The 418,672-nt window shown below is 47.0% G+C and overlaps 2 protein-coding genes across 5 annotated transcripts; both read right to left on the minus strand.

Annotated features, from left to right (window-relative positions):
* Positions 1-4,911: 4,911 nt before the first annotated feature.
* KIAA0040 (KIAA0040 ortholog) lies at positions 4,912-29,751 on the minus strand. Of its 3 annotated transcripts, XM_038412868.2 has the most exons (4): positions 29,619-29,742; positions 20,499-20,728; positions 19,371-19,455; positions 4,912-9,308 (listed from the first exon to the last, which is right to left on the minus strand). In XM_038412868.2, exon 4 carries the CDS (start codon positions 9,192-9,194, stop codon positions 8,874-8,876), a length of 321 nt encoding a protein of 106 aa, XP_038268796.1. In that variant the 5' UTR covers positions 9,195-9,308; positions 19,371-19,455; positions 20,499-20,728; positions 29,619-29,742; the 3' UTR covers positions 4,912-8,873. The 3 variants fall into 3 exon arrangements, with proteins under 3 accessions (XP_038268796.1, XP_038268800.1, XP_038268801.1); XM_038412872.2 differs by lacking the exon at positions 20,499-20,728 and having other exon boundaries at positions 29,619-29,687; XM_038412873.2 differs by lacking the exons at positions 19,371-19,455; positions 20,499-20,728 and having other exon boundaries at positions 29,619-29,751.
* Positions 29,752-57,520: 27,769 nt separating this feature from the next.
* On the minus strand, positions 57,521-326,315 carry TNR (tenascin R). 2 transcript variants are annotated; one of them, XM_043520549.1, is made up of 24 exons: positions 326,048-326,269; positions 195,364-195,466; positions 133,014-133,224; positions 125,628-126,195; positions 118,201-118,677; positions 112,144-112,407; positions 109,817-109,932; positions 106,041-106,191; positions 99,670-99,939; positions 96,871-97,056; positions 87,237-87,326; positions 85,751-86,014; positions 84,313-84,579; positions 83,188-83,307; positions 81,389-81,532; positions 79,639-79,758; positions 77,857-78,000; positions 77,060-77,190; positions 75,444-75,576; positions 71,765-71,916; positions 69,470-69,566; positions 68,232-68,393; positions 65,669-65,832; positions 57,521-65,276 (listed from the first exon to the last, which is right to left on the minus strand). In XM_043520549.1, exons 4-24 carry the CDS (start codon positions 126,124-126,126, stop codon positions 65,157-65,159), a joined length of 4,071 nt encoding a protein of 1,356 aa, XP_043376484.1. In that variant the 5' UTR covers positions 126,127-126,195; positions 133,014-133,224; positions 195,364-195,466; positions 326,048-326,269; the 3' UTR covers positions 57,521-65,156. The 2 variants fall into 2 exon arrangements, with proteins under 2 accessions (XP_043376484.1, XP_038268793.1); XM_038412865.2 differs by lacking the exon at positions 133,014-133,224 and having other exon boundaries at positions 326,048-326,315.
* Positions 326,316-418,672: the final 92,357 nt, after the last annotated feature.

Genomic DNA, 418,672 nt, shown 5'->3' on the forward strand with positions numbered 1-418,672 from the left:
TATAGGTCTGTATTGTAGACCTGGCCTGATTGTCCCTCTCTTTCTTTGTATCCTCTTCATCAGCGTGGAAATAATTACAATGGTGACATTTAAATGGTCATCATTAGGCCCCAGAATTAGCACATTGACACGAACAAGGATAGTTCTCACTATTTTTTGACCTGCTTTTTCCAGCAGATTAAGATAGGCAGCACTGCATGGTTTACAACCAGTTCACAAGGTGAAGATTTTCTTCATAGTCTTAAGGGTGAGTCATCATTTGCTTGTGAAGAAAAGCTCAGATCCTGGAGCACACGATGCAGCCAACAGGGGAAAGTACCAGCTCACCAAGACTGGTGTGAGCCAGTCACATTCAATCACCTCCCCAAAGGGTTAATCAGCTGTGCCCCGTTGGAACATGTGCATCCTGTGTATCAGTGTCTCTTTCTAGTTCATAATGCTGAATGAAAATGGTTCTTAAATAGAAAGAATGCCTAGGAATCATAAATCATTCACAGACCAACATGGATCCACCAACTGTGGATCTACCCTTTGTGGAAGGGAAGTGGCAATTGCTGGAGGAAGGCGTGTTTCTCTTCAAAGTGCCCTTGTCCCACTCAGGCTACTTTGTCCAGTGCTAGCCAAAGGCAGGTGCATTGTTTTCCACATGGTGACACATTGTAACTGTGGTGGAAATTCCCCTTCCTCAGTGCTAATACTGAAGATCCCCCTCCTAACCAGCCTTTGGTGGGCTCTCTGGGGGCCAGGTGAATGGTCCTGGCTTGTAGAGATGATCCCTGGAAATAAGAAACCCCACTAGTCTCATTTCTCAGCTGTTGCTTTTAGCTTCTGGGCATTTCCAGATCTGCTGCTTTCTGTGCTACCACTGACAGCTTTCCCCCAGGCCTTTACTAAGCGCTTTCAAAATCACTTTCTGTACATTTCAATCTCACTCTCCTACAACACAAATAAGGTTTTGTTGCCATGGAAACACGTGGTTTGCCTTTCAGGTGTGTATGGAGTGATGAGTGGTAATTACCGTGGCCCATGCTGGGGGAACCCACCAAAGCCACAAGCTTCAACTAATTCCAGAACTGGGGTTCAGTGTGAAAGTCAGGGGGAAGAAAGGGGGTGGGGGGAAAGCTGTATAGACAAATGAAGTGAGCTTTCCCAGCCCCCTGCTCTCAGCGTGTGCGAGGCTGAAGCTTGAAATGAACAGCACATAGGGTGATATAATCCCTTCATATGAGCTTCTAGAGGCAGCTTTTGGGGGTTGGGGTTGGGAGGAGGCTGAGCTGGGTAACCCTAAGAGCTCTTCCGGGCCTTAGTTTCTGGACAGGCAGCACGAGTGAGTCATATGGGCCAATATCTGTCATGCAAGGCAGGGCTGTTATAGCTTCAGGGAGCATTGCCAGTTCCACCCCCCCCTTCCAGCAGCAGGCCCAACACAGATGCAGCCTCAGAAAGGATTACCTGCCCCAAGTTTGTGTGTGTGGGGGGGTGGCTATTCTGAGTGAAATTCCTTCCAACACTTTGGGGGAAGCACTTAGAGAGTCTGCTGGTTAAAGGCAGCTCCTGCCAGGGGTTATTCCTGCAAAAGGGGTCTCCAGGATTCCCACTATCCCCTCCCTCCTGCCTCATAAGGGTCACCTGGAGAGACATTAGCTCCTGCTGTCACTCTGAGCTGCCCCAGTGGAAATGTCACTTCTAAATAGAGCTGCAGGCAGGAATGAGCCACGGCATCAGCTTTGTTGCCCCTGCTGGCTGCTCTCAGAGGTTCTGAGCAGGCAGCCAAGGCTCCTTCTTCCTCCTCCCTGGATCACAGCTCTCCCACCTTCACCCCACTGCTCCTCTCAGCACAGCTAAGACAGGCCATGGAGAGGAGAAATCAGCACACAGAACTGCTGCAGTTCCTCACAATGAGGAAAGTTTAGAGCAGATCTTCTAACCTGCTCTGTCCTCAGAGGGCCAAAGCTGTATAAACTGCATAACACGCTCATTATGGATCTGGGATAATCTACAGATGTGTGCTTTCCAGAATCTAAAGACTCTGACCAGCTCTTCAGCTGCTGTAAATCAGCATAGCTCCATTGGCTTTAATGCTGATTCCCACCAGCTGGGGACTTAGGCCTCTATTCACCACTTCCCCAATTACTAGTCTGATGTTTCTAAGGCTACAGCTGTGTGAACAGGGGCCAGCAGCTAGGGACTTAGCAGGATGCTATTGTGGTTACCTGGAGAGGCTTGGAAGACCACAGCCTATTTCCCCAGCAGCTGAATCAAAGATACTCAAAGAAAGAAGGAGACTGTTTGGTGAGCATATGGATGTGTCAGAGGGTCTCAGGTAAGCGACTCTTTACTATGGTGATGTGACAACCCCATGCTGGCCTGTTTGTGATGAGCTATTCTACTAACTCACCTAGTTCAGGGAACTGTATAGATATGAGTAGGTGCAATTGGGGCTGGGTAAGGGACTGTGTGTGGCAAATGATGCTATAATTTCAGCTACTGTGGGCTCTAGAGCAAAATTCAAAGGTAGTATATACATACTGAGTTGATAAAATGTATTGTAAAGGTGTGCAATGTCATTGTACTAAATTTAGATAATCGGATAGAGAAATTCATGTCTTTTCTCACAGAGCGGGAGGCTTAGCTGCTGCCAGCAGCTCTCTAAGCAAATCTCAGAGGCAAAAGTGGTCCTCTCCAAAAGCTGGACCTTAGGGAGGCCTGTCAATGTAGGAGAATTTGTATGTGACATCGGACAGTTTCTGCTTCTTTCCAAAATAGGGCCCTTCACAAAAAATGAGAACCACATATTTATGTGTAGCTCTGGATGGAAGTTTATTTTTGTCTGATTATTTTGGGTTCCTATCTTTCACCAGGAGTGGCACTCAACATGGGATATGTTTTAATCCCCTGGAAAAGCCATATGATATGGGAATAAGGCACTGCAATACTCACAAATGGCCACAAGATGGAACCCTAGGTCCACTTCATTTTGGGGAATCTGGCTATGAAACATCTGACCCCCATGAAAAGATCTTTCAGTGTTAAATCCTGTCCATGCAGAAATTTTGATGTCACTCTACTGCCCAGCCCAGACAGTGCAGATGTTTTGCTCTGTTACCAGGGAGTTAGTGAAGTCAGTTAATAAAAGGGAGGGACTAGTTGTTTGGCTTAGAGTCAGAGCTGGCATAAGTAAGTGCTATGAAAGCTTCCTGTCCACTCCTCTTGCTGGCTTTGCCTGTACATCTAGGTCCTGGCTTCTCCCAGTCATTCAGTTCCATGCTCCCACCCAGCTCTGCCTATGTCCCTCACTCCTGATGTGAAGCATCCTCTGCCATTCCAGTCCTGAGAGGCCAGATAGCTCTCCCAATACACCCCAAGCCTGGCCCGATCAGTCCTTGGTCTTTGTTAAGGAATAGATTTTTTTCAAAAGAGCTCAGGGCCTTATTTTCAGACATGCTCAGCATCCCTGACCAGGACAGATTTTCAGGAGTGCAGCACCCATTAATGCATGAGAACATGGGAATGGCCATATTGGGTCCATCTCGCCCAGTATGCTGTTTTCCGACTATGGCCTGAGCCAGACAATTCAGAGGGAAGTAACAGAACAGTGCAATTATTGAGGGATCCATCCCCTGTTGTCCAGTTCCAGCTTCTGCAAGTTGGAGGTTTAGGGACACCCAGACCATGGGGTTGCATTCCTGACCTTCTTGGCTGATAGCCATTGAAGGACCTATCTGCCATGAATTTATCTAGTTCTCTTTTGAACCCAGTTATACTCTTTAGCCTTCACAACATCCCATGGAAAAGAGTTCTACAAGTTGATGGTGCATGTGTGAAGAAGTACTTCCTTATGTTTGTTTTAAACCTGCTGCCTATTAATTTACTGGGTGACCCCTGGTTCTTGTGTTACGTGAAGGGGTAAATAACATTTCCCTGTTCACTTTCTCCACGATTCATGATTTTATAGACATCGATCACATCCCCCCCTTAGCTGTCTCTTTTCTACGCTGAACAGCCCCAGTCTTTTTAATCCTTCCTCATATGGAAGCTGTTCCATCTGGTGCCTTTCTCTGCACCTTTGCCAATTCTAATGTATCATTTTTGAGATCGGGCCATGAGAACTATATGCAGTATTCAAGGTATGGGTGTACCATGGATTTATGTAGTAGCATTATGATATTTTCTGTTTTATCATCAATCCCTTTCCTGACAGATCCTAACATTGTTAGCTTTTTTTTGTCTGCTACTGCACATTGAGCAGATGTTTTCAGAAAACTATCAACAATAACTCCAAAATCTCTTTCCTGGGTGATAATAGATAACTTAGACTCTATCATTTTCTATGTGTAGTTGGGATTATGTTTTCCAATGTGCATTACATTGTATTTATCAACATTTGAATTTATCTGCAATTTTGTTGCTCAGTCACCCAGTTTAGTGAGTTCCCTTTGTAACTCTTCTCGGTCGCTTTGTACTTAACTATCTGGAGTAGCTTTGTTTCATCTGCAAATTTTGTCACCTCACTGTTTGCCCTCTTTCCCAGATCATTTATGAATATGTTAAACAGTACTTGTCCCAGTACAGATCCTTGGGGGACCCTGCTATTTATCTCTCTCCATTGTGAAAACTGACCATTTATTCGTCCTCTTTGTTTCCTGTCTTTTAACCTGTTACTGACCCATGAGAGGACCTTCCCTCTTATCCCATGACTGCTTACTTTGCTTAAGAGTCTTTGTGGAGGGACCTTGTCAAAGGGTTTCTGAAAGTTAAAGCACACTATATCCACTGGATCGCCCTTATCCATAGTCTTGTTGACCGCCGCAAAAAAATTCTAATAGATTGGTGAGGCATGATTTCCCTCTACGAAAGCTGTGTTGCCTCTTCTCTAACAAATTGTGTTCATCTGTGTGTCTGATAATTTTGTTCTTTATTGTAGTTTCAACCAATTTTCCTGGTACTGAAGTCAGGCTGACTGGTCTGGAATTGCCAGAATTGCCTCTGGAGCCTTTTTAAAAAAAGCTGATGTCACGTTAATGATCCTCCAGTACAGATCTGGTACAGAGGCTGATTTAAGCAATAGGTTACGTACCACAGTTAGTAGTTCTGCAATTTCATATTTGAGTTCCCTCACAACTCATGGGTGAATCCTATCTGTTCCTGGTGACTTATTACTGTTTAATTTATATTTGTATACTGTTTATATTTGTTCCAAAACCACCACTAATGACCCCTAAATAAGTTGCTTGTAAATAAGGTCAGATTTTGAAAAATGCTTAGCTCACATATGGCCAACACGCTGAGCTCTTTTGGCATCTCCACTTCGGCCCAGCTTTTCAATCTGTGTGTTTGTGATATGTACAATAGAAACAGCTATGAGGGACTGGATGAGCGCCATTAAGCTTTCCTCGCTTGCGACCTAAACCAGCCTGGAACGAAGATCGACTGAACCCCACGAAGGAAAATATTGCGTGCATCCCAATTCATACAGAGCAGAAGCATAACTCTTCTTTCTCCCACTTTTTTTTTTTTTCATGCCAAGAGAGGTTGGCCTGCACTCATTAACAAGGAGATGCACTAAACATTACTAATTGGAAACTGGCCTTTTAAGTATAATGTATCTGTGACTGACTGAAAAGAGGTGCCCTTCAGCATTCCTCTCCACTGAAGTCAACAAAGGTCTCATCCAAGGCCCGTGACATGGTGCAAAAAGATTTTCCCAACGAAAGAAATGGCTGAGATCTGGAGACAAAACCTCTCTCAGGAGTTTGGGGGGAAAAAAAAAAGTTTTTTATTTTAAAAATAATTCTTGAGCATGAACTGTGCAGAAGAGGCCGACGCTGAAATCCAGATGCATGCACATGAAGAACTGCCTGCAAGGCAGAGGCTATTCTCCACAGTGGCAGAGCTAGCTGTAGGAACCTGAGCTGAGGTGGGCCTTATCAGGGTGTACTGAACGTGCATCAGACACTGCCTTGTTGTTGGCTGTGCAGATGAAACCTACTGGTTAGCATGTGTCACACAGACCCATAGAGGACGGGGTATTCTGCAGCTCAAGCTACAGACGCTCTCACTTTCAGTTCTGGAAGTACTGGTTCGATCCCTGGTATTGGCCAAGAGGATAGCGCTCATACAAGCAGCTTCCTAAGCTTTGCTCTTTTGACGGTATGTAGTAGATAGAGATGGGGCCAAGTCATCAGGAGCTGGAGTTCTGGGCTGATGGGCTCAGTCCATTAAAGAGATGGCTCTGGGCTATAAAGTTGGGGTAGGGTTTTGAACTTCCCCAAAGTTTGGGTGTGTTTGGATTTAATGGTTTGGGCCCGTGGTAGGGTGCTGATGTGCAGACATGGCCCTTTCCTTTGACTTTCTGGTCCTGACAGGGTTGAGGGCCTTCACAGGAAACATTTTTCCGGGATGCCTTTCTGGGTCTTTCAACTATGGCAGAGCAAAACAGCTGTAGCCCAAAGATAGCCATGTCACAACTAGCTATATTTTCCTCTCTGCCAGCCAGTAAGTGCTTGTACCTCCAGTTATGTTTTCCTCTGGCTCTAGTGGTGTGTGTGTGTGTGTGAGAGAGAGAGAGAGAGATTATTTCTCTCTCTGTTTCCAAAATGATGTAATTTTATAATCAAATATCCCAGAGCAGAAGTTGGGGCAGTGGGGGAGCCAGAGATGTTCAGGGAGAGTTGGTATCTAGGATCAGGCTTCTCTTAAGGCTGTTTAAGCTAAAATCTGACTCTTATTTGTTGCCTCTCAGCCTTGAAATTGGGGGGGGGTCTCTGTTTTTTTTTTTTTTTTAATGGAGATGAAGTGAATGAAGGAGCTGAATGCCATCTACTTAAGGGCATGGGTGAGGAGTCTGGGGTTGAGGCTCTGAACAACACAGTTGAGTGAGGGCCAAACCCCATGAAGTGATGTCACAAAGTTGGACAAACTGGGCTGCACTTTGAGGGCACAGCAGAAGTGGCTGATTTTGTAAGCCCCAGCCAGCTTGCCCTGCTGCCTGCATACCCTAGCAGAAGGGTATCCTAGAGTCTGAGAGCTCTTCTAGTGGAGGGTGGGTGAGACACCCTGCTGCGGATGAGGTCACCACACAGGAGTCTGCTATGCTGGAGGCTGTACCGTTTGGCATGCTCCACCAGGGCTGGTCCAGATGAGTTTGTGTGCTTCCCTGAACTGTCTGGGCAGTCTGCTCTTGAGGCTAAAAATAAACTAAAGTGGAATGTTCCCAGCAGAGCCTTTAGAGCAAAAATATTTGTCTCTTGCACTGGCTTGTTGGAAAGATAATGGCGTCCACCCACTCTGTTTATTTGCAAACCATGTAAATGCGACTTAAATAAACCTTGATGATGACTCCTCCCCCTTCATGCACTATTGTAGTTAGGCAGGACCCCTGGGAAATAGACTTTGCAGTCAAAGAGGGCGTGGGTGGGGTCAGAAGTGGAGCAGGGGGCATAGATGGCTGTGGCCAGCTGACTGGCTGCAGGAATGGGATGAGCTGCCTTGCTTGAGAAGAAGAGGAAGATCTCAGGGGAAGACACTTCTGTGAAGTGTGTGTGGGGCAGGGTTCTGTCTGGGACAATATCTCTTAGGGTGGGATGGGGAGGGAGGGAAGGTTTGGTGGGTAGGAGGTATGAAGTGTATCTGGATTTCAGGCTCCCTTCTATGTCTTTGTGCTGTATTCCAGAGTCAGCTGCCCTTGCAGTGCTCCCTGGACTAGCGGCACAGCTGGATGGCAGGAGCTACTCCCCGTGTGCCTATATGTGTGTTACCACTGTCTGGGTGTGCTACATGGGCATGCCTGTGTGTCTGTGGGAGTATGGCTCTGGCTGCATGTGTCTAGCATGCCGGGGGGTGCATGGCCTAAGTTATTACATGGAGTCAATGTTCCGAGGCCCGACTAGTATACATGGGCCTTTGAATGAACCCTTTCTAGTAGTCATTAAATAAATAACTCTAATGCTGGAGCCAAGCTTCTGTGCAGAATCAGCTGAAGTCTTCTCTCTCGCTGCAGTATAGAAATGAAGCCACCTTCCCTGCAGCAGAACGAGCTGCCAAAGGACCAGTCTGCACAAAGGCCAGTCTTAGACGGGCTTTGTAGTGCCAGTGCAAAGGTTTCAGTCCCTTACTGTGCCACTTTTGATCTGTTCTTGCCATCCTCTGTTCGGGGCGGGGGGGGGGGGGGCTGCCAGCAGTAGGGGTGGCTGCTTTGCTGCCTTGGGAGAGTGTCTTTTGGCCTGTAAGGCAGGGCTGGGTTAGGAAGCCCCAGGAGAAGCTCCAGCAGTGGGCTGGATACCTGTGTCTTCAGGAGTTGTGAAGCAATAGCTTGCCAGGGTGTAAAGAAAACCCTTTTGTTTGTTTTGATTGTGCTATAACCATGTGCTCATGTCTGCGCAGGAGCAAGAGCCCATGTGTGTGCAGAGGAGTGCCAGGGTGGGTTAGTTTTCAAGCGCATGTATGTATGTTCTTGTGTACATGTATGTTCATGTGCCCATCAGGGTGCACATCCCTGGGCATGCTTGGCTTTGTGCACGTGACATTGGGTGCATTTGCATGGGAGTGCAGGTATGTTGTGCACATGAAGGTGAATATCCATGTGCTCATAGCTGCATGAATGCTTGTATGTGTGAGTGCATGCACGTCCTTGTGCATATGGATGTGTGTGTCCTAGAGCATGCTGCATAGTCCAGTTCTGGGTGTGCATGTAAAGATATGCTGGACTGCGTGCCTTCTAGTGATGTCTCTGTGCTCTCACTAGTTGTCTGGCTTGTCCTGAAAGTCCTGGTTTTAAAGTCATTATCAAAGGAGACGGAGCCATCACAACATCTCCTTGCAGCATGTGGCCAGAAGGGCTCCCTGGGAGGAGGGTCTTGGCTCCGTCCCTCCGACTAAACAGGCAGCGATGGTGTCTTGTCCAGCAGGAGCAGCTTGGGCTGAGCCGAGATCCACAGGTCCTCTTCACCCTTCTTCTTCCTCTTTTTGTTCCTCTCTGCTGGGACCTGCCCATTGCTGCTGCTGCTGCTGTGGATGCTGCCTTTGCTCTGCTGTCTACAGAAGCAGCAGTGACAGCAGATGACGAGGAGGACAAGGAGGACAAGGAAGGGCAGCCCCAACAGCACGGCCAGGCAGACAGTGTTGAAGATGCCCTCCTGGTGCTTGGTGTGAATGAGATTCCAGAGTGAGTCAAAGAAGGAGCTGATCTGCTCCATGGCAGTTGGCTGGCTGGGCACTTGTTCTCCCCACCTGTGGCTGGTACAGTCCCCTTGCTGGGCGTTCCTCCCTGAGGGAAGGCAAATGGAACCCAGCAGCAGCTCCAGTCAGTCCTGTGGAGACAGAGGAAACAGGAAATCAGGAGGCTGCCCTGAAATCCACATTTGACCAACAAAGCTGAACGCTGCCCATGGGGCCTGCCAGCCTGGTGAGCACTCAGCCAGCTGCAGAGATGAGTCTGCAATGGTTTGGGATGCTTGGTCTGTGGGCTGAATCATGCAAACCTTCTGCCCAGCAGTGCTGAAGAGCCTCCAGCAAACCTGCTGCGTCCAGGGTCCCAAAGGATTCCTCACTGGCCTCAGCAATGGTGTAAACCCAACACTAGCTGTCTTCCTAAAACTACTGAGTTCCCTGAAGGGCTTGAGTTGAGTTCTGAGGGGGCTGGCTTACACTGCCTAGGCCATTCTCACTCTTCTGCTGAACAACACGACTTCTGCATAGTAATGCCCATGGATCCCCTCCTCCTATGGACTGAAAGCACCATATTCCCAGACCCCTTCTGGGCCAGGGCAAATGGGACCAGAGTCTGGCATCAAACTCTCACCTCTGGCATGGCAGCATAGGGTCTGAGCCGCAGGTGGATGTACTGCTTTGAATACAATAAGCACTCGAGACACTACGTTTGTATATGGGCATTTCAGGAGTTTGGGGAATGTTTGGGTCTGGGCTTTTGTTATGGGCTCAGCTCTAATAAGAATTAATTAGAACATCTAATAAGTTCAGAGTAGTTCAAATAATATTTTTCACCCCAGTTTTCCTTGTCACACAGCTCTGTGCTTCTGGGTTCCTCTGGAGACCAGAAGCAGTGAAATACATGAGAGAAGCTGGTCTCATGAGGTTTCCTTCTTGGAGAGGATTAAGATAGTTATCCAAATGACACCTTGACAGCAGGATTGTCTGGCTATGTAGACTCCCTCCTCAGGCCCTATGCCACCAGCATTCCCAGCTATTTTTGAGACACCATTAACTTCCTGAAGAAACTACAATCTATCTGTGATCTTCCTGAAAATACCATCCTGGCCACTATGGATGTAGAAGCCCTCTACACCAACATTCCACACAAAGATGGACTACAAGCCGTCAGGAACAGTATCCCCGATTAATGTCACGGCAAACCTGGTGTGACTTTGTCCTCACACATAACTATTTCACATTTAGGGACAATGTATACCTTCAAATCAGCGGCACTGCTATGGGTACCCGCATGGCCCCACGGTATGCCAACATTTTTATGGCCGACTTAGAACAATGCTTCCTCAGCTCTCGTCCCCTAATGCCCCTACTTTACTTGCGCTACATTGATGACATCTTCATCATCTGGACCCATGGAAAAGAAGTCCTTGAGGAATTCCACCATGATTTTAACAATTTCCATCCCACCATCAACCTCAGCCTGGACCAGTCCACACGAGATCTACTTCCTGGACACTACAGTGCTAATAAGCGATGGTCACATAAACACCACCCTAAACCGGAAACCTACTGACCGCTATACCTACCTATATGCCTCCAGCTTTCATCCAGACCACGCCACACAACCCATTATCTACAGCCAAGCTCTACGATACAACCGCATTCGCTCCAACCCCTCAGACAGAGACAAACGCCTACAAGATCTTTAGCAAGCAGTCTTACAACTACAATACCCGCCTGCTGAAGTGAAGAAACAGATTGACAGAGCCAGAAGTCACCTACTACAGGACAGGCCCAACAAAGAAAATAACAGAACGCCACTAGCCATCACCTTCAACCCCAACTAAAACCTCTCCAGCGCATCATCAAGGATCTACAACCTATCCTGAAGGACGACCCATCACTCTCGCAGATCTTGGGAGACAGGCCAGTCCTTGCTTACAGACAGCCCCCCCAACCTGAAGCAAATACTCACCAGCAACCACACAACAGAACCACTAACCCAGGAACCTATCCTTGCAACAAAGTCCGTTGCCAACTTTGTTCACATATCTATTCAGGGGACACCATCATAGGGCCTAATCACATCAGCACACTATCAGAGGCTCATTCACCTGCACATCTACCAATGTGATATGTGCCAGCAATGCCCCTCTGCCATGTACATTGGCCAAACTGGACAGTCTCTACGTAAAAGAATAAATGGACACAAATCAGACGTCAGGAATTACAACATTCAAAAACCAGTTGGAGAACTCTCTTCAATCTCTTTGGTCACTCGATTACAGATCTAAAAGTGGCAATTCTTAACAAAAAAAACTTCAAAAACAGACCAACGAGAGACTGCTGAATTGAAATTAATTTGCAAACTGGATACAATTAGGTTTGAATAAAGACTGGGAATGGATGTGTCCATTACACAAAGTAAAACCATTTCCCCATGTTTATTTCCCTCTCCCCCCCCCACTGTTCCTCAGACTGTTCCTTGTCAACTGCTGGAAATGGCCCACCTCGATTATCACTACAAAAGGTTTCCCCTCCTGCCCCACCCACTCTCCTGCTGGTAATAGCTCACCTTACCTGATCACTCTCATTACAGTGTGTATGGTAACACCCATTTTTTCATGTTCTCTGTGTATATAAATCTCCCCACTGTATTTTCCACTGAATGCAGCTGATGAAGTGAGCTGTAGCTTATGCTCAAATAAACTTGTTAGTCTCTAAGGTGCCACAAGTACTCCTTTTCTTTTTGCGAATACAGACTAACATGGCTGCTACTCTGTAACTTATCCAAATGTGCGAGTGCTTTATCTGGACTGACTCTTGAAACCTTTTGAGGCTTGCTCGTTCCTACCTTGACTACTGGGCTGTACGCCTGTTGGGCTGCTGCCCCCTAAGAAAAGGGATAGCATGTGTCCATGGCTGGAAAAACAAACTGAAATGGTGGAGCAATGGTAAATAATGCAGATGTGGAGGGACCCTTTCAAACTGATTCTTCACTTGCTTTTATAATGATCTCTTGCAAAGGAAATTTAATGCAAGGTACTAGTTCTGTTCTATTCTATTCAGGTTCCTATGCTGCCCTCAATACGGTAGTGTCTGAGCACCTTCCAGTCAGTCATTACATGACAGGACGCCTGTTTGTTGCGTGTGGGTCATTCTTTCTCCTCCTTTCCCCAGCAGAGAACGGTATGTATGGTGCAGTGTTTGTTTTGGTAGGTTTTTTAAGTACATGCAGCTCTGTGCTGAGGCTGGAGAAGGCAGTCAAGGAAGTGCGCCTTGCACTTGGGGTAGAAGTTGGTGAGGTTTTAGTTGGGAGTCTCTAGTCTTCCCACAATGCTGCAACCCTGGTTAGGCATGACAGCCGCTTGTGGTGAGCTTTGAGTACAGCCTACATAGTGCACTTAGCAGTTCACCTCTGGGCTGAGACTGTGATGGTGGCTTCCATAATGAGGACCAGAAAGTGGGCTGACCCCTCCCAGCATACCGATTACCACACAGGGTACATTTGTGCTGCAGTCCAAGGTGTGATTGCAGGTGAGGTAGAAAGGTGGCTAAGAACAGCAGCATAGAAGTGGTAACATAGGCTCGCAATGTAAGTACACACGCAGGGTTCCAGTGGGCTTGCACAGCATCTATACGGCTATTTTTTTAGCCATTCTAGTGTGGGTAAACCTAGCCCAGGTTTGCCTCCCTGAGTTGCAATCACCACTCAGATTGCAGTGTACACACACACCTACAGCATTTAGATAGTAACGTTGCTCAGCCTGTGCAGACCAGCGCTAGATTTCAACTTGTGACTCTGAAGTTAAAGGCTCTGTAGCCCCTTGCTTGTCCCCTGAGCCATCAGCAGCCCTCCTTTTTATTTTTTTTAACCAAGTGTTTCTCACAGTCAAGGTTTCTTGTGGGAGGTGAACCATTATCCACTATACAAGTTTCAACAAAGGTTGACGTAACAATGGCATTCCCCTAGCTGTGCACATAACCAGCAGAGCACTGCATTCTTGGCTGCAGCCCAGACCACTTTCCCCCTTGTCAACGTGCTGCATTGCTCCTGTCTCTCCTGGTCCCACTCTTACCTTTACTCATTACCATCATGTTTTGTATGGGTGATGGCCAAGTTGTCAATGAATCCACAAGGCCTGCTTTCAAGTGATTCCACAGGGATTATCTTCACCCTGACTTGTTCCCGAGGTCCCAGCAATTAAGCTGGACTCATTTTTGGGGGATGAATTTACTATTCACTGAAAAAAATTTTCTGGGGAACGCTTAACAAAGTTGAGTTGCATTAAGTGAATAGCTTTGGCTGAAAAGACACCTGAAATTTTTTCTGGGGGAAATGTTAAAACATTTAGTTTCAACTTTTCATTTAAAAAAAAAAGTGTTTTCAAAATTTTGTTCTGAAAATGTCAATTTGAATAAACATTTTAATAGTTTCATTTGATCCGAACAAAATGTTGTTTTTTCGTTTCAGTGAGAGAAATGAAAAAAATTGAATTTTGGTTCAAAACTAACTGAATTTTTGCGTCTGATTTTTGGTTTGGTGGCCAAACCAGAAAATCACCATCTATTTCAGTGGCTCTCAACCTTTCCAGACTACTGTATCCCTTCCTGGAGTCTGATTTGTCTTGCATACCCTCAAGTTACACCTCATTTAAAAACTACTTGCTGACAAAATTAGACACAAAAATAGAAAAGTGTCACATAAGAATGGACATACTGGGTCAGACCAATGGTCCATCCAGCCCAGTATCCTGTCTACTGACAGTGGCCAATGCCAGGTGCCCCAGAGGGAGTGAACCTAACAGGTAATGATCAAGTGATCTCTCTCCTGCCATCCATCTCCACCCTCTGACAAACAGAGGATAGGGACACCATTCCTCACCATCCTGGCTAAAAGCCATTAATGGACTTAACCTCCATGAATTTATCCAGTTCTCTTTTAAACTCTGTTATAGTCCTAGCCTTCACAACCTCCTCAGGCAAGGAGTTCCACAGGTTGACTGTGTGCTGAGTGAAGAAGAACTTCCTTTTATTTGTTTTAAACCTGCTACCCATTAATTTCACTTGGTGGCCTTAGTTCTTATATTATGGGAACAAGTAAATAACTTTTTCTTATTCACTTTCTTCACATCTCTCATGATTTTATATACCTCTATCGTATCCCCCCCTTAGTCTCCTCTTTTCCAAGCTGAAAAGTCCTAGCCTTTTCAATCTCTTCTCCTATGGGACCCATTCCAAACCCCTAAACATTTTAGTTGCCCTTTTCTGAACCTTTTCTAATGCCAGTATATCTTTTTTTGAGAAGAGGGGACCACATTTGTACATAGTATTTAAGATGTGGCGTACCATGGATTTATATAAGGGCAATAAGATATTCTCCGTCTTATTCTCTATCCCTTTTTTAATGATTCCTAACATCCCGTTTGCTTTTTTTGACTGCTGCTGCCCACTGCGTGGACATCTTCAGAGAACTATCCACAATGACTCCAAGATCTTTCTCCTGATTAGCTGTAGCTAAATTAGCCCCCATCATATTGCATGTATAGTTGGGGTGTTTTTTTTCTATGTACATTACTTTACGCTTATCCACATTAAGTTTCATTTGCCATTTTGTTGCCCAATCACTTAGTTTTGTGAGATCTTTTTGAAGTTCTTCAGTCTACTTTGGTCTTAACTATCTTGAGCAGTTTAGTATCATCTGCAAACTTTGCCACCTCACTGTTTACCCCTTTCTCCAGATCATTATGAATAAGTTAAATAGGATTGGGCCTAGGACTGACCCTTGGGGAACACCACTAGTTACCCCTCTCCATTCTGAAAATTTACCATTTATTCCTTCCCTTTGTTCCCTGTCTTTTAACCAGTTCTCAATCTTTAATCAAGTCACAGCACACTATTACTGAAAAATTGCTTGCTTTCTCATTTTTACCATACAATTATAAAATAAATCAAATGGAATAAAGAGCACTTGCATTTCAGTGTATAGTGTATATAGAGCAGTATAAACAAGTCATTGTATGAAACTTTAGTTTGTACTGACTTCATTATGGCTTTTTATGTAGCTTGTTGTAAAACTAGGCAAATATCTAGATGAGTTAATGTATCCCCTGGAAGACCTCTGTGTACCCTCATGGGGACATAGACCAGTGGCTCTCAATCAGAGGTGCATTTGCTCAGAGTGTGTGTGTGTGGGGAGGGGGGGTAAATATGGTCCCATCCCCCAATATGCCTAGGGAATTGTGGGGCTTATTTTATTTTTTTTATGACCCCTTGTCCTGCTGCTAGTTTAATGCTGTCCTACTTGGTCTAACTTGGCAGGCAGCCAGCTCCATAGAAGGCTGCTCAGATTAGAGCTGACAGACAGTAACTGTGCTGCTGGTGGGCTTGGATGGGGTACAAAGCCTTTAATCACCAGGTCACTGGTTAAGGTCCAGATTGGTGGTGACTGAACATTGCTACTGACTGATGCCTGTTTGGCTGTCTGAAGGAGGGTAGTATCATCTACCCAGCCATGGTGGATGTGTCTGGGTCACAGCCCCTATATGGTGGGCAGGCTCCGCAGAGAGGTCAGGAGATGAGCTGTAGACTCAATTCTCTTCCCAACTCAAGATGATCCCAGCAGGTCATGGCCTGAGGTGCATGTGGCCTGATCTAACGCCCACTGAAATCGGTGGGAGTCTTTCTATGGACCTCCAGTGGGCATTGGAGTATGCCTGGAGGTAGGTAGGTGGGAGAAGCACGCCCTTGTGGCTACATTAACAGAGGATCTCAGTCTCCAGGAGTATCAGAGAGGCACCTTTCACTCAGGGCTCAAGTCACTTAAAGAAGAGTGTCGGAAAACGCGGTGGGGTGAGCACGTCTCTTTGACCCAGTGCAGAGCCTGACAGATGATGCAGCTGCCATGATTCACCTTGCAATTGTTGCAAGAAGTGGGTGGGGTTGTGGAGGGGAAGGAGCAGCGTTTTTATGTTCTAGTGTAAGGTTTCCTTCCCTGGGGGAGAGGGCGAGATGCTGCTGACCTGCAGGTTCCCTCAGAAAAGCGTACCTTTTCCAGGGGCAAGGTCAGAGGGCTGGCTCCGCCTCTTGGGTTCACACTTGGCCTGCCCAGAGACCTAACAAAGCCCTTTGAGGGGCTGCATAAGGTGGTGCCCTTATGGCAGTGTTTCTCAAATGGGGGGTCCTGACTCAAAAGGGGGTCATAAGATTATTGGGGGGAGAGGGGAGGCAAGAGCAGCATCTGGTGGCAAGGCACCCCATTCCAGCAGCAGTGCAGAAGTAAGGGTAGTATGGGATGGGGATGGATTGTCACAGCTTTAAATATATTTTTTTTAAGAGGGTCCCAGCAAAAAAAAGTTTGAGAACCCCTGCTTTATGGGTTTGAACTGTCTAAAAGAGTGGTATTTTGGGAGGCTTTGATTCCCCACAGACGTGATCAGGTTAAGGATGATGCTGGGATTGTGGTCAGATAGCTGCTAGGAGAACTGGCAGGTGACTTAGGGGCTAATAAATCGAACCTTGTGCTTACCTAGTGTTTTCCACTTACGGGTTAGAAAGTGCTTTGAGAGCTTTGGCTGAAGAACTGCTATGTGAGAGCTAAGTATTGTTAGTTATTAAAGGTCTTGGCCTGCATTAACAACTCAAGTCCCACAGCCTCTCTGGGAGGCAGGGTGAGTTATTGGAATACCTGTTTTATAGAGAGGGGAAACAGAGGCAGGGAGGAGCAGGTCCATATCTTTCAATCATGGATGCCTTAAACACACCCACACTTAACTTGGGAGATTTCAGTGGGGATTGTACTTGCAATCCTCCTCTGACAATCAGACCTTGCTCACACACTGTCTGTGGTAGAGACAGAACCCGGTTATCTCGACTCCACTTGTGTTCTACAACTACTAAATTATGGGAGATCTCTGCTGTGGTGTTTGTTTTGGGAATCACCAGGGACCCTAGTTTATTAAAGGACCCATGTTTATATTGCTGTTTTCCTATTGTGGGCGGCATTTATTGCTGTCTGATCCTTTCTGTATCTCTCACAAGCAAAGATACCCAAGGTTTTACCCCCTCGCTCGTGTCTGTGGTGTTGGCTAGTACGTCTGGCCACTGGGCCAGTACATCTCATTAGTGAATGGATGCTGCTACTTGCCCAGGGCTCTGGATTTGCAGTCACATCCTCTGTTTTAATGAACAGCAAAGCCTGGGCTCTCTTTTTTGTTTTTTTTTTTTTTCTAAACAGTAACTCAGCATATATGGTCTCCCTTCTTGATGTGTGATCCAGTCTTTCATTGACCTGCCTGGCCATAGGGAGGATGTGACACCCTTGCGGGAGGTGTTAATCTGTCACAGAGCATCTTTGTCTGCCTAAAATAGGGCTGTCCACTGCAGTTTGGGCCATGTGTGCACCCTGGCCAGTCCTCTGCTACTCTCCACCAAGTCAGACCTACCATTTTGCACTACCGCAGCAGGCATGGTGCATTACGTGGCCTGAAAGAGAATGAAGACGTCTGCTATTAGAAATTTTGCCCCTAGGAAATTAAACACTGTCTGGAATCCAGATCCACGATGCATCCCTGGCCATGTCTCTTGTGCTGAATCACAGAAAACCAAGAGACAAATTCTCAAAGGCTCAGCACCCACTGAGGAAGCTAGATTTTCAAAAGATCTCGGGTCTTATTTAAACACCAAAACAAGGGACAGATTTTGCCAAAGCGCTCAGCACTTAGCTGTAAGTATCCCAGTGGGAGCAGCTGGATTTTTCAAAACACTGCAGCATTACAGCTGCATGAGAAATGGTTTTGATTTTTTTTTAAACAATGAAAACAGATGATGAAACAAACTTTTTATCCTTTTAATCTAAATTTTCTACATATTTTTTTGCGTGGCGGATGGTCGTGTTTTTTAAATCCATTTTCAGCAGCCAAAACAGAAGCATTGCAAAAAGTTTTGGTTTTTGACTACTTGAAAATGTGGAGCCAATTTTTTATTTTTTTTTAAATGTCAATTTTGGCTGAAATCTTCAGGTTCTGGTTGCTGAAAACAGGAAAAAAACCCAGTTTGAGTATTTCCACCCCCCCACCCCCATTTAATCAGAAATGGACAGTTCCGGCAAACATTTCCGCTTTGACAAAACACTATCATTTTAATTAAAAATGACGTGTGTGTGCGTGAAAAAATTCTGCATGGAAAAATTGCAGCCAGCTCCACTCAGAACCCAGTGGACAACCAGGCTGCTCTTTTGACGATCTATCCCCTCAAACAGTAACTCCTAAGGCCCTAAAGAGGAAAGGAAGCATTCACCTGGAGCAGCTGGTTAGAGTCTGCGATGGGCATTAATTCTTCTGGGTAGTGTCACCTGATTCTGGCCTTCTCATGACCCATGTCAACCTAGGCAAGCTACCCCCTTTAACTGCTTAAAACCCAAATGCTCTGTGATGCTTTGACCCTGGCTGAATATCATTGACACTGAATCCTGGCCCTGTCACTGTTCTGGCGCAGAGTTGGCTCTCTGAGGTGGTGCCCTCTGCCTGTGTATTTCACAGGCAGCAGCAGGAGGAAAACCCATGCCGTGGCACAAGACAGCATGGGTGGGAGGGCGTTTGCACTCTCCTGACCCTACTTGTTTGCATTTTGAGTGGTCCCTGAGAGCAGGTGTATTACGTGATGCCAACCCAAACCCGATCTGCATGTGGTGAAGGACATCATAACTTTGCTAAGCACGTTCATGTTTGAACCACCTGGCTTTATTTGCACAAGACTCTGCAATGCCTGGATGTGGCTGGGGTCACAAGCAGAAAGGCCAGAAAACCAGGGGGGAGAAGATTTTGGGGAGAATGATCTGGCAGCCACGAGATCTGGGTTCTGTCCCCACCTCTGCCACTGAGTGCTCTGTGACCTTAGATAAGTCACTTGCTCTGTGCCTCAGTTTCCAACCTGTAACATGGGGATAGTGCTACTTCTCTACCCCACAAGGGGATCATGAAGCTTAATTCATTAATATTTTGAGACGGGCTACACTGAAAACACTCTTTAGGCTCTGTAGAAGTATGAGGCCACCTGACCTGCTGCTACACATAGAAAGCTATTATTGCCTCCAGGAGCAAGTGCATCACTGCTTTGCACAATGTGATTGGCTGACTTAGCGATGTCACTTCTGGAAGCTTTCAGGAGCAGCATTTCCCAAATCAACACGTCACCCCATGTACCTTAGCCAAGCAGACAGAGTGGGGCTGGATCCTTTATGCTGCAGGAAGCGGTGTATAGCGTGTGGACAGCATCACAGCACATCAACTAGGGGTTAAACAAAAAGAAAAGGAGTACTTGTGGCACCTTAGAGACTAACAAATTTCTTTTTGCGAATACAGACTAACATGGCTGCTACTCTGAAACCTGTCATTGTGCTAGGGGTTAAACAGTATGCAACGGATAGAGCAGGATTTGAAAAAAGAAGGCAAACCAGGCTGATGTCCAACTACTCCCCCGGTTTCCAGCCTCAAGGGTTGCCAAGTGGAGTGACTGTTGCTAAGGAGGCTATAGTCAGACAGATTACACCATCCCAGCCACCACCACTCCTCCTCCTCCTCCTCCCTGCATTCCAGCCCTGAGGAGCTTTTACTGTGACACGATGTGGCCGAGGGCAGCCTTTTGGGACAAACTTGTCATGCCTGATGTTTGCGTCTTACTGTGGGACCCTCCCATCGGGAGGGAAGTGTCACGGCCTGGCAATGCAGGGTGGTGGTAAAGTGGAGCTGCCTCAGCCCCAAAGAGCTTGGGGGAGGGTTTCCCTCTAGCACCAAGGCAGAGTGTCACAACTGGAATGGCTGGCAAAGCTAACTGAGAGGAGCTAGACACCTGTATCTGTCTATGTCCCTGCAGGGCATGCAGTGTCCCCACTTGCCTTCCAACGCCTATTGTTTACTGGTAAAAGCTAGATGGATCACAACAGGGCAACCCCAGTTTCTAGGCTCTAAAGAGGGGACTAAATTGGCCAAAACCTGCATACTGCATGCCTCCCCACACATGTGCACACTATGCCCCGCATGTGCCATACATACTGGCACACGTGCGTACACGGCCCACTCCATTACAGCCCACACCTTGACCAAGGAAAGAAGGAGACTATAGAGGAAAACTACGATATACGGGGTTTTGAGGAAGGGAGGGCAAAAATACCCAGCCTGGAATTTCCCTCTGGCAGTTGTAGACGAAGCTGCCTTCTGTCTGTTTGCTCACTTGGAACTGGGCAAAGATCCCACCCTAGATTTCTGTGCTACTGGGGATGGACTGTAGGAGTAGCCCCTAGTGATGGAAAAAACAGATCTGGATTTACGTACCTGTCTGGCATAGACCCAAGGTATATCTGTGGATTCTGGTGCACCCTTTACAGGCCTAACTGTAGGCATGCACCCGAGACTTATTGCTTCAGGGTGAAGGCCTAAATGGCTGGAGCTGGATTTAATTCAGTGGGCCAAAATCTAGAAGAGGAGACTCCCTCAGTACATTGTGAATGTACACAGGGCCGAACACAATGGGGCTGTGATCTCAGTTGGGACCTCTAGGGCTACTGTAATGGAAACAATAGATAACATTAATAAGCTACAATAGGGAATGAACACTTGCAGCAAAATGTTGCTTCAGTCAATTTTGGTGCCTCTCTCCTTGATTATTGTTATTTAAAGAGCCTTTTTTATTTAAATAGGAAAACAAATGAATGATGATACCTAGCTTGTATATAGCACTTTTTGTCAGTGGATCTGAAAGTGCTTCACAAAGGAGTCGTATCAACATCCCCATTTTACAGATAGGCAAACTGAGGCACGGAAAAGTGACATGACTTGTCCAAGGTCACCCAGCACACCAATGGGTGAGATGGGAATAGAACCCATGTCTCCCGAGTCTTAGACCAGTGCCCTATCTATTAGACAACACTGTTTCCCTGGAGTGCCTAGATTCCCAGCCTCCTGCACAGGGGTATCACAGGGGGAAATATGAGAGCCTCTTGTTTAAAATATTAAAATCCCAACACTCATCCCCTTCTCCCACTCCCCGGAGGCTCCTGTAAATAATTTTTAGAACTGATTGTATTTCCCTATTGACTTTATCCTTGTGGAACTGAAAAAAAAAGCAATCAATCTGAAAAACAAACAGAATATCTTTTTTGTCTGGATATTGTGTGTGTGTGTGTGTGTGTGTGTGTGTGTGAGAAGCTATATTGCCATTTATCCATAAAGGGGAAGTCAGACTCCCATAATACTCTACTCCACAAGAAAAGTAATTTTAGACAAAACAGGATGTATATTTTAATTCCTGCATCAAGACTCTTTTTATATTTACTGTCTTGAAAGTTTTAAGGGGGTGTGACAGGATCAGGCCAGATGGTGGAAGGTCCGGTGGCGAGGACAAAGAAGGTGTTGGGAGGAGGCCATGGGGAAGTAGCCCAGGGAGTTGTAGCTGTCACAGGAGACACTATAGACAGCAGCAATCCACAGGGCCCTGGGCTGGAACCCAGAGTAGAGGGCAGGCCTGGGTTCTCCACCATCCCTAAGAGGACCTTCCTGATAATGCTTGTACTTCACAGTCCTCCAGCAGCACACTACTCACTCTCAGCTTTTTGCGTACCTCTTGCTCCTAGCATACACCTCACTAACTGAAGTGAGGTCCTTTATAAAACCAGGTGCTCTGATTAGCCTGCCTGTCCTAATTGATTCTGGTAGCTTCTTAATTGGCTCCAGATGTCCTAATTAGCTTGCTTTAATTGGTTCCAGCAACTTCCTGATTGTTCTGGAACCGCTCATTATCTTACTCGGGGGGGGGGGGGGGGGGTAAAAGGGATCTGCTTAATCTGGGGCTAAAATCTACCTTCTATCACTCTCCTGTGGCCATCCGGCCTGACCCTGTCACAGGGGTTGCAATTTTCTTTTTTTAAATTGTAATTACTTGGTTAGAGAAAAGAGCTGTTTATAATGTTGCCACAGCTGTCTTTCCCCTTTAAAACATAGCTGAATAAATTGAATGTGACTCTTAACGTGTGTGTAAAATGTCTAGGCCAAGTGGACCCTAATTTCTTGCCACAAGCCCTGAGTAAGGGGCAGCGTACAGCTGTGCAGCCCGAGGAGCAGACCACAAGCCACATTGTGGTTCTCCCCCTTACTCGAAGGGAAAGTAACATGATTCAGCCCTGGATCTGGTGAGATGTAAATAACTACCACCCTCCATGCTGGCTCAGTTGTGCTGGTGATGCATTGTGGGAGGTGGAGGCGGAAGCGGAAGTTCTCTCCTCACACAGCTACTAGGAACACAGGTGGTTGGCCCAGGGCAGTAGCAGGGCTTTCCACACCTGTAAGGCCTTGTTGCCCGGGTCCCAATCTATCCCTCAGTTAAGTCTGACACACAACTAACTTTAAATGATTATTTAGGGCCCCTGTTGCCTTTTGCTCTGTAGATGAAGATTGTTTAGTGCAATAACTGGGGGGCTCACTGAAATTTTTTTGGCATCCCTAGCTATGAAATTTCAGTTTAGAGCTGGCAACACTCAGATCACAAACAGCCTTGTCAGTAAGGCTGCTGAAGGGTGTGCCTCACTAGTCTACACCCCCATTCAGCCAGAAAGGGTTTGTTGCACAGATCCCTGCGTATGCACCTTTCACTAGCAGGGAAGTTTGATGTGACTGACTTTCTTCTGATGCTCCAGGCCCACGTCTGGAGGAGCAGGGGGTGCTGCAAGTTGGGACTGAGGAGCTGTCTCTTGTGTGCTCAGGGCTGGAATAGGAGGAGGAGCTACTGACTTAATCATTTGGATAGTCAGTTTTTTTTGGGAGGGTGTCAGAACTGATTAGAGCTGAGGATGGTACAAGCAGGTACTGTGCAAATGCAATCAGAGCCCTGATTTTAGGAGAGCCATTTAGTTCACTTGTAAAGCAGTTTATGGAAGAGAGAAATGAGTGCATTATAATAACCCTTTCTCAGAACTAGGCATGGAATAGGAATGAGAAAAGTTTGTTGTAACTTGAAGAATTTGCTGCAACCAGAGCGTTAGGCATCTACTTGGACATGTTTGTGTTTTTGTCTTATATAAATTGTCAAACTTAGTGGTCTAAAGTTACGCTCCTAAATAAAGGATGTGGCCCCCCGTCCCCCCCAGGTGCTGAGCACTTGCAGCTCCTATTAAAGTTAATGTTAGCGACAGGTGCCCAGAACCTTTGAAAATCAAGTCACTTATTTAGGTACTTCGATGTGGATTTAGGCATCTAATTTTAGAGATCTTCAATTGACAACTTGGACCTACAAAACCCAAATAATTAGCACTGATACTATGCAAAGATTGCAAGGTCAAGCACTAAAACTGTCAGGAAATTTAAAATGATAAAAGTTGTTCCGGCAACATGAGTTGGCCACATCCTGTATATTTTGTAGTAACCATATATTTAAAAAAAGAAGTTTAAGATTTACACTGAACAATGGGAAAAGGACTGGAAAGCATGTCATCTGTGTAATGTGGCCAAGTTAATAGGACTGCAGCAACCTCAAGCACCGGTCCTACAAATTGATCCATTCAGACATGCTCTTATGTCTCATTTCTTTGCAGGCTCATCTGGATTCCTTTGCAGAACTGAGGCTTTAACTTGTGGAATATGGTGACTTTTGAGTGCTTGTTCTCACAATGCTGACACTTTGTATATTTAGTGTCCTAGAGGTGGGTAGCTGTTTTTAAGGGAGGGGAATTGGAAGACAATATAAAAAAAACTTAAAATCTGGAGGGTAATGGCCTGAGCAATTCCCTGCCCTGCACTGGAACAATTCATCAAGGGTCATCATGAATTCTTCTCCATCACTGACAATTTTCAGATCAAGATGGGCTGTTTTTCTAAAAGCTCTGCTCTAGAAATAATTGGGCGGGGGCAGGAGAAGTTCTCTGGCCTGTGGTATGCAGGAGGCTAGTCTAGATATTCACAGTGGTCTCTTCTGGCCTTGGAATCTGTGACTCTCTGAAATATAAGAGCCTGTCTACATTTAAGAAAAATTTTGCCCTGGTGCAACTGCATGGATGTAGTTAACACCACTGCAAACCCACAATGGAGATGTGGGGGGCTGCACTGCCCCAAAGTGGGACTTGCGTACTTTAATTGGGTAATTTATTAAAAAGCTACACTATGTGTCCCACTTAGCGCTAGAATAACCTGCCTGCATTTGGAGTTTGCACCAGTGTAAGGGCTTGTTTACACAGAGACTTAGTACATGGCAAGGCAGGGTGTAAATCTACACAAACTAGCTTGTTGTGCATTGACCGTGTGGGCCCTACTACTGTGTACTAAAAGGTCAAAGCGCACTACAGAACTTTTGGGGCATGGTAGCAGATTTCATGTGGTCAGTTAGTATGTAGTGGGCTAAAGCACTGTAAATTTACACCCTGGCTTGCCACATACTAAGTCTCTATATAGACCAGGCCAGATCAATGCACTTGCACTGACGCACATTTTCTTAACGTAGACAAGGCCTAACTTAGGGGCTGACCTCTATTGCCCTGCACTGCACTGTTGCACTGGTGCAAAGCGTTAGCATTCTGATCTGGTGATGTTCCCGCCCTTCCCCTTTGCAGGGGTCTAAATGACTAAACATGGTACATGGCTCTGCTGACTTCACCAGAAGAGCTTGGATAACACCCACATCTTCTGGGTGTGGTGTTCTGTCCCATCTAACGGCACCAAGACCACTTAAGAGAGAAAATGAGTTGGCTCTACAACCTTGGATAATAGTCAGTTGGCTTTTAGTTTATGCTGTAGAGGCTCATGCACTAAGCTCCAGATGTCCCTGATTCGATCCTGCCCGACAACGACCAGGGTCTGTCAATGTTACACTTGCAAGTTCTTTGATTGGACCAACATGGACTTAACTTGCCACACCTATGTACTGGGGCTATTTTTCAGTGCATACCTGCAGACTTAAGGAACGGTTTCATTACTCATGGTCAGTGCAAGTTTCATATTCAGCCGGTTTCCTTGTAACATTACCTAAGAAAGCCTGGTTAGGATGTTTTTGAAATGGTGAATAGTATATTCCCTTCGCTCTTCCAGAGCTTGCAAAAGGCTCAAGGGATTTTGATCAAACTTACCTCCCCTGCCCCTCTGAAAAAATCAGAAGCCAAGCGTAGATAATTTTCTTCCCAAAGGTGAATGATTTGGCAAGTTATGAATGTTTAAAAACGTGAGATTAAAAGGGAGACTATTTTGAAAATTTAACCATAGAAGCATGCACAGGCCCAGATACTATCTGTGTATGTAGATACTGAAAGTGCAATAAAATTAAAGAACAATGATCAATTTGACCCTTTTTATAATCAAACAACAATAAAATGATACTGCTCCCATCTGACTTGGTATGCTCATAATGTTGTTAATGAACTTTATCCAAAACTACTTCTAAAATGAGATTTAGTAAATGGTCTATCCTTCACAATATGTTATAAAATACCATCCCCTAGTGTATCTAGTATCTACTGTTCGTGGCCGGGAGGCTCCAATCCAGCAGAGATTCACCTGCATGGAGCTTATTGCAGGAGTGGGGCCCTAATAAGCACTGATGATCCTATTTGATACCAGCTGATCTCTGTACAGGGATGATCACTTCCTATAGTCTGTGAGAGCTTTTCTGGAGACTTGAATAGGTTCCGTGTATCTACACAGGCTATATTTAATTGATGGCTCTCGTGAGCTCTGCCTAGATCTCTGTAAAAGCTGTATAATCAACCTGGCACAACTCCTCTGCTTGCATTTTTCTTTCTGACTGATCTGAAACTGAGGCTGGGCTTGCTGTATGCTTTACAAAGCTCGCAAGCCCTTTGGGAAGATTCTCCAGGCAGCCTGGACTGCTTGAAGATTTGAGGTGGCAGCCCTGTGAATCTTGGAGGCTTTGGCTGAATATTGCTTGGAGCTGTGGGGCATCACTCTTTGCTGAAAATTGTCTGTGTGAAACTAACAATAAAAGTTCTAACTAGAGATTGGCTGGAACCAGCAGCCTTGGGATTTGCACTCAACCCCAACATTGAAGCTAGAATGTATGGATCAGCCCCACTCTAGATCTTGTGACTCCCTGTGAACTGAAATCCTCATGCTTAGCAAGCTCTTGTTCTGACCCATGTTCCAGTACCCTGGGGTAAAAGGCAGATTTTCATCAACAAAACTCTAAAGCACAGAAGAGTATTTAGCCACTCAGATTGGCTGAAGGCTTGGCAGCCCTGCTCCTGCTATTCCCAACTCTAGAGTCTCTCTCCAGCCTCCTTTTGGGAGCCTGAGGTGCCCTTCCTCTGCTTGATGAATGCCCGGGCTTAGAGATGGCTGCACCTCTCCGGTGCACCGAGCTACTTCTGGATCAGCCCTAGAGGCCTTGTCAACACAGTGTTCTTCAGCACTGCTGCTAGCCCTAAATGCAAACACCAGTGCAGCCTCGACTCTGGCACGTCCAGCACTATGTCACAAAACTCTGCCCTGAACACCAGTGCTGCAAACTGGGAATGAAATTTTGTAGTTCTGGGGGACCCAGAAATGGAAACCAGACATCCCCATCCTCTTCCCCCTTGGGCAGGGCTTACACACTTTTGCCTTCACAGTGTGACCAGCCCCTATCATTCCAGGAAGCATAGAATCGTAGGACTGGGAGGGACCTTGAGAGGTCATCTAGTCCAGTCCCCGGTACTCATGGCAGGACTAAGTATTTTCTAGACCATCCTTGACAGGTGTTTGTGTAACCTGCTCTTAAAAATCTCCAATGACTGAGATTTCACAACCTCCCTTGGCAATTTATTCCAGTGTTTAACCATACTGACAGGAAGTTTTTTGCTCATGTCCAACCTAAACCTCCCTTGCTGCAATTTAAGACCATTGCTTCTTGTCCTTAACCTCTGAGGATAGGACAACAATTTACCTCCCACCTCCTTGTAAACAACCTTTTATGTACTTGAAAAGTGTTGTCTTCTCTCCCCCACACCCCACAGTCTTCTCTTCTCCAGACTAAACAAACCCAATTTTTTCAGTTGTCCTTCAAAGGTCATGTTTTCTAAACCTTTAAATCACTTTTGTTACTCCTTCTCTGGACTTTCTCCAATTTGTCCACATCTTTCCTGAAATGTGGTGCCCAGAACTGGACACAATACTCCAGCTGAGGCCTAACCAGCACAGAGTAAAGCAGAAGAATTACTCCTTGTGTCTTGCTTACAACAGTGGCTCTCAACCTTTCCAGACTACTATACCCCTTTCAGGAGTCTGACTTGTCTTGCCTACCCAAGTTTCACCTCACTTAAACTACTTGCTTACAAAATCAGACCTAAAAATACAAAAAAGTGTCACAGCACACTCTTACTGAAAAATTGCTTGCTTTCTCCTTTTTACAATATAATTATAAATCAGTTGGAATATAAATATTGTACTTGTATTTCAGTGTATAGAATATAGAACAAAAGTCATTGTATGAAATTTTAGTTTGTACTGACTTTGGTAGTGCTTTTTATGTAGCCTATTGTAAAACTAGACAAATAGCTAGGCGTTATTGTACCTCCTGGAAGACCTCTGTGTACCCCCAGGGGTACACATGCCCTGGTTGAGAACCCCTGGCTTACAATATTGATGCTAATACCTCCCAGAATTTTTTTTTGCAACAGTGTTACACTGTTGACTCATATTTCTCTTGTGATCCACTATAAACCCTAATCCCTTTCCACAGTTCTCCTTCCCAGGCAGTCATTTCCCATTTTGGATGCGTGCAACAGATTTGTTCCTTCCTAGGTGGAGTACTTTGCATTTGTCCTTATTGAAGTTCATCCTGTTTACTTCTGATCATTTCTCCAGTTTGTCCAGATCATTTTGAATTTTAATCCTATCCTCCAACGCACTTGTAACCCTTCCCAGATTGGTATTGTCCGTAAACTTTATAAGTGTACTCTCTATGCCGCTATCTACATAACTGATGAAGATATTGAACAAAACCGGACTTGGAACTGATCCCTGTGAGATCCCTCGCGATATGCCCTTCTAGGTTGAGTGTGAACCACTGATAGCTACTCTCTGTTTTCCAACCAGTTATGCACCCAGCTTATAGTAGCTCCATCTAGGTTGCATTTCCCCTAGTTGGTTTTATGAGAAGGTCATGCAAGACAGTATCAAAAGACTGACTCAAGTCAAGATATAAGATCAAAGAACCTGAGTATGAGTTGAGTCTTGAACCAGGATCCTTGCAGGACAGCAGGCTGGTGTCCTTTATATAGGTTAGGCCATATAGGTTAGACCAGATACGTCCTCTGACTGGCACAACCAATGTAGAAGAACGTTTGTAACAACTGTGGGTCAAAGATTCCCATTACACCAGGCTCAGCTCCCAGCAAAGGCATCTGAGGTCTGGGAGAGATGCCCCTTGCCTTTTAAAACTCAAGAAATTTTATTTAGAAAGAAACTCTACTTCACAGCTCATGTCAGTTTCCATACCTCTCCTATTCCAGTAGCTGGAGCTGAGACGGGCCCAGGCAGATATGGGGGATACAGCGTCACTCCTGTTGGAATTAGGAGAGGACCCTTTGGCCAGTTTACAGAAGGGAGAGGGTAAGTCCCCTGCTGTCTGAACTGCTCATAGTGGAGACAGCCCCTGGGCAATACCAAGTCAGGCACCTCAGAGCTGTTCATTATAAACAAGGGCAATTGTGCTGAAAGATTCAGCATGTGCCACTTTAACAATGAAGCTAACCTACCCCCCACCCTCCCAGTACAGTGCTCAGAAAAGGCAGCTCTCACTTTCTGACTCCACTGCGCATGGTTCTTTTCAAGCTCACAGCTAAATAACAGTGCAGAAGCCAGAGCACCAGCAGCTTCTTATTATTTACTTGGATTCCAGTAGCAGCCAGAGGCTCTAATGAAGCTCCAGGCCCCATCATGCTGGACACGGCACACAATCCCTGGCCCAAAGATTTTATAGTGGAATAGACCAGACCAGCAAAGGGAGAGGGGAAACTGAGGCACAGAGCGGGGAAGTAATGTGCCTAAGGTCACTCGCCAAGGCCAGTAGCAGATCCAGCTCTCCTGCCTCCCAATGGAGTGCCCTATGGGCTGGACCACAGTGCTGACACCTGGCGCCCGCTGCATAAGTTCAATGTTGTTTACAGACCCGAGACGGGGCGCTCAGGCTGCATGCCGGGTTCCGGCGCTGGGGACCTCAGGGAAACCCCTGGGCGCCGCTGCCGTGCCTCAGTTTCCCTTTAGCCAAAGGAGGACAGTACTTTAGCTAGCGCCCGGCCCCGGGAGCGCGCCTTGGATAAAAGGGGTCCCAGAGCAACAGGGCTAAGCAGGCTGCTCGCTCCGCCAGCCCGCCGTCCTTGTGCACGGCGCGCGGTGACCAAGCGCTCCAACGGGGAGCCGCTTCCCGGGAGCGCCCCGCGGCGACGTCCGCACGCCCCGGCACGGCCGCCAGCAGTTTACCTGCAGCTCCCCGGCGCGCTGCCCCTGCCCCAGCCCCAGTCCCAGTCCCGCGCCGCCGCCTGAGAAGTTTCGCAGCAGCCAGAGGAAGTGGTGAGCTGACGGCTCGGGATGTTTGCTGCCAGCGGCCTCCCAGCGCTCCGCCCCGGGGCTCACGCCCTGGCCTCTTTGAGCTGCCCCGCCCCGCTCGCCCTGGCTCCCTCTCCCCGGCGCGGCGGCTTTCCGCGCCTGAGCCGGCCCCGGCCCCGGCCCCGCAGGGCCCAGGCCCCTGGGGGGACACCTCGCCCTCCGGCCACGGTCGCCGCCAGCACACCCACGCCACGGGACACGCTGTGCAGGCGCTGGCCCATGGGCGACCTGTCCGCACATGCTGCGGAAAGAGAGACCTGAGGCCAGCTGCCCAGAGCCGCATAAAAAACCCCACCGCCTCGCACAGACACATGCTATCTCGCAAGGCAACAGGCACAGCCTAGCCACAGGTGCACATGCAGCCGGGAAGACAGAGACCCACACTCGCAGGTATGCAGAGTCTCACGCACCCAAATACACAGCACTACACACAGAGCCATGGGCTAGACACACAGGCATACACAACGCACGCGTGCTACAGGCAGAGAGACACACGACCAGGCCCAGAGCTACATGCTATACACACAGGCATACACAACACACAGACATACTAGCCACAGACACACGGGCTACAAGCAGAGAGACGCACACTGCACGCAGAGCCATGCACTGTACACACAGCATACACAGACATGCTATTCACAGATACATGCTACAGGCAGAGAGAGACACCATCACACACACAGCCAGCCATGCGCTATACACACAGCATACACAACACAGATGTGCTATCCATAGACACATGCTACAGGCAGAGACACACCAGTGTGCGCACATACAGATACCCCCTCACAAAGATACACACACCCTAATGTGGAGAGAGATCTGGTAGCTGCTTCCCTGAGTAAGGTACTGTATTATTAGCAGAACAAGCTGGGTAACAAACACCGTAGGGGGCGAAGGAATCATAGGGAAGAACCATGATAGGGAAGAATGGGACTGACCTGTGTGTGGCCAGCCTTATCAGCTGGCTCAGGGATATTATGCAAGCATTTCAAACCACATGGCAGAGAGACCTATGTGGTTCAAGCCTCCTTTGCCTACTCTCAGAGCATCTGAGCTCAAACTGTCCAGCAATGAGAGTGGCTGTGTGTTAGGAAATTTGGCAGCAGGTACAAATAGCCCCCGCCCGACCCTGGCTCTTGAGAGTGGTGCTAGTTTGAGAGAGAGGAGAAACGCTGGTCAGAAGACCAGGGTGGCTGGAAAGTACCACTGGGGTCATATTTTTCAGTCTGGCCTTTATCAAGTCTGTGTTTTTGCACCTGCAATATTGTGGGTACAAATAAACACAGGTGGAATTTTGTCCCACAGTTTAAGAGCTTTAGGTCCAGCAGGTACTGGTTTGTGGGTGCAGTCAGGGCTGAGGTGTCTGAATGACATGAACTGTGGCTGCAAGTCATTGCTGGTGCAAAATTGCACTGGCAATTATTTACATCCACAGTTTGCAGGGCCTAATGTGGAAGCTGGTGTTTGAGAACCTGGCTTGGGACCTTTAACTTCTGCCTGCCCAAGCAGATGAATGACATACAGAGGCCATTTAATAACAATGACCAAGACTCATAGCCGATAGGCTACAGGGTGAAAACTGAGCACCAGCGGAGGTACAGAAAGACAGTTATAGAGTACGGAGGATAGTGTGTCCCAGGGAGGATAATCACACATCTAGGTGAGAGACAGAGGACTCAGTCTTCATTCACTGAATCTGGTCATCACATGCCTGACCCAATCCATGTAGGCATCTGGCAAGCTAGGAGCACGTTACAATGGGTGCTGCTGTCTCTGGGTGGAGGGAGTGTGGTGCCCTGTGAGGTGGCATGTGGATGTCTCAGTTGCTGACTCAGGGACATGATAATTTGAACCAGCCTTGAGTGAGAGGAAAGAAACTGTTGCTGCAAAAGAAGCTGGAGAAACCAGTGGTTTGCCCCTGTGGGTCACCTGGAATAAAAGTTTTATTACAGCTGGTTTTCAGAGGATGTGAATTGCTTGTGACCGAATGGTGTGATGCTAGCTCAGAGCCCATAAATGTATATTATTCTAGGGTGCAGTCATGCCACTCTTAAAATAGGTGCCAGATACTTGTGGAATAAGCGGAATGAATCATGCTGATGTCTATACTGATGAGGAAGCTATACAGTTATCAGCGAACTCTCTAAATGAAGTTTAATAGCAGCTATTGGGTTGTGGGTAGTAACCAGAACTTCAGGAGTGGCACATTGGAACGGACGTATGGTGCATCTTGGTGCACTGCCTCTGACAGTGGCCGATTCTAGAGGTTCCCTCCTCCCATGTAATGCACCCAGTTTTTTCAATCCTGCGCTATTGTGAGTGTTTCTTCCAGCCCAATGATGTGCCTCTGGCTCGGCTTCCGTTCCAGAAGGATTGACAGCTGCTGTGACTTTTTTGCCCCAGTGAATCCCAGTGCAGATTGACTGACGTTTTTAGATTTATAACCAGCAAAAAGCCTCTATCCTGGGCCCTAAGTGTCTTTAACATAAAAAAAATCAGCCACTTCCCTGAGCCAGCAATTGACCACCCGCCAAAATATGAAATGGACAATACCCCAGGAAAGTCACACCCTGATCATCCCTCCCTCCATAAGAGAGGGGCCTAGCAGCTTGCCCTGACATTCAGATTTGGCCTATTTGAGAGCCAGGGAGGGAGGAGGAAGGTGAATTCCAAAGGTGAGGTGCCCCTTATGGAGAGCAGTGGCTCTGTCTCTTTATACTAAGAGCCCCTGCTGGGAGACACTGTCTTGATTTATAGCTTTTGAAACTTCCCAAGCTATTTGTCTCAATGATCTCCTGTAGTGTTAAATCCTCCCAACTGCTTGCATGTACAAATCGTATTTCACAGCAGCATTGCAAAGGCTTTAAGCCCCATGGCTATCAGGCCTGAGCAGCGCTACAGCATGGTGTGGTAATGGAGATCTTGTGACTTGATAGAAGTCAAGTAACCTCTGGCACAGTCTGAGTGCATTCATGCCCCAGCCACTTGAATCCATGAAAGACTGAATGTCTCTTTAAAAGAGATGCTATAGTTCAACTGCAAGTGATAGGGCTGGATGCAGAAATCACTGGGTGAAATTCTATGGCCTATGTTATGCAGGAGGTCAGACTAAATGATCGTTTTTGTTCTGTTTGTACAGCACCTAGCAGAATGGGGTCCTGTTCCAGGACTGGGTGTCTTAGGTGCTACTGCAATACCAAATAATTATAATGGTTCTTTCTGGACTGGGAATGTATGAGCCTACCCCTCCAGTTGTCAGTCTGCTGAGAATTCAGCTGGGGTTTGGAGGCAGCTGAAATTGTGTGAGAATTGTCTGTCTTCTGTAAGAATTGTGCTCTTTGAGGCCCTTGCCATGTTATATCAGTGATGCCTTTGCTGGTGATGGACACATGGAGAATGATTGACTCTGGCCAGGTTGATCATATGGCTAACTTTTTCTGAGAATACCTTGAAAGAGACATTGATCTGGGAATGAGGAGATCTGGGTTCAATTCCCAGTGCCAAGACCGCCTATATGGCTTTGGGCAGGTCTCTTGGTGCTTCAGTTGCCCATCTGCAAAATGGGGATAATCTTTCTCCCATCCTTTGGCTGCCTTGTCTATTTAGACTGGCTCTCACCATGTATCTGTTCAGCGCGTAGCACCGTGGGGCTCCAATCTTGGCTGGGGCTTCCCGGTGTTACAGTAATGTAAATAATTTCTTTCTTGCTGGTTCAGAAAAGCACCTGTGCCCATTGCCTGTCCGCACCTCCTGCATTGCTGGATCACTCCTTGCAGTTGCACACCACACGCAGTGCTGGTTACAGAGACACCCTGCGCTGCTCTGTACCAGAGCTGCAGTTACAGGAGTGACCGTCAGAGTCAGGGTGGGAACCCAGTGCACATGTGCCTTGTGAACATCCCAGGGCAGCATTAGGAGCACAGTCAAGGAGAAAATAGATGAAAACCAGAGGAGGAGGGCAGAGGAGCAGACAATAAGGTGGGAGCATGGGAATGAGGACAAAGGAAAGAAAAGGATAATAAAGTATCGGGGTACCTGTGTTATTCTGTATTCATAAAAACAACAAGGAGTCTGGTGGCACCTTAAAGACTAACAGATTTATTTGGGAATAAGCGTTCGTGGGTAAAACACCACTTCTTCAGATGCATGAAGTGAAAATTTTCACTCCAGGCATCTGAAGAAGTGGTGTTTTAACCACAAAAGCTTATGCCAAGGATAATAAAAACAAGCATAAAAGAAAACACTGGGGACTCGGGGGTGAAGGGAGGGTCTGTGCTGGTACTGCTTTTAGGAATATGGCCCATGCCACGTTGCAAACACCCAGTGGTCCATCTAGGGTTGTCTCCCAATGGTGGTCAGTGCAGGATGCTTTAGTGGGAGGAGTAACCTGGCTGTAAGACACCTAAGTGTGCAATTTATACCATTGTGGTGGGGTCAGGAATTATCTTCCTCACCCCTCAGCTGGGGACTCATTTATGCCCTGAAGCATATGGACTGTTAGCCTCGGTCATTGCTATCCTAGCTATGTCACAAGCAGATGCTGTTTTTATTCATACTAGTCTCTTTTTTGAATCCTGCTGACCTGTTATCAGTTGCTAAGAACTGGTGATGTGCTCGGTGCTGCACCAGACACAGCTAAAGAGAGTCCCTAGATTAGAGCCCAATCTCATTGTCTCAATAATATCCTGTGGCAGGGAGTTCACGTGCTCCACAAATAAATTCTTCTTCTTACCCACTTCAAATTTGCTGCCTGTTGTTTCCATTCTGTTTCCTGTTGGTTTGGTGTTATGGAAGGGCTAGGAAGAAGCCTCCAGCTGGGCATACCACTGAGCTCATCTATCAGGAACCTCTGCCCTGTCTCTTCTAGCTTGGCTTCTTTCCAAGTGATGCTAATTAGTCTGTCTCTTTAATCTCCAAGTATGGAATCCCCTCTGCCTTCTCCACTTGCTCCTCTTGAGAGCTCTTTAAAATGAATAACTTTTGAAGCCACAGTTTAATTTCTTACAGGGCATCAGCGGTGAGAGGGAAAAAAATGTTCTGATTATCTTTCCCGGCATCTGAGCTAATGGGGGCCTGGCAGCTAATGGGGAAGGCTGGGCAGTCTCTAGGTCTCTCCCTTATTAGTTAGTGTGGCCCAGTTTTTAATGACTAAAATACGATCACCTTAAAATCAGTAGCTTTAGAGATTCTTGAGCAGGTAAGTGGCTGTATGTGAAGCAAGGGGGAAGCTGGCAAGGGGATGTTTAGTGGCCTGTGAAAAATGGAGGCTTGTTCACCACCAGTGAAAGCAGCCGGAATATAGCTAGGGCCAGGTATTTTCAAGAGAGCTCAGCTCCCATTTAGATACCTCAGGGAATCCCCCCTGATTCTCAACAGCAGGTGAATTTTCCTTTGTTCTCAGTGGGAATAGCTGGGTATGTCTCATGTCTGTAGATTTGGGCCACTTCATTTAGGTGCTTAGCAAAAAAGCTAAACTCTTTTCAAAATCTGTCCAATAGGGTTTGATGCTGCTTTACTTGATTTCAGCTCCCATTGATTTCAGCCCATAAAGGTGCCTGCCGGTTTCCCTGCCTCTCGTTTATTATGGTGGGGTAACATCCGGCTCACAGTTCTCCCTTTCATAACTGTTTACGCTGCTCCACTGATGGCAGGCGTTAAGCAGGGCAGTTCCGCAGTTCAGGCTCTTCACAGAGATTCAGACATGTGCTCTGTTCTCTGTGTAAACTGTGTGTGTTTCAGGGTCTCAGGTTCTTGGCTCACTTCTCTCCGAGGGAGGAGAAACTGGCCTGCGAAGCTCCCATTGTATGCAGTGCCTCTCTTGGATCCCTGTTCAGCACAGCATTTAAGCATGAGTGTAAGTCCCTCCCTATTCAATAAGGCACTTAAGTCTGTTGTCTTCAGTTGGACATTAGCACTTAAGTCCTTTGCTGAACTGAGCCTTCAACTTGTAACGTTACCAAACTCCACAATGGATTTTATGTCCTTGAATCATAGGTCCTCATTAGAATTCATGTACTTGGTAAATATTAAGGCTTTATAAATTGGAGATGGGCCCTAACCATAGCATCTGCTCTAACCCACATGTCTGAGACTTTAGGACAAGACCAGTTCTGGATCCAGTCTAGCAGCAGTGCAGCGATCTGAAACACATCCCAGAATTGTGGGGCTTTGATCTCGGGCCTGAGAACAAATGTCTCATCTATTTTTGTTTGTCCTCTGGGACGAAAATAATTGGGTCTGCAAATTGCAGTGCAGTCTCGGCCAGGGAATGCTGAGAAATAAGCACGCATAGGTCCTAGGAATAAGCAAAAAGCGCCTGATGTTGCTGTGTAGCACCCCCTTCTGGATAGGCCTGGCACAGCATGGAATGATTCTGGAGGAAGCTGCACACAGTTCTGCTTGGCCAGATGTATGGGCCTATCCAGTGGAATATCTGGGGTGGAGGTAGAATGAAGGCGAAAGTAAAGGGATAGCAGAGTAACCTTGCGATTTAAACACAAGACTGGGAGTCTGGAGACCTTGCTCTCCTTCCTGCCTCTGCCCACTGACTCACTGTGTGACCTTGGGCAAGTCCCTTAAACTCTCTGTGCCTCAGTTTCCCCATGTGTAAAATGCTGATTGATTGCCGAGCACCCAGAACACCAGATGAACTCAGTGGGAGCTGTGGGTGCTCAGCCCTTCTGAAAATCAGGCCCAAAGCATCTCAACTTGGGCACCCGAAAACAAATGGCTATTTTTGGAAGGTTGCTCCTGACTGTGCCTTATGGTGTTAATGTCAACCCTTAAATTGGCAAGGGAGGAGGGGAATGAAACCCAGGGTTTTCCTCTTTTGAAGCATGAGCTGGTGGTTAGGGAGGCGCACAACTCTGTGTGGCCCCTTTGTGCCCCCTGAGGCATTGTCTGGTGTCCGCTTCTGAGATCATGTCGCTGAATTCCCCTTGGGTGGGTGTGCACCCTGTCTGCTCTTCAGCCATTGCAGGGAATTAGTCCTAGGTCAACTAGGGTCCTTTCTGGATAGGAAAGTCGTTCTGGTCTACTTAGTGGTCTGTAGGAGCTCCTAGGAGAGGAAAGCCATTCAGCACCTCACCCCACTGTGGCAGGTGAGGGGCCATGCTCAGTACAGAATGCAAAGCAGCAGGCGCTAACGAATAGTTTCTGGCAGTCAGGAGATGAAGGGAGTGGGAGGAGGGGTTATGAGCAGGATAGGTGCTAGCCTGGGGCCTGGCTTCGATTCCGTGATCCACCCCAGCTTTTCAGTGTGACCAGGCAAGTCTGTTCCTCATCTGCACAATGGGGATAACAGCTCTGCCCTGCCTTGCAGGGGTGTTGTGAGGTACATATGCTAAAGATTGTGAGGCGCTCAGACACTACAGTAATGGGGGCCATGTAAGTACCTTAACCAGACAGGGTGCGGAAGGGGGTGAAGCCTCATAACCCATAGCCATCATCACTTCCTTATGGCCTATCAGACCGAGGGTCAGAACCCCACTCCCTTTCTAGAACCAAGTTCTTCTGCAAAGTGTTCTCTCCATTTTCCTTGGGCTGAGTGGAAACCATTGAGCAGAGGGGCTCTCTGGGAGCCTAGTGCTGGTGATATATACTGGGTGCACCCCTGGGTTCAGAGTGCTGCTGGAGTGTTCTCACTATTGTGCAAGCCTAGTTCAGGGCGAGGGAATAGGAGTTATCCTGTGCAGACTGGGGGCAGGCGGTAAGGTGCTGTGCGAAGACAGAGGGGCCAAACGAGTGAGCCAATCCCTGGAGCATCACCAAGTCACTCCTTTATAACCCTGGAGGAAGAGTAAGCATGTATGTGCGGGAGGCTTCCCCCAGAGCAAGAGTTAGGCCCTTGTACCTCACACGAGCATTCTGACCTCTACATAACTGTTGTCTGGCTCTTGGGAAGAGAGAGAATCTCTCTCTCCCTGTCCCAAACAGTATGAGGGATGGGGACAGGCAGGTCTGAAGGTTTTAACCTTGTTATACAGCATAATCCGCTGCAATTCTCCCCTCTGATCTGCCCCTCCCAGCAAGAATGTGTTAATCTTCGCTTAGATATAACATTTTAGGGTTTTCTGTGGCACCCATCAGTGTAATATCTAAATGTTTCCCAGATAAATCTTCGTAGTGGATTTCAAGATGTTTTTTTTGCTCTTCTGTCTTCCCTCTGCCCAAGTTCACTCAAGAGGCTGACACGTCTTGGTTTTGGTCTGCGTTTGGCATGGTTTGGGATTTTGGAACAAAATGTTTGCAGTGGCTCTAATTGTGAGGAATAGGAAGTTAGTTAATAGTAGAGATGAGCCCTGGATCTGCTCACAGAACCACAGATCTGAAAATCCTCAGACTTTGGGTTCTGTTTCATACATAAGTAAGATCCCATCTCTATAATGGGTCAATGCAAAATCCCAGATCCAGCCCCTCTTTCCCATCCATTGGGAATATTGAGATGTAGGCCCAAACTTTGTGGGTATTTTCAGACTCTTCTCCAGGACTCCTTGCATCTCTCACTACAGTAATGTTTTTACCACCTAGTATCTTATACAAGGTCTGAATCTCCTCTCTTCCCCCAGTTTTACATGGGAGGGAGCGGCTCGTGTTTTACACCAATATGAGAGCATAAATAGGCTCACAATGTCCATGGGCCAAAGCCACTGCTGGGATACATAGATTCAGCTCCATTTAATCCAGGGGAGTTTCCTTCATTTCTACCATCTGAGAATTTTGTCCCTTATCCTTCCAGCACATAAAACAGCATTAAAAACATATGGGTAAATATAATACACTTTTTATTTTAACATCTGGGTAGAAGCCAGAGTGGAGGAAATGTGGTCCAACCTCAGGTTAAACTCCAGGCAGGAACATACCTTGTTTGCCTGGCCTGCAGCTCTGTTGGCTGTCTGGATAGTTGTGAGTTCTCTTTGCACATACTGGCTGGGATTAAAGTAAGCAATGGAAAATTTGGCTCCCGGAGCTGCATGCCTCTCGTTTTTCCAGGGCGCCTCCTTCTTCTCTGCCCCTCACCTCGAGGGCTTCATGTTAAACTCTAAAAATAAAACTCACCCAGCTGTAGGCCAGCTAAAAATAGACCTGTCAGTTGTTTGTTTGTTTATTTATTGCATCAGCAAAGGCCTTTCCTGCCGCTGCTCTGGAGCAAAGCTCCAAAGTTGGGAGCTGGGTGGGATGTATGACCCCTCGGAGAGCAGTTCAGCCTCTGAAAGAATAAACAGAGAGCTCTATCTTGGCTGAGATCCATGCAGCCCAGGACTGACAGGCTCCAAGTCAGCCGTTCTACCTCCTGTCTTCTCTTGGGTTTTTTTTTGTTTCCTGTCCTGAACAACCAGGCCAGCTTCTCTGACTGTCTCTCTTGAGCTCTCAGCTGAGCTCTAGCTTATGTGCGAGCTGTAGAGGCATTTTGGCTAGCTGAGATGCTTGACAGTGGCAAAATGTAGAGGCCAAATCCTGCAACCGTCCAGAGTATTGGGGTTGGCGGGGAGGAAGGCAACTTGTCCCCAGGCAGCTCTGTAGCTGTAAATCCACACCTCTGTATGGAACAGTAGCTGTTCTCCTGTCTCCCGGCCCTTCTGTGCCTGCCAGGGCAATGCAGGATTTATTCCTATGGTAATAGCAAGTGTTACATACTGGGCCTGATTCTCATTTCTGCTCAGGCCCTTTTGCATCGTTCTGGCAGTATACAGGGACCTTAATATGCATTTCCAGTCACTTTAAGGCTTCTATACACTGCTCTTGGGCTCTGTCTATGTTAATAACAATACTTTGCACTGACCGGGCCTGCTTCTCTCTTGGTGCTGCCACCAACGCACAGCAGGTGTGTACGCTGCCGTGTCAGAGTGGCGCTGGTGGTGGGAGTGACGATGTGAGGTGAAGAGCAAAGGATGCTAGCCCACTGGGGAGATCATCTTTAGAGCTGGTGGGAAAACACCCAGATTTCACGTTTTTCAAGGGAAGCCACAGACACGTTTTTCAGGAAAATGTTTGAGACAAAGTCTCTGTTTTTCGAAGGGCTCCAGTTGCCATTCAGCCAAAGCTCTGAGAGCACATTGCCAGTACTAGGCCTCAACAGCCTTGTGGGGTGAGTGATCTCCCCATGTTAGAGGAGCCGCATGACTTCCCCATAGACGTACAGTAAGGCACTGGCAGAGCGGGGGCTAGAATGAGGTGATTAGCACTCTAGCCTGGTTTTTGGGGAATCCAGGTTCAACTTTGCTCCAACTTCCTGCCTGACCTGGGGCAAGTTGCTTAGGGTCAGATTCCTAAAGGGATTTAGGCACCCATTGATTTCAATGTGGGGTAGTTGTCTAAATGCTTTTGAAAATTCTGCTAGGCACCTAAATACCTTTTTAAAATCTGGCCTTTACTCTCTCTGTGCCTCTGTTCCCCATCTGCCCAATGGGATAATATCACTGACCTGTCTCCCAGGGGTGTCTTGAGGCTAAATACCTCAAAGACTGTGAGGTGCTCAGATACTAAGGAGATGGGGGCCATACCTACGTCGGATGATACACGCTCCATTAAAATGCAGTAGCGAATTCTTAGATAGCATGGTCTGTTTAAGGGCCAGAGCCTGAGGGTCCAAAGAAAGCAGAGTTCTTCTTTAGTGCTGTCAGAGAAATTTGATGCTTTAGGGACCTAGGGAAACAGAGGCTTGTAATCTCCAGGGTTGGGTGTGGACAGAACAGTCCTTAGGAATGTCTCCAAGTCTCTGCTGAGGGTGCTGCAGCACTTGGAAAGATGGCAGTGGTGGTGGTTGGTTGTTTTCTGACCAGACCCATTTATTTTGTTTGTTTTTTTTTTGGCTACAAACAGGAATTCCTTCCTGAGGAAATCCTAAGAGCAAAGCCCTCTGTGGGAGCAGAGGGAGGGGGTGAGGGGCAGGCTGAAGAAGCCAAGAGAGGTGGGGCAAAGAGGGGTGGCAACTTGAGGGGGTGAGCAAGCCCAGGCAGGATGATTTCATGTATTTAATTTAGGAATTCCCTAACGATCAGCCTCATTAATGCTGAAGGATGAAACCAGCTCTGTTATTGGCTGGGGCACCCACTTCCCAGTGAAGCCCGAGTGGGGAGGGGGGCAGCATGTTCTGATGCTTCATTTATTTGAATGAGCATTTGTATCAGGAGCAGTGAAGGTGTTAGAAGGCAATCTCTCCCTCTCTCTCCCCCCACACGCCATGATAAGAGGGGGATGGAAGTATAACTGATGGGACAGATAATATGAGTACTTTATGTAAGGGGACTGTTGCCCCCTTACTAAGATTCAGTGGTGGTGTTTTGGTTGGCTAGTTCCCAGTACTAAAAGGAGAAGGGTCTATGGGAAATCAGGATCCTGAGACTGATAGTCCCTAGGAACAATGGGGAGAGGCCAATGCTCTAGGTCAGCCTGAATGACAGGGCAGGCAGGCTAATCAGGGAGTCAGGAGGCCAGGGAGGTCCCGTCCTCTGTGTGAGCTGGATTTGCCTGGATCAGACAGAGTGGGGCCGAGCTAAGAAGAAAGCAGGGGACCAAGCTAAGCTGGGGGGCAGAGCTGTGCCAGATCCAGAGGGACCAGAAAAGCAGCCCAGAGAGAGCAGACTTGCCCTGTGAGCAAAGCTGCAGCAACCAGAGCTGGGGGCCAGAAAAGCAGCCCACAAAGCAGGTCAGTGCTGGGAGCAGAGTCACAGAAGCAGCCTTCAGAGCAAACCTGTCCTAGGAGCAGAGCTGTAGCAACCAGAGGCAGAGGGGCCAAAGAAGCAGCCCAGGGAGCTGTAGGCAGAGCAGCAACAGCAGTGCTGAGACAGAGTGGTGGAGCTGGGTGTGGTGAGCAGCTGGGGAGAGCAAGGGGGACCCTGGGCCCCAGGCCCAGCACAGGGAGACGCCTCAGCCAAGAGGCTCTGCAGGCCAGGCTTGGATCGTAACCCTGACAGGGTGGGGGTGACACTGGGAAGAAGTGTCCTACCACTTAGAGCCTGAGAGCATGTGGCCACCACCAGAGCAAGTGTCCAACACACAGCGTCCCTGCAGCACAGCCTGGCCTGAGAAGAAGGCCTGGGACTTGCAAGGAACAGACTGTGAACTGCCCTGACATTCCAGAGATGCTGTTTGTGATGTTCCCTGCCACAGAGCAGGTTGATGTGTTTTTCCTTTAACCTTTCCCATTTTTCCTTATTCTTTTTCAAATTAATTGTTGATTAAATAACTTGCATTTGCTTTAAATTGTATGTAACGGTCAGTGGGTCAGAGAAGTGCTCAGTGCAGAGAGAGTACCCCGGAGTGGGGACACCCTAGCCCCTGCCCTAGGTGACCACAGCAGGGTTGGGGGTCAAGCCCCCGAGGAATCCTGGGCCCAGCCTTGTTGGGGTTGTGAGGACTCTGCCAGACAGGAGAGTGGAAGGGGAACCCTCAAGGGCAGGGAGGGCACTGGGTAAAGGAAGTGGGAGCGAGGACTCAGATCCTTTCACTAGCCCGCTTCACTGGGGTAGTGCAGAAGCCAGGAAAGTTCCCCACAAGAGCGGGACTGTTCCCCCGCTTACATTTGCATGTATACAGCCCCTGCTCTCTGGGGCTCTCCGTGTGTTTTGCAGACATTACTTGCCATGCCTGTGAACTTAAAATGAAGCTGCAGACTGCTTGGCCCATTGTTTCACATTCACACTGGTGGTGACACTGTAACCAGCCTCCAAATAAGGAGAAATAAATGGCTTGATCTAACCTTGGCGCCTCTGCTGCAGCCCATCTCTAAGGCACTCCCATTGCAGCCCAGCTGCACAGCAAGAGAGGCAGCACATCTGCAATAGGTCTGTAAAGGTTGGACACAGCCTCCGGCCAGGGACGAAAAGGAAGGTGATGAGGATGGCATCTCCCCAGAAGCAGGCTCAGACTGCAGCACCCACTCTAGTGGGGCTGAACCTTAGACCTCTGCGCAGCTGGACAATGAGATGTGGCTCTCTGCAGAGATGCTCACCCGCATTGTTCCCTGCCAGTGTAAGACATGTCTGCATAGCTGCTAGAGGGAAGTGTTGGTATTGTAAGCCAGAACATGGCTAGGAGGGGAGGCTGATCTGGCCGCTGGCCTGTGCTCTGAAATGGTTTGAGAGCTTGTGGTAGGGGACTTGTTCCTAAAGGCCATTTTATCAGATCTGGCATACTCCATCCCTGGTTATTAGCAGCTCTGCAATCCCCCAACTTCAGTCTATGCACTTTGCTCCAGCTCCCCAGGGGTTAATGCACTCTTCCCCTGCATTAGGTTTTGTTTATTTCCTTTTGCTGCTCTGAACACCTGGTTTCTGCATTAGAGTCTCACTGAAGGCTCTCAACATTGCTTTTCGGTATAAACAGGAGTTACTCTTTGTCCAGGATCCACAACTCTTCTGGCTGGGCTCCCACCCTTTTTTGCTCAGCCTTTAACTCTCTCTGACACTGTTTTTTATTAATTCTTGGGGGTGAGCATGGAGCGTTTGGGGAGAGGAGACATGAACTGTTGCGAATGCATCTGAGCCCCTGCTTTTGTCCTGTTCTGCATTGCACAGATAGTTTGTGTTGCACTTTTGGAGTAGGAGTTGGAGGGAGAATGCTGAATAGTATTTTTAAAGGAGGTTGTTTGTGAAATTGAGGTGTTTGTAGTTTTGCTAATAAAATATCAGACTTCCTCACGTACTGTCGCTCTGCTAATGCACCTCAATCCTGATCTGCTGCACCCCCTGCTACCCCAGCTCTGGATCCTATCCTTCTACCCCTTGACAAATGCAGCAGACTCCTGGTGTGAGGCTGCAGCCTGCCCCTCCCCTGCCCCGCCCCACCCCTCCCCGTCCCGTCCCGTCCCGGTGCCATCCAGAGCAGTTGCTGCTAACGAGGGCAATATTAGGTAGTGACTTGGTGAGCAGAGTCTGGAGGTAGGTCTCCTAGTAGGAACCAGGCTGAGATCTCCAAGCTTCTCATGTACTAGTGACCATTTAACCTTTGGTCTTCACAGGTGAAATGCGCTGCTTAGCTTCCCTCCTCTCCAGCTCATTTGTTAACGGGTCCGCCCCCCCCCCCCGAAATTATCCTGGGGAGGATGCAGCTGTGGTTCTGAGGCTCAGGCAGGGTGTGTTGCACTAAAGTCACTTCTGCAAATCATTACAGCTGTCAGTGGAACCCACCCACAGTGGGAAGGAAAGTGAAATGCAAATTGAGTCTGTTGAAAGAAAGAAACACAGAACTCAGGGGAGGGGAAGCGAAGCGAAAGGGTCTTTTGTGGTGAATCTGTCAGCTTGTTGGAGGAGAACTGCTTGGTATACTTTATTTGGACTTTAAAAAGCTGTTGACCAAGGTCCCGCTCAGGAGGCTGTTAAGGAAACTAGGAAGTTGGGGGGTGAGAGGTGGAGTTGGATCATGGATGAGCAACCGAGCAGGAGACAGTAAACAGGCTGACAGGTGTTCAGTTCCCAGTGTGGCTGATGGGTGACAGTGGGTGCTCCCACGATTCTATCCTAGGCCTGGTATTCGGCACAAAACTAGCCAATAGGTAGTTGGGCAGCAGGTGTGCTGAGACTATCATGCTGTCCAATATTGCCTCGTTGTGTCCTAGTGCTCCTGTCTGTCTGTCTCCTCTTGTTGGCTCTTTTACTTCGCTTGTAAGCTCTTTGGGGTAGGGACTGTCTTTTTGTTCTGTGTTTGTTCTGGTCCATGTCTGGGGCTTCTGGGTGTTGTTGCAATACAGATAATAATGAATAATAAAGAGCTAGGTAAATGGGTGTGTGGTGGGGCTTCCAGACTCCTCACTAAGACAAAAGGGGTGATGGAGCCAAGGCGGCCCCGCCCCTCAGCAGCTGTTGAGCCTGCTTCGAATGGGGCTCTGGCAATCAAGCTGGTGGCGGGGATGTCTACAGGAGGGAAGCCAGTTAGTAACTTCTGGGATCAGAGGACTCCAGGGATGGCCCTGGACTGTGGGTAAGGCCCAGCTGGGAAGCCAGGGTCCTTACCCCTTTTTCTCTCCCCTTCTTCCTAACAAGGGGGAAATCCCTGAATGCTGCAAAGGGAGCTGGGAAGCCATGATGGACTGTCTGAATCACTGAGGCAGAGCAACCCTCTGCAAGGAGGGAAGCCGAGGGCTGTGACCATGCCCAAACTGAAGAGAGCACTTGAGGGGCGGGGTGGGCAGGTAGGAAATGGCCTAGGGGAGGATGGTCGGGGCATCAGCTAGAGGGGATGAAAACAATCCCATCCTCCCCCCTTGAACCCTGGGCCAGGACTCAGTGGACAAGGTGGGGTTGGGTTGCCTTATTCTTCCCTCAGCCCTTAGTCCAACTGGGGGAGGGGAAGGGAAGGGAGAGGGGAGAATAACAGATGGTGAGTTGGCCTCCAGGCTCCCAGATTGCCTGACAAGGCCCCCAAAACTTTGGAGACTGTTGAGCTGCGGCCTGCTCAGAAAGCCTCTGGCCCCTAAGTGAACTCTGCTACAGGGAGATGTGACAGGGTAACAAGCCTTGTGGCTGCGGGGGAAGCAGTACACGTGGTATATCTTGATAAGGCTTCTGTTACTGTCTTGCAAGACCTCCTCATAAACAAACTAGGGAAATACAACCTAGAAGGAGCTACTATAAGGTGGATGCAAAACTGTTGGAAAACTGTTCCTAGAGAGTAGTTATCAGTGATTCAGTGTCATGCTGGACGGGCATAATGAGTGGGGTCCCTCAGGGATAAGTTCTGGGTCTGGTTCTGTTCAAAATCTTTATCAGTGATTTAGATAATGGCATAGAGAGTACACTTATAAAGTTTGCGGATGATACCAAGCTGGGAGTGGTTGCAAGTGCTTTGGAGGATAGGATTAAAATTCAAAATGATATGGAGAAATGGTCTGAAGTAAATAGGATGAAATTCAAATAGGAGAAGTGCAAAGTACTCCATTTAGGAAGGAACAATCTGTTGCACACATACATGCCTAGGAAGGAGTAGTACGGAGAGGAGAGTCTGGGGACATAGTGGATCACAAGTGAAATATGAGTGAACAGTGTAACACTTGCCAAAAAAAAAAAAAGCAAACATTCTGGGATGTATCAGCAGGAATGTTGTAAGTAAGACACGAGAAGTAATTCATCTGCTCTACTCCGCTCTGATTAGGCATCAGCTGGAGTATTGTGTCCAGTTATGGGCGCCACATTTCAGGAAAGATGTGGACAAATTGGAGAAAGTCCAGAGAAGAGCAACAAAAATTATCAAAGGTCTAGAAAATAACCTATGAGGGAAGATTGAAAAAGTTGGGTTTGTTTAGTCTGGAAAAGAGAAGACTGAGAGGGGACATAACTGTTTACACGTACATAAAAGGTTGTTTACAAAGAGGTGGGAGGTAAATTGTTGTCTTAACCTCTGAGGAAAGGACCAGAAGCAAGGGGCTTAAATTGCAGCAAGGGAGGTTTAGGTTGGACATTAGGAAATACTTCCTCTCAGGATGGTTAAGCACTGGAATAAATTGCCAAGGGAGGTTGTGGAATCTCCGTCATTGGAGATTTTTAAGAGCAGGTTAAACAAACACCTGTCAGGGATGGTCTAGAAAATATGTAGTCCTGCCATGAGTGCAGGGGACTGGAGTAGGTGACCTCTCAAGGTCCCTTCAAGTCCTATGATTCTAGGATGGCCTAAGGAATTGAATTCTGGTTGGTAGGAATAACTGCTGCAGTCGATTGCTAAGTATGATGAAGAGTAGACACTAAGGAGAAAGACCTGAGTGTCATTGTGGGTGGGTTAATGAAAGCCTCTGCTTGGTGATAGCAAAAAATCAATCACAATGTGAAGGTGTGTAAAGAATGGGATAGAAAATGATACTGAGTTTATTAGAATGCCATGCTATGTATCAATGGTATGGACTCACCTGGAACATTGTGTTCAGTTCTGGTCACTCAACCTCAAAAATAAATAGCAAAAGAGTCCCAGAGACAGGTGCTGAAAATGATGAGAGGCATGAAAATACATGCAAACTGGATACAATTAACTTAGGCTTGAATAGAGACTGGGAGTAGATGGGTCATTACACAAAGTAAAACTATATCCCCATGTTTATTCCCCCGCCCATCCCCCACTGTTCCTCAGACGTTCTTGTCAACTGCTGGAAATGGCCCACCTTGATTATCACTACAAAAGGTTTCCCCCCCCCCCCCGCTCTCCTGCTGGTAATAGCTCACCTTATCTGATCGCTCTCGTTACAGTGTGTATGGTAACACCCAGTGTTTCATGTTCTCTATGTATATAAATCTCGCCATTGTATTTTCCAGTGAATGCATCCGATGAAGTGAGCTGTAGCTCACGAAAGCTTATGCTCAAATAAATTTGTTAGTCTCTAAGGTGCCACAAGTACTCCTTTTCTTTTAATAACTCCTCGCTTAACGTTGTAGTTATGTTCCTGAAAAATGCGACTTTAAGCAAAGCGATGTTAAGCGAATCCAATTTCCCCATAAGAATTAATGTAAATGGGGGAGAGAGGGGGTTAGGTTCCAGGGAAATCTTTTTCACCAGACAAAAGACTGTGTGTGTGTGTGTGTGTGTGTGTGTACACAGTATAAGCTTTAAACAAACAATTTAATACTCTACACAGCAATGATGATTTTGGAGCTTGGTTGAGGTGGTGAAGTCAGAGGGTGGGATATTTTCCAGGGAATGCCTTACTACTAAATGATGAACTAGCACTCAGCTGAGCCCTCAAGGGTTAACACGTTGTTAATGTAGCCTCACACTCTACAAGGCAGCACAAATGGAGGGGGGGCGACAGCATGGCAGACAGAGACACACACTGTGTGTGTGAGAGCGATAGAGAGATGTGCATTGCCCCTTTAAGTACACTGACCCGACTTTAAGTACATTGCCTTTTTAAGTAGATCAGCAAGTTGAGACAGCAGCTGCTGCCAGCAAGCTCCCTCCGTCCTGAGCCCTGTCGTGTCCGTCCCCCCCGCTCTGTGGAGATGGGGTAAGCGAGGGGCAGGAGCAGGGGGGAGGGGGGACACCCTGATATTAGCCCCCCTCTTCTCCCCCCCTGCACAGCAAGAAGGAGGCTCCTGGGAACAGCTCCAAGGCAGAGGGCAGGAGCACCACATGGCAGCGGAGGGAGGGACAGCTGAACTGTTGGCAATTGATAGCCTGCTGGGTGGCTGCAACAGAGGGAACTTAGGGGAGCGGGGAGCTGATAAGGAGGCTGAAGGTCCACACTGTTTCCAAGCCTCCACCAGCTAGCTGCAACAGGCTGCTCTTCCTGCCAGCAATGGACAAAGCAGGTGGCTGCCAAACAACGTTATAAGAGAGCATTTCACAACTTTAAATGAGCATATTCCCTAATTGATCAGCAACGTAACAACCTTAACCGGGATTACTTTAAGTGAGGAGTTACTGTAGCTCTATCCGGAGAGAAATTGACGAGACTAGCACTTCTGGGTTTAGTGAGGGGAAGACCAAAATGATACATGCTGGAGTTATATAAGGTAAAGAATGGCACAGAGAAGGGAAATCAGGTACTCCCTTCAACCCATTCTCATAATATAAGCAACGGGCTACTTTGATGAAACTTGAAAGCAAAATGAAAATCCTGAGTCACACAATGCATAATTATGCTAAAGAGCTCACTGCCCTGGGACCCAAAAACTTGGTAAATTCAAAATAGGATGAGATTTTTATATGGGTAATGAAACCATTTATGGTTCTAGAAGAATAAAAATGAAATAAATAGATGTGTTATAAACTCTCATGCTTCAAGGCATAAACCAGCCACTAACTGAAGGGTCCGGAGAAGAAATGTTCTGCTGGAAGATTTTTCCAGAATTGTCCACTGCAGGGTTTCTTGCACCTTCCTGTGAAGCAGTCGGTACTGGGCACTATTGGAGACAGGATATTGGATGAGATGGCCTGTGTGTGATCCAGTTTGGCATTGCTGGATTACTGGCAGGAATTGTCTAGCTGTGTTGGTGTTCAGGCTCATACCATGGCATTTCCATACCTGGCCCCAGTCCTTGGGTGTAGATGGTTAGGGGGACATGTGCCCCTGCTACTACTATTTCAGGATGATGTACACAAATTTCACCAGAGGGTAAAGTACATGGTTATGAAAGCTCCACCACGCCTAACCCACCAGCAGGCGCTGTATGAAATTCTGGAGAAGCACTGATTGAAAACAGTGTGCTGTCCCCTTTTCCAACTCAGCCTCTTCCAGCAGGAGGGATAGCAAATGCGGGAGGAGTGCTAGCTGGTAGGTAGCTAGTCCTGGTCTATCACTGCAGGGAAGCGTCTGATGTCAATAGTGCCAGCCTTTTCGAGCAGGAATTCTTGTAAAGTGCTAGCGTGGTGGCTGGGAGGATGCTGTACTGTTTGTGTGAAAGGGTTAAATGTCAACAGGGACAGTCTGGCCCTTCACTTTTTAACTTCTCTAAATACCAAGTTCTCTCTTCATTTATGGGAGAGGCCCAGAGCACAAGGCAATATACCCAGATCACATCTCCACCCAGTTCTCCAGCAGATGAGCGGGGGTGGGTGGGTGGGGAGGGGAAAGTCCTGAGCAGAACAGGAGAGCCCTGGGTTGACCTGGCAGAAAGGGAGTTTGGTTCTGGTGTCATCTTCCATCTGGAAGCTCTCGGCCATGAAAGGTGGGGCTGCCACTGCCTTGTACAGCTGATTTCACTACCCGCAATGTCACGAGTCTGTGGTTAGTGCAAGAATGAAAACAAGTGGTTTGAAAAGGCATTTCTTTTGGTCAGTTTTGAATTTTCCATCTTTTCCTTTCATCGAATGTCCCTGTGCTCTTGGATTAGGAGACACGGAGAACAGAAGGTAGCTTCCTTTTCTGGCCCATTTATTATTTTATAGAGTTTCGTGACATCCTCTCTTATTCATTTCTTTGCCAAGGTAAACAGTCCCCATCTTCCATTTCGGTTCACATGGGAGATTTTCCATGTCCTTGATCATCCTTCTTCGCTGACCCCCCCCTTTAGTTCAGCAGTATCCTTTTAGAGATGGGCTGGCCAGAAGGGCACATAGTATCCAGATGAGGCCACACCATTGCTTTTATATAAAAGACTTTATAATATGCTTTGTATTATTCACCAGGCATTCCTCATGCCTCTTAACATCTTGTGTGCTTTTTTGACCACAGCTGCACATTGAACACAGGTCTTCATTGAGCTGTCTACAGGGACACCCAATCCCCTTTTCTAAGCTGATACAGTAATTTAGAACCCTGTCAGGTGTATGAATAGTTTAATTTTCCCCCCTCTAATCTGCTTTCTGAATCTTTACCGTCCTACCTGACATAGTTTAAGGTGTGAACAAGGCTCTGCCATCCCTGTCTATCACGCTGTTTGCCGGAATGGCTACCTTATTGTGTTTCTAGAACTCAGGTTTTTTACAAGGTTGTTGATCACTCACTGAACCCGCAACCTGGAGTGCTTTTCAGCTGGTCCCTTCCCTTCAACCTGTCTAGCTTCGGTGGCCCTTTCGGGAATTAAAACTCCCCGTTGTATAGCTCCCAGGTCCCTTGGTGCACACACGCCTTCCCACCACCTCAAAGCGCAGTCTCCAGGGAAGGGCCAATCTGAACTACTTTGCATTTATCGACGCTGAAATTCATCGGCCATCATGTTTCCCATTCATCTAACTAGTTGATGTCTCTTTTGTTCCTCACAGTTCTCTCTGGCCCTGATCAACCTAAATTGTCGTCTGCAAATTTTGCTTCCTCTCAACTCCCCCACCCACAGCAGATCAGGAATAAATACATTAAACACCATGGGACCAAGTATGGAACTTTGAGGCACCCTCCGTTAATCTTTTTCCATGATGAAAATCAACCATTCATTCCTACTCTTTGTTTCCTGTTTCTTAGCCAGGTTTGGGTCCATGAGAATGTTTAGCCTCTCGCGCAGGAGGTTGTGAGCTTCTTTTGTAGCCTCTTGTGCAGAACCAAAGGCCTTTTGGAAGTCTTAAATTAATTATGCCAACCAGCTCTGCTTTACCCACTGCTTTACTGACATGTTCAGAGCAGGTTGTACAGTGACTGTGTGCCACAGGTTAGATCCCGCTGTTGGTGAACTCAGTGGCCATGCTGATGTTGACTCTAACAACAGCAGGTGCCATGTGGAGTAGGAATAACTTTGTAGGCTTCAGCATGGCATGAGTTATGGTGCAGGAGGGTATTTCTGAGGAAATACTCCTCCTGTTTCTGTATATGCCACAGAGGAGACAGGTGACATCATCTTGTGGTGTTCCATCTTAATTTAGCTCCTCTGCACTCCATACCAATCCTATTACGGCCCACTTCCTTCCCTTATATGGGATTGTCAAGGATCCCACTTCTTGTTCGGTCACGAGGTCTGGGAATGCATTATAGGCATGGGAAAACCATCCGGGAGAGAAAACAAAAGCCACTTAGACCCTTAGGTGAAGAAGCTCAATGTTCTGGTGGCAGTTCCCAGGGAGGTAACTAGTGCATAACACTTTAAAGACCCTGCCCTGAAATCCACTTCTCCAGCTGCTCATGTCTTGCAGCTCCGACCCCCATCATCTCCTGAGAGCAACCACTGCCTCTGGGAATGTGGACACTGCATAGCTGAGCAGCAGACCTCTTCTCCCCTGTGGGAGGGAAGGGGGTGCTGTGCACTGGTGGGAGGAGGAGGGTCCTCTGGGAGAAGCTAAGTTCTTTCTCTTCTTTGCAGCTGATGCTGCTTGCCGTTTCTGCATGGCTGGGCTCTTTTCAAGGGGAACCGGAAAGCCAAAATAAATTATCAACACCCTTCCCCTCTATAGACAGTTGTTTTCAGGACTGTCCACTTCTTCCTCCCTTCTCTTTGCTAGGAAGACTAAAAGAGTGAGTTCACCTGACGAGTGGTTAACCTGAGCTGCAGGCCTCTTTTGTCAAGGACATGTTTAGTAATAAATGGACTAAAACAGCTCAGGCTATGCCTCATGTGTCATCACTGTTCAGGCACCCTTTGGAGATGTGGTTTTGAGACAAACTAAACTAAACACTTTGTAGCTGGGCAGGAAGTGAAGGGTGAGGCCCTGTACACCAAAAATGCAGGAGCTTCAGCATCCGTACGTTTCAATCACATGCTACTTGCAGGCTCAGGGCACTTTGTCTTCAACTGCAAATGACTTTTTACTGGCCCAGCAGGCTTTGAAGGGAAAGGAGATTGGCTTTGATTGAGATGTGGTGAGGTCTTGCCTAGAAGGACAGCCTGACTGCTGATTGCGCAGCAGGTGCTGTGTGTAGGCACTGGGAAGGGGAGTGTGTTTATCGGTTATTTTGTCTACCCAAGTGTGGGGCTAGATCTCTTAGGCATTAGGCAGAGAGTAGAGACTTTCACCTTCAGTCACTGTTCCCACCTAGGCCGTGGGACATCTGCGTGGCCAATGTGAAATTACTGTTTATCAGAACTGAGTGAGATTCGTTTTTTCCATGGGACATGTTCTGAAATGTTCAACGTTTTTCATTTCAAAGTGGGGCAAAAACTTGAAATTTTTCACAGAATGGAAATTCTGAAATGTTTCCATGGGGAAGTATCAGAACATTTCATTTCAACATCTCTGATAGAAACCAAACATTTTGACATTCCCCAAACTGAAATGTTTCTGGTTTATTCAACTGACCCAACACACAGAATTTTGTGTCAGTTCAATACTAAACTGCATTTTCCCACTGCAACACATTGCCTTATGGGAGTTGTCATTCAGGAGTCTGATGCCCCTCCCCCACATTTTCTCCTATGCTCCCTGGCCAGACTACATCTTCCATAATGCACCAAGCAGCTGAGTCACCTGGATATCCACATTGCATCGTGGAAGATGTAGTCTTCCAGGGAGATCAGCTTAGGAGAGAATGGGGGCTTGAATTACAACTCCCATCCAGCAGTTAGCTGATAGAGAAATGCATTTTAATATTTTGTTGAATTGATTCAAAACAAAACATTTAGGATCAGTTTAAAAAAATACCCCCAAAATATTCCCATGTGGATCAAACTGACCTGAAATGAAATACTTAATTTCAATTTGCTCTGACAGAAAATCAAGTTTTCAGCAAAATTAAAATTTTGATTTTGCAGAAATGGCATTTTCTGCCAGGAAATCATTCCAATGGAAAATTTCTGTCCAGTTTTTCTATTCATATGTCACCCAGGCATGGCACTTTACATGTAAGAAAATAACACAAGGTGCTGCCCCTTTAAATCAGCAATCAAATTAAATCTAGCAACATGAGAAGGGAAGATGAATGAAAGCTGGGGCTGGGGGGAAGGACAAGGACGCTACCTGTAGAAGGGTGTTATAGTTTATATAAAGAAAAGGAGTACTTGTGGCACCTTAGAGACTAACAAATTTATTAGAGCATAAGCTTTCGTGAGCTACAGCTCACTTCATCGGATGCATCCGATGAAGTGAGCTGTAGCTCACGAAAGCTTATGCTCTAATAAATTTGTTAGTCTCTAAGGTGCCACAAGTACTCCTTTTCTTTTTGCGAATACAGACTAACACGGCTGCTACTCTGAAACCTATAGTTTGTATAGTGTGCAGTGTACGTTGAGATGCTATGCTTGGTTACTTTCATACTGTACCTGGTGAGTTCATCCCTGCTTAATCTGTAATTTATGTTTTAAGTTATTTATTTAGTAGTTCTGAAGGGGCAAAGGTGGGGCAGAGCTGTATTGGGTTGCGCTGGCTGGAAATGAGTGATTACCTTTTTATTATTTGTATTGGGGCCCCAATCATGGACCTGGACCCCATTTGTAGCAACCTGCATGGGACTTGGAGGGCGGAGCATAGGCTGCAGGGGGAAGAATTTGGAGGTGACACTGGGAAGTCAGTCTGTGTGCATGTGGCTGGAATGCCAGCTCCAGCCGGAGCACCTGTGTTAACAGTTCACTTAATAAAGAGCCAGCTAAGTTGTAATGAAACATGGAGTCCTCGTGGTTATTCAGCACTTGCTACATGAAACACCATTGTGTTAGGCGCTGTAAAAACAAAGGTCTCTTCCCCAAAGAGCTACCATTCTAAGAATAAGACAAGAGACAATGGCTGGATGCAAACAGACAGACGGGAAAGACAAGGAAACAATGAGACAATATTGTGATTGAGTTGATATTGTCATTGTTGGTCTCAGTCCAGTTCCATCATCTCCTTATACAGGTCAAACCTGGGGTGTACTGTGCGGAGAAGCTTGCACGGGTTCTGCCTGGGCTGGACCTGTCCAGGGGCCGTCAGTCCAGCCCGTGGCTGCATATGAGTAACGGGTTTACTGGAGGTGGGCAGGAGCATGAGGAGGAGGAAAAGAGAAGGGGTGCAGCAGCATGGGGTATGAGGCAGTGGCATGGGGAGAGGGTGAAAGGGCAGTGCAACCGTAGGTGGGGGAAGAGTGACAATGTGGAACAGCAGGAGTGGGCAGGGAGGGTGAAGGGGGCGGACTGCCAGCCTGGGAGGGTGGTGGAGGGGAGCATGGGAAGAAAGGTAAGCTGTGCAGTGGGGACTGAGGGTGCAAGCACCTATGCATTGCTTGCTGTCGGGGACCAGCTAGGAGGCAGGAAAGTCCCAACCTCAGTGACAGACTTTAACTGAGTCTCCAGAGGTGGCTGATTTAACTGTCAGTGTTAAAGTCAAGGGGAGCAAAGCTAAAAGCAGAGGGAGAGGACCCATGCCTTGGTTGAAGGCTGCAGCTCCCCCAGGGCTTCCCTGCTGGCTCCCTTCTGGCTGGACGCATGGACTCTCCCGGAAGGGGAATCTGAGGTAGGAAGCTGTAGAGGAGAGGGGAGAACAGATGGTGAGACACCCACCCAGAAAGCTCAGTGGAGAAAGATCTCAGGGACAAGAGAATGACTCTTTGAGCTCCTTCCTCCCTCCTGGCTGTGGCGTATTGAAAACTGTGTTTAAAATGATAAACTATCACTTAAATTCTCAGGAGTTCCTGCTCCTGCTTGCAGGCTATGGCACTCTGTAGGATATATTTAGTCTGGGTCTTTCAGCAGTCAGTCTGCAAAGAGCCAGCCTCTGGCAAGCTGGGGTGAATTGTGTGTCTGCCTTAGGGAGCAGCCTGTTTTGTGTCTCTGTGCTTTTAGTTCTTGTGTGTTTAAGATCCTGGATTTTAAGAAATAAAATAGTGTTACATTGCAGCCTTCCCAAAAGGAGTATTTTATGTTTTAATCTAACGTCTCTGTTTGCTTGCCATGAAGATATCACACATGATATGGGGTGGTGGTGGTGGTGGTGAGACAGGGCCGGATGGAAAGAAGAATGGAGGGAGGAAGGCAAGAGCAGAGCTATAGATGGGGCTTAATTACAGGGAAAACTGAAAAACAAAGGGGAGAAGAGGCAGTCAGAAAGGAAGGGAACAACATGGAGAGACACGGAAAGGAAGAAGAGAGAACTTGGGAGAGACAGCAAGGGAAGCTTGATGCTACAGTATTTCACTCCCTTTGCTGTCCGGTCTCTGTACAAGGTGGCATGGCTGCATAGGATGAAGGCTATTGTGAGAGTTGGCTTCAGAAAAGAGACTCCCCTAGAAGCCCAGTATCCTTTGTGTAAGGAGACAGGAGATCATGCTCTGGGGTTGAATGGTGGGGCTGGTTATAAGGAGCTGACACAAGGAGTGCTGGGAAGACACTGCTTTAATCACTGTCAAGGACAGTAGCACTGTCTGCTCTTTTGGGACCTCCAGGTCTGGTGGCCCTGGGGCACATCTTTCGATATTGTAATAGAATGTGACTTCATCTGTCAAGCTTCAGTGAAATACAGCTCTTTGGGGTAGGGCTAGTGTTCCTGGTGTGTCTGTACAGTGCCTAGCACAACACTGCACCAGAGGTGCTGGGGAACATTAGGAGCAGTTTCACTTTTTTGCACAGTATTTTATGAGCTCTCCTGAAGTCTCCCAAAGTGCAGGGAATCTTGGGGGGTACTCCAGACAACTCCAGGGGAGGCCCCAGACCTTCAGCCCTTGTTGCTGTTTTTGCATTGGTGTGGATTCTCCTTCCCAGCTGAGGCTAAATACTGGTGCTGCAAGGAAGAGGCAAGAGGAGCACCAGGTATGTACCCAGTGAGCCCAGCCACGGTGGTGGGAAAAGAGCCTCGATCCAGGCCCAGAAGGTTGTTTGGGAACTAGGCTTCCAGAAAGCTGCCAGGCCAGGATTTGTGGTGTTGAGATGGGGAGGCAGGAACCCCAGAGCCCCATGACAGCAGCAGCTGGGGGACTGGTAGACGCCTGTGAATGACTTTTCTTTTCTTGTCCCCAGTCTCATCGGCACAGTGTATTGTGTCGCCATCAGACAACACACTGCCACGTTGCCCCAGGCTTGGGAGCCACCAGCGATAGGAAGTGCCCCATCCTCGGATGATCAGTTTGGGGAAGGATTGTGTATGCATTCCTTGCCACGGAGGGCTGTGTGGGGCTGTGCATACCTGCCCATACGTTGCCTAACATTCCTAGATCATTTACAAAGCAGTATCAAGCCGCTGTGGCTGTTTAGCAGGCCAGGTACTGTCCTCCTCTTGCAGAAATCTCTTCATGGCAACCATGGGATTTCACCTGTGGTGCTGATTTTTTTAAACAAACAAACAGCCTTGCGGGGAGTCTTTTTCCTTAGCAAGTTGGTTCAGAAGAGCTGCCCTGTTCCTTCCCTGCCCTGGAGAATGGTAACAGCTGTCTGATTTTTAGCTAGCACTCAGCTGCGTTCAAGTTGGTGCACTCTGACACACACCGCAATGGAGCTTTGTATGTGTGCACTCTCTCTTGGATTCCTTGATATTTCCCCTCCCCTCGCCCCATGCCAACTTTGCATTTGGTTGGCAGCTGCTCAGACCTGGGTGCCCCCCCTTGTGAGGCACAGCATGGGCAGTGGTGCAGATTGGGATGGGGGCCTGTGCTAGCTGAGGATGCCATTGGTTTGGGAGTTGGCCTCAGAGGGCCAGATGTGGTGATTTATGCTGCACAGTCTGCAGGAACAAAGTCTGGCGCTGAGCAGTGCCAAGGGCTTCACACGTGGCCGGGGGCTAGGGGAGAATTGGGCACACTTTGAAACAAAACACATCTGTGTAAACAAGGTGGGGTGGGGGAGGGAGTTAAAGGCACAGAATGAGATGGTAAGAGGGAGGCAAATGAAGGAAGAAAGAAAGAGTAAGTTAGACACAGGATGCCAGAGAGTGGGGACAAAAAAGCAGAGAGAAGAAAAAGCAGGGAGAGAAAGGGGAAGCTGCATCCAGTGCCAGCTGAGCAGACCAGGCGTGAGTGCAATTCTTTCTAGAGAACACTGGAGGGAGTTTAGGAATCAGGAGAAGACTGGACATTCAGTTGGTGGAGCTGTTTGATTTTGTTAAATACAGGATCCATTTGGCTCCTACTCACTGCCTGCTTGATCCAGCTGCCATTTATCTGGGGCAGAGAGGGAGTGACTTAGGGCTGGTCTGCACAGAAGTTGTACTGACTATACTAAAAACTGTATTTCAATCGATTGAGCTAAATCACTGCAAGTCCCTTGCGTGGATGCTTCTTAAATGGGTTTGGGCGGCTAAGGTCAATTTGGTAACAAGCCCGTCTAATTAGATTGGAGCTGCGTGTGCGTGTGCGCAGAGACAGGGCCTCAAAAAGAGTGTCTCCTGGGAAACAGAAGGAGTAAGTGTCAGAAAGAGAGGTGAATCAAGGAGAGTGAGAGAAGGGACAACAGAAAATCTCTTTGCCAGACCCAGAGGATAGGGTAAAGGGGGAGAGATCAGGAGCCTCGGTTAGGGCTGAATGGAAAGGAGTTGTCAGTCTCTGTCCTCGCAGTTCTCCCCATTCACTGACCAGACACACACATTGCTCCTTTGGAATCTTTTATTAACATAATAGAAAATGCATTTAAAAAAAGGAACTATACATAGGCTAAGAGCAGTCAGGACTAAAAATACTAGTTAAGAATGGCCAACAAGCGTTGGGAGGACGGTTACGTTTTCTTTCTCCGCTTCAGTTGTGTAGATTTAGTTCAGTTCATGTGGGGGAGCTTTCTGCCTCCTTTCTTCCTTTTTTAAACAATAAATACAATTCCAGAGTAATGTATGTACAAAGGGGGTGGGGGCCAGGGTTTTTTGTTTTTTTGTTTTTTTTGCCATCCCCCTGAAAAAGTGCTGGCGGCTGAAGTCTGGAGGGTTCAGAGTTTCACTCTCCACCTGGGGAGACAGGAGGGTCTGTTCCTGTGGATTCTCACTGAAAAAAGCTAGCTCCCTGCACTTTCCCTGCCTCCTCCCCTTTCTTTGAAACAGGAGTGCCATAGCCATATTCCATAGCACGGTGTAGCAGATTATGTGGAGTTAAAAAGTACCAAAATTCCATCAAGCGCCTTATCTAGTTCCTAGACAGGACAAGAAGTAAGCGCTGTCAGGCAGGCCCATAATAAACTGGGGGAAATGTTTATTACAGTACTGACCCATGGCATCTGCCTTATTTGTAGGAACATAGTGATCATGCTGGGCAGCTGGGGGAATTTCCAGGGGTGCTGCATTCAGCTGGGAAAGGAGAGCATCCTGGTGTGTGGAATGTGATCCTCTCTCTCTTGCAGAGAATGGATGCCTCTGAGCAAATTTCTGAGGGGGATCTGAACAGATGAGCACTTTGTTGGCAGTGTCCAGAGTCGGTTACTCATCTGACATATTGCACTACACTTAGGCCGGTGAGCTTGTTTGCTTGTATTAATATGTGTATATATGTATATCTTCATGTACAGTGTAAATACACGCCTAGGAAAATGTATTAAGCAGTGAGGCCAATAGACCTGCCCCCATCCTCCTGCTGCTGTCCCATGCACCTTTAGTGTGCTTGAAAATTGTCAGGAGGGAGGGGGTGAAAAGACTGAACCAAACCTTGACTTTACCTGACCTATAGGAAGGAAGGATGAGGCAAGAGGGGAAGGACGAGAGCGCCCGCTGGGATTTAATAAATTGCACTTCTCCTATCTCCCCACAGGGGCCACTCATACTCTGTGCTTTGCTCACCTGAGCCAGTTGCGTTTCTCTAGCCTCAGGGTCTGTACAACTGGTTTGTTGGCCTTGTTATTTTCTGGCTGGTATTTGTCACTGCTAATTGTTCCATTACAGGGTGAGAGGAAGTGAACCAGAGATGCCAGAGGAAATGACAAAAACATTCCTTCCTTGTGTGTCTCCACGGATAGCTCGAGAAGGTGGCCTCTCCCTTCGGTGAGCTCAGTTGCAGTTTCTGCTCCTTGATATTTTAATTCCCAGTCGTCTGGACCTGATGCACACCTTAGCAATGAGCGTTTCAGTCCTGGTAGTGCTGTTGTGAAGACGTGACATCTGAGCCATCCATAGGGAACCAAGGACTGATAGACGTCACTCATTTGGCTATGTGCATTGAGGGGTATCTTGACCTCAGACCTGTACAGTATGTTCCACAGGCTGCCCTGTAGTGTGGCATTTACCCACACAGGGCTGTGGACACTTCCAAAGGAAAAGGCCTCTTTAGACATGGACTTCCCTGATTGGTGAAGGTCGGATTTATCACAGAAATACCTGATGATACAAAGCCAGTACAAACCAGACCTGCTAGGCCATGCCCTCAGCTGTTGTTACACTGCCTAGTTCCAGGGAAGTTGGAGATGTGCCAGTTTCCAGTAGGTGAGGATCTGGCTCCTTTTGTGACCTTCAGCAAGTCACTTCAGCCTCTTCATCCCCCACCCACCCCTTGTCTCCTGGGACTCAGTTCTCTCTGCTCTGAATTGGGGACAAATAATGCTTGAGGGGGAAGGCAAGGATTAGTTCATTTATGTTTGCAATGTGATTTGAGACCCTCAGGGTATTGCTGTTATAAACTGGCGCAAAGGTTTCTTGAAACTTCTTGGGTAGCAATTAACTCTGACAAACCATCAGAGCTCATCCTATGAATATTTTCTTGCCTGCGGGAGAGGACTGGGCCTCGTTTTATCACCAGATTCCTCACATTTATGTGCTTTTAGCAAAGCCAGGAAAGGCAGCTCTTCCTTCACTAGCTTCTGACTTTTTCAGGCACTTCTTAAACCACTGCAGAATGAATAACAGAGTGAGGTGGGTGAACTGGCTGAGATGAAATAGGAATGGAGCTGAGCTTCCCTTAAAGAAGCTGTTTCCCAAACCCAAACAGAACCTTTGTAAGAAAAAGTCCCCTCACAGCCCCACGTGTTTAATATTCAGGCCTCTCTGCAATTGCAGATGGGACCAGAAGCAGAAATGCTGAAATACCCCCAAGGCAAATTCTTGAACCACTGTGGCCCCGATCATGGTTGTGGCCTTTAGGCATGGCGCACATAGGAATAATATCATTTCTGGCCTGGTTAGGAGCAGGATGCCCCAAGACAGCCTGTTCTCAAGAGATTCCCAGCTTGATTTTTGCTGGCTTGTGGTTTGGGGAAACATCTGGCCTTCAAAGCCCTCTTAGCCAAATCTAACCCAGTCCTTATGGAGGTTCATCCGCTACCAGAAAAGATACAGCTGCTAAGCTCTATTTCCACTTCTTCAGCACTAAAGCAGCCAGAGCAAAGGAAAACAAGTCTATCCCCTCAGAAAGCCTCTCCGCTCTCTCCTCATATTCTTGCTAGCACTACTGAACAGGGCTCATTATCTAATAACTGCCAAGTACTTTGTTGTAAGTACAGGCATCTCTTCCACGATTAGAGAGTTCAATGAGAGTTTAGCCTTCTTTTCAAGGGCAGGAGGGACTCTAGTGCCCTGGCTTAAAGGAATGTTATATACAAAGAACATTCCTTCCCTATCTTACTTATAGCACCTCGGAAAAGAATATTAAAATCCTGCCACGCAAGGGACTTCTACTCCAATTTGAGTCAATATCCATAGGGCATGCTCAGCCCTTTCCAGGGCAAACCCCAAATTCCCTTCTCACTACTGATGCTGAGAGTTTTCCTTTTTGCGCATCACTCAGTCTGGACCATTACTTCAAATTAATTTCAAATCAAATCCTGAGTCTGCTCTTGCAAGCCCTGTGCGTGGAACACCTCCTCTTGACTTCATGGAGGCCTCTGACTCTCTGTGAGTTAAAGGCTTGAGCCAGAGCTCACTGAAATCAGTGAGTCTTTTTGTTGACTTCAGTGGGGGGGAACCAGGCCTAGAGAGAGGTCCATCCTAGAACTCAGTGATCTCCTCAGGACGAGAGCTGGATAAATAGGGAGACAATAAGCCATGACCATCTCAACAACTTCTGTGTAGAATTTACCTTCAGTTGAGTTTGCTCCCTCTTGTATTAGTTTCTTATGAATGCTTGTAGGAGCCAAGTTTGTCTCGTGCATTTTCAAGCCAAGATTAGTTCAGTTACGAAGCAGAACTAATTGGGTGAGAAAACCAAATTTGTTTTGGCCAGAGAAGGAGTTTATATAAAGGGTCATCCAGTGAGGGAGCAAGAAAAGAGGCCATGTTTAATCGGGTGACCAATCCCATAGCACCAGTGCCAAACACAATTTGCACATAACCACTAGCTGAACCTTTAATTGCAGCCTGTTCATGGACAACTCTTCATGGAGGAAAATGGCCAGATTTTGCCAGATATTCATTGTTGATTGGTTGCCTCGGTGTTCCCAGGATACCCCCAAGGCACCAGAAACGTAACATTATAGGCACCTCTCCTTTGAGGGGTCTAATAGTCTCAGAGACTGAGGGTGATGGGGGTTGGGGACAGCAGCAGTGGTCCTCAGGGAAGGTGGTCTCTTATTAGCATGGAGGCCAGCACTGGGAATCTACGCAGGTAGACAACATGTAGAGTGGCTGAGATGGTGAAGAAGAGGAAGGAAGAAGCAAAGATTCCTCAGCAACTTACTCCAAGTGGGAGCTCTTGCTGAGCCTCTTGGCTACAAGGGAAGTGGGAGGATGGAGAGAAGGGAATTTCCACCAAGCGCCAGAGGAATAAAACCAGGTTCAACTCAGAGTAGGCAAGAGGTAGTTTGAAAAACTTTAGCTTGTGCCATGTATGGATAAAATGAGGCACAATCCCTACTCAGGGGGCTCAGTGCTCAGCCTGCCCTGGCTACCCCTTACTGCCCATTCCTTTTCATGTCGGTGTTGATTGCCAAAACTTCGTGCCATGATGCAGCATTGGTAACCTCATGTTAAGTCTTTGGTGTGACTTGTCATGGGATACGTTAGGATCGGAAGATAGACTGCAAATTGCCCTTCATCCTGCAGTGTGTTCTGCTGGTCAGATAATGGAGTCCTATCGTTCGGACCCTCCCATCCCAGCTAGGAGGCAGCTACGGAGGGGTGTGTGGTGGGGAAACGTATTGAGAGAATAATGATCCTTTCCTGGAGAAATAATACCTATAGTAACACTGGGCTTAAAGAAAGATCAATCTGAGTTTCTGTGAAGGGATGGGGATAAGTTCGGCTGTGGTTGTGATTTAGAATAGTGGGTTTTATTGGTTGTTTTTTGTACCAATCCAAAGAAACAGCTTTCTTTCCCTCTGCTGGATCACTAGTGCTGAGCAGCAGCATTTCCAGTGAGGTTTCTTGCTTCCACCTGAATGGACAATGGAGACAATGAAAGCCCAATCAAAGGCAAGTGACTTGTCCAACTTGAAGTCACCCAGAGAACCATTGCCTCAGGTGGGAATTGAAGTCAGGGCACTCTCAGTTGCTGCACTTAGTTCTAACTGTTAAACTACCCTGCTTTGTCATTTCATAGGGTTACCTCTTGTTTGTGGCTGCCAATGGGTGGCAAATTTCTTACAAATAATTGCTAGGGATTTCCCTAAACGTCTGTCAGCCCTAACTGCTGCTTCTCTTTGGCTTTTGGAATTCCAAAATGATACGCTAAGGACAGAAGAGATTTTTCTACTTTTCATGAGAGTCTCATCCCATCCTACTCCCCCTGCCCAGGTCTAGCTCTTCATTGAGGCCTTCTTGTTCCTTCTTGATCTCCCTATACCTCCTCCGGTTCATGGTGATTTACTGAGGGCCTTGTACAAAGCCCACTAAAATCCACAGGAGACTCTGCTGGCTTCAGTGGGCTGTGTATCCATCGCTACATCCAACACGTGTGCAGAACTACCCATAGCTGAGCACCACCCTCTCACCCATTCATGTGCTCAACGGGCAGGAAACCCCCTGGGTTCAGGACTGAAAGCAAGGCTTAGTGCCCTTACAATGGTGGGCCATACCAGTGCCACATCACTGGAAGAGGCAACTGAGTGTTTGAAGGATGGGGAAGATGCAGCACCATTCCATCAGACTAGACTAGCAACAGACAGGGTCTTTCTCCTTGACCTTACAGCCAGGGTGTTGAGGGTTGTACCTAATCCTGAACTCAGGGTTATTTAAGTTATGATGTCCCAATGCATGGCATGGGGGAGGGGGAGACTGATTAGTCCTGATTGTCTCCTGTCACTCCACTGGACATGGGTTGGATGGGAGTTAGTCACACTCCTTGAATCTGTTAAAGAGACTCTGTCCTGAATTCTCTGTTCCATTCAGGCCCCTTTACATGCTCTCTGAAAGTGGCTGTAAACTGCAATTTAGTGCAAAGCGGCCTTGGTGTAAACGAGACTCAGGCCCAATACCAAATAGCGATAGTCCCCGTAACTTTTCCTCTACAGTACGGTGAACTCACACAAAACTGCCTTGTGCTAGTGCATGGGACACAGCAGGGGAAAGCGCCTGGTCTGTTCTCATTGGCCAAACTGATTAAAGTGCAAAACATAAGCAGCATCAACGTTAAGGAGTAAATTCAGTGTTTGAAAATCACTTTTAATAATTAAAGGTGTTGTTAGTAACAACAGGCAGGGATGGGATAGAGCTTTAAAATATCAGGTTTTAACCAGGGCGGTGTCCCTTTATAAGGAGGGAAAACATAATGTTTGGAACACGTATGGGGCCTTTCGTCCAAGGATCTGAAAGTGCTTTACAAATGTCAATGAATTAAGCCTTGCGACAACACTGTGAGGGAGGGAAGAGTTCAGTTCCCCAGTGGAGAGCTGGTGGAAACAGCTCACAGAGATGGTGTGACTCACCTAGATCACAGAGGAGGCTGGTGGGAAGAGAATCTACATTGAGGTCTTTTACATCAACCACCCAAACCATCCTTCCTCCATAACCCCAGGGAACACAAACAGGATAACTAGATGTCACAGCACATGGCTGAAATTTACAGTCTCTGCAAGCTTCAGGATGAACTGCGGCCACTTGCCAGTTCTTCTGCTCGCTGCTCTTCCTCCAATACTCTTTGGTTTAGGACCAATAACAACTACGAGACACAACATTACTGTACGTAAAAATAATAGTGAAAGGGAAGCCTAAATGAACTTACTACAGAATGATATTAAAGATTCCTAGAAGCTGTTTTGTCTGATTCCTCCTCTCCTCTCCTCTCCCCTGAGCTAGGCCTTAGAAGAATAACAGCAAAAACCCACCAAAGAGTTTATGATGAAGTCAACATGCAGAGTAGATAGGACACCATTGTACCCCAGAAAACACTAGAGCAGCTCCCATCTACAGGCAGATGCTGTGCACCATCCATTCTGTTACTACCCACGCACCTACCATAAATAGGGGGCGACCTTGGGCATGTTAGAAGCATGGTGATGGTGGGTGGGGTTCATAAGTAGGCAGTGATCGCTCTAAAGGAAAGGAGAGATGGATACAATGCAGACAGGCATCTCACGCTCCTTGTGAGATCTATGACTTGCAGTAACCCAGTATACAATGGCAAGCATGAAATTCACTTCTCTCTACTGTGTATGTGTATGTGCATGTAGTGTGCTCCTGGGGATAAGGGACACTGTGTGTTCTTGGTCAAAGGGAGAGGGACAGCTGCATCATCTTGGCTAACAGAGGGATTGGGCATTATGTTGGGGAGGGGAGCAGGCTCTCCCTGGCTGGCATGACATGGAGGAGGAGGAGTGTCTGTCCCTGGAATGAAGGGGCATCAGACTTGTTGCCTCTGACTATGATCAAATGACAGGGCACTATGTGTGGTCCCTCTTGCCCAGATGCGGCTGATGCTACGTGCCGCCTCAGCTGCAGGCCCTAGTCCAACAGCTCAGCCAAAAAGGAAGCCTGCCCCCACAGCGTGGCCGGGCCAGCCTCCATCGCCGTCCCTGGCTGACAGCGTGAAGGAGGCCCTGCTGCAGCGGAGATGGTGATGAGGGAGCACCTTCAACAAAAACAAGTCCTATGGGATTCACCTGGGATTTATAAGTCTTTTAAAAAAAATACTAAAAATCCATCTCTCTCTCTCTTTCCACATTGTGGGCAGGGGGAGCGGGCACTTGGCATTTCACAGAGAAGGTGTTGAGGTCCTTCCCTTTCCAAAGCCTACGAGCCGCTCAGTCAGCCCTTCCAGAACTCCTATGGATCAGGTTGCTAGCTCAGAGTGGAAGTATTTCTTTTCCCTTTTCATATTATAAAATACAAACGAATGACAGAAAAGGTCGGGTGGCTGGGGTGGGGAGGGGCAGGATTCCTGCTGGCTCACAGCTGTAGGGACCGTCGTTTCCTTCCCGAGACGTTACGGTGGTTGTAGGGTCGAATCTTCATTTCCACAAAGGGTATGGAGAACTCGTGGCCTTTCCAGTGGAACCAGTTAATCCCCTGTGGGCAGGAAGGTGAGCAAGGCACAGGGCAAAAACAACAAAACAGGTGGAGTGGGGAAAAAAGAAGGAAACACATTTGAACTTGGAAGTTAAGTGGGAAGAAAGAAAAGAGTCTGTTTAATGAAGCAGCTTCTGTTATTACTCTGTGGGCAAGAAATGTGTAGGTTTCTCTCTTTGGCTTGTTATCCCCCTGCTGCTTTCACAAATGTGCTAACTCGTTAGTTTTCCTGCATCTCCCACTCATAAGGTGAGAGGCGTTGCTTTAAAGTTTCCCTCTTGAAACCAGATGGAATCTGCCCAGTGTAATGAAAGGGAAGGGCCAGGAAAAGGCACCTCAGGGCTCCTGGTTATGAGAAGTGCCGTCTCTGTGCTGTGTGGTTCCGCGCTTACCTGACTGTGCCGGGACTCGCCGTACTTGCCATTGAGGTTGGTCCGGTGGCAGTTCTTATACCACCAGGCACCTTTGTATGACATGGCACAGTTTGTAACAGCAACGTCATTGTCTCTATCTTTGGTGGAGAACGGACGTCCCTGGTGATAGGTGAGTGAATCTCCTGTAGAAAGAGAGTCGCTGTGAGGACACGCTCAGGGGTGCGCGTGCGGTGTGTAAGCACGACGCCATGTCAGGCCTGGCTAGTCTCTCTACAACAAGTAAATTATAATAATGCAATAACATTGTTCATTCTGCTAATCTATAGCTCCCTGTCTCAAAGAGTTGAAGACTGGCAGAATGCTACAGGAATAAGATTAGTTTGAGTTTCTAATCCCTGACCTCATGGATTCTAGATCTTTCTGCTGACACTCTCTGGGGTAGAGATGGACCTGAACATCCCTCTGGGCTTTGGAGATGGTGGAAACCTGCAACCAGGTCCAGTTCTTAATTTCATGGCTTTAGAAGAGGCTAAAGCAAATTCCTGGATCCAAACAGCCCGGAACTGGAAATCTAGATGTAGATGTGAGGCGAGGGTCCATCACTGCTTTGATGAAAGGTTTCTGTTTCCTCCCATTGGCCAAAGAGATCGTTTTCTCCCACTAAACATTGGTCCCTTCAAACTGTGGTCTGACTGGCTCAAAAATAAAGGATAATGAATATGGTAATTAGAGATAAGCCTGAGTTTGCAAAATTTGGGGCTTTTCAAATCCGGGGAGGTGGTTTGGCTTGTTGTAGGCAGGTGTTGGCTGCAGAGTTTGGATCTTGATGTGAACTTTCCTACAGTTGGGAGATTTAATGATCTAAGGTCTTTGGGTTGGGCCCATCTTCTGCTTCACTTCTGTCATGCTTCTATGTTTCCAAAATAACCCTAAATACATGATGGGTAATAAGAAGTGAATAAACTCTTTGTGATGCCCCAAGAGAATACCAAAGAGACCAAAAAATATTAATTATTGCATAGTCCTGAAAAAAGAACACAGAGCTGTGCGTGCGCGTACACACGCACATGTGGGAAAACCCAAGGGAAATGTACTGTCTGGGAAACCTTTACTCCTCTTTTTAGGGACAAAAAGGGGGTTCTCCTCTGTGCCATTATTAATAAGGGTTTGAAGCACAAAGGGACTTGTTGAATTATAATTCAGCCGGTTGGGGATAGGAGAGGAGTGTCAGACTCCTAGATATGATGCAAACATAGGCCAGGATCCTCAAAGGTTTTGAAGTGCCTAACTCCCCTTCATTTCAATGGGAATTAGGTGCCTCAATACCTTTGAGGGTCTGGGCCATAGGAACTGCTATGCTGTGTCAAACTAATGGTTCATCTAGTCCACTGTCTTTCCTCTCTCAGTACTAGATGTCTTACAGGCACGGACAGTTCTGCATCTTACATATGGTGGAGGGTTTCTTGCTAGCCCCAGGAAGAAAGTGGTTGCCTTGTACCTGGAGTCTGGGCATGTATGGTCATTAGACATTTTTAACCAAGCTAGTATAGCTGTATCCTGACTCTCCCCTCCATCTTGAACCTGGGGCTGCAGGGTTCCCACTCATCTAGCACTACCCTGCTCGCACCCAGTAATTTGCTACTCACTGACTGAGTGGAGAAAGCATGAAACCTGAAGTGACATCAGGGAGCCCTGATTGGACGAACACCAGAAGCTCTGATTGGTCAAAGCATGCTCTATAAATCCAAAGAGAGGCACAGAAAATGGTTTGCACAAGTAGGCCCTAGGTAGCTGCTGCTCGGACACCTTGCCCAGTGCTTCAGCTGCTGATCTGCTTGCTTTCTGGTGACCTGAGTCGTGCCTGACCCTGTCTGGATTGGTGTGTCTGGCTCCTGCCTGATTCCCGGTAACCCAAACATGATTTTCTGCTAACCACTAGACGCGACTGCCTAAGTCTGTCCCTGACAAGCTGCGGCTAATCTTGTTATTCATTGAAATGTCTAGTCTTCTTTGTGGAAGTGAGTTCTCCCCCACAAGGTATCTCAATGTTAGAATATCGCCATGCCAACATTGTGATGGGTGAAGCTTAGCAATTCTGTCTCATCCAAGAACAGTGGCTGGGCTAATGTTCTAGCAAAAGCAGCAAATGTTTGGCACATATATCATGGTACTACATGGATGACTTCAGCTTTTCAGTTGATATGGAAGCATGACATTAATGGGCTGATCCACTATTATTGTGGTACGAGGCGCCAGCTCTCATTATTGATCCGATTAGATGAACCGCAATGGGTGTTGTATAGTACTGCTCATCCCCCATGGAAAATTCCATATGCTGATTAAACATGTGCCTCCTGGTGATTACCTTACTGATTTATCTGATTACTCACAAGGAAGCAGAGACAACTAAGGGCATCTATTTGGATGGGCCAGAGTGGTAGCAGCATCCAGGAAGGGAATTAATCCTTTGGGTGCTGGGATTTCCTTACACTGCTCAAGCTTATGCACTGCAGGTATTTCAGACCCACCAGTCCAGAAAGCTTCCTACTGCACTTAGGTGCTTGTTAGTGATCGTATGTACCGGAAGTGCCGTTGTAGTCTCCTATCCGGAGCTTGTACAAACTCCTGGCGTCACCAAGGGAGAACTTGTCGTAATAGGCGTAAGTCGTCTCTTGGCCATCTCGCATGTCTATTCGTAGCTCGTAGCGTCCCTGTGATGTGATCTTGTGTATGTTATCCAGCCCTGCAGAGAAAAGCAGAGGGTTCAGGTGAGATCTGGTACCTGATGGCAACTCTGGGAGGAAAATGGAAGGTGATGCAGGGCTCAGTGAAAATGCATGGCAAACAAAAGAAAAGCCACACTGCCTCAGTTCATGTCTCTGTCCTTAGTGACTGAATGTCGACTTTACACTTATGCACGGAACAAGATACAGTCATGTACTTATTAGAGATGGGATCCAGCCAATGAAATCAGGTCTGGTCCCAGATTTCTAGCATCACTAAGTCTGGAGTTTTGGGGTTTAAGTCATAGTAGGAATCGTTTGCAAAATCCGAATCTGGCTTCTGATGCCAAACACCTTAAATTTGTAAGGTGTTTGCAGCTTAGGCCCACCTCCAGTGTGTACATGCACTAGTCCTGTCCCTGTGTGACAGCATTCCAGTCTGAAGCAATGCTAAATCATCAATATCCGTTTTTTAAATTTCCTCAGGTGAATATTCTCACTCATTACGGTCAGGGATGAGCAATGCCAGTTACAGCCATCCATTGAGGGTATTAGTTGTATATGCTCCACTCTCACAGAGCTTTGCCAATGCCTCACCCACTCATTCCTCAATTTCCACCATTCTAGGCCTGGGCCTCTTCTGAGAAGAAATTACCAATCATGTTAAATTGCAGAGTGTATTTATAATGCAGACAAAAACCTTCCAGGGAATTGGACAGAATGGCCATGCTCCTTTCCTTTTGTGACATAAGGAGATTTAAAACCAGGTCTCGATGAGTGAAAGGCCAGTGAAAAAGCTTACTGTGCCACCTAACAAATCAGGAACTGCTGCACCTTTGTGGTCTCCTTTTATGTCACATTTCCTCCACATGACACATCGCTAATTATATGAGCGCAGACAGAAGAAACGAGGAAACACCATGGTGAAGAAAAGCAGATTAATAGAGGGGAGATGGACAGATGATGATGATGCGCAGACACAGAGAGATGGAAATTAAGCTTGCAGAGATAAGTGTCCGATTGAAAGTTGCAAAGCGTCCACTGATCACAGCCTGGCTGACAGCGTCAGTGACAGACAAAGAGGTGAGGGCATTACCCAGCCAAAACTCATCCTCTAGGTTTCCAAAGCCAACGCGGTAATCCATCCACTTTCGAAAGAAATCCGTCAGCCCATTCTGCCGTCTCTGGAACACCTACAAAGGGAGAAGGAATGAAAGCCACATGAAAGAATTTTTGCTCTATGCTGAAACAATGATAGATCATAACTGAATGGGCTTTGTTATATGTGAAATTAAAAGAGAGTGCTTTGCCTTTCTATACCACCCTTCAAGTGAGGAGCTCAGAGCTTGAGAGGTTAATGTATTAATGCTCACTAGAGTCCTGGAAGTTAGACATGTATGGCAACAGTCAATTTACAGATGGATAAACTGAAGTTAAGTGATGTCCACAACAAATCAGCTGCAGAGCTGGGAACAGAATCAAAAAATCCTGATGTCAAGTCCCCTGCTCTAACCAATGGACAACACTGCCCACTTTTCAGCATGTGATTTTGTTTTTAACTAATTATTTCTGTAAGCCCTTCAGCATGAAATCAGATGTGAGGCTTTGAAGTAGAATGAAAAAGCAGGTAAAAGCTTTGGCGAATGAATCCCCACATGATTCATTCATGCGGTCCTTTTCTGACTGCACATATACTAGCATTTGTATGTAATAATGTGAGAGAGAGAGAGAGAGTGACAACACAGTCCAATTGGAACAGCAAAGTGTTCTCTAGTTCTGGTGCCAGTCCACCCGAATCAGGCTGTGTTTATGTGATTCAGCTAAGTAGCATTTGCCTCTAAAAGCACTGTACAAAGTCACTCTAGCTGATGGCTGACACCACCATATGGTGAGCCCCGTGAGTGCAAATCATTTACTTTGAAAGCTAGTATCCATTTAATTTTATGTGTAGGACAATAGATCAGTTTCAGCTTCAGGCTATGCTTTACTTCAAAAAAGAGCTGCAAACATTTCAAATCCATCAAAGGGAATTTCTCCAAGTGCAGCTGCTATTAACAGCTCATTCCTTAAGACATGGCAAATGAAGTAGACTTTATTAAGCCTCTTTTGGTGCATTGTTTTGCTGTCTTTCATAGCTGTGTTGGCCAGAGCTGTGCTTTACTTTACTTTACTTATGGGCATACAGTGTTTCTCTGTTGTGGCTTATAGCCACACATCCAAGGGTTGTGGTCTCATCTGAACTACAAAACTAAGCAGTATCAGGCTTGGTTTGTTCTTGGATGGGAGATTTGAAGGATAATCCCCACTGCTTCAGGCAGTAGTGCTGGTTATTCAGGAAACATCACTGTTTCCATTGTACCAGTGCCCTAGCATAGAGTTGGAGTCACCATGCTGCTGGAGATGCTATTGGAGGAGTAATGACATGAACGTCCTATGGCATATTTTGGACTCATTGGGTTTTTTAGCCTTATCCTTGCACAGGGGATGGCGCAGGGCGGCAGTGCCCGGCAGTAGGACACATTGTGTCTCAGAGACAAGCCGGGCACTGAGAAGGAATGTGCCTGCTGCTGTGCCTTGCATTGCTGACCTGTGCCACTGCTCATACATGTGGGAACTTGGACACAGCTTCTCCCTGCCTTCTTTGGGGTGGCTTGTGTCCCGGTAGCTGTTAGCAAGGAGCTGTCCCTGCAACCAGAAGAGCTTGGGGATTTTGATTATAGCCAGAGTGAAAGGAGTGGGAAGGGTTCTTGCACCTTTGCCCCTTTCTGCACAACCACTCAGAGGCCAGCTGCAATCTAACCCTGAGATAGAGTAGTGATGATAAACCTGGTGTCCCACCCAAATTACATTCTGCCTAGCTGGTTCATTCCTTCACTTTGATTAGGATAACTTTTCCTTCCTCCCTGTAACTGTTGCCATGTGCTGCCAAACAGCTGCTGCATTCCTCCCCAGAGGTGGCTGCTTGGCCTCTGTGAATGATGTGGCCCGTATGGTGTCTAAAGCATTGTGGGGGATCTTCTGGAATAGAAGGATGGGACTGGGAAATGGAAAACCATTAGTAGAGTTGTGCAAATAACTGATGTTCCCGTTTACTGTCCAAACTGGAAAAAAAGGGGAAAAAATGGTGGTGGTTTCTTTTACCCTTTCAAATTTTTTTTTAATGAAACTGAAAAAATTCAAATGAAAATCATTTTGAATTTTAAAAAAAATCTAAACCTTTTGAATTTGGGGTGAATTCCCCACCCCACAAAACATTTTGCCAAATCCAACAAAAATTCACATGTTTCAGTCAACCCGAAACTGCAGTTTTCAATGGGGGAAAAAGTTTTTTGTCCTAAAACTGAGCCCCAGCTCTAATTGTTCTGATGATGAGTTCTACATGGAGGCTTACAATCCATCCTCCCCCATCCGTGGTCATGTCGCAGTACACCTGCAGTCGCTGGCTGAGGTCCCCATTGATGGAGATGGTGTAGAGTCCACTCATGGTGTCGCCATTCATCAAATGCTGGGCACAGTCCTGAGGATTAGCAAACACGCGGCCTCCTGTGAAATTAGAGAGGCAAAGCTTCAAAGAGGGCACAGCACCTCCCGACACATATCACATGACATATACTGTATGATACAACATCATACAAGGCTTACTGCAATCCAGGAAGGACATGAATTGACTTCCGAGGTCATGAATCAGCCTGATAAATCATGGCAACTCCATCAAGTGCATGAGCTATCTCTTGGCTTACTTCACGTCATAATTAACTCAGTGGTGGTGATCCCTTTAACACAGCCAGCCTCTCCCCTTATAAATTAAAAACTTTTTTTATGTTTAACACTATTATAAATGCTGGAGGTGAAGCAGAGTTTCGGATGGAAGCTGACAGCTCACAAACCCCCTTTAATAACCTCGTGACCCCCTCAAGGGTCATGACCCCCAGTTTGAGAACCCCTGGATTAACTCATCATATGCCACAAGGTATAATGGCATGACACTCAATAATTCTACTGGGTACAATGAATGAATGTGTGACATCTTGTGATAGTTTTCCATGGATCTTGTTAAATTAATTGTCCCCAATATACACAGATAGTTTGGGAAATACCAATGTTCTTTCTCATCAATACTGGTTCTACAAATATGTAACCAGACTGATTTAAATGGAGTTACTACATCCATGTAAGTGTCAGGACAATCCAGTTCATGCAGTGCTCATCTTTGTTAGAAAATTTAGCAGGGTGTACCCATGACCCAGCAGACATGGTGTTGAACACAACCAGTCCACGTCTGAACACAACTGGTCCATGTCTATGCAGACTGCAAAGTCATGGTCAGCGTTCTGGTAGGTAGCATGATTCTTCATGGACATGTTCTAGCTTGATGCAGTTTTCAAATGAAGACATGCTCACAGCGAGGGGCCTGAGGTAATGGTTTACCAGTCCTATATGATCTCAACAGGTCTGCAGTATCAGAAACCCGCATCTGAGTCTTAGCTCACAAAAGTTGCACACTAGCTTAGCACTAGTGTAAGAGTTGTACTGATTTATACTTTTGTACATGAGAGTGGGAATTTACTCTGTCCAGTGGAGTTATTCATGATCTAGAGTAACTGTGAGAAGAACAAGGCCCAGTGGCCACAGCTGTGATCATCCTCAGTGAAAAATATTAAATATAGTGGACCAGATTTCATACTCAAGTCCAGATTCTGTTTTCATTCATGCCAAGGGTAAATAAGGAGCAACTTCCCTGAAGTCACTGGACTTGCACTGGTTTACACTAGTGAATGTGTGAAGAGAATCTGGACCATGGCACAAATGGGCACAAACTTGTAGGGAAATCTTATGTTCAGTTTCAACGATGGCTTAAATGGCAATGTCAGTTACCCAGGAAATGGGTGTAATTCACTGGGTGTGCAATGCCTGTGTAAGTTCAACATTGAAGGGGGTGTGATTAAAAAGTGAGAAGAAACTTACAAACGCTGGTTTTGTTGTTGGCTTTTCTATTCAGTTCCCCCTACCCATTCTTGGGGCGTGAATAGTCAAGTGATTTCATTTTGGTCAAAAGGCAAAGAGCCCCTATTTTACAGTCTCTGTGCTTTTTAACACAGCTAGTGAGAGACTTGTCATGTATAGTACTAAACACACAATGAAACCTGCATCAAAGACACACACGTTGGAGTTCTCGGTGCTTTGGGAAGACCACATTTCTTAATTTATATTCAGATCTTTAAAATCAAAGCTGACTTTGAAAGAAATTTCAAAGTACAAATTATAAATAGTGTATCGATTTTTTCCCCTTTGTACCATTTGTATACAATTCCCCCAGAACCTTATGCAAATATGAAAGACAAACGGAACACACAGCTATTAATATGCCAGGAAGAATGAAAGAGCCCTGTTACGGGTGAACACAAAGAAGCAAAACATCTTAAATGTGTTTTTTTTAAACAAACCATCAAAAACAACCTATTGTTCTCCTGGAAAGTGCCCAGATATGTTGCTAGAGTAAACGTACGTGGCCCTTAAACAAGGGAATGGTGGAAGCAACCACAGTCTACCATTGTTTCATTGTTCATCCCCAGATGCTTCTGTTTCATAGATATATTAGAAAAGAAACAGGTTTATTGTGCTTGTTACTCACTTCTATTTTCATTTAAACCTACTTCTAACATGTCTCTCGGGGAAGAAGCCATGCACAGTAAGTTCTCTGACTCTGTATAGGGTCAGATCCTCAGCTGCTGTAAATCGCATCATAATCTCCCTTGTCAGTGGAGCCTCGCTGATTTACACCAGCTGGGGATCTGGTCCTGTCTGTTTTCATCCTGAACTCAAGTTCATCCCCAACAAGTATATCTACTTTTCCATCCCCTATCGCATATGCTGTAATCCTTTGTGCCCAATGGAGTCGAGACAAGAATAGCGTAAGAGGCCCTGATCTATAGATATATCAGAAAAGAAGGGTTTTTGTTGTTGCTAGCTTCTGTTATCACATAAAAGCAGGTTACAAGGCCTGTCCATGTGCCTTGCCTGGTGTGTATGTCTGCAGTGGATTCAAAGGGAGCCCTTTTAATCTAGCTATATGAATACCGAGGAAGTGATTTCAGCACTGTAGAGTGGACAGCATCTTCAGGCTTTTTCTCATCTCTTTTGAAGAGCTGAGGTACAAATGGAATTGGATTCAGCTCTGCACAATGTGCATAGTGTCTATTGATTGCCGCTTTCTGAATAAAATGCTCCCACACTGGACACTATATTTGGCCCACATTTTTAACATGAGTGTTTTCAACATGCAGTGTTTCAGGGCAGACTGCTTCTTGTAAGCACTCTGACAATAGGGCCATGGGGACTGTGAGTCTCAATCAGCTTAACGCAACATCCATTCCATGAGGGTAGAATATTTAATAAATAGGACTGCTTTAAAGAACAGGAAAGCAGGGCAGTCTGGCAGTCAGAACATCATAGGGACTGGTTCTGGCCTTACGCTGGTTGTATATCGCAGTAATTCTATTGACCTTGGTGGAGTTGTTCCTGATATAGATCAGGATGAGATCAGGATCATGTCCATGGAGTTTAGAGATGGAAAAGACCCATTAAGTCATTTAGTCCACCCCCTGGTCACTAAAAGAGTATCCCCTGCACTGAATGTTCTAATTCTTTGGAGCAGGAGCAAGAACAAGGTAAAAGGATCTGTTTGAAATAGGTGATCTCTGTATTAGACATGGGGCCTAAATTCAAAGCCTGGATCCAAATACCCTTGGATTAGGGCAGAATCCAGATCTGGTTCCTATCTCTGCTTTACGCCCTTTGTAGGAAGAAGGGAAGGTAATGCCTGTGATAATGGAAGCTAAGATACAACTTAAATCTTGACTTTGTGTATTGGGTGGAGTTAGGGGAGGAGTTGTCTTCCTTAATACTTAGTAATTCCTTAGTACTCGGAGGTAATAGACAATCCTCCTTAGTACTTAGTACTTCCTTAGTACTGGGAGGTAATAGACAATCTCCTTGAGACACTCAGGGGAGACTGTGGCTGGTGCAGCATGGCACAACTGGTCAAACAAGGTGGGGAATAACCTCCTGACCTGTGATGAAGCTGGTGGAGGTGAATCCACTCCTCATTGCATCCTGGGCTGCCTGCAAGCGTACGATGTATTCCGTGGTCTCCAAAAGCCCCTCTAGGCGGATCCAGGTGTCCTCAGCGTCAACTATCAGCTCCTAGACACAGGTCACAAAAGTAGGTAGAAGCCAAGAGCAACAGACTAGACAAGCTACCGGGAACCCAGACAGCATGTAAAGAGGGAGCAGAAGTCAGGAACTTCTATAGCGCATGCTGACTGACTGAGGATCTTAAAGCTGTTTACATCCAGTAAGCTTTCAGCACCCCGGTAGTATTGCCACCCCCATTTCCCCAAGGAGTAAACAGAGGGAAAGTGACTTACCTTAAGACACAGTATGTTGAGGCAAAACTGAGATTAGACTCCACATCACCTGACTCCTAGGCTTGGCTTTAGCTGCTCAGCCATGTTTCCTCTTTGAACTTCAACCCAGGAGAGATTTAGGGTGACTAGACAGAGTAAGCCCTCCAGAAGAGGAGTGATGTGTAGATGCGATTCATGGTCCCTATGTATATGGATTACTGATTCCCATAGGCCCTGGGAACATGTTGTGTAACCTCATTAGAAGGCAACTGAGGTGCTTCATGGAAAAATGAGTAGTTCAAAAAGCCTCTTTAATCTCTAATCATTTAGCATGAAGTTCAGCCCTCTGCAGAGATCTATGTACCACTTACCCTACTGGGGCCGTGGTGGTAGGGTTAAGTGGTATACAGGTGATTTCCTGTTCCTCTGCAGAGGGGTGTATTTCACTCTTCCCTGTAGACTCGATAACCACAACCGATGGTCAGTTTACTGTACCTGCTAGGAGCTGAATTCAGGAAATCGTCTTTCCTTTGAAACAGGGCATCCCTGATGCCCAAAGCAACATAAAGAGTGGAGCTGGCCAGCTCTGTTAACCAATTCCTAGTCTGTGTTCTCCGTTGTTTTAATCTAGCTGGTGTTCAGCCAGATCATGCGGCTCTTATTGAATCTCTTACTGAAATGGAAACATCCTGCGTCCCTTGTGAACTAGTAATACTGTCAAAGAAAACTATTAGGCATGTTTGCAGTGGCCTATTTCTGATAAAGCAATGTTCATTGGCAGGTTTCTTCCACATAGTCAGATATTGACAAACTTATTAAATGATCAAACACACTGTGCTGTAGGGTGAATTAGTTGCCTGCATCTCTCTTTCTACTCTCCCTAAAGATAAGTGCCATATTAGCCTCCTTCCATTGCTCAGGTACCTTTCTCCAGGTTCCAAGGACTAATTTTCAGAGGATCTGAAATATTCTCCACTACTTCTTCCAAACATTCCAGGTGAATCTTGGCCATTTGGACCTGCAGATGTGGGCACTGATTTTTGTCTCCATCTCCTGGCTTATCCTGTGGATTGTGGCCTATCTAAGCATTGTCTAATAGTGTCTATGAGGAAACTTGTGTCTGTCATCCAGGTCAGCCTGAGCCTCAGATTTATGCAAAACCCTCAGAAACATTGTCCTTCCTCTGGTGACTTGGATTGCCTCATTTATTAGTCCCTCCCTCCTGCCCCCAATCTCTGATTCTTGTTTTAGTGCAATCCCCTTTATCAGTGAAAACTCACCTTCCGGCTTCCATCAGTTGATCTATAGGTCATGATGTAGTTCTCGATCTCTGCCATTGGAGGTTGCCATGAAAGTAGGGCGCTCCGGCGGGTGACCTCCGTGGCAGTCAAGTTAGTCGGGGGATCCAGAACTGCAAAGGTCAATAGGAACCCAGGGAATTGGGAGTCTGAAACACTAGCATTGCTATTACAGCTGATTGAAACAGCATGCTGGATCCATGAATCATGTTAACTGGTGTGCAGGCTGAACCACAGAAGTCTGGAATTTCTTACGATCCTGTGCTTAGCCCATCCTTCCCCTTGCTCTCCAGGCCAGTTTGCCCACCCCAGCTCGGAGCTCCACTTACAGGGCACTAGGAACCAGATAAATATTCTCCACATGGACTTTTGTCATGCAATTGCTCTGAACTGCATGAAGCACAATATCTGTCAAGTAGCTATTTAATAGTGAAACAGATTCCATTGTTCTCCTGGATACAGTCTTACAGCAATGGACAAGAAAAGGATCTGATAAGGGTCTCCTCTTGAAGCCATTGGGGAAATCTTATCTAGGGGGATCTGCAGAAAGGAACTGCTGGGTGTTTGAAAAGCATCTTTCTGAACCTGACATCTCACATGTATCAGTACAGTCTGGCTCTTACACCATGCCTATCATCATGGTATCTGGATGCCTTTGTGGTACCTGAGCACATAAAACAGACTGGTTAACAACTTATTTGCCTTCTGTTCCCCAGCTGGACAAAATAAAAGCCACTAAGGACGCTTAGTTGGAGAAGGAAAGAAGTTACCATACGTACGAGTCGTAAAGTTGGTGCTGATGGTGCTGCTTGTAAGAGGCCCATTGGTGGCATACATGGTGACCATGTAGCTGGTACTGGGCATCAGGTTGATCAGCTGGTACTCTTGGTTGGCCCCGTCCACTAGAGTGGTCTCCCCTGCAACTGAAATCAGATGGAGCTGGCTTGGACTGAATACGGGGCCCTTCTGTTGTTAAAATATGACTAGGAAAGAACCATTTGAAAAAAAAAAGCCTTTCATGGCAGGTTGCCTGGGCACAATAAGGTGGCATTTTATCATGTCATGTCACCAGCTGGTCTCCACTCTTTGGGTGAAAGATGTTCCTTCAGATCGCAGAAGAATGAGGATGGTCAATGCCCACACTCCTTACAAAAACCATGCCAACACCTGGCCCGTACATAGCACTTCCCATCCCAGGTTCTCCAAGCAACTTACAAAGAACACAAGAATTATGATTGCCATTTTACAGCTGGGGAAACAGGCTTAGAGAGGAAGGGTGAGTGAGTTGTGCAAGGTCACAAAGTAAATCACAGGATTAAAACCCAGCTTCTTCCCCAGTGGATCATGCTGCCTACTTTCTTGCTACTAACTTGTAAACTTCCTGCCCTGCAATCCGTGAGCAGAGCAATTTTGTTTGGTGTTAGAAGCAGGCTTGGGCAGGAGTGGGTTTAAAGCAACAGATGTAAGGAAATGTCAATTTCAGCCACCACACTGAAATCAACAAAAAAATATCCACCTTCAGTTGGTGGAAGTGCAGACCTCTTCCCCCACCTTGCACCTGCAGGAACTGGGTGGCACCAGCTTTGCGGCAGTGCAGGGTGCTCTGCAGGGCCAGCGAAACCCGATTTCCTGTCTGGGGATGGAGCCATTCAGCAGGGGGATGGCCTCCCCATGGCCAGCAGCTTGTCCTCCTCCTTGCTGTCTTGGCCAGGGTCTCTGCTGTGCCGGGCCATGATCACAGCCTCCCTGGCACCTTGCGCTCCAGTGTCTTGGACCCCTCAGCTGTGCAGGGAGCCCCCTGTAGCCCTGCTGTCAATTCTGGGAACCCTCTACAGCCCCCCTTTATTTCACTCAACTGTGAAAATAAAAATATTTTAAAATTGGGGGAAAAAATAATCAATATTGATCGTTGAAATTGTAATAAATAAATAAATTAAATTAAATAAAAATAGAATTCAGCCAGGCCTGTGCATAGGGGACTCTCTGTTTGCCCACTGGCTGCATCTTCTCCATTTTCCCCCTCTTCATACTGGGGCTAACTAGAGGGCCCCTCATGTTCATGTCTAGTTTTGGTGAGCTGGGCTAGCTGTGAGGGTGTCTGGAGCTCAGATTTCAGGGTCAGCCTTATCCTCAGAATGCTGGGGCTGGGAGCATCGCAGAGGGGGGATGGTCCCTGTTGATACAGTGTTGGGGCACCTCTCTCTGGGTTGGCAGGACACTCAGGCAGGAGTAGGCTGTGTAATGTGTGTGTGGAAAAATTCAAGCAGGAATAGATATCGGGTTGAAATCAGGACATGGCTGGCCCCTCTGCCATCCTGTCCCAGCTTTTCTGGTCTTTGCGTGGCTTTGCCAACCAACTCAGAGAGCAAAATCCACCTTCTAATTTCCCGTAATGATAAAATCCCTTTAAATCAGCTGTTTTTGGGGTAGATGGTCAGGTTAATTAATTAATTTCTGATGCAGCTAATAGCGTTTAGCTAGTGGAGCTAACTCCACGTGCAAATCTTGCTGCTTACAGGCTGGAGGCAAACCAGATCGGCTTCCAGGCTTCACAGACATACCCGTGTAGTGTGTTAGCACAATGACGTAGTTCTCGACTTCAGAAAGAGGTGGGTTCCACTGCAGCAGGGCTTCTGTTGGGGTGACATTGGTGGCAGTGAGACCCAGAGGGTGGTCCATGGCTGAGAAGGAACCAGAAATTCATCAGGTGAAGGGTGTGAAGAGGAACTGGGCTCTCGAGGGGGGGGGGGTGAATTCCAGATTAAATCCCAGGAAAACCTTCCTAACAGTAAGAACAGTAGGACAATGGAACAGACTGCCTTGGGAAATCATCAAAGCTCCTTCACTGGAGGTGTGCAAAAGAAGACTGGGTAGCCATCTGTCTGGGATGGTTTACCCAACAAATCCTGCATCTTGGCAGGGGTTAGACTAGATGACCCTCACAGCCCCTTCTAACCCTCTGGTTCTATGATTCTACCTCCACTGCATATGGGTTCAATAGCTTTTATTCTTGCTAGGCAGATATTTTTTAATCCGCAGGGGCTCCTGCTGCTGCTAACTCTGTGGGGTAGAAAACCCGTGGGAATAGGTGAAATTTCTGCAGTCGCTTCCTCCAGGTCAGGTCCTGTTTAAGGGTCCTAGACACAACTTGACCCTTCCTCTCTCCATGGTATAATAAAAGAGCTAATTTAGATTCAATTGAGAGTCTGTTACATGCTGCAGAGCTGAAATCACTAATACCTAGGTCTAAGTATTAGACCTACTTTGGGACAGTGAGACTGCCCAGTATGCACCAGTAGTGAGGCTCCCCCACTAACAGCTGAAATCACTGAGAGCTGTGTTAAGTAGGGGGAGCCCGGAAGACATCTTGGCAAGCGGCCAACCGGACAGCTGGTGGAGAAGTGTGGCCAGCAGGGCGGCTGGCGGAGAGGTGTGGCAAGCGGCCAGCAAAGAAGCTGGAAGAGAGGGCCAGAGCAGAGATGTGGCAATTGGCTGTTGGGGCGACGAGCGAGTGCCTGATCAGTGTAGCATGTAAGGTGCTTCCTTACCCCCCTCTGCCTTCCACAGAGGATGGGAGGTGAACTCTGCGGATGAACCTTTGAACTCTGGGGTTGCGCTGGCCAAGGACAGCAACTGTGAGTGGGGTACAGAGAAGGGACTGGCACGTTAAAGGGACTTTTGGGTTGCTAGATTTAAGACCCTGAGGGGAAAAGGACACTGCCCAATTTACCTGGGGGTGGGTTTTTTGCTCATGGTTTGGGTTTATGAACCCTAGTTACAGTGTTTTCCCAAATTAATGCTGAGTTAATTCCCTCCTTTTATTAAAAGTTTTTGCTACACTCAGACTCTGTGCTTGTGAGAGGGGAAGTATTGCCTCTCAGAGGCACCCACGGGGTGGTGTGTAATTGTCCCAGGTCACTGGGTGGGGGTTCGAGCCAGTTTTGTGTTGTATTATTGAAAAGGAACCCCTAGATACTGAACCTGGCCCTTGTTGCTGCTGGCTCCACCTGGCAGAAGGGTTACACATGCTATTTAGAGCATTGTGAAGTTATTTCAAAGTATGGAAATAGCGCTGGATTCCTTCACAGTGCCCCTTTCCCCAAATCAGTAATGTGCACCACAAGTCACCAGGAACAGAGACTGTAGTTTTGAGTCCAAAGCCCTTTTAAGCTATGGTCATCCCAACAATGAGGTCACCCTAAGAGTCAGCAGCAACCTTGCTCCCACTCCTCTTGCCTCTCCGCACATCACGCCCTGCCAGAGGGCATGCACCACACAACCCCCGATCTCTTCAATGGAAATCTCCCCCACCTGTATATACAGTGCTGGAGACCCGCTCACTCTCCTCCCGGCCCCGCACGCTGCTCAGGCTGATCTCGTACTTGGTCGCTGGCTGCAGACGACTGAGGGTGTATTCGGCAATGTCGTTGGCGACGGCCGTGCTGTCCACTCTTCCTGCAAAGCACGGCCAGAGCAAAGAGCTTCATGGTCACTCATCAGATCGTCCTGCTCTGAGCAGGAGCCTAAAGAACCTCAGGCTGCAGTGCAAGGAACAGAGACCTGGGCACAGTTCTAGGGTACAGGCAGGTTAGAGGGTATTGAAAGTACTTACTTGGAGGAGATGCATGGACAGTAATGTGAGTGGCCCTTTGCCACCTGCCTTGCAAGCCCCAGTGTAGAGCACATGCCAGGATAGTGGGGATATGCCCATTGTGCTGAACACTGGGTATTTGGGGCTGCTGTGGGTTGGAACTCTAACTTATGCCAGGGCTATTTCATCCCCTGGAGCAGCACTAGATCTGGAAGGCTCGCAGCCACCTTTCCCTTGGGCAGGCGCTCAGTGCCTTGCATCTCACAAGGTTCACCAGAGTGGATCTGGATCCCCAGTGGGGCCAAATTCACTCTTTGTTCTTGCTGGCTTTGGCACCAGCTGCTGGTGGCGGGGTACCTGCTGGCAGGGAGGATGTAGCAGTGCACAGTGATGGCACTGTTTCCTCCTTTGACTGTGGGCACTGCACCGCCCCCTAATCTGGGTATCTCCATCTCTGTCTTAGCTCCTAGCAAGACCCCAGAGTTGCTCTGGAGCCATTCTAGTAGGGCAAGATCCCTTAGGGTATGTCTGCACTGCAGCTGGGAGCATGCACAGATAGATGCCGCACTAGCTGTGCTCGGGTTAGCTTGCTCAACAGAGTACTCATCACGGAGGTCTGGGCGGACTTGTCCTTGGGAGGCCGGCCTGAGCCATCACCTGCACCACTGCGGCCATGCTGCTACATTTAGTGCACTAGCTCTGCCAGAGCTAGCACGCATCTGCATACCTGCGTCTGGAAATGTGCTTCTAGCAGCTGGGTAGACACACCCTTGGAGAAAGACTCAGGCCCTGTGCCTGAGAGGTGCTGGACCCCCACCCCTTCCATGGGACCTGTTCCCAGAAGGTGTGGAAGTTAGAGTTCTGTGTGTATTACCAGCCACATCATGGTGCGTCCCAGGGGGCTTTAACTTATTATGTCAAGGCTGAACCGACCCACATCAGCTGGACAGGGAATTTGGTGACTGTGGAGGTGGCCGGTGCCCGCTCAGCCAGCCAGAACAGAGACCTGGACCCTGAACTTTCAGATCAGTGGATGGGAAATATCTGGTCCAATAAATGGACCCTCTGCTCCTGGAGTGGGAGCATTGGTTTGAGAGCTTTCACTGTAAGAGACTTGTTCCCATTCATCCTCTCTCCTGGGGGGGAGGCAGACAGCGCCAGGGCTGTCCTTAGGTGAACTGGTTCCACAGGACCCCGCCCCACCCCTCCACTTCACCCCCAGCTCTTTCCCTCTTGGTTTCCTATGTCACCCCTCCATCTGCCTTCCCCATAGCCTCTCCACTTCTTTCCCCTCTCCACTTCTTTCTTTCTGGCTTTATAGGGTTGGGAGCTACTCAGCGGGTGCCTGCCCCCTCTCCCATTCCTACCATGCACTCTGCAGTGCTGGCTTCTCCCTGCTGCATACCTCCACCTGTAGTCATGGCCTATGAGGTGGCTGGCTGTTATGCAATGCCAGAAGCGATCTAGGAAAGCCCACAGCCCACTTCGGGATAGCCTTTAGAGCTGGCAGCTGGGTTACCTTGTGCAGATCGGTAGGACACTCTGTAGTGGTCAAAAGCTGCGATAGGAGGGGCCCAGAAGATCATCACTGAGTCCTTGGTTATGTTGCCCACAGTAAGGTTCTTCGGGGGGTCGATCCCTAGAGGAGACAGGCAGAGGCGAGATAAAGCCTGCGAAGCAGTCACGGAACACTAATCGCTGGCTGAACCAGTGGTTGATCCAGTTGAACATTTCTGCACAGAGAATTTCAAAGCGCAGTCACCCCAGCTGTCAGAAAGGGGGACTGCATCTATCGGACTTCTCACCTGTAAAAAAAGCCAGGTTATGAGGACAGTATGGGTGTATGCAAAGGAGTGACAGCAAGACAACCCACTGGGGAAGCTATTTAAGTAGCCAAACTCAACAAGGAATGCTGTTCTACAATAGAATGCTATTCTAGGGTTCAAAAGCCTCCAAGGCTCTGAACTTGAGCTGGGGAAACAAGAGGCCTGATGCAAAGCTCAGGGAAAGAGTCCCACAGACTGACTGACTCCAAAGGAAGGTCTGAATGCTCAGCCCCTCTCTGGAGCTCTGCCGTATGTCTGGAAATGGGTTAGCTCCCACACCCCACAACTCCCATCTCCTTAGGCCCATTGTGCATTTGTTTGTGGCTGCTTTATCCTAAACTGGAAGGATGGGGTTGGCTATAAAGTGATTTCAGACCACAAGCTAAACACACACATTTTTTTGGCCATGGTGGAGATTCCAGGATTAAGGGAGGCTAAATGTTTAATCCCCTTATATTGTTTTGGGTTCTGTTTCCACGGCAAGGACAACAACAATATGAAACTGGGTATGTAGCGTGCTGCAGTGGGAGCCCAAGGCAGAGTATCTGGTTCTGGAGCATGCAGAACAGGAGGTCTGAGACAAACAGTCTAGCTGTGGGGCATGTGGAACTGGAGCCTGAGATGAATAATCCCTTTAAAATAATGAGCCGTAGGGGCAGCAACTTTCTTTTGTAAAGGTAAATTATTCTTTTAGTTCCAACTCTGGAGGATGGTTTCGAGCCAGGACCTCCGTTACCTCCCGTGTGTATCTTGGATCTCTTCTGCAGCTGGAGATTAGGCATGAGCATTATATCCCATCAAACAGCTGCTGACTTTACCTGTTGTGATGGAGCCCACTATGGGCTCGGAGCTGACCAAACCATGCACAGCCACCAGTGACACGATGTACTCCGTAGATGGTTGCAAGCCAGACAAGGTGGCGTGTCTCTTGGTGGCATCTAGCATGACCTGCTTGGTCTCCTCCTTATCTCTGGGATTGTAGTTCAAGATAAACCTGTCTGCTGGAGGGGAGGGGTCACTCCAGGTGATGTTCAGGCTGGAGGAAGTCACATGAGAAAAATGCAGCTGTGTGATTGGTCGGAACCCTGGAAACCAAAGAGAGGTGTTGCAGATCTGTCCCGGAATGGTTACACACCAAGGCAGGAGCGTTGCATGTGACAAGACATCCATCATACAGAATTAATCAGATAAAAGTCTCATTCAAGAAGTGTCCCAGGCAGAAGTATGGCTACATACTGAACCACTTCTCGCTGGGTTATGTCACTATGTGGCATGACGCTACTGTAAAATACGAGGATTCACTGCCCAGCAGTGTCAGATGGAGAGAGGCCAGCTCTGGTCTCTCCATTAACTTGAACCAGAGTTGAGAACAAGAGGAAAACTGAGGAAAAAAGGGTGCTCGACCCACAAAATAAGCTCCACTCAGAGATGACTGGTACCTGCTGGGTTGGGCACAATTTAAAGGTTCACCCCCCCAACAGCTTGAGTCATGCACCCCCTAAGCATGCAACCCCCCCTTACCCTCAGTGGCCCCTCCCTGCAGCTCCCAGCTGTTTGCTGCTGCCTCTCCCCACAGCTGCAGCTTGAGGCTCACCAGCTCCAGGAGCTGCTGCACAGGGAGGGGGCCTAGCCAGCAAGCTGTGGCAGAAATCTGGGGTAGGGGGACACATGACCGTGCGTACCGCCCCCCCCCATGCATTGCCTCTGGCTCTACCTACAATAGTCGCCAGGCACTCTCATTGGATTTGGCAAATATTCAAAATCTGATCGTATGTTCTGTCTTGGTTCCTTGAGCATGGGCTCTGCAAGCTCCTAGGGGCTGGCCCCATTGACTGAGTCAAAAATGGAAGTGGTGGTATCTCAGCAAGGCCACCCCCCATCGCACCATGCTGTTAGAATGAGACATCCCTCTCAGTAGATTGTGTGAATCTGTGATCCCCTGCCCTTTCTTACAGGCTTTCCCGAGCAATGACACAGTGAACGATGCTGCTATTTCAGTGATCATCACCGGGTATCTGAGTTCACCACACTGAAATGTATCGGCAGTTTACACCTTTTGGATGAGCTGTTCCAGACTCGGGCAGACATCTCTGCATCAGTTATGCTCAGCTCACATTTGCAGCCATAATGGCTAGAGACTTTTTTTTTTTCAAACAAAATGTTGAGATTCGGGAGCATAAGAAGTCAGGTCAGGAGATGTGCCAGCAAGTTGCACCAATCTGAGCCCTGGCAGAGTTTGCCCTGGCCCTTCCCTACCTGTGAATGCATCCACTGTGGACTCCAGGCTCTGCTGACGGCCTCTCTCGGCAATGACTGAGATGGTATATTCTGTACCGGGATCCAGGTCTGAGAGTGTTAGCTCAGACTTGTCCTTGGGTGCAGTCACCTCGGAGGCCATCCCAGAAGCTGGAGTGAAGGTGATGCGGTAATGGTCGATGGGGCCCTTTGCCTGGGTCCAGGCCAGGGAGATAGATGTTTCCGTGGAGGCTGTCACCACGAGGTTCCGAGGGCTGTCAAGCTCTGTGGGAGGAGACGATTATGAGGTAAATCAGTGGCTCTCAACCTTTCCAGATGACTGTACCCCTTTCAGGAGTCTGATTTGTCTCTCATACCCCCAGTGTCACCCCACTTAAAAACGACTTGCTGACAAAATCAGACATGAAAATACAAAAGTGTCACAGCACCCTATTACTGAAAAATTGCTGACTTTCTCATTTTTACCATGTCATTTTAAAATAAACCTATTGGAATATAAATATTGTACTTACATTTCAGTGTATAGTATGTCGAGCAGTATAAACATCTCATTGTCTGTATGACATTTTAGTTTGTACTGACTTCGCTGTGGCTTTTTATGTAACTTTTTGTAAAACTAGACAAATATTTAGATGAGTTGATGTATGCCCGGGAATACCTTTGAGTACCCCCGCAGGGGGTATGTGTACCCCTGGTTGAGAACCACTGAGGTACATTATAATGCAAACCACAACTGCGAAGCTGCCAGCTCTCTAATGTAGCCACTCTAAGCCGACAGGAGAGAGCTCTCCCATCAGCTTAACTACTCCAGCCCCTGTGAGTGGCAGTAGCTGTGTTGGCAGGAGAAGTGTAGGCGCGGGAACTAGGGGTATGGGGGGTGCTGCAGCACCCCCAGGTTTTATGTGGGATCCCAGCCCCACCCCTGAGGATGTGCTCCTGGCCCTGCATGTGGGGTCCTGGCTGCCACCCTATGCCCAGGGCTCCGCTCCTGGCCCCAAATGCAGGGTCCCGGCTGCTGGGCCTGAGCCCTCTCCCAGCCTCGGCCCTCTTACCCCTGTCCGGGTCCCCTTCTCCCATAGCCTTGCTCCTGGTCTCAGCTCAGGGGTGGGGGTGGGGTCGTCGACAGGGGTAAAGGGGCTGGCTTTCGGCACCCCTGCTACTAAAAGTGTTCCAGCACCACTGAGGAGAAGCCCTCCCACTGACATAGCATAGTCTACATTGGCACCTACGTCGCTCAGGGGGGCTGGTTTATTCACACCCTTGAGAGACATAAGTTATGGCGACATAAGCTGTAGTGTAGACACAGCCTGTGGCAGGATCCTATAGCAGAGGCTGCACTGGCTCTCCCTGGCTCTGCACAGGCTAAGGCTGGGCGTGGTTTAAAGGAAGCAGTGCTGTGCTTTAAGAATGATGCCAGTGAGTAACATGCTGTGTGTTTTATTTTGCCTGTTTATAGGTCTGTGATCTGATAGCACATGGAACTCACCAGTCCTCGCGTTCATGGTGGCTGGGACGCTCTGCTTGCTGTCCATGACGGCCGATATCCCAATTCCATATTCGGTTCCTGGCACCAGATCTGCCAGTAGATACAAAGAAAGACAGGTTATGCTTCTGTGTGTGTGCATGAGTGTGTGTGTATTACCAACCACAAGATTGTATTTCCTTTGCTTTGCCTCACCCCTTGACATTCTCTCTTCACTATCAACCTTGTCACAGCAACTCCACGTTCTCCTGTTGGTGTCTAAGTGCTTATAAAGGGCACAGTATTTATGGTATCTAGGAGCTAATGTTGCTGCTTAAAATTTTCCAATAAAACTATTTGTAGTGCTGAATTATTTTCTGGGGTATCAGGTGCCTCCTTCCGAGATGTCTCTAAAGTGAAGCAACTTAGGGAAATCTTAGGAGAAATTGAACAGGACCTCAGAAAACAGCTTCCTATTGTGAGAGTTCATGTGCACAGGTGTCCGAGGAAGCCATTGACTGTGCATAACTATTTCTGATGGCCTTTCAAAGGCCAGGAAGTGGAATCATGCTATGTATTCTTGATCACCATCTACTGGTGCCTTATCTATTAGCTATTTATATATGTACCTATAGAGATCACTCCTGTAGCACCTATCACCACAAAATTTTATTTTGCTTTGCTACTGTTAGAGATGTCCCAATTTCTCCAAGACTGCTCGGTTGCCCTATGACAAGGATATGCCTCTAGCTTAGAACATAGCATGCTGTTCAGTGCAAAATCTGGAGTTGTGTCTATCTGTAATATTGGGGGAGTAACACTTTTATACCTTACAAGAGTGTTGTCAGCATGATTTTAGGGCTTGCAGCTAGCTGGGATGTAAATCTACCCAGCCCTAGCCTGTCACGCACTAAGGGTCTGATGCACTCATTCTAATCTACTCCTTTTTCAAAACGGGGTACATCAAAACATGCTAAGGTACTGTTAGTGCGTGGCAGCAGGGTCCACATGACCAGTGAGTACAGGGTAGATTCATGCCCCAGCTTGCCATGAACTAAATGTTTGTGTAGACTAGCACTGAGTTAATATTTTAGACCCTGCTTTGAAAATGGAGAGCACTACAGAAGCGCTAAGTAATATTCTTAGAGGTCAATAAATGCCCATGTAAATTGTATCTTGTTTTGAGCTGAAGTGGTTGGCTCTTTTGGGAGCACTGCATACATTGTTGGCTGGGGAAATTGGATTATTCTAACAAAGACAAGGCAATGTTTTAAAAGTAACTATTGAGACCTGCTGTAGTTGCCTGTAAAAAGACAGAAATTCAGAGCGAGAGACTCAGCCAGAGAGAGATGGAAATGATAAGCTAGCTTTATTTGTTACCAAAATTATTTGACATCTAACATTGTCAACTGTGTTTTTCTTATTTTTGAGGTGTAGATGAAATGGTCGATAATTAATGAAGGAACAGTCTTTTGCTCTGAGAGCTGAAACAAACAGGTCCTAGACTGTGGTCAGCACAACCTGTGATTTCTGACTCAGGAGATGGAAATCTAGCTAATTTCCTGGGCACCAATTGCAGATCACTGTTTTATCTAGTTGGAATATCTCATGGGTTTGTCTGTCACTTCCTTTTGGTTTCTGTTGGGTTTATTTCTCTGCTGCCTGGCCATTATTGATCTTTCCCATCAAGTTAGATAAAAGCTGTAAAAAAACAGCAGCCAAGCAAAACTCATTTCCACAGAAGCAGCATTGCCAAAATGTGACCCAGCAGCGTGTGGGAGCCCCTAGGGGACAATCTCTGACCCCTCCCTGTCCTTCTGTGGACTAAGAGGCAGGGAACATAGGTTGTATTCTCTGCCACTGAACTGCTAGGTGGCCTTCAAGTCAAATCATCTCTTTGGGACTCTGTTTTCCCTGCCACCCTTTACCTGTCTTGTCTAGTTAGGTTGTACGCTCTGTCTCTCTCACGACGCATTTGTGCAGCACCGAACACAGTGGAGCCCTGATCTCAGCTGGGGATTGTAAATGCTACTCTAATCCAAGTAATAACGATAATTTAGGCATCAAAGTAAGAGTCATAATTGGGGCTGATAGGTGCTGAGCCCTGTTGAAAATCTGGCCCCAATTGTGGGTGCTGAGCACTTGGAAATACATCTCAAAGCTGCTTGGAAAATTTGGCCCGTAGTGCTTGCAGGGATCTGTTCCATTGCTACGTCTCCATGTGGTCCCACCTTGATCAAGAAAGAGAGCATGGTCCGGTCACCATTAAGGCCTAGGGCAGCAGGGAGGTCAGGGCAGGTGGTGTGGCCTTCTCTCAGGCTCTCAGTAAGTACTCAGAGTCCTCATGGTAACACATGTAATTGGATTACAAAGTACTTAATTCTTTTCTCTGGCCAGTGGCACAAGGACAGTGAAGCTGAGTTGCTAATCCTTCACCAGCTCCAATTAGGCACTGCGTAATTAGTGAGGGGTGAACAGGGCATGTGGCCACTCCAGAGATCCCATTCTGTGCACATTCCCTCTCGGCAAAATTATACACAGGAGAACCCAACCCTTACCTACCCTTTTAACAGCTGCCAAAACGTTCCTTCACTCCCCACCCCAATCCCACATCCCCCACATTGATTAGAGCACCAATTCCTGTGTGAGCTATACATAATGGCAGTCTCCTGATTTTCCACCCAGCCTTTGGAGTGCTGAGCCCATGACTCCTACCCACCCTCTTTGCCCCTATCTGTGTGTACAGAAAAAGGAGACACCCCCCCCCAGGGCTATGTAAATGCCAGGGCCAGTGCTGCAAAAGGATCAGAGGTTTGGATAAGTAACACGCCTGAATTCAGATACTGCCCGCACCATACTCTCCAAACCACTTGGGTCTGCAAAACTGGCCTGGCAATCTGTCCATCTTGTGAGATTTCCAGTACTTCCTGCTACTTCATCCTGGAAATACTAGGAGATGGCCTTTTCCTGTCCAGGTATGATCCAGGAAGTGCGGATGCACATGAAAGATTTTTTTAAAAAAGTGAAATAATAAACGGAAACTTCTGCCACTCCCAGGGTTCTGAATTTCAAGGGTTGCTATGAGTTCTGAAGAGGCATCGGAGAGCCAGCACCCCATAAACCATGCTGAAACTTTAAGGTTGCAGGGTCCCCACTACCAGGCTATATCTGTGCAAGAAGACAAGCAGTGGAGGCAGCCAGTTTCATTCTAAGAGAGACAGACAAAACAAACACTAAAAATATATCCCCCATTAGGGCTGAACGTCCTCGCCAATGGAATTAAAGGAAACACATTTCACTCTTCTGTGTAGCACAGAGATGCAGCACAGACCAGCTACTGAATCTGTGCAGCACCTGAGTGCTGCTTTCCCAAACAGAGATGAGTAATATCTTCTCACCCGGCTCCTTCCTTTTGTATTCAGGATACGGAATCCTCCAAGGCCCGTTTGTCATTGTGTACGAGAATGGGTTATGGACAGCAGTTCCACACCAATCTCCTCACTAGAGCTGGCCAAAAGACAGGGAGGAAGTTGGCCAAATATTAAGAATAACCGTCAAGGTTATTTTTGTTTTGCCAGTTTTCAAAAGAAACTGTGTTTTCAGTTACTGGACTTTTTTTGCAAAATGTTCAGGTTTGAAATTTTTCATTTGCTCTTCCACCTCCCCGTTTCCATTTTTTGCCACTGCAAAGGGGAAGGAAAAGAGACTGAGGCAAGGAAGGGAGAGGCTAAAGGATCAGCGGAGAAGGACCAAATAAAAAAAGACAATGGGTATTTTTCGATTTCATGGGGGAAAAGACCCTGGAAAATTAAAATTAAAAAATTCTCCACAACAACTTCTGATTTTGAAAAAAGACTAGTGTCTCACTAAAATGTTTAATTCCAGTACCTACTCTGCTCATTTGCCAGGGTCACAAAAGTGGTCTTCAGTCCTTTCTACTCCACAGTTCTGTCTGGGCCAGATCTTTGGCTGATGTAAAGAGAGTCCAATGGAGTTACACCAGTTTACACCAGCTGAGGATCTTTCCCAAAGCATCTATTAATTTTCATTGCTGCCAGCACTGGCAGCTAATAAAGCTATAGGAGAGGGAGCCGGAGTATGTTCTGAATCATTTATCATCAACAGAATGGTTAACTTAAGTTCCATTTGCAGAACCTCGATTACTATGAGGTAGTGCTAGAAAGGAAGGACACAGCTTGACTTTCAGATCCCAGGCTTGGGTACAGGGATAGCACCTAAGAAGCCCTACTTTCACCTTCAAATGGAGCAAAGCTGGCAGGCACCCTCATGAGACAATTACATGGGGCCCATTGTGGGAAAGACCTGGTTTTCCGCGGGTGTTATAGAAGATGGGCATGAGCTAGTTCACTAAACCGGCCACTTGGTGGCAATGCTATTCCACACACCAGGCTCTCCCCTAGCCCAAGAAAAGCAGCTGGACTGTGAAATCATTGGGCACCTTGGCACATATGGCACTCGTATATCAGTATCCAGATGTGGGGATGGGCAGTAGCTAAGACTTAGGTCAAAAGCAAAGGTCATTAGATTAGGAGATATCCTGGGTCATTGGGCTGGCTTTAAGTGTGGGCTGACCCAGAGGCTGCATTTCAGGGGGCACCATGATGCTGGCTGGAATTCAGCTGCAGGAAGAAGCCATCTGGCCAGAAGACCCCATGTGCTGTGATCCCCTCTCAAAATCATGTGCTGCAAGAAGAGGCCAAATGGCCAGCAGACAGGTCCCGTACTCTACCCAGGGGGAAGGAAATGGAAACCAACAGGCTGCAGGAAAAGAGAGACAGGAGGGGAACTTGGGAAGGGAAAGAGATGGAGGGTTAGGGGGAGAGCCTGAAATATTCTTTAGCCAGGTGTCAGGCCATCTAGGGCTGATTGCATTGGGGAATTTGGTTCCCTTTGTGTGAATATACCATTCTTTATTCACTGCAGCATCCAGCAATGTACTGGATAAACTCAAACACAGCTCTTTCCAGAGAGTAATGAAGATAACTCTGTTTTCCAGGTAACCAGTGGAAACATTACAGCCCCATCCAAATAGCTGCATCATGGCTGCTCCTCCAGAGGCCATCCTACTGCCCTCTGCTCATGGTGTGCTGAATCCTGGCTAGATCTGCAGCTGTAGTGGGTGTTGGTATCCCAGGGGCTGGGCAGGGTGATGGGGTAGCTGAAGGCAAATGTTGTTACTAGCAGTTCAAAACCTGATCCAGTTCTCTCCCTCTGCATCCCCCACAAAACAAGGAAGAGTTGCACATTGACAGGGCCAGCAGCATGGTTCTCTCCTGCTCCGTCTGAGTGCCTGGAGGCATGAATGCAAGGCCACCTACACAGAGCTCTTTGCTGCAGCAGAACTTCTTCCCTTCACGCTCTCCGCCATCTGCTCCTCTCTGACTCAATCCCTCGGGGGGGGGGGGTGAGAGAAGCAGGGTTAGCCTTGGCCGTTATTTGGCTGGGAGCTCTCTAGGGTAACCTGTGATGCTGAGGAAGTGGGGTTAGATATTCAGCAGAAGCCACATATCCCCTGGAGTCAGCAGGGGTGCAGTGCTCAGTCATGGTGTTAAGAGTCCTGTGCTGGTGCATGTGCTACCATTTGGGTGGTGTGTGACCCCCATGGCCTACCCAGCTGTGATCATTACAGATGTTACGGCGCTCATTGCAAAAGTAGGGACATTAGTTCGGGAGACCTGCTCAGCTTACAGTTTGGCTAATAAACTATGAGGTCAGCAGAAGGTAAAGTGGATACTGCTAGGTTTCAGAGTAGCAGCCATGTTAGTCTGTATTCGCAAAAAGAAAAGGAGTACTTGTGGCACCTTAGAGACTAACAAATTTATTAGAGCATAAGCTTTCGTGAGCTGTAGCTCACGAAAGCTTATGCTCTAATAAATTTGTTAGTCTCTAAGGTGCCACAAGTACTCCTTTTCTTTTTGTAGATACTGCTAGTCATCTTCCCTTCCTTTCCTTCCCCCAGCGGGGGGGAGGGGGAGAGGGGCAGTGTGGCTGTGCTGTTAAAGAGCTGCCAGACTTCAGTGATTGGCAAAGTGATTCCTCTCTGTCAACTGAAGTGATTTCTGTTATAACAGAGCAGTGTTTTACTGTGCTATAATTACACTGTATTTGTTTTCCTTATACGGTACCCTGGGGCTTTTCATGAGAGTTGGAATATGATGATGATGGAAGAAAGACTTTATATAAAAATGAGTCACTTACAGCGAGTCAGCTTCCAACTCTCTGGAGTTGAGACATGTAAAGGAAGAGTAACTAAAGAGCAAGGGGAAAGAATCATTACAGAAAGTGCTAAAGGACAGTGCTCCCTAGGGACACAAGGTGGGTGGGATAATATCTTTGATTGGACCAGCTGCTATTGGTGAGAGAGACAAGCTTCCGAGCTTGCACAGAGCTCTGTTTCCCAGACCCAAAGAAACACTCTGTGTAAGCTCGGAGGCTTGTCTCTTTCAACAATAGAAGTTGGTCCAATCAAAGACATAACCTTACCCTCCTTCTCTCTTGACTATCCTGGGACTGACATAGCTACAATACTGGAGCTATCTAGGAACACATTCTTAACATGATCCAGAGTGAAATCTCTTAACACTGTATAGGAGGTTGGTAATGGTATAGATACCGTAGCAATATGATGTTAATTCTGGCCTCTGCAATGTGTAAAGAAGATCATCAGTATGGGGGACATGCTAACCAGGGCCTTTCAAAGATCTGGATGTCTTCTTTGGAGAGGCAAGAGACCTGACCCAAGACCCCAGATCTGAACCCCTTTGGGTTTGAAGGGAGATTTGAATACAGATCCAGTTGTTTCAGCTCTGGGCCATCTCAACTAGAGACACTAGGTCGGGATTCATGGGAAAGAGTGGATTAACAGGTGACCTTGTGGAAGGAAACACGTTTCTGAGGGGAACAGAAAGACCAGTTGTTATGAAACTTCCGGTGCTGATATTAATGGCAAGAACAAAGGGTGCCAGCTAAACCTGGGGAAATGTCATACCCTGCAGAATTCCAGATGGAATTTCTTTACATGGAGAAACTAAAGGGAGACTCTAAGGTACTCAGACCCTTTACTCTCTATATAACCCTTTCAGTTGACTCTATCGGTCACCAACATTGTCCTCAGTATGGCTCTGATCCAAACCCCAGAAAGGCTCCCAATGATTCCAATGGGCTATGAATCAGGCCCCAACTCCATGTAGAATTTGGGGCCTAAATGACTTTGATAGCATCCCTTTAGTATAAGGAGTAGACTCACCATGGCAACAACACGGAAAGCACTTGTAAAGAATTTACAAAGGAATCAGACAAATGAAATAGCCCTAGGGTGAGATCCTGGTTCCACCCAAGTCAATGGGAGTTTTGCAATCTCTTCAGCTGCTGAGGTAATGGACTTTTTGTGCTTGCCTCTCTTCACTGTCCATAATTCCTGTCTCGAAATCACAGACAGAAAATAGATTCTTCATCCAGACTCATCCTCTAGTGTCAGCTTGTGTCTCATGATTTTTACCATTATAAATATTTGCATTGTGGGAACACCTAGGTGCTCCAGCTGAGATCAGAGGCTCATTATGCTAGGTGCTGCACAGACACATTGACAAGCCATTTCCTGCCTCAAAGCGCTAGCAATCCAAACCAACAAGACAGACTGAAGGGTGTGGGGAGGAAGTGTTGTTATTCCCTACAATAGACTGAGCTAAGATTTTTGTCTAGTCTAGTTTTCAGTTTCTGGGGCTCTCCGGAGAGAACATTTGACACCACCAGCCTGTTCTCTTTAAGCCTGTCACAGTTCTTCAGCATGTCTCATCTCCACAAATGCATGCCCAGGAAACCCCTTTATTGTGTTTGCTTTAGTTGGCTTTACTTGGCAACTGCTGTCAGTGAACTATTTCAGTAACAGATTCTGCTCTAAATTACATAAAGGTAAATCCAGAGTGACTCCATGGGGTGGATGATATTCATGTCAAGGAAGTAACATCAGATTTACACCAATGTAATTGACAACAGAATTTGGCCCATTTGCAGTACTTACCTTTCACTGCTGGTCTTCAAAAGTAGTAAAGTCTCTGAGGAAAGCTGGCAGGTAAGTTAAGCCAGACCCTGGTTTCATGAGTCTGTGATGTCTCCCTCTAATCAAATTCTGCTTCTCAAGGCAGTTCCCCTCATGAAATGCAGCAAAAATGACATCTAATATTGTAGTTTTCACACACTCCATTGTCACACTCACTGTTCTAATTGCTTTCTGGCCCTGCAGTCTTTTTTGTGATTAATTCTGCTGGGTTTGCAACTTTCCAACCGAGCAGAGTATGACCTGGGCTTTCCCAAAAAATCACTCGGTTTGCCAGAACCAGATGCCACAGACACATGGGGGTTCCAGCTAGACAAGTGCCAGACAACTGGGGTATTTGCTAGATCACGGGTGGGCAAACTACAGTGCATGGTCTCGATCCGGCCCCTCAGGGCTTTGGATCTGGCCCATGGGATTGCCACCCTCATGGTGCCGCGGGCCCTGCGCCGCTCCCAGAAGCGGCCGGCGCCATGTCCCTGCAGCCCCTGGGGGGACAGAGGGCTCCGTGTGCTGTTCTTGCCTGTGGGTACCTCCCCCGAAGCTCCCGTTGGCCACAGTTCCCCGTTCCCGGCCAATGGGAGCTTCGGGGGAGGTACCCACGGGCAAGGGCAATGCACAGAGCCCTCTGCCCCTCTCCCTCAGGGCCTCAGGGATGTGGTGCTGGCCACTTCTGGGAGCAGCAGGGGGCCGGGGCCAGGGCAGGCAAGTAGGGAGCCTGCCCTGGCCCCGGTGCACGCTGCTGTCACCACGGAACTGGTAAGTGGCGCCACGCCAGAGCCCAAACTCCTCCTGCAAACTGCACCTCAAATACCTGCCCTGAGCCCCCTGCCTGCACCCCAACCCCCTGCTGCACTCCACACCCCTCCTGCACCCAAGCCCCCTGCTGCACCCCGTATCTCTCCTGCACCCTAACCCCCTGCCCTGAGCCCCCTGCTGCACCATGCATCCTTCCCTGTACCCCAGCCCCCTTTTCTGAGCCCCCTCATGCACCCTACACTCCTCCTCTGCCCCAACCCCTTGCCCTGAGCCCCTTCCTGCACACCGCACCCCCTTCCATACCCCGTACTCCCTCCCGCACCCCAACTCCCTGCCCCAGCCCTACATTCATGGCCCTGCATGCAATTTCCTCGCCCAGATGTGGCCCTTGGGCCAAAAAGTTTGCCCACTCCTGCGCTAGATAGATGTCAGAGATGCAGGAGGGTACCACGGATAGTGCATGGTTTTGTGTGCAGAGCAAGCCTTGGCAGAGGTTTGGCTTCACTGCTATTTTTAGCCACGCTTGCTAGATCAAAGCTAGTTCGGGTATGTCTACAGGTGCTGTAACACACTTCCTGACTGCTGTGTAGATATACCCTAAGTCTCACCAGTGTCAGTCAGGAAACTCCACTGAAGTCAGTGATGGGCGAATCAGGCCCAAGTTGTCCCAAGAGGATCTCAGTACATAGGGAGTGGGATGGAAGAGGCTGTATGTTGCATGGGCTTGGTCTCCCTCCCTGGTCTCCTGAATGGGGCCCAGTGTATGGAGAAGAAGAGGCTGCCCAACATCCACGTAGATCCTGGCATGTCCACAGAGGGATTTACCTGTGAGAGTGGCCCGGGTTGTCAGGCCAGCGTTCCGCGGCACCAGCACCTCGTGGTACTGCTCGCCTGCTAGTGTGCTGTACACCACCCTATAGTTCTGCACCTCCGCCTCACTGTTGTCCCACTCCAGTGCCAGGCTGGCCAACGTTCGCAAGCCCACCCGGAGGTTCTTGGGTGCATCGATCTCTATACAAGATAAGAAAACAAATGCAGTTTAATCTACCAGAATTGCCCTTATCTGCAGTTGAGGAAATGCTTTCATGTGTTGGCAAGGAATCCAAGCTGTGTTATTGTGAGACCATGGTATTCTACCACCCCAGACACTAACCACGATCTAACCTGCATGGAGTTGCACTTGCTGTGCTGTCTGTGGTAGCTCAGCCCCTTACATTAATTAATAGATTTTAAGGTCAGAAGGCTCTATTGTGATCATCTAGTCTGGCCTCCTGCATAGCACAGGCCAGTGAATGGAGATGGACAGTAGAGCATCTCTTTTGTAAAAAGACGCCCAATTTTGATTGAAAGATTTCAGGTGATGGCGAATGCACCAAGTCTCTTAATAAATTGTTCCAATGATGAATTACCCTTGCTGGTTTTTTTTTAAAAAAAAAAAGCATGTTGAAATTGAATCCACCCAATACCTCAATGGAGATAAGGAATTATTATTATTATTCCCATTTTACAGATGGGAAAACCGAGGCACAGTAAGACCAGAAGTCTATGGCAGAGCCAAGATTTGAATCCAGGACTTCTCCTGAGTGCTTTAGCCGCAAGATCTCATGCCTTATCACAGACTCGTATGCAGTAAATCCCGTCTTGATAGCATGCCTTGTTTTTTAGCACTGCTACATATTACTGTACATATTGTACCAAATTCTGCCCTTATTTACACTCATGCAACCCTACTCTGATCAACAGGATTACACAGGTATAGCTGAGGGCAGGATTTGGCCATTTTATATCCGGAGTATAACTCCTTTTTGGTTCACAGATAAAATTATACTCAGTAGATCCCATCTAACTATATATTTTTCTTCATTTGTTTTTGGAGGGATTTTTTGATCATAACAACTCATAGAGATAATACAAGGAAAGCCAAATTCAGCAAATTGATAGCACTGTATATCTCATTCTAAATATATACAGTAGAGACACTGCAGTTACTGTTATAGAAGCACTGGCGTCCACTGATAATATATATGACAGGTAATTTATAAACCATAAAATAGCACTGAAATATGCTCTCTAGCTTCTCCTTTATGGCACGGTAAATTAAACCTGTTAGCCATCCACAGGCTTAGCATTAATTAAAGTTTTACTGACTGGTTAGAGTATTCATATAAAGTATCAAAATAAGATAACCACATTTTTAACTGTGTCACTTACAGTTGCTTGATGGCAGATTGTCTCAGGTGGCACCCCCCATCTCCTCTCTCTCAATTTGAATAACCATAGATGGGGCAATTTTTTTCAAAAAATGGGTACCTAAAGTTAGGCTCCTAACTCCTTCTTTAGGCATCCAAAGAAGTGTCCTGATTTTCTAAAGTACTGAGCTTCTAGTAGCTTAGTGCTTTTGAAAAATCAGGCAACTTATTTAGGTTCTTAAATATGGATTTAGGAGTCTAATTTCCATTTTTGCAAATCTTGGTTATGGGCTCAGACTAATCTGAAGATCTGAATGTTCTTTGAACTTCCGGGGCTGGCTACTATCGCTATAATAATTGAAACCCATGCCTTTGTGATGTGTGTACATACTATGGGGATGGGGTTGTACTAAAACATAGGTCTGAACTTTGGGAAAATGCAGCTCTGGATCCAGGCGCACAATGTACAGTCATGGAAATTAATTCCTGTACCTTGTTGCATCTTGCAGCAAATCAATATCTCTGGTTTACAAAGCATTATCTTAATGCAACGCTTACTGGGCAAAAATCAGCATAGCTCCACTGACTTCCATAGAACTACACTGATTAATATCAGTTGAGAATCTAAACCATTGTATTACACTGCAGACTTAGGATTTTTTTCTTCTGCCAAATACATATTGCAAATAGGACAGGCAAACAGATTCTGTAGATAGAAAGAGAGACAAGTATATACTGTAAAATTCTGATAGATGGGTATATACTGTAGAGGGAAACATATAGAGATACCATACAGATCTGTCAGAGTAGAAAAATCCTTCACCCAAGAAGTATTTACCCTGATGCTATGCAGAATCAGAGATTATGCATTAAGTCAGAAAGTCACAATACAGTCGGCTTATATCTAAGGTTGTCATAAAACAGGGTCTCCTGGAGCTCAGTGATGTTGGTTCAGCGGTGTGCATACAGGCAGCAGATGGCAGTGGAGAAGTGAGACGTTGTCTGGTCACTGCTCTAGTGAGAGGAGAAGACACTGGGTGTGACCCTGAAGGAAAGAAGCTCTACTCCGGTTACGAGTAGAGGAAGTGCGTTTAGTGTGGCAGCGTCTGTCTGGCAGTCCATTGTATTAAAGCCTGTTGCCTACTCAGTCTGTCAGTCCATGAACTGGCCAGCTAGCTGAGTGTGTCTGAGTCTGTCAGTCAGTGTGTTGGCCTGTTGGGGGGGACAGTCAGGCAGAAGGCCCTGATAAGTCTGTCAGAAAGGGAATCCATCTATTTGTGAGGACAACTGGGTCTCAGCTGTTCGTCACTGATTCAAGTCAATCTGTTAGTCAGTCATCCAGTGAGTTGACCTGTTTGTTGTGTGAGTCTCTCGATGGCTGGCCATGTAGTGGACTAGACTCTAGCCAGATGGCTTTTAAATGCAACCTATGTACCTGTTGTGAAGGTGGTGACAGCAGGGTCGCTCTCGTTGGTCCCTCGGACCCCGGAGATGGAGACTTCATACTGTGAGCCGGGCCTCAGGGCCTGCATTGAGTACTGGCTCAGGGGAGGCTGCAGTCGGAACATGGTCTTCCCCCCTTCCCCATTCATGAGGCCATACTTCAGGAGGATGTAGTCTACTTTAGCTCGGGGTGGGGTCCACTCCACGAAGGCCACCGTGTCCGAGACATCTCGCACCAGGATTTGGGTTGGCCCATCAATTACTGGACACCAAAGAAGCATGTTAGTTGTGGGAGTTAAACACAGACAGAAAATATGTAAATTGCATGGCATCCGGCCCTGGGGAAAGAGAGGGCTCAGTCTTGCTACATCTGATATTTGAAGTGGCCCATCACCACTTTAACTTAGTATCCAGGCAATAGCAGGAGGAAAAGAACTAATGTGAGTTGTGACCCAAGATCCCAGCTCAGGGTCCATGGATTAGAGATAGGCTATGCCATGCTGGTTAGATGAGTTGTTTGTGGCTGCCAAGCAATAGGATGTAGGGGAAGGGGTCTGTTAAAGGGTGGATGGATCTGAATAGATTCTTGGGTTTGGTTCAGGTTTAGGGTGTTCATGGGAACCTTCTTCCATTTGCCAAGATTCATATGGAGTGGGACTACACCAAGAAGATTAAGCCATTCATCACAGATTCCAAGGCCAGAAGGGACCATTGTGATCATCTAGTCTGGCCTCCTGTATAGCATAGGCCAGAGAACTTCCCTGAATCAATTCTTGTCTGAACTAAAGCAAATCTTTTAGAAAAACATCCTAACTTGATTTAAAAATTTCCACAGATGGAGAGCCCACCACAACTCCCAGTAAGTTGTTCCAAATCTTAATTGCCCTCACTGTTAAAAAATTGTGCCTCATTTCTAGTCTGAATTTGTCTAGCTTCAACATCTAGCCATTCTATCTTGTTGTACCTTTTTCTGCTAGACTGAAGAGTTCTGTTCCCCATGTCAGTTATTATACACCAGGGATCTCAAACTCAAATCACCACAAGGGTCACATGAGGACTAGTACATTGGCCCAAGGGCCGCATCACTGACAACCCCCCCCTCCGCTGCCACCGGCCCTGCCCCCACTCCACCCCTTCCATGAGTCCCCACCCCATTCCAGCCCCTTCCCCAAAGCCCCACCCCAACTCCACCCCATCCCAGCCTCTCTTCCAGACCCTTCCCCAAATCCCCACCTCTTCTCCGCCTCCTCCCCTGAGTGCACTACTACCCACTCCTCCCCCCCTCTCTTCTGGAGCATGCTAAGCACCGCCAAACAGCTGTTTGGCAGCGGGAAGCACCTGGAGGTAGGCAGAGGAATGGGGACGCAGTGCGCTGGCTGGGGGGAAGGGGGAGGGTGAGGGGAGCTTGGCGGCCGCAGGAAATAACTCAGGGCAGGGAGCTTGGCGGGCCACAGCAAATAACTACGTGGGCTGCCTGCGGGCTGCATATTTGAGACCCCTGTTATAGACTGTAATCAAGTCACCCCTTAACCTTCTCTTTGTTAAACTAAACAGATTCAATGCCTGTGGAGTCTTTCACTATAAGGCATGTTTTCTAGACCTCTAATCATCCTCATGGCTCTTCTCTGAACCTTCTTCAATTTATCAGCATCCTTCTTGAATTGTAAACTCAAGAACTGGACAGTGTTCCAGCAGTGGTCACACCAGTGCCAAATACAGAGAAAATATCATCTCCCTAACTCCTATCAATATTCCCCGTTTCTACATCCAAGGATCATATTAGCCCCTTTGGCCAACAGCATTGCATGGGAAGCTCATGTTCTGCTGATTATCCACCATCACCACCAAGTTCTTTTCAGAGTTGCTGCTTTCCAGGATAGAGTCCCCCATTCTGTAAGTAAAGCCTGCATTATTTATTCTTAGACGTATGACCTTACATTTGGTCATATTAAAATGTATATTGTTTGAGATCCAAATCGCTCTGTATCAATGACCTCTTCTCTTCATTATTTACTACTTCCCCTATCTTTGTGTCATCTGTAACCTTTACCAGTGATGACTTTATGTTTTCTTCCAGGTCTTTGATAAAAATGTTAAATAGCCTAGGGCCAAGAACTGATCCCTGCAGGACCCTTCTAGAAACATCCAGGCTTAATGATAATTCCCCATTTACAATTACATTTTGACATGTCAGCCAATTTTTAATAAACTGTGGATTTCCAGTGTGCTGAAAATATGAGAAGAGTTGAGAAAACAACTAGCACTTTCAAGAAACTTTTCAAAACTTGACATTAGTTACAATATCCCAGAAGTTCTACCCATCCTTTACAAAAGAGAGAGGAATTGTAGCCAGATCTCTAGATCTTGGAATAATTGCGCTCGGACTCACAAGAAAGAAGCAATACCCCTTGGGATTTCCATTGCTCCCTGTTTGATCTGGAAATCCCACAAAGTTGTGTTGACATTTCTACTTCCTCTCTTAGAAGAAATCCAGAAGTGCAGGGACCACAAGGAAATAAAAAATAAGCTAAAGAAAAAAGTTACATGGTGAAAAGTTTGGGTTCAAATTCTGGGTTGATGCTGTTTGATTCTAACTGCTTCGCCTGTCTGTAGGTATTGTAGTGACACACAATCTGTCAAGCATCGGTGTATTAGTCATGTGCTGTAGCAGCATTAACATGCAGCGCCTGCTGCACAGCCAGTTCTGAGACTTATTTTCTACCTGGGGACCTGAGATCTATAATCCAGGTTCATATTGTCTGGGGGGCTTGCTTGCTTGTTTTACTAGTGACAGCCTAAATTCTATTCTGTAACCAGTACTAAATGCCCTGGTCTTGTAAACCAGGGTTTAGGTAGTGCAAAGCAAAAATGTTATTTTTTTAAAGTGCATTTTGTATGTTGGACAGGTTTCATTGCCTAATAAACATATACTGAATATCTATATCTCCAGAGGGGCTGAGGTGTTGGGGTGGTCTAAGAGATTTCTAAACACACAGTTATTCTGAAATAGCTCTTCCTGATTAACTCCAGATGTGGATGCTCTTATTCCAGAATAGAGAACCTTATTCCAGATTAGTTTAGTGGATTAAGATTGTAGGTGTTGTATTACTGGAGCATGAATACAATGCCTACAAGTCCTGCATGGTTTGCTGCTCAGGTGGCTAGACTAATTGCTAAAAAAAATCACGAGTTTTCAGCTGCGGAAACTGTTGTTGCTACTGCAGAAAATGCTGAGCTTGCATTTTTGGCTTGGATTTTCAAAGCTGCCTAAGGGATTAGGTTCCCCAACTTCAATGAAATTCAGTGGGATCTGGGCACCTATTTCCCTTATGCACCTTTGAAAATACCAGCCTCCGTGTGAACATTTAACATGGGAGTGTTAATGGAATGTAACCCGAACAGCAGTCTGTCCCGAATCTGGTGAATTCCTTGTGACCAGAGCTGGGCAAAACTTCAGTGAAGAAAGTTTAAACTCATCGGCAAAGGTGTAGGGGTTCCAGCCCCACCAACTGGGGTCTCTCAAGGGTTGGTGTGCCTGGACTGCACAATGGCTTTGGGTGAAAATCCTGTTTCTGCTCAAAACAAGAAAAGTTTTGGCTGTTTCAGCTGATCTTCACACTGAGATTTTGGGTTCATTACAACTTAAAATCAAACGGATCTGGTTCTACCCTCCCATAACCAAAACAGAACAGAAAGGCTTGCATTAGAGATGGTGAACCAAATCTCCAGATTAAAAAATCTCTGGAGCTTTAGGAACAGTCATATCCAGATCCAGATCCAGACTCTGTGCCTGACTCCTCTCTGTATAATGGGCCAAGCCAAACCAATCCCCCAGATTTAAACCCCCACATGCTGGGAAAGCTGGGATCCAGCAGCTTGAACTCATCTCTTTGCAGTTGGAGCCTATCAAGAACCACACATTGTTGAGTTAGAGGCGAGGATCGTGGGGTGAAATTCTATGACTTGTGTTTTGCAGGAGGTCAGGCTAGATGATTGCAATGATCCCTTCTGGCCAGAAAATTTATGAATCTTTAATCTACTTTGCACAATCCCTTATGAACTGAAAGCACTGTGAGTTTGAGGCTGCTCTATGTGCAATAGCTGCACTAGTTAGGGGAATGGAAACATTTAGTCATGACCAGTAGGTGTCTCTGTTAAGCCACATTATGCAAGCACCTGCTAAACAAAGCAATAGGAAAGGATTTGTTTGTTTGTTTGCGGAGATCAGGTAGACTAACATCTGCAGCAAGATGATAGATTCTCCTCTAATGTTAGAAAGACCCTCCTGTGCTGACTGTAGAGACCTCTCCATTATATTGTGCTTTTTAGGATAATTTTCCTAGGAGCCCTTCAGTCTCCAGCTCCATTAAAGCCCTAATTAGCAACCTCATGAGAACACATCTCTATGTAACCTTCACAGAGCTGTTTAAATATGTGTTCCTGTTTGTAAATGGTGTGGCTGGAGGGAGCTATCTGACTGTCTTGCAAGGATTCGGAATGAGAACTTAGATATGTGCTTTGCCCAGTGTTACCTTTGACTCAACAATGAAAGGGTTAATTAGTTCCTGGTGTACACACCTGGAGACTCTAATCTGACTGTCTGCGGGGAAAAGTGATGGGCTTGTGGCTATCATAAAAAATTGGTTCTGAAGAGACCTGAGTCCATCAGTGTGAAGCTGGGAATGATGATTATCTGTTCTGTTCATTTCCTCTGGGGCACGCACCTGGCATTGGCCACTGTTGGAAGACAAGATAGTGGGCTAGATGGACCTTTGGTCTGACCCAGTATGGCTGTTCTTACGTTCTTGAGAGCCCTCAGCACCTCCCAGGATTTGGACCTTAACCTGTTATCTGGGTGTGCTGGGGGACTACATTGGTACAAGCGCTTTTGTGGAACTGGGAACACTCAGTCTCCAACTTCAGAAATGTGCCTAATGTGAGATCATTAGAGGTGGGAAATTTACTTGGATAGAAAAATAATTGATCTGAGCCTTCACTTAGAACCCAAACTGGTCCTTGTTTGAGCTCAGTTATTGTTTCTCCATGCTTTCCCTGCACGAGCATCAGGTCAGGAGTGGTGGGAATTGTATCTATCTCGGGGCAGATAGCTACCCCAGTCTGTAAATTTGTTCCTAGATGAGTCCTGGAGCTTTGAGCCCAGGAACTACAATTCCCAGGATGTACTGGGGAGTGTGGGGGAGAGAGGAGAAGGAATGGAAGCACGTGAGCTATATGCAACGATGAGAGGAATTAATTTTCCCTTTGCTATTATCAAGCTCACTGAATCTTCCTCAGAGGGGTTTAGGTACAAAAGAAGTATCAAAATACTGTGAGAAGGGCTGTTCTTGTGGTGCTTCTGCACCCAGTTTGCAGCCCAGCTGGAATTAGATCGTTCAGATAAGCCCCCAGATTTCAGGGCGTTTGTTTAACCCAAATCACCATTCAGTTTAGAAGTGCATCTGTCTCTAGTCTGTCTTTGAGACTGAAATTGTGCAGCTCAGTCAGGTGTTATGAGCATAACTGGGCCTGTGCCACAGAATTTGCATATGTGTCTGACTTTCCCCCAAGCTCAAAGTGAGAGGATTTGGTTCTGATGTTCCAGTCCAGAGCTGTCTCTAATTATTTCTTTCCTTGCAGAAATGATGTAGACCAAAGTAATCCCTGGTGTAAGTCAATGGTGTTACTCAAAGGATGAATTTGCCCTCTGAGTTTATCAAGCAGAGAGTAAATACAGTGTTGCAAGTTACCCTCGATAAAGAACCCTCAGAACCCTCACCTGACCCTCCAAGCAAACCCAAACCTTCGTCTTTTCAGGGGTTAAAAATATTTCAGTTTTAAGCCAATGGAGCTACACTGATTTACACCAGCTGGGGATTTGGCCCATTGTTTGAATGTATTGTTGGTGAAAGGTGCATGAACAAAACCCTGGAGACTGGATTCTTCTTGTAACCCAGGGAACTAGTACAACGTTGGCAGCAGAAATGTAAACTACCCCACATCCATCCATCAATGTGCCCTGCCATGGTGGGACCATCTCTAACTGTGAGAGGGGAGTTCAGTCTCCAGGGCTATTCATTCCTTGGGTCCTCTGCTGAAACTGCCAATTAATGCCAACTGTGGTGGTGTTTTCTGTGATATGAACGCACATCTGCTGGGATCTGTATTGAGACCAGCACCTCATTTCACTTAGCCCAAATGATCCCCACCATTTGGTGATACCAGCCTTCAGCCTCTGCTGAACTGAATTATATCTGACCTGCTGACCTGGAGGTGAAAGGACAGCTATACAACACTGGGACCATGCCCTGTTCTGGGTCTGGAAAGACAGAGCATGCCTGGGGGCTAAAGGATGGAGTCACTCACAGGTGGAGATGCTGTCGGAGGTAGGGGGGCTCCTGGCTTGCTCCTTGAGGGCTACCACATTGACGATGTATTCTTCCCCAGGCTTCAGTCCTGTCTGGTTGAAGGTGGTGACACTGCTAGGAAGCTGTGCGATGACGCCACCTTCATTGTTCTAGGGAGATTAAAAAAGAAATCTGCACAAAAAGTTGGGGAGGGGGGAGTCTGGAACTGGTAACGTATTAAAAGGATGCAGCAGTAGTTGAAGATAATGAGATGCCAGGTCAACTTGGCCCCAAATATAGAGCATCACTGGGGATAATATACCCACCTGGGGAAAACCTACATACTCTCTGCATGTCTATTTCATAAGTGACCCTTATTCACCGTGGTGAGATCTTACTCATTCAATTATTCCCATTGTTTACAATGGGCCTGCAGGTCTGGTGAAGTGCTCATAAATGTGCATAAGGGCTGTACAGTCTGTCCAAAAGATATTACATGCCTCAGGATGCATCGACTCTTTTGCCAAGGATCCCAAAACCCCCTCACAGCCAGCAGTGGCTCACAGAGTCAGATGCATCTCATGCCGTTCACCCCTCATTTGTTGCTTCCAGATGGCTGGTAGGCAGACAACATTTTTCTCAATCCCTGTTTTTAACTAGTGTGTGTGTTCAAGCTGGTAGAGCGACTCCACATGAGAACAGTCAGTGAAAAAGGTCCGGGATTCATTCCTCTCTCTTTGTGGCACTTCTCGGCTGCCAGGAGTATCTTGTGGTTTATATATAGCTATGAAACTGCAAGGCCTTTGTTTTTGGCACACAATACTTTTGAAGTATCTCTATTAAGTCTTTAAACTCCATGAATTTCCTCTGGAAAACGTAAGTCTTTAAGCAGCTGCAAATGTCACCTTTCCTGCCAGTGTTAGCCAAATGAAACTTTTCTTGTCATTGTCTTCACTAATAACATATTAAGCAAATCTTTGCACATAGTTTTCCATTCACATTCTTCCCTTTTCTCATTAAACTAGAAATCTTCCACTTTGCCCCTAAATTGCCGTTTTAGCTTTTCTAATACTCTTTTCTCTTTTTTAACCTCTTTGTGGCTTTGTCATTTTCTCTGAGTTCTATTGCTTTGCAGAGCTGTTCCCTCTATTGCTGCAAATCTCATTGTGTTTTTTTCCTTTCACACAGAGCCACCATGTATTTGCCATCTGAAATCACTTTTATTTTATATTATGGAGCAACAGCAACAAGAAAGACCAGAATTAAAGTCCCCTTAGATCCCCAGTGCTCTTGTATCTCTGTAGCAGTCTGCAGAGATTGTGAGAACAAACGAGTTGCTGTCTCACACAGAGGTCTTAGAAATATGACGGTACAGTGCACAGAAAGAAATGGTATCCTACTTTCATAGCCCACATAAACCACAGCTTTAACGTCAATGTGATATTATTGCTGTAGCATATATTTACTTTTCACTCTTGATACTGTTTGTTTATTTAATGTTTGCATTTCTTTCCCGAAACAATGAAAATAGCTGGTCAGTTTCATTTTAGTTATAGTCAGTGTCTAGTCACTTTTCACTTTCAGGGTTTTAGAATGGCAGTGCAATGCTGTGATGTTTTGGAGGGAAATATTGTATCTGGAATGTTTTAAAATACTTTGGAAATGTTTCTGTTGGTCTTAGGATTTTAAGAATTTAGTTTTACAAATTTTAAAGTTGGGATACATTTGACCTGAAAAGTTCACTTGAAATTTACAGGTAATGTTTTTAGGCTGAGATTTTCAAAGCTACTGGAGGGACTTGCCTGCCTTTATTAATCACACACCGCAGCGTGATTAAAAGCTATATTTTTATTTCTCCTATCATGTAGTGCACCACTGTTTATAAAATTCAGGTGCCTCGCAAACTTTTTCTACTGTACGTGTCCTGTTCCATTCCAAGGTGTTACTTAATTGTTCCTGTACCTACTTGGGAAAATTAAACTGTATTTGTGTAATGGGGATTAAGGTCTAACAGGAAAATGGTGGCCAGTGGTTTGTCTTTCTTGTGCAGGCCGAAATAAAAATGTCACAAATTGCATTGCATCGTGACATGATTATGCTTGTGGCTCCACCTCACAATGTCAAGTTAAGGCAGGACTACTTGTGACATTGAGTCTGGATGCATTGTGACCCTGCACTGTCATGCCTGAGACAAACAAGGGACTATTTCCTGGGGACATGGGACAGAGCCATGAACATTAGGACTATGCAGTGACTCTAGGGCAGGATGGTGATCTTCACAAAGAAATCAGGTGAGACAGCCAAGTGCACTTCTGAGACTCCGCTTCCCCATCTTGAAATGGATATCAAGCATTTGTGCATTTGTGTCAATCCTTATGTTGTGAGGATTGATTCACTAGTGTTTGTAAAATGTTTTAAAGATGTGCTAGTTTAGTTCACTTATGGCTCTGGTAGTGCTTCCTTTAGAATTTCTTATTTTTTAGTGGCTTATCCTAATTTTGAATGAAAATTACCTCTGGGCTTATAAATGCAATACATGAACTGCAATTCATAAGAGAATTTTGCTTTTGTGTATGTGTGTGTATACACATACACAATTCCAAAAATATCCCTCCAGCCCTTTTGGAAACCAAAGTTAGAAACCAAAGTTGTTTTTGTCAATTTCTGCTCATCTGGATTTTGTTTTTGTACTGATTCTGATGGTATGTTTTCATACCTTCAGGGGCCCGTTCTACAGTTCTTTATTTCACAGAACCCTTGTTTACTTTAGTGGGAGTTTTTCCTGAGTCAAGGCAATATAATCGGGCTCTTCATCCACATTTCTTTTATTGTAAGATGTGTAGGATACGTTTGTAGAGAGGTGCCAGATACAAGCTGAGCTGCAGTTCTATACAAGTGGTAAAATAACTGAGAATAAATATTAAATATAGCATCAGTGACAACTTTATTGTTGTTTTGTCTATGCAGATAAAATGTTTGAAATTTAGGGCAACAGTTTCAGCCTTCAACCTTCATTTTTGCAAGCACAAATTGTACCTGTTCTATAATTGTGGTTACAATTTTGCAGCGGAATTATTTGTAATTGTGATTTAGGCTGCTTGGAGTCTGAGAGCTACTAAGTGCTCAATACTTCTGAAAATCAGGCCACATATTTGGGTGGCTAAAAATGGATTTAGGTGCCTAGCTTTAGACACCCAAGCAGGTTCTATAATGGGTTTTTAGAGATGGTGATCAAATGCCTCATCTTCATACTGATAGGTTAGAACAGATGAATCAATTGCTGAATTGTTCAGAAAAGTCTGATCAAAGTCAGGGCAAGAAGGGGGGAGAGAAAGAAAATAGAATGGAGAAGGGACAGAGAGAAAGGTTTGTGAAAGGAGATGGAGGGAGAGAGTAAGGGAAGAGAGCAAGCGGACAGATAGAGGAAGAGAGGGAAGGAGAGCTAGAGGACCCATTTGTTTATATGGTAAATGTAGGATCTTTTTCATGGAATTCCCTCTATAGGAATGCATGTCCTGATACTAGAATCCATGGAAAATAGTGTTCAGTGCAGAGCTGAGATTAATTGATCCAGATTGTGACCTGGTGTTTTAGTGCTTTGTTTTGGCATGGGTGGGCAGGGGGCAGAGTAGGGGTATAATTCAGATGGTGTTTACCCAGCCCTGCATCATGCCCTGTTCTGTATATGTGACTGCTCCTTTAAACAGGGACCTATTATTGTGACTTTGCCACAGAGCTGACTTTGGGTGGCCAGCAGTGGCAGGGAAGAGGCATGGCGGTCCCTGTTGTTGTTACCTTGGGGATGAAGCTGATCTCCCAGCCATCAAAAGAGAAAGAGAAGGGCTCCCACTGCACCTCCACGGTGGTCTCTGTGATCGTCTTGAACTGCAGCCCTTGTGGAGTGGAGAGATCTGGAATGCAGCAATGCGGATCACATTAGCTAGGCTGTGGCTCTGTTCCTGCTTTAATGACACAGCTCCCCACAGCGCGAGGCACAGGACACCCTACATCCCTGACAGCTCTGTTCTCCGTTGACTATGCCCATCTAGGTTAGTCAGGTTGGGTAAACCTGACTGCTAGTGTCAAGGGGGGTGTCATGAAGTAGGTACTGACGGTTGGCAGTTTTCTGTTGGAATGAGTTTCCAGTGGAAAATGCCCTTTTTTCCCCTTCAAAAATCAAACTCTTTTGTGGGAGAAAAGCACTGCTGAAAGTGAAAAAGGGGCAGTTTTAATGCTTTTAATGAGCCATCGTCACACCCAGATAAATTTCTAATAGCACCATGGATATTATCAAGGCCACATGTCTAATATGGCTGTGACAGAGAGGAAGAATGGTCCAGTGGATAGGGTGCTTGCCTGGATTTTGGGAGACCTAGGTTCAGTGTTTTGCTCTGACAGATTCCCCCTGTGACCTTGGCCAAGTCACTTAGTCTCTCTCTGCCTCAGTTCCCCATCTGTACAATGGGAAAATGGAGATAATGCTATCTGTCCTTTCCTAATTCACAGGGCTGCTGTGAGGAGAAACACACTGAAGATTGAGAGGTGCTCAGATACTATATTATTAAGGCCATAGAAGTACCTCAAATAGCTAAAGCTGTGTAAGGAAGGGCCTTATGTAGGAGGTTGAGAGGAGGCAGTGCTTCAGGGGATAAGTTTGGATAAGCTTTTGAGAATTAAGAACATAAGAATGGCCACGGTGGTTCAGACCAATATCTAGCCCAGTATCCTGTCTTCTGACAGTGGCTGATGCCAAATGCTTCAGAGGGAATGAACAGAACAGGGCAATTATTGAGTGACCCATTCCGTCGTCCAGTTCCAGCTTCTGGCAGGTGGAGGTTTAGGGACATCCAGAGCATGGGGTTGCATCCCTGACCATCCTGGCTAATAGTCTTTGATGGACCCGTCCTCCATGAATTGTAGGAGTGTACTCAGAATGAATCTGAACTCCTGACATTCGCTTCTCATTATTCAATCCTAGAGATGGACTGAACCAAAATCATGGACCAGCCGTTGGGGATGTAGATGTGATTTTTTGACGCTCAGGTCCGTCTCTATTATAAAACTGATTTCTTGGAAAATAAATAAGAAAAAGCATCCATGTATCAGGTGCAGCCTTGTATGAGAGAGAGCCTTGTACCCTGTGTGTTTGTGAGGTTAAGGGGAAAACTACATCTAGGGCAATCTTAGACCAGAATTTTAGTCCCTTTTGATGGCATTATATGCTTGATCCAAACCCCACTGAAATCAATGGAAAGACACCCATTGACTTTGATGGGTTTTGGTTCTGTATTAGCAAAGGCATCACTGGCATTCATTCCACAAGAACATTATGTCAATATCAGGCAGCTTTAATTCAGGAAGAGTTCTGTATGGAATTAGCTTTATTTCAGAGATGTTCTGGTGCCACCAAAGCATTATTTTACAAGCAGCAGAGCTGGTTGGAAAATGTCCCTTCCCCCCAAGGAAAATTTTAACTTTTCAGAAAAAAATTGAAAGCTGAACATTTTTAGCTGTAAACTTTCAGTTTTAAAATGGAAAATTTGATTTTGAAATACTATGGTGGTGCCAAAGGGGAATTGTATTTCAAACATGTTGTGTCTCCATTCTCCTCTATGGGCCAAGTTTCTCAGTTGGACTACATCTCCCATGATGCACCACAATCCTCCCATCTTACTGAGCCACCACCCGTGTGCATCCTGGAAGTTGCCAGCCGTGGAACAGCATGAGAGATGCAATGTGGCTAGGGAATCCAGTCCTAGAGGAGAATGGGGGGCATAGGTGTTGTGACAGTATTTCCTAATAGAAATATTTTTGTTTCGCTTTTTGGTTTTCAGGTGTTCAAGTCTTTGACAAAATTGTAAATTTTCTGTGGAAAGTGGATACTTTTTCATGAAAAAAATTAGTTTTGTCAAAAACCCACTTTTCTGTTAAAAACAGTTTTGATGGAAAAATTTCAACCAGTCTTAAACACACACTTTTAAATGATGGCAACCATGTACCAGAAACTGTATTAGACTGGGAAAGCTGTCTATCAGGGTCCACGGGTATATATGAGACTGCTCTTCTTTCTATTACTTCTGGCCAATGGGGATAAAATTGTATGGTGGAAAAGCAATACTTACGGGTAGTCACCTTGATAGTAACGGGGACGCTAAGGATGTCACTGATGACAGCGTAGATGGTGATGTTATATGTTTGGCTCGGCTCCAGCTCCTTGATGGTGACAGCACTCCATTCCCCAGGCACCCGTTGCTGGAGCTGAAGGCCCCCAGGCACCACTGGCTGGTAGGAGATCACATATTCTGTCACTGCCATTGGCCCATCCCATTCCAGGTCAATGGACCTGTCACTGATCCCAGTCACTCGCAGATCCTCGGGTGGGGCAACTAAAGGGAGAGGTGATAGACAGGGAGTGTCAGAGAGTGCATGGCTTATCCATCCTTCATCTCGCTACTTCAGGCATGATGTTCTTCTTGGGCTAGGGACTAGGATCACATTTAGAATTGGTATGAGGTGTGACATGGTCTCTCCTGAACCTTTTCATCCATTCCTTGTAGGAGGCTAGTCAATATTTATCTGTGGTGGGGACAGGGTATTAGGCTGGGAACCTGGAGGCCCCATTCTAATTCCAGTTCTACTTCACCTCTTTGTGCCTCTTTCCTTCCATTCCTTTGTGTCATGACCTCTGGGTCTGCAGGGTTCCTGGAGGTCATCATGCTCCAATCCTCCACCCAGTGGTTTACTGGCATCAGTGCGAACTGGGACTTCTTGAAGCCCAGCTCAGATAGAAGGTGTGATGTTTCACTCCATATTCTTTATGAAAATATGCTTATGATATGAATATGACATAACTGAGATGTACTTTATGCAGGATAGTTCTTGTAAGATATCACTGGAAAGATTATAATTTACTGAATGCAATTATCCAATTTGTATACCTGTATCATTTCTGTATCTGAGTTAGGAATATTGACTATATATCTATATTTCAACTATGCTGCTCTGAGCGATGTCCACTGCTAACACTTCAGGTACAACAATGGAAAAGCCAGACAGGGCTGATGGCCTATCAGCGAGGACAATGGACTGTGAAAAGACATGGCCTTCCTGTGGAGCCTCCATACTGCCACTGACTCATGTGATATTACTGTCAAGAAGGAGTTAAAATTCAGCCAGCAGAAAAGACAGAAACTGCTGAGAAGCAAGGACATAGTTTCTGTCAATACCCCTGATAACTTAGCTCAGCTTATATGGTCAATGCCCGCCCAGTAATTCAGCTCTTAGGTCAGTGCTAATCCTATTAATGCAATTTCCAGTATATGTATTTTCAGATAAACGCTTTTTAACTATATCGTCACTAGGGAGTATTCCTAACTCACTGCCCCATAATGCTGCCCAGCCTCAATCACCCACTGGTTAAATTTTCAAACAAGCACCCTTGTGGTTTCTCCCATGCTGCCCCTCATGCTTGGAGAAGCTCCTGAAAACATCCACAAAGGTACCTCATTATCTTCATTCAAATCCCTCCTTAAAACTCCTTCAACCTGAGGCCCACAAAAAACTTGACAAGAGTTAGGCTACTGGTGTTCTTAGTCCACTGCCGATCATTTTGACCAATATTGTCTTATTGTTTCCTTCTCTGTATCCACCTGTTATCTCTTATTTTATACTTATTGGGAACTCTTTAGTGCAGGCACATTCGTCTTATTCTGTGTTTGCACAGCACCGAGCTATCGTGATACATGGAATTAAAGTTGAGGCAATCAGCTGATGGTGTCATCCTGTTTCTGCTAAGTCTTAAAACCCATCTTGGCAGGGTGAGGACTGATGTCTGAGTGCCACATCAGGGTGTGTAATGCTAGTGATGGGACGAGCAGTCAAACCATGATGGCCCTGGACTCTGAAATTCAGATCTGGATGTGACTATTCCCCCGAGTTTGGGGGTGTTTGGACTCCAGGCTTTGTTTTGACCTATTGCAGAGGTGCAGCCAGCCATAGATCCTGCTCCAAAGCTGAATGTCCTCAAAGTTTGGAGGTACTCATATGCAGGGATTTGCTTTGGGGTCATCTCTCATTATTATCATTAGTAGTGTTGCAGTAGCACCTGGAGCCCTCCTCATGGAGCTGGACCCACTGTGATAGGCCCTGTACAAACACAGACAGTCCCTACCAGGATGAAGGAATTCCTGACCTTGTGCTGGGTTTGCCTTCGAGACAGCTCATTTGCTTGTCATTCAACCACTTTTAATGTAGTAGAATCATAGAATATCAGGGTTGGAAGTGTTGCTTTTCATAGAATCATAGAAATGAAAGTCTGGAAGGAACCTCAAGAGGTTACCAAGTCCAGCCCCCTTTGCTGAGGTAGGACCAAGTCTACCTAGACCATCCCTGACAGGTATTTGTGCCACCTCTTCTTAAAAACCTCCAGTGATGGCAATTCCACAACCTTCTTTGGTAACTTATTCCAGAGTTTAACAACCCATATAGTTAGAACATTTTCCCTAATATCTAATCTGAATATCCCTTGCTGCAGATTAAGTCAATTATTTCTTCTCCAACCTTCAGTGGATGTGGAGAACAACTGCTCACAGCCCTCTTTACAGCAGCCCATAACATATTTGAAGACTGTTATCAGGTCCTGTCTCAGTCTTCTTTTCTCAAGATTAAACATGGCCAGTTTTTTTAATCTTTCCTCACAGGTCAGGTTTTCTGAACTTTTTATTATTTTTGTTGCTCTCCTCTGGACGCTCTCCAGTTTGTCCATATCCTTTCTAAAGTGGGCACCCAGAACTGGATGCAGTACTCCAGCTGAGGCCTCACCAGTGCTGAGTAGAGCCAGACAATTACCTCCGTGTCTTATGAACAACTTCCCTGTTATGGATATTAGCCTTTTTTGCAGTTGTGTCACATTGTTGGGTCATATTCAGTTTGTGATCCACTATAACCTCCAGATCCTTTTCAACAGTACTCCCACCTACCCAGTTATTCCCCATTTTATAGCTGTGTATTTGATTTTTCCTTCCTAAGTGAAGGACTTTGCACTTGTCTTTACTGAATTTCATCTTGTTAAATTCAGACCAATTCGCCAATAGGTCAAGGTCATTTTGAATTCTAATCTTGTCTTCCAAAGTGCTTGCAACCTTTCCTGGCTTGGTGTCATTTGCATATTTCATAAGCATGCTCTCCATTCCATTATTCAAGTCATTAATGAAAATATTGAATACTGCCAGACCCAGAACGGACCCTTGTGGCACTCCATTAGATATGTCCAGTGATGAGCTGCCAAAAGCTGAAGAACTGGTTCCTTCAGTCGCTCTGGGTCTTTGGTGGCACTGAAGGACCCGCCACCGAAGTGCCGCTGAAGACCCGGAGCGACTGAAGGACCCGCTGCTGAAGCGCCGCCGAAGACCCGGAGCGCTGTCGGGTGAGTAAAAATTGCCTAAAGTTAACCATGTGCTTAAGTGTTTTCTTGTTACAGCATTCAAAAGCTTTCTAGTTGCCTCACAGCACACTGTCTGGTTCCTTGTATTCTTTAACAACGGGTTCTAAACCAGCTTCAAAATTTAACAACCGGTTCGCGCAACTGGTGCGAACCGGCTCCAACTCACCACTGGATATGTCCTCCCAGTTTGACAACTAACCATTGATAACTACTGTTTGAATATGGTCTTTCAATCAGTTGCACACCCACCTTATAGTAATTTTATCTAGACCGCATTTCCCTAGTTTGTTTATGAGAATGTTAACTGGAACTGTGCCAAACTCCAGATATATCATGACTACTGCTTCCCCCGTACACTATGCCAGTATCCCTGTCAAAGAAGGAATTTAGATTGGTTTGGCATGATTTGCTTTTGTGAAATTCATGCTGGCTACTGCTTGTAATCCTGTTATCCTCTAGGTGCTTAGAAAAATTGTTTAATAATTTGTTCCAGTATCTTTCCAGATATTAAGGTTAGGCTGAGTGGGTTATAATTCCTGGGGTCCTCTTTGTTCCCCTTTCTAAAGACAGGCACTATGTTTGCCCTTCTCCAGTCCGCTGGGAGTTCTCAAAGATAATCACTAATGATTCAGAGATTGCTTTAGCTAGATCCTTAAGCACCCTAGAATGAATTTTATCTGGCTCTGACGATTTGAACACATTTAACTTTAAATATTCTTGAACCTGATCTTTCCCTATTTTGGCTTGCAGTCCTTCCTTCTTGTTGCTAATATTAATTGTGTTGGACATCTAGCAAAACAGGCATTAAACACCTGAGCTTTTTTGATGTCCTCAGTTATTAGCTCTCCTTCCCCACTAATTATTTTTTGCTTTCAATTGCAGTTAATGAAATAAAAAATAGAGAGGCCACATGTGACTGAGAGGGAAACCTGCCGCCTTTGGAGCTGCATAAAGCTTCTAAAAATAGTCCTAAACTGCATCCAAAACACCCCTTGTTGGGATTTCCACTGGAGGCAGCAGAAGAGGGTCTCTGGGAGGTTAACCACTATTTAAATAACGGCTTTCTCAGCCCTCTTTCACCTCCCCCAGTCCCGCCCAACCCAGTCACGTTATGCAGCATTTTTCCTGTTGATTTGAAAAGCAGCAGTGCAGCTGTTCAGGGGCTAAGTGAAAGGGGGAATTGGGCAGAGAATGGCAGGTATAGGGAATGCAGGTCCAGGAAGCAGGCAGTGCAGAAGCAAGAACAAGGTGGAGGGGAGTGGGGCAGACAGCAGAGCAACAGCGAGGATTGTGGGATGGACAGAGGGAATCTGGAGAAGTTGTTGGTTGCTGGCCAGCACCTGTGTAGCAGCTGCAGCTGTGGTGCCTATATGAGCTGTGCATGGCCAACACGCAATGCTGCTCCTTTTTCAGAGTCCTGGGGAGGAGTGAATAGGTTGAGTCTCTAGGGAGAGGTGCTGAGGAGACAGTGAGTGGCGAGGTTCGCCTATGTAGAAATGCTGCAGCCCTTTCCTTGCTGCTCTGTGACTGATGCACCATTTTAGCTGGGACGAAAGGGTTAAATTGTATCTTGGCAGAGGGGTGCCCAAGCTGCAGGCCCAGTGGGCACTCATTGGGGTGAGCACGTCCTTGTCGTCTGGGACTACGCAGCTGTGGTGCCTAACTGTATGATTTGGGGAGATGGCAGCCGTGGAAGAGAGATCGGCAGTGAGGTGAATGCATATAAACGTGCGAGCGTCACGTGCCCCCAGCCAACATTCACACGCTGCTTTCCTGCTGGGAGATGGGAAACTTATGGATGACAAATATGGCATCTCTTTGGTTGGGATGGAGTCTGCTTCCCTTCCCACCCACTCCCCTCATCCCCTGCAGTGCCAGGCCTGCTATCTGGGTGCTTGGCGTGAAATGCCGAACATAGCTTTTATCCTCGTTCTCAAGTAGACTGGTTAGGAGAAACAAGTGGAGAAGCACTTTAGATAATGACCCAGATGCTCCTGCACAAAAGGCCGAGGGTAGGTGGTTTCCAGACAGATGGTAATAGCCCCAAGAAGGAGCAGCACTTTACCTTGGCCTTATTGGGTGGACTACAGTTGTCATAGCAACAGCCGTTGGTTACACAGTGATCTTCCCCTGTGATGCTGGCAGAAGGTCCCCATGTGAACTATTGCAACAGCTGTCATGGTCCTTCCACTGGTGTCAGCAGGGGTCCTGGGCAGGAAGGCAGTGCAGAATGCTGGGGCCCAGGTCCCTTGCACAGTGCACAGCACGGAGACCCTGGCTGAGTTAGGGAACTGCGACAAGAGCATGATGGTATTTTCTGTTTCCCTCCACCAAATGAATTACTCCGCAGAAATCATCTCCGGAATGTCTGACAGCTTTGTCTGCGTGAAATGGCCCCACGCCTGGGCATGTGTGGGCCTGAGTCTCAGTTACTGTGTTCCTGTTCTCAGGGCAAGGACTGAGGGAGGTGGGCAAGGGGAGCTTAAAGCTCTGCCTGTATGCCAGGCTTGGGAAAGGCCCTGATGTAAGTCAGAGCAACCTCAGGGGTGCTCTAACTTGTGCTTTGCATCCCATGGCTCCCCATGGGCCCCAGGGACCAGAGAACAGCAGTAGTGTTTTGCCTTCCTGCCAAGCCAACCCATCCTGACATGCCCCTGATCCACCCACTTCACAAGCGGGCTGAGAGCAGGGCCTACTCTTGCACCAGCTCTGTGCCTGGTAGGGAGGCCACTCCTACCTGCTGAACAGTCTTGTCCCTTGTAACCTTCCTCACAAGCGCACATCCCCTTCTGGCAGAACCCATGTCCGCTGCAGGCATTCAGGCATCTCAGCTGACCACAGTCTTCCCCCACGTAGCCCTCCTGACAGATGCAGGTGCCATTGGTGCATCTCCCCTTTCCCAAGCAGTCGTCAGGGCACCTCAGCTCGCTGCAGTCTTCCCCTGCATAACCTTCTTCGCAGACGCACTCCCCATCCACGCAGAGGCCTCGAGAGCTACAGTCCATCGGGCAGCGGAGCTCTGAGCAATCGTCCCCACTGTAGTCGTTGTCGCAGATGCACTGGCCTTCTACGCAGATTCCCCGGCTGGAACAGCCCATGGGGCAGTGGGGCTCTGAGCAGTTTTTTCCAGCCCACCCTTCATTGCAGATGCAGCCACAGGACTCCAGGCTAAAGTTACCGTGCCCACTGCAGTGGGGAATGTAATCTAGCTGCCCTGGAATGATCAAAATCAACAAGTCAGCTATCAGTAGGGGCTCTGTGGTGGGGACAGAGGGATCCCCACAATGACTGCAGCCACAGTATGATAATATCCTTCCGATAGTGCTGTAGTTTCACATGGGCATTTGCTGGGGGACATTAATGCTCATAGGAGTAGAAGCCTGATTACACTGTGCATTATTTTCCTGCATAACTCTGCCACTTGCAGAGAAAACGCGTGGGGGAAGGCACACAGGGTCATGTGCCCCCCCAATTTCTGCCAGGGTTTAGATGCCCTGCCATGAACCCCGTGGCATTCCACCTGAACTTTTGTCATGCCTCCCGCCCACTATCAACAGTTATGCGTTGTCTCTATCTGCCAGGACACTTTGGTCTTGACCTGCAGTGCTCCTCTGCTATTCCAGCCGTGGGCTAGTGCTAGTCATGCTGAATTGCCCCCTGTTGAATCGCCCCATGCGGAATTGCCAAGCTGTGAAATGGTTTTTAATGACATGCTTAAAAGGTCCATTTGGAACTAGGACAAGATGCACTTAGGATTATTATATATTCTTTGCAAAATTCCGCTCTCAGTCCAGGTTTGCATTCAAAGGGTTTTGATTTGGCACAAGTTATGCAGGCCTGGACAAGCATTGCTACTGTGGATGACATTGTGAGATACAGAAAAGCTATTTCTAGTGGTTTTTAAGGCCTCTCTGTACCATGTGCAGCTACTAAACCTGCAGGGCTGCAAAACGTTGGACTTTAAGGCCCTAGTCTGCACTGGTGCATGGGTCTGTCAGCACTAAACTTGGTGCAAGATTGGGCCCTAAGTTTGTGGCATTTTTATGTTCAGCAAACCAGTTATTGGCTGAGAACTGAATCTCTAGTCCATCCTGGGCCTTGGGTAAAGGGGAAGAGAGGAAGGATATCCCTGTCAGGCTGATTTAAAACAAAAGGGTATTTGTTTGAAATTCTCAGGGGGCTGGAGAGCATTAGAAGTAGCCTCCAGGGGAGATGGAATAGTGAGCAGAAGGCAGGTGTAGTGATCAAAGGTGAGTGCTAAATGCAACTGTTACACAGCTCTTCAACATGCAGTTACTATGTATCTCTGCAGCATATCACATGATTACTATCTCCTACTGGCCACTGGGATTGGGAAAACCTGACCGTAGAAACATTTTATTGGGCTTCAAAATCCGAATCATTTGTGTTCAAATGTTTTGCACTCTCTCTCTCTGCCTGTGTGCGTGTGTATGCGCGCACGCGCCCTTATTGGAAGATTCAGCTTTCTTCCATCTCACTTCACCCTTCTTAAATTGCATGGTTGTTCCCTGAATGTTCAACATCCTCAAACTGGATGGGTTCTGTGGAAAACATAGTATGTGTTCATGTCATTAAAGACTGTATCATAATGCCTATGCACCAGGGGGCTGAATTTAGGTTGCATGGGCAATCTTAATTCTGGCATTGTCTAATTTTTGCATGCCTGATTTTGCAATTGTAAAGACCTTCTGATGTATTTTTTTAGATGTAATTTCTTAATTCGTTAATCATAAAACCAAACTGAAAAAAAACCTCCAGTAATTCTATAATATGGAACCATATCTACCTCCAGTGTGGGTCATCAGCAGAGTTCTGACCTTTGGATCCACAGCACAGACCTCTACCACATGAGCTAATGGAGTGCCTGATGATGGTAGTAGGCTATTATCTTCTGTGTGAGCCAGCCACCAGAGGGGGATAAGACTCTTAGCTAGGGGGTCTCGACAGCTGTTTGCTGTCAGCAGAAGAATGTAGACTCAGGACACCTGGGTTTGATTCAGATTCTGGAGGGGTTGTCCTAGGTTACAGACCATTCTGACCTTCTGTTCCTACCCAACTCCCCCTCCTCAACTTGGCTCCTATCCCCAGCCCCTCTGCTCCTATGTAACCTCCCAAAGTATCTGCCCCTATATAACTCCAGCTCCTCCCTCTACCCCTCTTCTCTTGTCCAACACCCCCACACCATCAGTTCCTTTCCCCTCTGCTCCTTTTCACCTTCCATCCCCTGGCTCCTGCCCTCTCCCCGCTGTACCTAAATACCTCATATCCTCTTCCCCTCCCTCTGCTCCTGTCTGTTCTGCCCCTGGTTCCTGTCCCTCTCCTTCCCACTCCCTGGCTCCTGCAACACCCTCTATCCTGCTGTCTGTCCACCCCATTGGGCTGCTGGGTGGGGGGAATATGTGCCTATATAAGACAAAGCCCCGAATATTGAGACTTTCCCTATAAAATCAGAACATCTGGTCACCCAAGTGCCAGCAATAGGGAGCCAGGAGAGACAGTCTCCCTGCTCTCAGCTTCTGTGCCTGGCACCACAGCTGAGCCCCTGGGTGGAGGTACAATTGCAGGAAAAGACCTGTGCAGCCCCTGCAGGCCCAGGACACTCAGCTGTTCTGCAGGGATGGCCCATATGCAGTCTGGTTGGCATGTAGGAGCTGTGCAGGGATGGAGCATGCTCAGTGCAGACAGAATTTTTGGAGAGTTTAGCTGCCAGACAAGCTTCTGTTTAGTACATGCAAAATGAGATTTTTTGGAGGCTTATTGTTTGGCTAAATCTGGGCAAATTTTCACAGGGACAGCAAAAGGCACATTCCTGACACCAGGGCAGTCCTGTTACCAAATTTCATGTGCATGGAGGCACTACAGTTTCTCCGTGAGATGGTGCTAAGAATTATTTTACCACGGGCAAAATAATGTATTTTCCCCTAAACTCATTCTTGGAAATGGTTGAACCATTTGACTGAAACTTTTCCAAAATATTCGGCCTGATACAGACACCTGGTGTGGAAAATGTCAACCTGAATGGTTGAAGTTTGGCAAAATTATAAGCAAGTGAAAACAGGGTCTTATAATGGAAAACGTTAGGTAATCTTAATTATAGGTGGTGCTATCACCTCCACCTATCATATATATTGCTGACCAACAAACATAAAAGTGTTAGGTTATAAAGTGTTATAGGATCATTTAGGCTATGCACACATTGGGGTGGTGTTTGGGTGTTTAGACTCTTGTTAAGTTGTCAGTAGATGAGAGAGGATGCTTGAACAGTTGCCAGAAAGTGGAGGATCATTTATGGCACTGGTGGGGTGTAGGGGAATGACTGATTCTTATCTGATTTACACAGGTGTTAATCAGAGTAACTCGACTGAATTTAAAGAAGTTACTCCACATCTCCCTGGTGTAGCTGAGATTGGCCTGGAGATTCCATAGAGTGATAAATATTTTGTAACTTCATTTGCATACATTGTAAATAACCCAAATAGATCTACAACTATTTTTACAACTAACTCCTTTCATGTTTTATCTCTTGAATTTTATTACTTGATTTTAACAGTGATTATTCAGCACATCAGTTTAATGGTGGAATAGTTTACATTTTATTTTTACCTAATGCAGTTATTAATATGAATGTTTGGATAAAGGGTTTGGTGCCAGACCTTCAGCTGGTATAATTTGGAATCGCTTGCTTTGAACTGGGGCAGATTTACACCAGCTACTGATCTGACCCATACACATTTCTGTGTGTGTTGCTTTGTTCTCTCTGTATGACGATGATGTGTGCATATAATCCCCCCTCACACACATAGATCATGAGCCTAATTCTCCTATTATCTATTAATATAACTTTGTTGGCTTCAGTGTCATTACTCCTGATTTACATTGCTGTGTGACTAAGAGCAGGGTTAGGCCCAGTGTAATTATATATTATGCCAATTACAAAATAACAAGTTAAAAAGGGAGAAGACATGGGGGAGCAAAGTTTGGGGTTTTTTGATTGTAGCCAATTCCTGTCTTCCCCCTACACTGGACAGTAGTTTTCTGCACCTGGGATAGGGCTTTGGATACCTTCCGTACGTTGACATTTTCTCCCTTTGAGGAGTTCTCATACGCCCCATTAGAGCGTTCATTTTCTACACTTCACCATTTAGAGACCTGGATGCATGCTGTTAAGGAGTCAAGCAGAAACTCTTTGAGAAAACATCCCGTTTTTTATGAAGCTCCCTCCGATGTAAAAAATGATCTTGGCTCTGGTTCCTCACTCGGTTGAAATTCATTGTATCAATTCCCCCCCCCCTTCGTAACCCATTTCCTTACAGCAACCCGCTATTTCCTTGGTTTTGAAGAACTGCCTTGTAGAGATGATGAACTGAACTGTGTCTTTTGAAACAGTAACCGTAATGAAAGGGTTATAGAAAGCTTCACAAAGCTTGCGCATTATTATTCAGATGGAATACTTTGATGATAGGTTTGTGCCTTCATTATAAAAGGGTTTGTTTGTCTTTCATGGCAGCTAAAGTTATCTCCTGATTTTTTTTTAACTGTGAATTTCATATCCACTCAGTCCTTCTAGGGAGAGGATAGAGAACTCATTTATTGCTGACTCCTGCGGTGCTGTATTGTGTGAAGGGACTATTTAGGAAATCAGTAGATTTTCTCTTCTACCGATCCCATGAAAAGTTACAGAACTGGCCTAATGATTGCTAAGGAGCAGGGGGTATAAAAGATGGACTTGCTGCCTCGTCACCTTGCTAGCATCATGCAGTTGTTTTTTAACCTGGCTTTAGCTGTGGTTATGAATACGTTACTGGTGAAAGGACTTGAGCTGCAATGATATCATAAAATGGTTGCTCTTGGCGGGAATCTCTGTGGATTAATCTTGCTGTTCAGTTCAGTTCCTGTTTACCTGTAGCTCTTTAGAATGCTCACAACTTGCTGGTGATACATGGGAAAAGGCCCTGGTAGTTCAGTGTAGAGAGTTAAGGCCAGATTGTGACTTGGATTGCATGCCCATATCGGGGATTAAGCATCCCACTTCCCCCCACTTCCCAACCTTGGGTCTGGGATGCATTGTTCTAGGAAGGGAGCAAGCTGGCACGGGTAGGCATGGAGTGGTGAGGAAGGAGCAGGGCCTTGACCCTATCTTCCCAATTGCTGAGCAGAGCCAGGGCAGGGGGTGTTGTACCTCAATGTAGGTATAGGTTAGTAGCAAAAAGCCACTCCCTCGCCATGAACAAGGAGGAAGCAGGGAAGGAATTGTGACTCGGGGTGTGTTTTGGGGTCACAATGCCTTCTGGGGCTACTTCAGGGCTGCTGAAACTTAGACACCACTCCAGTGCCTAAAAGTCAAATCTAGGCCTTAATTTTTCCTCTTATGCTAACAGAAGCTAATTTCTCTAGGCTAGGCACAGTTTATTGAAGGAGCCTGAGGACACTTGGGATGGAGTGAGTAAAGGGACTGGACTCCCATCTCTTCCCAGAAGAGGAAAGTCTTTCTAGGCCAGCAGGGAGAGGTACGTTGGTAGAAGGTTGTAGGTCTTGGTCAGGGTACTGGGCCATTTGTGGAGCAGTCGGGGAAAGACCAAGATGCAAAGAGCAATGAAGTTCAGCTCTCTTCTCACCTGAGCAGACAGTGTTTCCTCTGGGTCACTGCTGAATATACTGAAGAGCTTAGAGAAAGCTCAACACTTAATAACCACAGAGTGAGGGCCAGATTCAGTGATGATGTACGTGGCTGGGTAAGTCACATGTAGGATCTAAACTGGTCAGCAAATGGGCTCAAGTGACAAAGTAGTGTCTGGTAACTTGCACCAATCCAGCAGTCAGCATGAGTGTCCACAATAGGTGTGAGCGTATCCTACACCAGTTCAATTTCTTGTGGGGAACAAAATCAGCTCTTGGTAAGTGGGCCCAGTTCCATTCTGTTACATGCGAGTAAATCAGCAGGCATTCCACTGAAGCCAATAGCAGTTGCATCCCCTTACACCCTACAGCAGTGGTGGGCAACCTATGGCCCACAGGCTGCACACAGCCTGTCAGGGTAATCCGCTGGCAGGCCGCCAGACAGTTTGTTTACATTTGCATGGCTGCCCACAGCTCCCACTGGCCGCTGTTTGCTGTTCCTGGCCCATGGGAGCTGTGGGAAGTGGCGGCCAGCACGTCCCTGTGGCCTGCTGCTTCCTGCAGCTCCCATTGGCTGGGAACGGCGAACGGTGGCCATTGGGAGCTACAGGTGGACGTGCAAATGTAAACAAACTGTCTGGTGGCCTGCCAGCGGATTATCCTGATGTGCCATGTGTGGCCTGCAGGCCACAGGTTGCCCTCCACTGCCCTAGGGTTATCTGCTCTTCCTCCACCTTTTGCCTCTGCCAGGCAGGTTACACTCAGTTTGCATTATCTGCTAAGTTCCAAATTGATGCACTTTGCCACTTGCACCTATCTTCTGACCAATTTATACACAATATGTAACTTACATCCAGCACCATTTATATCTGAATTTGACCCCGAGACTTCCATGGGAATTGTACCCATTTTACCAAGCTGCACTTGGGCCAGCGACTGAATTTCACTGTCGGTCTAGAAGAAGATATTTCCCCCATGTATAACATTGACAAATCCATGTTGCAGGTTGGGATGCTCATGAATCAATGAACCTGGAGACTGAATCTCTTTTTTAGGGGATGAAAAAAATCTGTCACCGCACACACTTAGGAGTTTTACCAAGGGAGGGATCTTTAAATTCCATTGAGGGCTCCATAGGAACCATGGCAATTGAGGAGGCCTGGGAGATACCCCAAATCAGCATATTTCCTGAATGCCCTGACCCTGCCTCTCCCCAGTCAGTCCCACCCTCTTCCTTGGCTATGCAGGCTGGCTTTGGGATTCCCAGAAGTATGGAGACTTGTGCTTTTGTAGCCAATTCCTGATGGACTTTCTACCTCCCAGAACCTGTAGCCTAGGTTCTAGCTAGTGAATCTGGCCCTCTTTGTTTAGGTTGATGAGTAATATTGACAGAGCTGAGTATATGCACTGTCGTGGCACCATTAGCAAATGCAAAATTTCCTCCATTAATACTCAAAATTTCACCCACTCTAACTTCCTCTCTTGAGACTTTAGTCCCCAGCAAGATCTAACAGCATCAGTTACTACCTGTAGCTGCATTTTCTTGGCAGCAATTGGAGTTGCATTGGTCCCGTAGCATGGACACCTCCCTCTCCAGCATCTCAATTCTGCTTTGAAGCTCCTGCATGACCTGGACAGAGGTGAAGCACTTGCAAGCCTGCTTGGGGAAGTTTATCCTGTGGGTGAAGGTGACCTGGCTCTCGCTGTCTGAGGTCTGCTCCGTATATTCCGTCATCCTGTCGTCTTCTGAACTCACCTCCTGGTCAGATGATGCCTCGAGCGCTGACGAGCAGAAGCTGTCCAGGGGGAGGTTAATGTTGTATACATGGTTGAAAACCATGGATTGCTCCCTGATAGACGGGCTGTAGTTGGCAAAGTTGCCTTCCTTGTCCACTACTTGCCTCCTCATCCGCTCTGTTGTCACCTCTAGCCGGCACTCAAAGGGCTTGAGGACTGATCCCAGCAGGAGCAAGTTGAGACCGATAAGCATGTTCCTCAGGACTAAGTTTTCACTGTCAGCCCCCATTTTCTTGAGCAGACAAAGCAATTTCTAAGCCAGCCTTGGCCAACAGAGCTGTCTGAGAACCTGGAGACCCTGAACGAGAAGAACATGAATGGTATTAGCCTTTAAACGGGACTTCTGTGCTCAGACCACAGGAGGAGTCTTTTGCAGTGCGGCGTAAGGGGCTAGATTCTGCATAGATGTAACCCAGTGACATCCCATTGGCCTCAGTGTGATTGCAAATCAACCTGGGATCTCACCCATTGCTGGCAAGGAAATAGCTGTGTTTTTAAGGAAAGGTTAAATGTGAGTCATCAGCTGTCGAGATGGTGCAGTCTGATAATGCGCTAGCCTTTTGTAGCTGGAGGCTACACAACTGAAGGACCAAATTCTGGCTGCTTGGGGTGTAAACCAGAGCAGAATTTGTCCTGTCATGCATTTGGCTGGCTCAACAAGAGTCCAGTCCTCACATTCGTCTGTCTCATCACCAAGGGCCTGATCTAATGCCCATTGAGGTCAATGGGAGTCTTTCAGTGAGCACTGAAAGTGGGGCTCTGGCCCCAACAGCTGGATCTTGCAAGGTGCTTAGCACTTCTGAGGTGGCGCTCAGGACCTTGAAGGGCTGGGCCAACGTCTGGTGCAGTTTGCCAATACTGGAAGTCTTTGCTCATGCGAAAGTCCATAGACTGGAATAGAAGGGCGATGGCCATTACTGGCTGAGGCGTACTGGGAGGCCGGTTGGTAACCAGCTGGCAGAGTGATGCTGTCTGGTTTATACTCGGTCTCATTTAGCCAGGCGATCAGTACCTCACTTTAGTGAGCTGTCATACACCTCCAGGGTGGAATCTGGGCCCACTGAAGTCAGTGCCATTAAATTCGATGGGGACAGGATTTCACTCAAAATCTTTACACAGGGACATGAAAATTTTGCATCTTACTTGGTTGATTTTTTTTTGTACTGAAATGGTTCATTTCACATCATCTACTCACGAATATATTTGGGACATAAATTCCCAGATGGGAACCTATTCCGGATGCACTAACAAATACAATACGGGAGGGGAAAAAGGCTTAAAAGCATGGTTGGTGATTACACATGTTCTCATATCAGTATGGTATCTCAAATGGCATTTCATGCCTCAGAAACTGAGCACTAGATTTGCAGGTTTAATTCAGTGGCTGTAGTAACACTGTTAAATTAGACTGTACAGTATTAAGTTTGTTTAGGTTTATGTTCTGGTCAGACCAATATCTCCTGTTGAAGTCATTTCATCCCCTACCTGTGCCCTGGATTACGGGGTAAAGTGTCTTTATTTGGAACAAGACAACTTTTTGTTTTCTTATTGATTTGTGGTCTCCAGGTGGTAATCCCAACTCTAAGGGCCACACTTATCCCTGGTATAAAATCACTGACTTCAGTGGACTTGCCCAGGGATGAATTTGCCTCTAGAACTCTTGCTGGAACTATTGTGTGTTGACCAATGGTTAACTCCATCTTTTCTGCTTTAAAGAATTGCTGCTTTACATAGCAGAGAGGATGAAACCAGCAGACTGGCAGGACTGCAACTGTGAGCCCAAGGACTCTAATTGCTCCTCGTGCAGCAGAAAGGACAATTTGATTGCACATTGGTTACCAGCTGCCAATCTGTTTGCCTTGCATTTTGTTTTCATTGGATCATTAGTTTATGTCGTATAATTAGAGTGCAGTTGTTTGGAGGAAGGAGAGTTTAGCAGTAACAGCAGGGGCTGAGAGACAGAATTGCTGCAGTTTATATTCAGTTCTGTCACCATCTCACTGTGTGTTTACATGGGGGGCAATTCACTTCGACCTCCTTGTGCCTCAGTTTACCCACCTGTAAAAGAGGGATGATAATAAAGGCTAGCTCGAAATAATTTATCTTATTTTTGTGCCCCTCTCCCTCTTTTGTTCTGGGCAGCTGTAATCATAGTGTTTTTCATTACAGCTGGATGGGAAACTTTATCCCCGTCCCATGATAATTTGAGATATTGAAAAAATTTCCTGTCTCAAATTGGGACCAAAAGCAGAAATATTGAACAGTTTTTACGAACCAAATCCAAACCAAAATTTCAGTTCACATCAATCACAACATTTCATTTCAGTAATTTCTAAATGCTTCATTTTGATTTGGACTATTTTTATTTTTATTTTTATTTTTTTACTATAATTAACTTGCACTTCAAAATGAAAAGTCATTTTGAACTGGAAAACTGGAATTTTTCATTTAGAAAATGTTGCAACAAAAAATTTTGACAATTTAAAAAGTTTTTTCCCAGAAATATTTTTTAGTTGTAAAACTTTGAAACAGATCCTGTCCTGTGACAAGTTTGGGTTTCGATCAATTGGCATTTGCAATTGAAAAAAGTTTTATCGAAAAATTCCTGACCGGCTCTAGTTATTCATCTAACCTCCCTGGGGGCTTGTAAGGCTTGAATTAATTAACACAGGTAAAATGCTCATGGTTCTTTATTAAAGGGTTCAACAGAAATGCAAAGTATTATTGAATTTTAGCATCGTTTCCAGTAGTAATTACTACGAATATAGACTGAAGTCAGTGGAAATATGGGTGATCAACTGGAACTCAGAACTTTTCAGGATTGTGGCCTAATAATTTTTAATATAAAAGATGATGTTTTCAAATATTGCAAAGTGACTTATGTGTCTTGCTCTCATTGAACGTCAATGGGACCTAGATGCCGAAATCCCGCAGGCCCTTTTGAAAATATTATCCAACGTCTCCCCAGTCTGCTCCTTCCTGCTTCCCCTCCACCATAAGGGAATAACAAGCACTAGCACATAATTGAGATACAGTAATAAATACTCTGTAAAGCATCATAAAATATACAGTATAAAACAAACGATTAAAAATGTCAGTGCAACATCACACACAAGAAAAAGGAAGGAAACAAAAGAAGATAGATTTCATGGCAAGTGTGGATATATATCCAAGGGCAGGAAATGGCCCGTTGAGTTGACAACCCTAATTAATTACTTATGTCAACCAGGGTCTGAATGAGCTCTACCCTGACATTGACTGATGAACTGGGGGGGAAAGCCTTCATAGGGCAAAAGACTTTGCATAGACCCACCTACTCTGCCTTGGTGACTGGCAGAGTGATCAACATGATCAATTTTGGCTGTTTTGGGTTGAAATTCACTTTTGTCTTGACTGCAGGGTTAATGGGTTGTTGTTAGCTTACAGTACGACTAAAGGGCAACAGAACTGTACTTACCATGCCCTAATTGAGGGGGTCACCCTCGCTGTAGCCTACTTGCTAAGCAGGAGATAGTGATGTCAATCCAGCTACAAGTCGGGGGGGGGAGAGGGGGAGAGGTGTTCCTCCTTGGTGGTGTGGGCTCTGTTTAAAGCGGCATGGATACCATCTCCTCCTCTCCTCCTGTGTTTAAAGCTAAAGCCGATCAGACTCAATTTAGAGGCCTTGTTCACTAGAGCTGAAATCACTGATGAGTAGCACTAGGGGGCTGAACCGTAGACCTTGTTGGGAACAGTGTAGCAGAGAAAGACAACATGGGGGATGCAGCAGGCACATCAGCGCACGGTGACAGCGGTAAGCGGCAGCAAGGGGGAGCAGCAGCAGCGAAGGCCCTGCTTGGCCCCCATTCAGGGGTGGGAGGTGAATGCACCCCTGAGTTCTGGGACCTTGCTCACTTCGGTGCCAGAGGAGGGAAAGGGGAGTGGCATGTTAAAGGGACACCTGTCTACTGGACTTTCAAACCACAAGGTGGGAAACCGAGCCAAAGGACTGCTGGCCAAGAGATGGTGGGGTGGGTGTTTCCTTATGGTTTACGTACTTTTGAATCATTGTTGCGGTGGTTTCCCAAATTAATGCTGAATTCCCTCTCCCTTGGAATAAAAGTTTTCTTTTGTTTGCGAGTGAGGAAGTATTGCCTCTGAGAAGCACCCCCCAGGTGGTGTTTAGTTTGCCAGATTTCTGGGTGAGAGCTCAAGCCAGTTCTGTTTTGTGATGTTAAAAGGAACCCCTAGGTATTGAACCTGGCCGTGCTGCTGCCGACACCACCGGGCAGACGGGTTACACTTAAATTAACCATAACTTTGTGCTTAATCTTTGAAGGTGGGTTGGACATTTATATTGATCTCAAGAATATCCAAAGGTGTTACAGTTAATGCTGACAAAAAGAGTATTGGGAAAGAGATTAAACTTCATCTTGTCAGTGTTTAAACCAATCTCTATCAGGGATTAGGAGGAGATCTTCATGGGGGGGCAGATCATTCCCACATCTGCCTACAGCAGAATTTCTAGCACCTTCTTCTGGAGCATCTGCTGCTGGCCACTTTTAGAGACAGGATACTGGCAACTCCTATGCTCTTTATGCAGCATCTTCCATCTGGGGGTCTCAAAGTGCTTGGCACACATCAGTGATCCATTCTCCTGTGCAGTCGATAGCATCTCCATTTTAAATGGGGAAACAGGCATAGAGAAGTAAATGGCAAACATTGCCAGCGTGTGAGACTAAAGCTGGGCTCCTCATCTCATGTCCTCCAAGGTACTTAGGTGTCTAACTCCCATGGACAGCTAAACACCTTTGAGAATCTGAGCCTTAAATTTAGGTGTCAACTATGGATGTAGGAGCTGAACTTTAGGCACCAGGGTTGAAAATGTTGGCCTCAGTGTCTTGCCTCAAGGCCAGACAGCTAGTCTGTGGCAGAGCTAGGAATAGAACCAAGTTCCCCGACTCCCGAGCCCCTGCTTTCTCCATCATATGCAGCATTCACATCAAGGACTTTGCTCATCTTTTTTAAACTACAGATCTGAAGCTTGGGGGTGTGTTGGATCCAGGTTCTTGGTTTGCCCTGTTAAAGATGAGGGCCACTAGCTGAATTGGAATCTGCATCTCGGAGTCGATATCTAACAGCCCCCAAAGTTCCAGGGCTGTTGGATTTGGTGTATGGGTTTGTGCCCATCTCTAGTGTCAACAAAATCCTTTGTAGTGTTTTGAGGACCAAATGCATCTGAACCTCCTCGGGGCTCTCTCTTATCGCTGATTCCAACAAGTGGTTGAACTGCTTTGTTTAGCTGAATGCCATGAGTTCTGGTGATCACTTGGCTCTGAAGCTCCAAGTGAACTTAGTTGGTGCCATCCCAGGCAGACCAGGACAAACAAAAGATCTCATGTGAGCCTAAATGCAGCTCTTTGCACTTCTATTCCTCAATTCCTTTCAAGCAATCTTGTGACTGCTGAACCTCCTCCTGAGAACCCTGCTACAGTCCTGGAACCTTTGTCTGTTGGTGCTGTGAACTATTATTGGATTATATTGGATAGTGTTTGTAGCATGGGCCACTTTCAAGGTGGAAACTGTTTTGTTTCCATGTGGAAAATAGTAGGCCTGATCGTCTTCGTGTGTCTATTGGTTTTACACCCATGTAACTACAATTGGACCTGATTCTCCATTGGCTTGGACTCGTTTGCACCACAGGGAGCTTTTTCCACTTGCATTGCACACAGGTTGTGCTGGTGTAAGTGATGAGGCAAGGTACAGGGCAATGGGGAGGCAGGCCCATTGACATGTGTTTGTGTTGCTCCTGACTTACAGAGCTGTGAGAGCGCAAACAGGTCTTTGTGTTCTAACAATCAAAACTCAGTAGGGCGATATAGTGTAATGGCATGTTGAAAAAGAGACGGCTGAGCTACTGCACCAGCCCTCTTGAATTAAACCAGAATTTAGCCAAGGAGGCAGAGTTCCCACCCAAATCCAGATGAGGCTTAATCTACAATTTGGGATGGGGATTGAAGACTGAATCCAGGTGCAGGTTCAGGTCCAACCCCAGTGGTACATATCACTGAACCCTAAATTGTGCTCCCCCCTCTTACCTGCTGATTCCAACCTGGCTACTGGGCCAGAAACCAGCAGATGGGTGGTGGTTGAGGGGCAAACATGCATCTGGGAGGATGGAGGAGGCCAGTTAGTGATGAGGCTGGTCTGGTAGCAGGGCAGGTGCATGTGGATGGATGAGGGAGAGAGGGTGACAGCCGGCTTATGGCACTCTGTCAGGGGTTGCAAGAGGTTAGGGAGGCTGGGAGTGAGCTTGGATCTGGTTTTGCAAGGGAATGAAGAGTTGCGAGGAAAGGTTGGGTTTTTTTCTGGGGAGCTGGGATCTGAAGATAGGAATGCTGGTCCTCACTGTAATTCTCTCATCTGACCTGCTCGAAGCTTTGCAATGCCGAGGAACTGAAAACGAGCAGACTCATGCAAACAGTGCTCCCCACACTTTGCCTAGCCAATCGATCAGAGAGTTGCCCAGCTGTGCATGATGTTGCCAACACCAGTCGTTCAGAAATCATGAGCCAGGCCTCAAAAATCATGAGATAATTTAAAAAAAAAAAGGGTTGGGTTCATTTAATTTGTCTTCTGCTTTTTGGGTGCATGCAGGTCACATTTCCAAGCTTTCTTCACAACCACAACAGCTAGAAACTCAATTGCTTATTAATGAAATCCAAGAGTCTCACATAATCCCCTAACTTTAAAAAAAAGCACCAATATTAGGAGGTTCAGGAGAAAATCATGAGAATTGGCAACACTGTACACTGTGCGTACCAGCAAGGGATGGAGCCAATAGCAGCCTTGTGACCCAATTGACAGGCCGCTGTTCTAAGGATTGTACCGGAGTGTTGTGCCCATGGAGACGCTGTGGGAAAGGAAGCAGAGTACAAATTCATCTGGAACTCATTTGCCAATCCGGACTGAGGACTGTTATCGAAGTCTGAGCTCTACCAGTAACTACCAGTGCAATAATCATGTGAAATTGTCCTATATTATTTATAACTATTTTTGTGCCTTGCACCTTGTCTTTGTTTCCCATGGGAATGGCAGCACATATCCGCCTCTCCCTTCTGACCCCCCCGTAAATACCTGTTTACTGCTTTGTCTCTCTCACATTGCTGTGACGTGCCTGAAAACATAACCGTTCAGCCACCTCTTCAGCATTTACAGGGTTGTTATCGTATATTATCCAAATATGTCTGTTGTGCTTTCCCTTCCCTTGCTTGGTGCATGCTGCCTGTGGCTACCGAGAATGCACATGGGCACACGTTAGTATAGTTTCTCTCTTTCTTAATGTTCCCTGGAAAAGCAAGAAAAATATATTTAATTCAGACCTGACGTCAGTAGATCCAGCCTCCATGGATGTCTCAGGCCAAATTCCCTAGTGCAAGTGACACATCAGGTGTACATTGGCCAGAAAATGGGAGTCAGTGATGTAAACGGCAAAGAGGCAGTGTGAACTAGTGGATAGGACACTGATCTGGGTGTCAAAGAGCCTGTTTCCTTTTTCCCAGTGCTGCTACTCACCTGCTAGCAAGTACTTCCTCTCTTTTTAGCTCAGTTTCCCTTCCCATCCTTTGCCTATTTACAGTGCAAGCTCCTCACGCGTTTGTTAGATTGTAAACCCCCACTATGTGTTTGTTCATTGCCTAGCACAATGGGGCCCTGATCTCAGCTGTGGGCCTCTAGGCGTTATGGTAATACAAGTCATAGGATCAAAGTAGTGTATCTTGCACCCATTTAGTATTCAATGGGTGTGGGAAATGACCACAACTCGCACAGCAATGGCCAAATTCTACCCTCACTTACACTCCATGTGACATTGTGGAAATCTACAGAGAGGAAATGAAGGTCAAATTTTACTACAAGGAGATGGGTGGGAGAGGTAGCAGTTGTGAGTGGGCACAACTCTCATTGACTTGACATTGTGCTTGCTAATACCTGGGTGAATTTGGTTTCCCCTGTATCTGAACTTCATTATTTGGACCTAGCTCTAGCACATGGATCCCAACTGCAAGTTCTTATCTTAACACCCTCAGACTTCACTGAAGTTTAGATCTAGGTCCAAATGTCTTGGCTCAGCTTCATATCTAGTGATGAGCAGCATGCATTTCCACCCCTGTTCATGTGGAACCAGGATATCTCAGCCTACAGTAACACTTTCCCTGCATTTTACAGTGCCTTCTCCTCACTGGTGGTCTTTGCTGTGACCTTGATTCCTCTTGTTGGTAGCTGGTCCCTTACTACTGGCCACCGTTGTCACAAAGAGCTCAGGTGCTGCTGAACCTGAGATGTGTGCTACCAACTCTGTGACTGAAGAGCCTCCGCCTTGACCTGACCCTGGGAAATGCCCATCTCAGCGCGTTGCAGTTCTCTAACCTCCTTTCCTGGAGTTCTTGGTGACACCTCAAAAGAAAATCAGAGCTCTTGCTTTCAGCCTCCCCAGGAGTGAAACTCTCTAGCTTTCCTCTTTTGCTTGATCTCAACTTTGTTTGCCAGCATTACTTGGAGGTGGGAAGGCACTTTCTAAAATTAGTGTATTCGCTAGGTAGTCTCCTATATCTTTGGGGTCTCTAGTGACTCCACAGTGGCCTCACTGATCCCTGGAGAGAAGCTTCTCCTTGGCAATGGCTGGCAGTGGTGGGACGAGCCCAGGGACTAATTAGTGCTCGTTGCCTTTGATGGACTTGTGTTTGTTAGAAGCTAACTACTTGCTCTTTGGCCCTCTCTGCCTTTTGTGTGGGAGTGGAAGATGCAGGGTCGTAATTGTGACTCTGAGCCAGTTGTACAAAGCCTGGCTGGAACATCGAATAAAACCTCATTGAAGGATTATAGACATGGCTTAGATGTGTGAATATAAAATTGCCCCTGCTCTTCTCTCTGGAGCAGAATTCAGTCTGGTTCAATAGGAACACAAGAGTTGGTCAAAGAGCAAACAGAAATCCACCAGCTGAGGAAATGAGAGAGGGAGAGAGAGGCAGATGAAAGACTGAGATATGAAACAGTGAGACTAACAGAACAAGAATATAGTGGCTAGATGGATAGACACAGTGGAGAGATAACTGATGCAGGACAGAGATTACTAACTAATGACCATAAGCAGGTCAGATAGTTAATGCCTGTATCAACCAGAGAAAGTGATAGAGTAATCTGACAGACTGATACAGTCGAAATCTGTGCAACCTCATTGATCCAATCCTCATCAATATAATTATCACAGGAGATGTCAGCAGGCATGGGACAGTGACCTGTAGTAATTTATAAGCAGCAGATAATAGGATCTCCCATAATTCCAATGGAATACAGTGTTAATGAGGTGGACTGAGGGCGCGGCAGAGTCAGCAGGATTGCCAGAGCCAGCATGGTTCATATCACTCTTGCTGAGTTCTTGCTGCCTAATGAGATGTGCTTGGCACTGGGCTGTGATCTTGGCCCATCCCCTCCCGCTTCCTGAAAGCGGCGTCGTCCTTCTTTCCCCCACACTGCGGGTATTTCAAAGGGGAACAGAAAGGCACTTGTACCTCACCAACTTCGTTATGCCAGCAGACAGACAAGAACTTTCACACACTCTCGACCCTAGAGATGAGCCATGTTTCTGTTGTGACCCACCTTCACTACTGGCTGTTCTAGACACTTGGGACCCAGATCCTGGGCTGCAGCATGTCTGCTTTGCACCATGTCGCCGACTGAGTTTGGCCTCAACATTGGTGTAACCAGCCATGAGAGGATCGCCCAGCGTAACAGCCATCCTCCATACCCCCCTCTGTTGCTGGCATATTGGGTGTGACCAAAGCGAAGGTGGGAGTGGCCAGGCTATGTGTGCATGGTGCTGATCCCTGACTTGGGCCTTTGTTAGCAGCTGATGTAAGTTATAGCAGCTGTTTGATTGCTCCAGTACCCCAGGAGCCCATGGGCATCCGGCTGGCCCCAAGATCAGAAAACGTACTCCTTTGCACTGCATGAGCTGGGACTGCAGCCAAGGAAAAGGCTAGTGGTGGTTTTTAGCTTTCCAAGTAAAAATGCTGAAGGAAGCGCCACCTTCTGCTATGTATTTATTTATTTATTTCTATAAATGGAATCATTTTGGAATCCTACTGAAAGGCGAACTGTCAGGTTGGAGGGAGGTTACCAGTGGAGTTCCTCAGGGATCGGTTTTGGGACCAATCTTATTTAATCTTTTTATTACTGACCTTGGCACAAAAAGTGGGAGTGTGCTAATAAAGTTTGCAGATGATACAAAGCTGGGAGGTATTGCCAATTCGGAGAAGGATCGGGATATTATACAGGAGGATCTGGATTACCTTGTAAACTGGAGTAATAGTAATAGGATGAAATTTAATAGTGAGAAGTGTAAGGTTATGCATTTAGGGATTAATAACAAGAATTTTAGCTATAAGTTGGGGACGCATCAATTAGAAGTAACGAAAGAGGAGAAGGACCTTGGAGTATTGGTTGATCATAGGATGACTATGAGCTGCCAATGTGATATGGCTGTGAAAAAAGCTAATGCGGTTTTGGGATGCATCAGGAGAGGCATTTCCAGTAGGGATAAGGAGGTTTTAGTACCGTTATACAAGGCACTGGTGAGACCTCACCTAGAATACTGTGTGCAGTTCTGGTCTCCCATGTTTAAAAAGGATGAATTCAAACTGGAGCAGGTACAGAGAAGGGCTACTAGGATGATCTGAGGAATGGAAAACTTGTCTTATGAAAGGAGACTTAAAGAGCTTGGCTTGTTTAGCCTAACTAAAAGAAGGTTGAGGGGAGATATGATTGCTCTCTATAAATATATCAGAGGGATAAATACAGGAGAGGGAGAGGAATTATTTAACCTCAGCACCAATGTGGACACAAGAACAAATGGGTATAAACTCGCCACCAGGAAGTTTAGACTTGAAATCAGACGAAGGTTTTTAACCATCAGAGGAGTGAAGTTTTGGAATAGCCTTCCAAGGGAAGCAGTGGGGGCAAAAGATCTATCTGGCTTTAAGATTCTACTCGATAAGTTTATGGAGGAGATGGTATGATGGGATAATGGGATTTTGGTAAATAATTGATCTTTAAATATTCAGGGTAAATAGGCCAAATCCCCTGAGATGGGATATTAGATGGATGGGATCTGAGTTACTATAGAAAATACTTTCCTGGGTATCTGGCTGGTGAATCTTGCCCATATGCTCAGGGTTTAGCTGATTGCCATATTTGGGTTCGGGAAGGAATTTTCCTCCAGGGCAGATTGGAGAGGCCCAGGAGGTTTTTCGCCTTCCTCTGTAGCATGGGGCATGGTTGACTTGAGGGAGGCTTCTCTGCTCCTTGAAGTCTTTGAACCATGATTTAAGGACTTCAATAGCTCAGACATGGGTGAGGTTTTTCATAGGAGTGGGTGGGTGAGATTCTGTGGCCTGCGCTGTGCAGGAGGTCGGACTAGATGATCAGAATGGTCCCTTCTGACCTTAGTATCTATGAATCTATGAATCTATTTTAAAAATGGGTTTTTCCATTTGCTCGTCTGCCCTCTCAGGCTGAGCAGGCCGATAATTGCAGCGGCTGGGGGTGGAATACAATTGTGGTGGTCCCATTTTATCAGCAGAGAGATTTCCATAAGAAGCCAGATCTCTCCTCTCCTCTCCTCCCTCAGCAAGGAATGGTTTTCACGGGGCCTGTCATACATCAGAAAAAGCCCAGAGGGCAGGAAATTGCCTGCAGGGAAAGGTTCAGCAGTTGAGTATATTTTGATTGAAAATGATATGTAAGGGGATGTGCTCAATGGTTTTAGGGAGCCTCCGCTTCCTGATCTAGCCCCCACTCCTGGAAATATCTTGCCAGTCCTGTCAGTAATTCTGTTTAATTCTGGGCAGCTAATGTGTTTGAAGTACTATTACGTGAAGAATCCGAAACGTAACAGCTGAGTTTGTGGAAAGTAAGGCTTGGTCTGCACTACTAACCTGGCCGACCCTGAAGCCAGGGCTATGTCGATGAAACGGCTTCTCCTATCGACGTACCTACCGCCTCTCAGAGAGGTGGAGCACCTACACTGATGGGAGACACTCTCCCGTTGGCATAGGAAGCGTCTTCACTAAGCACTACAGGTGCAGCGCTGTAAGTGTAGACAGGTCCTGAGTGATCATATCCTGAGGGTACGACCCTGTTTCCATCACATTAGCCTTAGGATGGTGTCACATATACTGCCCTCCTAAAACCAGGAGCCCAAAGCCCTTAGCTCAGAGCCTTGGAACCCAAGTCCCTCAAATGCAAAGTTCGGACCTGGCTTCAGATCCCGATCCAAAGCTTTCTCACGTGGGCCATTCTCTGCGGAGACCCAAAATGGGGGCAGCTACAAAGTGTTCACTTTGGGGGTTTAGTCACAAAACTCCATGACCTCCCATCAAAAAAAAATCACAAAAATTTGATTTAAAAAAAATTCAGTTGAAAATGTAGAAAATGAAAATATCAGGTTGCTGGGGAACACAAAGCACTAAAAATGCTTTGGAATTCACCAATATCCCCCCACCCCCGTTTCTCCACCAGTTCTAATAGGCTCTGTTCATATCAAGGATTCCCCCAGTTTCAGCTGTGATGCAGCAGCATCAATGCAAACCCTTAGTACAGGCATGCAAAGCCTCTGTGGGTCTGTCTACACTGCATTTTAAAACCCACGGCTGGTCTATGCCTGCTGACTTGGGCTCTCAGGGCTCGGGCTAAGGGGCTGTTCAATTGCAGTGTAGGTATTTGGGTTCAGGCTGCAGCCCGAGCTCTGGGACCCTCCCCCCTCGCAGGGTCCTGGAGCGCAGGCTCCAGCCCCACAAGCCCGAGTCAGCTGGCACATGCCAACTGTGGGCATTTAAATGCAGCGTAGACATATCCTATAAGCCACAATTTGCCCCAGAGCAGTTTGCCTTAGCTTCAAGCAGCTGTAGAGGGTGCACTGTGCAATTAGTAGCTTTGTCTGCCTCTGTGTAGAGGTTTGTACTGGTGCAACGACACTGGTGGCTGGCTGCTGACAGCTATAATTGGGACAAATCTCCAGTATAGATAAGGTCTAATTAACTCTTATGAGTAGAACTGAGTGAATAACTGATGTTTTTGGTTTGCTGGGAAGCTCTGTCTCCTGTGCTGCTACCCTCAAACTGTGTAGCTGGCAGAAGAAGGTACCTTACACCCCTGTAACTCCCTTGTGTTGCTGCACAAACTGGGCCACAATTGAGCACTGTCTTTGGGCTCCGCCTCCCCCCCCAAAAAAGAGCAGTTCCCTGCTGTCTGCCTTTAACAAGAGCCATGTTGACTGTGAAAAAGTTAAGTGGCTGCAAGGAAAGGTTCCACAGTAGCACAAAAAAATATTAGACCAAAAACCAGTTCACAGAAGTAGCCGTTCTTCTGGATGGATCAGAAAACTCCAGGCTCTGGACTTCATATCCACACACAAGACTCTTCTCCCTCTCTCCTCTCAATTTGTCCCAATTCCCCAATCCTTTGGAGGAGGAAAAACAATATTTATCTACAACTCTCTGAACCAAAGCAAATCAAAGGAGAAAGGATCAAAGGCGGGAGAAGAAAAAGGAAATCACTTTACGAGACCTTTCTGTGAGAGTGAAAAGAGAGATGAGTTTAAATGAAAAAAGCTACCTCAAGGAATCCCACTCCAGAACAGCCGCTGAGAGGGGAAGTGACAAGTCAGGTCGTCAATGAGTGTGTTACCACAGCTGGGGCACTGGAGTTAAAGTTCACATCCAGAGAAACAAGAATCAGCAAGACAAGGTAAGAGAGCCAGTAATGTCTTTTGTTGGACCAACTTCTGTTGGTGAGAGAGGCAAGCTTCTGAGCTTACATGGAGCTCTTCTTCAAGTCTGGGAAAGGTACGCAGTGTCCCAGAGAATCAGCAGGGAAGTCCAGCCATGCATAGCATGGAGTCGGTGATTAACTCATTGCTGGCAATGGCAACACTGGAAAATGGGGCCTTGCTAATATCCGACAAGGTGAATGAATCCAGGAGGTGGACTGATGATCCCAGCAAGCAGTTTGGCTATTGCACAGGGCACCCATTCTCTAGAAATTCCTGTGTAATGGGCTGGTACTGCCTAGGGTACCGCTGCCCTGGGTTGGGTGGAATTACATCCACTCAGCTTCATAGATTTTAAGGTCAGAAGGGACCATTAGGAACATCTAGTCTGATCTCCTGCATAACACAGGTCATAGACCCTCACCTAATAAACTCTGCCCCAAACCCATAACTTCGGGTTGAGCCATGCTGAATCTTTTGGAAAGATATCCCTTATTGAATCAAAGACTTCAAGAGACGGGGAATCCCCCATGTCCTCCCACTGTCAAAAATCTGTGCCTGAATTTGTTTAGCTGCCAGCCATTGGCTCAGCTGTGTCCTAGGCTGTGGTACTGCTACAACTAAAGGAGAGGCTCCTTTACTTGGTAAGAGTCTGTGTGTGTGTTCTCTCCCTGCTGTCGTTGTGGAGCACATAGTAACTGTGCTGTGAAACATGGTAAACTCTGAATTGACTATGGATCTGTCATAGAGACCAAATGAACCCACATAGCTCCAAAAATGGTCCAGACTTCTGTGTCTTTGACTTTCAACTTTAGAATAGGAATTATTCAGAGATTCACAGATTTTTAGCCCCGAAGGTTAAGGCTCCCCTGCATTGCATTCCTCCCACTGATTCCTGCATCAAGCACAAGTAACTTGAAGTGGAACTGGGGCATATCCTTTAGAAAGGCATCCAGTGATGAACGAAGGGTTGGGGGCTGCTGGGAACTAATGAGCATCTAGAAGGAGTCTCTGACATTGTGAGCAGAACTGTGGCTGTCAGCTCCTCCCAGCTAGTCATTAAAAGATCTCTTTCTCTTAACTTTCAGGATCTGGCTCTAATCCCCAGTTAAAGCTCAGCACCAAGTTTGTTAGGGTAGAAAACCTGAAGGCCCATGTTACATCTCAGAATTATTGTCACTTCTGTGGCCAGGTGCATCCAGTGTCTGGCCACTGCATGATCGACAAGAACAATTCCAGCATCAAGAACAGGGATGGAGAAATCTGGCTCATTTGCACACTACATTCCTCAGCAGCAGCAGCAGAAGGAAAGCAAGAGGATGCTGCTGAATTTGCAGTAATTGGCATTAGCTGTTTTAGGTAATCCATCCCTATTAATCCCTAGTTTCTTTACAGAAAATGTCTTCGGCTATGACTGAGATTTGGCTGGTGCCTCCCAACCTCTGCCAAACATGTGGATACATTACCACAGTCTATCAGGGTACAACTTCTTTTTCATTCCGTGTCTCCCTTTCATCCTGGCTTGGACTAACTTTTTTTTCCTGATGGTTAGGCAGCTTCATACTTATTCCATCCCATTCTGAGCAATTTGCTTTTTCCTTAGGGGCTTTCCTTATCATGATAGGTTTAGGTCTGCATTGGCCACTGCAGATTAATTCTGAGGTTGGCTTTAAGACCTTGCATCCTTCAGTTCGAATTAGATAAAAGATCTGGAAGCCAAGACTCAGGGCTTGTGTACAAAGGAAGTTAAACCAAATTAACTGATGTACTTTCACCTCACACTGTTAGTTAAAGGGCACTAAACTCTTAGTTTTCTTGAGTGAATTCAGCTAAAGTGAACTAAATTAATTCAGATGAATGTAGGGCATGCATTTAAAGCTCTGTGTGTAGATACTATTGTTCTGGAACAAGAGTGTTAATTCAGAATAAGACACTTGTGCTGGAGTAAGAGAATCCATAGATGTAGTTAATCAGAAATATATAATCCGGAAGAGCTATTCCAGAATAACTCCCCGTATAAACAAGTCCTAAATCTACTTTAATTCTGAATGAGTGTGTCCACACAGGGGTTTAATGCATGTTAACTTCACACCTTTCATTAATTGGGCTTAACTTCCTGTGTGGACAAACCCTCAGAATAAATCTGCAGTGGCAGATACAGACACTGCAGTTTCTAATTCAGAGTGAAATCAGCATTTCCCCAAGCACACTTTGGAAATTCCCCTTTCCGAAATGTGCACATGAATTTCTCAGTGCATTTCTCCTGCTTGCAGAGTGAGTCACACTTTGGATTGAATGCTGCAGGCTTCACTGACAGGTCATTAGTGAATAGTTGAATAAATAGTTCATGCAGGAGTCCAAAGCTGCCAGAACAATGTAGTGCAGTTGACCTTGTGGCACACCCCTCCTCATATTCTGGGTTGGGTGTCATCAAAATTTTGTGGCTGGTATTCACAACTGAACTTCTCTGGGGCCACTTAGTCTTAATATGCCTGCCTGACGTTGATTCAGACGGGAGACTCTGGCTTGTCTCTTCCACATCTCCTGGTTTTGGAGAAAACCTTGCAGCCACTTTGGGAGATGCTAATGGTGGGTTCCTGTGCCAGGTTCTCTGGGCATGGCCCACACCTGCAGTGCATTCTACAAGTAGCTGTGAAGTGGCCTGGACAGTTGTGCATTGAAGGACACTCGTTCCCTGGATGGCCTGAGTCTTGACCTGTTCCTTCCTGTCTCTTAGGACATGTGCTGGGAAGCTGGAGGAGAACGAAGCTGGATGTGAGGGAAAGAGAAGCTGCCACGATCACAGTAGTTTGCACCCAGCTTGCTGCACTCTACACTCCTTCCCCCAAAAGGGGAGTGGGACAGAATAACAGGAAGGTGCTTTATACCTGCTGGGCAGTGCTTCATGGAGAACCCATGTCCTACCCTCCCTCCCCAGCAGCCAGCTGCAGGAGAGGACAGCATGCTATTACTCCTTTTCAGAGAATCATGGGATACTTGGCTGAACTATCTCAAGCTCCTGTATCTGTAACACTGCGCTGAAAATCTTAAAAGAAGGTGGACCAGATCCAGCAGCAAAGTCAAAGTTATGTTGATTTCTAAACCTACTATTCCAGGGGTCCACTATAGACATTGTAATTCTTTCTCTGATTTCATTGTCTCTGAATTGTTCCCTTCAAGAATAGAGCAGCTAAACCTCCCATGGTTGTTTTGGTTTAGTGTTCATGCCGATTGCAGTGGCTTGGTAGCTCTGTGTTTTTAGAAGCAAAATGAAGTGGATCCTTCTCCACACTTCTTTAATGTACTGCCAGCTCTTCAGGCCTTGTGGCACCGGAGTAGGACGGAACAGACCTTGGCTTTATTGACAATTTAAAGGGAGGCTGGCATACACAGCACTGTCATTAGCTAATTCCCATGGAACGCTTATGGTTGGCATCAGGAGGTGGGAGAATCTGTTCTCAAATTCTAGTCACTGCTTTGACTTGTTTGTTTGTTTTTTATGTGTGCTGAGGGTGGAGCTGGAGGAGGGGCACAGAGAGTGGGAGTCAGATGAAAGGATGGCGTGATGGAAAAGGGAGAGATAAATGCCTTTTTCTTACTTTATTGGGTGACACTGCAAGTCAGATTTGTCTGCTGTTTTGTAGCATCTTCTTAGGAGTTTTAAACCTGTCCAAAAGGACTTTGCTTTGTTTTGACACATACAGACAGGGATTCTTGCTCTGATACCCATCTGAAGTTAAGATGGCAAACTTCTCCTGGTTTTTATCTCTGATACTAAAGCAATGTATTATTCTGAAGAAGATACGTACAAGGATTTGGACAGCCTGACTCAGCTCAGTTTAAGCTTCTCAGCTAGAGACAGGAAAATTTACTTAGTCCTGTGTAGAACCCACTTGAAAATCATGGCTTCTAGAGTTAGAACAGGATGGGAAACATTTGAGGTTCAATTTCCAAGTGCCTCTGGCAAAGTGCTAGCTTCACAGATTTATAATTTTATTCCCCAGATATCCTAGAAGCCAGGCAAAAATTATTCTCAGTAAGAATCTGTATTCCTTGCAAAGCACAAGCTTTCATTTGGTTTGAAAAACAGAGCTGATTATTACATTTCCCTAGAAAAACTATTGTTTACATGAAAAATGGGCACAAATCAAACTCTCCAGCTGATTAGATGTATTTGGGTTAGCTCTTTAATGTCGTGAGTGCATAAAAGAGAGGAAGCCTGTGTTAACAGATGACATAAAGAACTACACAGAGGAAGCTATTTGCTGTGCACGACAAGTTTTATTGGCCCTACAAAACCCAGGAACTATGCTCCGTGTTCTTGAGCACCATTGACTTGCAGTTCAGCTGTTATTTATGTAGACCATTCTCATTACAGTCCCAGAAGATAGGGAATTGAGGTAGCAGTCAAGAGACATGGGTTCTATTGCTCCCTCTGCTGGTGACCTGCTGAGTGACCTTGGGCAAGTCACGTCACAGCTCTGTGCCTCAGTTTCCCCTCCTGTAAAATTAGGATAATGATCACTACGGTGCTTTGTAAAGCATTTTGAGCTCTATGGGTGTAAAAATCAAAGGGCTGTTATTATATAATCTAGTGTCATTGGGTAAGGATTTGCTAGCCACTTCAGTTTTTGTTGGGCAAGTCCCACATCTGAAGCAACCAACCTCCTTCCAAGCAAGGCATGTAAGAGATTAAAAGTAGCCTGAAACGTGGGGAGAATCTCACCCAACAGCAGCTGTGTGACAATGTGCCAGCATTTACATTGCAAAACAGTGACATTTCATGATGTGATGGCTTAACATATGAGACATATGCCTCCTGCATGTCATGAACACTGTGGTTGGCTGCGTTTATAGGGTGGCTATATCTGTACTTCAGAAGGGGGCATTTTATCAATGTTAGCTTTAGTGATTTATATCTTACTCACTGAAATTATTTTACTTTATTTTGCAACTACTTATTTGTACTTTAAAAGGTATTTTGAGGTGGGTACATTTATAATTCACTGCACAGGTCCACACTGAGGTGTATACCTGTTTGTATTGTGTTGGTATGGCATTGCTGTGTAATTGGTTGTTGTACACATGCAATGCTGTTACATCTAGGTAGCAAAGCATGTATATGGCCTAGCATAGTTACATATGAAGTATAGCAGGAACATAAAATCATGAGTGGTATAGAGAAAGTAAATAAGGAAGTGTTACTTACACCTTCTCATAATACAAGAACAAAGGGCCACCAAATGAAATTAATAGGTAGCAGGTTTAAAACAAACACAAGAAAGTATTTTTTCACGCAACGCATTGTCAACCTCTGGAACTCCTTGCCAGAGGATGTTGTGAAGGCCAATACTATAACGGGGTTCAAAAGGGAGCTAGATAGATTCATGGAAGATAGGTCCATCAGGAGGGGCAGGAATGGTGTCCCTAGCCTCTGTTTGCGAGAAGCTGGGATTGGATGACAGGACATGGATCACTTGATGATAACTTGTCTGTTCATTCCCTTTGGGGCACCTGCCATTGGCCACTGTCAGAGGACAGGATAGTGGGCTTGATGGATCTTTGGTCTGACCCAGTATGGCCATTCTTATGTTCTTACTATTATTTAAGTTCCAGTAGCACCAAAGGTCCCAGTCGACATCACGACCCCCTTGTGGTTAATGCTGTACAGAGCAATAGTGAGAAACAGTACCAGTTAGGAAAGCTGTAGCAGAGTTAGGTCTCAAACCCAGATCTCTTGGGTCCTAAGCCAACAGTTTAACCACAAAACCATGCTTCCACCTTAGGTTTATGTGACAGAATTATTATATATTGGTTGCAGCTAGGTGCATGAATGACTGGAACAGTGCAGGCATGAAGAACAAAATGAGTGGCTTTTAGCTCAAGGCTGTTGTTATATCTCTTAGTTTATTGTGCGATATGTTGCAAACAGAGTATTAGTTAGTGCCCAGGGGTCATTGAACTGATCTTGGGGCTGTCTCATTTGAGCTGATTTGTTCCACATCTCCTTTTTTTTTTTTTTTTTTGGTATATTCTTTAGCCACGTCTCAACTCTAGGGTTTTCTTTTGGCAGCCATAGCTTGTTGATGGATTTCCTTGCAGCTCCTGCTAATGCTTTGAGGATGGGTCTTGCTTGTTCCGAGGGCTTTTGGAAGCCCCAGAACATATTAGACTGGGTTTTAGATCCAAATATAGGTCAGAAGTTTTCTGTAAGCCAGAACCATCATGAAAATGAACTCAAACTGGAGCTTGGAAGTTGTTCACCAGCACACACATCTTTCCACACTGCTTGCCTACCCATAGATCATTATTTTTAATGTGGAACAACCTATATAAATACCAGAATGACAAAATAAATATTTAACTTACTGTTGTTTATGCTGTTCAACGTAGATCACCTAAGGTTTAAACGGAAAAAATGTGGGAAACCTGAAAGCAAGAATATGGAAATACCCATTTCCCTCTTTCTTTTCCCCCACCCGTTGGACTTTCTTATCACTCCATAGAAAAAGTACACTGGGGTTAGATCCTCCACTGCTGGAACATCAGTGTACCTCTAGTAAAGTCGATTTACATCTGTAGATCTGAAAATGCTTTACAAAGTACAGCAGTTATGACTATCCCCATTTCACAGATGGGGAAACTGAGGTACACAAGGGAAGTGACTTGCCGTGGCCACCCAGCAGATCCTCTGTTTCCTGACTACCACTCCATCACCCTATTTCATAAACCGGAGCATTATGACAGTGCCCGGGTTTGTACAGATGTACATAGCTTGTTAATTAAGCCCCAGAGGAAAGTTTACTTTCCTAAAGCCAAGAGATGGTTCACCAGCGCACTAGACACAGGCACTAATCCAGCTAGTAGGCAGCCTGCCAGGTAGGTCTAAGTTGCACTTACTGAGAGGATGTGACTCGCCATGGGCCCCTAGCCCAAGGATGAAGCCATATGAGAAGAGTTACTACAGGTCGAGCTGGGGTTTCCCATCTCAGTGTTTCAGTTGCTTACGAAAGGCCTATGTGAGGCTGAGATGCCAAGTAGATCTGTGGATGTCGTGCAGGAGAGGGCCTGGTTGTTGATATGTTTACAGGGTTTATGGTTCCCTGGGCAACATGGGATGGTTTTGATTCTAAATGTGGTCAAGCCCTCCTTGGGGTATCACTGGGATAAGGATGACCTTGTGCTCCTGGGACATGCTAGCAGGGAGGGGGTGATCATGGCTTCAGGAGTTGGGTGATTGTCCCTCTGTTTTAAATGGTATTTTCCCTGTGTATTCGCCCAGCGCTGGCTTCCCGTTATTCCCTGCCCCTCTGAGTGGTGTCTCACTCTGTGGCATCAAACATCTGGACGATGGATTCCATTGGTCATGACCTGTGCATTCTGCAGGGTGAGCGGTGGGCCTGGAAAAGTTTTGTAGTTGGATATTTAGATGCTTTAAGCAAACCTGGTGGATCCCATCACCTCCCACTTAGACCATGATTCTCCCCAATGTTCCTGGCACTCTCTAGTCCTCACTCCTTCCTCAGGAATACCTCATCACCCCACCATATCACTGTACAGCTCTCCCCAGTGGATTGCCAGCACCCCCTCAGCCCTCACTCCTTTTCAGCCATTGCAGCACCTAGACTTTCATGCCCTAACAAGCTCCAAAGACCCTGCCATCAGCTAAGAGCTCTGCTTCTCTAAACGCACCTGTCATAAATATAAAGGGAAGAGTAACCACCTTTCTGTATACAGAACTATAAAATCCCTCCTGGCCAGAGGCAAAACCCTTTCACCTGTAAAGGGTTAAGAAGCTAAGATAACCTCGCTGGCACCTGACCCAAAATGACCAATGAGGAGACAAGATACTTTCAAAGCGGGGTGGGGGGGGCAACAAAGGGTTCTCTCTGTCTGTGTGATGCTTTTTCCTGGAACAGATCAGGAATGCTCTTCAGAACTTTTGTTAAATTAGTAAGTAATCTAGCTAGAAATGCGTTAGATTTCCTTTTGTTAAATGGCTGGTAAAATAGGTTGTGCTGAATGGAATGTATATTCCTGGTTTTGTGTCTTTTTGTAACTTAAGGTTTTGCCTAGAGGGATTCTCTATGTTTTGAATCTGATTACCCTGTAAGGTATTTACCATTCTGATTTTACAGAGGTGATTTTTACTTTTTCTTTAATTAAAATTCTTCTTTTAAGATCCTGATTGCTTCTTCATTGTTCTTAAGATCCAAGGGGTTGGGTCTGTGTTCACCTATGCAAATTGGTGAGGATTTTTATCAAGCCTTCCCCAGGAAAGGGGGTGTAGGGCTTGGGGGGATATTTTGGGGGGAAGATGTCTCCAAGTGGGCTCTTTCCCTGTTCTTTGTTTAACACGCTTGGTGGTGGCAGCATACGGTTCAAGGATAAGGCAAAGTTTGTACCTTGAGGAAGTTTTTAACCTAAGCTGGTAAGAATAATCTTAGGGGGTCTTTCATGCAGGTCCCCACATCTGTACCCTAGAGTTCAGCGTGGGGAAGGAACCTTGACAGCGTGCACGCGTTCACTGAGAGAGTCCCAGTGCCTGAGGCAGAATGTGTCTGATCCTATTCTTTCTCGTGGAATTATGGGCTTTGGGAAGGAAGGAGAGCACATTCCCTACTACTCAGAGCTAAGGGAGGATTGAGTGGGAAGGAGTAAAATATGCAGCCCTGTAAAAGCAGCTTGTGAAAGAAAGTGAAAAATGAGGCCCCTTTCTCAAGCGGCTGTCCCTTTGCCATACCAAATGGTCCTTGTGCCAGATGCATGTGGATTTACAGGGGCAATTCTCATCCTTGGCTTTGAAGGTGGATTCCCTTGGTTTCCTGTTGTATTTTCCTGATTCATCGTTGAGCCAGTGCATTTAATCTCTCTGAAGTGGAAGCCCTGGAGAAAGCATGTGAGGTGTGTGGGACACTAAATTTAAACCTGCCTTGCTTCTTTACATCTTTCTGCCCTTTTTTTTTTAAGCTGCTTTGCAGACTCAACTTGGTTTGTGAAACACCAGGGACCAAGAGGCATAAAATAGGCCAATAAATCAGAGCAAGGCTAGTCTATCAGTTTTACTTACTAAGGGCTGGCAATGGATTTACACCACAGAAGTGACTGTTAGCTACACAGGCCATGGGTTATTCATGTGAGAGGAGTGATCAGATTGGTCTGAGGGACAAGGGCCAGGCTGGAGGTGGGCTCAATAACAGGGAAGTTATTTCTGGTAAAAATGGAGGTGCATTGGTAGAATTGTGTGAAAACAGAAGACTGGAATAGCAAAGACTGCAGCAGGTTAGGACAGAAGGACACTGGGAGAACTATGTGTGGAGATGCGCAGGTGAAATAGCGGGGAGGTGGCGCAGGTCATGAGTGAGATATATTGGCAGAGTTTTGTGTTAGCTCCTGCCAACAACCTGCCTCATTATAACCACTGCTGCTAGAATGAGCCTGAAAATTACCAACCAAGACATGAAAAGAAAACAAAAGTCTCAATGGAGATGTGCAAAAATACTTGGGTGGGAAGGAGACAGGTACCAGAACCAGGTGCCAAAAGTTATGAGTTGTCTTTCTAGTCAGGAAACTGAGATGTTAAGTGCTAAACTTAAAACGGGGTGTGTGTGTGTGTGTGTGTGTGAGAGAGAGAATATATATGAGCAGTCGCTTTTTCAGACAGTCTGTGTAAAGTATGCGCATATTTCTGTGAGTAAAAAATGGACTTTCTTTTGAAAAGCTGTAATAGGTGTGCAATGGCTTGTGAAGACAGCCACATATTCACCCATTATATATTTCTGTGAACATTCCTGCCAGCAATCCATAAATCTATTGAGCACTTATTTTATAGCATCATTTTTTTAAAAATTAAATTATATGCATTGTGATAAATGAAGGCGGGGGGGAACCTCCCTTTTATGGACCTAGCCAGCCAGTTAGCTGTAAAATCCCTCTTAGTAGCTGTTCTCTAATTGCTCTACCTGTAAAGGGTTAAAAGAAGTGAGTGGGCAACTGGCCAAAAGAGCCAATGGGAAGGCTAGAACTTTTTAAAATTGAAACAAGTCTCCCCCTTTGTCTGTTGTTCTCTGGAGAGAGAAGACAGAGCAGCAATGCTGTAAAAAGCTTGGGCCAGGTATGAAAAATCCTCAAACCATATCTAGAAACTACTTATTTGAAACTCCAGATAGGTAAGTAGATCAAGAAATGTCTAGGAAGATGCGATTAGGTTTAATTCTGTTTATTTCTTTATGGCTTCTGGACTCCTCTGTGCTAACCCCAAATGCTTTTGTTTTGCTTGTAATCTTTAAGTTGGACCTCAAGATGGTTATTCTTGATGCTTAATTATTGCAAGTGGGTTTTTTAAATCTAGCAATAGCCTGAGTTTTCAAATGTATTTTCTTCCTTTTGTTTTAAATAAAATTTACCTTCTTTAAGAACAGGATTGGATTTTGTGTCCTAAGAGGTTTGTGCACGTTGTTTAATTAGCTGGTGACAAGAGCTGATTTCCTTTGTTTTCTTTCTCAGCTCTTCCCCAGAGAGTGGGTGAAGGGGCTTGAGGGTACCCCACAGGAAGGAATTCCCAAGTGTGTATTCCTGGGCTCTCAAAGGGGTTTTTGCTCTTGGGTGGTGGCAGCATCTACCAATCCAAGGTCAGAGAAAAGCTGTAACCTTGGAAGTTTAATACAAGCCTGGAGTGGCCAGTATTAATTTTTAGAGTCCTTGTGGGCCCCCACCTTCTTCACTTGAAGTGCCAGAATGGGGAATCAGCCTTGACATGCACTAATAAAAGTAATTTAGCAGCCTAAGGTATATACTTCCATTGTTTTTTGCAGTATTGTTTTAGCTGTGTTGGTCCCAGGATATTAGAAAGACAAGTTGGGTGAAGTCGTATTTTTTATTGAATGAGATTCTGTTGGTGAAAGAGAGTGTAGCTTGAAAGCTTGTCTCTTTCACCAACAGGAGTTGGTCCAATTAAAGATACGACCTCACCCACCTTGTTTTTCTAAGGTATACACTGGAAGGCTGTTATACAGATACCAACTACAGCGCTCTGTATTCAGTGTCTCTAAATCACTCCTAAATAAAAGAGCTCCCTTTGGCTGAGTGTAGGAATTTTTGCTATCACATCCAGAGGGATGTTTTGAATCACACATAAATTGTATGGTTTCAGAGTAGCAGCTGTGTTAGTCTGTATTCGCAAAAAGAAAAGGAGTACTTGTGGCACCTTAGAGACTAACAAATTTATTTGAGCATAAGCTTTCATGAGCTACAGCTCACTTATTATATATGAGTCTAAAGTGAGTATAGAGCTGGCGAAACCAGACAGATTGAAAGCCCTGCAGATGGGAATCCCCTTTTTATCCAGAGAGAAGCTATAGTATGAGCTGTATGACTGTAATCCTTCCACCACCCACATTGTCCTGTCACTGCACATCCAAAGTGACCCAGAAGGAACATCTCAGGCAATTAGAGGAGAATTCAGTGTCTCTAACCCTGTCAGGCCTAGGTCTGTCTGCACCAGTCAAAAACCTTTGCTCACTTTAAATTAAGGCTGCTACTAAGTATATGTACCATTGAAACTCCCTAAGCAATTAAAGGTAAGGAAATTAACATGTATGGGAAGAAAGGGAAACGTTTAAATATGCTCCCACTTCATACAAGCTGTTAATTAAATGTGTGAAATATACATATTTCAAAACCAACCTCTGCCCCATACATCTGTCACCTACCCACATCAGAACAAATACGACTTCAGACATTTTTGAAAAAGCTGGGCCAGATCCTCTGCTGGTGTAAATTGGTGTAACTCCATGGACTTCAGTGCAATTTACCCTAGCTGGAGATACGACTCAGCTGAGTAGATATAAAAATGTAGTATGTCCTATAGACAGAAGTCCATTCGACAAGGTCACAGTGGGAAAATCTGTTCTCTCATAAGCTGTCACTAGCCCAGCAGAGGGCCATTACTATAATTGTTTAATATTTCTATTACCGTCAGCACCTAGAAACCCCAGGCAGGATTGGGTCTCATTATGCTAGGTGCTGTGTATACATATATACAGGTAAATACAGTCCATGCGCAGAAGACCCTACAGGCTAGTTGCTTATGCGCACACTACAATGTATACAGTGTATACAAATATACAGCAGTCATTAATGACTTTGCTTATTACAAGCCCTTTTCTTTTTAAACTACAGTCTGTGTGAGAGTTTTTATGGAACTTTAATGCTATGGGAAATTTACAGGAGTAATAGCAAGCACTTTTGTGCTAGAGAGATTGAAAACAAGATTGGACACAAGTAAACGTGTCAAGTCAGGGTAATTTTTTCATAACCCATAACACAAAAAGAGCCTTAAGACTTTGATGAAAAAATCATCTTTGCATACAGAGAAACTTAGCAATTTTCAGCCAAATCCACTTTGCTAGCTATAGTTGTAGGTGGAGCTAAAAATAGGGCTTATAATGGGAGCTGAACTATGGAGTATCTCATGGGACCTGATGCTCACTTGCCCTGCATCTTGTGTTGGCATTTATAACTGTCCAAGGGAAGTGGGTGTAAAAGGCGACCATTCTGATTTGTGAGAGGATCAAGGTAATGGCAGATTGGGCCCATTGTCTCTTCATAATGGTGCTTAACTGTGGGCCAGATCCTCAGAGCTGCTGAGTTCCAACAACTCCCATTGACTTCAAATGGGCCACTATCTCTGAGGATCAATACCTGGAAAAGGTGTTTTTTGTGACTCAGCGACCTATCTTATACCAAGGGGACTGGACTGAGATCAGCAAGGCATTTCTCACAGGCTACCAAACAGCCTTTAGATGGTTCATGATTTTCATATCTGCTGACTACGAGCATATTTAAGGATGAACTACTTCGCTGCTTTTAACAGCATGCTCTAACTATATATGGAGGCAGAAATCTATAATTTCCTGAACTGACTGTAAATTCTCCAGGCTTAAAAATTCATGTATGTCATTGTGATTGCAGCTGTACATTACATCTGTCTTTCCTTATATATACTTTTTTTATTGAATTTTCACAGCATACATCAATAGCCTCTATAAACTCCCATAGGAAAGAAGCTAGTGGCTTAATACAAAGGTTCTGGGTTATATAATTTCATTTGCACCTTAACAGGTAAAGCACTACTCGTGCATGTTTGACTTCAAATCTTCTTACAGTGGTATTCAAAATGGTTTGTCGGATTGCTATCTAAAGCGTGTTCCTGTGTGAGGCCCAAAGAAGTGCTGCTGTATTCTTATGTGTAAATTTGCCTCCTGTGGGTTATTGCCTTTTGATCTTTGCAATGCTGCTGCTTGTAATCCAAATCCATCCTGGCATTTTAGCAGCTCTACAATGAATAACTTGTGGTTTTCCTGCCTTCCTATATGTACATCTACAAACTGAATAAATATAAATGAACTAACTTCCCATTTAATTAAAGGCTACATTTTCCCATGCAGATTGAAAGCTGCCTGCTTGATTTTCTGTTGGAAAATTGCACATAGAGGATTAAATTTATTCACTGTGTTTCTGATTTTCAGATGTGGACACGTTATTTAGTGCATGCAGTAATGCACTGGACACTCAGCACTTAGTCCCTGACATATCAGTTTTATTATTATTATTTATTTGTATTGCAGTAGTGCCTGGTAGCCCTGGTTATAAACCAGGAGCCCGCTGTGCTTAGTGCTGTACAAAAACAGAACCAAAAGATGGCCCCTGCCCCAAGTAGCTCACAGTCTAATCTAGACATTTAAATTCTGATCTGAGCACTTGAACACAGAATTTGGTGCTGTTCATTAGGCACCAAGGTCTGAAAACCAGGCTGCCCTCACCATCTAGGGCCTGATCCAGGAACGGGCTGAGCAAGTACAACTCCTGCTGTGTGGGATGTGGGTGCTCCACCCTTTGCAAGATTAGCTTCATTTCATAAGAGTTCAGCATCCAGGTAAGTTCATAAATAAGAGGCCAGAGTGGAGGCTGAGCTCTCTGAGCACAAGTGTCCCAAGGGGAGGTGCTGGCTGCTTTTCAAATCTGGCTCTTATTTAGGTGCCTAGTGGGAAGTGAGTTCTTCTGAAAACCGAGTCCCAGTTGTGGGCGTGTCAGAGAGCAGCTGGCCCTCTGAAGGGCCTAGGGGCTAAGCCCCTACCTCTGACAGGCTCCACAAGGGGGAACGAGGCAGCTCAGGTTCACCTGGGAGTAATTAACTCACTGAGTAACTGGGAGGCAGCTAATTAGGCATGGAAGTACCTGGGCATGATAAAAAGTTAAGGAGCTTAGTTTAGAGGAGGAACTCGTTAGGAGAAAGGGTGTAGAGAGGGAGGTAGGTGGATGGATGGACGCTTCCAGCAGACTGGTGAGAAGCTGCCAGACAAACTGTCCCTCTAAAGAAGGAGAAGCAGGGCAGGAGGCTGGAGAAGACTACAGAGATAGTCAGTAGCTCAGGGAATAGCACGGGGCTGAGAAGGACTGGTTCTGGCTGTTCCAAACAAAGGCCCTAAGCTGGAACCCACTGGAGTGGGTTGGCCTGTTCCCTACTCTTGCCAGGAGTTTTCAGAGAAGAAGCTTCTAAACCCAGGTGACCTACTAGAGCCACAGTCAGTCACATGGGGGGTGCTTGGGAGGCAATGGTGCCCCTTCTACAGGGTGCAGAGCCAGACCTACATACTCAGTATCTGTAAAAAGTGAAGCAACCTTTTGTATTTTTACACCCACCCCTGTGCCCTGATAAATACATGCCCATTCTTTGCATTAGAGGTGACTCTGAAGGCTGAGCACAGAAAGGCTTGCTTTCAAGGCTAAGGCCTAGGAGAAGGCGAGAGGCTAGGATTGCGGCTAGCCAACACAGCCTCCCAAACATATTGAACTAAGCGTTATACCATGTTTCAGGGCATATGTCTATTTCCACAGTGGTTGGGAAGGAATTCTTCAGACTTGCCCTACACTCCTAACTGTCTGTCAGCATTGCAAAAGGGTTTCATTTTCCTCCGTGTTGTGTGTTGCAGAATCACGAAGTACTTACTCTGGCACATCCATAAACTAAATCACTTTTGTGACAAAGAAAAGGTGAGACAGAGATTGAAATATCAGCTTAACCAGCTCCACGAGAGCTCTCCTACCTAGCTCTGACTCGTAATTTATTCATAGAGCTGTGTGAAATGGTCAGTGCAAAATTAAAAGCACTTGCCTGTGCATTCACAGAGCCTCCATGAACACATTGGCCATGATGAACGATTTTGGGTGCCCATCTTGAGGCAGTTTAAAAGGGCCTCTTTTTCAGAAAGTGCTCAGCACCTACCCTCTGGAAAAAAGGCCCCTTTAAGGCATTTCAAGTTGGAGCCCCAAAAACTGAGTCGCTTTTGGAAAATATAGGTAGTAATATTTCATTTTGGCATCCAAAAAAAAATAACTGGATTCTCCAGTCAGCCCACCTAGGCATTCTCCGAGAGTGGGCCTGTTTTGCCTCCATGATTCTCTGGCTGGTTTTATGCTGACCACAGACTTGATATAGTTTGGAACCACCCCTAGGGTGCTCTACGCTCTGCCAGCTGGCTGCTGTCCCCAAGGGATTGTCTATCAGCTGGGAATTGCTTACACAGCTGGAGGCTGCTGGAGAGGTAATATTGGAGCCAGTTTTGCTGGTCCTACACCTGATGGAAACCCCACCAATGTCCAGAGAGGAAGATATGGACAGCTCCTGCTCTTTGCGCCATTTCTCTGAAGGAAAAGGGTTCTTTTCCTATGGATCTTAGAGGAGAGGCTGGGTGGAAGCAGGAGCTAGATTGGGGGGCATTCCCCTCCTCTCTGTGGGCCTCCTGATATCTGCAACAGGGGATGAGCTCCAGAGATTGTTACCCCCTCTCAGGCCTTTAGAGGAAAAAAATTCTCCTTTGTCCTACATTGATAATCCTTCCTGGTTACATTTTGAGGTCTGTTCCTGATATGCGAAGGGTTGGAAAGGAAGGATGTACTTGTATTTACGACAGGAGAGCTGAATACATTTCCCAGCTCTGCCACAGATTCTCTGTGTGACCTGGGCCAAGTCACTTGTTTTCTTGTTGCCTCAGTCTCTAATATGGCACTGTCTGTTTAGGCTCTGATCCTGCAACTGCTTACAAAAAAGCTTTGTTTCATGTACTGGGAGGAGTCCGACTGCCCATCTTATACTAGGTTTTCTAGGGCAGATGTTCAATAGCCATGTTCAAATTTGGAACTAATGCAATTAGACTTTGGATGCCACATCAGCCAGGGGAGTTGGAAAAGCAAAATTATACTTCTTATCTTTCTGGGTTTTTCTCTGCAGAGAGGGGCTTGTAGGGGAAAAATACTTCCTGGACTCTAGTGAGCAGCTCAGATTTAGGGTGTCATAATCAGGAACCCTGTGTCCAATCCATTTCAAACTTTGCAGAAAAATCCCATCTTGGCCTCATGTCCCACCTACCTGTTGTGAGGCCTATATGGCATTTTTGGGTGGATTTTAGGAGGCTCAGGTAAAATTGGGCTCATGATGGAAATTCCATCTGTAACAAAGGAGCAATTGCCTTTGCTCCATGATACTTTTATTGAATTGTCGGCGTTGCTCCTTTAACAGTCTGTGTGCCATATACAAGTCATGAGAATCAGTAATGCTTTGAGTATGCTGCAGGGGCTGGCCAGGAGGCAATGCCTGCTTATCAGCTACCACTGCTCTTGTGGACAAGATGCAGTTGTGCATTCTTGGAGTTTATTTTTTTCAGTTCTCCTGTGGCTTGTGTTTGCTGCCGAATGTTCTACTCTCTGCATCCTGTGGCCAATATCCAATCATAATCGGCTCATGCATGCCTCTCTCGCTTAATGCATAGTGGGCAAAAACGTTCACTAGTGATTAAGCCTGCGAGTCTGTCACAGAGGTCTTGGAGGTCACAGAGATGATCACTATGGACTAGCTCCACAAAAGGACTTGGGTTATGGCTCTGAGCACACCTCTTGGATTGGGCCCCAGCAGGTGAGATAGGTGGGGGAATGCCTAGGTTGAGGATCCCATAGGGCTTAAGCATGAGACAGGTGGCTGGGTGCCTAGACCCAGGTGGATGTGTGCATACTCATTGGCAGAAATGTAGATGTCTAGCAGACTTTAACAGTGGAAATTTGAGTGCCTAGGGATGCTGGGCAGCAGCCTAAGTAGTAGTTTTGAGGCTCTTAGTGTTGCCTGAATGTTGGATGTAGATGCCTGTGTTACTCCTGTCCAAAATTTTGTCAGCACAAAATTTCAAGCAAAACTGTGTGTGTGTGCTTCCAAGCAATAAAATAACCACTCCATCTGAAATGTCACTGAAAAATCAACTTTCAGCTGCACCACTGGCCAGAAGAAAATAGTGATAATTTTTATAAGAAATCCCATGAAAACCGTTATACTACTTTACTCAGGACTACTAATGAATTAAATACACAGGCGGGCTACAACATTGGTTGCAACAGCATATAACCTCTTATCATAAGCACTTTGAGCCAATGGGAATAAGATCAACAGGTTAGCTCCTGCGAATTCATGATGCAATAGGAACCTGTTGAAGTGAGTTTTTCAAAAGTGCTTAGCTCCCCTAGAGAGACAAGATGAGTGAGGTAATATTTATGGTCCAATAAAAGATATTACATCACCTACCTTGTCTCTCTAATATTCTGGGACATCAATACTTCAGTGACAGGAGCTCCCTTAATTATCAGATTAAAACTTTGCAATCCACATATCTGAAGACAGAAGTGTTGGCTACTGGCCAGTGCTGGAACTAGGATCGCAGTCTTGATGGACATATTGCACGATCTGGTATGGCAAATCCTCTATTCCTGTGTTTAACCAAGTATAGCTTAGTCAACAATACTCTGAAGTCATAAAGAAAGAATTAATAATAATTCTGTTAAATCACATGGCATAAACACTCTCTGTAAATCCCCTTTAATTATATGGTAGCACTTGATTATTTAATTACATGGCAAGTAAAATGTAAGTATAAAAATAAATACGGTTTTATTTTTGTCCTCACCAGAGGGCATGGTTTTCATGGTAATTAATTTGAAGGTAATATGACTTAGTCAAATATAGACACATGTAATTACCATGTAGCTACTATGCAAGTGATGGTAAAACCTGAAGGGGCTTTGCAAAATGGTCTGACCTTTGAGGACAGATCTAGAGGTCTTGTGTAATATCTGGAGCTCGCTGTCTATGGCACTTATATGGCACCCATTAGCATAGCATCTGAGCACCTTGCAATCTTTTATATATTTGCCCTCATAACACTCCTGTGAGGTACGGCAGTGCTATTATCACCACGATACAGATGGGAAACTGAGGTACACAGAGGCTAAGTGACTTGCCCAAGATTGCCCAGGAAGTCTGTGGCTGAGAAGGGCACTGAGTTCCAGGCTGATGTCATAACCCTTGATCAGCCTTCTTACCCTCACCCTTTTCACTTTCAGCTTCACAACAAGAGACTCAAAAAGGTTCTAAATACTGTAACCCATGGAGGTCTGATGTTACAATAAAACAATTGTATGTTTAATTCCAGTGATAGGTGCCAGCCTATTTGAGCTCTATGGTAGTTGGCAGGGTGCCCAAAAGGGGCCTGCTGCCAAGAACAACAATGGCCTCCCAATCCGGGTCTCTCTTTCCAATAAAGAAAGAGGAATAGCCGTGATATTCTGCCCCGTGGCAGAGAACCTTGTTAACTGCTGCTTAGTTCGCTAAAACAAATGAGCTTTTAATTGTCTTCTTCCTCAGACTTGTCTGATTTGGCTGTCCTAATGGCTTTCAGCAGTAAAGCCCAAACTGACTGCCCCATGACATTGTACTAGCAGCTAAACCCCAGCATCGGGGAGATCGTTCACAGGATCTCCTTTCTGAGGATCAACACTTGAGGGCTTTGAGCTGGGGAGAGGAATCCAGAAAGGAGCTCTCTCAAAACCTCTTGGGTTAGCACCACATGTAGTGTCCAGCGCAAGAGGATGAGATCTCTGGTCTCAAGAGGGTGGAGTGCTCAGTGGATCTGCTTGTCTCACCCCTGAAATGTCCTGTTTCTGAGCGTGACCTACCAGCTCCTGATAGGGGTTCTGATGTCAGCAGTCAGTAGGGAACCACTGTCTGATGTGGCTGTGTGTGTGCTATGGCCATTCCGTCAACCTCACCTCACAAAGCACAGCTTCTCCTCTGATTACAGCACAGCACAGTTCTCTGTCCCTGAGTATCACCTCATTTCCTGAAGCACCACCTAACGGAGCCTCCACTCAACCCTCCCACAACCTCTCGTCCATCAGTGTCCTCAACATCGCTGCATCTCTTAATCTCTGCCCCATTCTCTCCTCCACAGAGTCAAAGAGAAGATTCACCCCCTGCAGCACCCCTCACCGCCACCCCGTCACTTATCCCACCAACTCTCAACCTTGACTCACTCACAACATCTGCCTCCGCTGCTGCTCCCTGGCCATTGAATGCCTCAAGTGGGCTTCCTCTGGTACAGAGTCACTCTTGTCCTTCAGTTCTGCCTTCTACTCCATCCAGTGCTTCTCTGCTGTCATCGACTCCATGCCCACAGACTCATCTGGCTAGTCATCACCCTTCCCTCCTCAAACGCTTCCACCAGCCCCTTCTGTGCCCATCAACCTCTCCTGGCAGGAACTTGTTGACTTTTTTAAAGGGAAGCGCAACAAGAGTTGATGCATTAATCCTGTGCCATAAGGCTTGATGAAAACTAAACACAAGGACTTGAGTCCATGGCCAGTGTCATTCTATTACTGTGTGTATATACACCAAATACGGATTGGTACCTGCCTGTGGCATTGTGCGACTCCATTGCCATTGAGAGCTTTAACATGGCATTCTGCCTTCCTTCCCCCGCTGCCACTCCTTGCATGCTAAAACAATAACACAATAATCTCCTTTTCATAGCAATCATTTGTGATTTTGTTGTTCAATGTAGTGCCGGTGAAGGATGCTGGACAGATAGCCCTGCAGAGCAAAGCCCTCCATCAACACGTCAGGAAGAGAATGGTCAGCAGGAATCCAAGCTGCTCCACACACTGCCTTGTCAATGTTGTTCCACCGGAACCAAGAGGTGAGAGGAGTATTCACTCCCTGTGCCCATTCGAACCTTGGTCTGTGCTGAGATTCCTGGTTCCCACCTGTCCTCTGGGAACTGGGTTGAGACAATCAAAACCCAGTTCATGTAGGCTACCCCGTGTCCACCAGGAGATAATGACTTTTGGTCACTATCAACCTGGACTGGGCACTGCGTTTTTTTCCATATCATTCTCATTCAACTGAGGTGAAAGCTTCGAGCAAGGCCTCGTGCCCACGCATTTGATACATAGTTGTCATGTTCAGAGTCTTGGAGGTAATGCAGACCTCCTTGGGGCCTCTCCACTTAACTTAGTATGCTTCCTGTCAGCTGCAAATTACATAGCTTGGGATGCTGCCTTCCAGACGCCATCAAAACACTGTCATCTATTATCCATATGCACAGCGCATGCTGTGTCAACTCAGATATATTGCATGTATTGGATTTTTTTCTAATTGCAATGATGTATAAAATGCATTGAACATACTGGAAACAGGACTAGTTTCTATGTTGAACATAAAGGAGATGAAAAGATCAGGCACATTTAGGACAGTCTTTAAATGAGGTATTGTACACAATGTGACCTCCATCCTCCCCACCACCATCTCCCCAAAATCCTTTCCATGCAGAATCACATGAAAACACAAACCTAATAAACCATGCCAGCAGTTCTGAAGCAGCAGAAAATGTGAAGTTTGAGAAATTAAGCTAAATCCGTAGAGTTCTTGATCCTCTAAGTTGTAGAGAGGACAAGGATGTATGAGTGGGGCTTGATAAAATGAGGCACAGTGGGATAGAAGGCCAATGGAAAGTCAGCTGGTTTGGAGGGAGCCCATACCACCTAGAGCAGTTGTCTCCCATCTCCATTATACCAGCTATGCAGTCCCCCTGGAAGACCTTCAGAGCCCCATCAGTGTGATCCTCTTGTGGCAAGGCTTCCACCATGTTATGAGGAGAGAAGATAAAGCCCCTTGGAGTTCCACTCCCTGCTTTTGTGTGTACTGTCCAGAACTGTCCAGTATTTAAGCCTGTTTCAGCCCCATTGCGCCTCTCTGTGTAGGTGATGATCAGACCCCATTTAACTGCACAAGCACTATGATACTGAATCAATGTAACACTAAATAGAGGCACTGCACGCCAGTTATAAAAAGGGTTCCATTCCTATTACTGCGCAACAGGATAAGAAACTGGGGTAACTGTCCAGAAAGGACCAAGCATTGAAATGTTTTTTTAGCATCAGAGGGTAGATGTGTTAGTCTGTATCCAAATAAATCTGTTAGTCTTTAAGGTGCCACTGGACTCCTTGTTGTTCTTTTAGCCACATCCTGAAGTCTTTACCCAGGCAAAACTCTAATGGAAGTCAAGGGAGCTGATTTTCCCTTGCTGTTCACCTTGTGTAGTCATTTATACCTAGGTAGTGGGTTTAAAACACTGACTGGTGTAAATGGAAAATTCTAACTAGATGCATTTTGCATTCAGTTAGAAAATTCTAACTAGGTGCATTTACACAGCTGTGGATTTCTACAGCAGAGGAGAATCCTGTCCAATATGATTATAACATCAGGCCTGATATGTGTTCCTTAAGTTGTATAGGCCCCATGTGGGAAAATTCTTATTTTTCTCAAAACACACATTAAGGTTGATTTGTGTGCACATAAACTTTTAGTATGTAACTGCAGGGATCAGGCAGTTTGAACTCTGCAGAACTTGTGTTAGCTTTGTTTATTAATCTTTCCATTGTAATTTTTACTATGCTTCCACTGACGTTTGTAACAAGAGATTGTGTACACCACTGGATCAAGTGCGTACTGCCCTTGCAAAGTTCTAATCCTACGGGGCTGGGTGTTTCTAAGAAGTGAATAGATTTTTCAGCATTGAATCATCTTTCTCATTTCCAAATATTATGGAGACACCGGTTGGGGCTCTGTTGTTAAGGCTGGGGTGATTAAAAGGTGTCTATTTGGTGGAGGAGCAAAATACACTAGACCGTATTGGAATTTAATGTTGCATAAATGTAGTGATCTTGGCACAATATAAGTGATGCCCTTGGGATGACCTTTTATAGCCCTTTTATTTAGTGTAGGATCATTCTCAGTCTGTTTCTGTGGTATCTAGGGGGAAAATGTAAGATCCCTCCACCAGGCAAGTACTGGCTACCCCCACACAGGTATCTTCTTGTGGTGTTTCCTTCTGTCTGGGATGGAGGTAGAGTATACTTCACCATCCCCCTGCAGAAATGCTGGTGAGTGTTTCCTGTCTCCCGAACCGTTAGATCTGAGGACATCTGCTGCAGGAAGAAGCATGCTTGCAGAAGCCAAGAGCCTGATCTAAAGCCCACTGAAGCCAGTAGATGACAGTGGGCTTTGGATCAGACCCCAAGCGCCACTTCATGGTTCGTCCTCTTTCATAACAGCATGACTCCCTCAAGAGTACTTCTACCATGCGCTCTGAGCCACGATAGCTGTGCTACTCTGTGCATGTGTGTGTGTTGGGGAGTTACTGCTGATCTGATCAGCGGTAACCCCCAGGTGTATATCTGGGGTGAAATCCTGGCCCCATTTAAGTCACTGGAAAAACTCCCATTGATTTCAAAGGAATCAGGATGTTACTCCATATCTGCATTATCTTGGATATATTATGGTGTGCAGAGTGACACACTCCCCATGGTGCTTGAAGTGTCCGATGCCACAGAGGGGCTTTTGCACTGTCGGAGAAAGAGGGGGAATGCACTGGAAATGCTGTGCCTGGAGGGTGGTGGAATTAGGGCTTTGCCAACCAGCTCTATACAGTGGCCTTAATACCATTTAAAGCCTGGTTGCTAGCCAAATGCTACCCAGCCTATCCCAGATAAGTTTCCTAACTTGTATATCCTGGGACTGGCATTAAACTATAATCCTTTCAAGGTTGTGCTCATATTACAATTTCCTTTACCTTCCCCCCTCCACATCAACGAGAGCATGGATTTATTCCTGCTGTTTTTCTACATCTAAACAGGGAAATTATATCCATTATTTTGGCCCTGCCAGGAGTCAAGACGTGCAGCAGCAGCAGCAGCAAATGTGAAAAATAATAAGGATGAAGGGAAACTTAGCCAAACTTTGTGGGTTGTTGGAACAAAAAATATTTGCTTTGAGTGTTGGACAAAAGTTATTCTGCCTGCACGAAGGCATCCTTCCCTCACTGTTCAGATGGACTCAAACCATCAGATTAGGATGTAGATTATGAATGCCCCCCAAGTTTGAGGTTGTTCATAGCCAGGGGATTCGTGCAGGCTCATCACTATGTATCTGTAGTGACAAAAGTTCTGGCAGTGGGGTCTGGACAAGAAGGAGAGTGACTAGTATTGAAGGAGGCTTCTGTGAGTGCAAGAAATTGTAACCAGTGACAATGGGAAAGGGACTTCAGGAGACACGCATTGACACTTATTTGGGACTTCAGGAGACACGCATTGACACTTATTTGGGACTTCAGGTCTAAATGACACCTGGATCCATTCAAATATCAAGCTTCCTCTTGGAGAAAAATGCCTCCCTTCATCTCCGGAGTTATCCATCCTTCTTTCACCTGAGGCAGCAAATCTCCTTAACAAGTAGCCAGCTGGCCTCAGTTAGTTGTGTTCTGCGCTGCTGCCTGTTTGTCTCTGGTTCACTGACCTAAGCTGCCTCTGATCATGGATCCTAAAGATCCTGCTTAAATCTTGCCCGTGCTTTTAGGGGAGGTTGGCCTGGATGCACCAGTGGCTCTTATTCCAAACATTTCCCATGGTACGTCTCCTAGCTCAGACACACCCAGGGATGCTGCACATGTAATGTCCACAAAGATTCCATAAATGGGTTCTTTCATCTTCTATTGAAACAACAGAGAAAGAGAGAGCGAGTGACGGGGAGAGTGAAAATGAACTGTATTCCTGCTGCAGAGACTTCATTTGATAAATAATGTATATAGAGTCTGCAGTAATAAGTGCTTTTTTCCGATTCAGCCGACTCGGGTGTGTTTTGACACATACTGTTTGTGTTCCTAGCAGACAGTGAATGACTGGAGCCTGCTCCTGCGCGATGAAGGGAAGACGCAGGCTGTTAACATGCTGTCTTGTGGCAGATAGGTTAATCTGGCGTTCTACCTGAGCCAGTGAGACTGGCGCAGGAGTCCTGTTGACTGGAAGGAAAAAAGGGGGCGTGGGGCATGTGTAGTGCTAGGCATTTAGGAAAGACCATGGGGTTAATACATAGCACCAAGACAGCCTGACTGAATGGAGAAGGGGGGAAGTGCAGCCTTGGGCTGTGTCTGACTGTGGCAACATCACTCGAATGATCCCGGGGTTCAGGGCAGGCACACGTGGAGTACTGATCGTGCAGATCATAGGAAGCTAGGATGGTCTCATCTCTAAGAAAGCTTAGAGAAGCCCGAAGAAGCTTTTGCGGTGTCTCCCCTCTGTAATGTAGTTCAGTCCATTCCATGGTGGCATGGCTCAGCTCAGGATTTATGAACACCTTGGGTGGTAACCCTCAGTATCACAGGCTGTGTAAGCCAGTAGATGGAGGGAAACAATTCAGATCTCAGACTCCTAACAAGCCAAAGAAAAGTGATAAGAGCATGGGATGGGGACCTGGACTCTATTCCCGGTTCTGCCGCTGGCCTGTTTGGTGACTTTGGGCAAGTCACTTCCCTTTTCTGTGCCTCAGTTTCCCTTGCTGTACAATGGGGGTAATGATACAGACCTCCTTTGTAAAAAGCTTTGAGATCTACCATGATGCAAGACCTAGGTGGTGGTATCTTTATTTCTCATTCACTACAGTGCCGACCTGCTGCCCATTTTGTAACCAGAGAGAACAGTATACCTCTTTTCTCTCTTTCACACTCTCCTTCTGGCTGCGATCCTCCATTCAAATCTGACACATTCATTCTTAAAAACGTGAAATTTGGTCATCTCTGTAAAGGGCATGTGAAATTCTCTCTGCCTTGGTTGCCTCCTGCAGACCACAAATTTCTGACTGTGGCAAAGAAATTGGTGCCATACTTGTTACGGGAAAATGGGCTATTTGGGAAAGCAACCTAAAAGAACTCCTGTTTTGTTTGTATAAATGGCTCAGCATACAGTTTCTTCTCCCAGAGCTCATGCTGATATTATAGTGTGAACCTAGGAACATTCATGATTGGCAGCTTTTCTGCCTCCACAATTTACTGTTCCTTTGACTGTAAACAGCATGGTGAAGCAAAATTAAAAAGCCACCTTTATACTTGTTGTTTCACGGTGCAAAGGAGCTATAGAGCAGGCCAGGATCTGTCCCCAAATCTCCAAGGAACTAGGAGTAGAGTTCTGCCTTCCAAGCAAACCATTTCTTACAGATTTGCAGCTGAAAAACTGTTCGGTCTCTCTTAGGTGTAAGAATCAGATGATCGAGATCCTGTCCATTCCGTATATCGAAGAGAGTCCAAAAAACTATTCAATTGCAAATACATGAAAAATTCTAGTTTGGAATTTGAACTAAAACGACCTTAATTGAGGTACGCTAAAGGGCATGTACTGAAATAATTTTTTATTGCAGGCGTAGAGCTTTTGGAGCTATTGGGTAAAAAAAAAAATGATATTTGTGCCTGATAGACTTTGGTCACCCTATAACCCAGAGCGACTGGGAAACTGCATTAATCCATCCACATTTTATGTCGCTATGTAACAATTAGAAACAAGCATGGTGCTTTATTGCCAAGAGAGGATCAGATCCTCAGCTGCTGTAAAGCACCAAAGTCAGTGGGGCTACACTGATTTACACCAGCTGTCGATCTGAAGCAGAACTTACTATCCACTTGTGTTGAACCGTAAGTATGTCACTAAGTAGCACAGCTAAATATGCATCATGATTTCATTGAGCCCAGAACTAAGAAAGATTGAAGGCATTTGGAAGCCAGTATACTGGTTTGCCATGTATTTCCTAGGGAAAGTTTTTATCTGCTTGCTCAAGAACTCTGGACAGCATCACAGGGCTGGACAGTAAACAGTTTATAAGTGAGCAATTGGAAACAGTTCCTGTATTTTCTTTTATGCTAAAGAAATACACTGTGTTATGAGCCATTGGATAGATAAATAATGATAAATAATAAACTCTGGCCTCGAAAGTGCGGTTTGCTGAACTGAGAAATTATATAACTGTGTGTGCAATTGCTCATTGCTGGAAAATGGGAAATAGCAAAACATTGTCATTGTTGGAGTTCAGTAATGTAAAAGCGAGGGATGAATGGCTCAGGAACACTGCCACTGAAATCCATGACAAAATGCCACTTGACTTTAGTGGTAGCACGGTACAGTCCTAAGAGATTAGGGTAAATTCTGGTATTTTCTGAGTTGGTAACATATGAGCTACAGCAGAAATCTTCAGAAATTGACCAACACTGCCCATACGCCCTGACTATTACAGTAGTGATCAGCGTTTGGTCATGCAGCGTAACACGATGGCTGCCTTTCACTGAAAGTCAGGGAGGTGACTAACTGCCACTAATGCCTTTGAAAATCTCCCCCCGGAGGATTTGGAACACTTGGTGATATATTGGTTTAAACTGCACTCATTGTACAATTCTGGTGACCAGGGGCCAGATCCTGGGGGTGGAATCCATAGGGGGCTCCCCGTGGGGATGCTAGCAGATCAAACTGTGTAGGCTGACCAGATTTTCATGGGATTCCTTTCATGGGAAGAGAGGGTGAGGCTGCAGGGCACAGACAGGGCATTATGGATGGGCAGCAGGGAGCTCCACATGGACAGATGAGAGAATTGGCCGCCTACTTCACCACTCCCTCCTCAGCTCAGCAACATCCTGCTGCCCTATTGCACAACGCTCAAGATTTTCAAAAGTGCCTAGTGCCTTTGGGTGCTTCAGTCTGCGGTTGCCCAACCTGAGATCCTTTAAAGGGGCCTGATTTTTTAGAATGTTCTGAGTACCTGCCTGCTGAAAGTCAATGCCCTTCACGTGTCTAAAGCTGAGCATCTGAAATCAGTAGATCCTTTGGAACATTTCGGCCTGTGGATGCAACTATGTGATAACATGTGCCAGGCCTGGTGGAGGGTGTTTCTTGAGGCGTTCATGCTGTGCTCAGCCAGCCTGTCATCAGTTTCATCAGCTTCTTTATAGATCTTGTCTGATCTTGCCACGGTCTATAAAGACTGGGACAAAAATCTTGCTCTGAAACAGACAGGGCACCAAGGCAGACTCTGAGTACAGGGACATTCATAGTTTTCAGGGATATATGGTTGTCTTTGTTCTGATCCTGGGTGGTAAGAGAAGAGCTGGCATGCAACAAATGCTGGTTGTTTCTTCCTGTAAATGAAAGACTTATGTATGTTTCAAAGTAGCAGTGATCCATTTGGCACTGTGGAGGCGAAAAAAATACCACCAATTATTTCATTAAAAAATTACACTTCCAGTCTCATTGATATCAGTAGGAGGAGTAGGCAAGTCCTGTAGAGTGGGAGGCACTGCAAATTGCCCATACTTGTGGTTTTGCACAGGTAGTTCTAGTTCAGAACAATTCTTTATTTCTCTGCAATTGAAATCCCCGGGCATCACAGATCCTTTTCTGAGGCAGTGGAGCCCAGTGGGACTGGACATCAGTAGCCAAGCATTCAGTTACCAGCTGTACTGCTGGGTGACCTTGGACAAGTCACGTCACTGCTCTCTGCATCAGTTTCTCAATCTGGAAAATGGGGATAGCCTAATACTATCCACCTTTGTAAAGTGTACTTGATATACAGGTGAAACTATAATAACAATAATACTTATAGGATGAAATTCACCTCTGTGCAGAGTCTATTTTGTAGGCTTCAGTGAGCGTTACATGGCCAATAGTCCTTATTCAGGTCCTCTGCATGGAGGTAAATGTCACCCCTAGAATCCTTTTCATCCATCTATCTCAAAGCACCCTAACACAGAATACCTGAGCTATAAAGATGGGAAGCCACCTGGCAGACCTATGGGAGGGAGGCAGCCTGTTGAGCAGGAACAGGGAGACAAAGGAAGGTGGGGTTCTGTATCTGAGCTACTAAAATGGTTAGTTTTGAGATCTGTGCTGAAGTTTCGGTGAGTCCTTCTCATATCTCCACTGGCCCGCACACCTCTAATCAGTTGTCTAGCTGGAATCTGAGAGAGAAGACTGAAACCACAGTGCCTTTGATATCACATCCTCTTTTATGTATAAAGCAGGGAACCTGGGAGAGAACGCTCTTTTAATGCATGATCTGCTGGAAGATCAATAGCAGCTTAACATGCATTTTTGTCTAATATGCGTTGTGCAGAGTTTTGTAATAAAAATGCTGCTTTTCATGCAGTACATTGGGATGACAGGCTCCGTCTCTGGGTTGTCTGCTTTCATCACAGCCGCCTCCCACAGAGCTGTCAGAGCAATAACCACGGTGCAGGGAAGGAGGCACATTGTTTTAGTCACTGCAAACATCCTCCCATGGCTGCAAAGTACCAGGCATTATTGGGTTGATATAAGGGCAGGGATGAGGGCACAAGCTGGCCTGTTTGTTTGAAATGAAGCGGGCTGGGCTAGATCTAGGTAGCTCCTTTGAAGTCTATGAAGCCCTGACCCCAGCTGAGGAGTCATTGTATCTCCTGTATGTTGTTTGGGGATTTAACAGGAGTTAACACAGGAAGATTAAAATAATAACTTAACATGTGTCTTAAAAATAATTTTAAAAGATCAGCAATCAAAGCGAGAGCTGCCCTTGTTATCTTCTGGTGACTCAGGCTGGCATCTGTCTCTCAGACTGCATAGGGAATCTCAGCTTTTGTAAGGAAGTTCTAGTATTTTTTTTTAAATTCTGGGCTGGGGGCATTAGATTAATTTACCTAGAGGAAACATTCTCTGGTAGTTACAGCAGGAGACTGGGATTCCTGGGCTCTCTTTCTGTCTCTGACCCCAATTTGCTGTGTTGGTAAATACCTGAGGCCAAAAAGCGTCCTCTGATCTTCAGTGGTGTTTGAGTGTCCTATATGAGTCACAGATTCTGAGGCCAAAAGGGATCGTTGTGACCAACTAGTCTGACCTCCTGTGCTACACAGACCAGAGAACCACCCCAAAATAATTCCTAGAGCAGATCTTTTAGAGAAACAGCCAATCTTGGTCGGTGATGCAGAATACACCATGATCCTTGGTAAGTTGTTCCAGTGGTTAATTACTCTTACTGTTAAAATGTATGCCCTATTTCCAGTCTGAATTTGCCTAGCTTCAACTTCCAGACACTGGAGAGTGTTAGACTTTTCTCTGCTAGATTGAAGAGCCCATTATCAAATATTTCTGTTCCCCATGTAGGTTCTTATTGACTGTCCTTATCGCTTTGTTAAACTGAATAGTTTGAGCTCCTCACGTCTCTCACTATAAGGCAGGTTTTTTAATCCTTTGATCACTCTTGTGACTCTTCTCTGAACCCTCTACAATTTGTCAACATCTTCTTGAACTGTGGACACAAGAATGGGACCCAGTAATTCAGCAGCCATCACACCAGTGCCAAATACAGAGATAATGTAACCTCTCTACGTCTACACAATATTCCCCTGTTCATACATCTAAGGATCATGTTACCCCTTTTGGCCACAATGTTGCACTTGGAGCTCATGCTCAGCTGATTATCCACTCCATGGATCCCAAATCTTTTTCAGCATTACTAGTTCTCAGGATAGAATCCCCCAGGCTTGTTAGTATGGCCTACTTGCTTTGTGCCTAGATATATAAATTTATATTTAGCTGTATTAAACACATATTGTTTGCTTGTGCCCAGCTTACCAAACAATCCAGATATTGCTGTATCAATGACCTGTCCTTTTCATTATTTGCTACTCCAAGATTTAGCACCAAATTGTGTCATCTGCAAATTTTCACTTGTGATTTTATGCTGACTTCTAGGTCATTGATAAAAATGTTAAATTATGTAGGGCTAAGAACCCCACAGGAAACACTCCCACTCAATGATGATTCCCCATTTACAATTACATTTTGAGAACTCTGAGTTAGCCATCTTTTAATATGTGCCATCTTACTTTTATATTGTTCTAGTTTTTTAATCAAAATGTCATGCAGTACCAAGCCAAAGTATATTACATCAACACTATTATCTTTATCAACCAAACTTGTAATCACATAAAAATATCAAGTTTGTTTGACAGGATCTATTTTCCTTAAAGCCATGTTGATTGGCATTAATTATATTACCCTGGTTTAATTCTTTATTAATTGAGTCTCATATCAGTCGCTTCATTATCTTGCCTGCAATTGATGTCAGACTGACAGAAATATAATTACCTGGATCATCCCATTTACCTTCTTTAAGCATTGGCACAAGGTTAGCATTCTGGAACTTTCTCAATGTTCCACATCTTATTGAAAAATCAACATGAATGGTTCAGCCAGCTCTTTTAAACCCCTTGGATGCAAGTTATCTGTGCCTGCTGATTTAAAAATGTCTACCTTTAGTAGCTGCTGTCCTCGTGAGACACTAGTGGCACCTAGGTCCTGATTTTCAGAGGCACAGATCAACGCAGCTCCCATTGACTTCAAATGGAGTTGTGGGAGCTGAGCATCTCTGGAAATAGACACTAGATGTCTCAAGTTGGATACCCAAACATGGAGGTGTACAAAATAAGGGGACGTTTGAAAGTGTTGGTGTTTACCGTATTAGCTCCTCAGTACCCTGGCCACAAAAGGCTGGCTCCAGTGACCCTCCCTGGGGCATTTATGAATAGGCTTGACAGAATTTGATTTTTTAAATAATTGTGACAGATAAAATCAATGTTTATTTTTAAGCAGTTTTTTATTGATTTAAATGTTCACAGTTGCATGAAATTATGGGATGAGGCCAGAAAATTATTTAATGACAGTAGACATTGAGATTCAAAAAGCTAAAGCTCCATAAGCTTAAAACACACGCTGTCAAGTTCACATATCAAAGTAAATAGCCATAAACTGGCAAATGATATTGTTTTTTAACCAGTCGTTCACTGGTGCATTTGAAACAAGCCTAATTCAAAAGTGTAGCCCACTATGGTGATGCAGCTCTTCAGTGTAGTCACTACTACGTTAATGGGAATGGTTTCCCATCGCTGTAGGCAATCCACCTCCCTGAGAGGCAGTAGCTAGGTTGATGGAAGAATTCTTCCATCCACCTAGCGCTGTCTACATCAAAAAGCCACACCCATAGAGATGTACTTATGCTGATGTTGGTTCCTACTGGAAACCAGCCTTAAATTGTTGGATTTTGACTCTAAGTTCTCAAGCAACATTTTTCTCACTTTTGCCTATCTGTAAACTTTGATGATTATTGATGGAAATACGTTTTCATTGGTTTGTGTGTGTACAGTGAAATCGAGGTTTGCCAACATTTATCCATTAAAAATCGAATCTTTCCAAGCCGAGTTATGAGGCTTAATTCATTAACTTTTGTAAAGCACTCTGAGGTCCTCTGATGGAAGGCTCTGTGTAAGTACAAAGTATTATCATTATTCTAATGTATAACTAGACTTCTTAGCAGGAGGTCTAGTCTCCTAGATACACTCATGTCATTCACTGTTAGAGAGATACTGAAAGAATGACAGGCATTTCTAATAATAGTTTTGAACTTCATCTTTTAAATATACTTCTATTTTAAATACTCTGTATAAGTAGCGCTCAAAGGTATTAGAATTAATCATGGAGTGCACCAGCACTCATAAGTATCAGACCAGCTCCTCAGCTGCAGTAAATCAGTGTAGCTCTGTTGATGTTAATACTAATTTACACCAGCTGGGGATCTGGCCAATTTTCTGCTGCTGTGAGCAGAACATAAGAGCAACAGCACTGTGCTGGGAATGAGGTGCAGCGGCTGAGTGGTTAAGGAGCTTGACTATAATGATGAAGGTTGAGGGTCAAGTCTCACATAATCTTGACCTGGAAGGCTTCCTACCGTTCACCAAGCTGCAAAATGGGCACCTGATCCATCAGGTTAAAGATGGTTGGACCTGATGCTGGCCACATCACTTCCTTGTGTGCTGTTTTTTGTGAAATGAGCCATTGGCTCTGGGGACCTTTGACTGTTCTGGGAAGGTCTGGGCAACACTGGGTTAGAAGGTTCCACGGTGGATGGGGAATGATAGCTAAAACTGGGTAGAGAAGGAGAATTGGTCCAGAAAAAGTTCTTAAAAAATAGATGGGAGTGTGAGGAAAATAAACACATTGTGGGGGCTGGGACAGATTTTAAAAAGGAGCACTGCCCATTTCATTGATGGGGGAGAGTCAGGTTCCATCAGTTGCTCAGTGCTACGTTGCAAAGGAAGGAGCAGAGATGGGAGTTTGTTACGTTGGAAAAATCAGGTCAAGCAGAGGAGGCCCTGAGACTTTTTTTCTGGGGTGTATCATTGCTAAATGGTAATCATCTGGAAACCTGCAAGGACAATGGAACTGACCACTTGGCAACCCCCCAGCAGGAGAACTTTAGGGGGGTGAGGGCTGCTGGATACACAAATCAGATCTGCAAACAGAAGGTAATATTGGAAGGGAGGCGAGTGAGTGACCAGGCTATGAAATACTGCAAGGTATCTATCCTATCACCATGTCAAGTTAGTCGTTAATGTACAGTGAACTCAGACCTGCTGCAATTGCAACTCCAGTAAAACTCCCTTTGAAGTGGAGAACTTCAGCAGGGCTGGGCCTGGTGTCTTTAACTTGCTGCCATTAGGCAGATGCCACTATCATAGGAGCAGGGGCAGGGGGAGTAAGGCATTTGGCTGTAGTTGCAGTGGTACCCTCTATCTCCTGACCAACAAGCCTGGCATACAGTAGCACATACGGCTTTTAGGATTGATGCGCTTACCTGTGACCCTAGTTACCACTGCAGATTAAATAGAATCCAGACTTTGCAATGAGCCAGTTGTTCCCCTTCACCCAAACCACTCGGGAGAAGGGAGAGAGTGCCAAGTAATCAAAGGGCGGGCGGGTTAATCTCCTATTAAGCAGCTTCACCAATTTCTTTTGTTCCCAGGTCTATATGAAGCAGACAGCGAGGATGATTTAGATCAGTGGTTCCCAAACTGGGGTTCGCGAATTGTTACAGGGGGTTCTCAGGAAAAAAATTCCCAAGTGGCAGACCTAGCTGTCCCTAGGGACCCTGGGCAGCCAGGGGCTCTGGGCTGTTAGCCCCATGACTTCCAAGAGCTAAGCAGATCAAAGCAAGCATATCTATCACGCTGAGGAGATTTAAACTTCAAGACTCATTATAAGAAATGGAAAGGGAAGTGAATATTTTTTGCTGTTTTTAAAATTAAATAGGCAGCTAGTATTGTTTTTTAAATCATTATGAAGAACAGGTTTAGGCTTTGTTGCAACGTGCGTCGTTTGCCTGGACTGCTCAAGACGTGAATGCTTGTGTAGGAGGAACTCTTCGAGTTGGCTTCTTAAGTACCTTCATGCTGTTTCACATCTGATACTCCTTGATGAAACATAGGAGCCTTGTCTTATAACAGGCTTATTCAAAGTGATACAAGCTACGAAAGTGAGATCTTGGAAGAGTGTTGCCGTTTTCATAATGTAATAAAAATACTGTAATGATAATAATTAATAATAAATAGTGTGTAATAAGCATGTCATAAAAACAAATTTTACATTTCCAGGATCACTGCTTTTATAATTTATACTCAGGTAAAGGAGAAAATCCCTGGAAATATTCATTTTTAGGAGGGGGTTCGCGAGACTTGACATTTTAGTGAAAGGGGTTCACAGGTTGTTAAAGTTTGGGAACCACTGATTTAGATAATGGCATAGAGAGTACACTTATAAAGTTTGCTGATGATACCAAGCTGGGAGGGGTTGCGAGTGCTTTGGAGGATAGGATTAAAATTCAAAATGATCTGGACAAACTGGAGAAATGGTCTGAAGTAAATAGGATGAAATTCAATAAGGACAAATGCAAAATACTCCACTTAGGAAGGAACAATCAGTTGCACACATACAAAATGGGAAATGACTGCCTAGGAAGGAGAAATGCAGAAAGGGATCTGGGGGTCATAGGTGGACCACAAGCTAAATATGCATCAACGGTGTATTGCTATTGCAAAAAAAGTGAACATCCTTCTGGGATGTATTAACAGGAGTGTTGTAAGCAAGATGCGAGAAGTAATTCTTCTGCTCTACTCTGTGCTGATTAGGCCTCAGCTGGAGTATTGTGTCCAGTTCTGGGCACCACATTTCAGGAAGGATGTGGACAAATTGGAGAGAATCCAAAGAAGAGCAACAAAAATGATTAAAGGTCTAGAAAACATGACCTATGATGGAAGATTGAAAAAATAAGGTTTGTTTGGCTGGAAAAGAGAAGACTGAGAGGAGACATGATAACAGTTTTCAAGTATGTGAAAGGGTATTAGAAGGAGGAGGAAAGAAAAATTGTTTTTCTTAACCTCTGAGGAAAGGTCAAGAAGCAATGGGCTTAATTTGCAGTAAGGGAGGTTTAGGTTGGACATTAGGGAAAACTTCCTGTCAGGGTAGTTAAGCACTGGAATAAATTGCCTAGGGAGGTTGTGGAATCTCCATCACTGGAGATTTTTTAAGAGCAGGTTAAACAAACACCAGTTAAGGATGGTCTAGATAATACGTAGTCCTGCCATGAGTGCAAGGGAATGGACTAGATGACCAATTCTATGATTCTGTGATTCATTGTTGACATGCACCATGTTGGGATATTGGACACCCTATACAACTGACCCATAGAAGCCTGATATAAGGGGCTCTCTTTGGTATTTGGAGTGTTTTTTTTTTTATTAATTATTATTATTATTTATTTTTTCCTATCCTAAGTCACATAAGATTTTTTTAAAAAAATATTGTTTTGCAATCCTTCCATGCTGTTGGCTGTAAATATGACATTATACCACGGGCCATCCTAGTGGTGTCAAAGCGGGCCTGGCCAGGATGATGACTTGTGAGGGTGCAAGAATGGGACACCTTTCTTAGAAAATCTGTTTGATTGCCCGTACATAGCTTAACATTGCTGGATGATTTTCCAGCAGTGGCCTAAGCAAGGAAGGTACATGTGTATATGTGGGTTTTTTTAGTATGGGTAAAGAGCAGGTGGTTATATGGGCAGGATTTTCAAAATCTCCTAAATCATTTAGAACTGTAAATCCTGTTGATTTTGTATCCTAAATTGATGTGCATTTATAATGTATGCTGGGATACTGAGCAATGCAAACGAAATGTCAAGTATCTTTGTGAAACTTTGAATGCAGGTAGATGTTCTTGATGTGCAAAAGCCAGGGACCCAATTGATTTTAAAAGACATGGTTCACTCTGTTTTTAAGAATCAGCTAGTAAACTAGAGGTCTCTGAAGCCACTGAAGTGTATAGTGCTAAGCTGGAAGACACTGAAAGATGCATTATCCACTGAGTTTGAGGACTTCAGAGTATCCCATGAGACTTTTTAGATATAGCACAAAACACAGATCGGCTTTGTTATTTGTCTGGTTTTTTTTTTAAAAATATCTTCCAGAACCGAAACTTGGTTAAAAAATAGAGTAGGAAGCCAAATGAGATTTGGAACAGTGCTGCAGGGTGGCTTTAGTGCAATCCCCTAGCTATGGCACCTCACAGTGAGTTTGTAAGCTACGCAGGGGCTAACCTGGTAGGTGGTTGGATAGGGAGTCAGTAGATAGTGCTCTCCCCTGCACCAGATGCATACACTTTAAAAATAAAAGCTAACAATGAAGGGATTTAATACATTTCCTGAGAATGTATTAGAGTTTATTCTAACATTTAAAAGCAAATGAAAAATGGTGAAAACCAAAACGTCAGCAGTATGGAGGAGGGACACTCACAATGTAGCAGTCAGGTGGGTTTGGCTGCCAGGATCTGGCTCCCTGCCAATGTTGCTTCCCTACTGCACAGATGAAGTAGACAGGGCTGCCCTGAAGCGTCCAGATCAGCAGGGGAGCAGAAGGCTGCACCCTGTGAGTACTGACCTCCTGCCAGACAGATCCTTTTCCTGACCCCAGTCCTTTAGCACTGCTCTGTCCACTTCCTGCGGGCATACTGAAGGGCTGAGAACAGGAGGGGCTCTGGCCAGCAGGGGAAGCTAGCAGACCTGGCTGCCCAGGCCAGCTCCCTACTGGTTTTGCTTCCCAGGGCACAGAGTCCCATCCGCTTCCCCTGCTTGACAGAGCCCCCTTCTGATCCCGGTCCTTCAGCGTGGGTTTGTTCACTTCCTTTGCAAAAAATTCCTGGGTCCCCAAAAAAGCCAAATTTGGGTGAAATTCAGTAAAAACCAGAATACTGAGTTTTTAAAAACCTGGGATTTTTAGTTTACTGAACTGACCCAGAATATTTCGAGTCAGGTCAATATTAGATTGCATTGCTCTATAGTGGCACATTGCTTCATGGGAGCTGCAATTCAGGTGTGTAAGGCCCCAGTTTTCTCCTGTGGGTCAGGCTCCCTGGCCAGTATACATCTCCTTTGATGCATTTGCAGCCATATGATTCCCATGGTGCACCATGCTCCTGAGGGGCGGGGAGAGAGCTGTGTTGCATCATGGGAAATGTAATCCAGGTAGGGAGTGTAGCCCATAGGGTAGAATGGGGAGGTACTAGGCACTCCAAACTAACAACTCCCATGAGGCAATGCACCACTTTATTGAAATGCAGTTTAATGTTGAACTGACTCTATTGAAACATTTTAGGTCAGTTCAACAAACCAAAATATTTCAACTCCCATTGAGATCAGGGAGCCTTCAGTCACACCCTTAAGGCATTATGTAGCTGGATCAGCAGTATTAAACACCTACAGCTGTCTACATCTGGCACACAGGTGTTTAATTATGGGTTTGTTAGCTGGCAAGATGATTTTTGTGGAGGAGGAGATGGGAAATCACCTACAGTTCTTACCCACATCCCTTGGCACTTATATAATTTACCACACCAGCATGGCAATAAATCAAAGCTTAAATACTCATAAAAATTCTGCAGTCACAAAAGTCACACACTTTCTGAGGGGGCGGAGAAGGAAAAAAACCCCAAGATCTTGATAGTAGGGGATTTTTATAATAGAGTGTGAGGAGAGACAAAAGCATGTAAGAGGGTGGAAGAAACAAAGGCAATTAATTTGATTACAAACAATTGATCTACAAATATTTGAAAGGTATCAACACTGAGGCAGAATTTGCCTCTTCATGACATTGCTATAGCTGCAAAATAACTTAACTGACTTCAGGATTCAGAGTGGTAGCCATGTTAGTCTGGATCAGCAAAAACAACGAGGTGTCCTTGTGGCACCTTAGAGACTAACAAATTTATTTGGGCATAAGCTTCCGTGCACTAAAACTCAGAAGTGGGTTTTAGCCCATGAAAACTTATGCCCAAATAAATTTGTTAGTCTCTAAGGTGCCACAAGGACTCCTCGTTGTTTTAATGACTTCAGTGGATTTACTGGGGATTTTATATTGGTCTCACTGAGAGAAGAACTTTGTGCTAAGGAGGAATTGTTCTAGAGAAGGCCCAGGGGAAATAACTTTCATCCGTTTATGCCCAGTTAAGGAAAACGTGGGCTGAAGAGTATTCCAGACTGTTAGGCTACATTGTGGGCTAGTCTCCCGAGGACAAGAATGAAAACCCAGTCTCTTTGGCTATTTAAAACTATATTGGAGAAAACACGGTAAAGCACAAGCCTATGTGGGCTTGGGAACAACTAGGTTGACTGAATAGGTCGTTTCTACCTCTAACTTCTATGACTCTGTGGCCTAGAGGGAGAGAGAAATTTGCTGAGCTAGACCAGTCTCAGGAGTAGAGCTGGGTGCAGTCTGTGGACAAAAATAATGCAGATTTGTTGGCTGAAACATTTCATGAATTTGTGTTGAATTTGTCAAATTATTTTGGTTGGGAAATGGCCAAAAACAAATTCAGAAAAAAATTCTAAAAGTTTAGTTCTGACAGTTTTTTGAAATGAAACATTTTGATTTTTTCAATTCACAACTTTTTGTTTGAGTTTTACTTCAATGGGTTGGGTTTTTTTTTAAAGGGGTGGGGGGAATCAATAACTCTGAAACCCATAATGCAGCATTTTATTTTGGAGAAAAAATATTTTCTTTGACCCAAAATGATTTTTTTTTTCAATTTTTTCAGTTTGCTGAAAAAATTGAAAACATTTCATTTCAGGTTGACCCAATATGAATCCCGCCCCCCGCCCCCAACCGCTTGCAATTTTTTGGTTGGGCCAGTGAACTGTAAAAAACCCAGTTATTCATCCAGATCTACTCAGGAGCCTGTGATATGAGCGAGTGAGCTTGCTGTCCAGGCATCTGCAGTAGGTGCTAATGGTAGCTGTCTAGGAGCAGGCCCATCTGGCCCTAGATCTGCCAGTCCAGGAGCAGAGCTAACAACCCTGCTATCCCATAACAGGCTTCTGTCAGATCCATGCTGCTGTCACGCTCTGCCTCCAACTCTCAGCTGCTGTTGGATTCCCTCCTGCTCTCTGGCTCCAGTCCTTCACGCTCTGCAGCTGGGAACTCGGGCGAGGAGACTTTGGTCTGGAATTCCCTGGACACAGGTGGCACCAGCAGCTGCAAGTCCTTTTTGTTCTTGTTGGTAAACAGCCCAGATTTTATTTAAATATTCAGCAAGAAAGGACTTTGCCTGAATGTTGATCCAGGATGGGAGATGGTCCCTCATCTGACTCCAGGCTGCTAGCCTCAGAGCTCCCCCTTCACAGACACCAGCAGGAGACTCTGAGACGATGCTTAACTTGGCATTTTAATTTCAAATCCATGTGGGGCTGGGGATTTTATTTTACAAACAGGGCAAACTTTGCTGAGAACCAGATGCTGCCAGTGACCTAAGCCTTCCAGGGGAGAATAGTTGACCCCAAGCCTACTGTTCTCCAGAGTGAAGCAGGGCTGTCAAGAATGCAGCAAATCACATCAAAGCTGAGTGCTACAGGAGCACAAAAGAGAATTTACAGCCAAACAGGTTGTATTATGTGTCATATTACCTTGAAATGCAGAGCTTCTTCAGGTTTAATGCTGCTGCCTTGATTTACTCATCTGATTGCCATGTTAATGGTAAGTAGAGTGGCTCTGGGAAATTTTACTTCCCTGAGCAGCCTGCCCATGTCTCTTCTCCTTAGCAGGCAGATGTATCTACGCCCACTATACCTAGCAGATATATATACACACACTCACCTAACAGTGAGCTCAGCTAGTGTGAATCTCCAATTAGTGAAGACATGCCTGGGAATGACAACATTTGGATCTGGATTTCAATCTGCTCCGATTCTGGGGTGTTCACATCTCAGGGGCTTGGGCCCCTTTTGGGTTCTGGGCTTTTGGCCCATGACAGAGTTGGGAGCCAACTGTGAAATTATATCTGGGCCCTATAAGGTCCTAGTGGATGCTCCCCTGAGCCTAATTCTTGGTTAAATACACACCTTATATTGAAATCTGCTGCATTCCAAAAGCCAGCCGTCTGCTCTTCAGAAGACTCTTTAAGTCCGGAATAGTAGCCATCTTCTGCCAGTATCCAAAGAGATCATCCAGATCTGAACTGTCCCAGAGCATTCAGTCCATTATATAATATTACCTCTCTCTTATATGGTGCTTTTCATTAGTATATCTTAAATTTTTTTACAAAGGAGGCCTGTATCATCCCCATTTACAGATGGGGAAACTGAGGCACAGAGCAAGATGAAGTGACTTGCTCAAGGTCACCCAGCAGGCAAACGGCAGAGAAGACAATAGAAGCTAGTGCAATGCTCTACCCACTAGGAAACACAGAAAGGTAACATTGGCTAATTTCAGATCCAGATTTGTCTCCAGCCAAGTTCAGAGGTGTTTGGTGCTGGGGTTTTGTCTTGGGCCTAACTCTGATGCAGAGAAGGTATGGTGGACTCCACCATGGCAGGAGAATATTTCCCATCCCTTCCTCCCATTCAAACTCTGCCTTCAGTGGAGTTGTTCTGGGAAAAGAATAACTCCACTACTGGAGGCTTCTGCTGTATCAGTCCAGAGAAGGGTCAGCGAGCTTCGGAGGTAATAGCAGGTACATCCTCAATTCAATCTCCGCGGAGTCCTGGAGATATGAAGACAGGAGAGAGGCCAATCTGGGGCTGAGGAATAGACATTTCAATACTGGGCCAAAAGCAAGCCCTAGTGTTTGCTCTTCCATAGACCTGTGCACAGCCCCGCCTCCCCTCTCCTCCCCTCCCCCCAGCTCTGCAGTCACTGTTCAGTGAGTCCGTCTGATCACTTCTGTTCAACATGGCACTGCCGGGCGCGGAATGGCCAATGCCAAGAACTTCACTGCGGCCAACGCAAGCCCATCCATTTCATTAGCGGAGAACTGTAAAGCAGCATCCCTTGGGGGGAATGGTGCCTCAAGGAACAGAAATCAAGTGACAGTCAGCACCCCCCCCCCCCCCGAGGATGGTGCATTAAGCTGATTGAGTTTAAACCTGCTGCTTGTCTAGTACCAGCTGATTTCTAAGCATGGGCCAACTTCCCCTACATAATGAAACAATTCAAGGAACCTTCGCAATCCTCCTGGGGGCTGTGGAAAGCTGCCTTTTGCTTATCTGCCTTATCAATATCAGTGTGACAGACAGAGCTCATCTTTCAGCTGACGAGACTCCTTTTCATTCCTTAACACAACCCTCCCCTTCCTCTGTGATAGCTGGCGTTTTGTATTCCTCAGGCCCCTCCAGCCAGCTGAATGCCTTCCTTCACATGACAGGGAGGAGGCTGGCCCTGCCAGAAATTGCTCCTGAACTATTTATCAGGCTTCCGCAGGCAGGAGGAATGAATGAATGACTGAGCGGCTGCTTGGCCTTAATCTTGCTAAGTGGCTCCAAACGAGGGTTGTCAAACCAGACAGCGGAACAGCTTCGGCTAAGTGTGTGTTCTCGTTCCCTGCATGCACAGGGACGAGCATGTGGTTTCTGGTTGCAAATGAGGCCAGCCAGAATGCTTCAGGATTTTCCACGCCACACTGCTGCGGCAGTGGGAGCCCTCAAGTATTTTTAGAACGGGCTTTCCTGGCAAGATCCAGGTTCCTTGTCCACCCCAAGAAAACTGACCTGAAGGCAGAGATTTCAGCCTCTTGAACACCGCGTTGTAATTTACGTCACCTTCTTCTTTGTTCCGCCATTTAATAGCATCGCGTCATCCGTGGCAGCAGTAAGCTAGAGGACGGGCCATTTTCTTTAACCCTTTGGGATGTACACATACATGCGCTGCTAATGACCCCCTCTGGGTTTCTGCAGCGACTGAATCCAGGACCTATGGATCTGAACTCATGAGCCCCTACAACTGCAGCTGAAGGACCAAGGCTTGGATCCACAATGGGACTTAGGTGCTGCAATGCTGAGCGTCATGGTGCTGAACATTTAGAGGCCTGAAAAATCACAGGAACACTGCAATCCATGAAGCCTGACTTAGGTGCCTTGGCTCCCTATACAACAAATGGGGAGAGATAGGTTTCTCCCTGCCTATGGGCTGGCTTTTGTGGTTTGCATTCTAACTGATACTGATGAGAGGGACATGTGCTGAGTCCTCCACTCTAGGTGCCTAAGTCTGGACTGCGGGAGGCACCGAGCTCTGCTTAGAGATCCATGAACAGGAACTCGCTCTATGCAGTCAGGGGGCTTCGCTGCCTAAGCCATTTTTGGTGGGAATGAATTAGGTGCCTGCCTTGCTCCACACAAACGAGGCAGAGGAGGAAGAGCCCACCTTATAGCTTGGCTCATATTACTTAGAGCACTCACCAAGGATGTGGGACACCCAGGCTCAATTCCACCCTCTCTCCCAAAGGGAGAGAAACAATGTGAACAAGGGTGCTTTCCCACGTTCCTGACCTGTGGGTTATTCTGATGTAGGGCATCCTCAACCTCACCTGTTGAATGGATACATAATGAAGGACATGGTACATGTTGCAATGCTGAGTTACTCCAGCGGGGGGGGGGAGGTTGGGGTTGGTGCATGCATGCACACACACACGTGTGTGTGTGTGTGTGTGTGTGTGTGTGTGTGTGTGTGTGTGTAAAATTTGGCTCTTGTAGGGGCTAGAGGTGGAACACGGCTGCTGTTTGACAGTACATGACAACAGATTAGGAGGTACAGTGACCTCGGGGCACTTGACATTGGCAGACTGCAATTACCCCAACTGGAATTTGGCCAGGACATCAAGATTTGAGCCCTGTCTCTTGCCAAAAATAACCATGGTGTCATTGAGGTCACCTCTAGCAGCGCCATGACACTATGTCAGGGTACTGGGTCAATATTGTCTCAGAAAGAAGAGTGCAACCTACCCTTGTAGCTGGGTTTGCCTTGTAAATAGGTCCCTCCCTGGTGCACGTATGAAATGTGACGCAGGTACAGCCTGAGGGGCGATGGCTGCAGGCCGAGCTACCGGAAGACTTGGCTCAGGTCTTGGCTGCTACATCATTTTGTCCATTCTTTTTCAACAGGAGAATGAGCAATTTAACTTGACTTAATGATGCCCTGCGGTGCTGATAGTGATGGCAAATCGTAAAGGGAATATTGTGATATGGAAAGGATGTTTCTGCATGGTCTACTGGGCAGAATGAAGACCCAGGCCCCTCTCAATATGTTGTACATGCTGTATTCCATTATTACTATATTCTGTTGAAAGAACATGGCTATGTTCACTCTAGTAATAGGCAGAATTCTGTCTGGCTGACTGAGCTGCTGGAGTGTTTTATACTGAGCTAAGTTTCGAACCAGCATCTCATGTACTCTCACTGAGTGAATATAGAGCTGTGTGTGTAAAAACAGCTCCTTTTCTAGGTCAGCTGGGTGATGCCTGGGTCTGAGGCAAGGCTCCTCATGAATTAACCATCTGGCCTGGATGCAAGGGTGTACAAATGCTCCAGTGTTTAAATCAGAAGACCAGGAGCAAGAACTCCAGTGCTTGAGGCTTGGTGGGTATCTATCTAATTGCACAGCAGAAGTGATGCATTATATTTCTGCATACTGCTCCTTCAAATAGGAGGAGGAGTCCTGCTTGTCTGCTGTGATGTGCTCCATTCTGGAAAGCACTTTTGGATTCTGTGACCAGGTCAGACTCACTGTTATTTGCCTCATGCAGACACTACATTCGTTCTTTCTTGGTGTGCTGCTTTCCTTCATGTACAATCAATAACCTTCTATCTGAAAGCCCAAGCCTGCTATTTGTGTGTAGAAAATCATGACACTGGACATGGATGACGGTCAATGACGTTACAGCATTCAGAACTGGATGGGTAAGTGGTCTCAGATCAGTGGAAATTCTTTATATTAGGCATAGGGGAGCGAGTTGATTGTGTTGCACATTGCCTCATAACAGCAAAGAATGTGGTTATCATGCAACACCGAGAAAAGCAGAGCAAGCAGCTCAGCGGTAATGAGCACAGTGATTTGAAGGCTTTAAATAGGAGAGATTGTGAGCAGATGCTTTGTGTGTGTCTTTTTGGTTGGCTGGAGAACTTGATATAAAGTCATTTTGGGGTTTTCCCCCCAGTCCTGACAGTCTGAGGTACTGCAGTTTTACATGGGTCAAAGAGGTCTAACTCAGGCTGTGCACATGGGAAAATGGGTGCAGGCTGCATGAAAACAGCAATGCTTTTTTCCTGCCCCACTGATTAATGCCCTGGAGTGAGAAGCGTGCAGCAGCTGTACAGACCATAAGCATAGGCAACATGGGGAGACTGGGCAGCCAGAAAGGGTCCTGGCCCAAGGAAAGAGCCCTTTACCACCTCTTCCCCTACCTTATAATCCCTCTGGACGGTGGTGTGCTTGTCTGCCTTAAGGTGACCCCCCTTTTCAAAGGTGGGATGCATACAGGAGCCCTGCCCGCTGCTCCTCCTCTTCACCGAGATTCCCCGCCAGGCGAGATGCTCGCCAGTGATAAGAGCCACCCAGGGAGCCTGGGATGCTGTGGGGCAGACTCTCCACCTGCCCAGACTCTCAGTCTGCAGAACAGAAGAGTGAGGGGGGATTTGATAGCTGCCTTCAACTACCTGAAGCGGGGTTCCAAAGAGGATGGAGCTCGGCTGTTCTCAGTGGTGGCAGATGACAGAACAAGAAGCAATGGTCTCAAGTTGCAGTGGGGGAGGTCTAGGTTGGATATTAGGAAACACTATGTCACTAGGAGGGTGGTGAAGTACTGGAATGGGTTACCTAGGGAGGTGGTAGAATCTCCATCCTTAGGTGTTTTTAAGGTCTGGCTTGACAAAAGCCCTGGCTGGGATGATTTAGTTGGGGTTGGATTAGGTGACCTCCTGAGGTCTCTTCCAACACTGATATTCTAGGGGGGGCCCAGAGCAGTTCCGGCCCATGTCCCTGCCCAGGACAGGTGGAGGGTTCAGGGCTCCTGGGCGGTGCTTACCACTGCCTCACTTCAGCTTCTGACTTGAGGCGGGGCCTCGTGATAACTTAGCGCTAAGGCTCCTCTCACCGGGAAGAGGCTAAAAGCACCCTGAGCCTTGGAGATGTGCTGCAGGGAATCCAGGACAGCATTTGTCCCAGAGTCATTCGGACTGGGACCAGGACTTGAAATGTACATTTTGGGACTGTCTGGCCCAATTAGGGACAGATGGTAACCCTTGTCTGCTCCCAGCTACTGGAAGTGAGCTGGTGGATACCCTCGTTCCAGCAGCTGATGAAACAGATGTGGAGCAAGGCAGGAAGTGATGATGGATGGATGTAATGTGGCTCACAAGGAGTTAGTAATGGCAGGCAACTGTGGACTAGGTGGAAGCACATACAGAGAGCTATAACCCTTACATGGATGGCAAAGCACTGGTACTGAGGGGAGGCAGTTTGGATTAGTGGCTAGCACAGCAGACTAAGAGGCCTGGATCTGGCTTGCTGAGTGACTGTAGTTAAGCCACTTTGTTTCTCTGTGCCTCAGTTTCCCCATATGTAAAATAGGGACCGTAATAGTGAGCTCCTTTGTAAAGCGCTTTAACTCCTACTGCTGAAATGGGCTATCAAAGAGCCCAGTATTATATTTATTATTATAATTGAAACCCAGAGTTTGTCAAGCATCAGAGTCACCTGGCAACCTCACAATCCCATGTCCTGCTGATTAACTTATGCACCCCCTCTCCGCCCCCCAAGCAACTGGTCATTGTTTAGTTTCACTCTCAGCTTGACACCTCCCGCTGTGAGCATCCATGGGCTTGTTTCACTTCATTCTGGCCCATTCCTCACAACGGGCCAGTAGTGAGCAATTGCCTGGGCCCTGCTCTTGCTGCCTGTTGCTGTGGTGGTTTAACAGGAAAGCCGCCATCCACAGGCTCTGGCGCTTGGCCCCGAGCTGCCCCGGCTGAAACGCTTTTAAAGAAGATACTTATGGGCACAAGGTGTTCATCGTTGTAGCTGCTTTTTTCTCCTGCTGGGCTGGTCCGCTCACTTGGCATGGTCGTGCTCCCTGTCACAAGGTATTTGCTGGGAAAGGCCCTCTTTCTAGGCCTCATCCAAGACCCACTGCAGTCAACGGAAGCCCCTCCTATGATTTCAGGGGGCACGGGCTCAGGCTTCAGGGTTCTTTTTTTTCCCCGCAATCAGAAGATGCCTGGCTCCTTTTTCAGGCTTCTGTGTACATCCCAGTTGCAAGCTAATGTGGCCATCACAAACTCTGGTCAAGTTTAGCGCCAGCTTCATGGTTAGTCCTAATATTTATAATGGAGCAATTGGAAGACCTCCAGATCCAAACATCCCTGCCAGGATCAATATTATCACCTTGTTAATTTAAACCATGCCTCTTTTTAAGATCTGCCCTGCCTTCCATTTTGATTATTCTGTAGTGCCCACAAATGTGGCTATTAATTTTTAGGGCCTAATCCTGCACCATTGAATCTGATGGGTATTTTTTTATTGCCTTCAGTGGGAGCAGGACCATGCCCTTAAGCATGCTAGTCACTACAGTATCTGTGTTTAAATTGCTTCTGAGCTTGGGCAGGGTTTTTTTCTCCCATGTTTTTGGGAGAGTTGTTGCAAAACATTTTTTCTTTTTACATCAAAGTTTTAGGCAGCAACTGGCCAGCAAATGAACTTCCAGTTGCTTTTTCCTTTGGTATGCTGGGTTATTTTGACTTCACTTTTTTTTTGTTTCAACACTGACTAATCAAGCCCCTTCTGTGACTGCAAATGAACATTCGATTATAAAGTATGTTTGGAGGAAAGTGCAATATCCTGTATTCTTCTCTTTCCAGTTTTTCTCCATTTCATTGATTTTTGTTGGCACTTATCTTCTATTCTTTATTTCACAGTTACCTGAGCATTAAAGGACATTACTTCTTCTCCTCAGGCATGTGTAGACAGCACCTTAAACCTCTGCACATTAAAATATTGGCTGCTCAAATGAGTGTTCACATCATACGCTACCATCTACCCCAGACTGCAGCTGGTTGCTGCTAGTTACTTCCCCCTCTCTGAATCAGTTATACAACTATAAGACCTGATCATGCAATCCTTACTCAGACAAGTAGTCCTTAGTCATGGAAGTAATCCCATTGACTAAGAGTTGCAGAATTGCGCTGTAGGGCCTGATCCAACATCGCCTGTAGTCATTGAGAGGCTTTCCAGTGACATCAGTGCCAAATGAAGCTGATTTGTAGGGGGTTTGCTGGTGGGTATTTGTCAAGGCCATAAGAACTACTATTGCCAAAATGACCTGCAGGAAGCTCGCTCTTCTGCCTGAGGAACAGTGGAGTAGGGAAAGGTGTGCTTAAGGGCAGCAAGTAATAAAGCGGTGTCAGAACTACTCCCCCTACCTGTCCCATTACTGGGGTTCAGATGTTTAAAGAGGCCCAGCACCTCCAGCTCCAGCTGGTTTTAGAGGAAGCAGCAGGTGCTCAGCACCTCTGAAAACCAGACTGCTTATTTAGGAGCCTAAATATGAAGCCAGCAGCTTAACTTGAAAGGCCCCCACATGAGCCGATGTTGGCCAGTGTGTCTAGCAGCAATGGACAGTCATGTGGGCTTGTAGGAGAGCTGTGCTGGAGGCAGTTTCAGTTCCTCTGCTGTCTTGCAGAGGCAGGAAAAATAATCCTTGGAGGAGAACCTGCAAACTATACACACAAGGAAGGGGAGAGCTCACAGCACATTAGGCACGCTTGAGAAGGGAAAGAGGAGGCTTGCTCTGCCTCAGGCACTTGATGCTGATGCAGTTGGCCTAAAATAGTCATGCACGGAGCCCTTTTATCTTAGTAAAACTCATGTGGCATGAGTGAGCACTTAGAGAATAAATAAACCCTTCCACACAAGCTATGGAATAATAATACACACACTTTACAGGCTGGATTAGTGACTGTGCTAAGCCAAGGGCCAGGAGAGAATAGCAAGACTTTCCTTCCTATGTTGGAACCTACAAATACCTTCTTCAGGGCTAATATTTATTCCCTAAATGTAATATTGATGCTGGATGTTCTAGGGTGTCGTTTCAAACCATAGTACCTAGGAACAAAGCAGTTCATTTCTATATCTTGGGTGTATTTGATGTTCAAATGAAACCAGTGCTCAGATACTATGATCATAGAATCATAGAATCATAGAATATCAGGGTTGGAAGGGACCCCAGAAGGTCATCTAGTCCAACCCCCTGCTCAAAGCAGGACCAAGTCCCAGTTAAATCATCCCAGCTAGGGCTTTGTCAAGCCTGACCTTAAAAACCTCTAAGGAAGGAGATTCTACCACCTCCCTAGGTAACGCATTCCAGTGTTTCACCACCCTCTTAGTGAAAAAGTTTTTCCTAATATCCAATCTAAACCTCCCCCATTGCAACTTGAGACCATTACTCCTCGTTCTGTCATCTGCTACCATTGAGAACAGTCTAGAGCCATCCTCTTTGAAACCCCCTTTCAGGTAGTTGAAAGCAGCTATCAAATCCCCCCTCATTCTTCTCTTCTGCAGACTAAACAATCCCAGCTCCCTCAGCCTCTCCTCATAAGTCATGTGCTCTAGACCCCTAATCATTTTCGTTGCCCTTCGTTGTACTCTTTCCAATTTATCCACATCCTTCCTGTAGTGTGGGGCCCAAAACTGGACACAGTACTCCAGATGAGGCCTCACCAGTGTCGAATAGAGGGGAACGATCACGTCCCTCGATCTGCTCGCTATGCCCCTACTTATACAACCCAAAATGCCATTGGCCTTCTTGGCAACAAGGGCACACTGCTGACTCATATCCAGCTTCTCGTCCACTGTCACCCCTAGGTCCTTTTCCGCAGAACTGCTGCCGAGCCATTCGGTCCCTAGTCTGTAGCGGTGCATTGGATTCTTCCATCCTAAGTGCAGGACCCTGCATTTATCCTTATTGAACCTCATTAGATTTCTTTTGGCCCAATCCTCCAATCTGATGGCGTAGTCAGGACCTGTACAGAGAACAGCAGAGCCCTTTTGGGGGTTATTTTTTGCCCACTTGAGAATCATTCTGACGACATCAGGACTTTGGTACCCTAAGTTTATGCTGTAACCCACATCTCCATTTGAAGGTTGTCATTCTTCTGCTGCCCCTCCTAATTTCCCTTCTTGTATCAACCCACAATTACCTTATTTTTCTTTGCTTGGTCTGGAAGGAGGAAACAGATAGTCTTTTCCCAGATCCCCATCAGAGATACTACTACCTTTGAAAAACGTGGCCCATCGATGTTGCTTCATCTGCGACTTCCCAAAGCCTTAGGTATACCTACCCAGAGGAGGCTTCCCAATGCACGATCCTTGTGGCAATCCCCATGCTGTGGATTGGGTGTACCTGGACTTCTACAAATGCTACTGTGAAGGTTAATTTTGGTATGATATTTCCAACTGAGATAGAGTAACATATTCTTCCTCCAAAGAGGTGAACTACTAAAGCCATTATCTGAATCATTACCATCACTGTAATACTTGTATTCCCATTAATTCCTTGACATTTACACACATTTCTATCCTGTTTAGTCACTGATCAACTTTTGGAATGTTAAATTGCGACCCTGTCACCAAACATCATCACAACTTCCATGAGAAGGATCTGTGTCCCATCATCACTGACTAGTTACAGCCATCCTCCTCTTCACTGCAGTCATCCACAATCTCCTGCCATCCTTTCCCATCATGTTTTGCATTTCCACTGCCCATCTTCATTATCATCACTGTTATCACCACAACCCTCATATTCATCCTTCCCACTCCAAGTCCTTAGCAAAGCCCTCTAAGCGCCTTATCCCTGCTGGGCTCCAGGCTCCGAAGGGCAGCATACCCTTAGTGCATAAAGCACTACAACAGCCACCTGGGTCATTTAGTGCGTCCCTGTCAGCAGTCACGTCTGTTACAGACTTCCTCTGCTGGTACAGCTCTGAACAGCACTACAATGATCTGGACTTCTGTTGTGTTTCCAGTTATACAGTCCCCCACTCCCCTCCCGCCCCATCTTTATCTTCATTAGCTTCATGGTCGCCTCCACCACCACTTATCATGAAGCATGAGCAACATAATCCTCACTTGCATCACTGTCCTCATTTCTTCCATAACAACAATAATCTTTTCTACTACTGCAGTCATTACCTCATTATACTTCCATTCCCTTTTCACATCATCTCCATTAGAACCCCATTACCTTGAACAACAACTCCATTCCAATCTATTATCTTCCTTATCTTCTTTATTATCATTATCTGCACCGCCTTCTTTATAACTTTCACTTCCTCAATTACCATTCCATTATCTTTATTACTACCCCTGTTACAGTCATAATTATGCCCTTTACAGTTTTGATATCTGCATCTCCACCCATCCAATTCCATATCTCTGTCACCTCTGTTATCAGCATGGCATTACAACTCAGTTATCTTCATTGTCCCCATTAGATAATTCACTTATCTTCACCATCATCACCTTTATTATAGTCATAATTATCTCCATCCTGATTTTCATACTTTTTCCATTATTTTTCCATTACAGATTTATTGTCTTTCATTATCACGTCCTTCATCAGTCAACCTCTCTTCCACTACAGTGTCACAGGCCACATTAGCAGCTGATGGCACGAGACACGGAAGTCAATGGAGATCTGCCGATTTACACTAGCTGAAGATCTGTCCCGGTATCTTCATCACCATTATCTCTGTGATAGAGATCATCCCCTCCACTTCACTGACACCAGCTTCACCAACACCCCTCTATTACAATTCCAACATCTCTGCCTCTATTACAGTCATAATTATCTCCATTACACTTCCATTATCCCCAGATTTATCTCCAGTACAGATTTTATTATCATCATGACCTGCTCCTCCAGTCATCAGCATCGCTATTGCTGTTCCATCCAGTCCCTTCAGCCGCTCCTCTAGCACAGTGAGAAGCACAGCATCTCCTCTGCTAAAATACTATTATCTTAATTGTCATTTCTACTGCAGCCAGCACCTCCATTACAGCCCCATTCTTTTCATTATTGCCTTGATTACAGTTAGAAGTGCTTCCATTACAGTGCTACTCTTTTGATTCATTTGCCTATTACAGTCTGCAGGAGCCCACCCATACATCATAATGCTATTGTCTCCAACAACGGCTCAATTAGAGTTTAATCACGCACCCCTTGCAGCCACTCATTGCTGACAGTGCTGCCATAAACATCTGCATTACCGCCACCACAATTCCATGTACCCCTGGGAAGCATCTTTCCTACCTGGGGCATGCTATTGAACAGAACACCCTGCGCTACGGCTGGTAACAGGCCTGCTTTCCACAGCGCGCAGCATAGATCCACGGTGTAAATGGAAGACGTTGAAAGGCACAGTGCTGACATGATGTGTGGAGAGGAAAACTTGTGCAGCAAATTCTGGGCAGTTCTCTTCATTGTATCAGCCCTCAAGGGATGGCAGCTGAGGCAGAAGGCATGGCCTGCGCTACTTGCATTGACTGGTGAACCACCTCTAGCTCACGCCCCATTGGCTCCCTGGGCAGACAAGTAGAGCTGAAGTCTGTGCAGGCCCCCTTTGACGCCACAGAGAAAAAGCATGATCCAAAGCCTACTGCAGTCAATGGGAGTCTCACATTGAGTACAGTAGGCTTTGGATCAGGCCTCAAAAGACACAGCCCTGTGGCATGCTGCCTGTAGCTCTCCCACCAAGACTGTGCACAGAGAGCAAGCCCTAGAGAGCAGCTTCTCCCTGGTTCCACCCATTCCCAGTGGCGCCCCAAACACATTTTGTCTGCGTTGAGGGGCTGTAGGCAGAGAGGGCGGAGATCCCACACTGCCTTATCTGCCCTTCCCCAATGCTAATCTTCCCCCTGTTTTCATGGACAATGTCTCCCTTCCATGCTATGCACCTGGTCTTTGTTTGGGAATTTCAGTTCAAATAAGTTTAGGTGCTTAGAACCGAGCTGCTGCTCTCCTTAGAATCATAGAAATGTTGGGCTGGAAGGGACTTCGAGATCATCTACTCCACACCTGCCCTGAGCCAGCACCAAGTATACTTAGACCGTCCTTGACAGAGGTTTCGACTCACCTGTTCTTAAAAATCTCCAATGGCAGAGATGTCACAACCTCCCTTGGGAACCTGTTCCAGTGCTTAACATTCCTTAATATTAGAGTTTTTCTTTGCTGCAAACCAAGTCAGTTGCTTCTTGTCAAACTCATGGTGGACAAGGAGAACAATTGATCACCTCCCTTTTTATAACACTTTAGATAGTTGAAGACTTATTAAATTCCCCCTTCACGACATGTTAATTAAATGTTTGAGGATTTCAAATCAAGTTTGATTCTGCTTTTGTGTGAAAGTCAGGCTTAGTCATAGTCTCATCCAATGTGATTCACTGAATACCTGGTTCCTTTCCAGCCCAACCAATTGCTAATAAAGACTTGCCTATATCTTATGTTTCCTCATCCTGTTAGCCGGACTGTTTCAGTGTTAGCTGTACAGAACTAGTTTATGGGTGAAAGATATCATTTGGCCACATGCACACAAAATGTACGACTATACTCCCTGTAACAAGGTCTTGTAAAGAAGAAACATGTCAGAATGGGGATAAGTAAGATGAGAAAAGTTGAGACCTATTGGTGGACAAAACTAGGACATAGGAGGACTGGGTTTGATTCCCAACTGTACCATGCCCATGGGACTGATTACCAGCTGGACCAGGATTCATTTCACAGCATGCTGGACTGATTGTTAGCCAAAGCTATAGGAGACCAACACTGAGTACAGACAATGTGCAAACAATTCATTGACAGGATGGTCGGGAATTTCAAAGGAGCCTAAAGTGGCTAAATGCCCCGCCATAATCTCTAGCCTGGCATAGGAATGGCAGACACTATGGCAGTAAACTGGATTAAATCCACACATTTTGTAAATGCTGAGTATTTCAACATCCTGCATTGACATCATTACATCCACAGTGTCCTGCTTCCATTGTGAAGCTATGCTCTCTATGTCCAGTGTCATCAATATAGCAGGGCATTTTTGCTAAAAAGCACGTCACAGTTCTCACTCCCAAAACCAGGCATGTGAATTTGCTATGACCAGCATTACTATCCTGCTTATAGATAATTGCCATTCACCTCAGCCGGTTCTCACTCAGCTTTGCTATGCTGACATTTGAACCTCCCTCGTGAACAGCCACACTCCACTGAGCTGATGCTAGATACTGGTTCAGCTGTGTCATTTTGGTGGGAAACTTTGTACCTGCCCTGTTTTCAGAGTGGGCATCTTACAGAACCGAAACTGTCCTTGGTGACATACTGGAAGAAAATCAGCCCTTTGCTAGGGCTGTCTTATTTCATTGGTGACACATGAACTTGCAAAGTTCCATCACAGGAAAATGGACCATTTCACTGCTTTTAACATGAGAGTTGCTAATGCATATGCACAGAATATTCCTATCTGCTTAACCCCTGACTCCGCTGTGACAGACAGTAGTGACTCAGGCATGCTTGCCTGTGCAAATACATTTGTGCATGAAGTCAATCCCAGCAGGTCAATTCCTTCCCACCAACAGACGAAACTCAGATGATTGCCTCTGTCTGTCTGGGAAGCTGGGCCCTAGGAGCTACAAATACGTGAGCCGGATTTGGGAAAAAAGAGAATAACGCAATCCAGTGCAGCAATGTGTGTAAGGAAGATAAACAGATCCACACTGTAATTTCAGTGGCCAGAACTCCAGTGGGGTTCTTTAGGAGCGTTCGTAAACCCAGATTTGTTTAAAGCAAACAAAAAGAAAGCGCAGTTAAATCTAGCTATCTCCTTTCATGGTATTATTTCTTCGTCATAGAGTAGCACCTAAGGGCCCCAACTGAAATCAGAGTCCTGCTACGGCAAATGCTGTACACACAGAGACACAGTCCCTGCACCAAAGATCTGACAAGCTAACCACATTTCACAGATGGGGAACTGAAGCACAAGACATTTAAGTGGCTTGCCCAAGAGCGTCACACTGTGGAAGAGCTGAGAATCAAACCCAGTCCTCCTATGTCCTAGTCTAGTGTCATCAACAAACATGGAGAAAGGCTTGCCTACTGTACATGTGATCAGAGAGGAAACTCTGGCCTCCTCTTCACCTTCCACATGTGAGAGTGAAGGTGTGGGGGCTCTTGCTTTTGATGGCATGGGCCAATAGTGGTGCTAAGAGGGGGCCTTCAGGTGTATGTGTGGCACCTTTTCACATGGGGCTGGAGTGTGAACCTGCCCTCCACTCACCCAGTAGTAGTGCCTGTCCCACAGGGCTGAGCCTGGCTCCCTGCTCTGGGCGTTGTAACATGGCACATGGCTATGTGTGGTGCTGTGACCCCATGCACCATGTCGCAATGCCTCTCATTCAAATTTGGCCTGGCCGCCCCTCAGGCATGACGAGCCAAATGGGAATGGTGCTGCAACCCCATGTGTCAGGTTGCAATGCCCGGGGTGGGGAACTGGGGCCTGCCCCATGGGACAGGAGATGCTGCTGCCGGGTGAGCCGAGGGCAGCCACCACGAATGACTCATTGCTCCCCTGATTGCAAAACCTGGCTCTGCCACTGGTCTGGGTTCTGGTGATTTCTTACCACTTATTTATTATTTGTATAACAGCAACACCTAGAAGTGCCAACCAGACTGAGGGCCCATTATGCTAGGGGCTGTACTTATAGATAATAAAACAAAGTCCCTGCTCCAAAGACCTTACAATCTTAGTTTACAACAAGATGCAACAGGTAGATGAAACCAACAAGTAAGGGAAGGAACGGAGTAGGAGCAATACATGGGTTTTTGCACAGACTAGCTGTGTGTACAGTATGCAGGCACAGCTTGTTTTTTTTTAATGGCGCTAGACAAGCAGATCAGTAATAGTAAGCACATTTGCCATTTGCTTAGCCATCATCAGCTTGGCAGCATTTTCCCCAACAGAATGAAGTTGTGTGATGTCATTGTAGCATCAGAACATGGAGTATGCCCATATAGAACAGAGATTATGTAACAAAATACCTATGACCTCTATGGCTGCTTTATGATGCTGATGTTGTGTTTGCTATATCGATTCCTTCAAATTAGAAACTCTTCTGGCTAATTTGTACCTGGGCTTATTAGTTTGACAGCTGCCCAAAAACCTTAACAGATTTATTACTGTAGCTGGTGCAAGTTTGGCCGTGATTATGACCTTTTTCATTCGCTGTTCATTAAAGCTGTTTTTCTGAAAGACGCTAATACATTTTCATGAAAAATGTCAAAATAATTGGCTCACAAATGTAAAAAAGGATTATTTTTACAGATTTTTCAAGGAATGTTTTTTACCCAGACTGTCCAACGAGAAGCCTTTAGACCACGTGTCCTTCCAAAAACCCAGAGGGCCAGATACTCAGGTGGTGTGCCTTGGAATGATAGTCACTGGAGCTGTAGCAATTTACACCAAACTGAGGAGCTGTTCCATTGACTTCAATGGAGTGGTGGCGTTTTACACCAGTTGGGTACCGGGCCCAGACATTTTATTCTTTCATAAACATGAGGAAAGATTCTTTGGAAAGCAGACAGAAGGGGGGAAATGCTGAGAAGAATAAAATATCAGCGTAGATAACTCATTCTTAGAAGAGTTTTGCACCATCTGGTTCTTTATGCTCTGTATGAAGGAAAAACGAGAACATCTGGAAATCTTTGGAAAGAAAAGGAAACATGAGTTTTCCTTCGACATCAGAAAGAGTTATAGCAGATGCTAAAGGGACGTAGAGATGTTTTATTATGGGCTTTGAAACATGAAGTTTTTGGTTAGGTTAGTAAATAATTCAAAAAATTATTTGTGCTGACCCATCTGAACTCAGGTATTGTGGGAATAAAGAACAAACCCCTGACATCACTGAGCACAGTAATACACTTTTATTACCAGCCACATAATCACTAGCTTCCTGAAATACATTATTAAAAACAAGGTTAGTACTAGCTGCTACAGACCCCATCAGTCCAGAGCCCCAGCTTGTGAGGCATCCAATAAATAAAGTACCATTTGGGGCCATTTCATTACAGGCATGAAGCTGAGTTCTGCTCGGACTATCTGCAGAACACCCACTGCAAAGCACCAAGGGACAATGAACCCCACCCGGAAGATGGAGATTTGGGCGGGAGGGGAAAGCACAAAGTAAGAAGGTGCAGTACCTGCTGGAGTAGGTGGTATGATTTTTCCTTCCTCAGCACCCTCTCCTGGATCCAGTTCTCAAATGGAAGCAGCCTGTTTATCAAGGTAAGATGCTGTAACCACCTGTAGAGAGAAAGGTATGAGGGTGTCACCTTTTCATCTCACGGCAGAGGCTTGCACTTGTGCAGATGTCCAGCTTTCAGTGACATGCACATTTCAAGCCTGTTCCCCACTGGTAGCAGGCGAATGGCACATCTTGGCTTGTCTCCCTCCCTGCCTGTCCTGTTAACGCTTTAAGCTCCCATCCACCTGGGGGAGGTCAGTGCATTGTCCTCTGCAGTGATGTACCATCACATGGCATTTCATCGTCAAGGAGGAGGCTGTAAAAGCCTTCAGTTTGGAGGGTAGTAGTCAGGTACCCAGCTATTACAGGACTCCAGTGGGGATAACAGTATCAAAATAGTGTTTTGATTTTTCATTGTGTTAGTCAACAGCCCTTGGTCTCAAAATAAGACTAGTGCAGTGGCTCTCAACATTTCCAGACAACTGTATCCCTTTCAGGAGTCTGATTTGTCTTGCATACCCCTAAGTTTCACCTCACTTAAAAACTACTTGCTTACAAAATCAGACATAAAAATACAAAAGTGTCACAGGATATTATTACTGAAAAAATTGCTTACTTTCTCATTTTTATCATACAATTATAAAATAAATCAATTGGAATATAAATACTGTACTTAAATTTCAGTGTATAGCATATAGAGCAGTATAAACAAGTCAGTATAAACAAGTCTGTATGAAATTTTAGTTTGTGCTGACTTCACTAGTGCTTTTTATATAGCCTGTTGTAAAACGAGGCAAATATCTATATGAGTCAATGTACCCCCCTGGAAAACTGCTGTGTATCCCTCATGGTTACATGTATCCCTGGTTGAGAACCACTGCCCTAGGGAAGGGCTGGAAGGCCAGAAGGAATGGAATCTTCTCTCCCAACTTTCTGCTTTGCTGCATCATTGTCACTCAGCAAAGACAGAACCATCTCTTGTCCACAGAATATTCATGCTGCATCCCAGATAGTCTATGCTGCAGTACATTGCCCCCAGCAAAGATGAAATAATTCTGATTATTCTGATCGGGTTCCTTTGGAGTCATGGAAATTAGAAATGGAAACACCCTGTTCCATTCTAATACTGTAATATAATTACTTTGCAATTGGCCATCTACAGCTTTCAGAAACTTTAAGCTGTACAACACCCCTATAACGTATGTAAATACCGTTATCCTTATGTGGCAGGTGGGGAAAACTGAGGCACAGAGTGAGCCGATGACTTCCCCAAGTTCACACAGTGATTCAGTGATAGAACCCAGATTTCCCGAGTCTTGCTTCCACCTTTAAAGAGATGCAAAGGGGTAGATTCTGGCCATAAATGGCCAATGGTGAATTCCCCTGGTGGAAGTGTGTGCCCCACTGATGTAAAGAAGGCACAACCATCTCCTGGGTCAGCTGCTTCGCTGACCCCCAGCGTAATGGGTGTATCTAGGGAAGAAGACGACGTCGTAGGTGCGTGGCAGAGGTCCACTCTGCTAAACTGGTTCCCTAGTGGTGTAGGGTCCCTCTGTGACCTTATACTGGTGGTGTAGGTTACAGCAAGCCATAACTTCCTTCCCTGTGCTGAGCAGAGCTCGGGTCAGGGGAGAACTGGGTCTAGAAGTGTGCTGTCACTGGTGTGAGATCCAGAAGAGAGGCCCTCTCCCTGCTCTGTGGTGTGGTGCCTCTGCATACTCTCACGGAGTGGGTGAATGTTTGGCGCCAGATTCGGTTAGCTCAAGAACTGTCCTGGTGAGATCACAGCTCACAGGGTGGGAGGAGGAGGGAAATCTCAACCAAGCAGCTTAAAATTTCACCACATTGCAACCTGAATCAGTAAAGAGGTGACTTCTGAGTTTGGATCTGACCCAAAACTGAACTGAAAAGCAGAGGGAATTGGTTTGAATCTGGAGATCTGAATTGATCTTCCCCACCAATGGGAAAGGACTTGGACCTAGACTCTGATGATAAGCCATCCCTAATATGACGCTCTGAAAGGCATGAGTTTAGACACCATCTCACAGTGGAATCCAATTTGGTGCCCACTATCATCCACAAGTAGCTGCAACATTACTACTTTCCAAGATCTAGATTATGATATTCCTTGTGTGGGCGTAGGGGGGAAGAACTTTTGGGGGGTATGCCCCATAGATGCTCCCCAAAAAGGAGGATGAGGAGGGGTTGCCTCTAGGGGAGCTTGGCCAGCACCTGTACTCCCTAGAGTGCCCCTGAGTTGGTGCGGTTCCCCAGCACCCCCTGCTCAGAGCTGTGCTTTATTGACTCAGTTTTGCTGCATATATCTGCCTCTTAATGAATATTGGGCCTAGATTGTCACCCCCCTGGTTGAGCACTGCCACTGACTTCAGTGAGACTACTCATGTGAGCAGCCACTTCCTAAGTGAGTAGCGGGATCACAGCCTTGCCCTTGGATTATTTTCCCCTGTATTTCCAGTATTAAGCTTCTATTTTACAGATGGAATCTTGCTGCATTATTTCCTCTTTATATTTCTAGCCCCATTCTATTATTTCTCTATCCTCACCCATTTTTGCAACACCTCCCAATACAGCATCAGCTGTGCAGCACTTCAGACAGGCCCTGTTCACCGCCTTCCTGCCCTCTTATTAATGGCAATGTTAAATAAAACGGTGCCTGCCAGCCATCCCTGCGGTGGCACCCCGTGGGCCAGCCCCCACCGCCCGCTGCTTTGCTGTTCATCATTACCCTGCATCTGTGGTGGTCCAGCCAGTTTACAGTCCATGGGAGAGAGCTCATCTGCAGGCCCTAGGAATGAATTATTCAAGGAAGCTTGTGCGAGGCTTTACTGAGTTCTAAATACATTACACATCAGTCACATTTCCTTCATGCGCTCATTTGGCAATCCATTAAAAAGTTAATTAATTTTAATGTCTGGCTTTCTGTACTGATGCCTGGAATGTGCTTTAAAAATAAAACACATCCAAATCTGTCTGAAACAATCACACAGGGGGACTGATGGGAACTGGCTGTCTCACAGAGGTGGTCTCCTTCCCTTGTATTATTCTCTATGTGGTTTCAGATAGAGGTCTTGTTCCTCTGGAACTGTTCTAGTGAGCTGCTAAAATAGTTTTGGGCTCTGCTTCAGAGGTGGCTGCATTTCAGAACTGTGATGTATACAGTGTTATAGGTGGGTCTGAGCTGTAAAATTTGGATCTATATTTTGAAACCATGCAAAGGGACTGATCCAAAAGGTAAAATATTCAAAAGTGCCTAAGTCCCATTTTCAAAAGTGAGTTAGGAGCCTAAGTGTCTCAATGCAAGGCAATGGGACTTTGACTTCAAGGAGCCTCTTTAGAAATTTAGGTTCTTAACCACAGTTGCCAACTTTCACGTGGTAAATAAGCACCTCAACTTTCACAATAAGCCAAAAATCAAACTAATCCCATTTCAAAACAAGCCAATCCCTAAGAACCCCAACACTCTATGTGACTAGATTCCCCCTGGCGTGCAGTCTGGGACTGTGGTGGGCCTGCTGTGCACCCCTGACTCTCTCCCCCGATTGCCACTGGTTGCCCCCCGCTTGCCTGGAGCCAATAAAAAAAAAGAAGCAACAATCTACAACAAGCTACAAGCCGAACAAGCTACAAGCCATAAACTAGCCAACAAGCAACTCACAAGCTAATTAAGCTAAAAACAAGCCCAATTTCTGTGGGTTTTTTTGTGGGTTAGGCATATCTGGTCCTAACTCACTTCAGGCATATCTGAAAATTTTACCCAAAGTGCTGTGGGAAGCCTCCCAGAGTTTGAGATTTTTCCAGCCCGACTTCGCTCACTGATGAAGGCTGGGACATTCTGATCCAGATCTGGAATCTGAAACCACCATCTGTACTCTTAGAGTTATAGATTCTTTGAGGCCAGAAGAGACCATTCTGGTCATCTAGTTTGTCCTCTTTCTATACCACGGACTGTAAACCACCACCCAGCACATTGGTTATCCATTAATTCCTGTGTTGATCCTCTGGTGGAAAGATTTCCAGTGAAGGACAAGTTTTCTAGAGTGATCTCCAAATGTGTCCATGCAATCACTCTGTGCACGCAAAAATTCTCACGCTAGCCCACAGTTCAGGACAGCACTTAAAGTTAAGCACATGGTTAAGTTTTGCTGACTTCAATGCAACTTATGCTAGTGCTTGAAGTTAAGCATGTGCTTAAGTGCTGGCCTGAGTAGGGCTGCTTTCCTGATGTGGGGCTATCATGTGCCGAAATATCACTTGAGTTGCTTTGGAGTCTTTCAAGTGCCTGTCTTCTGCTTTGGGCACGTTTACCACATTTAAACTAATATTTAATTCTAAACACCATATAATAAACTCTTCCCCCAGCAGTGGAGTATTTATAGTTACCTACCACTCTAATCACAGTCATCACATTGGTCCCATTTCCTTACCCGTCATTCAGCCCTCTGTCCCCAGATGCCTAGTGGGGTACTGCAGTACAGCCAAAAAAGCTAAGCAATCCAGGCCCTGCTGGACCAGGGAGGGAAGCAGATTCCAGGGGAGGACTCTTCTGGAGCACTTGTCAGAGCAAGTTCCAGTTCAGTCTGCTGCGGGTTCCATCTCACATGTCCCTGCTAGGCAGCATTGCACATGAAGGGAGCTGGTGTCCCAGACAAGCAGCTCCCATGTGTACGCACACATTTAATCTTGGAGTCCATAAATTTGCGGTCTCAAATTCTGGCCGTGATCCTGAGAAGTGCTGAATGCCTCCTGGTTGGTATGGAGCACCCGCAGTTCCCCCTGGAGTTCAAGGGTATCGAGGTACTGAGCATGTCCCCGTAGCTCATGCTGAGGCCCTTTGAAAATCTGTCGGTGTAAAGTACCTTGGGATCCTTTGGCATGGAAAGGTCTGGAGTCATATAATCATACTGCTTATTATAACAATCTCGGTCATACCTTGTGCTCTTCCCATCTGCTTGTTGTACCTGTGGTTGGATACTTAGCAAGCTCTTTGGGGACAGGGACCATCTTTTCATTGTGGCCTCTATGAATCACCATAATACAAATAAATAATAGAGAATCAATATAAATGATCATGCTGTAAAAAGGGAAGATTTGGATACATGCCCATCCTTCTCTGCAGATGGCAGGGATCTAATCTGGATGTTTGGCAGCCTTTGAATAGATCTGGTCGGTGTCCCCTATGAGTGGGCAATTTCCATTCTACAGAGATGATTGCAGACTGCAAATAATTCATTACCTTCTGTCTGGGAGTTTAAATGGGCTCCATGAGCTCAGTAGAACAGCTCCATAATCTGCCTGCGCTAACTTGTTGAAACTTGCTGGTCCGCCAGGTACATTCTGCTGCCTTTTCTGCAGCAGAACACCACTGCTTGCTGCCTAGATCACTGCTCGGGGGACATTGTTAAAGCAGGACATCATTCTAGCCTTCTGTTTCTCTGTTGCCCAGTGGGGATAGCCCCTCGGCAAAAATCCTGCCAGCCCCATCATGAGCTCCTGACAACAGGGGTTTCAGTAGAATGCAATGGAAACTTTGTTTTACACCCTCAGATTTGGACACATCCTCCAGCATTAAAAGGCCTCTGGTGCGTAATGGTTAAGCAAGAACAAAATGTGAAATGCTACATTGAAAAGGGCACACCTTGAAGAGCTGTTAAATGTAGCTTAATTACATTAGTTACACACCAATCGAGGGGTAATTTAGCATCTTGAGACATATGCTTTGCTCACTAAAATGAGACATAACCCAAAATGAACACAGACTGTGCACATGCCGCAGTTTCCCTAGGACTGCGGAGGTTGCAGGCTCTGGATCTGACTGACAATGAGAGATGCATTGTCTGTAGTGCTCTAAATATGCATAACTTCTTGTGTCCTGTCCAGGTGGAGAGTGATAAGTGATACCTTTAAAAATCTGGGGTTAAACTCTTTGGAGCAGGGACTGTCTCTTGCTGTGTTTGCAGGGCACCTAGCACAATGGGCTCTGAGGTTGGTTGGGGTTTCTAGAGGCTGTTGCAATGCAATTCATAATCATTATGAGTTGCCCTATTGAAATGAGTAGGATTACTGATGGGAGTGAAATAAAAGGGGCATGTCTGCAGGATCGGGGCTCTGGCATGCATCATTTCAGTAAAGTAAAATCAAGCATCTGGTAAGAAAACAGGAATTTTTCAATCATTTTAAAAGACGGCAACAACCCATCCCAATATCTGGGTCCACAGGATTGCCTCTTCGCCTCCTAGATAGGAACTAAGGCTTAGATCCTCAAAGGTATTTAGGCACCTAATTCCCATTGATTCCAATGGGATTTAGGCACCTTCGAGGCTCTGGCCCTAAAGCCCTTTCCAAAATTTGGGCAGTGGATGATTTTTCCTTTCCATTCTGGACAGAAGGCTTCACACCACATTTTTGTTGAATTGCTTTTTTGCTGCTGTTCCATATCTGTTTGTCTGTCTAGTCTTTTACACTGTACGCTTTCTGGGGCAGGGACAGTCTTCTTCTCTGTTTGCAAAGCGCCTAGCACAGGGGGGCCCCAATCCTTACTGGGGGCCATTAGGCACTACCAGAATACACATCACCAATGCTACCATGGAGAAGAAATTTTATTTGTCCTTGGGGAAGGATCCTTCCCCAGAGGCACCAAGGAAGCATTAGCAATTGGACAGAAATTGTTGGGGGAAAGATTTTTTTGCTGGGTGGCAGTTTCTGTGTATGAAAGAAGCAACAAATGCATCATGCGATCCCCATGACTGTTTGCTGCAGCTGATGAGTGGATTTCATATTTCATTCTTGAATGAGAATTTAGTCCCTTTTGGCATTTGACACCATAGTGCGTAAGCCCATCTCCCCCTTTTGGAATGGCCCCATCTTGATGGGCCTGAACCACAGAATTTGGATTCAGATTTGGATTTCTGACATCTCCATATTCTGGGAGGTTTGGATCTGGTGTCAGTCCCTTATAGAAATAGAGGTCAATTCAAAATTCAGATCTGGATCTGGAGATTAGAGGATGATTCAGATGAAGATGTTGGGTTCAGCCATGTCTCTAATTTGCAATGGTAACTGGTTGCATCCGATGAAGTGAGCTGTAGCTCACGAAAGCTTATGCTCTAATAAATTTGTTAGTCTCTAAGGTGCCACAAGTACTCCTTTTCTGGTTGCACATAGTAAAGGCTAAATTTATGGAGGAAATCATTGTTACCCTCCATATTGTACATTTATTTATTTAAGCAAATAATTAGCTCTGACTGACAGATGGTGTCCACCTTCACAGCCTATTTGCATGGAGCACATGTGAACGTTAATGATTTACCTGAATCTCCTTCCAGCTGGTGAACCCACATGCAACTTAATCCAACCTCCCAGCTGCCAAACCTGCCCACAATTCCCCAACGAACAACCCAACCTGATCCTGGACACCAAACCTATTTGCAACTGTCCACCTGAAAATGAACTCTGGATATCCCACCTGCCTCACCACTTCCCCTCCCCAATCACTGCAAAAATTTGGCATTTGCAGCAATAACTGTTGCTTCAAATTTATAACTAGGGCAGATGCAGGTATCTTATGACCAAGGGGAACTCCAAACAACTTTGTCCCAAGGTCAGCCTACAGTGCAATCAGGAGGTGTGACTATAGCATGTGTAGACATACGTGAGCTAGCTTTGATCTACAAAGTTAGCCTGAGTAACATGTAGCCATGGCTGTATGGAAGTCTGCACACCCAGAACACTGGGTACATACCCAAGCTGCCACCGCCTGTGCTGCCATGGCTTCATGGCTATTGTTACTTGAGCTAGCTTTGCTTTTGCTAGATATGGGTGTGGATATAGATAGTGGTATGACTACATGTGCTGCAAACACACCTCCCAGTGGCGGAGACTGGTTTAAGGGACAGTTCCTCAGCTGATGTTCCTTGGCTTGAAATCAATGGAGCAATGCCAGTTTACACCTGAGAATCTGGCCCCATGTGACTGTAGAATTGCCACCCTCAGAACCCACGCATGCCTCATCAACTCACCTACGTGCTGTAGCATGTTAAGGCTACTGAGAAGAGGGAGAACAGAGGCGACTGGGGTGAACAACAGTGCCCCCCTTTTAAATTACACTGGGCGGTTAGTCCTGCTCCTTGTGACTGAACCCAGATGGTATGAAAAAATTACCGCAGCCTCCAAGCCTATCAATCTGGTGTCTTTCAGCGGTACTAACTTCACCATAAATAGTAATAAATAAATACAACGCCTCTGCATTAAATTCTGAGAAGCCCATTGAAAACTGTGTACACAGTGAAAATAAATACATGATTAAATAACGTCTCTAACAGTATTTCTATAAAAATCCCCCTCTCGAAATAATATGGTGTGAAAGGGGCGTTCAAGTGCTGGTTAACCTCCATTCAGAAAGATAATTTTTATCACATCATTACAGTCAACTGATTAAAACTGAATTAATTCCTACAGAGCACCAATTCCAAACACTGCCTCGTCTTGTAAATTTAGCACCAAAAAAAAAATCCTGATTAATATTAAAGCACACACACAACCCTACATCGCTATAAAATCCAGTGCATGAGACCACATTACCAAGAACTCAAATGGATACAAACAATGAAACAGCTCTGGTTAGAGATCAGTAGATCTCAAAGCCCTTTACAAAGGAGGTCAGTTTCATCCCCCCCCCCAATTTTACAGATGAGAAAACTGAGGTACAGGAAGCGACTTGTCCAAGGTCACCTAGCAGCAACATCAGGAATAGACCCTCACATCTCGTAAATTCCACTAGGCCACGCTGGTTAGGGAAAGGGGATTTGGATAAATGAAAACCAACCTGAACCGTCACACCACTCAAACGAAATGCCTCAGTCAGCATTTATTTTCCCTATATTTACTTCCAACCTAAAGAACGGGTCCAGGATGTTCACCGAGATTGCTTGTGAGCATTGCAAGGCAGAAGGGGCTCTGGGACACTGTGTTAGAGCCATCATCCTTGTGGATGTCAAACTGTCACAGGATGAGGAAGTTTGGGAAAGTCAGGCACAGCATCTTCCAGGAGCCATCTCTTCGGTATGGCTTCTGTTCCTGATGCGTTGACATTCACAGTTCGCTTTGGGTGACTATTCAAGCTTAAAAGTCACTTGTGCTGGGTATTTTCATGTGCAAAGTGCAAGCACTTGAATGCTCTCAGCATGCCCACCCAACGCAGTCAGGAATAAAGTGGTATCAAAACTGTATTTGAATTGAAATGCTGATTCTCTGAGCTCTAGCTACGAAAAGGAGTGTCACATCGTCTTCTCTCCCCTTCCCTTAAGTCTTCTTTTCTCTTCCTCCTCCTCATCCCATATTGATGACCTCACCTCCTTAGCGGTCAGGAGATCCAAAGGAAGTATGCTTCACCACGCGTTCCAGCAGGCTGGCTACCTCCGTTGCCATATTTGCTTATTCTTCCAGCTCTTTGCTCCCTAGCTCACAACCTATCTGCTGCTCCTATTCAGTTAAAGGTCCAGTCATAATGCAGGATATCAAAATCAGCTTTGTGGCAACAGACCATAATGTTGTGAACGCATGGTTCTCAGTCAGAATTTATGACTTCGCTGCAGGATCGAGCAGGAAGAACAGCCGGCTGCCAGAGAGAAAGTCCTGTTTTGGAACACAACGGAGGCCCACAAAAATGATGGGAAAATAGGCTTCTTTGTGCATAGTCTTTCCCCCACCCTAAATGAAACACTGTAAAAAAGAGGCCTGCCCACCATGGCATTTAGCATGTACATTGGGACTCCTGAAGTATTTGGTGGTAAAGGTTAGATGAGCCATTAGTTTGATGAACTATAAAATATTGAATCTGTTTCACCTGGCTGCACACAGAACATCTAAAACCATTTCGGAATCATGACTAGCAATTTATCCTCACCTTCCCCCTCCTCAGAGCAGTTGACATCCCTCAAGGTTCTGTCCTTAGTTCCTTTTTGTCTCTGTGTGTACTCGCAGCTTACTCATCTACCTACCACCTCCCTGTGGATGATTGCCAGACCTGCCTTTCTCCCCCAACCTGTGTCATTGTACATCTCCAGCTTTTTCTCAGGCCTGGTTTGTACTACAGTATAACATCAATGTAAGGCAGCTCACGTTGACCTAACTCTATACTACATTGTTCCTCCCACCGATTTATCTTGCCTGCTACAGTGACCTCATAACTCCACCTCCGTGTAGTGCTTAGGTCGATGTAGTTAGGTCAGTGCAGTGTCAGTGTAGACACCACGTTTCTTACATTGGTGCCCTGGGATGACACCTAGAGCCCTGCTGCCCCAAGGATGACACCTGGAGCCCTGCTGCCCCAAGGCTCGCTTAAGTCGGTGCAAGTGCTCCTGGTGTGGATTCGCACCACCAACAAAAGCAGCATAACGTGGACACAACAGAAGATTTAATTACTGCGGTGGCTGTAGGTCAACTTAATTTTGTAGCATAGACAAGCCCTTAGACATTTCCTGCAGATGTCCCACCACCATCACAAACTCAGTCTTTCTCAAACAGAGCTTCTGCTCTTGCTCCTAACCCTCCCCTTTCTGCTCCTTTCTCTGCCACCAATGCTATCTCTACCACGCTACCAGGCTTTCAACTCCAGTGTCATTTAAATACCGGTCACTATCTTTCTACTCCATGCCCGGGCCCTCACTGAGTCCTGGCCATTCTTCCTCTGTGATATTAGCGAAATCTGCCCTTCCCATTTCTAAAGCTTGCAGTGTTAGTTGTGAAAAGATAGAGCTGCTAGAGGCACACAACCTGTGTAAACAGGAAATACAGGCAGTCCTGAGTTTCTGTAAAGTCCACATTGTGTCAGAACAGGCTAGAATAAAAACCCAAAAGATCACACAGAATCCATGGAAAAGGGAGGAGGAAGAAAGAAAAACAGACAAGCATGGGACGTTCCACTTCATATGTTTTATGGAAATATGCTAATGAGTGTAAATATGATGTAACTGGAATATGCTTCACGCAAAAGGTCTCTTGTAAGGTATCATTACAAAGCTTATAATCTACTGAGTGTGTTCATCCTATTTGTATGCATGTATCATTCCTGTATCTAAAACTAGAAATATGAAGTATAACTCTGAAGTCCTATTGTAATTATGCAAAGCGTGGGCTATTAATGGTGGTTTAGAATCCTGATGGCTCCCATTGACTAGGACAATTGGTTGTAAATGGCTCTGTTTACTTGCAAGCCTTCCTGTATTCCTGTGAGTCAGGCTGGGAAGAATGGAGGCTGGGGTCTCACAGAACATGTGACCGTGTCACCTAGTACTGGAATCCATCTTAAATCTGGTGCTTTTCCATTTAGAAGGAGGGGTGGGGACCCAGAGAGACAAAAGATTCCTGCCTTGTGCCAGAGCTATAAAAGTGGGTGAAACAGAACAAAGGGGACTGCCAGTCATGAGGAATCCCCTAGTTGCCACCTGAGCTGGAACTAACAAGGACTGTACTAGGTGAAAAGATAGGGCCAGTCTAGGAAGGAGTCTATCTGTGAAAGAAGCTTATTGGAACATCTCTGAGGGTGAGATTTACCTGTATTCAGTTTTTTAATGTATTAGCCTTAGACTTGTGTGTTTTGTTTTATTTTGCTTGGTAACTTACTTTGTTATTACTTGAAACCATTTAAATCCTACTTTTTATACTTAATAAAATCACTTTTGTTTATTAATTAATCCAGAGTAAGTGATTAATGCCTGGGGGAGCAAACAGCTGTGCATAGCTCTATATCAGTGTTATAGAGGGTGGAGAATTTATGAGTTTACCCCAGAGGTGGGCCACATTTGGCCCGTGGGACTGTCCTGCCCAGCCTTTGAGCTCCCGGCCAGGGAGGCTAGCCCCCAGCCCCTCCCCTGATGTCGTCCTCCCTCCCCCCCCTGCAGCCATGCTGCCGCGTGGGCAGCACTCTGGGCGGTGGGGCTGCAAGCTCCTGCTGGGCAGTGTGACGGCCAGACATGCTGCTCTGAGCGGCATGGTAAGGGGGCCAGGGCCGGGGGGTTGGATAAGGGGCAGGGGGTTCCTGGGGACAGTAAGGGGACACGGAGCAGGGGGTGGTTGGATGGGTCAGAGGTTCGGGAGGGGCAGTCAGGGGACGGGGAACAGGAGGGGTTGGAAAAGCGTGGGAGTCCTGTCAGGGGGTGGGGATGTGGATAGGGGTCAGGGGACGGGGAACAGGGGGGGTTGGATAGGCGTGGGGTCCTGGGGGGCCTGTCAGGGTGTGGGGATGTGGATAGGGGTCGGGCAGTCAGGGGGTGGGGTCCGGGGGGGCAGTGAGAGGTGGGAGGCCCAGGAGGGGGTGGTTAGGGCACAAGGAGCAGTGGGGTTGGATGGATCAGGAGTTCTGAGGGGGGGAAGTCAGGGGGTGGGAAGTGGGAGGGGTTGGATGGGGGTGGGTGCCAGGCTGTTTGGGGAGGCCCACCCCTGGTTTACCCTGTACAAGCTTTACACAGAGTAAAACGGATTTATTTGGGGTTTGAATCCCATTGAGAGCTGGGTGTCTGGGTGCTGGAGATAGGTAACCTGCTGAGAGGTTTTCAGTTAAAGTCTGCAGCTTTGGGGGCGTGGTTCAGACCCGGGTCTGTGTTGCAGCAGGCTAGTGTGTCTGGCTCAACAAGGCAGGGTTCTGGAGTCCCAAGCCACCAGGGAAAACGGGCTCAGGGGTAATTTCAACACATCAGGTGACAGTCCCAAGAGGGTCTCTTTGACCGAACCCATCTGTCATAAATATAAAGGGAAAGGTAACAATCTTTATGTATGCAGTAATATCAAATTCCTCCTGGCCAGAGGTACAGAATCCCCTTACCTGTAAGGGGTTAATCAGTTCAATTAACCTAGTTGGCACCTGACCAGAAGGACCAATGGGGAAAGAAGATGCTTTCAAATCGGGGCGGGCAAAGGCTTTGTTTTTGTGCTGTGTGTGTGTTCTCTCCGAGACAAAGGGAGAGACCAAGAAAGTAATCCAGTCCTACTGAAATGATACATCTAATATTACAGAAATAGTAAGTAATAGCAAGGAATGTGTTAGATTATCTTTTGTTTTAGCTTGTGAATTTTCCCTGTGCTAAGAGGGAGGTTTATCCCTGTTTTTTGTAACTTTGAAGTTTTGCCTAGGGGGGAATCCTCTGTGTTTTAAGTATTATTACCCTGTAAAATTACCTTTCATCCTGATTTTACAGAGGTGGTGCTTTTACTTTTTTTTCTTTATAATAAAGTTCTGTTTTTTAAGAATCTGATTGGATTTTAGTGTCCTAAAAACCCAAGGGTCTAGTGTGTGCTCACCTTGTTTACCTATCTGGTTGGTAGACTATTCTCAAGCCTCCCCAGGAAAGGGGGTGAAGGGGTTTGGGGGAATATTTTGGGGAAACAGGAACTCCAACTGGCCCTTTTCCTGAATCTTTGTCTAACTCACTTGGTGGTGGCAGCAGTACTCATCCAAGGACAAGGAAGGATTTGTGCCTTGGGGAAGTGTTTAACCTAAGCTAGTAGAAATAAGTTTAGGGGGCCTTTCATGCAGGCCCCCACATCTGTACCCTAGAGTTCAGAGTGGGGAGGGAACCCTGACACCATCACAAAGCAATTCTCCAGCCCAGCCAGGAAAGCTGCACAGAGCTAGCAGCAAAACAAGCAGAGAAGAGCCGAAAAACACAGAGAGCCCAGAGCTGCAACAGGGAGTGATAAGAGAATATGAAATAATGAAGCTAAGCCGAGCCCCACAATAACACCTGTTTGGTTCTCTAAAAAGCACCTGAAGGATGGTCACTCTGGGTAAGCAGCTTCCAGAGATTTTGTCTGGCTTCTGGCTGAGGTCAGCAATCAGAGGAGAAACAAGTTAATACCCTACTCTATCCAATGGAACCTGTAGCAGAGGACATTTTCCTTTCCAGAAGCCTCACAGCCACTCAGATTAAACAGTTGAATACAGTTAAAGAAGAACTGGACAAGTATTTCATGCCATGCTGCAACAGGATTTTTGAGAGAGCATGCCTCCACCCACAAAAACAGGAGAAAGAGGAGTCAGTGACTGATTCATAATGGCCCAGTACAGCCTAGTCCAGATATGGGGACACGAGTGAAGAATTTATCAGAGAGGGACAGCCAGCTATTTGATAGACTCCAAAATAACCGTAACCTCACTCTAGAGATAGCCAAGAACATAGTCCTCCAAAATCATTTGGTAAAGGAGCAACAGACTTTCCTCAAGAATAAGGAAAGGGAGAGTCCAGTGTAGAAGCCATAGGTCTGGGGAGGAAAATAACTCAAGATACCTAGAAACAATACTCCCCCGCAAGACCAGTGCAAAGACAAAGGGATCCAGAAAGAGCACTGCAAAGAAAAAGAAATACAACAGGAGAGTGAAAGCACGCCTATGGTGTGACTCATCACCAGACAGCAAGTGGCTTTGTCCAGCAAGAGACATCACATGCACAACATGTCTAAAAAGAGAATATTAGGCAGCAGCTTACTGGTCTAAATGCCATAGTTGAAGAAGACCTAAGTAATACTGAGGTTGCATACCTTGGAGACAGAAGCAAAACACAACGAACCACCTAAGATCATCACAATCATCTAGGGGAGGTCTGAAGTAGACTTTAAAATAGACACAGGTGCTGCTGTAACAGCGATTCCAGAATCACCTTATAGGAGGGTGAATGCACCAAAACCTCAAGAGCCAAAACAGATATTAAAAGGCCCAGGACAGTCCCCATTAGAGGAGAAAGGAAAATTTCTGACCTCCAACCCCTGACTCACCTGAGCAGGCCACATGCCTGTCTGGGTTGTGGGGTGGGGGGGTGCAACCAAAAATTATAACTCAAAGGTGAGGGGCTCAGCTCAAAAAGTTTGAAAACAACTCAGGGTGCAGGGAGAGGGGTAGTTAAGGTCCATATGTGGGCAGGGGTGTAGCTCACGGTGCAGGGAGAGAGGTAGCTAAGGGCTGTGTGCAGGCACAGGAGTACCTCTGGGTGCAGGCAGGGGTGTAGCTAGGAGCTGTGGGCCGGGAGGGGGGAGCTAGGGGCTGCGTGCCAGGAGGGGGGAGCTCAGGGTGCCGGGAGGGGGTAGCTAGGGGCTGTTTGCCAGGAGGGCTCCCCTGTGGTAGCTGATCCTCCAGGGCTCTGCCAGGCACAGAACCGGGTCCCCCTGCCCAGGCAGTTCTTACCAGTTGCGTTAGCAAAGGGGACTGGGAGCTTGGGAGCAGCTTCAAACACCCCCCACCCCAGCAGGAAATGAGGGAACTCGGTGGCTGCCTGCTCCATGGCCCCAGCCAGAGCAACAGTTGTCCTGCACCACACACACACACACCCCAGCTTCCCACCTCCGACCTGGATGGGGGCGGGGAGAGAAAGAGGTGTGGGGGGTGGAGCAGCCTGGGGATTGCCCTGCTCTTGCACGGCAATTTGGGGCACGGTGATGCCCCCCATGTGCCCCTCCAGCTCTGCACATGGGCTCAGAGCTTCTGCCCCGCCGAGGGGGGGCGGCAGGGATCAGGGCTTCAGCCCCACGGCTCCTGGCAGGTGCTGGGTCTCAGGCTCTGGGTTTCACCTGCGGGGCCCTGCGGCTCCCCTGAAACGGCTCACGGACCCCCAGGGGCCGCGGACCCCTTGTGGAGAACTGATGTTATAGAACACCCAGACACTTGGTTTTATGGCTTGTTTGAAAGATGGTACCTCCGGCAGCACCGCACTACCTAGCACCAGGCTGGCCCCAGGACTCTGAACCCTCCGTACTCAGTTATTGCCCGCTGGGCTCTTCTGGGAGGTCCCTGCTCGCGTGCGATAGGCGACGGGATCACAGCACACGTGGCAGCTGCAGACATCATTCTGACATCTTATTAGAAATTGTTAGTCCCAGAGATTTAATTTCCTTTCAGCCCTTCTGATAACTGTCAACAAAAATGTACAAGTGTAATAATCCTGCAGTATCTTATTAGCCTCCTCTGCAAGTTGCTGGCTGTCACTAACAACCATTCGAAAAATAACGCTACATCTTAGATCCTCCAACAAATCCCCAGCACTCTTTCCACTTGTTTCTAATTACCAGGGTTTCTGTATTAATTAAAGCAGAAGAAGAGCCAGAGTTCACAGCTTTTTGGAAGGAGTTTTGATCTTTAAACCCTCATCCAAAAGCGAAGGGGGGAAAGCAGGAGCTGTGAAGATTAGTTCAAGCTAGTCTCTGCAAACGGACTCAGCACAGATATCAGGATTTCACAAGCAGGACGAGTTGAAACGTGCTCTTCGATGGACTATTGGAATCATGGTACTTCCTCCGGGGGAGGGCAGGGAAATGCATCTTCTTGAAGACTTGAGTTTCAATTATGCCAGCTCCCCGCTACAGCAGCGCATGGGAGAAGACAGGCTGTTTGGCCAGCCAAAGCCTGGAGACATGACAGGCCTGATTCATCATTGTGCTATGGCCCCTTTGTGCCAGCTGAGCCAGCCCCCAAAGTCTGCAGGGTAGGCGTAAGACCTGTCCCCTGAGAATACACCCTAGTCAGGGGGCCCCTGTGCCAGGCACAGAGCCAGCTCCAGCAGATCTGAGCTGCCTCCACAGCAGCCCTGGGTCAGAGGAAGAAGAGGACAGATTCGGCATAGAAAGGGGCATCGTTGGGGTGGGCCTATGACCCTGCAAAGCCCCATCAGGGTCGTTACAGCAGAGGGCAGCCCCTACAGACTGAACAGGGAAGGTGCCAACTGCCCTCGCTTGTTTCCTGCACCAGTACAGGGGTGTGCCTGGGGGAGGGAGCATGTTGCAGTGGGTCTCTGGCTGAACCTTATGGCTGAATTAGCCCTGCCTATATGCTGGTACATTAGAGGTGGCAGAAAGCGCAGGGAGTCTCCCCCTCACCTCCAGCAGAGTGCCCATGCAGCAAACAGGCATAACGTGTCTTGCAGGGCTCAAGGGAGGGAAACAGCTAATACCGCCTGCACGTGCCTGGCCTCAGAGGTGGTGTTGCTGAGCAGGAGCTAGGCAGGACAGGATGTCGGTGCTGCTGTAGACACATCCACTCTGTAACATGCTGCCCTCCCCCATGCCAGGGCAGATCCAGATCCTTTTCCTCGGGCAGTCACCGGACCTCAGTGCGAAGTGGGTGTAAAACGGTACCCCTGGGCCAAGTGGAGCTTTCTGCACTCAGTTTGCTCAGGTGTCAATGATCCCGAGAGGCAGGGTAGTGGTGAATCAGGCTCATAATGCCTAACCAGCGGCTCCTCTCATGTGCCAGCACGCTCGGCCTTGCAAGGGACAGCACTGAGCCCAGAGCCAGAAAGTGCCACCCCCGTGGCACAGTGCCAGCCAGTGCTGCCAGCAGTGCAGCCTGGCACTGGGAGGCAGCTTATCCCAGCCCCTTTCAGGGGCGCGCTGTGGGTGAACGGCTCCTGTGGAGCCCTGGCTGTCACCAAATCCGACCCTCTAGTGAGCTGAGTGCTGATGAGCCTGGCCCGTTGCCACATTTCCTGAGTGCTGAGACCAAAGATGGGCCAATTAGTTTCCTGATTGTTCTTCAGATACCGGAAGGGGGACGTGGCCTTTTCACAGATTTGCAAAGGCTGCTGCATGTGCTCGTATTGCTTCAGTTTGTATCTTTATGCTGGGGGTGGCAGGGAGAGGCGGTTCTGTGAACAAAGACTGGCCCTTGCAGGCTCAGCAAAGCAGTCCATAGCTTCCGGATTTCAGCAGCGCAGCCACGGCTAGCATTTGTGCACGCCCAGTGCTCCTGCCGGCTCTTATAGCGTCACTGGAAAAGAGCTGTTAGTTCCCGGTTTAACTGAAAATGGCATGAGAACCAGACAAAGGGGTTGGGGCCCATTCCATTGGCTGCTGAAATGTGAAACTGCATGTGCATGTGGCAGCGGTGGGGGGGGGCACTTTTGTTGTTCTCTCACCTGCCTCTCAGCATGTACTGCTCGGGGGCATTGATTGGGATGTGTCCTGCCCTCTGCCAGAGCTTCCTGACTGGACACCCCTCGGGATGGGGGAGCTGCTGTGGGTCGGAGAAATTAAACGTCTCCCCATAACTCTGAACAAACGCAACCACCTCATACGTTCCTCCTGCCCCACGTCTGATGCCAGGCAGGGCCTCCTCGCCCTCCCTTCCTACTCTGGCTGGCAAGCCGGTGCGAGGCCTACTTCCCCTGCCCTCCAGTGGCTATCCTGACTACAGGCAGCTCCTTGGGAAGCTGAGCACTTCTCTCTGTAGGAGCTCGGAGAGGCTGCGAAGCCTTCATCCCATCTCTGGTGATCACACGCCTCAGCCCCACCTGCTGCCGGGGCTCGCTGAGTTCAGCCTTTTGACATTTAAAGACCCCAAAGCACACTACCCACATGCTTGGAAATACCAGCGCACGCCTCCCTCCCTTTCTGTTGGAGATGATCCTAAACTGGAACACCGGAGCCAAATGTCTACAATCTGAGCCCTTTTGGATCCACACCTGAACTTCCCTGCTTGGGCATCTCTATCACAGGCTTGAACCGGAACGCAGCAGCTGAACACCACTGAGTTTTGAATACATTTGAGTTAGGAGTCAGGTCCAGATGCCATGGCTTGGACCCATCGTTGCTTCCTGTGTAACAACTCGAACATATTCATGAGCTTGGGTTGACACCTCAGACATAGCCAATGATCCTAGAGCTTAGCAGGTGCCTTTTGGGCTACTGAACAGCCGGAGTTAGACACTATAATGGAAACAAACTGAAATTCAATAGATACATGCACAGTATTGAGCCAGTGACTCCAGAGAATAGCATTCTCTTCTAGAGAGAAAGGTTACAAAGCAGGCTGACTGAGAAAGCAAGCTAGGGTTGAGATATGATGGCAAATCCTAATCCTGTTTATTCTCTTCTCATTGCCCAAAAGCAGGTCGTAGTTTGTCCTGGGAAAATCTACTAACTCTCCTTGCACAGGGGACAAGGCAATTCTGACGAGGTCGCACTGAACTGTTTGGAGCTGACAAGCTCGAGTTGCTCCCCCTTTAGCAGCCTCCTTTTAACTGCCAATTTAAAAAAATACTCAAAGAAAAATGCATATAATTTAACAGCCAGAGTCTGCTTAGGTGAGCAGCAAGGAAATATCTGAAGGATTGCTGAGTCTAATCTAATCTATTTAGATAGTATATGTATCCAGCATGTATCACTGTGATACTGTATCTGGGAAGACAGTATAAAAAAGCCACAGTCATAAAGGATCATACTATATGCCAGTCATTGATGCTTCGCTTCTCTACCACTGAACTCTGTGCTGGAGGGCCCAACGGTGTAAGCATGTGTCAGACACTGCACGGCTTTCTGCTCCATCTGGCAGTGTCTGCATTCACAAACATGTGGTGAATCCAGACCCAATTGACAAGGCCATAGAGGGTTCCCTGGCAGTGGAACGTGTGCAGCGCAGCTGTGGAAGGGCAGAATTTGGGGGGGCGCTGCGCAGGGAGTGTGCACCCCTATAAGGTCTGGAGTGTCATTGCGGGGGGCTCTCTGGCTGGCTGTGCTCAGGGGCAGGTGGGCTAGATTACAGGAGAGAGAGAATGCACTGCTGCATATGCTCTAGTCCTCTACTCAGTGGGAGAGGGGTGCATAACAAGAGTGTCAGTCACCACCATGCAGGTTTCTGCAGCTGGAAGAAGCAGTCCACTGCCCCTGTATCCAGCTATTTGAGCTGCGTATTGGCTCAGGGATTCATGAGGAGTCCAATGAAAGAAAGACCACTGTATGTGACCAGATTCCAATTTTGTTTTTTAAAGAAGTCTTGTCCTTATTTATCCATCAGTAGCACAGTGTAAAACGTCTGAGCATCTCTCATGACCCACTGGAGCCTTCTCGGATTTCTCTTCCTGCATAATACATAAAACTGCACAACATTAAAGAACTTGTAGCAATGTCTGTTTGGGAGAAGAAGCAGACTCATCTTTTACAAGGATTCCCAACAGAACCAACCCTGGATGTAGTGAAGAACTTTCATCACGCCTTCAGTAGTTGTACATTTCCCCAGTAGTATGTATGAAGCCAGCATTTTCTATATGACACCATAGGCAACTGTGGATCTCTAATACATGTTCCTGGAATTTGGGTTATTTTTAAGTTCAATAAATCAATAAAGTTCCCTTTTAATTGCTCATTTTGTGTTAATACACGATTCTCCCTTTTTGTTCCGGTAGAATGGAAAAGTTCTCAAATACGTTTCTCACACATTTTGGTGGTTCCAGTTTTCTTAGCCATTACCTCGATAATTGCATTATAAGCATGAGTAACAAAGAGAGTTGCAGTTAGCATGAAGTATTCTGTTCCACTAGTGAAGGGGAGACATTTCCCTCTCTCTGATGGACACAATGTCCTATTTGGGGGCATTGATACAAATTTAGGATCAGTAGAGAAAAGCTGGGTCGTGAGTTGCTGGAGGGATTTAAAACAATTTGATTCACAAAAGTGGTTTGCAATGTTAATGCCGCCTTTGCCTTCTGTCCCCTGAAATCTGAATGAGTGGGGAAAAGGGCTTGTCTCACATGGGAAGTTAGAGCGACCACTCTGGCGTTGTTAGTGCCTATGCACATGTGGGGTGTTCTGGCAACTTTGAAATCTGAGGTCTGATTCTGCTCACACATATACCTGTCGCTTATAACAACTCCGTTATTATTATTGACATCACAGTCGTGCTCATCTATCACAGATTCGGAGATTTTAAGTCCCGGAGGGACTGCCAGGATCATCATTTAGATTGCAAACTCTTTGTGGCAGGTGCTGTTTTTTATCGTGTGTTCACAAAGAGCCTATCGCAACAAAGCTGATCTTGACTGATGCCTCCAGGCCTACTCCAATATAAATTATGCTAATACTCCTGCTCCAAAAAGGGTGCCACCCAACGACAATGCTGCAGAGGCTCTGGGGGCCTTGTCATGCAGCCAGCTCATCTGATTGTGCCCCGCTGGGGATACAGGGCACAACTGGTTGCATTACCTGGGTCCCCAGCCTATTAATTATTGGGTGAGGTTTTATGGTCTGTGTTATGCAGGAAGTCAGATTGGATGAGCGTAGTGGTCCTTTCTGGCCTTAAAACCTATGAGTCAAGGGAAGGGTTCTATTTCTGGCTCACCTCCCATTTCTGCCTGGGGTAGGAGAAGCAGCCCCTCCCTGTGCCCTCAGCCAGTGCCCAGCAGGCAGCCAGCACATGTTGCCCGAAATGAAAATCTGGTTGTTCGCAGGTCTACTAGAGCAACTGTAAATTCACACTCAGCGCTGTGTGCCCGTCGGGAAAATTCATTACGGCAATGCTTCATTAAAGGAAAACTGCAGTGTCACATGAAAGAGATTCTAATCACTACATCAAATTACAAAGGGCAGTAAATCACCTAGTTTTTTTTAGTGTCTTAAATATAATAAAAAAGAATAATTAACAATCAAAGGGGGAACAGCCATCTTGACACTTTAATGACAGACTCTATTTTGAGACACCGAAAATGCAACTCAGCATTTCAGTGCCTGAGAACAGCAGGAGGCTGTAAACGCTGTTGCCAGTGAAGTTCTTTGTGGGTGTTGCTGGCTTTTGACTCCACTGAAACTTTTGAAAATACATGGCTCAAAGCAGCCTCATTCTGATGGGGACTGGGCATCCAGATCTCCTGGGCAGCTTTGAAAATCTTAGCCTCAAAGTCTATGAGCCAGATCTGGCCCCTGGTCTGTTTTCTTTGTGAAGCTCCAGTAGTGTAAAGCAAGCAGAGAACTGGCTTAACAGGCCGGTTGCAGATTTCCTAACGTAGGAAATCTCCCAGAGTGTCCAGAACTGGCTCCATGCCACCCTTTCTGAGGAGCCCCAGGGCATGCTCCAGTGTCCCCAGGTAGCTGGAACAGCTCCTTGGATCCATGGGCAGAACTAGAGCTGTCTCAAGGCTGCTCTAAGTCATGCCAGGCACTGAACTGTCCACTGGCCTCCCCTGGTCCTCTACCAAGCACAGCTTGGCTGCACCAGAGTACTCAGCCCTGAATCTAGGAAACTATTTTGGTTGAATGGATAAAAGCTTTATTAAACATTTGCTAACAAAAAGTTCTGGCCATTTCTGCCTGTCCCTGTGCAGCACACTGTGCCCACTCAGACCTCATAGCAAGTGGGGAATCTGCACTCAAAAGCCCAAACACCTGCTGCTTGAATACAAGGAGGCTCCAGTTAGTTGCTCGACAGTTCTGCTTCCTTCCAGTAGAGGACAATGATATACACATGCATGCAGAGACATACACAAAGCAAGCAGTCCATTACCATATGAAACTTGCGAAAGAAAGAAATCACTTGGCAGGGGTTACTTATCTACAAATGAAGAGGTCAGCGTACAGAGGTTCCATTAAAACTCAACACGTTCTGGTCCAGAGCCCTTCAATAACTATGATCTCATCCTGGACTTAGAATAGCACATCCCGTGATTCCACAGTCATTGCAGAGTGGCACGGGTTGAGTTTCTGACCGGCATCCACTGCACATTGTATAGGAGATCTCTTTAGGAAGATGGCAGTGGCAGGGCAAGACTAGAAGATTAAGATGAGAGATGAAAATAAATGAGCAAAGGGATAGAAAAGGAAGAGAAGACAAGAAATAGAGGGTACCGAGTCATCCCATGGGCCTCAGCCTGAATACTTTGTGCACCTCAAACTTGTACTGACATCACTGTAACTGGTGGAAGGATACAGGAGTGGGATTTAACAGGCTAACAGAACCCAAGTTGATTGACTTATCTGTATCCAAAGCTGGTGTTTTTTTTTCTGGCTGACTGAATTGGGAATGACAAGTACCCCCTAAATCCCATGCACACACGCTTGCCGTGCTGTGAAGCCATATCGACTCCATTGCCACCTGTGATGATGGTTACAGCAGCACCGACTGAACTCAAGGCTGCCTGGTGCTGGGGCCCAAGTGCTCAAAGAGACAGGACCTGACTGGAGGAACTGACAGTCTAAACGTGAACAATGGGGCTAAAGAGCAACACATGCTGTGGGCCGGATTTTAGGCCTAGCCCGCTAATTGCTGTTTAAAAGCCTAATGAGGAATCTTGCCCATGCTATTTAACCCAGGCAAGGCCAAATGGGTGGAGGAGGGTAATAAAGCTTAGCACAGGTCTCTTCCTTTCTGTTGGCAAAGCACTGAAGGAATGAATGGTGTTTTCTGGTTCTAGGGCATTGCATAAGTTGAGCTATTACAGGCGACCTCCAAAGAGAAACTCTGACTGGAAGCTCTTTGGGGAAGGCCTCATCCTTCTGTTTGCTCTGAATAGCACCTAGCACAGTGAGGTCCTGGTTCTGCTACTGCAATGTGGTAGAAGAAGGAAAAGAAGAAAACTGGGCTTGTGCCCTTTTTTGGTGCTTTGGGAGAAGGACTGATAGGGTTTTGTTGGGGCTGATTTTTTTCCCTTGCTTGTTTTTAGGAGATACATTCAGGTCCTGTGGACCCTGGAAGATTCCATGGCAATGGGAGACATGGCAAGACGGTGGCATCGCAAATGCCTGACCCCAAGCAATGGAAAGAAGGAGGGATTTGTGAGGCTGCTTGAGATCCGTTGGGCTTGTTCTCCCTTGATCCAGACATAGAGGAAATCATCTGCCTTCTGTGGCAGTGTGCTCTCAGCCTCCAGAGCCTGTGGAGAGCTCCCCACAAGTCTGTATAGCGTGAGGTGCATGTAGTGGCTGACCAGGATAGGGTTACTTTTCCTTCCCTGCCCTATACCTTTAAAGGGGGCTGTGGGGAGCAGCTCCTAGATTGGGAAGCTTGGTAGTGCAGTCCCAGTGCAATTGTGCTGCTGGGGATTGGGGGCAGGGGGCAACTGGGAACACAGAGTCATAGATTCTTGGCACTCAGGGGACTTGAGAGCTCATTCTGTTGAATGGCAATCCCCCATACCCTGGAATGGTTCAGGAGGAAACTCCATGCAGACAACGTTACAGATTTTCCCCTAGCACCCTCCCCTGGATTTTCCCAAGGGAGGCAGCGATCAGACCCTTCTGGTTTGTTAACACCTATTTTACACCACTGCCTTATGGACACTTGGAAGAAAACGGTCCTGATTAAAAATGTGACACCCTGCCCCTTCCAATATGGTGCAATAGCTCACAATGCACATGTCCAAGGGCCTCCCAAAAAGAAAAATCACAGCTGAGCTGATTCCTACTATGTCTAAGATAAGAAAACAGGTCAGAAAAATTGTCTGTAAAGAAGAAGAAACAGAAGAACCCTTCCAGGCGTTCCTTATCCAGCATATGGAAGCAAAACCCAAGCCCAATTTAAAACAAAATCAGTTGCAGGTCACTGTTAAGATGGAGATATTTATCAGTCTGCTTGTCTGGCCAGTGGCAATCATGCTGACGCTGTATAAATGACTTTATGATGTGATATTCCAGAACACCATCCAGAGGATAAATGCAATAGTTCACCCAGGTACTATGTGGCAGCCGAATCAAAATGTCCTCATCTGCAGAAGAGACTCAAATCGTAGCATAGCTCGAAGACTTCAAGAAGGGTAAAATAACAGCAGTTTGGTGATCTGGGAGGTAGTGGGTAACTTGTTCATGGTACAGCACACCTTCAGTAGTGCTGAACAAACAAAAAATAGCCAAATTTCCCTGGCCAAAGAGCTTACCATCTCAATAAGACAGAGACAAGGGGAAGGGACTATAACATATTAGCAAAGCGATCTTGGTGCTGCAGAACGGCCACCGCTCATGATTTTATCACAGCTCATAATAACTGACGTTTGTCTTAAAGCTCCAGCTCCTTGAATCATTGATTATGTGAGACTCTCAGCTTTCATTTAAAAAAAAAATAAGGACATATCTAGTGATTGTAATGGTGTGGAAAAGCTTGAAAATGTGACCCCTACAAGCTTAAAAAAACCCAGAAGGTGAATAAAAAGAACCCAACACTGATTGTTTTTAAAAATCATATTATGATTTTTAGGGCCTTACTCATGATATTTGAACACTTGGGGTTGGCAATACTAAGAACTGGATACTCTGGGTAATCTTGTATTAACAACACAATGAAATGAAGGGAAAAAACAGGATGTGGTGATGTCATTCAAGACTATTATAATGGAGACTGAATTAAGGCTGCCAGGGCAACCTTACTTCTGGCATTTCCTAACTTTGCAGTGTTTGACTTTGCAACTTTAATACTGTTCTTTTCACATAGTTTTTGTGTGTGTAATAGCTCTATAGGTTATCCGTAAGTCCACAACCTCCCCATAATCATTTGGTGAGTTGCCTGGAGGCTTCATGATAGACTGGAGACATTTGAATTTGGCCTCGCAAAGTAGCTTAGGAAGGGAGATCCATGAGTAGGGGAAGTGGCTTGGAAGAAAATATGGAGGAGCTGCTTGTGGGAGGAGTGAATCAGTGAAGGTGACATACCTAGATTGTGTTTTCCTACTGGGATTTACATCCTGTTTGGAGACCGAGGTTGTGGGTGGTGTTCTGGTGACGTCTGGGACAGATGTCTACAGGGCAGCACTGGGTGTCAGATGGACAGAGAGAGCTGCTATGCTGGTGCTCTGCCTGTGGAAAGCAGTATAACGTGGTACCACTCTAGCATTTTACACCCATTTTGCACTGATGTGACAGTCTGACCAAAGGGCAGAGTGACAGTGCATCAGAGCCCCAGATTCTCAGGTATCGATCCAAATGGAGTCTACAGAGAAATCCTTATTATACGACTGGGAGCCTGCTTCCCTGGGGTGTGTGGATATATCGGGGATCCAGTCTCCACACCCTCACCTTTCCTCTGCACCAAACTCACTTAGAAAGACAGAAATGCATGGACTCATTCCCCCAGCAGAAATCTGGGTGACACATGGGGAGAAGGAAAAGGATGGGGCATGCTAATTATATAGAGGAAGGCCAGAAGATGGCCATATAGGAGCAGCCTGCATGACCCACAACTGGGGCAGAATTGTACCTCTTAAGCACAATATTTGAGAAACGCTGTAAAAAGGACCATTGTATCTCCCTATCAGTGAGTGTGGGACTGAGAAATGAGCAATGCATAAGGGAGGGAACAGCCTGGGAGCTGCTCTGCACAGCTAGATCTACAACCGTTCTCAAAGGCCTGTTACAGGGAGAGGCCTGGGGCTGGTCTGGAGGTTGGTGCTCTCTCCTGACAGGCAAGACAGGAAATGGTTCTGTTGCTTCCATCCTTCAGTCTGCTCCCTGAGTCACATATACCTGAGGTAAAGGGAGATTCTGTGACAGCAGCCTCTTTGGCTGATAGAGAGGGGGAGATGGGGGCATCCTCATAGCTTCACAGAGGATGCAGGAAATCTTCACTCTGTTCCACCTCCCGAGAGCTGAAGACAGCAATGAGCCTGCTGAGTGACTTAGGAGGGAACATCTCTAAACCACTAGGAAACGTAAACGCATCCATTATTAGTAGCAGCACACAGAGGACTCGTGCTAGGCCCTGTATACACATAGTAACAGTTGGTCCCTGCCGTGAAGAGATTACAAACTAATGAAACGATTCAGACAATGGATAGGAGGGGAAACTGAGGCACAGGGCAGAGAAGTGACTTGACCAAGGTCACACAGCAGGTCAGTGGCAGAGCCTGGAATAGGAGCGAGGTCTCCTTAGTCCCAGGCCAGTTCCCTTCCACTGTACCACACTGTCTCTCCACTCAAATCTCCTTCAAATCTTTACCTTCACCCCCAAAGTGGGGGTCTTGCACCTCAACATTCCAGACCTTTACCTCAGCCCCAGAGCGTGTGTTTGTGTGGGGGTGGGGGTCACACACCTCAACAGCTCCAGACCTTTACCTCAGCCCTGGAGTGGGGTCTCACACCCCAAAGCCTCCATACCTTTACTGAGTGCCCCTGGCCTGAGGACACATCTCTATACTTACATCTAAACTTCCCTTTTGTTCCTGCCCTCTGTCTGGGTGCCCAATCCAACACATTCAAACTCACTTTTCCTGCCATCGCCCAGATTTTAGTTCTCGCCTCCCCCCCCAACTTGTCCTTTTATGCAGAACACTAGGGCCATGTGTCCCACCACCCGCAAAGCGTTTGTTCCCAGACACTGGGGTGCACCACTGTTAGAACAGCTCACTGATAGCAAAGCATCCCGGGGAGCAGGGGTGCACTGACCAGCCTACTCCGAGTTTAGCTCCACAATGCTACATGCCAGAGATGGAGCCTCTGATATCAACCGACCCCACGCTCCCAAAAAAAGCTGTCTCCGACCATTCCTATCATCTAAACATGGCCTCACAGTCTTAGCACAAACAGGCCACTCCCTGGTATGATGACAGCAGGCACAAGTTCCTTCAATGCCAGAAGCAGGGTGGTATGTTCCTGTTGCTGGAGTCACTGGGAAATGCACATGTTCCCTCTCCTCGAAGGGCAGGAAGAACAGAGCATTCCTCTCTGAATGGCCTCCTCAGCCAGGAGTCCTCGCCGTATGGGAAAAGGCACATTTTGGGGGCTGTCAGCAGAGCAGTGCTAAGGAACGTGGGCCCACACAGTACTTGTTACACTCTCACAGCTGCTTTACAGACCCAACTCTGCCCCTGGGCCCTCCAAGTGGAGGGACATACCAGAGCAATGATTGATCATAAAGGGCTAACCCAAGGGAGACATTATCCACCACTTAGATCACGTGGCAAGAATCCCGTCGCTAATTACATTAGAGGGCACACGTCCGCCTCAGTATTCCCCCAGCAGCCGCGGAAGGGTTTATCGCTTCCATTATTTATACCCAATGCGGCGCAAAACTTGTAAGCAGATCCGTCTAGGCGTCTGCTCCTGCCGCAGGTGGGGAAAAGTTGCTCTCAGGAGACGGCAGCCTTTGACCTCGGCAGCGTCTTTAGCAATAGTCATAAACAAGAGCATCTGGTTGGCTGTCATTGAGCAACAGCAGCCCACGCTGGGCCTGGGAGGGGTGCAGGGACTCTTGTTCTGCGAAAGGCCATGAAATTAATAGGCAGGCCTCTTTGCAGGCTGCGTGCAGAGTGGAGTGACTGGGGGGTGGGGGGGAGGAATCCTGGCATTTGTTTACGGTATCTTTCCACTGTGGGAAATGAGCACCCACACAATGTTTGCTTTTCTGAGGAATATAGCTTTGGGTGTGGGCTGCAAAATTCATGTCAGAATGGAGGGTGGTGAAGCTGAAAAGCCATGTAAAATAATTCTCAGCTGGGCTGGGGAATAGAAATGAGCAGGATTTTTTCCGTTTCTTGTGAAAAATGCCAGGCAGAGTGAAAAGCTGCCCCTAACCCTGGGAGAGACGCATTGCTCTACCTAGCAACCTGCCACCAGATCAGGAACGGAGATTTGGGACAAAGGGGATCAAGCGCCAGACACAGCATGTTGGCCCGTAGGGGACATCTGCAGATAACTGAGAGGAGGGGTTGTTTAGAGCTTGGCACACCAATCAGGTCTCACAGAATTGAATGGACAGGGTCAGGGACTGAAATGGTAGGTGCAGAACACATCACAGCAGCAAACCTGGATGGCATGACTGGAGAACGTGCAGTCTTAGCTCAGACATTCAAGCGCCTCTTCTTGAGCACACAGAACTAGAGCGGGGTGGAGAACGGTGATGCCATTTCATGGAAAACTCTGGAATTGCAAAATGTGGGGTTGTTCCTATCTGGGACTGTCATAAATATAAAGGGAAGGGTAACCACCTTTCTGTATACAGTGCTATAAAATCCCTCCTGGCCAGAGGCAACATCCTGTTATCTGTAAAGCGTTAAGAAGCTCAAGTAATCTGGCTGGCACCTGACCAAAATGACCAATAAGGGGACAAGATACTTTCAAATCTGGGGATGGGAGGGAAAGGTTTCGTCTGTTTGTCTGTCTGTGTGATGCCTTTGCGGGGACAGATCAAGAAAGCAAGCAATCCAACTCCTATCGAGTTAGGAAGTAATCTAGCTAGAAAATGCGTTAGATTTTCTTTTGGTTTTGGTTTATGAAATTCGCTGTGCTGGAGGGAATGTGTATCCCTATGTTTGTGTCTTTTTGTAACTTAAGGTTTTGCCTAAAGGGATTCTCTGTGTTTTGAATCTGACTGCCTGTGAGATTATCTTCCATGCTAATCTTCCAGAGTGTTTCTTTTATTTTTTTTGTTCTTCTAATAAAGTTCTGTTTTTTAAGAATCTGATTGAGGTTTTTAGTGTCCTAAAAACCCAAGGCTGGTCTGTGCTCATCTTTTATTCTCAAACCTCCCAAGGAAAGGGAGTGCAAGGCTTGGGGGGATATTTTGGGGGAAGATGTTTCCAAGTGGTCTCTTCCCTGATTCTTTATTAAATCGCTTGGTGGTGGCAGCATACTGAATCCCAGATCCGGGGAATTTTGTGTCTTGGGAAAGTTTTAACCTAAACTGATAGAAATAAGCTTGGGGGGGGGTCTTTCATGCAGGTCCCCACATCTGTACCCCAGAGTGGGGAAGGAACCCTGACCAGGACAAAAGCCCCACATTTCAAAATTCTCCAAATGACACAAAATCTGAAAACGTTTGTTACGAAAACAAGAAATGTTTTATTTTGATAATTTCTAAATAAAATTCCGCCTGGTGGGCAGAAGGGGAGCTGGGAGCCTGGAAGCCCCAGGAGATTGGAGCCAGCATCTCGGCTCCCCATCAGCCTGCCATGGGAGTTGCTAAAGAGTCGGGAACCTGGAATGCCGGGGTGCTGAGGATCCAGGCAGGACTCTGTTGGACCTCTACTGAACCAGCTCCATAAAAGGGTATGATTTCGACTAATCTGAATCTTCCCTCGGAAAACTGTTCCATTGGGGACATTCTGACCAGCTCTACCCAGAACTGCAGTGTGACCTCAGAGTATTAGTGGCTAGAGCAGCATTGCCTAGTGCCTGTAAGACTAAGAATATATTACATAGCTGTCCTTTGGTCATTGCCCACTGGGAGTGAAACAAACTGAAACAGCTCCAGGTCTGCAAGGCTTAGCACAGGCATCAGTGTTCGCTCTTACATATTGCTCCTTTGACTGGATACAGAGCTTGTGCAAGAACTGGGCGTGGACTGTAAAGTGCTCTCTGAACTGCCCTACAACTGCTCAGCATGGCAGTTGGTTCTTTGAGGATGCCCCTCATTGCTAGCTCTAGGAGAGATGCCAATTGATAATCTTCAATCCACGGGAATCCCTTAGCTCAAGCCAATCGAGATGCTTTGCGATGATTTTACCCCTAATTCTTTGCAACCAGGCTTGCAAAAGAGCATTGTTGTGGTGCTGTAACAACAGTACAGAGGTGCCCCCTCCATGGCCACCCCAACATACAGGTTCAGTTGTCCAAGGACTGAGTACACTGATAATGCTCTCACATCTACCCAGCTCCTTTCAGCTCACCGGCTCAAAGGTTTTAATTAATTCAGCCTCCCTACACCCACTCAAGGTGGGCAACTATTAATGAGTATTATTCCCATTTCACAGATGGGAAAACCGAGGCACAAAGCAGTGCCATGACTTGCCCAAGGTCACACAGTGAGTCAGTGGCAGACCTGGGAATACAAGCTCTAATGCCATGTCTGCCAATTTGCCAAGCAGGCAACACCACTGTGTTTTTTGACTGGGTTTATCGCTCTGATCTCAGACACACTGCTCTGCCTCCCACTTTCCTTCTCACCGCCTGCCCCACACAATGGTCCCCAGCACTGCTTCTAGGTCCCCCCTCCCGCCTCTCTTTCTCTGGGCATGTTTCATGGGGCCTGGCCTGGAGTGTTCGGAATCCTTGAGTCTGCTCGTTGAGCCGCAGGCTGAGACACTAATTGCCACACTGGTTCTGATTGAAATTCCTCTCAATGACAAGCCTGGGGAAGGTAACCAAATCCCAGCAGGGCTTCTGTGTGTTTTCAGTTCTGCTCCAGGAATCTCATCATTAAAGCCACGTCACCAGAGCCATTAGGGACTGGATTCCGCTAGCTGAAAATTGTTAACTAACAGTGCTAAAGCCTGACGCTTTTCTACTGTTCAATGTCTCTCTTTACAGTCCTCATCTCTCTGCCGGGCTTACTCGCTTTCCTAGAATCCCCCTGCCTCCCTGGTTATGTTCTCCACCTGTCTTGCTGTTTATTTATTCACCTTGTTTTTTCTCTATACACACTGTCACTTTCATATTCCTTGCCTATCTAGCCCTCCAGCTATGTCAGCCCCTTTGTTTTTTTCTATCTCTGCTGCCTGCTATTTCCTGCCTACCTCTCCTCTTTATAGCTCTACCTCTATATTCTTAACCTTTGCTGAACTACCAGGTATCAGGTGTTAGTCAGGTATCAATCGCATTTATTCCCTCCATCGCTCTGGGTATCTTGCTTATATTATCCAGTGTGTTCAGATGACCCACCTTTCCTCATCTCTGTGTCCAGCCAGATCAGACATACAGTCCACCAGAGGGGAAGTCATTGTTTTTGAAGAGATCTACCCAGTCCACAGTGAAGCCAGCACTGAAGGTAGAGCAGAATTGCCTTTCTGAGCCCTGCCAGTGCCCCGCAGAAGAATGGAAGGCAAATGTTTAGCACCAGACTGCACAGTACTCCTTTGGAGAGAGATCACCATCTCAGGAGTAACTGGGCATGGGAGCTGCTTGCTCGTAACTCACACTGTTGCTAGGACAACAATTCAGGGAGAGCAGAGCTGAATGTCTCTACCTCCCCTTACTGCCCTTCCCCATGTGCAATTGCTAATGGCTCTGCAGAGCGCTCGAGAGCTGTGGAGAAGAGATGGGGAGGCTCCCTCTTCAGGAGCCTCCAGCATGCAAGAGCTAAGGAGTGTTCCCTCCCACCATCCTTGAACTATGGTGAGAGTTGGGCACATCCCTGCCTGTGGGAGGGGGAACTATGCATGGGTTCGGAAGAGGGGCCTGGCTCTGGTAGATGCAACCCTCCTATGTCCAGTATTGCCGAGTCACTCATTTTTCTTATTGCCCCTGCTCCTGGAGTCAGGTGATTACCAGAGAATCTCACCTTTCCTTTTTAAAAAGGTACACTTCTAGCCCTGGAGGAGAAAAGCTTGAAAATGTGGCCCAAATTATGGCATTTAAAGATCTTGTGATATCTCAGCCAATTGCATGATTTATTTTTAGGCCCTACTCTCTTGGGGGAGCAATGCCATATTCCCATGGGAGTTTTCCCTGGCAGAACAAACGAGTGCTGCTCACACACCAGTACTGTGCCCTGAAGGAGGAAACTCAGCTGGGGTCAGCACAGCCCTGACCCTCAGAAGTTCACTTGGAAGTTGGAAGTTCACTTTGGGCTGAGTGGAGTGGCGTTTGTGGGGATTCCAAAGTTTTGCCCCAATAGCAGTGTTTTGTTTGAAAAGCCCAGATGTCTGGAGCCCCAAAATCAATGTGAAGTGGAGGGAGGGGAACAACACCAAAAAGTGCTCTCATGAAGCCCTTCAGGGCGAAACCCCAGAGAGTTTCACAGTTCAGAAAACCTGGGTGCCTGTCGGGAATGCCTTCTCTGTAATATGGGTGCATACAATAACCATTCATGGCCATATAGGGACAATGACACAATGACAGACTATCACACATGGGGCTGATGACTTCTTCATACCACCCTCCACCTGCCAGGTAACATCTGCTGGAGGAGCCTTAGATGGTGCAAACTCCACAGGGATCTCTCCTGAAGAGTCCCACACACTGTCCCACCTGAGGGGCAGCGGTTGCCCCCTCGTTCCCATGGGAGCAAATCCAGTTTCCCATATGGATCCATAGGAAGCTGAACCATCCATGTTAAAGGCCCCAGGCCTCTATTGCAGCTCTGGGCCCCTTTGAAGCATCTCTAGTATTCCACAGTCTGGGAGGAGTTTTGCCAATATTTGACAGAGTGTTATTGCTATTCCCCAGCATAGGTCAGTGGCTCTCAAAGATCAGGCCGGGGGTCAGATCGTAAGCTGGAGCTACGTTTATGGACAGCTCTGTTTCTAACCTCCCAAACCCGCATCTTTCCATGGGCCACAGTTAATGATCAGCATGGTATGGCGACCAGAGGAAATAAATGCAATTCAATGCAATGGATGTGGCTGCTTAGATATGCCCCCGGACATTATTTATCTGTGGGCTGCAGTTCCTCTGCCTGATGGTCAGCTTTACATTCACTGGTACCAAATTTTCTCTTGTTGCCTCCATCCCGCCCTGCTGCGAGTTTTCCTGCTCACTCTGCAGTTTGGCTTCTGCATTCCTGACACTCTCTTTAACTTTGGTGCCAGCTGGAAATTTCCCCACTGTTGCCTTTACATGAAAGAGGCTCCTGCCAGAGAGATCTGAAGCAGCCTCCTGGTGGGGACAGAGCTTGGCTTGGATTTTCTAGCTCAGCTGGTCAGTAATGTTTCTGGAAACCCGATGAGAATCCTGGACTGGGCTATAAATAGCAGACAGCGTCTCCACTTGAAGAGTTCACCACAACTTCATGGAAGTGCTTTGCAGACTAGCTGCGGGCTAGAGACCTCCATCTGGCTTAGGCTGCGTATCACCTTTCCCCATCACTATGTTACAGCTTGGCCTGATCTTCACCACCCTCGCACACACCGTGTTCTGTAGCTCAGCTTGGCTGCATTGTCGCCATCCAGCCACCCGGATCTGGACTTTTGGGGAGGTCACCACCTGCCTTGGACAGCCACGGTGAAGGGTACTGCCATTTCACCAGCACGGAAATAGTCCCAGCCAGGCGGCGTGGCTTGCCAAATTCCCCATCTGTACTTGACAGCCAGTAATTGGTTTTAGCCTGCTTCAGCATTACCATTTCCACCGCTTGGGCTGGTGCTCTGCCAGCCTCACAGGTTGTGGGCAGTGATGCAGTGAGTTAGCTCCCAGGGTCGGACTCTGTTGTGGCTTGTGAAATCTTCCCACATATTGCAGGAGATTTAATGCTCTCCCGTTGCACAATGATAACACCTGCTCCCTGGATCTGAGCAGACAGACGGGGGAGAGTGCTAAGGGTTAAGTACAGATATTGCATTGCTGTAGGGGGCACTCTGAGTCCATTGCCAAATTTGCCTGGAATCTGGGCTGCTTCTAACTAACGATCCAGGTGACATCTCAGGGAATTGGATGGTGCGAAGAATGAGATCCTGCTGAGAGCCACAGGTCACAGGAGTTTGGTGGCTGAGCTCTGGGTGGCACCAGTGAATTGGGGGGAAATTTAGCTTGCACAACGGGGTCTAAGCCTGTGACTGAGAAGCAGCTTAGTCCAGTGCCTAGAATGCTAAAATGCGAATCAGGAGGTGGGTGCTCTATTCTCAACTCTGCCCCTGACCTGCTGTGTAATGCAAGTCACCTCACGGCTCTGTGCCTCACTTTCCCCTCCTACCTGTGACTTGTCTATTTAAATTGTAATCTCTTTGGGGTAGGGACTCTCTCTCACTGGGTGCATGTCCAGGGCCTAACACAACTGGGCCATGATCTTAGCTGGGGCCTCAGGGTGCTACTGTACTGCTAATAATAAAGTGTGTGATCAGCCAGTGAGAATTTGTCTAATGAAGTAATGATTCCAATCTGGCTGAGTGTGTTTTCTCTGGATAGCCTGCTGGGCAGGAGGAGGACACTTAGGGTACATCTAACAGCAATTAAACATCCGGGTCAGCTGACTTGGGCTTATGAGAGATGTACCCTTCATGAGCTTGGCTTGTTTAGCCTAACTGAATGAAGGGTGAGCGGAGATATGATTGTCTCTACAAATACATCAGCAGGATAAACACCAGGGAGGGAGAGGAGTTATTTAAGGACCAATGTTGGCACAAGAACAAAACAGATATAAACTGGCCATCAAAAGTTTAGGCTTGAAATTAGACGATGGTTTCTAATCATCAGAAAAGTGACGTTCTGGAACCCCCTTCCAAGTGGAGAGGGAGGCAGAGGAGAAAAACCCAACTGGCTTCAAGGATGAGCTTGGTAAGTGTTTGGAGGGGATGGTATGATGAGACTGCCTACAATGGCATCTGGCCCATCTGCAACTGCCAGTAGCAAGCATCTCCGATGGCCAGAAATGGGACACTGGATGGAGAGGGCTCTGAGTTACTACAGCACATTCTTTCCCAGGTGTCTGGCTGGTGGATCTTGCCCACATGCTCAGAGTCTAACTTATCACCAGATTTGGGGTTGGGAAGGAATTTTCCCCCAGGTCAGATCAGCAGAGACCCTGGGGTATTTTTTGCCTTCCTCCGCAGTATGGGGCAGGGGTCACTTGCTGGTTTGAACTAAAGTAAATGGTGGGTTCTCTGTAACTTGAAGTCTTTAAACCATACTTTGAGGAGTTTAGTAATACAGCCAGAGGTTGGGGTCTATTACAGGTGGTGTTCTGTGGCCTGTGACGTGCAGGTGGTCAGATTAGATGACCACAATGTTCCCTTTTGGCCTTAAAGTCTATGAGACAGTGTAGGAGCTAGAGTTCTCTGGCATTTCACAACTTCTTTTCTCAACCACATGCCACTTAGAAAACTTACCACTGAGCTCCATAAGAACTGAACTATGGTGCCTAGTGACTCCTAGTGGTGATCACTCCAAAGCCAGCATTGGTCTCACTCTTGAGGCGGGGGGCTATCTACAGCTATCATATCACAAAGCATCTGCTAAGGAACCCCTCAGCAACAGAGAAGCAGGGGTTCTGAAGATCAGCACAGAGACGCTTTGCGAGGGCTGGCTCTGAGAGGCCAGGTTTGAAATAACAGGGGGAATGGCCGACCTATGGTGGGTGTGGGCAGCCAATGTAGATTTGATCTGGTTTATGCAACATGAGTCCGTTGCCAGAACTGCCTTTGGTCTGTGGCAGCACCAGAGCAATCCGGTGCCAGACCTCTCAGGGGACTTACTAACAAAATAAGTAAATGAACAGGAAGAGGCGACAGGCTGTGTCTGTCACACATGAACACACCACACAAAAATTAAAGCAGCACCTGTCCCAGGCCTTTGTCTATGTCCATGTCCCAGGAGTGATCCTGCCTGCTTGTTAGGTCCTTTCCAGTCTTTCAGACACCTGAACAGAGTCATCAGGCTCAGGAAAGAGGGATTATTCCAACTGCAGCCCTTGCATATTGCTGTATATTTAGCTGAAGATGGTTAAAAGGAAATGAAAGGATCCTTCCTCTGGATTCACATTGGATCTGGACACAGGTGAGCAGGCAAAGATGAAAGATCGAGATACAGCAGATATACCTTGTAATACATGCAAGGCTCCCAATGTCAAAGTTAAGCAAAACAGGTGAGCAGAGGGATCAGGGGTATTAGAGAGGCAGGTAAAGACAGGAACCTAATGGAGACTGCAGATGGAGAGAGATATAAAGCTATTCAGCTTTACCACCTTTTGTAACTCGCTAAATAGCAAAGATGGGAGGAGCCATTAGAAGAAGGGATCCATCGTACAGCAATGCCCACAGAACCTGTGCTATACAGACAGAGCTCTTTAAACTATTCTGTGAAATATGGATATGCTTGTTCTGGAGAGGGGAAGGAAAATCCTGCAATCAAAGCTGTCTATTTAAAGGAAAACGCCCGTGATTCCTCCAGCGCCCCACCTAAATAAACACGGAGACCCATGTTTTCAGAGAAAGACTGACTATGAGATAGCCAGGACCCTGATTTTCATAAGGGCTGAGCTCCCACTGCTCCAGGAGCTCAGCACCTTTGACAATCAGACCTAGTGTATAGCATATCATGGCACCACAAAATCAGCAGCCACATTTGTACAAGTTGGCCAAAATGTTTAGTTAGCTGAGGGTAGGGAGATTTCCCTGGGGTTTTCCTTTCAATGCACAGCTTGTGATCCTGCATATCTGCAATTTGTGAACTTTGAACAACAAGGCTAACATGTAGGATTTGTGAACATTTTTTAATTACAAGATAGAAGGTAACGTAATCACTTCATGGATAGAAAGAAGCAATCCACAGCTCGGTGTACTGAGCATTGGATTGCTGCTGATCATCCCATTCTATCCAAGGTGGAGTGCACCTGTCCTGTTTCTGAATGCCCTACTTACACCCAGGTGGAGCTCATCTGCCTTGCTCCCAGAAGCCCCAAGTACATCTAGGTGGAATTCACCAACTTTGCTGTTTAGCGTTCCATTGATTTCAGCAGAATGCCGACGGCTGAAGGCAGCACAGGAAGGAAACTGGACAAGGATCAGCAAAGGGGGTTAAAATGCATTACCAAGTAATTGGTGAGTTTGTGCCTGTTACTATATTTAGCCTCCCTTGGCTTGAGCGCAGAGCTCAAAAGGAAGTTCCCTGCTTTGTTTGCATGAATTTCTTCACAATAACAAATAAAAAGAAAGAGTAGGCAATCTGGGTTGGGGACGTTCAATCCCTTCCCGGGAAATAAAACCAACAGCTGTGGCTCGTGCTCCATAACCTAGAGAGTGATCGGGGATGTCTTGTGTGGGTGGGTGGGTCCCTTGATTGGTACATAGCACTCCAGCCCATTGCTGTCCCTCACAATAGAGAACAAATGGCTCCTTCCTGGTGGCATAAACCGTCCCCAGCTGACATCAACGAGCGGTGGGATATTTCATACTGGTGGCTGAGTGCCTGCGTTGACACCAGTGCTGAATTTCTTTTACTGGACTCGCAATTTTCCCCAAAAATTACCCTCCATAAAGCTGCACAACCGAAGCTTGGGAAGGACTGCCCTTGTGTAGGTTTGGACTTAATTTCTGTACCATGGCTCCCTTCCTGGCACTGGATGACCTGTGCTCTTCCCTACTAATGTCTCTGTTGCTTCATCTGTTTCCCTGACGCTGATTCTGTTCACCCCAGAAACAGTTTGTTTCAGTGTCTGGAAAGGACTAGATGGCACAAGGAACTGGGGTCAAAGAAGATAGCATTTGTCTCTACCTGGCTCATGGCCCTGAGAAAGATGGGGTTCCACTGGAGGTGAATTGCAAGTTTTGCCTAGGAACAGCAGAGGGTGCTGCAGGCCAGGAGTGGGTAAATCAGAGATGCGTGCATGTGTCAGTTTGGCACAGCACTCCCCCTGCTCCCCCTGGCCTGCAGACACAGTATCCAACATACAGTCTGCACAATTTGAAGAAGTCCAAACCCAACCTGAGTGGCTCAATTAACAAAGATAAAGATCAGCTCAGACTTACTCCTCAGGCTCAGCTGCTCCTAAGGTTCCTCCCTCAGGACTGCTCAGCCCACACTCTCAATCCTCTCTCCCCCACTGAGCCACTCCCACCTCTTTTATTCCAAGTCGGGTTATGAGTCACCTGCCTCAATGAGTCAGCAGAAGCTGTTTAACCCTTAGCCAGATGGTTCAACACCTGCTAGCAGGATGTGATCTGTCAGGCAAACACAGTCAACTTGTTACAGTCACTTATTTTCAGGAGGATTAATTGTCACCTGAAATTAAAAATATAAAACCTCCCAATATCCCAATGGCATATGTTTCTCCTCAGGTAGTAAAGGGCTCAGGAGAGCATTGCTAAAAGTTGCCATAGTAACAGAATCAGGCCCTTGGCAGAAGGCAGGAGGATTTTAATGTTTGGAATCCTGAGAGGTTGCATAGGGTGATTGGATAATTCACCCAAATTACAGTAGCAGCTAGGGTAAGGATTATTAAAGGGTCTTTGGCATCCAGACTGTGTGTGAGCAAGTCCTATTAACTATAATAGAAGCAACATGTGTCCTTTCAGGCCTGTAAGATTCTATTAATGTCTAAGCAGCAACAGCATTGGCAGCACTGTATCCTCCCTTAAGATCCTTGGCCTGATCTGTGCTGAGCTGCTGATTATCTAGGATGTAATGTGGAGTTTCTTCACCTACCTCCCATGCTCTGAAGCAGGATTTTCACAGCCTTTTGTCTGACACTGGCCTAGAGCGAACAGCTCTCCAACTGGGGGGGGGGGGGGTGCTGCTGTCTGGAAAGAGGTATCAGTACAGATTCTGCTGACTTGGGGGAGAAATGCCATGTCTGCAGGAAAAGTTCCTATATCCTTTAGGTGGATTAACAGGCGAGGAGCCATGTGGCAGCTTCTCACACCTGCATTTGGCAATCCCTGATTACTCATCTCTCAGCCTAAAGCCACCTGGATATAGAGATGGAAATGGCTGGCCATCACCAGGGAAGCAGTCGCATATCAGAGAGGAGCCCTGGGGAAAAACAAGGCTGTGACACAGTTGAGTCCCCCATCCCAGTTGAGGAAACTGCCTAATAACACCCACTTATCAGCTTTGCCCTGCCGTGAATGCATGCCAGTGAAAGGCCTGTCTAATATGTGCCCAGTGTGTACTTCACATATGAGCACAGTGGGTTTGACACTCCTCCCATGCCCGTGTCAATCAGGAATAACTTCACTGATGTTACTCAGGTGTGAGAAGAGCATCAAGCCCTGTGTTCCTTTGCGTATGATATATGACACATTTCGCCTGCTGCAGAAGTTCCCACTAGCACGGGCTAGTGGCTTTCATCCAGGCCTGGGAGCTGGAAACTCTTTAGCTCTAATGCCATCTCTTGACATGAACTCCCTCTGTGGCGATGGGCAAGGCATTCAGCCTCACTGCCTCAGTTTTCCCATCTGTAAAATGGGGCTGATAAAGCTCACCTAGGCATTGGGAGGTTTGATCTGTTAATCTTTGTTGTGTGCTACATAAGTATTGTTCCCATGTGTTGCGTCTGCTAATGTTGGAGTGTGGGTGCCAGTGATTCACATGGGAGGGGAAGTCCTTCTTTGTCATTACGTACAATCTGCCTTCTTGGAGATTAGTTCCACTGGGCTCCCTCGCTCTGGAGATGATGGCTCTGCTAGCCTTCTGGAGCCTGTTATAGGGGTTCGCAAAAAGAAAAGGAGTACTTGTGGCACCTTAGAGACTAACAAATTTATTAGAGCATAAGCTTTCGTGAGCTACAGCTCACTTACTGTCCTTGGTCCTGAGGATGTCAGCCAGGGGGATGACCCCGGACCCTATGGCTTCAGGACACAGGGGATGGGAACTGAAGAACAAACTCTGTATTCACCCGAATATGGCATCCTGTACCAGCAAGACTCAATCTACACCCCACTGCAAGGCTTGCTACTGGTTTGACTGCCCATGGGCAAGGTGGAGTGTTCACACAGAAAGCGAAGGATGCACAAACAGATTCCCTGCAGGGGGGAAAGAGCTCTTCCATAGCCTTGGCTGCTTTAGCAGAGCTGTTTTCCTGCCCCTTTGGAACTGGTGCCCAGCTGAGCACCTTATAGAATAAGATGGACACACTATGGCTAGAAAGGAGAAATGCAGTCTCTTAAAGTGAATGCCTTCTCCTGTCTTTGGATTCCATCCCTGTGTCCCTATCTGTCAGGAGAGTGATAGGAGTGAGAAGGTTCAGCTAAGAGATTGTTCCTGCCCGTACATGTGCCATATCTCCAAGATCAGAAGAACGCACAGTACTTGATTGATTAGATCCGAGTTATGGAACGGGTTTCACTGGGAGATAATGGAATAGCTCCCAAGACACTAGCTGTAGCCAAAAAGTGACAACACAATTTAAACTAATGGCTAGAAATGTGCAGTAATTTAACCAAGATGAGACAATCAAAGTGTGTGTGTGTGTGTGTGTGTGTGTGTCCACATGCACTCCCTCCCCATACTATGTGCTGTTTATATATACACACAAACAACACAGTACAGTTGGCTGGGTCAGGATCATGCAATCTAGAAGAGTTTTGCACTGTTACCTTCCTAGCTGGTCAATAGACAGGGAGGGAAGGAGGAAGGTGTGATAAAAGGTCAGACACAGGAATGCTGGGATCTTGATTTCATGGCCTCTGTCATATGACAGGGGTTAGGATTACAAAATGGCTACAGTCCCCTTTCACTAACTCTTTCACTCAGATCCAGGGGCAAAAGAAGCCCTGGATCTGAGACAGTGAAGTGTGTTCCTCGGGGCAAAAGAGCCCATTGTAGCAGGAAAGAGAAAAGACTCTGTTGCAGCAAATCCATAGATGAGTCTTTATTTCAGCTCCTTGGCACAGACAGACTGTACATTCTCCTTGAGTGTGACATGAAGCCCAAGCTTCTTCATCCGGCAAATTGACACTAGTTCCTGAATCAATCACCACCTGGACAGGGATGATGCAAACACGGATTCCAGCCAATGGGGGGTTTGGAACATGCTGTGCTCCGAGACGCAACTGACCCACTCTCGTCTGTGTCTGGCAGCCTCAGTGAAGGATCCCTTTTATATTGATTTCAGAGGCCTCTCTCTGCTCCGCTAGAAGGGACTCTATGAGGCACTTGGATATTAGAGCGATGAGTGCAATAAAAATACACAACCCATTAGCCACAGGCTGTCTCAGACCCAAGCATGCCACTTCTGTAGGCACAAGTAGGTGCTCCTTGAATACTGCAGTCATCGTATTATCAGGAAGATATTGACAAACCAGAGGGAGCTGGCAAGAAGCAAAAATGATGGAGGGCTAGAGGGCGTGTTAACAGTCTACAACTGTTTGACCGGCTGGTACACCAAGGAACAGTGCGTAGGAGAAGAGAATGCTAGAAAAAGCAGGTTGAATCTGAGGAAAACCTCCCTGATATGGTGAAATATATTCAGCCATGTCATCTCCATGGGGAAGTGACGGAAGCCCAGTTGCTTGGGACATTTAAAAGACTAGAGAGCAAACTGTAGGGCAGAATCCTGCACTGGCAGAAGATGGAGTGGGTGACTTCCTAGGTCCTTTCCCTCTATCTTCTGTGATTCTACAAGAGGGAGTTCTGAGCTCACATGGGCATCTCTACAGCATCTAATAACATTGCAAAGGGAAAGGAAGGATCCTTCCTAGATCCCTTCTGTTGGCTGAGAGAGTCCCGTGAGCTCTTGGCAGAGAGTAACTGAGGCTAGACGTATCTTTTAGCATGTCCCTCCTCAGAATGTAACTAAAGATATCTACAGATTCCGGACTGGGATTCTCAAAGAAGCCTAACTCCAATGGGAGTTGGGCATCTAATTCCCTTAGGAAGTTTTGAAAAAAACTGTGTTAGACTACTGGGTGTAGGCTTTATTATTCCGATGAAAACTGATGCTTCTACTTAATAGAGAAAAATTTTATTTAGGTATATGGCAGTAGTAGGACCCCCTTATGCTAGGCACTGTACAAACAACAAAAAGACAGCCTCTGCCCCAAGGAGCTTACAATCTAACCATTACCCCTTGGGTTTATGAGGTGACTGTCACACCCAGCACTGCTGCTGTGAAACCTCTCTCCAACTGGAGTACCCACTGTTTGCTCATCCCAGGGACCCACCGTGAAGCTCTTCTCTCACTGTGTATCATCATAGCTCCTGCTGCTGTCATGCAAGGTTCTTCCAATAAACGGAAAGCAAAGCAAGGCAACCTCCGTTCATGATAGAGAATTGGGGGCAGGGAGCTGCTGCCAGTCAAATGAGTTAACTGGCTGACTGGCCTTCAAGAGCTCTGTCATGAGACACAGAGATGCCCTCCGCCACTAGGAAGAGGAGAGATTGCAGAAATACACTGCTGTGGCTAACCCAGGCCACGACACTGGCCAATGGACTCCTTGCGGGCAGTGCAAGAGCCGAAACCAGAGAGGAACTTTTTAAATTTGAACCCGAGAGATTAAGGAGGGATTAGCTAGCACTCTCCACTCTGTGACTTGACAGCAAGCAGGCTGTGCTCTGGAGCGGTGCATCTCTGCTGATTATCTCTCACTCCTACTGAGAGCAAATATTGGATTCACATCGCTTGTTATCTTTCTCCACAGCAGACAGGGAGAATCAGGGCAGCTGTGAGAGCTGTGTCCTTCCACACTCACCACCCATCGAGGGAGAGGCCCCAGCCCTAGCAAAGACACTAGCTATCTGCAGTGAAAGCCCTTCTCCTTCTCCTCGAGGAGGAGCTGAGGCAGACGAACATTCAAACATCTGGTGCTCAGGTGCAGGTCCCTCATTCCCACTTGCAAACAGGCAGAGTTTTCTGCTTCACTCACAGCTTCTAGGGATTTGAGGCATGGTTGGAGCTGGCCAGCTTTGATGGCTACAATCTGCCTTCACGTTCACCTGGCGCTCTCGGAGAAGTTAGCCAGAACCACTTAGACACGTGTCAGGGACGGAGACTGGTGTAGTCACTGCTTCACCAATGGTGCCTGTACACAGAAATCTGTACTTATATTTGTCATGATTGCATCCGAGCACTTCCATCATTAACCTGGATCCTCCTAGTAACTCCCACCTCCATGAGATCGGGAGGGGTTACTACCATCATTTTATAAATGGGGCATTGGGGGATTAAGCCTGGGATTTTCAAAAGCACTTAGCATTGGCCTGACTCTGCTCCCATCAATGTCAATGGGAGCATCGCCACCGACTTCAATAGGAGCAGAGTTAGGCCAATGCTGAGCACCTATGAACATTTCACCTTCAGTGACTTGCTCAAGGAGGTTGTGGTAGAACAAGGACTTGAAACCAGATCTCTGAAGTCCCCCATCAGTGCCTCGTCCCAGCAAACAGAGGCCTGATGACATTAGATGGACCTGATCCAAAACACCCAGATCGAAACTCAAAATCTTGATGCAAGTGTCAAAGGCTGGAGCCAAATTTCACAGCTGGCCCCTATCTTGGTAGTAGGCTGAACCTAAACATCAGATACAGAGATTCCTACACTGAGGGGTTTGGGATTCAAATCTGGGCTCAGATTCACATTTCACATCTGTCCCCATGCTCTAGAACAGGTCAAAATGAAGCTTCAGATTCCAACACTTAGAACTTTGGGTTTTTCTGAATCCTGCCACCTGGGCGTAGTTCTGACTAGCTGCCTGTGTGTACAGTTACCCCACTGGCCCACAGAAATGCTTTTCTGAATATCTTAATATGGGAGCACAGACACACAGGATATGTACAAATTTTACAGTTGCATTTTATGCCCTTGACTTTCAATGAGAGAGAGAGAGGGATGTCCTTCACCTCCAGCCTCCCTGTCTTAAGTGACCAATTTAAACACATCCACACGGATTCAGGTACAGTTATCTTTGACCTTCTTTACTCACCAAGTGATTTTCACTAGTCCCTTAGGCAGTCCCTTTAAACAGAGTTCACTGCACATGGCTCTGAAGGAATTTCCAGTCTGGTTTGACTGATTGATTGATTATCCTACCTGATAATTCCTTGTTGCTATAGTAAACCCTGTCAATCTTCTTCTGATAAACAGCCAAGTCAATTTCCTCACTCCACTCTCCTTCCCACCAAAACCATCACGACTTTTCAAAGTCAGTTGTAACCCCTCCTAAGGTGCCAACTGGTCTGTTGTCCCACCTGAGGAGTAAGCCAGGTGTTCGGACAGACAGAAAAGAGAAGGGATGATCTGCTTCCCAGCTTGCTTTGCTAGCCCAGGAGGGTTTCACTTTTTTAGGCTACTTTTACACTTGGAGTTGGGGGTGTGTGTGGGGTGATCCCCAGTTCGAGTTGACATACTTGTGCTATTTCACTAAAAACAGTAGTATAACCGCAGGAGCACAGGCACTGGCTTGTGATGGCATGGGCTAGTGGCCCCGAATACATTCCCACAGGGTCTGGGGGAGTTTATTCTCAGCACAGCTAGCCTGTGCCACTGCTACCCTGGGTACCCTGCTATTTTGAGTGCACTAGCCCTCACTGAGCTAGTGTGAGCATGTCTCTATGAGCAGGGAATCGCATGCCCAGCTCCAAGTGTAGACGTAGCCTACAATAGACAATAATGTATTTGCTGGGGTTTGCTGTTTATTTCATAGCTCTGTAGACTAGAGATTCTTTGTACTAAAAATCTGTCAAAATGTGTCATCTCCAGAGTTCCTGCTCCCGGAGCGGGGTTGCATCATGTTACCTGCTGCATTCGTCTCGTTCAGCTGCACTACATAGACTTAATAGTGGAGTCCCCACCGATTAGTATGGGTCAATTTAATTGATGCGCGTCAATTTAATTCATGGTCCATACAAATGTATCACCACCACACAGGGACGGATTACCGGGCTGTGCAAGGAATGCCTCTTGAGTCCTTGCACACTCCATGCCACGAGACGTGACCATAGTGACTAAGCTACATTTTAGAAATGAACAAGTTCTACTAATTCAGCTTATTCTGGTCAATCAATCACATTCTAGCAACTCTACCAAAAACATTATGTTCCCCTGTCTGCTTGGAGAGCCTGATCCTGAGGGCTATAGACATCCTTAGGCAAAGCTGAGACCTTTTTAAAAATGTTAGCCTAGAAGCTCCAACCACAATCAAGGCCACATGGTGCTGTGCAAACCCCTGGCCCGAAAAACTTTGAATCCAAATAAAGGGTGGGCAAAAGGAAGGATCATTATCTCCATTTTACAGATGGTCCACTAGTACACAGAGGTATTTAGGCGCCTAACTCCCATTGATGGCAGTAACTCCTGGGCTTTACACACTGCTTTGTTATTGTAGGTTGGCTTATATGTATTGTGCTGCTGGCATCATTTTTTATTTGGGAAGAAACCTTTGCTAGACAAAAGAACTACACTGACATTTACAATTGGATTAGGAGTCACCATGTCCTGGCAGCATCCCTTTAATCTTCCAGCAAGTGTCTCTCAAAATCCCATATCACTGATGAGCTGAGAGAGGAGGAAAAAAAACTGCAAACTGTCTCTAATCTCTCTCTATATTTCTGAATTAAACACGTGAGGACCCCATTGTGTTCATCCAAATGCATTTCCTCTCACCAGGGTACAGAGATAGCTGGCCCCATTTTCACCTACTGTGGTGGACACACAGGTGGGGCTGAGAGCAGAATTGCACCAGGGCATTGTCAGGAGTCTGGATGTTAAAGCCTTCACTTAGAGCACAGCGTGGCCTAATGGGGAGAGCTAGGAGGGGGAAGGTTTAAATCCACCTTGATCACTCTGTGACCTTGGGCAAAGCCCTGAGAGTTGGATTGTGCCCAACCAATGTGGGGAAGGAACCATGTGCCTCCATGCAAGAGCCAGGCATAAAGTCCTTGGGGGTGGGAGGGCGGACCCTCCTAGCATCCCCAGGGAAACAAACCCTTCTGAAAGCCATGGCCCTGCTGCCTCCTCTCAATCCTAACCTGCGCAAGGGAAAGCAGGTTGGCCCACTCAAAGGGATGGTGCACCCTGAACGCTGTGCGCTCCAGGATGGTCTCCTACTCTTGGATGGTGCTGCTGTGTATCTCCTGATGGAAGATGATGTGTAAATCACACACTCTGGTCCATGGTTTCTCCATGCCTCAATTTCCCCCGCAGTAAAATGCGGATAGCAATACTCATCTCTCCCCCAGTCTGAGGTTGTGAGGCTAATCAGTCAATACGGGTAATGTACTTTGACTAGAAGGTACTGCAGAGCAGGACTGAGTCTTATTTAGAGATGGGCCTGAGCCATAGTATCTAGAACTGTATCTAACTTTCTCTGTCGAAGTTGGGAGTGTTCAGGTCCGGGATTTTCATTGGGGCCCATCCCTGTTTTCATGGCAGGATGCTGGTGGGGACACAGCTACAGTGGGGTATAGACATGGACACACTACCAGCCCCTTCAGCCTACAAAAGAGCAGGGCCAGCATGAAGGGAGGAAGGGAAGGTCCATCCACCTGGAACCCAGCCTGCAGGAAGAAGTCCGAGAGCAGAAGAGAGTCTCAGAGAACGGCAGCTTTCTGGCAAAAAGGAGGGGAGAATGTCTCAGCTGTGTTTGAAATGTGAAAGGGAGGACTGGCTGGCACAGGGGGTTAGTGGCTGGACCTACAGTCTTACACACCCCACATTGCTATTGGAGCCTGGCCTCAGCAAGTCATCTCTATAGTGGTTGCCATCTGAGAGCTCTTTGGTGACCAATGTGAAATGAGTTTGGTGGGTCTCAGGTAAACTCCCAGAGGACAGGCGTCCATATCCCCAAGTCTTCACAGTCAGGACTACCTTGGCTCTTAGCTAAAAGGCGTTGGGCTGTGGAGACCAAACTCCCCTCTGCCCCTGAGAGAAGGGCCCTTCAGATCTAGTATGAAGTGCTGTACAGAGAAGCTGACGCTGCTTCTCTTAATGCCCATCTCCATGAATCTACTGCACTTGTGGCACTTTTCAAGCAGCAATAAATTCATTAAGGAAAAACTGCACAGACAGTTAACTCATTTTTCTCTTTATGGTGATTTGAAAGATCTTCTTCCTGCTTGGCCTTGCACTTGGACTCCTAGCTCTGCAACTGTTTCTTCCACCCCTCACAATGGAAAGACCACCTTACTTAGCTGTTTGGGATGCTGTTGAGCATAGCAACAAAGGGAGATCTGGGCCAGATCTGTAGCTCCATTGACTTCAGCGGGGCTACATCTATTTACAGCAGCAGAGGATATGGCCCACAGGTGAAGGTTAAAGAGTTGGCAGGTAAATGGAGAAGATCCCTATTTTGTTTCAGAGTTGCATTGTATTAGTGTGCATGCGCACGTGGGGACTATGTATTATAACAGTGTGCGGGGGCAGGTATGTATTGGAACAGTGGCTTGGCACTCCAGTTTTGGGCCGTGGAATCAGTTCTGCTCCAGATCCAAAATGCAATCCACACTAATTACAGAATTAGTGCAGACACTTGCTGCAGTTCGTCTCTACAGAGAAACTACATCAACGCTTCACTGATTATCTTCCCTTGGACCTTTTACTGCAGATAGAGGTGCAGAGGGAAAGCAATTTTTTTGCATGTTTTTTTTTAATCTGCATCTCCATTTCACTCCACAAGCCTTGTGTTCTATGAGAGTTATGATACCCTCTTCAGCGTGATGTTAGAAGCATTTCCCAGCTGCAGTTGTTCTGCACTGAGTTTCGGTCCGGAAAGAAAAACTACACTGTACGTGACTGGCTGATGCATTAGATCTTAAGAGACCTAGGTTCAACTCCCGAGTCAATATGAAGGAGCATTTGCACTGCATGGTTATGAACCCAGGCAGTCTCTGCTCAAGGGATGTACACTGGACTGGAATGGAAAGGGGATGTTTCCTTATGGCTCAGAGAGGAAGTATATTGGCAAGCTTTCAGGCATGAAGGGAAGACCACTGGCCAAAGTACACGAAAGCACAGGACTGTAATAGCAGGCCAAGCATGATGTTCATTTGCAGACATTGTGGTAGCCTAGTGTGGGGGCTGAAGGGCAGGTTTGAAGGTCTCTGGTGGCCTTAGAGGAGAGCACAGGACTGCACTAGCCCAGATGCTGCAACGCAGGAGTGTGGTGCATTGGTAGAGACCACTGGGATCATCTAGTCTGCCCCCCTCTATAACACAGGCCATAGGACTTCCCTGAATTGATTCCTGTGTGAATTAGAGCAGATCTTTTAGAAAAACAGCCAATTTGGATTTAAAATCGCCAGTGATGGCAAACCTACCATGACCCTCGGTGAATTGTTCCAGTGGTGAATGCCCCTCCCTGTTAAACATTTGCACTGCATGTCCAGGCTAAGTTTGTTTAGATTTAGCTTCCAGCTATTGGAACTTGTGATACCTTGGTCTGCTAGACTGAAGAGCCCATGATCAAATTTTTGTTCCCTACGGAGCACAAGACTATGACCTGAGGCACAGGATCAGAATAGCCCAGGTGCTGCAGGTCAGGATTGAGGAGTGCCTGCACATCTCCTGAGGGCACCGGGCTGGGAAAGCAGGGGCAGTGCATGCATGGCAGTGACAGAATGGGAATACTATGGGTGCTGGAGATGAGGATGAAGTGGGCTTGGCAGCATTACACAAGGGAAGTTTGCATCCACGCTGCCTGTCTCCACCAAGTGCTATTCACCCCTCACTAAACTCCCTCCCTAATGAATAAATAAGGGATTGTAAAGATACCATCTCAGTGGACCACATTCATTCTTCAGACTTGGCTCCCACATCATTGTTACTCAGCTTACAAGTGGAAGCAAGAGGGGGTTTTCTGTGCCCGCCAGCCCAGCCCCAGTATCTGGAAATCAAGCGATGTTCTCACAGCTTTGCATATCAGCGCTGACGCTATCCTGGAATCAGAGCATAGGATGCAGCTCTCTGCCTTTCCCCAACTGTTACTGGCTCTGCAGTGCACACAGGGGTAACTAACCTGTTCCTGGCAGGGAGCTAAACAGATGTGACTGAGCTGAGGATGAACACCCAGGAAGCAGACGTTAGCCATTAGGCCTGATCCTGCAGCTCATACACAAACCATTCAATGGAACTTTTCAATAGAGCCAAGGCTGCAGGATTGGGACTTATTTTGTATTGCTACCTAAACATCTCCCAATGGCTTCCCTTGAAATTGCAGGACACGTGTTTCAGGATAGCTCTTTCCTTGCCAGGTAACTGTTTACTGCTTAATCAGATCCCTCATACAGGAGAAGCTGGAGGATAATTAGAGGGTAGCTAGCCCTGCAACAACAAAGCCAGCATGGTTTTCACTCTGTCGCCTACACCACAGTGCAAATTACAGGGAAATTGCTTTTGGACTCGGTTTAAGTGTGCTCATTACCAAATATCAAGAGGCCTGTGATTAGAATGCAGTTAGGAGGGGTTTTGAGTGTAATAGCTTTGTAGTTACCGTGTAATTAAGGAGTAATGATGGATGATTAGAACTTGTGCCCTGTAATTTAAAGTGATGGCATCCAAACCCACCTCCGGATTGGAGTAACCATTCATCACTGTGCTAGTGCAAAACCAAAAAAGTTTCCTTCTTCTGGGCCCCACGACTCAGTTACTCCATTCCTGCTTGGGTCAGAAATGGATTGGACAGATGTGACATACCAGAGTACAATCCAGACTGGTGAGTAGCTGGGTCAGCCCTGCCCTGTAACCTGGGGTGCCCTTGACAGTGCCTTGCTGCTGTAGCCTCCAGTCTGGACTGCTCACAAACAGCCTCCAGCATTCAAGTCACTCCCAGCCAGCCAGCCACACTTCGGCTCTCACTAGCCCTAAATGAACAGTCCACAGGGTGACCCCAATACACTCCCAGTCCTAGATTCCCCCAACCCCACCCCTGAAACATATGTCCTGTACTGCCTAGCCCTCTCCTGGACAGTGCAAATACATTGAGTCCGTTATTCATTTGAGGCAATAATATGCACACAACTTGTTACACCAAATGAAGTTACCCAGATACTTCCACTTGAACACACTGAATTAGATAAAACAATAAATCATGTTTAGTAGCTACAAAGAGAGATTTGAAGGGAGCAAGTACTGAGGCATAAGAGTTAGAAATGGTTGCAAGGAAAATAAAGACAAAATGTTTACTAATGGTGAACTTAAACTATCAGATTCAAGCAAGCAAAGTTTCTCACCACATGCTTTCAGAAGTTTTATTACCTCCCCCAAAGTCCAACGGCTGCCTCCTTTGAGTTTTCAGGTGCAGAGAATGTGATGGGCAGGGAAGGAGAGACAGATGGGTATTTTGGGGTGTCTTTCCCTTCTTTCTATAGTCCTGTCCCCCCTTTGAGAAGCATTTCCAGCTGGGAGCACAGCGACAGGCAGGATGGTTGTGGGGAAGGAAGCTCCCAGCTGTTTCTTTGCTAAAATGCAGATTTTCCCCCATCCTCTTCCCTGCCAAAGAATGGCCCCTTAGCAGGTAATGGCCCAGCAGCCTTGTTCACACCTGGGTGAGGCCTCAACTTGCCCTTAGTCTCTGAGGAACTGGTTTGGCCATGCCTCAGATTTCTCTGGAAAATGCATTTTTTAGGGTACGGTTTCAGCTGGTGTTCATAATGTCACACACAATGCTGCTACCTGCTTTTTTGCCATGCTATTGTTGCTCAGCAAATTATGAGTTTTGAAAAGACACTTCACAAGGCATATCTTGTACACACATTAGTATGCAGGCTGTGAACACTGGACTGTATTCTGTTAGTCACCAAAGGGCAACAATAGCTCTAAGCCATCTTTGAGCTCCCAAAACTCCAGGGACAGCCAGCAGTCAGCCCAGCTCCCAGCATCAACTAGCGTTTTGCTCTGCTTTCCATGGCCTCCTATTGGCTCTCGGCAGCAGAGAGTAGCTGTAGAGCAGTGTATTCTATCCACTTCCTCTCCCGACCCCATGTGCTGGGGACTGTGAGCCAGACTGGTATAGAGCCATTATGCCAGCATTACCCCAGCCAAGGAGGGGCTCTGAACCCAGGTATTCTCAGGGAGCCATTTCTACCCCCTTCAAGGCTCCTTTATGCTACCACAGTGGCAGAAAGGCCCCAGAGAACATCTGAGAGCCTGTGTTTTCAGCACCTCCCCGCCCCACCTCCTGGAGCAGTACTTTTACTGCTGTTTATTCCCCACGCACTACTAAACTGCATACAGGGGGAAAGCAGGCCTGGAAAATAAACCCTGTCCACAGTTGCCCCGCTTCTGTGGGAAGAGGCAGGGAAAAAAAGTTGGAACGGGGTGAATACAGGGGAACCTGAGTGTTGAGGAAAGGAAGGTGGGCAGCACTGGTGGACAAATCCAAAGCCGAAGATCACCTGGCACCCAAGGCTGGCCAAACTAGAGGGTTTGGGGAGTCAACTCCTGCAACAACTCCTCCTGTGGACTGAGGCGGCCCTGCACCAAACCGGGCTAGCTGTACAAGTCTGAGTGCACAGGGAAGGTTGGGCATGGGTTAAGGCACTGGTTGGGACTCAGGAGTTATGGCTTCAGTCCCTGGCTCTGTCATCAACCTGTGCCTCAATTCCCCATCTGTAAAATGGAGGATGATGCTCCTTCCTTTCTCTCACCCTTTGCCTTGTCTATTAGACTGTTCAGAGCAGGGCTTCTTCCTCACTGTCTGCGCAATGCCTAACGCACTGGAGCCCTGATCTCAGCTGGGGCCGCTAAGCACCACTCTTCTACAAATCATCATTTGCTGGGGACACCACTTCTTGAGGTGACGGATATGTTTGTTTAGTCTCTATTAGGCCTTTAATTGGCATTCTGCTCACCCGCTCTCTAACTCTGAGCAAAGAGATTGAGCGTGATAGCAGGTTTGCATGGCACATTAGGGGGGAGGTAGTTAATAGATGATTATATCTGTCAGTTTAAATGGATAGGCACAGCCTGATCTCTCTCCCAGAGCTCACCACAGCACTGTTTGGTGTAAATTTAACTTCCCAGTGAGCACACCAATTGCCCTGGGAGGAAGGCGGCTTTAATACCCAAGTCATTTACCCATCTCTATTCATATGCCCTGTCTCTGGGTAGAAAGTAAAGGTGATCTTGCAAGACTTCCTATGCCTCCCCAGCCAAGTCCCTTCTCCAGCGATGATACAAGATGTTGCACACCTGTATTTGGCGATTCAGAGCACAGCTGCCTGGCTCGGCTCTTAACACTTAGGAAAACAATGAAGGATCTTTAAAGCCAAAACTGCATGATCACAAAGCAAACAGCTGCAAGAAGCCCAACTCAGCAACAGGAAATAAGAAGTTAAAACTTAGTTTACATATCCCTAACTGGAAGAGAATGCATCTATTTACTGCTAATAGCCCCACGAGCCCACCCCCGGACTCAGAGAGCTGAAGATTTACCTTTGGAGCTATCCCAATGGGAATTTTTTTGCTAAATAATCTACAGCTGTGCAAAACAACAGTGCATGTCCTCTCCTTCCTTTGCAGAGAAAGAGTCATTCCCCAGTGCCGACACATGAAAGCAGGAGCAGATGCAGGGGTTTGAGCCTAGAGGCCAGGACTAGGAATGTGATTGTCAAGCGGAACTTAACGCTGACACCAGAGGGTATGCAGGGAGGTTGGGACACTGGAACATAACAAATCCTTCCCTCCATAACACAAGCAGCTTTCTGCTGTAAAGCGCAAAGCCAGGGAATGAGCCATGTGCTGGAGGGGCCTGAGCACAGCTCCCCTTATTCAAATACTGCTGCCACATGAAAGGGAAGGACAAGCTTCCAGCCCATCTCTGGGTACTACTGAACCTGGCTTATCCCAGGGACCACCTCTGGGGGGCCTAGAAATCCTCCCAAAAAGAGCAAAGTGGAATGTGCCAAGTTTCAGGTGTTCTCCACATAACTTCCCTGGAGGATGATCTCTGTGAACTCCCATCGCAAGTCACCCCTCCTCCCATTTCAATTTGCGGCAGTACAACACGGTGCTAGACTATCAATAGATGTGGGAGATGTCTATACACCCAGGGATGATGTATAAAGAGGCCCAGGGAGACGCAGTTAATCAACATTTGTTTGCCGTGTCCTGGCGCCTCCTTCCCCTTGAGGGTTGGGAAAGAGCAAGGGGGGCGGGTGTTATTTAAAGGTGAAAAGAAGTCTCTCGCCCCTGCTGTCCATGGTCCCCCAGTGCCAGGGGGGTTGCAGGCGAAGGCAGGACAGATTTCTTAATCTTGTTAAAATATTGGCTGCACATTGCTGCTTGGAATGCAAAAAGAGCGTAATTGGCGGGGCTGCCAGGAGCTGTAAGGTATTAGACTGGGAGGAGCTCTCTGTTACTGCAGTTCCAGCCTTCCCCAGCAGGAAGCATGATAGGGAATGTGGGAGGAAGGCTGGTTGAGAGTGGGGGTGGGGGAAGCTGCCAGTTAATGTACTCCAGGAAGCTTATTAGGAAAGGCTGCCGGGGAGCTCGTCAGAGTGCAGAGTGGAGGGGCGCTGGCTGGAAACATCCGCTCAACCTGCAGCGGCAGTCAAAAAAGCTACCAATGTTAGAAGCCATTAGGAAAGGGATAGATATCAAGACAGAAAATATCATAATGCCTCTGTATAAATCCCTGGCACAGCCACACCTTGAATATTGTGTGCAGATTTGGATGCCCCATCTCAAAAACATGTATTAGAATTGGAAAGGGTACACAGAAGGGCAACCATACTGAGTGGGGGTACGGAACAGCTTCTATATGAGAAAAGATAGCTCACGAAAGCTTATGCTCTAATAAATTTGTTAGTCTCTAAGGTGCCACAAGTACTCCTTTTCTTTTTGCGAATACAGACTAACACGGCTGCTACTCTGAAACCTGTCATTAAAAAGACTGGGACTGTTCAGCTTGGAAAAGAGATGATTGAGGGGTGCAGGGGCGGGAGAAATATGGTATAGGTCTATGTCATAAATGTAAAGGGACGGGTAACCACCTTTCTGTATCCAGTGCTATAAAACCCCTCCTGGCCAGAGGCAACATCCTGTTACCTGTAAAGGGTTAAGAAGCTCAACTAACCTGGCTGGCACCTGACCCAAAGGACCAATAATGGAACAAGATACTTTCAAAATTTTGGGGGGGAGGGAGGAGGGTGAAGGCTTTTGTTTGTGCTCTTTGTTTACGTTTGTTCTCTCTTGGGACTGAGGGAGGCCAGACAGAAATCCATCTTCTCCAACCCATCCGAATCCAAGTCTCCAATATTGCAACCAGTATAGGTAAGCCAGGCAAGGCGGATTAGTTTATCTTTTGTTTTATGTGAATTTTCCCTGTGTTAAGAGAGATTTATTCCTGTTTTCTGTAACTTTAAGGTTTTGCCCAGAGGGGGATCCTCTGTGCTTTGAATCTGAATACCCTGTAAAGTATTTTCCATCCTGATTTTACAGAGGTGATTCTTTTACCTTTTCTTTAAATAAAATTCTTCTTTTAAGAACCTGATTGATTTTTCGTTGTTCTTAAGATCCAAGGGTTTGGATCTGTGTTCACCTGTACAAATTGGTGAGGATTATTATCAAGCCTTGCCCAGGAAAGGGGGTGTAGGGCTTGGGGGGACATTTTGGGGGAAGACAGCTCCAAGTGGTCTCTTTTCCTGTTCTTTGTTTAAAACACTTGGTGGTGGCAGCATACGGTTCAAGGACAAGGCAAAGTTTGTACCTTGTGGAAGTTTTTAACCTAAGCTAGTAAGAATAAGCTTAGGGGGTCTTTCATCTGTAACCTAGAGTTCAGAGTGAGGAAGGAACCCTGACAGTCTATAAAATCATGAATGAGGTGGAGAAAGTGAATAAGGAAGTGTTATTTACCTGTACACATAACACAGAAACCAGGGGTCACTCAATTAAATTAATAGGCAGCAGCTTTAAAACAAACAAAAGGACATACTTCACACAATGCACAGTCCACCTGGGAACTTCTTGCCAAAGGATGTTGTGAAGGCCAAAAATATAACTGGGTTCAAAACAGAATGAGAAGTTGCTGGAGGATTAGTCCATCAAGGATTATTAGCCAAGATGATCAGAAACTCAACTCCAAGCTCCGGGTGTCTCTAATCCTTTGACTGCCAGAAGCTGGGACTGGACAACAGGGGATGGATCACTCGATAACTGCCCTGTTCATTCCATCTGAAGCATTTGACACTTGCCACTGTCAGAAGGCAGGATACTGGGCTAGATGGATATTGGTCTGACCTAGTATGGCCGTTCTTATGTAGAGGTCAAGGGTATCTGCACCTGCCTTTCCCTGCAGGAAGCACTATAGGAACTGGGAGAAGAGCACTGGCTGGTGAGGGGTTCACCTCGTCTGCGACCCCAGCCCCTTTCAGCAGGAGTCACTGTGGGGAATGGGTTAGGATGCAGTGCTGGCTGTGGGACAGCTTGTACCTACTCCCATTGCAGAATCTTCCCTGAAGATGCCATGTAAGGACATTCACCGTAAAGGAGCGATGGGTTGCTCTAGCTCTGGTTCCCCACAGCAGCAGTCATTGAGGCACCGGAACACGGCCAGAGTAACCCATTAAGTTAATTTGTGCATCCACTCTCCTTTGGAGACTGTGGCCTGGCTCCTTGCTTTTATCAAGGTCAAGTCATCATGACTATATATGGGCAGGAGCCAAGAGGAAATGAAAGAAAGCTCATTTTCTCTCTGATTTAATTGTACCGTTTAGAAAGCGTGATGGTATCAGCTCTGGCATGTAAGAGCCCAGCTGGAGCAGATCAGATCGGATTTTTGATTGTGCTGCTTCCCACCCCACATGATCTCAGGCCCCGGCTCTAGCCATGAGGATGGGAGACTCTGCCACTGGGGGAGATTGTTCCGATAACGTGTTCTTCGTCTGGCTCGACTGGCTGATCTTGTCGGGGCTTTGCTGGAACGTGGGTCCAACAGAACTGTGATGTATCAGCGTCTCGCCGGCTCAGAGAAAAGGATACGCTGCGTGTTTTCCGGGTTCGCTGCATGCTGGGGCTACTAGAGTCATGTGGGGAAAGCATGCTCATGGGGACAAGGGAATGGGTCATATTCTGTGGCTTCATTCTTTGCACAGGCACAAAGGGCCATTTCACCATTTCCCCTGGGCAGGATTTGTTCCAAGGAAGAATTTTGCCAGGAAAAGGCAAAGCCACATTACGCAGTAGGATCAATTCTTAGGAATAGGTGCAGAAAATTCAGAGAGACCAAACCAGGAGACATCACCCCCATGCTCCTGTTCTCCCACCCCTCTGGGCTCTCTCCAAACTCAGGGTAAAGAATGGGGATTGGCCTCCTCAACCAGGGTAAACTGGTTCCATTCTGCTGAAGTCCATGGAGCCCTGGTGGCTTACAGCAGCTGAGGGGTCGGCCTGGTGCCATTCACCAGAACATAAGTCAGGTGGAGAACTCCACACTGAACGGCCCACTCCCGAGGCCTTCTGAGGGGATGGGTGTGAGGAACTGACTCTTCACAGGGATGAACATCCCCCTTCCCCCCAATGCAGCTTTGAGTTAAATGCCAGTGAGACACTGTGGGAGAGAAGGACCCCCAAGTGTGATGAATCCCGGGCCTCCCTGCACTTTGGAATGGGAGGGGACCCACTGATTCATCCCCTGCCCTTTAACAAGCTGGGAGTAAAGAAGAAGGGACTTGTGTAGAAGAAGAGGATCCCCTCCCCCCAACTCCAAATTTGGATGTGGGAACCCCAATCTTCTCAGCATCTCTGCTCAGGGGACACAGATTCCTCTTTGGGGACACCAGCCCCACCCTGTCTCTGACTGGTTTTCTGGAGATGGGGGTGCAGGCTCCCACTTTCTCTGAATAGGAGGCACAGAGCTATTCTAGGCATGCAGCCTCCCCCCCCCCCCCCCGCGGAAGCAGTTCTGAGTACAGTCTGGATGGGAGGGGTATTTAGAGCTCTCCCTGTGGCACTGGGAAAACCTGGGCTCCATTTCACACGCATCTCCTCAGAGGCTTCCAGGCTCTCTTCCCTCTGTTACATTTATCTTCACTGTCAGCCCTTCTTTTAATAAATAAAAGATGACCTATATACCTGTCAGGGTTATTTCACACTGAATTTACCTGTGATGCTGAATGCATCTGATGAAGTGAGCTGTAGCTCACGAAAGCTTATGCTCAAATAAATTTGTTAGTCTCTAAGGTGCCATAAGTACTCCTTTTCTTTTAACTCTCTCTGAACACCCTGCCGGCCTAACAGTGCCTGGGCTCCCCTTGGCTGCTGCACTTGCTTGCAATTGGATCTGGACCAACCCCAAGAGGGGCTGTCAGGAGAAGGGGCTCTTGTTTAGGCCACCAGCCCCTATACCCGTTAGCTTCTTAAGACCTGGCGTGTGGGGGAAGGGGGAAGATGGGTGTTCTTGGAAGTGAGCAGGTAATAGCCCATGGCTAGAGAGAGCCGCGTGACAGTGGTCAGCCCCCTCTGAATATTTTCCCTACTATAGCATTGCTGATGCACCCCTGTCCTAACTGGTGTCCCCAGCTATTGCAGTATGACCCCTTCCCAGCCCTGCCTTCTCTCTGGAATGCTCCCCTCCGCCCCAGCTCTGCCAATGCCCCTCTAACCTGACCTGCAGCAAACCCTGCCAGCAGCAGGCTGCAGTTCCAGTCATGGGTGCACACAGCTCTGCCAAAACAGTTCAGTCCTGACCTTCAGCTTTACCCCGCCCCACACCCACTCTTCCAGTCCTAGGTTCCCCACTGCTCTCTCAATGCATCTCCCTCCTCGATGAGACTCCCCTTGCTATTCCAACCCTGCCCCCACACCTCGGTCTGAACCTCCAGCATTCGCCAAATACCGGCCTTCCCCCCACTCCTTCAAGGGGAGCCTGGCCTCTGCACCACAGCCTGCTGCAGTTTTGCGGTGCTCGCAGACTTCTATCAGAGTCCAGAAAACTCCTCTCTGCTCTGACCTCTGCGAGCCAATACAGGTTCATCCAAGGGCGAAAGGCACCCGAGTTAGCTCCAATAGGTCTGTGGTTAGATTGCTGACACAAAGGTGGCCGGTCCAATTACATCACAGTGGGATGTTGCTGTGGCAGCATGGGGAGTCTGGCTGAGCCCACAGTTCAGGGGTTGGACCCAGTGGTGAGCTGGAGCCAGTTCGCACCAGTTCGCTGGAACTGGTTGTTAAATTTAGAAGCCCTTTTAGAACCGGTTGTCCCGCGAGGGCTTCTGAAGTTAACAACCGGCCAAAAGCGGCACCTTAGGTGCTGACTCTATGGCACCCATGGGGAAAATTTGGTGGGTGCAGAACACTCACCGGCAGCTCCCTGCCCTGCCCCGCGCCCGGCCCCAGCTCACCTCCGCTCTGCCTCCACCCGAGTTACGCTCCGTCCCCCCCGGCCCGCTTCCCGTGAATCAGCTGTTCGGCGGGAAGCCGGAGAGGGCTGAGAAGCAAGTGGCGGCTTCGTGCTCAGGCCCAAGGAGGCAGAGCTGAGGGGAGCTGGGGGGGTCATGAGAAGGGCTGCCCATGCCGCAGCAGGTAACCGGGGCGGGGGGGGGCAAGGGAACTGCTCCCTGCCTCAGCTCACCTCCGCTCTGACTCCACCTCCCTGGGCCTGAGCATGAAGCCGCTGCTCGCTTCTCAGCCCGCCCAGGCTTCCTGCGTGAACAGCTGATTTGTGGGAAACGGGGTGGGGGGGCAGAGAAGCAGAGCGGGGCATCGCGTTCGGAGGCGGAGGCGGAGCTGGGGCTGAGCACGGTGCGGGGCAGGGCTGGGAGCTGCTGGTGGGGGTTCTGCACCCACCAAATTCTCCCCGTGGGGGCTGCAGCCCTGGAGCACCCATGGAGTCGGCGCTTAAAGGCACCACTTTTGATGCGATCAGTGGGGGGAGCAGTTGCTCCCCCTGCTCCCCCCCTAGCTTCACTACCCTGCCCCTAGAAGCCAGAGGAACCTGCCAGATGCTTCCTGGGAGCCACTCCTGATAAGCACTGCCGAGACTCCCCACCTCGCCTCCTGGCGGGTCCCTCTGGCTCTTAGAGGCAGGGTGGGGTGGGCACCCACTACGGTGGCCCACGAGACCCTCCTGCCCAGTTCCAGGGGCAGTCAGGGGACAGGGGTGGATGGGGCAGGGATCCCAGGGGGATGGGTGTGTCAAGGAACACGGGGGGCTGGATTGGGCTGGAGTCCCGGGGAGTGGGGGCAGGCCACGACCCCCTTGTGGGGCGAGGAGGGAACCGGTTATTAAGATTTTGGGAGCTCATCACTGGCTGGATCCATAGGGCGGTGTTGGACTCTTCATCTCCCCATTTTCCCTTGGAGGGAGGGAGCTCTTTCATGTCGTGCTATCGAGCTGGCCGAGCCCCTCGCTATGGTCCAGATCACAAAGGCAGGCTCAGCCAGTGCTGCTTGGCCTGCTACTGGGCTACTCTCTTAACACCTACCACTGTACGAGCAAGATCTTAACTGGTGGAAATCAGTAGAACTCCATTGAAGTCATTGGACCTACCCCAACCTTGACACCAGCTGTGGGATCTGTACCTCTCTCTCCAAATGTTTACAAACATTAGCCACTCCTCCCAAGATCTCGGAGGTGGGTGGAGTAACTGAGGCACAGAGATTCAGTCCCTCGCCCCATGTCACCTAGCAGCAAAGCTGGGATTGGAACTTGGACTTGCTGGCTCCCAGCCCTAGGCACTAGACCATGCAGAGAGCCTGATCACTGCATCTACGGTATTTACTGTACGGCTGGTCGTGGACGGCAGAAGAGTGTAATTTCTGGTTCAAAGGCTGTATTTTACCTTTGACCCTGTGTCACCAGCCTATCTAATCCACCGGAGCCGGCTTGTGCTTTCCAGCATCCTGTATTCTCCTGCCCATTATGTGTTCCTTTTTACAAGGGTTTTATAAATCCCAGCGGAGCGCAGCAAACAGTAAACAAATGCCAACACGTGTAACTTCAGCCTGAGCCTGGTTTGTTCCCCCAGCGGGTTTAACCCTGGGTCAGGCATTTGTTTAATGGGAGGGAAGAGAGAACAAGGGTCTGGGGGCCTGGAAAGCACTAACTTTAATTGGTACACAGCAAAGCCATTTGTCTTGCTCACGCTATGAAGCTCTGTGGAAGTGAGGGGCTTCTGCTCTGAAGATGTGCAAGCAGCATGTAGAAGAGGAAGCCGGGACAGCCATGGCACTCTGGGCAGGATCAGTTGCGTTCACCTCCTGCAGTAGCAAGGCCTTTCAGAGCTGGGAAGTAGCACTTTGGAGCAGCAGCTGCCAGAGTCAGTTGACCCTTGGCATGCCAACAGGACAAATACAGCTCAGCAGGGATTGTTTCTGAGGCCTAGTTTCTTGGCAGGGCCTCAGAGCAGACTTAGTCTTTTAGTGCTTAGCGAGGAAGGAGGCCAGGTGGCTAAGGTGCTGGTGGCTAAGGCTGAGGAGAGCTGCGCTCAATTCTTGTCTATGCCACAAATGCCCTGGGATGACCCCAAGAACCTCCGTTTCCTCTTTGTAAAAGAGGAATGATATCACATCCCTCACCTCTTGTCTGTTTAGACTGGCATCTGTTCGGGGCAGAGACGGCCTCTCACAGTGTGTACATACAGCACCGAGCACCGGACAGGGGGCTGAGCTCCTTTGGAGCCTCTAGACACGACCATAACAATTAGCAGCAGCCCCTTCTAAGAACTCTTTCTCGAGTGACCACCACAGGAACAACACCTGTTCACCACTGGGCACCAAGACTCCTAGCTGTGTCCTTCCTAGGCAGCATGATCCTAACATGGCCATAAGTGCCAGTCATGCTGGTGGTGTTTGACACGAACACCAGGCCACAGGGAGACAGAGTGAGCTCCCCCCTCAATTCACTTCACACAAGGTCCTGAATAGCCACCCGTCTCACTGCAGCGGGATCCTTTTTGAGAAGAGATTGCGAACAGCCCCCTGCAACTTCTTCCCTTTGACATCAGGCTGCTGTTAAATGGGCTTGTCCTGCATTAGAAATAAATTTTCCTTACGGAGAAGTCAGGCGACAGTTTCCTCTGCCCCACAGCTCTGCTGCTGGCTTCATCAAGACCCTCTCCATGTTCTCTGGCATGGGTGCACCAGAGAGAGAAGAAAAATGCACATTGGTGTAGTGATCCAGCTGGTGCTAAATGGGAGGCTTGCTAGATGGCATGGGTAATTACAATTCATTAAATATTCTGTAACCCAAATTATTTAATTACTAGGGCTTCCCCACAGCAGCGGAGTTGATTTAATCACGCAGGCTATAAAAATTAGAAACTCTGCAAATGGGATCTTATTGCCTCACACGTTTTAAATAAACTGTTTTGCATGAAGTGAAACGAGCAGGCTGCAGCCCTGGATGGATATGGAGCTGGGCGGCTCATGAGAGGAAGGAATCAACAAAGCCTCTATGAAGGTGTCAGCCGTGGCACTGTAGCATATAAATTACCAGCATGTTGATGTAAAGCATCAGGATGGGGAACAGCAGCTTGTTACTGCTGGTTTCCGCAGTGTTGAGGTGTTGCTGGGTCTCTTCAAGGCAATTTGTGAGTCAATCAAGCCCGACTCACCAATTCAGCATGACCTGAGCTGGATGCAAGGGCAGAACTTAAACAGAGAGAGTCAGCTGGGAATGCGCACCAATGCTGCGGTTTGTACCTGGATGCTGGGCTGTCTCGTGTAGGGACTAGTGGGGGCACAGAGAGCCTTTCATGTCTAGATTCCAGGAGAGAGGCAGGATGGGGTCAAGAGATCCAGACTCAGTGCCTGGCTCTATTACAGACACCCCCTGTGATCCTGGGCTAGTCACTTCACCTCTTCATGTTTCAATTCCTCCTCTGTAAACTGGGGATAAGAGCCCTTTTCTCCCACTCTTGTCTATTTCTCATGTGATGTGTAAGAACAGGGCCCCAATCCTGGTTGGGGCCTGCAGGTCCTAGCATAATGAAAAAGATAAAGAGAAAAATCTAGCCCAAGTACATTGTGGCCCCAAGCCATTTACAGCTTATTGGCTGGCCCACCTGAATGGGGTTGGTTGCCTCAAGCCAGTTTCCAAGTGTCTGCTGCCAAAAACATGCCGTCACCCCTGCTCCCTTGCTGACAGGCTAAACAAAGAGGCTTAGGATGGAATAAAGATGGAGCCTCTCCCTGCAAGAGATGGTCCTTCCACACCAAGCTCGAGGCCCATTGCAGGGCAGTGTGGGGAGGGGAGCTTACACTGCTGCAGCCCTGAAGTTCTCTGGACAGAGGACTTGAGGCTGACCTCGTTCAACATGCACCTGTTGTAGTAAGATGCCAAGAAACATCTGCAGAAGAGAGCGTGATGCTACAGAGAATTGACACTGCTGAATCAGTGGGTCTGTATTGCCTCCTGATCCTACCCTCCACACTGCATACTATTATTTTGGAAATGACATTGCACCCTTCTCTCTGCATCCATCAGTAACCACAGGACACAAGATTCCAGTCAAAGTTGTTGGGGAGGATGGGGTGAGGTGGGGTAGAATGGACAGGGATGGCTTCCTCGATTAAATCCCTCAGCCCACACAGATGGATTGCTACCATTCTGAAGCCCTTGCCCATCTGCATTCTGATTTGACCTATAGAATACTCATGGTAAATGCAAACAGCTCTGAATATCTCGACCCCAAATATGAGCATGATCTGTGTACAAATATCAGAGCCTGTGAACATCTGTGTCAGGAGCTTAGCAGGACTCTAGAAAGGATTAGACATTGATATGGATAATAAGAACATCCTCTGTTATGTTAAAGAGGATAAAAATGCAGAAAGGACAAAAGCCCTCATGCATCTGGGCATGAGTCAAATACTAACTGCCCCAGGTTAGAAAGAAACTCCCCTTATGGGAAGATTATTTATTGCATAATTACCTCAATGGAGGGTTTACACCTCTCTGAATTTTCTACCACCAGAACAGATAAAGCATCTGGGATGGCAATTCCTATGTTCCGATGACTCTTTGTTCAAGAGTCTCCATGTATTTGCATCTACTCACTTCTGCTCTGTTAACTTACCCTTATATACAGCATTTCTGCATGGCTGTAAACAAGGCTCTGGATACACTGTAACACGTACGTTTTGCCTACCCCATTCCAGACCTCACCAATCTCCACAGCTTAAGAGCAATGGAGGCAGCTGTTTCATCGGATGAAAAGAGTTGAACATAAATATAACAGTTTTTCCTTCTAGAGCCCCTGTGTTTGAAGATCTCAAAGCACTTTACAAACATCAATTAATCTGATTCAGTTAATGGATAGACAGAGATCACATCACCCAACTCAGAAATACATCCTTCTCTGGACTGAAATGTCTTGTGTTTTTTACATCACTAGGAATACATCACAACAGTTAAAATCAGGAAGTGAAGAACACCATATTAAAATGCTTTCTGCAATTTCAATTGAAGCAGGCAGAATGTAATTAGAGGACCTAGAATTTCACCAAGACACCACGATTAAACACTCCTATTTTGAGGGGGGAAGCCTTGGGAAGTATCGCCAACACCAAAAGTTCAAAAACCACGAGTCAGACCGACCCTCCCTCCTCCCAAATAATGAGATTGGCCCAAAAATCATGAGTTAAAACAATAACCAATGACTGTTTTTGGAGCGGTCTTCCGATTTTTAAACCTCTCCCTCCTCCTAATGTGTTGCCAGTTTATAGTGAGAAATACTATATTGGACACTGCACTTCTACATCAATTAATTTTGTACCCCAGTCCCACATTAACTTTGCATCTCAGAGCCACATCAGTTCAGTGTGCCCCCCAATCTTAAGTCTCCCAGCCTCACATACATTCTGCCCACCCGGTCACACAACCCTGCTCTCCCCTTTGCCCTCTAGCTCCACATCTTCCCTTGGTCCCATGAGGTGATTTTTCCCACTGCCCCCATGCTAGGCTGGGTGAGGCAGCTCCAAAGGTGGTCTCTTCTCCCCCCTTTCCAGGTCCCATGCTGCAGCATTAGAAAGCAGAAGAACAGAAGGGGAGGAGCTGTGAATGGGACCCATTTTTCACAGGTCAGGTCAGGAAGAGCTCTGCCTGCCTCCTGCAGCATCTGTGATGGGTTGTTCTCCCCAGGTGGCAGGAAAGTGGGGATCTCAGCCAGACAGAGGGAGTTTTCACCTGTGCAGCCCTAAAATCTCTTGAAGGCTGGAGCTTCTGGTGTCAATGTCAGACTGGCTCTGCTAGGGGCCAGTTGAAAGCTGGTAACACTGCAGGTTGGTCTTTAAACAAACAGTCAAGACTCTTGAATAATGACAGGTTTCAGAGTAGCAGCCATGTCAGAATGATGGCATAGTCAGCAGCTCAGCACCCCCTAGCACCAAGCGTGGGAATTACTCCTGGAGACAGACACAGGAATTACTCCTGGAGACAGACGCATCACCTCCTAAAGGACCAACACCACTTCTTGCCACACCGAAGCACTGATTCCTACATAGCTCACAAGAGCTAATAGGATCGCTGCACAAGGTGCTTCCACACTGCAGGCCAGAAACTAACCATAAAAATAGTGTATTGGAAGACTTCCTTGCTGTCGGGTGGGAGGAATACCTTCAAAGCAAAGGATCAGGAACCCATACAAAGAGCTTGGTGCTTTAATCCCTGCTGAATTATCAAGTCTAGCCTCAATCCTGTGGGATCGAGATATGTCAATTTCATCTGTCATGCCACATGACACTATATCAGTCTGTCTCTATCCTATTATCCAGACACCCTTCTGATTTCTCTAACATGTTTCTCTATCCATTTATACTGTTCCTCTGTCTTGCTTCCCCATCCATGCTGTTTATTTGTCTTGCCTACACTATTTATTTACCCATTACTACAACCACCACCTGAGTGAGGCTATCCATCTCTGTCTATCCATCTCTTTATATTTGCATAGATCCCTCTCTCCTATGTACAGCCTACTGTGCTAAGTGCTTGCTCATGTCCTAAGCCTGCCCCAATAAGCAGTAAAAACATCTTGTGCATGAGACACTGCAACGGGATTCAGGAGCTCTGAGTTCAATTCTTGGCTCTGTCACAGAATTCCTGTGGTGACCTTAGTGCCTCCATTCCCCACTTGTAAAGTCAGACTTCCCTGATTCTGGGGGGTTCTGAGTGAGGCTAATCCAATAATATTTTAAGGCACTTAAATATTACAGTGATAAGGGCCACGTAGGTACCTAGGTAAGGTGATAACTCAGCAGTCTGTTCCTATTCAGGGAGAAATTGACTTAAGCATGTGTTTAACTTCACAAACATGCTGAAATGTGCTGAATAGGAATGCACTTTAGCATGTACTCAAGATTTGCTAAATTGGGACCTAGATGAGCAATACATGGTTTTCAAATTCTCCTACCTTTGCTAAAACCAAGTCATTAGTTTTTAAACCTAGCAAGATATCTATTCCTAGTTACATTTGCCATGCTAAATTTGCACTTTTTAACAGCAGCGATTTTTTACATATTCCTATTCAAAATGACTGGGTTAGAATTTTAAGCAGGAAAAACGTCCTTTAAAAATAAAATCAGTACTGAACTAAGCAATGGAAGAAGAAATTTTGCTCAGGCTTTAAAAAAAATTCAGTTTCAGGCAGAAACCCATGGACATTCGAATTCAAGATGCGTGCAATTTAAAACAAGTTCTGAAAGATGATTTTGCAACAGTAACTATAGAAGATGCTGTAAGTGACCACCAGATAGATGGATGTATAGATGGATTTATGGACGGACAGTCAAATGGTACATTATATGTATATATATTTGTAATGTGTTTGATAAAAATATATGAATTCAGTATAGCCCTGGTTTTCTGGAGGTCTTACAAATGTCTGAGTATAGGAACAGGCATTCCATTTAAGATCAGGACCCATTAGTCTGATATCTTATCTCCAATGGTGGGCATTACCAAATGTTTCATAAGAAGGAGACAGAAACGCCACAATAGACTATTATGTAATAAACTGTCCCATAGGAGAAGTTACTTCCTAACCACAGGCAGTTACTGGTTCATTTATGCCCTGAAGCATGAAGGTTTATACCTCTTCTAGTTCCTTTTTTATTCCATTGGCTACAACTCGTAATGGTGTCATTAATCATACAAATTACCAATCCTTTTTTGAATTCTACTCTTGGCTTCACGAAGAATTCTCTTGGTCTCAAAAGATAACCTGGAGAATACTCTGCCACAAGTTAATTGTGACTGGTTTAAGAAATGTTAATATTAAATAAATAAGAAATGTTTCCACGTATCAGTTTTACCTGTATTACCTTTGAATTTTACTATCAGTTTGTTCTTGTATTATGAGATAGGATAAATACAGGCACCTAATTCACTTTCTCTGCACCATTATTTTGCAGACCTTTATTTTGTCCACACTTCTTCATCTTCTTGCCAAACTAACCACTTTGAAGCTTTTCAGTCTCTCCTTATATGGAAATTGCTCCACATCTCAAATCATTTAGTTACCTGTCTCTGGACCCCTTCTATTTCTGCTAAATATTTTTGAACTGCATGCAGTATTCTAGGCAATTCCATTGAGTTACATAATGGCACTCTGATATGTTTAGAATTATTTCTATCCCTTTCTTTATGCAGCTTCATAGCTCTTTATACTCATTAATGAATTTAGTCTCACAACATCCACATGAGCATTATTATGCTTCATTTTTATAAATAAGGAAACTGAGGCGCAAAGAGGTGACTTGCCTGAGGTCACAGATCTAATTAAGGCCCAACTAATCTGAGGCCCTCTTCTTTCCCCCTTCCTGCAAATCTATGGTCACTCCGGATACAGCCATGCTTGCATATGCATGCAATAAGAAACAGCTAACAAATGCAAGTAACACACACCTTTCCATGGCTGGAGGAGTAATTTCTCCTGGATTAGAAACGAGTGGAGGATTTCTTTAATACACAGTGCAGCCACCCCTTTCAAATGTCTCATTTCGAGGAACATCACTCTTTTTGCTTCTAAAATTCTCCAGCCTCTCTCACTTATATTGTTGAGGATTATTTATTCCGGAAACAAAGAAAAAAGAAGCTGGGGCTGGAGACAGAATCAGTTATATGAAAGGAAGGAATTGCACCACACAGTGATTTTCATGCATCTTTGCCCCTTTGGGCCTTGGTAGGCTAAGAATAGGGAAGCCCACCAAGTCTCTCCCATCAGCACCATGGTTGGTGTCTATTTCCCCGAGACTCAGTCACAACTCAGATAACTATGTGTTGATGAGCGTCACTGGGCATATGGACCCTAACTATAATGAACCCTTTATTTCACTGGGAAGAAAACATCGAATACAAGTTCTTATTGACACTGGAGACCTCTTGCTGCAATGACTCACCATCTCCAATAAATCTAGTATTGTTTAGTAGACATAAAGATTGGATTATGTAGCAACATACAGATATCAAAACCAAAACAAAGATGAGCATACCAACCCCAGCAGGACACATGTGACAGCTACAAACTGGGTAACTCACAAGACTAGCAGTAGCTGGGAGATACAGGACACTAACTCTAGGTCACTGGATCAAACCTCTCATGTCCTAGTGATCAATGTTGATTACCAAAGAGGACAAGGATTGAAAGGACACAAAGGCCAAGATGTTCCAAAGTGACTAGTGATTTTGGGTGCTTTGGTTCTCAGGCTCATCAGTTTCTGAACATCGGGTCCATTCAAGGTGTCTCGTGATGGGCATCCAGAAATTACTGGTCGCTTTTGAATTTCTTGGGTAAAAGATGAACATGCCACTACAGGTGGTCCTTCCACATCAGGGATGAGGTATGTTAGCAGGGAGCTTTGTGGAGACCTGAGCAAACCCTGCTATTTCACACCTGAATCACACTCAGAGATGCCCATAGCACCCCCTGTTGTTCCAGTCCTGGGAGTGTCTGTCTAGGCGTGCATCAGCTGAATCAAATTGCTTGGTGGTTTTGTGATGTGGACAAACATCCAAAATAAAGTAGACTCAAGCCACCAGGCTCAGGTCAACTATAACTTCAGTCACCCTTGAGACCAGGTGCCCAGAAATAAAAGGCACAAGCATTAACCCACTCAACTCTACCGTTCCTGACTTCATGTAATCCGTGTCTGGGCTGACTCCAGCCATATGCCACAAGAAGACAGAGCTATACAGGACAGCTGTGTGTAACAGCACTGGCTGGACATGGCCTGTGCAGGCAAGCCAGCTGTTGGCACTTCCATGCGGCAGCACTAGTGTCATTCAGCAAATCACAGAAGATGTTGGAGTTAAATGCTCCTGCAACATAGACGGTAAGCGGGGCTCTCTGGTTAGGAGATGGTTGCAGCCCAATTGTATTAACCCTGCTTCATATCCAATATCAAATCCATATGGGGCATGGATACCATTCATTTGGCCAACAGGATTGGGCATACATGCAGATCCTCAGCTAGTGTAAATTAGTGTAGCTCTATTCAAGGCAATAACTCCTAGTGCACTCACGACTTAAATGTCTATCACTTAACTGCATAATTTGTTTACTGTGTGGATCTGCTCCAACTCCCACTGAAGTCAATGGGTGCTTTCCATTGCCTTTGATGGCAACTGGAGTAGATCTGATGTGAATACATCTCATGTGGCTGAGATCTGGCTTCCCCATGCTGTATGTCTTGCTACTGTGATTAACTGCACACTAGGGAGAAGGCATTAACCTAAATGCATAGATACCAAGGCCCAGATCCACAAAGGTATTTAGGCTTCTAATTTCTGGGCCGAATTCCCTCAAACATCTGGATCTGGATCCAAGCTTTGTGGATCAGTCCTCTCTCTGTAATGGGGCCCTGCCTGGAACTCCGTTTCAAACCTGCCCTCGCCGACTCTGGGAAAGTTAGAATCCAGAGCCTGAAGTGGATACCCCAGGCCCATCTCCAAATGCACGTTTACTGACTGCATGCTTAGCACTGGATGTCTGACAGCTGCGGATCTACAGCATGTGCGCTCTGGAGAAGGAAGGAAGACTTCTCAACATGTTTTATCCATACATCAGTTTCTCTTGAAACATCTGGCAGTACATGCAGCAAATCCTAAGGTGGAAAACGTCCCGCAGATGTATAAAAGCATGGTTGTGACAGAACATGGTGAAAACATGTGGGAGAAAGCAGATAACCATGCAGTCCTCCCAACACCTAACTTTGGGTGGCTGCATATCCAGAGCCTTGTGCTGTGACTGAAAGAATAAGCAGGTTGTAGGGCTAGTCAAACCTCAGAGAAAAACCCCTCTTTTCTTGCAGACTACGCTCTGGAAAGCATGCTCCACCCCACAATAGTTCTCTGTGTTCAGTTCCGCTCTGAGTGGTTATCCCCTAGGGGTGAAATTCACTCCTGTGTGTAAGGTCAGCACAAGATCTATATGCCACTTAATGCTTCAAAATAGGGCTGAATTGGGACTTAAAGCGGTGTATAGATCGTAGCTGGCTCTCTGCATGGGGCGAATTTCACCCTTCATGAACATTGCTGGATAGTCCAAAGAGGCAGCAGAAGGACAAACCTTCCAAACACTAACAAGAGAAAACCATCCGTTTTTTCCTGTTTAAAGCTACTGTATGCGGACTCCTCTTTTCTCGCAATGTAACCAGAATAATGCTCATGGCAAAGGAGACCACTCACAGTAAATGCCTGCAAAACTCCACATGATACTCCTCCCTGCCAGGGACCTAGCCTTTAACTATGCACTACTGTCCTCAGAGAAGCAGCCAGGAACATCTAGGAATGTTGGCAGGACAAAGATATAGTGGCAAGTTTCCCCAAGTACCTGTAAAAATTCCTGGACCCCACAATTCCCCCCATTACTTTTGAGATATCTGCCAGTTCAACTCCATGTGACTGGGCTCATGCAGGTGCCACTGGAAAGAACTCTATGACCAGTGGTATTCATGAGGTCAGGCTCTATGATCATAGAGGTCCCTTCTGTGTCCATGACTCTTCTTGGTAGATTACTGGAATACGTGACCAGCAGAGAGAGGACGAATTTCAAGTGTCTGGTAGAAAGCTCTTTTTCAAATATTTCTTTCCGAGTGATTTTTTTAAAGCGCTGATGAGAGGAGCCAGCTTGGAGATCTGTATCTTATTAATTTACTCTATTCAGATTCTGCAACTTATCCCCAGAACGTGCAGAAGCTGGGCAAGCATCTCCACCATTTTTCTCCATTAACATGCCTCAATTCTGACCTATGGCATCCTCCTCTAAGACTAGTCTCCAGGGTCTAGTCAATCCTTGGGCTCTCTGCCAAGCCAGTGGCAATTGCCAAGGTGGGTTCTTTTTGTGGATCCTTGTCCATTAGGAACTGGATAGAGACCATCAACTCATTTCATATTGGCCACCAAATAGTCTGCCGAGGGTAATAAATTGGAAACACAACTGACCTGGGCTTGGACAGATTTCACCCAATGACTTAGAGACGAAAAACTACTTTGCAAAATTGTGTGTGTATGTGCACCCCCTTTTTCCATAGGGAATTAGGTGAGTTTCTTATATGTTCCATCTGATTTACATACACCATAACGAAGTCCAGGACAAAATGTACAGGAAAACATTTCTTCCTATATGGATACTATACAACATGAGTTGCATAGCTCTTGAGACAAGTCCATCGGGGGAATGTAAACAAAAGGCAGTGGATCCAAACACCATCCTAGCCTCAGATTCTAATAATAATGGAAGATACCATCCTTTTCCTGGTGTATTAGGGACTTCTTTGTTCTGCCAATAAGACGCCTCCCCTTGTAAAGCAATACATGGCAGCATTAGCACTGTGCGTTTCCCTAGCTGACAGATAGCACTGTACCTTGCCTGGTTAGTACAAAAGTAAACACTGCCATGGTTATTTAACATCAGACAGAGATGTATGGGAGTGCACGGGGGAGCTCAGGTGGAAGACAGTTATGGAAATCAGCACTGGAGGATGCTGTTTCTCTCACCTCGTATCATCCCCAGGAAGCAAAGACTGCATGTCTCTGAAAAATGGAACTTTGTGCCAGACTGACAGCCCTGGGCCCAAGTCTTCGATCTACAGAGCAGTTACAGCACAGGCTGGTGCGGTGTCAGCTACCTCCCTCAGGCTGTCCGCGACATGCGTAAAGGGACTACTTTTGGTGGGGGAGCCGGTAGCTCACTCTATGGGCCGCTCAAATACTTGACCTCTACTAGGACTGCAAACACAAGGGATAAACGTGACCCAAACACGGACACCTGTCCACTGAGAACTAAACTGAGACCACCTGGTCATTTCACATGAGATACCAGATGGGAAGAGCTTGAGAGGACTACTCAACTGGTCTGATTTAAACCAAGGTCCAGATCCTACTAGCAACCCCCTGCACCGTTCATGTCTGGACATGATTATTTATCAGCATTGCTTTCACTCTTGTAGCCTGCCTGGCCATTGTCCTAGCTGAGCAGTTTGGGATGGGAAACTTGGTACAAAGACCTATTTTTTTGGTGACAGCGTGCATGGTCCGCGGACCAGTGACCACCCACATATTCCTCTGGTGCAACCCTTCCCCACAGTCAACCCTGGCAAAGGGACATCAGAAAATCAGTGGGGACACTGAAAGCCTCCGAAGCCCATCAGGTAGAGCAATTGTCTGAGCTGGGCCTGACGCACTTGGCAATCAGGAGCCAGGGGAGCCCGAAGAATATGGGGGTGGAAAAAAAAAAGAGACAAAGAGAACAATTAAGAAAAAATGCAGGAGAGATGAGGACATAATTTGGTTCAATGGTCATGACAAGACAGGGTCCCCATTCTCAGCCCCCAGGACATCATTATTACCCAATGGGAATAATACATATCCTGTCCAGGGAGAAACGTTCTGGGGGTGTTCAAATCCAAAGTTTTGCTTCAACTCATCTCTGGAAACAACAGCCCCCATGTTGCACCTGGCTGAATGCTGTTGTGTAGGACAGATGGACGGACGGACGCAGACTAAAAGCTTTAGTTCTGCTCTGTTAGGATCATGCCCAGTGATGAGCTGCCAAAATCTTAACAGGTTCCCTCCTCACCCCATGAGGGGGTCGTGACCCGGGCCCGCCCCTGCCCCCCAGGGCCCCTACCCCATCCAACCCCCCGTGTTCCTTGATGCCCCCCCAGGACCCCTGCCCCATCCACCCCCCTCCTCTGTCCCCTGAGTGCCCCTGGAACTGGGCAGAGGATCTCGTGGGCCACCGTAGTGGGTGCCCACTGTGCCCCGCCGTAAGAGCCAGAGGGACCTGCCGGGGGGCGAGGTGGGGAGTCCTGGCGGTGATTACCTGGGGCAGCTCCCGGGAAGCATCAGGCAGGTCCCTCTGGCTCCTAGGGGTGGGGTAGCAAAACTAGCGGGGGAGCAGCCGCTCCCCCCACTGATCACATCAAAAGTGGCGGCTCAGGTGCTGACTCCGTGGGTGCTCCGGGGCTGGAGCCCCCATGGGGAGAATTTGGTGGGTGCAGAGCCCCCACCGGCAGCTCCCCACCCCGCGCCCGGCCCCAGCTCCCCTCCCCTCTGCCTCCTCAGTTGAACACGCCGCTCTGCTCTGCTTCTGCGCCCCCCGCCCCCGCTTTCTGCAAATCAGCGGTTCGCGCAGGAAGCCGGGGAGGGTCGAGAAGCAGGCAGCGGCTTCCTGCTCAGGCCCACGGAGGTGGAGGGGAGCTGGGGCGGGGAGCGGTTCCCCTGCGCGCCCCCCTGGGTTACCTGCTGCGGCACAGGCGGCCCTCCTCGTGCCCCCCCGCCCCAGCTCCCCTCCGCTCAGCCACCCTGGGCCTGAGCGTGAAGCCACTTCTCAGCCCTCCCAGGCTTCCCGCACGAACAGCTGATTTGCGGGAAGCGGGCGGGGGGGGGGGGGGGAAGCAGAGAAGCAGAGCAGGGCAGAGTGTAACTCAGGTGTGGAAGTGGAGCGGAGGTGAGCTGGGGCTAGGCATGGTGTGGGGTGGGGAGCTGCTGGTGGGTGCTCTGCACCCACTAAATTTTCCCCATGAGTGCTCCAGCCCCAGAGCACCCACAGAGTCGGTGCCTAAGGCACCACTTTTGGCTGGTTGTTAAATTTAGAAGCCCTTTTAGAACTGGTTGTGGGACAACTGGTTCTAAAAGGGCTCTAAATTTAACAACCGGTTCCAGTGAACCAGCTCTAGCTCACCACTGATCATGCCCCCCCGACTCCAGCAAGACCTATTGCCGGCCTTTTAAAGGGACACCATCATCCTGAGATCTGAGTGAACATATTGTCCCTGCTACTGTTACAAATAACCCTCAAAAATTACTATGCAAAATTTTTCAAAATATAGGCGAGTACAGTTAGGAACCTAAATCTAAATATTTAGGTACCTAGATATCAGAAGCCTGGTTTTCAGATGTGCTCAGCACCCACAGCCACTAGATAATGGACCTGATTCTGGCCTCACTCCAGTTCCACAAGATTGACTTTGGTGGAATCACTCCAGATTGTCACTGATGTGAATGAGATCAGAAGAGAACCCAGTGGGATTGTAGGTACACAATAGCTCTTAAAAATCAGGTCTCTCCTGATTAAGAGCCTAAATCTGGATTTTGATGCCTAACTTTAGTTAATTCCAGTTGACTTCAACAGAGCTGGAATTTCACCCTCAGTTCTTTGGATAACATCCAAGACCAAAGTCCTGTTACTGGTGACAGTCATTAAAGGTCCCAGAGAACATTTTGCAGAGGATAGGCCTGTTGAATTGGCTACCCTAGCTAAATTCCCTTTGCAGTTTAAATGGATAGAGTAATCTTCTCTTTCTGTCTTCAACTGATGTGTGGTGTTGCTGAGAGATGTTATAGAAGTAGCTGTATTTCAGTGCTGGGCAAGGTAATTTCTGTATGTTTTATTTGTACATTTCGGTGGGATCCCTTAGAACAAATGATGATAGGCACATAAGATATTAAAAAGAAAAGACCCATAACTAAAGTGCCTGGCATAAACACAGCTACCTCATAAAAGATCAGAGCATTTTTCCCCCTCAAAAAATAACCTAAAAGTGAGCTAACAGAAAGAAAAGAAACAGGCCACTGAGCAGGAGTCCCTGGGTGCCACGTGCACGGGGCAACCTTAGAGAGTACAACAACATCAAAGTGGTCATTAGGTCATTGCATCTTGCAACACAGAATTGATTACAAATCTTCATCAAGGCTTTTTCCACGTACAGCGCCCATGTCCTATTCTGCTTGGCTGAGGATTTGACAGGTCATATGCAGGAAGGGATGGGAGAAATTAACTAGAGAAAGATTCAACACAGGGAGCAAAAAACTTGCAATTTGACAACACAGTGAGTGAAACTGATGCCTGGTATTAATGCCATTGACCTGAGCAAGGATGAATTGAGCCCAGCTTTCCTCTCTCAGGACACACTCCTTCCTTTCCCTAAACTGTGCCTTGCAGCATAGAAAGGAGAGTATACTGCCTGTTTAAGGGGTAGGCTTAGACATGGCTACTTCCAGCACAAGAAGCCCACAGCTGAGATATCAAAGGAACTGCTTGATGAAATGGATCCCAGTGCACCTGACAATTCTCACCCTCCACAGACATATACACCCTAGAGTCACACTTAGATACACCTTTAAAGACTGCAAAAGGCACTCAGCTGTTTAACCCCTCGTGGGGAGAACAGGCCTGTGAGAGAGAAAACAAAAGGAGGGACCAAAAATAGATTAGGGCCGATCAAGTGGGGAAACAAAAGGGAAAAAAATGGAGAGGGGACAGTTTAGGGTCAGAAGTGTAACCAAAGAGTGTCACTGGGTGACAGCAAGTACAGCAGCAGAGAGAGGAAGGTTAGAGTTGCCAACTTTCCAGTTGCACAAAACTGAACACCCTTGCCCCTCTCTCTTCCTCAAGCCTCCACCCCTTCTCAGAGGCACCACCCCTACTCACTCCATCCCCCCTCCCTCTGTCACTCGCTCTCCCCCACCCTTGCTCACTTTCATCGGGCTGGGGCAGGGGGTTGATGTGCGGGAGGGGGTGAGGGCGTCAACTGGGGGTGCAGGCTCTGGGGTGGTGCTGGGAATAAGGGTTTTGGGGTGCAGGAGGGGGCTCTGGACTGGGATCAAGGGGTTTGGAGTGTGGGAGGGGGCTCCAGGCTGAGGCAGGGCGTTGGGTTGTGGGTGGAGCCCAAAATGAGGGGTTCAGAGTGTGGGAGGGGGATCCAGGCTGGGGTAGGGTGTTGGGGTACAAGAGGGGTGAGGGCTCCAGCTGGGAGTGTGGGCTCTGGGGTGGGACCAGGGATGATGGGTTTGGGGTGCAGGAGTGGGTTCTGAGCTGGGGCAGGAGGTTGGGGTGCAGGAGGGGTTTTGGGGTGTGGGCTCCAGGAGGGAGTTTGTGTGTGGGAGGTGGCTTGGTGCAGGGGGTTAGGGTGTAGGCTCTGGGCAGGAGTTTGGATGTGGGAGGGGGCTCAGGGCTGAAGCAGGGGCGCAGGAGGGGTTTCAGGGTGCGGATTCCACACAGCGCTCACATTGGGCAGCTCCCTGCAAGTGGTGACATGTCCCCTGGGCGTTCCAGTTGAAAACTGGACACCTGGCAATCCTAAGAAGGTGCTGGCCTATCTGACCTCCAGTTATGGAAGGGAACTCCCATGGTACCAGAGTGCTCTACAGAAAAGCGGCCTGTATATATGTAGTTAGTAGTTACTGTACCTGCAGATGGCACATAGGGATATGCAGCATTGTTCTTAGGTTAGTGAGGACTGACAGAAGTGGTTGTTGTGCACAGTAGATGGCTTCCTCTGTTCAGCTCATTCTGCCTCACAGTGGCAGCAATAGCCATCCCTTCAGAGGAAGGGGGCGGCCAAAAGAAATCAGGATCAAGGGTTACAGGGGACAGATGAGAGACGCAGGAGTGGGCTGGGGGAGAGTGTTGAACAGGTACCTCAGCACAGGTCCGACACAGGCAGGGGCAGTAAGTGCCCCACCTGAGCACTACAGAGAAGAGACCCCTGGGCGGATTCCCACACACTGCTCGAGGCTGGCATGGGGGCAGGGATATGGGCATGCAGATAATGCTGGAACGATTTAGCTCGTGGGCAAAGTCCAAAAAGATATTTAGGTGCCTGACTCCCACTGATTTGAATGGCAGACACCCAAATACCTTTGAAGATCTGGGCCTAGGTACCTCCCATAGCCCAGTCCCCAATTGGAGAGGAGTCGGCTGGAAGGAGATCAATTATGCCTCCATTATACAATGAAAGCACCATTAATGTCGCTGTTAACTCAGCAGATGGCTGGCATCCCGGCCTCACTCATCTAGTCTCTTATGCTAAAGTGCAGCATGGGATAGCTGTCCCCACTGATTACACCACTGCTGTCCCCCTGCTGCCTTAGCTGTGATGCAGTCACATCCCAGCAAAAAGTATCCTGATCAATACACCACGCTCTTTTCCTTCCTTCCTCCCCACTGCACCTCCTTTTTTTTCCTATCATTTCATTCTCTCTCCTCTTCTCCCTGCCACTTTCATTTCCATGGAAACCCCGTCCTTCATCAATCCCTCCTTCTTGCTCCTATACTTTCTCCTCTTTTCTACACACAATCTGGAGCTGGTTTAGTTAAACTGGTGCAAGGGGCAGGCACAGAGCATTGCACTGGTAGATATTATCATTATTATTATACTTTATATTATATTATTATTATTATTTAATATGAGCCATGCACAATAATTGTGTGCTTGTGGTTAGAGCAGCCTTGTGGTCACTAGTTTGCACCAGTCATTTACATCAACTTTACCCAGGGAACATGTGCAGTATAGATTTTTGCTAACCACACTCATTTTGCTTTCAGCCACACCTCTTTTGGCACATCCCTACCACAGCACCCACTTTATGTACACGCAAGAATCCCCTCAGCAGCGTAGAGTGGGCTCAGATCACTAGGGTGAGATTTAATACAGACTCCCAACAGACACAATTGCCTATATATAGTGGAACAGAGTGGAGATCTGAACCCAGCAGCTCTGATAACAGACTGTTTGTGCAGCACTACAGCATGGAGAGCTGGCCATAACCATGAGCAAAGCATATGCTCATTTGGGGATCCACCTCTGACAAAAAGCTCTGTGCCTCCATGGTCAAGCCCTATCCATCCCTCCCTCCTTTAGAGGTAATATAGGAGGTGGTCACAGCTCAGTACTGAACCTTCTCACCTACCTCCGCTTCTGGCAGCAATAAGAAGGGGAGACTCCAGGCTGGATTCTCCCTCCCATCCCCTACCGGCAGGGGAAAGCAGCAGGCTGGGGTGTTGATTTTGCTCAGAGCCCTGCACATGGCAAGCCCGAGTCCTACCAGCATTGTTCTCCCTCTCTGCGAGCAGCTTGGGAGGCTGTGATTAGACATGTCCCATTTGTTGTAGCACATCGCTGTTGTTCGGAAGGCGCTCCCTAGCCCAGCACACTCTGGTGTGGGAAATTTAACATTGTCGGGAAATTGAGGATCTTGCTGTCCATTAGTGAAGGGACTGAAGGGCCTGGATTTTTCCCTGTCCAGCACTCAGTAAGGGAGCTTCTGGCTGGTGGAGATATAGCAACTGTAGGATGGGAAGCAGCCACCGGGGGTTGGGGGTGCAGAAGAGTAGGGGTTCTGTCACTCTCCCCCCCTGCCATCCACTGCTGTCTGTCAAAGCGAAGCAGGTTCAGATCTTTGGCTGAGGAAAGAAGACAGCCAGGTTCAGAGCTGTTCTCATCTGAAGCTGACTGAACAGGCAACATGCCAAGGGAGGGAAGGCAGGGAATTCCCCTGATGTGGCCTCAGGGCACAGCGGCTTTATCACACCAGAGGATGGAAAGGGGGCTGTGGTGTCAGACACCAGCCAGGGCCCATAGCAGACACATGAGCTTAGAGGAAAGCTCTGATCCCCCTGCGTGGGTGCATCCTGCTTGTTGCTGCAGCTAAGGTGCACACCCAGACTCTTAATCTACAGATGGCAGCTCCACCAGGGGAGGCACAGGGAGCCTGCACCTGGCCAAGGCAAGACTCAGAGGCTTTAAGGCCTGAAGGGGCCACTGTGATCATCTAATCTGACCTCCTGCACATCACAGGCCACAGAACCCCACCTACCCACTCCTGTAATAGACCCCTAACCTCTGGCTGGGTTACTGAACTCCTCAAATCATGGTTTAAAGACTTCAAGTTACAGAGAATCCATCATTTACTCTAGTTCAAACCAGCAAATGACCCCGGCTCCACACTGCAGAGGAAAGCAAAAAATCCCCAGGACCTCTACCAATCTGACCCAGGGGAAAATTTCTTCCTGACCCCAAATATGGTTAGACCCTGAGCATGTGGGCAAGATCTGCCAGGCAGATACCTGGGACAGAATTCTCTGTGGAGCCCTCCCCATCTAGCGTCCCTTCTCCAGAAGTTGCGTATTTTTGCTACTAGCTGTCGCCAATGGGCTATATGCTGCTAAACTGTTCTCTGCTGTGAGGAACATGACAATTGTTTAACAGCTTATTGCAGCATTACACTGGTGACTACACAAATGGCTCAGGGCAGGAGGTGAGGGCTGCTATATTCAACTGAACCAGCAGGGGGATTTAAAGAGGCAATGTGTAGTTAAATTTAGCCAGGACAAGAGAGTTGACATCCCAATTATTGAAAAAAAGTGCCATGGGATTGTTCATTTCCACAAAAGGTCAGGGGTTCCGTTTCAAGCCCTAACCAGGATATGAAACTTCCAGCATTCTCATATTACCTAATATGAAGCAGGCACATTGCGGGGACAATACTGGCTCAGAAGGAAGAATACCACCTGTTGAGGAAGCAGCACGCTTCCTGAAGCGCCCTGGATTCATGATGGATATTTCCCAGATGGTTACTTTCAGAGGTGGAGGTGTAACAACAAACCGATTGGTGTATTGGCAATAAGTCACTAGGGCCAGAAGGGATTCAGCCAAGAGTTCTGAAGAACACTAGGAATAGAGAAGCCAATTTGCTAAAAACAATATGCAGCTGATCATCAACGACTAGCCCAGCAGTCTAGTGCGTGGTTTTCTTAGCCTTCAATAAAGCACAAAGGAGGATTCTGGGGATTACAGCCCAGTGAGTTTAAAATTAGTTGAGAAAATGACTAGAGTAATAAAAACACCTAGCTGAATATGATAGGGACAAACCAGCCCAACTTCTGTAAAGGCAAACTGCATCACTATTTGCGTTCTGGGAGGGAGTCAGCAGAACAGTGCCTACTGGAAACGGGTAGATCTCATTTATCTGAACTTTCCTGAAAACTTCGACAAAATCCCTCTCAAGGGGCTATTGAGAAAACTAAGATGAGAAGTAAAATTCTATCTTGCATCAGAAATTGACTATAAGACAGGAGATAAAAGACATTGCCTCACCTACTTTATCTCTATAAAACAGAAGACAAAGAGCAGGATTAATGATCAGTTCTTAGCATGGAACTAGATTAACAGTGGGGTGCCCCAGTGATCTGCAGTAGGTTAGAATATTATTCAGAGCAGTTGTGTCTAGAGAGAATTGTGAGGAACTTCAGAGGGATTTAATAAAGCTAGAAAATTGGGTGACATGATGCAGATGGAATTCAATGCTGACAAGTGCAAGGTAAGGAACAATTTGAACTAGTCATACACATTGATGGATTCTAAATGAGCTGTAACCACTCTGGGAAAAATATTCCATGCACTAGCAAGCATGATATTTAGCTGCATTAAGAAAAGGGAAACACAGAATAATAGTGAAAAATATTATAATGTTATTCCATATATCAATGGCACAGCATCAATGTGCACAATCTTGGTCATCGCTTCTCAAAAAGAACAGATCAGGAATAGAAAAGTTCCAGAACAGTAATTTTAGTAGAACAATAGAAAGATTCTCATATGAGGAGAGTGCAAAAATAGTAGCATCTTAGAGACGAAATGTCTAGGAGGCAACAGGACAGAAGTATTTACAATAAAGAGTGGTATAAAGGAGATAAATCAATAGCTCCCGTTTGCCATTTCTTATGATCCAGAAACAAGGGAACACCCTGTGAAACTGAAACACCTAAAATACAAAACATTTACACAACACAATTTACCTGTGGAACTCACTGGCACTAGATATTATGGAGGATAAGAGCTTGGGAATAGAAAAACTGGATGAGATATTTATATGAATAATATTCACAGTTGCACTAGCTACGATAATAAAATATATAAAGGACAGTAATCCTTATTTTATCTATCTCCCTATCTGTCTTAGATATGTGTAGAGCACCAATCACCATAGTATCATGCTTTAGGCATCAGCTGATTATCAAACTCCTCTACATTTCAGTGCTTTACATTTCCCCTTGAAGTAGCTGTTACTGGTGCCTGTCAGAGAAAGGATACTGGACTAGATGGGCAATTGGACTGGCCCAGAATGACAACAACTGTTTAATTTGAGATATCTGATAACATTACAGCCAAAAGAGGCAAGGAGTCCAGACCCTAAGCCTCTCAGCAGGCACTGATTTCATCAGTTCGACCCAAGCACAGCTGGGATGGGGAGAGCGCAAGCTTCAAAATCTGTAGGTCTGATCTAAAGCTTGTTGATTTCAATAGATGGTGGATCAGGCCATGAATGCATTTTAAAAAAGGGAACAGTTAATTCATGCCCCACAGGGGCTGTGGCACTCTTACGAATTCTGAGAATTTGCAAGGACCATGGGATGAAGAGCTCTAATCCCTAAACCCACCAGTTACCTGGCTGCACAGTGCAATTGTGTGGATCTTTTCCACAAAGGGTAAAATAAATTAAATAATTACCCTCATTTTAAGTGTTTACATTTTCCAGGGCTTAGAGTCATCTCCCTGGATTCCACTTATATTAGTGAGTAGCTTGCATCAGAGGCTGTCATGTCAGACTGCATTTGGTATATTACTGCTGATATTTCATTTAAAACAATCTCCACTGGATGGGAAAACCAGATTTAAAAGATTCACTGTACAGACAGAGTCTATCGCCAGGAATGGGCTATATACAAATTTAGAGACAGCCACTGAGCCCAGTTTGAAAGAAGAAAGCTAAAATGAGGCTAGACTGTAACAATAACATAGTCCCTAACTAAATGAACTAGGTTTCTCTTGCCTCCAACTTCTGCCTTGAAAACTGGAGAAGTTACTACTTAAAGAGTGTCAATATCAAAACCTACAGCCTGTTCTGGCTTTCCTTCTCAGGGAGTGACAACTGAGACATTAAGCGAAGCTCTCAGACTTTCAGGTCACTTACTGGATGGGACTTTGCTTCCACTTAAAAGTGGTGCTTCCACCCAGACTCCCTTAAGAGCCCTTTGGGAGCATACAGCCTGTGAGTGTGCTTGACAACTGGTTCATGCCTATCAAACTTCACCATCTGCATCAACCTTAAAAATGATCATGGGATGTTGGGGATGCTTGGAGAAAAAACAGACAGCGCAACCTTCCCCCGTGCAGCTCTGTCAAAACACCTGAATCTGGAACTACAGCATTTCCTGCTATGCCAGTGCCGGTTGGCTGCACAGCTCTGCTGATGCATCTCAGTCCTGATCTCCAGCGGCCCTTGCTATTGCATATTAGCCTATACAAAGCTCTATCAAAACCCCTCAGAATTGATCTGCAATTATACTAGTCTCCCAGCTTCTCCTGAGATGAAACACTCAATAGTGCAAAATTGTACTGCGAGCTTCTGAGGTAGGAGGAAATCTTTATGTAGTTATGGGGCACTGTGGCTAATAAACTCATTTCACTTGTGATCTGAGCTACAACTAAACTATATGGGCTTGATTTCCCTCTTACTTCTCACTTGCAATGGTTTTTCATGGAAAATGTTTAAAAAATTTCTTGTGGGAGAGAAAAATTCCCTTTTTTTAAAAACCCTGAAAAATGTTTGGTTTTTGAAAATGGAGAATTTTACCAAAAGACACAAACCTTTTCAATTTTTCATCAAAGCCACCCAAAGTCCTGGAAGGAAATTACATTTTTCCAAAATAAGTTGAGTTTCCTTTGGGAAGCTGTCTCCCTCCCCTGCCTCCCCCCCCCGACAAAAAGGTTGATAAAAAAAAAAAAAAAGAGAGAGAGGTTGGGCAGGTCTACTGAGTAGCACAGTACTGCTGACCACAGAGTGGGGCATGGACACAGAAGGGACTCAGTCAAAAGAGGGCTAATCAGAAGGAGAAAGCATTGTGACAGCAAACTTAGTTCACGCCAAATCCTTCATCCACAATCTTTGAACCAGGTCACAGCACTCAAAGTAGATGGGTGAGGGAAGACAGCTCATTCTCCCCAGGTCTGCTTTACAATACTAACTCAGTAACAGCTGTTCTTGGTCCTATATGCCTCTCTCCCCTTGCCCCATATGACAGGACAGCTACGTTTCTCCAAGAAGCTTGAATACAAGAAGATAAAGCCAAGCCAAAAGCAATACCTAACTGCAAGCTTCCCTTTCCCTCAGTAGTTCTCTTGCTCTCTTTCTCAGACCATAGATGCAAGTTTCAAAGGCCCTTCCCAAAGGCTATTAACTTCAGAATGCTGCCACTTCCCAGAGCACCAGCCATGTGCAAGCTGAGAGAGAGATTTTTTTGCTAGCAGTTTTAAAGATAGAGCGTAACACAGCAGTTCCGCCTGTAGTCACCTACAGATCTAGAAACCGTCCCAAAGAAAGCTTGGATGCAAAGCCCTACAATTACAGGAGGTTTGGCTCTGCATCCAAACTTTGTGTCTCGGGGTCATTTATAACAAGAACAGGAAGGAGAGGAAATTTGCTCAGAGGAACCAGATAGCAGATGGTCCCCATGGTTGGATACACGGTCACTGTTAGGCTCTCTACCATAGCAACATATTGAGATGTCAACAGGTCAGTTCAACTGTGTCCTGATGATCAACGCAGAAAGTGAATGAACATTTTTGTGATTATTTTCAGGTCTCTCATCAAGCATGGCTGAAGAGCCGTTAAAATTTCACACACATTCCATCTTGCACAGACCCTGCCTCCCTGTCTAATGAATGACTTGATCTCCTCTTCACAGACCCACAAACACACTGGGGCTGGTTGAAAATTTGTCAAAACTATGCCCCCCCAATGGAAAATTGGGTTGAAAACAAACCAACCAAAAATTTTCACAGAATGTGTCTGTTTTCCTTTTAAACCCCCCACCCCACAACTGAAGCTTTTCAGCTTCCAACAGCCTTCGGCCAAACAAATTTTGTTTCAAGGTGTCTGGGTTTTCAACAAAAAATTGAAATTTCCTGCTGAAAATTCCAATGGCGAAAAACAAACAAAACAATGCCCCTGATTCTGGGATAAAAGACTCTGATTTGATCAGGTGCTCAGGGACTCAAACCTAGGTTTTCTACATCTCGGGTAAGTGGCTTAACCCTCACGCTATAAAGGGACACACCTCAGGTTTCAGTTGAAAAACAGATATTTTGACAATTCCATTTTTTGCAAAATCACGTGAAAGGTTTTGATTTTATTCCAATGTGGAATGAAACCAAATTTCAAAAGCTCAAAAGTTACCATGAAATGGAAGTTTTGTCCTCCGGGTGGCTCTATTAAAAGTGCTCAGCTTTAATGTGTCAGAGAGAGAAAAGAGCTGGGTCTGGTGTTTCACATCTTGGTGGTCCCCGGATGGGAAATATGGTAAAACTGGCTGTGAAGAAGTCAGGAGAATAAAGTGCGGGGAGAGAAAAAGCCAGAGGGTGGAGAGCCAGGGTTATTATGAGCATTTAGGATGATCTGGGTTATCTTTTCTTGGAACAAAGGGCCCAGCTCTTCTTTGTGTAAATCAGCATAGCTCTATTGACATAAATGGAGCTATACCCGTTTACACCAGCTAAAGATCTGGCCCAGGAAGTTTTAAAGGCAGACAGCCCAGGAGGCCCTAGTTAGGAAAGGCAGCTAATCATCTCTGTTTTATACCCCTCACCTTCCCTCCCCACCCTGCTAGATTGCGGCAAAATCTCCCTAGAGCTGCCCTGAGACATCTCCTCCCGCCATTGAACTGTGGATATGATAGCATACAGGTCATGATTCCAAGGGAGGATTTCGAGACAGGCAATTCCACAGGTGGGGGAGGAGAAGATGCCTTTATCTGTGGGGTACTGAGGACGAGCCCCTGATCTTCATACTCGCATGTCACGGGGGCTGCAGCCCCATCTAGGTGACTGCAGAGTGCTTGGAAGGTATAAAAGGGAAAAGCAGAGAGCATTTGCTCCCATCGCCCAGGGAGGAAATGAAACCTGTCATTCTGACCCAGCAGCTCCTTCCCCAGTGGCCCAGCCGCACGTTCCCAATTGCCAGCTGAGAGAGCTGTAAACACAGTCCCGCGAGCTGCAGCCTGGAAAACCTGCCCTGCTGCGATGGATTTTTTAATTGGATTGTGACAAACATTTAATACCTAATAGAGCTCTCACTGGCACAGTTAATTAAGAATGTGACTAATCCAATTCACTAGTGGGAGCTCAGGAGGAGAAGGGAAGCGTGTGTAAGGGGGGGAGGGATGACTCAAAGGTGGGGGGAGGAATCTGCTAAATTGCTATTGTAGTTAATTTGATTTTGTGTGTGTGCATATTTGAGGGCATATAAATGATGATGAAGGGCTCTCCCTCTCCCCCACCCCTCCGGCTTCTACCCAGGGGCTCCTGAGCTTAGAAGCAGAACAAGGCTCCATCACCTCCAAATCTCTCTGCATCCAGTCGTGCTGGCTTGTTAGCAACATGCAGCATTGTAGAGCCTGTTTGTGAGGAGAACAATTGAGTTTTACAGGAGTCACTGCTGGACGCACCTTAGAGAGAGCCACTGTGTGGATCTGCATCCTCCAGGAAGCTGGGCAGTTAACTCTGGGGATAAGTATCATTAACATTTCAGTCACAGCCACAGGCCGCCACCACGATCAGAGACCCACAGTGCTTGGCGCTGCACAAAACACAGTCATGGACAGCCCCTGCTCCAAGAATTTACAGTGCAAATAAACAAAACAAAGGGGGTGGGAGGGGAAGGGAAACAGAAGTCCAGGGACTTGCCCAATAGATCAGCGCTGAAACCAGGAAGAGAATCCAGATCCCTGAATCACTAGACTATGGTACCTCTGCTAAGGTGCTATTTATGACTGCCTCCATCCATACACATATAAGTATAGAGCTGTCTTCTCACAGAAGTTAGCTGAATTGATCTTTATCTAATCCCTCTCTTTGCCAACACAGCATTAACAGTAGTATTCTGGTAGCACATAAAATGGCATTGTCCACATACATACATATATGTGTGCACACCCATACAGCATCTGCACCAAAGAGCCTACCGTCTAAAAAGATAAAAAGCATATACAAAATGTGGGGGAGAGTAATACACTTAAAACATACACAGTTTTATACACATTTTAAAGGTAGATATAAACTATACCTGATTGTCCATCAAAACTGAACAACACTAGTAAATTTATTACAATACAATAGATAAAAATAGATTTAATTTCTCATTCCCTGTTGCACTGGTCACACAGTAGGGTTTGCTTATTATGATACCTGGGTTAATTATTACGCATTTACTAGCATTTTACCTAGTTTAGTTGTACACGTCCTTGAATGTGTGTCTCTTACTTGTCCCTGTGAGTGCGTAAACGCGCGCGCGTGCACACACACACATATATGCAGGCAATCTATGGATGTGTAAGGTTGTATAGTTAGCCTTAGAATGGAGGTTCTTCCTACATTCTGTCTGCATACAACCCCTTGCAATTTCAGTTAAACCATATATCTTAATTTCCTGTACGAAATTCTCATGCAGTGTTATTGTGTGCTTTAAAACCGCTGCCGAATCTCACCCCAGAGCTGGTTGCATTTCAGCAGTGGGTGAAGTGATGCCTGGCTGCGTGAGTAAAGGCCACTCCTTCCCATTCGTGGTGACAGGCTCTGACAGTCTTATTGCCCATGCTGTGATGTCAGACACAAAACACCAGCATAAAAGTGACCTGCTCAAATTGACACAGGAAGTCATTTGCAAAGCTGGAAATTTAATGCAGTTCTTCCAAGTACTGGTCAAATGCTTTAAGCTTTAAGGTCATCTTTTCTCTTCTCTCCCCCTCCCATTTCCTTGCCCTTCTCCTCTATTTAATTTCTTCCAGTAGCTCTATTTATGCATGCATGTTCGGTTTTACTTTAGAAGCAGCGCAAGCCACTCAGGTGCCTGCTGAGGGGAAGGAATGCCAGAGCTCATCAGCTCCAGCTTGCTTTGAGGCCTGGACATGTCGATTGTGAGGGTGTTTGAAGAGATTTCTGCCATCCCCCTGCTACAGCAAAATGGCTTGAAAAATTCCCAGATTACTTATTTCTTAGGAAGATGACAAAGAGTGAGAGAGACATGGACAGAGGAAAAGAGAGAGAAATTGAGGCTAAGCATATCAAATGAGAAAGGATGGCTGTTTGCAAATAATAAAGCTGATGTTTACTTTAGGCATCTGTGGGGAGCTTTGTTCAGACTCAGTTAACAGAGTATAAAATACACCCACTGGGTAACAATTCTAAGGCTGGGTTGTTACATCAGGGCTCTAGTGACAAGAAGAAACCACTCATGGCTTTATAGCATTGCTGGAAAATCCCCAGGAAATCAGGGCTTTTTAATCAGAGACAGTTGCTGGCCAGGTGCCTGCTCATGGGAGTCCAAACCAGAAACTCCTGCTTCTGGTCGGGCTAGAAACATCAGGAAAGGAGGGAATGGAAATCAAGGAAAACTTGTGCCTCCTGCTGATTTTAATGGTTACAGCGGGGTGGGGGGGCTTGAGAGATCCAGGTTCAATTCCTAGCTCTGCCATTTATGACCATTTCCCTCGAAGAAACTTATCCACTCCCAGCTCTTTTAGGAGCTGAGTGAAGTGACCAGATTTTTGAAGTGCTCCTCACACAGTGGCACATTGTCTCAAGAAGGGGAAAATGGGTGGAGTCCCACCCCCACCACCTTCCCCTCAGTGGGAGCTACTGCGTGTTGAGCACTTAGGAAAACCTGGCTCCTGTTTTGGAACTAGATCTGTAAAGACATTTAGGCACCTACAGCTACAGATAAAGCAGATCAGACTAGATGATCCCTTCTGACCTTAAAGTCTATGAATGTAGGTGCTTCATCTCTCCAGGGTTCAGCTTTCCAGCTGTACAATAGGGATAATAATTCCTCTCTCCCCCACGTTGTCACATCTATTTAGCCTGTAAGCTCTTTAGGGGCAGGGCTACCTCTCTCTAGATGTTGGCAGACTGCCTAACAAATGGGGCTCGGTTACCTGACTGGGCCTTGACTGTCGTAGACACAACAAACAACAATAGGAGCTACCACCTCTACCGATAGTAATGATAAGGACCTAATAAGTATTTAGACCCTTAGGCTCCATCAGGGCCTGAACCACCTGCAGAGGGGCAGGAAAGGGAAAGTTACTAGGGTGGAGAAGAGATTTATTGGAACTTTATTAGACCTCAAAAAAGTTCTGATCTGGATTGGTATTAGAAATACTTGGTGTGTCTATAGCATGTCCCATTCCAGGATCTCAAAGTACTTCAGCAGCATTAAAGTGGCCTTGGGACCTCCCTCTAATGTCAATAAGCTTTATCCTCCTCTTTGTACATATGGGGAAACTGAGGCACAAATAAGGAAAGCGACCTCCAAGCGAACCTGTAGCAGAGCCGAAACTAGACTCCTGACTTCCATTCTTGTAGTTTGATCACATTACCATCCTTCCTCCCAGAGATGCTTTTTGTTAAAGTTTCAGGCTGGTTCTTATTTATCCTGAACCCATCTCCCTCATCCCTAACTCTGGACAATCACAGCTGTTAGGAATTCACTAGCCAGTCCTCCCCTTTACCGGAATTTGCTTCCTAGCTAATTCAGAGTCCCTAGCCTTTGTCATAAACAGGGAACCTAGCCGGACACAGCCTCTCACTTCAAAAGCATCAAAGACTGCTCCAAACACTCCAACTGGAGGAAAATCCAACTCCTCCATGGGCCCAAAAATCACACCAGGCCCGTGTACGATCAACAGCCCCAGCTGGGACAACATCTGTATGCCAGTCACTCCCAGTCCCTGTGAGTTTATAAATAAAACAAGTGAAGTTATTTTGGCCCCCGAGACAGAGATATCTCTTGAAACACAGAGATGGGCTTTCTATGTCTCTCTTCAGCTCCCGAGTTCATTGTTATTCTTTGGCAGAGAACAGGACTTGGATTGAACAAGGATGCCATCTGCAGTGGGGCGGGTGGGGGGAAGGAGAGAGAGAGACTTCATGTTAGGGTGTAATGTAATAAATAGCACTTTTAAATGAAGCCAGGGTGGGGGGACTAAAGAGGGGAGAGAGAGGCAGGCTGACAGTGAGCAGGGCCAGGAGGCAGAGATGGGGAGGTAGGAGGGAGAAGGGGGGGGGAAAAACGAGAGAGCAATTAACAAAGGCAGAAGGAAAAAAGAGCCTACAGCTCAGAGGAAGGAAAGGGAGACGGCTGGAGGGGAGAGAGGAGAGTCGGGGAGCAGAGGTGTGGAAGCACGTGGGAGAAGACTCGGAGGCAGAAGGAAAGAATGCAGAAGGGAGGGAGGGATAGCGAGGGCTGGACAGAAGAGAGGAAACTGAGGATGAGATGGACATGAGAAAGAAAACAAACAGGAGAAAGGAGGATGAGAGAGAGAGAGAGAGAAACAAAGAGGCAAAGAAAGAGAGGAACATGCAGGGTGACAAGGAATGGGAGAAGTAAGCAGAACCGAGACACACAGAGCAGGAACGGCTCTGGAAATGGGAATGGCGTGAGGGTGTGGGCATGGGCCAGGTGGGGCTGGAAGGAGAATGGTGTCTGCTGGCTATGCAGGGCCTCCAGGCTCTAGAGGGATGAGGCAGAATAGAACTGAACTGGCTTCACACAGCAACAGCAGCAGCAGCAGCAGCAACAGGGCTGAGCAGAGAAGCTGGGAGGGAAACACTCCAGAATCAGCACAAGACCCTCCAGCGCAAGCTGTGAAAAATCCACACCCGAGTGCTGCAGCTATGCCGACCCGACCCTGGTGTAGACACACGTTTGTCAGCAGAAGAATGCTTCCATGGATCTAGCTGCCTTCGCGCGGGGAAGTGCTCTTCCTGCAGCGAGGACAAACCCCTGCTGCTGGGGTAGGCCGTGTCTACGCTACAGGTTTATGCCAGCATTGCCAGGCCGCTGTAGTAGAGTCCCTGTAGCATAGGCATGGCCCAAGCTTCCCAAGGTTCCAAATAATCTCCCCACTGCACCTGCTATATTACACCTGCGGAACAGCTGACCCCTTTCGCCAGCACAGAGGCCTTTATTTGGTTCAGGACATACCTCACAGGCCATTTGTCTTCTGGCATCCCGCGGAGAAAGCGTGCTATATTCTAAGGGAGGCGGCAAAAGGTATATGGCTGGTGCCTTGCCATCTTGGGCCAGGATTACAAGCAAAGCAGGGGTGGAGCTGGCCAGTATGTACCTAGGAAAAGTCCAGGGAAGATCAGGCTGCTTCAGGAAACCTCTTGCCCCCCCCAGAGTCAGTTCAGATCCAACACTGTGGTGTGCTACTATGGGGCACCAGGCAGCAGGAGGTGCTGTAAAACAGATCTCGAGTGCTAATGGTCATTAAAGATTGCGCTGCACTTTTCATAATGAGTTTGAAGCCTTAGCCCTGGTTCTGGCCGAACTCCAAACTCCCCTGTGGTTTCACTTGAATACGGCATGCTCCGCTTCATGATCCAAAGCAGAGTGCGGCTAGGTACCGGTTGTATTTCAGCAGGGTGAATTAGCTCCTTATTGAATATGTGTATGGAGCGCCACAGGTATGCCTGGCACTTAATAGAGCAAACAGACATTTAGCCCAATCCTCCCCTCACTTACATCATGGTAAACCAGGAGTAGTGGCACTCTTCAAACTGGCCCCAGCCTGTAACAACCTGCAGTCCCTAATGAGCTGGGCCATACTTGAACTGGTAGGCAGCCAGTCCTGACAGGCTTCCTAGCCCAGCCCTACACCTGCCATTTCTCTTCCCTGGGGCTGAAGGAGCCCCTGGGTACAGCTCTTGCTGGGGTGCAGGAGCTACAAAGCAGCCCTGCCTCGCCTGACGGTTGGTATCATGGTGTGGCCAGTGCAGTTGGTTGACCTCCGGCTGGAGAAGCGGGGCAGTCATATGGCCACGCGTGCCAGTGTCTGCCCTGAAGTGGATACATCTATAGCGAGCAGAGAGAAAAAGAGCAAGTGTGTGCAAGTGTAAGAGAATGAGGAGACCCCAGGAGATCAGTTTCCACCTTCAGTTAATGTAGCGAACGAAGATAACATCCCTAGAGCCAGCTCTCGAGCTCACCGGTGCCGACAGTGAAGCAGTCAGTGCTCCTGGCAGGTGGCTCACGTAGGCAATTGCTCTGCAGCCAAAGCCAGAGCATGCACACAGGCCAACAAGAAAAGGGTGGTGGAGATTGATGCCTGGGCCACAGAAAGTCACAGCACAAGGGGCAGTGATGGGATTTGCAATCGGACCCAGCTTAGAGTTCCCCCATCTCTCTCTCTTCCCAGTCCCATGACCACTGTAGAAGGCCCCATTGCTATCTTCTCACTCCCCCTCCTAGCATAGCCACTGTAGGAGTACCCCTACCTTCATTCTCCCCCTCCTTCATACCTGTTGCCCACTGCCGTGTGTGACAGCTAGAGCAACGCATTGGAACTGTTCTCATTTGCTCTTATTTTTGTGTACAGCCACTCTGCATTTCTAGATGGAGAACACAGGCAGCCATTTTGTATTCCATTCACTACAGACTGTTAGAAGACACACACACACACAAAATGTTCTTTCACTGAGATTTTACATTCACCCCTCTCCTCTATGGGTTGCCTGGTTAACGTAAAATAAAGCTTATTCTGACTGAACATACATATGGGAAAAGCATCACACACCAGAGAGCCCAGAACAGGAGCACCCCTTCCACAGTTTCTCCCTTTGCAAGGGCTTGCGCCAGCCACTTACACTCCTCTCTCTCTTCCTCGAATTATCTCTTGCAACTGGGTCAGATAGCGGATACAGATAAGATCCCTGTTCATTGCTCTTTATGGCTGACTTTTTGACTGTCATTCTGCCCCACATTTGTATCAATAAGAAAGCGCAACACCCCAGAGCTAACAGGCATGCACTGGTACAGCAGGGCCAATACTACTTGTGCAGCGTTTTTAGGCACAGGACATGCAAGTGAATTGCACATTCATCTCCAAGTAGCTGAGCTTTTCTCTGCCTACACCTTGGGTTTGCCTCAGCTGTGATGGATCGAATTTCTCTTGGGATCAGGGACTGCTTTCCCATTTTCTGTTAATCTTCCATGCGGTCTGTCTACCTGCTTCTGCTGATACTATCAGCTGCCCCAATCTCTGTGCTATGCACAACAGAGAGCCTTCATGTTTTAACTGGTTGCTGTGGTTACAGACACATCTGCTGGGTCTCTGGGAGCTGTAAATGAGGATACTTTTGCAGCATTGGGGTATACGTTGTCTCTTCCTTATGGGGAACACTCACTTAAATCACACCTACCAGCGGCTGCTCACATTGCAGACTGATGTGGATGGTTGATGGGATACATCGGGGCATGTTACATGCTCCTGTAATTAAAATAAGTATTTCCCCTTGCCCTTTTTTTCCCCCATTACTCCCAAACAGATGGTCTGACCCCAGATCTCCTGATTCCCAGTTCTGTAACTTCAGCCCAGGTCCATCATTTTTCCTCTCTGCCTCACATAGGAATAGAGATGCACTAACGCAACTTTCCGACTGCAGTGGTTAGAACTGGAGCTGGTTGCTGGTACATTCCGTTTATTTCACCTGGCTAAAGCTCTGTCACTTGAACTGCCATTTCTCATCGCCACTCATTCAGCCGGAAATCACAACACATGTTAATCTTTGTCCCCCCGCGATTAGTCTTCATTATGCAAAACTAACAAAAGGAAATGACACTTCAGCGAGAGATACAGATTTTCACCAGATTTGTCTCCTACTCATTCATGACCCAGATCAGGAATCAAAACCATGACCCAGCCTTTAATGGGCCAGAAATAATAATGTGATGGGTCTGCAGATAAATCAGCAAATATCAATGCAATAATTAATCCATGACCACTTAGCAACTTCACAGCTGTCACTGTGCAACACTCCATCACTACTTGGAACTCCAGGGTGTCAGCAGCACTAGAACACTGCTCTAAAAGGCCTACGTGGCTTGAGCTATATGAGAAACATTTAGACATAAGCACAGGTTTCAGAGTAGGAGCCGTGTTAGTCTGTATTCGCAAAAAGAAAAGGAGTACTTGTGGCACCTTAGAGACTAACAAATTTATTAGAGCATAAGCTTTCGTGAGCTACAGCTCACTTCATCGGATGCATTTGGTGGAAAAAACAGAGGAGAGATTTATATACACACACACAGAGAACATGAAACAATGGGTTTATCATACACACTGTAAGGAGAGTGATCACTTAAGATAAGCCATCACCAACCGCGGGGGGCGGGGGGGAAGGAGGAAAACCTTTCATGGTGACAAGCAGGTAGGCTAATTCCAGCAGTTAACAAGAATATCAGAGGAACAGTGGGGGGTGGGGTGGGGGGGAGAAATAACATGGGGAAATAGTTTTACTTTGTGTAATGACTCATCCATTCCCAGTCTCTATTCAAGCCTAAGTTAATTGTATCCAGTTTGCAAATTAATTCCAATTCAGCAGTCTCTCGTTGGAGTCTGTTTTTGAAGCTTTTTTGTTGAAGTATAGCCACTCTTAGGTCTGTGATCGAGTGACCAGAGAGATTGAAGTGTTCTCCAACTGGTTTTTGAATGTTATAATTCTTGACGTCTGATTTGTGTCCATTCATTCTTTTACGTAGAGACTGTCCAGTTTGGCCAATGTACATGGCAGAGGGGCATTGCTGGCACATGATGGCATATATCACATTGGTAGATGCACAGGTGAACGAGCCTCTGATGGTGTGGCTGATGTGATTAGGCCCTATGATGGTATCCCCTGAATAGATATGTGGACAGAGTTGGCAACGGGCTTTGTTGCAAGGATAGGTTCCTGGGTTAGTGGTTCTGTTGTGTGGTGTGTGGTTGCTGGTGAGTATTTGCTTCAGATTGGGGGGCTGTCTGTAAGCAAGGACTGGTCTGTCTCCCAAGATCTGAGAGAGCGATGGCTCGTCCTTCAGGATAGGTTGTAGATCCTTGATGATGCGTTGGAGGGGTTTTAGTTGGGGGCTGAAGGTGATGGCTAGTGGCGTTCTGTTGTTTTCTTTGTTGGGCCTGTCCTGTAGTAGGTGACTTCTGGGTACTCTTCTGGCTCTGACAATCTGTTTCTTCACTTCAGCAGGTGGGTACTGTAGTTGTAGGAATGCATGATAGAGATCTTGTAGGTGTTTGTCTCTGTCTGAGGGGTTGGAGCAAATGCGGTTATATCGTAGCGCTTGGCTGTAGACAATGGATCGAGTGGTATGATCTGGATGAAAGCTAGAGGCATGTAGGTAGGAATAGCGGTCAGTAGGTTTCCGATATAGGGTGGTGTTTATGTGACCATCGCTTATTAGCACCGTAGTGTCCAGGAAGAATCAAAAAGGCTGACAAAGGAGGTGCTGTCGTCATCATGAATAGGTCAGAGTATGAACAAGAGGCTACTAGGCAGCTCTCCAACACCACTTTCTACAAGCCATTACCCTCTGATCCCACTGAGAGTTACCAAAAGAAACTACAGCATTTGCTCAAGAAACTCCCTGAAAAAGCACAAGAACAAATCCGCACAGACACACCCCTGGAGCCAGGACCTGGGGTATTCTATCTGCTACCCAAGATCCATAAACCTGGAAATCCTGGACGCCCCATCATCTCAGGCATTGGCACCCTGACAGCAGGATTGTCTGGCTATGTAGACTCCCTCCTCAGGCCCTTCGTTACCAGCACTCCCAGCTATCTTCGAGACACCACCGATTTCCTGAGGAAACTACAGTCCATTGGTGATCTTCCTAAAAACACCATCCTAGCCACTATGGATGTAGAAGCCCTCTACACCAACATTCCACACAAAGATGGACTACAAGCCGTCAGGAACAGTATCCCCGATACTGTCACGGCTAACCTGGTGGCAGAACTTTGTGACTTTGTCCTGACCCATAACTATTTCACATTTGGTGACAATTGTATACCTTCAAATCAGCGGCACTGCGATGGGTACCCGCATGGCCCCACAGTATGCCAACATTTTTATGGCTGACTTAGAACAACGCTTCCTCAGCTCTCGTTCCCTAATGCCCCTACTCTACTTGCGCTACATTGATGACATCTTCATCATCTGGACCCATGGAAAAGAAGCTCTTGAGGAATTCCACCATGATTTCAACAATTTCCATCCCACCATCAACCTCAGCCTGGACCAGTCCACACAAGAGATCCACTTCCTGGACACTACGGTGCTAATAAGCGATGGTCACATAAACACCACCCTATATCGGAAACCTACTGACCGCTATTCCTACCTACATGCCTCTAGCTTTCATCCAGATCATACCACTCGATCCATTGTCTACAGCCAAGCGCTACGATATAACCGCATTTGCTCCAACCCCTCAGACAGAGACAAACACCTACAAGATCTCTATCATGCATTCCTACAACTACAGTACCCACCTGCTGAAGTGAAGAAACAGATTGTCAGAGCCAGAAGAGTACCCAGAAGTCACCTACTACAGGACAGGCCCAACAAAGAAAACAACAGAACGCCACTAGCCATCACCTTCAGCCCCCAACTAAAACCCCTCCAACGCATCATCAAGGATCTACAACCTATCCTGAAGGACGAGCCATCGCTCTCTCAGATCTTGGGAGACAGACCAGTCCTTGCTTACAGACAGCCCCCCAATCTGAAGCAAATACTCACCAGCAACCACACACCACACAACAGAACCACTAACCCAGGAACCTATCCTTGCAACAAAGCCCGTTGCCAACTCTGTCCACATATCTATTCAGGGGATACCATCATAGGGCCTAATCACATCAGCCACACCATCAGAGGCTCGTTCACCTGTGCATCTACCAATGTGATATATGCCATCATGTGCCAGCAATGCCCCTCTGCCATGTACATTGGCCAAACTGGACAGTCTCTACGTAAAAGAATGAATGGACACAAATCAGACGTCAAGAATTATAACATTCAAAAACCAGTTGGAGAACACTTCAATCTCTCTGGTCACTCGATCACAGACCTAAGAGTGGCTATACTTCAACAAAAAAGCTTCAAAAACAGACTCCAACGAGAGACTGCTGAATTGGAATTAATTTGCAAACTGGATACAATTAACTTAGGCTTGAATAGAGACTGGGAATGGATGAGTCATTACACAAAGTAAAACTATTTCCCCATGGTATTTCTCCCTCCCACCCCACCCCCCACTGTTCCTCTGATATTCTTGTTAACTGCTGGAATTAGCCTACCTGCTTGTCACCATGAAAGGTTTTCCTCCTTCCCCCCCCTGCTGTTGGTGATGGCTTATCTTAAGTGATCACTCTCCTTACAGTGTGTATGATAAACCCATTGTTTCATGTTCTCTGTGTGTGTGTGTATATAAATCTCTCCTCTGTTTTTTCCACCAAATGCATCCGATGAAGTGAGCTGTAGCTCACGAAAGCTTATGCTCTAATAAATTTGTTAGTCTCTAAGGTGCCACAAGTACTCCTTTTCTATTTAGACATAAGCAGTATAGAGTCTGTGACATGCAACTGAATCCTTCCAATGCTGTCCAGCAGATGGCAGTGGTGCACATACACACAAGCCACTTTATTGTAACACTAACTTTAAACCTTATCTGGAAACACAAGGCAAAAATCCACTTATATATTCTTATTCTGTAATTCCATCTTCCCTTAACATGGGACATTTGTGCTTCTTTTATTACTGGGCTACTTCATTTGTTGACAGCTCCTGTCCAAAAAGAGTTTACAATCCAAGTAGACAAGACACCTAAAAAACTAGGAGCAGCAATTCCACCCTGTTAACAGCAGTGCAGAGAGGGGAATGGCATGCCCAAGTGCTCAAAGCAGAACCCAGGCCTCCTGTGTCCCAGTTCAGTGTCTTAGCCACTAGGCAACACTGCCTTCCTACAGGAGCCTAGCGGCACTTAAAAGCCTGATGGCGCAGGAGAGGCCCAAGCCCTCTGCTTAGGACAAACTGCCAGTGCCATGTAGAGTTCAGGTCTAAGAGCTGGATCCTGCAAGGGGCTGGGTACCCTTAAGTGCCACTGATTTCAGTGGCAGGTGCTGATCAGGCCTCAGGTGAAAAGAGTGGGGAGTCTCAGTAGATATATATCACACAGGCATCCACATGACAACAGCCACTGACCCTCTGACGGCAGCCTCAGCAAATGGGGGAAGGAGAGAATATGTCACAAAGACATAACTGCCCTTTGCGGTCAGTGTCCATTGACTAGGTCTAGTGGCTGGGAGCAGCAGCATGCAGCCATGTGAGCATGAGAGAGACACACAGATTGACCAGTGGGTTACATAGGTGTAAATGAGAAGCAGGGTAGACCCACTGGACTCCCAGCTGCTCCCCCTGCGGCTGTCGGTGCCAGCCCCTCTCACCAGCCACATAGCAAATTAACTAACCAAAACCCAAGGAGCACAAAGGACCTGGCCCTCCTCTGAGCAATCCTGGTGTGAATCAGGAGCAAGTGCACCAAAAGCGGTGGCATCTACTTGGCATCCAACCAGTGTTGTGAGAGGAGAATCAGAGACAGTGTGGAAAGGCTGCAATTAATTACCCCTCTCCCCAGAGCTGCTGGGGGGAAAATCAGGGAGGGGCCCATCACTGCACTGAGTTCACAAAAGCTCCGACACTTGCTGCTTCATCTCTAGGAGAGCTGTTGACAGGGTGGAATTAATTACAGACTCATCCACAAAAGGGGTCGCATTGCTGCTGCTGAAAGACACATGCTGAGACTGAATTGCATGCTGCAGACTAGGCTCCAGAGTCTGTGGAGACCCCCCTGCCCCAGCACACACACCCCATCTCCTAGCCACTGAACAACCCAGGTGTGACTTTTTGAGCAATTCAAATACCAGGAGACAATGGGGAAAGTATTAAGGAGGAAGTAAACAATATGAACTAATTGCTGCTGCATCACAAGCTGTAAATTAAATCAGATGTACTGGAGGAAAACGTGCATTCTCCCTCTCCCCCTCCCCCGCATGGAGCTATCCTGGCAGCTCCCTGTTCTCAGTTACTGCATTGACCCCACATACATTATACAGAATGGATCAGCCTCCACATGTTGCAATTTTGTCATAAGCTCTTCCAAACACACAGTGTGTGGAGGGCCTGGACCTTTACATGCATTCAGTGGGAAATGTTCTATCAAATAACCCCCCCCCCCCATTTAAATTTCATCTACAGCTGGTCTCAAAGCAGAGCCTTGGATCCAGACATCCCTGACTTGGAGCACATCTCACCAGCACCAAGCATTCTGCAGGTTGGTTGTACTGCATTGTCTGTCCCATCGTACAGTCATGCAGCACTGCACACACATAAGAGCAACTTCTCCACATGACAACCCACAGCCCAGTGGAATGTGCACTGAACCAAGAGTTTAAAATCTCACTTCTACTGATTATATTTCTATGTGCTTATCAGGGGCTGACACCTCATGCCCCAGCCCTAGAAGGCAGGTAAGTATTAGCACACTGCTCCAGCCCTCAATTTTACATATGAATTAACAGCAGTTGCACATGGCCACAGAGCTGGGAAGAGAACTTAAATCTCTAGTATAACAAACCCACACTGCCTTTCACGTGGAACAGCCTATATCAATGAGAGTTAGCCTCTAACTGATGCCTTGCATTGCCCACCCAAAGCCAGCCATTCTGGGTTCTCTCTCTGATCTCCACTATTCTATTACTGACTTGCCAATAACTTTTTCTATTGGTGGGATCTGTTCGCTAGCCTGATGTTAAAAGCTCTAACTGTGGAGCAGCATTGGTCTAAAACTCTGCATTGTAAGCGGTCTGGTTTTTGTTTTCCCCTGTTCCAACCATAGACACGCACACATCCCTACACACACTGTTGCACGAAGGGCCGTGTATATTCTGGGGTTGTTTCCGTACTATCCTTGGTAGCCTTAGATATTGATCAGGGTCAGACTCAGACTGAATGGACCTACCCACGGTCTGACTGGACACGAGAAATCCTGTGCTGCCCGAGCTCTTTGCATTGCATTTCCCAATATCCATTCAATCATATTTTTTTTTTTTTTTTTTTTTTTTTTGGAGACAGAGGTTTATTTTAATGGGTGCCATGACCATGAGTTGCCAAGCACAGAGTGCTGCATTTTTAGTGCTGGTGAGGTCTCTAGATTGGGGAGAGCTAGCAAGAACCAAACAGGTTTGAATTTTCTGATATGGAGGAGAATAAGAAACATACAGGTGAAGACTTTCCAGATCAAAACCTCGAAGGAAGATATGGGGGAAGGAATTACATTTCCACTCCTTTACCCACCAAAGACAGATACGCACAATCAGAACATGGAGAGAGAGAGCAATGATTCATATACCTCCCAGCTCTACGTAACTCAGGCTAGTCCACTGAATATCTGACCCACATCAGTAAACCAATGCATAGACTGGCATAATTGGTAGTCTCTGTTCAGGAGAGTTTCAAGACTGGACTAGCAGGGATCATGCGGTTAGGAATCAGGGGCATTAGCTACAGCTTTAATGGGGCCCAGAACTGGAATGGCAGGGAGAAATGCAGGTCAGCATGGAGGGCTTTCAAACAACTGTGTGGAAGGCCCAAGCTGAAAAGCATGGGGTGCTCAGTACCGCAATGAAGTGCATTGGCAGAGCTCTGTGAGCAGCTCCACTGAAACATCCGGGGAAGCTGCAGGCGCAGACTGAGGCGCAGTATCACAACTATGGACGGGGAGGGCATCTACAGCTGGGAGGGCAGGGAGCTTCACACCTCAATTCAAATCAAGTCATCGTTAAAAGAGAATCGGAATTGGGGCAGAATAATCAGCTCCTGAAGCAGGAGCAGGCCTCTCTCTCCTGCAGGGGGAGCTGTCAGCAAGAAGCAGGAATCCCGCCACCCCCACTCTGCCAGGGCACTATGAAATGTAAATAAAAAGAGAAGGATCCAGGATTGTAGCAGGAGAGCCGCCAACATCCCTGACCAAAGGAGGTGGCTACAGGGTCTCGGCTAGGAACATGCACAGACTCCCTAAGGCCTGGGCCTGCCAGCTCCCCCTGGATGAAAGCCTTCAATTGGCTTGATGGGACTTTGGGATACTTGTTACCACGCTGGCCTGGCTCCTCCAGAGGCCCTTAGACAGACATTAATAACCTTCCCTTTCAGCGCCACCATTGTCAGCATGGCCGTTTCTATTAGAGCCCGTCAATATTTATGTATATTGAAACAGTAATATCAATGGTGTCATTGTAATGAGCCACTCGGCCTTTGTACAGAAGAGCAGGGCTCGCTCACTCACTGCCCCCACCCCTTGTCTCTCTCCCTTACCCTCTCCTCTCCCTCCTTTTCTTCTCTCCCCTCTCTCTATCTTCCCCCTTCACCTCCATCTAATCTCCTCTCCATTCTCCCTCTCCCGCGTGTCTCATTCACCTCCTATATTATCCATCTTTCTGTCCTCTGCCCTCTATGACCCTTCACTCCCCTTTTCCCTCTCCCTGCTTTGCTGTATCTCGCTTTCCTTTTCACTTTGGAAAAGCGCCCCCCTCCCTCCGATCTGATACGCTGAGGCCAGTGGTGGTGGGCAAAGAAAAAAAAAAGGAGGCGGATATCACTGCTGAAAGTCAGGCACAGCGTGAGAGATAATGGGTCAGTTTCCCACCCAGCCTTGCTATGCACATCAGCCCTGATCCCCAGTCTCCTGCTTTTCCAGTCCCAGGCTCCACCCAGCTCTGCTAACGCATATGACTGCTACTGCCCCACCCTCCCCAAAGCTCTGCCACTACATCTCAATCCTGATGCGAGCAAGCCCCTCGTGTGCTATCCTCTTTCATTGCTGGTTTGGCTGCACTGCATTCAGTGGAGACACCCCTCATTTGCATGCATGTCAATCAAGCCTCAGCCCTGAAGCACTTACACTGCTCAGCCTGTCCCCATCGGCTCTTTGGGCACAAGATTGTAGCCAAGCAGAGCGGCACATCAGTTCAGACCCGCACACACAGGCACTGCTCTCATACCACCGGCCCCCCACCCACCCTTTAACCTTTGCCCTGTGCACAAGCAAATGCTGCTGTGAGGGTACAGCGGCAGCACCTTCACCCTGGGCTCGCTATCAGCCCTTTCCTCTCCGTTCGTACTTCAGGGGCGCAAGAGAAGGATAGCTTCACTTATTTAATCAAGGAAAGAGCCCTGTCTGGAAGGAGTGAAAGCCAGAGATAAAAGACATGAGAAAACCCTCAACTCTCCAGCTAAAAGCCTAAGTGAAAAGCAACAAACAGATCCTGCTGGCATTTTATTTTAAGTCCATGACAGATTGAGTGGCTAAACCAGCTCCCGTTTTCAGAATCGCTTCCCTCCTAGACCTATGTCCGGGTTCCGACAACTGAAAGATACAAGGACTTAGCGTCTCTTTTTTTAAGATCATCTGCTGCCATCTCCACAAACACCTAGGAGTTGGAGCCCGACTGGGCCGGATTTGGGCATTAATGGGCTTTTTACCAGCAGCTCAGATGGCAGCAGGAACTGGCTTAGAAGAGACCTGTTGAGTCAATTTGGTGTTCCTTCTCCTCCCCCCTTCCCCCCGCTCCAGGCCAACACAGACCTATCTCCCTGGCTCACAACCAACCCCTCCCTCCTTCTAAACGTGGGAGGAAGAGTGATTCTGTGGTGAATGAATTGGACTAGGACCCAGGAGATCTGGATTCAATTCCCAGCTCTGTGACCTTGGGCAAGTTGATCTGTGCCTCAGCTTCCCCTCTGTAAAACGGGGATAAGAATATGTTCCTCCCTGAGCCGGGTGTTGTGAGCCTAAACCCATCAGCAACTGAGAGGCACTCCGAGATGGATACACTGCAGGGGCCCCACCTTGGTCCCTCTGCAGCTCAATTGGTGAGAGGCAAATCCTCTCACGGGTCCCCGCTTGTTCCCACAGTGCAACCGCCACAGCTTGGTTTCACTCAATGGCCTACCAGGAAAGGCTCCAACTGCTGCTGTTCTGTGGAGCACATGTGGGAAATGGGCAGTCCCTCTTCTCAGCTGAAGACAGGATAGCGCTAAGGTGGCAGAGCTGTGCACAGATCCAGCACAACAGGAGGTGCTGCCACTCAAGCCCCAGAGCTGGTGTTTGGACCAGGGTTTGAAGATTAGGGGTGCTGCCAGTCAGGTACTTTGTGGAGCTGGATGACGGCCCAGAGATGCTGGGAGGGGACAATGGGATTTAAAAAGCAGAGTTTGCGACCAGTCGGGATTGAGGTACACTAGACAGACTGAAATGAGGAGACTTCCATCCTCTTGGGGGACTATTCCATGGCTCAGGGAGTCTCTCGTTCTTACAAGAGTTCTCAGCCTCCATGTTCTGATTTCATCCTGTTACCTGTTACCATAGCACGCCCTATGAGCTCTCTGAATAATCCCCTCCCTTGGCGGCATTCCTCCATCCACATACTCCCGGCTGATTATCGTGTCAACCCCACTCTGGGCCCATGAGCTGCAGATTTTCCAAAAAGACCTCAGGGTCAGATTTTCAACTGCTCTGCACCCACCATGCATCTGACATGGAAAGTCTGGCCATTCCTAGCCCTTGGGCCAGGCTGCTCGTCTTTCAGATTTGGCTCTAGATCAGGTCTGAAAATGAATTTTTTTTCCTGTGAAGAGTGACAATTAAAAAGGAATTTATTCTCCCCAAAATTTGGAAGGGTTTTGTAGAAAATCTGAACTGAAAAATGTGTCTTTTTTATGAAAACCTCCAAATCTTTGGCAGGCATGGATTTTTGGATGAGAGTTTCCATTTTGTTGAAGGTCAGTTTCCATCTCAATAAGTGTTCGGACGGACTATTTCCAACTAGCTCTATAAGCGCCATTCTCCCTCCAGCCCCTCCATCATGATTGCGGTCTCCTCCCTTCGTCCCTCAGCCTCCCATTCTGCATGGCACACAGCACCTCCAGCAGCACTTGCTCTCCAGGAAAGAGGCACTGATCTCACAGGCAGACACTATCTCATGGACAGCTGGATGACAGTCAGACAGAAAAGAGGACTTTGCCTTGAAGAGCTATCAGGGAACGGGTGATACGTTCCACCCAGCACAGGGCTGAGAGTATGATTGTATATTGACTTATGCACATAGTGCCTCTGTGCAGAACAATAGCATACGAAAGTGACCTATCTGGGCTGCTCCATTCAGTAACGCTAGAGCTGCTCCCACTCTCATGCCAGTACCAGAAAGCTCTTAGGTTGAAGCTCACTATGTGGAGATTAGCCCAAACCAACATCTTGGCTCCAAAAATCCACAGGCTTCGAGGCAGCTCTGATCTGGATCTTGCAGCTTCATCTCTACAGTGCAGAGAGTGTGGGCCAAATGCATTGCTTTGCAAGACAGAAGGACAATTCATTCATTAGTCATACAACACACATACCCCAACAATTTAGCATCTAATATACCACAAGCACCAGGCAAACATTCAATCTACTCAACTGCATCTAGATACTTAACATCATAAAATTTAGGGGCCTGACTCAGAAGCCGTAACCAGAATGGACCATTGCTAATTAATCCTCACTGTACCACTTGGGGACAGGTCAGCTGTATGAACCCCATTTTAAAGACGGGGCAACAAAGGTGAAGTGTCACAAAGGGAGTCTGTGACAGAACCAGGAATAGAACCCAGGAGCCCTGGTTGCTACTAGGACCGTGCCTGGCTTCCTACTTGGGTCTGATTATCCATTGCCATGCAATTCATATCATGGATTACAAAGCAGGTGTCAACAATACATTGACCTTTCCCTTTGCACTGGTGCAAGTGACCACAAGAACTGTGGAGAATCAGGCCCCTTGTGTTCATATTTCCCCCACAAGCATTTTTTTAAATTGTCTCAGGGAAGCAAAAGAACCCCCAGATCTAGCCTTAGGTGACATATCGGACATCCAGACACAGAAGTACTATGAGAAGAACAGATCTGTTTTGAGATATGCACGGAGAACAACAAGGCTGTGGGGGGAGGGGGAACCCTCTCGAGCTAGCTGGCTTTATTCAGGTTCCTGGAGGATCCTGGGCCAGGATTTCCACAAGTGAGTAGTAATTTGCCTCCATTTCTGGGTGCCCAATTTGACACACCTCAGAGAGGCTTGATTTTCAGAGTGCTGAGAACCCACCCTCTGAAAGTCAGAGCCCTTTGAGGCATCGCCAGCTGAGGGCCCAAACCTGCATCACCCTAAATTGCTAGCCATTTCTGAAAATCTCAGCCTTAATGCCCAGCCCCTTCACCCCCATCTCTAACCACCAGACAACCCCTGCCCCATTTGACGTTTCCAATTCCAAAGTACAAATGAGCCCCTGTGCAGCGGGGTATAGAAAGAGAGGGTTTCTTCTCCCCACTTCTGCCTCTGGATCTCCCTCCTGCTTGGAGCAAATTAACCTCAGTGGTGGTTTCATTTGCGTGTGGGTGGAGGAGAATCTCAGATAATCAAAGGAGACTTTATGTAAGAGTTTGCATAGCTGCGGCAGCTGCTCTTTGAAAGCGCTTCCTCACACCTGGAGGGAACTCTATTTCCTTCGGAGAATATGCCTTTCAAGTAGATTAAAAAACTATTTTCATGAGTTGCGGCTGTTTACATGCAAACCTGTCACTCAGACAGAGACTTGCCAGCTCAGGCACCTACTGAGACTTAAACAGCTCCCTTCTTTTTTGGCTAGTTTCTTTCCCGCACATGGGAAGGGGGGGGGCACGAAGGGTCTTGCTTTAATTTCACCAAAACACAAAACCAAAAATTTGAACGCTGACATTTTTATTTGAAAAGGGACAGTGCGTGAAATGAGACCCCACCAGGTGGGGATGATTTTATGGCCAGCTGCAAAACAGCTGTGTTGGTGCAGGGGTGGCAATTTTTCAAACAGCAAAGCTACACATACGTGCCTAAGCCCTGATCCTGCAACTAGGTCCAAGTGAACGGATCCTCTTGCCCTTGCAGAGCTACATGGACTTTCACTGGCATGCCACACAGGGACAAAGGTCCACGAGCATAGAGCAGGCAACTGCACATGGCAATGATTAGTTATGAAACTAGTGGCGCATGCACCGTGACCTCTCAGCTTTTGTGCACGTTCATAGTAGCTGTGCAAGTCAGGTGTGCAATTGCAAGAACATTTTTGCAAATACACTTTAACTTGGACTCTGAGAATTCATCTCCTAGATTTCCACCCTGCCCTACAGAGGGAAGGGCTGCCCTTTTTTATTGCCAGAGGTCCTAAAATATATTAAACACACACAGCAGTCATTGGGTGCAGGGGATTATGTGTCACAAGTGCCTGGTTTACATGGGGATTTTTCCATCACTCAAATTAATGACCTCACTCATCCTTCCCCCTGGTGCTGGCTGTTAGAGGCTGGCAGCATAACCTGTCACAGAGTAGTCTGCTTGCCTCGGATTTGGGGCATGTGTGATAGTGTTCCTAGCAGACACAGCCCAGGCAATAGTAATGAAAGCTTGCCCTACTGCTCTTTCCAATGTGCCCAGCTAGGAGGGTCAATCAGGAGAGGAAAGGAGAGGAGAGGAGAATTGTGTGTCCCGGCATATTCGGTCCTTGCCTTTTCTCCTGCTCCTGCCAAGGTGGCCTGTGAAGGTCAGTTGTGTTGGTTTGATCGCACGGACGCCTGTCTACTGGGAATTGCATGGACATCACCAAGCTTGTTTCACATGGGCCAGCAGACAGACAGACAGAGCATAAGAACTTTCACTCACAGCTCACCTGGGCTGTATAGGAATGCGCAGCCCATCTCCTTTCCCGGTACCCTGAGCCATCCTGCTCCCCTTTTAACTTATCCTTGCTTAATCAAAACTTCTCAGAGTAGCAGCTGTGTTACTCTGTATTCACAAAAAGAAAAGGAGTACTTGTGGCACCTTAGAGAAGAGTGAGCTGTAGCTCACGAAAGCTTATACTCAAATAAATTTGTTAGTTTCTAAGGTGCCACAAGTACTCCTTTTCAAAACTTCTCGTCACCCAAAGCTCAGCTAGTAGCTGTGATGCCAATAGCCATGCCTGGCCCATCTGTCCAAAAAACCCTTTGCCAAGAAATCTTGGTGTTCTCCACCCCCCTTACAGTGAATGTGCTGGTGCTTTGGGAGCACTGCCACACCAGCTGGATGGATCACATGATGCTGGATCCCAAGTGAGGGCAATGGGGGGGGAGGGGGGAAGTCTGTCCATTGACTTCAATGGGCTTTGAATCAAGCCTGCAGCGTTCAAAGCCTGCCCACGGTGTCAGTAAAAGCCTGAGGCGCTCACAAAGGCTGGCGGATGGGGCAGCGCAGGGCACGTGGGACCCACTCCAACAAGGTGCTGAGCACTGTTAAAAGCTGCATGGGAAGTGCCAGACACAGGAAGCTACTTAGTTTTTCTAGGACCAATAAAAGTTGTGACCAACGCTGCCTGTTCTTGAGTGCCCCCCGACCCCCGGCACCTTACCTACCCATTGGCTCCATGCATACAGCCATCTCCTTTGGACAGTACTCTTGTAACAAGCGCCTCCTAAGAGGACCCTCAGCTCCCATTAAACTCACTAGGAAATTGGAGCACTTGGCACGCTAATGAGGCAGCCTGCACTGCACTAAGCTCGCCCCCTACTGTCCAGGAGGCTGTACTACAGGTGTGATTGTGTGAGGACTGAAGGTCAGGAAGGAAAGGAGTAATTCAAGTGCTACCTATTTTCTTTTAATTCCCTTTACCTTTCAAAGTAAACAATGTGCCAGTCACAAAGTAATTAAATCAGGAATTACACACAGAGTTAGTTAGGTGGTCAGGAGAAAAGAGTCCCCTGAGGCGCTCCAGCAAATTCTTCCTTTCAGTAAATAGTTACTTTGATTAAAATTATTTACTAAAATTAAATAATTCTTTGAGAGCTATCTCGGAGATGTCAAGTCATTTGTCTGGTTTACTTTGGTACCAGTGCTACATAATAAATTTGTGTAATTAGAGATAACTTTTTAAAAAATCCCTTTGTGAAGGACTAGCATTAAAAACTTAAAGTAAAACTCTGCTTTTAAAATATGTGTAATTTATATTATACAAATAAAATGTGTGTATGCTTTATTATTTATATTACTGTAGCAGCTAGAGGCCATACACCATTATTTATATTAGCATAAAAGTCAGAGGTCCCAGCCACAATCAGGTCCCCGTCGTGCTAGGTGCCGTATGTTCGCTGAGACATGGTCCCTGCACTGGAGAGTTTACAGTCTAAAGAGACCAGACAGAAAATGAAGAATTATTCTCCCCATTGTATGGATGGTAAGTTGTGGCACAGAGACATAGCCATTTGTCCAAGGTGTCACAGAGTATCTGTGGCAGAGCAGGGAAGTGAACTGAGTTCTCCTGAGACCCAGTCCACTGCCTCAACTCAAAGATGATGCTCCCTCATGAAACCAGCATAAAATGGCAGCCCAGAGTGACTAGGAGCTTAAGACAATCTCTCCCCCAGCTCCTGGGCTCTGTACCATTGAGAGTCCTCTTGTTTCTAGACAGCATCAAGATTCCCATGGCCCTGTTTCATGCTGCATGGACTTAAGGGTCGTAAACACAGCTAGACCTCCAGCTCCAAAAGTCACAGGCCTCAACTCTGTCGGCTAAAAGAGACTCTCTCTTAGTTATGTTTTCTCCTGCTGAGTCTCAGGCAGGGATCGGCAACCTTTGGCCCGCAGCCCACCAGAGTAAGCCCCCTGGCGGGCCAGGCTGGTTTGTTTACCTGCCGTGTCCACTGGTTCAGCCAATTGCAGCTCCCAATGGCCATGGTTCGCCACTCCAGGACAATGGGGGCTGCAGAAAGTGGTGCGGGCCCATGAAAGCTTATGCCCAAATAAATCTGTTAGCCTTTAAGGTGTCACCAGACTCCTCATTGCTTTTGTGGATACAGACCAACACGGCTACCCCTGATACTTGGTATCACTAACAGACACTTCCGATCATCAGATCCCAATCCCGTCTTCCGTAGGGGAACTTTGTATCTGCTGGAGTTTCTCTCCAGGGGCACATCAGCAGTAAACAGAGGTCTCAACAATACCATGCTATTCAGACTGACCTTGGGTTGACATTACAGGGGCTGAGTGCCTCGGTTGCACACTACTAGCTAAGTAGATTAGCTTTCTGTGTGCATGTGTCACTGTGCAATAGCACATCTCTTTTTTCACTCAATCTCAGTTCAGCTTTTGTTCTAAACTAGTAGCCGGCAGTGGTGGATGGAAACAGAGGAGATTTTGTGGGGAAAGAAGGGCACACAAAACCAGTTGCAATTATAGAAACAATTACAATGCAGAGCGAGACACTGTGTAGCTCCTAATGTTGCAGCGGAGAAAAATTCCTCTGCTGAATTTGCCTACGAGGTGCAGACCATGCAGGGGGATTCTGGAGATCACAGATACGGTTCAGTGATGTGACTATGACAGTCATGCCAACTCTTATGCACCCTAATGGCTCAGAAGCTAGAAGGCAGATAAAGAGCCCCCAAGTTTATCAATTTTTAAAAAGATACCTGATTTTTGAACACTTGTGGCTGGGGACACACTGACTCCTGTGGGACAAGAATAAAGTTCTTCTTTCTACCTGCCAGTATTAGGGCAATTGGGATTTTTCCTCCCCTCCATCCCCATGTTTCACAGGCACAGTGATGGAAAATGGATGCACAAGGCTCTGTCCCCTTGTTACTGACATATCCTACGTGGGTTGGAGTGTACCAACCTGGCTGTAATAAGAGCTAATCTTTGCCCCAAAGACTAACTCAGATACAAACTGGTGGGGGGGAAAGGGGGGGGGTGAAAAATCTCTCAAAGAAAAAAGTTGGCTTCTTCTTGAAACTGGAAATTTTCACCAATAAAATTCTAGTTTCATTTCACAACTACTGTTTTCTGACAAAACTGGAAGAAATTTGTCTTGTTTTTTTTCCCCACCCACTTTTTTTGGTGGCAAACTGGAAGAGGAGGGAGAAAAGGAGTGGGGGGGATGGAATTTTCTTGAAAAGCAAAAACCACTGCTAAAAATGTTTGGATCAAAAAATTGTCTCAACATGTTTTGATACAAGAACTTGTTGAATACAGATGACTTGTTAGTTTTGCACACACTTTTTGCCATTTGCCAATCCACACCTCGCTGGATGTTAAATAAAGTTTGGATACTTCTTGTCCCACCTTGCACTGTTGTTTTTCCACGTCCACCTCCCCCAATATGTCCTGGGTTCTGAGTGTCAGCTGCAGCACTGAAGTATCACCAGGAATACAATAACTCACTGCTAGAAAGGCAACTGTCAGTAGCCTGTAATAGATGCCTAGAATCTGAGACAGATTCTTTTCCTGATTCACCTCCCACGTTGCCCCTTCATATGGAGCTGACACTCATTTTACATACCTGGCTGTGATTCACTGACACGCTGTGGCTCTTTCGTTCCAACTAATCCAGCACAAAAGATGCCACAAAGCAGAAGTGTGGGCTCCTGGGGAATACCAAATGGCATAGGGGCTTCCCCACAGGTGGTGTAAAGGGGTCCCCAACCCCAGTACATCACCAGCCAATCAGTTTGGTTGGTTGACATCCACAGAACTTACACTCACTGACACACGGACTGCATGTGGCCCCTTGTCTCTGTGTCCGCAGACTCGGGCAGACAGCATGGCACAGAGTCACAGTCCAGTTTTCTTCCCAGCCATAAAAGCTGGAAATTCAATTATAAAAGCAAAAGCATAAGTTGTTCAGCAACTGGATAGGCCTCCCAGTGAAGGGAAGGTGTGGGGTACTCCCAAATGCTAGCTCAGACTACTAAAAATGTATGCCTAACAAGACACAGCAAGGCAGATGACATGTCCAGAAGTGGCTATTGATTTTGGATGCTTCTATTTTTGGGTCCCCAACTTGCAATACCTTTGGACCTATTTTCAGAGGTGCTGAGCACCTGCAGCTCCCATGGACTCCAATTGGCATTGTCAGTGCTGAGCACCAATGAAAAAAATCAGGCATATAGTGTCCCCAGTTGGGCACTCAAATGAAGGCTCCCAAACATGGGGGTCATTTGTGCACACTTTGGCTTAAGCACATGCCTGGTCCCCTCATATCGCTCCCGGATGGAGTGAATGCTGAGAAAATACAACCTCAGATCCAATCAAATGCTGCAGGATTTGCAGTAACTCAGTACGCTGAAGATCGAAGTGTTTGTGGTTCAGTCCTAGATTTTGGCTGGCTTTCTTGCACCTTTCTCTGAAGCACGTTGCTCTGGCCACACGGGTGGCATGATGCTGGACCAGCTTGCTGCTTCAGGCATGGTCACTTCTATGCAACCTTCAAAAAAATCAGAGGACAAACTCAAAGCAGCAGAGTAAGAGCCAGAAATTATGCTGCCGGACACTGATTTTTACTGAATTTGTGCAAACACCCATCTCCCCGGTTGTTGCTGCTGCCTCCAGTTGAAAGAAAGGAGCCTAATGAGTTTTAAAATAAATTATATCCAAGGCAGGGCAATCCTGTACTGTCAGGAGATGCACAAAGCAACCTGTAAACATCTCTGAGTCTGACTAGTCAAGCTCCCCGCACCAATGAAATCGATGAAGCAGCTGATATCTGGAAATGAGGGGAAAGAAAGCGACCGAGACGGGCAGAGTTTAGGAAATGGAATCATATAAACTCCTTGAAATGATGAAATCTGGAGTGATGGCACCTGAGTGGGAACAGACCTTGAGTGTAGCCTGTAAAATAAGCTGGCAGATCCTTTACTGATTAGCCTGTCTTTTAAAGGCTACAAATTAGCTGCATGAAAAGGAAGTTAAATTAAGACTTAAATGCACCCAAATCACTTAAGGGATCTTTAAGTAAGGCTGAAAATGAACCTTTCATTGAAGTCTCTTGCTGCATCATTTTCATCTCGACTCTAATCCTCACCACCTGTGTGTCCCCTGATATCCCACCCATTTCTCTCCATCCCTCCAGCCTCTGTGCGCCTCTCCTCCTTGACTTTCAGAAGTTTGGCTCATGCTATCTTGGGGGAGGTCCACCGGTGCTTTGACCGCAACAATGTTCCCAGTGAAAATGCCATTGCTGCTTGATGAGCACAGACAATAAAAAGGAATCAGTTACACGATACATAATTTGAGCAAACCAACCGAGCCCTGGAAAGAGAGACATTCATGGCTGTGTTGGCTGAGCAGCTTGCTGAGGCGACCCTACCCCCCAGCTGTTGCTTTCAGCTAGACCCATATCGATTGGATGATCAATTTTCAAATTCCAGGCGGAAAGGCCGAGTGAAAAATGACAGTCTCACCCAGTCGCAGGCCCTGGCTAATGCAAATGCAATAAGCCTCCCTTCAGAAATTACCTTCCTGGGTTGTTTATCCCTTCCCCGCCTCCTCATTGTTTGTAGCTACAGGGAACTCCAAAGTAGAAAAATCAATAAGAGCTTTAATTACTGGCCCCAAATTCATCAGGGCCTCAGCTGTAATTATTCTGTGCATGCCAGGAGCCTAGAGATCATAAGTGCACCAGCAAACCAAGGCATAGCTGTGGATTCGGAGTTATTAAAGATCAGCTTACAGCACCTGGAAAGCCATGCAAAGCCATTTAGAGGCAATTCAGCTCCAATATTTATGGCGTATTTTCTGTCTCTCTCCTCCCTTGTTATTTACCAGGGACATCTGCATACTCTGTAAACAGGTTCTTTATTTCAATTTGAGAGCTCATCAGGCAGTGGTTAAGGAGGAAGGATGAGCTGGTGGTTGAGGGATGAGCCTGAGAGTTAGAAGATTGAAGTTCTATTCCTCTCCTCCGTCACTGCCTTGCTGTATGACCTTAGGCAAATCACTTACTGCTCCCCTCGGAGTTCTCTGCCCATAAATTGGAAATAACAAACAACAACAATAAGAACAATACCTACCCCCTAGCAGACATGTTGTGAGGCTATGCCCGAACAGTCAGAATTGAAGGCCAGAAGGGGCCACCAGGTCTAGTCTGCCCTCCTGCTCGCATCACAGGCCACCAACATCCACACACTAAACCCAACAACTGAAATGAGGCTTCAGTATTACAGCCCACAGGAGATTAACTATTACGTGTCACAGGCAGAGAATAAGAGGAACCAAAGTACATCAATGCCAGAGACCCCTGAAGTCTCAGGGAACCAGTTACACTTGTTAACATCTGCCCAGTGCTCGGACTACATCTTTACAGCTCTTTCCATTGGAGAAAGAGAGAACGGCTATACTCATCTTCCCATTGACATCATAGCCCTCCATGAGGCACATCACTTAGCGCCGATGACATTTGGGGCCTCACAGAACTGACTTTAGGTGGATGAGAAGCCTGAGGAGAAGACAAAATAGACTCTGCTCCATTCACAGTCATCCAACTGCCCATTTAGACCCAGCCCCTGCATAGCCCCCCGATGGAACTCCACGGACTCATGGGGGGAGCCCAGCCTGAGCCCCTAATTTGCAGCAACACAATGGTCTATGTCAGTCTGCCTTGGTGTCCGATTGCACACTTACCCATGTTTTGACTCTTATCTCAAAGAGTTAATTCAATTATAAGATTTGATGAAAGACAGTGAATTTGGAGGTGAGCAAGAAACCCAGCAGCCAGGGACAATTTACAAGCCATGCAAGAGGAAAAAACCAACTGATTGGGTGTGGTCAAGAGATACAGGCCTAAGCCAGGACATGAGGGTGCCAGGTTGGGCATGGCCCAGATGCTCCAACTTCTAGAGGTTCATTTCCTCTCTAAGGTGCTCAAAATAAAATGGTTGCTACCCTTCTCATAGCACTTCAGACCCAGCAGCCTTCTGTGCGACTGCCAGCAGAGATTCTACTCCAGCCCACCTGCAAGTTCAGCACCTGTGACACACTTCCTGTTTGCCAAACTCCTCCCATGGTAACCGAACACCAGGAGTTGCAGACAGCCGCTCAGAACACAAACCAGGAGAACCAAGCAAAGCTGCCGAGAACCCAGGAGAAGCCAAGTGCAGAATCCATTAGAAGGGTCCGCTATGGAGAGTGCAACACAAAAAGCTTTCAGCTGAGCTCCACTCCTGGTTAGGCAGTGAAATACGTAAGGGCCAGGTTTTCAAATGAGCTCAGCATGTTGGGTGCATGCTGGGTGTTGTGCTCTTTTGAAAATCCCTATATGAGTGCTGTGGCGCTTTGGAAAATCAGGCTCTTGTTTGGGTGCTTGGCTCGAGCTGAGTTGTGCTGAAAATCTGTACCCCATGGTGGATGCTGAGTACTTGAAAATCTGTCCTGAGCTTTTTTGAAAATTTGGGCCCATGGAACTGGTATTCGGATATTAAAATGGTGGGTGACCTTGAAATGTGCGCATGCGCACACCCACACACGGGAGCATGTACACAGCCCCACCTTGAAGATAGCATTTTCAATTTTGATCAAAACATGCAGCGCCTAACACCTTGCTTTTGCCCTGCTAAACAGAGATGGTCCAGAGGAAAATGGACCCAAATTGTAAAATCAGGATCTAGATCTGACTTCAGATTCCAACACACCCCAAAACTGAAGTGTTCAGATGTGAGCCAACTCTAACATGAGATACAAACATCTGGCTCTGGCTGTACAGAAAGGGAGTCTAATGCCCTACTGTGGTTCTTGGTAAGGAAGCCCCATGAGATGGACGAGTTGCCAACATGTGAAGGAATGGGGTGCGTGATTTGAGGCCATGGAGCAAAAATCCTCAAGTATTTCTTCAGCGATTATAGTATATGAAATAACAGCGAGACAATATGGGGAAAGGGTCACTGCTGCTCTCTTACTGGGACAGGTGGGAATATGGATGCTGATACAATGATCCTTCTAGCGATCCACTACATATTCCTGAACAAGCCTTTAAAACCAAGGGAGACTTCTCCCGAATAATCCTCCCTGAGTTTTAGTTGGGACCTGGCCAAGCAGAGACAGAATGGGAGCATTTGGACTGCTCTATGCCACCTTCCATAATAGCTGGGTGCTCTGAAGAAAGCTGCCAGTTCTTTACCTTCATACTGGATCTCGGCATATTAATTCAAGACCTCCCATAACCAGGGAGGCAGCACTCGCCTTGCTTAAGGCAGCCAGCCCTCCATGTTCAAATGCATTGGTATTGACTCAGCAATCAATTTTCAAATTCCAGGCAGCCAGGCCAATGAAGAGTAATTATGTCACCCAGTCGCATGCCCCAACTAATGCAAATTGAGCAACTCTCTCTTTAGACATTATCTCCATATCATTGCTTGTGCCCTTTTGTTTCTAGTCACAGAGATCTCCTCAGGAGAAAAATCACCAGGCAAAACTGTTTTAGGACAACTTGTAGGACACAGCAAAATGATCAAGAAGGGTAGAGCGTCAAGTGGTTAGAGCAAAGGCCTGGGAGTCAGGGCTCTGGGGGTCTATTCCAGGTGTTGCCATGCAGTCATTGTGACAAGTCACCTAGCCTCTTTGGGTCTCAATCTCCCTAGAATGGGTGTAATAAATTACTTATTCCCCTTTGTATGGCATTTTGACAGGCTTGGATTAAAGGTGCTATTTACCTATGCCCTCCATTACCCTAAAGACTGAGCACCTGTGATCTAATGTATTTATTTTGCAAACATCCCCATGAGGCAGGGCAGTGCTATTATCCCCATTGTACTGATGGGGGAACAGAGGCCAGATTTTCAGGGATATTCAGATGCTGATCGGCACACAGATCTCTTCAGGAGTCTGGCCCTAAGTGACTTGCCCAGGGTCACACAGGAATTGTGTGGCAGAGCAAGGACTTAAAACACAAATTTCAAAAGCCCCAGGACAGTTCCCTAATCATTGGACCATCCTTCCTCTCTCTAACTATATATTTGCAAGTATGAATGGGTGCTCTTCCTTCCACAGTTGAGCTCAAAAGATAGGTGTCCATTTTAAGGGCAGTTTTCAGCTCTCATGACCACTACCCAAACCAACCGACCTGAAACTTCACATACCACTTCTCTTCCTGGCCAAGATTTTCCTGCAAAAAGCTTCAGGTAAATCCTGGACAGCTTCTGGCCGGACTAGTTCACAAATGCACCTTTAGTCCTGGTTTCATTCTCTCTCTGTTCTCCACTTCAAACAATTTTCTTACTGTTCTTTGGCTCCTATCTCCAAAACAGCTGTACCTACAATATCAGAAAGTGCATGTCTCTTGAGCTGAGCTGCTTTTGATGGGGGTCTGCTGGAAACAGTAGGAGATCACAACAGATTTTAAATGGTTTTCATGTGAATACGAAAGCACAGATGGACTATTCATGTAAAAAGCATACATACAAAGGGCACGATTTACCTGTGTACTATGTGCCTCATTGGGAATTGTTAAGGTAATTCTCTTCCCATGGCTATGCAGACAGATGGAGTTTGCACAACTGCTGCATGACAAGGAGGAAGGTATTGCCATTCGTGTGATCACTGATGAGGCAAAATTTTGTTATGAGTCAGTACCATTGCCATAGTATCTTGGCCACCGCGGAAGAGACACAAGGGGCCGGGCTCAGTTGGGGCCCCATACCTGCTGGCTGAGAGCAGCAGGAACTGGGCGCTGCTTGGGGGGAACTGGGTGGCCCGAGCCCAAGGCACTGTCGCTCCCCGCCTGCCCCTGCTGCTGCGGAGGCTCAGGCTGCCCGACACCCTGGTGCAGCAGTAGGATCCCTATCAGGCTGGTGGGTTTGTGTAGATGCAGGACATGGCCTGTATTTAGAAGTCAGTCCTTGCAGAGTGCTCTTTGGTCCCAAATATTTAAATTTCATTCAAAAATTCACTGAGTTTTTCAACAAAGAAAACTTTCTCTTTTGTTTCGAATGGTGAAGTTTCATTGTAGGCAAAATAGAGAAATTTAACGAAAAATGTAGAAAGTTTTCTGCAAAAAATTATCAAGTTCCAAAGTCGTGTTGGACAACATTTTGCACAGCTCTACTGAACTGAATAGAGAAGGAATGGAGACTGGAGTCTTGTCCTGGTAATGAGTGTCTTTCCCATTGGCTTCAATGGGCTTTGGATCAGTCCCTAAGAATGATTTGGAGTCCTCCCCTTGAGGCACTCAAAAATAGGACAGAGCAGGGTCTTAATTGAAATGAAATGAAATTTGATGCCATTTACCCACCTCTAGGAGACAGAAAATCCCTCTCTGACCAAGATGACCATAGCAGGATTTTCAATGTCCCACTGTAGCCATGAATGTCAAGCTACCAGCCCTGAAATTAAAGGGACCCTCAAGATAAAAATTGCATAGGACAAAACAAATTCCTTCCCTGTGTAACTAATAACCTGAATGATTAAAAATAGAATTGGAGCTGGTAAAATTAATTTACCCTTTGCCCTTTGATGCTCATTCAGTTTTGATAGCAAAATGAGCTCATTGTTTTCTGAAGCTGGGCCCGGGCATCACTGAAAGCATATGAGCACCTCCTAGGCATTTACTGTTTACATCTCATAATGCCCCCAGGAGGGAAACATTTCCCCATTTTGCAGTTATGGGGAAGCCGAGCACAGACGTTTGTGGTTCACCCAAGGTCGCTGGGGTAGAGGGGCTGGCAATAAATTGTGCAACACTTTTTTGGGCCATTTTCAAGTCCCACCTAGTCCTTGCAACAGTTTAACACTGACCCAAACACAAAATTAAAGAACCCACCCACCCTCTGATGCGTTATGTAATTTATGGACAGCCCTGGTGCCCCATCTCCCACAGCTGCCTGTTACCTGCATAAACATCTGTTCAGATCCACAAATCTGTCCAGATTGTCTAATTAGACAACGATCCTGGTTAAATATCACACCCCCTCCTTCCTTATTCTGTTTTCACTGAATTTTTAAAAATCATTCAAATGTTTCTAGTCATGTCACCTTCCCACCCCCATCCCAGGGGGTAGGTTTTCTAAGTAACATGACAGCCTGCCAGAAGGGAAGGATAGCCTTGTAGCTAGGGCATGGGAGTGGGATGCAGCCGATCCCCGGCTCTCCATTGGTGATGCTGACCAAGTCTCTGGAAAATACCACCACTCCCTTTGTCTGCCTCATCTATTTAGATTGCAAAATCTCAGGGGCCAGCACAGTCCCTCACTAGGAGTTTGTGCAGTTCCTGGCACAATGGATTTCTGGTCTCATCTGTGACCTCTAGCTACTACTGCAATCATCATCATCCCTTTAACTTTGCTATACAATCCCTCAGATCAGCTGTGCTTTAGAATGATTCTCCTCCCATCATCTTTGAGGGCTAGGTATGCCCCTCCTACACCCTTTCCCCAAGCCACCCATACAGTACTGCTGGAAGCCCCTGGCACGGGACCATCCCTTGCTGCCTGTGTTTGTGATTTGTTTGCTCCCTTTTTGCAATTCGAAAGCTCGCTGGCCCATTCCCTGGAATTTTAACCTCACCCACTTGCTAGGATAGTCGTAAGTGATTTTAGATGTATGGATGCAGCATTGATTGATCTGCTCTGTGATTGCACTGCTGCTCGGGTTCCCAGGAGGTGCTCTCCTGATACCTTTCCACATGATGAGTGGAATCTCTCTTTTTGTCTTGAGTAATTCATGTGCTTTCACACTTTGATCATATTCCCCCCCTAAACACGAATCAAGACCTTGCATGTGAGTGGTTTTTCTAAGCTTGCCCTGTGACTCTCCAACTGGAGCAATTATGTACTGCCTTATGCTGGATTTTGGGACTGAGTGGGATCATAGTGAAATTTAGGGCATAAGCTAACCACCACTGCTCAAACTTCTTGTACACAGCTCTGCTAAAGTAACTTTGTCCTGACCTGCAAGGCCCTGGCTGTCCCAGTATTGGGCCTCAGAGCCCTACCAGTGCAACTTGCTACTGTTGCACTCACTCCTCCTCCAATCGTGGCTCACTATCCCAGCCCCAACAGCCTACCTGCAGATGCCACACAGTTCTGAAAAACCCAGAGTACCTCCAGTTTTGCCTGCAAGAACCAAGTTAATTGCCACCAGGGAGTGGAAGGAAGCCTAATACCAATGTGTATTGCAATGAAGAATTAGGAGTGAACTCAGATGGCTAGATCCTCAGCTGTGTAAATCAACATCACTCCACTGAAGTCAGTGGAGTGATGCCGAGTTACACCAGCCAGAGATTTTGCCCTTTGCTTCTAACGGCATAAATAGGGAGGGGCAATTCTTCTCTGGAGTTGGAATTTGCAGGAAAGGTGTCAGATGAGAGAGACCAGATCCAGCTTCTTCCTCTTTGTGACTTGCATTGGCCATTAGCATTTTACACTTCTTTTGTCCTTGTTGCTCAGCCACTTTCCCTCATTTGTTTTTTTAAACAATAATTTGAATTTTTATTAGGTGCTCGGCTCCTGTCTTACTACCCCCATTTGAATTGCTGACACATAAATCAATAGCAACATGCTCTGGCAGAGTGGATTCCCTGGCATTAGAGACAGCCTCCAAGCCGATTCTTTTGAGATGAAAATGAGTTGAATAAACAGAACAGACAATTTTCTTAAATAAAGCCGCAGCAGCCTCCATGGTTATGCTGCATGGAGCGAGTGTTTAGAGGTATTTTTTCCCCTCTCCCTGTGCTCATTAGACACCATTTTTTCTTTAACCATCTCTCCTCCACTGCAGAGCTATTGAAGAGGGGTTGGGGAAGTACAAACAGCTAGCGAACCTGCCTATTATTTAGCAAGGACACTTGAGACTGGCAAAGAGGATACTGAAGATACAGGAGACTATTAAACCCCATTGTGTCTTACACCCTGACCCTAGCCCCTCGCATATTTGCTGTTGCCATACCGGGTACCTTTGGGGTCATTTGGCTCTCATCATGTCTGAAATGGCCTTCCTTGTGGCATTGTTGTAGGGGAGGGAGCCCAGAGCCTCCTCCATCTCTGACATCTTGTACCCAAACACAATAATTCAAGTCCTGAGCCAAAGCCAATAGACTTGATACCCATTGACTTCAATGGATCTCCAGCCCTTCCATCTCCCTTGAGAAATCAGCTTACTTATTCTCTCTCCAGGTGTGTCAACTAGTAACAACTCCACTGTGTGTGTGTGTGTGTGTGTGTGTGTGTGTGTGTGTGTGTGTGTGTGTGTGTGTGTGTGTTTTCTCTACAGGAAACTAGTGCAGAGAGATGTGATCTTGAATAGCCAGCTCACTCCACCAACTTACCAGCAGAGAAAGAGCAACACTAAGGAAACTAACTTGGTTTACCTGCCTTCCAGACAAAGGCACAAGAGAGACTGTTCCCCAGGGACAGCAAGCAGAACCTCAGCTCTCTGATTCACTAAATTAAGGCGACAAAATACAAATGGGGAGGGGGTAAGAAGAAAGGCAGGGAGTGAGGGTCAGCTCCTGTTAATAACTCTGGCTTTTCAGCCTCAGACAATTTTAGTAAGAGATTAACTGATAGGCATTTTAAAAACTGCATATGAACATCTAGATCCAAAATGCAAAGCCCCTGGATAGGAGAACTCCACTCCCTCCCTCCCTGGGCAGTAGCTCCTTGCATCTCCACAACAGAAATTCTGAATTCCCACACACAGAAATTGGGCCAAGTCTTTGTGGCAAAGCTCGGGCTGAGGAACGCTGCTTCTCTGCTAAACACTCATGTGCTCACATCCCACTCCCTGCTTTTTACCTAGCTAGTGTCACCGGCAACTATTAAGAGCACAGGAGACCAGGATAGGTCCTGCCCCCCACCACACACACACACACACACACACACACACACACACACACACACCCCTTGTTAGCCCCTTGAAGGTTGTGGATTGTTTAATAAATGATCTACATTATGGTAGGTGCCTAGAGACCTGAACCAGCATCAGGGCCTCTCCTATGCTAGGTGCTGGACAGACAGAGTGAGAAGTGCACCCTCGGCTAGAAGCTAAACAACATATATAGACAAGGCAGACAAAAGTAGCATCATCCTCATTTTATGGATGGGGAGTGGAAATGCAGAGATGAAGTGACTTGGCCACAGTTACATGGGGAATGTGTGTCGGATGTCCGATGAAGTGAGCTGTAGCTCATGAAAGCTTATGCTCAAACAAATTTGTTGGTCTCTAAGGTGCCACAAGTACTCCTTTTCTTTTTTGCGAATACAGACTACCACGGCTGCTACTCTGAAACCTAAAATCAGTGTGGGATTTGTACTGAAAGCGGTGCCGGGGCTCAAGAAATTAAAACACAAAAAACATTCATAACTGATGCAGCAAGCCCGGAGGTGCCGGAGCTCTGAACTGCCAAGCCCTGGCACAAATGAAGCCCAATCTAAAGTAGTGGTATAACCCTCATTTTCTGGAGAGCTGCTGAAACCTTTGGAATGTGGCTGAAGCCAGACAGGGCCCTTTGGAGATTTGTGCTCAGCACAAATTCCCAGCCTATGAACCAGCTCCTACCATTCTAAAATGACGACAGCTGGTTGGCTTGTTTCAGGCCACCCTAATTCACGAGGGGATGACTCTGGCCTGGGGAACCCAGAGTGCAGCGAAGATGCAGTGAGAAGCGCCACAGTCCAATGGATAAGGTCCCGTTACTCAGGAAACCTGGGTTCTAGTCCCAGCTCTGCCAAAGCCCTGCTGTGTGACCTTGGGCAAGTGTCCCAGTTTCCCCTCCTGCCACTTCATCAGTCTTGCCTACTTAGAGCATGAGCTCTTTGCGACAGGGCTGCTCTGCTTAGCCCAATGGAGCCTCCAGGTGCTATTGTGATATGGCTAGCTAGTAGTCTAGTGTTAGATGGTTTGACAGCCCCAAGGTTGGCAGAAGCAGAAGTCTAGGCAGCTTACACTGCAGGATAAAGTGGCAGACGGTGAAGCCACTGCACAGTATAGGAAAGCTATGGGGACATAACTAAACATGGGCTAACTGGACATTCCCATCAGCAGGACTCGGACTGTGTACACACACATCACAGCGTAAGTGTTCACAGGGCCAACAGCCTGGGAAATGCCACCATCCTTACAGCTAAAGGGGCACAGAAAAGCTCAAGCTCCATCATTAACCAACTGCATGTACATAGGACAGTGACAGCTGTCTGAGGTCTGAAAACACGTCCCCCTCTGTCCACATGCCTGAAGCCAAGTGTAGAGCTGATGCAAACTAGCATAGCTCCATGGAGTCAGTGCTGACCTACCCCACCTGGGGGTCTGGCCCATTAGCTTTCAGCCTCCTGCTTGTCATTTCCTTCATGCACCACTCCCCACCTGCTAGCCTAGTGTAGGCGAACCTGAAAGCCCCGCATTTCTCTGCCTGTTGCTGTCAGCAACCTCAGTTATCTCAATCCCCACCCCATGTTCTCTGGGAATCTCCATGCCTCTCCCAGGCCAGGCCCCACCACACCCAGCCCCCCCGTTTTGCTCCCTACTGGCCTGTCTCTGACTTACCCCTCCTTGTTGCCACTCCATACTTCTCAGCCATTTAGCCCCCTTATGCTGCTCCTAGCCTGCCCCTGGGCATCTCCTACCTGAACTAGGAGCACCACCCCTTATACCCCTGCCTCTAGGAGTCTCCTACCACCCTGTCAGCACCACCCCTTGCACTCCTCTCCCTGCACCAACACCTCCAACCTCAAGCTCTCCAAAGTCATCATTTGGGGGCCTGACTCATGAGACAATTTTTAAGCCAGAGATTTTTCTTTTTAAAAGCAATTTGAGGTTCTTTTCCATTTGCCTTGCGGTTACTGAGCCTTTAGGCTGCACTTGCTTTGCACTTTCAAGCTTTTCTCTGCAACTGCGAGGGCTAGAAACTCACTTAAAAATATAAAGCTGAGATTTTTCACACAAACTCACCACTGCAGGAACCAGGGGCTTTAAGAAATGCACCAAAAGAATTACCAAACTCATGAACAAATCACAAGAGCTGGCACACCGCTTCATCCTCTCAGCAGCTCCACCAAACCATTCCCCTTTCACCGTCTGCAACGTTTGGCTCCTCTTACGCCACTCACTTCTTGCTTCCACCATGTCCTTCCCAGTGGGAAGTCCTCTAGACACAACAAGGTGCTCAAATACTGCAGTCATGAGGGCTGTAGAGGTAGATAAATAAGACAGGGCCAACTGTACAGCAGAGACCAGAGTTTGTGTAAAGCCGATATCAAAGTGCGCTGGCTTTCATTTCTGCTGCCTTCTGTGGGTTGGTAGAATAAAAGTTTTATGATTTTTATAAGCCTTCTATAAAGTCTGAATTTGGCCATAACATTAAAATAGCCCTCCACAAACCACAGCATGCTCCCACATACAGAGCTCTTACATCATCATCTGTTGCAGCAGCATTCAGCGGCATCATGGACCATCAAGCCTAAGCTTCCACCTTATGCCTCACGCTGTATCAGATACATAACCCCGTATAAGGGGAGCATAGTCCATCACGTACTAGCATGCTGAGATATGGCCACCTCTGAGGATTGCGAACAACCAGGCAAATTTAAGCTAACTTTAGCTGTGAATGAAAACAGAGTTTAGAATTCGCAAAAAGAAAAGGAGTACTTGTGGCACCTTAGAGACTAACAAATTTATTAGAGCATAAGCTTTCGTGAGCTACAGCTCACTTCATCGGATGCATTTGGTGGGAAAAAAAAAACAAAAACAAAAAAAAAGAGTTTAGAATTATTTGCTTTTTAAATCCTTTTTTTTTTTTTTGCGCAAGTCTCTAGGGAGAGCAGAGCATTTCTCGGTGACACCTTCATTCCCTATCACACCTGGAGACCCCTCCATCACTCTCCTCCCAGAGTGGTTTGCTTTAATCATGATGTGCACTTGTGTACGTAGAAAGGACATACCCACGTGCTGTGGCCAGGAAATACAGACAGACACACACTGGATGTCTATTGATCTCCCCTGCTGTAGAGATACAAATGAAGCCTTTTGCTTTTTACGGTGACTTTCAGCCACATTAAACTTCATTTCTACATCTATAAACGTAGATGGCTTTGAATGGGAGGTTTGATTGTGGAGTTTACAAGTTCCATCTATCCTGTTTAGAGATGCCGTTCTGGGCAACAGACAGCACTTTTATAGGGCACTTGTACTGCTGTCCCTTTAAGTTTTTCACACTGTACTTTAAATCACACTTCCAGCTCTTTGGTGTCAGCTAGCCACTAGGGGCAGAGTGATATTCTTATGAATGCTCACTCCAAGAGCCCACTTGTCTCTGAGTTTTGAAACCCAGTGGGGGCAGGGGAAAGGAGAAGACCTGATCTAATATCCACACCTCTTTGCTACTTTACCAGCCAGGGTTAAACCTTGATATTTACAAGCTGGCAGGAAGGTCTCCATCACCACTTAAACAGGCAGAGCTGACAAAACTGACTTATTAAAGTGTATGTTTTACTAAAATCCATTTAGGCGAACACAGAATACACAAGTACTGCTGTTCCCTGCACCACAGTGTTTACAATGCCTCACATGGCAGGCTCCAGCCTCGCTCGCTCTCTCTGGATGCATTTGCTGGAGATAAATTCACAGTAATCTATATAAACTCCAGGCTTTGACATCGCAAAGCATCAAAAAATTCAGACAATTACTGGGCCCCACCAGGAGGCTGCTGAGAGAGGTTGTTCCAATGGAAAACATCACTGTAAAGCAAGGGTGATGGTTTTGAAATAAAACCCAGAGACAGAATTAGAAGAGGGGGAAGTGAGAAAGATCAAATTGAGGAGCGTAAAGACCAGCATGACCCTAGGTTGAGAGAGCAACAGCTAGTACAGACCCAGTGGGGGCAAATCTGGTTAAGTTTAGCATCAGGGTAGGGCACTGGTTAGTTGTATTAAAATGCCATTTCCAGATAATTAGCTGGGGCCAAATAGCATCAAAGGCAGCCTAAGCTATAGCATAAAGGAAATGCAGTAGGTGAGCACGCTCAAGCTGTATGTGCCCAAAGAGATATGAAAAGCCAACCAGTTTAGGCTTATTAAAGCCCCAGAGATATGGAAATATCAGCCAGAGATACGAAATATCAGCCTTGTTAGCACCAAGGAGACCCAGAATACCAGCCAGCCAGGCTGGAGATATAGAATACCAACCAAGCCACACTATTCATGCCAGGGAGATATTCAACCCAGACCATTAAATACCAGCTGAGAGACATAAAATACCAGCTGTGAATTAATGCCAAGGAGGACTAAACCAAGCCTCATGAATAAGCAATCATCACTGGTCGTAGGAAGAAGCTGCTAGAAAGCCAATGCAAAGGGATGCAGTGACAATGCTCATGAATGAAGTAGCAGCATGGCTAAGTGCCCAATTCTGCCACGCTTATTGATGTCAAGCAGCAGCTTAGTCTGCCACCTTCATTCAGTGGGAGTAGCTGTGGAGAAGGGCAGTGTTCCACATGTGTTAAAGCTGGCAAAACCGTGCCCTGAAGAACGCAGTTGCAGAGGGAAGCTGTGCTGCCCATTGCTCCCCTCAGGGATTTTAAACATGTGTCAGGGCATCCAATTGTTCAGCCATTGACACCACAAGTGACATTGGGAGCCATCAGTTCCAATGTCAAAGGGAACTCAGCAACCTTTCTGCCTGCCTTTAAAATGATGGATGGGTAGATTAGGCATTGTTCCTGGTACCTTTGGAAGCCTCTCTGGCTGGCAGTCCCAGCAGCATCAGCACAGAAACCTGCACTGTCTGCAAACAGTGTCTGCACCCAGTTGGTTGGCTCACATAAGTTAAATGCTGTTACAAGTTGGCATTTTGCTCAGTTACCTGTTGCATTTTGTGGTAACGTGGCCACATATCCTAAATAGCAGAAAGAAATATCATGGATTCAGACAGTTGGTGTAGGATGTGCCTTGTGTATTTCAAAGGGAAGGTACAGGCGGAGGTTTGAAAACATCTTAGCCCCGAAGTTCACTGTCTCCTGCATTGACAGGGATCAAAGGTTGCTCATAACTTCTAATGAAGCTTTTCGTATTTAGAATTTGGTACCCATGAGCCCCTCTAAAATTGCCTCTCTTCCTCCTGGGGCTCACAAAGGGATGTGGTCTCAGTGTTGTGCCTCAAATTCCAGTCACACAACTCCACTAGAGAGATTTCCTCTCAGCCCACCAGATGAGTTCCCATTTACCTCTCCCAAGAGGTACCTCTGCCCCCCAAATCAGACAGTTGGACATGATCAGCTATGTCCTACAGTGCCACCTACTACTTTGCCTCAGACTCACTGCTCCATCCAGCAATCCTCTGATCATGGGACCCAGATCCTGCACATTTTGCCTTAATCTGCCCCTTGTGATGTCAAGCTAAGTAGGGAAAGGGAAGTCTCAACACATCTGAGTTCTGACTGGGACTCAAGCCAACGCATGGTAAACTCAGGCATACCTCCAGAACTGACAGGAGAAGGCTGGCTTCATGGGGAATAAACTGCTCTCTCTCTTTCCCAGTGCTACATGGATAAACTTAAATAGGATAAAACTCTTTCTGGACAAGTACTGCTCTTCTCCAGTCAGCCAGATTCCAGGGGTAAGGTCCTGGAGCTCGAGACCTTTTGGGCAGTGGCAAAGACCACCACTTTGCTGCTGGACAACACTACTTCTGTTGCACCTTAATGTACAGAAATTGAACTATTAATGGATTATTTATATATACTGACAGTAATGGGATTCCCACCAACAGGGCAACTGCTCGTAGTCAAATTAGTATTTCACGTATTGGAAGTGCCCTTCCACTGAATGAAAAGCCCATAGGCCACAAGCTGCTCAGGTCTATGGTGATGAACTGATAAGATAGAACAGCAGCAGACAGATCTAACCTGCTACAGCTTGGTCCCTCCTTGAGGTAACCAGCTAATCTCACACAGGTTCCCACATGCTGAACAGCCACACTGCAAGTGAAGAGACTTAGCAGGAGGCTTGGTGGCCTGTAGTGAGTTATTTCATGTAGTTTTAATTATATATCAGACCACTCTTGCATGTGTTTTAATGCTATGTCTGCACTGGTCTATGTGACTAACTCCCACCTTTGCAGGGACAACCCTATGGCCTGAACTCCTTAGTTTGTCTTGAAATGAGACAGAGGGGTCATCCCTCAAGCAGGATAGTCAAAGGATTCTTAAATTACAACAAAAGCTGATTGAAACGACCACTCTTGGGGCTGGGTAGAGACAGTCTTTAAGTAGAGGTCAAATTAGATTCACTTCCAGCTAGCTCCACAGCAGAGTTAGGCCCTACATGACCAGTTAAAGCCATTGTGGGGGTGTTGGGATATGAGATAGTGGTGTGTGAGAGTCATGCTGGTCCCACCTTATTCCAGCCTTGTCTACACCGGGATTTTAGCCACTGACATAGCTGCAGCAGTGCAAGACACACCTGAGGTCATAGGCATCTATGCCAGTCACACCGTATCAGTGAATGGCATGTCATACTTGGGGTTTTCCATTACCACAGCGATAAGAGCTCAACCCCCAAACAGGCTAAACCACACAGCACCACTGTAAGTCATGTCACTCCAGGTGTTTCCACCAATGCAGCTACACCTGTAGGCAAAATCCCATTGTGACCAGGCACATGTGTTCTCTCTTGGGGGAGCAGCATGCAATGAAGTTGACATTTAATTTCTCATTACATACACAATTAAAGAAAAAAGGGATTACAAATGAATACCGTGTCATGTCACAAAGTGCCTCAGCTCATGCATGCTGGGTTTCTCTCTCTTCTGCTTGGGCAGTTTCATCAATTAATTGACTTCTTTCACCATCTAATTTATGATTACTTTATGTTTGCTTATATAATATGCTTCAAGCCCTGCTTTATACTCTACACGGTTACACTGCTAATGATCCCTCTCACACAGTGTTTATTGCATTTTGCTACCTAGTCAAGAAAGATTCAGACACAAATGTAACAAGAGGACTGGTGATCAATCGTAGAGCCCCTTCACTTCTAGGTCACCTACCCCAGAGCAGCAGTGAGCGAAGTTCTTACCCTATAGTGGCCTGTGTGCAAGGATCTCGCATCCCGCATGCCAGCTGGTTCTAATTCACACCCTCATTGGCCATTCCAAGCCAACAGGCCAAGGATTGAGTGGCCTATGGAGAGTGGGGATTGAGACGTGTTAGTAGAGGGAACCCTTGCACTCCCCTTGCCTGCCCTGTGGGTGGTCTGGGAACTGAAATGAGGCCTGGTCCATGCATAGATTTTGCACTGATATTAGGATTCAGCTTAGGGGTGTGATAGTTTACTGATCTAGTTAGACTGGCATAAACCCTAGGGTGGACACAGTTATACTAGTATAAGTGTGCATTATACCAGTATAGCTTAGTCCCCTTCCCATTCGGGAACAGCTATACCAGTATAAAAACATTTAGACCCGTATAACAGCATCCACACTACAGAGGCTGCACTGCTTTAACTATAGGAGTACTATGGTATAACTTGTTGGTGGGGCAAGGTCTCAGGTGGATTTTGTTCTCCAGAGTTCATGGTTGTACCTCTCAGAGGTTCTGGACTCCACTGTAAAGTGGTAAAAGCGTTTGGAATCAGGCCTTTACAAGGTCTAGCCTAAAGTCACACAGGAAGTCAGAGCCCAAGAGTCCTTCCTCCTTCTGTGGTGCTTTAGCCACTAGCCCATACACCTTTGCATGGCAAAGAGCCAGCAGACTCCGTAGCTAGCAGGGTCAGGATAGGGCTGAGTTTTCTTCTTTGCCCTGGATCTCAGAACTTTGAGTATTCCACTTCCCAGCCCCATTCTAACCTAGGTCTTCTCCCTTACGCCTCCAGGCTTGCGCCCAGACCCCATCACTACATTGCTAAGATAACCAAAGCAAAGGAAGAGCAGATGGGATCCACCTTTCACCCTCATAGGCCCTATGAGAGTGACACACTCTGCAATCCTGAGTATGCCACTCCTGAGCTCAGTAGAAAGCACTGCAGAATTTGGCCTTTAATTATCTGGACCAGGAAGCACTCTTTCTGTCTCAGAAGCTGAGGTGCTGCCCATAAGGCAAACCCAGGCACTGCAAGCATGAACCGGGACCAGCAATTGAACCCATTTTCCCACATACCAATGCAGGGTGCTGCCCACTAGGTAGCAGGCTGTCCTCATCAGGAAAGAATTTGTTTTGAAAGAAGAACAGGCAACTCCCTGAGAGTGGTGCTGGAGCCTGCTGCCTTGTACACACAACTGGCAGCAGCCAGGCAAGCTTCTCCCCCAGAGGGACTGCCTCTAGGCACTCAGCCCCCAGCATTTGGTGCCTCTGGTGAGATTGACAAGTAGGGTGCCAGCTGCAAGGGTGGTTTGTGCAATAAGGAGACCTAACCACTAGAAACGGCAGTAAGGCACCCAAACTCATTGCCCACAGATCACCAGGCAGTGTCATATGCTGCTGATTTGGACCAAACTATAGCTGGGGACCTGGGGTTCAAAAGCTCTTCACTATGTTTTGTTTCCAGTTTCTTTGATTAAGTCTTTCTTATTTCCCAGCAGTTATGCAGGGGACCAAGATCACAAAGGCCAAGTAAACTGGATTGGCCCAGAAGGTCACTGCAGGATTGGACAGGGCAACATTAGCCTTTCCTACAGCATTAGCTTTGGCTAGTGCATCCACAGTCATGGGCCCACATGCCCAACCCATGGACCTCTCTTGGCCTAGCCAGCTGCTCTTTATGCTCCACATGGTTACAGTAGAAGCTGCTGGGAAATGCTGCTCTCCAGAATGAAGGGAGAGCAGCCCTAAAGCAATTCAGACAGAAGATCTTCCCAAATAACTCTTTACAAGTTGACAGCACAAATGGAGCTCGGGCCACTACATCCACCACTTAATTCCCAGTTCTGCTGATCATCTGCTTCAGAAACTCAAGTCCTGTGCTGAGACCCCAGCCCAAAGGTAGGGTAAGTTTAGGAGCAGGAACACCAAATTTCTTGCAGCAAATTGACATGTTGGTTCAATAGAACTGTGTGTTTAATCCCCAACAACCTAATGAACAAACAGACTGGAGGCCACATTCTGCCAAGGGCTATGGAGCTAGCTGCAGTGTTTATCCATTGCCAGAGTTTATGTTTCCCTGTCGGTTTGTCCTTGCCCAGTCTTTACGTGCATGCATTAAACTGCTGCTTCCCTGACCAGCGATATAACTCATGCATGTTACCCATCCAGTGCTGGAAGAGCCATGAGGACAGAGCAATCAGAAAGGTATCTAAAAAAATCCAAGGGTAAAACAGATATTCCTTTAATAATACAGGCCCTGGCAAGCTAGCCAGTAAATGCAGAGACAGGGAACTGCCTTGTTCCCAGAGAGCAAAGCGCTGTCAAGCCCTGAAAGCTGGCCCACAAACAGAAAGAGCTTCAGAGTTTGTTATTCCTTTCATTTGGAATGTATTTTGTTTTATATTTCCCATGAATTTATCAGTGATTATTTAAAGTTAAAAAAGGGGGTGGAAATCAGTACCAAAAAACCATTTTACAGTTTTCTGGGTAACAATACTGGGGGACAGGAGTACAAAAAAGCAGCATTTAGAGAAATGTAAAAGCAGCTTAATCTTGTGGTTTCTTTAATGAGCTGTATATTGGCAGTATGTACACTAACAAATACACACATGCATCTTCCATTGCATTGCCTTAGTTTAAAAGCCACATATTTACACTTAGACTAACATTAACACAACAGATCTACCTACAGTAATGTACTGGATTTTCTTAATAATCAATACATTTTTGTACTTGAGGGGATCCAAATTTGGGACAGAAAAAAAAGTCAAAACCAAACAATAGCTTTTGTAAAACCCAGGGATTTTTCAGTTAAAATAAAGAATCATTAAAAACTGAAAACAAATGGCCTTAGTTCTTCTCCCGCAGCACATGGTCCCTTAATAGGATTGGGAGACAGCTATTAAACATACAGGAGATCTCTGTCTAAAGCAGTGCAAGAAAAAGGTGCAGCCACCAGAGGGGAAGAAATACACCTTCCTAGTCGTCTACCACACTCGGCCTAATTCTCCCCAGCCCTACTACAGGCTATTTGCATGAGATCTTTAAGCAGGGATGTACTTTTCACAGGGGAGAACAGAAAAAGAAAACCAGACTGAAACCCTGTCCTCTGCAGTACCCAGCACCTGGGACCAAGTCTCCGATTCTCCAGTAAGCATCTTGTACTGGGCCCCATTCCTCTCCCTGTTAAAAGTTGTTCATTTGTGCATGGGAAACGCCCAAATCTCCACTTCAGCCAACCCTCCCCATCCCCTCTCTACAGGAAACCAACAAGAAGCCTGCAAAATGAGAGCTGTGTTACACAGCAAGGAAAATCAAATCAGCTAAACTTCCTGAGTGGCAATTTCAGACACTTCAGACTCACTTCCAGGGACAGCTCTAGGGGTAGTCAAGCCAGACAGATGTCCCCTGGAAGGGCCAGAGTTCAGAGGAGAAGAAAAATGGGACAAATTCACCAAAGGGCTCACTCAGTGCTTCTTGTCCAGATTTGTCAGTTGCATCCATGTCTTTCCTCCTTGGGTCCCATCCACCCCATCCCTCATTCTACTTTCTGCACCCAGGTTCTGGCTTCCTCTCTAAAATCAGTGAGTCTTACAGGATCCCCAAGTGCTTTACAAAATATCAGGCCAGATCCTCAGCTGATGTGAATCAATTTAGCTCCATTGACTTTGCTGGAAAAGTGCTGATTTACACCAGTGTATGATCTGCCCCAAACAACATACCAAAAAAAAAAAAAATCAAACAAAAAACCCCAAACCCTTTGCCTACCCCCATCTGCAGCCAGTTCTTCCGTGGAAGGTGGCAGCTCTGTAAGGAATATCACCCTACAATTAGGGCAAAAAGCAAAGAGCACCCGATCTAGGGGGAAATGCAGGGGAATTTAAGGAAACAAACTTTAGCTCTCCAAGTTGGAACATCGGGGTTCCCAGAAGCATGGGATGTTCAGTGACCCCAATCAGTGGGGACCTCCACAGGGCACTTCCCTGAGCCCAGTGCCCCACACCATACTGGGAGGCTGGGTCCCCAGACTCAGAGGGGAGCACGGCACCCCCACCGGCCCTTGCCAGGAGGGGCTCTGGAGGTGGGAAAGCAGGCGGCGCAGGAGGGAAGGCGGTCAGGTAAGAGCCTTGCCACTGGGGGCTCGCCGTGGCTAGGGACTGAACTACAGCGCACAGAGGAGCCGAGCTTGTCCCGGACGGTGTCCAACGAAGGCCTGGCCCGGCCGCCTTGGCATGCAGGAGGGAGCATTTCCCCAGGGCGGGCGCGGCAGAGACGCCTTGCAGAGAAGCGCACCCAGCCTCGCAACTCCCCCCTCAGGCCCTACCACTTGCCAAATCGGCCCCTCGCTAGCCATCACCGAGCCACTGAGGGCCCGATCCTGAGCGAGCACCCCCAGCAGCCTCCGCCCTGCGCCGCCCCGGGCAGGGACACTCCACTTGGGGCATCCCCTTTCGGCCAGGTTGCGTGGCTGGTCCGCCGGGGGGAACCCGGGGCTCGTCCCCCCGCCGCCCCTGCCGCGCTGTGTCGGGAGCTCCCCGGCTCGCCCACGGGGAGGGCAGCCAGGCCGGCTCCCGGCAGCGCTCTCCGTGGTGCTGAAAGCCGGCGGGGGCCGCCCCGGACTTACCGGCAGCAGCCGCAGCCAGGCTCCGGTGCTCCGCGGTCCCGGCTCCCCCGCGCCCCTCTCCTCCCGGGGGGCGAGCGGGGACAGCAGGTCGGGCGGCCAGCGCCGGCCGGTGCCCTGGGGATCGGCGGCTCCCAGCTCCAGCCGGCTGCCCCGCTCAGCCCGCCGGCGCGCAGCGCAGAGCCCCGGCGCAGGCTGCGGCGGAGGGCGGCCGCGATGGCTCGGCTGTGGCTGGCTCTGGCTTAAATTTCAGCAGCATGGCTTCCCCCCCACTCCCTGCCCGCCCCCCGCCGCCTCTCCCGGCCTGGCCCCGCACGCAGCCCCCTAGCGGGCACGGGGGGAGCCTGCACCGGCCCCGGCCCGGCCCCGGCCCCGGCCCCGGCCGAGCCAGCGCCAGGAGGGGAGCCTGGGACAGGGGCTGGCGCTGGGGGGTGCTCCCCGACACCCCCCTTTGGGAGCCAGCAGTGGGTCCCTCCAGCGCGGGAGGGGAAGAGAAACGCCGAGGTTTGCACAAGGGATGGGGGAACAGCTCCCCGGGCACTCCCGGAATAGGGGGGGGGTTAAATCCCGTGCCCTCCCTGGCTCGCCGGGGAAGAGCCCGCTCAGGACTCCCTGCAGCCGTGGGATGGGGCCTCTAAGGCCGCTGGGAACGAGTCTGTGTCCGGCAGACGGCCACCATCGCTACACAGGGCACACGCCCCTGGGAGCCGGGACCAGCCCCCGGTCCCTCGGCCGCGAAACGCCCGCTCCTGGTTGAGCCGAACAAGATCCGTCTCGTAGCTACAATTAACCATCAGACCCTCCCCTCCTGCTAAATCACCAGCCTGGGACCTGGATTGGATTCCTGGCTCTTCCATGGGGGTAAACTGCTTAAGCTGCCTCGTGGGTCCCCAGCTGTAAAATGGGGACACCGCCTCCTACTTCCCAGGGGTGTGGAGAGGCTAGAATCCAGGATCGTGAGCTGCTCAGACACTGCCCGTGAAGGCCAGCTGGATACAGGTAGGTTCCTTCCTCTCTGTGTGGGCCAGCCCGTAGAGAAGCCCCACCAATGCACAAAGCTAATAGGCGACTAGCAGCCCCAGGTGCCTGAAGGCAACATGAGAGCAAGCGAACCCCCTCCCCAGGTGACCTGGGCCAAAAGTCACGTCTTATTTCCCTTCCCATCCGCCATTTCAAGTTCCTTTTACATTTAGCAATTGCTCTCATAAATCAGTATGGAGTAGAGCTCGGGGAAATTTTTCTTTTAACAAGAAATCTTCCCCAGATTCAGCAACGAACATTGTGAATTTGTGCCAATTAAAAAAAAAATTTAAACCAAGACAAGAGTTGAAATGTTTCATTGACATTTTCAGAATTAAGTGTCTTGATTTTTCCATTCAAAAATGACTTTTCAGTTTGATGTTTCCTTCCATTTTATTTTTCAAAATGCTGAAGTTAATACTCAAATCTAAAAATTGTTTTGGGTCAAATCATATATAATTTTCAGAATTGCCAATGACCCAAATAATTCAGGATTCACCTAGCTGTTCTACAGAGTCCTGCACTAGCACCCACTAAAGCCAATGGAAACACCATTAACATTGATCTGTGCTGGATCAAGACTTGTGCCATTGAAAAGCTGGGAGACTCCATGGCTTCAGGTAATATAAATGATTAACTTTAAATACAGAATTCCCCAAGATATTGCTCCCCAGGGGCCTAATTCAAAGCCTACTGGTGTCAATTTGATTTCAATGAATGAGGCCCTAAAATTTTCTGTTTAAATTATTTGGTTTCCATCTTTCTCCCCCCCACCCCCAAGCTAATAATACACTATAGAATCAATAGCTTGTATTACAGGAAAACTGAAATTCTCAGCATGATAAAGCACATCTAGTCCCAGTGGACATAAGAATTTGGATTTTAAACCCTCACTGATCCCTCAGTCTAGCAGTTCATGTTTGGTACTGATCAAGGAGAGGCTTTTGGCTGTTTAGACCGACCATGGTAATTTTCAGGCTCTACAATGGGAAAGCATTTTAAAAGGGAAACTGATTCCAGAGAAGAAAAAAACCTGATGGTCTGCACCCAGAGGTCATTTGGGGATCCTAAAACAGAGGGCAGCTATTGAGTGGACACTTCCTAACACCAGCTTGATGTTAAGAAGGAGATCGCCACCAGAGTTGCTTGGGGCCCATTGAAAGTAGAGTTTCTATTGACTTGAGTGGGCTTTGGATCTGGCCTTTCCAGGAACAGCAGTGAGGCAGTCTTTGAGCTGGGGAAGGTTTTTGTTTAATGGTTTCAGTGAGAGTGTCCTGATAGGAAAGTTTGGAGATGGATACAGCATTAGATCGAGACCTAGGCTCTGTCACTGACTTCCAGTAGGAGAGCTAGTTGGGAATTTTGTTTTAGTAAGACTGTTCGAAAATTTTGCTGTCTAATCCAAAGCTTTTAGTGGGAAAGGGCCAGTTTTGACAGTTCAGGATGGAAATTCAGATCACCTCACCTGAGATATAGAAACATGGGTTCAAGTCTGCCCGATTCAGAGCAAGGGTTCTGAAAGCTTGGGCGGCGGTGGGGCGGGGGGGGGGGGGAAGAGGGTCATCAGAGGCAGAGCTGCAACATCTTCATCACTGTCTTTAGCTCTGCATCACGAGCCAGAGTCTGTAGAGCTGGGCTTGGAGACTTGCCACTGTGGGTTTTCAAATGCAACATAGATGTACTGGGAGTCTCCCTTGTCCCAAGCAAGGGCTCTACCCACCACACTGGAGTCAGTCGGCTTCTTGAAAAGCTCTAGAATGTCTTGGTTTCAGCCAAATGGGGAAAAGCTTTGAAGTCTCAAAAATTCCCAGGATGGGAAAACTTTTCCCCACCCAGCACTATAACTGTGGGCAGGACACCTGACTTTTCTTTCCTCTCCCACTCTTTGTTTTGTGAGAGTGTTTTGGGGCAGAGACTATGCATATGCACAACATCCAGCCCAATAGGACCCAGCTCTGAGCTGGGGCCCTTACCAGTACTGTAACCAATAATGGCCTGCTTTGCCAGAGGAAAGGCAAGGCTGCCCAACAGCAAGGTGGAGCATCTCAGTTGGTCTGGAAGGAGGCTTTTACTATGGGCCAGTTGGCAGCAATGCCCAGCTTTGAGCTGCATGCTGTGCATCTTCACACCTCATTGCAACAGAAAATTCCCTGCAATGCTCCCCATGTACACGACCCTGAGGGTTTTATGCATGTGGCCCTGTAAATAAACAGCAACAGAACAGCAGCTAGTGACTGTGGCAATTAGGAAAATCATGTTTAAGGCAGAATCAATCAGCTGAATGAGGTAGTTCAGGTCTCGATAGGCAAACACCCCAGCAAGTGAGTAAGAAGCAAGTTACTTCTTCACTAGCGCAAAACTAGCAGGACACAAGAGTCTCTGTGAACACAACTCCTCATTCAGTTTGCTGGGAGGTTTCCAGTCACAGCAGCCAGTTGCTGCCACATCTGCCCAACTGGGCAGAAGAATCAGTGGAAACCAGTTTCCACCCCTAACCACAGAAAACACCAACTTTTAATTCCCCTGGACAGAGTGCAGTCTGGCAGTTAGGACAGGGACTGGGCCTCAGGACACCTGGGTTCTGTTGCCAGCTCTTCCAATGTCCAAGATCTTGAATAAGTCCCTTAGTCTCAGTGAACTGATCTGTAAAATGGGGTTAATCAGGCTAAACTCACCAGACTAGTTACAGAGAGGAAGCATTGATCTTGGGCCTCTAAAGATCAGCATTCTAATGACTGAGTCACTGTTGTGGTTCCTCACCTGAAAGATGGGGGATTAGACATTTTCCTCCCTCACACATTTACAGTGTAAGATCTTTGAGGCAGAGACAGTCTTACCTTGTGCCTAGCACTGCGAGGACCTTGGCAGTACTATTCTAGTAGCACCTAATGCCGTTTTAAAAAGAGCTTGGTTAGGTTTTTAATGGTCTGGAAAATACTTGGGTGTTCCCAATGAGGACTTTGCAGTGTCCACCACAGACAGCTCCTGTATAACACACCCTATGTTTTACCTGGGGCAGAGTGCATACTGGGGCAGGACAGCCTTAGGGTAGACAGCTGGGAGGGGGATTCCCAGCACAGCTTGAAGACACATACTAGCTCTGCTCAAGATAGCAGTTTTGCCACTGAGACAGCAGCAGAGGCTCAGGCTAGCCCCCTGCATACGTCCCCAGAAGGGTCAGTTGGGCTTGTACTGGGCAAGCATGGGCTAGCTACCCATGGCCACACAGCTACTTTTAATGCACTAGCTCGATCAGGGCTGGCACAATGTCTATTCATGCCAGGAAATGCCCTTGCAGCTGCTGTGTAGATGTTCCCTTAGTCACTTCCCACAGACCATCAGCAGAGCTAAGTGTATTGAACAAAGCTGATAATTCTTTTAGCTCAACCATGAGGCTTAGAGTACTAATTACAAGCTCCCTGTAACCTGTGACTTAACAGTGCTTTGGCAAGCACTTCCTTACTCAGAAAATTCACTTGGTTGGCAGCTGCCTAGGACACACACAGTTGTGACAAGTGCGAAGCAGGGAGGTGAGGCCTCTGCTGCCCCCTCTCTAGAGACCTGTGAAGATGGCAATCTGGATACCATGTTCTTCCAGCCCCAGACTAGACAATAAGGGGTTAAACAGGAGCCAGTGGAAGGAGCAGCTTCCCTAGCTGAGCAGAGAGATGTTCTTACATGAGCTCACTCAGACATATTCCAGCACGGAGGGCCTTGGTACAAGGCACGGTACATAAAGCCAGCTTAGCACACACTCTCCCCCCCCCCCCCCAGACAGACAGACAGAGACACAGCCAGCTCTGAAGCTCCCAGCCAAACAGCTGAGGGTCACAAGTGTTCAATCCAATGGATGGGTGCCATTCTGTAGACAGCAGTGGCTGCATAAATACATGCACTGTGGTCAGCGGCCAAGCACATACAGTCAGCCTTGGCACATCTTGTCCCTCACACACAGGCTCCCATCTAGTGAATTAAAAGGAACAGATCCATGTATTCAGTGAATATAGAGGACTTTTCGAGCAGAACAGCCTTATTTTAGGAGTAAGCACCCAGGGCACGCACAAAAACCAGTTAGTCACAGACCCATGTCCATGGAGGATTCTAACCCAGGCTCTAGTGGTTTTCCATTCAAATGTCACAGATGGAAGCTCCAGCAGAAAGCTACTGTACAAACCGGCGCATATCAAGCAGGGAGGCCTCTTGCCAGGGGTGATCATTATTTGTGTACTAGAGAATGAGCCGGAGCTCCCAGACCGAATTAGCAGAAAATTAAACATATGCCTTCATTCACCAAGGTAAAGAAGGATACGTAGATCCATTCTGATTTCTTCTATTTCAATTACTGTCAAGGACATACCGAGTCTATCCCTCAGGAGCACAGAAATCCAGGTCACGCTTGTCACCTGGCTTCCACACTGGGCTAGTCTTAAAACAAGGACTTGTGGGACCCTGCACTTTGAGGCTCTGCCTTGCCTTGCCTTGTTAGCCTGAAGCTCAGTCTGATCCCCACATCTGGTAGTGGGGCTGGAGGAACACAAAACTCACAGCCCTGCTTCTCCCATGACCTGGCAGTCTGGTCCCAGAGATGCTTGCACTACTGTAGAAATCCAGACTGCCTTTAGCTCCATGTGTCTCCTGGACTGGACAGCTATGCCTGCCTCAGATAGACTAGGATTAGGAAGATGGACTGCCTGTCAAAGCAGCTTTTAATGGCTATCACCTAAATGTAACCTTAGCTCCGAACACCACATTGGCATCACCAATGTGAGTTACATGCTCCCTATCCCAGCAATCTATTACACTTTATGTATAGGTTTCAGAGTAGCAGCTGTGTTAGTCTGTATTCGCAAAAAGGAAAAGGAGTACTTGTGGCACCTTAGAGACTAACAAATTTATTTGAGCATAAGCTTTCGTGAGCTACAGCTCACTTCATCGGATGCATTTGGTGGAAAATACAGTGGGGAGATTGTTCTCTGTGTGTGTATATAAATTTCCCCACTGTATTTTCCACCAAATGCATCCGATGAAGTGAGCCGTAGCTCACGAAAGCTTATGCTCAAATAAATTTGTTAGTCTCTAAGGTGCCACAAGTCCTCCTTTTCTTTTCACTTTTTGTATACACAGTAACAACAGCTCCCCCTGCTGGCATGAAGAATTCACACATCTAGAGTTCTCGTACTGAAAACTACAGAAAATTGTCTTTTCTATCTTTGAAGCATGTGCTACTATAGAAGCTGTGTGGTTCTGGGGACTGAATACAGGACTAGGAACCATATTCCAAGTACCAATTCCAGCCCTAACAGGGAATCACTGTTGACCTGGGCACGTTTAATCTTGAGAGAAGACAACTGAGGAGGGACCTGATAAGTCTTCAAATATGTTAAGGGCTGTTATAAATAGGACTGATCAATTGACTGACCAACTGAAGGTAGGACAAGAAGCAATGAGCTTAATCTGCAGCAAGGGAGATGTAGGTTAGACATTAGGAAAAGGTTTAACTATAAAGATAGTTAACTCTAGATTTGGCTTCCAAGGCAGGTTGTGGGATCCCCATCACTGGAGGTTTAAGAATAGGTTAGACAAATTTTATCAAGGATGGCCTAGGTTTACTTGGTCCTGCCAGCACACGGGGCTTGACTAGATGACTTCTTGAGGTCCCTTCCAGCCTTACATCTCTCTGATTCTAAGTCACCACATAGCAGTCTGAGCTGGAGAATAGTGGGGATATCTGGTAGTAGCATAGTGGGGACCAGCACAACCACCTTTCCATTGCAATGCTGTAGTTCCAAGCTGTAGCAAAACGGCTACAAGCCATTTGTCCCAGAAGGAAGTGCCAACCCCCAGATTTAAGCAATCTACGGGAGTTGGGCACTTACTGCCTCTTATGGCCTTCAGGGTGCAATCTCAGCCAGTGAGGGGTTTACCACCACTTGTCCTACATCCTTGGGTGCCTTGCAATGCTTTGCTGCTGTAGTTCCAAGCCTAGGATACTCACAAATTGCCTACAAGCATGCAATTCACATAATGAAGTGTCTGTGTGCTTGATAGCCCTGGTCCAGCAGCTCAGACCCCAACAGTCTGTCTACCGCCCCTCACTGGCTTCCCCCAGCCTTGAGGTCCCCTTGCTGGTTGCAACCAACACCCCCACAGTCCCAATTCTCCCAAAGCCATGTGCTCTGCAACATCCAGCCCTCTTATGGACAGTTCAGAGAAATAAGGTTCCTTTGTTCTTCTAAAGGCACAAAAGCATATTGCAGCTTAAGTTAACTGGGCAAAATATACCCTTCTGCTTAAACACAGCGCCAAGTTAGTTTCTAGTAAAGCAAAAAAACTTATGAACTGTAGAGAGACAAGTTGGCCCAATAAAAGGTATTACCTCACCAACCTGTGTCAAATATTCTGGGACCAACAAGGCTTTAACAACACTTAGGTTAAGCAATGCCAAATGAAAGGATAAAGTTAGAAAAGGCTACAAGCAAATAAAAGTGAACACATAAGAGTCAAACAATCTAGCAAGGTACAGGTTTAAGACTGGTTCTGGACCCTGAATATAGGTCAGAACCTTCAGCCCCACCTTGGTTGAAACACCCATCTTTCTCAGCTTGCCAAAACTCTGTTCCCCTTGTGTCTGTCTAGTGATGGATGCCAAAGGTGGCTTCTGTCCTTCCTGATGTCTTCTGAAGTTCAATGACCGCATGCTGTTTTTTCCTGCTTGTGGGCTTCCCATCCCCCACCCCATATGTAAATGAAACTTCCCTTGTTTTGATTCCACCATACTTAATTTACATAGGAGACCGGTGTCCCTCCCAGACAGGAGAGAAGGCATCTGTTTCTCCCTGTCCACACACTTAGAAGCATAAAACCATTGAGTATCCATGTTTCCTCCTATAGCGTTAATATGTCCATTTCAGTGATACCACGAGTGTCAGTAACTTTCAAGAGAGACAACTTCACTCAACAGGCTTCATATAAAATGTTACTGTATTATAAATCAGTTGATTGTTGCTTATCACTTAAGGTTCAGGGCCCCCCACCTCCATCTTTATTGATCAGTAAAGACTTGCAATGTATTCTTAGAAAAGTAAAACCCAGACCAACCTTCTCTCTCCTGCTGGGGCACAGATGCCAGGCCATCTCCTCCCCCACTTATTAGCTTTGTTGACCCAATGTGAAAAATGAACTTTCATGGTCTCTGCCAGATGACCAGGCTGGTCACAGAAGCAAACAAGTTCCTTTGTCTAGGGTAGAACTGTTTAAGCCAGGCATATCAAGGGGAGTTGGTAAACACACATTAGTAATAATTCTAGCATATAGCCATATCTCTTAATACACACTGTATACTTACATCATGCAAGAATAGTAATAATCAGTGAGTTATGAGTTTTTAAATGATACCCCAAGACATATTTTGTACAAAAGGTTATTACAAACGCAGGCAGGGTGTGAATACAGGAGTGCTTATGGTCACATGCCCTTTGTGCCAAAAAGTGTAAGGATCCCCTTTTGGAGAGGGGCCCGAAGTCTTGTATTCCAGAAAACTCCTATATAGAAGGAGCAGGGTGGGAATAGTGTCTTGCGGGGAGGCTAAATGATCAAATCCTCAGAGAAAGAAGCGTAACAGTCTGAATGGCAGCTTCACGCTTCTTAGAGCATTTCCTGGGGGAGAGTGCAAAGCAGAAATTTCACACATATGCAAAGAAAACAGGGCCTCTTTGGATGGTTTCATGAAAAGGTAAAAGCAACACAATTTCACTAGACCCTGTGCTCAAGTTTTACCCTAAGCATTAAGGGCAGCAAGAACTGGTGGCTGGGGGATACTCTTAAAGGACACAGATCAGGTAAGTCACCTCCTTCCAGAGGGCTTTTCATTTCTTTTCCTAGTTAGTTTAGTGCTGAGCTGATAGTAAATCCTCCAGTAGTGTCAGAACAGGCAGCAAGAATGTAAGCGCTCCTATATCACCCCAACAATGGAGCTTGCTCTGGCTCATGGTTGCAGCACGGTTTGCTCACCACCGGACACGAGTCCCTTGCCACATGAACTGCAAAGCCATATTTCACATTATGATAGGGAACACAACTTCTCCAGGGCATGTTCTACCATGATCCCATTTGCTAGCGAGGACAAGGCCCACAAGTGGGAGGAGAATGTGCTCCACACGGACCACCGAGCCCTTGGCCTGTGGGAAGCGGTAAGAACCCATTACATCATCCTGTCACGTCTGGGCTTCAGTTTCCCTTCTTCTCACTGGTGGCCTCCTGTCTCCCTCCCAGCAGATGGCCCTCAGGCTAGCAGTCTTATTACAGCCCTTCTCTTCTGGAAATCAAGTCCAGTCCCTCCCCCGTCTAGTAAAGGGTTTCTGCCCTCCCTGAGCTAAGCAGCTTTTGTCCTCCCTTGCTTTCGCCCTGTGTTGCTGCCAGGATGTGCTCACAACTTCTATCTACTAGGGCTCACATCACCTTTCCTTGGGGCTCAATCCTTCTGCTGCCCCCTCAGTGTGTGGGGGGGGGGAATCATGCTTAGTCCTGTCCAGACAATAGCTTTACCCTGCGCTGACTGCGGTGATCTGCAACAGGTGGCACTGCAGGGGAGGGAGGGGGGTCCATGCCATCCCCTTATGATGGGACCCTGTACCGTGGACTGTCCACCCTCCAACTCAGCACTGCCCTGATTACCTGCAGGGCCACTCACTGCAGACCCTTCTCTGACTCCCCAGGGTTTTCTGCAGCCCCAACTCCAGGCATCTCTTCTGGCCTTGTGCTTTGCCCACCCCTCAGCTGCATGCTTTTCTCCAGAGCTCCTGCCCCTCCCAGCTGAGCCAAGCTCAGGCTGCCTCTTATAACCCCCCAGCAGGCCTACCTCTTGCTCACATCCTCAGTTATCCATTCTCTGGCCTCTCAGGTCCACAACCTGGGAGCCAGGCAGGCACAGCGGAAGCTGAGTTCAACTCCCTTAAAAGGCCCATCTCACCTTGTGACAAGTCAGCCATTAACAGTCACCAAGGGGTGCCAGTGGTGGTGGCTGATGTCCCCTAGGAACTGGGCTAAGACCATGAACTGATTTCTCTCAGGCCTCCATGGCGAAAGGCTGAGTCAAGGGAAGGATAGCTCAGTGGTTTGGGCATTGGCCTGCTAAACCCAGGGTTGCAAGTTCAATCCTTGAAGGGGCCATTTAGGGATCTGGGGCAAAAATTGGGGATTGGTCCCGCTTTGAGCAGGGGATTAGACTAGATGACCTCCTGAGGTCCCTTCCAACCCCAATATTCTATGACTCTATGCACTCCCTGTCCGTGACTAGAACATAGCAGCCGTGGAGACACAAGGAGGGAAAGTTTTACTCAAGAAAGGTTTGATATATGAACAGGAGATGGCAGAAAGACAGAGTTTATTAGAATCCACCGAGTACATTGGCGTAATGCTGTCAGGCCCTTTCAGTGTCACACACGGGGGGCTGCAGACACACTGGAATGCCAAGAAGAGTCAACAATCACCAGAGTTGCCTCCTATGGAATGGTACGTGCTCAGGGGGTTGGAGATTTGTGGATAATAAGAGGGAGCGTGTTATAAACCAGGAGTGATATTAAGAGGGTTTGACTATAATCGTGAAAGCAATAAACCCAAATCTTTAAATCCATCTAATACCCTACAATCAACTGCCAAATTATCTGTTATCCTGTGACAGCTGAATAAGCAGCAAGCACTGCCAGGTGTGCTGAGAGGGGAGGGGAGTGCCGGGAGGGAGGGCAAATCAGGGATTAGGGAATCAAGGAAGGCAGCCAATGGAACTAGGAAATAAAAGCCCATGTTAGAGGGGCTGAGACAGAACCTTCCCTGCTAGATGGTTCTGCGGATATAAGTGTCATTACCTTATAACCAGAGGTGAAACTCAAAGGGTTCAGAAACTCAAAGCATCTGAAGAACTAGGAAAGGGATCTGGTGGGAATGGGCCATGAGACAAAAATGGATTTACAGGCCTGGGGAGGTCCCAAGTTAGTGAGCCAAAAAGTAGCATCATTATACAGATCATTCCATACAAGAGGGGATCACTGAACAGAGACAGAGACTCTGCCCCAGCTCAGTGAATTCTGCAAGCACAAGTCAGAGGTAGGGCATCCTCGAAAGTGGAAGGCCACCTGTTGCCCTTAACTGAGCTCAATGCCCCACCCTTTTATCCATAGGAGAGCAGCCTTCTTCTCTCTCTCTCTCTCCCCGATGCCTCTGCATGGCTGAACTTGAGATGGCCAGTGGCCAGACCTGACAAGCTGGCCTTGGGGAAAAAACCCACAAGGACAGGTGACCCAAAGTGAAGGACAAAAACAGAAGTTATTAGAGCAGGAAATTCTAAATGAGGTGGGAGTAATTTCTTAAAAGGCTTTTGCAATAAGTAGAGTTTTCATAATTTCTCCCTAAAATGCCCGAAGCTGAGACAATAGCAGGTCGGCAGGGGTTGGGATAATTAGCATAATGTTGTTTTGACCTTTCAAGACAGCCCAGAAATAGAGCAGGAATGCAAAGGCTTTCAACACCACTATAACCTTCAATACTGAGACTGTTATGGGAACGCCAATTGGAACGCAGCATTACCATGCCTCAGGCTTGTCCCCACACACGCTGAACTGAGGGTCAGGTCTTGAAATATTGTAATGGATGTAACATACTGATTCCATCCCAGTTTTACAATGGATCCTGTCCAGGTTTGTACTATGTTTAGATCCAGGGCTCATTTATACCAGCGAGCCACCACTTGAGAACCAGGCTTAAAGTAGGATTGTGACCAATTAGGTTTTGACTGGCCGGTCATCATGGATGGCATCCAGTCACGTCAGATCATTCCCTACCTGGCCCCGACCACTTTGACCACAATTTCACCCTATTTGCATTGTTCAGCTCCACCCGCACTCAACAGGGGGGCTGGCTACAAAGTGGGTTAAAGCTGCAATACCAGCGGGACTGATCCATGTTTTAGTCATTGATCTAAAGCCTCAGACTGACACAGGTTTTAACTCAGCTGCAAGGACAGTTAGATCGCATGTGCTAGGCGGCTTTTAGCAGTGCTCTAGCTGGGGACAGGGAGAACTGTAGGATCTGGGAGTCATTACTTTGTATGGATGTAGAAGGCACCTGCCTAGGGATCCAAGTTTTGCACAGTGTTGAGGCCCAGAACATGCAATCTAACGCGGTGCATTGTTTGCTATTACTAGTCACTCTCACTTGTAGAGTATGACTGCATATTTTAGATACAGGGTTCTTACCATCATCCACTCCCCACTGATATTGGGGAATATTAACTGTCCAGTACTAGGGGAAATCAGAGACCTTGTTGAAAATCCAGGGAAAGTTTCTTTTTATGAAAAATTCATGCGTCATATTAAATACATTATACATGTATTAAATGTGGTTTTGTTATTGTATGGTATTATCTTAAAGGTCAAGTAGTCGGGTGGGGATTGCATCTGATAGGTATAAGATGTGGAGATGCCAAACATGCATATACTATTTCATGAGGTTACATCTCTACAATATCCAACATGAGTGAGTTTCTGCACTCAGGGAAGCATGTGAAATTATGCATAGAATTTTCATCTGTTGCATTTTAAGCCATTAAATGGCATTGCAGATTGAAACACATCATTGCAGGTGGGGAGGTAGGTTTGTATGGGTTTTTTGGCTTGCATTTATTTACAAGTGTTTAAAGCTTGCAGAGATTCAAGACATGTACCACAATCCACACCAGTGAATTCTACCCTCAGGCTGGGCAGTGCAGGACTTGCATTGGCTTTAAAGGGCTATAGCACACAAACAAAGCTTCCCCCTCATCCCCCCCACCTGATAAAACATGTCAGTCTATTAACATTACAGTAAAGACTAGGAGCCCTAATCATGGACCAGGACCACATCGTGCTAGGCCAGGGGTGGACAAACTTTTTGGCCCAAGGGCCACATCAGGGTTGCGAAACTGTATGGAGAGCCCAGTAGGGAAGGCTGTGCCTCCCCAAACAGCCTGGCCCCTACCCTGTATCCAGCCCCTCCCACTTCCTGCCCTCTGACTGCCCCCCCTCAGAACCCCAACCCATCCAACCCCCCTGCTCCTTGCCCCTGACCACCCCCTCCTTGGACCCCCACCCCTAACTGCCACCCAGGATCCCACCCCCTATCCAAACCCCTTGCTCCCTGTCCCCTGACTGCCCCGACCCCTATCCACACCCCCTGACAGGCCCCCTGGGACTCCCACGCCTATCCAACTATCCCCTGCTCCCTAACCGCCCTCGGGACCCTCTTCCTCTTATCCTACCCCCCCATTCCCTGCCCCCTTACCATGCCACTCAGAGCGGCAGGAGTAGCAGCCACACCACCCAGCAGGAGCCAGCCATGCCACCCAGAGCGCGGGCGGCATGGCGAGCTGAGGCTGCAGGGGAGGGGCCGGGGGCTAGCTTCCCTGGCTGGGAGCTCAAGGGCTGGGCAGGACGGTCCCGCAGGCCGGATGTGGCCCTCGGGCCGTAGTTTGCCCACCTCTGTGCTAGGCACTGGCCAGACAGGTGCCCAGCACAGAGGTGTCTGGCCAGTATCTAGGCACTGGCCAGACAAAAAGTTGGTTCCTTTCTAAAAGATTTTAGAGTCCAAGTATCAGGAGACAATACATGGATGAGACAGATGGGAGAGCACAAGGAAACAAAGAGACTATCTTGGTCAACATGGTAGGTAGTGGTCTCAACACACCAGCTGTCTTTGTGCTGAAATAAGAACTACTCCAAAATGCCAAATGAACACAGTTTTGCTCCCACACCAGCTTGGTTTATATTTTTTCTTGTCTCCATTAAACTAGCCCGAAAAACACCTTTAGTAAAAAAGTTACTTATCTGGGTAACGGATTCTTTGAGATGACTTGAAGAACATCTAATATGCAAGAATCTTTAAGTTACGGGATTGTTCACTTCCAATCCTGTATTCATTTAGATTTGTAGACTGAGGGAAGGACCATTATGATCATCTAGTCTGACCCTCTGCATGGCACAGGCCATAGATCCACTCATATTTGACTCAATCCAAGATTTCCTGAATCCTCGTGAAATAGTCTGGAAAGGGCCTGCTTTCCTTGTATACATCTGTCTCTAGGGCAGCCAAGTCCCAGCTCGATGAGCTCTTTGTACTATTTATCTAAGGCACAATTCATGACCAGCATTAAATCTGCCTTGTTTATTTTGTCGTGTTAGTCTAGATTCAGGCAGACACCCACACGCCCACTACAATAATAGGACTATTTGTGAATTATAAAGATAAAAAGCTACATTATTATTAGCATAGGTAGGACTTTTCACAAGGCTAAAGAAGCTCTGCAGAATTGCAAACAAGAATGCAATGTACTCTGAAGCAAACTGGTCCAAAACCCAGTTGCAAAGGGCTCTCATTCCTAGAGTTAACTGGAATTTGCATGGCAGTCTCAAGTAAATCCATACTCAGCAGTTTCTACTCCATACAATTGGGAAATGAATCAATGCAATACGAGTGGCCTCCCTTGTGCTATTTATTTTCATATTACATTAAACCCTGATTTTCAGGGCAGCACAGGATTTTAGTACTGATGATGCAGAAAGACATTGCCCAGAGGGTAAGCTAGAGGTTTGACAGCTGAGCAGCTGATGACCGGCACATATAGCACTCTGGGAAGGTGGTTGGGCACATGGGGCAGATCCTCAGCCAGTGCAAGCTTTCACCACTCCAGTGACATAAATTCATCTTTTGGTATTGGGGAGAGAATACAGCTCCTCTTTCCCTGCCCACTGTAGGCAAGCATGGAAGTGACTTGAAGTGTGTTTGGTTGGGGCGTGGACTCTGTTCCCTCTCCCCAAAACCCACAACAAGCAGCATCCTGCACCATCCACCCCCTCCGTTGTCTGCCACTGATCCAGCTATGATGGATAAGCACGTTAGCAGGAGGTTTCTACTACAGAGATCAGCAGGAAAATTGCTAACAATGTTGACTTTGAAGACTCCCAAGCTTGGGACAGTTTTGCTCTCAGACTCCTCTCTACTAGATCACTCTCTGGTTTTGATTGTCTCTAGGCTTTACTCACAGAGACAGTAGATGCTCTTCGCTTCCTGTCTAGCACGACAGCCCATAAATAAGAAGCACAGTTAGGTAGTTAGGCATCTGTTAATATTTGCACTGGCCACAAAGGCTGGGTGCAAAAGTTATCAGTGTCAATTATCCGCAGGAGGAGACCACCACTTATATAATAGAGACCAGCTGAGATTCTCAAAGCAAGTTGGAAACCCTCGCCAGAAGACCAGCATGATGTCGGGGCCATTATACCCATATGTCCATGGTAAACTAATGCAAGAAGTTCAAATATAGTCTGCTCACACCCACAAAGCAATTCAGTGTCATAATTAGGAGTCAAGTCACACAGTCCTGACTCCAGCCTCCTGCTCTGACCACTAGACCCACTTTCTGATATGCAAGTTATTTATCAGGGATAGGTGACTTTAGTGATGAGAGCAGTACACTTCCTAATGTAATTGATAGTAACCATGTTGCCCACAAAACAGAGCCCTCTAAAGACATGAAGCCAGAACCACAGCAGGTATGAATCAGAGTAGCACCATTGAGTCAAAGGAACACCAGCTGGGAATCTCACTCACTGTGTGCATCTAGCATGATCTGGTTGTAACATATACTGGCAAATATAAAATCACTACAGACTGAGTTTTTCCCAGCTGCCCAAAGGAGCTGGATACCTAGTTCCCATTAATTGAGAAAGAATCCCAAAACCCTCTAGGCAGCTTTGAACTCCCATCTTAGGACATTGTTACAGTTTGTACTTACAAGTTTGCTGAGTTCTTCCTGTTACAGACAGCATCTTCACTGGACCATTTCCTGCTCCCCAGATGTGCTGCTGACTACTCCAATTGCTCTCCAGGTATTCACACTCCTGTGTGGATGCTGCTGTTACTTTTCTTGCATGTTTCTGGAACAGAGCCATTGGCAAAAGTCTCATTCCCCAACAGGAAGCCAAAGTATTATAGCCTTGTCATTTCACTGCAACCTTTCCAGCAATAGCTGTGTTGTCAATCCCAGTAGCCTGCTCGAATTCCAACTGGGTACTAGTTACTGAAGAACAGTAGGTTCACTGCTGGCATCCCTGTCACTTCTAGGCATGATCTAGCAGGCTCGCCTCCTCCAGTACCTTCTCCCAACAGCTGCTCTGGTTCCTATAATGGTCCAGGTCATATTTAGTCCCACCCCTACCAGAACAACAGAGTCCGGTGAAAACAACTAGCCAATCACTCCACTGGGTCTGCCACCCTTCACTCTGGCCTGAGGGGCCCCATATACCCTTTCCTCAGGGTTTCCAGTAGCACATAGCCTTTCCCAGGGGTTTCCTACCACCTTACCAGTGGCTGGTAGGGAAATCCAGGCTCACGCACTGGATTCCAATCCAGGGACCCCAGGACAGGTACTCAAGCTTCACTCCAACACACTCCTTGATATTGTCTCCCTGGTTTTCTTCCTAGCAAGCCATTCCCCAGGCTGTCTTCTCACCCTGCTAGAGCTCTCCTGATCCCTACAGGTTTCTTCACTCCCTGCTACCAAGAGAGCAAGTGCAGCATTACCCCCCCCCCCCCCCCCCGGGCAGCCACCCCTCCACCCAGGCCAAATATCACAGTTACTTCTGTATGTCTCAGGACCACCCACCTCCTGGCTTCCTTCTGGCTCTGGACCCTCTGCTTCTAGCTCCAAACTTCGGGTCTCCCCCTCAGCCTGTAGCCCACAGAAAGAAACTCCCAGATACCTCTCCTCATTAGCATTTGTGCAGTGCCCTAAGCTTCTTCCTGTGTGAAGATCCAGCTTCTCCCCATGCCTAAGACCCCTCCAGGTGCCATCTACTGGCCTAATTGTGCTCAGGCTCCTTTTAACCCACGGTTAACCAGTGTGGGGTTTATAAACCCCCATCGCGTTATGTTTTGCCTCCCTAACATTCTTACTGCATAATCAACTGGCTATTTGCTTTCTGGCCTAAATATTATACTGTTGCTGTGTGCTGGTAGATGGCTGCTGCACTCTACCCCAGAGACAGCTGAATTTCAGTGAGGTTGGGGTACGCCTGGAGCAATTCCTAAACACGTTGTGTAAAGTCAGTAAAGCTCTTTGGGACATGGTGCTAGTCACATGTAAGTTATCATTATTTATACCATAGTGGCACTTAGAGGCCCCAAATGAGATTGGAGCCCCATTATACTGGGTACTGTACGTACTCGTATTAAGCGGTAGCCCCTACCCTAAAGAGCTGACAGTCTAAATAGACAAGAGAGAGAGGCAGCATCATTATCCTCATTTTAAAATAGAAAACTGAGGCACAGAGAGGCTAAGGGATAGATTCACAAAAGGACGTAGGTGCCTAACTGCTTCTTTAGGCACCTAAATCCCAGAATCCTGCCCCACTGGGATTCACAAACCCCCACTCAGCTGCCCCCAAACCCTGAAGGTGCCTAAAAATCACTGGGTGCCTTTAATTTTCACAAAGTCCCCTAGCCCCCTATGTTTCTGTTTCTGAGCCTGCACCTGTGAACTGCAGTCCCACGCTGGGCATTTGGCTAACTAAGGCCCTGAGCACTTCACAAAGCTGGGGAAGAGCAGTGCTCCTCTGCTTAACTTGCCTGCGGGGCCCAATTCAGTCAGCGTGGGCAGATCTCACCAACCAGAGTGGGCCCCTATAGATTGGATGTAGGGCTCCCACTGTCTCTCCTGTTGAAGGAGAGGGCATATGAGGGAGGTGGTCCTCCCGCCCCTGCCACCTTTGTTCTAAACCCATGCGGGCACCTAACACCAAGAGAGGTTTGCCACCAAGAAACCCAAGCAGAGGAAGACGTCTCCCTGCAGCCCAGACTTAGGTGCCTACCTCTGAGGGGGGTGGGACATAGCACATGCCCCTTGCTGGCTTTTGTGAATCCCATTCAGCAGCACCTGTCTCTCCCCAGACAGTACGGGGAGCTTAGGTGCTGTACGCAGGCATCGAGTATCCCCATGATTCTCTAGGCACCTAAAAGTTACGCCTTTGTGAACCTAGCCCTACAGGACTTGCCCAGGGAGCCCGTGGTAGAGGCAGGTCTCCCGCCTCACAAGACCATCCTTATTCCAGGCATCCTCAGCATGGCTCATCCAGGTGAACAATATACTCTGCAAAGTTCCCACTACAGAGAAATGCAGGACTGGACGGGACCTCAAGAAGTCATCGCGTCCAACCCATGGCGCTCAGGCAGGATCACCTAAACCTGGGTAACTCCAGTGCAAGCACGAGCTTGACAAGTCTGCAGCAAGTGACTGCCAGTGGAAACATGCAGACAGCAGTGGAAGGATGAAGAAGAACTCCCCCCCCCCCTTGCCTCCCTGTTCAATGATGCAGGAGACGGTATGGGCTGGATGCAAGGGCATCTGATCAGAAATTTGGATATGCATTTTGTTTGGTTTTCCTTTAAAAAGGAAGTTAAATTTAGCTACTGGAACAGATCATATTCCCCAGGGAGTCCTTGCCCTTTACAGAGTGATGACACAGACCTAATTCCTGCCCAGAGAAATCTACCAGCCGCTGAGGTGAAGTCATGGAGGCAGCCAGCATGGGAGGCTGCTACTTTGGGCAGGAACAGCTGAGGCTACTGTATGGTTCTGAAGGTGGGCAGGGCATCCTCTGACATCCATGTACCTTAGCAGTGTCAGGATGGGCCCACACAGGTCCCCAAGCCTTGATCAAGGCAGGAGGTGTGGAACTGGGGCCCACGGTCAGAATCAGGGCAGAGATTCAAAGGGAAGCAACACGGTGGCAAGTTGAAGGCTGCCAGCCCACCTGCCTGCCAGGATGGGCTGAATATCTCAGGACAGGGGGGAAAACTGGCATCCCTCTGAGGAGGGGGAACACTGGGAGGGCTGAAGGGATGGGAGAAAGGAGGGAGAGCTGAATCGTTTTGCTGGGTCCACTCCTATGGTCCCATATCATTCCAGACTGCGCTGGCCAGCAGCTTGATCTGGCTGCGGAAGCCGCACAGAAGAGGGCGTGATGTCACTCAGCTACACCCGGGCTGCCCCAGCTCCTATGTTTTTCTTCCCAGCTGCTGATCCTCTGCAGCTGATGCATGTGTAATCAGCTGTCGCAGCACAAATGCGTCCAGGAGAGTGAGACAGAGAGAGACAGACTGGAGCAGAAGGGCAGCGCTGGCCCATGGAGAGGCAGAGCAGGGGGTGGCAGAAGTCTGGGTAAAGAAGGTGCACGGGAAGTTACCATAGCATTGCCCAAAGAGTGAAAATAGAGATCCCCCTCTATTGAAAGCTAATGGTCTGCTCATGCCCGAGAGGCAGGGCCCAGCACACCCTGTGGGGGACCCTTCCCTGTCACCACTGAGAGGCCAGTGGAGTGAAGGACAGAGTGGAGCAGCAACAGGTACTTTGAGGGACAAGGTTTTCGCTCTGGGCGGAGTCCCCCTTGCTTGAAATGGCTGGCTCCTGAGCTTGAAAGCTGCAGAGAAACCTGGATAGGATTTTCCTCCCCTCAAGAAATCCCACATTATAAAAACCCAACTGGCCCCTTGTTGGCAGTGCCAGCAGAGGCAGCCAGGGCTCAGTAGCCATTGAGACAGAAATCCCATCCCATCCCATCCCCAGAGATGCTGCACTCTAGGTCAGGATACAGGTACTTGCCTGGGGCACAGGGGGGAAGCGGGCACTGCTGCTGCTGTTACCATGCCTGTTTGGGGGCTAAACTCCAGTCTCCAGCGCTCCAAATCCAGCACCCTTCATCTGTACTAGAGCCACTACAAATAAACCGCTTCACCTGGGTCTCCCCCTGTGCTTGCAGAAATTGTTGAAACAGGACTTCCCTGCATCACAAGAGCATGTGGAAATAAATGCATGAATGATTGTGAGGTGCTCAGATAGGACAGTGATGGTGGCCCTCCATGACTAGATAGATATGAATCAATAGAGGGGGAAGAACTTGCCAGCTTCTCTTATTTCAATGACTAGCAGCAACCTGCACTACATAAGAACATAAGAATGCCCATACTGGGTCAGATCAGAGGTCTATCTAACCCAGTATCCTGTCTTCCAACAGTGGTCAATGCCATGTTGAGACAGCTTTGAAAAAGCCCTTTACCAGCCTGGTTTAGAGTGATCTGCCTCCCTAGGGCTTGAGAGAAAGCTATCAGAACCTGGAGGGAGTTTTTATCTCCAAACACCACCAGAATAATGACCCCGAGTTTGTGTTGCAATGGAGTTTGTTTCCTGTCAATGGAAGGTTTTCTCCATTAGTCTGAGAAGCAGAACTTTTGGGAACATTAAAGCAGGGGCACAGTCAGCCTTAGCAGTGAAGTTAATGCCTGGCACTTTCCCCACACCATCCCAAGGCACTCTACAAACCAATTTGCAAAGACAAAGGATCACTTCACCCACCACTGGAATACTATCCCTTCTGAGATGGAATATAGCAGCTGTGTTGCTACATAGCCATTTAGGAGAGGGAGTGAAGAGGAATTCAACTGACATTGCAGGGTTGATTTACGCAGGCAATTGTCCAGGAGACTCCTCCAGGGGACTGATTCTAACAAGAGCAAGAGGGCTCTTGCAAAATATGCCACATGATCTTTACTGAGCATGAGGATGCAGAGCCTTGGTTTTACATCTTATCCTAAAATTGAGGGGGTTTGATGCAGAGGGAAATTGAGAGAGCGCCACAGAGTGTTTATCTGCTGGCAGGGGACTTGGCAGCTTGTGGTGGCACAAGATGGGGGAAAAGCTAAATCTAGCAGCCATAGCAGGAAGGAGACTTTCCCCAGCATTGTGATTCTAGCAGATGCTCACCAGGGGCATAATGTTGGGCTATAAATCTGCAGCACGGTTACCTCACACTTGGAGAAACCCACAACTAAAGATGGATCCAAAGTGACACTCTGTCCTCACACAACCCCAAACTTTGGAGATGTTTCAATCAAAACTATACAGATGGCAGCAAACATGTCAAACCAGAATCCCGGTTCTGAAGACCCCTGAATTCTAGGAAAGAGCCCGATTTCCCATTTCTTTTTGTTCCATTGCTGCTGTGCGCTCACACCTGATCTTTTAATGAACCACTGTCTTGATCACCTTTGAATCCTATTGTGTCATCCTCTCTTTGATTTCTTCCTATTGTTCCCTTTTCATTTCCCATCAGCTGCTTCTCTTCCTGAAGCCAGGTGCCACTCACACTTTGGGCTTTATCCCTTTTGTCCAGGGGATGGCTGGTCTGAAGGGGCTTATGGGGATAAACCCAATAATGATGTCATAACCACGTAGTATCCTGCTGCCACTGGGGACTCAGACAGAGCTGGAGCACATCGACTGCAGGCAGCAGAGACAGAATATGGGAAACAGGCTTCAGTGGAGCAGAGACCTTCCCTACAGAAGTAGAGCATGTACTGTCTGCATAGGCCCCTTACAGCATCCAGCCCTAGGCATCCATGCAGTTTGCTACCTGCAGCCCCACCAATTATTCTGAGCATCAGCTGCCACTGACTATATTCACAAGGGACAGAACCAAAACTTTGGATCTGGGCACCTCTGGTTTTGGTAAGTTTGGATCCAGATGCACATTTTACGGCTGGTGCCCATAGAATCATAGAATCATAGAATATCAGGGTTGGAAGGGACCCCAGAAGGTCATCTAGTCCAACCCCCTGCTCAAAGCAGGACCAAGTCCCAGTTAAATCATCCTAGCCAGGGCTTTGTCAAGCCTGACCTTAAAAACCTCTAAGGAAGGAGATTCTACCACCTCCCTAGGTAACGCATTCCAGTGTTTCACCACCCTCTTAGTGAAAAAGTTTTTCCTAATATCCAATCTAAACCTCCCCCATTGCAACTTGAGACCATTACTCCTCGTTCTGTCATCTGCTACCATTGAGAACAGTCTAGAGCCATCCTCTTTGAAACCCCCTTTCAGGTAGTTGAAAGCAGCTATCAAATCCCCCCTCATTCTTCTCTTCTGCAGACTAAACAATCCCAGCTCCCTCAGCCTCTCCTCATAAGTCATGTGCTCTAGACCCCTAATCATTTTTGTTGCCCTTCGCTGTACTCTTTCCAATTTATCCACATCCTTCTTGTAGTGTGGGGCCCAAAACTGGACAGTCTAGCAAGAGGAGCCAGACCTGGGTGGCCCAGACAGCTGGGGAGCAATTGACAAAGAAGGCAGCAGGTGGTTGGTTAGCGGCACCAGGACAGGTGTAGAGCAGGGACCTGTGGGGAAGGCTCCAGCTGTAAGAATGGCAGGTGAAGTCAATTGGGAGCAGCTGAGAAAACACCCAAATGTGGCCAAATTATGAGCCTCTGAAAAAAGTCTCAGTTTGCACTTGCTCAGTAGAGACTTGTTAGCATCTTGCAACTAAATTCTCTGAAAATTCTGCCTGCACTGAGCATGCTCCAGCCCCTCACAGCTCCTAGGTGCTGACTGATTGAGCATGCACCATCCCCATAGAGCAACTGAGCATGCTCCAATCCCTGGCTAAAGGTGCTGAGCAGGCCTTTCCCTGCAGTTGCTCCTACTGGCAGGTGCACTGTCTGGGTGAGGAGACTGGGACGGAGAGCCAGAGGGTGGCAGGCAGGGGGCAACTGAGACAAAAAGCCAGACAAAAATCAGACAAAAAGCCAAAGGGGCATAGTGCCAGGCTATGTATGACCATCAGTGGAAATGGACTCAGAGAGCCCACATTCCCTGGCAGAATGGTTATTGACAGGACAGTAGGGGAAACAGCCAACATGGGAGTTCAGCTGGAAGCAGCTCAGCCATGTGGACAAAAAAGTGCATAGGGCTTAATACAGCTCCACTTGTTCAACTTCACCTGCATTCAGTTTCACTCCTTGCAAATGAAACAGGGCGGACCTGCTCTGGGGATGGATCAGGAGGGTGCAGCGAAGGAGGCTGTTGTCCGTTGAGCCCTATCTCATTTGCTACAGAAGTTGGAAGGTGTGTAGAGAAGGAGGCGGGGACTGCAGCAAGAGAATGCTGCCCTGCTGAACTGGATTCTGTTGCCCCTGCCACAGAGTTCCTGTGTGATGCTGGGCAAGCCACTTAAATCCAGCTTTTCACACATGGTCACTAATTGTGTGATCTTCAGTATCTATGTGCCTGACTTGAGACCCTGGCATGTGATTTGCAGAAGTGTTGAGCGCTCACAGGTGCACCCAAAGTCAATGGGAGCTGGGCCTGAGTAGCTAACATGCTATCTATACTGCTGAGTACACTGAAAAATTGGGGCCTAGCATCTCAGACTGGGCACCCAAATTACTGGACAGCTTTGACCTTAATCTTCCTCTTTCTCAGTTCCCCATCTGTAAAATGGAGATAATACCCCCACATCTCCCAGGGATGGCATGAAGATAAATTCATTAAAGTCTGTGAAGCAGGCGGACACTGTAGTGATGAGCACTGTAGAAAAGCCCATGAGAAAACAATTTTCACCACAGCAGGATTGGAATAGTGTGCAGTATATACGGCCTGGGGCCACCCATTGAACAAATGAGGAGAAAACAAAATATGGGCTAGGGGCTCATTCAGCGAGCACTGTGCATCCATTTTCCACCATGGAAAATTCTGATCACATAATTAAAAGACTGTATCATGCTGCATACACATGTGGGGGGCAGACCTAAGGTCATACCAGCAACCTTAATTTTGGTATTTCCTATCACTGGAGTGCTTGATTTTGCAACCTTCATACTGTTTAGGTACTTTTGGGGATGTTATCTATACATATGATACAAAACCCTTAAAGAGACAGTTGCTCTGTGGTGCTGAAAACATTGGCACAAAGGCACCACATCTAAACTCCTAAAATGTCTCTTTTTGTTGTTTGTTTTTTACAGTCCTCCAAGGGTTCCCGTCTGTCTCAGACAATCAGATTTGGAATGCCAACCATTAACGTGTTCTCAGTTAGGAGGAGTACATGGCTGCAGGCTATAGACACAACACAGACTTGAAATGGCATCTGCCTCTGTGTCTGGGAGTATCTCTCTATTCAGCACGTCAACCTCTCTAGGAAGAAATACTGGAGACATCTAGGATTTCCTTATGAAATAATGGATATGCCCTCTTCCTAGATATAGATTCACAGCCATTCCTGCCCCATACTCTGGGCAAAGGCACCTCCGGCGGTCTATGACTCTTTTCTTTGTGCACGAGTTGGGTAACTAGGGCACATGCAGAGCTCCAGCAAATTATTGACAACCACGTTTTGGGGGAATTCAGCTCTATTTAGGACCTGGTTCAGCAATGTACTTATGCACCTGTCTTTCTAAATATGAATGGTCTATTTGAAGTCAGTGGAATTACTCACATGCTTCAAGTCAGGCATATGCTTATGTACTTTGCTGCATACTGACAATGCTGTTAGTAAGCAAAGTTGAGTGCGATTCAGTAAAGATCAGGCTGGGAACTGTGTCCCAAAAACCTCTTGCTGCCAACTAGCAGAGGGCACAAGATGCATCAGAGTTACAGGACGTGGTATTTACAGACTAGTTTACCACGAAGTGTCATGTGTGGTCTCTACTGAAAGCCTGTGTCACAGTGGTCAGCATCATCTTTGCAAAATGTATGTGTAGATTGTATGTAAGGAGATATATGTCTGTATATTGGAAATTATGTTCTCAAAGCCTTTCAGTTAAAGGCAGGTCACCCAAAGGTAAGCTGCCTTCACACAGGTTCCACCAGACAGGAGATGGGCAGCACTTACCTCTCTGGCTGACCATTGTGTATTGTGTCATACAATGGAAGTCGGGTTGCTGACTGAGTCAAATGCTAATGAAGAGATTGCAGGGACTTCAGGAGAAAATTAACAAGAAGAGGTGAACAGCAGGGGGCACCCTACAAACAAACATAAGAACGGCCATACTGGGTCAGACCAATGGTCCATCTAGCCCAGTATCCTGTCTTCTGACAGTGGCCAATGCCAGATGCTTCAGAGGGAATGAACAAAACTGGTAATCATCAAGTGATCCATCCCCTGTCACCCATTCCCAGCTTCTGGCAAACAGAGGCTAGGGACACCATCCCTGTCCACCCTGGCTAATAGCCATTGGTGGACCTATCCTCCATGAACTTATCTAGTTCTTTTTTGAACGCTCTTATAGTCTTGGCCTTCAAAACATCCTCTGGCAAGGAGTTCCACAGACTGACTGTACATTGTGTGAAGAAATACTTCCTTTTGTTTGTTTTAAACCTGCTGCCTATTAATTTCATTTGGTGACCTCTAGTTCTTGTGTTATGAGGAGGAGTAAATAACACTTCCTTATTTATTTTCTCCACACCCATTATGATTTTATAGACCTCCATCATATCCCCCGTTAGTTGTCTCTATTCCACCATACTTTACAGGTGGAGAATAATGGACTGGTCTAATATATCTAGGGTTGCGGAGAGAGGTCCTGGCATTCTGCTTCTAGGGGACAAGATGCCAATGGGCTTGGCCATCCTGGTGGAAAAACCCTGTGAGAAGAGACTTTGGGGGAGCAGGAGCTTGATAGACAAGAGCCGTGGCAGATTAGCCATTGGGCCAACAGGGCCCGTGCCCAGGGGCCCTGGCCAATTGGGAGGCCCCCAGAAAAATGGCCCCCACGCCCTGACCCGCTCTGCTTGCCCAGTGCTCCTGCATGCCAGGGAGTGGGGTTGGGGCATGGGGGCTTGCCTCACTCTACCAGGCACTCCTGCATGCCATGGAGCAGGGTAAACCCCTGTGCCCCAACCCCACTCCCTGGCAGAAGCACTGGGCGGGTGGGGCAGGGCAAGCCCCCACGCTCCCCAGCAGGAGTGCAGGGGAGTAGGGGAGACTGCAGGCAGAAGGGGTGGGGAGGGGCGCCCTATTTGCTCTGCCCCAGGGCCAGTAATGAGCTGCCAAAATCTTAACAACCGGTTCCCTATAAAAAGTTCTGATTTAAGGGATGTGCCCCAGTATGTATTTTTTGTACCAACAGGGTTACCATACGTCCGTATTTTCCCGGGAGGAATTTTTAAAATTTAAAAATTCCTCCCGGACGGCAATTTAACAACCAAAAAGCCTGACCTGTCCGGGAAAATATGGATGTATGTTAACCCTGCCTAAAGTTCTTTTTTAAAAAGATGGGCCTGAACTCGAAATCAGCTCCGTTTCACATGTGTGGATCCCTGCCACTCCCTGGGGGTGTGCTAGGGTGACAAGATGTCCCGATTTTATAGGGACAGTCCCAATTTTGGGGTCTTTTTCTTATATAGGCTCCTATTACCCCCCACCCCATCCTGATTTTTCACACTTGCTGTCTGGTCACCCTAGGGTGTGCACATGTGTGGGTCCCAGCTGCTCCATGCCCGCCTCATTGAAGCAGGTGTGCAGAGTTACTGCCCTGGGAACTTCAGGGCACCAGTGGACGTGGGACTAGCTGCAGACAGGGGCATGGGGCAGGGCTAGCTGGATGCAGGGGGTGTGGGCCTGGCTGCGGGCAGGGCAGGGGGTGCAGGGTTGGCTGCAGGCAGGGCCGGGGGTGCGTCAGGGGCTGGTGCAGGCGGGGCTGGTGCGGGCGGGGCAGGGGGTCTGGCAGGGCCAGACAGCAGCCCACATGGCTCCTGCAGTGCAGCGCCCCCGGCAGCCGGAGGAGGAATTACATCATTTCCTGGCTGGAGCCCATCAAAGCCTCAGCACCCCCTGCAGGGAAGCAGGTTAACAACTGGTTTGTAAAACTGCTTCAAAATTTAACAACCAGTTCGCGTGAACCGGCTCCAGCTCTCCACTGCCCAGGGCCCCATAAACCCCTAATCTGCCTCTGGACAAGAGGGTATCTTCTCAGTTATGTTGAGGTGGTAGGATGGGGGGGATGATTTTACTTTCTATGTAACCTTTTGTTTCTACTATTTCTGATGCTGTTATTGGAATCTCAGTTCCTTGCTCATTAAACTTAGCCTCGCTTTCTCTATAACCATGTCTAAATGAGGCGTGCTACGCGGAGCTGAGCTCTAAGGTGTAACTAGGAACCGGTAGTGTTCTGTTCCTTTGGGACCAGCAGCAATACTGTGCACATCCAGTGGAGATGCTCAGAGGGATGCTCAGAGGACTCAGAGGTTGGACTGTGCCTACCGCTAGTCTGCATGAGGGCTACGGGAGCCCACACAGGATGAGAAGGGGGGTGATTATGTTGCTTGGCAGGCACAGACAAGGCTTCCTCATGCTAAAGGCCTGGAGATAGGGAGGTGCCTCACAATCTTGGGTACCCCTTCCCTTTTTGACCTCCTTTTCCTTCCCTTCCCATTGGAGGCTGTGAGGTTTAAAGTGCCCTCTCATCACCCTTCCAGTGCAGCAGTCTAAAAAGGTAATCATTGTCAGCCCTCGTGAAGAGTCACGTTTTCACAGGTTTGCAAATAGCACATAACATTTGGGGGCTTTTGCCTTGAAGTTTTTTCCCCTGGATCCGTGCAATCAACAACAGCAGCAGCCACCACAAGGCCATCTTGGCAGGTGACAAATGATCAGCTGTTCTGCTGTGAAACTACCCCATAACGGCAGACTCCCTCTCTCCCTGGAGAGAAATCCTGCCATGCTGACTGCAAAGATCTCCACGCAGAGCGGGGAAAGGGTCATCTTCCCCTGCAATCTCAGTCATAAATCAGACCACAATGCATGTCTGAACTACCCCAATTTACTTCAGCTGGGGCTATGGTCTTATCACAGAGCCCTGCACAGAGGTGAGTATTAGGAGGTGTTTGAAGGGATGGGAGGGGAAACGCACAGAGAGGGGAAGAGACTTGCCAAAGGCCACCTGGTAAGTCAGGAGTAGAATTCAAGCCCCCTGGCACCCACTCTAGTATCCTAGCCCGTAGACCAGTGTTTCTCAGTCCTTGCAGGTTGGTGACCCTATTAGCTCTCTCAGGCTAAGAAGGTGGAGTCTGGCCAGTATTCGGCACCTTTCTTTAGGAAACGCAAGAGTCTCCTCATTCGTCATCAAGGGTTCCTAGAGGAAATGCTGAGTCTGCTCAAAAGAGTCCCTTCTCTGGGAGCTCAACCATCCCACCTTTGACTCCGTTCCTGAGAGATCAGCATAGTCCACCCACCCCTCCCTTGGACACATAGCAGGAGAGGAGATCTAGCCAGCTGCACTGTCTCTTGCTCTAACTTCCCTACAGTATCAGCCATGTACCTGAGTGACTAAGGACGAAGCATGCATTTTTATTAAAACAGAAAATTCGGAGGCAGTGAGAGCTAGTGTAGTGTTTCTCAAATGGTGGGGCACAACCCCTTGGGAGGTCAGGAAAGGCAATCAAAATAGGGGCTGTAAGGCACTGAAAATTGTATGACAGTTCTAAAGCAGTGAGAATAAAATTTCCAGAATAGCTTTGGAGCAGCTAAAGCTTCGCTATTATGCGTAGGCCAGGGGAGGGGGGGAAGTAGGCGGATGATTCATAGTTTAAAAAAAAAAAAGTTTTTACAGTAAACATTGTGGGGGTCATGAAAATTTTTCGTTTTGAATATGGGTCACCAACCTGTAAGGACTGAGAAACACCCATCCAGGTGAGCTACGGCGAAGCGCCAGGATTGGGGCAGTCACCTGTGTGTCAGAGATGGGGAGGGACCCTTGGAGGATCGCACGATAGTCCTGGAGGTGGCACATCCAGGCTTGTGCTGAGTGGATGCTGAGATCGTATTTCCAGAGCTTTGCCAATGGGCGAGTCAGCCTGCCAAATAGCCACTTCCCTTGTAATTCATTGTGCCTGTATCCTGCTCCCTTTGGCTACACAGGCTGCGGCCCCTCTGAAGTCAGGCACGTATGGAGTTATACTGTCTGCGTAAGGAGAAAAGGAGGACTTGGGGCACCTTAGAGACGAACAAATTTATTTGAGCATAAGCTTTCATGAGCTACTTTCGTGATGCATCCGATGAAGTGAGCTGTAGCTCACAAAAGCTTATTTGTTCGTCTCTAAGGTGCCACAAGTCCTCCTTTTCTTTTTGCTCATACAGACTAACATGGCTGCTACTCTGAAAACTGTCGGTGTAGTGGCAGATTCTCTTTTTTTCTCTCCTCTCAGCATGCAGTGCTGCTGTGCACCAGTCTGGCTTGCTCTTTACCCTACCTTCCCAGTTTCAAGATGTTCCAGAGAAGCAATGCTGTTGTTAATATTGCATCATCATCAAAACACCAGCACCAAGGCAGGCTTCACGCTTTCTCCTCCATTACAGACAGCGGCCCCATTGATAGCAGCCTCATCTCCAAAATAAACAGGTCTTAGAAGCTGAGGCAAGCAGTCTCCCAGGACTCCGAGTGGCAATGGGACACAGAGCTGTGCTGTACACAAAAGCCGAATGATGCCTGACAGAGCTCAGGAGAGAGGAGCTGGTTTAATAACAATCTCATCAATTACTGAGCTTTCAAATCTCACTCATATGAGCATATACTCTCTCTGTGCTTGATCCAAAACCCACTGAAGGCAGTGGGAGTCTTTCCCCCTCATTTTCCTATGCATACAGAATCCAGGGCCCATTTCTGCAGCTACTGCCCGAAAGGAGAGCACAATGCTGCCAACAGACAGAGAGCAGATGTGCCAGTATCATACAATCATAGAAGATGAGGTCTCTGCCAACCCTAAGGACATCATCTAATCCAATCCCCTGCTCAAACCAGGCCCAACCCCAACTAAATCATCCCATCCAGGGCTTTGTCAAGCCAGGCCTTAAAAACCTCTAAGGATGGAGATTCCACCACCTCCTTAGGAAACCCATTCCAGTGCTTCACCACTCTCCTAGTGAAATAGTGTTTCCTAATATCCAACCTAGACCTTCCCCACTGCAACTTGAGACCATTGCTCCTTGTTCTGTGATCTGCCACCACTGAGAACAGCCTAGCTCCATCCTCTTTGGAACCCCCTTTCAGGTAGTTGAAGGCTGCTATCCAATCCTCCCTCACTCTTCTCTTCTGCAGACTAAATAACCCCAGTTCCCTCAGCCTCTCCTTGTAAGTCATGTGCCCCAGCCCCCTAATCATTTTCATTACTCTCTGCTGGACTCTCTCCAATTTGTCCACATTCTTTTTGTAGTGGGGGGCCCAAAACGGGACATAACTCCGGATGTGGCCTCAGCAGTGCCAAATAGAGGGGAATAATCACTTCTCTCGATCTGCTGGCAATGTTCCTACTAATGCAGCCCAATATGCCATTATCCTTCTTGGCAATGAGGGCACACTGCTGACTAATATCCAGCTTCTTATCCACTGTAATCCCCAGGTCCCTTTCTGCTTAGCCAGTCAGTCCCCAGCCTGTAGCAGTGTATGGGAGTCTTCCATCCTAAGTGCAGGACTTTGCACTTATCCTTGTTGAACCTCATCAGATTTCTTTTGGCCCAATCCTCCAATTTGTTTAGGTTACCCTACCCTTCAGCGTATCCACCTCTCCCCACAGTTTAGTGTCATCCGCAAACTTGCTGAGGATGCAAACCATCCCATCATTCAGATCATTAATGAAGATGTTGAACAAAACCAGCCCCAGGACCAACCCCTGGGGCACTCTGCTTGATATCGGCTGCCAACTAGACATCAAGCCATTGATCACTACCCATTGAGCCCGATGATCTAGCCAGCTTTTTATCCATCTTATAGTCCATTCATCCAATCTATACTTCTTTAACTTGCTGGCAAGAATACTGTGGGAGACTGTATCAAAAGCTTTGCTAAAGTTAAGGTATATCATATTCACTGCTTTCCCCATGTTCACAGAGCCAGTTATCTCATCATAGAAGGCAATCAGGTTGGTCAGGCATGACTTGTCCTTGGTGAATCCATGTTGAATGGTCCTGATCACCTTCCTCTCCTCCAAATGCTTCAAAATGGATTCCTTGAGGACCTGCTCCATGATTTTTCCAGGGACTAAGGTGAGGCTGACTGGTCTGTAGTTCCCCAGGTTCTCCTTCTTCCCTTTTTTAAAGATTCATAGATTCATAGATACTAAGGTCAGAAGGACCATTCTGATCATCTAGTCCGACCTCCTGCACAGCGCAAGCTACAGAATCTCACCCACCCACTCCTATGAAAAACCTCACCCATGTCTGAGCTATTGAAGTCCTTAAATCATGGTTCAAAGACTTCAAGGAGCAGAGAAGCCTCCCTCAAGTCAACCATGCCCCATGCTACAGAGGAAGGCGAAAAACCTCCAGGGCCTCTTCCAATCTGCCCTGGAGGAAAATTCCTTCCCGACCCCAAATATGGCAATCAGCTAAACCCTGAGCATATGGGCAAGATTCACCAGCCAGATACTACAGAAAATTCTTTCCTGGGTAACTCAGATCCCATCCATCTAATATCCCATCTCAGGGGATTTGGCCTATTTACCCTGAATATTTAAAGATCAATTACTTACCAAAATCCCATTATCCCATCATACCATCTCCTCCACAAACTTATCAAGTAGAATCTTAAAACCAGATAGATCTTTTGCCCCCACTGCTTCCCTTGGAAGGCTATTCCAAAACTTCACTCCTCTGATGGTTAAAAACCTTCATCTGATTTCAAGTCTAAACTTCCTGGTGGGCAGTTTATACCCATTTGTTCTTGTGTCCACATTGGTGCTGAGCTGAAATAATTCCTCTCCCTCTCCTGTATTTATCCCTCTGATATATTCATAGAGAGCAATCATATCTCCCCTCAACCTTCTTTTAGTTAGGCTAAACAAGCCAAGCTCCTTGAGTCTCCTTTCATAAGACAAGTTTTCCATTCCTCGGATCATCCTAGTAGCCCTTCTCTGTACCTGCTCCAGTTTGAATTCATCCTTTTTAAACATGGGAGACCAGAATTGCACATAGTATTCTAGGTGAGGTCTCACCAGTGCCTTGTATAATGGTACTAAAACTTCCTTATCCCTACTGGAAATGCCTCTCCTGATGCATCCCAAAACCGCATTAGCTTTTTTCACAGCCATTTCACATTGGCAGCTCATAGTCATCCTATGATCAACCAATACTCCAAGGTCCTTCTCCTCTTCCGTTACTTCTAATTGATGCATCCCCAACTTATAACTAAAATTCTTGTTATTAATCCCTAAATGCATAACCTTACACTTCTCACTATTAAATTTCATCCTATTACTATTACTCCAGTTTACAAGGTCATCCAGATCCTCCTGTATAATATCCCGATCCTTCTCTGAATTGGCAATACCTCCCAGCTTTGTATCATCTGCAAATTTTATTTGTACACTCCCACTTTTTGTGCCAAGGTCAGTAATAAAAAGATTAAATAAGATTGGTCCCAAAACCGATCCCTGAGGAACTCCACTGGTAACCTCCTTCCAACCTGTCAGTTTGCCTTTCAGTAGGACCCGTTGCAGTCTCCCCTTTAACCAATTCCTTATCCTCCTTTTGATGTTCATATTGATCCCCATCTTCTCCAATTTAACTAATAATTCCCCATGTGGCACGGTATCAAATGCCTTACTGAAATCTAGGTAAATTAGATCCACTTCATTTCCTTTATCTAAAAAATCTGTTACCTTTTCAAAAAAGATTAGATTAGATTGATTTGGCAATTGATTTGATCTACCTTTTGTAAAACCATGTTGTATTTTGTCCCATTTACCATTGACTTCAATGTCCTTAACTAATTTCTCCTTCAAAATTTTTTCCAGGACCTTGCATACTTCAGATGTCAAACTAACTGGCCTGTAGTTACCCGGATCACTTTTTTTTCTCCTTTCTTAAAAATAGGAACTATATTAGCAATTCTCCAATCATTCGGTACTACTCTTGAGTTTACAGATTCATTAAAAATTCTTGCTAATGGGCTTGCAATTTCAGGTGCCAATTCCTTTAATATTCTTGGATGAAGATTATCTGGGCCCCCCGATTTAGTCCCATTAAGCTGTTTCAGTTTCGCTTCTACCTCAGATATGGTAATATCTACCTCCATATCCTCATTCCCATTTGTCATGCTACCATTATCCCCAAGATCCTCTTTAGCCTTATTAAAGACTGAGGCAAAGTAGTTGTTTAGATATTGGGCCATGCCTAGATTATCTTTAACCTCCACTCCATCCTCAGTGTTAAGCGGCCCCACTTCTTCTTTCTTAGTTTTCTTCTTATTTATATGGCTATAGAACCTTTTACTATTGGTTTTAATTCCCTTTGCAAGGTCCAACTCTACTCGACTTTTAGCCTGTCTCACTTTATCCCTACATGTTCTGACCTCAATTAGGTAGCTTTCCTTGCTGATCCCTCCCATCTTCCACTCCCTGTATGCTTTCTGCTTCTTCTTAATCACCTCTCTAAGCTGCTTGCTCATCCAGCTTGGTCTACAACTCCTTCCTATGAATTTTTTCCCCTTTCTTGGGATACAGGCGTCCGATAGCTTCTGCAGCTTTGATTTAAAGTAATCCCAGGCCTCCTCTACCTTTAGATCCATAAGTTCTTCAGTCCAATCCACTTCCCTAACTAATTTCCTTAATTTTTGAAAGTCAGCCCTTTTGAAATCAAAAACCCTAGTTGCAGATTTATTTTTATTAATCCTTCCATTTAGTTTGAACTGAATTAGCTCATGATTACTTGAGCCAAGATTGTCCCCTACAACCATTTCTTCTATGAGGTCCTCGCTACTAACCAAAATATAATCTAAAATAGCATCCCCTCTAGTCCGTTCAGCAACTACTTGATGAAGGAATCCATCAGCTATCGCATCTAGGAAAATCTGAGCCCTATTATTATTATTACTAGCAGTGGTCCTCCAGTCTATATCTGGGAAGTTAAAGTCTCCCATGATCACGCAGTTTCCATTAGTATTTACTTTATTAAAGACATTAAAAAGGGCTCTATCCATATCCAAATTAGATCCCAGAGGTCTATAGCACACCCCAAGCACTATCGTAGGAGAGGCTTTACTAGTTTTCTTCCCCAATGTAATTTTTGCCCAGACGGACTCTGTCTTATCCATTGCATCGCTTCTTATTTCTTTACATTCTACCTCATCATTGATATACAATGCTACTCCACCACCTTTACCTTTGTTTCTGTCTTTCCTAAACAGCACATACCCTTCAATACCTGTAGTCCAGTCATGACTACTATTCCACCATGTTTCTGTTATCCCTATAATATCTGGTTTCACTTCCTGCACCAGTAGCTCTAGTTCCTCCATTTTGTTACCTAGGCTCCTCGCATTGGTGTATAAACAGCTTAATTTTTGCTGTTTGGCCTCGCTCACATTTTGTACCCCATTAGGCACAGTCATTCTACAGCCAGTATAACCTATTAAACTAGTATCCACACCGCCCTCGCTCCTTATATACATTCTCCTACCCATGGCTGTATCCTCTCTTACTTAGTCTTCTTCCCTCTCAATGCTAAAATCTGGCGTGGAGATTTCCTGGACATCTCCCATCCATCTCCCCCTAATTCCTAGTTTAAAGCTCTCTATCAGTTGTGCCAGCCTCGATCCTAGAAGTCTATTTCCTTCCCTACTCAGATGAAGTCCATCCCGAGAGAACTGTCCTCTGTCCGTGAATGCCTTCCAGTGGCCATACATCCCAAAGCCCTCCTTATAGCACCACTGCCTAAGCCATCTGTTGACAGTCATAATCTTGTCACACCTTTGTTGCCCTTCTCTAGGAACAGGAAGGATCCCGCTAAAGATCACCTGAGCCTCAATTTCCTTAAGCATCTTCCCCAGCCTAGCATAGTCTCCCTTAATACTTTCCAGCGAGAATCTAGCCGTATCATTTGTTCCCACATGAAGGATAATTAGGGGATTCTTTCCCGCTCCCTTTAGGATCCTTTTCAACCTCAGGTCTACATCCCGTATCTTAGCACCCGGAAGACAGCACACCCTTCTATTCTCTGGATCAGCTCTAGTTACAGGCCTGTCTATTCTTCTCAATAAAGAGTCCCCGATCACATAGACCTGCCTTTTCCTGGTGACGGTGCTATTCTCCAGTCTCTCCCCTGTTCCCTCTGGCTGCAAGTTCTTTCCATTCCTATTTTCCCTTATAATCCTCTTCAACCCATCCTGTATCCTCCGGGGGCTCATATTTGGTGTAGTCTCCCTTGACTCTTCTGCTTTTCCTATAGGACTAGCCTCTCTTCTCTTCTTCCTTACCCTTCCACCTTCAACAAGTACCTGCTGAGCCCCTTCTTCATTTTCCAACTCTGCAAACCTATTCCTAAACTCTATTTCTCCTTCACTTTTTTTCACTTCATCTTTTCCTCTGCCTGGTTCTTTCAGTCACATGCTTCCACTGACCACTTTCCTCACCCAGTCTTCCCTCAAAATTCCCCAGCCTTGCTTCCATCCGCGAGTCTGAGCTTTTCCTTTCAGATACCTCATATCTTTGCTCCATCATCTGCTCAAACCCCTTTCTAAACTCAACGAGTCTTTCCACCTGTATCTCCAAACCTCTGATCTTTTCCTCCATCAGCTCTATCAGACAGCATTTCATGCAGAAAAAACTCTTACCAGGTCCCCCCCTCCAGAATCATGTACATACCACAGCTTCCACATCCAGTCATCCTCAATGTGTCTTCCACTACAGGAGTCACTCCCACAGCTGCCTCTGTATCTGTCATCGCCTTCCCACCTAAATCCTGTTAATCTGGGAAACACAAACCACACCAAAACACCACCACCCACAGCAAAAGCAAACCCCAAACAAGCACCACAATACAAACTCCCTTTTCAAACTCCCACTCAAACTCCCCTGTTTAGAGCTCTGTTTGCTAGCTCCTGTGCCACGGCAGCTGTCTGTGCCGCTGGCTGGCTGGCTGGCTACCTTTATAGGACCTCTAGTCAGAAGCCCCACCCCCTAAGCAGGGCTCAGCTGCTCTCCCAGCACAAAGCCCCTACACACACACAAATACTAAAAATACAAAACCAAGTACAACTACCTTCTCCTCCAACAGAACTCCCACTCAAACTCCCGTTTACAGCTCTGTTTGCTAGCTCCTGTGCCGCTGCAGCTGATGGGCACTATATTTGCCTTTTTCCAATCATCTGGGACCTCCACTGATAGCCACGAGTTTTCAGAGATAATGGCCAATGGATCTGCAATTACATCAGCCAACTCCCTCAGCAAACTCAGATGCATTGCATCCAGCCTAATGGACTTGTGCATGGCCAGCTTTTCTAAATAGTCTTTAACCCGTTCTTTCACCACTGAGGGCTGCTCATCTTCTCCCCATGCTCTGCTGCCCAGTCTGGGAGCTGACCTTGTCTGTGAAGACAGAGTAGTTCTGAACTGAAGTCAGATACACTTTTATTCCCTATATGTGACATCATGGAATTAACCCCCTCATCTTCAGAGGTCTTGTTCTTTGATGGCTTCCTGATCCCTAGTGCATTCTTATAGGAACATTTTCCCAGAATTCCCTTGCTCTGGCTGACCCTTTAATATGGCACAGCCAAACAACTGCAGTGCTAATCTGGCCATTTTGTAACTGGCAGCATCCGTCTTCTAAGCCATGAGTGCTTGCTACATTTCCTCCTGCTTATTGCCAAGAGATGGCACGTTCTCACATGATGAGACTCCACCAGCAACCCAACTTAATCCTTCCCCACCACCTCCACCTCTGAGCAGCCTGTGGGGACACAATAGGCTCTAGAAGGGTCTACCTTATGGCTGTGGTAGCAAGGCTACTATTAATATTGCAGTGTCATCAAAGCACCAGCACTGAGATAGGCCTCATGCCTTGGTAGCAAGGCCAGTGCGGAGATCTTAGCTAATAGTCCCACCCCATGCCCTTGCCAAGCTGCAGATGCTGAACTCGACAAGGGTCCAGCCAAAGCCACCAGCAGGATGGAGAGGAGGGACAGGACAGGAGACACGTGTCCTTCACTGCCATCATTGGTAGCAATTGACTGTTCATTTCAAGGGGGTGCCCCAAAAACAAGCCTCACTCAAGTGAGCTGTAGCTCACGAAAGCTTATGCTCAAATAAATTTGTTAGTCTCTAAAGTGCCATAAGTACTCCTTTTCTTTTCACAGCAGAGAGGGGCACAAGCTGTACAATTCAGGGTCTAAGTTGACGTGAAACCTCACAAACATCATGGGTGTTTCAATCCAAGCTTTTGGTTTGGGTCCTTCCTTCTGACCTCAAGGGAAGCATCTAAGTTGGACAGTCAGAGCCTGTCCTTGTCTCTGATTCTGCCACCTATGCGGAGGGTTATGAATGGCCAGAGTGCATGGCATCTACTGCTCACCAGCACTACATGTTTAATCTCTTCTGAAAAGGGGCAGAAGGGGCCCCAGTGGTTGTGAGTGTGATGAGGAGTAGAATTAGCCTAAAATGTCAGCCTAGAAAGGCCCATGCTCTTTACCAGAGCTCTAGGTCATCCTGTTCCTACTCCCTCCCACCTTGCCAACAAGCCACAGGATTCTATGTAGTGTATCAAAATCCCTCCGCCTTGCACTGTTCCATTGCATGGCTGTCACAGGAATCCCCATAGCTGTAGGGATCCGGGGAGAAATAAGGGATGGGTGGGTGGGTGGGTGTGTGTGAGAGAGAGGGTGTTTTCATGCAATCTTTATTTAAATAACTCCTGGCATGTTAGCACTATTTATTCTTAACTGAGCCTCCTGACCTGCAGTAGGTCTGGTGTCTAACATGGCACCGAAAAAAGTGAACCCCAGGCAGCGTGCAGTGTTCTTTTCACTGGGCAGCTGAACTGCTCCTGAACTCTGCCTGCTGCTGCCACGGTGAGCTGTTACCCCAGCTGAATGGTAAGCCCATATTGGTGTCTTATCAAGGCAACCTTACCCAGCTCCCATCCTCCCTTGTCACCCTGGCTTTGGGGACACACTCCAAAGGAATCAGGACCAAGTGATCTGACTGAGGGCTGTTGCCTTTCCTAAATACAAGTAGAGCTGGTTAATATTTTTTTATCTGAATTTTTTTTTTTTTGATGGAAAATGGCTTTTTGCTTCCCCCCCTACAACTTGGGGGAGGGGTTTTTAAAAAATGTGCCATGAACAGTAATTGGTGTTTTTCAAATAGCTCTGAACACATGGCTCTCCCATGCTTGTACATAAGAATGGCCATACTGGATCAGACCAATGGGCCATCTAGCCCAGTACCCTGTCTTCAACAGTGACCAGTACCAGAGCCTAACAGAACAGGGCAATTTTGTAGAAATCCACTCTTGTGATCCCCTCGGAGCTTCTGGCAGTCAGAGGTTTAGGGTCACCCCAAGCATGGGGCTGCGTCCCTCACCATCTTGGCTAATAGCCATTGATGGATCTATCCTGCATGAACTTATCTAGTTCTTTTTTTAACCCTGTTATACTTCGTCTCTCAACATCCCCTGGCAAAGAGTTCCACAGGTTAATTTGGCATTGCATGAAAAAGTACTTCCTCCTGTTTGTATTAAACCTCTTGCCTAATACTTTTAGCGGGTGACTCCTAGATTTTGTATTGTATGAAAGGGTAGATAGCACTTCTCTGTTCATATTTTCCATGCCATTCATGATTTTATAGACCTCTATCATACGCCCCATCGTTAGTCATCTCTTTTCTAAGCTGACCAGCATAAAGCTCTTTAGTCTCTCTGTGTATGGAAGCCATTCCAGTTCCTTATATTATGGAACATTAGATGGCTTGTTATTGTGTTATTCTCTAATGCAACAACCTGAATGACCCACAGTGTCCATCTCGAAATTTGTGTGTTTGAAGGAGAGGGCAATGGAGCTGATGGTGTGATGGGGAAAGGCAGAATCACCTTTCCAAACCCCTCCATCTCAAATGTTACAAAGTGTATTTGGAATCGGTGTTAGCAGGACTTCATGGCTCTGGCAAAATCCAGTACTCGATGCTCTTCAACAGACAGCATCTATAATGCCTATCCTACCTGGAATGCACAGCACATCTCTCCATCTATGGCAGCCCAACTGATAGACCCAGAGTCTCCCTTTTGACTGATCTAACTTACTGCGTGTGTCTCTACTGAAGCCACCATCAGAACCATGTTCTGAACACAACACTACTATTCCTACCCACGACAGGAGGGGTGAGGGTGGGAGGAACTCCATTGATACCAGCATGAAGAGGAACCCTGGCCAAGCAGAGATGAGAAATCCCGCACACTACTGAGATTTCCTGCAGAAAAACATCTAATTTTAGCTTACATTCATGTCCACACATGCATTTCATTTAATATTGTGGCACTGAACCCGGGCATTCTCCTAAACCCAATCTGTCACTGTGTATTTCCTTTTGCAGATGAGTCAGTGCAGTTGACTGTAAACAGCTTGTAGTTTCAGCTGCTAGAGTCAAGCCAGAAGGTTTGGCTTGGCTCGGCCTTTGAAGTTCCTGGCTTGCCTACGTCTATTATCTAGGCCGTTCACATTAATACATGAAATAGAGCTGGCCAGTAGCCTTTTAATCCTGAATAGGCCCTTTAGCCATTGTTATCAAACCCCTTCTCTGTTTTGAGCACAAAGACAGTCCTTGAATGGGATTCCATGTCAAATGTTGTGATGTACGTTAAAGCATTGCAAACATTGTTAGAAAAGTTGGGCCAAATTCTCTTCTCGGTTACATCTGTGTAAACCTGGAGTGACCTAGTTGACATCATTGGAGTTACCCTGGATTCACACTGGTAAAACAGAGCATAATTTGGCCCAATATTTATTATTTAGGGAAGTTGTTACCTATTTTCTGTAGTGACAGGTATATCACAGTAGTACCTACAGTCCCAGCTGAGATTGGGGCCCATTGTGTTAGGTACTGTATACACACATCATAAGATCCTGCACTAAAAAACTTGCAATCTAAATGCTTGTTCGTGAATTATTATGAAAGGCTGTCCTCTGTATCTGACAGTGACACTACAGCATCACATGTGTTCTCCTGTGGCTGCATAGACAATCTGTGAGGAGCAAGATCACTAACAGATGATGTTGATGTAAGCCTTCAGAGACTTGAGTTTTTCATCAATTCTATACCTTATGCAGATGCTCTTTTGAGGGTTGTGTAATTCAGAATGGATGCAAAAAAAGAGACCAAGAAACACCAGTGTGAACACAGCCCTGTTTCACTGCATTCAGGATGGGAAATGGTTTAGGGAGGCTACTAGCTGAGAGTACTTGACCAGTCATGTCATCATGGAATTGACAGATGATGTTAACAAATCTATTGGGACAGGCAAACTTTTCTAGAATTTTCCAGAGGCCATTTCTATTCACAGTGTCTAACTTTTTGGGGAAGGTGCTGAAGCCAAAGAAACAGCCCACAATTACATGTTTTGTTTTGTTAATTTTTCTGAATCCATCTCACATCAAAAAATCATGCCTGTGGTGCTCCAACCTGATCTAAATCTACACTGGGTGTCTATTAGAAAATTATCTGACACTGTTTCAGACAAGCTGTTTGAACAAAATACAGGCAAGGATTTTACCACTGACAGATAGCAGGGAGCTACCCTGCTAGTTACCACAGTGAGATTTGTTGCCTTTATTTTTGTATAGTGTAACTATGATTGCATCTTTGAAGCTCTGAGGAATTTTCTCAGCTTCCCAGATATCCTGGATAATTTCTTGTAGATAGTTGGCAGCTTGGGGGCCTGCAATTTACAAACTTCAGCTGGTATGCTATCTTTGCCTGGCTTCATTTGTTTAATAGCTTTTTGCACTTCCTGAGCGATAGATGGTTGCGCTATTTCTTCATTTATGGGGTACTGGGTTAGTTCCTGCAGGACCTGTGAGTTGACAGAGAGACGGTTGAATAGCTCCGTAAAATGTTGCACTCATCTTATCCTTGGTTCAAGTAGGTCCAGCTGAACTTTTAAGTGGAGCTAGCCCAGGATTTGGTGAGCCATAAATGGCTTTCAGGGACTCATTCAACAAATTTGTGGTGTGAATATCAGTGTAACACTGTATTTTTTCTGCTTTATTTTCCCACCAGTTATCCTGTAGAACACAAAGCTGTTTTTGAGACTTGGCTCCCAGGTACCTGAATTTGTCTTTCTTTGATGTTGATTCTTTATAATTTTGCCAAGACAAAAATCACATCATTCTTTTCCTTGGGGATCTTTTTGATTTCATCAAACCAATCCTGATGCAGTCTTTGATTTTTGCCTAGAGCTGCTTTGGAGGCTTGAAGAATGGCTGATTTGAAGATACCCCAATTTTCCAATGTGTTATTGGGTGAGGAGACAATGCTATCCATTTTTTCCTCCATGTTTTCCCTCAGTTTCTCTGGATGAAATGGATGTCTCAGCTTTGTATGTTCAATTTTGGTTTAATCCATTCAAGCTTTGTTTTGCTTAGCATGGACATTGAAAATGCCTCTGATCATCCTGTGGTAAATCCAACAGTTAGTCCCTCGCATTGCTCTGGTGATTTTGATGTCCCTTATGTCTCTTGGCTGTATAATGATGTACTCAGTCAGGTGCCAGAGTTTTGACCTCAGATGGATCCAAGGGTTTTATATTTGTCAGTTTTCCTGAAAATTGTATTGGTAATAATGAACTCACAAGCAGCATGCTTGCTGACCAGGGGGAGATTGCATTGTTCTTTATCACACCACTCCAAACCTCGCTATCTTCTCCAACTCTGGCATTAAAGTATCTCAGAAGTATGCACTTGTCTTCACTGACTATAAATACGATTATGTCATCCCCAATAGAGTAGAATTGCTCCTTTGCTTCTTCTGTACTGTTTGTATTTGGAGCACAAGCACCGAGACAAGTGTTGTAAAGCGGGATTTTCCGCTGGGAAGTTGTCAGGTCAGTGTGTGTTCATTTTGGCCCCCCGGCAAGTCTTTCAGTGATTTCAGGTGGCAGTTTCTCATGGCATTATCATGTATATGAGAGAGACTGACAGCGATGACTTCCCCACACAGATGGGCCAGCACCTCTGATCCCCAAGCTATGGCTCCCTGAGTAAGACTATCATAACAGAGTGGATATCAGGCCCTGAGGCCACCCCCAAGTTTTCTCTTCCCTTGTGCGTCCCCTCCACAGCCCCTCACTGAGGAAGTTCTGTGCCTTTCCCACCTGTTCACTTGGCACATGCGTGTCCCTCCAGTCTATATTCCATAGGCTAAGAGTATAAACGGCCGACCTTCTCCGACTGTCCTTCAGTGCTCCCTTCACCAGCCAGAGCAGTTGTCCAGCAATCCACACCCTGGTCTCCGTCAGGCAGGCCAAACAAGTTATAGGCAATTTAAGATCAGTGTATAGATTTAAGTTAATAAATATCAATTTACTCTTTGATTATTTTCCCCTGCTTTGAGACTTTTGTAATTTTAGGACACCACAGGCCTTGCCCAAAAGGACAAAAGTATCATTACAAAGAGGGTTGAATGGGTGTTCCTCTTGCCCCATGATGTTCCCCAGGGAAAGTGCCCTCTAGGCCCTGAGGAATGGCACTTGGCTAAAGGCAGAGAAGCCTGCGAGGCCTCCTCTGAAAGGATCGTAAGACTTGGTGCCAGGACCTGCTCCAGCAAAACGGCTTGGTAGAGCGTGCATCTGGGAGACCATCCCCCTAAAAGGCAGCATCTGGCCAGACCAGTGTGTTGTCTAAGCCTTCCAGAGCGCTGAGGTCTGTTGCAAAATCAGAGACTAGAAGGGACACTGTCCCCTTGGAAGGATGACCCCCTTGCCTATAAGAAACGGTGGTAGCTGGCTCCACCAGCTAAGTTCTTTGGACAGAGCTGAAGAGAGCATCTCCAATGGTTCCAAGAGGCTGCACAGTGGGGATCCAACCAGACTCCCATGTATGCAGCCTGCTTCCCAGGATCCTGGGGTCCAGAGTAGAAAAAGGATCTAGGCTGGTTCGATAGTTCATCCACATTGAGGCATTCATTGGAACTGTCAGGCGATGCCAGTAGGATACAACATGCTCCAGAGTCCAATTGAAGAGGTGTTGGGGGCTGGGAACCTTCACTGGTGCTGAGTTCCAGTGATTCTCCCATAGGATTCATTGGGTTGGCTCCTGAGAAATTCTCTTACTTGTGGCCAACCTACTCTAATCCATTGTTCCCCAAGAACCAAGTGGCACTTTAGGTCCCAAGTTTCCATCAGATTTTCATCTCAATCCATCCATTTCCTGCCTAGGTTTTTCCCCAAGTCCTATGGCCATGCTGTGGAGGGTGAGCTGCACAACCCCACGCAGTGCTAAATAGTTCAGGTGGAAACAGAACTGATCTGACCCTTCAGCTACCGTGGGAATCCAACCTTTATTGAGATTTTGAAAAGTTTGCACTTAGTTGGGTTTCCTTTTCTGCCTGCCTCTGATCTCCTTGATTTGGGCAAGGGCTGGAAGTGGAATCTGAGACAGGCTCTTTCTTATGTTGCTAGAAATTCTCTTCTCGTGAGATTTCACCAGAAAGGTGGGGGGGGGGGGCAGGGGGTTTGATAGACTCAGATCTGAATTTCCCCTCCCGCAGGGTTCGGGATTTGTCAAGATGTACTGCCTGGAAGAGCTCCTGCCATTCCTGCTCTTGCATCCTCGCAACATCCACCACTTCCCTGTCCACTCGTGCCTCTACAGCTCCCTTATGAACAGCTGATTGCATTATTCCTATGTTGTAGCCCAAGCTCTCTATTACACTAGCCACCTCCATTGAAATCAATTGCACCAAAGCAACTGGGAGGAGACAGTGCAGAAAACACAGACAAATAGTTATTTAAACAATGAACAAAAATCACCGGGGGGAGAGAGGGGTTTTTAGATGAGCATATAAAAAGCATAAAGAAAGGAGGACTTGTGGCACCTTAGAGACTAACAAATTTATTTGAGCATAAGCTTTCGTGAGCTACAGCTCACTTCATCAGATGCATTCAGTGGAAAATACAGTGGGGAGATTTATATACACACACAGAGAACATGAAACAATGGGTATTACCATACACACTGTAAGGAGAGTGATCATTTAAGATGAGCTATTACCAGCAGATAGGGAGGGTGGGGGGGAAGGAAGAAAATCTTTTGTGGTGATAAATCAAGGTGGGCCATTTCTAGCAGTTGACAAGAACGTCTGAGGAACAGTGTGTGTGTGTGTGGGGGGGGAGAATACTTTTACTTTGTGTAATGACCCATCCACTCCCAGTCTCTATTCAAGCATAAGTTAATTGTATCCAGTTTGCAAATTAATTCCAATTCAGCAGTCTCTCGTTGGAGTCTGTTTTTGAAGGTTTTTTTGTTGAAGAATAGCCACTCTCAGGTCTGTAATCGAGTGACCAAAGAGATTGAAGTGTTCTCCAATTGGTTTTTGAATGTTATAATTCTTGACGTCCGATTTGTGTTCATTTATTCTTTTACATAGAGACTGTCCAGTTTGACCAATGTACATGGCAGAGGGGCATTGCTGGCACATGATGGCATATATCACATTGGTAGATGCGCAGGTGAACGAGCATCTGATAGTGTGGCTGATGTGATTAGGCCCTCTGATGGTGTCCCCTGAATAGATATGTGGACAGAGTTGGCAACGGGCTTTGTTGCAAGGATAGGTTCCTGGGTTAGTGGTTCTGTTGTGTGGTGTGTGGTTGCTGGTGAGTATTTGCTTCAGGTTGGGGGGCTGTCTGTAAGCAAGGACTGGCCTGTCTCCCAAGATCTGTGAGAGTGATGGGTCGTCCTTCAGGATAGGTTGTAGGTCCTTGATGATGTGTTGGAGAGGTTTTAGTTGGGGGCTGAAGGTGATGGCTAGTTGCGTTCTGGTATTTTCTTTGTTGGGCCTGTCCTGGAGTAGGTGACTTCTGGGTACTCTTCTGGCTCTGTCAATCTGTTTCTTCACTTCAGCAGGTGGGTATTGTAGTTGTAAGAATGCTTGATAGAGATCTTGTAGGTGTTTGTCTCTGTCTGAGGGGTTGGAGCAAAAGCAGTTGTATCGTAGAGCTTGGCTGTAGACAATGGATCGTGTGGTGTGATCTGGGTGAAAGCTAGAGGCATATAGGTAGGAATAGCGGTCAGTAGGCTTTCGGTATAGGGTGGTGTTTATGTGACCATCGCTTATTAGCACTGTAGTGTCCAGGAAGAGGATCTCTTGTATGGACTGGTCTAGGCTGAGGTTGTTGGTGTGATGGAAATTGTTGAAATCATGGTGGAATTCCTCAAGGGCTTCTTTTCCATGGGTCCAGATGATGAAGATGATGACAGCTTGTGTCACACACTCTCAAAGAAACTGCGGAACCACCTGATCAACATCCTCTACAGCAAACAGGGAAAGATTAAAAATGAGCTCTCAAAACTGGATACTCTCATAAAAAAACAACCTTCCACATAAACTTCCTCGTGGCTGGACTTTACAAAAACTAGACAAGCCTTTTACAAAACACACTTTGCTTCTCTATAAAAGAAAAAGGACACTAAACTATCTAAACTACTACATGCTACAAGGGGCCACAACACTGGTTCCCTTAACCCACCCAACAATATTGTTAATCTATCCAACTATACTCTTAGCTCAGCAGAAGAATCTGTCCTATCTCGGGGCCTCTCCTTCTGCCTCTCAACCCCCACGAACATGATACAGTTCCGTGGTGACCTAGAGTCCTATTTTCGACGTCTCCGACTCAAGGAATATTTCCAACACACCTCTGAACAACATACTAACCCACAGAGACCTTCCTACCAAGACTACAAAAAGAAGGATTCTGGGTGGACTCCTCCTGAAGGTCGAAACAACAGACTGGACTTCTACATAGAGTGCTTCCGCCGATGTGCACGGGCTGAAATTGTGGAAAAGCAGCATCACTTGCCCCATAACCTCAGCCGTGCTGAACACAATGCCATCCACAGCTTCAGAAACAACTCTGACATCATAATCAAAAAGGCTGACAAAGGAGGTTCTGTCGTCATCATGAATAGGTCGGAATATGAACAAGAGGCTACTAGGCAGCTCTCCAACACCACTTTCTACAAGCCATTACCCTCTGATCCCACTGAGAGTTACCAAAAGAAACTACAGCATTTGCTCAAGAAACTCCCTGAAAAAGCACAAGAACAAATCCGCACAGATACACCCCTGGAACCCCAACTTGGGACATTCTATCTGCTACCCAAGATCCATAAACCTGGAAATCCTGGACGCCCCATCATCTCAGGCACTGGCACCCTGACAGCAGGATTGTCTGGATATGTAGACTCCCTCCTCAGGCCCTACGCTACCAGCACCCCCAGCTATCTTCGAGAAACCACCGACTTCCTGAGGAAACTACAATCCGTCGGTGATCTTCCTAAAAACACCATCCTGGCCACTATGGATGTAGAAGCCCTCTACACCAACATTCCACACAAAGATGGACTACAAGCCATCAGGAACAATATCCCCGATAATGTCACGGCTAACCTAGTGGCTGAACTTTGTGACTTTGTCCTCACCCATAACTATTTCACATTTGGGGACAATGTATACCTTCAAATCAGCAGCACTGCGATGGGTACCCGCATGGCCCCACAGTATGCCAACCTTTTTATGGCTGACTTAGAACAATGCTTCCTCACCTCTCATCCCCTAATGCCCCTACTCTATTTGCGCTACATTGATGACATCTTCATCATCTGGACCCATGGAAAAGAAGCCCTTGAAGAATTCCACCATGATTTCAACGATTTCCATCCCTCCATCAACCTCAGCCTGGACCAGTCCATACAAGAGATCCTCTTCCTGGACACTACAGTGCTAATAAGCGATGGTCACATAAACACCACCCTATATCGGAAACCTACTGACCTCTATTCCTACCTACATGCCTCCAGCTTTCACCCAGATCATACCACACGATCCATTGTCTACAGCCAAGCTCTACGATACAACTGCATTTGCTCCATCCCCTCAGACAGAGACAAACACCTACAAGATCTCTATCAAGCATTCTTACAACTACAATACCCACCTGCTGAAGTGAAGAAACAGATTGACAGAGCCAGAAGAGTACCCAGAAGTCGCCTACTACAGGATAGGCCCAACAAAGAAAATACCAGAACGCCACTAGCCATCACCTTCAGCCCCCAACTAAAACCTCTCCAACACATCATCAAGGATCTACAACCTATCCTGAAGGATGACCCATCACTCTCACAGATCTTGGGAGACAGGCCAGTCCTTGCTTACAGACAGCCCCCCAACCTGAAGCAAATACTCACCAGCAACCACACACCACACACAGAACCACTAACCCAGGAACCTATCCTTGCAACAAAGCCCGTTGCCAACTCTGTCCACATATCTATTCAGGGGACATCATCAGTGGGCCTAATCACATCAGCCACACTATCAGAGGCTCGTTCACCTGCGCATCTACCAATGTGATATATGCCATCATGTGCCAGCAATGCCCCTCTGCCATGTACATTGGTCAAACTGGACAGTCTCTACATAAAAGAATAAATGAACACAAATCGGACGTCAAGGATTATAACATTCAAAAATCAATTGGAGAACACTTCAATCTCTTTGGTCACTCGATTACAGACCTGAGAGTGGCTATTCTTCAACAAAAAAAACTTCAAAAACAGACTCCAACGAGAGACTGCTGAATTGGAATTTGCAAACTGGATACAATTAACTTATGCTTGAATAGAGACTGGGAGTGGATGGGTCATTACACAAAGTAAAACTATTCCCCACCACCACCATTCCTCAGACATTCTTGTCAACTGCTGGAAATGGCCCACCTCGATTATCACCACAAAAGATTTTCTTCCTCCCCCCCCCACCCTCTCTACCTACTGGTAATAGCTCATCTTAAGTGATCACTCTCCTTACAATGTGTATGGTAATACCCATTGTTTCATGTTCTCTGTGTGTGTATATAAATCTCCCCACTGTATTTTCCACTGAATGCATCCGATGAAGTGAGCTGTAGTTCACGAAAGCTTATGCTCAAATAAATTTGTTAGTCTTTAAGGTGCCACAAGTCCTCTTTTTCTTTTTGCAAATACAGACTAACACGGCTGCTACTCTGAAACCTATAAAAAGCATGAAATTTAAAACAACATGAATTTTATTACAAATCTAAGATGTTTGCCGCTGGATATATAATATACATTAATCTAGTTTTCTGGTCTCGCTTTTTAATATCCACTTTCTGAAGCCTCGGGGGTAACCGAATAATAGAGAGTTGTTCACTCATTTTACATACAGCAGCACTGAGGAAAGACCAAGTCCCCAGCTGGTGTAAGCTAGCACTGACTTAAAACGAACTTTACCAATGTACACCAGCTGACGATCAGGCCACTGAGGAATTGTGGGCTGCTGCATAGGTGGCTAGAAGATGTTTGGATATGTAGCCAGACAACCCCTCCCCAAATGGCGTTATGGTGCTATAATCATTGCAAAGATGGGTATTTCTATTTGTTGAGCATCCAGATAGTCCAATGAAGAAAAAAGTCCCCACTGTGCTAGGTGCTGTAGAAACAGTGATAGAGGCCCTGCCACAGAGTTTACCATCTAGCTAGACAAAGGCAGTATTATTATCTCCAACTCCCCAGAGGGGGAATTGAGGCCAAGAGAGACAAGTGACTTGTCCAAGGTCCCACAGGGAGTTTGTGACAGTACAAAGACTTGACCTCCAGGTCTCCTGAGTCCCAGTGCAGTGTCTTAACCATGAGAACAGCCTTTCTCTGACAGAGTGATGTTTGATCCCTTTGTGACATCGTCTGAACCCTGAGAGGTGTGTGGTTGTGCCTTTAGTCACAGAATTCTTGTGTTGGGCTCCATTGGATAGAGACCATAATATTCTAACAGGTAAAGATATATTTTTATTAGCAGTACCTGCACAGACCAGCTCTTGGATCTGAGCCCATCCGCATGGTTGTTTTGTTTGCAAGGAAGTGCAGGCATAGGGAGGGGAGAGGAATGTAAAGAATGGATTTTTTTTTAAAAAAAAAAACTTAGTTTAATTTCAAGCAACAACTCATTCTTGGCTGACATCCAAGATATTCTAATGATCTGGGAGTGCCAATTCAGATTCCACAGGAATCCAACTAAAAGTGGTTAGCGGTCTGAGGCTAAACCAGAATAAAGCCAAGGGGGTAGACGACACAGGGGGGACTGGGCCCAAAATTGCTCCAGCCCACCTGGGCTTCATTGAGCAGCCTTGTTGGGGCCTGACAGCAGATCTCTGGCTTCTTATAGAGAACAGGGAGAGGAAGTGGTGGCAGACTGGAGCTGCAGAAAAGTAGGAGGCTCTTGCAGGAGACCCAGGTTGGGAGAAAGGTTGGGGTCTGGAAGCCAGAGCCAGAAGGCTGGGAGTGGTGGCTACATGAAGAGCAGACTGTGACAGAAGACGAACTCTGGGTGGGGTAGAAGATGCCAGAGCTGAGTGTGAACTTTTGCATGGTGGTGATGGACGTTCTTTGGGGACCTTGAGGATAGTTTTGAACTGACTGTTGTTAAACCAGGCAGGGCTGGTGTTAGCCATGAGAAAGATGGGTAGAGTTCTTAAGGGATCTTGAAGAGGGGAGGTGGAGGCAGGGGCCTGCAGAATTGACCTTGGCCACGAGGCAGCGCTCAGGAGGCAGCGCTCAGGAGGTACATGTTACACCAGTAATTTGCGTTTGCTTTCCTAAATGCTTAAGGAGCCAGAGTTGATGTGGATTCTTTGTAGTATTTCCACAATCCTGGTGATGATGAAAATGAAGAACTTCAAACCCATAAATGGATCACTGGGGCATTAAACAAGCTTGTGAATAATTAAAACAAATACTAGAGCCCTTAGCTCATTTTCCTTGTGTGCGCACTTAAGGAAAATCTTATCTAGTGCATTTTGCAGACATGTGGGTGGAGGGCTTGGAGGTCAAACCTTTTCCTGACCATTCTGCTCATGGTTACAGTTACCAGCCAATCACCATCCATCAGATCTGGGGGGGTTTGCATAATCGGATCCTACTGGTTTCTATGTATGTAATGGGTTTTTGTCAGGCTTGGAAGGCGTCCTGTTCTTGGCTAGGATGGCACACAAAATGAGGCTCTTTAATCAACGAGATAACAGTGTGCAAGGAAGCCACCGGCAGCTGCATTCTGTGGCCAGAAACGGATCCCCAGAGGAGTTGAACTGCTGCAGTCACACTGAGCATAGTCCAGTGCCTAGAATTGGAGAGCCTGCCCACGAGAATCCTAGGGGGTGACATGGTCAGTAAATGGACAGCTATGCAGCTCCAATGGCCAAATTCCCTGTGCAAGGGGACTGGAGGGCAGCCCCGAGGTGGCATTAATGGCTTCAGAGGTGCAGCATGGCTTGGAGCTGGGGAACTCCATTCCCATCTTGACTGTTACAAAGAAACCCAGCACAAGTCCCATTGACTCGGGCTTTGTGCTGGGTCCAGGATTCAGTCCCACTGACTCCAGCTTTGCGGCTGTTATTCCACCTGACAAGGCAGCTGTCCCTTGCGGTCTGGCAATCAAACTGTGAATGTAAATAATTCCCAGAACCTTCTCTCTCCTATGAGAGCCAAGGCTTTCATTGATGCCTCCAGAAAATGGACATCCTCAGAGCCATCTGCTGGATCCAGGAATACAGATCTCAGCTCACCCTGTTCACAGGCACCAATGCCAGCACCGCCCCATGCCAGTGCTCTTTAAAATTCTCCTTGTGCTCCTGAAACATTGGCTAGGAGAGGAGATGGGAAACGTGTCAGATTGCAATCGACAAAATCATGGTCGTTTCTCAGCCTGACGGCTGAGTACACACAGAGGTTTGCTGGCTGATGTGACATTTTCTCATTCCCCCTCTACCGCGCAAAGTGGAAGAGGCTGTAGTAGAAAAATATATACTCATCCCCAGCCCCTGGCAAGCGCAATCCCAGGACCGGGAAGACGGATGGAATGTTCACCTGTCTGTGGCAGGGAGATTTGTCTGGTTTCTCTTGTTCAGCCCTTCAGCACGCTGCATGTGTGCACAGATAGCAATGAAGACAGGCTATGGGGGCTGAGAAAAGAGAGACATCTGATGGGAGGGTGTTTTCTGCGCACAAGGGGCTAGACTGTAGCTTGCAAGTCACAGCCCTCTGTAGAGAGCGGTGTGAAGCAGCCCTGCTCTATGGGAGCCCCTCAAGTAGACAGTTTCCCTAGGGTTCCTTTTTATCCTAGCATGCCCCCATAGGCACAAAGGGGATTGCCCCCCAGTACGCTGGCCCTCTTCGACAGCCTTTGATGGTGTGGGGTGGTGGAGCCATAACCTTGCCTGCCCCCCACCCCTTATTCAGCATAGAGCAGGAACAAGGAGCCCCAGTGTTCCTCAGAACTCAGGGACTGGCCACGTACTTCTTGGCCCTCTTCCTCCCTGCATGGCCACTCCGGGGTGGCTCACAGTCTAGCCCAGAGTGTGGTGTTAGACCAGAGCCTGGCCCAGCCTGCTGCGACTTGGAGGACTCCATCTCCCTGGTCAGGGCTGGGGCTTAGATGCGTTTCATGTTGCTGCTCAGTGAGAGTGCAACTGCACCAACAACCTCCAAGCGTTGACTGAGCCAGGTGGGCTGTTTGGTAAGGAGGAGGAGCTGGGGGGAAAACGTTCAAGGTGCTGCTTCTGGGAGTGCTATTACACTCAGCAAGTTTGGTGGATTTGCTGGAGTGAGGACACCAAACTGGAGAGGCAAGAGCCATAGAAACTCACAGGAGGGGGGCAGTAACTGAAAGGAGAGGAATCTGAACTGGGCTCTTGGGCTCACATGGGTTGGCCTGAGGATCTGGCCTGGCAAAGCTTACACCAAGATCCTTTGAGAAATAAACACATCCAGGCAATGCCCCCCAGTTGCCAGTGAAGAATTAGTCACAGCCCGGAGCTGTCGCTGCATTATCCCAGCTTTGCTTAGTTCAGGGGTGGGCAAACTTTTTGGCCTGAGGGCCATATCGGGGAATAGAAATTGAATGGCGGGCCATGAATGGGGTTGGGGTGTGGGCTCTGGGGTGGGGCTGAGGATGAGGAGTTTGGGGTATAGGAGGGTGCTCTGAGCTGGGACCGATGGGTTCGGAGGGAGGGAGGGGATCAGGGCTGGGGCAGGGGTGCAGGTTCTGGCTGGGGGTGCGGGCTCTGGGGTGGGGCTGGGGATGAGGGGTTTGGGATGCAGGAGGGTGCTCCAGGCTGGTATCAAAGGGTTTGGAGAGCAGGAGGGGGATCAGGGCTGGGGCAGGGGATTGGGGCATGGGGAGAGCCACAATGGGTGCAGACTCTGAGCAGCACTTGCCTCAAGCAACTCCCAGAAGCAGTGGCATGTCCCTTCTGTGGCTCCTATGCAGAGGCGTGGGCAGGCATCTCTGCATGCTGCCCCATCCACAGGCACTGCCCCTGCAGCTCCCATTGGAGTGTGTAGGAGCCGGAACAGGGCCATGCTGCAGCTTCTGGGAGCTGTGTGGTGTGGCCCACAGCCCTGCGCCCCAACCAGAGCGCAACCGAACCGCTGGTGTGGCCCCAACCCAGCACCCTGACTGGAGCGCCAGATTGGGGTTGAGCTGCATGGTGGGGCTCGCGGGCTGGCTTAAAATGACTCATGAGCCAGATCCAGCCCGCGGGCTGTAGTTTCCCCACCCGTGGCTTAGTTAGCTAGCAGTCCTGGCACCCTGAGGCCTCCTACAGCATACTGTACCCAGGGACAGTTCCACCACGGTGACAGAGTGCCCCATGGAGGAGGGCAGATACCCCATCCCAAATGTGGACAGTGGAGTTTAAATCTCACATACTCCCCATATGGAGAACGGAGTAAGAAGAACCTCCAGTGCTCTGCGCTACAGTGAGGTAAATCCATAGAGCAAACAATTAATCCAAGGGCCAGGAAAGATCTTGGAGACCATTAGGAAACAGGGCTTGGCATAAACATGTGTTTATAATACAGCTGTGCACCTGCGTGCTCCTGCTTTATCAGCACCCCTGCACAGTGCCAGTAACTGCCTGTGCCTGTCTGGTCAGCGCAAACTTTGCTCCAGCCTTGGGAGCTGAACTGTGAGGGAAAATTGTTTTCCCGGCTGGAGAACCCCTCTCCACAGTGCCCTCTGGCTGAGAAAACCCCATCCGTATTTGATTGCACTCGCACCCGGAATGTGTGGGTGCTGAACACACACAAAAGAAATCACAGCCCTCAGCCCAAAGAGTTTACAATCTACGAACTGACAAGCACCCGGTCTCTCATATGCATAGTTATCAATATCCTCCTGCATCCCCCTAAATAAGAGGCCTATTGTCCCAGCTCTCCACTGTTCTAGCCCCCAAATTCTACAGCAAAAGCAACAGTAATTAATTAATTAATTAATAAAACAATGTCTCCTGACTCCTCCACCACTGAAGCACGTGGCCTTGAGGACCCAAACTCCTACATCTGAATATATAGTTTGTGCCCTCAGAAGTCCCACTGGCATATGGCATGATTGTAAGTGCTGTTGCTCCATTACTGAACTGTCGAAACAGCTGCTAAAACCCCAAGAAAAACTCAGAACACATTCTCTTCGGAGACAATTTGGCTTCTCTCATGCAGATTCTCTGTCTCTCTTTCCCTGGGCTTTTTTCTTGTAGCTGCTATTAGAGACATTTGCATGAAAGCAAGACCTTTGTCTTTATAAAGCATCCACTGGCTCTGCAGCTAAGTCCCTCTCCTGATGTCAAATAATTTTGGTATCATGCCATCATAGTCACTTCCACGGCAAACAGTTGTGATGTCACAACCAGAGGATATGACTTCAGATGTGTCAATAACCATCGGGGTGGGGCGAGGGAATGAAATCTAACAAAACTGCTGGATGTCTCATGGAAAAAAGTGGAAAGCATTTTGCTTAGAGACAGATTTGCTTTGCTTTGCTCCTTGTTTAAATTACTAGCCGGAGCTGCATGGCAAGATCTTTGCTGCAGAGGTAATTCCTCTCCCGTTGCTTATTTCCTCCTTCTGAAGTGAGAATTCTTGTGCTAGGACATTACCATTATTGGCTGCAGAGATCCTTACCAAGTTACAAGGAGAGGAGTGAAGACAGAGGAACAGAGGCCTGTTCCTAGCTGTCATAAATATAAAGGGAAGGGTAATCACCCATCTGTATGCAGTGCTATAAAATCCCTCCTGGCCAGAGGCAAAACCCTTTCACCTGAAAAGGGTTAAGAAGCTAAGGTAACCCTGCTGGCCCCTGACCCGAAATGGCCAAAGAGGGGACAAGTTTCTTTCAAATTTGGAGGGGGGGAACAAAGGGTTTGGTCTGTCCGTGTGATGCTTTTGCCAGGAACAGAACAGGAATGCAGCCTTACAACTCCTGTAAAATTAGTAAATAATCTATAAGTAATCTAGTTAGAATATGCGTTAGATTTTCTTTTGTTTAATGGCTGGTAAAATAAGCTGTGCTGGATGGAATGTATATTCCTGCTTTTGTGTCTTTTGTAACTTAAGGTTTTGCCTAGAGGAATTCTCTATATTTTGAATCTGATTACCCTGTAAGGTATTTACCATTCTGATTTTACAGAGGTGATTCTTTTACTTTAATTAAAATTCTTCTTTTAAGAACCTGATTGATTTTTCATTGTTCTTAAGATCCAAGAGTTTGGAACTATGTTCACCTGTACAAACTGGTGAGGATTCTTATCAAGCCTTCCCCAGGAAAGGGGGTTTAGGGCTTGGGGAGATATTTTGGGGGAAGACGTCTCCAAGTGGGCTCTTTTCCTGTTCTTCGTTTAAAATGCTTGGTGGTGGCAGCATAGGGTTCAAGGACAAGGCAAAATTTGTACCTTGGGGAAGTTTTTAACCTAAGTTGGTAAGAATAAACTTGGGGGGTCTTTCATGCAGGTCCCCACATCTGTACCCTAGAGTTCAGAGTGGGGAAGGAACCTTGACACTAGCTTATGATAATGACTTAGTGCCCACTTATCCAAAGGATCACAGTGCATTTTGCAACTCTATAAATCGCACACTGCACCGCTGAAATGCGGCCACCTGTGGGTCGTGGAGGGGAAGTTTTGGCCAAGGCCAACAAGACAAATCTCTATAGGAAAGTGCTATAGGATGTCAACACAGAATCTTGGTTTCTAAAGGGAACAACTTGGAAAAAAAATAGTGCTGAGTCTCTATGCTGTGCTTTAAGCCACTTTTGTGATGCTCTAATTTACACTGCGCACTCCATGTGCTATAGTTCGGCCCTGCCGCCTGTGGGGCAGTGACGCCCCTCTTCACTGGCAGAGGAGGGGGGCAGAATCCCTCCCCTCTGTACTCCAGGTGTGACTGGCTGAGCTGACACTGCTGGGATCAGAATCCCTTGTTCCAGGGAGTAAGGATGTTTCAAACCTAAAGCTTCGGCCCCTCCAGCAATGCAACGCTTTGTAGGAGTGAGGAAATCCTGCCTCGCTAGAGCGGAGATTCCCAACGCAGCCTTCGGGATTTTGACACATGCTCCCATTGATGCTTATGGCAGCTGTGTGTCTAAATCCCCTTGGTTGCTTTGAAAGGCTCAGCCACGGCACAACGGCTCAAATGGCTTCCAATCACAGTGTTTATTGACGAGTCTCATGAGGTCTTTAAGCAGCAAAACTGCCTGGTAATTGAACCACTGCAAGAGGAAAAACAGACCCTCCATTCCCTGCTTACTAGCATTGCCTCAGAACTGACTGTTCCTCCTCTCCAGACACAGCTGGCCACCTGAGCGAGTGCGCCAGGGGCTGTCCGTCACCAAACGGTTAATTCCTCATTGCTGAGGCTAGTTACCTGGATCCAGGCTTGGGGAAAATGGAGGGAGTTTTTCTTCCAGAACTTGGGATTTCTGATTTAAAAAAAACCACTCCTATTCCATAAAATAAAGGATGGAAGGGGAAAAAAGACTGTACGAAGGCAAAGGGCACTGGAGAAAGGGCAGTGAGAAGCCTTTTGCTATTTCTCCACGGGAGAAACGCCAGGTTTCATGGGAGAAAATCACAGCGTCAAGCAAGCCGCTGATAATTTAGCGGGAGGCAGAGATCAGCGGAAGCTTACACCCACAAACGAGAGATGTCAGCTCAACATCTGCTCCTGACACCTCAGCAACTAATTATTTTGCTGCACACTGTGGTTGGCTTACTGGAAAAGCCCAGGGGCTGCCTCGGCCCTGTCAATAAACCAGAGTTTGACTGGCTAAAGAGGGAGGGGGAGGAAGAGAGCCCTCAAAATGATCACCATGGGATCAATTGAACTTTGTGAAGGTCACACAGTGCTGGGAAGGAGGGGGAAGCAGGGGTAACCATGGGAGGGGATGGAAGGCTTCAATGGGCCCAGGTCACAGCATCACCAATTAAAGGGATGCTGGCGAGAGGCATTAGATGCAGGCAAATTGGAGGAGGTTCGAAGCTGAGCCACCAGAATGATTAGAGATGGATTCCTGAGGAAAGATGAAGGCTCCAGTTCAGCCATGTTCTTAAGAAGATGACCAACTTCAAGCAGGCATGTAGGCCCCTTGAAGCCAGTGAGCCAAAGGGTGGCTCGGGAGAGATCCAAGTAGTGGGGGAAAAGATGATGACAGCCTGGAAATATTCCAAAGGGTGTAAACACCCAGGAGTGGACCAGACAAGGGGTTAAAACTGAGGATAATGGGGTGGATTTAAGAAAAGGAACAGTTAGGCTAGAGCTGCTCTGCCTCTTTCAGAGCGTGGTCACCTCTCTCCCACACACCTCAGGGTTGGTTTATGACAACAAGCATTCCCAGACATATCTCGCATGTAGACAATGCCATTAGGAAGGGATTGAAAATAGATTTATCCTCTGTTAATGGAATTTACCAGATAGATACTGCCACAATCAAGAAGCCCAAAATTTGCCCTGATTTTTCTTGTCTCTTTGTAGAGTCCATATTCTTGTGTCTCTACTGGCTTCCATCCCTCATCCTCGGAAACAAGATATTCTGTACCTCTTCCTTTTAAACACAAGCTAGTGCTAGTGCCCCTGCAATCATGAGCCTCGTTTAGTGGCTAGGGTACTGGAGTGGGAGCCAGGAGATATGGATTCTACTTCTAGCTCAGCCACTGAACTCTGTGGAATCCTGGGCAAGTCTCTTCCCCTACCACCTGTTAGCTCTTTGGAGCAGGAACAGGCTCTTACTATGTGTATACACAATGCCTAGCACAATGCAGGCCCTGACCTCTGTTGGGTCATCTTAGCTGCTACTGTGTTATTTATAATTTGCATTAAATGGCTGTGGACAGTCCTGGGCTCACGTGCAACTCCACAAGAGGAGTCCCTTGCAGGGCCAGCCCTGCGACAAGAAGCCTGCATATGCACTTGCAATAGGTCTAAATGTGTTCAGGGAGACAATATTTTTCAATATTTCATAGACAATTAAAATACTATAAAGACCCAAACTTTTAAAAGGAGCCTAAAGTTAGGCACCCAAATCTAGGCTCATCATTTCTGAAAATCAGGCTATTCATTTAGATACCCACAAGTTGAGAATTTAGCAATATTCAGCAAATAAAGGGAATATTCCATAATTAGCCTGTGGAACTCAATGCCACAATATATCATTGCAGTCAAGATTTTAGCAGGAATGCGGGGGGGGGAGGATTGACCATTTGTTCAGATAACAAGAATACTCAAAGATGCATCAATGGCATGGCAGGTGTCACCAGGTGGTGCTGTTACACATTATTTTCCAAGTTCTTTTTCTGAGCATGCAAGCAAGATTTTAGGCATGGAGGAAATGCTTATGTCATTGTTATGTTTTGATTACGCACGGTGCTGAGGGGAAGGAGCTGTATGAGCCCCAGGAGAGTTGGTGGGCTCTGATTAGAATCAATTCTTGGGGCAGAGCTGCTCCCCGAGACACAGGGGTTGGGCTGAAATTCTTGGGAGAAAGGATTGCCTGCATCTCTATTCCAGGACTGGTATGTGTGTAAATGAAGCAAATCACAGGTAGAATGCCACATCACTGATCCCTCCTCCACTGGGAAACTGACCTGTAAGGCCCTGATATCTACTGTTCAGCTAAGGACACACTGCTGTCAGGAGAGGGACAATAAATTATAAGGATAAACCCAATGTAACCAAAAGCTTTGGAAGGGGTAGAAACCTTTCTGGTTCAGGACAGGAACCCACCTTTAACAGATGAGGGTCAGGAGGGAACTTCCATGGAGGGCAGCTTATCCTATCCCTACTGCTGCATGGTTCTGCCTCTGAAGCATCCAGAGCTGGCCACTGCCAGAGAGAGGACACCAGATCAGGCTGGCAATTCCTGTTTGAAAAAAAAAGTCTTTTTTCAAAGTCCCGTTCAGCCTCCCAGTTGTAATATGGGCCTGTTTCACCTTCTGTCTCCAATTCAGGCGGCCAATAGGAAAACATGACCTACGAGGGAAGATAGAAAAAATTGGTGTCACAGGGCAAGCGCGCCTTGTCCCCTTTGCGGCAGTGTAAGGGTTGCTACAGTCCAGCGACTAAGTTTGTCCAAGCACCCTTAGTCTCGGTGGTTAAGTGGTTAAAGTCAATATGGTTGCCTTCTCCCTCAGGGCTGTGTCTCCCAATGGCCAGATCCAATACGACTACCCTGTCTTTGGGGGGGGGGGGGAAGGTGTGGCCCAATGGTCAAAGTCAATATGGCCGTTCTCTCCCTCAGGGTTGTATGGTCCAATGGCCAGAGTCAACATATTGGCTCTCTTTCAGGACTGGCCATCCCCCCATGGGACCACAGAGGGCTGCGAGGTGTGCTGACAAGCCCCACACTTTGGTGCTTTAAGGAGTGGTAGGGTGGTGTTGTGTCTGCTTCCCGCATGAGAGTGCCCTGTGTGGGGAGGAGAGACACCCAACACCCCTCTCCCCACACCAGTTCATCTGGAAAGGGACAGCCAGGATTTTGCCCTGTCTCTCCTTCCCCATTCCTACAGCAGCTGCCATCCCACACACTCTGCTTCTTTCGAACTGACAAGGAAACACTCTGGCCAAGATGCCATCCAGGCCCTGAACACAGAAACAGATGCTCTGCACAGGGGGAGTTGGCTGATCTGAGCCAGTCTGCTTTTGGAGGCTGATGGCAAACACAGTTGGGCCCATGCTCCGATTTCAAACCTGCAGGATGCCCCTGACTCTGGAGGGAAGACGCCTTGGATGTTCTCACAGGTTGCCCACTGCCCAGCCTGCTCCTGCTGCTCAGTAGGAATCCGTGTAGTCAGGGTGAGTCTTACATTTGTAATTGCAGCCTTATTCTACTCTTGGTCTAGGCCAGAATGGCTGGAGCCCAGGATCTAGGAGCCTGCGAGGTGGGAGGGCCCCCGAGTTCAGGCTGAAGCCTGGTCCAGAACATCTACACTGCAATGAAACAGCTCCTTAGCCTGAGCTAGCACAGGGCAGCCGCAGGTGTCTGAGTTTATACAGGTGCCTCTCTTGCTCCTCCCACCCTTGACCTGTCTTGTCTGTTTAGATCATAAGCCTTTCAGGGCCTGGGCTATATTGTGCCTGTACAGCCCCTGCCACCACAGGGCCTCTCGCTGCTACTGTAATACAATCATTAATAATCCCCACCCTTGTGGTCACAGTTCCAGATTTGTTAGTTTTGGTGGTGGTGGTGGTGATGGATCAGGAGCAGGTGTTCTGGCAGCATGTGTCGCTGGGATGCTGGCTGGGATGCGGTGCTGATGGTGGTGTATCCCCTGACCTCAGTTATATCTGAGTTTCACACCCCTGAAAAGTGTGCTAGAAAAGGCAGGGATGTGTGCTGCGGTTCTGCTGCTGCAGGTGATGACTAACAGCCATTGTTCAGGACCATCAATGGGAGTGGTTTATATCTCCCAAGAATGAAACTGGGCCCATGGGCCATGCTGACCAAGCAAACTGCTTGTAATCTTGTATTTAAAGAAGTTCCCCGGGCTGCTTTCACTGTGGATGGAGCCTATCAAGAGCTTCGTGGAAAGAGCTGCAGAAGGAAGCTGCTAGCAGTGCACAGACAAGGAGTGTTGCTCCTACAAAACCCAGGAACCACACAAAATCCTCTTGCGTGGCATCCGCTGGCACCTCATGTATTAACTCATTATTGCCTTCTCTACACAGCTGTCTTGCAGCAGGGCCATCATACATATGAGAGGGAGGATATGTGGGAGGGCAACTTCATGGATGTAAGGCTGAGTGTATGGAGAGGTTCACACTTCTCCTCCCTGAGTCACTGTCACCTCCCATTCCAAAGTGTGTGACATCACAGTCTCTTCTGGGGCACTGAAATGCTGTACGTAAACACACGTCATGTGTTCAAACGGGAGAAGGGGAATACAACAAGGGGGAGGCTGAACAAGCTGTAGAAAACATCTTCGTTTTTTTAATTCTGCAGGAAAAAGTTTGTTTACAGACATGCAAGATCCCCTGCAGTTAACACCACATACTGCGGTGCTACTGCTTGGATGTAGTGTTTATGTACAGAGGACCAACCACTGCCTTCTCCTGGCATGTGACGGATAAATACCACTAGGAATATCCATCCTCATGCTCCAAGGCAGAAACTGATGAGCAGCTGCAGTCAGAAAGAAAGCTCTCCCCTTGGTGTAATATTACACCATTAGATTGTGCTCAGACATTCCTGTGGAGGAACTATCATTGGTTAGTGATGGAGGCATGCTATTAGCTTGGAATCTCTTCTAATATAGCAATTGCTACTTACTCAAACCAATTCTCTCTTGCAGCCTGCCTAGTGAGGCATTCCTCCACATCACTGGGTAAAGGTCTGTCGCTTTCAAGCAGAAGTTTGAGTACCAGTGTGTTATGTTTGAAGCAAAAGTGCTGGAGCCACAGGAGAAAGGCAACCACTACATTTCAGGAGAGCTGAATTGGGCAGCATGGGGTGGAGAGAGAAAGCTAAGAGCAATCCAAAGGATTCCTCCCCCACTGTTCCCCAGCACCCAACCACTGAACTGCAAGTTGGAACATGACTTCATCAGATCAATGCCCACTGGCATAGCCATCCTGAATGATGTCCCAGACAAAGGTTTTATGCCTGGCAGGGGTGTTTGCTCTCACTATAATTAGCTCCATTAACACATGGATCAATTAAGCATAGGCTTAAAATCCCTCCATGATGCTAAGTAATGACATATGGCAATTAATGCATTAACCCAATGAGATCTCTTATGGTATGCTGGCTTTCTTGACCTGGCAAAATGGGGACAGAGACAGTGCTTATGTCCTGGGGGGTCCTTCTGGTTTGATCCAAACTTTGGTGACATAACCCCTTTGGTCTGAAACTAGATGAATCAGGGGCTTCCCTGATGTGTGTACGTGGAAAAACAGATCAGTCCTCCTTGCAACTTCCGTCACTCCATGCACTCAGATGATTAGGAAAAGATGATCAAGACAAATGGAGGAGAGTGAAGTGTGCCGGCAGCCCTCCTCCATCACATTCTTTCTTTCCTAAGTAGATCAAATTATGACCTAAAATCACTGACTACATATTTTATTATGTGGATAATTTAAGGATGAGGGTGAGACAGAGAATTCATAAACTACCGTCACATTAGAAGACAAAGTGTTACCATTAATCTCTTCAGGAAAACAGTAGAGGAGAGAGGAAGGGAGGAAAAAAAGAGGAACGTGATAGATGTTCCCCTGGTCTCACTGGGCAAGCTCACAAACAAGCCACACTTGCTCCAAATAAGCCTGATTTGCATTGCAGATTTATCTCCGCTGCAGTTTGCTCCTCTTGGCAGTGAGCAATCATGTAAATAACATGCATTGTTCTCATTGCTTGTTTATGCAAATGATCTGTGTATTTGTTATTCCTGAATAATTTCCAAGCCCTGATATCCCAGCTGGCTGGCTGGCAAAGCTGCCAGAATTACATTATTTCTTATACCACATGGCCTTCACTGTGGATTGCCAAAGCACTTGGGACAGCAAGAGAAAGGACCATCTTTGACTCTAGAAAGGAAGAGGTAGAAACTTCAATATCTGAGTCCTTTAATCAGCCATGGGCTGGAGAATCTTCAGTAAAACAATTATGCATTGACCACTGTGGGGGTAAACTAAACAACCCCGCTATGAACCCTTTCCATTTCTAATTTCTGAGTCAGCAATCCTTTCCCATCAAAGCTCTCCAGGATCCCCACTGCCAATCTCCAAACAGGGAAGGGGATTTACTGCTCCACCTTCTTACTCCTCCTTTGGTCTTTTATATTCTTCTCCAGCAGCTTTCTCCATTATTCTTCCCCTTCTGGCACATCCTGTGCTCTGTTCCAGCACTATGCCCTGGGTTGGTCCCTTTTGGAAGATGTACTCTGCCCCTTTCCCTCCCTCAGTGCTAAGTAGATACAGGCAGGCAACACTGCATCTGGAAGGGGCCATTCCAAAATGGCATCACTCCTACTCAGTGGCCACGTCTAGGCTACAAAATGAAAGCATTGAACCAAGGGGAAAATCACACCAGCCAATTGGGTAGGCCAGACAGTCGCCCAAGACCATGACATGTCAATGCAGAATCCCACAGGGTTTGTTCCCCACATCAGAAATGCTCTGTGCATATATTTAGCCAGTATGGGAACATACCAGGGTGGAGGATGTTGATGACAGATGTAGGCAGAATGAAATGTTAGCAATCATTACTGCTAACTAATGGTGTGGATGCCCTTTGGGGCTGGTGGATTTAACTGTGGGCAGTAGATGTATTCTTCTCTATACCTCATCCTTTCAATGGAACCCCTATGAGTCTGGGAACACTGACAGCACAACGGATTGACGTATGGAGAGCAAAGCATCCTTGATGGCCCTTGCCACAGAGAGAAACAATGCAAATCAACTTCATTAACACGCACAGACTGAGGCCAGCTGCACTAAGTAACCAGCAAAACAGAGGGGAAAACTTGGCTTGTGAACTATAGGGATATGAAACACATGCCCTTCAGGTCCAGGTTTCTGCTTCATGCTACTGGGGGAGGTGGAACATCAAGAGAAGGCCCGGGAGGGAGCTGGTACGCCTGGGACAGAAGGAGAAAGAGCCCTGTACTACATTGAAATTGGACACCACTCTCTGGGAGTGAAATCCTGATCCCTTGGTGTCATTTGGAATTTTATCACTGACTTCAGTGGGGCCAGGATTTCACCCCCAGTATATTATGTGTCTGGACAGTGGCATGTGTCCTGACTAGACAGTAGGGAATTGTGTCTCCTGTCCCTATTATACAACACTGAGCAGGAAAATGGCATTCAGCAAATAACTAATATCTGATGTAAAGTGTGTGTATGTTAGCAACCCACTCCCACTGGATATCATTGGGAGTTCTGCCATTGGCTACGGACTACTTGGTATTCCATTCACAACATCCATGGGCATATTGTACATGCTATCTGCATGCAGAACTTCTCCACACAGCTCTGGGAATGGGGCATGAAGAGTGAGCTAGCCCGGAGCATCAGTGTATGTTTTGATAATGTTTATCCACTTTCCCCATCATTGTAGCATCTGCATGCCTTACAATCCTTAACGTATTTGCCCTCACAACGCCCGTGAGGTCGAGCACTGCTGTTATGCCCATTGTACAGGTGGGGAACAGAGATTAAGTGACTCACCCAAAGTCACACAGGAAGAGGGACCTGACTATCCTGGGTCCCGGGCTACAGTGCTAACCATTAGGCCATCCTTCCTTTATGTGTATTTCTAATGAGCATGTAATGTTAGTTATTGGCTCAGACAAACATCCCAGCATATGGCTTGTACAGAAGATGCTTATATACAACACAGTTTGTTGTGAGCTCCTCGGGACAGTCCTTGCACAGTCCAAGTTCACCACTATTAAACAACTAAATTATTTGTATTGTATTTAAATGGAATTAAAATTGGCTGTTGACCAAGCCACAGAATTTAAAGCTACTGGAGGTGCCTGAAGATGAAATGGTCACTAACCCTAAAGTAACTGGGGCTCTTCAAGATACATTATCCATACATATGTCTCTTCCAACATGCAAGCCCCCCACGTGCTCAGGGTTGGATTCTTTTGGCCAGCAGTGGCTATTGGGTCTGTGCTTGTGCGCTAAGTATCCTTGGTCCCCAAACAGAGGGCTTAAAAATTCTTTGGTATGTAGATCCTCCTCCTCCTCAGAGCCCTGCTCATGCAATCCCCCCAGAGACGGAATTGCCACTTGAGCTCCTTGCAGCACTCTAGTGTCTCATAGGAGAAGGGAGACTTGACCTGAGATGGGCAGAAGCAGCCAGTTCCTGGCTGGCTGTATGCCCCAAGGGGCCTGTCAAGGTTCTTTCCCCACTCTGAACTCTAGGGTGCAGATTTGGGGACCTGCATGAAAGACCCCCCCAAGCTTATTCTTACCAGCTTAAGTTAAAAACTTCCTCAAGGTACAAACTTTGCCTTGTCCTTGAACCCTATGCTGCCACAACCAAGTGTGTTAAACAAAGAACAGGGAAAGAGCCCGCTTGGAGACATCTTCCCCCAAAATATCTCCCCAAGCCCTACACCCCCTTTCCTGGGGAAGGCTTGATAAAAATCCTCACCAATTTTACAGAGGTGAACACAGACTCAGACCCTTGGATCTTAAGAACAATGAAAAAGCAACCAGGTTCTAAACAGAAGAATTTTAATTGAAGAAAAAAAAGTAAAAGAATCACCTCTGTAAAATCAGGATGGTAAATACCTTACAGGGTAATCAGATTCAAAACATGGAGAATCCCTCTAGGCAAAACCTTAAGTTACAAAAAGACACAAAAACAGGAATATACATTCCATTCAGCACAGCTTATTTACCAGCCATTTAAACAAAAGGAAATCTAATGCATTTCTAGATAGATTACTTACTAACAAGTTCTAATACTCCATTCCTGTTCTGTTCCCGGCAAAAGCATCACACAGACAGACAGACCCTTTGTCTCCCCCCTCCCCCTCCAGCTTTGAAAGTATCTTGTCTCCTCATTGGTCATTTTGGTCAGGTGCCAGTGAGGTTATTTTAGCTTCTTAACCCTTTACAGCTGAAAGGGTTTTGCCTCTGGCCAGGAAGGATTTTATAGTTCTGAATACAGAAAGGTGGTTACCCTTCTTTTTATATTTATGACACACACCCCAAATCACAGATAGGGTGAAACGCTGGCTGTGATTTCTTCCTGGAGCTCTAGGAGAAAACAGAGTTAATAAGACACATGCACCTCTAAATATACTACCAAGTGTATAAGGACCAACAATATTTTCCACATCTCAAGGACTATTTTAAGCAGTTGATTCTGGGAAACCTTCAAGGGAGAGTGCATCAGCCACTTTGTTAAAAGCTCCTGAGATGTGTTGTATGTCAAAATCAAAATCTTGGAGAGCTAAACTCCACCGAATAAGTTTTTTGTTATTTCCCATGGCGGTATGAAGCCATGGTAGCGCAGCATGGTCGGTTTGCAGGTGGAAATACTGTCACCAAACGTATGGGCGTAGCTTTTCCAGAGCATAGACAATGGCGTAACATTCTTTTTCACTGACTGACCAGTTGCTTTCCCTCTCAGCTTCTTCCTGAGAAACACTACAGGATGGAATTTTTGATCCAGTCCTTCCTGCATTAAAACTGCTCCCACACCACGCTCGGACGCATCTGTGGTTACTAAGAACGGTTTGTCAAAGTCTGGGACCCTTAGCACAGGGTCAAACATGAACGTTGCTTTAAGCTGGTTAAAGGCCTTCTGACACTCTTCAGTCCACTGAACTGCATTTGGCTCTTTCTTTTTGGTTAGGTCTGTCAGTGGGACGGTGATTTGGCTGTATTGCAGTACAAATTGTCTGTAATATCCGGCCAAGCCTAAGAAGGATTGGACCTGTTTCTTTGACTTTGCAACAGGCCATTTTTGGATAGCATCTATTTTGGCCTGTAGGGGGTTGATAATTCCTTGACCCACCTGGTGTCCAAGGTAAGTCATTCTGTTTAGGCCTATTTCAGACTTCTTAGCCTTAACAGTTAGTCCTGCCTCCCTTATGTGCTTGAAGACTTTTTGTAGATGTTCCAGGTGTTCTGCCCAGGAATCCGAAAATATGGCCATATCGTCAAGGTAGGCGACTGCATATTCTCCCAATCCCACTAGGAGACCATCTTCAAGACTTTGGAAGGTGACAGGTGCATTCCGCAGCCCGAAAGGGAGTACGTTAAATTCATACAGCCAGACATGTATGGTGAAGGCTGATCTTTCCTTGGCGGATTCATCTAGTGGTACATGCCGGTACTCCTTGGTTAAGTCCAAGGTAGAGATGAACTGGGCCTGTCCCAGTTTCTCCAATAGTTCATCTGTGCGTGGCATTGGATAGTTGTCTGGGAGAGTTGCAGCATTAAGCTTACGGTAGTCCATGCAAAAACATATCTCCCCATCTGGTTTGGGAACTAGAACCACTGGAGATGCCCATGCACTGCTAGAGGGGTGGATTACCCCCATCTGTAACATATCCTGGATCTCCTGTTCTATAGCAGTTTTAGCTTGAGGAGACACCCAGTAAGGTTGGACTTTAATTGGGTGAGCATTACCTGTGTCAATGGAGTGGTATGCCCGTTCAGTCAGTCCTGGGGTGGCTGAGAACGTCAGCACATAGCTAGTGCACAGTTCCTTGATCTGCTGTCATTGCATATGCCCAAGGGTCATGGAGAGGTTCACCTCTTCCACGCCACCAGCATTTTTCCCTTCGTAGTAGACACCTTCAGGCCACTCAGCAGCATCTCCTCCCTGGGCTGTAAACTGACAAACCTTTAATTCTCTGGAATAAAAGGGTTTTAGAGAATTAATATGGTACACCTTAGGCTTTCGGTTGGAGGTGGGGAATGCTATGAGATAATTAACAGCTCCCAGGCATGAATGGCCCTTCCCACGACACTTCCATTTTATGGGCCTGGAGCACCTTTAAGACCATGACCTGGTTCCCTACTTTGAAGGAACGCTCTCTGGCACATTTATCATACCAGACTTTTTGCTCTTTTTGAGCATCCTGTAGGTTTTCTTTAGCAAGGGCTAGAGAGGTTCGGAGGATGTTTTGTAGGTTGGTTACAAAGTCCAGAATGTTAGTTCCTGGAGAAGGTGTAAACCCCTCCCATTGCTGCTTCATCAACTGTAATGGTCTTTAACCTTGCAGCCATATACAAGTTCAAATGGTGAAAAACCTAAACTGGGATGTGGTACAACTCTGTAGGCAAAGAGCAACTGCTGCAACACTAGGTCCCAATCATTGGAGTGCTCATTTACGAATTTTTGTAACATGGCCCCCAAAGTTCCATTAAACTTCTCCACCAAGCCATTTGTTTGATGGTGGTAAGCAACCAAGTGATTCACCCCATGAACTTCCCAAAGGCTTTCCATAGTTCCTGCCAGGAAATTAGTTCCTGCATCTGTGAGGATGTCGGAGGGCCAACCTACCCTGGAAAAAAATGTCTGTTAGTGCCTGGCACACACTTTTAGCCCTGGTGTTGCTTAGAGCTACTGCTTCCGGCCATTGGGTGGCAAAATCCATGAAAGTCAGTATGTACTGCTTTCCTCTGGGTGTCTTTTTCAGAAAAGGACCCAGAATATTCACAGCTACTCGCTGAAATTATGAACCTCAATGATGGGGAGTGGCTGGAGAGGGGCTTTGACTTGGTCTTGGGGTTTTCCCCACTCTTTGGCATACCTCACAAGACCGGACATAGGCAGAAGCATCCTTGCCCATTCCCTCCCAGTGCAATGACCTCCCCAAATGGTCTTTGGTCCTGTTCACCCCAGCATGGCTACAAGGATGATCGTGGGCTAAGCTCAAGAGCTTGACCTAGTACTTAGTTGGAACTACCAACTGTCTCTGAGGATGCCAGTCTTCCTGGTGTCCACCAGAAAGAGTTTCCTTGTATAAAAGCCCTCTTTCTACAACAAACCTGGATCGATTAGAAGAGCTGAGAGGCGGTGGGTTGCTCCGTGCCACCATCCAAGCTCTTTGGAGGCTTTCATCTGCTTCCTGTTCAGTCTGGAACTGTTCCCTTGAGGCTGGAGACGTCAGTTCCTCATTGGATTGTGGATCTGGGCTTGGTCCCTATGGAAGCAATGCAGGTGATGGGGCTTTTTCCATTGACTGTGAACCTCTCTTCTGGTGCACTATGTTGGGGTTCAGGCTCCAGCTGAGCCTCTTATATAGGGTTATCTGCTGCTGCCAGTGCAGGTTCGGTGGGGCCCGCTGGTGTTGGGGTTGCAAGTACTGGATTCAGTGCTGGCAATGGGTCTGGTGCTAGTTGTTCCGCCGGTTCCGGTTCTGAGAAAGGCTCTATCTGGGTCTCTGGGACTGGATCCACTACTGCTGTTGCACACATTGGCATGGGGTCCGGTACCATTACCTCTGACCGGGTCCTGGTAGAAGTTTCCGGTACATAGCTAGGCATAACAGCTTGCTTAGCCTGGCTGTGGGTGACCATTCCTGCCCTCTTGGCTAGCTTCACATGACTGGTCAAGTCTTCCCCCAACAGCATGGGGATGGGATAATCATCAGATTGCAAAAGTCCATGTTCCTGATCAGCCCTTGTACTGGACAGGCAACTTGGCTGTAGGCAAATTGAAAGAGTTTGACTTGAAGGGTTGAATAGTCACTTGGGCCTCTGGGTTGATTAAGTTGGGGTCCACTAAGGAAGCATGGATAGCCGACACCTGTGCTCCGGTGTCCCTCCACGCAGTGACCTTCTTCCTGCCCACACTCAGTTTCCCTCTGCTCCGAGGGTATCTGGGAGGTATCTGGGCCTGAGGACCCCTGGTGTGATTTCAATGCAATGAACTGTAATCTGTTGGGGTTCTTGGGGCAGTTGGCCTTTACATGCCCTGGCTTGTTGCATTTAAAACATCGTCCAGCTGACGGGTCACTGGGGCGAGGTGGGTTGCTGGAGAACGGTGTGGCAGGATGATAAGGTGTCTGGAGTGTTCCTTGCTGCGTAGTTGGGGCCTTGGGCTGTCCCCGGTAGTAGGGTGAGGTCGGAGGTTGTCCCTTCTGGTCTCCGCTCCAACTGCGACCAGGATTGTTCCTCTCTCCTCCCTCCATCCTTTTTGTTCTGGTTTGCCTCTTCTGATATTTGCCCCAACTGCTACTAGTTTTTTTCTTTTCTGCCACCTCCACCCATTTGGCTCCAATCTCCCCCGCCTCAATTACAGTTGTGGGCTTCCCATCTAGGATGCATCTGTCTATTTCCTCAGGAACACCCTCTAAGAACTGCTCCATTTGCATTAGGAAGGGCAAATCTTCTGGAGATTTAACACTTGCTCCTGATATCCAGGTATCCCAATGTTTCACAATGTGCTGGGCATGTCGGGTAAATGACACGTCTGGTTTCCACCTTAAGGCTCTGAACCGCCGACAGGAATGCTCAGGTGTTAGCCCCATTCTGACTCTCACCTTGGTTTTAAACAGTTCATACTTGTTCATGTGTTCATTAGGCATTTCAGCCGCCACCTCTGCTAAGGGTCCACTGAGCTGCGGCCTCAGCTCTACCATGTACTAGTCTATAGAGATGCTGTACCCAAGGCAGGCCCTTTCGAAGTTTTCTAAGGCGGCCTCAGTATCATTGCCTGCCTTGTAGGTGGGGAACTTCCTGGGATGTGAAGTGGTACCTGGAGAAGAATTGCTATTCTGCTGAGCCTTTGCCTTCTCCATCTCCAGTGTATGCTTCCACTCTTTTTCCTTTGCCTCCATTTCTTTTTCCTTTGCCTCCATTTCTCTCCTGTGGGCAGCCTCTTTGGCTTTTTCTTCCTTGGGTTCTGTCATCTTAGCCTCTCTGTTTTTAACTAACTTTACACCCGAGAGTTAAAAAAAATAAAAAAAAATGGCTTGTAAATGTAATTTACAATAATGTAAATGTAATGGCTTTTGTGCTGTAATGTGATACCTATATGTTCTCTGATAGCTATTCTCAGCCTACAGAAAAATCCTTTGTCTCTAGGCAAATAGACAGAAAAACCCTCTAGTTACTCTTAGCTAAAAAAAAATACAAACAAAAAAAAACCTCTTCAGGTCTGTGAAAAACTTGTGAATTTCCCTGCAGGAGGTTAAGTACCCTGCCTTAAGGTAGAGAAAACTCCAGCTCAAAAAAGACAAATCCCTTTGTTATGCTTGCTGCTTTGGCCCCCAGGCAGAGACAGAAAAACTCTAACTGCTTTCAGCTTAAACCCTGCTTCCAAGCAGCACAAAGGAAAAAAAAATGTCCTTCTAAAATCCTACTGTGCTTCTGCTTCAAAATGATCTAAAAAAAAATCTCAAAGTTATCCCACCGCTCTGCCACCATGTCAAGGTCCCTTCCCCACTCTGAACTCTAGGCTACAGATGTGGGGACCTGCATGAAAGACCCCCCCAAGCTTATTCTTACCAGCTTAAGTTAAAAACTTCCTCAAGGTACAAACTTTGCCTTGTCCTTGAACCCTATGCTGCCACCACCAAGCGTGTTAAACAAAGAGCCCACTTGGAGACGTCTTCCCCAATATACCCCCCCAAACCGTACACCCCCTTTCCTGGGGAAGGCTTGATAAGAATCCTCACCAATTTTGCATAGGTGAACACAGACCCAAGCCCTTAGATCTTAACAATGAAAAAGCAACCAGGTTCTAAACAGAAGAATTTTAATTGAAGAAAAAAAGTAAAAGAATCACCTCTGTAAAATCAGGATGGTAAATACCTTACAGGGTAATCAGATTCAAAACATGGAGAATCCCTCTAGGCAAAACCTTAAGTTACAAAAAGACACAAAAACAGGAATATACATTCCATTCAGCACAGCTTATTTACCAGCCATTTAAACAAAAGGAAATCTAATGCATTTCTAGATAGATTACTTACTAACAAGTTCTAATACTCCATTCCTGTTCTGTTCCCGGCAAAAGCATCACACAGACAGACAGACTCTTTGTCTCCCCCCTCTCCCCCCAGCTTTGAAAGTATCTTGTCTCCTCATTGGTCATTTTGGTCAGGTGCCAGTGAGGTTATTTTAGCTTCTTAACCCTTTACAGCTGAAAGGGTTTTGCCTCTGGCCAGGAGGCATTTTATAGTTCTGTATACAGAAAGGTGGTTACCCTTCTTTTTATATTTATGACAGGGCCCAATAAGTCCAAGGCTGCTGATAAGGGTAAGAGGCAGTGGGCCTTTTGAGTGGGAACCATGGGCAATGCCTCTAGAATCCATAGGTCTATGAAAACAACAAGGGGCTGTAGATTCCCTCTCAGAGCCATAAGGCTCATGGGATCAGGACCTTGGAGAGCGGGGAGGTGATGCTTCCCCACTGTGCTCAGAGACTGGAGAAGAGTATCCCTCTTTCAGAAGCACGGCTACCTTACCTTGGGGGTTGGAGGAAGGGCAGCAGTCTCTGCCTTGGCCAGCACTGGTGAAGCAGGCGGTACCACGACAGCACCAGAGATCTGTACCACGGAGGGTAATTTTACCACATGGGAGAGCAGGGGTGACCTGGGCTCAGTGGAAAACACACAGCTGCCGGGTGCCAGGAATGACCATGCCAAGGGAAGATAGACAGAGGTTCTGAGAGACCGGTACTAGGCAAGGCATGGAGCTCAGTCTGAGGCACATCAGTCTGAGGGCATCAGTGGGACCCATTCTGGGCCTTGAACTACCTTTTAAGGAGGCCAGATGAGATACTCTGTCTTTTCCTCAAGACCCAGACCCAGAGCGGGTGACCTAGTCTTATGTTCTGTTGTGGAGCGCTGCTCCTGCCTCCCTCTAACCACAGCGATTTTCCCAGTCTGGAGGACGTCATCTTAGAGGCATAAACCCTGGAGCAACAGGCTGAGACCAAGTTCACTGGAGCACTGTGTAAAGAAGTTTGCTCTGGTCCATCTGTCCTGATATGTCTGAATCTGGAGAGGGTTGCAGAGACTTCTCTGCAAAAAAGACTTCCAGGTAAGCCGGCCTCTCATGCCTTCTGCATTCTCTTAGAGAACTACATGCATCAGGAACATGCCCCAGCCCGAGGCACCTTGTATACCCCTCGTCACAAGAAGGGCAGTTCTTATAACCAGGAGACTTTGATTCAGCGGTAAGGGCTGGAATCTGGGGGCTGTCAGCTAACCAAGAAAAACATTGTTTTTTTAAAAAGGGGGAAACAATTAATAACTAAGCAAAACACACGAGCCATTAACTAGATTTGCTACCTGTATGCAGGGGATAGTCAGTCTCACAGCACATGACAGGTACGCACTCTGCCAGGGTTACGATTTGCGGCCGAGGCAATAAGGACCCAAGGACCATCTAGGACTGCTCCGCCTTTTATGCCCTGGAGTGGGAGGCACAAACAGGCAGGTGCGGCCCCCGTCGACACTGCTGAGCAAAAGAATCCAAACTGAAGCTCACAGGGTGGATGCACCGCAGAAGGGAAATCCATGGAGACCAGCTCTTGAATTACAAAATACATAGAACTGCTATGGACCATTATATATATGTATGAAGAGACACACAGAGTCGCACACCTCAGTTCATGTTCTGTGCAGCCCATGCTGTAGCTAGTATAGGGGAGTTGTCTCAGGCATGAAATTCACCATGCTGGAAGCACCATTGCTGGCGCGTGACCCATAGCTAGACACAGCATCCTCTTGCCCCCACTCCACCCAAGTATTTGGCACCTGCTGTGCTACAAACTAGCCACATCCTGGTTCACACTTATCCCATATCCTGCAGCAGATTGACTCTGTGGATCTTTTGATGTCGAGGAATTTAGATTGTTTTGTTTCACCTTCCTTCCCCTGAGGGCTTTGAGGCCTGCTAGTTATAGGTTGTTTAATCACCACCAATCAATTGCAGATGCTGTATATTCCCCAGTCAGCATAACGGCACTGAAAAGCTCCCTCCCCATCTCTCAGTCAATAGGGGGACATCAATAGCTGCCATAGGGGTAGGAGCATGTGGATGTGTTAAAATAAGTTTAGCGGTGTGCGTATTGTATGGATATATAATGCGCACAGCTGTGCATGCATGTCTGTATGTATATCCCACTCATGCGTATGCCCATACCAGGCATGACCACAGAGAGTTTGAGAGCTTATTTGACACTTGCACCCCAGGGCCAAGTCAGATCTGTGGTAGGTGCTATACACCCTCCACCCCCCAAAGACAGCTTTCCTATCCCCCCCTCCCAAGAGTTTACAATGCAAGTAATCAGTCTCGGCTGAAAGGATAATTCCAGCCCTTGCAGCAGCAGACAATCCCCACAGAGTTTACCAGGAGACGCACCCACAGATGTCAAAGCTGAACATGGTCCCACGCATTCCTGAGGGCTTGTAACACATTGTCCACAATCCCACTGCCCCCAGAGCCACCTGGCAATGGGACAACTGAAAAGCAAACTAGCCCCTTTTCTATTGGAGACCTTCCCAAGGGACAGACCCAGGTCCTGCATGCCCAACCCCCACAGACAGAGTACAAACACAGCAGGACATTGTGCCTGAGTCTGCCCCCACTGCAGATTGTACCTGCAGGAAGTACAGTCTGCAAGGGGAGGCGATAAAGAGTTAGGTCAGGGGGTCCATGCGAGCCAGGGCCCTGTTGAGAGCCATCTCCTGGCACCTTAATTAACTATTGACACATATACACCAATACAGAATGCTCATTACACCACTTCGCCCCTTGACAGCCCTTTGCAGCTCCTGGCACGGTGAACCATGAGGAGCCCTGAGTTTTGGGGAGAGGCAGGCTGAGAACAGACAGTTCCAGCCTGCACTTCCCCTGGTGGAGGGGAGCTCTCTCTCCACACAGAGCCCTGCTCGGATCTGGCCAGAGACACATACTCTTTCCACTCACTTGTACAGTATCTCTAGTCCTCAGCCTTCCCTTCAAGATTTCCCTCCAGGCCTTAGATTAAGTAAAACAGGATGCAGAGCCAGCCAATGTCCCTCCTGCATTGGCCAGCCGGGGTCACTGCAGAGTCACACAGTGCTCCCTAGCTCCACTGCCTGGGGAGGGAGGAGACAGAGCCCAGTGGACCTAGTTCCATGCTGCGGCTTTGACTTCACCATGATAGGAGAAGCAAGGACTGGTGGTGAATCCCTAACATCTATTGCAGGGGTAGGCAACCTATGGCATGCGTGCCAAAGGCGGCACGCGAACTGATTTTCAGTGGCACTCACACTGCCCAGGTCCTGGCGGCTCTGCATTTTATATTTAATTTTAAATGAAGCTCCTTAAATATTTTAAAAACCTTATTTACTTTACATACCACAATAGTTTAGTTATATATTATAGACTTCTAGAAAGAGACCTTCTAAAAACATTAACATTTATTACTGGCATGCGAAACCTTAAATTACAGTGAATAAATGAAGACTTGGCACACCACTTCTGAAAGGTTGCCGACCCTGATCTATTGCATTGATTGAGTCAGTGCCATCTCCAGTGAAATGTGGGGCTAGTTACTCTGCTCTAGAGATAAAGGTTATGAAGATAAGAAAGGCAGGCTCCCTGCGCAATGCACACTGACGCAGGATGGCATGTCCCAAGGGGGAACTAAACCAGTGATGTGAAAAATACATTCAGGTGCTTGCCTGTCCCAGGAAATAAAGCATGTAAAGCCAGGGCCCTCCCACTGCCCTTTTGCAGACAGACAGGGAATAACTCTGGTCCCCATAAACATTTCGCCCTCACCTCAGAACTATTTCTAATGTCAGAGGGAGGGTGAGGCAGTTGAAGACCAGAACAGCCACCGCAGTCTTCTCTGCATTGCCAGCATGTAACTCGTTAATGCACAAAGCAAAATACACTGGGGGCCACATCCTCAGCTCATGTAAGTGGGCAGTACTCTAGCGACATCACACTATTGAGCAAGGCCGGCTCTAGGATTTTTGCCGCCTCAAGCAAAAAATGTTTTGGCAGCCCCCACTTTTTTTCACGCCCCCCCGGCTTCGCCCCTTCCCAACCTCTTCCCAACCCCTTCCCCAAATCCCCAGCCCCACCTCCTCCCCGCATACCGCATTTCCTCCCCGCCGCATTGCCTCCCCCACCCTAGCTCCCCTCCACTCCACCGCTCTGCTTCTCCCCCCTCCCTCTCAGGCGAGGGAGAGGCAGCATGTTCAGGGGAGCAGGCGGAGCTGAGGTGAGCAGGGGGAGCACAGGAAGTAACCGGGGAGGGGGTAGAGGAACTGCTCCCTGCCCCAGCTCACCTCCACTCCACCACCGCTGCCTCCCCCGAGTGCACCGTCGCTCAGCTTCTCCTCCCTCCCTCCCAGGCTTGCCGCGCCAAACAGCTGTTTCGAGTGCAGCAAGCCTGGGGGCGGGGGTGGGAGAAGTGGAGTGGCAGCAGCGCGCTCAGGGGAGCAGGCAGTGGCGAGCTGGAGTGGTGGGGGCACATTTCTAGGGCGGCAGGGCCAGCACTGGAATGCCGCCCCTAGAAATGTGCCACCCCAAGCACCTGCTTGTTTTTCTGGTGGCTAGAGCTGGCCCTGGAGGGCAGGAAGGCCGACTTCTCTTCCTAGCTCTGCCCCTCTCTTTGCGTGGTCATAGGCAGGGGGCTAACCCTTTCTGTAACTCGGCTGCCCTCTCACAGATCACCCCTCCCCCCAAGCAGCCATCAGATGGTGACAATCATAGGCACCGACTCTGTGGGCTGGAGCATCCATCAGCAGCCCCATGGCTCAGCACCACCTCCCCACTCCCCTGCCTGCGCCTTCTGCCTGCCGCGGATCAGCTGGTTAGCGGCATTCAGGAGGTGGTGGGGGGGTTGGGTGGAGCAGGAGCTTAGGGGAAGGGGTGGAGTGGGGGTGGGGCCTGCAGAACAGGGGGTGGGGGGGATCGAGCATCCCCTAGGATCTGAGTACGCTGCTCCTATGGTGACAACCTTTGCTCACTGTAAACCCATGCTGGATTGGAACTGGCACCACAGTGCGGACCAGCTGAGGGTCTGGTCCTCTGAGGTGAAAACCAAATGGAAGAGACACTGTGTTTCCGTTCCCTACTAGCATTAGGGCATGTACTTGTGGCTGAACATGCTCTGTGACTGAGCTCTTCCCAGTCATGTGCTAGGACACAGCAGCATGTGCACCAGAGCCAGATTCCCCACTGCTGGAAAGAGCTAGGGAATAAAGGGTGACTGATGGGGAGGAGCGGGGTCACTGACCAGGGGTTTGAAGGGGCTCAACAGCCAGGGTGGCGAGGGATTGAGGGAGAGCCCAGCTGGCATAATTAGAAGTAATCAGATATTAGGCAAAAGAAAATGTAGGTGGAGGGCCAGGCCTCCTTTCCCAGCAGAGAGCTCTCTGGCTGTAGGGAGTTGCCCAGAGGAAGTGGTAGAAGCCTCATTGTGTGAGAGCTGTAAAATGGAGGGGGCTAGGCTGCAGTGTGCGCAGAGTGGGGAAGAATTCTGCACTGGTGATGGGGCATACAGTGCTGGCCAGTGCAAACGCAGCAAGGCCAAGTGTTGCCAGGCCATTTAACGACAGCTGGGGGCATGACAGGAGGGAAGCAGCACAGTCCCAGCACCGTTCCTTGAACCATGTCTGCAGCATCAAAACCATCCCTGCCAGCGGCGCCACCAGCTGCTCGGTTGTGCATATTCTGGGGGCTGCTGCACATTTCCCAGCACCCTTTGTGCCACCTGCCACAGCCCCTCCCATTGGAGACCCAGCATGGCCAGTGTCAGGGTGAGGCTGAGAACAGCTCACTTCCTTCCTGTCGAGGATGGAGCAGATTGAATGTGTGGGAGAAACAGCCCCATTTAGGAACCTGAAAGTTTTGCTCAGCTGGGTGGTCTCAGAGGCAAGGATGAAATATCTGGGGGGCCAAGGCACCTAGGTCCTGCCATGGGTCAAAAGCCCATTTCCACCCCCTCTTGTAGCTGCTATTCTGAGTAGCGGGATCCAGGGGGTATAATTTGTGCATGCAGGGAAAGGAGCATTTACGGCTACACTGCATCGCAGGCAGGCCCGTTTCCCTGCCTGTGTATCCACCAGCCCTGCTTTTCCTATGGGGAATTTCCCCAGCCTTCATGTGGCTGACAACCACTCTTCAACAGAGACATCGGGCATCGCATGCACACAACAGCTGGCTAGGAACGTTTCGTTAGCTGTTACGTATGAAGTGTAACCGCACTGCAAACAGCATCTGCCTCCAGCCCCTCCTGCTTGAGATCTCATCGGCTACCTATGCGCTACAGCCTGAGCAAAGTAAGTCAGGCCAGCGTGGGGGCTGGAGTAATTACATCAACAGGAGAGCTTTCCCGTCTGCTGAGAGTGTCTGCACTAGCAGCGCTTCAGCACCGCAGCTGCATCGGTGTAAGCTCTGGAGCGGAGCCAGAGCCATGGTCAATTCTAGTTCTGCTGACGCAAGGAAAACAGTCTCCCTGACTTGTGCAGAATACATGGCTACAGTTAGGATGGTGTCCTAAAGCAGTGACTTCTTTGGTCCCAACACTCCAGCTGGACTTTGGATGTATAATGATGCTGAACGACTATTAACCACATTCCCAACCTAGGAAAGATACTTTTCTCTCTAATGCATAGACCTGTGCAGAGGGATACACTGCTACTGGTTTCACTACAACCCGTGCAGGCTTGGCTTGCTTTCTCCCCAACCCATGCTTCTGCCAGTTGCATACTCCTCATGACCAAGTCTCCACTTAGCCTTGGGCCAGGCCGCTTTCCTAGGAAAACTGAGATGTCCGAGTGTCTCCAGAGAGCTTGGGAGGTTCCTGGGGTGCGGGGGGGAGGTAGGAGCAGCTATGCTTTTATTGTGCCCACATGCGCCTTTGGACATGAGATGAGAAAGGCAGAAATGGGGGTTTCTCACTGCTGGTGCAAGATTGATGTGTTGGGGGGGAGGGAAGGAGTGTAGAATTGCTTTTAAAGGGAAGGTTTAAGCAGCTGTCACTTCTCTTTTTGTACCTTTGGGGACCAATGTGGGGTGTGGAGGCAGCCCCTCTCCCCTCTGGCTACCCTGGGAGTTAGAACCAAGTCATCCAGAGCTGAGTGTAGCCTTTGAGTCTCGGGGATGGGGGAGGGATGATGGCTTTGGGGGCTCAAGAAAATGAAGGGAAGCAAAATGGAACCTGGCTCTACATGGGTTTCCCCAAACAGCTCTGCTGATGCACCTTAGCCCTGTCTTGCACTGCTCCTCCCTCCCGCTATCCCAGCCAGAGGCTGTACATGCAGCTCTGCCATTGCACCAGCTCCTACAATGAAAAGAGAAGCAGGAAAACACCTAGGACCCTGTGCGGGGCCAAGTTCAAACCAGGGCAGATCTGTGCTGCTGAGGCGTGAACTCCTGCAGCAGGAGGTTGTACAGCAACTCCAGCTGTGGGTGTGAGAACAAGGACTATGGGGAGTGTGTTTAAAATAAAACACTTGTGAACATGACACTCTTGCCGAGAAAAAGCACGAGGGGTAGGTGCACCGACATCACGCTGCTTCCCCTGGGATAAACTGTCACATCAGGATTCTGCAAACACATGGCTAACATGCTGGTCCGTTTTCTCCAGTCCTGCCTGGGTCTTCCCCACTCCCCTGCTTTCTTTCTGGGCAGGCTAACTCTATGGGAGGTCTAGCACAGAGCAGACGCCTGGCACAGTCAACCTTGCATGCTAGCAGCCAGATTTCTAGGGAGCTAGGAAGTTGGAATGGGATTTCACAAGGATCTCTCCCAGCTAAGGTCTGAAAGACCTTGTGGGAGGTGGACCCTGCGTAGCTGCTAAGTGAGAGCTGCCTGCAGCATAATGGCTTGTCTACACGGGGGAGTTAGTATGCAGCAGGCCAGGGTGTGACTCTACAGGGCACACTAGCTACTCCACGCTACCTCCCCACGATAGACACACCGCGTGCTAACAGTGCCTGTGTGTGCGCATTAGCCTAACACACATTAAGGCCTTGTCTACATGGCGAGTTACTGCCCGGCCAGTTATGGGGGGGAATCTCCAGTGCTCCAGCTTGCTGTGCGGGAACGTCCAGTGTGGACGTTGCTACAGTGCAGCCAAAGCCTGGAGTGTGGCATGGCTCACTACGCTTCCACACCAAGCACATTAAGCCACCTTGCGGTACTTCCACTGCGCCACAGATTTCTCCCCCTCCCCCCGGCTTGCTGTGTACTAACTTGCTGTTGGTACTGGGTTTCTTCCCCACAGTGTATCTTGGGCCGGGCCCTGGCACTCACCTGGGCCTCTAGTCTGCCGTGTCCAGGTGTTCCACCAAGCTAGAGGCTCAGCCCTCCAGCTGAGCCCCAGACAATCCATCCCTTCCTTCAGGGATGTCAAACAGAGGCAATGGGATTGTCCCACAGCTGGGCTAAGTTCTTCTGCTGAGGCGTGGCCCCCGGGAGGCTCACAGGCTAGCTTGGAGACATAGTTCCATGTGGCAAGTCACCATCGGGCCCTCCTGGCCTACAGGGAGGGGCTGCCCGGCAGCAGTTGTCCAAAGAGCCCCTGCCTTCAACCTGCCCTCTCTCCAGCCTACCCTCTCTTGAGGAGCTGAGGATGGGAGGTCTGCCTCCAAGGTCCAAAAGGACTGGGTTTTCCCTTGCTAAGCTCCACCCCCCCAATCCAGGTCTGACATCTCATAGGAAGGGCCACCTGAGCCCCCAATATCATTAGTCCTGTGTTGCCCAGTGCAGGATTATCACACCATGTAGACAAGCCAATAAGCACCACACAACATAATTCGGCAGCCTCGATGTTTGGAGTAGGCCAGGAGAGGAAGGGCAGGGCATTCCAGAGAAAAGATGGATGTATAGCGAAAGAGCTTGGAATAAGGAGATGGACTGATGGAGCTGGGGGAAGCTGCAAAGTGGGACTGAGATGCACTGACAAAAGCCCCGAGCCAATAAAACCAGGGGTAGTTTAGAGAAAGCCTGAAGGGCGCTGGCAGACGCCCAATGCTTGTAAGAGCAGAGATTGTATCCTGGGAGCACTAGAAAAATGAGCACCACACACTGGCCAAGTGTCTTGTCCCCCTCTAGTGGCTGGAGCACATAACGAGGTTTCTGATTCCATTGCTGCCTTCAGTTTGATGCACCAGGCCCTCCCTCCAACCAAGCCACAGCAGCTCCCGGCATTAGAGTCTGAGTTTTTTGGTTCAGCCTGTAGTAGTGTTACTCTAGGACATGCCCACTGCCTTCCACAGCTGTATCCCATCAAACCTCCAAGCCCCTATTGGTCTCCTTTACCTACCAAGCCTACCCCGAAGCTCTCCCCAGTCTCACAACCCAATGAAAAGTGAGGAGATCAGGATACTGACGCCAGGCAAAAAGATTGGGACATTTTTGTGCCAGGAGACTCAAAATTCCAGCTTTGGCTAAACCCTGTGTGAGGCAGCTCAAAATTGGGACAGACCAGAGGTGTTTCAGGTCAAAATGGAGGGTCTTTGGCAGAACCTCCTGGGGGAGCCTGATTGATGCTACCCAGAATCTGCTCTCCATCTCATCACCTCTAACGCTTATTGAATGCACCCTACTTGCCTGCCCACATCTATCTGAAATGAAGCCACCTGCGTCAGACCCATAGCAACAGACTGGGCAGCAGGTGTAAGCTGCTTGGCTAATATTCTTTGAGCCTGCTCTGCTAAGTCCACCTCCCTGGGCTGAAAAGGGATCATCTCTACAGGCCTGTGAGATGGAAGGAACTGGAAAAAAAGACATGCAGAGGTCATCTGGGGCAGACAGCGCAGGGAAGTGTGCTATTGCTAACCCCCAAGCATTCGGAAACCATGAGCCATGCTCCCCATCCCCACCAAAAAAAAAAAAAAAAATTCCCAAGGTAGGCTTAAAAATCTTGAGATAACCATTAAATGTTGGGCTTTTTATTCTGCTCCTCTAAGGTTCTATTTTTCCAGCAAGTGGAGCGTCTCATATAATCACACAGCTCCATGCTCTAGCTGTAAGTAAAACACCAACTATCTCAAGACTTGGCACCAAGTGTCAAACATGGAAACAGGATAAGGCGCTGGTGTGAGCTCAAGGCCATCACATACAACAATGCCAGAATTTCACATGCTGTTCTCACAATGCATCAGCTCCAAATGACTGCGGGGCCACTGGATAACTGTGGTGTTAAAGGAGCACTCAAGGAAGACAAAATTGTAACAGAGAAGCTAAATGAATTTTTTGCATCCATCTTCACTGCAGAGGACGTGAGGGACATTCCCACACCTGAAACATTCTTTTTAGATGACAAATCTGAGGAACTGCTCCAGACTGAGGTGTCAGTAGAGGTGGTTTTGGAAAAAATTGATAAATTAAACAATAATAAGTGATCAGGGCCCAATGGTATTCACCCAAGAGTTCTGAAGCTCTATTATGAAATTGCAGAACTACTAACTGTGGGATGTAACCTATCATTTAAATCAGCCTCTGTACTAGATGACTGGAGGGTAGTTATTGTAACACTGATTTTTATAAAAGGCTCTAGAGGCAATCCCAGCAATTACAGGCTGATCAGCCTAACTTCAGTACCAGACAAATTCGTTGAAACCATAGTAAAGAACAGAACCATCAGACACAGACCACCACAATATGCAGGGGAAGAGTCAACATAGGTTTTGTGATGGGAAATCATGCCTCACCAATCTATTAGAATTCTTTCATGAGCTCAACAAGCATGTGGATAAACGTGATCCAGTGGATATAGTGAACTTGGTCTTTCAGAAAGCGTTTGACATGGTCCTACACCAAAGGCTCTTAAACAAAGTTAGCTGTCATGGGATAAGTGGGAAGATCCACTCATGGATCAGTAACTGGTTAAAAGACAGAAAACAAAGGGTAGGAATAAATGGTCAGTTTTCACAATGGAAAGAGGTAAAAGTAGTGGGATCTCCCAAGGATCTGTACTGGGACCAGTAGTGTTCAACATATTCATAGATGATCTGGAAAAGGGAGTAAAAACAGTGAGGTGGCAAGGTTTGCAAATGATACTAAATTACTCAGCATAGTTAAGTCCAAAGCTGACTTTGGAGCGTTACAAAGAGATCTCACAAAACTGGGTGACAGGGCAACAAAATGGCAGATGAAATTCAATGTCTATAAATGCAAGGTAATGCACACTGGAAAACAATCACAACAATACATACACAATGATGGTGTCTAAATCAGCTGTTACCACTCGAGAAAGATCATGGAATCATCTGGATTGTTCCCTGAAAATATCAGCTCAATTTGAAAAAAAAAAAAAAAAAAAAAAAAAAAGAGGAGGTGGCGAACAGTGTTAGGAACCATTAGGAAAGTGATAGATAAGATAGAAAATATCAGAATGCCTGTACATAAGTTCTTGGCATGCCCACACCTTGAATACTGCATGCAGATCTGGTTGCCTCATCTCAAAAAAAATATATTCGAACCAGAAAAGGCACAGAGAAGGGCAACAAAAATTATTAGGGATTTGGAACAGCTTCCGTATGAGGAGATATTAAAAAGGCTGGGACTGTTCAGCTTGGAAGAGATGACTAAGGGGGGGGACATGACAGAGGTCTATAAAATCATGACTGGTGCAGAGAAAGTGAATTAGGAAGTGTTATTTATCCCTTCACATAACACAAGAACCAGGGGTCACCCAATGAAATGAAAAGGCAGCAGATTTTAAACAAACAAAAGGAAGTATTTTTTCACACAATGCCCAATTAAGCCGGGGAACTCATTGCCAGAGGATGCTGTGAAAGCCAAAAATATAACTGGGTTCAAAAAAGAATTAGAGAAGTTCCTGGAAGATAGATCCGTCAATGGCTATTAGCCAGCATGGTCAGGGATGCAACCCCATGCTCTGGGTGTCTCTAAACCTACAACTGCCAGAAGTTGGGAGTGTATAACGGGACAGATCACTCGATAAATGCTCTGTGCCGTTTGTTACCTCTGAAGCATCTGGATTGGTCCCTGTGAGAAGACAGGGTACTGGGCTAGATGGACAATTGGTCTGACCCAGAGTGGCTGTTTTAATTTTCTTAATCTCATGAAAACAGCTGTTCTTGGGGAATTTTTGTTTCTTGGGCTAAAATATGGCAAGAACGGCTCTTCATGGGAGATATCAACTCTATCCAAACCAAAAAAAAACAGGAGCCTTCTGGCTTGGGATCTGACCTGGAACCAAACCACAGCAGCTGGTTCAGACCTAGGAATTCAAAGCTGAGCTGCACCAACCTTGCTCCTCCCCATTCTGGGAGGCTGTCAGGGTTCAGATGTGATGTTTTTATTTTGGCCCAGCTCCAGCTTCGCCTTAGGAAGAAATGATGTCCCTTCAGATGAAAACACTGAGCTAAGCCTCCACAGAGCAGGGTTCAATTCCCTTAGGCAAGTCCCTTTGTCCCTCAGGGTCTCAATTTCCCACCTGTACAATGAGGATGGCATACTTCCTTTCCCTACTAGCTTTCTGCCTAGCCATTTATATTGTAAGCTCTTTGGGCAGGGACCAGCTCTCACTCCACGTGCAGCTTCCAGCACAATGCGACCCGAATCTTGGTGCTCTAGGCACTACTGGAATAGAAATAAAACAGTGCTACCTCATCACTCTCTTGCCTGTGCCTGGCATTGCAAAAATCCCAAAAATAATATGACCAATGCAGGTGGAGAGTTTGGGAAGCAGGTGTGGGGGGTGTGGGCGGGGGGAAGAGGAGAGGCTGTTACTCTTTGCTCTCTGATTTCTATCTAGGCTTGTTCCCATAAGAACAATAATCATAAAAAAAATAAATAACCAGCTCTTACATAGTACTTTTCCTCAGTAGATCTCAAAGCACTTTACAAAATGTCAGTATCTTTATCCCCATTTTACAGGTGGGGAAATTGAGGCACAGGGAGGGGCAGCGACTTGCCCAAAGATCACCCAGCAGGCCAGTGGCATCCTGAGTCCCAGTCCACTATTCTGTGAACTGCAAAGAGCCCACTCCTCCCTTCCTCTAGAGCCCCAAGCAATGTTCCCTCTAATTTTTGACAGGCTGTGTGCAAAAAATTTCTTCTGTGCAAATTTTTGTGCATGCGGCATTTCGCCATGTGTGCGGAGTTTAGGATCTGTGTGCACGCGCACAGCTTAGATGGAACAGTAGCCCCAAGGTTTTTCATAGGCGAGCGAGTTGAGGATGGAGCATAGGAGTTGCCATCAGCAGCCCGGAGTTACATTCTCTACGTTGCTCTTGTGCAGCATCTGTTGTGCTAACAACCAGAGTGCGAGAGCCTAATCAACTACAGCTTCCTCATGAGCACGCCCACAGCCACCTGCCATAAGGTTATTATTTTCCTCCTTAAAGACCCACATTGTTTGTTGGGGGTTTTGACATGTCGAATTAGATGCTGTAATCAAGATAAAGCAGTTATTTAAAGAAGGCTCCTGTGGACAAATACAGACTCCCACACCTGCACTCGTTGGCAGTCTCTCTTCAGCTAGGGGTTCAAAATGCATCCGATGAAGCAAGCTGTAGCTCTTTAAAGCTTATGCTCTAATAAATTTGTTAGTCTCTAAGGTGCCACAAGTACTCCTTTTCCAAGTACTCCTTTTCTTTTTACATACACTGAGAACAGCCTGCAATAGGGGCACCAGCTTGGGGTGAGACACTGGGGGTACAGCTACACGGCATGCTTTGCCCAGGCTCAGTCAGGTTTGAGCCCAAGGCCCCCTTCCGCCCACACACAAATCAGTCGGACTCAGGTTAGCAAGCACTCAGGACCTCAATGGGGGTGGGGGGAGGTGCATCTGGGGGGTCAAGCCTGGTCATTTTGCAGTGTGGATGAAGCTTGAGCTGCAGACCTGCATCAGAAGGTCTGCACAGAGCAGTACTGATGCATTCGCATGGCTGAGAGACCTGGATGCAGCGATTGTAAGCCCAGGTTTACAACTCAGCACAGATGCTCAAGCATGGGGGAAGACACACCGAGTAAGACACAGCCCAGGTCATGCTGGAACAGGGTTCCATGGGCTGAGAGGTAGATTAGAGGGTAAGGTTAGCGAAGGGGTAGAGAAAACAGCTCCTCTGGGGAGGTGGAGAAAGCAGGAGCAGTGCGAGGATCTGCTAACAGATTCAGCTGCAGCACATTCAGTGATGGTGGAAATCCCAGCATCCCAGGCTGAAGGGATAAAACGGGGCTAGGCCAACGCTGCTGGGCAACTAGGCACCTCCTCAGCCATACTGAGCCTGTTTAAGGTCCAGAGGGAACTAGCAGAACCAGAGAAAGCAGGTATCAGTCAGACTCAGCAAATATTGGCTGGTCCTGCTACTGGGGGGCTGTTGCTCTAGGATAATGGGAAGCCCATGGGGGAGCACACCTCTGCTGAGGGAACACATCCAAAACAGGAATCTCAGCAGGAGGTTAGGGCTGCTGCTTTTGCAGTGGCAGAGTCAGGAGCAGTTAACCAGCCAAGCTCTCCCACAGCCCTGCAAAGGAGCCATAGCTGTAAAGGGCAAGCATCTTCCCCGATGGGGACTGTAGGAGTGGGTAGCTCTTATTAACCCCTGCAGGGCAAAAGGTTATTTACAAGACTAGCTCTCCTCTCCCGACCCAGCCTGCAGTGCCCAAGGCCCAGCTCGGGAAGGAAGGATTTGAGTCATGATGCTGGCTGGAAGAATCCCAGTACTGCATTAAAGCCTTAAAGCACACCACTGCGCTGTGAGACTCCAGGGAATGGGACAATTAGCATCCTTGGGTCTTTTCCTATGCAAAGCACTTTGGAATGGAGCCTCTTTCCCCAAGGTCAGACCTAAGGGCATGTCTCCACTGCCCTTTCTGAACCACCGGAGGACGTCCCTGCAACAAGCCACTTTGGCACCAGCACAAGGGGCTTCCCCAGGTGGTACCAAGAGGCCCTGGAAGCTCAAGCACAGCAGGAACCAGAGGCCTTGAAGAAGCAGAGCTCCAGGCTCGACCTTACAGGGAAGCAGAAGTGGGAACCTCTTAAGGATCAAAAGAGGCTGTTCTCCAAGATTTGGGGTGCGAGTGTGTGCGGGAGACAGACCGACACAGGACTTTGCACTGATTTCAGCTGGAGAAGCAGATGGGACTGCGGCACTTCCAGGCTGATCAGGGCCCTGGCATGGCACTGCTTTGTCCCATGAGAGCTCTAGAAAGCTGGCCCAAGCTGCAAACTCATTACCACTCCCCATTCAGGGGAGGTGAGGGCAGTGGTGCAAGTAGGGCAGTACAGTCAGGTACACCATACCAGTAGGATATTTATAGCTGGTACAGCGTACTAGAAAGACCCAGGAGGAACCTGCCCCCAGCCCTGCGGTTCAGGGCTCTCCGGGAACCGCAAAAGGAGCAGGATGTGAGGCCAGCCGGCAGCCCCACATCAGCAGTTCCTCCAGCGCAGCTGTACCACCCCCAGCCCTTCCATGTAGTTGAGTCTCCCGAGTCCTCCTGCCTGGTGTCTGTACAGCAGAAGTCTCTGGTGCAACGGGAGGACAGAGCCCTCCCCACCAATGTAGGATGGATCATGGGGAGGGGATGGGGAGAGCACAGGGCCCCGGGCTGGGCAGTCATGTGCCCTCCCCTTTGTGTCCCTCCCATGAGTGCAACATACCGGCAAGAAATGATTTCTACTTGCACCACTGGATGAGTGTGAGATGGTTCCTAGGCCTCTCCTTTCCAGACCTGCCCATCTGTCAAGGCTGTAGGAGAGGATTAGTATCCTGCAATCAGCAAAGGCAGCAGTGGTACAGCAGGGCGGGGGACAGAATAGGAAGGCTGGCCACAGTGGGGCTGGCAGATCCAGACTGAAAAAGCGTAACCACAATCTTTAAGGCAGGAATGCCCAGATTCAGGAGGGGTTACTACAGCCAGAGGAGCCCGGGGGGGCACAATGGACAAACGAAGCACAGAGACCGAACTCTTAAGGAAGGGGGATGTGGGTTAATAGCAGAGCTCTGCACCTGCAACCCCTTTGGCCCATCTCCTTCTCCAATTTGCCTCTGTCCACATTGCCACTAAACCTGGAGCAGCCTCCCATGAGGACTGGTGCTGATCCCCAAACTTCTCAGGGTTGTGCCCCTCTTTACCCCTGTTTGCATCCCCCTTCCCCCACTGGAGCTGGGGCTGGAGACAGGCCCATGGCTCCTGGGGCAGGGGACAGGGACGGGGTAAGGGGGCCGAGATTGGTGCTGCAGCTGGAGGTGGGTCTGGGGTCAGAGGTGCAGCCAGGGGCCGAGGCTGGAACTGTAGCAGGGGCTGGCAGCTGGGCCTGGGTTTGGAGCTGGGGCTGGGGCCAGGGCCAGAGCAGAGCAGAGCAGAGCAGAGCTGGTGCTCCCTCCCCCACCCTGGGGGTTGGCCTAGGTCCACTGCACCCTCCCCCCCGAACTCTAAGTCTCCTTAGGGATGGGTGCCCCACAGTTTGGGGACCGCTGGGCTAGACTGCATGCGGCTGGTGGGAAACCCAGCAGAGGGCTCCAAAGCAAGCAGAGTTCTTTGAACAGCGTGAGAGCCCCAACACCGAGACGACATGGCAACTCAACCCTGAGGATGCTAAAGTCAGCTCAGCCCTGGGTCTCTCACAGCCAAGCACCCTCTGACATGCTGCTGTTGCCCACAAGCCAGGGACGGGCAGACCATTTTTAAACACCCAAAAGTGGCTGATCTACTAAAGGAAAGTTTTCTAGGGACTATTTTCATTGGTCAGAATGGTTCTGTTTTCAAGACTCAAAACCTTCCCAGCCCCTTCCCCATTTCCCCCTTTTACAGTGGCACAATGGAAAAAGTGTGGAAATTTCACAGGAAATTTCTAACACGCTGTGTAAAAAATAATTTTTTCCTCAGAAAATACTCACTTTTCATACAGCTCCAGGCGCAGACCAGTGCCTGCTCGGTCATGTTGATTTAAGCCGCTCTCCTGCTTGAAGCCCAATTACCTGGCTCACCTGGAGTTAGGTAAATCTAGTAAATGTTCGTTATGCTGGTTAGCGCCTGCTTAGACTAACCTTAATCCTTTATTTAGCTGAAAGGCAGCTCCTATGATGACTGCTGCAGTGCATTGTGGGGAGATTCTCTTCCTTCTCTGCTTTGTCCCAGGTGCTCAAGTTCTCAGAGGAGTTTCCTCTTTGTTCTTATCTTGTTTGGAGGAGAAATGCCTTATTTGAAACCAGGAAGGCTGCTTTTGTGAGGCAGACAGTGATGCATCCATCTCCTCCTGCTGACAGGGAGCTCTGTTGGATTGCAGAAGAGTTTTCCCACAGAGGACTGGAGAGAGTCCTAATGCTTGAGAGAACTAGGGAAAAAAACAATCCTTCCTTGGCACTCTGTGGATATAGCATATGATTGAGTCAGTTTATCCCTTCTGTCATTTCTATGAACCCCTTCAGATCTGGATGGGGCAGCTCAAAGTGCACAGCACATGGCAAAGGATCTACAAAGCTCCATGTCAGAAACCTAGGCAGCCACAGCACTGCAACGCCGTAACCAGGGTTTGGAGTCTCATGGCTGAATTGCATGGATTTGAAATCTCACCAGGTTAAGGAGTCACTAAGGGTACGTCTACACTGCAATTAGATGCCCACAACTGGCTCCATTATACAACCCAAGGCCCAATGCATTGAACTGTTAATGTAGAGAGAGCCAAAGGACCTTTCATCAGAATTGGATTTAATTCTGCTTCCCAACCCCACCCAGCAGCGTGAGTCATTCCTACACTGGGCAGAGAGCTGGCACTAGAGACCCCGAGGCAATAACCAGGGTTCTATACAGTTGTCACTAGTATGGTTCTGCTTCCAGCATGAACAAGGCCTTCGGAAGGGACACTGGGAGTTATATCAGAGAAGTTAAACATGGTGAAGGAAAGACACATCCAACAGTTGAGCCTTTATTGCATCCACCACATATTAAGGGCACAGCCTCTCCGCTTGCATTGCTTTGGAATCCATCAGTCTCCTTCATTCTGAACTACTGAATACATGCTCTATGGCCAGACGCAACAGATAAGTGCTAATTCAGTGGTGGAAACAGGCAGAATAGTTGCCAAAAGAGCTGTGAAAGGAAAAAGCAGGAGCTGCTACTTGCCCTGCTGGGACACTCCAGGCAATGCTACTCGTTACCAGATGACTAGGCCCCCCCATCTACCTCTGGCTCCGATCTGGGCTATAGCAGTATTCACTGTCACAGTCATAGTGTGATTTGTTCCCAGTCACACGGAGAACAGCACTATTACAACACAGGTAGGAAACTACTATGTTTAAAGCATGTTACTAATACATGGTAAAATGCACAGTGTTAGATCGAGTCCCAGTCATGCTGGTTTCTTCAAGTACAACCTAATGCACAGGAACAGCGGGAGTTAAACTACCTCCCTTCTGCGAGAATTGCCCACGGAGGGCAGGTGACCAACCCTCCTTTGGAGTGAATCCGCTCCAGGAAGCTGCCTGGCAGAGGGGAAGCATAATGTACACCACCCTAGGCCAGCCATAGCAAATGTGGTTTAATGTAATTTCTAAATCCAGCATTACCATGGAACAGATAGATTATTTAAACCATCCCTCAGAAGGAACATGGACTATTAGATCACTCAGACAGGAAAGTATCTTTTAGGTTTGTAGGAAAGAGTCCCAAAAGCAAAATGGGAACGCTTAACATTTGCACAAAACTGCCTTCATTCTGTCTCCATCAACACTTGGATTGCTTTCCTTTGCCCAAGTAGCCTGGCCTTCTCCCGGGCTAGGATGGACAGCAGTGGAGAAGACAAGCAATGCATGGAGATGTAATGCAGCGGAGGTTTGTACAAGCAAGTGGGCACTTGCTAGCTTGCACTATTGGGTTAATATTAGCAGTCACATGCTATTATTCTCGCATGGCCTAAGGATGGCCTTTATATTTTTATAAAATCTCTAAATTATTTTCCTTTTGAGGACTGAGGTGACAGCCCTTTTCCTGTCATCACATACTAGCGGATTAATTCAGCCTCTCTTTAAAAAGTTGAAATGTGAGGTTGGAGAGTGCAGAAGAACACAAAGGATCCCAGAGAGGATCCAAGAAAGAGCAGTGGGTTAGGGACGCTCACAGCATGTCCCATATTCCACTGCAGTTACCCAGGTTTTAAGTGCTGGAATCAAATTCAAGCCCGACTTTGAGAAATCAAACTACTGGAGCACCATAAATGGTTAATCACCTCCCTAAAAGAGACTGCAGGGCAGGAACAATTGTGAGCCTTTTAAAAGGGGGATTAAAGAAAACCATGCTCAGCAGAACCTATGGTTTGAATCGGAGTCTAAATTCTCCATCCTCACAAACCTGGGAAGAAAAAAAAAATATAAACTGACATTCTACTTGTCACTAAAAATTGTCATAATAGTGATTAGAAGACTCTGGGCTTGTGGCTACCAGAAGAGAAGCACAATCTTGGGGACTAACAGTCACAAAACATCTTGTGTCCCTCAGTGCTCCAGGGAGGAAATTGATTGTCTATGATCTTGATAAACTATTTCCCCTCATACCTCCACTGATCAGACTATGGGAAGAGAGGAGGTGGTGGCTGCCCCTGACATGGCTGAGTTCTAAACAACTAGTTACTAAAGTAGTTCTTGCCCAGTAGAGGGTGTTAAAACAGAAACTACAAGCAGGAGGAAGGGCTGCCGGATAAAGCAGATCAGTCACTATGCTGAGTGTGCACATGGACATCAGACGCTACATAGGTGGCAATGGTGTGATGAGTGGAATTCATGAAATAAAATATTCCATGGTCTGATGATGATTTTGGAAAAGCTTGAATGTAACTGGCCTTCAGCCTATACCCCTTCCCTCAACACCTCTTAAAGTCTCCCCGAGTTTTTCCCCTGAACGACTGTTGCATTGGAAATTCACCTCCTGGGGAGGCTGGGAGAACGATTGTGGTGAACTAGAGATACAGCAACATCACAAGAGCTAAACAAGTGAAAGCTGAACAATAAAGCAGGGAAGGGATGTTTAATCTGTTTAAAACTCTTGGTTTTGGCCTAACGTATTTCACTCCAATGCTTAATTAACATGATGAACATGTTGTAGATTCAACACCTTCGCCTCTTCAATTAAGATGTTAAGGACTCATCATAAGTGCTCTTATACCTCAGAGCAGGTCTTCAGAAAAGCCAAGGAAGAGAAGACCATATTCCTGAAGGTCTAAGGTAAAACCAAACTGGAAAATAAAAATGTAAAAAATAAAGGAAATAAAGGATTCAATGTACTGTATAAAACATTCAGAGAGACCCAAACAATCATCCCTCATATTTCTGTAATAATGTTCCATCCTGAAGGGTAACAAAGCGCTTTCTAGACTATTACAGGAATCGTTTACTCTCCACTGAAACGCAGTCAGTGTTGGAGTGGAACACATCTGTCACTCCGTTCCAGCAACGCCAAACAAGCCTTTAAGCAAAAAGTTCTTCACTTGAAACTGCAGGGGGAATTTAGGTAGGCAGAAGGTAGTTGCCCAAGTTGGCAATCAGCCAGGACATCAGCATTAATACCTCTATGTGCCTGTGTAGGTACTCACAGTGCTCAATAGAAATTGTCAAAACAACAAAATGATTTCTCAAGCCACAAATTAGAGTGCATTGAATACATTGCCCTCTGGCCATTGGAGGTCCTGGTGGGCATTTGCTAGTGCTGTGAAAGGATATGAGGCTGCAGGGGAGGAGGAAGAGAAGAGCGCTTGTATGCACAGAAATGTGATGAAGAGTAAGAGAATTTCCTTTCCAATAATCTGCTGCAGTCTTTATGAATCTTCCATAGTCCAATAAAATTACTCTAAACAAACATGAATCTTGCACTTTGTGGCAAAATGCCAGCATTAACATCTGGTCCACGCTCATGGTTTAAGAGCCTTGACATATCATCATGAATTGACATTTCCCTTGACCATCACCTCACATTCCCTCTAGCAATGAACTTTTTTCAGTTCAGAAGCATCCTTCTTCTGTCTATGAAATATTTGAACATTCATTTACCAAAGGAGGCTGGCTTGCTGCACAGGATTTTGAAGTTTTTGCTTGTTATGAGAGAGAATTTACTAACACACCATCTATGGGGACGCATGTTCGTTTAGTCAAAGTAATTCAGTGGGCTGCCCAAAACTATTGCTTTTTCAAAAAAAGGGGACTACAAAGCAAACAGACTTCCAGGTGTAACAGTAATTCTCTAGATTGCATTCACAGGATTTCATTGGAGTTTGGTAGCCTTTTGCATTTGAACTTTTCAACACTTTATGATGCGGCAGTCCACAGCCTAGTTTGGAATGTCTGTGGGTAAACGTATACACAACTGTTATCAATGTGCTGCAAGATATTTGTGTGTGCATATACACACAAAGTACATCCTCTGTACGCACTAGTGATACATGTATACATAGCGTATCCGTTTGTCAGCAATACATGCAAGTGCTAGAACAGACAGCCTTCAGGCATTTCTGTCTCCATGCCATAACTTCCTAACAGGATTTCGTGACACACTGGTTATGTGCCTGAGCCCTGTCTATACTAGCAGTTGTACACTGCTAGACAAAGTTATCAGGGGTGTGCCTGCACTAGATAATGCACACACTGCGGCTAACAGACATGTTGTGAGGAGGCTGTCCCAGCATCTCAGGTGTGCCTAGACATTTACAGATTCAATCCCGACAGGGATAATCTCTTTTCTGTATCTGTACAGCACCATGCACAAGAGTCCCAACTGGAACATTTGGGTGCTACCATAACAAACATTTACCTCTACTATCTGGCCTCATAACACCAAGCTAGGCTACAGACCTCACAGAAGGAAGGGGCTTTAGAAACATTGCAATACCACAGACAGAAAAGAACTTTAGCCAAATGCTGCTAACACAGTTTATGGTAAATAATTATATGACATATATACATAGGTTTACCTGGAGGAAAGAAAATTAAGGGGATTAAAGCAGAGAACATCTTCCAAAAGCAACAGCATCACTCCATT

Source organism: Dermochelys coriacea, chromosome 8 (genome assembly GCF_009764565.3).
Source record: "Dermochelys coriacea isolate rDerCor1 chromosome 8, rDerCor1.pri.v4, whole genome shotgun sequence".
In the NCBI taxonomy this organism is placed as follows: domain Eukaryota; kingdom Metazoa; phylum Chordata; order Testudines; family Dermochelyidae; genus Dermochelys; species Dermochelys coriacea.

Coding starts and splice junctions, on each gene's coding strand:
- KIAA0040 (XM_038412873.2), bottom strand. CDS start 9,194: ATGGAGCAGATCAGCTCCTTCTTTGACTCACTCTGGAATCTCATTCAC.
- TNR (XM_038412865.2), bottom strand. CDS start 126,126: ATGGGGGCTGACAGTGAAAACTTAGTCCTGAGGAACATGCTTATCGGT. Junction 65,833..68,231: donor AGACTACAACGGCACTTCCG/GTACATACGATC, acceptor CTCTTTCTACAG/GAGATTCACTCACCTATCAC. Junction 65,277..65,668: donor GCGAGTCCCGGCACAGTCAG/GTAAGCGCGGAA, acceptor TCCTGCCCACAG/GGGATTAACTGGTTCCACTG.